At 38.1% G+C, this 576716-nt stretch overlaps 1 protein-coding gene and 2 non-coding genes across 14 annotated transcripts; all 3 read right to left on the bottom strand.

Annotated features, from left to right (window-relative positions):
- Positions 1-113029: 113029 nt before the first annotated feature.
- Positions 113030-113160, bottom strand: LOC132646903 (small nucleolar RNA SNORA17). The gene has a single exon (XR_009585238.1). It is a non-coding gene; the product is annotated as a small nucleolar RNA SNORA17 (small nucleolar RNA).
- Positions 113161-263154: 149994 nt separating this feature from the next.
- On the bottom strand, positions 263155-544659 carry Kdm4c (lysine demethylase 4C). 12 transcript variants are annotated; one of them, XR_009585134.1, is made up of 23 exons: positions 544529-544659; positions 534125-534285; positions 528666-528841; positions 514427-514541; positions 486699-486892; positions 480334-480383; positions 469868-469971; positions 456546-456683; positions 437997-438190; positions 433775-434004; positions 427925-428241; positions 423153-423261; positions 415695-415876; positions 413929-414142; positions 410098-410174; positions 394459-394514; positions 392479-392587; positions 380480-380665; positions 369842-370012; positions 349546-349665; positions 341304-341396; positions 339437-339565; positions 335853-335986 (listed from the first exon to the last, which is right to left on the bottom strand). XR_009585134.1 is itself a non-coding variant. In XM_060365725.1 (22 exons), the coding sequence occupies exons 2-22, from the start codon at positions 534266-534268 to the stop codon at positions 264880-264882; spliced, it is 2997 nt and encodes a 998-aa protein (XP_060221708.1). In that variant the 5' UTR covers positions 534269-534285; positions 544529-544659; the 3' UTR covers positions 263156-264879. The 12 variants fall into 12 exon arrangements, 11 of the variants coding, with proteins under 11 accessions (XP_060221710.1, XP_060221708.1, XP_060221706.1 ...); XM_060365725.1 differs by lacking the exons at positions 335853-335986; positions 339437-339565 and adding an exon at positions 263156-264897; XM_060365723.1 differs by lacking the exon at positions 339437-339565 and having other exon boundaries at positions 334941-335986.
- On the bottom strand, positions 336910-337016 carry LOC132646944 (U6 spliceosomal RNA). Its single transcript, XR_009585268.1, has one exon. It is a non-coding gene; the product is annotated as a U6 spliceosomal RNA (small nuclear RNA).
- Positions 544660-576716: the final 32057 nt, after the last annotated feature.

Below are 576716 nucleotides of genomic sequence, written 5' to 3'. Positions count from 1 at the left end.
TAAAACCCATAACCTTATTTTCTTCTGTAAGCAAGCACTGGAAATAAGCATTGTGTACTTCAGTTTATTGTCAAATATATTCTGTTTTCATTAGGGTCCAAACACACAGACATTCACTGCACCTTTATTGATAATTGTACCTGATTAACCACAAACTCCAACAGAAGGAGTATTGAGTGCTTTCTTTATTAATTAACATAGACAAGTCAAGGAAAACAGCCTACATGAGGAATGGCTTGTATAAAAATAATTAAATCATTAATCTTATCCATATGAATGTGTTCACATTTGCAAGGTCAGTTACTAGAAAAGATTCAAACCAGAACAGCACATTCACATCCCAATGATGTAGTGGTTCTATTTAGACTGTCATAGAATTCTTAAGATGGCGAAGATTTTCAGTAGGACATGATCAAAAGTCACACAAAGTTTTTATAATAGCAGTCTTCAATTCAATTTTTCAAGCTATCAGGATATTTGAGAAAAAAGCTGCACACTCCAATTTTCACTTCAGCAAGTAGAAAGTAGAAAGATCATGCCCAAGATCTTTCATACTGTAATATTTCTGATAGGACTACTGAGTGTCCCTCTCCAACATCAGAAGTATATAAATCAAAGGCTGGAGCAGGCCAAACAGGTTTCCTGAGAACTGTAGCACAGAGCATGGATGGGGCTGGAGAGTACACAGCCCTGAGACTGTGTTGTATTTAAACAACAAATAAGAAATAACAAAGTTCTTAACACAGAAGGAACTAACACATGTAACTTGTTATTACATAAGATCTGTGAAATCCAAGAATATCAGAATCTCAGCTCCTGCACTGGCCTCATGGGTGGTTGCAGAAGACTCTTTAATCCTTGATGAAATAAGCTTGTTACTATGTATCCTGCCTTCATGACCTTCATCATGTTGTTACTGTAGGAAGTGAATGAAAGTTAGCTTTGTAAACCTCAAAATGCTGTGTATATGTGAGTAATGCATTTTTTCAATCATGCAGAAAGTTACTGATATTCCATAAGAAAATCATAGGAAAGCTATATCATAAAAAAAAAAATCCCTCCCATTAGTTGAACATAGATCTCAGTAGTAGAGAACTTGGCTAGGATGCTCATTGTTCCCAATGGAATCCCCAATATCACAATAGCAATATGCAGATGATTATAAGACAATATAATATCTAAAGGATGTTTCTTTTTTGCATTTGCTTGTCACAACCATTACCCAAATCTATACCCTGTCCTCAACAAATCTTGCCTTGCCCCTCTCCAAATTCTCTCTTTCAATTAGATTTGAGAAAGTGATTATGATTCTTTTTATATCATCTGTTTATCAAATAGCAAAACTAAGACAAGAATCAGAAACAACAGAAGGATAGCAACTCAGGAATACTAATGCTGTGTTACCTCACAATTATTTCTAACCTTAGAACTCAGTGATTTGTTATAAATTCTCAATGCTTCATGTGAAAGGGAAATTATATAAGAAATAGGGGTACAATGCATACACCTAAAATTAGCAAATATTTTCTTAAATATCTGCTGTGCTACCAGTATTGTGGCAGGCACAAACATCAGAGGAATATATGTTTCTTACAGAAGTAACATCGCCAGAGTTCACCAAAGCTCTCACTCTTCCATCTCACTATCATATTTATGCCCTGCAACCACACAAGTATAAGAAATTGCTTGTCTAGCTACTGTATGGCTCCCAGTGTTCACAAGATATGATGCAACACATTGGTGTCATAATTTAATCTTATAAGTGGTATGACCTTGTATCAGTTAGTTATCCATTTTTCACTGCTAAATTCTCAATTTTAATGTGGAGGTTAAAAGCATACTCACCTCCCTTTGGAAACAATGACCTATCTCCTAAAGCGCTGTTAAAGCCCTTGAGCACTAGACCTTGCACAGAATAATACACAGGAAATGGAAAGTACAACTCACAGATATCTCTGTGGTTCCAAAGAGATCTTTCGGGTGCTACAGCAACTGGGAGCAAGATTGGTGGCATGAAAACGACAGCTGTTGCAACTTACACAATGTCATCCCCAGTGATGTAGGGGATGACTAACCAGGGAAAAACCAAATAGTTAACTCATTTCCCAGTGTTCCACCTCAGCTGGCTGTTCAAGATCTGGAAAACTGCATTGCTTTCAGAGAATACCACATCCCTGATTGTCCCTTGGAACCAATGCAGCAGGTGGCATTTATCTTATCTTCCACGAGCTGTTGTTCTCTTCAAGGATCATTGCTTGTAGAAGCCACATATTAATTTCTTAATATTCTGGCATGGTCTCTTTCTAATTATTATAGGCTCCCATGTAAGCAGATCATACTGGGCCAATTAAATGGTATATTTGCTTAACAGTCAAATTGCCACTGTGTAAACATGCTTTGGAAGGGGTATTTTTTTCATTCTCTCTATTTTTTCTTTTTTCTTTTTTGATTTTATTATTATTATTTTTATCTGTTACATTTTATTAACTCTGTATCCCAGCCGTGTCCCAATCCCTCATTCCCTCCCAGTCCCTCCCTCCCTCCCTCATCTCCACCCTGCCCCTTTCCAAGTCCACTGATAGGGGGGACCTCCTCCCCATTCATCTGATCCTGTTTTATCAGGTATCTTCAGGACTGGCTGCAAAGCCCTCCTCTGTGGCTTAACAGGACTGCTCCTCCCTTCGGGGGTGGGGAGGCCAAAGAGCCAGTCATTGAGTTCCTGTTAGAAATAGTCCTTGTTCCCCTCACTCTGGGAAACCAATTAGTTACTGAGCTAACACAGGCTACATCTGAGTGGAGGTTCTAGGTTATATCCATACATGGTCCTTGGTTGAATGTCAGTCTCAGAAAAGACCCTGTGCCCAGATATATTTGGTCCTTGTGGAGCTCCTATCCTTTCCCCATCAGACTAACTCCCCTTCTTTCTTATGATTCCCTGTACTCTGCCAAAGGTTTGGTCATGAGTCTTTGCTTTGAAAACACTACTAGTTAGAGTCTTTCAGATGCGCTCAGTAGACTCCTGTCATATGTTCAATGCACATCCCATCTGTCTTTCTAAATGAGGATTGATCATCTTACCCCATTCTGCTCTCTTGATTATCTTTTTTAGGTGTATAGATTTCGTTATGTTTATCATATCTTATAGGTCTATATAAGTGAGTATATCCCATGTTTGTCTTTCTCCTTCTGGGATATTTCACTCAGAATGATCTTTTCTAGATCCCACCATTTGCCTGCAAATTTCATGATTTCCTCCTTTTTGATTGCTGAGTAGTATTCAATTGTGTAAAAATACCACAATTTCTGTACCCATTCCTCCGTTGATGGACATCTGGGTTGTTTCCAGGTTCTGGCTATTACAAGTAAAGCTGCTATAAACATGGTTGAGCAAGTATCCCTTTTGTGTACTTGAACGAACTTTGGGTATATACCTAGCAGTGCTATAGCTGGGTCTTGAGGAAGCACTATTCCTAATTTTCTTAGAAAGGGCCAGATAGCTTTCCAGAGTGGTTGTACCAGTTTACATTCCCACCAGCAGTGGAGGAGGGTTCCCCTTTCTCCACAACCTCTCCAGCATGTGTTATCACTTGAGTTTTTCATCTTGGCCATTCTAATGGGTGTAAGGTGATATCTCAGGGTCATTTTGATTTGCATTTCCCTGATGGCTAATGACTTTGAGCATTTCTTTAAGTGTTTCTCTGCCATTCGATATTCTTCTGTCGAGAATTCTCTGTTTAGCTCTGTTCCCCATTTTTTAATTGGATTACTTGGTTTGCTGCTTTTCAGCTTCTTTAGTTCTTTGTATATACTGGATATTAGTCCTCTGTCAGATAAAGGGTTAGTGAAGATTCTTTCCCAATCTGTAGGCAGTCATTTTGTTTTGATGACGGCATCCTTTGCTTTACAGAAACTTTTCAGTTTCATGAGGTCCCATTTATTGATTGTTGCTCTTAGAGCCTGTGCTGTTGGTGTTCTGTTCAGGGAGTTGTCTCCTGTGCCAATGAGTTCTAGGCTGTTACCCATGTTTTTTTCCAATTGATTTATGGTATCTGGTTTTATGTTGAGGTCCTTGATCCACTTTGACTTTAGTTTTGTGCAGGGTGATAAATATGGATCTATTTTCATTTTTCTGCATGTAGACATCCAGTTGGTCCAGCACCATTTGTTGAAGATGCTGTCTTTTTTCCAGTGAATGGATTTGGCTTCTTTGTCAAATATCGAGTATTCATAGGTGTCTGAGTTTATTTCTGGGTCTTCTATGAGGTTCCATTGATCTTCCTTTCTGTTTCTATGCCAATACCATGCAGTTTTTATTACTGTTGCCCTGTAGTACAGCTTGAGATCAGGGATGGAGATACCTCAAGATGATCTGTTGTTGTACAGGATCGTTTTGGAGATTCTGGGTTTTTTGTTTCTCCATATGAAGCTGAGAATCTTTTTTTCAAGGTCTGTAAAGAATTGAGTTGGTATTTTTATGGGAATTGCATTGAATCTATAGATTGCTTTTGGCAGTATGGCCATTTTCACAATGTTAATTCTACCAATCCATGAGCACGGGAGATCTTTCCATCTTCTGATATCTTCTTCGATTTCTTTCTTCAGAGACTTGAAGTTTTTCTCAAACAGGTCTTTCACTTGCTTGGTTAGAGTCACACCAAGGTACTTTATGTTATTAGTGGCTATTGTGAAGGGTGTTGTTTCCCTAATTTCTTTCTCAGCCTTTTTGTCTTTGGTATATAGGAGGGCTTCTGATTTTTTTGAGTTGATTTTGTATCCTGCCACTTTGCTGAAGGTGTTTATCAGCTGAAGGAGTTCTCTGGTTGAATTTTTGGGGTCGCTCATGTATACTATCATATCATCTGCAAATAGTGACACTTTGACCTCTTCCTTTGTGATTTGTATCCCCTTGATCTCCTTCAACTGTCTTATTGCTCTGGCTAGGACTTCAAGTACTATATTGAAGAGATATGGGGACAATGGACAGCCTTGTCTTGTCCCTGATTTCAGTGGGATTGATTTAAGTTTCTCTCCATCTAGTTTGATGTTGGCTATAGGGTTGCTGTATATTGCCTTTACTATCTTTAGGTATGTGCCTTGTATCCCTGATCTCTCCAAGGCTTTAAATAAGAATGGGTGTTGGGTTTTGTCAAATGCTTTTTCAGCATCTAAGGAGATGATCATGTGGTTTTTCTCCTTTAGTTTGTTTATGTAGTGGATTACATTGATGGATTTCCGTATGTTGAACCACCCTTGCATGCCTGGGATGAAGCCTACTTGGTCATGGTGGATGATATCTTTGATATGTTCTTGGATTCGGTTTGCAAGTATTTTATTGAGTATTTTTGCGTCAATGTTCATAAGAGAGATAGGCCTGAAGTTCTCTTTTTTTTGTTGGATCTTTGTGTGGTTTAGGTATCATGGTGACTGTGGCTTCATAGAATGAGTTTGGTAGTGTTCCTTTTGTTTCTATTTTGTGGAATAGCTTGAGGAGAATTGGAGTTAGCACTTCTTTGAAGGTCTTGTAGAATTCTGCACTGAAGCCATCTGGTCCAGGGCTTTTTTTGGAGGGGAGACTGTTAATGACTGCTTCAATTTCCTTGGGAAATATAGGGCTATTCAGTCTTTCTTCCTGATCTTGACTTAGTTTTGGTAGATGGAATCTTTCAAGAAAATTATCCATTTCATTTAGATTTTCAAATTTTGTGGCATATAGGCTTTTGTAGTATGACCTAATAATTGATTGGATTTCCTCAGTGTCTGTGGTTATGTCCCCATTTTCATTTCTGATTTTGCTGATCTGGATAGTTTCTCTCTGCTTTTTAGTTAGTTTGGCTAAGGGTTTGTCTATCTTGTTGATTTTCTCAAAGAAGCAGCTTTTTGTTTCATTTATTCACTTTGTATCCACCCTGTGCTTCCTTCCCTCCTCCTGTCCCAATCCCTCCCTTCCTCCACCCTCTGCATGCATGCTCCTCCCCAAGTCTACTGATAGGGAAGGACTTCTTTTCCTTCCTTCTGATCTTAGTCAATTAGGTCTCATCAGGAGTGGCTGCATTGTCTTCTTCTGTGGCCTGGTAATGATGCTTCCCCCTCAGGGGGAGGTAATTAAAGAGCAGGCCAATCAGTTCATGTCAGAGATGGTCCCTGTTCCTATTTCAATGGAACTCACTTGGATATTGAACTGCCATGGGCTACATCTGTGCAGGGTTCTTAGGTTATCTCCATGAATAGTCCTTGGTTGGAATATTAGTCTCAGGAAAGACCTCTGTGCTCAGATTTTTTGGTTCTGTTGCTCTCCTTGTGGAGTTCCTGTCCTCTCCAGATCTTACTGCTTCCTACTTCTTTCATAAGATTCCCAGCACTCTGCCCAAAGGTTGCCCATGAGTTGCAGCATCTACATTGATAGTCTGCAGGACAGAGCTTTTCAGAAGTCCTCTGTGTCAGACTCCTGACTTGTTCCCTCTTTCCCCTTGTTCTGATGTCCAGCCTCTTTGACTTTCTGGATAGGAATTGAGCATTTTAGCAAGAGTCCTCCCTCTTGATTAGTTTCTTTAGGTGTACAGATTTTAGTAGGTTTATCCTATATTATATGTCATATGAGTGAGTATATACCGTGTGCATATTTCTGCTTCTAGGATAGCTCACTCAGGATGATCTTTTCCAGATCCCACCATTTACCTGCAAATTTCATGATTTCCTTGTTTTTTATTGCTGAATAATATTGGAAGGGGTATTTTCAATAAGCTATGTTAGTGGTCATTGCGTAGAAGCTCATTACTTTGTGATAAGGCTGTAACTTTCATATTCCTCAGATTTCAGAGAATGACCAAGACAAAAATGTCACATTAAACACTCACCACAGAGTGATTTTTTTTCCAAACCATACAAACCTTAGATCTTAGAGACCTTCATTATCAGAATAACATACTTTTCTCCCCAAAAGTATAATTTTCTTCAATTGTAACTAATATTATAAAATATTTTACAAAAACCATCAGCCCATTTTTACTTTAGGTGCAATCAGATTGCATGTAAGGAGACAGAAGGAGTGAGTAGGGCTTAACTTTTATACTCTTAGACATTTATGTTGCATTTTTCCAAGTTTGTATGAAAGAAAATATTTCCCAGCTGAGCTAAAATCGAAGTGGCACACTTCACAGAATCTTGAGGATCCAAAGGCCACTTACTTAAAATCCTTTAGGAAACTAGACTCTATATTCTTTAAATTTTATGTCTACCAAATGACAAAAAGATTATGAGGAGAGTGGCATGTGTGGAAGCTTTTTCCTAAAAGCAAAAAGAAGGAATTTTCAGAAGATATCTCATGAAACCATCATGGAACTGCTTGCTACAAGTTTTACAATCATTACGCAGGAAGTGAGAGCCAGATATGGTGGCATATATCAAAATTATGACTTGGGGCAATGATAACAGAGGCAAGAAACGTATGTTGGAATGATTTGTGTGGTGTGTGTGTGTGTGTGTGTACTGTGTAAAGGTTTTCTTTGTATACTCAAATGCTGATTTCTGTACCAACAGAGAGCTGAATACTGACCTTTGGTATTAAGCATTGACTGTTTCAACGTTTTGTGAAAATTGTTCTCCATCACAGTCTGATTGGTTGAATGAAGAGCTGAATGACCACTAGCTGAGGGAAGAAACAAAGAAACAACTTCTGGAAGAGACAGGGAAGCTAGCTCAAACGTAATTGAAATTTGAGTCCATATAATACAAGTGACATGGATGCTTTGCAAAGTCACATTAAATTCTAAATTTATTATTTAACTTCAAAGTCACATTAAATTCTAAATTTATTATTTAACTTCAACTATCAGATAAAAATAAAGTAATTTTTGCTTTATTTTGCCTCTTTCAAATGCCTGGAAGAAATTAAACTGATATAATTGTTAGAATATGGGGATGCAGTTTCACATCAGATACCATAAGCAGAATCAGGTCAAACCTTTTTGTGGCTTTCTCTGAGATAAAAGTTTACAAGCTGTCTAGGTTGTGGCCTAAGGTCAAGCTCTAATTTAGGGTCTAAACCAGTACCTGGCTTCTCCATGTCTTTTGTCTCTTCTGTTATATTAAACTAAATCATGTAATATAAAACTTCCTGCCACCCCAAAAATCTATAAAAAGTCAGTTATTTTCTTTCTTCAGATAATTTGGGTCTAGGGAGACTACTCATAAGAAAAACTATTCATCAGTTGCTCTCATGGCAGCTATCATCTGTCTATCCATCTACCATTTACCTACCTACCTGTCACCTATCTATTTATCATCTCTCTATCAATATATCTGTATATCTTAAGGAAGATCTTCTCCAGGCTCTAAAGAGAAACCCGTCCTTCCCTTTAAATCCCTATTATGTTTAAACCTACACATCTTGCATTGTTTTTATCCAAAGCTCTCCTTCCTATCTCAAGGCCCCAGTACAGCTCTGGGGCTCTTTGATTCTATTAATCTTACTGAAAGGAATTGTGTCATCTTCTCTTCTAGATACGCTGTTACTGTTATCTTCTTAAATTATTTACAGTGGTGAACTCACTTTATTTCTCACCTCAGTAGGCTCTGAGTTACTGTTCTCAGTCTTAGGTCAAGGGAGGCTTTATCATCAGTATATCATTGCAAAAGGCTACTGCAAGGTCTTCTGGGAAGAATACTTTACAAAGCAGTTTCCAAGTGATAGAATTTTATAGGCTCAAATTTTATAGCAGCCATGTGTGCCAAAACAACAAAGATCCATTCAAAAGATGAAGACCTTACAAGAACTTCTACTCTTGCAGTGATTTTGTAAACCTAGTGAAGGATTGGGGTAGATTTCAAAAGGAACCTGTCATAGCATGATAAGTTATTTAAGAAGTGTAAACATCACTGCCAGAGAACTAAGAAGATCAACTCCAATAGCTTTTCTTTCTTATCCCATCCCTGTCTTACCTGTCAACACCCAAAGCAATCTCTCTCCTGAAACCTACTGATCATGACATTCAGCTAATCAGGTAGACAATCTTCATTCTCTTTCATATCCTCTGATTCCAATTCCCTAGTTTCTATCCCAGCCCTGGAGCAGACCGTTGGTAGGCACCTATCTTTCCATTTTCCTCTATTCCATGAGGAATCTATAGATACTTTTTGGTATATGCAGCTTTCCTCCTGCCTATGGACCCTGGCAGGACACTGCCTTTCTAGACCATATTCATTACTACATGTCAGCTCCTGATACCTAAAAACTAGTTCTAAAGGAACCCCTATCAGTAGCACCCCCATTAAAACAAACTCGCAGGCACCACAGGCCCTAAGATTCAGCGAGTTATTAGGGCATCAGATAGCAAGAACCATAAAACCCATACAACAAAGAAAAGACCAGATAGCAATATGTAGAGTTGTAATTATCGAAAAACACAAATTATTATATGGCAGTGTAAACAATAACAGCCAGAATAATATGTCTCTACCAGAGTTCAACAGCCCTACCACATATCTGAGATATGCAATATAGTTGAAGCAGAAAATGAGGACTTCAAAATAGCTATTATGGGTATTCTCAAGGACCGTAAAGAGGATGTGAATATCCATTCCTCCATTGAGAGACATCTAGGTTGTTTCCAGATTCTGACTATTAAGAACAGAGCTGATATGAACATGGTTGAACAAATGTCTTTATTGAGTGGTGGGGAAACCTTTCTTGAGGTAGCACTATTCCTAACTTTCCAAGGAAGAGCCAAATTGATTTCCAAAGTGGTTGTACAAGGTTGTATCCCCACCAGCCATGGAGGAGGGTTCTCCTTTCTCCACATCCTCTATAGCATGTGTTGTCACTTGAGTTTTTTATCTTAGCCATTCTGATGGGTGTGAGGTGGAATCCCAGGGTCATTTTGATTTGCATTTCCCAAATGACTAAGGATGTTGAGAATTTCTTTAACTGTTTCTCTGTCATTTGATATTCCTTTTGCAAATTCTCTGTTTAACTCTGTACCCTAATTTGAATTGGATTGCTTGGTTTGTTGGTGTTTAACTTCTTCAGTTCTTTATACATTCTGGATATTAGCCCTCTGACAGATGTAAGGCTGGTGAAGATCCTTTCCCAGTCTGTAGGCTGTCATTTGTTACTTTACAGAAACTTTTTAGCTTCATGAGGTCTCATTTATTAATTGCTGATCTTAGAGCCTGTGTTATTTGTGTTCTGTTCAGGAAGTTTTCTTCTGTGCCGATGAAGTCAAGGCTCTTCCCCAATTTTTCTTCTAACAACTGAGAGGAGGAATGGATAAAGAAAGTGTGGTACATTTACATGATGGAATACAATTAAAAACAATGAAATCATGAAATTTGCAGGCAAATGGTGGGAACTAGGAAACATCATCCTGAGTGAGGTAACCCAGAAGAAGAAAGACACAAATGATATATACTCACTTATAAGTGGATATTAACCATATAATATAGGATAAACATACTAAAATCCATAGCCCTAAAAATGCTAAACAACAAGGAGGACACTAGTGAAGATGCTTAATCCTCATTCAGAAGAACAAACAGTATAGACATTGGAAGTAGGAGAAGACAGGACTGAAACCTTCCACAGAGGACCTCTGAAAGACTCTACCCACCAGGGTATAGAAGGAGATACTGAGACTCATAGCCAAACTTTGGGCAGAGTGTCAGAATCCTTATGGGAGAAGAGGGAGACAGAAAGACAGGGAGGGGGCAGGAACTCTACGAGGAGAACAACAGAGGATAAATACCTGGGCCCAGGGGAGCCTGCAGAGAGCAATATTGCAACTAAGGACCAGGTATGGAAAGAACATAGACCCCCTGTTCATAGGAAGCCCATTGGCTGCTCAATTTCCAAGTGGGTTTCCTAGTAAGGGGTTCAGGGGCTGTCTCTGACATGAACTCAGTGGCTGGCTCTCTGATCACTTACCCCTGAAGGGTACAGCCTTGCCAAGCCACAGAGGATGATGATGCAGCCAGCCTTGATGAGACCTGATAAGCTAAGGTCAGATAGAAGGGGAGAAGGTCCTCCTCTATTGGGGGACAATGAAAGGGCATAGGGAAGAAGAAGAATGGTGGGTAGGACTGGGAGGAGACAAGGGAGGGGGCTGCAGTGGGGATACAAAGTGAATAAATTTTATTTATTATAATTAATTTATATTTAAAATATAAATAAAATTAAACAAAAAATTTGAGAGGATATGAATAAATTCATTAATGGTATTTATGAAACCACAAATTAGCAGTGAAATGAAATTATGGAAATTGTTCAAGATGTGAAAATGGAAATTGAATCAATAAGTGAAACAAAACTTAAACAAGAACCTCAGAGGCAAGTCTCACTTCAAAATACAAGAGATTAAAGTGGAAATTTCAGGGATTAAACACAACATAGAAGATATGAATACCTCAGTCAAAGAAAATGTCAACTCTAAAAAAAAAAAAATTCTGCCAAAAAACATCTAGGAAATCTGGGCCACTATAAAATGACCAAATGTATAAATAATAAGAAGAGAAAGAAGAGAAGAAACCCATGTTAAAGTCGCAGAAAATATCTTCAACAAAATCAAAGAAGAAATTTTCCCAACTTAAAGAAAAAGTTGCAACTAGTGAAATGAATAGAAGAGATATCTGCATTGTTCTTAGAACTTTCCATTTAGGTGAACTGACAAAACTTACTGAATAAATTTCGAAAGTGCAATTTAAAAAAAGAAAAATTTGCTTAACAAGGTACAAGAAACATACAGTATACCATATAGATGGGACTAGAAAAGAAATGCCCTATGACACATAAACATCAATGTACTAAATGTAAAAACCAAAAATAGAATATTGAAAGCTTCAAGTGTTCTATTATGAGTCTAGATGCAAACATTCTCAATTTAAAAAAATTGCAAAAAATTTCAAGTCTCTGAAGAAAGAATTAGAAGAAGATATCAGAAGCTGGAAAGATCTCCCATGCTCATGGCTTCGCAGGATTAACTTAGGAAAAATGCCCATCTTACCAAAAGCAATCTACAGATTCAATGCAATTCCCATCAAATTACCAACACAGTTCTTTACAGACCTGGAAAGAAAAATTCTCACCTTCATATGGAACAACAAGAAACCCAGAAATGCTATAAAACAATCTTCTACAATAAAAGATCTTCTGGAGGTATCTCCATTCCTGATCTTAAGCTTAGAGCAACAGTAATAAAACTGCAAGGTACTGGCATAGAAACAGACTGGTGGATCAATGGAACCGAACTGAAGACCCAGAAATAAACCCACACACTTATGGTCACCTAATCTTTGACAAAGATGCCAAAACCATACAATGGAAAAAATATAGCATCTTCAACAAATGGTGCTGGTCTAACTGGATGTCTACATGTAGAAAAATGCAAATAGATCCATAATTATCACCCTCCACAAAACTAAAGTCCAAGTGGATCAAAGACCTCAACATAAAACACATAACATTAAATCAGTTAGAAGAAAAAGTGAGGAAGACCCTAGAACTCATTGGTACAGGAGACAACTACCTGAACAGAACACCAACAGCACAGGCTCTAACAATCAATAAATGAGATCTCATGAAACTGAAAAGCTTCTGTAAAGCAAAGGACACTGTCATCAAAACAAAATGAATGCCTACAGATTGGGAAAGAATCTTCACCAACCCCCTATCTGACAGAGGGCTAATATCCATTATATATAAAGAACTAAAGAAGTTGAAAAGCAGCAAACCAAGTAATCCAATTAAAAAATGGGGAACAGAGCTAAACAGATATTCCTCTGTAGAAGAATATCGAATGGCAGAGAAACACTTAAAGAAATGCTCAACGTTATTAGCCATTAGGGAAATGCAAATCAAAACAACCCGACCCTGAGATTTCACCTTACACTCATCAGAATGGCAAAGATGAAAAACTCAAGTGACAACACATGCTGGAGAGGCTGTGGAGAAAGGGGAACTTTCCTCCACTGCTGGTGGGAATGTAAACTTGTACAACCACTCTAGAAAGCAATCTGGCACTTTCTCAGACAACTAGGATCCAGCCATACCACTCCTAGGCATATATCCAAAAGAGGCTCAAGTACACAATAAGGACATTTGCTCAACCCTGTTTGTAGCAGCTTTATTTGTAATAGCCAGAAACTGGAAACAGCCCAGATGCCTCTCAACTGAAGAATGGACGCAGAAATTGTGGTGCATCTATACAATGGAATATTACCCAGCAATGAAAAATAAGGAAATCATAAAATTTGCAGGTAAATGGTGGGACCTGGAAAGGACCATCATCTGTCCCATAAGCAGAAAGGCACACACACGGTATATACTCACTCATATAGACATGTATTATAGGATAAACCTACTAAAATCTGTACATCTAAAGAAACTAAACAAGAGAGAGGACCTTGACTAAAACGCTCAATCCCCATCCCGAAAGGCAAAGAGGAAGGACATCAGAAGAAGAAGAAAACAGGAAACAACCTAGGAACCTGCCATAGAGAGCCTTTCAGAGGCAGATGCTGAGACTTATGGCCAAGTGTTGGGCAGAGTGCATGGAATCTTATATAAGAAGTGGGAAATAGTAAGATCTGGTGAGGACAGGAACTCCACAAGGAGAGCAACAGAACAAGAAAATTTGAACACAGGGGCCTTCCCAGAGACTCATACTCCAACCAAGTACCATGCATGGAGATAACCTAGAACCCCTGCACAGATGTAGCCCAGGGAAGTTTAGTGTCCAAATGGGTCCCATAGTAATGGGAAGAGGGACTGCCTCTGACATAATCTGATTGGCCTGCTCTTTGATCACCTCCCCCTGAGGGGGGAACAGCCTTACCAGGCCACAGAAGAGGACAATGCAGCCACTCCTGATGAGATCTGATAGACTAAGATCAGAAGGAAGGAGACTTGGCGAGGGGCATGCATGAAGAATAGGGAGGGAAGGGAGGATTGGGAGGGGAAGAGGAAGGGGCTTATGGGGAAATGCAAAGTGAATAAAGTGTAATTAATAAAAAAAAAGAAATTAATGCTCAACTAAAAGGAGGCTTGATGGTGTTCAATCAGAGGATTGACCTCGTGTAGGAACAAATTGATACCCTATGGCAAATCGCTCAACTTGGCTGTCAATGAAAGTATGCTGGACTTTGAGTCACTAGCATACAACATGAGAATTTTCCCTGTGATGCAAATCTGTCTAAACAATTGTCTAGCTATATTTTAGGTAATTGGACTGCAGAATTTGATACTACGATGGAGCAGCTGAGAGTGGCCATTGTCATGGTAAATTCTACCAGAGTGGACGCAGGACTAGCCACAGGATTATCATCATGGATTGCTGCAGCCATGAATCATCTGAAGGAATGGGCGGGCATGGGAGTGTTAGCAGGCCTTCTGGTGTTGGTCTCCTTGGTTTGCCTGTGGTATATATGCAAGATTAGAGTCTCACAACAGCGTAATGCAGCCATGACCATTCAGGCCTTGACAGCCATTGAAGCAGGACAGTCTCCCCAAGCATGGTTGGCTACCATAAAAAGCTAAAATGTTACGCTCAGGATGCAAGGCTAAGCACTGCACTCAGGGTCAGCCGCTTTGGACCCAGAGAAGAGAATGTCTGATTGCATGCGGGTTGATGCCCCAGGTCCCACCTCTGAGAAAAAGGTATCGGTCGGGTCTGATGCTCTTTGGGTGGATGACACCTAAATGAACATCTGTACAAAGTCCCAATTTATTTCTAATATCAGAGATCAGACCTCTACTCTTGCCTGATGTGTCTAAAACAAAAAGGGGGAACTGCAGAGAGCTGCGTAATGCCTCGCCTTAAAGATGGATCTGGTTTCCGTCTTCCACCTTCCCGATGGTGAGTGCTCTCTGTCACGAACAACACCACATTTGGCTAAGGCTGAGGATCTGGCTTGCTTCCATGTATGAGTACCTATCTGCATTGCCCACATGGCACCCTGGGGTTGGCTACCCAGAGGCTATTTAAGCTGTGGGCTGGCTTTCCCCAGGGTCAGATGATTGTTCAAGGCTCCTGAATAAACTGCATTGAAAAAATATATATATAAAGTGAGAATAAAAACACTTTTTACTAAAAAAATAAAAATTAAAAAAATAAAAATAAAAATAAAGAAAAAAGGAATTTCCATTTAAATAAAAAACAATGCAAGAATGATCACAGTCTGCATTCCTATTCATTTAGCAATTGAAATCTTAGCCAGAGCAATAAGACAACTAAAAGAGATCAGGGAAAGATAAAAGGAAGGGAAGATGTCAAAGTATTCTTATTTGTAAATGATATGATTGTATACATGAGTAACCGTAAAAATTCCACCAGAAAACTTCTACACCTGAAAAGTAGGAGGATACAAAATTAACATAAAAAATAAACAAGCTTTTTGTGTATGAATGACAAATGGATTGAAAAAAAATCAAAGAAACAACTCCTTTTACTATTGCCTCAAATAATATAAAATATCTTCAGGTAACTCTTACCAAGTAAGTGAAAGACTTGTATAATAGAAACGTCAAGTCTTTGAGAAAAGACTTGTAAGATTTCAATATGGAAATATGTTCCATGCTCAGGGATCAGGATTAATACTGAAAATGGTCATCTACCAAAAGAATTCTATAGATTCAAGGAAATTAGTCTCCACCAAAATTCCAACAAGTCTTCACAACACTTGAAAGGACAATTTTCAGCTTCATGTGGAAACAAACAAACAAAAAAAATCCCAAGATAGCTGCAACAATCCTATATAATAAAAGAACTGCTGAATATACCACTACCCCTAACCTCAAATTATACTACAGAGTAATAGCCCCAAAAATAGCATGGTGTGGTATGAAAACAGACACATTGATTTAAGTAAAGTTCCAAACAAAAATCCTTACATCTTTGGATACCTGGTTTTTATAAAGAAGCCAGAAATTTATACTGGAATAAAGAGAACATCTTTAACAAATAGTGCTGGTCAAACTGGATGTTGGCATGAAGAAGAATTCAGATATATCCATATTCATCTCCCTGTGCAAAACTCAACTGCAGAAAAATCAAAGGCCTCAGTATGAAAGAAAACACTCTAAAACTGAGAGAAGAGTGATTACAGAATAGTCTTTAACTCATTGGCACTGGAATGGACTTTCTGAACTGAATATAGGACAGGTTTTAAGAAAAGCAACTAATAAATGGTACCTCCACTTAAAAAACATTTTCCTAGGCCTTTGGACATTTTCTTAAATTCTAAACAACTTAAGCCTAAATGTGAAACTATAGCTATTTGGTCTTCAGCACCATCAGAGAATTGAGAAAGAATAAAATTATTACTTAAGTAGGAAGTGCAGGCAGAGAAAGATTTAGATACAAAGCTTTAGAATCACCTAGATAGAATAGATAGTATTTTCTTCAAGGTTACCAAATCCAAAGAGTGAAACAATTTGAACATAACTTTTACATATGGCCTTCCTGATTGTTTCATAACTGTTCTTACTCTGTGTAGTTTATTATAAATAAATAATGTTCATAAGCAAAAAAAATGAAATTTTGATGTTAAGAGAAAATAAAAACAGACATTTAGTGCTTCTTGGTCAAAATATTAAGAAACTCAGCCTGATTTTTAAACTAATATTTCTACTAATTATTTGGAAATTCTCTACAATAAAATTTGATCTTATTTAGTGTTCCTCCAACTCTTCCCAAATCCACCCCAACTCACTTTATATACTCTCTCTCTTTCCAAAATCATTCAGAATAATTTGTGTTATCCAAATACTTGTGACTATGAACCCTGTCCTGAAGTGTGGTTGATTGTACGTTTGTAAAACATGTATTTTATCATAATGTTAAACTTAAGTAGTCTAAGAATCCAGTTAAATAAGAATATTATTAATTATTATTTTATTTTTATTATTTACCATTTATTCACTTTGTGTCTCAGCTATAGCCATGCCCCCATCCCTTCCCAATCACACCCTTCCTCCCTCTTCTTCTCCTATGCCCCTCTCCCAGTCCACTAATAGGGTTGCATTCCAACCCTCAGAATGAATTTAAGAGCTCCTTAAAGCAATTCTACTGTCTGGGACCTGGCCCAAGCCTAATCATGTGGACAGACTAGATAATTGGGCTTCTCCTTCTGGTTTGCGATATGCTCTGGCTGGGAGTTAAGAACTGTTCAGGGTGGAAAGTGTCTTGATACAGATGTAGTCTCACAGACTTCCTGAGATTTAACCTAGATAGCTGGGAACCAGACAAGCATTCTCAATTATCCTGTGATTACTAAGCCTTTATTTATTTATTTATTTTTCCTCATTGGCAAATCTTAAAGTAATGTCAATTACAATGTCAAAATTTGAGGTTAGGGGTAGTGGTATATTCAGCAGTTCTTTTATTATATAGGATTGTTGCAGCTATCTTGGGATTTTTTTTTGTTTGTTTGTTTCCACATGAAGCTGAAAATTGTCCTTTCAAGTGTTGTGAAGACTTGTTGGAATTTTGGTGGAGACTAATTTCCATCTGACCCTCATCTATCAGGTCTCATCAGTACTGGCTTCTTTGTCTTCCTCTGTGGACTGGTAAAGCTGCTCCCCCCTTAGGTGGAGGTGATCAAAGAGACAGCCACTGAGTTCATGTCAGAGATAGTCCCTGTTTCTATTACTATGGAACCCTCTTGGACACTGAGTTGCCATGGGCTACATCTGTGCAGAAATTCTAGGTTATCTCCATGCATAGCCTTTGGTTGGAATATCAGTCTCAGAAAAAGAGCCCTGTGCCCAGATTTTTTGGTTCTGTTGCCCTCCTTATAGAGCTCCTGTCCCTTCCAGGTCTTTCTATCTCCCCCTTCTTTCATACTATTCCCTGAAAAACAAGAATGTTTTTAAGAAGCTAAATATATGCATACATACATACATACGTCCTCAGCCGGGTATGGTGGCACATGCCTTTAATCCCAGTACTTGAGGAAGCAAAGGCATATGGATCTCTATGGGTTTAAGGCCAGCATGATCTACAAAAATGAGTCCAGGACAGCCAAGGCCACATAGAGAAACCCTGTCTCAATGCAGACAGAGAAAGATTTAGATATATCCAAAAGAGGCTCAAGTACACAAAAAGGACATTTGCTCAACCATGTTTGTAGCAGCTTTATTTGTAATAGCCAGAAGCTGGAAACAGCCCAGATGCCCCTCAACTGAAGAATGGATGCAGAAATTGTGGTACATCTATACAATAGAGTACTACTCAGCAATGAAAAATAAGGAAATCATGAAATTTGCAGGTAAATGGTGGGACCTGGAAAGGATCATCCTGAGTGAGTTGTCCCAGAAGCAAAAAGACACACAAGGTATATACTCACTCATATAAACATACAACATAGGATAAACCCGCTAAAATCTGTACATCTAAACAAACTAAGCAAAAGAGAGGAGCCTAACTAAAATGCTCAATCCCCATCCTGAAAGGTAAAGAGGATGGACATCAGAAGAAGAAGAAAACAGGAAACAACCTAGGAACCTGCTACAGAGGGCCTCTGAAAGCCAGAAGAAGAAATCAGGAAACAACCTAGGAACCTGCCACAGAGGGCCTCTGAAAGCCTCTGCCCTGCAGACTATCAAAGCAGATGCTGAGCTTGATGGCCAACTGTCAGGCAGAGTGAATGGAATTTTATGTAAGAAGTGGGAAAGAAGAAGAGCTGGAGAGGACAGGAACTCCACAAGGAGAGTAACAGAACAAGAAAATTTGAACACAAGGGCCTTCCCAGAGACTCATACTCCAACCAAGGAATATTCATGGAGATAACCTAGAACCCCTGCACAGATGTAGCCCATGGCAGTTCAGTGTCCAAGCAGGTTACATAGTAATGGGAAGAGGGACTGCCTCTGACATAATCTGATTGGCCTGCTCTTTGATCACCTCCCCCTGAGGGGGGAGCAGTCTTACCAGGCCACAGAAGATGACAATGCAGCCACTTCTGATGAGAACTGATAGACTAAGATCAGAAATAAGAAGAGGAGGACCTCCCCTATCAGTGGACTTGGGGAGGGGCATGCATGCAGAAAGAGGAGGGAGGGTGAGATTGGGAGGGAAGGAGGGAGGGGTTTATGGGGGGATACAAAATGAATAAAATGTAATTAATAAAAGTTAAATAAAAAATTTAAAAAAGATTTAGATACAAAACTTTAGAATCACCTAGATAGGATAGACAGTATTTTCTTCAAGGTTGCCAAATACAAATGAGTGAAACAATTTGAACGTAACTTTTACATATGGCCTTCTGATTGTTTCATAACTGTTCTTACATGCATACATGATCTCAATGCATACATACATACACACATACACACATACATACATACATACATACATACATACATACATACATGCGTACATACACCAGACCTCATGAAACAGAAAAGCTTCTGTATGGAAAAGGATATTAACATTGTCCCAAAGCTACCAGCTACAGAATAGGAAAATATCTTTACATCAGAGAGCTAATATCAAAATTATGTAAAGAAGTCAAAACACTAGACATCAAGAAAACAAAGAACCCAATTAAAATGGAATGCAGATCTAAAAACAGTGTTCTCAATATAGGAAAGGTAATTGGCTGAGAAGCACCTAAAGACTAAAGAAATGTTCAGTATTCTTAGTCATCAGAGAAATTCAAATCAAAATTACTGTGAGGTTTTATCTTACACCAATCATAACAGACAAGATCAATAAAACAAGTGATAGCTCATGCTGGTGAAGATACAGAGTAAGGGGAACACTTATTTGTTGCTGCCGGGACTGCAAATTTGTACAACCACCAAAGAAATCAATGTAGTGTACCTCAGGAAGAATGCAGTAGATTCACTTCAAGATCCAGCTATACGACTCTTAGGCATATACCCAAAGGACTTGATATGCCATTACAGAGTCACTTGCTCAACCATGTTCACTGATGCTCTATAATTGCCAGAATTTGAAAACAGACTAGATGTCATCAATGGATAAAAAAAAAAGTGGGTCATTTACAAAGTTGACTATTAGTCAGCTGTTTAAAAATATTAACTCATGAAATACTAAATTCCATGAAAGGATATAGAAAAAATCATCAGAAATGAAGTAACCTAGACCCCCAAAACACAAATCTGGCATATATTCACTTATATATGGGTGTTAGCTATAAATCTTCTATAAGCAAACTAAAACTAATATAATCACAAAGTACAGGTATAGAGTAAGGGATTGAGGGCAATGATTGGGTTACCCTAAGATGTGGGAATAGAATAGAAAACTATAGGTGGATGAGGTGGGCTGGGAAAGGATAATCACAGAGGACAGGGATCATAGAAGAAGGTTAGGGAGAGAATATAGGTAGGGACAGCTAAAACCAAGAGCTTTCTGATGGTTTTCTAGAAACCTAATACAGTAAAAGCTTCTTAAAATATATGCATAAATAAAGGTGATTTTAAAAAATTACCAAACTATAGGTACAATGGAGACCTAACTAAATGTCTTTCATCACTAAAGTAAGCCTCCAGTTCTGGGAATGGGTTATATTCAATAGAGTTGTTGACCAACACAGTGCCATGGAACCTTGAAATTAACCACATTATTACCAAGACTTTTGTTTGCTCTCCACAAACTGAGAGTAAGGCCCTATTGCTGAAGATAACACTGACAAAACTAATTGAAGATGGAGAAGTTAAGCTGGTGCCTACCTGGAATCTTCAATCCTTACTGACTAGTATTCATAGTACGGAATCACATTCTTCATGCTATCAAAGGAGAAATGCAAACATCATCCCAACTTTGATCACAATGGTGACATGAATTAAAGACCCATTAGTGCAATAGTGACACAAAGCTTCTAGGTCTACCCGACCAATATTTGATTAAATATAAGACTCACTCCATAAAATGTAGTATATCTTAGACATGGTTGAGGTGGCCAAGATCCTGGGGTGAGATAGACCATGGACCTAAAGCAAATACTACTGTTCTATTAAAAGAACATAGAAAAATTATTCCTAATAGCATTTTATATACTCATAGATCAGTATCGTGCTCAGCCATCAGAAAAGATTCCTTCTGCAACACATGTAAACAAATACATATGTCCACAGTCAACATGTTACAGAGAGTAGTAGATCTTGTAACATGGGTTCCTAAGTGGGATGTTTGCATCAATTCTCTCTCTTTACAGTTTAAGGAACCCTGTGGAAGAGGAGATAGAATCATTGTAAGAGCCAAAGGGGGTGGAGAACACTAAGGGTACAAGGCCTTCCAAACACAGCCAGACTGACACACATACGGACTCACAGAGACTGTGGCAACATGCATAGGGACTGAAGAGGTCTGTACCAGATGGAGTCTTAACACTGAGAGGAAAGGTAGACATAAACCCTCATCTATAAGCCAGAGGCTATCTCCCATTGATAACTGTTCACAAAGAAAAAACAAAGAACAGATGTGGATTTGGGTGGGTGGAGATTTGGAGACTGACTGGCAGCAGTTAGGGGAAAGAAACCAGTATGAAAAAAATTTATTTTCAACAAAAAGGAAAAAAAGCAGTGTGGATATAATCTCATGCTCAAGTTCATCTTATTGTTACTTTGAAAAGTATTTCTTGCAAGAATGAAAGTTCGGGAAGTATAAGGGGCAATTTTATGTGAATATGCATGTCTATATAAGGACACACGTATAAAGGATGATTAGGCTCCTGTCCTGTTATTTCTTTGCTCCTACATCCAATGTCCATCCCATTTGTCTTTTTAAGTGAGGATTGATCATCTTACTCTGGGTCCTCTTTCTTGTTTATCTTCTTTAGGTATATAGATTTCAGTATATTTATCCTATCTTATAGGTCTATATAAGTCAATATATACCATGTGTGTGTCTTTCTGCCTCACTCAGGATGATCGTTTCTAGGTCCCACCATTTGCCTGAAGATTTCATGATTTCCTCATATTTAATTGCTGCGTTGTATTCCATTGTGTAAAAGTACCACAATTTCTGTATCCATTACTCAACTGAGGAACATCTGGGATGTTTCTAGGTTCAGATATTACGAATAAAGCTGCTACAAACATGGTTGAGCAAATGTCCTTGCCCCCCCCCCCAGGGAGGAGCAGCCCCGCTAGGCCACAGAGGAGAACTTTGCAGCCAGTCCTGAACACAACTGGTAAAAGTATCAGATGGAAGGGGAGGAGGTTCTCCCCTATCAGTGGACTTGGAAAGGAGCAGGGAGGAGATGAGGGTGGGAGGGTGAGATTTGGAAAGGGGCAGGGAGGAGATGAGGGTGGGAGGGTGAGATTTGGAGGGATAGAGGGAGTGGGATACACCAGGGATACAAAGTTAGCAAATGTAGCTAATATTAAAAAATAAAAATTAATTTAAAAAAAGGATGATTGGTGAATCAACATGACCAAGACCTTCATACTGGTGGGCCCACTCATGGAGAAACACACAAGTAGAAAATTTAGCAAGGCAGGATGAACTGAAGATAAAATCATTGTGAAGTCATCACTTCTCATTTTACAATGGAGGCAGCACATGTAAACCAACCATAATGTTTACAATAGCACCAACTATATAGTAACATACATGTGTGCCTGAATGTTTTATATTATTATTTCTCGTTATATGTGTGTATTTCTGTGTGTGTGTGAGTAAACCCGGCAGATGTCACTTATATTGATGCACTTATATTGATGTCACTTGATGCACATGTGTGCATGCATGTTAAACCACAATTAGCCAAAGATCATCTTTAACATCTTGCCTCTGAAAACATGATTGGGGTCAGGGGGACTTTGAAAATTGAAGTATTACATACAAAAGACAAAACATCCTAAAGGCAAAATAAAGAGTATGAAACTAAACCATTAAGAAAGTATAAAACTCCTGTCTGCAAGCAAACTTGTCCTCTGGGACAACCAGCAGCACCTTGAAACAGATGCTGAGACTCAACACCAAACATAGGTGAGACATAGGGGGCCTTTTGGAGAACTGGAGGAAGGACCTGGATGTGACAGGAGCTTCACAAGAAGACCAACAGAGACAACTAACCAGGACCAAAGGGGCCTGCTGAGAACGAAGTACCAACAAAGGACCATGCATGGACTGTACATAAGCCCACTACAAAGATGTAGCTAATGATTATCGTTTTTAGGTGTATAGATTTCATTATGTTTATCATATCTTATAGGTCTATATAAGTGAGTATATCCCATGTTTGTCTTTCTCCTTCTGGGATATTTCACTCTGATCAATCCTCGTTTAGAAAGACAGATGGGATGTGCATTGAACGTATGACAGGAGTCTACTGAGCGCATCTGAAAGACTCTAACTAGCAGTGTTTTCAAAGCAAAGACTCATGACCAAACCTTTGGCAGAGTACAGGGAATCATAAGAAAGAAGGGGAGTTAGTCTGATGGGGAAAGGATAGGAGCTCCACAAGGACCAAATATATCTGGGCACAGGGTCTTTTCTGAGACTGACATTCAACCAAGGACCATGTATGGATATAATCTAGAACCTCCACTCAGATGTAGCCTGTGGTAGCTCAGTAACCAATTGGTTTCCCAGAGTGAGGGGAACAAGGACTATTTCTAACAGGAACTCAATGACTGGCTCTTTGGTCTCCCCACCCCCGAAGGGAGGAGCAGTCCTGTTAGGCCACAGAGGAGGGCTTTGCAGCCAGTCCTGAAGATACCTGATAAAACAGGATCAGATGAATGGGGAGGAGGTCCCCCCTATCAGTGGACTTGGAAAGGGGCACGGTGGGGATGAGGGAGGGAGGGAGGAACTGGGAGGGAATGAGGGATCGGGACACGGCTGGGATACAGAGTTAATAAAATGTAACTGATAAAAAAAATAAAAAAACAAAAAAAAAACAAAAAAAAACTTTAATAAAAAAAAAGATGTAGCTAATGGGCATCTCATACTTCATTTGGGTTCCCTTGTAAGGGGAGCAGGGGCTGTCTCTCACATGGACTCTCTTGCTAGCTTTTCAATTACTTCCTACTGGAGGGACTGCCTTGCCAGGACACAGGGGAAGAGGACACTCTCAGCCCTGATAAGACTTGAAGAGCTGGGATGGATGGGAAAGGAGACTCCCTTTCTCTAAGGAATAGGGAAGAGGGGGTGGTGGAGAGGGAGGAAGGGTGGGACTGGAAGGTAAGGAGGGATGGGGCTATGACCAAGATGTTAAGTGAATAAATACATAAGTAAATTTATAAAAAGAAAAAAGTATATAATGAAAGTATTTTTCTCTTCTTTATACACATATACAATCTCCCTGTTTCTCTCTCTCTCCTTGCTTTTCTCTTTAAAGCCAATTGAATTTAAGAGGGGGAACTGTTGATTTGCATTTCCCTGATGACTAAGGACATTAAGCACTTCTTTATGTGTTTCTCTATGATTCAATATTCATCTTTTAAGAATTCTCTGTTTAGCTCTGTACCCCTTTTTTTAATTGGATTACATGATTTGTTGCTTTTTAACTTCATGAGCTCTTTCTATATTCTAGATATTAGCCCTCTTTCAGATATAGGTTGGGAAGATCCATTCGACCCTGAGATTTCACCTTACACTCATCAGAATGGCTAAGGTCAAAAATGCAACTGACAATACATGTTGCAGAGGATGTGGAGAAAGGAGAACTTTCCTCCATTGGTGGTGGAAATGTAAACTTGTACAACCACTTTAGATATGAATCTGGCACTTTCTCAGACAATTAGGAATAGTGTTACCTCAAGATCCAGCTATACCACTCCTAGGCATATATCCAAAATATGCTCAATTATACAACAAGGACATTTTTTTCAACCATGTTTGTAGCAGCTTTATTCATAATAGCCAGAACCTGGAAACAACCCAGATGTCCTTCAATGGAGGAATGGATACAGAAATTGTGGCACTTTTACACAATGGAATACTACTCAGCAATTAAAAAAAGAGGAAATCATGAAATTTGTAGGCAAATGGTGGTATCTAGAAAAGATAATTCTGAGTGAGGTATCCCAGAAGCAGACACACACGGTGTATACTCACTTATAAGTGGATATTAGACATATAATGTACAATAAACATACTAAAATCTCTACACCTAAAGAAGCTAAGCAAGAAGGAGGACCAAGGGTAAGATTCTCAATCCTCACTCAGAAAGACAAATGGGATGGACATTGGAAGAAAGAGAAAACAGGAAACAGGACAGAAGCTTACCACAGAGGGCCTCTGAAAGACTTTACCCAGCAGTGTATCAAAGCAGATGTTGAGACTCATAACTAAACTTTGAACAGAGTGCTGGGAATTTTATGAAAGAAGGGGGAGATAGAAATACCAGGAGAGGACAGGAGCTCCTTAAGGAGAGCAATAGAACCAAAAAAATCTGAGCACATAGGTCTTTTCTGAGACTGATACTCCAATAAAGGACCATGCATGGAGATAACCTAGAACCCCTGCAGAGATGTAGCCCATGGAAGCTCAGTGACCCAGTGGGTGCCCTAGTAAGGGAAAAGGGACTGTCTCTAATATGAACTCAGTGGCTGTCTCCTTGATCACCTCCCCCTGAAGGAGGAGCCACATTACCAAGCCACAGAAGAAGACAATGCAGCCAGTCCTGAAGAGATCTGATAGGCTAGGGTTAGAGGGAAAGGGAAAAGAACCACCTCTATCAGTGCACTGGGGTAGTGGCATGGGAAAAGAAGAGGGAGGAAAGGTAGGATTGGGAGGAGTTAAGGGAGGAGGCTACAGCTAGGATACAAAATGAATAAATTGTAATTAATAAAAAATAATTTAGTTAAATTGAAGAATGGAAACATCAAGAGCTTGATCATATCTAAAATAGGAAAGGAAAAAAAAATAGGTCGCTTTACTGCTTCCAGCACTCCCTAAAGAGCTCTGAGCCTTCTACCAGCAACTGCATTGGCTTCTATTTTTGACTCTTCCTTGAGGAGGCCCCTCAGGGCTTGGCTTCTTCGATCCCTGAGTACAAAACCCAGTACTCTCAGGTACTTGCTGTGTTTTCTGTTTCTATATTGGCATTTGTGTCTTGATATTGACTCTCCCAAATCCAAATCTATCATTAAAAGGGTCTAAGTCTGACACCCAGAAAAATCTACCACCCTGAATCTTTGTTCTTCTCAAGTTTCACCCATTGAGTATTTATACTAAAAAGAAAAAATATATATAATAGAAATGAATTAAAAAATTAGAAAGTTTAAATTTTAGTAAATTAAATAGCAATATACAGAAAAATTGGTAAACTTTCATGACCACCATGAGGTTGGAAGGGCTCCCCAGAGTTCAAGGGCTTAGAATAAACCCCAATGGTTTTTCCTGTCTACCTAAAATAAACTACATATTTATCTATAAGAACAAAATAAGATTTTCATTAGCTGAACCTAAATAAAAAGAATACCTTATTGCCTATGTTAATCCATTTTTAAGACTTTGTTCTAATGTAACCTCATACAATTCTTTATGATTATCTAGTGCTAAAAAATTTGGGTGAGTACGTGAATTTCTGTACTCAACTTAGAGTTGCTAAGGTGTATAAAAACAGAAGCAGACAGAACATGCCTAACAGAGCACAGGCATGGCTGGAAGTTGGGAAGCTAGGCAGGAAAAAAGAGTAAACCCGGCAGATGTCACTTATATTCTTACCCACCAAGAGATCCCCAGAGAAATCTCCCCAGGAAGAGTCAGTGAAAGCTGTCAGAGGACCCAGAATCAGGCATACATTTTAGACAGTCTTTGAACAGGTATTGTTCTACAATGGGACCACGGAGAGACAAAAATATAGAATCTTTTTATAGTCCATCTGCCTGTTTCCTCTTTTACTTTAATCTCCTTTTTTCTACTAATATCTATTTTTCTTAGTCCCAGAAATGTCTGTATTGACTTCAAAGAGTGAAAAAGAAAACTATCCTGTTCAGTATGTACATTAAAATAAAGATTAAGAAACCAGTCAATGAGAAATAGGAAGAAAAGATAGTGTGGGGAGGAGACATCAGAAGGAAATTCGGGATGTGTATATTTTTAAGAGTTGACAAACCTGTAATCTAGATGCGGACTACTCTGTAGACATAATGAGTCACAGTACACTTGGTAACTAAGACAAAACAGCCTGAACCAAGTGAAACAGAAATAAAAAGTAGATAAAAGAAAGTTTGGAGATGTAATATTTTTTAAACTGAAATGAAGAACATAACTACACACTGTTAGAAATCTTTAGAAATGTACGGGTGAGAGTTCCACAGCAGGTTCACAAATCACGCCACGGACATGTTCCATGTGGGAGGTTTATTAGGGGAAGGGGAAGGGGTCATAGAGACCGTCTCTGAATGAGGCAGGAGAGAAAAAGAGAGGGGAGGAGCTTCGAGTTCTCTTAAAAATAGACCCAGAGCATGCGCAGGTGGTTCCAGGTGACCAGCAGATGGTCTTCTAGGTAGCCTCACAAATGCCAGATAACCAGTTCGTCAGGTCCCTTGGGGCTGGAGGTAGAGATGCCTGCTTACGAATCCCAACACACACCAGACAACTTCTTCAGTGTTCACAATAAATTTCTCACGTGGATGGCCATTATGGTGGCCATTTTGGCAGATGGAGAAATAGGTAGTATGTTCTGGACACTAAGCAACTTGACAGTCAGTCTAATAATTGACACATCACGGAATCCTTTTTTGTCTGATCAAAGGCCTGAAAGGGCAAAATAGCCAGAAGTAGCACAGTCTCCACCAGGTAGTTGATAGCACAACCAAGAATATAACACTTGAGCAAGAAAAAGTCCAGCTGCCATAATGGGTTATCTGCTATCTATCTGTGAAAACACCAAGTCACATAACTGACAAGAGCCAAACAGTAATGTTTCCTAATATCCAGAAGCAAAATGGATCTTATCAGGAAGTAAAGTCCAATAAAAACACAGGGGTCCAACCCTAATTTTGTCATTCAGAATATAAAAACATCTTTCAATTTTCAATCATCAGACTAAGTAGTAGTTATCCTGAAACTTTCCAATAACAAAGAAATAATAGGTGCCAGCCTGGATAGTTTTCTGCTTTATGTGTTTTGATATAAAATATCATTTGATCCTCATTGAAATCCTAGGGTTTATATAATGTTGGTTCTCATTTCCATCTTGTGGATGAGAAAATCAAGGGTAGGAAAGATGAAGGCTTTGTCTATAATTATTATAGAACCTCACTCTTCCAGTGTCAAAGTCAAAGTCTGTGTTATTTTGTTACATTTTATTTTGTTGTTGTTTTGTTTTGTTTTTTCCCACTGCAACTACTATCAAAAATATCCACTGGCCCAAAAGGAAAACACTATATATTGTGCAAAACACATAATAAATTAATCACATGTCTGTAGAGCAATATGTCTACTTGATAATAATTTTCTTTCTCCTCTTGCATATTCTCTGAGCAATCATTTATGAGTTTCACTGACTTGCACAAAAAACTAAAATGCTACAGTTAATTTTACACTTTTCCATGCTTTTTGCATTTGTACCATTGTCTGGTTCTAATATTGTATATCCTGTTTCAAAACAGAGACTCATTGAAAAACAGGCAATATCTTTGTGAGTTCCACCTAGCTTCAACTTACAATCACTGCTAGAGACCTGAGGAGATCCATTTTAGCTTGAAAATCTCAAATAACCTGGTATATAGTCTCACGCATTGAAGTTTGACAGCTGCTTGCCAACACGCACTCACACTTTCACAATGACAAAATTTAGGACAGGATCCAAGATAATTTGCAGACTTTGCTTCCTGCTCCTGCCTCATAGGTTTTGCTCCCGGATATAAGATTAAGCAACAGCAGAAATTCCAGGATTCTAAAAATAAACTGTCAGCTGGAATGACAGAAAACAGATGCGTCCTTAGAGTTTCATAAAGTGTCTGGTAGAGAAGTTAAAGGTTTTAATGAGCTACAGGAGTAGGAAGTTGGAGGTGGGAGAAGCAGAGGAAACATGAGTTAGATCTTCTTAAGGCAGCAGCAAAAGAATCATGGTGATGTCATATTCCTTTGCCCCTATTTTTTATGGGCTCCATGTAGTCTACCATACTATGCTAATGAATGGCTTGGAATTAAAGAAAACTAAATATTTACCATTTTAATACTCTAGGTTCACTTTCTGATGTCTTCTATCTAATAATATAACAGAAAACACCTAACTATTATTTTGAAAATAAAAATTTACCTTGGACTTCTATGCCTAAAAGATTCATAATAGCTATAGTGTCAACTGTGAAATCCTTCTTTAGTTGCTAGTATGACAGCTGACCCAGAAAATAGTACCCTACTAATTTATATATGTCTGGGTAGCCACATGAAAGATCTTATAGGTATAAACAAACAGGTCCCCTCCAACAAGTGTTTACACCAACCTTGAGCTCTCAAAATGCTAGATTCTGGTCTGTGATAACAGGATCAGTTAACACCAAATCCTCCATTATTTGAAAAGAACTAGGAGGCATCACGATTTTTTGTGTATGTGGTATGTGCTTCTGCATAAGGATGCGTTCATGCCATGGTACATGTAGGGAGGTTAAAAGGTAACTTGTGGGAGTGGTGGCTGTTTTCCTATCACCATGTGGGTTCCAGGGATTAAACTCAGGATGTCAAGATTGGCAGCAGGCATCTATACCGACTAAACAAACCATTTTGCTGTCTTCAGTTTTTTAAAATTTTTAGTAGAATAGTTCATCCTGTTCTATCTACAAATCTCTACCTTAATAGAGCTTATAAAAAAAATCCTAAAAATTGTGCCATAAAGAATAGATTTGAATGGTAGACTTCAGATTACTATGGTTTTCTTCTAAGAATCAAGGCTTGGTTAGAACAGAGCCACGCTCATCATATCAGTACACTTTTCAAAGATTCACTTCTTCAAGAAGCATAAAATTATAATTCTAAAAACTGACTTTAGTCTTACCAAGCATACATTCATTCATCAAATGCTCACCAATAGACAACTATGCACCAAAACAACTGATTCGCAACTTTCTTAGGCACTTAGTGACATTAGTCCTCCCAAGTCAACAGAAACATTGTGGTTTTAGAACTTCTGAAATGCAAACTTGTCCAAGGAATTGCTTGTAACCATAGGTATGTATTTCCAGCTATATTTCCATCGAGTGCATGCAACATTAGTCACTCTACATTCAAATATCTCTTTTCTGAAGAAATAGCCAAAAACGTACTAGCATAGTTCGGATAATCTATAAGAAGTTGGGGTAATAATCTTACCAACAGATCACTTCTTTTTACCATTATAAATATAAAACTGCTGCTAATATTAAAGAATATGGTTACCATAGTAATACTTATAATCCTGTAAAATATTGGGGAAAGTAACTATGAATAGAATTTCACAAAAACTTATTATAGTGAAGTAGAAGTTATATATATATATATATATATATATATATATATATATCAAGAATTTCTCTTCTCTGTTTGAGAAATAAACACCTGCACCTTACAATAATTTCCTGCTTAGGGTATTAGAAGGCACACACAGTTGCAAAGGTCAAAAAGACCTGGTATTTGATTTAACATCAAAAGTTTGGGCTTTTATTAAGACTAATATGTATAGGAAAGTGTTTTCAGTTGGATTTGTGTTACTACAACAAGCAACCGATACAATGACCTTAGAAAATTAAAAGATTCATTTGGGCTGACAGGTTTAGAAGTTTTAGCTCATAATTCATTGGTCCCGCTGTTTTGCCTGTAGTGAAACAACATATTATGGGTAGAACACATAACAGCCAAGAACTGCTCGCTTCATATCCACGAAGCAAAATACAAGTTGAGGAAAAGGTAAGGGACACACTGTCTCCTTCAAGAGCATATCTTTTAAAGCTTAGGACTTTTCATTAGGCTCTATCATTTAAAGATTCTACCACCTCTCAACAGTGGCATTCTAGGGATGCAAACTTAATCTATGGACCTTTAGGGACAGAGTGAGGATTAAGCACCTTACACACATCAGAATGGCTAAGAGGATGTGGAGAGGATGTGGAGAAAGAGGAACTTTCTTCCATTGCTGGTAGGAATGTAAACTTCTACAACCACTTTGGAAATCAATCTGGCACTTTCTCAGAAAATTTGTAGTCCTACCTCAAGATCCATCTATAGCACTCTTAGGCATATATGCAAAAGATGCTCAAGTACACAACAAGAACATTTGCTCAACCATGTTCGTAGCAGCTTTATTTGTAATAGCCAGAATCTGGAAACCACCTAGACGTCCCTCAAGTGAAGAATAGATAAATAAATTGTGGCACATTCATACAATGGAATACTACTCAGCTATTAAAAACAAGGAAATCATGAAATTTGCAAGCAATTGTATGGAACTAGAAAAGATCATCCTAAGTGAGGTAACCCAGAAGCAGAAAGACACACATGGTATATTCTCACTTTTAAGTGGAAATCAGCCTTATAATATAGGATAAATATATTAAAATCTATAGTCCCAAAGAAACTGAAGAATAAGGAGGGCCCTAGGAAAGGTGCTTAACTATTTTATGTATTCCTTGAGAATTTCTTACATACAGAGAATGTATTTTCATTGTATTCACCCAATTGCTTCCTTTAACCCCTCTCAGGCCGTTCCCATCCCAGACACCACAACTCCTCCTCAACTTCAGGTCTTCTTTTTCTTTTAAAACCTACCAACTCAACTCTGTGCTGACTATCCAATCATGCATTGGTGTGGAACCCACCCACTAGAGTGTGATCAACCTACAAGGACTACATTCAAGAAAACTATCTCTCTATCCCACAGAAGCTATCAACTGCTAGTAGCTCCTCAGATAAGGATAAAGGTTATGATCTTCTCCCTAATACACACTCCACAAACACACTGTGATGAAATGTTGACTAGTTTGATATTGTGTGGGTCTTGTGCAACAGCAGCTTCTGTGAGTGCATGATTGCAACAGTTCTGTCATGACAGACAGACACTGTTTCATACCAAAACTCTCACTCTTACAACCTTTCCCATTCCTTCCACGATGATTCCTGAGGCTTAAGGGTAGGAAATACGATATATGTATTTGTTGCTGAGCACTCCACAAAGATGTGTTCTCTGCATTTTGACCATTTGTGAGTTTTTGCATTTACTAACATCCACTGCACAGAGAAACATTTCAGATGAGGTCTGAGGTGATAGTGATTCATTGGCCTATGAGTATGCAAATACAAACTTAGAAAATTACTGCTATACTTCTAAATTATTAGTTCTCTAAAGAAGAACACATAGTATTCAATGGTTCTTTTGTGTATAAGGTTTTCCAAATAATTTTTGGAAAAAAATTTAAGGAAAAAATTAAGGAAAGCATAAATTAAAAATGATACCTGCCGAGGCCAGCCGGGCAGAGTCGAACGGTTCTTGGGTCGGGTGTGAGGATTAATATTAATAAAATAAACACACAGCACACAGGAAACTTTTTAAAGGTCTAGACTTGACAGCCATAGCAAAAGGCAGACTGCTCCATAAGCAGCAAGTCTCAAGTGCTGCCTCATCTTCTGCCTCCAGCCTTCTGACCACTTTATTCTTTGAGGAGTTACTTTAGCCAGTAAAACATCTCAGAACAATAGGTTAATTTGCACAAGGAGCCTGAGGAAGAGGTGTAACCCTCACAAGCTACCCCACCTGTTGTCACAAACAAAAGGAGATAGACTTGCAAGTTCTCCTCTGCCATTAGTAAAGGCCTGCTAAAAGCCATCTCTCCACCGAGATTTAAATATCAAAGCAGGCCGCTGAGTCACGGCTCCCGACATGTCCCCCTTTTTTATATTATTAAAATTGGCCATAACTTATTAGTTATGGAGCAGAAGATTGTGCCTGTCTTAGGTTGTTTCTCTCGAAAGGTATATATTTTTTATTCATGTCCCCATTTTTGGGTCAATATTTGTACATGAATTTTCATACACCCCAGAGAAAACTTACCCGTCTTTGACTACCAACCTCTGCTAGGGTGGACACTGTGATATGACTTTGTGCAGATCAGCTCAGCTTTGACACACCAAAAGGCCTTCAGGCAGACTTTAGTTGTCACTGACAGGAGCGTGTCTTCTATCGCAAGCCAAGTCCAAAGTAACACTCCAAAAGTGACTAGCAGGTGACTCCCTGTGTAAATTACCAAGTCTGAGAAACATTTAGAGGAACCACAGTAAAAGGCTGTCGAGAAAACAGAACCATTTGAAAGCTTAACATCTCAAAGCAGCAAAACAAAGGAGAATTTACATAGGCAGTTACAGGCCCCCCCAAGAGTTCCTGAAGCAAGTCTGTTTTGCTCTGTTGAAAACCAGAGCCAGATTAAAGTTTCACAATTAGTTCTCTTTTGACTTTGTTGAGGTTTAACAAAACAGTCAAGTCCAGTTTATTATATAAGAGGTTTTCTTCATGATGTCTTCTCTCAGGAGCAGAATGAAACAAAAGCGGGGTCAGGAGCTCAGGTATAACGCAGCTTTTCAGTCTAGGTCAGGGCAGAGTTTACGGTCGTCTGCAGCGGGAACATCTTCTTTCTGGGGAACAACTGCAAACCGTCCCAGCCTCTCTGGATCCACCTGGCTCCCTCTGCGTCCTGTGGAAAAACACAAACATGCCCTCTTCCCCATATTAATTAATACAGGGTCGGGGCCCTGCCATATTCCAGTAATTGGATCTTTCCATTTTACTTGGGCAAAATTATCTTTGGTTTTAGGATGCCACAATCGATCAGCCGCAGAACGGCCTTGTGTATCCACATTCAAAAAATTTAAAATAAAGAGAGCATGATTAATATTTGGAGATATGACTCCCCCCTTTTTTATTTTTTGCAATTGGTTATTAAGAGATCCATGGGCTCATTTTATAATATTTTGGCCCTGGAAATTACATAGAATGCCCGTTTTTTTACTTATATTAATGGAAGGTATACCAATTGCAGCAAAACACCTTAAGCAATGACTTATAACATGTTTGGTGGCTTTCCTGGTAAAATATTAAATTGTTTTCTTAAGCTCTTGCTATTTTGATGATGTAATGCATGAGAATTTTGAGCCAATTCTTGTTGAGTTAATCCAACCATATGTGTGGCTAGATCTGCTAAATCATTTCCTAAAGTTAAAGGTCCAGGAAGCCCTGAATGAGCTCTAATATGCCCTATGTAACAAGGCTGCACACGGCTCCAAATACTTTGTTGAATCTCTCTAAATAGATCTTGTATTTGTTTATTAGCTGTAATAACATATGTTACAGTCTCTAGGACTTGTAAAGCTTTAGCTATATAATGGCTATCAGTATACAAGTTGAAAGAGGTAGAAGCCAAATTTTTAAGGACTGCAGCAACAGCTCGTAATTTTACAACTTGAGCTGAGGCTGGCAATGTTTGCAAAACAAAAGTTTGTCCCTCTAGTACATAAACAGCTTTTCCATTTGAAGATCCATCAGTGAATACTGTTGGACCTTGAGGTAACGGCTTTTGTTTAATTATTTTAGGAAATACAAAAGCATGCTCATTGGCAAATTGAAGTAATTTATGTTTTGGATAATGATTATCAATACGTCCTAAATAATGAGCAAAAGCTATCGCCCAACAATCTGCATTTTGAAATAACCAATCTACTTGCTGTTTGGTAAAAGGGACTCCAATTAAGGAGGGCTCTCTACCGAAATATTTACGAGATTCTGAGCGAGCCATTTGAACTAAACTAGCCACTGCTTCATAATATGGTGTCAGAACTCGAACAGGAGACACAGGCAGGTGTAACCATAATAATGGTCCTTCTTGCCACAATACAGCAGTTGGAGTATGAACAGTAGCCAAAATATATGCACCCCATTCTTTTGAATAATCAATATATTGAACATGCTGCTTTTCAATAGCTAATTCTATCTTTTGCAAAGCATCACTCGCTTCTTTGGTAAGTTTTCTTTTTGACAAAGGATTAGCCTCTCCTTTTAAAATGTCAAAAAGTGGTTTTAGTTCTCCTGTTGTTAATTTTAAGTGGTCTTAGCCAATTTACGCCGTAACAAACAAAGCCCAGTTGATTATTTTAGCTGAAGTTTCAATAAATTGGCGGACCCTTACCAGAAAGAACTGACAAATACCTTGCAGCCAGAGAGCTTTGAATTTTAGCTGTTATTAACCTAATTATTTGGATGAGTACTATTGTCTGTAACGTAGTACCACAATCCTTGGCCTTTGGTCTCAAGGCTGCTTGGCAAGCACTGTTAGCATTCTCATAAGTCAATTGTTTTACTAATAACAATCCAGACTTTTTATCACTTATAAGTCTGTTTGCTGCTTGTATTAATCTTGTCACAAAATCTTGAAATAACTCATCAGGTCCCTGATAAATTTTAGACAAATCCTCCACCTGTCTACTTGCTTGTGGAAGCTTATTCCAGGCCCTCTGGGCAGCAGTATTTACCTGAGCATAAACGGCCACATCAAAATCCAATTGTTGTCCTATTTCCCTGTAGATTCCTTCTCCAGCAAGCATGTCATAAGTTATAGGAATTTGCTGAGCTCGATTAAGTTCAGCTGTAGCTTGACAATGCTCTGCAAAATCTGACTTCCATAATAAATTATCTCCTTCTGATAAGCATGCTCTTGCTAACTGCTTCCAGTCCCCTGGGCAGAGAGCCTTAGTAGACATGGATTCCAGCAGAGCCAGGGTGAAAGGCGCTGTAGGACCGTATTGGGAGCATGCAGATTTTAATTTTCTTATCTGTTTAAAAAGTATAGGAGCATGGACTCTCACCATATTACCTTGTCCATCGGGTTGCTCTAGAACTGGAAAACTATAAAACTCAGATACGTCTTCTCCATTCTGCCTGGCTTCTTGTAAAGAAGCTTGTAAAGCAGATACAGATGTCCGTACAGTGGACAAAGGGAAAGGTCTCCTTGCCTTCTGGGCCATTGAAACTGTAGCATTCCCAGGAGGAGGGCCTAAGCTTTCCACCAAAGATGGAGTTGGAGTACGATACTGAGCCTCATTTTCCCTAGTAGTTAATGCTCCAATTTTTCTGTTTATTTCCTTCAAGCCATACTCCAGTCTTTTAATTTCTTTTTGCCAAGGCTTACGCTTTTTAATATGCATAGCCTGAATTGGAGGGTATCTCTCAGAATAGTGCTGATCTGGTTCTTCCTCCAGCTCTGCAACCTCATTAGGTTGCAAGTCTTCCTCAAAGTCTCCTTCTGGCAAGAAATTATTGTCATCAGAAGGGAAATATAACTCCTCTGGAGGAGCTGATGGTATAATAACATTTTCTCTTGAAGCCTGCCATCTTTCTAACCTCCTTCTCTCTGAGCCTGAAAGTTTAGCTTTCTCAGTTTCCTGTTGCTTATACAAACTACCTTTAATTAAGTTCCATAAAGAAAACACTAGGCTAATGCCTTGTCCCATTTTTATTCTGGGATTTACTCACCGCTCCCCTTCTATTTAATGCGAGTTCGCCAGCCAAACAGCGGTGTCCTTCACTGATTCCCTGTATCTCAAGTCCCACGTCCGGGCGCCAATCTGCCGAGGCCAGCCGGGCAGAGACGAACAGTTCTTGAGTTGGGTGTGAGGATTAATATTAATAAAATAAACACACAGCACACAGGAAACTTTTTAAAGATCCAGACTCGACAGCCATAGCAAAAGGCAGACTGCTGCATAAGCAGCAAGTCTCAAGTGCTGCCTCATCCTCTGCCTCCAGCCTTCTGACCATTTTATTCTTTGAGGAGTTACTTTAGCCAGTAAAACATCTCAGAACAATAGGTTAATTTGCACAAGGAGCCTGAGGAAGAGGTGTAACCCTCACAAGCTACCCCACCTGTTGTCACAAACAAAAGGAGATAGACTTGCAAGTTCTCCTCTGCCATTAGTAAAGGCCTGCTAAAAGCCATCTCTCCACCGAGATTTAAATATCAAAGCAGGCCGCTGAGTCACAGCTCCCGACAGATACCTGAAGAAGAAAGTGGGGAAGATAAAAAGTTGAAAGACTTAGAAAGAAAAAAGTAGATAAGACAAAAAGACTTAGTAAACACCTATACTAATTTTGATGACTTTATATGCTTATCATAAATCTGTACATTAGTGATGGCCCAGAATCCTATACTTCACTTCTGATGTGTTCCCTACATTATTGTCTATATGCACCACCCCCAACTCCAGGTCTAACTTCAGACACAGTCTGTTATGTGTCCTAGCCCAAGTACTGTCAAAGAAACCAGCCCACCTCTTCCATCTTACCACTCTCAAGCGTAGCTCACAATAGCATGCCTTCCATACTAACCATCCACCATTTGTCCCATTCTCATGCTTTCTAGGATGGCACTGAATTTGAATCCCCCATGACCTTGCCAAAACACTATTGAGTATCTCAGTTGTTTACCTTGTACCTTCATGCCTTAGCTGAAATCACTTCAACTTAAGCAACAACAAAAATGAAATAAAACTTTCACTCTACAGAGGCAAACTACGATTTTTCAACCATTGGGAGATGCTTTAATCTTTCTCAGAAGGGGAAATAGAACAGACAGTGGAAGTAGTCGAATCGAGGGAATAGGTTGGAGAGGGAGTGGAGAGGAAAGTAAGTGTGGGAATTGTTTTAGGAAGAGAAGGAATGAGGAGGACAGAGACAAGTTCCCGAGAGGACATGGGGGTGACTCTAGCTAAGGCTCTTAGTAGTGGGGAAGGGGGGTCATGGAGACTGAAGAGACCACCTCTAAGCAGAGAGGGCTCCTAATGGAGGAATGCCAATCCACTCACAAGAACTTTCATCTAAAATTTACCCTGCCTACAAAATGTGCAGGTGCAGAGATAAAGATAGAGCAGAAATTACGTGAATGTCCAACTAATGTCTGACTCAACCTGAGACCCTCCCCATGGGAGAGAGAGCTAACCCCTGACACTGTTCATTATATTCTGATATATTTGCAGACAAGAGCCTAGAAGAGCTGTCTTCTGAGAGACTCCACACAGCAGAGGATTGAAACAGATGCTGAGACTCACAGCCAAACATTGGGTGGTGCTTAAGGAGTCTTGTTGAAAAGTAGAGGGAAGGATAGAAAGACCTGGAAGTGCCAAGAAGATCAACTGAGCTAAGTAACCTGGGGTCCAGGAGGGCTTGCTGAGACTGAAGCACCAACCAAGAACCATGTGTGTGCTAGACCTAGGCCCCCTACATGTATGTACCAATGGGCAGCTTGGTCTTCCTGTGGGTTCCCTAATAAGGGGAGCAGGGGAGAAGGGGCTGAATCTAACATGAATTCTGTTGCCTGCTTTTGATCACTTCTCCCTGAGAGGGCGGCCCTGCCAGGCCTCAGTGGAAGAGGAAGTGTTCAGTCCTGATGCAATTTGGTGTGCTGGAGTGGATTGATAGGGAGGATCCCCTTTTCTGAGGGGTAGAGTAAGGAGAGATAAGGGGAATAAGGGGGAGAGTGAGACCAGGAGGAGAGAAAGAAGGGGTTTGTTATTGTCATGTAAGGTGAATAAATTAAATAAATAAATAAACAAATATATTTTTAAAGACAAACAACCATTGTACCTGAGTCACATTGACAGAAATACAAACAATATGAAAGGCAAATAGATCATGTTCCGGTCCCATAGAAATGTTCTCCAGTGAAAAGAACCTAGATGAACCCTAGTAGACATGACTTAAAAAAACAAATTTTAAACATGATTAAATAATTAAATAATTTAAGGAAGTAAATATTTCAGTGAATTAAAAGAGAATGGAAATTAAGTGCTGTGTTAATTACTGCCAAAGAAAACAGTAATATAAAGCTGGATACAATGACAATGAAAACTCAGGATCTGAAAAATGAATTCAGTAAAAAGTAAGAAATATTGAAGAAAACTCAAGATGAGATAAAAGTGGAACCAAAACACTCATCAATCTAATTAGCAAACTCAAGGAAGTACTTATCAATAGTATAGATCAAAGAAGAAAAGGACTATCAGAATATGAAAATGAAATAGAGGAATTAAACTACCAAAACAAAAAAAAGTGGAAAAAAAAAGCATGAAAGGAAATTTCAAAAATTATGCTGCACCAAGAAAGACAAAATTGTATGGTTTATATTCATAGATGAAGGAAAAGAACTTTGGGTCAATGACAAAGACCAGATTTTCAAGATGATCATGAAAGATTTTCAGAAATAAAGAAAAGATATATCCATAGGGACACAAGAAACATATGGAACAGCAAACAGAAAGGACAAGGAAAAAAAACATAATATATTATAGTTAAAACCTCACCCAAGGAGGATCCAAGATGGCTGTGACCAGAGTGCACAATATCTGCAGAGGATCTGAAACTCCAATATTGATTGGTAAGTGGAGGGGCAGCTAGAGCCAGAAAATCGACATTGAGGCTTCTTGAACAAGAGAAGACATCACATGAGCTGAGACCATTTAGATTCAGGTCACCCGCAGACTTCTCTGGGGACAGAGGATGGTGAACATTCAAATGGCTTGCACTTCCTTGTTTCAAGCCTCCCTCCTCAGCAGAGACAGCCCACAGCACCAGAGAATCTCAGCACAAAACTCACTGCATGGGGACTGAGACAGCAGAGGCGGGGTTCCTAGCTCCTCAGCCATGGCTGCCAACTTTATTAGCTGCCAGCTATACCAGCTTTCCAAGTCTCAGATCCATGGAACCATCCTTCTGGGTCCTGGGTCTGCCAGCAGTTATAAGGACTCCACAAGGCCTCCCAGCCAGTGACTGTACTGCCAGTGCAATCCCTCAGTGGCTGACAGCTGGCTGTACAGTCACCAAAGTCACCAGACCCACCAAACCACCCAGGTGCACCAGGCAACACACTGCCTAGGACTGTGGAGCACTGTTGTGGCTCCCCAGGGCTTCCTAGCAGGCATCTGGACCGGCCTCCCAGTTCCACTGCTGTAGCTGGACTCCCTAGTTTTGTAGCTGCAGCACCACTGAGCTGAAGGAGCTCCTACACTCGCATTTGACCCAGCAGGCACAAAACTGACAATAGAGAACAGGGGCACTGTGCTTTCCAATTTGACCTGCTAGAGATTGAGTGTGCCTTCAAGTACCTACAGAGTCTCAGATTCAGGGTCCTTCAAAGCTAACAACCAGACATCAGATCCCTCCCACCCACGCACCCACTGTGGGAAACAGAGGGACAGTGTTCTCAACATTGAGGCCCCTGCTGTGCAGGTCTACCAATGGAATTCAGGCAAATAACTCCTGGAGTTGAGACAAAGCTAAATACCAGTGGCCTGCAGGCCACTGAGGTATTCAGGGAATCTGCACAAGCGAATTGCACCTGCAAAGACCTCAAGCACCTGCAATCCCTTTGGTGCCTGCACAGTACCCCTGCCCCAGACTTCAGGCATCTATATTCTCTACACCCTGTCCTTCAAGGCACACTTCCACACATGCACACCTCATATGCTTCTCAGTATTTATCCTTCTGCACCGGTGACTGTTTCTCCCTTAGGTACAGCTGAATCAACAACATACACTCTAAATCCACTGGACCTCTCTCATCTACCTGAAGAATTCTCCAGACACCAGAGAAAGACAGTACAAGTATAAACTGCAGAATCCAGGAACAAACAGTGAAGGTTACAGATAAGCAAATGGCCAGAGGTCAGCATAAGAAGACATCCAACAAAAATCAGGGCATCATGGTTTCACCAGCAACTCCCAAAAATGAATGGATACTCCAATTTATTGGAAACACAGGAGATAAATTTTAAAGCTATTCTTATCCAGTTTTTAGAGGCACATAAAAAGGAAACAAGCAGATCTTTCAAAGAAGTAGCCACACAAATGGAAGAAAATAAGGAGAAAATTAACAAAGCTCTCAAAGAAATACAGGCAAATATAGCCAAACAAATACAGGCACAATTGGTGGCATATAGAGAGGAAACAAACAAAAAATAGAGAACATCATAGAGAGACTAGAATCCACATTCAAACAGATGAAGGAAATGATGCAAGGCATGAAAACAATAGAATCAATAAAGAAAAAAAAGAGAAAAACTTCGAGATGGAGAACTTAGAAAAAAGATCAGGAACCACAAAGGAAAGCATCACCAATAGAATACAAGAGATGGAATACAGAATCGTTGGTGCTGAAGATACACTTGCAGAAATTGATACTTCTCTCAAATAAAAGGTAAATCAGAAAAATCCCAAACACAAAACATCCCAGAAATCAAGGACTCCATGAAAATATGAAATCTAAGAATAATAGAAATTGATGAAAAAGAAGATTCCAGGCTCTAAGGTCCAGAAAATATCTTCATAAAAATCATAGAAAAAAAATTTTCCCAACTTAAAGAAAGAGATGTCCATAAACATACAAGAGGCCTACAGAACACCAAATAAACTAGACCAGAAAAGAAACATCACACATCACATCATAGTCAGAACACCAAATAAACTAGACCAGAAAAGAAACATCACACATCACATCATAGTCAGAACACTAAATCTACAGAACAAAGAAAAGATACTAAAAGCAGCAAGGAAAAAAGGCCAAGTAACATATAAAGATAGACCTATCAGAATCACACCAGACTTCTCATCAGAAACTATGAAAGCCAGAAGGGCCTGGGCAGATATCATGGAAAATTTAAGGGACCAAGATGCCAACCCAGATTACTATACCCAGCAAACATTTCAATCAACATAGATTAAAAAAAAAAAAAAAAAAAAAAAAAAAACATTCCATGACAAAACTAAACTTATACAATATCTACACAGCAAACCAGCCCTACAGAAGATACTGGAAGGAAAACTCCAATCTAATGAAAACAAATACACTCAAGTAAACATAGAATACAGATAATTTCCCAACAAAAAAAAATTAAAGAAAACAAGCAATGAATCACAGTAACACCAGCAACTCCACAATAAAAGGAACTAACATTCATTGGTCACTATTATCTATCAATATCAATGGACTCAACTCTCTAATAAAGAGACACAGACTAACAGAATGGTTGCAGAAACAAGATCCAAATTCTGTGGTATCAAAGAAAAACACCTCTGTAACACTACCTCAGAGTAAAGGACTGGAAAATGTTTTTTCAAGCAAATGGACCTAGAAAACAAGCTGCGGTAGCTATGCTAATATCTAATAAAATAGACTTTCAAGAAAAATTAATCGTAAAATGAGGAGGGGCACTTCATTCTCATCAAAGAAAAATTCCAACAGGAGGACATCACAATTTTGAAAATCTATACCCCAAATACAAGACCACCTACATTTGTAAATGAAACATTATTAAATCTCAAATCACACATGAATCCCAACATCTTAATAGTGGGAGGCTTCAACACTACACTCTCACCAAGGGACAGATCATCCAGACAGAAACTAAACAAGGAAATAAGGACACTTACAGAAGCCCTAAATCAAATGGACCTAATAGATGTCTACAGAATTTTTCACACAAATTCAAAAGAGTATACCTTTTTTCAGCACCTCATGGAAGCTTCTCCAAAATAGATCATATAGTTGGTCACAGAGGAAGCCTCAGCAGATACAAGAAGAATTAAATACTCTCTTATATCCTATCTGACCACAATGGTCTAAAGCTGTACCTCAACAACAACAGAAATAGCAAAAAGCCTACATATACATGGAAACTGAACAACTCTCTACTCAATGACAGCTGGGTTAGGGAAGAAATAAAGAAAGAAATTAAAGACTTCCTAGAATTCAATGAAAAATGAAGGCACAACATACTAAATTTACGGGACACAATGAAACCAATGCTAATAGGAAAGTTCATAGCACTAAGTGCCTTTGAGAAGAAATTTGAAATAGCTCATTCAAGCAATGGCTTGAATTTAATGGCTCCCCTAAAAGCCCTAGAGAAAAAAGAGAAGGAGACACAGCATAAAGGAGTAGATGGCTGGAAATATTCAAGCTCATAGCAGAAATCAATAAATTAGAAACAAATAAAACTATTCAAAGAATCAACGAAACCAAGAGCTGGTTCTTGGAGAAAATCAACAAGATAGACAAGCCCTTACCTAAGCTAACTAAAAGGCAGAGGGAAACTGTCCAAATGAGGAAAATCAGAAACAAAAAGGGGGACATAACAACAGACATTGAGGAAACCTAAACAAACATTAGATCTTACTACAAAAGCTTATAGGCCACAAAATTTGAAAACCTTAAGGAAATGGACAATTTTCTTGATATATTCCAGTTACCAAAATTGAATCAAGATCAGGTAGAAAGAATGAATAGTCCTATATCTCCCAAAAAATAGAAGCAATGATCAAAAGTCTTCCTTCCAAACAAAAAGCCCAGGGCCAGATGGTTTCAGCACAGAATTCTACCAGACCTTCAGAGAAGTCTAACTCCAATTCTTTTGAAACTATTGTACAAAATAGAAACAGAAGGAACACTACCAAACTCAATCTATAAAGCCACAGACACCTTGATACCTAAACCACACAAAGATCCAACACAAAAGAGAACTTCAGACCTATCTCTCTAATGAACATTGATGCAAAAATACTCAATAAAATACTTGCAAACCGAATCCAAGAACACATCAAAGATATCATCCACCATGACCAAGTAGGCTTCATCCCAGGTATGCCAGGGTAGTTCAACATACAGAAATCCATCAATGTAATCTACCACATAAACAAACTGAAGGAGAAAAACCACATGATCATCTCCTTAGATGCCGAAAAAGCATTTGACAAAACCCAACACCCATTCATATTTAAAGCCTTGGAGAGATCAGGGATACAAGGCACATATCTAAAGATAGTAAAGGCAATATACAGCAAGCCTATAGCTAACATCAAACTCAATGGAGAGAAACTTAAATCAATCCCAATGAAATCAGAGACAAGACAAGGCTGACCACTCTCTCCATATCTCTTCAACATAGTACTTGAAGTCCTAGCTAGAGCAATAAGACAGTTGAAGGAGATCAAGGGGATACAAATCTGAAAGGAAGAATTCAAAGTATCATTATTCGCAGATGATTTGATAGTGTTCATGAGTGACCCCAAAAATTCAAACAGAGAACTCCTTCAGCTAATAAACACTTTCAGCAAAGTGGTTGGATTCAAAATTAATTAAAGAAAAAAAAGAAGAAGAAGCCCTCCTGTATACCAAAGACAAAAGGGCCAAGAAAGAAATTAGGGAAACAGCACCCTTCACAATAGCCACTAAAAACATACAGTATCTTGGTGTGACTCTAACCAAGCAAGTGAAAGACTTGTAGACCTGTTTGAAAAAAACTTCAAATCTCTGGAGAAAGAAATTGAGGAAGATATCAGAAGATGGAAAGATCTCCCATGTTCATGGATCAGTAGGATTAACATAGTGAAAATGACCATTCTTCCAAAAGCAGTCTACAGATTCAATGCAATTCCGATCAAAATACCAACACAATTCTTTACAGACCTTGAAAAAAAATTTCTCAACTTCATATGGAAAAACAAAATACCCAGAATCTCCAAATCAATCCTGAACAACCATAAATCATCAGGAGGTGTCTTCATCCTTGATCTCAAGCTGTACTACAGAGCAATAGTAATAAACACTGCATGGTATTGGCATAGAAACAGAATGGTTGATTAATGAAATTGAGTTGAAAACCCTGATATAAATCCACATACCTATGGATACTTGATTTTTTACAAAGAAGCCAAAACCATTCAATGAAAAAAAGACAGCATTTTCAACAAACGGTGCTCTTCCAACTGGATGTCTACCTGCAGAAAAATGAAAATAGATCCATATTTATCACCCTAAAGTCAAAGTAGTTCAAAGACCTCAACATATAAAGGCACACTAAATCAGTTAGAAGAGAAGGTGGGAAGAGCCTAGAACTCATTGTCACAAGAGATTACTTCCTGAACAACAATAGCACAGGCTCTAAGATCAACAATCAATGAATGGGACCTCATGAAACTGAAAAGCTTCTGTAAAGCAAAGAACACTGTCATCAGAACAAAATGATAGCCTCATACTTGGAAAGGATCTTCACCAACCCTGTATCTGACAGAGGGCTAATATCCAGAATATATTAAAAAAAAAAATAAAGACGTTAAAAAGCAACAAATCAAATAATCCAATTTAAAAATGGGGTATGGAGCTAAACAGAGAATTCTCTGTAGAGGAATATAGAATGGCAGAGAAATACCTAAAGAAATACTCAGTGTCCTTATCAATCAGGGAGATGTAAATCAAAACAACCCTGAGATTTCACCTTACACCCATCAGAATGGCCAAGACCAAAAACTCAAGTGACAACACATCCTGGAGAGGTTGTGGAGAAAGTGGAACCCTCCTCCATTGCTGGTCAGAATGTAAACTTGTACAACCACTTTGGAAATCAATCTGGTGCTTTCTCAGACAACAAGGAATAGTGTTTCCTCAAGATGCAGCTATACCACTCCTAGACATCTATCCAAAATATGCTCAAGTATGCAACAAGGACATCTGTTCAACCATATTGGTAGCAGCTTTATTCGGAATAGCCAGAACCTGGAAACAACCCAAATGTCCCTCAGTTGAATGGATATAGAAATTGTGGTACTTTTACACAATGGAATACTACTCAGCAATTAAAAACAAGAAATCATGAAATTTGCAGGCAAATGTTGGTACCTAGAAACAATCATGCTAAATGAGGTATCCCAGAAACAGAAAGACACATGGTATATACTCATTTATAAGTGGATACTAGTTCTAAAAGATAGGATAAACATAGTAAAAACCTGTACACCTGAAAAAAAAAACTTGGTAATAAACAAAAAAGGAAACTTTGTGGTTTAATAAGTGATAGTTTGTGTATCAAGTTGACTGTCTTTGACATGAGCTCAATGGCTGGCTCTTTGACATCCCCCACCCCTGAGGGAGGAGCAGCCTTGCTAGGCCACAGAGGAGGATATTACAGCCAGTCCTGATAAGCTAGGGTCAGATGGAAGGGGAGGAGGATCTCCCCTATCAGTGGTCTTAGAGTGGGTCAGGGAAGAGATGAGGGAGGGAGGGTGGGAATGGGAGGTCATGAGGGAGCGGGCTAGGGCTGGGATACAAAGTAAATAAACTGTAACTATTATAAAAAATAAAAACAAATAAAAAACTTCACCCAATAAAAATCTCTCTAGTTCTATCCATTTATTTGCCAAGTTTATGATTTCAAATTTTTTTTAGCTGAATAGTATTCCATAGTGTGTTTTTATCACATTTCCACTGTCTATTTCACAAGCTGAAGGAAGTTTAAATTGTTTCTATTTCCTAGGTATTATAGATAGAGCGTGTATGGCTAAGCAAGAATACACAGAATAAGATGTCAAGTGCTTTGGGCACATCTCAAGCAGTGGTATGACTGGGTTATATGGTAGAGTAACTTTTAGGTATTTGAGAATTCTCTACACCAATTTTCTGAGTGGCTACACAAGTTTGCAACTCCACAAATAGTGAAAAAGGGCTCTCTGTCCCCAACATCTGTTCCAGCATTTACTGTCAATTGTTCTGTTGACCTTTGTTATACTGAATGAAGTAACATCACATGTTAAACTTGTTTTGGTTTTTACTTCCCTAGGATTGATAGATATTTTTGTGATTTCTTTTAGCCATTTTTTTCCTTCTTTTGTGAAATCTCTGTTCAGATCTAATGGCAGTTTTTAAAAATGGGTCCTTAGTTTTTTATTCTTTGATATTTGAGTTCTTTATATATTCTGGATATTAAACCTCAGATGATTCCCTCTGATTCTATGGGCTTTTACTTCACCCAGTTTATTCTTTCTTTGTATGTGCAGAAGTTTTTAGTTTTATGATGCCCCACTTGTCAATTTTTAACCTTAATTCCTTGACAAATCAAGTCATATTCACAATGTCCTTTCCTACACCTATATTACATAGGGCATGGTCTAGATTTTCTTCTAGCAGTTTCAGTGTTTATGGTTTCACATTTAGGCTTTTGATCCAACTGGAGTTGATTTTGTTGCAAGAGGATAGACTAGATAGATAAGTAGATAGATAGATAGAAGATAAAAGGGTAGACAAACAGGCAGGCAGACAGAGAGAGAGAGAGAGAGAGAGAGAGAGAGATCTAATTTCATTCTTCTGTATGTAGATCCAGGTTTTTTGGGCACCATTTGTTGAGGATATACATATACATACATATGTATGTATTTATTTTTACACCCTGACTTTAGTTTCCCCTCCCTCTGAAAGACTCCCTGGAGCCTATCTAGACGGGGAGACCCCGCTTCCCAAGGAACAGCGAGACCAGCCTTCGGATGCAAGCCGCAAGAGGTTTATTTTGATACACGGGTACCCGGGGCGACCAAGCCTATCGGAGGACTTGCGCGCCTCTCGGTTAGGGTGACGGGTTTTTATAGGGCTCGGGAGCAGGAGGCGCGGTTACAGAAGCGAGAAGCAGTTACAGGGTTCTGATTGGGTGGTTTGAACAAAGCCGTAGTTAAGTCACGTACCCAGAACAGGGAAGGCGGGAAGGCAGATTGTGAGCAGGGTCACGTACCCACCCGGAACCGGAAGGCGGGAAAGAATGCAGCGGAGGTAGCTATCCCCTCAGGGAACTTACCGCTATACTGCGCCTACTCTACATAACAATCGCTGCTTATCTTTGGTCTTTCACCTCCTGCCAGTCCCTCTCCCAACCTTCCCTCTTTCCCCAGTCCTCCATTTCTTCTCAGAAAAGGGCAGTCCTACTAGGAATATCAAATAGCCACAGCATATCAGATTTCAGTAAGGCTAGGCACCTCCTCTCCTATTAAGGCTTGAGGAGACAACCCAGTAGGAGGAAAGGATCCCAGAGGCAGGCAACGGAGTCACAGACAGCTTTCATTGTTCAGAGTCTCACACAAAAATCAAGCTATAAAATTTTAATAAGTACATATGGCCTAGATTAGTCTGATGCAGGCTCCCTGACTGTCAGTTCAGTCTCTCTGAGCCCCTCTGAGCCAAGGGTAGTTAATTCGGTGTTTTTTGTTTTTTTTTTAAGTTCATTTATTTATTAACTTTATAACCTGAATGCAGCCCTTCCCTCCTCTCCTGCTATTCTCACCCTTCCACCCTCTCTCCTCTTTTTTTCTTGTCCTTCTCAGAAAAGGAGAGTTCCCTTTATCATTCCACTCCAGCACATCAAGTCAAATCAAGACTAAGCACATCCTTTTCCCCTGAGGCCATGAGAAAGCAAACAAAAGGCAGGCCCATGTCAGCAAAAGTCCCTGCTCCACTTTCTAGAGGACCCACATGAAAACAAGACACCCATTGGCCATATTTACGGAGGGGCCTAGGTCCAGAACGTTGCATGCTCTCTGGTTGGTGCTTCAATCTCTGTAAGCCTCAATGGGCCTCCATTAGTTGCTTCTGTTGGTCTTCTTATGGAGTTCTTATCCCCTGTAGCTCCTCCTATCCTTCCCCCCTCACTTCCACAAGATTCCCCTAGCTGTGCCTCATGTTTGACTGTGAGTCTCAGCATCTGTTTCAATCCTTATGGTGCCTTTGTTACCTCCAACTTTTTATGATCCTTCCTCTCCCACTTCCACAAGATTTCCGAAGCTCTGCCTAATGTTTGACTGTGAGTCTCTACATCTGTTTCCATCACTTACTCGGTAAAGCCTCTCTGATGACAACTAGTCTATGGACCAACCTATGAGTATATCATTATAAAATCATTTCCTAGGCTCCTAGGCTATCCAGCCTCTGGGTCCTGGTCTTCCAAGTTGTATGAGTGGTGGGCTCCTTTTTATGGCAAGTGTCTCAAGGTGGGCCATATAATTTGTCCTGCCTGCAAGATGTGGTAGAGTAAAGGTGGCACAAAACTTGTGGGAGTGGCTGATCAAGCTTGTCTTTGACACACTTATGCAAAGATGGTGAACATCTGCTGTGGGGCTTAATGGTTTAAGAAATGTTAGTGGGAGAAATGAATGTAGGCTGATTTAGTTTGATTCATTTACACATTGAGGAAGAAGGTCCATTCATTTCTGTATGGTTTTGCAAGCTGGAGATGAATGATTTGTTATGCTCAAACTCTCTTACCTCAAAAGCAAAAAATTAAAGCAGTGCCTGCTTTAATTTTCAAATTAAAAAAAAAAGATTTATTTGCTTTTATTAAAAAAAAAAGTTTTGTAGCTGGGCTGATGTCTCAGTCCCACTACTGGAAGTCTTGACTGGTTACAGAAGATGGCCAGTTCAGATTCCATATCTTCCGTTGCTCAGAGTCTTATCTAGGGTCACCTTCATAGCTTTAAGTGAATTTCCATTGCACTAGGTTTCTATATCTCCCCAGAGAAGCCCCCATATTCCAGTTGTCTCTTCCTGTACTCTCTCCCTCCATTCTCCCACACCTAATCCCTCCTGTTCTCAAACTCTTCTCCAGAACCCCCACCTCCACCCATAATGTTTATTCTATGTGCCCTTACCTTAGATATTTACCTACTCTGGGTGTGTGGATTATACCATGGTTATCCTTTACTTTATGGCAAATACCACTTTTATGTGAGTTCATAGCAAGCATGTCTTTCTGGGTCTGGGTTATCTCACTAAGGATGATCTTTTCTAGTTCCATCTGTTTGCCTGCATATTTCATGATGTCATTGTTTTTGAAAGCTAAGTACTATTCCATTGTATAATTGTACCACAATTTGTGTATCTATTCTTTGGTTGAGGGACATCTATGTTGTTTCCAGATTCTGGCTATTATGAATAAAACTACTATGACCATAGTTGAACAAATATCATTGTGGTAGATTAGAACAGCCTTTGGGAATATGCAGAGGAGTCTTATAGCTGGGTCTCAAGATAGATTGATTCAAAATTTTCTGAGAAACAGCCATTTGTTTTCCAAAGTGGATGTACAAGTTTTCACTCCCACCAGCAATGGAGAAATGTTCCCCTTCATCCACAATCGCTCCAGAATGCGTTGTCACTTTTTTTTTTGATCTTAGCCATTTTCATGAGTGTTAAGTTGGAATCTCAAGAGTCTGTTGACTAAGGATGTCGAACATTTCTTTAAGTGCTTCTCAGCCAATAGAAATTCATGTGTCAAGAATTCTTTATACTTCTGAATAAAATTTATTAAAATGACATGTGTGTTATTTTTAAAGAATATATTTTATGTGCTTCACAATTTATATCTTCCATATTGCTACATGGATGAAGAAAATAATAATATTAATAATTTTTAAATTTTCAGACTAACTATTAAGTAGTTAAATTTTAGACTAACAGTTGGAATATCTGCATGCTAGTGAGTCAAATAAATTTTTATTGCTTGTGGCTAGCGCAGAACCTTAATTTTTATGAAGAACTCCTACTTAATTTTTCCAGTTGAGGTTTCATAATTCTGTTTTCTTTTTTTCTATCATGCGAAATTATTGTATGGTAATATTTTTCTTGCAACCACAATTCCAGAAGAATGAACAGAATGTATTAATAATAGACTTTGAGAACTAAAAAAAAAAAAAAAAAAAAAAAAAAAAAAAAAATCACAACTCCACTGAGAATTCTACAGTGCCTGGTTGAATCACTGATTCAAACTTCAGTGATTGTAGAAAGGTTGGAATTTTGTAGATTCAGAGTGCAACAATCTTGAACTCCTGGCCACTTGGGTAGCTATAATAAAGATGTGTGTGCATGACAAGAACTCTTGAGACAGTTAGAAAAAAACATTCATAAGATGTGAAGAAAACCTCATCTTCTACCAACTAAAAACCCTAAACTTAAGAATGTTGTCAGATATAACAAGGCTTACTTCCCATTTTGTTACCCACCAATATATGTTAAATGTATGTTAATTTATGACTTTCTTTGTTTTGTTACTATAAAAAAAATAATGCAATTGGTACTGTGCTGAAAAAAATGGTATTTGGGGCAACCCAGATTTGTTTTTCTGGGCAATGATAATTCATATTTTGTTCCAAAATAAACTATCCTTTCTTATAAAGTAATGCTGTGCTTTTACATCACTGACACTGAAGGGATAAATATCATAAGTGTATTAAAATACAAGAAATGAAAAAAAGCATTCTTTATTTAAATCTATACACCATTTTTAGTTGGGTTATTTGGTTTGTTGGTATCTAGTTTCTTCAGTTCTTTATACATTTTGAATATTAGCACCCTGCCATATGTAGGGTTTGTGAAGAACCTTTCCCATTCTGTAGGCTACCTTTTGGCCTAAGGATAGTGTCCTTTGTCTTACAAAAATTTTCAGTTTTATGATGTCCCATTTATTGGTGGTCTTAGTGCCTGCTTGATTGGTGTTCAGGAAGTTGTCTCCTATGCAAATGTGTTCAAGGTTTTATCCCAATTTCTCTTCTATTAGATTTACTGTATTCAGTTTTATGTTGAAGTCTTTGATCCACTTGGACTTGAGTTTTCTGCAGGATCATGATTGTGGATCTATTTGCATTCTTCTACATTCAGACATCCACTTAGAGCAACATGATTTGTTGAAGATACTTTTTTGTTCCATTGTATAATTTTGGCTTCTTTGTCAAATATCTAGTATCTGTAGGTAAGCGGATTTATTTCTGAATCTTCAATTTGTTTCTATTAATCAAATTGTTTTTATGCCAAAACCATGTAGTTTTTATTACTATTGCTCTTTAAAACAGCTTCAAATCAGGGATGGTGATGCTTCCAGAAATTCTTTTATTGTGCAATATTGTTTTAGCTATCTTTGGTTTTCCTTTTTCCATATGTTGTTGAGTTTTGTTCTTTTAAAGTTCTGTAAAGAATTTTGTTGGATTTTGATAGGGATTGCATTGAAGCAGTAGATTGCTTTTGGTCAAATGGCCAATTTTACTATCCTACTAATCCATGAGCATGGGAGATCTTTCAGTCTTCTGATATCTTCTCCAGTTTCTTTCTTCAAAGACTTGAAGTTCTTATCACACAGGTATTTCACTTGCTTGGTCAGAATTACAGCAAGATATTTTATATTATTTGTAGGTATTGTGAAGGGTGTTATTTCTCTGATTTCTTTCTCAGCCCAATTATCACCTGTATATAAGAGGACTATCATTTTTTAGTAATTTTTTAATCCAGATACTTCACTGAAGATGTTTATTAGGAGTTTTCTTGTAAAATTTTTGGGGTTGCTTATATATACTATCTTATCATCTGAAACTACTGATTATTTGACTTCTTCCTTTACAGTTTTGTCCCTTTGGGTTCCTTGAGTTGTCTTATTGCTTTATCTAAAACTTCAATTACTATATTGAATAAACATAGAGAGTGGACAGCCTTGTCTTGTCCCTGATTTTCATGGAATTGTTTTAATTCCTTTCAGTTTAATTTGACCTTAGCTATATGTTTGCTGTATATTGCCTTTATTATGTTTAGCTATGTCCCTTGAATCCCTGATCTCTCCAAGACTTTCATCATGCAGGGGTGTTGGATTTTTGTCAAAGGTTTTTTTCAGCATTTTTTAAATGACTTACTATTTTTATGTAAATGAGTACTATGTTTTTATGCACACCAGAAAAGAGAATCAGATTCCATTACAAATGGTTGTAAGCCAGCATGTGGTTGCTGGGAATTGAACTCAAGGCCTCTGAAAGAGCAGCCAGTGTTCTGAACCACTGAGCCATCATTTTTTTCAGCATCTTATGAGAGAATCATGATTTTTTTTCCTGTGAGTTTGTTTATATGCTTGACAGACTATCATCTGTTGTAGCATCCTTGCATCCCTGAAATGAAGCCTGCTTGATCATGGTAGACTATCTTATTGATGTGTTCTTAGATTCAGTTTCCAAGTATTTTATTGAACACCTTTGCATCAATGTTTATGAGGGAAATTGGTCTGTAATTTTCTTTCTTTGTTGACTCCTTTGGGAGTCAGTGTGACTCACTGATTCTTTTGGAGTCAGTGTGACTGTGGGATCATAAAATGATTTTGACACTGTTCCATCTGTTTCTATTTTATGGAATAATTTGAAGAGTATTTGTTTTAGCTCTTCTTTGAAAATTTCATAGAATTCTATGCTAAATCCATCTGGCCCTGGTCTTTTCTGATTGGGTGACTTTTAGTGACTACTTTGATTTTCTTAAGGGTTATGGGTCTATTTAAATTGTTTGTCTGATATATATTTAACTTTGGTATCTATAAAGAAAATTGTCCACTTCTTTCAGATTTTCCAGTTTTATGGAATAAGACCCCTGTGGTTCTTTGGATTTCCTTTGTGTCTGTACTTATGTCTCCTTTTCATTTCTGATTTTGTTAATTTAAATATTCTCCTTCTGCCTTTTAATTAATTTGGATAAGGTTTTGTCTAATTTGTTGATTTTCTCAAATAACCAACACTTAGTTTCATTGATTCTTTGTATTGTTCTCTTTGATTCTATTTTTTTTCAGCCCTGAAGTTATTTCCTGCCATCTACTCCCTTTGAGTGTGTTTGCTCCTTTTTGTTCTAGAACTTTCAGGTGTGTTGTTAAATTGCTAGTATAAGACCTCTTCATTTCTTTTTGAAGGCACTTATTGTAGTCAGCTTTCCTCTTAGCACTGTTTTCATTATGTCTCATAAATTTGAACATGTTATATAAGCATTTTCATTGAAGTCTGGAAAGTCTTTAATTTCTTTCTTTTCTTCTTGACCCAGTGGGCATTCAGTAGAGCATTGTTCAGTTTTCATGAGTCTGCAGACTTTCTGTTGTTTTTGTTGTTGTTGAAGTCATTAAAGTCAGATGTAATCCATGAAGGTGAGAAAAGAAACATGAGGTTATTTCAGTTTTCTTGTACCTGTTGAGACTTGTTTTGTAACTAAGTATATGGCCAATTTTGGAGAAGGTTCTACAATGTGCTGAGAAGGCATATTCCTTTATGTTTGGTTGAAATGTTCTGTAGACATCTGTAAGGCCCATTTGGGTCATTATGTCTGTTAGTTCAATAATTTCTGTTTAGTTTCTGTCTGGATGACCTGTCCATTAGTGAGAGTGGTGGGTTGAAGTCTCTCACTATTAATGTGTGGGTTTCAGTATGTGATTTAACCTTTAATAATATTTCTTTTACAAATGTGGCTAACTTTGGATTTGGGACATATATTCTCAGAACTGAGATGTCATATTGGTGGATTTTTCCTTTGATAAGTATTAAGTATTCTTCCCCATATTTTTTATTAATTTTGAAACCTATCATGTTATATATTAAAATGGCTATATCAGCTAGCTTCTTGGAACCATTTGCTTGGAAAATCTTTTTACAGCCCTTTGAGGTATTTATGTCTTTGATGTTGAGGTGTGTTTTGTGTATGTAGCACAATCATGGGTCCTGTTTTTGCATCTGTTCTGTTAACCTATATGTTTTTATTGGGGAATTGAGTCCATTGAGGTTTAAAGATATTGATGACAAATGATTGTTAATTACTGTTATTTTGATGATGGTAGTGGTGGAGATTTGTGTGTGTGTGTGTGTGTGTGTGTGTGTGTGTGTGAGTGTTCCTTCTTTTGGTTTTGTTGGTGTGAAATTATTTATTTCCCATGTTTTCTTGGGAGTAGTTAACCTCCTTGAGTTGGAATTTTGGAGTTTTTCTTTTAGTATCTTCTAAAGGGCTGGATTTGTGGGTAGATACTGTTTTAAGTTTGGTTTTGTCATGGAATATCTTGTTTTCTCCATGTATGGTGACTGAAAGTCTTGCTGTGTATAGTATTCTGGGTTGATATCTGTGGTCTCAAAAACATCTATCCAGGCCCTTCTGGCTTTATGGATTGAGAAAATCTAGTATAATTGTAATAATTTTCATAGTTCTGTCTTTGTTACTTGACCTTTTTCCCTTACAGCTGTTAATAATCCTTCTTTGTGCTTTACATTTAGAATTTCAATTATGTGCTTGAGATTCTCCCTTCTATTTCTTGTATTCTGCTGGTGATGTGTGTATCTGTAGTTCCTGTTCACTTGCCTACATTTTTCATTTCTAGGATTCCCTCAGTTTGTGTTTTCTTTATTGCTTCAATTTCAATTTTCAGGTCTTGAACAGTTTTATTTATTTCCTTTTCCTTATTTGTGTTTTCTGGATTTCTTTAAGAGATTTATTCATTTCTTCTTTAAGGGCCTCTGTCATCTTCATAAGATTGGATTGAAAGTCATTATATTGTGCATCAGCTCTGCTGGAATATCCAGGGCTTGTTGTAGTAGGATTGCCATATTGACCTGGCTATTGTTGATTATATTCTTAGTTAGGCCTCTAGTCATCAGGGTTTTCGTTATTATAGCTCAAGATGCTGGTTTCTGAGTTTTTCTTTGTTTGAAGGATGATTTGATGTGGGTTTTCCCTTGTTTTTTGTTTTTTCTCTGGTCTTTTGGCCTGAAGGGCCTGGGATTCCAGTGACCAGCAAGTCTTCACATCCAATAGGATGTCTATGGCAGATTTTTGTGGCCTGTGTGACCTCTGAGTTTCGGGGGTGCCAACATTACATAGGGGTTTTCAAGCCCCTATGTGGCCTTTGTGGTTCTGGGTAAATTTTTAGTCTCCGAGGTTCCTAGTATGGCAGGGCCTCTAGTAAAGCAGATGTCTTCTCACTAATTTTTGGCTAGAATATGGAAACCAGGGGAGACAGTTCAATTTGGGGGTGTTAAGAGAATTAAAGTAAAGAGTTAAGGAAATTAGTGATGTCTTACCTGGGGTTTTCTTTGCCAAGGTATGAGAATGTTTTTGTTGTTATTGCTCCAGCATATTTTTTGTATCTTTGCAAAATATTAAATAGCTAATTCAGTTATTGTGGTGGTTTGAATGAAAATAGCTTCCATAGGCCCACAGGGCATGGGACTATTAGGATGTGGCCTTGTTAGAATAGATGTGGCTTTATTAGTGGAAGTGTGTCACCGGAGGTGGGCTTTGAACTTTCAGAAGCTCAATCCATGCCCCATGTTGTTCTCTCTTGTACTGCCTTTGTTCCAGATGTAGAACTTTAAGCTACCTCCCCAGCACCATTTCTGCCAGCATGCCAGCATGTCAGCATGCCATTATGCTTCCTACCATGATGATAATGGAGTAAACCCCTGATTTGTAAGCCAGTCCTAATTAAATGTTTTTCTTTATAATGGTAGCTATGGTCAGGGCAACTATTCACAGGTATAAAACTATAACTAACACAGGTATATTTATATTTGGATATTTTATTTTGTTCTACATAGTTTATTCTAGTGCCAGTACTGTTTTGAATTTATGCTATGGCTCTGTAACATATCTTCAGATCTGGAATGGTAATCCCTCTAGCACTGTACTTTTTGCTTAAGATTGTTTTAGCCATTTAGAATCTTTTGGTTCTGTATGAAATTTAGAATAACTTTGGGGATTTTGTTTTGTTTTACTGTTTGGTTGTGGTTTTGTTTTGTTTTGTTTCTGTTTCTATGAAGAGTGGGATAAGATCTGATTAGGATTGAACTGAATCCGTAAATGGCTTTTGGTAAAATGGTCATTTTCATAATATTAAGTCTAGTAATCTCCAACTACACATTCTTTTGTTTGGTTGTTTGGTTGACTGACTTGTTGGTTTGTTTGTTCTTGTTTGCTTGTTTTCTGCTTTCTGTTTGTTGTAGATTTTCTAATGTCTTTCTAAATATTTTCTTCAGAAGTTTAAAGTTTGTATTATAAAGGTCTTTCACCTTTTTCCTTAAGTTTGTTTCTGGATATGGTACTTTCTTTGCTAAAAGAAGTGTAGACTCACTATTTTTCTTTATCTCTTGTTTGTTGTTGGTATATAGAAAAGCTATGGATTTTTTGATACTTATATTTTATTCTGCCGTGATGCTGAAACTGTTTATTATTTCTAGAAGCATTCCCCTAAAATTTTTTGTGTCTCCTATATTCAATATCATGTCATCTGTAAATAATTATAGTTTGTTTCCTGCTTTTTTCAATATGTATCTTTTCTTTTTTTTTTCTCTCTTGCTATATCAGTTCAGTTGGTGCTTTGAGCACAACACTGGAAAAGAATAGTGGACAACTCTGTACCATTACTCATTTCAATTGAATTACTTCAAGTTTTTCTCTGTTTTTGATGAGGTTCATTGTGGATTTCTTATGTATAAATTTTATTAGGTTGAAGTGTGTTTCTTTTCTTCCTTCTCTAGAAACTTTAATTATGAAATAATGTAGAAAGTTTTTTTAATTATCATTTCTTTCAATATCCTCACTAGTTATGGATTTGTCCATGTTAACTTCTTGGTGTATTTTTTATAGTTTTGTTAAATCTAGAAAATCATCCATTTCTTTTTGTTCCTAGCTTATCGAAGTACATATTTTTAAAATATTCTTCAATAGTATTCTGAATTACTTTGGTTTCTGCTGTAATATTCTCCTGTTTATTTCTAATTATGATAATTTGGGTCCCTTCTTTCTTTCATTTGTTTAGTTGTGCCAAGAGTCTGTCAATATTGATTATCTTCTCACAGAACCATACCTTAGATTTGTTGATTCTGTGTATTGTTTTCTTTGCTTCTGTTTCTTTAATGTATGCTTCTTTATTATTTCTTGCCATTGGCAGGGTTTCTATTTGGTTTGGTCTTATTTTTCCAAAATTTTTTACTTACATCATTAAGTAATTTATATTTCCTATGACTTTTTTTTAGTGTAGGCACATAAGGCTATAAAAAAAATTTCCTTTTAGTATTGCTTTCAAAATGTCACAGAGGTTTTGTTATGTTGTGTTTTCATTTGATTTACTTACAGCACATTTAATTTATATCTTGATTAACAACATATTAATCATTCAGTACTGATTTTCTTAATCACCATTAGTTTTTCTGTTGCTATCAGTTTTAAGTTTTTTTACATTAGGGTTACATAGATACATACAATTGTTTCAGTCTTTATTAATTTCTAAATACTTATTTTTTGCCCCCAAAATATGCTCTGTTTAGGAGATGCTTCCATATTCTGATAAGTATAATGTGTATTCTTTATTTGTTTTAGTGAAATAGTCTGTGGAGATCTGTATAGTCCATTTGATAGATTATGTCAGTTTATTCTTAGGTTTCTCTGCTTATTTTTATCAGATAACCTGTCTAATAGAAAAAGTGGTGTGTTGAAATGCTGTACTGTTAATACATTGATGTTAATCTGTAAATTTAGTCATATGTTGTTAATTAAATTTGGTGCCCCAGAGGTTGGTAGAAATAAGTTTAGGATCATAATGTCTACTTGGTTAACTGCTCCTTTGTTTACAATGAAGTTTCTCTCTTTATCTTTATCTTTTAAGATTAGTTTTAGTTTGAGGCCTGTTTCATCAAACTTTAGAATAGTCAATACCAGCTTACTTCCTGGTCCTGTGTAATTAAAATATATTTGTCCACCCCTTTACTCTAAATCAGTAGCTATCTTTAAAGCTAAAATGTATTTCTTGTAGGCAAGAGATACTCTTGAAACACACTGCCAGCTGTTTTTCTATTGGAGAATTGAGACAATTAATTTTTAAACTTATTATCAAAATATGTGTCATATATATGTGTATATATGTTATATATACATATGTATGTATAAAAATACAGAGAAGTGATTTATTAGAATAACTTGCAGGCTGTGGTCCAACTAAACCAATAATGGCTGGCTATGAATGGAAAGTCCAAGAATCTAGTAGTCACTCAGTCCACAAAGCTGGATGGCTCAGCTAGTCTTCAGTATATGCTAGAGTCCTAAATAGGCTCTAATGCCAGGGGAGGAATGGCCATGCTAGCAAGATGAAAGAAAGCAGGCAAAGAGCAAAACCTACTTCTTCCGTGTTTTTATACAGGCCTCCACCAAAAGGTGTGGCCCAGATTAGGTCTGGATGAAAGATCTAGATTAAAGGTATGTTTTTCTACCTCAAAGAACTGGATTAGACGTAGATCTTAACACTTCAGATTAATCAGATATCCCTCACAGGTGTACCCTCCATTTTCAGATTCTAGTTAATCCCAGATGTAGTAAGTTGACAACCAAAAATAGCCATCACAAGTTCATCATTTGTCAACTTGACAGAAAATCACATCTCCTTATGTTATGATTAATTTTTGAATGAAAACAACATGCAATCATAATAGTGCCTAAACATAACTATTCCATGGACAATTATAAATGCATTATATATTTAGCCAGGTCATAACTACATTTAACATGATATAACTATCTGTCATACAACTGCAAATATATTGTAAATTTAGAATAGGTTGCAACTTTTCTTGAGGGACATTTCTGTCAAACATAAATATGATAATTGTTGATATTCTCTTAATTGTTGTTGCATCATATGATAAAGAAATTTATTAAAGAAAGCATAAATATCTGTACAGCTCCCTTCTTAACAAAATATGAAAGAAATACTCATTTCAATAATAGTCCTCATTTCTGTAACTGTTCACATTGCCTTAGCCAGTCACTATAGAAATCTAGACGATTTTTACCATTGCATAAAACTTTATTGGAAAGTAATCAACCACTAGAAAGATTCCAGAGAATTCCTCAAAGAGTAAAGATAAAGTTTCCTGCAGGCCTGTCCATATTACCACTTCCTAGGGTAAAAGAAATGAAGGTGTCAAAAATATGGAGGCGAGAAGATTCGTATGAGATAGGGCTGTCATCACAACTAAACTTGCATCTGCAAAGGGAAGTGCTTAACTAATTAGAAAGAACCCCCAAAGAAATTAATACATTATGCTCAATGTGACTACCTCCCCAAATATTGATTTATTTTACTTCATAAAATTTGATAGAACAAATTACATTTCCAGTGCTGTTATATTTAAATACACTCAATATGAAATCCTGCCTTCATCTCATACTATGTTAACAGACAAACATTCGAAAGTAATTGGAAACTTAGCAAGTGACAATGTCACATATGAAATAATAAAGCATTTTATGTTGTTTTGGAAGTCTGTCAAGCAAAATTGAGAAGGAAAATATTCAATATGATTTGTTTTCAGTATTTTCTTCTGGTCACCACTTTCATCATTTTACCATAGTTTTAGGGCTCTTGGCACAATTTCCTTGTAGGAGACTTTTCTGGATTTTATATAGCTTGCAGTGGTCTGTATCTCCAAAACTGCTGGAATTGGTCAGAAAATTCCCAGCCTAGTCAAAACCATGGCAACACACAATGGCAGCTTTGTAACCTCAAGGAACAGCTCATATCCTGCCACTGGAAGAAGATCTGAGATAACAAGGAATTTCCCTTGATGCACCCTCACCCTAATTCTTGATGCCAGAAAACAAAGCCAACTGCAAAAACAAATTGTTGGCGGGTGTTTAGTTTTGTTTTGATTCTGTTTGGAGGTATACCTGGAAATAACTTCAGTAGATTCCTTTCTCAGCTTTACTCTTAGGTTACATTTCAGCTAAAGAGAAAGTGTACCTGGGCACTATTACATTCAATAGACACCTTGGACCAGGCATTCCACAAATTAGATCAACTCAGTAAGTTTAAGGTGAATTTTTTTTGTTTTGAAAAGTCAAGTCCTTCAGCTCCAGCTGCAAGGATTAGCAGATAAAGCCAAGCTGTGCTGGCTGATGAGCATTGCTCTGCTGGGTCCTGTCTCATTCAGCAAGAAGACTCACCAGAGAATGCTTCCTCTTGTGTAGAATGGGAAACCATGTGGAGGCTCCCAGATTCAAAAGCTTTCTTTTTAGATTTTAGACACTGAATTCTTATTCATAAATTAACTCTGTTATCTAGCAAAGCACTTCTGTTACTTTCTGCTATCAGAGATTCTCTTCAAGAAATTATAGAAGCAGGGTTTGCATCAGATAGGCCATGTGTGTGCTGTTATAGACACCAATTTTTGCCTATTGGGGCATTATGTACATGAAAATTTGACAGATGAGTGCTCTAACTAATAAAAATTGTACAATATCAAACTTGTTCCTAAAAATAAAATAACTTTCTAAATAAATCTTCCAAATTTTTCTAACATTTAATATTCTGTTGAAATGAGATATGATATCTGGATTTCAGGATCAAACCAGTTAATTTTTTCATGTTTTTCTATATTTTAACCAAAATGGTGGTGTGCATTTTCATAGAGTCTTTCAAATTTTTGGACCAGAAATGTTTGTTTTATTTGTATTTTCAGTGGAAATAGTTTTCTCAAAATTCACTGCCTCAAGCTGTCTTTTGACCAGGTCTCAAACACCCTGAGTCAGTCATCTTTTCAGCACCAACAGTTTTTTGTGCACTAGCTAGCTTTATTGCCTCATCTAATTGTAATTTAAAAGAGAGTTTAAATCTGTAGAATCAGATACCCAGGGGCAACTCAAAAAGAAAGGGGCTACTGAGTTTATTGAACGCTCTCAAAAGAAGACTGAAAGTGCCCAGTCGGGATCAACCAAGGACAACATTGTTGTATTGAGATTGGCAATTTAATTTGTCTTTACATTTTATGAATTGCAGGCAGAGATGTATTTGCAAAGAAACACATGGGCATTTTTAAAGTGATTAATTAAGCATGCAGTTTATATGAAAACAATTTACTGCTGGACATTATCAGAACACCCAAAATACACATGCAATTTCCTTGTCTTCTAATTTATAGACATAATTTATTTTGATTGTGCAATTAGGACAGAAGATGTTTACTAATTTTTGTGCAAGTTTAAAAACCCAAGACCAACTTAGCAGTGAAAGAGTCTGCCTAAATGTTTTTAAAAAGCGGGAGGGGAAAAATGTGTAGATTTGTGTTTTCTCCCAGTGAATAAATTCTTTGAGTCTAAAGCCAAAAGAATTATATCTATTTCTGCTCCTGGATTTCTTTAACAGGTCACTTGATTACACTTAACTTTGGTGGGGCTTGTTTGTTTTCTTGTTCCAGAAAAAAAGATATTTTTGAAAAGGTCTCCTTTTCTGGAAGGTACCAAGGCCATTAAGAATAGTCAATATTGTTTGGGTTTTCTTTTGGGCCTTCATGTAAACACATCAAAAGAAAGTTTTCTGTGCCTGGACTGTGGTACTTTTTAGGTAGCCTATAGTTTGGGGAAGAGTATTGTTGCTGAAGACATGACACTTTCAGAAACAGGGCTTGTGAAAATCAATCTGAATCTAAACTGAAAGCCTCTTCTCTGAAAACTAGTCCTCATACTATCTGGAGGTGCTAAGCAAGCTGCCTATAGAAAAAAAGCAAACAATAGTTCTATCCTGCTGTAACACATGTGAACTGTAAAAATGACCACCATAGCTAGGTATTCTAAAGGGAGTAAGAGTGGCACTTATAGCCAGGGGGTAATCAATAGCCATCTAATTGGGCTTGAGACATACTCAGTAGAAGGGAAGCCATATCTGGCTTCTAAACTGAGCCAACTACCCATGGATAGTAGACCATGGGAATTAAAATAGAATATACTACTACCACTTTCTTTTTTTTTTACTCTTTTTTATTATTATTATTAATTACACTTAATGAATATTGTATCCACCCCATAAGCCTATCCCTCCTACCCTCCCGATCCCACACTCCTCCCATTTCTGCATGCATGCCCCTCCCCAAGTCCACTGATAGGGGAGGTTCTCCTGTCTTTCTGATCTTAGTCTATCAGTTCTCGTCAAAAGTGGCTGCATTGTCCTCTTCTGTGGCCTGGCAGGGCTGCTCCCCCCTCAGGGGGAGGTGATTAAAGAGCAGGCCAATCAGATTATGTCAGAGGCAGTCCCTCTTCCCATTACTATGTAACCCACTTGGACACTGACCTGCCATGGGCTACATCTTTGCAGGGGTTCTAGGTTATCTCCATGAATAGTTCTTGGTTGGAGTATGAGTCTCTGGGAAGTTCCCTGTGTCCAAATTTTCTTGTTCTGTTGCTCTCCTTGTGGAGACCCTGTCCTCTCCAGCTCTTACTATTTCCCAGTTCTTAGATAAAATTCCATTCACTCTGCCCAACAGTTGGCCATCAGGCTCAGCATCTGCTTTGATAGTCTGTAGGGCAGAGGCTTTCAGACGCCCTCTCTGGTATGTTCATAGTTTGTTTCATGATTTCTTCTTCTGGCATTCAGAGGCCCTCTGTAGCAGGTTTCTATGTTGTTTCCTGTTTTCTTCTTCTTCTGATGTCCATTCTCTTTGCCTTTCAGGTGGGGACTGAACATTTTAGTTAGGGTCCTCTCTCTTGCTTGGTTTCTTTAGATGCATAGATTTTGGTGGGTTTGTCCTACATTATATGTCTATATGAGTGAGTATATACCTTCTGTGTCTTTTTGCTTCTGGGACAACTCACTCAGGATGATCCTTTCCAGGTCCCACCATTTACCTGCAAATTTCATGATTTCCTTGTTTTTCATTGCTGAGTAGTATTCCATTGTATAGATGTACCACAATTTCTGAATCCATTCTTCAGTTGAGGGGCATCTGGATTGTTTCCAGCTTCTGGCTATTACAAATAAGAGTGCTAAAAACATGGTTGAACAAATGTCCTTTTTGTGTACTTGAGCCTCTTTTGGATATATGCCTGGGAGTGGTATGGCTGGATCTTGAGGAAACGCTATTCCTAGTTGTCTGAGAAAGAGCCAGATTGCTTTCCAGAGTGGTTGTACAAGTTTACATTCCCACCAGCAGTGGAGATGGGTTCCCCTTTCTCCATAACCTCTCCAGCATGTGTTGTCACTTGAGTTTTTGATCTTGGCCATTCTCATGGGTATAAGGTGAAATCTCAGGGTTGTTTTGATTTGCATTTCCCTAATGGCAAGTGAGGTTGAGCATTTCTTTAAGTGCTTCTCTGCCATTCGATATTGCTCTGTTGAGAATTCTCTGTTTAGCTCTGTTCCTCATTTTTAAGTGGATTACTTGGTTTGCTGCTTTTCAGCTTCTTTAGTTCTTTATATACACTGGATATGAGTCCTCTATCAGAAAAAGGGTTGGTGGAGATTCTTTCCCAATCTGTAGGCAGTCTTTTTGTTTTGATGATGGTATTCTTTGCTTTACAGAAGCTTTTCAGTTTCATGAGGTCCCATTTATTGATTGTTGCTCTTAGAGCTTGTGCTGTTGGTGTTCTGTTCAAGAAGTTTTCTCCTGTACCAATGAGTTCTAGGGTATTCTCCACTTTTTTTTCTAGCCGATTTAGTGTGTCTGGTTTTATGATGAGGTCTTTGATCCACTTGGACTTCAGTTTTGTGCAGGGTGATAAGTATGGATCTATTTGCATTTTTCTACATATAGACCTCCAGTTGGACCAGCACCATTTGTTGAAGATGCTATCTTTTTTCCATTGTATGGTTTTGGCGTCTTTGTCAAAGATCAGGTGTCCATAAGTGTGTGGGTTTATTTCTGGGTCCTCTGTTCGGTTCCATTGATCCACCATTCTGTTTCTATGCCAGTACCATGCAGTTTTTAAAACTGTTGCTCTATAGTACAACTTAAGATCAGGGATAGAGATACCTCCAGAAGATCTTTTATTGTAGAGGATTGTTTTAGCAATTCTGGGTTTCTTGTTATTCCATATGAAGTTGAGAATTTTTCTTTCCAGGTCTGTAAAGAATTGTGTTGGTAATTTAATGGGAATTGCATTGAATCTGTAGATTGCTTTTGGTAAAATGGACATTTTTACTATGTTAATCCTGGCAAGCCATGAGCATGGGAGCTCTTTCCAGCTTCTCATATCTTCTTCTAATTCTTTCTTCAGAGACTTGAAATTTTTTTCATACAAGTCTTTGACTTCCTTGGTTAGGGTTACTCCGAGGTACCTTATGACATTTTTGGCTATTGTAAAGGGTATTGTTTCTCTAATTTCTTTCTCAGCCCTTTTGTCTTTTGTATACAGGAGTGCTACTGATTTTTTTGAGTTAATTTTTGTATCCGGCCACGTTGCTGAAGGTGTTTATCAAAGCTGTAGGAGTTCCCTGGTGAAGTTTTTGGGGTCACTCACGTATACTATCATATCATCTGCAAATAGTGATAATTTGACTTCCTCTTTTCCAATCTGTATCCCCTTGATCTCCTTCAACTGTCTTATTGCTCGAGCAAGGACTTCCAGCACTATGTTGAAGAGATATGGGGAGAGTGGGCAGCCTTGTCTTGTCCCTGATTTTAGTGTGATTGTTTTAAGTTTCTCTCCATTTAGTTTGATGTTGGCTATAGGCTTGCTGTATATTGCCTTTACTATCTTTAGGTATGTGCCTTGTATCCCTGATCTCTCCAAGGCTTTAAATATGAATGGGTGTTGGGTTTTGTCAAATGCTTTTTCAGCATCTAGGGAGATTATCATGTGTTTTTTTTTCTTTCAGTTTGTTAATATGGTGGATCACATTGATGGATTTCCGTATATTGAACCACCCCTGTATACCTGGGATGAAACCTACTTGGTCATAATGGATAATATCTTTGATGTGTTTTTGGATTCGGTTTGCAAGTATTTTGTTGAGTAATTTTGCATCAATGTTCATAAGGGAGATTGGCCTGAAATTCTCTTTCTTTGTTGAGTCTTTGTGAGTTTTAGGTACCAAGGTGAATGTGGCTTCATAGAATGAGTTTGGTAATGTTGCTTCTGTTTCTATTTTGTGGAATAGTTTGAAGAGAATTGGTGTTAGCTCTTCTTTGAAGGTCTGGTAGAATTCTGCACTGAAGCCATCTGGTCCTGGACTTTTTTTGGATGGGAGTCTTTTGATGACCACTTCTATTTCTTTGGGGGACATAAGACTATTTAGTTGATTTATCTGGTCCTGCTTCAGCTTTCTAAGTCAAATCAATCAAGAAAATTGTCCATTTCATTTAAATTTTCAAATTTTGTGGCATATAGACTTTTGAAGTAAGTCCTAATGATTGTTTGGATTTCCTCAGTGTCTGTTGTTATGTCCCCCTTTTCATTTCTGATTTTGTTGATTTGGGTGGTGTCTCTCTGCCTTGTAGTTAGCTTGGCTAAGGGTTTGTCTATCTTGTTGATTTTCTCAAAGAACCAGCTCTTGTTTTCATTGATTCTTTGAATTGTTGTATTTGTTTCCAATTGATTGATTTCAGCCCTGAGTTTGATTATTTCCAGCCATCTGCTCCTTCTTGGTGTGTCTGCTTCTTCTTTTTCTAGGGTTTTTAAGTGAGCCATTAAGTTGCTTGAATGAGCTGTCTCGAATTTCTTCTTGAAGGCACTTAGTGCTATGAACTTTCCTCTTAGCACTGCTTTCATTGTATCCCACAATTTTAGGTATGTTGTGTCATTTTCATTGATTTCTAGAAAGACTTTAATTTCTTTCTTTATTTCTTCCCTGACTCAGCTGTCATTTAGTAACAAGTTGTTCAGTTTCCATGTATGTGTAGGCTTTTTGCTATTTCTGTTATTGTTGAGGTCCAGCTTTATTCCATGGTGATCAGACAAGATACAAGGGATTATTTCAATCTTCTTGTATCTGTTGAGGCTTGCTTTGTGACCAACTATATTGTCTATTTTGGAGAAGGTTCCATGACGTGCTGAGAAGAAGGTAAATTCTTTTGTGTTTGGGTGTAAAGTTCTGTAAATGTCTGTTAGGTCCATTTGATTCATCACCTCTGTCAGAGACATTGTTTCTTTGTTTAATTTCTGTTTGGTTGACCTGTCGTTTGTTGAGAGTGGGGTGTTGAAGTCTCCCACTATTAAAGTGTGGGGATCTATATGTGCTTTAAATTTTATCAATGTTTTTTTAACAAATGTGGGTGCTCTTGTATTTGGGGCATAGATGTTCAGGATTGTGATGTCTTCCTGGTGGAATTTTCCTTTGATGAGTATGTAGTGTCCTTCCCCATCTCTTTTTATTAATTTTGGTTGAAAGTCTATTTTATCAGATATTAGAATGGCTACTCCTGCTTGCTTCTTGGTTCCATTTGCTTGGAAAGTCTTCTTCCAACCCTTTACCCTCAGGTAATGTTTATCTTTGTGTCTTAGGTGTGTTTCTTGTATGCAACAGAGTGCTGGGTTTTGTTTACATATCCATTGTTAATCTGTGTCTTTTTATTGGAGAGTTGAGTCCATTGATGTTGAGAGAGATTAGTGACCAGTGGCTGTTAGATCCCTTGATTTAGATGTTGGCTGTGGTCCTCAGGTTGTGTGCTTGGTTGCTTTTTGTTTTACTGTAGTAAGGCTATTTATTTCCTGTGTTTTCTTGAAAGAAGCTATTTTTTGGGGGTTGTATTTTCCCTCCCAGTGTCTGCTGTAATGCTGGATTTGTTTGTAGGTATTGTTGAAATTTGTTTTTGGCATTGAAGATCTTGTTTTCTCCGTCTATGAGGACTGAGAGTTTTGCGGGGTATAGTAGCCTGGGCTGACATCTGTGTTCTCTTAGGGTCTGCATGATATCCGTCCAGGCCCTTCTGGCTTTCATAGTCTCTGTTGAAAAGTCTGGTGTGATTCTAATGGGTTTGCCATTATATGTTACTTGGCCTTTTTCCCTTGTAGCTTTTAGTATTTTTTCTTTGTTCTGTATACTTACGGTTTTGATTATTATGTGGCAGGAGGATTTTCTTTTCTGGTCTAATTTGTTGGGTGTTCTGTAGGCTTCATGTATTCTTATTGGCCTCTCCTTTAACTTGGGGAAGTTTTCTTCAATGATTTTGTTGAAAATATTTTCTGAGCCGTGGAGAAGGGAGTCTTATTTTTCCTCTATACCTATTATTCTTAGGTTTTGTCTTTTCATATTGTCTTGGATTTCTTGGACATTCTGCGTCAGGAATTTTTTGGATTTATCATTTTCTTTGACAGATACATCGATTTCTTCCATTGTATCTTCTACACCTGAGATTCTTTCTTCCATCTCTTGTAGTCTGTTGGTTATGCTTACCTCTGTAGTTCCTGTTTTTTTTCCCTAGATTCTTCCTCTCCATTATTTCCTACATTTGTGTTTTCTTTAATTTTTCCAATTCTATCTTCAGGTCTTGAGTTGTTTTGTTTACTTCCTTCAGCTGTCTGATTGTACTTTCCTGTTTTTCTTTTAGTTCCTTCAACTCTGTTTCTTTTATTTCATTCAGTGCTTTAAGCATTTCCTTTCTAAAGGCCATATACTGTTTGGCTGCAGCTTCCTCTATTTCTTTAAGGATGGCAATATTCTGTTTGAGTTTATCTTCCTCTATGTCTTTTCGTATCTTATTTGTTTTTTCTGTTATCATCTTCATGAGCATAGTTGTTAGGTCATCTTCTTGAATTTCAGTTATGCTGGGGTGTCCAGGGCTACTTGCCCCTGGGTAACTGGGTTCTAGAGATGCCATATTGCTCTGACTTTTGTTGCTTGAGCTTTTACGCTGGCCTCTACCCATTGTGCTATCTTAGGTGTTTGGGGTTATTTTCTGGTAGTTCCTGGGGATCCTGTGGTGGAGAGAATCCCCTTTGCAGAAAGCTGGTTTTTCCTGAAGGATGTCTTCTCAGCTTTTTGGGTAGAGTCCATGGATGGCTGGCATTTTTTCAGGAGTTGCTACTGCTCACCTCAGGGATACAGACCTGAGTGGTAACTGTGGTCTTTGTTAGTGGAGAGGGTTCTCCTCTCACCCAGGGAAGTCCTGAGGACAGCTGCCCTGTTTCTGGGTTTCTTGCTGTAAATTTAATGATCAGCTGCTGTGACCCAGTTGGACATCTCTCGCACAGCAACTGTTTGTGCCTGTGTCTGGAGCACAGCTGAGTGATGGCGGCTAGGCCCTGCCGGTCTTTGCTAGACTTTTTCCAGGAAAGGATTGGGTGATTTAAGTCAGTACAGTTTCCTTCCTTCCCTGTGGATTCAGCTGGCTGTCTGCAGAAATTGCCTGTGTCCGGAGCACAGCTGAGTGATGGCGGCTCAGTCTTGGCCTTTCCGGCCTTTGGGAGCCTGGGTGTTTGCCTAAACTGGGTAATTTTCCCGAGACCTTTTTGAGGTGGGGGTGTCGGCTGAGTGCTCTGAGATCAGACCAGCCGTTTCCCTCCCTGTGTGTTTGCACCAGACAGTGAAACTCATTTGCTGGTGCCCTGGTGCCCACAGTTCTATCTCAGGTCGCGAATCAGGCGTGCAGGCAGAGCTCTGTGTTGGAGCCTGGGTCCCCCGGCTCTGGCTCCGGGCTGGCTCCTGGGGCGCCCGTGGAATTCGAGTCTTTTCCAGGGGATGTCTGGGTGACCTAAGGTCGGTCACAATCGTTTCCTGTACTGTGGGGTTATCTCTCGACTGAAAATTCCAGTCTCTCATAGTGTGGTGCACACGGTTCAGTCTGGGACCGTGACCAGAGACACTGGCTTGTGGCTCTGGGCTGGGGCTGGGGCTGGCAGCCTGCAGCAAGCATCTGGCGGAACCGGGATCTCTTATGGTTTAGCCGGGTGAGTTAAAAGCTGACTGAATCCCCCACCGTGGGGTATCCTCTCACCTGGGAAACGCAATCACTGTGTTTTATGGCCGCGAGTTCTGATTGCTGGTCACTGTGCTGATCCTGCTGCTGCTGCTCAGAATGAGAGTCCTCCCGGCGCCGCCATCTTGCCTCTCCTCCTCCTACCACTTTCTTAAAGTGCTATAATTTTTTTAACTGAATTTGAAATACTTATTCTTATATCCACAGACATGTATAGCTCTAACACTTTATCAAAGAAGCTTTTTTTTTCAATAGATAGAAATTATTATAGGAAGTCACAGCTTCTCAAAATGTAGAGTTCATCTGGCCAATGGATGCCTTAGCCAACTAATATGTTTGCTACATAATCCCTACATCAAAGCTTTAGGAAACAGGAAGAGGGAGTAGGAAGATTGTGAGAGCCGAGGACTCTGTCCTCTTAAAAATAAATAAATAAATAAAGAGTCAGGAGAAGTGGGGTTGAATATGATCAAAAATACATTGTAATACATTAAATGAAATTCTTAATGAATTAATAAAATATACTTTTTTAATAAACTCCTATTACGATCTGTTGAATTATGGCAAGCTAGAACTGTCTTGGCTTATTTTGTCCCTTCGTAATGAAAGATTGCCTCATGACTGAACCCATAAATAATCTCATCTCTCCAGGGCTTGTTTCATTGTAAATAAATTTTCATTGCCCAACACACAGTAGCCAAAGTACCCTCCTCTGATAATTCTCTTAACCTAGGATCTTGGTTGCCAAGGTTGAAACAGATAGATAGCCAATGACCTGAAATGAATTTTGTTTTGTGGGAAGCGAACTATCCTGGTGGAAATGGAGCCTACAGCATTATCCCAGGCCTCAAGAATAAAAATACTAGTCCAAATCAAAATTCCAATAAAGAGTTTTCAAACTAAAAATTTTTCAAAGACCAAAGATTTGGTAGGTGTTTTACTTTGGGAATAACTGAAAACATCAAGAAAAAGGTGATTTTTGAAAGCTTCTCAAAGGCATGAGGCAAAAGATTGTTGGCTGCTTGTCCCTACCTACCCTTTTATTTCACAATCATTGAACACACACAAAAAAGAGGAATGGGATGAAGTTATCAACGTGTGTTGATAACGCCATCAAATCTTCACTTACCCAGTTTGGGAGAAGATATTGACAGTTCACTTTGATGTGAAGAAGCTCCTTTGTGTAACCAAAACCAAGAATGCTCATTCTAGGTAAAAATTTAGTTAGTGTCCTCTTGCCTCACAAATGGAGGCAGGGTACATCTATGAGTGAATCTTGAAGATAGGAACTTTCCTGTACCTAGTAGTTTTAATGAAATCAGTTCTTCAATGTTTGTTGAGTAAAATTCTTTCCTTAGAAGAATTTATGTCATGATCTCAAAGAATTTCATCATATGCCATTTAAATCAACATGTTGGATGGTTTTATTATTCTATCTTTATTGTTTTAATTTATTGAATAAAAAAATCACTGTGAGTAAAGATTTGTGAGTTGTTTACTAAAATAAAGTGAAAACCAAAAATGGAAACAGGATCTTCAAAAGGTGTTATGTTGTGCCATATTAAGAGTTTTGGCTTGCTGCAGTCTTCAAGTAACTTACTCAGTTTCTTTCTTCTTGTTGGATGAATCCTGTCAGAACTTCTGGTGACCTTCCCTGTACTCAGACTTCTGTGAGGTTTATTCCAGCTTTCAGTAGAGAGGCTGGAACAGAGTCAAATTATCTTCGGGCATTTTTAATTCCTTCCTATGTCAATAGCCATGTATGGCCTTCCTCTGCTTGTAAAATAATATCCTTGTAAGCATTGGATGAATCCTTTAAACTATGCAAACACACACTTAGTTTCCATACGGCTAAAAATGCTGTGGGGCAACATTTAAGGTCTATAGCAGTTTTCTACCCTGAACTGTAGTCCAATTATGTATGTGTTGCCACCAGTGTATTTTAAAATTGCCTTGATTTAAATGCTTTTGGGGGAGAAAGGAATTAGTATTGTAAAATAAATATTTCCCAAAATGGAAATGGATTAAAATAATGTTAGGAGATTAAAGTATTTTATAAAAGATTATAAAAAATTAAAGAAAATGAGTATTTTTTTGCTAAATTGATTGAAATGAAAAAATTGTGAACATTTTTAAGATGAAAATTTACTTCTCTAAGATAATACTCAATTCTCTGTTTACAGCAATAAGGTTTTCTTTAAGATTTGATCTATTCTTAGTAATGTTTACAATTTAAAAACTTAAAAAAAATTGCTTTGTTTTATCTTTTTAAGTGAAATGTTTAAAATATATGTTTAGATTTTGTTCTTTTTTATGATTTCTTTTTTTATTATTTTAATTATTATTTACAGTTTATTAACTCTGTATCGCAGCTGTATCCCACTCCTTCATTCACTCCCAATCCCAGTCTCTTTACCTCATCTCCTCCCTGCCCCTTTCCAAGTCCACTGATTGGGGAGGACCTCCTCCCTTTTCATCCAACCCTGTTTTATCTGGCTGCGAAGTCCTCCTCTGTGGCCTAGCAGGACTGCTCCTACCTTGAGGGGTGGGGAGGTCAAAGAGCCTACCAATGAGTTTATGTCAGAAATAGTCCCTGTTCCCCTTTCTAGGAAAAAACCAATTGGTTACTGACCTACCACGGGCTGCATCTGAAGGAGAGGTTCTAGGTTATATCCATAGCTGGTCCTTGGTCGAGTGTCAGTCTCAGAAAAGACCCCTGTGTCCAGATATATTTGGTCCTTGTGGAGCTCCTATCCTTTCCACGTCATACTAATCCCCCCTCTTTCATATGATTCCCTGCACTCTGCCGAAGGTTTGGTTATGAGTCTTAGTATCTGCTTTGATACACTGCTAGGTAGAGTCTTTCAGAGGCCCTCTGCAGTAGGCTCCTGTCTTGTTATTTGTTTTCTCCTATGTCCAATGCCCATCCCATTTGTCTTTCTAAGTGAGGATTGATCATCTTTTTTTTTATTTTATTATTATTTTTTTATCAGTTACATTTTATTAACTCTGTATCCCAGCCGTGTCCCGATCCCTCATTCCCTCCCAGTCCCTCCCTGCCTCCCTCATCTCCACCCTGCCCCTTTCCAAGTCCACTGATAGGGGGGACCTCCTCCCCATTCATCTGATCCTGTTTTATCAGGTATCTTCAGGACTGGCTGCAAAGCCCTCCTCTGTGGCCTAACAGGACTGCTCCTCCCTTCGGGGGTGGGGAGACCAAAGAGCCAGTCATTGAGTTCCTGTTAGAAATAGTCCTTGTTCCCCTCACTTTGGGAAACCAATTGGTTACTGAGCTACCACAGGCTACATCTGAGTGGAGGTTCTAGGTTATATCCATACATGGTCCTTGGTTGAATGTCAGTCTCAGAAAAGACCCTGTGCCCAGATATATTTGGTCCTTGTGGAGCTCCTATCCTTTCCCCATCAGACTAACTCCCCTTCTTTCTTATGATTCCCTGTACTCTGCCAAAGGTTTGGTCATGAGTCTTTGCTTTGAAAACACTGCTAGTTAGAGTCTTTCAGATGCGCTCAGTAGACTCCTGTCATACGTTCAATGCTCATCCCATGGTGGGATCTAGAAAAGATCATTCTGAGTGAAATATCCCAGAAGGAGAAAGACAAACATGGGATATACTCACTTATATAGACCTATAAGATATGATAAACATAATGAAATCTATACACCTAAAAAAGATAATCAATTGAGCGGACATGGGGTAAGATGATCAATCCTCATTTAGAAAGGACTGATCATCTTATCCCGGGTCTTCTTTCTTGTTTTATCTTCTTTAGGTGTATAGATTTCAGAAAAATGAAAATAGATCCATATTTATCACCCTGCACAAAACTAAAGTTCAAGTGAATCAAAGACCTCAACATAAAACCAGATACTAAATCGGGGAGAAGAAAAAGTGGGGAAGAGCTTAGAACTCATTGGCACAGGAAAGAACTTCCTGAACAGAACACCAACAGCACAGGCTCTAAGAACAACAATCAATAAATGGGACCTCATGAAACTGAAAAGCTTCTGTAAAGCAAAAGACATTGTTGTCAGAACAAAATGACAGCCTACAGACTGGGAAAGGATCTTCACCAACCCTATATCTTACACAGGGCTGATATCCAGAATATATAAAGAACTAAAGAAGTTAAAAAGCAATCAATCAAGTAATCCAATTAAAAAATGGGGTACATTGCTAAACAGAATTCTCTGTAGAGGAATATAGAATGACAGAGAAACACTTAAAGAGATGCTCAAATCCTTAGATTTTGTTCTTATATGTTTTTCTATCAGACAAAGCCCTTATTTGCTAGTTACCAACTTAACAACAGGAAAAAAAATCTCCTTATGTGTCTATATATATATATATATATATATATATATATATATTATCTTTGATCCTCTTAAGAAGTCTAATACAAATTGAAATACTAGGAGTGGCTACAGAGAAACAGAATTACAAGGAAAAATTGTAAGTAACTGGAACAGTCTTCCAATTTGCCAATACCTACAGTTACTAAAGCCTCGCCTGAATGCATGGAGAACACTACAATTCATGGTGTGGACTATTTAAGAACTTATACAGATAAATATGGCTGAATATAAAGAAGAAAAAATTAGTGGCTCTATACATAGACTTTTGACAGTTTTTAGAAAAAGAAAAAATAATGATGCTAGCTGATGATTGTTTTTAATATCTCTCAATAAATTGATAGTGGAGAGAAATGACCTGTGTGATCAAATTAACCAACTCCTAGCACTGCAGGATACAGTGGCAAAGAAAAATGATGAGTTCACTGATACAATTAGCCAGTTCTAGGTGCTCATAAGCAATCTAAAGGTCTCTAACTGTGCCCCGGAAGAAAATCTTTTCTCTAGAAGCCATAGAGCTCAAGTCACAGAAAATCAAACCAAAGCTCTGATTATAGGATTGGCTGGATTATAAGAATTCAAGTCCCAGATTCAAAGTCTTTTGGTGGTTAATGTATGGGCACTGATTGCTAACAAATGGTATCAAGTAACATGGGATGGAGATATTTGAGGGGGTCCTACTAAAGGCTAAGAACTTTGAACCTCAGATTCTGAAGGGTTTATCTCACCTGAGGAATTAGTTTCCTACCATCAGCAAACCACCCCATGTCCCTGAAATATTGCATTTTCTGACTTTGCATGAGGGAATTAATCCTTCATTGCCTGCTGAACCAGCAATGAATTTTTCTGAAGGAAATGTCAGACAATACTGATTTTTTTCCTCAATGCCCTCCAGTAGTCGCCTCTAGACCTAGAACCATATTTAAGGCTAAGCAGGTTTCTAGAAGAAAGATAGCCAGTGTAGTCCATGAGTAGATGTACTACCATACCACTAAAGAGCTGAGTGAATGTGTTAATTTATTCAACATAAATCTAGGGAATGCTGTGTAAATGGATTTTAAGGGTGTAGAATAGTCGAAGAAACATAAAACTGAATCAGGCTGAACTTACTGATAAGAGCCTAAAGACTGAAGACTCTAGGTTAATATGAAGGGTCACAAATCTAAAAGGGGTGTCAAAGTTTGTTTTATTGATTATCTAAAGCATTTGTCCAAAGATGCTCTATTAAAAAAGAACTGAAGATGCCTGATATTCCTTGGCTGAGTGTTGATGAATGGATATTAAAGCTCAGGGAAATTGCAATGAATAAGCTGTATTAAACCTAATCCTCCACAATGGAGAGGCTCAGAAGACATGCCCTTTACTTAATTCTATGAGAAGAAAAATGCTTAGAGGGACACCAGCACATTTGAAGAGCGTATACCATTGCTATTTTCTTGTGCCTTAGGGTTGGAGATACTGCTTACTTGAATGAATTAAATGTGATGGGTTTAATTGGGCTCTGGAGTATCAGGGACAAGGTGTGGCAGCACTAAGTCACCATAGGCAAGGTGAACATAGCTATAATTGGCATTATAAGCAAAGTAATATCTATAATGGCCTGACCTGTAATGGGCAAAACTAAGTATAGTGTCTTATGTCTTAGTCATTGTTCTATTGCTATGAAGAGACACTATAACTAAGGCAAGTCTTATTTAAAAAAGCATTTAACTGGGGGCTCTTTTACAGTTTCAGAAGATTAGTCTGTTATCATAGTGGAAACAGTGAGAGAGTAGTGGGAACATGCCACTGGAGAAGTATCTGGGAAAAAAAAAAAAACCTGATCCATGGATCCAGAGTTATACGTTCCTTCAACAAGGCCACATACCTCCTAATCCTTCTAGTCCTTCTAACAGTTCTACCTTTTAGTAACTAAGTATTCAAATGTATGAGCCTATGTGCTCCATGCACATTCAAACCACCACACATAACTCGTATGAATCTTTGTTTTCAGGTGTTTGTAGGCATGAAATAGATATGCAGCCTAAAGGAGTTTTGTTACATCTACATGAGCAGAAAAATTCTCAAACCAAATCAAGACAAGGTGACAATGGGCCCAGATCCTTCAGGAGTGAAAGTATGGTTTTGTCCTCCAGAAAAAAAAAAAAAAAAAAAAAACCTATGGAGGTAATTTCTAACGGTGAAAGATAGATAAACAGAATTCACAGTAGAAATAGCTTATAAATTCCAGGTAAGGCCATAAAACAAGTTACAGGAAGGACAACTATAGATAAAATGAATGCTTCTGTGATACATTGTTGAGAATGTGTTTGTGCATAAATACACATATATTAAGCAAATATTTATGTTTTCCTTTCTCTATCCCTTTATGATGTAATATAACATCAATTGACATAATATCAGTGGTTATCCTATTTAGATTATAAGACAGTAAAAGATGGTACCTCAAGGATATTTCCATATATTCTTTTTGAGGGGTTGTTTTTGTTTTGTTTGTTTGTCTTTACTTCTCAAGACAGAGTTTCTCTATGTAGCCTTGGCTCTTCTGGACATGCTTTGTAGACCAGACTGACTTCAAACTCAGATATCCACCTGCCTCTACCTCCCTGAGTGCTGGGATTACAGGCATGCACTACCACATCAGGCTCTCCAAACATGTTCTAAAATATATAATCACTTTGTGTTTGTACATGAGATAGTTGCATGATATTAAGTATAGTTATGATCTGGTTATTGTTTTCATTTGAAAATAAAGTATGACATGAAGATGTATGATTGTGTGTCAAGTTGACAAAAAATAGATTTCTGGTAGCTGTTCTTGGTTGTCAATTTTACTACATTGGGGGGTCAAAAAAAAACAAAGCATCTGTGTACATCTGTGAAGGATTTTCTTGATTGGATTATTTGAAGTGAGAAGACCCATTCTCAATCTGGGCCACAACTTTGATGGTAACTCATTTAAAAGGACATGGAAGAAAGAAGGTTTTGCTTTTTGCATGCTCTCTTTGGTTAGCTTCTCTATCCTGCTGCAGAGGCACTGCTTAGATTACTTCCATCTTAAGCATTCTTAAATATACTGAAGACAAGCTGAGATATCCAGTGTGGGACTGAAGAACCCTCGGATCTATTGGGGTTTGTTTGTTTGTTTTTGTTTTTGTTTTTTGGCATTCCCATTAAGAGATTCCCATTGTCAAATTCATAAACTCCATGAATATTTTTTCATTCTTTTAAGTCTGCTCCTCTAAAGAAACTTGACTAATACCCTACCATTCCGATTTCCAGAATGGCTACATTAGAGAAAAAGGAGATGAAAGGGGCTAAGTCAGACTAAAACTTTCTACTTGATTCTACTTCCTAAAAAAATAAAGAAAAAAAAAAACTCTATGAAGGAAAATAGTTTTTACCCCTACAAGTGGTAGCTTATTGTGCTAATGAAGGTTATATGTAGACTTTGCTGTTGCATTAGCCAGACTAGACTATCTCTTGGAGATGTAATCACTCCAGGAGGCATAAGTCAATGAGCCTTTTGTGAAAATCTGGCCTCATAGGCATGTTTTAGTAACACGATCTTGGCATCTTAATTATCTCACCACTGGTCAAGCACATAAGCTCAATAACCTTTCTGATGTCCAAGCAAAATTTTTGCTTGTAATCTCTGAAAAGAAAAAAAAAAATACATACCCCAAGCGTACCATTGTATACTGAAGACATTCACATTCCAAAAGGAAAAAAGAGAGTAGAGAAGAAATATCGAGCCAAATACAGAAAGACAGCGTTCTAATTTTAGGGTTTTTGTTTTGTTTTGTTTTGTTGTCAACTTGACACCGACTGAGACACCTGTGCAGAGGAAACCCCAGTTCACTTGTTTTCTCCAACAGCTTGGTATGTCCATGGTCACATGTCAGTAGCTCATTTTCTTGGTGAGTGATTAACACAGTTTTACTTATTCTCTCAGGGGCTGAGTATAAAGCTCTGATTCTTGTTAAGTCCAAATCAGAGACCCAAAAATGACACTCCTGGTGACAAAGTCCTAAATAAAAGGACACTGACAAGTTAAAGAGGATTGTTATTGGATAAACAGAAGTCTAACTTCAGCTTTCCTCAGGAATCTCGTAAGGTATATTACTATTTACCAGGAAAATCACTACTTCCCTTATCTGTTCCAATGATCAACTACCTCATATAAGGGCAGCTAGTGCCTGGTTAATGCAAAAATCCTGCATGAGCTCAAATAGCTTCCACCATTACTTACTGTCATAAAAAAGCCACTTACTTTCCCATCAAGAAACATACATGATATCTAGTTCAAGTTCTAGTAATTCTTCTTCCTGTATGAAACATTATAAACATAGCCTCTGCTGACTGCATTTCTGTGATCATTTGCTCTTGGGAGTTCCAGTAGAATTATCCCTTAAGTTTTCCTTCAAGATTTCCCAGTTTACTACATACTGCTTATCCAAACACTTCTAAGTTCCTTCCGGCAAATCAATTGCAAAGGCAGAAGCCAACATAGTAGAACTTATTGTCAGATTTAGAGACAGCAATAATGTCATATCTCTGGTACAAATTTTCTGTTAATTACTTTCTCATAATTTCACCATGATTCCTGTGAACCATACAGAGGAGGAAAGATTTACTTTGGCTCTCAGTTTTATAAAATTTAGACTAAATTTGTTTGTCTCCATGGGCTTGGTCAGAAGACTAAAGTAGTAAGAGAATATGAAAGAAAACCGTCTCTCCATCACCTGTACCACAGGAAGCAAACAGCCCCAACTTTGTTTAGAGAAACTCAAACAATTATCACAAACATCAGTAGTCATTATTGAAGAGTATTCTAGAAAATTAAGGAGAATCGGAAAAAACGGAATGTAGGCATCTCCAGACTTGGTATGACTGCCTGTTGTAGTCAATGTAACTCTTGAAAGAAGGTGCTAATGTTATATTTCATACAATTTATTGAACAGATAATACAACATATGATACTATCACTTAACATTTAAAGAACATATTAATGTTATAATCTGAGATGAATAATTAGAGAAATGAGAGCTCCAATAACATGGATAGTACAGAACCCAAGTTAAAAACATAAGAGAAAAATTTGGCAGTATTTATACAAGAAAAACATCTTTTTAAATGATTTTATTTGAAATAGTATTGCATTACTTCCTTATACCTTTCCTCATTTCAGCTTCTCCCAGCTACTCTCCCATGTGTCTTTTTCTTTGCTATGAGATGGGGAGAGGGTAAGAGAGAGAAAGAGAGAGATTTATATTATATATAAATATAGCAAGTGAGTCTGTTTTATTGTGTCTAAGGTATAAAGTTTTGGTGCTGACCACTTTACATTAGACAACCAATAAGTGGGCTCATGTCTAAAAGGGACTAAGTCTCCTCCTCACATCATTCATTAGTTGCCTATATTTCTCTGTCTACGGATGGGACCCATGAAAATTTTCCCTTTCTTATTAATCCATTGACATTGACACTATACTAGTCTTCTATCTGAGTCCTGTGTCATAAGTGTGTGGTGTTCTCAGCAATAAGGGTCCATCCTCAATCCCTAAGAGGCAACAAAACACTACATTGATACATTGCATTATCTGGGAGACACTTACCATACACTGACAAACCATTTGCAAGGAGGTTTCTTGTATCTGGTATTGGGATTTTGTTAGTCTATGCTTCCTGTAGGAGGGCATTATCAGCCCAAGTGATTTAATTTGTGTGTGTGTGAATGTGAGTGTGTGTGTGTGTGTGTATGTGTGTGTGTGTGTGTACAAAGGGTATCAAGCTGAAAACAGAATGAATAAAAGAGTGCCCCCATTGGGGAGGAGGTAGATATCAATAAAGAAAGAAAAAGAGGGATGAGGAACAAATTACACCAGGATTGATAAAGACTTAAGTAATCATATTTTTACAATGAAATGTTGTATTTTATTGCATTTATTTAGAATTAAATATTCTTGTTCAATGATAAAAAAGACACTAGCATTAAATGTATACAGGAGTTCCTACAAGCTCTACTGCTGTCAGGGAAACAAACTTTGTGAAGTACAAACCATGTGAATTGACAAAGAAAACTTCATTCAGCCCAACTGAATTGATGCTTGGTCAAAACTTCTGAAGTCTGACACCAGGCCAGTTTATTTTAGACATTTAAATCCAGTACAATTGTTGGGGGAAAAGTTTCTTGGCAATCATTCCAATCCCGTGTATACAATATAGCATATGACATGATAACATCAAAACTCCTTTGCAAAGTATATGTGACAATGAGGATAGGCTCTGTAGCTTAAGGGCCTAAGATCCAATGTGATCTCTGACTGAGATAACACAGAGATCAAAAGGCTGTAAAGTCATTTGACATTTCCCCTAACGATGGGTTTTATTTGCTGAGAAACAAAATTAAAGAAGTCTAAGGAGGGAGAATCTAGGATACACTTTCTGGGGGATTTGAAAAAGGTCTGGCTCTACAGATAGCAAAGGTAACAACAGGTCATTATCAACATCTATTCCAGGCTTCTGGGTAGAAAACTGGTAATCCTTTCCTCCTTTGAGGTTACAATCCTGCATGATTAACATTCTTGGTTTCCATGGTGATCTGTGGCACAAGGACCTTTGTGATTCCAACAAATATATAAACATGTATAGATCTCATATATTTAATATTGCAGAACTATATCTAATATAACACAACTATTAAAGTTTAAGGCATGCCAAACAAAATATGTTTTATCTGCATTTTAATGGATACATACATATAAAATAAAGGCTCTCTTACAACACACTAATCTAGACCCCGAAAGTACGGAGGGCAGACAACTCCTGATGACCTATTTCTTCTCCCAAAGTTACCCCGACATCAGGGATAAGCTTAAATCCTTGGAGAAGGGACCTCTGACTCTACAGGCAGAAGCCTTAGTGCTGGCCTTTAAGGTGTTCCACGGGAGAGATGAAAAAGCCTGCAGACAAAAATACCAAATGCTGGTCCCAGCCATCCGACCAGCCTCAGCCACTACCCAGGCTCCCTTGCCTTCTAAGGCATGAGGACCATTGGGTCCCTGTTTCACATGTGGTCAAATGAGTCATTGGGCCCGGAGTTGTCCTACTCAGAAACCACCACACTCCTGCCCCAAATGTTATCAGAAGGATCACAGGGCCAGGGCTTGCCCTAACCCCTGAAAGCCACCGGGACCATGTCCAAAATGCTACCAAGAGGGATATTGGGGTGTTGATTGCCACCGTTTCTCCCATGATATGGGGGCATCACTTGCAGATTGCCCTCTGGCCAATATCCTAGGCCTGGCTATGGACAACTGAAGATGCCCTTGACCCAAACACTGTCATCACTAACAGGGAGCCATGGGTAATCATCATGGTATCAGGGCAGGCCATCTCCTTCCTTGTGGACACTGGAGCCACTTACTCAGTCCTAACAGAGTACTGGGGACCAACCTCTCCTTGCATTCCCTCTATTGTCAGAGTAGGGGGACAGCCTTGCCAGTCTTGCCGGACTCTGTTGGGAACTAAGCCCTGGGACCCTTCCTAAGGGCCTGGCCTGACAGATAAGCACCGGACGCCAGCAGGCCATAGTTTCTTACGACCCATTGTTCCCGAAACTGTTTGCTTTGGGACACATCCGTGACCACAGATATTATCTTTGGGCCTTGTAACTCTTTAACCCACCTTCTTAGCCTTGGGAACTTCCCACCTCCCCACCAAGGGCCTTGGTATTTTTCCACTACTACTCCCCTTTTCTCGCCTCTCTCCCCCGCCCTGCCAGAGCCGTGCTTTAAAAGAAATACCAAAGCTCAATAAAGCTGACACTTGACCGGCAACCATCTGCTTGTGTCCTTTCTCTCTCTCGCCCATCTTTTCCAGGATTGACCCCCTTCGCCCCCACGAATAACTAGGTCCCGTGGGTCGGGGCAGGACTCCACCACTTAATTGTATTTTTAGGGGAGTTCCCTTGACTCATTCCTTTTTAGTAATGCCAGCCTGTCCAGTTCCCCTAATGGGAAGGGACTTTTTAGCCAAAGTAGGAGCCTCGATTTCCTTTACTCCACCCACTTGACCCCAAGTTTGCCAGCGTCCTCTCTCCTCCTCCTCCTAGCCACCTTACCTACCAGTTCTAACACGTCACTTCCCTTACCAGCCTCTCAAGTGGACCCCCAAGTCTGGGATATCCAAAACCCCTGTGTGGCTAGGAACCATTCCCCTGTAGTCATTCAACTACAGGACCACACCCTGTATATTGTTCAGACTCAATACCCTCTTCCTCTTAAGAATCTTAGGAGACTTAAGCCTATTATCACTGACCTTCTAAGAAAAAACTCCTCTGCCCCACCCCCATACTCATGGTTAAAAAACCCAATGGAACCTATCCCCTGGTTCAAGATCTCCAGCTACTCAACTCTGCAATGGTCCCCCTCCACCCTGTTGTAGCTAACCCCTATGCTCTCTTTTCCACTATCCCCTCAGGTACCTCCCATTTCCAGTTCTGGATCTCAAGGATGCATTTTTCTCTATTTCTTTAGACACCCAGTCACAAAATATCTTTACCTTCACCTGGACAGACCCTGACACCCTGGTCTCTATCAGCTTACCTGGACTGTTTTACCCCAGGGATTCGGGGACAGCCCACATCTTTTTGGCCAGGCCCTAGCCTCTGATCTACTCTCCTTATCTCTCCCTCATTCTAAACTTATACAGTATGTAGATGACCTTCTCCTCTGCAGCCCAGCCCTACAAGTTAGCCAAACCAACACTTCTGCTCTTCTAAATTTCCTATCCAGCAGGGGCTATTGGGTCTCACTCTCCAAGGTCCAATTATCCACTTCCGAGGTCACTTACCTGGGACTAACAATAACCCCAACCCACAAGGGCATCACCCTAGACAGAAAAGACCTAAAACGGTCTCTGGCAGTTCCCTCTAATAAAGAAGAAATCTTATCATTGCTGGGAATGGCTGGTTTCTTACGGTCCTGGGTCCCCTCCTTTTCCCTTCTTGCCCACCCCTTATATGAGGCAGCCTTAGGCCCTTTGCATGAACCCCTTCTAAAACCTGTTACTAAGCCCTTTTGGAAGCTCCAACAGGCTATTCTTGAGGCCCCGGCCTTACATCTTCCAGACCTAACCCGTCCCTTCTTCCTCTATGTAACAGAAAAAGAGGGATATGCCCTTGGAGCCCTGGGCCACCAATTGGGACCCTCCTTTGCACCCATAGCATATTTATCAAAAAAATTAGACCTGACAATCCAGGGGTGAGCCTCCTGTATTCGTGCCCTAGCAGCTGCAGAGCTCCTTATTCGAGAATCAAAAAAACTAACTTTCAGGTCACCTATTACTGTCTTCTCACAATCTGTCTCACCTTTTAACATACAAAGGCTTACAAACTTTACCTCCTTCCAGGGTCCTTTCCCTCCACATGGCGCTAAAAGAAGACTCTACCCTCACTTTCCAACCACGCTCACCTCTTAATATTTCAAACCTTCTTCCTTGACCTAACTCTGACTATTCACCATCTCACTCTTGCACCGAAACTTTAGAGGAACTATTGCCCCACCCCTCACAGATACAGGAGGGCACATTGCCTCAGGCTGTTTATACCTGGTACAGTTCCTTTGTACACGAGGGAGCTCGAAAAGCAGGCTATGCCATAGTGTTGGATACTGAAGTAGTTGAGGTGCAAGCCCTCCCCGCCCACACCACTAATCAACAGGCCGAACTAATAGCTCTTACTTGAGCTTTCCAATTAGCCCAGGGACAATCCCTTAATAGCTATATAGACTCTAATATGCTTTTCATATTCTTCTCTCCCATGCTGTCATCTGGAGAGAGTGTGGGTTGCTTACAACAAAGGGAGGATCTGTAACCAATGCAGGCCAAATTATGGCCATGCTAGAAGCCTCCCACCTTCCCACAGCCATTGGAATAGTCCATTGCCGGTCCCACCAGATGGACGATTCCATAGTTTCCAAAGGGAATAACTGGGCTGATGAGGCAGCTAAGGCTGCAGCCCTAAAAGGCCTAGATTCCTCCCTCCCACCACAAAATATCCTTACACTAAAACCTACATCTCTTACATCCTCTCCTGACACTCGTCAGATCCTGTCTTTTCTACACCAGCTTTTTCATCCTAACAGTCAAGCTTTGTCTAACTTCATCAGAGCTTACCTGCAGCCTACCTCTGAGGACTTGCACTTCCTAAAGACCATTATTGTTTCTTGTAACATCTGCCAGACCTCAGACCCTAACTCAGGATATTGTAGCCCTCCTTTCCCTACCAACCAGGCTAGAGGTTCTCTCCCTGGGACTGACTGGCAACTTGATTTTACCCACATGCCAGCAGTCAAACGTGTCCGGTACCTCCTGGTCTTGATGGACACATTCTCAGGATGGGTGGAGGCTTTCCTCACTACTAACAAAAGAGTTCAGACATTTTCTGATCTCCTTCTCCATGGAATTATCCCATGTTTTGGAATTCCTACCTTCCTTCAGTCAGATAATGGCCCTGAGTTCACTTCTCAGATTTTCCAAACCTTATCTAAAGCCCTTAACCTTCCTTGGTATTTTCATATCCCATACCATCCTTAGTCTTCAGGAAAGATAGAATGAACTAATCCATCCCTAAAAAACACTCTTGTTAAACTATTACAAGAGCTTCACCTTGTTTGGGTAAAACTCCTCCCCCTTCAGGCTGTGAGTTCACCCCAAAAAAACCTCTGTCTATTTCACCTTTTGAGCTCATGTTTGGGAGACCGGTCCTAACTCCTAGTCTTTCAGCTAAATCCTCTCTTCTCCCTGACCACCTACTTACTCCCTTATTTTGTCATCTCCGTTCCCTTCTATGGGTCTTTACTGACCACTATTTACCATGGCCACATACTAACCCCTGTCCATCTCCTATTAACATTGGGGACCAGGTCCTTCTCTCCCCTCCAAACCAAAGTTCCCCAACTCTTTCTCCAAAATGGCAGAGCCCTTTCAAGGTGATTCTTGTGACCCCCAAAGCTGCTAAGCTTGAGGGCTTCCCTCACTGGATTCATCTATCCCACCTTAAGCCTTTCACCCCTTCTCCTCAAGATAATGCCCCTTTCTACATATCAACTCCAACAGGACCTTGCTCCCTCAAGCTCCAAAAGATGCCAAGATCAACCACCCTGTCTCCAGTTCCAGAAGAATGAGGCCTCACCACAGAGGCAGTGTTCGACCCTACTGGATTGGATATGTATTTTTCCTCCTCTCCCTCTTGCCTATTTTTATTAAAGGTAATCCCTATGTATGGAGATTTGAGGTTCAAGAAACCAACATTGATAACAGTCTCTCCAAATAGGGTCAACAAATTGTTCTATGGGAGGCTGTCGGGAGCCAATTGAAATAGCTATCACTCTTATTTGATAGAATTTTTGTTTGCTTTCTCTTTGATCAAACAAAAGATTATTGCAAAAAATGGCCAGACAGGTATGGAGGTTGCCCATACTGGTCTTGCCAAATCCACTCACCAGCACAGAAGAAGCTCCTTCACCTGTATAAAAAGACCCTCTACTTATACATCCAAGACCCGTGGGATGCAAGATGGGAAGCAAGTGTCGTTGGAAAACTCTACAGCCGCTACACACCCGATCTACCGATAAGTACTATCCATATCCAGAGAAAATATGTCCCAATTACCCAAAATCTGGGAATGGGAGAAGTAGAAAAGATAATTAAACATTCCTCTAAGGTCATTACCTCTCTAACATCCCCTCTCATGAATAACACAAACCTGTCATTTCATCTCCTACTTCAGACTCTGACCTCAGCCTACAAGCTCCTTAATGAGACCCAACCGCCATTTTAAAGCTTGTTGGCTGTGTGTACCACAGGGGACCAAGTCAGAGGTACCGCTGACAGCTTCTGCAGTGACTCTCTCAGGCAACCTCACTTCACCATTTACTAACTGCCCTGACTCTGATGTTGCCACAACCCCCTACCTTTCTCATATCACCCTCTTTGGTGTGGCAAGCTGTTTCAAGGTATCTGGGACACACTCTGTAGAAATGTTAAGTTCCTTAGACTGTAATAAAACTTTAAGCCTTGATATCTCATCTCAACCCCAATGTCCTACTGATAATAATATCTCGATTCTTTGTGGCACTCAAGTCTACCATTGTATGCCTGCTCGTTGGTCAGGAGTTTGCACTCTGTTACTCCTCTTCCCTGAGCTGGGGGTGATAAACGAAAGAGAGCCCCTACCAATCCCGGTCATGGACTCAAAAGCTGCCCAGCAGGAGAAGAGAGCAATTCAAATCCTACCCCTGCTGGCTGCTGCAGTAATCACAGCAGCTCTAGGGACCAAAACAGCAGAACTAGCTACCTCACTAACTTTGTATAATCAGCTTTCTTCCCAGTTCATCCTGGACCTTCAGAAAGTGTCTCAGACAATACTAACCTTCCAAGGACAGATTGACTTGCTGGCAGGGGTAGTACTTCAAAACTGATGCAGATTGTATCTCCTCACAGCTAAAGAAGGTGGCCTCTGCCTCTTCCTCCAGGAGGAATGCTGTTTTTATGTCAACCAGTCGGGTATAGTAAAGGACAAAATCCAACAACTCCAGACAGATTTACAAAAACGAAAGGAAGAGCGTGAAGCCTCTAGCTCTTGGGCCTTTCAGAATCCCATATGGAAATGGATTCTGCCCCTTGTCTCACCTCTCACGCTAGTCTTTCTGCTTTTGCTTTTTGCACCTTGCTTAATTAACTTCCTCTCTACATTCTTACAACAACAAATGCAAAAAATCTCTAACCAAACCACTAATCAGTTACTCCTGCAGGATTATCAACCTCTGCCCACAGAGCCAGATGACTATGACCCCGGTGGTGGGGACCAGCTGTACCCAGAGAAGGAAAATACCCCTAATCATCAGGAAATAGCTTGAAAAGCAAAAGTCATCCCTGTGCCCTTCCCCCACCATCACCCCTTCCTGGCTCCTCAAAACAAAAAGGGAGGAATTTTGGGATCAGTAAGCAGGCATCTCTACAGTCAGCTCCAAGGGACCTGACAAACCGGTTATCAGGCACTTGTGAAGCCACCAAAAAGACCACCCACTGATCACCTGGAACCACCTGTGTATGCCCTGGGTCACCTTATAAGAGAACTCCTGGAGCCCCTCCTCTCTCTCTTTCTCTTCCACCTGTCTCTCTGCGACCTCCTTTCCCTTCCCCTAATAAACTTCCCACATGGAACTGGTCTCATGGTATGATTTGTGAACCTGTCCTATAACCTTCACAGCCGCACATTTCCTAACATAAACCCCTCTCTCCTCCCCTCCTAATCCCACCTTCCCTCCCCCTTCTTCATGCATGCCCCTCCCCAAGTCCACTAATAGGGGAGGTCTCCCTTTCCTTCCTTCTGATCTTAGTCTATCAGATCTCAACAGAAGATGACAATGCAGGCAGACGGGATGTTTTGACCAGAGGACTGATGAAAGACTCCCAAGAGCCTATCTAGACGGGGAGACCCCGCTTCCCAAGGAACAGGGAGACCAGCCTTCAGATGCAAGTCGCAAGAGGTTTATTTTGATACACGGGTACCCGGGGCGACCAAGCCTATCGGAGGACTTGCGCGTCTCTCGGTTGGGGTGACGGGTTTTTATAGGGCTCGGGAGCAGGAAGCGCGGTTACAGAAGCGAGAAGCATAGTTACAGGGATCTGATTGGGCGGTTTGAACGAAGCCGTAGTTAGATCACGTACCCGGAACAGGGAAGGCGGGAAGGTAGATGTGAGCCGAGTCACGTACCCAGTTCTTATCTCGGGTACCCAGAGTGTTTTACGGGGAGACAAGGACTTTCTGTTCCCCCTCATAGGCCAGGTGCCCAACCGCAGATATCCTGTTGTTGGACACCTGTCCTGCCTTGCTTCTGACCTTGCACTGCTCCAGTCTTGCCAAATAGTGTTGCCAGCATTATGCTAGGACTTTATTCTTTCACTGAGAAAAGGGAATCTGAGACTGACAATTTGGAAACAGCAAAACAGCTTGATTTTTGTCTTCAGGCTGGAAATAAAAGTCAGAAACTGGCAATATGAAGTAATAAAGTGCACCTGACAGCAGGGCTAAAACAGGGGGATAGATTGAAAGTCTGTTAGAAAAAAAAATAACTAGGAGTATAGGAGTATTGATACATGCCTAAACATCCCAACATTAGGGAGGCTGAGTCAGGAAAATCACAAATTCCAGGCCAAGCAGAGCTAAAAGGCAAGACCCCATCTCAAAAAAATAAAAGGATTTCTCTTTTCTTTCTTGTCTCATATTGTGTGAAATTTTTCTTGGGAGACACAAATAAACATCCATTCACCCCAGGTTGTGAGAACATCAATGACAAAATAAGTTTTAAGGCCACAGAAGTCCAACGTGGTAAACTAATTAATTTTCTGAGCTTACTTTCAGAATATGAGTTAGAAATTATTTACAGAGGTGTGGGTGCATCATCACAACATCCACCACCATGATGATAGAGTATCTACTTCAGTCAACCTCCCAAGCTCACTTGCAGAAAGGAATAGTTAGAATTCAAGAAAAGGATCACCTCTCCCTTTCTAAGTACTTTTCCTAACTCCATCACCCTGACCACTTAGGGTTAGCAACATCTATGGTTTTGAGGAATTGCCACAGATGCTTTTTCAAGGTATTTGCTGCTTTAAAAATGGAAGAACTAAAAACCATATTGCACTACCTCACTTGAGAAGTAGAAATTGAGTTTCTGAAAAAGAAAACACAGAATGTGTCTCAACTATGAGACTTCCAGCACAGGAAGAAGGAAATGCTTATTTAATCAAGATTAAAAGAATTTCCGTAGGTTGAGTTTGGAAAATGACAATTGTCTTTATTTATTATTTTCCTAAAACAGTGGTAGTTGCAACTTTATGTTCCTTATAACATATGGATGAATATTTTTGCTAAAGAACATGACAATCTCAAGAGAAAAAAAATGAGCTCATTGTAATGGCTAGTATTATTATTTAAGTTTATGGCTATGTTTAAGATATCTATAAAATATGGAATGAGGTTGGCAATGTTCTTTCTGTTTAACGAGTACTAGTATCAGCTCTTCTTTGAAGGTCTGGTAAAATTGTATGTTGAAACTCTCTGGCCCTGAGCTTTTTTTGGATGGGAGACTTTTGATGACAGCTTCTATTTCCTTAGGGGATATGGGACAACTTAATTTATTTACATGGTCTTGATTCAGCTTTGGTAAACGGAATCTATCAAGAAAACTGTCCATTTCATTTACATTTTCAAATTTTGTGGCATATAGGCTTTTGAAGTAAGAGCTAATGATTCTTTGTATTTCCTCACTGTCTGTCATTATATCCCCCTTTTCATTTCTGATTTTTTTTTTAATTTGGATAGTGTCTTTCTACTTTTTTTTTTTTTTAATATGGCGAAGGTTTTGTCTATTTTGTTGGTTTTCTCCAAGAACCAGCTCTTGGTTTCATTGATTCTTTAAATTGTTCTCTTTGTTTCTAATTTAATGATTTCAGCTCTGAGTTTCATATTTCCAAACTTCTAATCCTCTTGGGTATGTCTGCTTCTTCTTTTTTTTTTTTTCTAGTGCTTTCAGGTGTGCCATTAAGTTGTTTGTATGAGATGTTTCGGTTTTCTTTTTTTTTTATTTTATTAATTACACTTTATTCATTTTGTATCCCCCCATAAGCCCCTCCCTCCTCCCCTCCCGATCCCACCCTCCCTCCCCTTTCTGCATGCATGCCACTCCCCAAGTCCACTGATAGGGGAGGTTCTCCTCTCCTTTTTGATCTTAGTCTATCAGTTCACATCGAAAGTGGCTGCATTGTCCTCTTCTGTGGCCTGGTAGGGCTGCTCCCCCCTCAGGGGGAGGTGATCAAAGAGCAGGCCAATCAGATTATGTCAGAGGCAGTCCCTCTTCACATTACTATGTAACCCACTTGGACACTGAACTGCCATAGGCTACATCTGTGCAGAGGTTCTAGTTTATCAACATGAATAGTCCTTGGTTGGAGTATGAGTCTCTGGGAAGTTCCCTGTGTTCAAATTTCCTTGTTCTGTTGCTCTCCTTGTAGAGACCCTGTCCTCTCCAACTCTTACTATGTCCCACTTCTTATATAAAATTCCATTCACTCTGCCCAACAGTTGCCCATCAGGCTCAGCATCTGCTTTGATAGTCTGTAGGGCAGAGGCTTTCAGAGACCCTCTCTGGTAGGTTCCTAGTTTGTTTCCTGTTTTCTTCTTCTGGCTTTCAGAAGCCCTCTGTAGCAGGTTTCTAGGTTGTTTCCTGTTTTCTTCTTCTTCTGATGTCCATCCTCTTTGCCTTTCAGGATGGGGATTGACCGTTTTAGTTAGGGTCCTCTCTCTTCCTTAGTTTCTTTAGATGCACAGATTTTAGTGGGTTTGTCCTATGTTGTATGTCTATATGGGTGAGTATATACCTTGTGTGTCTTTTTGTTTCTGGGACAACTCACTCAGGATGATCCTTTCCAGATCCCACCATTTACCTGCAAATTTCATGATTTCCTTATTTTTCATTGCTGAGTAATACTCCATTGTATAGATATACCACAGTTTCTGCATCCATTCTTCAGTTGAGGGGCATCTGGGTTGTTTCCAGCTTCTGGCTATTACAAATAAAGCTGCTACAAACATGGCTGAGCAAATGTCCTTTTTGTGTACTTGAGCCTCTTTTGGATATATGCCCAGGAGTGGTATGGCTGGATCTTGGGGAAGCGCTATTCCTAGTTGTCTGAGAAAGCGCCAGATTGATTTTCAGAGTGGTTGTACAAGTTTACATTCCCACCAGCAGTGGAGATGGGTTCCCCTTTCTCCACAACCTCTCCAGCATGTGTTGTCACTTGAGTTTTTTATCTTGGCCATTCTCATGGGTGTAAGGGGAAATCTCAGGGTTGTTTTGATTTGCATTTCCCTAATGAGGTTGAGCATTTCTTTAAGTGCTTCTCTGCCATTCGATATTCCTCTACAGAGAATTCTCTGTTTAGCTCTGTTCCCTATTTTTTAAGTGGATTACTTGGTTTGCTGCTTTTCAGCTTCTTTAGTTCTTTATATATACTGGATATGAGTCCTCTATCAGATAAAGGGTTGGTGACGATTCTTTTCCAATCTGTAGGCAGTCGCTTTGTTTTGATGACAGTGTCTGTTTCAGATTTCTTTAAGAAGGCATTTAGTGCTATGAACTGTTAGCACTGCTTTCATTGTGTTCAATAAGTTTGTGTAAGTTGTGCCTTAATTTTCATTATATTCTAGGAAGTCTTTAATTTCTTTCTTTTTTCTTGACACAGCTGTCAATGAGTAGACAGTTGTTCAGTCTCCTCAAGTGTGTAGGCTTTTGATATTTCTGTTATTGTTGGAATATAGTTTTAGACCATGCTAGTCTAATATGATGCAAGGGATTATTTCAATCTTCTTGAATCTGTTGAAGCTTGCTTTGTGCCTGACTATCTGGTCAATTTTGGTGAAGTTCCATGAGGTGCTGTGAAGAAGTTATATTCTTTTGTGTTTTGGTGAAAAGGTCTGTAGACATCTATTAGGTCCATATGATTTAAGACCACTATAACTGTCATTATTTCTCTCTTTAGCTTCTATGAGGCCACAGTCACGTTGATATCTAAACCACAAAAAGACACAACAAAGAAAGAATTTCCAACCAATTTCACTTATGAACATTAACACAAAAATACTCAATAAAGTATTTGCAAACCAAATCCAAGAATGCATCAAAGATACCATCCAAAATGACTAAGTAGGCTTCTTCCCCGAAATGCAAGGTAGTTCAATAAATGGAAATCCATCAATGTAATTCACCATATTACTGAAAAAAAATCTGAAAAAAAAAAATAACCACATGCTTATCTCCTAAGATACCAAAAAAAGCATTTGACAAACAAAGCCAAAAAAGTTGGGCCCAGGGGGGCTTGCAGAGACTGATGCACCGACCAAGAGATTGCAAACTATTGCAGCCACACTGAAACTCTGTGAAAAGAATTCTCAAAAAGGTACAAATAGATCTACCTTTGACCCAACTCCAGCCCTGATCCCCTTCAGTAATGCATTGTGACCTGAAATGTATAAGCTGAAATAAGCCCTCTCCTAAACAATTTGCCTTTGACAACAGAAATTATGACAACAAAAGAGAAGCAAATTATAAAAACATATTTTTAAAAAGTCCCAAATATCTTGAAAGGGGCTGATTATAGTAGGTCATACCCAGCTCATACCTGAACTGCATGGGATGGAAGAATGCTGCAAACAGTTTCAAGTGATCTCATTCAAATTTGAAAAAAAAGAAAAGGAAACAAAAACAAACAAAAATTTATGGATTGGGTCTTACTTTTTCTGAAGAGATAGAGACTGTATTATTTATAGCTATTCTAGAGAGAACTATGTACTTACAGAAGACAAACTTGTAATGAAAATAGAAGTGTGGCATCATACAAATTGTTAAGAAAATTCTAATTTAATCTCCTTCTTCCCTCTGAAAATAAAATTTTAGTTTTCCTTTTGATCCCTCTTGGCAATGTTGCACTTTTCCCCAAGTACTTTTTAGCAGTATATGATTAGCTAAGGCAATTCTCAAAACTTTTTCTCAATACCAATGGTAAATATCTTTTTCTTCAGGGTCATCTCAGCCCCTCCAGGAAATATGGTATCTCCTGCTGCCAGGTTGCTGCTTCACCCCAGGTGATACATAATCTGTTCTTAGCCCACATCCTTCAAGTTTCCTCTCTTTCTCTCACCTTGTACTCCTCCTTCTTAGGATTATGAGTAGTCATCACTCTGTTAAAGTCACCTTCTTCTGTAATGTAGTCCTCCATCTACGTTCTCAAGCTGCCTGAGAACTCTCACTACTCTGGCTCAGACTGAGGGGGAAATCCATACATTTAACCTTCCATTTTTTTCTGTTTATGTCCATTGAAAGCACCACAATTATTTTTCTCCCATTTATATGCTCAATAAAAAGACTTCTGCTGTCATTTGGTATGTTACACACACACACACACATACACACACACACACACACCACTGTTCCTCAAAACTGCTGACTTTACTTATATTCTAAAGGTTCTTTTATAAAATATACCATCATATTGATAGTTAAAACAAGATCAGAGCTCCTCACTAATATTTGTAATGTCTTGTCATTTCTTCCTTTTTAAATGAGAAATTTTTATAATCATATACTTCTACAAGATTTAACAGTTGCTGAAAAAGCAGTTTTAATTGATTACACAATTCAAAGAGGCGTATTTTCCTTTCCAATTCAGCACTATTCTTATTTCCAAAATACATATTCTCTTAATTCTAATTTTTTTAGTTTGCTTTTTTTTTAATTTTTCATCAATTACACTTTATTCATTCTGCATCCCCCCATTAGCCCCTCCCTCCTCCCCTCCTGATCCCACCCTCCCTCCTCCCTCTGCATGCATGCCACTCCCCAAGTCCACTGATAGGGGAGGTTCTCCTCTCCTTTCTGATCTTAGTCTGTCAGTTCACATCAAAAGTGGCTGCATTGTCCTCTACTATGGCCTGGTAAGGCTGCTCCCCCCCAGGGGGAGGTGATCAAAGAGCAGGCCAATCAGATTATGTCAGAGGCAGTCCCTCTTCACATTACTATGTAACCCAATTGGACTCTGAACTGCCCTGGGCTACATCTGTGCAGGAGTTCTGGGTTATCTCTATGAATAGTCCTTGGTTGGAGTATGAGTCTCTGGGAAGTTCCCTGTGTTCAAATTTTCTTGTTCTGTTGCTCTCCTTGTGGAGACCCTGTCCTCTCCAGCTCTTACTATTTCCCACTTCTTACCTAAAATTCCATTCACTCTGCCCAACAGTTGCCCATCAGGCTCAGCATCTGCTTTGATAGTCTGTAGGGCAGAGGCTTTCAGAGGCCCTCTATGGTAGGTTCCTAGGTTGTTTCCTGTTTTCTTCTTCTGATGTCCATCCTCTTTGCCTTTCCAGATGGGGATTGGACATTTTAGTTAGGGTCCTCTCTCTTGCTTAGTTTCTTTAGATGCACAGGTTTTAGTGGGTTTGTCCTATGTTGTATGTCTATATGAGTGAGTATATACCATGTGTGTCTTTTTGCTTCTGAGACAACTCACTCAGTATGATCCTTTCCAGATCCCACCATTTACCTGCAAATTTCATGATTTCCTTATTTTTCATTGCTGAGTAATATTCCATTGTGTACCACAATTTCTGCATCCATTCTTCAGTTGAGGGGCATCTGGGTTATTTCCAGCTTCTGGCTATTACAAATAAAGCTGCTACAAACATGGTTGAGCAAATGTCCTTTTTGTGTACTTGAGCCTCTTTTGGATATATGCCCAGGAGTGGTATGGCTGGATCTTGAGGAAGAGCTATTCCTAGTTGTCTGAGAAAGCGCCAGATTGATTTTCAGAGTGGTTGTACAAGTTTACATTCCCACCAGCAGTGGAGATGGGTTCCCCTTTCTCCACAACCTCTCCAGCATGTGTTGTCACTTGAGTTTTTTATCTTGGCCATTCTCATGGGTGTAAGGGGAAATCTCAGGGTTGTTTTGATTTGCATTTCCCTAATGGCAAGTGAGGTTGAGCATTTCTTTAAGTGCTTCTCTGCCATTCGGTATTCCTCTACAGAGAATTCTCTGTTTAGCTCTGTTCCCCATTTTTTAAGTGAATTACTTGGTTTGCTGCTTTTCAGCTTCTTTAGTTCTTTATATATACTGGATATGAGTCCTCTGTCAGATAAAGGGTTGGTGAAGATTCTTTCCCAATCTGTAGGCGGTTGCTTTGTTTTGATGATGGTGTCCTTTGCTTTGCAGAAGCTTTTCAGTTTCATGAGGTCCCATTTATTGATTGTTGCTCTTAGAGCCTGTGCTCTTGGTGTTCTGTTCAGGAAGTTTTCTCCTGTACGAATGAGTTCAAGGGTATTCCCCACTTTTTTATCAAGCCGGTTTAATATGTCTGGTTTTATGTTGAGGTCTTTGATCCACTTGGACTTCAGTTTTGTGCAGGGTGATAAGTATGGATCTATTTGCATTTTTCTGCATGTAGACATCCAGTTGGACCAGAACCATTTGTTGAAGATGCTATCTTTTTTCCATTGTATGGTTTTGGCATCTTTGTCAAAAATCAGTTGTCCATAAGTGAGTGGGTTTATTTCTGGGACTTCTGTTTGGTTCCATTGATTCACCATTCTGTTTCTATGCCAGTACCATGCAGTTTTTAAAACTGTTGCTCTATAGTACAACTTAAGATCAGGGATGGAGATACCTCCAGAAGATCTTTTATTGTAGAGGACTGTTTTAGCAATTCTGGGTTTCTTGTTATTCCATATGAAGTTGAGAATTTTTCTTTCCAGGTTTGTAAAGAATTGTGTTGGTAATTTGATGGGCATTGCATTGAATCTGTAGATTGCTTTTGGTAAGATGGCCATTTTTACTATGTTAATCCTGCCAAGCCATGAGCATGGGAGATCTTTCCATCTTCTCATATCTTCTTCTAATTCTTTCTTCAGAGATTTGAAATTTTTTTCATACAAGTCTTTGACTTGCTTGGTTAGGGTTACTCCGAGGTACCTTATGTCATTTGTGGCTATTGTAAAGGGTGTTGTTTCCCTAATTTCTTTAGAAATTATTTTATCCTACAGCCTTATAATTTATCATAAATGTTATTCATTTTAATTTTTTAATTATTACGATTTATTCATTTAGTATCATAGCTGTAGCCCCCTCCCTCCTACAGTCCCAATCTCACTCCCCTCTGTCTTCTCCTCCCATACCCCTCCCACAGTCCACTGATAGGGGAGGTCTTCCGCCCCTTCCCTCTGACCCCAGCCTAGCAGGTCTCATCAGGACTGGCTGTCTTGTCTTCCTCTGTAGCCTGTTAAGGCTGTAACCCATATAGGGAGGAACTCAAAGAGGCAGCCACTGAGTTCATATCAGAGACAGTCCCTGTTCCCCTTCCTAGAAAAACCCCATAGAGACTGAGCAATCCATGGGCTACATCTGAGCAGGGGTTCTAGGTTATCTCCATGAAAGGTCCTTGTTGGAGTATCAGTCTCAGAAAAGACCCCTGTGCCCAGATTTTTTGTTCTGTTGTTCTCCTTGTGGAGTTCCTGTCTCCTCCAGGTCTTTCAATCTCCCCTTTCTTTCATAAGATTCCCTGAACAGTGCCCTAAGTTTGGCTATGAGTCTCTGCATCTGCTTCTATAACCTGCTGGGTAGTCTTTCAGAGGCCCTCTGTGGTAGGCTCCTGTCCTGTTCCCTGTTTTCTCCTCCTTCCAATGTCTGTCCCATTTGCTTTTCTTTGTTAGGACTAAGCAACTTGCCTAGGGTGTTCCTTCTTGCTTAGCTTCTTAGATTTTAGTATGTTTATCCTACATTATATGGGTAATATCCACTTATAAGTGAGTTTATGCCATGTGTGTCTTTCTGCTTCTGAGATACCTCACTCAGGATGATCTTTTCTAGTTTCCACCTGCAAATTTCATGATTTCCTTATTTTTAATTGCTAAACAGTATTCCATTGTGTAAATGTACCACAATTTCTGTATCTATTCCTCAGCTGAGGGACATCTGGGTTGTTTGCAGATTCTAGTTATTACGAATAAAGCACTACAAACATGGTTGAGCAAATGTCCTTGTTATATACTTGAGTATATTTTGGATATATACCTACAAGTGGTATAGCTGGATCTTGAGTTAGCACTATTCCTAATTGAGAAAGTGCCAGATTGATTTCCAAAATGGTTGTGCAAGTTTACATTCCCACCAGCAATGGAGGAGGGTTCCCCTTTCTCCACATCCACTCCAGGATGTGTTGTCACTTGAGTCTTTTTATCTTAGCCATTCTAATGGGTGTTTTGATTTGCATTTCCCTGATGACTAAGGATGTTGAGTGTTTCTCTGCCATTTGATATTCCTCTACTGAGAATTCTCTGTTTAGCTCTGTATACCATTTTTAAATTAAATATTTAAAAATTTGTTGTTTTTTGATTTGTTGTTAACTTCTTGAATTCTTTTTTTATTAATTTTTATTTTGTTATATTAATCACAGGTTATTTACTTTGTATCCTAGTCATAGACCCTTCCCTCATTCCCTCTCAATTTCACCCTCCCTCCCTCATCTCCTTCCTGCCCCTATCCAAGTCCACTGCTAGAGGAGGTCTTCCTCCCCTTCCATCTGACCCTAGCTTATCCGCTATCTTCAGGACTGGCTTCCATGTCCTCCTCTGCGGCCTAGCAAGACTGTTTTTCCTTCAGGGGATGGGGAGTAAAGGAGCCAGTCATTGAGTTCATGTCAGAAACAGTTCCTGTTCCCCTTACTTGGTTACTGAGCTACCATGTGCTATATCTGAACAGGGGTTCTAGGCTATATCCTAATATGGTTCTTGGTTGGAGAAACAGAGGGCCCCCATGCCCTGATATATTTTGTCCTTGTGGAACTCCTGTCCTCTCTAGGTCATACTAACTTCCTCTTCTTTCATATGATTCCCTGCAGTCTGCCAAAGGTTTGGTTATATATTCTGGATATTAGCCCTCTGCCAGATATAGGGTTGGTGAAAATCCTTTCTCAGTCTGTAGGCTGTCATTTTGTTCTGGTGACAGTGTCCTTTACTTAACCAAAGCTTTTCAGTTTCATGAGGTCTCATTTATTACTGTTGATCTTAGAGCCTGTGCTGTTGGGGTTCTGTTCAAGAAGTTGTCTCCTGTCCCAATGCATAAATGTTTTCATACAGAAGAAAATGTGTTATTTATAATTCTATTATCATTCTCAACTACAGTAGAAAAATCTTTCATGATATTTTTTGCTACATTGTTCTTCCTAATGTATTGAGAAAATATAAACTACCAAATCAATATTTTCTCTTCCATCATCAGCTATGATTATGTTATTATTCTACTCACATATATTTTGAACTATTAATTAGTGATCAATGCAGAAAGTCTCATTTGACAATAAAGAATAAATTTCCTCTTTCTGTCAACATAACTTTATTGATTATGCAGTGCAGTTATTGGTAGATGGTACATATTCTCTTTGAAACTTATGACATGAACTGATTTACTATTGATGAGTTTTCCTAGATATTTGAAGAATAGGATATTCTCACAAAACTTCTCAGAAGTTGTTCTTTTCATCATTCCCTTTTTTACATGAAATACAAAGATTTAGGAGCCTGCTTCAGAGGCTCATGACTATATCTCAACACTCAGAGGCTAAAGCAAGATGTTGGTCATGATTTTAAGGCCAACCTGGACTACACAGTGAGCTCCTGCACATCCTAAGTTATAAAGACCCTGTCTCAAAATTTAAAAAGAAAAAAGAGGGTGGGATAGATGACTGACATGGACAGCTGGGGAAGTACTGATGGGACTCCTCGTTGAGATTTGTTTAAACACCACTGCACTTTTTTTCCCTTTCATTCCAAAATTTGCAAGACGATGTATATTAGCCCAGAGTTTCATTCTTTTCAGAATGGAATTAATTTGACTAAAACTATATATGTATTCAGCAGGCTCTAGACTCGCTCATTTATTTCTAGGTTTGGAATATATACAAGATATAAAGAAATAGAACAGAAAGCATGTCTTGCCTCCTTTTGAGCATTGATTTACTAAAAGATGACTGTTGATGATGATGACCTAGAAAGAAGTCATTGATGAGGAGAAGTAAACAGTATTTTGGAAGGCACTTTCTGGAGAAGGCAGGGAATTCTTCATATTAAGGGAAGGTTGGTTCCCATGTGTGTCTGGGTTTCTGTGGTACTTTTTATATAAGAGGACCTTGACCAGAACTTCAAATAACTGTACAGAGACAAAAACAAAAAGGAAATGAGGGCTCTGAGTAAAAATTTTAAATTTTCTATAAAAATCAACATTTTACAAACAAATGTGTGAGTGTCATGGTGTTCTGCTTTATAATTGTTACTATTGTTGTTATATTTATTATTATCTTTTTGAAACAATAACTCATTGTGTAGTCAAAGCTGGCTGCACATTCATGATCCTTCTGCTTAAGCCTTTGAACTGCGGACATTGTACCACCTTTATTTTTAAAAGATTTTACTAGGTACTCTATAGTCTTTCTTTGTAATTGAAGCAGTAACATACATAAAAACAATTCAGTCTTTCATTCTCAACTTACATCATTAGAGTTGTTAAGGTTTATTTACTCCATAAAATCCCTAGAGATCCATTCTTACTCACAGGAAATCACCCAAACCTTATCAGTGAAGTATCTTTATTCCAAGCACTGACAAAAACTCTGTCTTACATAAATAAAAGTCACTTGATAGATCATTAACATCATCAGAGTCCTCTTTCACAATTCGTAGAATGTTCAACTTGACCACTATACATATAACGGCAGTTTCCAGTCATTTCATCTCCTATGTATGCCTTCCTATCTTAAACAGAATAAGTAGATTGTTACAACTTTTCTAAAAACAATAGACAGATTATTTAGGTCATTATCAATATTAGGTCATTAGCAATATTCTTATAATATTATCTACATAATTTTCCTTTTGAGATATTCTAAAAATAACCTTCCTCTGATAAACTTTAGTTTATTCTAAACTTCAGAAATCATCACTGTCAACTTCTATAATTACATAAATAAAGAGTCTGTATGGAAGACTGTAATGCAGCTTTTCCAAGCAAGCTTTTTTCTCCCTTTCTGTCCCAAGCTCTCTCTTCTGGACTCACAAAGCACAGAGAACTGATTAGTCTTCTTTCTTCTATGCCTGCCTCATTTTGTTATTCTCTCCTTCATCCAGTTTCTTCTTCATTTCTTTCATTTTGGCCCAGTATTCTAACATGTAGCTTTCTTTAGACTCTTTAAAATTTCCTTTTTATGAGCTGACCAAGGCCTCACTACGCAAATCTAGCACAAGCTACTCTTCCTGGTACATGCTTAGTATTTTTTAATTGGGAGTCTTTTCACTATCTTATGGTTCTCATTATATCCACATCTTGTTTTCTTCTTTGTTCCTCTTATCTAGCATATACTCTGTCAGAGGTAACTGACCCTACAGCCATTGGTTATTCCACATCAATCTATATAACACAATAACCCAGTCAGACCTCCCTACCAACCTGTAAGGTTGTCCTTATCACATAATTTACAGATAAAAATATTAAAGTACTAGGAGGTGAAATATCTTTGCTAATCTCCTGATGTTAAAAAAAAAATCCTGGAAGACCCAGGATTCAAAGCCATTCGCCTACATAACTGTAAGTCTATTATCTTTCATACAGCTGTGCTAAGGCCTCTCAATGGAAGTAACAATATTTGTTACTAATCTTCATGAAAATTTTGGTTGAAAACTCATTTAAGTTGAAAAGTACCTAATTAACATAGATTGAAAAGAACAGCTGAGCAAAAACTACAATTGTTGGCAGGCTTCCTTGATAAATATTAATTATGCTGGGAAGCACCATGCTTTTTTCTATGAAGATAAGTAACATAACTATAATATGAATGCCCTCCGGGAACTAACTATATTTATGGAGACAGGGAGTATACCAGTTTTGGCACTAACAAAGGGACACATCAGAGGCTTTTCAAGTAAAAGATATTCAATTCCTAAAATAAGTATTTCTCTCTGTTAAAGATACCTGTCCAGTAATCCAAACAAAGTAAATCTGAGATTTACTTTGAGGAGCTTCTCCACAATGAAGCCCCTGTGTAAAGACAGGAGGCATAAGAGAGTGAACCAGAAGAATATCCCATGAGAGGCAATTCACTATGGTAGAATGATTAGTCATATATAGGAAAAGAAGCATTCTGATGGAAACACACTGCTAAATATTTTAAAGCACCAAAGAAAGAAACTGACAAAGACACTAAAAAATTGAAAGCCATATTATGAAGGATTAAAAACTATGTTACTGAAAGTGATTTACAGATTCAACACAACCTCCATAAAAATTTCCATTACAGAACTAGAGAGCAGCTTGGTAGTTAAGAACATTTACTGCTCTTACAGAGGGCCTACATTCATTTCTCAGCACTTACATGACAGCTTCCAGAAATCTGGAACTCCAGTTCTGATGCCTCTTCTGACCTCTGCAGGCTCATGAAAACACATGGTGCACACACATGTACTCAGGTAAATGCACATAAAATAAATAAGTGCTTTCTTAAAATTTTTACATTTCACTAAACTAGAAATATAATCCCCAAAATTTATGCTAAAGTACAAAAGACCTTCAATGTTCAATACAATTTTTATCAGGAAGATAAATGCTGGGAATATTACAATATCTCACTTAAATTTTACTACAGGGCTATAGTTACAGAATACAAAGGAAGGTATTTGCACAAAAACTGAATTGTAGAACAATGGAACAGAAGAAAAGACACCCCCACAAGCAAACCCACACAACTGCAGACTACAGAGCTATAATTACAAAATACAAAGCAAGGTATTTGCACAAAAATTGAAATGTGGAGCAATAGAACAGAAGAAAAAAAACCCCACACAACAATATACACTCATCTAAATTTTGACAGATGTCAAACACTTTTTTTAAAAGACAGCTTCTTTACCCAATGATACTAAGAAAACAAGATGTCCTTATGTAGAAGAATAAAACTGGACCTTTATGACTCGTCTTGCATACACACACACACACACACACACACACACACAAATACACACGCATCAGTTCAAGACTTGAATGTAAGACCTAAAATTTTAAAAGGCAGGAGGAAAACTTTGCTATAATACTTTGAGATATAGCATATCAAACACTTCATAAAGAAGGTTCCAATTGACAAGTGGGATAGGATGAAATTAAAATGTTCTTGACAGAAATAATAATAACAACCATAATAAAGACACAGTATGTAAAATAGGAAAATATTTGTAGATGACAGAGAGACTTAATAATCTAAAATACAAAATGTATCACTTTGGGTTCTCTTGAGCAATGGTTCTCAACATTCTTAATATTGAGACTCAGGTTCTTATGTTTTAGTGACTCCAACCATAAAATTATTCTAAGTGTTATTTTTGCTTTTCTTATGAATCATAATGTAAATATCTGATATGCCAGATATCTGATATGTGACCCCTAAAAGCATTGAAACCCACAGGTTAAAAGCCACTGCTCTGAAGAAACAGAACTGTTAGAATTATTATCTATTAAAATGTATTTATTATATTGTCTTACATAGGACTGTTAAGGTTGATGGCTGGATTCACACTGCATAAGCTATAAACCTCGTAGTGATGTTCAGTGTATTAGGCTAGATGCTTCAGAAGTCTCAACCTGGCTCTGAAGGCCTAGAGGTTTCTTGAAGAGCCAGCAGGGTTTTCAGTCTGCCTTGGAGAGCCAAGAAAGTCAGGTTCCAGAGTCAATGCGTGTGTGGGGGGGGGGTGACCTCAGCAGCGGAAGCAACAGTGGCAGTAGACTTCAACAGCAAAGGCACAGGTGCATTCACCAGGAAAAAAATGTGGTTTCCTGAATATTTACCCAAAAGTCTCTATGCTCTTATAAAAATACATACATAGTCATTTTCATTGATAGTCTATTAACAATGGCTAGGAAATTAAATTAACCTAGATATCTGACAACAGACAAATAGATAATAAAAATGTATGCATATATACAATGGGATTCAACTAAGCAGTAAGGAAAAAATGAATTTATGGAATTTTCAAAAAATGGAGCAAAATGAAACTATTATACACTGTAAGATACCTAAGAACTAAAAAGACAAACACCATATATTTTTCCTTATATGCAGATCCTAGCTTTGTAAGTCTTAGATTTCTGTTTTTATTTTGAAGTGAGTGATTGTAAAGGGATGAAGCAAAGAGAAATGCCAGATGATAGGTAAAATTCTTTGGGGGAGGAAGCAAGGTACATGTGCAAGCAAATAACACTAATACTACGGATAAAGAAGTTTTAATAGAGATAACATTGGAGCAACAAGAAAAAGGATGACTTTGGGGCTGGGGTCAACCGAAACTAAGAACTGTGGAAAAAGATATATGGAAGCCTACTACTGTATATTCAAGTAGAGGTGTATAATAAAAGCTTCTCACACTCTGGAGACTGCTCAAATCAGAGTGAACTAGCACATGCCACAGAACTTGGGAAGAAAAAACAAAGCACTCTTTGCTCCCATATCACCTGCAACTCCCTTCCCACATCCTAGAGTCTGTTTAAGTTGGACCATCACATTTGAGGGGTCAGGCAAAGCACTCCATATGTTTCTGATGGCTACAATTCTTTCCCCACATCCCAGAGCCTGTTTGAGCCAAATACATGTGGCTCAGTGAAGAACAAGTGAGGTAATTCCTCCATCTTTACCTCCTTCAAATGCTACCCATCTTTAAAGCCTGCTTAGACTGAACAAGTGCCCTGTCCTGTTGGAAATTAAATAATGTACCCTCCTCCATCTCCACTACCTATAAGACACCCGTGGTTTCAGGAGCATGCTTAAGCTAAAAGGCATGCATCATCACTTACCCTTATAAGCCCATCATCCAGGCATGTCAAAGAAGGAACTGGAGGCAGAAACATGGAGACTGTAAATAATGCAGAGATTATTGGCTTTTGGCGTAGGGTGCATGTTTTTTTTCTGCTGACTCCAAGCTCCCAGAATAATGATTCATGAGACTCAAAATATAACTACAAATACCATGGCCATATACCTAGGCTGTTCTCTGACTACTTCATAACTTAAAATATAACCCACTTATTCTAATCTACATTCTGCCACATGGCTGGTTACCACTGCCTAGGTACCATGTGTCTGTTCTCCTCACATCTTCCAGGATGAATCTCCCATTCTAGGACTCTGGAACAGACATCCTTTCTGCCAGATGTCCCACCTTCTATTATACCCTTTCCTATAGACCATACATTTTTTTTAATTGACAGGCATTGCATTCATACAATATACAAGATATTTTCTTAAGATACTTTTGAGATAGAATCAGGCAGTCATATGTAACATTTGTGTAGCAGGGTCTTCATGTGGAATGCCTAACAGCTGGAGTACAGGCTGTCTCTGACACCATTGACTGCCTTTAGGATCCTTTCCTCAAACTGGGCTGCATTGTCTAACCTCAATGGGAGAAGATGCAGCTTGTCTAAGTGCATGTCAATGCTAGTTGATATATTTAGAACACCTCCTCCTCTTTTCTGAAGAAAAAGAGAAGAGTGAGAGAAGGGATGGTGGGAGATGAGGTGTGAGGAACAAATGGGAGGCAAGAAGGGAGGAAAAATTCCAGTAGGGATATAAAGTTAATTACTTAATTTAAAACATAATAAAACAACAACAACAAAAAGAGCAGGCTATAGGACATTTTTAAAAATTAGTGTATGATGTGGGGGCCTAGCCCATTGTGGATGGTGCTATTTCTGGTCTTATGTTCTTGTATTTTATAAGAAAACAGGCTGAGCAAGCCATGATGAGCAGCACCTCTCCGTGTCCTCTAAATGAGCTCTTGCCTCCAGGCTCCTGCCCTACTTGAGTTATTATCCTGACTTCCTTCAATGATGGACTACAATGTGAAAATGTAAGCCAAATAAACCTTTCTCCTCAACTTTGGTCATTTGGTGTTTCATAACAGTAATAGTACCACAAACAAAGACCTGTAGTTTGAATAAAATTTTCTCATCTGAGCTGCTAATCCAAAAGCCAAAGACCACCTAACAGACATGAGAAAGCTTCTTTTGAGTTGTTGGTCATGGTTGTGCAGGAGACTTCCAAGAGGCTATTCCTACTGCCCTTGGTTGGTCCAGAAGTGAAAGGTAAGTTACATTGTTAAAGACACCATGCACTTCAGAAATAGTACCCAGAGGCCCCTGAGCTGAAACTGATTTGAAAGCCCCTTCACTCTTCACTAAGGACAACCTTTTATCATATAAAAGTTACCATGAAAATTTCCAAAACAGGAAGAAACTGTCAGTCCTGCCAAGCTATGGTGCCTATGAACCACAACAACAAGCATGGCATGAAAACTCTAAATTTGTAGTAGTGCAACACATACCATGGCAATAGCCAGCAGTTCACTAATTGGTGTTAAGACCTGCTCCACAAGAAGAAAATATGCTTCGTACTACAATCCTAGCTAACTACTCAGTGCTAGTGAGGTCATGATTTTAGGGTGAGAATCTACAACCATTACTCTACTAAACCAGAATAATGTATTAACAACTACATATTTGAAAAAGAGGACATTAATTTGAAAAAGGCCAAAGAGGGGTGTTGGGAAGGTTTAGATGGAGGGAACTGAAGAGAAATTGATACATTTATATTAATTTCAAAACATAAAAAGAAATAATTAAGAAAACATTTTGGGGGATCGATGATGGCGGTACCAGGAGGACACTGCATCTGAGAAGCAGGACAGCAATGTTGGTACAGCGACCAAGAGACTGAACTCTGGGCTCTAAAACAACAGCAACCGTGTTTCCCAGGTGAGAGGAAACCCCCACGGCGTGGGAATCAGTCAGGTCCACTCTCAGGTCACCCAGCCAGAACCCATAAGAGATCCTGGGTCACGCAGGCACTAAGTCGCCAGGCCAGAGCCACATGCCTGCGTGTCCTGATCACCTTCCCAGGCTGAACAGTGGGCACAAAAAACACCAGACACTTGGCGTCCCAGTAGCGAGAAAAACCCACAGGGAAGGAAGGAAATAGGATTGACCTCTGGTCACCCAGTCTATCACTGGAAAAGGTCCCGCAGACTGGCAGGTGCACATCGCCAGCCCTGAGCGGGGCTCCAGCCAGGAGCACAGAGACCTGCTGTGCGCCCTACTCTCCTTCACAGACAGAACTGTGTGCCCCAGGGCATCAGAGACTGGGTTTCCCTGTAAGGAGAAAATCCCACAGGGAAGGAAGCAAACAGAGACTGGCTTTGGGTCAACCAGTCTATTCCTGGAAAAGGTCCTGCAGAGTATTTGGCGCACAACCTCCAGCCCAGAGACCTGCTGCGCGCCTATCCATCACAGACAGAACTGTGCACCCCAGGACAAAAGAAACTGAGATTCCCTGCTGGGAGAAAACCCCCACAGGGAGGGAAACAGCTTAGAGCACTTAGCCCGCCCCCCCCCCCACGCACACACACACAGTACCACCACCAGCACACATGGGAAAGTTCTCAGGGAAGGGTCTCGGGTTCTTGCCCAGTCATCAGCTTGGAGCCACCCACCAGCTCCTACATGCTCTATGCGCCACCCCAAACACCACAGACTGGTCCTTTCTGTTGGGAGAAAACCCCACGGTGGGGGAAACGTCTGGCCCTACTTCAGGACACCTAGCTCAGGAAAAGTTTTTGGCTATCCACAGCTATCCTCCATCTGCATGCATGACAGCAGAGCTCACCTGCCACAGATTACCGCTTGGGTACTGGGGCACAGATCCCCAACCTCAGACCTACAGAAGCCTGGGATACCAAGATCAATGCCCAGATACTGCTCCAAGGGGCAACCAGTTATCCCTAATTAAACTGACCAAACCACAGGGCACCCGGGTTACAGCAGCAGCTCACTAAATTTACAAGATCAAAAAGACTGCCTTCAGATTGGGAAAGGATCTTTACCAACTCTATATCTGACAGAACGCTAATATCCAGAATATATAAAGAACTCAAGAAGTTAAACAGCAACAAATCAGTTAACCTAATTAAAAAATGGGGTACAGAGCTAAACAGAGAATTCTCACTAGAGAAATATCAAATGGCAGAGAAACACTTAAAGAAATGCTCAGTGTCCTTAGTCATCAGGGAAATGCAAATTAAAACAACCCTGAGATTTCACCTTACATCCATCAGAATGGCCAAGATCAAAACTCAAGTGACAACACATCCTGGAAAGGATGTGTGTGGAGAAAGAGGAACCCTCCTCCATTGCTGGTGGGAATGTAAACTTATACAACCACTTTGGAAATCAATCTGGCACTTTCTCAATTAGAAATAGATTTTCCTCAAGATCCAGCTATACCACTCCTAGGCATATATCCGAAAGATGCTCAAGTACACAACAAGGACATTTGTTCAACCATGTTTGTAGCAGCTTTGTTTGTAATAGCCAGAGCTGGAAACAACCTAGATGCCCCTCAGTTGAAGAATGTATACAGAAATTGTGGTACATCTACACAATGGAATATTACTCAGCAATTAAAAACAAGGAAATCATAAAATTTTCAGGCAAATGGTGGGAACTGGAAAAGATCATTGTGAATGAACTATCTCAGAAGCAGAAAGACACACAGGGTATATACTCATAAGTAGATAGTAGACATATAATATAGGATAATCATACTAAAATCTGTACACCTAAGGAAGCTAGTCAAGAAGAAGAACTCTGGTTAAGATGCTCAATCCCCATTCAGAAAGGCAAAGAGGATGGACGTTGTAGGAGGGAGAAAACAGGGAACAGGACAGGAGCCTACCATAGAGGGCCCCTGAAAGGCTCTACCCTGCAGGGTATTGACGCAGATGTTGAGACTCATAGTCAAACGTTGGGCAGAGTGCAGGCAATCTTATGAAAGAAGTGGGAGATAGTAAGACCTGGAGAGGACAGGAGCTCCCCAAGGACAGCAACAGATCCTGAAAGTAGGGGCACAAGGGTCTTTTCTGAAACTGATACTCTAGCCAAGGACCACTCATGGAGACGGCCTGGAACTCCTGCACAGAGGTAGCCTATGGCAGTTCAGTATCCAAGTAAACTACATAGCAATGGGGACAGGAACTGTCTCTGACATGAACTGTTTGGTCTGCTCTTTGAACACCTCCCCCTGAGGGGGGAGCAGCCTTACCAGGCCACAGAAGAAGACAATGCAGCCACTCCTGATGATACCTGATAGTCTAGGGTCAGAGGGAAGGAGAGGAGGTCCTCCCTTTTTAGTGGACTGGGAGAGGGACACGGTGGGGAAGTAGGAGGGTGGGATTGGGAGGGGAGGAGAGAGGGAGGTACAGGGGGGATACAAAGTGAATAAACTGTAATTAATAAAAATAAAAATAATTAATAAAAAAATTTTAAAGAGAAATAAAAATAAATATATATAAGTAAAAAGAAAACATCTTATTTATTTTAGGAAAATATCAATTTAACATCAAATTTATGATTAATGCACAGGGTAGTTTGCTATGAAATTGTATCTCCTAGTAATGCCAGAAGGTAGACCCATTAAATATCACCAATGTGATTGCTGAAATATCAACTTTGTACAAATAACATGTTCTCTCTAATATTTTTACAGAAAGCCTACTTCTCTACATCCAGTAACTAAACACATTTATACAAACATGTTACATGTTTGCAAGACTATTTATTGAGGGCTTTTCAGAATAGCAAGGTATTAAACTCACCATAAAAAAAAAATCATAGGGGAATGCAAAACAGTGATAGCATATTTATGTAGTGAAGTATGTGTCTTTGTACAATAGAATATAGATCTCTCTCTCTCTCTCTCCATCTCTCTTTCTCTCTTTCTTGTGTATGTGTATGTGTATGTGTTCTCTAGGAGATAAAGTGGAAAAGACTAAATAGTAACTGCTGTCTTTATGAAAAAAGAAATAAGTGCCTAAATATTTCTTTTCACTTGTCCCTTCATGAAATTTGGGGTTGATTTGTCCCTTTTCCATGCAAAGCATTGTAATCAATAATGATCAGACAAAAATCAAATTCACAGCATCAAATTCTGGTTGTTCAGCATAAAATCATTGAAATGTGTTCCATTTTTCTACTCTATCTTTTTATCAAATTCCAGTTGACTTCTGGAAAATATAATGAACAATAGTATGTTTTGCTTGTTTATATAATATGACTCATATCATATATATCCCAAAATGAAATAAAATGTAACCTATGTACACAACCATGTTCACTATAATTTTATATATAATCAATCAGAATTAGGTCATTCAAAGAGATAGGTGCTAATTTAAATTATCAAGTGATCACTTTATGTCCACAGAAATAGAAACAAACTCCATTGCTGCTTCTAAGACTGAAATGTGTCTTCTCACAGCGTACAAGCCATGCTAGGCTGTGTATGGCTCTTGCTTGCCTTTCCCAGCCTTTTAGCTTTTAACGCTAATCTCCTCCTATAGCCCAACCAAGTCCATTAGGCTTTTTATCCAACTGACACAGGAACCAGGCCGCTTTTCCTTTAACAAAGAACTCATTAAGACCCATCATACAGCCCTCCTTTGTTGAGACTGATGAGACTTTGCTGTCAAATATTTGTGATTAATCTTAACTCTAAGTGCAATTTTGTGAGCCACGTTTTCAAATTGCTGACTCCTGAAATATTTCATCTTTTGTCTCCCTCACAGATTGTTCTTGAACATTGAGAGATGAAATTGCAGCATCGGTTTTCTTTGTCACAAGATTGGCAGATTGCATGAAAAATTGAGCAAATAACACAGAGAAGATTTTGGATTAGAAGGGAAATATATATAACAATGGCTCTTCAGAAGCATTGGGACAAACAAAGCAAAGGCCATTTTAGAAATGCGTTGCTCTGAGAAGGTATTGAGTGTTTCTCTTATACTTTCTTTGAAAGTAATGTACTGTATGGTTAAAAGATCACTTTGAGGTGTATTGTGGGTGTAGAAAATAAATAATAATAATAATAATAAAATAAAATAAAAACTCCGTCTAGGTTTTTTGGCCTCGGGGCCTCCGGCCGACTTGGCTGAGGCACAGGGAACAGCCAGCGGGGCAGGGCTGGGAGGGATCAGCAGGAGGTGGGGGTGCATCCTCACACGCTTGGGTTTAGGCTGGAAACTAAGAGGAATCTCCCCCTTACCTCCCCCTTCCATCGCAGGGCCAGTGGCGACTGGGCCTTCTCAGCAGACTCCTGGCGGCAGTCAGCAAAGGAGACCCCGACAAGCCGTCATAGTAAGGCCTGCCAGGAGGGGCACAGGAAGCACCCTAACTCCTTGGCCAGCTTCGCCCTCAAGACTATAGAAGAACATGTCTGCAAAGCAAGTCGAAGTTTGAAGATTTGGCCAAGAGCGACAAAGCTTGTTATGACACAGAAATGAAGAATTACCTTCCTCCCAAAGGGGATGCGAAAGGGAAGAAAAAAAAATCCTAATGCTCCAAAAAGACCACCGTCTGCCTTCTCCCTGTTTTGCTCTGAACATCACCCAAAGATCAAAAGTGAACACCTGGGCTGTCTATTGGAGCTACTGTAAAGAAGCAGGGTGAGATGTGGTCTGAACAATCTGCCAAAGATAAACAACCATATGAGCAGAAGGTGGCTAAACTAAAGGAGAAGTATGTAAAGGATATTGCTGCATACCGCACTAAGGGTAAATGTGAAGCAGGAAAGGGGCCTCCTAGGCCAGCAGGCTCAAAGAAGAATGAACCGGAACAGGAGCAAGAGGAGGAGGAGGAGGAGGAGGAAGAAGAAGAAGATGACAATGAAGAGAAGGAGGAACAATAAATGGCTGTCCTAAAATGTGTGAACTGTTTATGTGCTCGTGCAACTATTTTGCTAAGAATGTGAAATTCAAGTGCAGCTCAACATTAGCTTCAGTATAAAAACTGTACAGGTTTTTGTAGAACTGATGAGATTCTTTATAAAAATAAAATATTTTTTTAAAAAGGAGTTTGTAGCTTTTTCAGGGGCTAAAAAATAGTTAGATTTAAAGTTTTTGATGTTGAATGTTTCTAAATATTTAATGGTTTCTTAATATCTTATGGTAGCAAAAACAAAACTTCATAGGAATTTATATTACCAATAAATTATTTTGGATGTTGAATTTTTGTTTTGTTTTGTTTCTTAATTTCTAATAAAGTAATGTATATTTTAAAAATCCATCTACAATTTCTTTATATTGAAAAACTAGCAATCAATCCATTTGGTGATTAATAGAGGCATATTAGACTATTTCTCTGCTGAAGAATATCACATCCCTCTTAAAGTCATCAACCTAAACAGTGTCTTTCAGATTCCTTACTAAAAATGACTCTTCCAGCATTTCTGCATTACCCTCAGAAAACATGTGCCTGGTGGTACTTCAGGCTGCCTAAGTACCACTTACATACAGCCTTCACAGAAGAGCCTAAAGGCTGTCAGCCAGATTCTGGGTAAAGGCGTACAGGAACCACAGGTGAACACACAATGTAACATAGTGACCTAGTGTTCCAAGGAAGAGCTCAAGAGGACAGGTTTTATTTTTCCTGTAGGAAAAAAATAATGTGCTTAATGAGCAGGGACCTCCCTAGTCCCATTTCTGAAATCCATGTAAAATGAGGAGAGAGCATACTCTGCAAAGCTATTTTCTGACCTTCACAGCCACAGCATGGCATGTTCATCCTCCCATATAATCAATAATAATAACAATGATGATGATGATGAAGAGGGGGAGGAGGAGGGAGAGGAAGAGGAAGAAAAGAAGAAGATAGTGTTAAAATTTTTTTAAAGATATGTCCCAGGTAGAAAAAAAACACATTTGAGACAAGAATGTATTGTGGTTAGTCCTCTCATACAAACAACTCTGCTTTTAGCTGTGTTTTAATTACTTTTATGTTTATTTTTCCCTTTTTACTGGTATTTTGTGAATTTTATATCTTGCACCCCAATCCCACTTATCTATCTCATTTCCATCCTCCACCTTGCAACCTCCCCTAACAGAGAAAAAAAAAAAATCTCATTACGGAAGCTGTAGTGTGTCAGTGTGTCCCACAGTATACCTTTTTGTCCACACTTCTTTCCTTCCTACATGTTTGTTGCTATGACTTGTGCTCTGGTATGAGGCCTCTGGCTTCTATTACTCCATCAAAACTGGAAACTCATGGTGACTTGGATGTCCTTTTGTTGCCCTGTGTCATGGAGATCCTACAGGTTATCAATGGAGGGCCAGCAGTTCATCAATGGAGTAAATGTTGTAGTAGGCCAAGTCAAAGCCCTACATCTGTTCCTGAGCGATATCTAAACTTGTCAGCCTGCCACTCTTCCACTCTCATGCCCTCAGGACAGCTCAACTGCATGCCCACAACAAGGGCCAGCTCTACTCTACAGCTCAGGTGAGAGGCTTAAGCTTTTCCACCTGCCATAAATGGCAAGGGAGAAGGGAAAGGAGGAGGGTGTATTTCCCCAGACTGGGTCATCACCCAGCAGAGAAGAGGCAGTTTTTTTGGTTTTGTTTTGTTTTTTGTTTTACTTTTTCAAAAAAAAAAAAAAAAAAAGTCTGAACTCCAGAAGTTCCCCAGAAAGGAAACTCCCTCCGGAGAATTCACACAGGCCTCATGCATGCCAGACTCCCTTAACTTTGTATAACTTGTAAACTTTGTATGCTTTGCAGGAAAGGCTGAAGAAGGAGCAGGACTGAGGGTCCTGAGCACCTCAGCTGAGCTAGGAATACCCTCCCTGAGAGGTGCAATGTCTCTGCTGAAGAAGCCTCCTCTCAGAACTGTTTGGTTTCTGGGCTCCCATGTCTCAGAATGCCCTTTCCTTGGGACACTGCCCTACCTCAGAGCTGGGATATCTTCCCAGGCTTTGGAGTTGTGGGTTTCCTGGACACCTTCCCACCCATTCAGGAAGGCCAACAATGTATACTCCCACAATCAGTGTCAACTCCGCTGTGTTGCCCAGACAAGGTGCAGGGCCTGCTCCCCCAAGTATTTCAGCCAGTGAGGGACAAGGCCAGTTCTCCCATTCTCATGACCCAAGGGCCAGGGCTCCTACCCACTTCAGGTAGTGAGGGCAAAAGGGAGCCGAGGGAGATCTCTCCCTCAATACCAAACAGCAGGCAAGAGGAAGGGCCAACCCACCCCCATTCTCATGCTTTTGGGACCTGCAACACCCACATCCAGGGCCGGCTCTGCTATGCTGCCCAGGCAAGGTACAGGCCACTCTCCCAAGCGCTGCAGCTGGTGATGGTCAGGGACAGCTCTCCTGCTCTTATGACCCCAGGGGCAGCTCTTCCACATGCTATAGATGGAGGAGAAGGCATCTCTCCCTTGTCCACACCACAGCACTGAAGACGGGAAGTAGGGTCGGCTCTCCCATGTTCATGTCCTCCGGTGTGGCTTGGAGCCCAGGTGAGAAACAGGGCCGGTTCTGCACAGCCCTCAGCCATCAGCATACACCCAGGTGGCAGCCCAGTCCAGGAACATCTACTTGGCCTTTGGTTGTAATACAAACCAGCTGCTGCAGGGCCACGGACCCACACTTGGGCCCCAGTGACAGCATAGCCCAGGACCCCACCATGATCCCAGGTGGCATCGCCAGCTACTCACATCAGGCTGTTCCTCACTCACTCCAGTCTCTAGTTCTGCTTCTCTTCATTGTATCCACATCCTTCTCTTTCTTATTTCTCTTTCTTGTCCATTTCTCTATCACTTACTTGTTCCTCTTAGTGGCGCATGGGGTCATCTCAGGAGTGGTATGCCCTGCTCATGCATAACCTTGCAATGGTCATCTCAGGTATGGTCTATCCTCCTAGACCTTCATAGTGCCAGACTGGTGGTCATCTCAGGCTAGCTCAGGTTATTAATCATTCAGACGTTCACCTGTCAGAACGCTGAGCACAGACATAGCCTTTCTCCTATCTCTAACCTAGTAACACACATGTGACACAGCAGACATGGTGCAATGCCTCCAGGGGCAAGGTTTTAATTCTTACTTGACATCATATGAAATTTTAGTAACACTGGTGAATGTGTACAATAAGGTAATAGAGTGAAAATATAAAAATATAAAAGACATTATATACTATAAAATAAGCAAACATGCAAAGCCTCCTCATTCACCCTGATAGCCTAAGAAGGCAAAAGGCCTTCTGTGTCTCTGGAAAGAGCTGTTCCCTGAACCAGAGATTTCAAGCCCAACAAGTTGACATTTGCTTTATTTTCAATGGATCCTTAAAAAGTAAACACAGATGTAGCCAATGGGCAACTCAGGCTTTCCATAGTAAGGGGTATGGGAGCTATCTGTCTCCGTTACCTCTTCCGGGGCTGCCTCATCAGGCCACAGGGGAAAAGGATGTGCTCAATCCTGATGTGACTTTATGAGCTGGGGTGGGTTGGTGGGGGGAAGGGCTCCCTTTCTCCGAGGAACAGAGGAGGAGAGGTGGAGGAAGAAGGAGGAAGGGTAGCTCTGGGAGGAGAGGAAGAGAAGGTTATGAACAGGATGTAAAGTGAATAAATTAATTAGTTAAAAAGACAAAAATAAGAGTAAATAATTAACTACTGAGGTAGTTTTATGCACTAATCTTAATTAATCAGAAGTTGTTTTAATACTTCACAATCAAATGTTTTGATATTAGTATATGTTGGTCACAATTATTAACAAAGTTTGGCCTTATTGTACCTCCTGAATTGCTCTATTTTATCACAGAAAAAGATTATGATCTGAATTACACTCATTTCTAGGGAAGTCTGTTATTTCTTCCAAATTCTAAAGATAGAGTTTGGAGAAAAGGCTCAGTCAGTAAACTGTTTTGCAAGCTTAAGGGTCCAAGTAGATAGCAAGCACCCATGGAAAAGCTGTGTGCAATTATGCATATCTATAACCTTAGCAGTAAAAGAAAAAAAGAATCAGATGAATTTCAAAAATGTATTGGCCATGCATCCTAGCTAACTGGTGAACACCAAATTCAAAAAGTTAACATGGCGAAGTCTAGAAAAAGCAGCTGACTTTGACTCCTGGCCTCTATGTGTATACACATTCACATACATGAGCAAATATATGCATCACCACATGCATGCATTCATGTGCACACACGGTGGGGGGGAGGAGGAAAGGAAGGAGACAAGATTCTGTGAATAGGTTGCCTAACTATTCTCCCTTGATTAATTTGTCAGTCATCAAAAGTGAGACTTTTTGCTTTCAAATCATTCATCTACCATCTTTCTTCTTTTAAAGAATGAAAACAAAGAACATCATCTGTACTTTTTTGTAAATTCCTTCCTCCTTCCACCTAAAAGTTTATCAACTATAATTGTAATGTTGACTTCCGTAATAAAAATATTTGTAGAAAGATTGTTATAGTACTGAATACAAACTGTTCTCTGTGTCTAACCCAGTAAACCTGGCCAGATTATCTGGTAGGCTGGGTATCTGACATTTTCTTGGCTTCCGTAATCCCTATTATAAAGCCGGTGACTCAGTTACTCTAAGTGATATCCTGATAAGATCCTAATAGACCCTTCTAGAAACTAGCAGTTCATTGGCCTTCTTATTTTCTTATAAATATTTGGACCTTATTATTAAGTACATTGTTCATCTGAGTATCTTCAAATGGACTCTCACACCTGACACTCAACTAGAAGCTTTGCTCAAAAATAGATAAATAAATATGTGGTTTATTGCACAAATAAAGCAAGACAGCCATGAATTTTCAACAATGATTAATAATTTTTTCTTGTTACACACAGTGCTAGAAATTAAAGAAATTACCAATCTGATATTGAAAAACTCAATTAAAAAAGAATAATTTGGGGGGTGGAGCTGGGGAGATGGCTCAGTGCTTAAAAGCACTGGCTGTTCCTCCAGAAGACCAGGGTTCAATTCCCAGCACATAATTGTGTGTAACTCCAGTACCAGGGGATCTGACAACATAACATAGACATGCATGCAGGCAAGACATCAATGTACATAAAATAAAAAGCAAATCTAAAAACAAAAATGAGTTGGTAACATGCATGTAGTTTCTACAGTGGTGTTGAAACAGTAATAAAAAAATAAGTACATTTGAAACAATTATGAACATGTTGATATTTTGAAATAGGAATTATTTCAGTCCTGTCTGGGGATACACAAATGACACAGCTGCTATACTAAAGTAGGGTTGTAATTCAGGCTTGGTCCTGTACTGTATCCCTAAAGGTTAAAAAAAAAGTCCTACTATGAATATCACATGGATTGATAATTTTTTAATTTTAATTTTTTTCCTCACAATTTATTCATTATAACCCAATTGAAGTCCCCAGTCCAAACCTCCCTCCCTATTTCTCCCATCCCCTTCCCCTAGTCCACTGAAAGGGGGAGTTCTCCACCATTGCCATCTGCCCATACCTTGTTATGTCTTATCAGGACTGTCTGATTCTCTTCCTCCATGGCCTGGCAAGGCCGCATCACCAGCGGTGATCAAAGAGCAGTCAACCAAGTTCATGATAGAGGCAGCCCTTGCTCTGGATTAATAATTTTAAATGTGTTAATTGGTCATTCCTATTATTGATTAATATCCTTATCTAGGCTTCAACCACGTCATATTAGGGAGTCTGACAAGTTGTTAGGACTTCCTAAAATCTCTTTCCAAGAGACAAGCCTCCTTCTGGATGGAGTCTTTATCTGCTTGCAGCATAAGATTCTTAAAGACAGTCTCACTTTTGGAGATGGAAGACTTGGTTTCAATAGTCTGCTTGAGAGAAACAAGTGTCTCTATCGAATGCCTTCATTTCTGCCAAGAGGGTTAAATGTAGTAACTTGAAGGATTCAGGCATTTCTTGGAGAATTTTAAGCAGGCTTTTAAATTCTGTGCAGATCACTTATCTTTCTCTGGAGTTCTGGTGTCTTTTAATTAGTACATTTTTTCTAAGATAGATCTGTACATTGGCTGCTAAGGAGATCTTTGAATCCTGGGAGCAGCTAACTATGTGCTTTGCCTGTTCTTCTTTATTCTTGTTGTTGTTAATTTTAAATATTTGTTCTCAAAGAATACTGGCATAGAAAAATGTTTATGACATTATAAGTGAAGAAATTAAATGCTAATGCAGGTGCACAGTATGACCTCAATTAATTTTGAAATATTAATACAGAAATATGCAGGTGAATATTTTTGGTGAATGTGAGGTAAAGCAATTATCTCTTAGATTCACATGTTGAATAAAAACACATCACTAATGTCATGACATGAAAAAAACAAAATCCTTTTGAAGATTTCTTAAATGGAGTACATTCATGGTCATATCAACTCCAGCATGCTTTCTTTTCTCCTGCCCAAATCCATATTTTATGTATTTGGCTCAGCTCCTTAACATTATACAGACACTGTCATAAAGCATTCAAGAGTTTAATACAATAAAGACTTAAGAAGAAGATGGAGCAGTTCATACAACAATTTGCAAGCAATTGAAACTGAACATTGATTATCTTCATTTTAAAAATTATGTTTTACCACCCACCAAAGCAAAACTCTTCCTGCCCACTTCCTATTAGATCACCAAGCCTCATATTTCATGGACATTCCTTTTCTCCTCTTCCATCATTTCTGTACCTCTCTTCCTTAAAGCAGTAAAATAAATTACTTCATCTGACCATCAAATACATTCAAGTTTCTTTTTTTGATTGAGGATTTTCAACAGTGGTCCCCTCTGGATTCCACCATCTATTCTACCCTGTTTTCAAAGGTATTCCAAAAGTCAATTACCACTGAAAAAAAATATCCCAATGTGCTAATTTTAATTATTAGAGTGACCTTCCTTAAACTAGTCTATTCATTAAAGTTTAAGTTTGTTTAATATATGAATATTAGTTCTGTGGTTCCTGTGAGAGGACTGATTTAAATGGCTTTAGTATGAATTTATTCTCCTTTAGAAAAATTTTGTTTTATCACAATTATTTTATAGACTTTATATTATTCTTTAAATTAGTTAATGGACTTAAAAAATAAAATAAACACGAAAGAATCCATCAGTTTTTACATGCATATTAAATATCAATGGTTTATTTTAGTAATGTTAAAATGAAAGAATATTTTATGTAATGAAAATGACATGGACATTTATTCAATTCCATCCTTCATAATGAATGTGCTGGTATATGTATTTGAAAACTAAAATGATTTTTTTTCATAATACTGCTACCTAGGAGTACCCATGTGATTCTATTTGCTACAGAGTTGAAAACCCCAGTCTGAAATAAAAAGGCATTCCCATTGTTTTACATTTACCACACACTATTGCCTGTGTTCTATTTTATCACTTTTTTAAAAGTTGGCAAAATTTATTAATTTATATCAAAAGAATTTATATGCTGCCAAGTGAATTAAGCTTATCAGTTCTTACAATGCATATAGGAACCATGCCCAGACTCTCCAAATATATTATGCAGTCATTAAAGCCAGCAGAATTTGGTATGACTGATTCATAGATTCCGAAAGACTATTATTTGGGCACTCGATATTCATGAATAAAATTTCTGGCTAGATTTCAGGAGAAACTTATGATGGTAGATCAATAAAAAAATAAAGAAATTATTGAGTCTGACAAAAGAGGAAAAGCAGATAAAATCCCATTCTTTTTAATATGCTCTGATGGCAGAATATAGATGATGATGTCAAAGAGTAAAGATGTGAAGTGCACATTGTGGGAAGCAGAACATTGAATAGAATATCTGAACAATGATAAAAGCTCAGAAGTGATTTATTCCTTTTGAAATATAGTAACTAGTGTTATGTTTTATAATAGATTACATCATAGATTGAAAAAAGTATATTATATACTGCTATTCATAATCATAGAAAAACCAATGAAATAAAATGAGAGAAGTATAGATCAGGTATACTTTTTCTTAATATTTTTCTTAATTTTCAAAATTTCTAAACAATGTAAATGAATTTCACAGTGAGAAACTATAAAGGATGTTATTTAAACAAATGTGTGTATATAAGAAGGTTTTCATTTACTTTCTCAATTTTATTTTTAAATATCAAGTTTAATTATGTTTCTATCATCTCCCCTTATTTCTTCTCCCTCCATTTCCTCCTATAATTTATGCCCTCAAATTTATGCTTTTTTTCAATTATATGTGTGTGTGGCTGCTTGTGTGTGTGGATGTGCATGTTCAACGTATTTGTGTGTGCAGATGAATGAAATAGAAATGGAACCTATTAAGTCCACTTAATGCTTCTTACATGAAAATGATTTATTGACGCAATTCTTGCCATTGGGTAAAAATTTAATGGCTTATCCCTAGAGAAGACTAATTGTCCCTTGGTCAACAGTCATTGATTTTCTATAGCTCTTTACTTTCAGGGGAGCAACGTAAAATCTCACCCATCCATGTTGGTGTGTCAACTGGTACTTTTATAATTTGTCTTGTTTAAGTAACAACAGCCTTCATTGGTGTAGCTTCAATGTCATGTCTAGAAGACAAAATTTGCAGCAGACTTCCTAGTCTGCTTCCTAGTTCCCAGATTTCTCTGGTTTTTGGCATCTTTTTCCCCCTCTTTTACAATGTTCCATGAACCTTAGGTGTGGAAGTGGTAGTGTAGCTTTATCAAATAGAACCAAAAACATCATGGTCAGATGTTCTCGAAATTTTGACTAGCTGTAATTTTCTGTAATGGTCTCCATCTTCTGATAAAGGAAATGTCTTTGATGAGCTGTAGGGATTACACCTATCTATTGATATAAGGATTCATATTTTTGAGATATTTTTTAAATTATTTTTAAATTTATTACAATTTATTCACTTTGTATCCCAGCTGTAGCCCCCTCCCTTATCCCCTCCCTCATCCCCTCCTAATCCCACCTCCTTCCCTCTTTTTCTCTCATGCCATTCCCCTAGTCCACTGATAGGGGAGGTCTTCCTCCCCTTCCATCTGACCCTAGCCTATCAGGTCTCATCAGGACTGTCTGCATAGTCTTCCTCTGTGGCCTGGTAAGGCACCCACACACACACAGGAAGGTGATCAAAGAGCCAGCCACTGAGTTCATGTCAGAGACAAGCCCCTGTTCCCCTATTGGAATAAAAATAGTACTGGTTTTGAAAAGTGGCAGTTTTAAGCTCTTCTCCCAAGAACTATGACCTCTCTAGCCAAGGGTTTGCAATACCTCCTTCCTGTTGATCTGCCCTTAAGTCCAAATAGACAGTTAATAGCAAGCACCACAATATAAGTGTCACTATTGTACTTTTAACAATGTCTTGCTGTGCTGGTCATTGTTATGCTCCATAAGCCTTACACCTGGGTAAAACTACTGAATGCTTCTCTCACATATATGAGCAGAATATATAATATCTTCTTGGGTTATAAAAGCTAGTCCTCAGGGAGGATTCAATCATATAAAATATAGCTTGAATTCTTTGAGTCCTGTCTTCAATATGCATGTTGTCTTCAAGCAATGGGGACTTAACTTTGAGAGGCAATAAAGAAAAAAAAAGTCTACAGTAAACTATAGCTAGTTTCTTAGACTCCCCTGACCAACAATTTGAAAGGGTTTTTCTCATACTTGATATTGTGTAGGCTTAGAATTTTGCAAACACCAATTTTATTTAAGGTTTTAAATGCCTCGACTTCCCTTCCAATTCCCCAACCTTATGTAAGAGATTAGTAGGCAAAGGGGCTGTAGACTGCTTTGAGCTACTTCCTGCTAATAAGGGTCAGCAGGTTCATTAGGAATACACCAAATTCAGTCAAATCAAAGAGCAAAAGAGCTGCAGCAACATGAAACAGAAGAAGAACAATTCAGTAAAAGCGGCACAAGTCCACTTTAGTGACAAAACTCAACCAAAGTAGCGTGAGCAGTTCTCTGCAGCATTTTTCTCTGTAAAAACCAACAAAGGGTCTGAACCCTTGTAAAGCGGAGGAGGCTCACTGTCTGTGGGATTCTACACATTCCTTCACAGAGTCCACACGAAGATACTTTTCCAGCTCATGAAAGCCATGCCCCTCACGTGCTTAAGGCAGTTTTCAGCTGACAAACATCAAGTCTTCTCTCAGACCTGTTTTACATTGGGTTGTCTTCCTTGTGGTGGGGGGGCATGCCTACACCCCACACTTGGGACCAGAGCAAGAAAACATAGTTACATGACATAACTGAGTTTCCAAAGAAACCAGAAACTGCCACTTCAATGTCCTTAAAGAAAATTACCTCCCCCTTTCCCTGCAGCTCAGTTACTAATAGCTCTTCAACTAGGGATGTAACTTCACATTCATTTTGTCCTTCTATGCTGGATTTTTCTCTGGTTTCAGTTTTTTTTATTATTAAATTTTTATTTTTTATATTAGTTACAGTTTTTCACTTTGTATCCAGCTGTAGCCCCTTCCCTCATTCCCTCCCAATCTCACCCACCCTCCCTCATCTCCTCCCATAATTCTCTCCAACTGCACTGATAGGGGAGGTCCTCCTCCCCTTCCATCTGACCCTAGATTATCAGGTCTCATCAGGACTGGCTGCATTGTCTTCGTCTGTGGTCTGGTAAGGCTGGTCCCCCTGGATCAAAGAGCCACTGGCTTGTGATTTTAAAGCTTTTCTGCTTGCTGTCCCAAACTGCTATGAGTTTATATGTGCAACTTTTCTTTTGTGTCCAGGAAACAATTTGTTGTACTCAACTGCCTCTTCTAGTTTTGTCAGTCTTTGTGCTTTTCTCTTCCAGATGATCATTCCTCAGTTTCTTATTTTTTGCAGAATAACCAGTTCTAAGTTTCAGTATTAATCACATATGTTGCAAAAAGAAGCTTCTCTGGTGAGAGTTGAGAGATGCATTAATCCATTGATATAACCGTAAATCATTAGAAATCAGTTTAATACTGCTTACATTTAATAGAATAGTAAAAGTAAGCTATCCCATAGGGTACATGACCTGCAAAGCCACTTGTTCTTGACTCTTTAAACATGATAGGTAGGAGTGAGTCTTAAATCAGATCAGAAAGCAGTTGGTTACTACGATAACATTTGTACCACTATCATACCAGTCAGCACATTTTATCAGGCCAGTTACTATAGTGTATAAGATTCACAGCTGAGTAATACTGATGAGTACTTTTTCTAATCCAGTAGCATACAGAGCCAATTATATCATTATGAAAGCTAAGCAATGAAGCTTCCAGGTCAGTACTACCTTGATTTATCCATGTTGTATGACTTAAACATGTAAACATGTAATATCTTCAGCAATAGTTTAAGCATCAAATCCTAGAGGGTAACCACAAACAATTCCAGTGGTCTGTAATGTTTGGTTATCTTTGGGTCCCCATTGGCTGATAGTCTAAAGAGGTAACTGGATTTATTTATTAGGATATGGCGTCATGTAGAACATTGCCATCACATTATATAGCCTAACTACATTTAAGCTCATATGTATATGTAGATAATGAGTTATTCTTATATATAATACATAAATACATAAGTATATAAACATAAATATATAAAATATATCTATTATATATAAGAAAGTTTCTACAATAGTAAGTTCTATTTCTGTAAAAAATTACTAAGCAAAAATATCAATTTCAAAATAAATATAAAAAGGACAAAAACCCTCTAGATTTCTGAGGAATTAAACTGAAGGCTTTTTAAATTATAACATCTATATTTACATTTTTTAAAGTAAAGTGTAAAATGTAAGTGAGTATTATGATTTTCTTCACATTCCTCCACACTCCAAACAATCTTTAATTAAGCCTGAATCTAGCTTAGTGGAATGAAGTTAAATGTGCCATAAAAAATAGGCTAAGAAGCTGTCTACCTTTTTTCTTTCCAGCATTTCTCATCTGAATGGCATGCTGTGAACACACACTTAAAATGATTGGTATTAATGCATGCACACAGAATCCAAAATGTCAGCAAGATTCATTTGCTTTTAAGTTATATTAATTCTGATGATTACATTGAGTTACTTAAATAAATCTAGTGATATACAAAAACAATGTGAGTTCTTATCAGATGCAAGCCTAGACTTTTCCTTCTGCACTGTCTCATTTTCACCTATTACAAACCTATTTTACAAAACCTTGTGACTGGCCCTAAACGAACATAACACTCATAAATGAAATAAACAAGGCCCCTTCTTTCTATCAGCTTTATGCTCTTGGAGTTATAAAAACGTTATACAAATAAGCAAATAAGCACACTGAACATACTACTAAGAAAGAGGGGGGAAAAAAGAAGGAATGAAGGAACAAATGAAAGAGGGAAAAACAAAGGAAAGAAATAAATAAAAAAGAAAGAAAGAATATAAGAAATATTTGGTGCAAAAAAGTGATTTTGAAACAAGAGACAGATGGCTACCTTAGCTGGCTACCTAGTATGGTCAGAGACTTTCCTCTGAAGAAGTCTCATTTTCAGTGATACTGGATTTTTTTTTAAGGTGGCACTACAAAGATCCTGGAAAAAACATTGTCCTGGGAGTAGGTGGCAAAATCTGAGCTCAGATAGCTCATCAAGAACCAGGTAACATAAAACTATGCAGTCACTAGCAAGAGTTGAAATATGAACCTTTGAAGTCAGATAAGATTTACAAGTCTGGTTAAAATGTATGACACAACAAAGAGATTGACATTAACGCTTCCCACTTTTCATCTTCAAATAAACTAAAAACAAGAACAATTAGAACAAAGTTTGAAAATCCAGAATAAAGCTTTATTTCATATATATTCTACATTATCATGATGAAGATACTTAACACTCTATTCTCAATCTATAAACTGGAAGTACTCATCATACTCTTTCAATCATATCTAAATCAGTTGAGAGATTTGAAATGGTCTATATAGTGGGTTTTCTTTTCCTCTTTCTTGAGAAGAACTAAACATAGATACAAAAAGGAGTGACTGTTAGTGCTATGATTTCTGATAGAAGAAATAAATAGTATGAGTGAAACATCTTGTATAGTTTGGATTATTCCAATGCAGACACTGGAACAAGACTATTTGAGTACTTTGTTTGAGAGACATCCCAGGAAGCAAGAGAGAAAAAAGCAAATACAGAGAACATTGTTATTCATGGCATCATTTTGGACCAGTAGGGGTTCAGTCTCATTAGAAACACTTCTATGAATATACCTTGTGTTTTCCCCACCCAAAAATAGCAGGAGTTTGACATTTAGCAATGAATCTTTCAGTTCCAAAGCTTAAACAGACAGACTGAGAGAGTGAGCTGTGAGAGAGTGACCTTTTAAAGGATTTGTGAGTTGTATTTGATTGTTGGTGACGAAGTGGCTGCTGGCATTGAGGGAGCACCTGCTCCCTATCAATTTGGTTTCTTTATAATGTGGGATAATTCATAGTTCTTATTGGTGTGGAGGTCTTGTGTCTTCTTACTTGGGATTATATATGTCCCTTTTTTCCTTGGAGCATGAGAAATATCCTCAATTAAATATAACAGAATTCCACCCAGACCAAACTTAGGAAAACCTGGATATCGTCAAAGCACATTGATTTGATATTTTTTCATAAATAGGAAGGATATTGAAAGGTAATTTTACTAGGAGTTTACATTCTTACAGATATTTTGACACGCCTTGTGTCAAACTCCAAATCCTGTCCCAAGAGAAGGTCTAGAGTGTGAATTATCCCATAGGTGTGTCTTAGAATTCTGTGTGGTCTCTTTACTCTTAAGGTAGGTTTTTCCACAAGGTCCTGGGAATGTATCCGGCAGGCATCATCACATATATTTCAAGGGTGATATGGTTTACAGAAAACCATATACTAAAAAGGACTGAAGATATGATTGGTACTGTCACAGCCCCAGGTATATTCCTCTGGCACATGTCACTCTTGGAACTTCTGATCATGCCTATTTAAGCTACAGAGTGAATGACTCTTTTTGTAGGACTTTCTCTAGTTCTGAGAAACTTCTCAGTCCAAAGCAAGGTAGATTTGGATATATAGGGCAGTTAGGCTTTGGAACTGAAAGATTCATTGCTAAATGTCAAACTCCTGCTATTTTTGGCAACAGTACCAAAATATCTGTGCACAAGGGTCTTTTCTGAAACTGATTATTCAGCTAAGGCCCATTCATGGATACTACCTAGAACCCCTGATCAGATGTAGCCCATGGTAGCTCAGTATCTAAGTGGGTACCCTAGTAAGGGGAACAGGGACTGTTTCTGAAATGAACTCAGTGGCTGGCTCTTTGACCACCACCCCCCTAAAGTGGGAACAGCCATGCCAGGCCACAGAGGAGGACAATGCAGTCAGTCCTAATGAGACCTAATAAGCTAGGGTCAGATGGAAGGGGAGGAAGACCTCCCCTATCCATGGACTTGGAGAGGGGTATGGGAGGAAATGAGGAAGGGATAGTGGGTTTGGGAGGAAATAAGGGAGGGGGTTACTGCTAGGATACAAAGTGAATAAACTGTAATTAATATAAAAAATAAACATTTAATTTAAAAAAGATTTTTAGATTATCTTTATTCCCACACACTGCACTCTACCTTTCAAGCAGACATGCTGTCCCATATAGCATAGAATAAGACAGCATCACAGGATTTCCCAAAAAACTCATGACCCAGATTTTTCTTCTGAATAGAGGAATCTGCTTTGGTTGCATGATTTAGCATCTACTGCAGGGGCCATGAAGATGCTTACATAGAATAAAATTGAACATATCTCATCAGGAAAGGTTCACTTTAAGATTCTCTCTGGTAGATATTTTACCATTAAGTTGTTTAGTAGAAATTGCGTTCCTTGATACTCATATAATCAGGACGGTGTAATCATTCTTTCCTGATTGCATCTTGGTTCTGCTCATTCCTGTTTGGTTGTCAAATATATAATAAATTATTCCTGGTGAGACATTAACAAACATCTACTCAGATAGGAAATTGATTATAGTCCAAACTATGAATACTACCAAAGTTCAATTTGATAAACCAATGAATCTTATTCAGTGCAGGTATAAGGTTAGTGTGTAATTCAGATGCTTATTTCTGTACCCCCCATATCTGGCTGAAATCCTTGTTTTGATAATCTCCTGTCTCAATGTTGTATAAATACTATTCCCCAATTGTCCCCTGATATGACAAAAAAGCAGCTTACAGCCAATTGCTGAGCAGGGGAGAGAATAGGGCTGGACTTCCTGGCAGCCAGGAGAGGAGGAATTGGAATAGGAAATAGGGGATTCAGCTATGGCAGATGTTTAGGAGGGATGATGAGACATAGCTCAGCAAGAAAAGCTGAGTGCTTTACATCGTGCTAGTGTCTCTGAGATGCACACTGGGAGGAAGTCAAATTAGCTTAAAGGATTAAGAATAAAGAAAAAAATGCTCATTTCTTGTGCTGTGAAGCTTGTTAAAAAATATAGTGTCTCAATCTCAATTATTTGTGTGATAGCCACATTAATTGAGAAACAAACACAATTTTGTAAAAATAACACTAACCATCCAAGTTAGTTACCAGGACATGGGTAAGGGGTTACAGAAGCAGAAATGACTGAAACCAGCTAAATCACCAAAGCCCACCCCAGCTCATGAAATCTGAAAATCTGTAGCACACTATACAATTTGCAAGCATCTCAATGAGTTGCAGTGTTCCATTTTGAGGTGGCTCAGTCAGTCTAAGCCTCTTCCAGGCAGATGAGCTTGTCTCTGCTTCTTTTGGTCATTTTTTTCTTCTTGACTGATATGAGAATCGTCTATTCAATCTATCTTGTGAGGTAGTTTGACTATATTTGGCTCCCATAAATTCATATGTTTGTTTGCTTAGCCAATGGGGAGTGGCATTATTGGGAGGTGTGGCATTGTTGGAGTAGGTTCAGCCTTGTTGGAAGAAGTGTGTCACTGTGGGGCACTCTTTGAGGTCTCACATGCTCACACTATACCCAGTGTGGCACACAGTCTCCTGCTGCCTGTGTATCAAGATACAGAATTCTCAGTTCTTTCTCCAGCACCATGTCTACCTGGAAGCTGCCATGCTGTCTGTCATCATAATAAAGAACTAAACCTCTGAAACTCTATGCCAGCAACAATCAAATGTTTTCTTTTATAAGAGTTGCTGTGGTCATGGTGTCTTTTCACAGCAATGAAACCCTAACTACGGTAACTTGTCTGAGAGTCTTTTAGACATTTCAGTTTCTCTCAGTGTCTTTTAGTAGTTCTTACAGCTTATATACGCTGGGAAAGAAAAGGATTTATTGAATCTGGTAAGATTCAGGGACATCCTAAAATTATTTTAAGCTGTTTACTTCCTTAAAGAGATTCTTTGAAGGATGGAATATTCCCCCATTAGCATACATAGATGTTTTGTCTCTAGTATATATCCTGTGTCTTAATGAGCTTTGCAACAAGAAGGATAATTTTATCCTCAGAGGAAACCATTACACAACAACTCTTTACTTAGAGATTGTGTGGCCTAGAAATTTCACAGTAAGTCTACCTAAGGGTCTATTTATTCCTTTGTACACCTGGAATAGTATCTACCTAAGGGTTTTATTAACACCTACTCATGAAGTAAGGCAGTTAAACTACCAAAGGTTTTGTTATTTCCTGAGTCCTTTGTAAGCTATATCACTGAATTTTATCCATATATTTTCCAAGTCCTATATGGAAAACTTCAGGGTTCACATTCCAAAAAGAGCATTTATGACTTTAAAACTGCAGGTAAGTTCTGTGTCCAAAGAACCATGTCTTTGAAATTGAATTGGAAAGGGTATTTAACAAGGTGTTGGTCTGGAAGAGAATGGAAGATTTAATTTGGTTTAGATCCTTTGGCATTTGCAGGTGAAAACCACCACAAATTAATTAGCATGTCTTCATTTGCTTGAGGATGATTAATAATACTCAAGCAAAACAGGTTTTACATAATTCATCAGTCTGACATAGTCTAGTACCTCTGGAGTTCTTAGAACTTCCAAATTGAGCTGCTCTGCGACACTTTTAAAACTAGATGTGAAAGATGCTTTTCTTGTAAATCCTGTTATATTGTTCTTAAGTAAGGAGAGAAAACCTAACCACAGGCTGCAAACCCATTTTTTTCAGGCTTAGAAGCAAAGGCTGTAAACAAACCCTTTCTATATAAAATACTTTTCATTTGTTTTCCAATAATCTATTAACATTGCTAAAACAAAATAATCATTTGTTATAAGCAGGTCACTTTTTTTCCCCTTTAACTATTGGTCCTTGTGAACCCTCAAAAGAACACATCTAGCCCTTTAAATGCAATCAGAATTTATTTGAGGTGAATTTTTTCTATGTTGTAACATTTTTCTGGGGTTGTAGCTGTTACTCCATGACAGAAGGCTTGACTGGCACATGTGGGGCTCTGAATTCAACTCCCACCATTCCTCCCTACCTCCAGCAGAAGAAAAGGAACTTTCCCCCAAACATTCCACTCATGGTGTTCTGCTCATTAACTACACTGCACAGGAAGATACTGAAGATAAAATATTTTGTCAACATTACTCATCAAAACAAACAAACAAACCTCATGTTTATTTATCTTTGCAAACTGACCTTTTCTAATTCCATGTCTATAGGACAAAAATTTTGTGCCTCTCAAATTTTATCATACCAGACTCAGCAGCAATAACATGTGATTGGACTATATTTAACAGGTGCTGAACTCTCGTTAGCTCAATTTCAACAAAGAATTGCTGTAAATATGAGGCCCATGGCCAAAAGAAGAAGAGAGATGACATGAAGAATTTCTTCTGGTTCTGTGACAGAGAGGGGGGAATAGGAGGGAGAAAGAGAGAAGGAAAGGTATTATCAGACCCTGAGGAAATTCTGAAAAGAAGACTACAACAAGTGTATCCTGCCAAAAAATAAAGCATTTCAAGGACTTCTTTACTTTTAGATTCATCTGATGCAGCCCACAGGTTTCTACTCCTTCTATTGATATCACCCTAAAATTACTATGTCGATCTTACAGGTGATATCCACTTCTTTTTTAAAGTGACATCTAAAACATGTTCTCTATCATGATTGACAACATCAAGTTGAAAATAATCAATAATCTTTCTTCAGGACAACCTAGGCTTCTTTAAAATTCAGAATTGTATAATCTGATGTTTCATAATTCTAACATTTTAAGTTGCTTCTTAAAAATATGTAAGGTTGTTTCATCTCCCATAAAAGAAAAGTTGGCCAAATAGTTTCATTTCACTGACCTGGGTATTATCTAGAGAGACTGAAAGAGAAAATGGAAGCAGTTATTTTTGCTACTAAAATGATACCAGATGTAGATAGGTCATTGGGAGTCATTATTCATTCTAAATATTTATCTCAGGACCTTTCAGGAGTCTGTATGCTGTGGGGGAAAAGGAGGAAGAGTATAGTGATAAGGCTTACAGATCATTTCAACCTAAACAAAACTAATTCAAATAAAGAAAAGTACCAGTTTTCATTCAAATTGAAAATTTGCTTTCAAGTGGGTAAAAACTGAACAAATACCTCAAACATTATATAGATATTGAAAATAAAATTATAAAGAAATTGTCAACATAGTTTGTGGAGAACACTAATGGAAACCTTTATAAAAGAGGAACAAATACCTATTATAATATTTAAATGAAAATTTTGATAATATTAAGTGCAGCCCAAGATATAGGACACTGGAAATCTTACCCTTCTTTGGTGGAAAAAAAAAATGTACTGCCACTTTCAAACAGTTTACAAATCTCTTATCAAACAACTCAGCCCTCTCATTTTAGAAAAACTGATTCAAATAAAATAAAACAGTCACATATGAGCCAGTGTCTTGGTGGCATAAGGCTTGGTTTAAAAAAAAAAAAAAAAAAAAAAACTAAACACAAGGTAAATACTCCCAACAAGACAATGAATAAACTCAGATGTGTCCTATAACGGAATACTTAAATTGGTGAAGAAATAAGTGTCTGATACACTCAATTGTAAGACTTAATCTCATATTTATTCTAAGTGAAGAATATTTAAAAGCTACATGTGGTATTCATAGGAAATTCTAGAAAGAGCAAAACTATAAAGGCAGAAAGTAGACCAGAGACCACAGGGGTTAAAAAATACATACAATTTACCACATGATAGGGATGATATATATTTTAATTGGGTGTTAGTTATCTGAGAATACTTTTGTCAAGACTAGACAAGCTGTATGCTAGGATGCATATAACAGTACACAAGTTATGTCTTGTTAAAAGTTTAAAAATTACTAACATTGCTTTGAAATATTTTGTTGTTTCCATGAGTTTGTAATTTCAAAATAAAGACATTTCCTTTTGCTAGACTGTGTTCACCTAGAGCCAGCTTTTGAATTGAGAGCCGTTTCATCTTGATGGATGTATGGACAGGGATCGAAAGAAACCCAGAATATCTCATTGGCACTATTCAAAGTTCAACTTCTCACTTTAGAAAATGGAAACACTTTCCTCACATGCTCTTCCAGGTGCTGCCTCCCAAACCTGCATTTGAGTTCATTTTTCTAAAATCCATAAGCCTAGAAATCATGAATAAAGGATAACTATAATCCACATTTTTCAGTTTCACTCCCAACATATGATTATCCAGCAAGGTGACACTAGCCCTTTGGATATCCTCAGAAGAAAATACATGGGTTCAATTAATATCACAGATGTTCCACTTCAACATTTACTTCTGTTTTGTTTTTGTTTATTATATTTATTAGTGTGTGTGTGTGTGTGTGTGTGTGTGTGTGTGTGTGTGTGAAGGTCAGAATAAAACATACAGAAATTAGTTCTTTCCTTCTAACCATGAGGGGTCATGGGATCAAAATGAGGTTGTTAGGTTGGTGACAAATGCCTTTACTTGCTGAATCTTCTTCCTGTACTCACATTTTAACACATAAAAGTACATTCCAATAGTCATAAATATTCAGAACTAATACTTTACATGTGCCACCTAAGGAAATGATGCTGTAAAAATTAGGTATTACATGCAAACTCCTACAAATCTCTACTTCATTGTAAGAATCAGGGGTCAGTACTACCCTGCTATCTGTATTGCAATTAGTAATAATATTAATAATTCTTGTGTAATTCTGGCTCATCTAAACAAAATAACTGCAAATTTACAGTGCAAGAATTTGTAAATGAAAATCTGAAATAAGCCCATACTGTCTAGACTTACTGGCTTTAATTCTGTCAGGGAAGGTGTGGCTCCACAATTATATTGCAACTCTCAGAGGTTCTGATTTGAATCAAGAAGAGAGAAAATGCTTGGACCCCAGATCATCAAGGCTCTGGCACATGGCTCTACCTACCTTCCCAAGAAAGCCTACAGGGGCCCAGGGACACCTGGTTTTAACTGCCATCCCATGGCCCTCCCCAAGGAGAGCTGCCAGACCCCAGAAACATCCAGTCTCCAATGACTCTGACTAAGGGCTCTATACACCTTCTTAAGAAGTCTGGCAGGCAGCAGAAACACTCAGCCAATACCAAAGACAACCAGATAGCTAAAGCCCAGTGTAAGAACACAATCAACAAGAACCATGGCAAAGATCATTCTAAGTGAAGTATCCCAGAAGGAGAAAGACAAACATGGTATATACTCGCTTATATAGACCTACAAGATATAATAAACATAATGAAGTCTATACACCTAAAGGAGATAAACAAGAAAGCAGACACCAGGTAAGATGATCAATCCTCACTTAGAAAGACAAATGAGATGTGCATTGGACATATGACAGGAGTCTACCACAGAAGGCATCTGAAAGACCCTATCAAGCAGCGTTTCAAAACAGATACTAAGACTCATAACCAAACCTTTGGCAGGAGGGGAGTTAGTATGACGGGGAAAGGATAGGAGCCCCACAAGGACCAAATATATCTGGGCACAGGGGTATTTTCTGAAACTGTTTCTCCAACCAAGGACCATGTATGGATATAACCTAGAATCTTTACTCAGATGAAGCTCGTGGTAGCTCAATAATCAATTGGTTTCCCATAGTAAGGGGAACAGGGATTATCTCTGACAGGAACTCAATGGCAGGCTCTTTGACTCCCCACCACCCAAGGGAGGAGCAGATCTGCTAGGCCACAGAGGAAGACTTCGCAGCCAGCCCTGAAGATACCTGATAAAACAGGGCCAGACGAAAGGTGAGGAGGTCCTCCCCAATCTGTGGACTTGGAAAGGGGCAGGGAGAAGATGAGGGAGGGAGGGTGGGATTGGGAGGGAACAAGGGAGCTGGACACAGCTGGGATACAGAGTTAATGAAATGTAACTAATAATAACAAACAATAAAAAAAAAGAAAACCAGACACATCAAGCCATTATGCATCCTTCCCCTCTAAAAAAAAAAAAAAAAAAGAAAAAAAAACAAGAAAAAACAATAACCATGGCAATATGGCACTACTAGAACCCAACTATCCTAATACAGCAAGCTCTGGATACCTCACCCAAACTGAAACACAATAAAATGACTTTAAATCTATTCTTATAAAGATGATAGAGACATTTAAAGAAAAAAAACCCTTAAAGAAATACAGGAAAAAACAAGCAAACAGACAGAGGCTTTTATAGGAGAAATTAATAAATCCCTTTAAAATTACAGAAAAATACAAGCAGGTGAAGGAAATAAATAAAAATTTCAAGGCCTAAAAATGGAAATAAAAACCAAACACACAAACACACACACAAAAGAACCTGAGGGAACTCTGGAGATAGAAAACTTTATCTCTGGAGATAGAGAACAGGAACAGGAACTACAGATACAAGCTTCACGAACAGAATACAAGAGAAGGAGGAGAGAATCCCAGGCATAGAAGGTAGAATTGAAAGAATCGATACATCAGTCAAAGAAAATGTTAAATTGAAAATGTTTCTGACACAGAACATCCAAGAAATCAGGAACACTATGAAAAGACAATACCTAAGAATATAAGGATAGAAGAAAGAAAAGATTCCTACCTCTAAGGACCAGAAAATATTTTTAGCAAAATCATAAAAGAAAATTTTCAAAAATCTAAAGAAAGAGAGGCTTATAGAACACCAAATAGATTGAGAAAAGGAAATCCTCCCATCACATAATAAATACTAAATGTACGAGAGAAAGAAAGAAAGAGAGAGAGAGAGAGAGACAGACAGAAAGAAAGAAAGAAAGAAAGAAAGAAAGAAAGAAAGAAAGAAAGAAAGAAAGAAAGAAATTATTAAAAGCTGCAAGGATAAAATGCCAAGTAATGTATAAAGGCAGATCCATCAGAATTATACCCAATTTCTTGACAGAGAATCTAAAAGCCAAAAAGATTCTAAAGATGAGCCTGCAAACCCTAAAAGAACACAGATGTCAACCCAAACAACTATACCCAGAAAACACCATAGATCAAGAAAACAAGATAGTCCATGACAAAACCACATTTAAACAATATCTATGTACAAACCTAGCCTTACAGAAGATAGTAGAAGGAAAACTCCCACCTAAGGAGATTAACAATAACAACAATAAACGACCAATCAATCAATAACAGGAAATAATTAACTCCTTTTCACCAAAACCAAAAGAAGAGAAATGTACACACACACACACACACACAGTACCACTAACATTAAAGCAGAAACTAACAATCATTGGTAATTAATATCTTTTAACACCAATGGAATCAATGAGTTAACAGAATGTGTAAGTAAACAGGATCCAATATTCTGCTGCATACAAGAAACACACCTAAGCAACAAAGGTAGAGATTACCTCAGAGTAAAGGGCTGGAAAAGGTTTTCCAAGTAAACAGACCCAAGAAACAAGCTGGAATAGCCATTTTAATAGCTAATAAAATAGATATTTAACCAAAATTAATCAAAAAAGATGAGAATGGACACTCCATACTCATCAAAGAAAAAAATTCCATGAAAATAACATCTATTCCCCAAATGCAAGGGCACCCACATTTGTAAAAGAAACATTACTAAAGCATAAATTGCACATTGAACCCCACACATTAATAGTGGGAGACTTACAAACTCAACTCTTACCCATAAGAAATTGAAGAGTTCTCATATTAGCAACTTAACAGCACACCTGAAAGCTCTAGAAGAAAAAGAAGCAAACACTCCAAAAAGGAGCAGATGGCAGGAGACAATATCCAAATAAAGAAAATCAGAAATGAAAATGGAAATATTACAACGGACATTGAGACCAAAGAATCATTAGGTCTTACTTCAAAAGACTTTACTCCACAAAATTCGATAATCTAAACGGAATAGATGATTTTCTTGATAGATTTCACTTACCAAAGTTAAATCAAGATCAGGTAAACAATTTAAATAGTCCTATAATCCCTAAAGAAAGACAAGCAGTCCTTAAAAAGCATCCAAACCAACCAAAAAAAAAAAAAAAAAAAAAAAAAGCCCAGGGCCATATGGTTTCAGTGCAGAATTCTACCAGACTTTCAGAGAAGAGCTAATACCAATACTCCTCAAACTATTCCACAAAATAGAAACAGAAGGAACCTTGACAACCTCAATCTATGAGGCCACAGTCACCCTGATACCTAAACCACACAAAGACACAACAACAACAACAACAAAAATTTCAGACCAATTTCCTTATTAACACTGACGCAAAAATACTCAATAAAATACTCTTAAAACAAATCCAAGTACACATCGAAAACCACATCTATGATGATCAAGTAGGCTTCTCCCAGGGATGCAGGAGTAGTTCAAATTAAAAAATCCATCAATGTAATCTACCATATAAACAAACTGAAAGGAAACAAACAAACAAATACATGATCATCTCCTAGATGCATAAAAAGCCTTTGACAAAATCCAACGCCAATTCATGTTTAAAGTCTTGGAGAGATCAGGGATACAAAGCACATATTTAAACACAATAAAGGCAGTATTCAACAAGACAATAGCCAACAAATTAAATGACAAAAAACGTAAACAATTCCACTAAAATCAGGGCAAGATAAAGCTGCTTACTCTATCTGTATCTCTTCACCATAGTACTTGAAGTCCTAGCTAGAGCAATAAGACAACTAAAGGAGATCAAGGGGATACTAATCAGGAAGGAATAAGTCAAAGTATCTCTATTTGCAGATGATATAATAGTATACATAAATTACCCCAAAAATTTTACCAGAAAACTTCTACAGCTAATAAACATCTTCAGCAAAGAGGCTGGATACAAAATTAACTAAAAAAGAAAAAGAAAAAAACCTTCTGTATATAAATAATAAAGTGGCTGAGAAAGAAATTAAAGAAACAACACCTTTCACAAAAGCAACAGATAATATAAAATAGCTTGTAACTGTAACAGAACAAGTGAAAGACCTCTATGACAAAAACTTCAAGTCTCTAAAGAAAGAAATTGAAGATGTCAAAAGATGGAAGATCTCCCATGTTCATGGATCATTAGTACTAACACTGTAAAACTGGCTATCTTACCAAAAGCAGCCTACAAATTCAATGCAATTCCCATCAAAGTTTCAACACAATTCTTTACAGACCTTAAAAGAACAATTCTCAACCTCATATATAAAAACAAAACAAACAAACAAACAAACAAACAAAAAACAGAATAGTTAAAACAAACCTGTACAATAAAAGAACTAGAGGTATCACTATACCTGATTTCAAGCTGTATACAGCACAATAGTAATAAAAATTGTATGGTATTGGCATAGAAACAGACAGTTTTGTCAATAAAATAGAACTGAAGATCCAGAAATAAACCCACACACCCTATAGACACTTGATTTTTCACTAAGAAGCCAAAACCATATTGAAAACAACCTAGATGTCCCTCAACCAAAAAATAGATAAAGAAACTGTGGTACATCAATACAATGAAATACTACTCAGCTATTCAAATTAACGACATCATGAAATTTAAAGGCAAATGGATAGATCTAGAAAATATCATCCTGATTCAAGTAACCCAAACCCAAAAGACATGCATGATATGTACTTACTTATAAGTAGATATTATCTATGAAGTACAGAATAACCAGCAGACTAACGAAGCTAAGTTATAAGGAGAGCATAGGGAAAATGCTCGAATCTCACGCAGAATGGGAAATTTAAAAAGGCATTGGAGGTGGTTGGATGGAGAGAACTGCATAGGAGAGGAGTAGGGATTAGTATTGAGGAGAGCAAGGGAGAGAGGACTGGGTGAGAGAACAGAAATTGAAAGTGGGGGCATCTCTGGGAAAGTTTCACCCTAGCTGAGACTCTTGGCAGCAGGAGATATGGAGCCTGGCAGGACCTCCAGTAGAGGGATAAGGACACTGACTCACCCACAAAACCTTTGACACAAAATTTGTCCTGCCTAGAAAATATCCAGATGGAGCAAAGATTGAGGAAATGGCCAACAAAAGACTGGACCTATTTAAGAACCAATCCCTAACATTATTATTATTACTCTGCCATGCTTGTAGACAGGAGTCTAACATTACTCCTCTGAGAGGCTTCACATAGCAGCTGGAGGAAAAGAATCCACAACCAAACATTAGACAGAGCTCAGGGAGTCCTGTGATAGATGTAGGGAAAAGACTGAGGGATCAGAGAGGTGAAAGACTACACAAGAAGAACTACTAACCTGGGTCCATGGGGCTCATAGAGATTGAACTACCAACAAAAGAGGATATATGGATTGGTCCTAGGCTACTTGCACATAACTAGCAGATGTGAAGCTTGGTCTTCATGTGCATACCTCAACAATTGGAGTGGGAGTTCTCTCTGACTCTGAATCCTCCTTTAAGATCCCATTCCCCTAACTGGGCTTCCCTGTCTAGCCTCAGTAAGAGAGGATTCACTCAGTCTTGCCAAAACTTAATGTGTCAAGGTGGGTTGGTACCCATAGGGTACTTCCCCTTCTCTGAGGAGAAGGAGAGGGGAGGATGGGGGAAGGGGTGTGCAAGATGGGGGACTTGGGATGAAAGGATAGGCCTCAATCAAGATATAAAGTGAATAAATAATTTTAAAAAAAGAAGGAGAGGGAAGTTCAGAGGGAAACATATGCTAAAGCTCATCATGAAAATATCACTGAAGTAAAAACTAGTTATCAACTGTCCATCTGCAAGTTAGGCAAGTCTCATGATTTCCACCTGGGTCTGCCTAGCTGTGTTAACTAACCACAACTCTAATCAAAGGTATGTGCCAGCCTGCTGCCAGCCACAGCATGTCAGACCTGACATCACAATCTTTCCATCTTCTGTCCTCCAGGGAGGCTGTGAGCAGTAATTAGCATCCATTAAGTAGCTAGTCATCCTTACTCAGTTGCTTTCTGTCAACCTCTAAGCAGACAGCTGCATACCCCATGACCTAGGGCACTTCATCAGACCATTTCTGCCTCTAAGCATAACAAGTGACCTCAGTTCCATTTGTCCATAGTACAAAGGCCATGACACTGAAGGGTGTCTTGCTACCATAAACAGTGTCTCTAAGCCTTGGTTAAAAATGCCAGTGCTGAGCAGACTAGCCAGAAATAGAAGTTGTAGCAGGGCAGCCTCAGAGGTCAGAATACCTAAACCATGCCAAGCATATCTGAAAGAATTATTGCCAGAACATAAGTAATATGGAAATGAGTGACACTATCCTACTTTCTAAACAACCAATACTATTATTCCCTTATTCTGAAGTCCTGAATTCATTAGGTCCTAACTCATATTGAACACACATACACAAAGCCACTGGAAAGGAGAAACAAATACTTGTTTACTCTGTGTAGTGTCAAGTTCTTTAATTGCACCTATAGCCCCTCACCTGAAATGTGATATATGCCTAAATATGTAAAGATTAAATAAGACATCAAGTGAATGGAGAAAATGAATCTCCATTTAATTGCTGTGACAATTCCAAGCAATATTATGCTTGTTTGGAATGAAACTCAGACCTATTGAAAATGTAGTTTCTTATAGTAACAAAGCTGTTATGATAAGAGGGATTTACTTTGGAAATGATTTCTGGACTTTAAAATGCATGCTAATTCCTTCTTCTGGAAATTTAACTTATTAATACATCAGATGATAGTATGGACTATGTCACTTGCTATTAAGAGATCAATGAGTGGCTTTTTTGTCTAGTTTACGTCAAAATCCCAGAGTCTCTTCTCCCTGGCTTGCTTATAGCAATAATTATTGTCTTGTTTATTTACATGTAATTAGATAAGAAGAAAAATTAACTCACAGTTCTTGTTTGGGAGAGACTTATTCCATTTTATTCTTTATGGGAGCCATTTAATTTGCTTCCTCTCAGTGAAAGATGGTAGTATTTAACCTTTTATTGATTCCTTCTCCTGCTTTCACTCATACCTCATAGAGCAATGGTTCTTAACCTGTGGGTCATAACCTCCTGGTCTCCTAAGACCATCTGATTCATATGTTACAATTTATAAGAATAGCAAAGTACAGTTATGAATCAGCAATGAATATAATTTTATTGTTGGGGTCACCACAACATTAGGAACTATATTAAACAGTTGTAAAATTAGCAAAGTTGAAAACCATTGCCAAAAAGGGTCTATATGTCCTATGCTAAGCCCATTTTGACAAAACACACACTGGTATGGGGAAAAGTGAAAATGGAACTCAGACCTCCTATTTTCTTTGACATGACATCCTTTGTGTAGTAATAGAATGTCCTGCACCTTTTCTTATTTTTTAAGATGTGATGAGCTCACAGTCTCAGCCCTGAAAGATCTTCTCAACCTTCCTTTCTTCCACACAGCTCTCCATTCTGTCAGGCCCTGACTTTGAATGCACTCCCTATAAGCGATCAGCAGCAGTCCAGTAGAGCCAGCTGACCCATGGTTGAAAGCCTTTGTCCATCTCTGTTAGAGGTTGCAGAAGCTTCTGCCTTGTGCATTGGTCCCTGTTGTGTTCTATAGTCTGGCTTTACTGGCTTTTGGAAACTAAAGACATCTAATTGCTACTGTCTCTACTTTGATTATTATGCTACCGGTCTCCTCCAAATGTCCTATTCTCCATCAACTACATGGACTATGTTTTTTTGCAATTGTTGTATGTATAGACTCTGTTCTCTGTGGTTTTATACCATATTACTTGAAAGTTCTTTTAGTGCAGTGTAGAACAGAGAGGTAATCAGTCATCTTCTTCAGGCTTCTTTCAGTAGTGTCTCTTCCATTGCTGAGAAAATGGATCAAGGATACTTCAATATTATAGACCACCAACATACCAGGCTCTCACAGTAGACTACTACATAATAAGAACATAAGCTTTTCTCTATAAAAGGAGCTGTCACCACACCTCCTTTGCACATGCCTACACAACAAGGCACAGCCAATTCAAGCCCTCTCAAGTTCATTACTGCAGACTGTGCACAAGAATTGGCTGTTATCAGACTCAGAACTTTACAGAATTTCAGTAGTGGGTAAGTAGGTAGTAAAGTCTGTGAACATCTTTGCCCACATCCTGCCTCAAATCCTGTGTCCATTCTATAGGCTCTGGGAAGAGAACCAAAGTTTATTTCAGAAGTCAACAACATTGCCCCACCATTTGAAGTCAGAGAACAGGTTATGGTCATCTTCAATGGATAGAAACAAAGCCCAATCAATTGCCAGTATACTTATCTTGTAAGAACAGGGAATTTACTATATGGAAAGACAGACAACAAGAATCTCTATGGTATATCTCTTTCTAATAAACAAGCAGAGGTTGTACATGTGGGAGTAATAAAAGGAGAAAATTGAAATAAAACTATTTTCAAGTACATATCTAATATTATCTAAATCAAATTCTCTTACATTCTTTTTTCCTCATTTTTCTGACTTTTCATCACCTTTTCTCCTTTTCTATCTTCCTATTTTATTTTCTTTCCAACATTTCATTCCCTTCATTTTGCTCTTTTAAAACTTGGCAAGATAAATATCTTCCACAGCAAGCTCTAACCCTCAGAGAATATTTTCAACACAGCCATTTCTAGGACCTGAATCTACAAAAGAAGTGCTGGCAAAAACCTTAAGTAGGGCAACTCCACTCACCTCCAACTCTATTTAATCAGCTTTCCTAAAGCTGGGTACAGAAAACCGGATAAACTTCCTCACCAAGCTTTTAAATCATCTTTAGCCCACCTACTTCTCATCAGTCTATTCATAATGAGAAATAAATGGATTCACAAAGCCCCAGATTCTGCATTTTTGTTTCACAAAAGACAGATTTCCATATTAATTCCCATGGCCTTCTGTCACTGAATTTTTGAAAAACAGACATTTGTTTCTTGAGAGAGAAATAGGTCAAAGGTTTTGAAGTAACTAAAATGTAGTCAAACTTTTTTATATGCTGGGCTTAGCATTTTACATACATATATATATATATATGTGTGTGTGTGTGTGTATGTGTGTGTATATATATATATATATCACTTAATCTTCACCATAACCCTAGAACTAGAGAAATATTTATTCCTGAAGCTGTAGCAACTGAGCAGTAAGTCCTCCCTGAGGTAAAATCTAAGTTTTCTTGGTGGTATTTTTTGTATTGTTCAGATGATTGCTAGTTTGTTGTTTGTTTGTTTGTTGAAACAGGGTCTCACAGTGTAATCTTAGCTTATTACATTACATTGACAAGGATTATATCAAACTTGCAACAGTCCTGCCTCTGTCCCCCTTAATGCTGGCATAACAGACGTACAGCAAACATACCTTCTTCCTTTTTTTTTTTTTTTAATGAGATGTCACTCTTTAGCCAGAGCTTGCCTGGGATTCATAGCAAACCTCAATTTTTTGGGTGCTGAGATTATACTCAAGAGCTACCATCACCAATTGCATGTAACCATTCTGACTCCTAAATTCATGTTGATCCCTATACTGAGCTAACTATTTCTCACCTTTTCTGAAACGAATCCTGTTTATTTTGCTGGAGGAAGGGAAACAGTTGAATTCACATTGCAGAGAGAATTAAATTATGAAGAAAACTCTGAATTCTTCCTTATATATTTGACCACCCTGTCCCAAATAAATTATGTAACCAACAAATTGATAAATATATTTGGAAATCATCACCAGGGAGTTGGTATGGAAAGCAAGTGAATAGAGGTAATTACCCAAAAGCAGAGATAAAAAATGTCAAAGGCAACCTGAGGAGTTTGTTTAAGAAGAAAAAATAAAGTTGTTAAGTTATTCAAAGAAGACTACGAAATAATGGTAGAAAAGTAACATAGGAACATTACTAGATTATAAATATTTCTAAGAGGTTTTAGACTACAATAATAACTTGGTGCCTAGAAAGTGCTCAAAAATGTTTGAATGTTCACTTAAATGCAGGACAAATTAAGGTGGAACTGAAAAAAAATTCAGCTATGACCTGAGACCTCAGACATGACCTTTGAAGAAGATTTTTTAATGAAATGACTGATGGCCTAAATAATAAACAGAAGACAAAAGCCTTGAACAATGAAAAAGAGACAGTAGTTTTCTTGTAGAATGAGAATTATGGTAGGGGCTGAAAAGTTATGTATGGCAAGGACCACCTAGCAAAAGATTCAAAGGGGCCAGGAACTAGAGATGTTCACTCTCCATATTCTCCCTCCACAAGTGGCTCCAGCACCTGGCTCCCAACAAGTCCAGTGAGCAGAGCCCATGTGATGCTATCCAGAAATGTCAGTGTCTTGCAGCATTAAGCAAAATATAGAAAGATGGAGAAGGGGTGAGGGTGGGAAGAAATTTAAATATACAACATGCAAACAATACCTAGCAGAACAAGAGGAACAGATTATGGCCAAACAGCTGTAAAGGAAGCACAAAGCAGAGAAATTCAAAGGAAAAAAAGTCAGAGATCATGAGTGATGGCTTAAAAGATCTCTCAGGTGTTTGGGTCTACAAAAAGGAGGATTTTAAGTATTTAGGCACCTGCTTCTGGGTTGCCTGGCAACCTATGATGTCATCACATGTGGCCAGCCAGGTGGCCACACATGGCAGGCGTGGTTACCTTCTTCCTTAAAAGGACCAACCTGCCATGTGGTCCTCTCTCTTGGCCTCTCTTGCCTTCTTACCCTCTCCCCACTTGTCAGGGTGCCCTCCTTCCCCTATTGTTAGGTCCAAGGGGGACCTTAACCTCCATGGGGGAATGAAGAGAACTCAGGAGGCCGGATCTATGCAATTTGCAAGAGGTTTATTTGAGCCATTGTGTGATATGGCTGCCCCCCACAAACCAGAGAACAGCCAGGGGAGACAGAAGGCTGAGATAGGAGCATGGGAATCTCGAAGGTTGCAAGCTTGTCGATACTGGATTGGATAGAGTAGTTGACTTTTAAAATGATTGGTTCATTTTAGGTGCCAAGTCCATCTGGTCCAGCCCCAATGTGGGTGGGGGAGCTGTGACATCTGGACCAGTTACCAGGATACGTTATCTCATACTGCAGATCTGGACACTCCTCCACAGCGAAAAGGAGACCTTTCACATTCCTTTGCAACATGGAGGGGTCTTGTTTCAATTCACCTGCTCCTCCTCCTGCTTTCTGGAAAAATGCTGAGAGAATTCAGCTTAAGATGGGGTGTAGAATTTATGAAGAAACTTGTAAAGCTAGCCTCTTCCTTTCACTATTATGTCTCCCTCTCCCCTCTCTCTCTCTTTCATCTCCGTCTAATAAACCTCTTTCATATAAGATCTGCTGTGTGCCTCATTATTCATTAGTGGTCCCAACATTTGGTGATTTGGGCTGGGAAAGGGGCTCTCCTGGCACCAGGTCCCATCATGCCAGGACCCTTTTCCGACCCCCTCTTTGGGAGCATAGATGGCTACAACAGATTTTTTTCTATTCTATCTATCCCTAACCACCTATGCCTAAAATCTTTACTTTCTCTCAACTGCCCTTATAAGCACACCTGCTGCGGTTGCTCAATATGGCTCCTCAAAGCAGCTGCTAAGCTGCTTAGGGGCACCAAGCCCCGGAACTCACACCAAAATTGGCTTCCAACCGACATAGCCTACTTCTAGGTAAGCAATTAATGGGGACCCAGTGCTCACACAGATTGCTTTAAATTACCTCAGGTCCCATGGGAGAGATTTTAAATTTCCGGCGGAATGCCCACTGCCATGTTGGTTTTGGGAAAAGGAGGGTGGAGCCATGGCTACACTACCATCTCCACACGGTTTCACGGCCATCGTAACTTAGGGCAATCCTGCCCCAATCCTTTCCTGCAGATGAGAGTCCCTCTAGGAGAATTTGGCCTTACTGTTAATAAATCCCTGGTACCAGGCACCAAGGTTTTTGGGCTTAGCCCAAGACCTGCCTTGCTATTTGATTGATGAACCACTAGCCATATGATCCATTTCCATTTCCCCTTTCTCATTCACAGGAATGGCTTCCTCATATCTCTCCTCTTAGGGAAACCTCTGGCTTCTACACCTATATTTTTAAATGCTTTAAATTCTTATCGACCGATTTATATAATTTTCTCATTGGGTTTACATTTATAAGACTTCCTTAATCATAACTAACTGTTTATTTTCTCTCCTTTTAGACTAGGACAGCAAAAAGCCTCATTTTAAATTGGTATGGATTTTTATAAAAATTCAAAGTTATGTTTTACAATCTATATAATTCAACCTTGGTTCAATAATGCTAAAACTTCAAAATTATAAAGACCTATTCAAATCAAGTTGCTTTAAAATATACCTCTAACTGCCTATGTCTTTGCCAATTCCTAAATTAATAAATGCTGTTTCTCCTACCATGAGCTGTCTATGATCTGGATTCACCACTAGGCATTCTGGCTAATAGGTTTGCAATTAATAAATTCAAATGTAATTTTAAAATTGCTTTATAATGTTCTACTATATTGTTGGTTTTAAAACTCATAACAGGGGCTGGTTACTACAAACAAGTTGTTTACCAATATTTTAAACTAAGATCTATTAATTTTAGAGGTATTTATGTTAAAACTTGGTTGTTGTGCTATATATTTACTATCAAAAGGTTAAAATATGCTTGGTATTATTTTCCAAAAATGCTATTATTATTAATCTATAGTACAGTCTTAGACTTTTATAAGCTATGAACATTTTATATACTAAATAATATTAAAAACTGTTATACTCTCACTTTAATGGGCTATATTTATGACTTTTAAGGCACCAACTTAACAAAGACAAAACCTGAAGTCCTAATTTTTAATGGTTAACTAATACAAGTTAATAGTTACTCATCTCATAGATGTCCAATTGTATATTTATAGTCCTAAAGATGCAAACATGGTCTCACTGCCATCTTTTTTAAATAATATTTTATTTTTATTAATTACACTTTATTCACTTTGTAAATCTCCCTTTATCTCCCTCCCTCCTGCCCTCCCATCCTCTCTCCCCCTTCTCCACCCATGTCCCAACCCAAGTCCACTGATGGTGGAGGTCCTCCTCCCCTTCCTTCTGATCCTAGTCAATCAGGTATTATCAGGTATGGCTGCATTGTCTTCCTCTGTGACCTGGTAAGGCTATTCCCATCAAAAAGCAAGCCAACCAGTTCATGTCAGAGACAGTCCCAGTTCCCATTACTATGGAACCCATTGTACACTGAACTGCCATGGGCTACAGGGGTTCTGGGTTATCTCTATATGTGGTCCTTGGTTGGAATATCAGTATCAGAAAAGACCCCTGTGCCCAGATTTTTTTTATTCTGTTGCTCTCTTTCTGGAGCAAAAGTCTACTCCAGGTCTTTCTATCTCCCCCTTCTTTCATAAGATTCCCTGCACTCTGTTCAAAGTTTGGCTATAATAACTCAGCATCTGCTCTGATACCCTTCAGGGTAGATCCTTTCAGAGGCCTTCTGTGGTAGGCTCCTGTCCTGTTCCGTTTTCTCCCTCTTCTGATGTCCATTCTCTCTCCCTTTCTGAATGGGGATTGAGCATCATAGCCAGAGTCCTCCTTCTTTATTAGTTTCTTTAGGTATGCCGATTTTAGTATGATTAGTCTGTATTAAGTATCTGTATACCCTGTGTATTTTTCTACTTCTGGGATATCTCACTCAGGATGATCTTTTCCAGTCCCCACCATTTGCCTGCAAATTTCATTATTTCCTTGTTTTTAATTGCTGAGTAATATTCCATTGTCTAGATGTACCACAATTTCTGTATCCATTCCTCAACCAAGGGGCATCTGGGTTGTTTCCAGCTTCTGGCTATTACAAATAAAGCTGCTACAAACATGGTTGGGCAAATGTGCTTGTTGTATACTTGAGCATATTTTGGATATATGCCTAGGACTGGTACAACTGGATCTTGAGGAAAAGCTATTCCTAATTGTCTGAGAAAGCACCAATGTGGTTTCACAAGTTTACATTCCCACCGGCAGTGGAGGGTTCGCCTTTCTCCATATCTTCTGCAGCATGTGTTGTCACTTGAGTTTTTCATCTTGGCCATTCTGATGGGTGTAAGGTGAAATATCAGGGTCATTTTGATTTACATTTCACTGATGACTAAGGACATTGAGCATTTCTTTAAGTGTTTCTCAGGTATTCAATATTCCTCTATTGAGAATTCTCTGTATAGCTCTGTACCCCATTTTTTAATTGGATTACTTGATTTGTTGCTCCTTAACTTCTTGAGTTCTTTATATATTCTGGATATTAGTCCTCTGTCAGACATGAGGTTGGTGAAGATCCTTTCCCAATTTGTAGGCAGTCTTTTTGTTCTGACATCAGTGTCATTTGCTTTACAGAAGCTTTTCAGTTTCATGAGATCCCATTTATTGATTGTTGCTCTTAGAACCTGTGCTGTTGGTGTTTTGTTCAAGAAGTTGTCTCCTGTGCCAATGAGTTCAAGGCTCTTCCCCACTCTTTTTTTCTACAAGGTTGAGTGTGTCTGGATTTACATTGAGGTCTTTGATCCACTTGGACTTTAGTGTGGTGCAGGGTAATAAGTACAGATCAATTTGCATTTTTCTACATGTAGACATCCAGTTGGACCAGCACCATTTGTTGAAGATGCTGTCTTTTTTTTCATTGAAGAATTTTGGCTTCTTTGTCAAAAATCAAGTATTCATAGGTATGTGGGTTTATTTCTGGGTTTTCTATATGCTTCCATTGATCCTCCTTTCTGTTTCTATGCCAGTACCATGCAGTTTTTACTACTATTGCTCTAAGTACAGCTTGAGATCAGGGATGGAGATACCTCCAGAAAATCTTTTATTGCAGAGGATTGTTTTAGCAATTCTGAGTTTCTTGTCATTCCATATGAAGTTGAGAATTTTTCTTTCCAGGTCTGTAAAGAATTGTGTTGGTAATTTGATGGGAATTGCATTGAATCTGTAAATTGCTTTTGGGAAGATGGCCATTTTTACTATGGTAATCCTGCCAAGCCATGAGCATGGAAGATATTTCCATCTTCTGATATCTTCTTCTAATTCTTTCTACAGAGACTGGAAATTTTCTTCATGCAAGTCTTTGACTTGCTTGGTTAGGGTTACACCAAGGTGCTTTATGTCCTTTGTGGCTTTTGTGAAAGGTGTTGTTTTCCTAATTTCTTTCTCAGCCCTTTTTCTTTTGTATACAGGAGGGATACTGATTTTTTTTTTTTGAGTGAATTTTGTATCCAGGCACTTTGCTGAAGGTGTTTATCAGCTGTAGGAGTTCCATGGTAGAATTTTTGGGGTCACTCAGGTATAATATTATATCATCTGCAAATAGTGATAATTTGACTTCTTCCTTTCCAATTTGTATCCCCTTGATCTCCTTTAATTGTCTTATTGTTCTAGCAAGGACTTCAAGAACTATATTGAAGAGATATGGAGAGAATGGGCAGCCTTGCCTTGTCCCTGATTTCAGTGGAATTGCTCTAAGTTTCTCTCCATTTAGTTTGATTCTTGGCTATAGGCTTGCTGTATATTGCCTTTCCTATGTTTAGGTATGTGCCTTGTATCCCTAATCTCTCCAAGACTTTAAACATGAATGGATGCTGGACTTCGTCAAATGCTTTTTCAGTATCTAAGGAGATGATTAGGTGGATTTTCTGTTTCAGTTTGGTTATATGGTGGATCACATTGATGGATTTCCGTATAGTGAACCATCACTGCATGACTAGGATGAGGCCTACTTTGTCACAGTGGATGATATCTTTGATGTGTCCTTGTATTTGGTTTGCAAGTATTTTGTTGAGTATTTTTGCATCAATGTTCAAAAGGAAGATTGGCCTGAAATTCTCTTTCTTTGTTGGGTCATTGTGAGGTTTATGTACCAAGGTGACTATGGATTCATAGAATGAGTTTGATAGTGTTTCTTCTGTTTCTATTTTGTGGAATAGTTTGGAGAGTATTGGTGTTAGCACTTTTTTGAAGGTCTGGTAGAATTCTGTGCTGAAACCATCTGGTCCTGGGCTTTTTAGGCTAAGAGACTTTTGATGACTGCTTCTATTCTTTAGGGCAATAGGACTATTTAATTTATTTATTTGGTCTTGATTCAGCTTTGAAAAGTGGAATCTATCAAGAAAATCATCCATTTCATTATGTTTTCAAATTTTGCAGCATATAGACTTTTGAAATAAGACCTAATGATTGTTTGGATTTCCTCAGTGTCTGTAGTTATGTCTCCCTTTTCATTTCTGATTTTGTTGCTTTGGATAGTGTCTCTCTGCCTTTTAGTTAGATTGGCTAAGGGTTTGTCTATCTTGTTGCTTTTCTCAAAGAACCAGCTCTTCGTTTCATTGATTCTTTGAATTGTTTTATTTGTTTCTAATTTATTTATTTCAGCCCTGAGTTTGATTTTTAGCTGTTTACTCCTTTTTGGTGTGTCTGCTTCTTTTTTTGTTCTAGGGATTTTAGGTGAGCCATTAAGTTGCTTGAATGAGATATTTTGAATTTCTTCCTGAAGGCACTTAGTGCTATGAACTTTCCTCTTAGCACTGCTTTCATTGTGTCCCATGAGTTTGGGTATGTTGTGTCTTCACTTTCATTGAATTCTAGGAAGACTTTAATTTCTTTTTTTATTTAGCTGTCATTTAGTAGTGAGTTGTTCAGTTTCCATGTGTGTATAGGCTTTTTTGTTTGTTTGTTTCTGCTGTTGTTGAAGTCCACCTTTAGTCCATGGTGATCAGAAACACCATAGGAAACAAGAGATAATTTCAATCTTCCTATATCTATTGAGGCTTGCTTTGTGACCAACTATATTGTCTATTTTGGACAATGTTCCATGAGGTGCTGAGAAGAAGGTAAATTCTTTTGTGTTTGGGTGTAAGGTTGTATAAATGCCTGTTAGGTCCATTTTATTTTAGATATCTGTTAGATATTGTTTCTTTGTTTAATTGCTGTTTTGTTGAGCTATCCTTTGTTGAGAGTGGGGTGTTGAAGTCCCACATTATTAATGTGTGGAGATCTATGTGTGGTTTCAGTTTTATTAATGTTTCTTTTGCTAATGTGGGTGCCCTTGCATTTGGGGCATAGATGTTCATAGATGTCTTCCTGTTGGAATTTTCCCTTGATGAGTATGAAGTGTCCTTCCCCATCTCTTTTTAGTAATTTTGGTTGAAAGCCTATTTTATTAGATATTAGAATGGCTACTCCTGCTTGCTTCTTTGGTCCATTTGCTTGGAAAACCATCTTCTAGCCCTTTACTCTCAGGTAATGTCTATCTTTGTGACTTAGCTGTGTTTCTTGTATGCAGTAGATTGTTGGGTCTTGTTTATTTAGTTAGTCTGTTAGTCTGTGTCTTTTTATTGGAGAATTGAGTCCATTGATATTAAGGGAGATTAATGACCAGTGACTGTTAGATCCTTTGATTTTGATGTTGGCTATGGAGTGTTTGTTTGTGTGCTTGGCTACTTTTTGTTTTGCTGTAGTGAGGTTAATTATTTTCCTGTGTTTTCTTGAAATTAGTTAGTTTTCTTGGTTTGTATTTTTCCATCTAGTATCTTCTATAATGCTGAATTTGTGTGTAGATATTGTTGAAATTTGTTTTTGTCATTAAATGTCTTGTTTTCTCTGTCTATGAGGACCGAGAGTTTTGCTGGGTATAGTAGCCTGGGCTGACATCTGTGTTCTCTTAGGGTCTGCATGATATCCGTCCAGGCCTTTCTGGCTTTCATAGTCTCTGTTGAGAAGTCAGGTGTGATTTTGATGGGTTTGCCATTATATGTTACTTGGCCTTTTTCCCTTGCAGCTTTTAGTTTCTTTATTTTTTTCTTTGTTCTGTGTACTTACTCTTTTGATTATTATGTGGCAGGAGGATTTTCTTTTCTGGTCTAATTTATTGGGTGTTTTGGAATCCTCTTGTATTCTTATAGCCCTCTCCTTTAAGTCAGGGAAATTTTTTAATATGATTTTGTTGAAAATATTTTCTGGGCCTTGGAGGAGGAAACCTTCTTTTTCCTCTATTATGTTTTCCTTCCTTTTTCCTATTATTCTTTGGTTTTGTCTTTTCATGTTGTCTTGGATTTCTCACTGCCATCTTTAATAAACAGCTGAGAGTGGTCATTGAGTCACCATACAGAAGCAGGAAAAAATAATAAGAGAAGAACCTTCCTGGCAGGCTCATCCAGAGCAAAAACTATGCTCTAGACCTTGGCTGCTGCTCTAGGCTATTGGCATTCTGGCACAGAAAATAAGAGGTCTGCAGTTCCCTGTCCTGCCAGGGAATAGCCAAAAGTCATTTCCGCCAAGTGACTGTTTCAAATACAGCCAAAGGAGGTCCCACTGCTGCCTCAACAAGCCATGACTGCCTGCTGGCAGCCTGGCCTCTGAAAGTCAAAATGCTCCAAAGCAGGTTTATCCTCTGCGCCCAGCCATGGAGGCTCAACCAGCACAAGATCCACAGACACTTCCAGCCTTCCAGCTCTTTGGCCTAGCAGAGGACAAATGGCTCCTTGATTCAGTGACCTCTAATACCTCACTTCGCCCAGGGTAACATTGCAGATCTGTTTTGGCTTCACTGGGGTCCCACAGTCATGTTGCTATTTTCTGTCTTGGGAGACTTCAGATGCCTTCTCAGTTCTCTTCATATGAAGGAAACCAGGCCTTAAGAATTCCTAGAGTTGCTATTGTCAGGCCTAGATACAATATGGCTTGTTGCCAGACTCAAGAGACAAGCCTAAATGAAACCTTTTACCATCCCTTATTAAGCTAATGGACAATAAATGTTTGTTACAGTCTCACCTATTTCTCACGGTAAATAACTAGATACAAAGGCCCCTCAAAAAATATTGTTTGAGGGTCTAAAAAAGTATCTTAAAATTGGTATACTCAAGTTACACATGCTTGAGAGTCTAAAGTGTCTTAAGATTGGTAAACACTGCAATGTCCTCCTCTGTGGCCTAGCAAGGCTATTCCTCCCTTGGGGGTGGAGGGTCAAAGAGGCAGCCACTGAGTTCATGTCAGAGACAATCCCTGTTCCCCTTACTAGGGAAACCCACTTGGATGCTGTGCTGCATGGGCTACATCTGAGCCAGGGTTCTAGGTTATATCCATCCATGGTCCTTAGCTGGAGAATCAGTCTTAGAAAAAAAAAACCTGTGCCGGGATATATTAGCTCCTATCTTCTCCAGGTCATGGGCTTAAGAGAGGGGCAGAAAAAAGATGAGGGAGGGAGAATGGGATTGTGAGGAAAGGAGGGAGGAGGCTACACTTGGGATACAAAGTAAATAAACTGTAATTAATATAAAAAAATAAAAAAATATTATGACCTGAAAAAAAATTGGTAAATGCCAGTTATACATGTTTGAGTGTCCTAAAAGCATATTAAAGTTGATAAAGGCAAGTTATAAATATTTGAGGGGTCTGAAAAAGTGTTTTAAGGTTGGTAAATGCAAGTTATAAAGGTTGCAAGGTTAAGATAATTTAAAGTGTCCTAAATAGGTAAAAAGGCTTAATAGTTCCTCCTGTTGCTATGCTACTGTTATATTAACTGTCCAGAGCTTTGACCTTTATCAATAGAGCTCTGATTTTTTAATCTAACTCTAATACAAAAATATTCCACTATACCACCCATTATCATAGTTCCAACCTCAAGTTTTTAAATCTCCATAATTTGTACTTGTACTAAAGGTTAAGACCAAGTGAGCTTTTGTCCCTTTTACATCATAAAAGGCTTCTGCCTTTTCAGAGCTCACCTTAAAGAATGTCAATGCTGTTAACACATGTGTATGTCTACAGCCTTTTCTACAATGTATATTTCAATGCAGATTACAATTATGATGCTAACATGTCTTAAGTTTTATCTCCTTTCTAAAACTTAGAAGTAACTCTTATAAGCTGCAGGAAATCCACCTGAATCTACCTCACATGTCAATTGAGTTCCAGATAAATACTGTACTTATTGCCTATCTCAGAGATTGGGACTCCTCCCCTTTCCCTGGTTTTAGGACTTCCCTTTTCCGGCTACCAGATTGTTATCTGCTGCATGCAACACCAGCTGGATTTGTGAGTTCTCCTCATTGGCCAGCCACATAATTGGTAAGTTCACCTCATTTATCAACATAAAACACCTCTCTTGGCAGGGGAAGCTTTGCAGTTCAGCATCTGGCAACTTCCTACTATCTTTTGAGATGGAAGGACCACCCATCCACCCCCAACACAGTCTTCACTGGCTACAGTTAACTCTTTTTGCTGACCTCCATTTAGGACTTCTCTTTCCTTGGGAGAGATATTTTCCCTCTGCGTGTACAGTTTCCTCCCACCCCCACCCCCACCCCACGATGACTTTGAAAATCCTAATGCTAGGTAAACTGTGTCTCCTACAGGCAGCTGTGCCCTTAATCTCTGGCCAAAGATGATGAGCTGTTGGATCAGGTAGGACCATTTCTACTTGGTTAAACCTTGCTCTTGGGAAGCATTGACAGGTCACTGACCCCTACCCTCCCAATGGGAATAGTCCATTCATCCATTCCTCTAGATGCTCCTCTGGGATATCTTCTGGAGAGTTTCAGGTTTCTATACCTAGTGCCCCCTTTAAGGGCCTCTAAGTTTATACACTTCTGTAACCAAACTTGGCCTCAATTTCCTTAGATGACAGATCAAAGCAAAGCCTTTTTAATTACTGCCAATGATTGGGTAAATGAAGGTTCCCTCAGGTAAACAGAGGTTCCCATGTTCAAGTCTCTTTGATCCAAACCTTCCACCTCTGTTCACTCTCCCAAAAGTTTTAAATGTACGCCTAGAGAATTTTCTCCATAACCTACTTAACTTTGTCTTCTGTCTATGGATATGTTTCAGCATCCTACCAGACCCAGGTGTTTCTTATATCCACAATAGTGCCAAAGCAGCTACCATAAGTGTTCAAGTCTGACCTTGCAGACTTCCATCAAGCTGGACCTGCACTTTCTCTCCCAGCCATGAATGTTCTTACAGAGCCTGGACAGCATCAAAACAGCCTGTTCTTCCTGGACTTTGCCAATATTTCAACCTTTGACCTCCCTACAGAGCCCCCAGTGTCAGCAGAAAATAACCAGAAGAGAATCTATGCCCGTTATTCACTTATTTAAAAAAGGCTGGAATGGTGTGCTTCAGGCCCAGGACAATCAGCTCCTGATTCTTCCAGCATTCCTCAGTCTCTATCTGCTGCCTTGCATGGCTGGCAACTTACTGGCAATCCTCTCCCTAAACTTTTCAGGGCAGAGGCTTCTCCTCCTCCTCTTGACCATGTACTCTGGACATTTTGTTGCTTATATTTCTTCTCTCTCTCTTAACCCCTTGTATGGCAACCAAGAGCTGCTTCCAAGGAACCTAAATTTATATACTTTAACTTACCTTACATGAGAAGCAGTCCAAGTTCCTCATTTTTTAGTTATAGAAAAAAGGAGGAATGTAAGTATTTAGGAACCTGCTTTTGGGTTGCCTATCAACCTATGATGTCATCATGTGTTGCCGGCCAGGTGGCCACACCTGGTAGGCATGGTTACCTTGCTCCTTAAAGGGACCAACCTGCCTTTGGGTCCTCTCTCTTGCCCTCTCTTGCCTTCTTGTCCTCTCCCCTCTCTCTGTCTGGGTGCCTCCCCCCTCTTCCCCTATCATGTGTCCCTCTCTCCTTTTCTCTCTCTCTTCGTGTCTATCTAATAAATCTCTTTCATAATAAGATCTGCTGTGTGCCTCATCATTAATTAATGGTCCCAACAGTATTTATATGCATTTTTGCACACATAGTAAGAGAAATTAGAGCCAGCTATATTCATAGTAATTTCATAGTAAGATCTAAGTTTGTTTTTTTTTTTTAAATAACTTCAGATACACAGTTTGCTTAATACCAGACACTTCTGTAGCAGCAAGAAAACTATATTTTTTTGGTTTATTTGGATATGGAATTTGAATTCCATTCATTAAATACTTATAAAAACACCTACCAGGTGCTGGCACTGTGACAGATACAGAGACAGTAAATGTGAATAACAACTGTTTTGTACAAAACTAGTCTCCTGAGAATGACAACACAATAAAATAAGCTTATAAGATTCTTGATGGGTTCTCACCAGTATTATGAAATCCTCTTCTGATAAAAAAAAAAAAAAATCCCTGCACGGAGCTGAAATCTACCATGAGGTGCTCAGCAGAGCTAAGAATAGCTAATGAGGTTGAGCATTTCTTTAAGTATTTCTCTACCATTCGATATTCCTCTATCAAGAAATCTCTGTTTAACTCTGTTCCCCATTTTTTAATTGGATTACTTGGTTTGTTGCTTTTCTGCTTCTTTAGTTCTTTATATATACTGGATATTAGCCCTCTTTCAGATAAAGGGTTGGTGAAGATCCTTTCCCAATCTGTAGGCAGTCCTTTTGTTTTCATGACGGTATACTTTACTTTACAGAAACTTTTCAGTTAAATGAGGTGCCATTTATTGATTGTTGCTCTTAGAGACTGTGCTGTTGGTGTTCTGTTCAGGAAGTTGTCTCCTGTGGCAATGAGTTCTAGGCTGTTCCCCACTTTTTTTTTTCCTAACCGATTTAGTGTATCTGATTTTAGGTTAAGGACTTTGATCCACTTGGACTTTAGTTTTCTGCAGGGTGATAAGTATGGGTCTATTTTCATTTTTCTACATGTAGACATCCAGTTGGACCAGCACCATTAGTTGAAGATGCTGTCTTTTTTTTAATGAATGGTTTTGGATTCTTTGTCAAAAATCAAGTGTTCATAGGTGTGTGGGTTTATTACTGGGTCTTCTATTCGATTCCATTGATACTCCTTTCTGTTTCTATGCCAATACCATGCAGTTTTTAGTACTATTGCTCTGTAGTACAGCTTGAGATTAGGGATGGAGATACCTCCAGATGATCTGTTGTTGTACAGGATTGTTTTGGAGATTCTGAGTTTTTTTGTTTCTCCATATGAAGCCGAGAATCTTTTTCTCAAGGTCTGTGAAGAATTGAGTTGGTATTTTGATGGGAATTGCATTGAATCTGTAGATTGCTTTTGGCAGGATGGCCATTTTCACAATGTTAATCCTACCAATCCATGAGACCGGGAGATCTTTCCATTTTCTGATATCTTCTTCAATTTCTTTGTTCAGAGACTTGAAGTTTTTCTCAAACAGGTCTTTCACTTGCTTGGTTAGTGTCACCCCAAGGTACTTTATGTGGTTAGTGGCTATTGTGAAGGGTGTTGTTTCCCTTATATTTTTCTAGGCCCTTTTGTCTTTGGTATACAGGCAGGCTTCTGATTTTTTTTTTTTACTTGATTTTGTATCCTGCAACTTTGCTGAAGGTGTTTATCAGCTGAAGGAGTTCTCTGGTTGAATTTTTGGGGTCGCTCATGTACACTATCACATCTTCTGTGAATAGTGACACTTTGACCTCTTCTTTTCCGATTTGTATCCCCTTGATCTCCTTTAGTTGTCTTATTACTCTGGCTAGGATTTCAAGTATTATGTTGAAGAGCTACGGAGAGAGTGGGCAGCCTTGTCTTGTCCCTGATTTCAGTGGGATTGATTTAAGTTTCTCTCCATTGAGTTTGATGTTGGCTATAGGCTTGCTGTATATTGCCTTTACTATGTTTACATATGTGCCTTGTATCCCTGATCTCTCCAAGACTTTAAACATGAATGGATGTGGGACTTTGTCAAATGCTTTTTCAGCATCTAAGGAGATGATTATGTGGTTTTCTCCTTCAGTTTGTTTATGTGGTGGATTACATTGATGGATTTCCATATGTTAATCCACCCTTGCATGCCTGGGATGAAGCCTACTTGGTCATGGTAGATGATATCTTTTATGTGTTCTTGGATTCGGTTTGCAAGTATTTTATTGAGTATTTTTGCATCAATGTTCATTAGAGAGTTAGGTCTGAAGTTCTATTTTTTTTGTTGGGTCTTTTTGTGGTTTAGGTATCATCGTGACTGTGGCTTCATAGAATGAGTTTGGTAATGATCCTTCTGTTTCTATTTTGTGGAATAGTTTGGAGAGAATTGGAGTTAGCACTTCTTTGAAGGTCTAGTAGAATTCTGCAGTAAATCCATCTGGCCCAGGACTTTTTTTGGAAGGGAGACTCTGGATGACTGCTTCTATTTCCTTGGGGGAAATAAGACTATTCAATCTTTCTACCTGATCTTGACTTAATTTTGGTAAATGGAATCTATCAAGAAAATGGTTCATTTCTTTTAGATTTTCCAATTTTGTGGCATATAGGCTTTTGTAGTAGGACATATTGATTGTTTGGATTTCCTTGGTGTCTGTAGTTATATCCCCCTTTTCATTTCTGATTTTGCTGATTTGGATAGTTTCTCTCTGCCTTTTGGTTAGTTTAGCTAAGGGTTTATCTTGTTGATTTTTTCAAAGAACCAGCTCTTGGTTTCATTGATTCTTTGAATAGTTTTATTTATTTCTAGTTGATTGATTTCAGCCCTGAGTTTGATCATTTCCAGTCATCTGCTCCTCTTGGGTGCATTTGCTTCTTTTTTCTCTAGGGCTTTCAGTTGGGCCATTAAGTTACTTGTATGAGATGTCACAAATTTTTTCTTGAAGGCATTTAGTGCTATAAATTTTCCTCTGAGCACTGCTTTCATTGTGTCCCATAAATTAGGGTATGTTTTACCTTCATTTTCATTGAATTCTAGGAAGTCTTTAATTTCTTTCTTTATTTCTTTCTTAACCCAGTTATCATTGAGCAGCAAATTGTTCATTCTCCATGTACTTGTAGGCTTTTTTCCAATTCCATTATTATTGAGGTCCAGCTTTAGTTCATGGTGGTCAGATAGAATACAGGGGATTATTTCAATATTCTTGTATCTGTTGAGGCTTGCTTTGTGACCAGCTATATGGTTTATTTTGGAGAAAGTTCCATGCGGTGCTGAAAAGAACTCTTGAGTTTGGGTGGAAAGTTCTGTAGATATCTATTAGGTCCATTTGATTTAGCACCTCTGTAAGTGCCTTTATTTCCTATTAGGCTTCTGTCTAGATGATCTGTCCCTTGGTGAAAGTGGGGTGTTAAAGTCTCCCAGTATCAAGGTGTTGGGATCGATGTGTGATTTAAGTTTTAGTAATGTTTCGTTTATGAATGTAGACACTCTTGTATTTGGGGCATAGATGTTCAGAATTGTGATGTCCTCTTGGTGGATTTTCCCTTTGATGAGACTGTAGTGTCCCTCCTCATCATTTTTGATTAATTTCGGTTGAAAGTCTATTTTGTTAGATGTTAGGATAGCTACTCCTGCTTGTTTTCTGGGTCCGTTTGCTTGAAAGACATTTTTCCAGCCCTTTACTCTGAGGTAGTGTTTATCTTTGTTGCAGAGGTGTGTTTCTTGGATGCAGAAGAATGTTGGATCATGTTTTTGCACCCATTCTGTTAGTCTGTGTCTTTTTACTGGTGAGTTGTGTCCACTGATGTTGATAGATAATAGTGATCAATAAATGTTAGTTTCTTTTGTATTGGTGTCGGTGGTCTTACTGTGTTTCATTGCTTGTTTTCTTTTAATTTTTGTTGGGATATTATCTGTATGCCATGTTTTCTTGGATGAAGTTGTTTTCATTAGATTGGAGTTTTTCTTCTAGTATCTTCTGTAGGGCTGGTTTGCTGTGTAGATATTGCATAAATATAATTTTGTCATGGAATATTTTGTTTTCTCCATCTATGTTGATTGAAAGCTTTGCAGGGTGTAGTAGTCTGGGTTGACATTTGTGATCTCTCAGAGTCCCCATGAAACTTGCCCAGGCCCTTCTGTCTTTCATAATTTCTGATGAGAATTCTGGTGTGATTCTGATAGGTCTACCTTCATATGTTACTTGGCCTTTTTCCCTTGCTGCTTTTAATATCTTTTCCTTGTTCTGTAGATTTAGTGTTTTGACTATGATGTGATGTGATGTGTTTCTTTTCTGGTCTAGTCTATTTGGTGTTCTGTAGGCATCTTGTATATTTATGGACATCTCTTTCTTGAAGTTGGGAAAAATTTCTTCTATGATTTTCTTGAAAATATTTTCTGGACCTTGGAGCTTGGAGTTTTGTTTTTCATCAATTCCTACTATTATTAGATTTCATCTTTTCATGGTTTCCTTGATTTCTTGGATATTTTTTGTTTGGGACTCTTCTGATTTTACTTTTTCTTTGAGAGAAGTATCAATTTCTGTGAGTGTATCTTCAGCTCCTGAGATTCTCTCTTCCATCTCTTGTATTCTGTTGGTGATGCTTACCTTTGTGGTTCCTGATCTTTTCTCTAAGTTCTCCAGCTCCAGAGGTTTCTCGGTTTGTGTTTTCTTTATTGATTCTAATTCTGTTTTCATGTCTTGCACCATTTCCTTCATCTGTTTGAATGTGGATTCCTGTCTTTCTATGATGGTCTCTATATTTTTTGTTCATTTCCTTTCTATATGCCACTAATTTTATCTCTACTTGTGTCTCTATTTGTTTGGCTATGTTTGCCTGTGTTTCTTTAAGAATTTTGTCTATTTCTTCTTTCTTTACCTCCAATTGACTGGCCAAGTCTTTGAAAGATTTGTTCATTTCCTCTTTAACTGACTGAATTTGCATGGTTATGTTCTGAGTTGTTTGTTTCCTCTTTATGAGCCTCAAATAGTTGGGTAAGCATAGCTTTAAAGTCATTTTCCTGTGCTTCTGATGAATTGGAGTATCCATCAATTTTGGGGGTTGCTGGTGAAGTCATGATGTCCTGATTTATGTTGGAAGTGTTCTTTCGCCTACCCCTGGCCATTGGCTTATCTGAAACCTTCCCTGTTTGTTTTTGGGTTCTACAGTTCAGACTGGTACTGTCTCTCTCTGTCATCTGGAGAGTTCTTCAGGAAGGTGAGAGAGGTCCCGTGTCCTCAGCACATGCTGTACCTGTGGGAGAAAAGTATGCAGGCTCAAACGGGGCAAATGCAGGTGTGTGTGTGTGTATGTGTTTGTGTGTGTTTGTGTATGTTTGTGTGTGTGTTGAAGTGTGTGTGGAAGTGTGTCTGGGGGGACAGAGTGATGTTGAACCTTTGAGTGTGTGGGAGGGGCTCTGCACTGTATATGTAGCAGGCGCTGTTTCCAAAAAGTGGGTATGTGGGTGGGAGGGGTTAAATGCCTGGCTTTTGGTTTAGAAGAACCCTGGATCTGGGGATCTTCAGATTCTCAAGGGTGCACTCACTCTCAGGCAGGTCACTTGGCAAGGATCTAGGTATCTGGGCTCTCTGATCTCTGGTTTGGCCCTGCTTGTTTGATGTGCTCCGCCAGCTCAGTGCTGCTGCCACTGCCAGGTTAAGAGGTCCCGCTGCACCTGGAGATCTCAAGGTGGTCACATCAGTAGGGATTGGGGTAACCAGGCTCTCTGTTCTCTGGTTTGGCCCTGGTTAGTCTTGAACTGGAGGGCTGATGTGCCCTGCCAGCTTAGTGCTGCTCCGCTGCTAAGTTAGAAGTCCTGCTGTAGCTGGAGACTGGGTTGCTAGTCCAGATGCTTTCTGGGAAGTCCTGAGGGCTCTCCACTGTGCTCTCCAAGCTTGGGAAGCCCAGTGCCTGATTTGCCTTGCTTGTATGGTGTTTCTGCCTGGTTTTGGTGAGTATATAGCATATTCTCTGTCACTGTGGGGTTGGGCAGGCCATACTGTCAGTGATAGCGATCCTGCAGAGCCAATATGGCTGCTAGCAGACTCAAGCCCTGGGATGATAGTGCCTCCGCACGGGTTTGGGGACTCTGAGACTGGTACTGCTGGCATTTGCTGCTAAAGTGCTAAGAGCTTCACCTCAGCCGCTGCAGACCCCAGGCAGTTAGGTCTGCACTAAGAATCTTGATGAGCCCGCTGTGTCGAGGAGGAGGGAGGTCGCTGTTTTCCTGGGTTCAGAGGTCCTTCCACTCACCAACTCAGACATTCAGCTCTTCCACAGCTCAGAAGCTGTGTATGCTAGTCACCATCTTGGCTCTGCCCCTCTTCTTTTACTTTTTAAATCCACTTTTTTTTTCTTACCTTACCATTCCAAGCAGCCATATCCTAGGATTTAAGTAGGACATGTATGACATAACAATAGCATCTCACATATTGCCTCTTGTATGTCCCAGGACATGACTACCACATGACTTCCTCACTATACTTAACTGCATTTGAAATACCTTCATTTGGGCAGGACTTTCTGTGGAGGCAGGAGGACAACAACCCACTCACAAAGACATTTGTTCTGGCCACAAGTAGTACAGGGATAAATAACTATGGATTGAAGGAATGGCCAACCAATGACTGGCCCATCTTGAGACTTGAGACCCAACCCATGGGAGAGAGCCAACCACTGACACTAGAAATGATACTCTGCTATGCTTACAGACAGGAACTTTACATAACTGTCTTTCCAGAGGCTTAATCCAGCAGCTGATGGAAACAGCTGGAGCGACCCACAGCCAAACAATAGGCAAAGCTTATGGAGTCAAGCAAAAGAGTGCGAGAGAAGAAGGATTGAGGGAGCCAGAGGGTTCAAGAACACCACAAGTTGACCTACGAGTAAACTAACCTGGGCCCATGGTGCTCACAGAGACTGAACCAACAACCAAAGAGTATGCATGGGCAGATGTGCAGCTTGTTCATCACATGGGTCTCCTAATATTGAGAGCAGGGGCTATCTCTGACTCTATTGCCTGCATTTGGCTCAAAGTCATAGCTGGGCTGCCTTGTCTAGCCTCAATGGAAAAGGATGTGTCTAGTCCTGCCACAACTTGATGTACCAAGCTGGGTTGGTACCCATGGAGGACCTCCCCTTATCTGAAGATAAAGAGATGGAGGGGTGGGGGAGGGGTATGAGGGTAGAACTATGAGGAGAGGAGGGAGGGGCCTGAGATCAGATTGTAAAATGAATATAAATAAATAAATACATACATAAATAAATAAATAAGATACCTGCATTTGAAAGAGTATTCTGCTTGTTCAGTTTTGGTTTCAGTTATGGGGGGATTTTTTGTACCAGGAATGTGAGGGGTGAACCAAAACAAACAAACAAACAAAACAAATCTCTTGTAAAGGAATAAAATCCCTAGAGAATGTTATTAATATTATTGTTGTTAATTTTCCATAAGGATTTATAATGAATGAACAAACTCTGTGACAAAAGTCAAGACAGAAATCCCCCAGCATCCAACTCCAACACAGCACATATTTATGCAGGGTAGCCCACAAGAGAAGATGGAATATATCCTCCTCGATGACAAAGTAAGTGTTTCTGATCAGGGGCCTTAATAGCTAAAGCTTTATCCTCTCCCGCTTTCTTCCCATATTTAGCAGTTTGTTTGCCCAGTTCCCATGCTCAGGAGTTTGTTTTCATTCCTATCACATTTTTCTGAACACTTCATCAAATATGCTACCCTCTTTCATAGTGTGGGCTGCAGAGATCAGTATTCTTCCTACTGGTATCATAAAACTAAATTCTCCTACTCTGTCTCTTCTAACTCTGGGACCTATGGAAAGTTGTCACCTCTTAAACACAGCCCAAATACCTTGCACTCCACCGTGAAATCAATTCTAGCTGTCACTCAAACCCAGCCTCCTCACTCCACCTTGATTTTCTGCACGGTTTTGTCCTGATTCTAGGTTCCATTAGTACAAATGGCCTGATATTGGCTTCTTTTAAAAGGAGCACTTTGAAACCTTAAATTACTTTAAAAACTGTTTGTATGTGGTTTCATCATTGACTGTAACTTGTTGAGGCTGTTTTTGTTTTCTTTTGCTGGACCTCTCTCCGTCTCTTGCTTCTCATATTCTTTTTTATTCATGTCTCCTTTCTTGCCTTTGATGATTACCTGTGCCTGTTCATAACACCACAAATATTACTTCCTTGCCAGATGAAAAAAAAAAGATAAAAGAATTCTCATCTTCCTGTACAGGATCAGTTCACAGTCATATTAAATCACTGAGGTACAGTTTAAACCACTTTATGCCTATAGCACAGACATACATGGAAAGAAAATAATGGCATGGAAAAATATACATATGGGAGGATAACACAGGACATATCCAGAGGAAAACAGAACAAACATTTAAAGAAATTTCTCTGGATGAAGACTGCTCTTCTGATCCTCAAAGCAAGAACAGGAAAAAAAACACACTAAAATAACTGAGGAAGACCACACTGTTCTGGATAAGGCAACAGCTGACAGCAATGTGCTTGATTTTTCAGAACTAGCAAGAAATGCAATTATAAATATGAGCAGTACAATCTATACCTGGAGACAGCTAGCTAATTAAAAGTCCTCTGCAGAGCCTAAGCATAGCACAAATGTATCCTGGAACACTAAGAATTCTCCAGAATATGTATGTATATATGTATGTGTGTGTGTGTGTTCACACATATATATTTATACAGATATGTATAACTTTTTTTAAACATTGGTAAGTATCTGTGATTGTCTGCTTTCTTCCACTGTAACAAGTTGCTGAAATAATTTATCAAGTGGAACTATTTGTTATGTTTCTGAGGGTTCAGCCCAACGTCACTAGGCCTTATGGCTTTGGGTCTGTGGCAAAGTCATTCATTATAAAAGGAAGCATATGCTGAAGTAACCTGGGCACCTCATGACAACTAAGAAGCAAAAGGAGATGGAAGGAGATCTTCTCACCATCCTCTTTGGGGACTAAAGATCTTTACAAAACTTGAGTCTCTTAAAGGTTTCCCAAACTCCAAATAGTACAACACACTGGGGAGCAAGCTCCTGATACACAGGCCCTAATAGTAGTACCTGAATTGATTAGAATTAGATGACACTTGGAGCAAAGATTCTGGTACACAGGATTGCTAAAACTCCCTGTGGTATAGTGAAAAAATATATTTAGCATTTGACTACAATTTTTGGCGAGTAGCTTCTAGAACTCTTGTAATTTTCTGAGCAATTTTCTGGCCAACTTGTCTTTTGTTATTCATGACAAGAACCCTTGGCTGAACTTGAGTTTACATCAGTGAGATGGCTTGTGTTAAAGGATCCTAAGTTGTCTCTGTTGGTCTTTTTTTTTTTTTTTTAAGCTACTGTCACTTCCAGGCTTCCAGGTCCTTTTCTTCTTACCCCACTTTTTCATAAGGCTCCTACACCTCTCCTAATGTTTGGCTGTGAGTCTCAACATCTGAGGCACTGCTGGGTGGAGCCTCTCAAAGAACAATGCTGTTTGACTCCTGTCTGCAAGTTTAACAGAATAGGGTCAGAGGTTGGTTTTCTCCCATAGGGTGGGTCTTGGGTTGGGCCAGGCACTGGTTAGACTTTCCCTCAGTCTCTGATATATCTGTGCTATCTTTATCCTGTAGGCAGGGTGAATTTTGAGTTGAAGTTTTTGTGGGTGGGTTGATCTACTACCTCTATGAAGATGTAGCTGATAGGTAACTCAGGGCAACTCAGGCCTCATATGGGTAGCCTAGTAAGGGAAGTAGGGGCGCTCTCTGACATGGACTTTCTTGGCAAATTTTCAATTACTTTCTCCCTGGATGGATTCCCTTGCCAGTCTACAGGGGAAGAGAATACACTCAGCCCAATGTGATTTTATGGGCTGGGGTGGATGGGAAGAGGGAGCTCCCATTTTCTGAGAAATAGGTAAGGGGTATAGGGGAGCGGGAGGGGAGGTGGGAATGGGAAGTGAGAAGGGATGGGGCTATGACCAGGATGTAAAGTGAATTAATTAATTATTTTTTAAAAAGATCTTAAGTAGTCTCAAGATTCAGTCTGGTCACAGCAGAACTTATCACCTGATTGAATGGGAAAAACTTTTAGCCTCATTTTATCAAGAAACAGAAGTGGATCTCAATTAAATGGCAAATAATTTAATTAAGCACACCTAATGTCTTAGTCCATACTGGCTTGCCCTGCAATACATTAGTGATTAGCTATTTTAAACAATAAAAATTTATTTCTCACTAACTTGATGCTAAGAAGTTCAAAATCAAGGTTTTTGTCTATTTATTTTCTGGTAATCTTTGTCTTCCTGGCTTGCATATGATTTTTTTATTATGCCCTCACATGGCATTTCCTGGGCGTCTGCACAAAAAAGATAACTTATAAAACCCTAAATTCACACAGAAGACTGCCACGCTCATGACCTAACATTAATCATCTTCCAAAGATATCTTCTCCCCATAACCTCACATTAGAGGTTTGAGTGTGTGTGTGTGTGTGTGTGTGTGTGTGTTAGAAGAATGAGGAAGTAGGTTGTTAGGAAAAAAAACTATAATACTTGCATGATGAAATCCTATTTTAAAACCCTGTAACAGGGCTAAAGAGATGTCTCAGTGAATTGAACATTTGCCACAGAAATATGAGGACTAGAGTTTGAATTCCCAGAACCCATATAAAGCTGACGTGACAGTCATAATCAATTATAGCACTCAGGAAGGAGATAGGAACTCTATTCTGATAGAGTTCAATCAGCATAGCTGATTGAAGAGATCTGGATTTAAATGGGAGAACCTGCTTCAAAAAATAAAGGAGAGAAAAATCAAGGTAGAGGTCCAACATCAAATTCAGGACTATCCATACATATACATATATTGTATCCTGTAGTCATACATGTATCCACACCACACATACATGTGAGTGAATAAAAAGCCATGACACAAGGTTTAGGGACTAGTGACCATTGCAATATGGGCTGGGGGTGCCATGAATACAGAAGGAATGGAACACTAAATACCTGTGCCTTTTTTCTGCCCTATATAACTCTCTGTGTTCTTTATAATAAACCAATAAAATAGGTGTTTTTCTGAGGTATGTAAAAAATTCTAGTGAATTAATGAATCTGAAAGTGGGCATACGGAACCTCCAATGTGTAGTCCATTTGGTAGAATATGTACAATGGTTCTCAGCATTTGTAGATGACATCAGAACTGTGCATAACCTATTGAGACTAAACTGACACTTATCTGAAAGAGTTAATGTCATAAGTGAAGTAGCTGGTCTAAAAGAACTAGTGTTGGTAAAACATACACTTCGGAGAGTTACTTTGCTTTGGAGATGTAGCTACTGATTTGTTGCCAGTGTACCACTGGACATCACTGCACTCACATACATATAGTCAGTGCTATTTGAACTCAGAAGATTTGGTGGTTTGAAAGAAATTATAAGGAATAACACTATTAGGATCTGTGGCCTTGTTGGAGTAGGTATGGCATTGTTGGAGAAAGTGTGTCTCAGTTTCTTACTGCTACCTATAATCGGAATAGAACTCTCAGCTCCTTCTCCAGCACCAGTCTGCCTGAACACTGCCTTCTTCCCTGCCATGGCAATGTAGGACTAAACCTCTGAAACTGTAAGCCAGCCCCGACTAAATGGTTTCCTTTAAGTAGGGTGCATGCCTGTAATCCCAGAACTCAGGGAGGCAGAGGCAGATCTCTGAGTTTGAGGCCAGTCTAGTCTACAAAGTGATTCCAGGACAGCCAAGGCTACACAGAAAAATCTTGTCTCACAAAAAAAAAAAAAAAAAAAAAAAAAGTTTCCTTTTCCTTTTTAAATGTTGTCATGGTCATGGTGTCTCTCCACAACAATCAAATAAAACCCTAACAAAGACAGGGTAATTATAATAATTAATAAAGAGGACATGTAGCCAAGAAGGAGATAGTTTCAGGGTCCTGGAAGCACAACTCTTCCTAACATGCTCAGTTTGAAATTATTAACTACACAGCAATAAAAAAATAAATACGGGCAGGAAAGAACTCTACTAGAACACCAAAAGCACAGGCTCTAAGAGCAACAATCAATAAATGGGACCTCATGAAACTGAAAAGCTTCTGTAAAGCAAAGGACACTGACATCAGAACAAAACAACAGCCTACAGACTTGGAAAGGATCTTCATCAACCCTTATCTGACAGAGGGCTGATATCCAGAATATATAAAGAGCTAAAGAAGTTAAAAAGCAATAAATCAAGCAATGGAATTAAAAAATGGGGTACAGAGCTAAACAGAGAATTCTCTGTAGAGGAATACAGAATGGCAGAGAAACACTTAAAGACATGCTCAACGTCCATCAGGCAAATGCAAATCAAAACGACCCTGAGATTTCACCTTATACCCATCAGAGTGGCTAAGATCAAAAACTCAAGTGACAACACACACTGAAGAGGTTGTGGAGAAAGGGGAACCCTCCTCCATTGCTGGTGGAAATATAAACTGGTACAACCACTTTGGAAATCAATCTGGCACTTTCTCAGACAATTAGGAATACTGCTTCCTCAAGATCCAGCTATACCACTCCTAGGCATATATCCAAAAGATGCTCAAGTACACAAAAAGGACATTTGTTCAACCATGTTTGTAGCAGCTTTATTTGTAATAGCCAGAACCTAGAAACAATCCAGATGTCCATCATTGGAGGAACGGATACAGAAACTGTGGTATATTTACACAATGGAATACTACCCAGCAATTAAAAACAAGGAAATCCTGAAATTTGCAGAAAAATGTTGGAATCTAGAAAAGATCATCCTGAGTGAGGTATCCCAGAAGCAGAAAGACACACACGGTATATACTCACTCATAAGTGGGTACTAGACCTATAAGGTTGGATAAATATACTAAAATCTGTGCACCTAAAGAAGATAAACAAGAAAGAGGACCAGGGGTAAGATGATCAATCCTCACTTAGAAAGACAAATGGGATAGACATTGAAAGTAACAAGTAACAGGACAGAAGCCTACTACAGAAGGCCTCTGAAAGACTCTACATAACAGTGTATCAAAGCAGATGCTGAGACTCATAACCAAACCTTCGGCAGAGTGCAGGGAATCATATGAAAGAAGGGAGAGTTAGTATGACCTGGAGAGGACAGGAGCTCCACAAGGACCAAATATATCTGGGCACAGGGATCTTTTATGAGACTGTTTCTCTAGCCAAGGACCATGTATGGATAAAACCTAGAACCCTTGCTCAGATGTAGCCCATGGTAACTCAGTATCCAAGTGGGTTCCCTAGTAAGGGAAACAGGAACTATTTCTGACATGAACTCAATGGCTGGCTCTTTGACCTCTTCCCCCCCAACCCCCCGAGAGGGAGGAGCAGCCTTGAAAGGCCACAGAGGAGGACATGGCAGCCAGTCTTGAAGATACCTGATAAGCTAGGGTCAGATGGAAGGGGAGGAGGACCTCCCCTATCAGTGGACTTGGAAAGGGTCAGGGAGGAGATGAGGAAGGAAAGGTGGGAGTGGGAGGGCTACAGCTGGAATACAAAATAAATAACCTGTGATTAATATAAAAAAATAAAAATTATAAAAAATAATAAATAAATAAATAAATAAATATGGGGCTGAAGATATGGCTCAGAGGTTAAGAACACTAGCTGTTCTTCCAAAGGTCCTGAGTTCAATTCCCAATAACCACATGGTGGCTCACAACCATTTATAATGAGATCTGGTGCCCTCTTCTGCACAGAATACTGTTTAAATAATAATTAAACATAGTTTAAATAAATAAATATGGTCACATGAATAAGCAATGCTCAATTTATTATGTTCTTCTTTCATGTTACAGTGCTACCCAAGATGTTTCATGATGCTTTCTTCAATAAAAAGTTTAGCCAAAGATTTTGACAGGTGTTTAGAAAAAATTTATACATAATGTACTGGACTGGTATTTATTATACCAACATAGTTTACAAAACAGTATTAGCAAAATGTTGCTATGTTTACTGGGCCATTTAGCCAATTCTGCCCCTAAATGGCATTCTTTGTTATCTGACAATAATATGGTTATACAGCTCCATTAAAGTATCATTTTCAAAGCAGAAAATAATTTCATTTTTATGGGTTCTCCAAAACCCATAGTTTGAATTATTTCCACATTTAGGATAAGTGCTTATTTAATCTTATCATTAGATAACAAAACAGAAGTTATGACTTTATTAAAAATGTTCACCCAAATTTCAACTCTCACATTTTGTTTAGGAAGGAAGACAGTAGTTTTTGTATAGTTTCCTCACTGAGTAAATAGTTCAGTGGATTCAAGTATAAGCAGAAATCAGAACCACACTGGAAAAGTTCTACCATTTTCTAATGTATTCTTTACTTCCTCATTCCTCTCTTCCAAGTTTCCTAACACAAATGACCACCCTAATGTGTTCTCTACACATTTGTTTTGTGTCCATCATTTTCCTAATAATAATAATAGGGAAGGTTCACATCTCTCACAGTTTGCTAAATTTAAATAAGATAACAAATATGAAGTTTTTTCATGAGAAAAAGACTTCTATTAATTTCACAAATGTTTATATTTTAATTATTTAAATTCATTCTTAGACAATTTTATAAATGTTTTCATGCTTACCTACCACTTTTACCTCCCACCTCCCTACCATTCCTTCCCACTCTCTCTTTTACTCCACAAATATCTCTCACACATTCACGTTGCTTTTTTTAGCAACAATATTATAATAATATAATTGAAAATCATCGTTAAGAATTTTGTAAGCTGCCAAATGAATATTTGAATCTCTTTTTTAATACCTTAATTTATTCATTCATCAAATATGTATGAAATATCTACCAAGATCTATGCAGTATGGGAGGTCTTTCAAAATGGCCTCTAGTTGTCATGCTCTTCCATAATAGGAGCTCCCAGAGTCCAGGAACTTCATTCCACCTGAGATAGTTATAATTGTTAGAAACATCTCCATTGTTGTCAGAGCTTCAGAATCTTCAGAGGGGAAAAAAAACAGCCAGTTGGCAGCAAGCTTAGAAATACCACCTAACACCTTAAGTGGCAGTGAACAAAGCCAGGAGGTGTCTATGTCATGTGGACACTGATCAAATGTGCCTAAAATAACTGAGAGAAACAATGAAGTCTTTAAAAAGGAAGTAAAACATAAATGGAGCTTTAAATGTCAGCCAGAACCCAAGGAGTGGGAAGCAATTTTATATGGGATGAACAAAAGGAATAAGGGCATGGAGTGGACTCCTGGAAAAGAGTGTTTGTTTGGCAGTAGTTGGGCATTATGAAAGCTTGACAAAGGAGTTTGAAGTTGATACAATGGGAACGAGGAAACTTCCTGAGGTCATTAAAGTGTTATTGGTTTCTTTTTCATAAGACCTGTGTTTGTTTGAGTGGGAAATACATATTTTTCTTCAACCAGAAGAGGAAAGCAGAAACAGAATAGTAAAGTCTGAATCAGAGTTTAGGCAAAAGCCCAGTTCCAGAGAAGGATTTGAAGCAAGACCATGCGCTTGGTGGTTTTGTCAACTATTACACGTTTTATAAATTTGCCTATGAAACTTGCCAGAATAAATCAGTCTTCTGCTCACCTGTCTATTCGTGAAGTGTAGCTTCTGAAATTTATACAAAATTATCTCTTTCTACATTTTTCCAAAAATTATGAAGTATTTTTATTAAATTCACAATCCGTACTTTCAGTTCTGTAGATACAATAAATAAATGAACCTTTTAATTAATATTTTGAGCTAATTTATATCATTCTCCTTTAGAATGCCCTATAGAGAGGATAAATTGGAATTAGGACCAATTTTATGCTGTATAACCTAAACACCTGGATGGATTCAATGCTGCACAGAGGGAAAATAATTACTACCAGAGCAACAATATTCTCTATTATGATAGCTGGATCAGGGAGATATCATAGTCTGGCACAATATTCATTCAGATTTTATTTTATCTTTATGAGATGGTGTTCCATAGAGAAATGCTGGAAAGTTGTAATTATTTTACTTCCTAGAGATACATAAAAAAAAAAAAAAAAAAAAAAAACCTCAGAACCCATCCAGTTGTTCTCTTTGGTTAGTTTGTAGTTTTCTTTGCCTATATAGGCTTGAAATCCAGACTGACCAATTCATTTGAACTTTGGAGATTGTCAAAAGAATGATTTGTGTAGGATGTACTGATAAGTTACTCCCAGCATTGTAAAAGAAAATATATGTATTCTGTAAACCCCTTTGTTAATTGTTTATATTAATCAAAGACTACTGTTTAGAGAGCTATATAATCATATCTCTTCTCTGGATATTGATCATAATCAAGGCCAGGATCGAGAATAGCAACTCATAACCACTCTCTTATTTCATTCAAATCATATTTTACAAATAATAGAAACAAAAAAAGAAAACATGATTTCAGAACAAAGAAAGAAATTGTCTTAGTCACTGTTCTGTTGCTGTGAAGAGACAGCATGACTATGGAATTCTTATGAAAGAAATCATTTAGTTGGGGTTTGCTTACACTTTTGGAGGTTAAGACCATTATCCTCATGGCAGTGAGCATAGCAGCACATAAGCAGACATGGTAAGTAAGAGTTCTACACCCAGATCCTCAAGGAGCATCAGGAACCATGATGCTGAGTTTCTCATGGGCTTCTGAAATATTAAAGTCTACCGTAGTGACATACCAACAGGGCCACATCTTCAAAAAGCCAAAGTTTAAAATCTGTTCTAGACTCAAGGCAATTTCTTAACTGTTCCTCTTATAAAATAAAATTTTAAAAAAGAAACAAACAGAAAAAAATTAGACCATCTAACATACAATAGCACAGAGTGTACATGACCATTCCAAATGGAAGGAAAGGGAACACAGTGAGGAAATACTGGACCAAACAAGAGTGAAAACCAGCAGGGCAATTCCAGACCCTGCATCTCCAATGTCATCCCCAGTGATATCTCTGATGTCAAAGCCCTCTTTGGACCTCCATTCAGCTTTGTTTACTGAAACATTTTTCTCTTTCTTTGGTTGGCTCCATGCTCAGTCTGCATCTGAGCTTGACAGATATCTCACCACTCTGGTATCTCCAACATCTTAGTGTCTCCAACACAGTCCATGCTTCTTTTTCACAGCTTCATACAATGTTCTCTCTGGATCTCTGTGCAGTGACACCACTGATAAACACCTGGTCTCAGCAGCTTTCACTAGGCAAGGAGGGTTATTCCACAACTGCTTTCTTATATCCTTGAGTCTAAAGCCAGAACCATGTGGCTGAAGCTGCCAAGTTCCTTCTGCTTGTCTGGGCTGGAACATGGTCCCTTTGCTAAAACACATTCTTACCAACTTTTTTATTTTCAGTGGTTTCCTTCACTGTCTAAGATTTTTTTTTTAATTCCATTCCACAAGTTGAAAGTTCTTCTGGGCATCACTCTTTATTCAGTTTAGAATCAAAATTTCAAACAGCGCCACTCTCTGGTGCTCAAACATTCAAACTTAAGATTCTATGGGGTCTGTTTTTATTCAAACCACCACAAGCATAACAGTCAGGGCTCAATGAGATAAGCCCACAGGTTGCTATGAAAAACAAGTCTGTTTTAGGACCTCAAAGTGTCCTCAGAGATATCTCATATATTAGTTCTAACCACCTAACCTGTATTTCACAGATGCATATGTTAATTTTTCTGATTTAGAAAAGTTTTGTTGGAGGCTTCAGAGATTGCTCAGTGTTTAGCAGCACATGTGATTCTTACAGAGGACCTAGATTCTGTCCCAAGTTCCCACATGGTAGTTTACAACCACACATAATTCAGTGACCTCTTCTAACCTTCACAGTCACCACACAAACATGTGGTGGATATACCTACATTCAGATAAACCCTCATATACATAATAATATAAAGTGAAATAAATCAATAGTTTATGACCATTTTCTATATGTAGAACACTGAAGGTGAAAGAAAATAAAATAGAATGTTTAATCTTTGCCCTCAAATGTTCAAGTAGAATATCTTGGTCCATTTTTTGCTTCTTTAGAGGACTTACTCAGACTGGCACATTTATAAGGAATACATATTACTTTTTTACAGTTCTTAAGGGTTAATATGCTACATGTGTTTGGGATCTCAGCCAGAGATTTCCAGGTTCTTTGTTTGTTGTTTTTTGAGATTATAATCTTATTATAATATTTCTACCTTACCTTTTCTCACTCCAAACCCTCCCATATACCCCCTATCACTCTTCTTTAAATTCATGGCCTCTTTATTTCACTAATTGTCATTTCATTCATTTCTCTCTCTCTTCTATCTCTCTCTTCTCTCTCACTTCCCTCTCACTTCTCTCTCCTTTCTCTCTGTATGTATTCCTAAATGCAACCAGTTCATTTCATATAATGTTACTTACATGTGTGGGTCTTTGCTGTTTGATAAAGTACTTGAAAGAAAAACCCCTGAAAATATTCAAGGAACTTATTCAAAGCATGTTAGAAAGAAATGCTCTGTCAAGTGTGTCAGTGAGCCATATGAGTGAAAGTATTCAAGAGCTCTGAATAGTGTTTGTGGCTTTTTCATGGAGCTCAAAAGGAGGATTTTGTTTCCTAATGTCATTGTTTGAGTACTTCTCCATTTTGATTGGTAGACTTATGTTGGGGTAATTTTATCTCCATGCCCCAAACTCTAGGAATAATGACTCTCAAGACTCACAATATATTTTCTAATTCCTTGGCCATACAGCTAAGCTCTTCAATGACTAGTGAATAACAGAAAATAACCCATTTTACTAATCTACATTTTGCCATGTGGCTGGTTATAACTGCTCAGGTACCATGTTCTTCTCACATCTTGCCAGAAGACTCTCTTGAGCCTCCCTCTAGCAGAGAATCCTTTCTGCCTGCCAGATGTCCCATTTTCTATTTTCTACCTATTGGATATCAGATTTGTTATTTGCAAGTGACATTTCCATACAGACATAGATGTTCTTTCAACAGACTAAAGTTAAATAATCATTTCTCTATTTTTGCATATCTTTTTCTACAATTCATTTCATTTTAATCATGCACACATCTAATTATGCCTATGCATAAAATGGTAAATAGAGAATTCTTCCTAAAAGTTGACCTAGTTGACACATTTTATCTTACTGAACATGAACAGAAAACCAGTTCAAACTGGTCCATTTTCAGTAGTCTTGGATATGTTCCAGAATGTATTTAAATAGAGACATAGTGCTGTTGAGTAGCTGATGAGAGGACTAACTAATTTCCTTGTTTAAAAAGGTATATATAGAACCTGATGCAGATGGGGTCTTAGGTTGGAAACAGATTGTTAAGTGCATTATTAGGAAAGGGGTGTTTGCACAGTGCAGTCTAAATGGAGTTCCAGGCTACATGGGTATATTTGCCTGTCTCAAAAGATATGCTCAGATCAAAGACCTAATAATCAGAAGTACATCCATGGCAGCTTTACAGCAGAGGCAGACACCTCAGTCTTCATGTGGCAGAGTAGCAAGAGTGAGAATTTCCAAAGCTCTTGTTATACAAATAGTGCCTTTGTGACCCAAATATTCCCAAAGGCCCATCTCCTCAAATCATTATGGTGGGGAGCAGACTTTTATTATGTAATTTGGAAGACATGATCAAATAATAACAGGGAATATAAGTTTGAAATTTTATGAAAATATAGAAATTAGGGAAAGAAAGTAGCTGCTATCTTTGCATCTTTTGAAGGTTCTACCAATGGGTTAGAGAAACAAAGCACAGGTGTCATCAGAAGTAATGAGTAATATCCATTATTAGCATGGAAAAAACTTCTGACTCTGGCACCTCCTTACCACCAAGGCAGCAGCAACTCTACCTCTACATTATAAACGTGAGAATGCAGAGCATTGCTGAGGCTTAGATATAATGTGGAGAATTATAATTCAAATTTAAAAATTCAACCCCAGATATTATACCTCTGACCTTGAGGTATCACAAATTAAATATATCACAAATGTTTCCTATTCCATTAAAAGGGAAACACAAGGCCAGGAGATGCAGTAAGAATGCCCACAGACTTTCTCTATTCTCTATATCCCCCAGACTCAGTTTTCAGGGTATCCCTTACTGCAGCAACAGAACACCAGCTACTTCTTCTGTTAGCCCTGTCCATGCTCCCTGTAGATCCTTAAGACTACCCTCCCCCTTGGCTCACCTCCTTACTTTGTCTCTGTCTCCCAGTCCTTTGCTCAACAAAAAGACACATCTGCCAGAATATCAGGTAGGCAGCTTTCAGACCTTCTCCAGTCTCTATGTTCCCCATGACCCAATCCTCAGAGTCACCCCCTAGGGGTACAAGAGAACACCAGTTGCATCCTCCACTCCCCGCTCTTCATACTTTCTGTGGATCCCACAGAACATTCCCTCCTGGCCTCTTCTTCCCTCCCTTATTTTTGTTTGTTTGTTTATTTTTTGTTTTTATCACAGCCTCCAAATCAGGCAGATACACCTTATTCAACCACAGCCCATGCATCCCAAATGACCAGGAAGGCTGCCCCTAGAACTTCTACACCTTATCTGAACCTCCAGACACAATATGCATGGTCACTCCTAGCACTCTAACATATCATATCCTCCTGGCACTCTCTTCCCCCAGCATCTAACTCCAGCAAACATTCTTAGAGCACACCAGCCAAGTAGGTCAGTAAAACAAGAGACACACAGCTAACAGACTCTCTGGAAATTCAGGGGGAAAAAAAGGAACAAAACACCCACCCAACAAAGACAAATCCAGAAATCATCACCTAGACATAAAACCACCCCAAACTCAGATGCCTAGACATCAGCATAAGAGCACAATCAATAGCAGGCAGGGCAATAAGTTCCCACCAGAGCCCAGCTCTCATACCACAGCAGGCCCTGAATGTTCCACCATGGATGAAGCACAAGAAAAAATAGTTTAAAACAAACTAAATAAAGATGATGGAGATATTTAAAGAAGAAATGAATAAAACACTTAAAGTAATCCAGGAAAACAAAAATAACAACTGGAGGAAATGAATAAGTTTCTCAAAGAAAGCCAGGTTAAAAAAACAAACACTAAGAGTAAATGAATAAATCTTTTTTTAAAAGCCAAGAAAAAAACAAACAATTGAAAAAAAATTGTTCAAGACCTGAAAAATGGACACAGAAGCAACAAGAAAAATATAAACTAAGGGAATTACAAAAAAAAAAATAGGAATGTGAACAGGAATAGCAGAGATACACTTCACCAACATAGTAAAAGAGATGAAAAAGAAAATCTCGGTCGTTGAAGATATAATAGATATATGAGTCAAAGTTAAATCTAAAACTTCTTGACACAAAACATCCAGAAAATATGGAACACTGTGAAAATACCAAAGTGGAGAGAGGCTTCCAAGATGGCAGCAGCTAGTGTGCAGCTTAAGTGAAGGAGAGAGGACCCACACCATGGAAATTGGTGAGTGAAGGGGCTGATCAACCCAGAACAGAGTTATCTAGACTTGCAAGAAGAAAGAGACTAACCATGATCTGAGTCCATCTAGAATCAGGTCACGGCAGACTCCTCTGGGAGGAGAAACCCTGAGAGGTGATCCCCAGGCACTTCCCCACACCCAACATCCTGCTCCCTCTTTGGAGGAGGCAGGAGGCCGTCCAGCAGAATCTGCCACAGACCACACTGTCTGTACCCCAGCCCCAGTGAGAGCTGCAGCTCCCACAAAAAAAAAAAAAAAAAAAAACACAAGATCGGGGCTGAGAAAACCCAATCCTTTTGGGCACTCCCCCGAGAACCAGAACTCTGCCATAACCCTGCTGCGGCAGAGCAGAGGGATAGAGAGGTGCACAGTGGCTTCACAGAGCCCGGACCCCAGTGCTGTCTGCTGCTCCTAGCGAACAAACTTCAGCTCGGAATCTGAGACCGTGGTCATTCAACCTCAAGACTCTCCTGGGTCCAGCACAATAAGAACCCAAACGCCGCCATAACCCCGGTGGAGCAGAGGGTTAGAGAGGCATACAGCAGCTTTACAGTGCAGGGTCCCCAGTGCTGCCGGCTGCTCCTAGTGAACAATCTTCAGCTCGGAATCTGGGACTGTGGTCATTCAACACGTCCTGAGATGCTTCTGGGTCCAGCGCAATAAGGACTAGCACCAAGTCCTAGCACCTGTGACCCCTGGCCCCTGGCAGAGAAACCCCTGCTCAGCATTGGACTGAGAAATCCCAACCCCTTCTGACACTCCCCTGAGAGCTCCGCCATAAGCTTGTCCTAGCAGAGGGGAAGCTCAGAGGGAAAGGACAGAGAGGCAGCCTGCCACAGGACACAGCACGCCCTCTCCAGCTCACCCAGCAGCCCCTAGTAGAGAAACCCAAGCTCTGGATCTGAGGACACTCAACCCTACCTGGTACACTCTTGGGATCAGCAAACATAGGTTCTTCTGCCAGGCTGCTTCTGACAGAGAGATCTGGACTCGGGATCTGGGATTGAGAACACTCAACCTAACTTTTTCCCACGCTACCCCGGGACCAGTCAACATAACCCCTCCTGGCAGAAGGAAAGGACAGAGAGGCAGCCAACAGGAAATGTGGACACCGAGTCCTGCGGCCACAGGGTCACAGAGCTGACTGTTAGCCTACCCGTGCACTCTCCGCAGCAGGACCAAATCAGAGAGTAGAGACTCTAGCAAGGGGAACCCCTGTGCATTCCAACTGGTCCTGAAAGAGGGTGAGTGCGCCTTCTAGGGAGAGTTTGCCCCAAACTCAGGGCCTCTCCACAGAAGCAACCAGACGAGATCCCTGCCGCCCACACCACTAGTGTGGGCATCATAGGGATTCTTGGGATAGTGACCCCAACATTGTAGCCTCTGTCTTGTGGGTCCCACCAGTGTAATCCTGCAAACAATCGCTGGATTTCAGACAGAACTGCATAATAGTGGCCTGCAGGCCACTGCAATAGTAAGAGAATCTGCGCATGCACACTGCGCCCGCTAAAAGCGCATGCTAATAGGGCCAGCATCACATTCCTTATTTAGGCAAAACTGAAATCACAACGCATACTCCCAAACCAATGAACCTCTCTCATCTTCCTGAAAAAACAGCCCAGAAAACAGAAAGAGACGATCATAGCCCAAACTACAAACTGGAGGAACAAACAGTGAGGGTTATAAATAACCAAATGGCTAGAGGCAGACATAAGAACACTCCCAACAAAAATCAGGACATAATGACTTCACCAGCAACCCCACAAAACAATGGACACTTCAATTCATTAGATATATAAGAAAAAGACCTCAAAACTATGTTTCTCCAGCTATTAGAGGCCCATAAAGATGAAATGAACAAAGCCCTCAGAGAAATAGCCAAAGAAATCTAGACGAACCAAGAGGAAACAAATCGAGCTCTTAGAGAAATGACCACGAAAATTGAGGCAAACAAAGAAGAAATGCACACAGCTCTCAAAGAATTGTCCACACAAATCAAGGCAAATAAAGAAGAAATAAACAAAGCTCTCATAGAAATACAGGCAATTATACCCAAAGAAGTAGAGGCACAATTAGTGATACATACAGAGGAAACTGACAAAAAAATAGAAGATGTCATTGAAAAGCAGGACTCCACATTCAAACAGATGAAGGAAATGGTGCAAGACATGAAAATAGAATTAGAATCAATAAAGAAAACACAAATAGAGAAAAACCAGGAGATGGAGAACATAGAGAAAAGATCGGGAACTACAAAGGTAAGCATCACCAACAGAATACGAGAGATGTAAGAAAGAACCTCAGGAGCCAAAGATACACTTGCGGAAATTGACACGTCTCTCAAAGAAAAAATAAAATCAGAAAAGTTCCAAACAACACAAAACATCCAAGAAATCGAGGACACCATGAAAAGACAAAATCTAAGAATAATAGGAGTAGGAGAAAAAGATGACATCAGGCTCAAAGGTCCAGAAAATATTTTCAAGAAAATGATAGAAGAAAATTTTCCCAACATAAAGAAGGAGATGGCCATAAACATACAAGAGGCCTACAGAACATCAAGTAGACTAGACCAGGAAAGAAATTCATCACGTCACATCATAGTCAAAACACTGAACCTACAGAACAAAGAAAAAATTCTAAAAGCAGCAAGGGAAAAAGGCCAAGTAACATATGAAGGCAGACCTATCAGAATCACACCAGATTTCTCAACAGAAACTATGAGAGCCAGAAGGGCCTGGACAGAAATCAAGCAGTCCTTAAGGGACCACAGATTCCAACCCAGACTACTATACCCAGCAAAACTTTCAACCAACATAAACGGAGAATTCAAAATATTCCATGACAAAACCAAATTTAAACAATATCTACATAGTAACCCAGCTCTACAGAAGTTACTAGAAGGGAAACTCCAAACCAAAGAAAACAACTACACCTAAGGAAACAAAGGAAATAGATAACTACACACCAAAAATTCAAAAGAATACAAGCAACGAAACTCAGTGACACCACCAAACCCACATCAAAAGTAAGAAACAATTGTTGGTCACTAGTATCTATCAACATCAACGAACTCAACTCCCCAATTAAAACACACAGACTAACAGAATGGTTGCAGAAACAAGATCCAACATTTTGTTGCATCCAAGAAACACACCTATGCAACAAAGATAAGCACTACCTCAGAGTAAAGGGCTGGAAAAATGTTTTTCAAGCAAATGGTTCCAGAAAACAAGCTGGAGTAGCCATCCTAATATCTAATAAAATAGACATTCAACCCAAGTTAATCAAAAAAGATAAGGAGGGCCACTATATTCTCATCAAAGAAAAAATCCACCAAGAGGACATCACAATTTTGAATATCTATGCCCCAAATACAACAGCACCTACATTCATAAAGGAAACAATATTAAAGCTTAAATCACACATTGATCCTAATACCTTAATAGTGGGAGACTTCAACACTCCACTCTCACCATGGGACAGATCAACTAGACAAAAAACAAATAGGGAAAAAAACACTTACAAAGTCCCTAAATCAAATGGACCTAATATACATCTACAGATCTTTTCATCCAAACTCAAAAGAGTATACCTTCTTTTCAGCACCGCATGGGACCTTCTCCAAAATAGACCATATAGTTGATCATAAAGCAAGCCTCAACAAATACAAAAAGATTGAAATAATCCCTTGTATTCTATCTGACCACCATGGACTAAAACTAGACCTCAACAACAACAGAAATAACAAAAAGCTGACACGCACATGGAAGCTGAACAACTTGATACTCAATGACAGCTGGGTTAAGGAAGAAACAAGGAAAGAAATTAAAGACTTCCTAGATTCAATGAAAATGATGGAACAACATACCCAAATTTATGGGACACATTAAAAGCAGTGCTCAGAAGAAAATTTATAGCACTAAATGCCTTCAAGAAGAAATTTGTAACATCACATACAAACACCTTAATGGCCCAACTGAAAACCCTAGAAAAAAAAATAAGCAGATACACCCAAGAGGAGCAGACGGATGGAAATAATCAAACTCAGGGCTGAAATCAATCAATTAGAAACAAATAAAACTATCCAAAGAATCAATGAAACAAAAAGCTGGTTCTTTGAGAAAATAAACAAGATAGACAAACCCTTAGCCAAACTAACTAAAAAGCAGACAGAATCTACCCAAATCCACAAAATTAGAAATGAAATGGGTGACATAACTACAGACACTGAGGAAATTCAAACAATCATTAGGTCATACTACAAAAGCCTATATGCCACAAAATTTGAAAATCTAAATGAAATGGAAAATTTTCTTGATAGATTCCATCTTCCAACATTAAGTCAAGATCAGGTAGAAAGACTGAATAGCCCTATATCCCCCAAGGAAATTGAAGAAGTCATTCACAGTCTCCCCTCCAAAAAAAGCTCTGGGCCAGATGGTTTCAGTGCAGAATTCTACCAGACCTTCAAAGAAGTGCTAACACCAATTCTCCTCAAACTATTCCACAAAATAGAAACAAAAGGTACACTACCAAATTCATTCTATGAAGGGACAGTCACCCTGATACCTAAACCACACAAAGACCCAATAAAAATAGAGAACCTCAGACATATCTCTCTTATGAACATTGACGCAAAAATACTCAATAAAATAGTTGCAAACCAAATCCAGGAACACATCAAAGATATCATCCACCATGACCAAGTAGGCTTCATCCTAGGCATGCAAGGGTGGATCAACATATGGAAATCCATCAATGTAATCCACCACATAAATAAACTGAAGGAGAAAAACCACATGATCATCTCCTTAGATGCTGAAAAAGCATTTGACAAAGTCCCACATCCATTCATGTTTAAAGTCTTGGAGAGATCAGGGATACAAGGCACATATGTAAACATAGTAAAGGCAATATACAGCAAGCCTATAGCCAACATCAAACTCAATGGAGAGAAACTTAAATCAATTCCACTGAAATCAGGGACAAGACAAGGCTGCCCACTCTCTCCGTAGCTCTTCAACATAGTACTTGAAGTCCTAGCCCGAGCAATAAGACAACTAAAGGAGATCAAGGGGATACAAATCAGAAAGGAAGAGGTCAAAGTATCACTATTCGCAGATGATATGATAGCATATATGAGCGACCCCAAAAATTCAACCAGAGAACTCCTCCAGCTGATAAACACCTTGAGCAAAGTGGCAGGATACAAAATCAAGTAAAAAAAAAAATCAGAAGCTCAGAAGCCCTCCTGTATACCAAAGACAAAAGGGCCGAGAAAGAAATTAGGGAAACAACACCCTTCACAATAGCCACTAATAACATAAAGTGCCTTGGGGTGACACTAACCAAGCAAGTGAAAGACCTGTTTGAGAAAAACTTCAAGTCTCTGAACAAAGAAATTGAAGAAGATACCAGAAGATGGAAAGATCTCCGTGCTCATGGATTGGTAGGATTAACATTGTGAAAATGGCCATCCTGCCAAAAGCAATCTACAGATTCAATGCAATATCCATCAAAATACCAACTCAATTCTTTATAGACCTTGAAAAAAATTCTCAGCTTCATATGGAGAAACAAAAAACCCAGCATCTCCAAAACAATCCTGTACAACAACAGAGCATCTGCAGGTATCTCCATCCCCGATCTCAAGGTGTACTATAGAGCAATAATAATAAAAACTGCATGGTGTTGGCATAGAAACAGAAAGGAGGATCAATGGAGCCAAATAGAAGATCCAGAAATAAACCCATACACCTATGAATACTAGATTTTTGAGAAAGAAGCCAAAACCATTCAATGGAAAAAAGACAGCATCTTCAACAAATGGTGCTGGTCCAACTGAATGTCTACATCGAGAAAAATGAAAATAGATCCATATTTATCACCCTGCACAAAACTAAAGTCCAAGTGGATCAAAGACCTCAACATAAAACCAGATACTCTAAATCTGTTAGAAGAAAAATTGGGGAACAGCCTAGAACTCATTGCCACAGGAGACAACTTCCTGAACAAAACACCAACAGCACAGGCTCTAAGAGCAACAATCAATAAATGGGACCTCATGAAACTGAAAAGCTTCTGCAAAGAAAAGGACACCGTCCTCAAAACAAAACGACTGCCTACAGATTGGGAAAGAATCTTCACTAACCTTTATCTGAAAGAGGACTAATATCTAGTATATACAATTAACTAAAGAAACTGAAAAGCAGCAAAATGAGTAATCCAATTAAAAAATGGGGAACAGAGCTAAACAGAGAATTCTCAACAGAGGAATACCGAATGGCAGAGAAACACTTAAAGAAATGCTCAACCTCATTAGCCATTAGGGAAATGCAAATTAAAATGACCCTGAGATTTCACCTCACACCCATCAGAATGGCCAAGATGAAAAACTCAAGTGACAATACATGCTGGAGAGGTTGTGGAGAAAGGGAAACCCTCCTCCATTGATGGTGGGAATGTAAACTGGTACAACCTCTTTGGAAATCTATCTGGCGCTTTCTCAGAAAATTAGGAGTAGTGCATACTCAAGACCCAGCTATACCACTGCTAGGTATATACCCAAACTTAGCTCAAGTACACAAAAGGGATATTTGTTCAACCATGTTTATAGGGGCTTTATTTGTAATAGCCAGAACCTGGAAACAATCCAGATGTCCATCAACGAAGGAATGGATACAGAAATTGTGGTATTTTTACACAATGGAATACTACTCAGCAATCAAAAAAGAGGAAATCATGAAATTTTCAGGCAAATGGTGGGATCTAGAAAAGATCATTCTGAGTGAAATATCACAGAAGGAGAAAGACAAACATGGTATATACTCGCTTATATAGACCTATACGATATGATAAACATAATGAAATCTATACACCTAAAAAAGATAATCAAGAGAGTGGACATGGGGTAAGATGATCAAACCTCATTTAGAAAGACAGATAGGATGTGCATTGAACGTATGACAGGAGTCTACTGAAGGCATCTGAAAGACTCTAACTAGCAGTGTTTTCAAAACAGATACAAAGACTTATAACCATACCTTTGGCAGAGTATAGGGAATCATATGAAAGAAGGGGAGTTAGTATGATGGGGAAAGGATAGGAGCTCCACAAGGACCAAATATATCTGGGCACAGGGTCTTTTCTGAGACTGACATTCAACCAATGACCATGTAGGGATATAACCTAGAACCTCTTCTCAGGTGTAGCCCATGGTAGCTCAGTAACCAATTGGTTTCACATAGTAAGTGGAACAAGGACTACCTCTAACAGGAAATCAATGGCTGGCTCTTTGACCTCCCCACCCCCAAAGGAGGAGCAGTCCTGTTAGGCCACAGAGGAGGACTTTGCAGCCAGTCCTGAAGATACCTGATAAAACAGGATCAGATGAAAGGGGAGGAGGTCCCCCCCTATCAGTGGACTTGAAAAGGGGCAGGGTGGAGATAAGGGAGGGAGGGTGGAAGTGGGAGGGAATGAGGGAGAAGGATACAGCTGGGATACAGAGTTAATAAAATGTAACTGATAAGAAAAAAATAAAATTATTAAATATATATATATATATATATATATATATATATATATATATATATAAACTCTGACCCAAGAAGGCTAACTACACCCATGAAAACACACAAGCACACAAACACACTATCACAACCAACACCAAAATAAAATAAATTAGCAGTCACTGGTCATTAATCTCTCTCAAATCAATGGACTCAACTTTCCAATAAAAAGACGCAGACTAACAGAATGGATGCATAAAGAGTACCCAACGTTCTGATGCATACAAGAAAGACACCTCAGCCACAGAGTTAGATATTTCGTGAGAATAAGAGGCTGGAAAAAGGTTTTCCAAGCAAATGGACCCAAGAAGCAAGCTGAAATAGCCATTCTATCATCTAAATAAATAGACTTTCAACCAAAATTAATAAAAACAGATGAGGAAGGATACTTCATACTTACTAAAAGAAAATTCCACCAAGATGACATCTCAATTCTGAACACCTATGCCCCAAATACAAGGGCACCCACATTTGTAAAAGAAACACTAATTAAACTTAAACAACACATTGTCCCCATACAATAATAGTGAGAGACTTCAACACCCCACCCTCACCAAAAGACAAGTAAATGAAACAGGAGCTAAACTTAGAAATAATGATACTAATAGGCATTATAGATCAAATAGAGCTAACAAACATCTACAGAAATTTTTACCCAAACACAAAAGAATATACCTTCTTCTGAGCATCTCATGGAACCTTCTCCAAAATTGACCATATAGTAGGTCACAAAGCAAGCCTCAACAGATGAAAGAAAATGAAACTGATACCTTATATCCTATGAATCACTATGAACTAATGCAAGACTTCAACAACAGGAATAACAAAAAGCCTACACACACATGGAAACTGAACAACTCTCTACTCAATGACAACTGGGTCAGGAAAAAAAATAAAGAAAAAAAGTTAAGGACTTCCTAAAATTTAAATAATGACACAACATACCCAAATTTATGAGACACAATGAAAGCAGTGCTAATGGGAAAGTTCATAGCACTAAGTGCCTTCATAAAGAGATTGGAAGCATCCCATACAAGCAACTTACTGTCACACCAGAAAGCACTAAAAAAAGAAGCAGATACAAACAAGAGGAGTAGACAGCTGGAAATCAGCAAAGTCAGGGCAGAATCAAGAAATTAAAAACAAAGAGAATAATTCAAAGAATCAATTAAACCAAGTTGTTTTTGGTTTTGATTTGTGTTTTGTTTTGTTTTGTTTTTTGAGAAGCTCAACAAGATGAACAAACCTAGAGAAACTGGCTAACATCAGACATGAAAAGGGAGTCATGGCAACAGACACTGAAGAAATCCAAAGAATAATTACTTCTTATTTCAAAAGCCTATTTGCCAAAATTTGACCATCTAAATGAAATAGACTACTTGTTTATCATATTCCACTTACCAAAGTTAAATCAAGATCAGGTAAATTAAATGTGCTATATCCCCTAAACACACAGAAAAAGTCATCAAGTCTCCTAACCAAAAAAGAAAAAAAAAAAAAAAGCCCAGGGTCAAATGGTTTCAGTACATAATGCTGCCACACCCTCAAAGAAGAGATAATACCAATATTATTCAAACTATACCACAAAATAGACACAGAAGGAACATTACTAAACTCATTCTATGGGTCCTCAGTCACCTTGGTACTTAAACCACAAAAAGACTCAACAAAGAAAAAGAACTTCAGACCAATTTTTCTTATGAACATTGATGCAAAAATAATCAATAAAATACTCACAAACCAAACAATAGAACACATTACAAATATCATTCACTATGACTAAGCAGGCTTCATCCCAGGCCTGCAGAGGTGGTTCAATATACAGAAATCCATCAATGTCATCCAGCATATAAACAAACTGAAAGAAAAAAACCAAATGATCATCTCCTTAGATGCCGAAAAAGCATTTGACAAAGTCTAACATCCATTCATGTTTAAAGTCTTGGAAAGATCAGGGATATAAGACACTTACCTAAAAAGAGTAAAGGCAATATACAGCATGCCTATAGCCAACATCAAACTCAATGGCGAGAAACTTAAATCAATTCCACTGAAATCAGGGACAAGGCAAAGCTGCTCATTCTCTCCCTATCTCCTCAATAAGATGTTGGAAATCCTAGCCAGAGCAATAAGACAACTAAGGGGGCTCAAGGGGCTACAAATTGGACAGGAAGATATCAAAATAACTCTATTCACAGATGATATGATAGTATAGATGAGTGATGCCAAAAATTCTACCAGAGAACTCCTACAGCTGATAATCACCTTCAGCAAAGTGGATGAATACAAAACTAACTCAAAAAGAAAATCAGTAGCCCTCCTGTACACAAAAGACAAATGGACTGAGAAAGACGTGGGGCAAACTACACACCTCACAGTAGCCACAAATAATATGAAGTATCTTACTGCGACTCTAATCAAGCAAATAAAAAGAACTTGAAGTTTCTGAAAAAAATGAAAAGAAAAATATATTAGAAAATGGAAAGATATCCCATGCTTAAGAACAAGTAGGATTAACATAGTGAAAATAGCCATCCTGCCAAAAGCAATCTACAGATTCAATGCAATTCCCATCAAAATACCAGGACAATTCTTTACAGACCTTGAAAGAACAGTTCTCAACTTCTTATAAAAAAAAAAAAACCCAGAATAGCTAAAAATATCCTGTACAATAAAGATCTTCCAGAGGTATTGCCATCCCCGATCTCAAGCTGTATTGTAGAGAAACACTAATAAAACTGCATGGTACTGGAAAACAGACTGATGGATCAATGGAATTGAATCAAAGACTCAGAAATAAACACATATACCTACACACACTTGATTTTTTACAAGGAAACCAAAACCATACAATGGAAAAGATAGCATTTTCAAAAGCTGTTGTTAGCCTAACTGGATGTCTACATGTAGAAAAATGAAAATAGTTTCATACTTAGCTGCACAAAAGTAAAGTCCGAGTGAATCAAAGACCTCAACATAAAACCAAACACACTCAATCTGCTAGAAATAAAAGTGAGGAAGAGCCTGGAACTCACTGGGACAAGAAACAACTTATTGAACAGAACACCAACAGTTCAGGCTCTAAGATCAAATATTAATAAATGGAACCTAATGAAAATGAAAAGTTTCTGTAAAGCAAAGGACTCTGTCAACAGAACAAAATGACAGCCTACAGACTGGGAAAAACCTTCACCAACCCTACATCCAAAAGAGAGTTAATATCCAATGAATAAATACACACACACACACACACACACAAACACACACATATACAAAATACTCAAGAAATTAAACACTAACAAAGCAAATAATCAAGTTAAAAAAATGAGGTCCAGAGATAAACAGAGAATTCTCAACAGAGGAATATCAAGTGGCAAAGAAACACTTAAAGATAGGAGAGGTCCTCCTCCCCTTCCATCTGACCATAGTCTATCAGGTCTCATTAGGACTGACTTCATTGCCTTCCTCTGTGGACTGATAAGGCCGCTCCCCCCTCAGGGGGAGGTGGTCAAAGAGCCAACATATGAGTTCATGTCAGAGATGGTCCCTGTTACTATTATTGGAGAACCCTCTTGGACACTGAGCTGCCCTGGGCTACATCTGTGCAGGGGTTCTAGGTTATCTCCATGCATGATCCTTGTTTGGAGTATCAATCTCAGAAAAGACATCTATGCCCAGAGTTTTTGGTCCTGTTGTTCTCCTTGTGGAGCTCCTGTTTCCCCCAGGTCTTTCTATCTCCCCCTTCTTTCATGATATTTCCTGCACTCTGCACTAAATTTGGTTTGAGTCTTACCATATGTTTTGATACCCTAAAATAAAATAGAAATTAAAAAATATTAACTTTCATAAGATTCCATGCACTCTGCCCAACAGTTAGCCATAAATCTCAACATCTGCCTTGGTAGTCTGCAGAGCAGAGTGTTTCAGAGGCCCTCTGTGGCAGGTTTCTAACTTGTTTCCTGTTTTCTTCTTCTTCTGATGCCCATCCTCTTTGCCTTTTGGGATGCGAATTGAGCATTTTAGTCAGAGTCCTTCCTCTTGAATAGTTTCTTTAGATGTACAGATTTTAGTAGGTTTATCCTATATTATATGTATATATGAGTGAGTATATACCATGTGTGTCTTTCTGCTTTTAGGACAGCTTACACAGGATGATCCTTTCCAGTTCTCATCATTTACCTGTAAATTTCATGATTTCCTTATTTTTCATTGCTGAGTAATATTCCATTGTGTAGATGTACCACAATTAAAGAAGTGAGAAATAGTAAGATCTGGAGAGGATGGGAACCACACAAGGAGAGCAACAGAACAAGAAAATTTGAACATAGGGTTCTTTCCAGAGACTCATACTGCAACCAAGTACCATGCATGGAGATAACCTAGAACACCTGCACAGATGTAGCCCATGGCAGTTCAGTGCCCAAGTGGGTTCCATAGTAATGGGAAGAAGGACTGCCTCTGACAAAATCTGATTGGCCTGCTCTTTGATCACCTCCCCCTGAGGGGGGAGGAGCCTTACCAGGCCACAGAAGATGACAATGCAGCCACTCCTGATGAGATCTGATAGACTAAGATCAGAAGGAAGGAGAGGGGGACCTCCCCTATCAGTGGATTGGGGGAGGGGCACTTGTGAAGAAGAGAGAGGGAAGGTGGAATTGGGAGGGGAAGAGGGAAGGGTTTATGGGGGGATACAAAGTGAATAAAATGTAATTAATAAAAGTTAAAAAATATTAACTATAGTAGCACATTCATATTTTAAAATTCAACCAAATGTTTCATCTCCTTTAATTCAATAAATATTTATTAAGGAAAAAAGAAAGAAACACTTAAAAAAATGATCAATTTCCTTAGTCATCAGGAAAAGGCAAATCAAAACAACTCTGAGATTCCATCTTACACCTGTCAGAATAGGGAAGATCAAAAACTGAACTGACAACACATGCTGGCAAGGATATAGAGAAAGGGGAACTCTCCTCCATTGTCGGTGGTAGTGCAAACTTGTACAAACACTTTGGATATTAATCTGGTGCTTTCTCAGAAAATTAGGAAGAACACTACCTCAAGACCCAGCTATACCACTCCTGGGAATATACCTGAAAGATGGTCTGTCTTACAACAAGAACATTTGCCTAACTATGTTCATAGCAGCTTTATTCATAATAGCCAGAATCTAGAAACAACCTAGATTTCCCTCAACCAAAGAATCAATACAGAAATTGTGGTATATTTACATAGTAGAGTACTATTGAGCTGTTAAAAACAAGGAAATCATGAAATTTGCAAGCAAATGGATGGAAGTACAAAAGATCATTCTGAATAAAATAACCCAGAATCAGAAAGACACACATGGTATATACTCACTTATAAGCAGACCTTAGCCATATAGTACAGAAAACCCATACTATAATCCACAGACCTAAAGAAGCTAAATAACAAGAGGATCCTAGGGAGGATTCTTAATTCTCATTCAGAAAAGCACATAGAATAGACACTGGAATTGGAAAGGGAATAGGAAGGAAGCCAGGAGGTCCTGCAGAGACTGGTGCACCAATCAAGTACCATGCATGAAAAGAACCCTAGATACCTTGCTCAGATGTAGACAGCTCAGTTTCCATGTTGGTCTTCTATTAAGGAGTGCAGGGGCTGTCTCTAACATAGACTCTGATGCCCACTCTTTGATCACCTCTCCCTGACAGGGCAGCCTAGCCAGGCCATGGAGGAAGAGGATACAGGCAGTCTTAATGAGACTTGATAGGCTGGGCTCAGATTGTAGGGGATGAGGACTCCCCCTTTCTGAAGGCTAGGGGAAGAGGGAGGGAGGGTGGTACATGGAAAAGATGGGGGAGGGGCCACAATCAGGATGTAAAGTGAATAAATTATAAAATATAATAATAAAAAGAAAAGCTTGATATTAACAACAACAGAAACAAAGGAAAGAAAGCTCACAAACTCATGGAAACTGAACAACTCTCTACTGAATAAAAAAATTGGTTAAGACAAAATTTATTTCTTTACTAAAGAAATTAAAGACTTCCTAGAATTCAATGAAAATGAATATACAACAGACCCAAATTTATCAGACACAACGACAGCAGTGCTAAGAGGCATATACAAAGGTGTCTACATTAAAAAGTTGAAGAAATCTTACACTAGTAACTTAGCACACCTGAAAACTGCAGAACAAAAAGAAGTAAGCACTCCCAAGAGGATAGATGGCAAGAAATAATGAAAATAAGGGCTGAAATAGATAAAATGGAAACAAAGAAAACAATACAAAGAATCAATGAAACAAAAAGCTGTGGGTTGTTTGTTTGTTGTTGTTTTTTTTTTTTAGGACATCAACAAGATAGACAAACCACTGTCCAAATTGACTAAATGATGGAGAATATCCAAAGTAATCAAATAAAAAATGAAATGGAAACATACCAGCAAACTGCAAGGAAATCCAGAGAATCATAAGGACATAATTTTAAAACCTGTACTCCATCAAATTTGAAAATTTAAAAGAAATGGATAATTTTTTCAGTGATATTACTTGCAAAGTTAAATCAAGATTAGACAATTTAAATAAATAAAAGTCTCCGAACCAAAGATAGATAGATAGATAGATAGACAAACAGATGATAGATAGATAGATAGATAGATAGATAGATAGATAGATAGATAGATAGATAGATAGATGCTTAAGGCAAGACATTGAGTTTTGGTACAGAATTCTCCTGGACTTTTACAGAGTTATTACCAATATTCTTCAAAGTAGAAACATTCATTACCTAATAAATTTTGTAAGGCCACAGTTACAGTTACACTTTTTATGATAAAACATCAAGTCTTTGAAAAAAGAAGTTGAAGAAGATACCAAACGATAGAAAGATATACTATGCTCACGTATTGGTAGGATTAACATATTAAAAATGTTCATTAATACCAAAAGGAATCTACAGATTGAATACAATCTCAACAAAAATTCCAGAGGGTAGAACCAAACATGAAGGGTCTAAAAGTAAATCGATGAAATTACTCTAATATTTTTCTATACTCGTAGATTGGGCCCTTGGTCTAGTCGACACCAGACGCTTCCTCCACAACAGTTAGGAGCAGGTGCAAAGAACCACAGCTAGGTCTCTATCAGGTTCCTCCCCTCAGGGATCTGGCAACCCAGAGGAAGAGGGGAAGAAATGATTATAATAGTAAGAGATGATGAAGGACCTCAGGAGAACATGACATGCCAAATCAACTAGCAGGACGAATATAGGCACACAATGACTAAAGTGGCAAGCATGAGGCCTGCATTAGTCTGTAGCCCATCCTCTGTGAATATGTTGTGGTTGCTATCCTGGTATTTTTATAGGACTTCTAACAATGGAAGCAGGTGTATCTCTGACTCTTTTCCCTGATCTTGGGATTCTTTTCCTCCTATTCAGTTGCCTCAATATGAGTGCTTTTGCCTTGTCTTGTTATATCTAGTTTTGTCCTATGTGACTGCTGTGTCTCTTTTCTTTTCTTTTCTTTTCTTTTCTTTTCTTTTCTTTTCTTTTCTTTTCTTTTCGTCGACACCAGACGCTTCCTCCACAACAGTTAGGAGCAGGTGCAAAGAACCACAGCTAGGTCTCTATCAGGTCCCTCCCCTCAGAGATCCGGCAACCCAGAGGAAGAGGGGAAGAAATGATTATAGTAGTAAGAGATGATGAAGGACCTCAGGAGAACATGACATGCCAAATCAACTAGCAGGACGAATAACACTTTTCTTTTCCCCAGTGTTATTGATGACTGTAGGCTCATAGTTGAAAATATGAGACATTAAAGGCTTCTGTCACAACCCTCCCCAACCACAAAAAAAAAGAAGAAAAGAACCAATCCAGAGAGGAAGCTACTGAAGAGAGTCTTTAAATATTATGATAAAAATGCTAAAATGTATCTCTTCAGAGTTGATGCCTTCTGTTATTGAGTGAAAGACTCATTTATCTTTAAGGAGCTAACCTTTGAGACAAGAAATAAAATCCAACTATATATTTTTTATAAGAAACTCATTTTATTTTTTTAATTTTTATTTTATGTTATTTTTAATTACACTTGATTTACTTTGTATCCTCCCTCTAGTTCCCTCTCTCCTCCCCTCCCAATCCCTCTCTTTCTCCCCCTTCTCCACGCATGCCCCTTCCCAAGTCCACTGGTAGGGGAAGGTTTCTTTTTCTTCCTTCTGATTCTAGTCTGTTAGGTCTCATCAGGAGTGGCTGCATTGTCTTCCTCTGTGGCCTGGTAAGGCTGCTCCCCCCTCAGGGGGAGTTGATCAAAGAACAGGCCTATCAGTTCATGTCAGAAGCAGTCCCTGTTCCCATTACTATGGAACCCACTTGGACACTGAATTGCTATGGGCTACATTTGTGCAGGGGTTCTAGGTTATCTCCATGCATGGTAATTGGTAGGCACAAACTTGAAGTGAAAGCATACGGGAAAAGTATTCAAAGCAAGTAAAATCAAGAATCAAGCCATCCTAATATCTGAAAAAAATAGACTTCAAACTAAAAGAAACAAAGAAATAAAGAAAGGTACCTCATCCTAAGGAAGACATCAATTATCCAGTAAAATAACACAATACTAAATATATCTACACCAAATTCTTGGGCAATCATAATATATCAAAGACAAAAAACATATGATAATAACCCTACCAAGCAGGTACAAGACCTCTACAATAAAAACTTCAAATGACTGAAGAAAAAGATTGAGCAAAGGCACTAAAAATGGAAACACACCCTAGGTCATGGATCAGTAGAATCAACATTTTTAAACTCACTGTTTTACCAAAAGCAATTCACAGATTCAATACATTATCAATCAAAATATCCACAATATTATTCACAGAAACTTGAAAAGTTCTAAAATTCATATAAAACCAAAAAAGATACCAGATAGACAAAACAATACTGAGTACAAAGAATATAATAGAGCAATCACTATTCCAGATTCCAAAATATATTATAGATCTATAGTAACAGCAATATGGTACTTGCCGTAGTTTGGGTTTTATTGATGTGAAGAAACACCATGACCAAGGCAACTCTTATAAAAGCAAGCACTTAATTAGGGCTGGCTTACAGTTTCAGAGGTATAGTCCATTATCATAGTAAAAGCATGGCAGCATGCAAGCAGACATGGTGCAAGAGGAGACATATTGATCCAAAGGCAGCCAGGAGGAAACTCTAATTCCACACTGGGCAGAGCTTAAGCATAAGAGACCTCAAAGCTCACCCCCACAGTGACACACTTCCTCCAAAAAGGCCACATCTACTCCAACAGGGCCATACTTCCTAAAAACGCCATTCCCTGGGAGCCAAGCATTCAAACACATGAGCAAATGGGAGCCAAGCCAAAGCCACCACAGTACTATTCCAAAATACAGGCATGTAGACTGTCTTAGTTATATTTCCATTGCTCTGAAGAGACACCATGACCAAGTACTTCGCTAAATATAAAACAAATGTTTACAGTTTGGATACTATAAACGTTGTTTCCATTTTTCCAAATATTTGAAAGTTACCAATTATCACATATAAAGCTGCTAGAATATGAAATGGTAGTTTATCTCCAAACGTCTTTCTTTGGAAAACTTGTTGCAAAAAAAAAGAAAGTTTTCCTCTGTATTGTACTATCTGTGTTGGCTAGGGAATATGTATTTTGTCAATTTTAAGTGCTGCTTTTGATCTAGGTTCTCAGCTTTGACCCTGAGACCACCTCCCCCGATTGAGTCTCTAGGTTATCCTGAACATTTGCACAAACATGAGGGTGCTCAAGACATGGGTGACCAACCCCTTATATGTGTCTCCCCCAATGAGCAAATAAAGTTTCTTCAAACCCAGAAAAAAAAGTATATTTCTTGGTTTCTTTATGATGCCATTGCACAAGGGGGTTGTTTCCCCAACACCACACTTTTGGGTAGGAGGAAATGAATGCCTCTTGTCTTTGACGTTTTTATCATCAGGCTGAACATGGTTGATTCTTTTCTTTACAAACATTATAAACACAGCAAAGAGAATTTCAAAGTGAGTGTTTATTACACATCACTTAACTTCACTAAGTACCAGGTTAGGCTTTTCAGTCTACAGTCTTACTCTATATTCCCACATATTTACTGCATTATGTTGAAACAAATTTTAGAGTCTGTTTTTTTCTAATTTAAATACATTATTATATAGCTATAAAACATTGACGGCTTTAAAATAAGCATGTTATTACTATGTATCAAAAGTTAATAATAATTCCTCAATATCATTGAATTTTATCCTTAAAATTTCTCCTGTTGTTTCATATATTTTTCAAGAATAATGAGAAAGCTTTACAAATATGTTGTTTCTACATATCATAATTACTATGAACTAGAAAAGTGGATTATATTTAAGTTCAGTTTTGTGACTAGAAGACTTCAAAAATTGGCATCATATCCTTTCTACTACAGTGTATCAGGAGAAACATACTGCCTGCTGTTAATATTGATTAGGGAGTTCAGGTGTTGCCTTTCTGAGCATCCATTATGAAGTTCCCTATCAGCTTTTCAACTAACTGTCTTAGCAGGTATTGAAGTTAATTGCTTAGATCAATTATCTCATTAAGTGTTGAGACATTGATTTTCTAAATCTATCATTTCTCTTCATTTATCAGCTGGAATTTTCCTATAAAATTTTTTGGTCAAATTCTTAGTTGTCTTTCCTGTATAAATTGCACCTAAGAACAAATAAAAGATCGAATGGATTTCTGCTGTGATTTATCAATTTTTACAATAATTTGCCAGTTTTCTAGTATACCATAAAGTTTATCACCATAAATTCATGAATATTAGAATATTATATGCACTTCCATTTGCTATGGATTTGTTAATTATTGCCCCATCTTTGGTCAGTGAGAACATTCAAGTTAACTTATCAGTCTTTTTTTTTATTAACCATTTTCCCTTATATATATGTATATTTTTTAACTGTTACAATGGTTTATTCCACAGTCCCTTGTTATAGTCAGAACAAAGCACCTCAATACAATGAAGGGATTCATGGAGAAGTCAAACTTGTTTACCTCAAACAACATCTGTGTGATACCCACACAAACAAATGGAAGTGAACTTGATAAAACATCCTGCCTATTCCCTGTCTCCAGGTGAAGGCCAAGGTGAAAATATGATTTTCTCTGAGAACTCAATAACAAAATAGCCTGACAAATAAGCAGCTCTCCATAATGATGTTAAACAAAATTGGTATAAAAATATTTTTTAAAGAAATAAAATTTTTTAAAGTTTTTCCTGATAATGGCCACAACATCTCATATAACAGAGTACTCCCTCAAGCTTATCCTTAATAATTCTGTGACTAGAACATAAGAACTGACACTTTAAATAACAGTCTTCACTCTGACTACTGTTTGGTTATGCTACAACCCATGTTGCTGTTGACTTAAACTTAAACACACGCAAACTTATCATAAAATCTACTTTCACTTTATATTATTCAGTTGGAAATTTAAATGCAAATTAATGCCCACTGGACACGATATCAACCCTCATTTTTCTGCTCATGTTTAACTATTCTGGACAATTTTGTACATTTCCACTGTGAGCCAACAACTCATCTACCTCTTTCAGTTTATCCCCCCTCTTTCATATACTGCCTTAAATAAGACCTCTCACTGAATCTGTTCTTTCAATGACAAAAGTATGAGTGAAAAATACCACATTCTGTCCTGTCTCAGTTAACATATCAGAAACATATATTTATCTTCCCTTATTATTTCAGATCATTAATCTTCTTTTTTTAATTTTATTTTTTATTATTAGTTACATTTTAATAACTCTGCATCCCAGCTGTATCCCGCTCCCTCATTCCCTCCCAATCCCCTCATCCCTCCCTCATCTCCTCCCTGCCCCTTTCCAAGTACACTGATTGGGGAGGACCTCTCCCCTTTCATCTGGCCCTGTTTTATCAGGTATCTTCAGGACTGGCTGCAAAGTCCTCCTCTGTGGCCTAGCAGAACTGCTCCTCCCTTGGGGGGTGAGGAAGTCAAAGAGCCTGCCATTGAGTTCCTGTCAGAAATAGTCCCTGTTCCCCTTACTATGGGAAACCAATTGGTTACTGAGCTACCACGGGTATCATAGGTTAAATTCCTACATGTTCCTTGGTGGAGTGTCAGCCTCAGAAAAGACCCCTGTGCCCAGATATATTTGGTCCTTGTGGCGCTCCTATCCTTTCCATGTCATACTAACTCCTCTTCTGCCGAAATTTTGGTTATGAGTCTTAGTGTCTGTTTTGAAACGCTACTTGGTAGGGTCTTTCAGATGCCTTCTGTGGTAGATTCTTGTCATACTTCCAATGCACATTCCATTTGTCTTTCTAAGTGAGAACTGATCATCTACCCTGTGTCCACTTTCTTGTTTATCTTCTTTAGGTGTTCAGATTTCATTGTGTTTATCATATCTTGTAAGTCTATATAAGTGAGTATACACCATGTTTGTCTTTCTCCTTCTGGGATACTTCACTCAGAATGATCTTTTCTAGATCCCACCATTTGTCTGCAAATTTCAAGATTTCCCCCTTTTTGATTACTGAGTAGTATTCCATTGCATAAAAATACCACAATTTCCGTATCCATTCCTCTGTTGAGCTGGGTTGTTTCCAGATTCTGGCTATTAGAAATAAAGCTGCTACAAACAGGGTTGAAAAAATGTCCTTGTTGTATACTTGACCAAATTTTGGGTATATACCTAGCAGTGTTATAGTTGGGTATTGAGGAAGCACTATTACTAATTGTCTGAGAAAGCACAAGAGTGACTTCCAAAGTGATTGTACCAGTTTACATTCCCACCATCAATGGAGGAGGGTTCCCCTTTCTCTACAACCTCTCTAATATGTGTTGTTACTTGAGTTTTTCAGCTTGGCCATTCTGATGGGTGTGAGGTGAAATCTTAGGGTCATTTTAATTTGCATTTCCCTGATGGCTAATGAGGTTGAGCATTTCTTTAAGTGTTTCTCTGCCATTCGGTATTCCTCTGTTGAGAATTCTCTGTTTAGCTCTGTTCCCCATTTTTTAATTGGATTACTCATTTTGCTGCTTTTCAGTTTCTTTAGTTAATTGTATATACTAGATATTAGTCCTCTGTCAGATAAAGGTTAGTGAAGATTCTTTCCCAATCTGTAGGCAGTCGTTTTGTTTTGAGGACGGTGTCCTTTGCTTTGCAGAAGCTTTTCAGTTTCATGAGGTCCCATTTATTGATTGTTGCTCTTAGAGCCTGTGCTGTTGGTGTTTTGTTCAGGAAGTTGTCTCCTGTGCCAGTGAGTTCTAGGTTGTTCCCCACTTTTTCTTCTAACTTATTTAGAGTATCTGCTTTTATGTTGAGGTCTTTGATCCACTTGGACTTCAGTTTTGTGCAGGGTGATAAATATGGATCTATTTTCATTTTTCTGGATGTAGACATCCAGTTGGACCAGCACCATTTGTTGAAGATGCTGTCTTTTTTTTAATGAATGGTTTTGGATTCTTTGTCAAAAATCAAGTGTTCATAGGTGTGTGGGTTTATTTCTGAGTCTTCTATTCACTTCCATTGATCCTCCTTTCTGTTTCTATGCCAATACCATGCAGTTTTTAGTACTATTGCTCTGTAGTACAGCTTGAGATTGGGGATGGAGATACCTCCAAATGATGTGTTGTTGTACAGGACTGTTTTGAAGATTCTGGGTTCTTTGTTTCTCCATATGAAGCTGAGAATTTTTTTTTCAAGGTCTGTAAAGAATTGAGTTGGGGCCAGTCCTGAGGAGCCAAGATGGCGGCGCCGGGAGAGCACCGTGTCTGAGAAGCAGAACAGCACTCTCCGTGCAGCGACAAAGAGACTGAACTCTGGTCCCTAAAACTACAGCGATCGTGTTTCCCAGGTGAGGGGAGGCTCCCACGGCGTGGAAATCGGTCAGGTCCACTCTAGGCTGCCCAGCCAGAACCCAGAAGAAATCCTGGGTAATGCGGGCTTTGGGTCTCCGGGCTGGAGCTGCAAGTCAGCGTGTCCCAATCACTTTCCCAGGCTGATCGGTGGGCACAAGGGTGCCTGAGACTGGGAGTCCCAGTAGCAAGAAAACCCAACAGGGAAGCAAAGTTGTGAGTCTGATCATGGGTCACCCAGTCTTGCCATGGAAGGTCTCTCGGACCTTGGGTACCCGCCACCATAGCAACTGAGCTCCCACCGCTCGGAGAGCTACGCGCCCAGCTGACCTGTACAGACAAGCTGCAAGCCCCAGTGCAAAAGAGACTGGGAAAACCCTGTCCAGAGAGGGCCCCACAGGGAAGGAAGAAACCGGGCTGCTTGGGTCATCTGAGCAGCTGCGCACCCAGCTCACCAGTACAGATGAGCAGCGTGCCCCAGTGCAAAAGAAACCTGGGAACCCTGAGATCACCACCCAGATACTGCTCCAAGGGGCAACCAGTTATCCCTAACAAAACCAACCAAACCACGGGACAAACAGGTTACAGCAGCTGATCACTAAATTACATCAAGAAACCCAGAGGAGGGCAGCTGTCTCCAGGACTTCTTCCAGTTAAAGGAAAGCCCTCTTGACTAATCAGGACCACAGTTACCACCAAGGTCTCTATGCCTGAGGTGAGCTGTAGCAACTCCTGAAAAACACCGGCCATCTAGTGACTGTACCCAAAAAGCTGGGAAGGCTTCCTTCAGGAAAAACCATCTTCCTACCAAAGGGATACTCTCCACTACAAGAGTCCAGGAACAACCAGAAACTAACTTCAAACAACTAAGTTAGCCCAATGGGAAGAGGACAGTGTAAAAGTTCAACCAACAAAAGCCAGAGTAACATGGCATCTCCAGAACCCAGTTATCCAGGGGCAAATAGCCCTAAACACCCCAGCATAATTGAAATTCAAGGAGATGACCTAACATCTATGCTCAAGAAGATGATAACACAGGAAACAAATAAAATACAAAAATAGAAGAAGCTGAAGCCAAACGATATGTGGCCTTTAAAGAAGAAATGCTTAAATCACTGAATGAAATAAAAGTAACAGTGGATTGTTCAAACAAACAGCTGAAGGAATTGATGGAAAAACATGAAAATACAGTCAGACAGATGAAGGGAACCAAAAAAATAGCTCAAGACCTGATGATAGAATTGGAAAAATTAGAAAAAAACACAAATGGAAGAAATGGTGGACAGAAAGAACTTAGGGAAGAAAGCAGGAACTACAGAGGTTAGCATAACCAATAGGCTACAAGAGATGGAAGAAAGAATCTCAGGTGTAGAAGATACAATGGAAGAAATCGATGTATCTGTCAAAGAAAATGTTAAATCCAAAAAATTCCTGACACAGACCGTCCAAGAAATCCAAGACAATATGAAAAGACAAAACCTAAGAATAATAGGTATAAAGGAAAAAGAAGACTCCCTTCTCCAAGGCCCAGAAAATATTTTCAACAAAATCATTGAAGAAAATTTCCCCAAGTAAAAGGAGAGGCCAATAAGAATACAAGAGGCCTATAGAACACCCAATAAATTAGACCAGAAAAGAAAATCCTCCTGCCACATAATAATCAAAACCGTAAGTATACAGAACAAAGAAAAAATACGAAAACCTGCAAGAGAAAAAGGCCAAGTAACATATAATGGCAAACCTATTAGAGTCACACCTGACTTTTCAACAGAGACTATGAAAGCCAGAAGGGCCTGGATGAATATCATGCAGACCCTAAGAGAACACAGATGTCAGCCCAGGCTACTATACCCTGCAAAACTCTCAGTCCTCATAGACGGAGAAAACAAGATCTTCAATGCCAAAAACAAATTTCAACAATACCTACAAACAAATCCAGCATTACAGAAGACACTAGAAGGGAAAATACAACCCAAGAAAACTAGCTACATCCAAGAAAACACAATAAATAACCCCACTACAATAAAACAAAAAGCAACCAAGCACACAACCATATGACCACAGCCAACATCAAATTCAAAAGATCTAATAGCCACTGGTCATTAATCTCTCTCAATATCAATGGACTTAATTCTCCAATAAAAAGACACAGACTAACAGAATGGATGCATAAACAAAACCCAGCAATCTGTTGTATACAAGAAACACACCTAAGTCACAAAGATAGACATTACCTGAGGGTAAAGGGATGGAAGACAGGTTTCCAAGCAAATGGATGCAAGAAGCAAGCAGGAGTAGCCATTCTAATAGCTGATAAAATAAACTTTCAACCAAAATTAATCAAAAGAGATGGAGAAGGACACTTCATACTCATCAAGGGAAAATTCCACCAGGAAGATATCACAATCCTGAACATCTATGCCCCAAATACAAGGGCACCCACATTTGTGAACAAAACATTGATAAAACGTAAACCACACATAGATCCCCACACACTAATAGTGGGAGACTTCAACACCCCACTCTCAACAAAGGACAGGTCAACTAAACAGAAATTAAACAAAGAAACAATATCTCTAACAGAGGTCATGAATCAAATGGACCTAACAGACATGTACAAAACCTTACACCCAAACACAAAAGAATTTACCTTCTTCTCAGCACCTCATGGAACCTTCTCCAAAATAGACCATATAGTTAGTCACAAAGCAAGCCTCAACAGATACAAGAAGATTGAAATAATCCCTTGTATCCTGTCTGATAACCATGGAATAAAGCTGGACCTCAATAACAACAGAAACAGCAAAAAGCCTACACATACATGGAAATTGAACAACTTGCTACTAAAAGACAGCAGGGTCAGGGAAGAAATAAAGAAAGAAATTAAAATCTTCCTAGAAATCAATGAAAATGAAGACACAACACACCCAAACTTGTGGGACACAATGAAAGCAGTGCTAAGAGGAAAGTTCACAGCACTAAGAGCCTTCAAAAAGAAATCCGAGACAGCACATTCAAGCAACTTAATGGCTCACTTAAAAACCCTAGAAAAAGAAGAAAGCAAACACACCAAAAAGGAGTAGACGGCTGGAAATAATCAAACTCAGGGCTGAAATCAATTATTAGAAAAAAAAAAAACAATTCAAAGAATCAATGAAACCAAGACCTGGTTCTTTGAGAAAATCAACAAGATAGACAAAGCCTTAGCCAAGCTAACTAAAAGGCAGAGAGACACCACCCAAATCAACAAAACCAGAAAGGAAAAGGGAAACATAACTACAGACACTGAGGAAATCCAAACAATCATTAGGACTTAATTCAAAAGTCTATATACCACAAAATTTGAAAATCTAAATGAAATGGACAATTTTCTTGACCGATTTGACTTACCAAAGCTGAACCAGGACCAGGTAAATAAATTAAATGGTCCTATATCCCCCCAAAGAAATAGAAGCAGTCATCAAAAGTCTCCCAACCAAAAAGAGCACAGGAACAGATGGCTTCAGTGCAGAATTCTACCAGACCTTCAAAGAAGAGCTAACACCAATTCTCTTCGAACTATTCCACAAAATAGAAACAGAAGGAACATTACCAAACTCATTCTATGAAGCCACAGTCACCTTGGTACCTAAACCTCACAAAGACTCAACAAAGAAAGAGAATTTCAGGCCAATCTCCCTTATGAACATTGATGCAAAAATACTCAACAAAATATTCTCAAACCGAATACAAGAACATATCAAAGATATCATTCACCATGACCAAGTAGGCTTCATCCCAGGTATGCAGGGGTGGTTCAATATACGGAAATCCATCAATGTGATCCACCATATTAACAAACTGAAAGAAAAAAACCACATGATAATCTCTCTAGATGCTGAAAAGCATTTGACAAAATCCAACATCCATTATGTTTAAAGTATTGGAGAGATCAGGGATACAAGGCACATATCTAAACTTAGTAAAGGTGATATACAGCAAGCCTATAGCCAACATCAAACTGAACGGAGACAAACTTAAAACAATCTCACTGAAATCAGGAAAAAGACAAGGCTGCCCACTCTCTCCATATCTCTTCAACATGGTTCTGGAAGTCCTGGCTAGAGCAATAAGACAGTTGAGGGAGATCAAGGGGATACAAATTGGAAAGGAAGAAGCCAAATTATCACTATTTGGAGATGATATGATAGTATATGTGAGTGACCCCAAAAACTCTACCAGGGAACTCCTTCAGCTGATAAACACCTTCAGCAAAGTGGCAGGATACAAAATTAACTCAAAAAAATCAGTAGCCCTTCTGTATACAAAAGACAAAAGGGCTGAGAAAGAAATTAGGGAAACAACACCCTTCACAATACCCACAAATGACATAAGATACCACGGAGTAACCCTAAGCAAGAAAGTCAAAGACTTGTATGAAAAAAATTTCAAGTCTCTGAAGAAAGAATTAGAAGAAGATATCAGAAGATGAAAATATCTCCCATCCTCATGGCTTTGCAGGATTAACATAGTAAAAATGACCATCTTACCAAAGCAATCTACAGATTCAATGCAATTCCCATCAAATTACCAACACAATTCTTTACTGACCTGGAAAGAAAAATTCTCAACTTCATATGGAATAACAAGAAACCCAGAATTGCTAAAACAATCCTCTACAATAAAAGATCTTCTGGAGGTATCTCCATCCCTGATCTTAAGTTGTACTATAGAGCAACAGTTTTAAAAACTGCATGGTACTGGCATAAAAACAGAATGGTGGATTAATGGAACCGAACAGAGGACCCAGAAATAAACCCACACACTTATGGACACCTGATCTTTGACAAAGACGCCAAAACCATTCAATGGAAAAAAGATAGCATCTTCAACAAATGGTGCTGGTCCAACTGGATGTCTACATGTAGAAAAATGAAAATAGATCCATACTTATCACCCTGCACAAAACTGAAGTCCAAGTGGATCAAAGACCTCAACATAAAAGCAGACACATTAAATCGGCTAGAAAAAAAGTAGGGAATACCCTAGAACTCATTGGTGCAGGAGAAAACTTCCTGAACAGAACACCAACAGCACAGGCTCTAAGAGCAACAATCAATAAATGGGACCTCCTGATACTGAAAAGCTTCTGCAAAGCAAAGGATGCCATCATCAAAACAAAGCGACTGCCTACAGATTGGGAAGAATATTCAGCAACCTTTTATCTGACAGAGGACTCATATCCAGTATATATAAAGAACTAAACAAGCTGAAAAGCAGCAAACCAAGTAATCCACTTAAAAAATGGGGAACAGAGCTAAACAGAGAATTCTCTGTAGAGGAATATCGAATGGTAGAGAAGCACTTAAAGAAATGCCCAACCTCATTAGCCATTAATTAGGGAAATGCAAATCAAAACAACCCTGAGATTTCACCTTACACCCATGAGAATGGCCAAGATCAAAAACTCAAGTGACAACACATGCTGGAGAGGTTATGGAGAAAGGGGAACCCATCTCCACTGCTGGTGGGAATGTAAACTTGTACAACCACTCTGGAAATCAATCTGGCGCTTTCTCAGACAACTAGGAATAGCGCTTCCGCAAGATCCAGCCATACCACTCCTAGGCACATATCTAAAAGAGGCTCAAGTACACAAAAAGGACATTTGCTCAACCATGTTTGTAGCAGCTTTATTTGTAATAGCCAGAAGCTGGAAACAACCCAGATGCCCCTCAACTGAAGAATGGATGCAGAAATTTTGCTACATCTATACAATGGAATACTACTCAGCAAGGAAAAATAAGGAAATCATGAAATTTGCAGGTAAATGGTGGGACCTGGAAAGGATCATCCTGAATGAGTTGTCCCAGAAGCAAAAAGACACACACGGTATATACTCACTCATATAGACAAACAACATAGGACAAACCCACTAAAATCTGTACATCTAAAGAAACTAAGCCTCTCTTGCTTAAGCCTAAGCAAGAGAGAGGACCCTAACTAAAACGGTCAATCCCCATCCTGAAAGGCAAAGAGGATGGACATCAGAAGAAGAAGAAAACAGGAAACAACCTAGGAACCTTCTACAGAGGGCTTCTGAAAGCCAGAAGAAAACAGGAAACAAACTAGGAACCTGCCACAGAGGGCCTCTGAAAGCCTCTGCCCTGCAGACTATCAAAGCAGATGCTGAGCCTGATGGCCAACTGTTGGGCAGAGTGAATGGATTTTACGTAAGAAGTGGGAAATTGTAAGAGATGGAGAGGAGAGGGTCTCCAGAAGGAGAGCAATAGAACAAGAAAATTTGAACACAGGGAACTTCCCAGAGACCCATACTCCAACCAAGTTCCATGCATGGAGATAACCTAGAACCCCTGCACAGATGTAGCCCATGGCAGTTCAGTGTCCAAATGGGTTACATAGTAATGGGAAGAGGAACTGCCTCTGACATAATCTGATTGGCCTGCTCTTTGATCACCTCTCCCTGAGGGGGGAGCAGCCTTACCAGACTACAGAAGAGGACAAAGCATCCACTTTTGATGAGAACTGATAGACTAAGATCAGAAAAAAGAGGAGAACATCCCCTATCAGTGGACTTGGGGAGGGGCATGCATGCAGAAAAAGGAGGGAGGGTGGGGTTGGGAGGGAAGGAGAGAGGGGTTTATGGGGGGGATACCAAATGAATAAAGTGTAATTTTAAAAAATTAAAAAAAAAAAGAATTGAGTTGGTATTTTGATGGGAATTGCATTGAATCTGTAGATTGCTTTTGGCAGGATGGCCATTTTCACAATGGTAATCCTACCAATCCATGAGACCGGGAGATCTTTCCATCTTCTGATATCTTCTTCAATTTCTTTGTTCAGAGACTTGAAGTTTTTCTCAAACAGGTCTTTCACTTGTTTGGTTAGTGTCACCCCAAGGCACTTTATGTTATTAGTGGCTATTGTGAAGGGTGTTCTTTCCCTAATTTCTTTCTCGGCCCTTTTGTCTTTGGTATACAGGCAGGCTTCTGATTTTTTTTTTTTAGTTGATTTTGTATCCTTCCACTTAGCTAAAGATGTTTATCAGCTGAAGGAGTTCTCTGGTTGAATTTTTGGGGTCACTCATATATACTATCATATCTTCTGCGAATAGTGACACTTTGACCTCTTCCTTTCCAATTTGTATCCCCTTGATCTCCTTCAACTGTCTTATTGCTCTGGCTAGGACTTCAAGTACTATGTTGAAGAGCTATGGAGAGAGTGGGCAGCCTTGTCTTGTCCCTGATTTCATTGGGATTGATTTAAGTTTCTCTCCATTGAGTTTGATGTTGGCTATAGGCTTGCCGTATATTGCCTTTACTATGTTTAGATATGTGCCTTGTATCCCTGATCTCTCCAAGACTTTAAACATGAATGGGTGTGGGACTTTGTCAAATGCTTTTTTGGCATCTATGGAGATGATCATGTGGTTTTTCTCCTTCAGTTTATTTATGTGATGGATTACATTGATGGATTTCAGTATGTTGAACCACCCATTGCATGACTGGAATGAAACCTACTTGGTCATGGTGGATGATATCTTTTATGTGTTCTTGGATTCGGTTTGCAAGTATTTTATTGAGTATATTTACGTCAATGTTCATTAGAGAGATAGGTCTGAAGTTCTCTATTTTTGTTGTTCTATGTGTGGTTTAGGTATCAAGGTGATTGTGGCTTCATAAAATGAGTTTGGTAATGATCCTTCTGTTTCTATTTTGTGGAATAGTTTGAAGAAAATTGGTGATAGCTCCTCTTTGAAGGTCTAGTAGAATTCTGCGCTGAATTCATCTGACCCAGGACTTTTTTTGGAAGGGAGACTCTTGATGACTGCTTCTGTTTTATTGGGGGAAATAGGACTATTCAATCTTTCTGCTTGATCTTGACTTATTTTGTAAATGGAATCTATCAAGAAAATTGTTCATTTCTTTTAGATTTTCCAATTTTGTGGCATATACTTTTGTAGTAGGACCTATTGATTGTTTGGATTTCTTTGGTGTCTGTAGTTATGTCCCCCTTTTCATTTCTGATTTTGCTGATTTGGATAGTGTCTCTCTGCCTTTTAGTTAGTTTGGCTAATGGTTTGTCTATTTTGTTGCTTTTCTCAAAGAACCAGCTCTTGGTTTCATTGATTCTTTGAATAGTTTTATTTGTTTCTAATTGATTGATTTCAGCCCTGAGTTTGATTATTTCCAGCCATCTGTTCCTCTTGAGTGTATTTGCTTCTTTTTTCTCTAGGGCTTTCAGTTGGGCCATTAAGTTGCTTATATGAGATGTCACAAATTTCTTCTTGAAGGCACTTAGTGCTATGAATTTTCCTCTAAGCACTGCTTTCATTGTGTCCCTTTAATTAGGGTATGTTGTACCTTCATTTTCATTGAATTCTAGGAAGTCTTTAATTACTTTCTTTATTTCTTCCTTAACCCAGCTATCATTGAGCAGCAAGTTGTTCAGTTAGCATGCACTTGTAGGCTTCTTTCTAATTCCATTGTTGTTGAGGTCCAGTTTTAGTCTATGGTGGTCAGATAGAATACATGGGGATTATTTCAATCTTCTTGTATCTGTTGAGGCTTGCTTTGTGACCAACTATATGGTCTTTTTGGGAGAAGGTTCTATGAGGTGCTGAAAAGAAGGTATACTCTTTTGAGTTTGGGTGGAAAGTTCTGTAGACATCTATTAGGTCCATTTGATTTAGGACCTCTGTAAGTGCCTTTATTTCATTATTAGGCTTCTGTCTAGATGATCTGTCCTTTGGTGAAAGTGGGGTGTTGAAGTCTCCCAGTATCAAGGTGTTGAGTCCATGTGTGATTTAAGTTTTAGTAATGTTTCGTTTATGAATGTGGTGCTCTTATATTTGGGGCATAGATGTTCAGAATTGTGATGTCCTCTTGGTGGATTTTCCCTTTGATGAGACTGTAGTGTCCCTCCTCATCATTTTTGATTAATTTCGGTTGAAAGTCTATTTTATTAGATGTTAGGATAGCTACTCCTGCTTGTTTTCTGGGTCCATTTGCTTGAAAGACATTTTTCCAGCCCTTTACTCTGAGGTAGTGTTTATCTTTGTTGCAGAGGTGTGTTTCTTGGATGCAGCAGAATGTTGATCCTGTTTCTGTACTCATTCTGTTAGTCTGTATCTTTTTATTAGAGAGTAGAGTCCATTGATGTTGATAGATAATAGTGACCAATGAATGTTAGTTCCTTTTATATTGCAGTTGGTGGTCTTATTGTGTTTCATTGCTTGTTTTCTTTTAATTTTTGTTGGGATATTATCTGTATGCCAAGTTTTCTTGGGTGAAGTTGTTTTCTCTGGATTGGAGTTTTCCTTCTAGTATCTTCTGTAGGGTTGGTTTGCTGTGTAGATATTGCATAAATTTAGTTTTGTCATGGAATATTTTGTTCTCTATCTATGTTGATTGAAAGCTTTGCAGGGTATAGTAGTCTGGTTTGACATTTGTGGTCTCTTAGAGTCTTCATGACACCTGCCCAGGCCCTTCTGGCTTTCATAGTTTCTGATGAGAAGTCCAGTGTGATTCTGATAGGTCTACCTTCAGAAGTTACTTGGCCTTTTTCCCTTGCTGCCTTTAATGTCTTTTCTTTGTTCTGTAGATTTAGTGTTTTGACTATGATGTGACGTTTTTCTTTTCTGGTCTAGTCTATTTGGTATTCTGTAGGCCTCTTGTGTATTTATGGACATCTCTTTCTTTATGTTGGGAAAATTTTCTCCTATGATTTTCTTGAATATTTTCTGGACCTTGGTGCCTGGAGTCTTCTTTTTCATCAATTCCTATTATTCTTAGATTTGGCCTTTTCATGGTGTCTTTGATTTCTTGGATATTTTTTGTTTGGGACTTTTCTGATTTTACTTTTTCTTTGAGAGAAGTATCAACTTCTGCGAGTATATCTTCAGCTCCAGAGATTCTCTCTTCCATCTCTTGTATTCTGTTGGTGATGCTTACCTTTGTGTTTCCTGATCTTTTCTCTAAGTTCTCCAGCTCAAGGGTTTTCTCAGTTTGTGTTTTCTTTATTGATTCTAATTCTGTTTTCATGCCTTGCACCATTTCCTTCATCTGTTTGAATGTGGATTCTTGTCTCTCTACGATGGTCTCTATTTTTTTGTTCATTTCCTCTCTATATGCCACTAATTTTATCTTTACTTGTACCTTTATTTGTTTGGCTATGTTTGCCTGTGTTTCTTTAAGAATTTTGTCTATTTCTTCTTTCTTTACCTCCAATTGACTGGCCAAATCTTGGATATATTTGTTCATTTCCTCTTTAACTGTCTGAATTTGCATGGTTATTGCTCTGAGAGAATTGTTTGTTTCTTCTTTATGAGCCTCAAATAATTAGGTAAGCATGGCTTTAAAGTCATTTTCCTGTGCTTCTGATGAATTGGAGTATCCATCAATTTTAGAGGTTGCTGGTGAAGTCATGATGTCCTGATTTATGTTGGATGTGTTCTTTCGCCTACCCCTGGCCATTGGCTTATCTGAAACCTTCCCTGTTTGTTTTCAGATTCTGCAGTTCAGACTTGTACTGTCTCTCTCTGGCATCTGGAGATTTCTTCAGAAAGCTGAGAGATGTCCCGTGGCCTCAGTGTGTGCGTTAGTGGACTAGCTGTACCTGTGGGCAAAAATTACTCAGGAGGCAAAAGGGGGAAATGCAGGTGCACATTTGTGTGTGTATGTTTGTGTGTATGTGTGGAAATGTGCATAGAGGTGTGTCTTGAGGGACAGAGGGACAGATAATGTTGAACCCTTGAGTGTGTGAGGGGAGCTGCACTGTATATATAGCAGGCACTAGTGATGGTCACAGTGCAATTTCTGGCATTAACTGCCTTAACTCCTCAATTGGACCCACAGTGCAGGTGCTTCAATGTCCAAGTGACCCTCTGTTTCCTAAAGTGTGTATGTGGGTGGGAGGAGTCTGATGCCTAGCTTCTGTTTTAGATTGACCCTGGATCTGGGGCTCTGCAGATATTCAAGGGTGCACTCACTCTGAAGCAGGTCACTTCGGCATGGATCAGGATATCTGGGCTCTCTACTCTCTGGTTTGGCCCTGCTTGTTCTTATGCAGGAGGACTGATGTGCTCCGCCAGCTCAGTGCTCCTGCAGCCGCCAGGTTAAGAAGTGCCGCTGCAGCTAGAGAGTGGGATGCGTGTCCAGATGTCTTCTGGGATGTACTGGGGGCCCTCCACTGTGCTTTCCAAGCCTGTGGGCCCAGCGCCTGGTGTGCTTAGCTTGTATGGTGGGTCTGCTTTGCTTTGGTGGGTATATAGGATATTCTCTGTCACTGTGGGGTTGGGCGGGCCGTAGTGTCAGTGAGGGCGATCCTGAGGAGCCAGTATGGTGGCAAGCAGACACGGGACCCTGGGAGGATGTTGCCCACGCGGGTCTGGGACTCTGAGACCAGTACCACTGGCAGTTGCTGCTAAGGGGGTAGGAGCTCTGCCTCAGCCTCTGCAGACTCCAGGCAGTTAGGTCTGGCTCAGGAGGAGGGAGGTCCAAGAAAGGGGAGTGCTGAGAGATCAAAGGTTCATTTCTCTCCTTCCCCAAATAAGTCCCCAGGTGACCCAAGTCCAAAGTTCTCACCTCATGTGATGTTTCCTTTTGTTTAGAAAGCCTCACTGTTGTTTTCCTGGGTTCAGAGGTCCTTCCACTCACCAACTCAGGCATTCAGTTCTTCCACAGCTCAGAAACTCTGTATGCTAGTCGCCATCTTGGCTCCACCCCCTCCCTTTTATATTTTATTTCAACAAATATTTGGGTGATCTTCCAATTGTCTTGATAACGGACTTGCTTTCTACAATGACAAGCCATTCCTGCTGTGTTAGTTACATTGTCATTGCCGTGATAAATCACCATGACCCAAAGCAAGTTACAGAAATAATAGCTTATTTTGCCTTATGGCAGTAGCCAGCAGGAGAAGGAAACTAAGAGGTCACATCCCTATCCAGACACAGAAAACTGAAAACTAGATGTAGGCACAAATATAAACTCCCAAAACCCACTCCCAGTGAAATACTTCCTCAAACAAAGCTAAAAGAACATAGCAATGACCCCTAATGATACAGTGCTATATCTATAGGTCAGAGCATTACTTGTCCCTCATTAGAAAAACATCTTCTCTCAGTAGGTGGTAATTAAGAAAGAGATTCACAACTCGATATTGTTCAGAGAGTGATGGACTTCCGATAACTCAGCCCAAAATGAGATATTTTTAACAAATCTCTTTCCTTGAAGTTTAGGAATCTATGTGGAAGAGGAGAGAGAAATTCTGTAAAAGATAGAGTTGATGGATGACTCGAAAAAAAAAAACATTATCTTCCAGACCCAATAGGACTGACACACAAATGAACTCATAGGCACTGTGGCAGCATGCACAAGACCTGTACAGGTTCAAACCAGACAATATATCAACACTGAAAATGGGAAGTAGATACAAAGTCTCACACCTATCCAAGACACTATTGCTAACAGGTAACTGCTGAGAACCTGGAGATCAATATTCTTCAGTGGAACATCACTTGCTGTATCAACCAGACTCCAGAGCAGGCCTTGTGAGCAATAGTTGAGACACACTAAAAAGATTCTATCTTTTCTTTTTTTTTTTAGCTTTTATGAACTTTTTGGTTTGGTTTGGTATTTTTGTCTTTGATTGATTTTCTTGATTTTAGGGTTTTTTTCTATTTTTTGTTTGTTTTTTGACTGAGAGAAAGAACATGAAGTTCGGTGGTAGTTTGAGTTAGGAAATATATGGAAGGAGTTCTGGGAGTGCTAAAATATGATCACAGTATCTTGTATGTAATACATTTTGAATAAGCATTTGAAAAAAATGAAAATTTTTGGTTTTTATATTTGATATTATAATTACACCATTTCTCCCTTCCCTCTCTTCTCTCCAAAACCTCCTATACACTCCTGATTGTTCTCTTTCATATTAATGACTCTTTTTCATTAATTAATTTTTGTAAATATTATCTGTTCAGTCTGTACAATGTTTTTGTATGGATGTTTTCAAGATTAGCAATTTGTTACTAGATAACCAATTGGTGTGTTCTTCCCTGAGGCAGACTATTTCTCCCACTCTCAGCATTCCTAGTTGTCTGTAGTTCTTTGTCTAGGGTTGAAACCTCATGGGCTCCCCTTTCTCCACAACCTCTCCAATAGCTTTTGGCACTTGAGTTTTTCATCTTGGCCATTCTGATGGGTGTAAGGTAAAATCTCAGGGTCGTTTTGATTTGTATTTCCCTAATGGCTAATGAGGTTGAGCATTTCTTTAAGTGTTTCTCTGCCATTTGACATTCCTCTACAGAGAGTTCTCTGTTTAACTCTGTTCCCCATTTTTTTTCTTTATTAATTACACTTTACTCAGTTTGAACCCCCCCCCATGGTTCCCTTCCTCCTCCCATCCCAATCCTTCCCTTCCTCCACCCTCTGCATGCATGCCCCTCCCCAAGTCCACTGATAGGGAAGGACTTCTTTTCCTTCCTTCTGATCCTAGTCAATTAGGTCTCATCAGGAGTGGCTGCATTATCATCTTCTGTGGCCTGGTAATGCTGCTTCCCCCTCAGGGGGAGGTAATTAAAGAGCAGGTCAATCAGTTCATGTCAGAGATAGTCCCTGTTCCTATTACAATGGAACCCACTTGGATACTGAACTGCCATGGGCTACATCTATGCAGGGGTCTTAGGTTATCTCCATGCATAGTCCTTGGTTGGAATAGCAGTCTCAGGAAAGACCCCTGTGCTCAGATTTTTTGGTTCTGTTGTTCTCCTTATGGAGTTCCTGTCCTCTCCAGATCTTACTGTTTCCCACTTCTTTCCTAAGATTCCCTGCCAAATCCATTCAATAGAAAAAAGAGAGCATATTCAACAAATGGTGCTGGTCTAACTGGAAATCTACATGTAGAAAAATGCCAATAGATCCATACTTATCACCCTGCACAAAACTAAAGTCCAACTGGATCAAAGACCTCAACATAAAACTGGACACACTAAACCGCTTAGAAGAAAAAGTGGGGAATACCCTTGAACTCATTGGCATAGGAGACAACTTCCTGAACAGAACACTTCTGTAAATCAATGTTTTGAGGACAGTATCCTTTGCTTTACAGAAGCTTTTCAGTTTCATGAGGTCCCATTTATTGATTGTTGCTCTTAGAGCCTGTGCTGTTGGCATTCTGTTCAGGAAGTTGTCTCCTGTGCCAATGAGTTCTAGGTTGTTCCCCACTTTTTCTTCTAACCGCTTTAGAGTATCTGGTTTTATGTTGAGGTCTTTGATCCACTTGGACTTTAGTTTTGTGCAGGGTGATAAATATGGGTCTATTTTCATTTTTCTACATGTACACATCCAGTTAGACCAGCACCATTTGTTGAAGATGCTATCTTTTCTCCAATGAATGGTTTTGGCATCTTTGTCAAAGATCAAGTGTCCATAAGTGTGTGGGTTTATTTTTGGGTCCTCTGTTCAGTTCCATTGATCCACCATTCTGCTTCTATGCCAGTACCATGCGGTTTTTATAACTGTTGCTCTATAGTACAACTTAAGATCAGGGATGGAGATACCTCCAGAAGATCTTTTATTGCAAAGGATTGTTTTAGCAATTCTGGGTTTCCTCCTCCACTACTGGTGGGAATGTAAACTTGTACAACCACTCTGGAAATCAATCTGGCACTTTCTCAGACAACTAGGTATAGTGTTTCCTCAAGATCCAGCCATACCATATATATATATATATATCCAACAGAGGCTCAAGTATATATATATATATATATATATATATATATCCAACAGAGGCATATATCCAACAGAGGCTCAAGTACACAATAAGAACATTTGCTCAACCATGTTTGTAGCAGCTTTATTTGTAATAGCCAGAAGCTGGAAACAGCCCAGATGCCCCTCAGCTGAAGAATGGATGCAGAAACTATGGTACATCTACACAATGGAGTATTACTCAGCAATGAAAAATAAGGAAATCATGAAATTTGCAGGTAAATGGTGGGACCTGGAAAGGATCATCCTGAATGAGCTGTAGCAGAAGCAGAAAGAAGCACACAGTATGAAACTCATTCATATAGACATATAACATAAGATAAACCTACTAAAAACTGTACATCTAAAGAAACTAATCAAGAGAGAGGACCCTAACTAAAACGCTCAATCCACATCCTGAAAGGCAAAGAGGATGGGCATCAGAAGAAAAAGAAAACAGGAAACAACCTAGGAACCTGCCACAGAGGGCCTCTGAAAGGCTCTGCCCTGCAGACTATCAAAGCAGATGTTGAGACTTATGGCCAATTGTTAGGCAGAGTGCATGGAATCTTATATAAGAAGTGGGAAATAGTAAGATCTGGAGAGGATGGGAACCACACAAGGAGAGCAACAGAACCAGAAAATTTGAACACAGGGAACTTCTCAGAGACTCATACTCCAACCAAGGACTATTCATGGAGATAACCTAAAACACCTGCACAGATGTAGCACATGACAGTTCAGTGTCCAAGTGGGCTACATAGTAATGTGAAGAGGAACTGCCTCTGACATAAACTGATTGGCCTGCTCTTTGATCACCTCCCCCTGAGGGGGGAGCTGCCTTACCAGACCACAGAAGATGACAGTGCAGCCACTCCTGATGTGATCTGATAGACTAAGATCAGAAGGAAGGAGAAGAGGACCTCCTCTATCAGTGGACTTGGGGAGGGGCATGCGTGAAGAAGGGTGAGGTAGGGTAGGATCGGGAGGGGAGCTGGGAGGGGCTTATGGGGGGATACAAAGTGAATAAAATGTAATTAATTAAAAAAAGAAAGTAAAATGGACAGCTATGCTTCAAAAAAAAAGAATAAAACCATTAATTTCTAGCTGTAAAAAAAAAAAAAAGAAAGAAAAAAGAAACCTCACGGGCTTTCCTCCATCCACTCTTGCATGTCTATTGTGGTTGTCCTTGTTTAAGTCATGTTAATTAGTCATGTTGAGAAGACTCTAAGGGTGTAGCTTCTGATATTGCCTGATCCTCTGGCTTTTACAGTCTTCAGCCCCATTTTCCACAATGCTTCCTGAGCCTTATGTACAGGATTTGAAAAAAAATTCTGGCTTCTTGTTAATAATTTAAAATATCTTTGCTGTTCTTGTTCAGAAAAAAAAATACACATATTCTGCAACATATGTCCAGGTTACTGGGTTTTAAATGTCATTGAGATAATTTTAGGCTGAATTTTTTTGATGAAGCTAACTACCTTCATGATACACAAATTAATTTGTGTCTTCGTTATTTTAATTTGTAATGATTGATCCATTGTTTTGATTCACATTATTACTTGGTGAGTCTGTGGACTATGTCTACTCTATGCCTTGCTTTTTTGTAGTTAATATTTTCTGAAACTTGTATTTGATCCACATGTAGGACAAATCCTCATTAATTTACTAGTTGCATAGTATTGCAATGTATAAGAGTATCATATGTTAATTTATTCTTTTATTTGTATAAGAAATTATAGTTTGATAATAGAGAGAGGGAAAGCGAGAGAGAGAGAAATAGAAAGAACAGAGTGCTGCAGCTTTATTTGTAGGGTTAAATATTCAACAGTAAAGTTATTTTAGACCTTCTACTTTCTCTTTGTCCTGCTGGCTTACACCGGTGCCACATAAAACCCAAAGCCCCTCTGTTTTATGATTTCTGCATGAACACTTCAGAGTCACATGACTTAGAGGTAGCTGACCCAACCAGAGAGCTGAGAATGTGCTCAACTTTTGCTTTGTTTACAAATGACCATTGTTGGTCAATTATATTCAATTTAAGAAAAGGAAAGGGGAAAAAAAGTCTACTGAGAAATTCTACATAAAGTTGCCTCACTTCTAAGTCATTCACTAGGAGAGAAAATATTTCTTCATATCCCTGGATTTAACTCTTGAAGATTCTGTAATCATCTTGCTTTTCCTCTGGAGATTACCTAGACATTAAAGGTAGCAGTATTCACTTTGTATCTCAGCTGTAGCCCCCTCACTCATTCCTTTCCAATCCCACCATCTCTTCCTCTTCTCCTCCTATGCCCCTCCCATTACAACAATAGGGGAGGTCCTCATCCCCTTCCATCTGATCCTAGTCTATCAGGTCTCATCAGGATTGGCTTCATTGTCTTCCTCTGTGGCCTGGTAAGGCTGCTCCCCTCAGGTGATGGTGGTCAAAGAGTCAGCCCATGAGTTCATGTCAGAGACAGTCCCTGTTCCCATTACTAGGGAACCCTCTTGGAAACTGAGCTGCCATGGGCTACATCTATACAGGGGTTCTAGGTTATCTCCATGCATAGTCTTTGTTTGAAGTATCAATCTCACACAAGACTCCTGTACCCAGATTTTTTAGTTCTATTGCTCTCCTTGTGTAACCCCTGTCCCCTCCAGGTCTTTCTATCTCCCCCTTCTTTCATCAGATTCCCTGCACTCTGCCCAAAGTTTGACTATGAGTCTCAGCATATGTTTTGATACCCTGCTGAGCAGAGTCTTTCAGAGGCCCTCTATGGTAGGCTTCTGTCATGTTCCCTGTTTTTTCCTTCTTCCGATGTCTGTACCGTTTGCCTTTCTGAATGAATAATGAGCATCTTGCCCAGGGTCCTCCTTCTTGATTAGCTTCTTTAGGTGTACAGATTTTAGTATGATTAGGCTATATTATATGTCTAATATCATCAGGGAAATGCAAATCAAAATGACCGTGAGATTTCACCTTACACCCATCAGAATGGCTAAGATAAAAAACTCAAGTGACAGCACATGCTGGAGAGGATATGGAGAAAGAGGAACCCTACTCAATTGCTGGTGAGAATGTAAACTTGTACAACCACTTTGGAAATCATTCTGGTGCTTTCTCAGACAATTAGGAATAGCGCTACTTCAAGATCGAGCTATACCACTCCTAGGCAAATATCCAAAAGATGCTCAAGTGTACAACAAGGATATTTGCTCACCCATGTTTGTAGCAGCTTTATTTGTAATAGCCAGAAGCTGGAAACAACCCAGATGTCCCTCAGTGGAGGAATGGATACAGAAATTGTGGTATATTTACTGAATGGAATACTACTCAGCAATTAAAAATAAGGAAATCATGAAATTTGCAGGCAAATGGCGGGACCTAGAAAAGATCATCCTGAGTAAGGTATCCAAGAGGCAGAAAGACACACATGGTATTCCTCACTTATAAGTGGATATTAGACATATCATATAGGATTTTATATTTTACATTTGTTTGACATTATGGTGAGAAGGGATTTATTCATTTTTCTCTCTGATAACAAACAAGTTATCAGTGTTCGATGCCTTAAGGATCTTAACCTCTCACCATGTCACTGAGCCCCTAATCCATTTCCTCATTCCTAACTCCTCTCTTCTATGTCCTCCTACCATCTCAAGGTGGTAGATGATTCAAAAGTCTTGTTATTTTAAAATCCAGAGCAGTTAGTCTATCTTTACTTAAACTTCTATTCCAGCAATGTCCTTATACATTTCTTACAACACTAAAAAAAAAAAAAAAAATGTTCACTAAGACATTTACTTAAACCAAAGAATAATTCTGTCTCTGAAAAATGAGCATTGTGTTTCCCTCAAATTAATCTGCTTCAATCAGCCATCTCTTAAAATATCACTGATTTTCTTACTATGAACACTTAAAATAAGAATAATGATAGTTATTTTATAGCATTGCTAGAATGCTTTATGAGTAAGGCTGAAAATACAGTGAAGCTCTACATCTCCATGAATAACCACAGATACATAGTAAGTGCTTGGTTGGCATTACATTCTGCTACTGCTATTCATTCACCAAGTATCTTTGATCTAAAATGGTTGTTTGGACCTGCTTCCACAAGGAGATAAGAGTTCTGATAATATACACTCAGATCTGAATGGTGTGTATGACCTCAGATAGCCCTTGCATGTAGTGGCATGCTCAGACACAGTATCTCAACACTGGGGAGATTATAAGAGTGTATCATAAACACCAGTGACTGGTAAAGAATCAATAATATGAAGCCCTATCTTTTTACTTCTCAGGATATAAATATCGTTAAAGACTGAGGCAAAAGTAAGGCAGCTTGTATTTTTAAAATCCTAGCAAGAAGCCTGTTTTGATTCCCATGGAAGACACTCTTACTGTTGTCACCCACTTTGATACTGTTGGGGGAGTAGCAGCACTGTCAAGAGATGGCTCCACAATTGCCACTGCCAGGTACCATATTTGTAATCTGTGGGAAAGTACATACATAGAATGAATATTTTGCTTTCAATATACAAAGTAAGGAGAAAGAAGAGTTCTCACTGTTCTTTTCCAGTTCCCACTGTCCCTACATTATCCCTGCTAAACATGAGTTAGCTTCTAAGGTATATGTTTCATTCAGGCAACCATCATTCTGCTACAGTGGGAGTTAGGTAGTTTAAACGATTGTCTTAAAGCCTTCTGATACTGATACTGAACAGAACATTCTCCCCGTGCTCCATGTACAACACTGAAATACAAACAGCCTTTCCTCTGTCCCTTCTCCAGCTTTTCGTAGATCTTAGAAAAATAGTGAGCCATAGCAGCTGCTCCAGTAATTCAAAGTGACCACAGCTAAAGGCAGAACCTAGATACCAGGCATTACATAGATAAGGAACAAGGGCCTTGGAAGACTTACAGGACAGCAGAGAACTAGTTTCAGAAAAATGAACTCTCTGTTCTTTGCATGGAAGTAACAAGACAATGTTGATAGCATTCTCCTGGATCACTCACAACTACTGAGCTCAAAATAGTACAAATTTGGGGCACATGATTAAAACCAAAGAAGAAAGAGAAAGCAGCTATGTATCCACAACAGGTTATGGCTCCCAGTTGATAAAGCAGAAAGCTAGGCCCTGGATTCAGGGCTATGTGAGTAAGGACCTGGCTGATACAGTCCGCAGAAGAAAAGTGATATTGACCTGGATTGAAAAGAAATGGCCCCCATTGACATGTCCTTAAATATTTGGTTATCAGGGAGCAGCACTATTAGATGTGGTGTGAAAACATGTTTTTCCTTACAGCCCTAAGATCCTGAGAAAATGACTCTGAGCCTCACAATATATTTAAAAATTCCCAGGCCAATATAACTAGGCATGTTCCCTGAGTTGGTCATAACTAATATCCCATTTATTCTATTTGTAGTTCTGCCACATAGCTAATTACCTCTACTCAGTTTCATATGTCCATCTTTAGAATCCATGGGGTAAATTTCCACCTCTGACTATCTCCCACAGTTCCTCTCCCCCGTGTGTGTGTGTGTGTGTGTGTGTGTGTGTGTGTGTGTGTGTGTGTCTGGAACTTACACCTCCTTGTCTCCTGCCACAGCTTACAAGCCATTATCTTTTTATTGACAGGTGGTGCTTCTGTACAAATGCAAGAGATTCCTTCTACACTGTGGCCTTGTTGGACTAGGTGTGGCCTTTTTGGAGAAAGTGTGTCATTGGGGGTGGGTTTTTTGAGGTTTCAGATGCTCAATCCAGGACAAGGGGCTCACTATTTTTTCCTGCTGCCTGAGTATCCAGATGTAGAATGCTCATAAACTCTCCATTACTATGTCTGCCTGACCTCCACTGTGTTTCCAACCATGATGATAAGAGACCAAATCTCTAAACTGTATGCCAGACCCCCATTAAATGGTTTCATTTATAAGAGTTTTCACATGGCCACAGTGTCTCTTATCAGCAATAAAAAGGCTAACTAACACACCCAGGGAAGCCTCCAAGAAAAGATTGGGATAACTAGGGATCTAAAGAATAGAAAACAAGACATCAGGAACTTGGGTCAACTAAACACTGAAAATCAGAAAAACCTTTGACCTGTCTATTCAGAGTTCCAGCTTTTAGAAATTAAAGCCTTGAGGAGAGCGTTTGCTTCAAGAATCTCTCAACACTTCCCCAAAAGAATTACAGGGACTCATGACCAACCCTTTGGCAGAGTACAGGGAATCATAAGAAAGAAGGGGAGTTAGTCTGATGAGGAAAGGATAGGAGCTCCACAAGGACCAAATATATCTGGGCACAGGGTCTTTTCTGAGACTGACATTCAAACAAGGACCATGTATGGATATAACCTAGAACCTCCACTCAGATGTAGCCTGTGGTAGCTCAGTAACCAATTGGTTTCCCAAAGTGAGGGGAACAGGGACTATTTCTAACAGGAACTCAATGACTGGCTCTTTGGTCTCCTCACCCCTGAAGGGAGGAGCAGTCCTGTTAGGCCACAGAGGAGGGCTTTGCAGCCAGTCCTGAAGATACCTGATAAAACAGGATCAGATGAATGTTGAGGAGGTCCCCCCTATCAGTGGACTTGGAAAGGGGCACGGTGGAGATGAGGGAGGTAGGGAGGGAGGAACTGGGAGGGAATGAGGGATCGGGACATGGCTGGGATACAGAGTTAATAAAATGTAACTGATAAAAAAAATAAAATAAAAAAATAAAAAAAAAAAAGAATTACAGGGTAAGAAGAAAACTGTGTGGGGATTCTTGGTAACGAAGAGGACTGATGGTTACTATTTTACAGAAGTTTCTTAAGAAAGGAACTAATTAAAGGCACCTGCACTAAAATAATTGCATGGCTATTATCTGCCCACACAGACAAACTGAGAGCCATAAAGTCTGAAATGCAGCAATCAGCAGGCCTAATTGTCGCCTGTAAGGAATGGCTTTTATTTTACTTAGTACTCCATCAAAAACACTAAGTGTTAATGTGTCTCATATAATCTATTTGGCCAGCTAACTAGTTTAATTCATCACACACCATGAGAAAGAATAAAAGCAGGAGGTTAGTGACAAGTTAATAGTGGAGGCAGGAAACAAAATGGAGAAACATACCTTGATTGATGATGCAGAACTATTAGGTACTACTATAGATGGACTCTGTCTAGCTTTATATAGTGGCCAATCAAAGCAAAATAGATCTAGTAATTTAAACCTTTAAACATGTTCTTTCCATTAAAAAATTTAAAGGCTAATGCGTGTATTGCATTCCTATGAAACAATAAAAGTTCAATTACAGCCAACTCTCAAATATCTACAAGTAGATTCAGCATAACAAATCATTCCAGCTTCTCATTGGCCTGATTAATGCTTCTTCAAAGAACTCCCTTTGATATAATATTCTTCTTTGCCTTTCTTCACATTTTTCCACACCAGATGTGGCTAAATGAAGGGGTAGCCAGACTTCACATCAACTAGACCAATGTAAAAAATTCTAATTTGGATTATACTAAAGGAATTTAATCTGTTTGAAATAATAGTTTTGTTTAAGACACTATGTTAGAACAACCAGAGATTGCAGTGGGTGGGAAAAGTCTCCATAGCCAGCTGCTTGCTAACTGAACTAAAAATATCCACTTCTAATTTGACACCTTCCTCTGTGAAAGCTGGGAAAAGTTAAATCCTCATTTTACAGGCTGTGACACTTGGGTTAGTCCAAGCACACTCCTCTGACCAACGATACAGCAGGTCAGATGTTGGCACACAAGCTGCTAGCAACGAAAAGTAGTTGGAAATGCCTGCTTCCTCTTCCTCTTACCATTCTCCTTCCTCTTCCCTTTCTTTCCTTACTGATCTTAATACTGACAACTGAAAAAGCCCAAAAGCGTTACCTTCATCTCACTAAACAGACCCCAAAAGCTACCTCTTTCTAGACTTCATTTTTTAAAATACTCATTGTATTTAAAGCCATATTTTTAATTATGTAAATGTGTATGTGTATATTATTGTGAGTAGGTATGAACAAGGGAGTGAAGATACCTGCAGAGGTATCAGATCCCCCAGGAGCTGGAGTGGTGGTAAGCTGCCTGTCATGGATGCTTGGAAACAAACTTTGCTCCTCTGCGAGAGTAGTACATGCTTTTAGTTGCTGAGCTATGATCAATGTCAAAAATTATTAAAAGTTAAATTTATGACCTAATATGAGCTTGGTATGTTATTTTCCAAAGCATTTTGTTAAATAATATATGAATTTGGCAGCTTTGCATATTGAGCTACTATTGACATGAAATTGAATAGGCTGCCAAATCTACCCTTACTGGGTTTTTCCAATAATTCTATGGATGTTAGATTTAAATAAAATGATTAGATTACATAGCATATTTTTGCACATTATATCAGCAGAACACATGTAGTGTTTTCATAGTCTATTTTGCTATATGCTTATTATTAACATAATCTCTGAAATGTAAGCGTATCCTTTCAGTGACTTCCTTAACAATCTTCAAGCAAAGGCAAACACTAATAGGAGTTTCTTAGTCTAAACTTTTTCCACTTATTTTTCATCTAAAACTTCCAGTGCAGTCCTCAGTAGTATCCTCAATAGCTGCAGAAGTGACAGAGCTTGGAAAACTATGCACTATAATGCAAAGAACAATGAGTCATCTTCAAAAACATAAAGTTCTAGCTTAGAAAACTGCCAGCTATGCAATCTCTAATTTACTGTCACCACTGGTCTCTTTGAACTGGAGGTCTTTAGGTTCTTGACGTCTTGTTTACAGAGTTAACGTAGTACTCACAAATAGCACAGCACTAATAGACTTTATTCAAAATAAAAGGGCTCATATGCTTTAAGAAAGCAGTAAGTTTTAGATGAAACTTACTCATGAGCACTGGATTGTTATTTAGACCTCTGCTTTATGGGTATAAGAGGAGAGAAAGTTGTTTGCTGAGGAACAAAGCATGGTGGTTTCCTGTTTTGAGAGATGTATCAATTTCTGCAATTGTATTTTTAGCACCTGAGAATCTCTCTTCCATCTCTTTTATTCTGTTGGTGATGCTTACCCTTGTAGCTCCTGATCTCTTCTCTAAGCTCTCCAACTCCAGGTCTTTCTCTGTTTGTGTTTTCTTTATTGATTCTAATTCCATTTTTATGTCTTGAATTATTTTATTTATTTCCTTCATCTTTTTGATTGTGAATTTCTGTCTGTCCATGATGGCCTCTATTTTTTTTGTTCATTTCCTCTTTATGTGCTTTGAATAACTGCATAATTACAGATTTAAAATCATTTCCCTGTGTTTCAGTTGCAATAGAATATCTGTTGATTTAGGGGTTTCCTGTTTTGATTGACAAGTCTGCCTTATTGCATGTGTACCTGAAAACAGTTCGGGCTTAGTCAACCTATTTCTTTCAGTTTCAGGATATAATTCAGCATATGGTTACCGCTGGGCTATTACTAAGAGGTACTAGGGAAGGGAGGCAGACTGCATTATTTGGAGCACTAAATGCATGGCTACATGCAGGGAAGAGTTCCAGGTTGCTCTAAGCTGCTACCCTTATGCCTGCCTACCTTGGTATCACTTAATATATCTGCATAATTTTCTCATTTGTTATTAAAATTGGTAACTTTCATACAGCTTCAGTGGAAAGGATAGTTAAAAGTTCAGAACTATACTCTTTAAAGTTTAAAGTATAAAGTAGTGTGCAATTTTGGGTAAGAATTTTGGTTCCACAATTGATTCGAGACAATCTGAAAATATATGTTCAGTTTTCAGTGATTCCACTTACCTGCAAACTATAGGAACATACTGTTTTCCAGATATCCAGCTTTTTGTATAGACAGGGCAAGAGCTCAATTGATTGAGTTAACATTCTCAGCCCTGTATATATTTTTTAATTTATGCATTCATTTAACTAATTTTTTAGTTAGGGCTAACTAAAGCAGCATTGTACCCAAAGATGTTAAGGTATAAGATACACTTTCTGACCTCCAAAATCTCTGAGACTAATGGCACACACCTAAAGTACCAGAATTTAGAAGGTATAATCAGCAGAATCAGGAGTTTATACTTAGCTGAATGGTGAGTTCAAGGGAACTGTCTCCAAATTATTATAACACATTATGAAGTATTAAGGTATATTAGTAACCCAGAACTCAGAGGCAGATGGATCTCTGTGAGTTCAAGGCCAGCCTGGTCTACAAAGCAAGTACAGGACAGCCAAGGCTATACAGAGAAATCCTATCTTGCTAAAGAAAAATACAAACTATATTCAACAAAAAAACATATTAGTAATCAAAAGTATTGGATGGTTGATAGCCATTAAAGGATGGGAATAGAAAAACCCGAATCTTCTAATTACAATCTGAGAGCTCAGAGGGAAATAAAGAAGGAGATGAGAAAAGATGTGTAAAGAGAAATTTCTTAAATGTCACAGTTTGCTTGCAACTTACAGTCCAAGAAAGGTTTCTTCAGGAGATAACATCGTGAGCTTCTTTTGAGCTCCTCAGTTGATGTACTGTATTAGTCTGCTGAATCCACATTGACAATAAATTATTAAAAATACTTTAAGTGATTAAATACAATAAAATCTGTTAATCAGTTTTTCTTAATGTAGCAAATATGTATATTTACTCTAAGAAACACAAATATGATGTTTTGAGTATCATATTTACCCTCCAGGCCCAATCTGGAGTGCACATCTGTCAGTGCTCAAGCTCAGTGTGTGATTCTGCCTTATCCTACCGTGCCTGCATGCTCTCCAGTCCCTAGACATACACTCTGTTCTGCAAACAGGATCCTGGAATGATCTCTTTCTAAGTGCATCCTGACCTCCTTGTTTGAGCTAGGTATCACAGCCTGTGTATCAGCCCAGCCTTCTGTATCCACATCAGATACAAAACCAACTAAGGAAGTCCTTATGTCCAGGTCTCATCACAAAAACACAAACAACACAAAATACCATGGAATTACGTCTCTCCTCAAATCTACCATTCATATAGAAATCTTTTCACTGGGTGGTGTTGGCACATGCCTTTAATCCTAGCACTCAGGGGGCAGAGGCAAGTGCATCTTGCCTCTGGCAAGCCTGGTTTACAGAGCAGGTTCCGGGACAGCTAGAGTTACACAGAAAAACCCTGTCTCAGAAAAACAAAACAAAACAAAAACAAACAACAAACAACCTCTGAGCCCACTGGTTCTCCAAGATGGCTGTGCCCAGAAAACTGTCTGAACACAGGGTCTGAGCAGCTGCAGCTCATTAACCTCAGAGCAAGAAAGACAGTAGCAGGGCAGCTGTCTCCTGATGAGAAGAGAGTCCCTGGGCTCCAGAGGGACTCCAGAGGGAACAGATGTGTCTTCACAAGATCACACATCTGAGGAGAGCTTTGGCAATTCTCTGAGAATCATCCTCTGGTGAAAGATCATACCCACCAATCTATGGAGGGCTCCTGTGGGAACATTCAGTTTCCTGCCCAGGACTCTTCCCACACCACCGCCCTCCACTCCCCCAACACACACCTCCAAGACTCCTGCAGGCACCAGAAACTACCAGCCAATGCCAGAGACAACCAGATGGCTAGAGGCCAGTGTAAAAATACAATCAACAAAAGCCAAATCAATATGACACCTCCAGAACCCAGTTATCCAAAGGCAAGTATCCATGGATACCCTAACACAAGTGAACCACAAGAAAGTTACCTTAAATAGGATAAACATAATGAAATCTATACACCTAAAGAAGATAATCAAGAAAGCGGACACGGGGTATGATGATCTATCCTCATTTAGAAAGACAAATGGGATATGCATTGAACGTATGACAGGAGTCTACCGCAGAAAGCATCTGAAAGACTCTACCTAGCAGTGCTCCAAAATAGATACTAAGACTCACAACCAAACCTTCGGCAGAGTACAGGGAATCATATGAAAGAAGGGGAGTTTGATGTGGAAAGGATAGGAGCTCCACAAGGACCAAACGTATCTGGGCACAGGGTCTTTTCTGAGATGGACACTCAACCAAAGTCCATGAGAGGATAAAACCTAGAACCTCTGCTCGGATGTGACCCGTGATAGCTCAGTAATCAATTGGTTTCCCATAGTAAGGGGAACAAGGACTATTTCTAATAGGAACTCAATGACTGGCTCTTTGACCTCCCCACCTCCGAAGGGAGGAGCAGTACTGTTAGGTCACAGAGGAGGACTTTGCAGCCAGTCTTGAAAATACCTGACAAAAGGGAGTCATATGAAAGGGGAGGAGGTCCTCCCCTATTAGTGGACTTGGAAAGGGGCAGGGAGGAGATGAGGGAGGGAGGGTGGGATTGGGGAGGGAATGAGGGATACAGCTGGGATACAGAATTAACAAAATGTAACTAATGAGAAAAATAAAATTATGGAAAAAAATAAATAAAATAAAATGTTAAACCTGTAAAAAAAATGCAAACAATCAGGTGAAGGAAATCAATAAAATGGTTCAAGATTTGAAAATGGAAATGGAAACAATAAAAAAAACACAAACTGAGTCAATACTGAGTCAATACTTAGAGAAGAAAACAGAAACTACAGAGGTAAGCATCTCCCGGAATACAAAAAATGGAGGAAAGAATCTCAGGTGTAAAAGACACAGTAAAAGAAATTGATGCATCCATCAAAGAAAATGTTAAATCCAAAAAATTCGTGACATAAAACATGCAAGAAATCAAGGACACCATGAAAAGACAAAAGCCTAAGAATAATAGGAATAAAGAAAAAAGATTTCCATTTCCAGGGCCCAGAAAATATCTTCAAGAAAATAATAGAAAAAAAAATCCCAAATTTAAAGAAAGAGATACCTATAAACATAGAAGAGGCCTACAGAATACCTAATAGATTAGACCAGAAAAGAAAACCTTCCCTAAGTAATAATCAAAACACTAAATATACAGGACAAAGAAAAATAATTAAAAGCTGCAAGGGAAAAAAGCCAAGTATCATATAATGCAAACCTATCAGAATCACATCTGATTTCTCAACAGAGACTATGAAAGCCAGAAAGGCCTTGACAGATTTCATGCAGATGGTAAAAGAACACAGATGTCAGCCCAGACTACTATACCCAGCAAAACTCTCAATCATCATAAATAGAGAAAATAAGATACTCTGCAACAACAGTACCTAAATACAAGGGTACCCACATTTGTAAAACAAACATTAATAAAGCTTAAGCCACACCTTGATTCCCATACATTAATAATACATTAATAATCCATTCTCACCAAAAGACAGATCAATAAAACAGAAGTTAAACTGATGTCACGAACAGATGTCATGGATCAAATTTACCTAACAGGTCTATTTTCACCCAAACATAAATGAATATACCTTCACCAATTCACAGAACTTTCTCAAAAATTGACCATATAATAGGTCACAAAGCAAGCCTCAATAGATACAAGAATATTGAAGTAATACTTATCATGCCATCATGGACTAGAGTTGGACCTCAAAAACAACAGAAATAACAAAAACCTACACACACGGAAATTGAACAATTCCCTACTCAATGACAGTTAAGTCAGAAAAGACAGTTAGGTCCTAAAATTCAATGAAAATCAGGAAACAACATATGGGACACAAAGAAAGCAATGCTAAGAAAGAGTTAATAGCACTTAGTGCCTTCATAAAAAGTTTGGAGATATCCCATATAATCAACGTAATGGCATATCTAAAAACACTTTAAAAAGAAGAAGCAGACACACAAAAGAGAAGTAGACAGCTGGAAATAATCAAACTCAGGGGTGAAATCAATAAATTAGAAACAAAGAGAACAATTCAAAGAATCAATTTGAGAAAAATCAACAAGATAGAAAAACCCTTAGCCAAACTAACTAAATGGCAGAGAGACACTATCCAAATCAACAAAATCAGAAATGAAAAGGGAGTCATGACAACAGACACTGAGGAAATCCAAAGAATAATTAGGTATTACTTCAAAAGCCTATATGCCACAAAAATTGAAAATCTAAATGAAATGAACAATTTTCTTTATAGACTCCACTTACCAAAGCTAAATCAAAATCAGGTAAGCAAATTAAGTAGTACTATATCCTCTAAGGAAATAGAATCAGTCATCAAAAGTTGCCAAAAAAAAAAAAAAAACAAAAACAAAAACAAAAACCTAAGACCAGATGGGTTCAGTACAAAATTCTACCAGACCTTCAAAGAAGAATTAATACCAATACTCATCAAACTATCCCACAAAATAGAAACAGAAGAAAATCATTCTATGAGTTTCATTACCAAACTCATTCTATGAAGCCACAGTCCTTGATACCTAAACCAAAAAAAACCCTAAAAAGAATGAGAATTTCAGACCAATTTCTCTTATAAACATTGTTGCAAAATACTCAATAAAATACTCTCAAACTGAACCCAAGAAGATTATTGAACAAGTCATCCACCGTAACTAAATAGGCTTCAACCCAGGCATGCAAGGGTGGTTAAATATACAGAAATCCATCAATGTAGTCCACTACATAAACAAACTGAAAGAAAAAAAGAACAATATCATCTACTTAGATGCTAAAAAGCATTGGACAAAATACAACATCAGTTTGTGTTTAAAGTCTTGGAGAGATCAGGGATACAAGGCACATAACTATACAGAGTACAGGCACGTCTATAGCCAACATCAAACTAAACAGAAGATAAACTTAAATCAATTCCACTGAAATGGGGGACAAGACAAGGCTGCCCACTTTCTGTGTATCTCTTAGATATAGTACTGAAAGTCCTAGCCAGAGCAATAAAACAACTAACGGAGATACAAATTAGAACGGAAGAAGTCAAAGTATAACTAGTCCCAGATGATAGGATGGTATACAAAATGAGCACAAAAATTCTACTAAGGAACTCCTACAGTTGATAAACGCCTTCAGCAAAGTGGCTGACTACAAAATTAACTCAAAAAAAAAAAAAAAAAAACAGGAGCCCTCCTGTATTCAAAATACATTAGGGAATTAGAGAAAAAATACCTTTCACAGTAGCCACAAAAAACATAAAGAATCTTGGTGTGACTCTAACCTAGCAAGTGAAAGAGTTGTATAAAAAAAATTTAAGTCTCTAAGGAAAAAAACAAGATGGTATCAGAACATGAAAAGATCTCCCATGCTCATGGATTGGTAGGATTAACATAGTGAAAATGGCCATCCTGCCAAAAGCAATCTACAGATTCAATGCAATTTCCCATCAAAATATCAACACAATTCCTTACAGACCTTGAAAGAACAATTCTCAACTTCATGTAGAAACAAACAAACAAACAAAAAAAAAACAGAATATCTAAAACAATCCTATACAATTAAAGATCTGCTGGAGGTATCTCCATCCCTGATCTCAAGCTGTACTATAGAGCAACATTAATAAAACTGCATCATACTGGCATAGAAACAGACTTGTGAATCAATGGAATCTAACTGAAAACCCACAAATAAACCCACACACCTATGGACACCTGATTTTTTACAAAAATATACAATGAAAAAAAAAGACAGCACCTTCAACAACTAACTGGATGTATACATGTAGAAAAATGCAAATCGATACATATTCATCACCCTGCACTGAAGTCCAAGTGGATCAAAAATTCAACATAAAACCAAACTCAATCTACTAGACGAAACAGTGGGGAAGAGTCTGGAATTCATTTGCACAGAAGACAACTTCCTCAGCAGAAAACTAACATCTCAGGCACTATGATCAACAATTAGTAAATGGGATCTCATAAAACTAAAAAGCTTCTGTAAAGCAAAGGACACTGTCAACAGAACAAAATGACAATCTATAGACTGGGAAAAGATCCCTTCACCAACCCTACATCCGACAGAGCCCTCATATACAAAATATGTAAAGAGCTTATAAATAATTTATTTTAAACTTATAAAGAATTTAATTTAAAAACATATAAAAATTAAAATTAAAATTAAAAATATGGGGCACAGAACTAAACAGAGAATTCTCAACAGAGGAATACCAAATGGCAGAGAAACAGTAACAAAGTGCTCAATATCCTTAGTTATCAGGAAATTCAAATCGAAATGACTCTGAGATTCTATCTTACACCTGTCAGAATGACTTAGATTAAAAATAATAATAAAATAAGAAAACCTCAAGCACCTGCTGAAAAAGGGAAATACTCCTCCATAGCTGGTGGAAGTGCTAACTTGTACAACCACTTTGGAAATCAATCTGATACTGTCTCAGAAAACTGGGAATAGTTCAAGGTATGTCACAGAGCTTTAATAATAAAAGAAAAAAAAAACAGTTTAGTATCATCTTAAAATAGATGTGTAGTTGGATGAAGCAAAATAGAAGAAAACACCAGTATATGTAACTGTAGTCATTCGATATTTGGCAAACTTGCCAAAAAAAAAAAAAAAATACAAAGGAGAAATGACAATATCTTCAGCAAATGGTGCTGAGAATTTTGGATATTCATATTTAGAAGAATGAATTTAGATTCATATCTATTACCTTACATAAAAAGTAACCCAAAATGATAAAAAGCTTCAATTTGGAAACTGAAATACTGAAATTACTAGAAGAAAACATAGTCCGTAGTCTCTAACTGTACGTATAGGAAAGAATATAGGTATAGATTCAGTTTTCCCAGAAACTAAGGCCAATGCAAGTGGTAACTAATGAATTAAAAAGCTTCTGTATGAAAAATAAAAAATAAAAAAAGCTTCTGTACGATTAAGAAAGCTATCAATCAAGTCAAAAGGAAGCCCACAGAGTAAAAGAGAATTTTGCTAGCTATTTATTTTAAAGTAGATTAATTCTCAGAATACATAAAGAATAAAAAAATAAAAATAAAAAATAAAAACAAAGAATCAACGAAAACAAAACCAACAAAAAACAAACAAAACAGCCAGACACAGTAAACATGACTTTAATACCAGCACTAGGGGAGACAGAGACAAGCAGATCACTGTGAGTTAGAAAGCAGCCTGGTCTGCAAAGTGAGTCCAGGACAGCCAGGGCTACACAGAGAAACCTGGTCTCAAAAAAAAAGAAAGAAGAAGAAGAAGAAAAGAAGAAGAAGAAGAAGAAAAGAAAAGAAAGAAATAAACCTCAATTGCAAATAAGTAAATGAAAAAAAAACTGTGTAAGAAATATCTCAAAAATGTTCATCATCCTTATCAATTAGGGAAATATAAATTAAAACAACTTTGAGATTTTATTTTACACCAATCGGAATAGCAGAGATCGACAAAACAACAAACAGCAAATGACAGTGAGATTGATGGAAGAAATGAACCCTCATTCACTCTTATGGGAACGGCAGAGTAGTCCAGCCACTCTGTAAATCAGCCTGGAGAAGCCTTACAACTACAGAAAGGAATCTACCATGTGACTTCGCTATGTCACACCGTGGCATATGCCCAAAGGACTCATCATCCTGCCCCATACATACTTCTTAGCCATGCTCATTGCCACTTTATGGCTAGGAAAGCTTTTCAGGTTGTGTACAGATAAGGGAAACGTGGTATATACACACAATGGAATACTATTGAGCTCACAGGCAAAATGATATCATGAAATTTGTAGGTAAATAAATGGAATTTAAAAATACTATATTGAATGAGGTAACCTAGACCCAGAAAGACAAATGTCACTTATCCTATCTCCTTTGCTTCTATGCTCCAAATTTCCAAATGTGGATCTATAACATGCAGTAACTAAAGAAACAAGGAAAATAAAATGGGACTATGGGGATTAGGACAGTTCTAGAAGGAATAGCAGGACAAAGGATATGAGAGAGGGAATGGGATAAAACAGAGGCAGCTTAATTAAGAAGACAGGAGGGAGGACAATGCAAGAACTAAACAAAAAAAAGAGGGACAAGTAACACTAAGGGTGTTTGAAAAGCCATAAAGAATCATACTATTTTATATTTACCTAGAATTACATATAATACATGTGCACAAATATGAGAGACAGAGACTACTTCTTCCAGAGGATATAGACTATCTAAACCAAACTTCTGTACTAGGTATGAGAAACCTGCTTTTAAGCTTCAGGGAAATCGAAGAATCTCCTAAAATAAATATATATATTTATGTTTATATATATACATATATGCTATTGTTCTCCCAATCTCTAACTCAGAAAATGTCTCCAACTGATAAACACTTGGAAGTGAAAAATTACTTTTCTTCAATGGAGTCTCACTGAAGATACGAACCACCCTTAAGGCCAAGCCCTACAACCCAGCAGTAGATGGACAACACAAAAGGAACTCAATGGCATCTTCGGAGGTTCTTTGTCTCATAATGTTTAATAAGGAAATTTATTTATTTATGTATTTATTCATTCATTCATTCATTTTTAACTTACATGTTCTTTGTGTATATACTATGACATTTAGTTCATGCTTTTTGGACAGTCCTGGGTTTGTGGTGTGTTTTGTGTCTATGTCTGCTTTTTATTTAGCTCTTTTTTTTCTGTTTTATACTTTACTGATTTGTTTGTGGCTTTTTCGCTCTTATTTTATCTTATTTTATTTCTTATTATTCTTCTAATGCTTGTTTGTTTTTTAAAGGGAGTAAGAAAATAGGTGGGTTCAGATGAAAGGAGAAGTGGGCAGGATGTCAAAGGAATTGAGGAATGGGTAATTAAAATCAGAATATATTGTATTAAAATCTAATATCAATAAAGGAGAAATAAGGGGGAAGACGCATTTATCATTTTTATGTTTGTGAAGGAGATGCAAGTTATTTAAACAACGTATCAGGGAGGAAATAAATATTTATTTTTCTAGCTTAAGCACACCTCCCTTTGTTAGTAATAGAACAGTTTACTATAAACTTGAGTAGCCTAAGGATTTCTGTCTAATCCAAAGGTGTTAAGCTCCCTATGTGGTCCACTGATTGCTCAGAGTTTGAACAGCCTTCTCTAAAGGGTGTGGGAACTATTAGAAACTCCCCTATGATGTGAGAGTTGTGAGAAAATTGGAACTATCTTGTGTTGTGTTTAACACATGACAAAGACAAGCTAGAAAGCACACAAGAGAAAATGAGCAAGTCATTTCTCTGGGCTAAGAAGCCAAGAACAAGCGTGTTCTTTATGAACAATCCTACTGAGGTATATGCCCAGAGTCACTGCCCAGCATTCAAGTACCAAGATGTCTACACAACCACATTTACTCCTACCAAAAATCATGCTCTGGTCCATATACGTAAAACAATGCTTTGGTTCTTTGGTTCTGGTAGCTGATTTTCTCCACCCCAATCTTCAATTTTTTTATTCTGTTAAGAGTTTCAAAAACAAAACAAAAACAAATGAACAAACAAAAATACCAGTCACTTTTACATTGTTCTTTAAAATTTGTTTCTGCAGCAAAGTCAGCCATTGGCTGAATAGAAAAAGAGTCAAAAGTCCTAAAAAGCACAGCAGTTGATATGTCCAAACTTGTGATCTGCAAGTTGCAGGTAGAGTGAAAGCACTAACTAGAAATGGTGTGGGCTTTAGAAACCTCAAAGCCCATTCCTAGTGACACACATCCTCCAAAAAAGGCCACACTTTCTAATATTTTGAAGTAGTTCCACCGGCTGTGAACCAAGCATTCAATAGCTCTGAAGCTATTCTTACACCCAGTGCCTCAGATGGTGCTTTTAGCCTCCTGTTTAGTTATCTCCACTAAAAAAAAAAAAAAAAAAAAAAAGTTGGTGAAGATTCTTTCACAATCTGTAGGTGGTCGCTTTGTTTTGATAACGGTGTCCTTTGCTTGACAGAAGCTTTTCAGTTTCATGAGGTCCCATTTATTGACTGTTGCTCTTAGAGCCTGTGCTGTTGGTGTTCTGTTCAGGAAGTTTTCCCCTGTACCAATGAGTTCTAGGGTATTTCCCACTTTTTTTTTCAAGCCGATTTAATGTGTCTGGTTTTATGTTGAGGTCTTTGATCCACTTGGACTTCAGTTTTGTGCAGGGTGACAAGTATGGATCTATTTTCATTTTTCTACATGTAGACATCCAGTTAGACCAGCACCATTTGTTGAAGATGCTATCTTTTTTCCATTGTATGGTTTTGGCGTCTTTGTCAAAGATCAGGTGTCCATAAGTGTGTGGGTTTATTTCCGGGTCCTCTGTTCGGTTCCATTGATCCACCATTCTGTTTCTATGCCAGTACCATGCAGTTTTTAAAACTGTTGCTCTATAGTACAACTTAAGATCAGGGATGGAGGTACCTCCGGAAGATCGAAGAAGAAAACAGGAAACAACCTAGGAACCTACCACAGAGGGCCTCTGAAAGCCTCTGCCCTTCAGACTATCAAAGCAGATGCTGAGCCTGATGGGCAACTGTTGGGCAGAGTGAATGGAATTTTAGGTAAGAACTGGGAAATAGTAAGAGCTGGAGAGGACAGGGTCTCCATAAGGAGAGCAACAGAACAAGAAAATTTGAACACAGGGAACTTCCCAGAGACTCATACTCCAACCAAGGACTATTCATGGAGATAACCCAGAACCCCTGCACAGATGTAGCCCAGGGCAGTTCAGAGTCCAATTGGGTTACATAGTAATGTGAAGAGGGACTGCCTCTGACATAATCTGATTGGCCTGCTCTTTGATCACCTCCCTCTGGGGGGGAGCAGCCTTACCAGACCATAGTAGAGGACAATGCAGCCACTTTTGATGTGAACTGACAGACTAAGATCAGAAAGGAGAGGAGAACCTCCCCTATTAGTGGACTTGGGGAGTGGCATGCAAGCAGAGGGAGGAGGGAGGGTGAGATTGGGAGGGGAGGAGGGAGGGGCTTATGGGGGGAATGAATAAAGTGTAATTGATGGAAAAAAATATAAAAAAAAATACCAAAATTATAAGTGGTATTTTCTTCAAGAATTTTGGAAAATTTGCCTACTCTAGAAATGCTGTTTTCTGTTTTGTGCTTGACTCAGTTTTTGGTTGGTTGGAACTTTAGAGTCAAGGAATTACCATGTAGTCCAGGCTGGCTGTAAACTTGTGATTCTTCTGCCTCTGCAAAGCACTGTAACTACAGGTTGTATCCCATATATTTCTTTGCTGCATATTTTAGACCATAATTTGAATGAAATTAATATATCTCAAATCACCAGTGATTTGGCCTTCAGAATAGTATTTCTTGGGGTCTTTTGATTAATTTATCAGTTATTTGTTTAAGAACATGGTATCCTTGAAAGAAACAGCTCTTACTTCAAAATAATAATCCAGAGCCATAATTATGAGCCTAGGAACATACATTTACATTTCCCCCAAATATAGTATTGTAACATGGAAGATGGGTGGAGGTTTTTTTTGTTTTGTTTTTGTTTTTTTTTTTTTTTAAGATTTATAGTACCAGAACAAAGAGAGATTTAAACCAAGGTATTTAAAATCCACATTGATGAAACTATCAGATAAGTGGATGACAGCAAGATAGAGGAATCTCTCCTTTATATCACAGATGGATTGGTGGAATCTAAGTTGATTTCAAAATGGTTTTCTCTGCAAGATATTAGCTCTAACACAGACGTGGGCAACTAAATGGCTATTTATGTGGCTAAAACTAGGCAAAATAAAGAATAATTTAGGCTCTGGAGCTACAACATTCAAACCTCTCCACATCAGTGCAATACTAATTATTCAACCAGTCTTCTTTCTAAGAATGCTCATTCTCAATGAGTTGAATTTTTTTTGGGGGGAGATACTCACTTTCTTTTTGTTTTTTATAATTTATTTATGTTACATCCCAATTGTAATACCCTCTCTTGTCTCCTCCCAGTCCCACCTTTTCTTCCTCTTCCATCTTATCTTCCTCCCCTAGTTCTCATACAGGGGAATCCCTCTTCCTCTGCCATGTACCTATCAAGCTCATTAGGACTGCCTACATTCTCTTTCTCTGTGACCTGGCTAGGAAGCATCTCCTGGGGAAAGTTATCAAAGAGCAGACATCAGAGTCCATGTCAGAGACAGCCACTGTTCCCCTTATTAGCTCCCCACATGGAGACTGGGCTGCTTATTGGCTACATCTGAACAGGGGGTTTAGGTGCTCACCATGCACTGTCCTTGATTGGAGTATCAGTCTCTGCAGGGCACTAGTCGGCCTGGATTTGTTGACTTTGTTGGTCTCCTTGTGGAACTCCTGTTCCCTCCGGGTTCTTCTATCTGCCTGCCCCCTTCCATAAGACTCCCAGAGCTCTGCCCAAAGTTTGGCTGTGAGTCTTAGCATCTGCATTGATCCTCAGCTGGGTGGAGTCTTTCAGAGGACATCTATGGCAGGGTCCCAATCCTGTTTCCTCTCTTCAACTACTCCCAGTGTCTAATCTATTTGCCTTTCTGAATGAGAATTAAGCATCCTCCCTAGGGTTTTCCTTGTTATTTAGCTTCTGTAAGTCTGTGGATTGTAGTATGGTTTTCCTGTATTATATAGCTAATATCTACTTAATAAATGGGAGCTCTTAAAACTGAATAGTTTTTGTAAAGCAGTGGAACCTATCAATAGAACAAGATAGCAGTGTACAGACAGGGAACAGATGCTCTCCAATCCTACATCTGACAAAGGGCTAATATCCAGAATATATAAAGAACTCAAAAGTTAAAAAGCAATAAATCAAATAATCCAATTCCCATTTTAAAATTAGATTATTTGGTTTGTTGCTGTTAATTTCCTGTGTTCTTTATATAATCCGGATATTAACCCTCTGTCAGATATAGGGTTGGAGAAGATCCTTTCCCAGTCCATAGACTGTTGTTTTGTTCTGACGACAGTGTCCTTTGCTTTACAGAAGATTTTCAGTTTCATGAGGACCCATTCATTGATTGTTGATCTTAAGGCCTGTGCTGTTAGTGTTCTGTTCAGGAAGTTGTCTCCAGTGCCAATGACTTCTAAGCTCTTCCCCACTTATTCTTCTAACCAATTTAGTGTGTCCGCTCTTATGTTGAGGTCTTTGATCCACTTTGACTTACATTTTGTGCAAGGCGATAAATATGGATCTATTTGCATTTTTTTTTTTACATGTAGACATCCAGTTAGACCATCACCATTTGTTAAAGATGTTGTCTTTTTTCCATTGTATGGTTTTGGATATTAAGACCTAGAGAGGACAGGAGCTCAACAAGGAGAGCAACAGTACCAAAATATCTTGGTACAGGGGTCTTTTCTGAGACTGATACTCCAACCAAGGAACCTTTCATGGATATTACCTAGAACCCCTGTTCAGATGTATCCCATGGCAGCTCAGTATCCAAGTGAGTTCCCTAGTAATGGGAACAGGAACTGTCTCTGATATCAACTCAGTGGCTGGCTCCTGAGGGGGGAGCAGCCTTGCCAGACCATAGAGGAGGACAATGCAACCAGTCCTGATGAGACCTGATAAGCTAAGGTCAGATGGAAGGAGAGGAGAACCTCCCCTATCAGTGGAGAGGGGCATGGGAGGAGAGGGACTGAGGGTTGGATTGGGATGGAATGAGGGAGAGGAATACAGCTGGGATACAAAGTAAATAAACTGTAATTAATAGAAAAAATTTAAAAATCACAAAAAAAAATAATTCTTAAAAGAGGAATTTCAAATAGTGGAGAAGCACTTAAAGAAATGTTCAACATCCTTAGTCATCAGGGAAATGCAAATCAAAACAACTCTGATCTTCCATCTTATACTGGTTAGAATGGCCAAGATCAAAAACTCAAGTGACAACACATGCTGGTGAGGATGTGGATAAAGGGGAACCCTCCTCCATAGCTGATGGGAATGCAAACTTGAACAAACACTTTGGAAATCAATCTGGTACTTTCTCAGAAAACTGGAATAGCCATACATCAAGACCCAGGTATACTACTCCTGGGTACACACTTGAATATTCCCCACCATACAACAAGGACATTTGCTCAAACATATTGACAGCAGCCTTATTCATAATAGCCAGAAACTAGAAACAACCTAGATGTCCCTCAACTGAAGAATGGATACAGAAATTGTGATATATTTACACAATGGTGTACTACTCAGCTATTAAAAAAAAAAAAAACAAGAAAATAATGAAATTTGCAAACAAATGGATGGAACTAGAAAAAAAGCATCCCAAATTGGGTAACACAGACCCAGAAAAATATACCCAGTATATACTCTCTTATAAGCAGATTTTAGTCATAAAAACAGGATAGACATACTACAATCCACAGACACCAAGAAGATAAGTCCTATGGACATCTTAGGCTTCATGTCAGCCTAATAGTTAGGGGAGTGGGGAATATCTCAGGCACAGGCTATGTTGCCTGCTTTATGATCACTTCCCTCTGATGGGACTTTCCTACAAGGCCACAGGGGAAGAAGATGAACTCAGTCCTCTTGTGACTAGATGAGCTTGGGTGTCTGGGTAGGGGGGCTCCCCTATTCTGAGAAATAGGGGAGATGGGATATGAGAGGGAGGGTGGGACTATGAGGAAAGGAGGTAGGGGCCTATGACCAATATATAAATTGAATTAATAAAAGTTAATTAATTAATAAATGATTCACAGAGATGTGAGAGGCAAACAAAAATCTTTCTATGTTGTTTGAAACATAGTACCCTTATGGTCTCATCACACCGAGAAATTCCCTCAGGCCCTGAAAATTACAGTTCAGTACAGCAGAATATAACAAAACTAATCCCATTCAGGAGACCTATCTTCCCATCTCTCTGTGGCATAAATGATCATCTCCAGTGAGGCTTCAGCTTCTTTCTTATAGTAAATCATCCTTTTCTCCTCCTCCTGCTTCTCCACTAGACATCCCATCAGTTACTTCAAAGCCATGATTGCCAAAAGTTGTGCATATGCCACACAGGGACATTAATGAGAGATCGAGCGAAGATCCCAGTGATGCCTACTTCTGTGCTGCTTAAAATCCTAAAAAAGGAAATAGTTATGTACCTTACATTAGAGGAGACAAAATTCTTAAGTACAATATGTATTTATCTCGGCTGGAGAGATGGTCAGCAGTTAAGAGCACTGGATGATCTTCCAGAGGACTTGGGTTCAATTACTAGCACCCAAATGGCATCCATTCACAAGGGTCTGTAACTCCAGTTCAAGGGACACCTTCTTCTGGCCTCCTCACACATCAGGCATGCCCATGGTGCACAGACATCTATCTATGCTTGACAAAACACCCAAGCACATAAATAAATAAATATTTTAAATATATTTATCAAATTATATACTTTCAAGTTACATATATAATATGTACATATATGCAGTATTTGAATGCACATATTTATTTAACTCTGTTTACTTATTTCAGAGAATCTAAAAGAGTCTTACAATACTTAAAACATATTTCTTTTAGTTCAGAGAAATATTGTCAACTTGAATTGAACTGAAGAGTTGGCAGGCTCACAATAAAAATGTCTAGAATAGTTTCATTTTAGTGACAACCAATTGGTGTGCTCTTCCCTAGGGAAGACCATTTCTCCCACTTTCAGCTTTTCTCAGTTGCCTATAGTTCTTTGTGTAGAGTTGAGACTTTATGGGCTTTTCCCCTTTCACATTGGCATCTCTACTAGTGTTGTCCTTGTTCAGCTCATGTTCAGGCAGTCATGTTAGTGATAATTTATGTGTCTTTTGACATTACTTAGAGACAGAACTTCACAGCAAACTCCCTGTGGCTCTTAATCTTTCCACTCCCTCTTCCACAATATTCCCTAAGCTACAGGTTTAAGAATATTTTGTAGATATATCCATTGGGTCATCTTCCCAAAATTCTGCATTTTGATTGGTTGTAGGGCTTTTATTTTATATTTTGGATATTAATACTTTCTCTAATATATAACTGGCGAAGAGTCTATTTATCCCTGTGGGCTTCCTCTTTACTTGATTTTTCATTTTAGCTATACAAAGGTTTCTTAGTTTTATGATGGTCCATTTGTCTAGTATTAGATTTAATTTCTTGGCAAACAGTGTCCCAGAAAGAAAAGTCCATTCCTACAGCAATATCTTGTACGGTGTTGCTTATGTTTTCTTCTGGTAGTTTTAGTGTCTCATGCTATCTGTTGAAGTCTTTGATTCATCTGAAATTAATGGTTTTTGCTAAGGAACAGATAGAGTTTTAATTTCATTCTTCGTGTTGGTATGTTACTAGTTTTCCAGCTGATTTTGTTGAAGATGCTATTTTTTCTTCAGTGTGTCTATTTGTTAACTTTGTCAGATGCCAGATGGAAGTAGCTAAGTACTCTTTTTGGGTCTTCTATTTAGTTCTAGTGGTCAACATATGTGTTTCTGTGCCAGTATCAGGTTGCTTTTAGAGCTACTTCTCAGAAATATGCCTTGAAATCAGAGATGGTAATCCATGCAGTACTGTTTTCTTTTGTTGTTGTTAGGAGGGAGGATTTCTTTGGCTATACATGTTATTTTGGACTTTTTATGATTTTTTTTCTATTTCTGTGAAGAATGTGGTAAGGATTATTATTAAGATTGCACTGAATCTCCAAATTGCTTCTGATACAATGGCCATTTTCACAATATTAATTCTACCAATCCATGAATGGGGAGGTCTTTCCATTTTCTAGTGCTTCTCTTTCCTCAGAGAATTGAAGTTTACAATGTATTTTGCCATTTGGACAAGATTTTCCTAGATATATTTTTTGAGGATATTATAAATGGGAGGATATATAAATGGGAGTGATATCCTTCTCAAATGTTTTTGTTGTTGGTATATAGAAAAGCTACTGATTTTTTGAGTTGATCTTGCCACTTTGATACAATTGTTGATCAATCCTATAAGGTTTCTCATGTAATTTTTGGGCTCTCTTATGTGTAATATATCATCTGCAAATAAAGATAGTTTGACTTTTTTTCCTCTTAGCCCTCTAACTTTCTTCTCTTGCCTTATTGCTCCACCTAGTGGTGTAGCACTATATTGAAGTAAATGGACAAACAGCCTGTCTTCTTGATTTCAGTGGGACTGAAAGTTTTTCCTATTTAGGATGATGTTGGCTGTGGGTTTGTCCTATATATTTGTTATATTAATATTTGTTATATTGAGGTATGTTCCCTCCAATTGAAGTCTCTCTAGGACTTTTATTTTGAAGACATGTTGGATTTTTATCAAAGGTGCTTTCTGCTCTGTTGAGATGACCATAAAATTTTTTGTCTCTAAGTCCATTTATATAATTTATTGTATTTATTGACCTACATATGTTGAACTTTCCCTGCATCTCTGAATAGAGGCAGCTTGACTGTGGTGGAAATTTGCCAGTATCTTATTGAGGATTTTTACATCATTGTTTCTCCTGTCACTGTTTTTGTGGTATCATTACCTGGTTTAAGTAATAGAGTAAAGTGATGCTGGATTCGTAGAAGGCTGAGAGTGCTCCTTCATTCCCTTTTGTTTGTTTGTTTTGCATGGTTTAAGAAGGATTGAACACAGGTCTTTTTTGAAAGCCTAGCTGAATTTTGTTTTCAGTCCACCTCGGCCTGGGGACTTTGTTATCAAAAGACTATTTATTACTGTTTCAATCTTATTTGTTATGAGCCTGTTAAGTTGTTGATCTCTTATAAATTAAACACTTTGGTAGTCAATGATTCTAGAAATGTATGTATTTTTTTTTTATATTTTCCAACTTAGTGAAGGAAAGGTTTTTTTTTAAAGCATTCCCTTGTAATGTTCTGAATTATTTTATTGTCAGTTGTAATGTTTGTGTGTGTGTGTGTGTGTATTCATTTCTGATTCTGTTAATGTGAGTCCACTCTATTTTTTTGGTTATTTTCACCATTGTCTGTGAATCTTGTTTATCTTCTTAAAAAAAAAAAACACTTTTAGAAGATACTTTCTTATAGGTCTAGTATCCACTTATAAGTGAATATATACTGTGTACGTCTTTCTGCTTCTGGGATACCTCACTCAGGATGATCTTTTCTAGATACCACCATTTGCCTGCAAATTTCATGATTTCCTTGTTTTTAATTGCTCAGTAGTATTCCATTGTGTACATTTACCACAATTTCTGTATCCATTCCTCTGTGGAGGGACATTTTGGTTGTTTCCAGGTTCTGGATATTATGAATAAACCTGCTACAAACATGGTTGAACAAATGTCCTTGTGTACTTGAGCATATTTTGGATATATGCCTAGGAATGGTATAGCTGGATCTTGAGGAAGCACTATTCCTAATTTTCTGAACATTCTAAAATCTGTACACCTAAAGAAGCTAAATAAGAAGGAGGACCCGAGGTAGATGAAAAATCCTCACTTCGAAAGATAAATGGGATGGACATTGGAAGTAGGAGAAAACAAGAAATAGGACAGGAGCCTACCATAGAGGGCTTCTGGAAGACTCTACCTAGCAGTCCATCAAAGCAGATGCTTAGACTTATAACCAAACTTTGGGCAGAGTACAGGGAATCACATGAAAGAAGGGAGAGTTAGTAAGATCTGGGGAAGACAGGAGCTCCACAAGGACCAAATATATCTGGGCACAGGAATCTTTTCTGAGACTGATTCTCCAACAAGGACCTTTCACGGATATAACCTAGAATCCCCTGCTCAGACATAGCCCATGGCAGCTCAGTATCCAAGTGGGTTCCCTAGTAAGAGGAGCAGGGACTGTATCTGACATGAACTCAGTGGCTGGCTCTTTGACCTCCCCATCCCCCGTGTAAGGACCAGCCTAGATGGGCCACAGAGGAAGACATTGCAGCCAGTACTGATGAGATCTGATAACCTATCATCAGATGGAAGGGGAGAAGAACCTCCCCTATAAGTGGACTTAGGGGCAGAGAGGAGATGAGAGAGGGAGGGTAGGATTGGGATGGAATGAGGGAAGGGGCTACAGCTGGGATACAAAGTAAATAAACTGTAATTAATATAAAAAATAAAATTTAATAAAAAAGAAGATACTTTGATTCTGCTTTGTCATGTTTTCTTTGCTTCCATTTCATTAACTTCTGTTCTAATTGTCATTGTTTCTTACTGTCTATGGAATTTGGGTTTGTATTTGTGGTTCCAACATCTTGACTTGCATCAAGTCTTTTGTTTATTACCTTCCTGATTTTTTTTAACACAAACTCTTAAGATTTACGTTTCTCCACGAGCAGCAAGCCAGCTACAATCCTTTATCTACAGTGTTGTACTGCCTGCATGATATGCTAGTGCAATTGTAGCACAGAACTTTGTGGGAGTAACTAACCAGTAATTGTGAATTAAGGCCCACTGCAAGAAATGAACCCTTACCTGACATTGCTTGAGTGACCACTAGTCTGAGACTAGATAGCCAAGGGACCTAGGGTAAAACCAAATAATACTGGCTTTAAAAAAGAAAAAAAAATGTAGTGATGATTCTAATTATATTCTGCTATATTCATAGGCCCTGCCTTCATCACCTATTATCAGTGAAGCTTTCTCCTACAGAAGATGAGAACAAAAAGACCCACAGACAGACCTTATACAGAGAGTAAGAGATCTTGGAAGATTCAGCCCTCAATGCTATAACTCCATCAAATTCCTCTCCTCAGAGCTCAGGAAACCCCTCAGAAGAGGAGACAGAGTGTAAGAGCAAGAGGGGATGGAGGACACCACAAAAACAATTCCCCTAAGTTAACATGAGCAAAGCTCAAATGAAGCCACAGAGACTGAATCAGCATGCACATAGCCAGCACAGGTCTGTACCAGGTCCTATTTATTATGTCTTCCAGTTTAGTGCTTTTATAGGATTCTGGATTGTATAAAGAAGTGGGTCTCTGATTCTTTTGCCTTCTCCTGGGTTCTTTTTCTTCTGTTTGTTTGCTTTGTCCAACTATACTGTGATAGTTTTTGTTTTATCTTGTCATATTTTATTTTGTTATATTTTTGAATGAATGAATTATGAATGAATCAAATGAAAATCTAGCCACTAGGATAAGAGTTAACAACTGAAGTGTCATTTATACCTGCTGGGAGTGAGAAAATCAGTCTTCTGCAACAGAGTGACAAACCACTAAAGGACAAGCCTCATGTTCAGGAGTAGTTAAGCAACATGTAATGGATCCCACAGTTTCTCTGTGTGGGCTTTTATTTGGCTACATTTTGGTGTTTGGAGTTTTTTAGGGTTTTTTTTCCACATTGTGGGATATGGTTTTATTTTATTGATTAGGGGGCTGTATGTTTTTGGGTTTTTTTTGTTTGTTTTTTTGTTTTTTTTTTGTTTTTTTTTTTTGAGAAAAAATAAAGTTTGATGGCCATGACGGGTCTGAAAAGATTTGGGGATGGGTAAGAATATGAATAAAAGACATTTAAATTTTAAAAATGTTCTAAATAATAAAAACATAATAAAAATGAAAAAGTTATGTTTCTCTTGTTTTGTTTATAATTTGTCTCAGATGTATTGTTTTGTTGTGTTTTCATTTTCATTTAGTTCTGGGAATCTTTTATTTCTTTCTTGGTTTTTTTCTTTTTCACATTCATTGTCCAATAACAAGTTGTTTACTCTCCAAGAGCTTATGTACTTACTGTTGGCTTTCTGTTTACATCAAATTTTATTGAATTGTGGTCAGACAGGATAGAGTTATTTCAACATTTTTGAATTTATGAATATTTGGCTTGTGTCCCCAGACATTGTCTATTGTAGAGACCCTTCCATAGCTGCTGAGTAAAATGTGTACTCTTTGGTGTTTAGGTGGAATGTCCTTTAGTTATCAGTTAGGTTCATGTGTGATATCCTTTAATTCTTTTGTTTCTTTGTTTATTCATTTTGCCCATATGACCTCTCTATTGGAGAATGTGGAGTACTGAAAGAACCTCCTATTACTGGATATTAATCTGCATCTTTAATTATAGCAGTATGCTTTTTATGAAATGTGATGTGTGTGCATATATATGAATGTAATGTTCCCTTGATTGGAGTGATCTCTCCCTCTTTATCTCTTCTGATTAGTTTTACTTTGAAGTCTATTTTGTCAGATATAGGATGGGAATGTCTGCTTGCTTCCTGATTGATCCATTTGATTGGAATACTCTTTTCTATTCTTCCACTTTAAGGTGGTTCCTATCTTTAAAGCTGAATTACTGTAGGCTGTTGACAGATCAATTTTGTTTCCTAACCCATTCACCCAATCTGAGTACTTTATTGTCGAGTTAGGGTCATTAATATTTAAAGTTATTACTGAAAGGCTTATAGATTACAGTTATTGTCAGGTTTTGTTTTCCTGTTTCTGTCTTTAGTTGTTCTTTTATTTCAGTTACAGATCCATTCGTTTTCTTTCTATAGCCTCTTAGCTATGCCCATTCCTCTCTTCAGTCTAAAGTAATATTTCCAATAGTTTTTTTAGTGATGATTTGTAGAACAAGAATTTTTTAACCTGTTTATTTCATGAAAAGTATTTTCTTCTCCTTCACATATGGCAGATAGTTTTGTTGGATATACAGATCTAAGCTGACACCCATGGTCTCTTAAAACATGGATGGCACTGCTCCAGCTTCTTCTATCTTTCAAAGTTTCTATTGAACAACCAGCTATTATTCTGAACTATTTTTTATATGTGACTTGAATTTTTTTTCTCTTGGAGATTTCACTCTTTGTTCTACATACTTGTTGTTTTGGTTTTTCTTCTTCTGTGCTCTTTTAGGATAGGTCATGTTCTGTCATTCTGGCTGATTTGAAACTCTCCATGTAAAGCAACTTGGCCTCAACTCAGAGAGATGTGGCCCCTTTTGCCTCCTGAGTAAATAGTTAGTGATTTATCTATGACATTCTGTGGGAGTTTCTTTTCTGATTTTGTCTATTTGGTGTTTTGTATGCTTTTAATATATGAATGGTTTTATAGATCTTTAGTTTGTGAATATTCCATTCTATAAATTTTTTTAATATCTGGTCTATGCTACTAACATCTTCTCCAATATCTATGCCTATAATTCAAAGACGTGCTCTTTTCTTGATATCCCACAATTCCTGTATGTTCCTTCTCCCCCAACTCCCACCCTCACCCTCAGGTGTGTGCACGAGTGTGTGTGTGTGTGTGTGTGTGTGTGTGTGTGTGTGTGTTCATATTCTTTGCTTGTGTGGTCTAACTTCTCTACATTTTTTTTGAGTTCTGATATTCTATATTCTACTTGATCCATTATACTGGTAAGCCTTTCCCCTATGTTTTCCAATGGTGTTACTGAGTTTTTCAATTAATCTTGGTTTATATTTGAGTTATCGTCAATGATAGCTCCTTAATGAATTTGGAATTTAAATCTTGAATTGTCTCTGTAATTTCATATTTGTGTTTCAGCATCGAGGGGCTGTTTATTCTCTTTAAGCACATCTAGCTACTGAGTAGTTTCTTCTACAAATTTCTTAAATTCTTCAATGATGTTTAAATTTATATTTTAAGTTCTGTCTGCTACGTTCATAAGTAATTATCCTTAGAGAACAATTATGGGCTTGTGTATGGAGGGGTATTGTTTTAATTTTTCATATTGTTTGTATTTTGCAATGAAACCTAAACATGTAGACTCTTTTGTTGACTCTGTGTCTGGGCTAGACATGGGTTATGTGGGTTGAATAGGGCTTGAATTTGTCTGTAGTATAACTGGAATGAAATCAGGTAAACACAGATGAGATGGTAAGCATGATGTGGCCCCTGGCTCATCTTTGAGGTTGTGGGATGCAGGAGAGGGGCAAACAATACTAAGCCTGTACACTGGATGAGGGACCTGACCTAGATATGAGAAAGTGGAGGGAAGGAGTTGGAAGACATGACCAGATAGACCCACAGGTTAGACCCCAGCACAAGGTATGATGTGTTCAGTTGGTACTAATGTTTGGAGGCAGTTAATGAAGGATGAGTCAGATAATCACAGTGGTCACTGGGCTGGTATAAATGTTACGAGTCCTGCATCATGCATGGAAGTAGAGGACAGTACAGGTGGCGGATCTGAGTTTGAGAGCTGGGCTAAATTTGAAAATTGGTAGGATGGAAGGGATGGAGGACTTTTCCTATCATTGGACTTAGAGAGGGGCATAGGAGGAAAGCAGAGAGGAAGGGTGGGATTTATTTACTTTGGAAAACAAAGTAAATAAACTGTAATTAATATAAAAAAGAAAAAAGAAATTTTAAAAAATTGGTAGGATTTAGGGATCTAGTACTCCTTAGACTGAGCTCCTGCAGGGCCAGCCTGGACCTAGAAATTGTTTGTGGCATGTAAGGGATGAAGTCACATAGTCATGCTGGTGGTGGAGGAGCTAGGAAACATTGAAGTATCACAAATGTTCTTTTTCTGCTTTCTTTGAGTAGGATATTATGATTCATTTATTATGTGTATATGAGTAGCTTCATATTTTTCAGCAAAATCTATTGCTCATTCCTAATGATTCAGAAATGTGTATAAATATTTAGTAAACGAGTGAAATAGACTTCAGAGGTTGAAATAGAAACTTCTAGTCTTAAGAATGAAATGTTAGAACCCAGTTGTTGCTTGGGGCAAGATAAATACCCATAGCCATCTTTCCCTTATTGCTCACACAGGCACCCTGCTTGGACACTGCTTCTGAGTCTGTTGCTAATAGACTACTAAGTACCAGGACCTTTCACCAGAAAGAGAGCTCTCATGAAAAACAAACAAACAAACAAACCAGTGTTGTGGGTCACATTTTGATCCCACATTCCTTCCCTGCCTCTTGCCCTTACCTAAGAGTCAGAAAGGCTGGGTGCAGGCTTGTGCTATAAAACCCCTCCCATCTTCAGAAAAATATGAAAAAAGAAGCCCCTATTTCTACTATATAGGCTCTGAATCCTTTCTCAAAAGACCTACCATGTTTCTGTCTGTAATGCTGTGGCCTGATCTCCTAGAAGTCGGCACCATACTGTTGAATATCTGTCTGACCATGACATTATAGCTCTTTTAAACTTCTCACTCCTAATAATCCATTTGTATGTCCCTCTTGAACTCCCTACTCCCACCCAAGCCCTTTAAAATTCCTAGTCAGCATCATTTGAAAGATTCAATATCCTTTTCTTCTTTCTTCATAGTATTGTCTGGAACTCAGATCTGATGGCTAAGACAGCTCTCCTTTAACACCAAGACAAAAGGCCTACTGTGTGGATAGTAAGCCAGAAGGATCTTGACCCCTGATGATAGCCAGGAGTCACTAAACTAAACTATCCAACTCAAAACTTCTTTCAAATTTAAGAGACATTATTAGTCTTTTATACTAACTATTAAAAAATCCCATCACAGCGGGAAAAGAAATTACATACTAAGGAATGCAACAGCAGAAAAACAAAAAGGTCTGGTTTTCTAAGGCTATATCACAAAATTACTTACCTAATGATTAGCACACTGACATCTCACTTTACTTGAAAATAAAGGTTCAAAGCTGGGACTGGAAAGATAAATCCATGGATAAGAGCACTTGTGATACAAGCACAAGGAACTGAAGTTGAACTTCAGAGCCCTCCAAAGAGCATGACTGTAGCCCTATCACTTGGGAGGGTGGGTGAGGCAGAGACAGAAGGATCCTGGTTGTTCACGAGCCAGCTAGACTAACTGAAAGAGTGAGTTTCTGGGTCAGTGAGGAACTTTTTCATGGCAATAAGTAGAAACATCTAGAGGAATAATCAAAAGTATTCCTCTCACTGCAACATGTATTCACACACAATCATGGTGTGGGGGTAGCTTCTATTTTAGTTCCTGGTCCATGAAGAAGGTCCTCTTGAGAAACATTTTCTCCTCTTAGGTTCCCAAAGCATCTGGGAGCTCCCTTTCAATTCTCTGAGGTTCTAGCAGTAACGGTCAAAGCTAAGACTCCAAGGCATACCTGATACCAAATGGCTCTAGTTGTTTGAGATGTTATTCATCATGGCTGCCTCAACAATCTCAAGGAAATGACTGCAACTCAAGTTTCAAGACAGACTGATAACAGCCACTTCTCTAGTTCATCTCTATGAGAAAAAAAAAAAAAAAAACATGAAAAGATAGCCAGTGGATAGGCAGAAATCTCTATACTAACCCTGTGGTTTATTGTAAGCAACCTGGAACTAATAGAGCAAAACAAGCACAATTTAAAATTCCATTTTGCCAACTTTTTATCAATCCTGGGCCTTTACAATGCTTACTGCGCAAACATTTGTGAATATATTTGTGAAACCAGTTAGCGCCTTTTATGTGGTGAAATTTCTAGTTATGTGAGCACTACACCCCACCCCATCAACAATCCAACACACAAATAAGGACTTGAGTAAATAATACTCGGACTTCGGTAAGGGGTACATTTGGGAAGTGTTAAATGGCTCATTCTATAGGAGCTGCCCAGATTTTTCACTTCCCATTTCTGGGTGTGCTTACAGCACTGAGGGCCCATATAATGGACTCTTTATGTGGCACTTGGTTAGAAAAAGATAGTGACAAAGAAACACAGTCAAATCATGACCATGACCTCTAGTACTCAAACAAGGCTCTCGTTGGGAGATGTTTAATTATCCATGAATCTCACTGGCTGCAAATATTTACAGCACTCTGTGCTTTTACAAAGGCCAAGGCCAGATCAGCCTGGTTTGCCTTTCCTGTGAATGTTTGTTTGGCCAAGTGCTGTGCCTGTAAAGAGGCTCTGTTGTGCCATCCAAGGATAAGTGCCATATGACATCCAGCTGGACTCTGCCAACTTGCACATTGCTTCCCAAGCACCTGCTAAGCAAGCTGACCTTGTATTTACCAGTACCCATGGCCCCAGACTCACCATTCCAATGAGTGACAGAGACACCAGTTTCCTAACATGTGGCATTGTAGTCCTGTGGTATAACTGGCTGAGCTTTGACTGCCAGGTGTGAACATATGGACTTGGGACTACATTATAAGGTGAGTATTTTCACCTTCATCCTTCTAGTCACTCAAGACATTCTGTATTGCTTTTGACTTAACTTTTCTTGGCCTTCTCATTGTTTAGGACTCAAGGGAAAAGGGGGAATTCCACAGAAGAATTAGAATTTCTTCTGTATAATACCTATTATTATACCAATAATACCTATAGTTCCTATTATAAGAAATATTCAGACTAGGCAAGTCCACAAAATAGGAAGTAGATGATTGGTTGCTAGATATTGAGAATAACAGGAATGAAACTGATTACTTAACAGATATAGGCTGTCAATGCCTGAAAGATGGATATTGTTGAATAATACTATAAATGTATTAAATGTCTCTGAACCATATCCTTTAAAATAATGAAAAGGTAAATTCTATATTATGTATTTTATGACAATAGAAAAAATATTTTATGACAATAGAAAAAATAGAAAAAGTATTATGTGTGCCTACTTTTTGTGGGGATTTGAATGAGAATGGCCCCTATCAGGTCATATATTTAAATGTTTGGTCACCAGTTGGTGTAACTGCCTGGAAAAACATTAAGTTGTGTGGCCTTGTTGGACCATGTGAAGCACTGTTGATGGATTGAGGCTTCAAAAGACTCAGACCATTCCCAGTGTGCTTTACCTCCTGCTTTTGGTCAAACTGTGAACCCTCAACTGTTCTTGCACCATGCCTTTGCTAAGACATCGTGGACTCTAACCGCCTGGAAATAAAAGCCCAATTAAATAATTTCTGTTATATAATATCATGGTGATGAGAGTCTCATCACATCAATAGAAGAGTTAATGACACTCCTCACCTCCAAAATATATGACGAAAACCTAAAAATGTTCCCTCACGGAAGGTTTAACCTCAGTAAAAGAGAAAAAAGATATTTAAAGCAGTTCTAGGCTAGATCGTGTACATTCTTCTCCAGGGTCTAGCCCAGTGTGTTTGCCTGATCTATCCATATATGCAACTTCCCAAATTCTTCAAATATGGTCCTGATCTCATATCCAGTGCCATGGCCTCACCAGACCACACCTGCCTGCCCCACATTCAACCTATAAGCTGCTACTAGGACCCACTCTGCCTTGTCTGACCCACAGGCCACTCCCAGGCTACTTCTAACTCCTCCACTTGTACAGATCCCACACATCCTTCTATAGGGTCTCAGCCAGATGATGACTTTGTATGCTCATTCCTTCCACATACCCTCCCCAATGCCCATATAAACCCTTACATTTCAGAACTGAGCCAAGACACATCCTGTACACTAGTCCAGTATCCAGTGTCCACCTAACTCCATCCTACCAAAGTGATTTCAAACCTCAAGGCCTGAACTGCTCAGAAACCTCTTCTGCCACAACCTGATCTGTCCATATACAACATAGAACTAACAAAAGGAGTCCACACACCCCAATCTTATCACAAAAATACAAATAATATGAAAGATTAAGAAAGTGTATCTTGGGTGGGAGGTGTTGGTGCATGCCTTTCAGGCCTGGGAGGCAGAGGAAGACAAAATTCTGAATTCAAGGCCATCCTGGTCTATAAAGTGAGTTCCAGGACAGCCAGGGCTACACAGGGAAACCCTATCTCTAAAAACCAACAAAAACAAAAACAAACAAAAATAATCTGTCCTCTAGGACCTACCAGAAATTTTACAAACAAGAATTATATAGATGAAACTTGGGACACAAACTTTTAAAATAATAGCCATAAACTTCATCAAAAAATGAAATAGACTTAAAGAAAACACATGGATACAGCTCAATGAAATTAAGAAGAAAGAACTTAAGGAGAAGAAATGCTTAAGTGATGTCAAAAACACAAACATAAGGCCAATGAAATGAAAAAGACAATGAAGGATTTGAAAACAGAATTTAATAAAGAGAAACACTGAAGAGGACTCAAGCTGAAATTAAGATGGATTGAAAACCCCAATAACTCTACTAGAAAACTCAAAGGAAAGCCTTACAAGTAGAATAAGCAAGCATAAGATATATTATCAAGACACAAAAATAAAGTAGATGATCTAGATCAAATAAGCAAGGAATATAAAAAACTAAACACATAAAAGAAAAATGGGACAAGATGAAAAGACTAAACCTTTGAATTATAAGAATAGATGAAAAAGAAGAATCCTGAGTTGATGGCATGGAAAATATCTTAAACAATATCATAGAATAAAACTTCCATAATACACATAGAAGAACCATACAAATCTAAGTTGAATATAAAGAAAAACTCATGAGAGCAACAACCAATTGTTCTGAAAGTCAGAAGAGCTTGGAACATTTTATTTCATATCCTAAATGACTATGGGAGCCAAACTAGATTAATATACCCAGTATAACTATCTACCAAAGAAGAAAGAGTATAAACAACCTAAAGGATTTTTTTTTCTCTACCCAACAAACCAAAACTAAAGAAAATACAGGAAATAACACTTTGCACTAAAGAGAGGAAAGAGCATAGCCAAGAGACTTTGGAAAGAAAACACCACTGAGAACACAAACACCAACACCAAAAGTCAACAGCACAATGACCACAATTGACACATTAACATTTTAGTAATAATTTTAAATATCAGTTGACTCAACTATTCATTCAAAATACAGAAGTTCAATTAATGGATCAAGAAACAAAATTCATCTTTGTATTGTCTATCAGCAACTCAATTTAGCTTTAAAGGTAGGCACCACCTTAGAGAAGAGAGACAAAAGCATTCCAACTAAAGGGACCAGGCATTTAGCCAGCAGGTATCACTGTGCTAATATCTAACAAAACAGACTTCAAGTTAAAACTAAGCAGAAGGGATAAAGAGGGACTTCAACTCTATACAAAGAACAATGGGAAACTAAATAATGCTGAGATCAGGAGAAATAATCTTTACAAGGGAATTGGTTACCCAATACCAATGGTCAGCCCTGGAAATGTATACATACAAGTAACATTACCCAGATTAAACAGGTTGCATTTATGCATTTAGGACTATACATGTCTATATGTCAACATATACATTATATATTATATCAGCATATATTATATATCAACATATATGTTATATATATATATTTTATATAATTATATACATATATAATCAATGTTAATGAAAGACGAGGCCATGAATTTGAAAGAGAGCAAGAAGACAAAAGAGAATTTTGAGGAAGGAAAGTGAGGGGGGGAAATATTGTAATTAATTACATTACAGACTGAAAAAAAATAAAAGAATTTTTAAAACCGGTATACTGTGATCAAAAAACCCCTCAGTCCCAATTGCCTCAATCATAGCATTTGTGAAAACAGTTATTGTTCTTGTTTTAGAGTTCAGTAAAGGTTGAGTCCCAAAGCCAAAACTGTTTCAACAAGGACTCCAAACTAATGAAAGGTGGGGAAGCAAGGTTTTCCTATGCTATAAACTGTATCCTTTTTAATACACTGCATGCCTGCAATGTTCTATTGAGACAATTCTCAATATCACTCAGCAGAGAACTGAAAATGTACATTAATGTGACCCAGCAGAATCCTCAGAAGATACTCAATATGAGCCTTGCATCTTTGTTTTCAAATATATGTGGATTTTATGTTTCCTCTATTGTTAGAGTTTTTAACTTTTTTATTTTTTTATTAATTACAGTTTATTCATTTTGTATCCCAGCTGTAGCCCTCTCCTTTGTCCCTTCCCAATCCCACCCTCCCTCTCTCAGCTCCTCCCATGCCCTTCCCCAGTCCACTGATAGGGGAGGTTCTCCTCCCCTTCTATCTGACCCTAGCCTATCAGGTCTCATCAGGACTGGTTGCATTGTCTTCCTCTGTGGCCTGGTAAGGCTGCTTACCCCCCTCAGGGGTAGGTGATTAAAGAGCCAGACACTAAGTTCATGTTAGAGACAGTCTCTTTTCCCCTTACTAGGGAACCCACTTGGACACTGAGCTGCCATGGGCAACACCTGTGCAGGGGTTCTAGGTTATCTCCATGCATGGTCCTTGGCTGGAGTCTCAGTCTCAGAAAAGACCCCTGTGCCCAGATTTTTTGGTTCTGTTGCTCTCCTTGTGGTTTTTCTTAAGTCTTAAATTTTCACATCAGTAAAATAACTCATGTTTATATTCTCACATCTGTGTTTATTTGTTTGTTTGTTTGTTTGTTTGTTTTGGAGACAGAGTTTCTCTATATACACCTAATTGTTTTGGAAATCACTCTGTAGACCACGATGGCCTCAAACTCAGAGATCATCTGTCTCTGCCTCCTGAGCACTGGAAATGAAGGTATGTACTGCCTCCACCACAGCCACCATCACCACCAACACAGCCACCACCTCAGCAGCCCTGCTTCCATCTTCACATACTTTCAAGAGTCCACACAGTCCAACTGGGGCATCTGACATTAAACTGGATGCTTCCCAACAAGGCTATAAGGAGGACACAGTGAAGAAGGAAGGTAGATGATTTTAGAGACAAGAGTTCTGTGGACTGGGGTTCAATACTGTAAAAATTCACGCATAGGATATGGTGAGATTGGACTTCAGTGACTATAACTCTTTTTAGTAGCAGAGTCATTTTAAGAATATAATAAATGCTATTAACTTTCAAAATAACTTAGACAAGCATGTGTATTGTCAGTAGTTTGTGAACCTCCTAAAGCTTATACTCCTTATTAAATAATCCTAGACTGCTGGGTGTGGTGGTCCACCACCTGTGATCCCAGCATTCAGGGAGACCGAAGCAGGTGGATCTCTGTAAAATCAAGTCCAGCCTAGACTACAGAGCAAGGGTAGCCAAGGCTACACCAAAAAACCCTGTCTTGTAAAGCCAAAAAGTAAAAAATAGTCCTAGACCATAGGTCACAACCCTTTTAGGGTCAAATGACCTTTTCACAGGGGTGACCTATGACCATCAGAAAACACAGGTTTATATTACAATTCATAACAGTATCAAAATTACAATTATGATGTAGCAGTGAAAACAATTTTATGGTTGAGGGTCACCACAGCATGAGGAACTATATTAAAGAGTCACAGCATTAGAAAGGATGAGAACCACTGTCCTAGATTATAATGTCTTAGACATTACGATGTGAGAAAAACTTGAAGATACAAAAAAACTTGATATACCAGATACACAAGAAAACTTTCTGTGATCATGTCCTGTGCTTTTCACTCAAGCATCGGTCTTTAAAAGTTTCTTTTTCTGTGACCTGACCATGTATTCATCTGCTAGCATGACAAACAAATTCAAGCTGGTATAAGTTGCGTTATGTTCTTCCTCTGTCCTCCCTAAAGGATTCTGTGTTTTACTTCTTTTTCAGCCACTTGTGGAGATAGGTAAGGAAAAATGAATTAGAATTTGTTTTATAATCGTTATCAACTGAAAAGCTACCCACCTCATTAAAGCTAGACCCACTATCCAGTTAATGGTTATTTCTGATTGGAAGGCTCAGTAAAGCATGATGGTACCAGGACCTGCTTTCCTTCGACGAGTCTGGCTATTTTGATATTTATTGTTTTAAATAGAGACTGGAGCTGATTAAAGAAGGATATTTTATAGGCTTCAAAAAGTAGAGTGATCACTGAACTGAAACTGAAAAGATATTTTCCTTCACTGTCCCTGACAAAGCTAGTCAAATAGGACAAGGCAATATTCTTTCATTAAGTTTTGCTTATCTGTATTTATCTTTCTACTCCTGACTGTAGTCTATACAAGACAAGTATATACAGTCAGGGACATGACAGAAATCAAAGTTAGAAGAGGTTCAGTAAGAAACGGCTTTGTTGGCTCTGCTACAAAAGATAATGAAAGGGAAAATCAGCTTTGGAAGTGAATCTAGAAGTTCTTTGTGGGAGTTTCCTAAGAAATAACCTTCCAGATAAATAGAGAATAAACAGGGGAACAAGGAGCATGCACAGAAATGAAGATCACTGGAAAAAGATTGCTTTATCCAGATCAAAGTTTTCCACAGCAAGGGCAATCAACAGGAAACAATTCCAGCTGTGTTTCACGAGGAGAGAACTGGCTGCTCATCTAAGAATGAAGATGGATATGTTGACAAGCATAATGAAAAAAACAGTGGGCTAGTGACATGGTTCATCAGTTAAGGGTGCTTACTGCTCTTACAGAGGGCTTGAATTTCATTCCCAGTGATGTCAGGTGGATCACAACCCTCTTTAATTCCAGTTATAGAGGGATTAGATGTCTCTGGCCTCTGCCAATGGCTGCATATACATGTACATACCCACACAGAGACAAACAAGTAATTACATTTCAAAAATAAATATTTTAAAAAAGTATCACACAAGATGAGGGAATGGACCAAGGAAGCAATGATTTGACTCAAGCCTGTCATATCCCCAGAAAGACCAACCCACAAACAGCAATAGCACCTATACAGTAGAGTCACCATATTGGACCTCAGTTTGCTTAAAGATCAAATTTCTCAAGAAGATTCTCTTCCTGCTTCATGCATGGATATGTGAATATGTCTGCTGTACAAGTTTGTATCGATGTGTGTATGGGAATATGCACACTTGTGCATACAAACATAGTGGGCATAGGTCAACTGGGTGATCCTGTCAGTTGGTCTCCAGTTTATTGTTAGATATACTTTTTGAGATAATGTATCTCACTAAACCTGGAGACCATTTACTGGGTAGACAGGCTGGCCAGCAAGCTTCTGGGATCCTTGTGTCTCTGCCTCCAAATGTTGCCAATACCCAGATTTTTAGATGGGTGCTGGGGATGGCTCCCATAGTTACACAGCAGGGAATTTGACGTGAGCCATCATGTCAGCCACATCTTGCTTTTGAGAAGTCTACCTTTGGCTCCCTCCATAAAACATATATCCTGGCCATAAGGTTTAACCCAGGCCTCAGCCTTATCTTATTCCACTTTCTTCTTTTTATTTTTCCCTTGTCTGCCTGCATTTATGTCATAGTCTAGGAGCTTTGACCTGATTAATTTTCTATACCAGTTAAAGAAAAAGAAAAAAAAAATCCCCCAAGCACAACAGCAACAAAGAAACCTCAAACACTACAAACAGTAGTAAATAGAACCAGCATTTGAAGAAAAGGTAGTTTATTGGGAGGAGGAGTTTGAGGAAATACACATATGCAGCAAGAACACAGAGGAAAAAACCCTCCACGAAGAATGAACAAATATGAAACTCAAAACTCCAATCTCTTCTCAAGGGTTTTTAAAGTCTCTGAAGATTCTTCCTCCTTTAGTTTAGGATTTGATGCAGAATTGATGGCTGATTAACCCACAGCTGCTGTATAAACATTTCCTAATCCAGCTAGTTCATGTCAATAGTTACCTCCTCAAAGTATTCACTCTGATGGTTCCAGATGAGTTAGTTATTCTCCTCACCCTGAGTTTGGTTTCATCTTATCACTCTCTGGTATCTCTATGACACCATTATTTACAGCTATTGTTATTACTTATCTGCTTACCAGCTTGTTGCCATTTTTCCATTATATGTTAATGCCAAGAGAACAAGGACCTTATCTATATTAGAATTCCCCATATCTTAGAGAAGTGTCTCAAAGACTAAAAATCCTCAATAATGATTTTAGTAAAGGAGAGAAAGGGAATAAAATTGAAGATACAAGGAAAGAAAATAGAAAAAAAGAGCCTCAAAGACTGAAATCAAGGGTTCAATTATTATCTTACTCTGCTCAACTTAGCATATCAAATGTTTGGGGAAAAAAGCAAAACAAAACAAACAAAAAAAAAAAACCAAACAAAAAACAATGATAACATGCAGCCCTGACCTCTTAGCTTTTCTTTTTAATAAAAAGTTACCTCTCTGAATATCTGAATAAGACTCTTGATAATGATTTATGATGGATTCCACACGATCATGGCTCTAACTATGAGTAAGCAACGGGTCTAGAGAAATAGGATATTGTAATTGTCAGGGTCTGAGTAATAGTCCATAACCACCATGGATTGTGATAGCACAAGTTAGGAGCCTGCCACAGAGGGCCTCTGAAAGACTCTGCCCTGCTGACTATCAAAGCAGATGCTGAGATTTATGGCCAATCTTTGAGGATATTGCAGGGAATCTTATGAAAGAAGTGGGATTTAGTAAGACCTGGAGGGTACAGGAGCTCCACAAGTAGAGCAACAGATCCAAAAAAATCTGGGCACATGGGTCTTCCCTGAGACTGATAGTCCAACCAAGTAACATGCATGGAGATAACCCAGAACCCCTGCACAGATGTAGCCCTTGACAGTTCAGTCTCCTAGTGGGTTCCATAGTAAAGGGAACAGGGACTGTCTCTGACATGAACTGATTGCCCTGCTCTTCGATCACCTCACCTTGAGGGGCAGCGGGAGAGGGCAGCCTTACCAGGCCATGAGGAAGACAATGCAGCCACTCCTGATGAGACCTAACAGACTAGGATCAGAAGGAAGGAAAATAAGACTCCCCTACCAGTGAACTTGGGGAGGAGCATGTGTGGAGAAGGAGGAGGAAGGGAGGGGTTGGGAGGGGAGGAGGGAGGGAAATACAGGGGGATAAAAAGTAAATAAAGTGTGTAATTAAAATAAAATTTAAACTAAAAAAAAAAGAACTCTACAGTGAATAGGATATGGGTAGTGCTGGAGGGGGAGGGGAGAGAGAAAAAATAAAAGGATAAGTTGTAGAAGGAAGGAAGGGAAACAGGAACTTAAAAAAAAAAATTCCAGGGTGTTGAATGGACAAAAACAATAAAAGTTCTCTACAACCATATTACATACATTCCAGTCTTAACAAAATGTTCTCCTCATCTTGCATATTTAAGTTCACTGAGCTTTAGTTTACTATATCAATACATCTACATTAATACAGTATCTACTTCGCCTATATAAATAAGTAACAAAAACACAAACAAATTGGAGTTTACAAGTGAGTGAGCTAGGGGTGGGGCATGCAGCATAACTCCTGTAGGTCATGTTGACCTCATGTGCAGGAGGGTACACAATAGGATTTAGCTACCCATATTTTTGTAAATATCAGAAAACTATTGCTGTGGTGGGTCAATGCTAAGCTAACTATCTACTTAATGTCTTTTCAACCCCTAAACTTCTCAGAAAGACAATTGCTTCTAGAAGAAGGCAGTACTTATTTCCTTTCTGAGAACAATCTGGCCACATGAAAAGCTATAATGCTCCCTAAATAAACACATAGAATGGTAGACTACAGTTTAACTAGCAGCTCAGTGTAATGGTATAGCAGAGGAAGTCCCACTGTGGTGAGGACAGGTCTGTCACTTATAACATATTCATAAGGATACTAAGTTAGAGAAAGAAAATATTGGGTAGTGATCAACTTGTGATGAAGCCCCAAGAAGATGTCAAATGCCATATTGTAGAGAAACATCATTATATAAGAAACTATTAAATAATTTAATAAGTAAAAGAAAATTGTAAAATACTATGTAGAACATGACGTTAATATCTTAATGTTCAATGGATATATGCTAAGGAGGAAAAAAGAAAAATGCATATTCTCTTAAATTGCTCTTTTGGGAGTATATCTTAAAGGATAATTATATTGCAGAGGTCCCTTCCCCTAACATATTTGTTTATAGAGATACTGAGTATGCATTACAAATCAACATAAATAATCCTCCTATCTTTTTCTTCTAAATTTTGCAGTTAATTAAACTAATTTGTCTGTTTTTGTGGGGTGGAAACTCTTGCTGTCATCCTTTCCAGTCACTACTTATTTAAATTTCATCCTTGGCTAGTTTCATGATAATGTTTATCTGCTCCAAAGGATTTGGAATGAAAGTAACACATAGGGATGCCATTTAAATTCACTCTTGAAAAAAAAAACAAAACTAGAATCAACTGGTCACTTAGATAACACAATTTCTTTATAGAATATTTGCTTAAGACAGCTATGGACTAATTAATTACAGAGTTGTTTACAGACTTTTGTGAGAGTGCTGTAGTTAGCACAAACAATGTACAAAAATCTAAATAAATATTCTTTGAGACCATTTTGAAAGCAGGTTAAATAAATTATATTTTTGAAGTAAAAATGTCTCCAGTTTGCTATTAACATTTGATACTGGCTAAAAAGGATAAAAGGTTTTCAGGAGCAATTAAATTCATGGTTTTGTGTTTCATTAATTCATTTCATGAGGAAAAGGAGTTAGCCTGATTAAGAATAGGAAAAGAAATGGGAACATAAATAGGAAGGGATGAAAAGCAATAGGGAAAAGATGGGGGGGATTGAAGACAGACACTGTGGATTCAAGTAGTTTAGAAAATGTTAAGGAACATCAGCATAAGCTAAAGAGGTAAAGTGGGCATGCTTCCTACTCCTAATCAATCTGGTCATTCTTTATCCTTTTTACAATAATATATAATCTTTATTTTTATTGAATTATATTAATTGATTAAAATGTAATTACATTATTTCCCCTCTTTTCTTTCCTCCTTCCCACCTCCTGCATGCACTGCCTCACTCATTCCTTCTCAAATTAATGGCCTTTTTAAACAAAATTGTTACTATTATAAATATGTATAAATGCAAATATATAAATATAGCCTTCTGAAGTAAATTAATGTTTGTTGAATATATATGTGTATATATAATATAATATATATTACTTCAGGGATGATTACATGGAATTGACTAACCAATTACTAATTCTCCCTCTCACCAAAGTTCTTACTTGCCTATTGAGCTTTGTCTAGAAATGGGGGTTCCATGAGATATTCCCCTCTCCATGATAACATGTCTATCAGTTGTATCATTGTTCAGGTCTTGCTTAGGAGGTATTGTGGGTGTAACTTTCCTTTCATTTTTAAGAAACAATCTTCCAGCAGACTTCCAGCTCCTCTGCTTCTGTCACCTCTCCTATGTTACCATTAGATGCAGAGGTTGTGATTAAGGTACAGTCACTGGGGTCAGACATCACACTATCAGTTGTTCATTGTTTTCGTAACGGTTTCCATCTACTGCAAAGAGAAGCTTTTGAAATGATAGGTGGGAGTTATACTTTTCTGGGGGTAGAAGGATAGGTATCTTACAATGCAGCTAATGAAACTACCTGTGGCTGGTGCTAGCTCCTTTGAAGGATTATTCAGGTTGTTTAGTTGATATATGCGTGTTCAAATTGTCTATTCCTGTATTTGAGTTTTGGTTGGGTACGTTTTTTAAGGAATTAGTCTGTTTTATGTTGTTTGTCATGCTTGTGAACATGTATTCACTGATAGTATTCCTTTTTCATCCTTCCCTGTACATGAGATTTGCAGTTATATATTTCTACATCAACTGTTTCCACTTTTTGTAAGCTCTGTCTGTATTTACTTTCTACTCATCTGCTTATACCACCAATCATAATGTCTACGGTTTGTCCTGTGTCCTTGTCCAAACAGAATTGTTGATTTTTTTTTCACTCTGCTATGTTTTCAATTATGTTAAGATGAAGTTGTGATATTAGTATATTTGGTGGTAACTCCCCTTCACCAAAAAAAGATACAAGAAAGAAAACTACAGATCAACAGTTTTAGTAAGTAAACCAAACAATATACACAACCAACTGGTATTTAAACCAGATATATAGGATGGTTCAACATTAAAAATATAATTAATACAATTTTACCACAACAATAAGAAAATTAAGAAAATTTTTAATAAGAAAAAAATTACTTAATCATATCAATGGATATGGCAAAGGTATCTGACAAAATAAAACAACAATTTCTGATTTATCAACAATATTTTTTGTATCTTATATTTTTTAAGTTTTGTTTATTTATTTACTTATTTATTTATTACAATTTATTCACTTTATATCCCAGCTGTACTCTGCTCCCAGTTCCTTTCTGCAGCACAACCAACATCTCCACACATTCAGTACTCCCACTCTCTTCTCCAGGACCTAGCCCAGTGAGTCTTCCTGACCCTATCCATGCCTTCTCCCAACCCACCAGACCTAGCCTGGGTCTAATATCTAGTACCCAAGCCTAGTATGGTTTCCACATTTTGCACTGCAAATCATCTCTGGCCTTTTGCCAGCATGTGCTCTACTTATGGTCCAATACACAGATTCTTTCCACACCACACCTACCCCTCCCACCCAGCCAGATCTAGCCCCACACTTCAGAATCATACCAAGAAGCACATATCTCTCTATCCATTTTCTTTATTTCACCAAAACTATTTCAAACTTCTAGGCTCAAGCCACCCAAACATCCTCTCTTTTGCCCCAAACTGCAGTGTAAATATCATACTTAGAACTGAAAAAGAAAACCAAACACATCTCGTCACAAAAATACCAACAATATGAAAAATCAAGCCAGGAACTTCTCCTGAAGACATACCAGTTCTGTAGAAATGTTTACAACTAAAAGTTACATATATAAACTCAAAAACACAAAATTTATAAAGAACTTCATAAACTTCATCAAAGAATTTAAGGATTTTTAAAGACCTAAAGAGAAAAACAATGAAGTTATGGGGAAAAAACTTAAGGACAATAAATGTTGGAATGACATCGAAGAAAACACAAATACAATAGAAATTATAGAAATGATTAAAATAAGTGAAGATATGAGAATATAATTCAATAAGGAGATAAAAACATTGAAAAATACTCAAACTGGAATGAAGATGGAACTGAAATATCTAGTAACTCAGCTAGAAAAATTCAATTAAGCCTTCAAAAGTAGAATGAATCAAACAGAAGATAAGATATCAGGACTCAAATATATAATAAATGACCTAGACAAAAAAAAAATCAAGAAATTTGAAAATTGAAACACACAAGAAAGGAAATGTAGGAGACTATGAGAAACCCAAGCCTTCTAATTATAGGGATAGATGAGAGAAAAGAATTCAAGTTAATGGCATAGACCAGATATTCAACAAGGTTGGGGGGGGAACCTTGTCCAATCTAAGGAAACCATACAGAACACCAAATAGGCTAGGCCAGAAAAGAAAATCATCATTTCATATCATAGTTAAAACATTACGTATACATAACAAAGGAAGGATAATGGAAGCTGTAAAAGAAAAAAAATACAAGTCACATAAGAAAAGAAAACCCATCAGAATAATAGCTGTTTTTTAATGAAAGCTTTGAACAAAAGAATAGCCTAATGCAATCTATTAGAAGTCCTAAAAATTATGGCAAGCCAGCCTATAGTTAAATACCAAGCAAAACTATCTATGACAGTTGAAGGAGGAAGAAAAACTTTCAGCAATAGAAACAGCCTAAAATTTATTTCTATCCAACAACCTAAACCTAAAGAAAATACTGGAAACAATATTTTGCACAGAGACTATAGATTAAAATATAAAGCCAAAATTATTAAAGCACAATTGAAAACCCAAATAACAACACTGAATATCAACAGCATGTCGATCACAATCAACACACACATTTCAGTACTAAGTTTAAATACCTGTGGTCTCAACTCTCCAATCTGAATGGATCAATAAACAAAATCTGTTGTCTACAAGAAACACATCCTAGCTTTAAATATAAGCATCTCCTTAGAATAAAATGAGAGACAAAGATATTCCAATCAAATGGGACCAAGAAACAAGCAGGCCTTGCTAAACTAATATCTGACATAATACACTTCAAACCAAAACTAATCAGAAAAGATAAAGAGGAACACATCATTCTAATCAAGGGAACAGTTAACCAAAAAGACATTGCTATTCTAAACAAATGCACACCAAATGCTTAGGCACCAAATTTCATTTAAGAAAACAAATCAACCACTGGATATAAAGCCACAGATTAACATCAGTCCATTAATAGCAGTAATTTTTCTTTTCTGTTTAACTTTTTATTGACTCTTAGTGAATTCACATCATGTACTTCAGTCATACTCATCTCTACACCCAGGTATACCCATGTTCTACTCTTGCAACCCCTCTGAAAAAAAAATTCATTATGAAAGCTGTAGTATATCACAGTGTGTCCCACAGTATACCTTTTATCTACACTTCTTTGTTTGCAAATGTCCACTGCAGTAAGTCATTAGTACGGTTCAAGGACTCTGGCTTTTGCTATACTAACTTTACTGGATCCTCTTGGATAGCCTGCTATTGTCTTGTGTCAGTCACAAAGATCTTCAAGCTTTGAATCTGTAGGACTGGCTACTCCACATGCTCCAGCAATTCATTGATGGGTAGACCAACCAAAGCACTGAGTTTGGGTGGTATCTGAACTGGTCAGCCCACCAACTCTCCCACACTCACACCAAAAGGACAAGCTCTCCAGTGCTGCCCTGGCTAGCTGATCAAGTACCAGAGCCATCAACAGCCACAATCAGCTCTCCTACTCTCATGCCATCTGGGCCAGCTCACCCAAGCCCATCCAATAGGACCATCTCTATTGTGTTGCCAAGACAAGGCGAAAGGTCTGCTCTACCAAGTCCTGAAGCAGGCAAGGGACAAGGACTGTTCTCCTGCTCTACCACATTCAAGGCTAGCTCTCTTACAATACCCAGGCAGTTCTACAAAACCCTTAGACATCAACATGGGCCCAGGCTGCAGCCCAGACTAGGAATATCTGCATGGCTTTGGTGATAACAAACTTCTGCTGCTGCAGGGTCACTGACCAAGACAGTCCTCAGTGGCAGAACAGGTCACAACTGCATCCTGGAATTAGGTGCCACCAGCTGCTGCTCACATCAGACTGGAGTCTCCATTTCTGCCTCTCTTCATTATACACACATCCTTCTGCTTCTCTTTCTCTTCCATCTCTTCATCACTTACTTGCTCATCTTAGTGGTGCCCAGGGCCTATGGATATCTGAGATCATCTCAGGAGTGGTCTCGGGAGTGCTATGTTCTGCCCGTGCTATGTGGAAGTGGGCAGGTATCATCTCGGGCTTCACGAGCCTGCCTGGACCTGTCATCTCAGTCTTGTGCCTTGCCCCATGGAGCCCTATTGGTGATTGTCTTAGCCTTGCTCAACATCAAGGCCAAGAGAAGTAGAACTAGTTGTCCTCTTTCCCTTCTTTCTTTCTGTCTTTCTTTTTTTCTTTCTTTCTTTCTTTCTTTCATTTTTCTTTCTTTTCTTAAGGATAAAGATAAAATTTATTATTCTGAGTTTTCTTTTTTCTTGAAAATAGATTATTTCCTCATACAACACATCCAGAATGGACCAGTTTCCCCTCCCTCACTCCTCCCAGCTCGCTCCCCATTTCCCCCCCCCCCATCCATTACCCCTGCATTTCTTCCTCCTCAAAAAAAAAAGGAGGCTTCTAAGAAGTGACAGTCAATTAGGACAAAACAAGATACAATAAAACAAGGCAAAAGCCCTCATACTGAGGCTGGACAAAACTCAATAGGAGGAAAAGTGTCCCAAGAGCAAGCAATGGCAGTGATTTTAATACCCCATTTTTCCAATAAATGATTCATCTGGAAACAAAGTAACAGAGAAACATCAGAACAAATTGATATTATATATCAAATGAACTTAATATATATTTACAGGATTTGCCAAATTTATTTTTCAAAGAAAATAAATTCTACTCAGCAGAATATGGAAGCTTTCTAAAATGACCCTTTGTGAATTGAAAAAGATTAAAATAACTTCTTGCATCCTATCTGGCCACAGATCAATAAAACTTAAAGTTGACAGCAAACAAATTTCTATTAAATACACACTCATGAAGATTAATACAACTTATTGCTGAATGATGAATGGGTTAATGAAACAAGAAAGAAAGAAAATTTGAAAACACAGCATAACAAAATGAAAAAGTGAAAATGAAGACACCATAACAATCTCTGGGATACTTGAAAATAGAATTACAAGGAAAAATTATAGATATAAGTGACTATATTAAAAAAAAAAAACAAAAATAACACAAGTAAATGGCATGCAGTCCAATTCAAAAGGTTGAAAAAACAAAAATAACCCAATTCACATCCATTTGCCCGAAATAAAATTAAAATCAAAACATAAATCAATAAAATAGAAAAAATACAACAGGGCATAGAATCAAGGACACTGAGAACTGGATATTTCAGAAGGTAAACAAAATTGACAAGGCCCAACTTAATTTTAAAAGAAAAGGAAGAGAAGACCAAAATTAACAGACTCAGAAGCAGGGAAACATTACAACAGACACCAAAGAACTTCAGAATATTGAAAAAGAATATATTAAAAATCTAAAAATATGGATTTGTTTTTAGTTTAGGCCAAACTACCACAATTAAACCACTAATCAATAATCTAAGCATACTACCCAAGAAAGAGAGAAGATTAAAATAGTAATAGATGCCGTCCAGCTGAAAAAAGTCCAAAGCCAGACGGATTCACAACAGAATTCTACTAGACTTTCAAAGGAAACATACAGCAATCCTTCCTAAACTATGCAAAAAAAAAAAAAAAGGAAAGAAGCAAGCAGAAGCATTATGAAACACCTTCTGAAAAGCTAGTATCACTTTAATACCCAACCTAGATAAAGACAAAAAAAAGCCAATATCCCTGATGACGATTAATTGAAAGTGCTTAATAAAATACTTTAAAGCAAAATACAGACATCCATAAAAAATATTATCCATCATGACCAATTAGGGTTTATCCCTGAAATGTGGAGATGGGTTAATAAATGCAAGTACATAAATGTAATGAGTCACATAAAAGGGCTTAATGACAAAAATCATATGATCTTCTCAATTAGATGCAGAAAAAGATTTTTAAAAAATACAACATGCCTTCATGATAAAAATCCTAGAAAATGTATGGATAGAAGGGGCACACCTTATCCTAATAAAATTATATGAATAACCCTTGACCTTGACTAACTAGATGTTAAATGAAGAAAAGCTTCAAGCCATACTAGTGAATTCAAGAACTCATAATGGATGCCCACTAACCTCATTCTTTTTCAATACTGGGCTCAAAGCACTAGCTGGAGCAATAAAGCAAGAGAAGAAACTTAAAGGGATGCAAAGAAAGAAAGAAGTCTGGTTATTTCTATTTTGAGATAGCATGTGCATTAGAGATCGTAGAAGTTCAACAAGAGAACTTCCAGAAATGGTGAATTCAGCAATGTAGCAGAAAACAGAATCAACCTGCACAAATCAATTGCTATTTTATACACTAAAAATAAATATACAGAAGGTGATGGTAGTCTTGCATTCATTAAAAATAGCCTAAAAAAAAAAAAAACTAGGAATAAACATGACCAAGGAAATGAGACACCTTTACAATGAAACTTCAAACTTCTGAAGAAATAAAGACACTAGAAAATGGAAATATATCCCATGATCATGGATTTATAGGATAAATATTATGAAAACGAACATTCTATCAAAGCCCATTTAGAGATTTAGTTCGATTCTAATCAAAATCTCTATCTCAATCTTTCTAGAAATAGAAAAACACTATCCTAAAATTCACACGAAAACATAAAAAAGCCCTGCATAACTAAAACAATCCTGAACAAAAATAACAATGCTAAAGGATTACCAGTCCAGACCTTAAGATATATTATAAAGTAATAATAATAACAATAACGCAGTACTGGCACAAAAACAAATACATAGACAAATAGATGAAAACAAAGGGATGAAACATGAATACATTTAACTTCAGCCACTAAATATTTAACAAGGATCCCAAAAATTTAGATAGATTAAAGAAAGCATCTTCAACAAATAGAGCTTGGAAAACTGGGTGTCTGCATACAGAAGAATAACATTTTACCTGTGGCTCTCATCTCGCAAAATGAAAAAATAAATTCTAAATGAATCAAGGACTTACACATGATTTCTGAAACAATGAAACTGATAAAATAAAGCTTTCTTTTATTTTTTTGTTTTGTTTTTTACACTTCTTTCTTTTTTGTTATTAAGTACAGTTGATTCACTTTGTAGCCCACCTGTAGCTCCCTCCCTCTTCCCCTTTCAATCCCACCTTTCCTCCCATTCCTCAACCCATGCCCCTCCCCCAGGCCACTGATAAGGGAGGTCCTTCTCCCCTTCCTTCTGATCCTAGTCTACCAGGTTTCACCAGGTGTGGCTGCTTTGTATTCCTCTGTGACCTGGTAATGCTGCACCCCACTGAGGGGGAGGTGGTCAAAAAGCAGGCCAATCAGTTCCTGTCAGAGACAGTACCTGTTCCCATTACTAGGGAACCCACTTGGACCCTAAACTGCCATGGGCTACATCTGTGAAGGGGTTCTAGGATATCTCTATGAATGGTCCTTGGTTGGAGTATCAGTCTCAGAAAAGACCCCTGGACCCAGAATATTTGGTTCTCCTTATGGAGCTCCTGACTTCTCCAGATCTTACTATCTCCCATTTCTTTAATAAGATTCCCTGCACTCTGCCCAAAGTTTGGCTGTAAGTCTCAGCATCTGCTTTGATACCCTACAGGGGAGAGTCTTTCAGAGGCACTCTGTGGTAGGCTCCTGTCCTGGTCCCTCTTTTCTCTCTCTTCTGATGTTCATCTTCTTTGCCTTTCTGAAGCATCATACCCAGAGTCCTCCTTCTTGATTAGCTTCTTTAGGTGTACAGATTTTAGTATGATTACCCTATATTATATGTCTAATATCCACTTATAAGTGGGTATATCATGTGTGTCTTTCTGGTTCTTGGATACCTCACTCCAGATGAGCTTTTCTAGTTCCCACCAATTGGCTACAAATTTCATGATTTCCTTGTTTTTCATTGCTGAGTCATTTTCCATTGAGTAAATGTACCACAATTTCTGTATCCATTCCTCAACTTAGGGGCATCTGGGTGGTTTTCAGCTTCTGGCTATTACAAATAAAGCTGCTACAAACATGGTTGAACAAATGTCCTTGTTGTGTACTTGAGCATCTTTTGGATATATGTCTAGATGTTGTATAGCTGGATCTTAAGGAAGCACTATTCCTAATCGTGTGAGAAAGCACCAGATTGATTTCCAAAGTGGTTGTACAAGTTTACATTCCCACCAGCAATAGAGGAGGGTTCCCCTTTCTCCACATCTTCTCCAGCATGTGTTGTTACTTGAGTTTTTGATCTTAGCCATTCTGATGGGTATAAGGTCGTTTTGATTTGCATTTCACTGATGACTAAGGAGGTTGAGCATTTTAAGTTTTTCTCTAAAATTCGATATTCCTCTAATGAGAATTCACTGTTTGGCTCTGTACTCCATTTTTTAGTTGGATTACTTGATTTGTTGCTGTTTAAGTTCTTGAGTTCTTTACATATATTCTGGATATTAGACCTCTGTCAGATATGATCCTTTCCCAAGCTGAAGGCTGTCATTTTGTTCCGACAACAGTGTTCTTTGCTTTACAGAAGCTTTTCAGTCTCATGAGGTCCCATTTATTGATCGTTGATCTTAGTACCTGTGCTGTTGGTGTTCTGTTAAAGAAGTTGTCTTCTGTGCCAATGAGTTCAAAAATCTTCTAGTCTCTGAAGAAAGAAATAGAAGAAGATATAAGAAGATGGAAAGATCACCCATGCTCATGGCTTGGCAGGATTAGCATAGTACAAATGGCCATTTTACCAAAAGCAATCTATAGATTCAGTGCAATTCCAATTCCTATCAAATTACTAACACAATTTTTTACAGACCATGAAAGAAAAATTCTCAACTTATTTCTTGTGTGTGGAAAAAACAAGAAACCCAGAATCACTAAAACAATCCTCTGCAATAAAAGATCTTCTGGAGGTATCTCTATCCCCGATCTCAAGCTATACTTTATAGAGAAACAGTAGTAAAAACTGTGTGGTACTGGCATAGAAACAGAATAGTGGATCAATGGAATTGAACAGAAGACCCAGAAATAAACCCACACACTTATGGACACCTAATTTTTGACAAAGATGCCAAAACCATACATTGGAAAAAAGATAGCATCTTCAACAAATGGTGTTGGTCTAGCTGGATATCTACATGTAGAAAATGCAAATAGATCCATACTTATCACCCTGCACAAAACTAATGTCCAAGCGAATCAAAGACTTCCACATAAAACCAGATACACTAAACCTGTTAGAAAAAATGTGGAAAGAATAAAGGGTTTGCTTAATAGGACTCCATTACCCAAGAATTAAGGCCAACAATAAACAAATAGGCCCATATAAAACTAAAAAAATTTCTGGACAGCTGAAGAAGCAATCAACTGAATGAAGAGGAAATACATGGAGTGGAACTAAATTTTAGTCTCCTTTACATCTGATAGAGGATTAATGCCCAGCAAATATAAAGAACTCAAAAAGCAAAAAATTATAAAAAACAAACAACCCATTTGAAAAATAAACACTGGGAGCTGGAGAGATGGCTCAGAGGTTAAGAACACTGAATGTTCCTCCAAAGGTCCTGAGTTCAATTCCTAGCAACCACATGGTGGCTTAAAAAAAAAAAAAAACATCTATAATGAGATCTGGTGCCCTCTTCTGGTGTGAAGGCACACATGCAAGCAGAATACTCTATAAAGAATAAACAAATCTTAAAAAAAAGAAGTTATGAAAAATAAACATAGCTATTAAGTATATAATATTAGATAATCATACTAAAATCTGTACACCTGAAGAAGCTAAGCAAGAAAGAGGTCCCTGGGTAAGATAGTCAATCTTCATTCAGAAAGGCAAATGGGTTAGACATCTGAAGAAGGTGAAAACAAGGAACAAGATAGGAGCCTACCACAGAGGGCCTCTGAAAGACACTACCCAGCAGTGTATCAAAGCAGATGCTGAGACGCATAGCCAAACTTTGGGCAGAGTGAAGGGAATCTTATGAAAAAGGGGGAGATAGGAAGAGCTGGAAGTGTCTGGAGCTCCACACGGTGAACAACAGAACCAAAAAATCTGGACCTAGGGATCTTTTCTGAGACTGATACTCCAACCAAGGTACATTCATGGAAATAACCTAGAACCTCTGAATAGAGGTTGCCTGTGGCAGCTCAGTGTCCAAGTGGGTTCCCTAGTAAAGGGAACAGGGGCTATTTCTGACATGAACTCAGTGGCTAGCTCCTTGATCACCTCTCCCTGAGGGAGGAGCAGCCTTACCAGGCCACGGAGGAAGACTATGAAAGACAGTCCTGATGAGACCTGATAGGCTAGGGTCAGATGGAAGGGGAGGAGGTCCTCCACTATCAGTGGACTGTAGAAGAGACATGGGAGATGAGAAGGGAGGAGGGTGGGATTGAGAGGATTAAGTGTGCAGCTACAGCTGGGCTACAAAGTGAATAAAGTGTAATTAATAAAAAATTATGTTAAAAAAAATAAACACAATATCTCTGCATAGAGTTCTCAAAAGAAGAAAAAAAGTTTTGGCTGGGTGCCCTGGGTCAGACCTGATGTTTGCTTCACTGTGGGGTTTCCTTCCCACAGAGAAGCCCAGTCTTTGCTGCTTTGGGGCCCACAGGCTTTGTCTGGGATGATGAGTAGGGCTGCTGCTTCCAGAGCCCTGAACCTTTTCCGGGGATTGTCTGCATGAGCTGAGGTTGATCCTATTGTTTTCTTCACCGTTGGGTTTTCTCTTTACTGGAAAACCCAGTTTCTGGTGTTGTGCGTCCCACAGTTTAGTCTGGGATGGTGATCAGGGCACACAGGCATGGCTCTGGGCTGGCAACCAAGCTCCTGCCAGGAAGGAGGAATTCTTCCAGGGTTTAGCTAGGTGACTTGAGAATCGACCCAATTGCTTCCCACACTGAGTGAATTAGAAGCACAAAGATACACATGGTATATACTCACTTATAAGGGGATACTAGACATATAATATAGGATAATCATACTAACATCTGTACATCTAAAGAAGCTAAGCAAGAAGGAGGGCCCTGGGAAAAACGATCAATCCTCACTTAGAAAGGCAAAAAGGATAGAGATTGGAAGAGGGAGAAAACAGGGAACAGGACAGAAGCCTACCATAGAGGGCCTCTGAAAGACCCTACCCAGCAGGGTATCAAAGCAGATGCTGAGACTCATAGCCAAACTTTGGGCAGAGCCCAGGGAATCTAATGAAAGGAGAGGTACATAGAAAAACCCAGAGGGGACTGGACCTCCACAAGGAGAGCAACAGAACCAAAAAATCTGGGCACAAGGGTCTTTTCTGAGACTGATACTCCAACCAAGGAATACACGTGGAAATGACCTAGATCCCCTGTACAGATGTAACCCATGGAAGCTCAATATCCAAGAGGGTACCCTAGTAAGGGGAACAGGGACTGTCTCTGACATGAACTCAGTGGCTGCCTCTTTGATCACCTCCAGTAGCATTACCAGGCCACATAAGAAGACAGTGCAGCCAGTCCTGTTGAGACCCGCTAGGCTAGGGTCAGATGGAAGGGGAGGAGGACCTCCCCTATCAGTGGACTGGGGGAGGGACATGGGAGGAGAAAAGGGAGGGAAAGCAGGTTAGTGAGGAGAGAAGGTGTAGTTCTCTTTTGTTACTTCCTGCTGGTAAGGGTCGTTGGGTTCCTTGGGCAAGTCCTATCTTCATTTCATGATATCTCCAACTTCTCATCAAACTGTATCAGCAGCAGGGGCAAGCACCAGCAGCTGCCTTCTTTCTCAAAGACCCTTTTCTCTCTCTGGGCTCTAGCATTTATTTCCTCTCCAGACTCCTCAGAATTAAACTATCCGCAGCTGGCATAGAGCGCCCCTCAGAGCCCGCATAAACCAAATAGTTTGCTTCTGTGACAGACTGAATCAGCCCCATATCCCACACCTGGGATTAAAACAAAAACATCACTGAGTTTTTAAAGACACCAAAACTTTCCACTACATTTCCCTCCTTTAGTCTAAAAAATATGGCTTTTTTTTTCTAATGTGAATGAGACTTGTTGCTTTCTTAAAAGCATTTATTACTGAACCAAACTTCTTTTGGATTAATAGTTTCTTCTATAACTTCGTAGCTCTCAGCTGCTCATGTCTGGAACACCTCATACTTTTTGCTTCTGAGCCTTGAGCTAGGGCTCCAAAGCCACTTCCTACTAGCAAGAGGTTACCTCACATGTCTATCTCGAATGTGCACTCACTAGTCAAATGACTTCTTTTACTACAGTGAAACTTAGACATTCTTACCAAGAATACAGTGCTGCCAGAAATGGCTCATTTGCTTCTCTGGTGAAATGTACCATATTGCTCAGAGTGAACACACCAGCCACTTTGAGCTTGCTTTTAGCAGCTTGGTCATAATTTTTTTTCAAATGATCGCATTTACTGCAATTGAAGCACCAAGCATTTTGATATCTAAGGTTTTTAGTGGCTCCTGGGAAAGCTAATGGAGCTAATCTTGTATACCAAGGCCGCTCTTCTGCAGCTCAGTCTGCTCAAGCTTTTCTATTGAAATGGGCTGTTTCTCTTTAACACTTTCACCGTGTATGGCCTTCTGCTCCTTCCAATTCTGTAGCCCACTCAGGGGCTGTGAGAACTTGACACCAAAAGTGCATGGAGCAGGGCACGGTAGCAATTTTGGGAGACTCTGGCTCTCCGTTGATGGTTTGAACCCCTTTTTCTCACTTTTTAGCAGTGCTATACCCTTCCCAAATGCGTCCATTTCTACCCACAAACTCTAGTTGAATAGTCAATTCTGCAGTCCTTTCAAAAGCAAGAGAAATGAGTGACACTTTTGATTTATTTTGTTTCTTTGTTTCTCATATCCTTCCATATTCACTGACAACTTTTCCAATTGTTCAGTCATTTTCCAAACTTTTTTTGAGATGGAATATAGGAGGAAGACTAAGCAAAAACAGAAAAAGCCCCTTGAAAGAAGCTTGGGAGAGAACCCAGTGGCAGCAGCTGCAGTAAATGTTTTGATATTCTGAGATAGTATATTAATTTCTTCATTCCCTGCTGTCTCCTCTACAGCATTAGAAACCAGATTTTCCATCATTTCAAGCCCTATGTTTGGGCACCACTGGTTGGCCTATTTTGTTAAAACTATTTTATTCATGTTTCTTCTGCCTCCTTCTTCTTTCTCCACATCAACCCAATCCCACACCAGGTAGAAGAGAAAGAAGGTTATTGGGAGAAGGGCCATAGTTCTCCTTTGCTACTTCTTGCTGATTAGGGTCATCAGGGTTTTTTTTTTTTTGGGGGGGGGGGTAATACCAATCTCAGATATCAGGATAACCAGGAATCCAGGTAACCAGCAAACCAGCAAACCAGCAAATGCAGTGAGCAGTCGTCTGTCCATCTCCTCCAAGCTGCTATGCATTCTTCCTGTGGGCTCTCGTATTTATACTCCTCAGACCCCCCCAGAATTCAACCAACTTCAGATGAAAAGCCCACACCCCTGCATGATGCAGTTATCAGCTGTGGACAAACTAAAGGACAAAGTGAAATCCCACTCGTGATTAAAACAAAAACATATTTTTACAGGAACCAAAACTTCCATTACATAGTCCTTGACAAAATTAAAGGAAGCTATTTTGTAGAATCAACAAACTGACTCTAAAGAATAAGTGAAAAGACAAAAGAACAGGAATATCCAACAAAATATCAAAGGAGAATAAAATTTCTCTGAGAATATTTTCAACTGATCTTTGACAAATGAGAAAACGTAACACCCTGGAGCAGAGAAGTTTTCTCAAAATATGGCTGCTGAAATAATTTTTATGTGCAATAAATGAATCTAGACAGGTACCTGGAATTTTTTCAAAATATAATTCAAATAGATTATAGTCCAAATGTAAAATGCAAAACTGTATAGTTCCTAAAAACTAAAGGAAAATCTAGGTAATCATGAATAAAGCAATGTTTTTGGGGAAAACAACAAAGACACAATCCATGATGGAAAGTATTGATAAATTATACTACTTAAATTAAAAACGGGTTTCAGCACTGGGTACTCTGCTTCATAGATGAATCTGGGGTAATGCATAAGATCAGCTATATCTTTTTGTTTGTTTTTTATAAAGCACAGACTTTTGTTTAGATACTTTAAATAAAAATGAAATTGTGAAAAAAATTGGGGTTCAGCAGAATACCAATAGAACAAGATAACAAGCAGAAATATCCAAGAAAGTACTCGTATGAAATGACTGAAAAAGACTTGTTATTCAAAACAATCTTTAAAACTTGATAGTGTCAAAACAACACAACTAAATATAGACAAAGATACTAACAGAAACCTTTCCAAAAGACCGCTGGCAAGTAAGCTTATGTCATCATAAGTCCTCATGGAAATCTAATGTAAAACAAGAATTTGATGCAAATCAGAGACATCAAATTCTAGAATACTGAAGTCAGCAAATGTCAGTAAACATTATTATTAAAGGAAATGTAATCTAGCTCAGCTACATCCAATTAAAAACTATGACCACACAAAATCTTGCAAATGAATGTTTATAGCAAATTTATATATAATTTCCAAAAATTTGAATTACCAATATGTCCCTTAATAGTTTATATATAAATGATAGTGATCTAGACAGTTAAGTTTTATTCAACACTAAAATAAGTGAGATATTGAGTCATGAAAAGACATAAAGCCGCACTAAATAAGTTTTAGTGAAATCAGAAAAGTCTACATACTATGCAAGTTCAACTTTGACATTTAAGAGAAGACAAAAAGACTAATGGTTTGAGTGAAAGGGATGACTAAGAGAAATAAGGAATTTTTAGGCTATAAAGCTATTCAGTATGATACTGTGATGTTAGGTATGTTATATATTTATCTAATGAATGTGGTAAATCTGTTTGCTTTGGATACATCAAGAATAATCCTAATATGAAGGGTAGACTTTAGGTGACTATGATGTATAAGTATAATTAGCTGTGACATGTAAATTACTTTGGTGAGAAATAATGACAAAAGGGCATGATGTACAGGATGATGAGCAAAGAAAAACATATGAGAATTCTCTGTACCTTTTCCCCAAACTTTTTGTCACCCTAAAACATTCATTTAAAAGATTCTTTCCGCTGGGTATGGCTGGGTATGCTTTTAATCTCAGCACTCAGGAGGCAAAGATAGATGGATGTCCATGAGTATGAGGTCAGCCTAGTCTGCATAGTGAGTTCCAGGCTATCTAGAGCTACATAGTGAGAACCTGTCTCAAAATAATAATGATTATTTGTAATCATAATAATGGTCATAATTATTATTAGATTTATCCTTTTTATTTTATGTGTGAGTGCATTATGTGAAGGTATCATGATTAGGTATGAATGGGACCTCTTGTGTGCTTGTTGCCGACAGTCATCAGAAGAGGGCATCATATGTCCTGGAACTGGAGTTACAGATGCTTGTGCACCACCATATTGGAAATTAAACCCAGGTCTTCTAGAAAAGTAACAGGTGCTCCTAAGTGCTGAGCCACCTAGATCTCCAGGCCCCAATAATAACATTAAAATCTCACATAGCATACTCCTGTAACCTGAACTTGAGAGGTGTAGTCAGGGCAAACTGATTTCAAAGTCAGCATAATCTTTTTTTTTTTTTTTAATTTATTTCTTTACTTTACATCCTGATTGGAATGTCTCCTCCCTCTTCTTCTTTTACCTCCCCTCCCCTCTCCCTCTGCCCTCCTCCCTTTCTTCTCAGAGAAGGGGAGACCTCCCATGGGTAACAACCTGCCTAGTCATATCAAGTATAAGTGGGTGCACTTATTTTATTGAGGCTAGACAAAGCAGTCCACTTAGGGGAAAGAGATCCAAAGGCGGGCAACAGAGTCATAGACAGTCCCTGCTCCTGCTGGTGGAGATCCCACATGAGAACCAAGCTGTACATCTGTTACATATATGTATAGGGACCTAGTTTGGTCACATGCATACTCTCTGGTTGGTGGTTCAGTCTCTGTGAGCCCCAACAAGCCCAGGTTAGTTGCTTTGTAGGTTTTCTTGTGGTGTCCTTGACCTCTCTGGCTCTTTCAATCCTTTCTTCCCATTCTATAAGATTCCCAGAGCTAAACCAAATGTTTGGCTGTGGGTCTTTGCATCTGTTTTCATCAGCTGTTCAGTGAAGCCACTCAGATAACTGTTAGGCTAGCTTCATGTCTAGCAAGTATAGCAGAATATTATTATTAATAGTGTCAGGAGTAGATGCTCTCTCATGGCTTAAGACTCAAACTGGGCCAACCATTGGTTAATAACCCTGATCTTAATGGGAGACTGTATATATCTAATAATGATTTTTCAAGACCTGTTCTCACTGTGTAGTCCTGGCCGACCTGGAACCTGTATTTGCTTCCTGGGTGCTGGATTAAAGGTGTGTGCCTTCTTCAGGAAGTTGTCTCCTGTGCCAATGAGTTCTTGGCTGTTCCCCAATTTTTCATCTAACAGATTTAGAGTATCTGGTTATATGCTGAGGTCTTTGATCCACTTGGACTTTAGTTTTGTGCAGGGTGATAAATATAGATCTATTTTCATTTTTCTGCATGTGGACATCCAGTTGGACCAGCATCATTTGTTGAAGATGCTGTCTTTTTTCCATTGAATGGTTTTGGCTTCTTTGTCAAAAATCAAGTAATCATAGGTGTGTGGGTTTATTACTGGGTTTTCTATGCAGTTCCATTGATCCTCCTTTCTGTTTTTATGCCAATACCTTGCAGTTTGTATTACTATTGCTCTGTAGTAAAACTTGAGATCAGGGATGTAGATAAATCCAGATGATCTGTTGTTGTACAGGATTGCTTTGGAGATTCTGGGTTTTTTGTTTCTCCATATGAAGCTAAGAATCTTTTTTTCAAGGTCTATAAAGAATTGAGTTGGTATTTTGATGGGAATTGCATTGAATCTGTAGATTGCTTTTGGCAGGATGGCCATTTTCACAATGTTAATCCTACCAATCCATGAGCACGGAGATCTTTCCATCTTCTGATATCTTCTTCAATTTCTTTCTTCAGAGACTTGAAGTTTTTCTCAAACAGGTCTTTCACTTGCTTGGTTAGTGTCACCCCAAGGTACTTTATGTTATTAGTGGCTATTGTGAAGGGTGTTGTTTCCCTAATTTCTTTCTTGGCCCTTTTGTCTTTGGTATACAGGAGGGCTTCTGATTTTTTTGAGTTGATTTTGTATCCTGCCACTTTGCTCAAGGTGTTTATCAGCTGGAGGAGTTCTCTGGTTGAATTTTTGGGGTCGCTCATATATACTATCATATCATCTGCGAATAGTGACACTTTGACCTCTTCCTTTCCGATTTGTATCCCGTTGATCTTCTATAGTTGTCTTATTGCTCTGACTAGGAATTCAAGTACTATGTTGAAGAGCTACGGAGAGAGTGGGCAGCCTTGTCTTGTCCCTGATTTCAGTGGGAGTGATTTAAGTTTCTCTCCATTGAGTTTGATGTTGGCTATAGGCTTGCTGTATATTGCCTTTACTATGTTTAGATATGTTCCTTGTATCCCTGATCTCTCCAAGACTTTAAACATGAATGGGTGTTGGACTTTGTCAAATGCTTTTTCAGCATCTAAGGAGATGATCATGTGGTTTTTTTCCTTCAGTTTGTTTATGTGGTGGATTACATTGATGGATTTCCGTATGTTGAACCACCCTTGCATGCCTGGGATGAAGCCTACTTGGTCATGGTGGATGATATCTTTGATGTGTTCTTGGATTCGGTTTGCAAGTATTTTATTGAGTATTTTTGTGCCAATGTTCATAAGAGAGATAGGTCTGAAGTTCTCTTTTTTTGATCAGTCTTTGTGTGGTTTTAGGTATCAGGGTGACTGTCACTTCATAGAATGAGTTTGGTAATGTACCTTCTGTTTCTATTTTGTGGAATAGTTTGAGGAGAATTGGTGTTAGCACTTCTTTGAAGGTCTGGTAGAATTCCGTGCTGAAACCATCTGGCCCAGGGCTTTTTTTGGAGGGGAGACTGTGAATGACTGCTTCAATTTCCTTGGGGGATATAGGGCTATTCAGTCTTTCTACCTGATCTTGACTTAATGTTGGAAGATGGAATCTATCAAAAAAATTGTCCATTTCATTTAGATTTTCAAATTTTGTGGCATATAGGCTTTTGTAGTATGACCTAATGATTGTTTGAATTTCCTCAGTGTCTGTAGTTATGTCACCCTTTTCATCTCTGATTTTGCTGATTTGGATAGATTCTCTCTGCTTTTTAGTTAGTTTGGCTAAGGGTTTGTCTATCTTGTTGATTTTCTCAAAGAACCAGCTTTTTGTTTCATTGATTCTTTGGATAGTTTTATTTGATTCTAATTGATTGATTTCAGCCCTGAGTTTGATTATTTCCATCCGTCTGCTCCTCTTAGGTGTCTCTGCTTATTTTTTTTCTAGGGTTTTCAGGTGGGCCATTAAGTTGTTTGTATGTGATGTTACGAATTTCTTCTTGCAGGCACTTAGTACTATAAATTTTCCCCTGAGCACTGCTTTCAATGTGTCCCATAAATTTGGGTATGTTGTGCCTTGATTTTCATTGAATTCTAGGAAGTCTTTAATTTCTTTCTTAATTTCTTCCTTAACCCAGCTGTCATTGAGTAACAAGTTGTTCAGTTTCCATGTGTGTGTCGGCATTTTGTTATTTCTGTTGTTGTTGAGGTCCAGCTTTAGTCCATGGTGGTCAGATAGAATACAAGGGATTATTTCAATCTTTTTGTATTTGTTGAGGCTTGCTTTATGATCAACTATATGGTCTATTTTGGAGAAGGTCCCATGCGGTGCTGAAAAGAAGGTATACTCTTTTGAGTTTGGATGAAAAGATCTGTAGAAGTCTATTAGGTCCATTTGATTTAGGGTCTCTGTAAGTGTTTTTGTTTCCCTATTTGTTTTCTGTCTAGTTGATCTGTCCCTTGGTGAGAGTGGAGTGTTGAAGTCTCCCACTATTAGGGTATTAGGATCAATGTGTGATTTAAGCTTTAATATTGTTTCATTTAGGAATGTAGGTGCTCTTGTATTTGGGGTATAGATATTCAAAATTGTGATGTCTTCTTGGTGGATTTTTCCTTTGATGAGAATATAGTGGCCCTCCTTATCTTTTTTGATTAACTTGGGTTAAAAGTCTATTTTATTAGATATTAGGATGGCTACTCCTGAACAGAACACCAACAGCACAGGCTCTAAGAGCAACAATCAATAAATGGGACTTCATGACACTGAAAAACTTCTGCAAAGCAAAGGACATCGTCATCAAAACAAAACGACTGCCTACATACTGGGAAAGAATCTTCACTAACCCTTTATCTGACAGAGGACTAATATCCAGTATATACAAAGAACTAAAGAAGCTGAAAAACAGCAAACCAAGTAATCCAATTAAAAAATGGGGAACAGAGCTAAACAGAGAATTCTCGACAGAGGAATATCGAATGGCAGAGAAACACTTAAAGAAATGCTCAACCTCATTAGCCATCAGGGAAATGCAAATCAAAACGACCCTGAGATATCACCTTACACCCATCAGAATGGCCAAGATGCTGGAGAGGTTGTGGAGAAAGGGGAACCCTCCTCCACTGCTGGTGGGAATGTAAACTGGTACAACCACTCTGGAAAGCTATCTGGCGCTTTCTAAGACAATTAGGAATAGTGCTTCCTCAAGACCCAGCTATACCACTGCTAGGTATATACCCAAAGTTCGCTCAAGTACACAAAAGGGATACTTGCTCAACCATGTTTGTAGCAGCTTTATTTGTAATAGCCAGAACCTGGAAACAACCCAGATGTCCATCAACGGAGGAATGGGTACAGAAATTGTGGTATTTTTACACAATGGAATACTACTCAGCAATCAAAAAGGAGGAAATCATGAAATTTGCAGGCAAATGGTGGGATATAGATAAGATCATTCTGAGTGAAATATCCCAGAAGGAGAATGACAAACATGGTATATACTCACTTATATAGACCTATAAGATATGATAAACATAATGAAATCTATACACCTAAAAAAGATAATCAAGAGAGCAGACATGGGGTAAGATGATCAATTCTCGTTTAGAAAGACAGATGGGATGTTCATTGAACGTATGACAGGAGTCTACTGAGCGCATCTGAAAGACTCTAACTAGCAGTGTTGTCAAGCAAAGACTCATGACCAAACCTTTGGCAGAGTACAGGGAATCATAAGAAAGAAGGGGAGTTAGTCTGATGGGGAAAGGATAGGAGCTCCACAAGGACCAAATATATCAGGGCACAGGGTCTTTTCTGAGACTGACATTCAACCAAGGACCATGTATGGATATAACCTAGAACCTCTGCTCAGATGTAGCCTGTGGTAGCTCAGTAACCAATTGGTTTCCCAAAGTGAGGGGAAAAAGGACTATTTCTAACAGGAACTCAATGACTGGCTCTTTGGCCTCCCCACCCCCCAAGGGAGGAGCAGTCCTGTTAGGCCACAGAGGAGGGCTTTGCAGCCAGTCCTGAAGATACCTGATAAAACAGGATCAGATGCATGGGGAGGAGGTCCCCCCCATCAGTGGACTTGGAAAGGGGTACCGTGGAGATGAGGGAGGGAGGGAGGGACTGGCAGGGAATGAGGGAGTGGGACACGGCTAGGATACAGAGTTAATAAACTGTAACTGATAAGAAAAAAATAAAATTTAAAAAAAAAAGGTGTGCCACCATGCTAGGCATATTAAATGAAAGTGTTGACATAAATTATCAATATCAAGAACTGAAATGTAAAATACTATGCTACTACTCAGACAATAAAAAGACAAAAATGGAATGGTATGGACAACTTCATGGAAATAAATTTTGCAAATTTAGTGAACATTCTGTCACTGTGACACAATATCTGACAAAGTCAGATTAAAAGAGAAAAGGTTTATTTGTGCTCACAACTTCAAAGACTTGTTCAAAGACTTGTTCACTAGGCTTCATTGCTTTTAGGATAGCAATAAGGTCAAACATCATGATAGAGAACAAATGGTGGAATGAACAAAGCTGCTCCCCTTACAACAACCATGAAGGTGGAGAGAAGGGGTGGGGAGAGAGGCTTGGAACAAAGAGATGTCAAACTATGTCAAATCCTGTGATTGACATACATTCTCCACCTAAGCCTCACTTCTGAATAGCCCATTAGGCTATTAACTCATCATGGATTAATTCACTGATGAGCTTTGAACTATCATGACACAATCAAATCCCCAAACAAGTTGTATTGGGCTCAAGCCACATAGCTACTACATATATGTATCAATTCCCTGAATAGTAAAACTTATCAAAATGGTATAAAGTGAAATCAAGGTATGTCCATGAAGTACATACCTTGTGCGCAAACATATAAAAAAATTTTTTTCCACATTAGGCCTAGCTGATTTTATTAGTGAATCGTAACTAAGGTCATGATATAACATCGCTGTGTTGTGGTTAATCTCTGCTGTCAACTTGATGAGAACTAGAACTGTCTAGGAGATGGGTATCTGGATATTGGGGACTATCATGATTAGATTAATTGAGATGGCATGACTTGCCCAGTCACATGGCAGTATTCCCCAGGTTGGAATCTTGGGATGTCTAAAAAAAGGAAGTGAACTGAGTACTAGCATTTCTGTGTGATGTGAATAGCTTCCTCAAGCTCCTGCCTTAATAACTTTCCCACCTTAATGGATTGTGCTCTCTTTTGGTGAGGTAGTTTGTCATGGTAACAGAAAAGTAACTAAAACAGAGTGTTGATGCAAATTCTTCCAGAAAACAGAAATTATATCTTGAGTTATAAAGTTCATGTAGCATCATAATAAAGAAAACCACACATACAGAGAAAACAAAAACAGAACAACAATAACAAACCTACAATATAATATCCTCCTCGAGCATACATGAAAATCCTCAATGAGATATTAGTAAATCAATATGGCAAAATATTGATATGGTCATACAGCATAATCAATTGGAATTACTACAGTCATAATAACAGTGCCTTTCACATGATCATATGAATAAAATACTCAATGTTTTACAACTGAGTACTAAGGGGTGGTTTTGAATGTTCATAGATTGATAGTTCCTTTCTATTTTTAACTTGCTGTTACATTCTACTATAGTGTGATTTATATTTGCCAAGTGCTTCTTTTGTGAGCATATTGAAATGCTCAAATTGGTTCTTTAGACCCTTAATCTGTTAATATGATGAGTTACATTAGTTTTACTATGTTAGACAACCAAAGGCCTGAAGATCAGAAGAGAGGAATCAAAAGCATCTAGTCATAGGACTGTTTACTCAGACAGGAATTTTGTTCATAAATGATTTCTCAGGCCAAAAACACTTCAGGTCTCCGAGAACAGTATTTAAAACTCCTAAGTTTAGACAATGTATGGCTAGTACTTGTAAGCTGATAGGATAAAACTACTAATACACTAAACAATAGAGACATCCTCAAGTATAACTATTTTGTTGGCAGTAAAAGAATAAATACTACAGCAGTCGATGCATTTAAAGTTTTAGAGCAGCAAAAAATTATGGTTACCTCCAAGGCTTTAGTCAATCATTGCTTTGGGAGTAGCATTAGGGAATGCTCTGAGTCATGTTAATGTGCTGCACATTGATAAGAATTTTTATTAAATGGGTACTTTGTCAAAAATTTTCCAGTGACACTCTTAGTTAAGCTTTGTATACTTCACTGCAGGTAAATTTTACTTAAAAAAAAAAAAAAAGAACCACAACAACTGCCCAGTTTTAATTGCTGATATTCATGGTGATATTTAAGAAGGAAATATTCTGGGCTGGTGAGATAGCTCCGTGCATAAGGGTGCTCAGCATCCAGCCTGCCCACATGACAGAAAAAAAAATCATTAACTCCAACCCTTGTCCTCTAGCCTCCACAGGTGGACTATAGGAAATACATGCACATACGTGTGCACACACACTAAATAAGTGCAATACAAATTTTTTAAAAGAATGAAGTGTACATTGAAATTTTAAAGTGAATCCATGGTCAAAAAAAGATACATTACAAAGCAAACATAGTAAAATGTTATTTAAAATACAGATTTTGAGCAAATTATTATTGTTTTCTTTTATTGGAGAATGCCACCATACTTTTCTCTTCATTACATAGAATGTTTTTTATAAATATGGCCCTGGGTACTATCCAGAAACACTCTTAGCCCTTAATTATTGGAAAGCTAAGATTTTTTTTTTACAGTTAATGCATTTCAAAATGTTTTTATTTGTTTGTCAGGATGTTAGGTCTGCTACATAGTGGGACAAGGAATGGCTTTATAGTAGGCCAAAGATCACCCATAATAAGTTGTAATTAGGTTCAAGAACTGCAACATTTTAAACTTTCTACATCATTGCAGTTTTGATCAGTCAGTCAGCATTGCAGACACAGCTTCTTTCCAGGTATTCTGATCCACAGCAGCCTTAGAGACATAAAAGATTATTTTGGTGACATTACTATTAAATTTTCCTATTGGTACGCTTTTTCCCAATGTAAAATTGCTGCATTGTTTTCTCTTTGCTTTGAAGTGATCATTACATTTGTTCCACTATAGTCTTTCCACTGAAGAAAGGGAAAGTGTACACTTTGGGAGGCTGGTCCAAGGATCACATACCAGTCTTGTCTGTCCCAGGTTGGTGTGCAGTACTCAGGGTTCTATGGTCTCCTGGTGTGGACACCAGGAGGAAGAAACAGGCTGATTGAGTATTTGCTGGAACAAGGCACATGCAGCACAACTAACTCTCCTCAAGACACAGAAACAAAAGAGTGAGACGAGAGACCAAAGCTAACTTTCTGTTTCCAGGACCAGAGAAATCAGTCTATTTCTATCTAAAAGCATTGGGGGTAGAGATTACCTCTTTCATTTTATTTAAAATCATCAAAACTTCCTTAGTAATAGGATATCTTCTCTTTTTCATAACAACCCTCTTTTTATGCTTACAATATTGTTGCGGGTTGGTCTGGTGCTTTGTATTCTGATACTAATTACTGGCCCCTAAGATCTGGTTGCTGCACAAACAGAGCCAAAACACCTGGGCCCAGGGTTTCCTGCAGAAATGGATACTCAGGGACTGTCTCTGACATGAGGATTTTTTATTACCTCCTCATGGGGAACGTAACCTTCCCCAGATACTCACATACCTCAAAATGACCTTTGTAACCTTGCTTAAGAAATTGTTTCTGATTGGCTGATTAAAAGGCCTAAACCTGGACAGGGCAGGAGGTTCATGGTTGAGGTTCATGGTTTTTGAGGACAGAAGGATCTTGGGTAGAAGAAATAGGAAGAGGGAGAGAAAAAAAAGAGAGAGAGATTCTGCCATGGGTTAGGTGAAGAGAGAAGCGCATGACCAGCATGAATTGAGGAAAGCAGCATAAATAAAGAATAAGCAAGTATTTATGGAATTATCAATGGGAAGTAACCTGGGATGAGGCTGTAAAGAAAAGGCTGTAAAGAAAAGGCTGTAAGATATTAACTCTTTACCGAGTTAATATCTGCCTTGTCCCAGGTAAGATAAGGCTGTTCTAAAATCTATCAGGTGTCTGTGTCTTTTATTGATTGTGATAGAATGTTATATAAAACCACTGTAATAAATATGAGGCTAATAATAACATTATTAAATCTTACCATTAAAATAACTGCAACATAATACGATAGGATGAAGCCTCTGGACAGACTGATGAGGACTGGTCACCAGGTACATCAGTGATTTGTGTATTTGTAGCTTCATTAATCAATCTCTTCAAAAGAAGTGGGAGTTTGGCTGAAAGAGAAGCCCTTCACTATTTGCTTTTTTAATTTAATTTTATTTATATATTTATTTATTACAATTTACTTTGTATCCCTACTGCAGCCCCTCCCTCTTCTCCTCCCAGTCCCATCATCCCTCCCTCTTCTCCCCCTATGCCCTTTCCCTACTCCCCTGATAGGGGAGAACCTCTTCCCCTTCTATCTGACTCTAGCTTATCAAGTCTCATCAAGGCTGGCTGCATCATCTTCCTCTGTGGCCTGGCAAAGCTGCACCCACCAGGAGAAGGTGATCTGAGAGCTGGCCACCGAGCTCAAATCATATAATATAGAAGAAACATACTAAAATCTATAGCCCCCAAAATGATAAACAACAAGGAGGACCCTAGGGAAGATGCTTAATCCTCATTCAGAAGGGCAAACAGTATAGACATCGGAAGTTGGAGAAGAAAAGGAACAGGAGAAAAGAAGAGCCTTCCACAGAGGACCTCTGAAAGACTCTACCCACCAGGGTATGGAAGGAAATACTGAGACTCATAGCCAAACTATTTTCTTTATATGGGGTCTGTCTACATAGCCCTAGCTGTCCTAGAATTCACTGTATAGACTAGGCTTGTCTTCATATTCTCATAGATCCATTTGCCTGTGCTTCCCAAGTACTGTGATTAAAGGTGTGTGTGCTGCCACAAATCTTAAACACTGAGATTTTAAGAGGCTTTGGTTTGTGACTGCATTGAGGTAGTGGAAGGTACTGGCAGGTGACATCAGGGCATGGGAGCTCCTCAACATACTCTTCCCAAGTGGTACCTTTTGTAATTAACTAATAAGCATGAATCAAGTACATCTCTAAATTCTGTAAGCAATTCTAGCAAGTTGTCAGAACCAAAGTGGGGAACATAGTTTTCCCCAATTTATATATAGGTGACAAGTTAGAGATATGGGAGACCCAAACTTTTAATCAGCATGTAAAATAGGGACAATCTATATAGCTGAACCCTTCACTAGTGTATTTCTAACTCCAGGTCAACAATATAAGAAATGAATTAAGTCCCCAGAAAACAGCAGAAACAGTATGTGACAAACCATTTTCTGGTCTTTTTTAAATTAATTTTTTATTAATTTTTATTTTTTAATATTAGTTACAGTTTATTAACGTTGTATTCCACTCCCTCATTCCCTCCCAATCCTACCCTCCCTCCCTCATCTCCACCGTGCCCCTTTCCAAGTCCACTGACAGGGGAAGACCTCCTCCCCTTTCATGAGACCCTGGTTTATCAGGTATCTTCAGGACTGGCTACAAAATCCTCCTCTGTGGCCTATCAGGGCTGCTCCTCCCTTGGAGGGGGGGAGGTCAAAGAGCCTGCCATTGACTTTATGTCAGAAATAGTCCCTGTTCCCCACTAGGGTACCTACTTGGATACTAGGCTACCATGGGCTACATCCGATCAGGGGTTCTAGGTTATATCCATACATGGTCCTTGGTTGGAGAAACAGTCTCATAAAAGACCCCTGTGCCCAGATATATTTGGTCCTTGTGGAGCTCCTGTCCTCTCCAGGTCATATTAACTCTCCCTTCTTTCTTATGATTCCCTGTACTCTGCCAAAGGTTTGGTTATGAGTCTTAGTATCTGCTTTGATACACTGTTAGGTAGAGTCTTTCAGATGCCCTCTGTGGTAGGCTCCTGTCGTCTTACTTATTTTCTCCTACATCTAATTTCCATCCCATTTGTCTTTCAAAGTGAGGATTGATCATCTTACCCTGGGTCCTCTTTCTTGTTTATCTTCTTTGATGTATAGATTTCAGTATATTTATCCTCTCTTATAGGTCTATATAAGTGAGTATATACCATGTGTGTCTTTCTGCTTTTGGGATACCTCACTCAGGATGATAGTGTCTAGGTCCGACCATTTGCCTACAAATTTCATGATTTCCTTGTTTTTAACTGCTGAGTAGTATTGCATTGTGTAAAAGTACCACAATTTCTGTATCCATTCTTGTTTCCAGGTTATGGCTATTACGAATAAAGCTGCTACAAAAACGGGGAATGCAAACTTTTACAACCACTTTGGAAATCAATCTGGCGCTTTCTCAGACAATTAGGAATAGTGCTTCCTCAAGATCCAGCTACACCACTCCTAGGCATATATCCAAAAGATGCTCAAGTACATTTTCTTGTCTTTTGTAGCAATATGAATGTGACAAGTTTGGCTGCCTAGCTAACTATCAGAGCTGCTACACCTAGGTGATTTGTTGTACTGCCCAAGAGTCCCCGGAGACTGTACATTATCCTGTAATGCAGTCTCTGCCTCAATCACTGTGTAGCTCACCTTACAGAGTGCATTCTGTGGAATATTCCATAAGCCTTCCTCTTTCGAGGGGTGATATATATTTCTACACATCTTCTTGACATTATTATAGATTTACCTATTAATTGTAAAAAAAAAACCATAATAATAATACAGACCCTGTCAATACCTTATCAAGTTATATTCATGGTAACATCTTACAACAGTACAGTGTACTATCTCAGTAAACATGTTTACAATGCTACTACTAATATACATTATACATTTATACTACATAATATACTACTAATTGCCATAGGATTGCCATGGTGCCTTTGTAAAATCACCCACACATCACATCCTTATCCAATCTGTTCTCCCTTTCTATAATTTTTTTCTTTCTTAGTCTCATTTACAAAGGATCACAGTTTGTAAACTTAGTTCCTTTTGTTTTTAAGATTACTCAATATTTTTCCAATATTGACCAATAGTTAACTCTAAGGATACTGTCACAGAATGCATCATCTACTGAAGGATTGTTTTTAGTTTAGGGCTATTGTGATTAAAATAAGTACTAACACTCAAATATAGGTTTTGTGTAAATATATCTTTTTCTCTGGGATAAATGTAAAAGAATGTAATTGTTTAATTGCATAGTAGTTACATGTTTATTAATAGCCGTATTTTTCTAAGGTTGCTAGAGCTAGACACAGCATTAATCCCAACATTCAGGAGGAAAAGGCAGGAGGACCTCTGGGAAGTCAAGCATATCCTAGAATACATAATAAGTTCTAAGCCAGCCCAGGCTACAAAGTATGAGACTTTCCAAAAAGACAAAAACAAATAAAATTTCCCAAATGGTTTTGTTAATTGCCTGTACTAATTAACATTCAATAGAAAAATACAATGATTCCGTTTCCCTGTATTCATCCTCATCACTACTTTGCATTTTAGTCATGAGGATAAGTGTAGAATGGCATCTCATTATAATTTTAATTTCTATTTCCCTAATGACCAATGATGTTGAACATGTTTATTTGTGTGAATTGCCATCTGGACATATTGAGAGAAATGTTGAACCATATATTTTGGCTATTTTCTATTTAGCTGTGTTTATTGGAGGGAACACTTATTAAATAATTTAAGCTAAAAACTTTGATCACCTTGAGTAATTCCTTCAGATAGACTTCAAAACAAACACACACACAAACACACCATGCATATGCACAGGATTTCCATAAGAAGATCATCAGAGCCAACAATTCTGGGCCCAAGAGGACCTGCAGATACTGATGTACCAAGCAAGGACCATGCATAGAGGACCTAGGCCCCCCTGCTCAGATCAGTTCAGTAAGCAGTTCAGTCTAGTCTACGTGTGGGTTCCCTAGTAAGAACAGGGGCTGTCTCTGATATTGACACTATTGACTCCTCCTTGATGACTTCCCCTTGGTAGGGCAGCCTTGCCAGGCCTCAGAGAAAGGGCACAGGCAATCCTGATGAGACTTCATAGGCTGGGGTCAGTTGGTAGGAAGCGAAGGCTCCTCCTTTCTGAGGACTAGGAAAGGGAGATAGGGAAAAAAGAGGAAGGGAGGGTAGGACAGGGATGAGGTGAAGGAGGGGCCATAATCAGGATGTAAAATGAATAAATAAATAAAAATTTAAATGAAAAAGAAATAAATCAAAAAAGAAAGAAAATTGTAAAAAGAATAAAGAAGGAAGAGTAGGTGGATACTACTTTCTTGTTAAGAAAGATGTAGTAAGACAATGTTGGAAGCAAGTTTATGTATGTTTTCCAAAACTATAATTTAAAAGGGAATTATATGCAAAAGACAAGCTGCCATGCTGTAAGAATAATGAAACTGAAAAAAAATCCTTTTAACAAAATTATTTTTAAAATTGTACAACTCAAATTCTATTGTAAAAACTAAATGTGGTATTATAATTAGTCACAAAAATAAAGCCACTTTTAATTATTTTTAACATAATATAACTATATCATTTTTCACCTTACTTGCCTTCCTCCAACCTCTCCCATGTGCACTCATTTCTCTCTTTCCAATTCAAGGCTTCTTTTCCCTTCCTTGTTGTTTACATTTGTGTGTATGTGTGTGTTTTCTAAGTATATAAATACAATATGTTCAGTCTATATAATATCACTTGTATGTATGTTGGCAGGGCTCTCCATTAGGAATTGAGAAACCAATTAATATGTTCTTCCCTAGGGATGACTATTTTCCTCCCTCTCTCAGCATTCCTTAGTTGCCTGTACTTATTTGCTGAGAGTTGAGGTCTCTTAAGCTTTTCCCTTCCACATTAGGATATCTATTGATGCCATCCTTTTTCATATCATAATTAAGCAGCCTGTGAGACTTCATAGCTATATCTCCTATGACATTTCTGGGAGACACAATCTCACAGCAAATTTTCTGCTCCTCAGCCTATTACAATTTTCCCAGTATCTCTTTTGAAATGATCCCTGAGCCTTAGAAGCTATAGTGTAGACATAACAGTTGAGTTTGTAGTTTTCTATAATGGTCTCCATCTGCAAAACCATTTATTTATGGTGAATGTATTAAGCAATCCATTGCAAATATTGTAGATATTGCATCCCTGAAAATATTATTTACAAAATCAGTTGTCTCACCAAAAAGATTTTTTTGCTTTTGGAAAATTTTACTAAAGGAGGTTCTAGGAGTAGAGATGCTAATGTTAAATTTTATGCTTTTATCGTGGTTGACAGCTCTCATACTACATGGAAATATCAGTTTGTCGTTTTTATTATATATATTGGTAAGGAATAAAATGTTGCTGATTAAGTGTCCTCTTAAATGCTATTAAAAGACACAGCTAAATAAAAAAAATACTAAAAACTATATGTTAAAGTAACTTTCTTTTTTATTTCATTGGTCCACCAGCTGATTTTTATGCCAGTACCATGCAGTTTTTGTTTTGTTTTGTTTTGTTTTGTTTTACTGTTACTCTATAGTACAGCTTCAGATCAGGGATGGAGATACCTCCAGAAGATCTTTTATTGTAGAGGATTGTTTTAGCAATTCTGGGTTTCTTGTTATTCCATATGAAGTTGAGAATTTTTTTTTCAAGGTCTGTAAAGAATTGTGTTGGTAATTTGATGGGAATTGCATTGAATCTGTAGATTGCTTTTGGCAAGATAGCCATTTTTACTATGTTAATCCTGCCAAGCCATGAGCATGGGAGATCTTTCCATCTTCTGATACCTTCTTCTAATTCTTTCTTCAGAGACTAGAAGTTTTTTGAACTCATTGGCACAAGAGACAGCTTCTTGAACAGAACACCAACAGCACAGGCTCTAAAATCAACATCAATAAATGGGACCTCATGAACTTGAAAAGTTTTGTAAAGCAAAGAACACTATTGCCAGAACAAAATGACAGTCTACAGGTTGGAAAAGGATCTTCACCAGCCCTATATCTGACAGAGGCCTAATATCCAGAATATATAAAGAACTAAAGAAGTTAAAAAGCAACAAAGCAAGTAATCCATTTTAAAAATGAGTACAGAGCTAAACAGAGAATTCTCAATAGAGGAATATAGAATTTTAGAAAAACACTTAAAGAAGTGCTCAACATCCTTAACTATCAGAGAAATGCAAATCAAAATGACCTTGATATTTCACCTTACACCCATCAGAATGGCTAAGATCAAAACCTCAAGTGACAACACATGCTGGAGAGGATGTGGAGAAAGGGGAACCCTCCTCCATTGCTGTTGAGAATGTAAACTTGTACAACCTCTTTGGAAATCAATCTGGTGCTTTCTCACACAATTAGGAATAGCGCTTCCTCAAGATCCAGCTATACCTCTCCTAGGCATATATCCAAAAGATTTTCAAGTATAGAACAAGGACATTTGCTCAACAATGTTTGTAGCAGGTTTATTCATAATATCCAGAACCTGGAAACAACCCAGATGTCCCTCAACTGAGGAATGGATAAAAAAATTGTGGTACATTTACAGAATGGAAAACTACTCAGCAATTAAAAACAAGGAAATCATGAAATTTGTAGGCAAATGGTGGGAACTAGAAAAGATCATCCCGAGTGAGGTATTACAGAAGCAAAAGACACACATGGTATATACCCACTTATAGGTGGATATTAGACATACAATAAAGAATAAACATACTAAAATCTGTACAACTAAAGAAGCAGGACCCTGGGTAAGATGATCAATCCTCATTCAGAAAGGCAAAGGGGATTAACATCAGAAGAGAGAGGAAACAGTAAACAGGACAGGAGCCCACCACAGAAGGTGCCTGAAAGACTACCCTGCAGGGTATCAGAGCAGAGGCTGAGACTCATAGCCAAACTTTGAGCAGAGTGCAGGGAATCTTCTGAAAGAAGGGAGAGATAGAAAGACCTGGAAGAGACAGGAGCTCTACAAGGAGAGCAGAAGAACAAAAAAATCTGGATACAGGGGTCTTTTTGATACTGATACTCCAACCAATGACCATTCATAGAGATAACCTAGTACCTCTGCACAGATGTAGCCCATGGCAGCTCAGGGTCTAAGTAGGTTTCCTAGTAATGGGAGCAGAAACTGTCTCTGACAAGAACTCAGTGGCTGATCTTTGATAACCTCTCCCTGAGAAGGGACCAGCCTTACCAGTCCCCAGAGGAAGACAAAGCAGCCAGTCCAAATGAGACCTGATAGACTAGTGTCAGATGGAAAAGGAGGAGGACCTCCCCTATCTGTGGACTGGTGGAGGAGCATGGGAGGAGAAGAAGGAGGGAGGGTGGGGAGGAGGGGACAGAGAAGGGGGTACAACTGGGATATAAAGTAAATAAACTGTAATTTTAAAAAACTAAATTTTTAAAAAGGGAACAAAAGTAACTTTCTTGACAACGTATCTATATAAATAAACATGGTACCCAGGTAATGGAAAGGTAAAGAGAAGGACTGTAAAATTGATAGATTATACAATTGCACTTCAAAATTCATGTTTAATGAAGTATCACTACACAGTACATCAAGAAATTTCAAACAGAAAAATGAATAAAGTCATGCTAATTGTTATCAAGAGTGAATTTTGTAATGTTCTGTCTTAGCCAGGCTTCTTTTCAGAAACATAACATAGGATAAATATATATTCAACACAGATTTATTAGACTGACTTACATGATGTGGTCTTCATAACTCAACAACAGTATCTTCATACTAAAATGGCTGAGAACCCAATAGCTGTTCAGTCCAGGGGTCTGGGTGTCTTACCAGTTCCAGTATGATGATGAGCACTGGTTCTCAGCCTCTGTGTCGTGATTCTTATGGCAAACCTCTATCTCCAAAAATATTTACATTACAATTCATACCAGGAGCAAAATTATAGGTATGAGGTAGCAATGAATGAAAATAATTTTATGGTTGGAGGTCACCACACATGAGGAACAGTATTAAAGGGTCACAGCATTAGGAAGATTGGGAACCAGTGATCTAGATGATCTCTGGAGAGCAATTGGATTTCAGTTCATATGGAATGGTCAAAGAGGCTGAGTTCTGATGTCAGTACAGGATGATGTCAACAATTGTAGAGGCAGCAATGAGGTAAATAAATTCACCAGTGAGACATGAAAGCAAACAGGTAAAAAGCAAAAGCTTTCCCCTTGGACGTCTTGTTAGAACACCACTGAAAGATTTCTCACATTCAGAGAGGAAATCTCAATTCAATTAACATACTCAAGTAAATCCCTGACAGTTGTGCCTATATGTTTGTCTCTTACTTAATTTTATATCCAATCAGTTTAACAAATAAGATTGACAATGTGAGAAGTCCCCACATTGTCAACTTGGCACACAATCACACCTCCTTGTGTCATATTTAATGTCCAGGTGAAATCAATAAAAAGTTAATAACTCTGTCTATGTAAGGTATGTAAGTATCTCATGTAAAATAATAAATACCCTATACCTCTCAGCCATAATATATTGTAAAATTATATCACATATTATAAAATATTTGTTCTTTTAGTATCCTCCAACTCAAATATGATAATATATATATATATTACTTAACTACTGTTTGTATAATTGATATTATAGGATAAAGATAAGGAAGAAAGAAAGCAAAAATATCTGTACATGTAATGTACATGTATATATGCACAAACACATTCTTACCAAAATAGAAAGACTCAGCAATTGCTATCTTTATTTCTGTAGCTGGTCATATGGTTTTCCACAATATTTATAATTGTCTTCTTCTACCACTCATTCTGTATTTTCTCTACCTTCAATCAAGGATCTCAGTGGGTCTTGGTTCTTTACCTAAAGATGTTACCCATACATTCATTCTTGAAAGGTGTAGGCTATTTGCCATGCTATCTGGATTGGGTTGTTGAAATTTCCCACTGATTTTAATCAAAAGGATACAGTAATGCCAAAAGACAGCCTATACAACCTTCTTCACTTTACACATACTCTTCCATATTTTCACTGTGAAAAACCATTTTATTTTTATTTCTTCCTAGTATTCTGTATCAATTACCTCAAGTAACACTATGTTCCTTCTTATCTTATTGACTCAAGGAAGCATGAGTCCATAGTGCCTGAGGTAAGGGGAGTCTTAGATTCTAGTTAATGGAATTTTTGTTGTGCTTCTTGGAAGAAGCACTATTCCCCCTAAAGCTAAAGATTTTGAGTCAGCAGAATATAAAGCTATGAGAACAAGTATCAAAACTTTTACTAATAGAAAACCATGAGTAATAAATGATAACATTCTCATTTCTTCCCCTTGATTTCAGGATGCATGGATCTTAGCAATGGAATAACATGTATATTGGACTACTCACCATATATAGAGCCTTTTTATGAACCTGTCCTTACCCTCCATGATATGCCTGCCTAGTTGGCATGTAATTATATCTTTATAAAGCACATTCTGTCAAGTCAAATGCAATAGGGTGGTATAAAACATGGTAAGACTGGTGGGTTCTATGAGCTTGAATCCTCTGCCACAATTTTATGACTGAGAAATGAACCATGGCCAGAAATGATCTTGTGTAGAATACCAGGATGATAAATAGGGCTTCTGTAATTCCACAGATAGTAACTTGATCGGAAGCATTACATTCAGGAAAGGCAAATCTTTTACTAGAAAAACTGTCCATTCCAATAAAGAATAGCTACTTTCCAAAATAGTTGTTGATCTAGTAAACCAACCACCAGGTCTGTGCCTGGTCATCCAGGTTAATATTTCCCATTTTGGACACTCAGTATTGGTCTTGCTGTTGGCAAAATTTTTCACTCAAAAACAGCTGTAGCAAGTTCAGACTACGGAAGTGGTGAGTGGAAGTCCATGTTGTTGAGAACATGTACAAACTCCATCACACATTCTTCAGCAACTTTGTTTATAAGCTGACTGAGAAATTATTTGGGTGGCCCAGGAAAGAGGTTAACTAACCACAACGTGAATCATCCTATCTATGTAACTGTTAAATTTTCTCTCTTGCTGAAGTTACATTTTGACTAGAATTTACATGTGGCACAAATACATTCATGTCTTTTGCCTATTTGTAGATTCGATCAATATTCCTTCTCTCCAAAAACTCTTTCTCTACAATTTATTATAATGATCCTTTTATGTCTCTGACCATAGAACAAAACCATTGTCTACAGATATTAATAAGAATATAATTACCTCAGTGTCTGTAGTTATGTCCCCCTTTTCATTTCTGATTTTGTTGATTTGAATGGTGTCTCTCTGCCTTTTAGTTAAAAAGAACTAAAGAAGCTGAAAAGCAATAAACCAAGTAATCCAATTAAAAAATGGGGAACAGAGCTAAACAGAGAATTCTCTGTAGAGGAATATCAAATGGCAGAGAAACACTTAAAAAATGCCCAATGTCATTAGCCATTAGGGAGATGCAAATCAAAAGGACGCTGAGATTTCACCTTACACCCATCAGAATGGCCAAGTGACACAAAAAACTTAAGTGACAACACATGCTAGAAAGGTTGTGGAGAAAGGGGAACCCTACTCCACTGCTTGTGGGAATGTAAACTTGTACAACCACTCTGGAAATCATTCTGGCGCTTTCTCAGACAACTAGAAATAGCACTTCCTCAAGATCCAGCCATACCACTGCTAGGCATATATTCAAAAGAGACTCATGTACACAATAAGAATATTTGCTCAACCATGTTTGTAGGAACTTTATTTGTAATAGTCAGAAGCTGGAAACAGCCCAGATGCCCCTCAACTGAAGAATGGATTCAGAAATTGTTGTACATCTACACAATGGAATATTACTCAGCAATGAAAAATAAGGAAATCGTGAAATTTGCAGGTAAATGGTAAAAACTGGAAAGGATCATCCTGAGTGAGCTGTCCCAGAAGCAGAAAGACACACACGGCATTTACTCACTCATATAGACATATAATATAGGATAAACCTACTAAAATCTGTACATCTAAAGAAACTAATCAAGAGGGAAGACCCTGACTAAAATGCTCAATCCCCATCCCAAAAGGCAAAGAGGATGGACATCAGAAGAAGAAGAAAACAGGAAACACAGAGGGCCTCTGAAAGGCTCTGCCTTGCAGACCATCAAAGCAGATGCTGAGCCTGATGGCCAACTGTTGGGCAGAGTGCAAGGAATCTTATAAAAGAAGAGGGAAATAGTAAGATCTGGAGAGGACAGGAACTCCACAAGGAGAGCAACAGAACCAGAAAATTTGAACACGGGTTTTTTTCCAGAGACTCATACTCCAACCAAGTACCATGCATGGAGATAACCTAGAACCCCTGCACAGATGTAGTCCATGGCAGTTTAGTGTCCAAGTGGGTTCCATAGTAATGGGAAGAGGGTCTGCCTCTTACATAAACCGATTGGCCTGCACTTTGATCACCTCTCCCTGAGGGGTAGCAGCCTTACCAGGCCACAGAAGATGACAATACAGCCACTCCTGATGAGAACTGATAGACTAAGATCAGAAGGAAGGAGAGGAGGACCTCCCTTATCAGTGGACTTGGGGAGGGGCATGTGTGAAGAAAGGGGAGGGAAGGCAGGCTTAGGAGGGGAGGCGGGAGGGGCTTATGGGGGGATACAAAGTGAATAAAGTGTAATTAATAAAAAAAAACGAATATAAACACCCATTTGGTCATTATTTTCTTAAAGTAAAATCTACAGTCATGTGCACTAAAAAATGTTCACTCTAAATATTTCCCTTAATTCTGTCTTTCAGAGTTGCTCCAGAATGGGAAAGAAATGCTTTATCTTTCTATTTCTGAATGGTGCCTGCATAGTATGCAGAACTATTATCTCATCTTGGTCAACCAATCACAGGATAAGGCCATACATGAATACTTAAGGACAAAAGGCATTATAACAAGAATAAGAACCATAAGCATTTGGGCAATTTCTTTCTATAATTTGTTTTGACATTCAAATCCTGTTGCATATGTCCCATTTTTAATTGATAATGGTTTGCTTCTGTGAACATCCAACAGTATGAGTTGGTGGGTAACACCTAACTCATGATGAACTGGTCAGGTCAAATGATAAGCTGGTAACCCATTGTCAAGCCTTAAATCTTTTTTAATGCCAGAAGCTGTCTCTCAAAAGAAGCATTTTTGTCTCAGGTGATGGTATATCCTTGCTTAATAACTCAAAGAACCTTATCTACAACTACCAAAAAAGGTCTGTCAAAGTCTCGAAAATAGCATCCTTATTTGTCAACAATGCTGCCAACATAAGGCCCAAGTTGAAGACCAGTTTACAGAGCTGCAAAACAAATAAAAACAAATACAAGTCTAGATCACAATTCAATGCTGATAGGTTGTATCAAAAATATTCAATCAATGAACTAGCTTCAGATACACGAGTCCCACTTAAGTACATAACTGACATGAAAAAACAAACAAACAAACACAAGGCAATGTGTCTCCTCTAGAAGTCATCAGTCCTAGATGGATATGGAGGCCTATATCCTTAATACCAGCACTTAGGAAGCAAAGGCAGGTAGATCTCTGTAATTCAAGGCCAGCACAGTATAAGCTTTAAGTCAGACAGAAATACACACATTGAGACTTGTTCCAAAAAGGACAAAAACAAATCAGTCTCAAGTCAAACAAACAAACAAAACCCAAAAACAAAACTGCGAAGCTGGAGAGATGGGGTGACTCATATCCATCTACAATTTCAGTTTTAGTGTATCTGAAACCCCCTCAGCCTTCAGGGTACCACAAATGCACGACATATGTATGTACATATGTGTGAAAATTTCCATATACATAAAATAATTTTTATTTAGCTTATTTAGTTGTATAGATTTTAGTATGTTTATACTATATTATAGGTCTAGTATCCACTTACAAGTTAGTATATATCATGTGTGTTTTTCTGCTTCTGGGATAGCTCACTCAGGATGATCTTTTCTAGACCCAACCATTTGCCTGCAAGTTTCATCATTTCCTTGTTTTTAATTGCTGAGTAGTTTTCCATTGTGTAAATGTACCACAATTTCTGTATCTGTTCCTCTGTTGAGGGAAATCTAGGTTGTTTCCAGGTTCTGGTAAAATCTGTACACCTAAAGAAGCTAAGCAAAAAGGAGGTCCTTGGGTAAGATGATCAGTCCTCACTCAGAAAGACAAACAGGGTGGACATTGGAAGAAGGAGAAAACAGGAAACAGAACAGGAGCCAAGGAGAAAACAGGAAACAGAACAGGAGCCTACCACGGAGGGCCTCTGAAAGACTCTACCCAGCAGTGTATCAAAGCAGATGCTGAGACTCTTAACCAAACTTTGGGCAGAGTGCAGGGAATCCTATGAAAGAAGGGGGAGATAGTGGGACCTGGAGAGGACAGGAGCTCCACAAGGAGAGCAACAGAAACAAAATATCTGGGCACAGGGGTCTTTTCTGAGACTGATACTCCAACCAAGGACCATTCGTGGATATAACCTTGAACCCCCGCTTACTTGTAGCCCATGGTAGCCTAGTATCCAAGCGGGATTCCCTAGTAAGTGGAACAGGGACTGTCTCTGATACGAACTCAGTAGCAGGCCCAAGTAGGGAGCAGCTTTGCAAAGCCACAGAGGAGGACAACAAAGCCAGCCCTGATGATACCTGATAAGCTTGTGTCAGATGGAAGGGGAGGAGGACCACTCCTATCAGTGGACTTGGAGAGGGGAATGGGAGGAGATGAGGAAGGGAGGGTGGGATTGGGAGGGAATGAGAGAGGGTTTACAGCTGGAATACAAAATGAATAAACTGTAATTAATATAAAAATAAAAATTTAATTAAAAAGTATATTAAAAATACTTTTTAATAGAGAACATTAAAAGTTCTCTTTTAAAATGCTGAAATAACTAAATGAAGACACAGATCCCTGAATAGAGTCCAAAAGGAAATAAATAGCTGAATGACTTAAGGCAGTTGATTCAGAATATGAAAATAGAATGAAATAAAAGGGTAGAAATACTGAGAAGAAAAAGTAAAGGTAAATGAATCTGGAAAAGAAAATTACAATAACCCAAATAAAAATCTCAATGGAAAACCTCAGCAATAAAATGACAACTGTAGAAGGCAGAAAGTGGGTATTTGAAGAAAATATAGAGGAGTTAGACCATTGAATCAAAAAGAAAAGAAAAGAAAAGAAAAATCTTAGAAAGCACATGAAAGGAGTGTATGAGCTATTTAAGATATCATGACAGAAACAAAACCTATAAATTATGAGTATAGAAGAATTCCTGATAATTTCAGTAAATATTTTCAATAAAACCAAAGAAACAAACTTTCCAAATCTAGGAAAGAAGCATATAAGAATCCAAATGCAGAATACGATAGTCAAAACACTAAATATTCAGAAAAGCAACAAGGAATAAGGGCCAAGTCACATACAGAGACAGCGCATCAGAATAACAGCTGTCCTCACATCCTCCCAACTCAAATGGAAAGTCTAAAGTTGATAAGAACTAAAACAGATATGTCTCTAGTTCTAAAAGACAACAGCTGCCAACCCAGACTGCTATATCCAGGACTAAGAAAGAACTAAACTCCAACAAGTAGACCTCTGACCTTTACACATATATTCACATGAACATACATAAATAAAGCAATGAATGCAAAAATTAATGAAAATGAATCAAGAAAATGAAGAGTTAGCTTTTTGAAAGAAGAGATAAGATTGATGAATTCTTAACTAAATTTCCCAAATGACAGAGAAGACCCAAAGTTAATATTAGGGTTTCAAAAGGAAGCATTGGGACAAAAGAAAAACTCAGAACATAATAAGGACTTTACAACTGGAAAAAGTATATTTAAAAAGAACAAATTCTTAGACACGTATCTATAGAAGTCCAACCAAAATAAGATAAAAATTTTAAACAAAAGTATAACAATAAAGGAAGTAATAATACAAAAAAGAAAGAATGAAAGAAAAGAAGAGAAAAAAGAAAAAAGAAGTCTGAATTAGAAAAATCCCACTTTTTCTTCTTTGGCACTGCACTACGAGGTGGCTGCCATCTCTTTTGCAGTTTTTGGATTATTTCAGAAAAATAGGATAGAAAAAGTGTAAGAGCCAGAGATGGTGAACAACTACAAAGAAACAGTGTCTTCCAGACATAGCAGGACAGCTGCACATAGGAAGTCACAGTGGTTATAAAAGTAACCACATGCTCCAGGCAAGCTTACTCCAGACCAAATCCCAGCATTGAGAGGCACACTGGGCACAAAGTTTCATGCCTAGCCAAGGAGAGACTGGGATTTGTTAGCTGCTGGGGGAGGGAGAGAAAGTTTTCTCTAAGTGTGTAGTCAATTTACACTCCAGTGGAAGGTCACATATACAATAATACTGGGGCAGGGCAAATTGGACTTGATAAATTAAAAAAGATACAATGTAGGGAAGAAGTAGGGTGGTTAGGAAAGGGGACGGTTCAGAATGGAACTAAGATTTATATGATCAAAACCCATTCTATAAAATCTCCCAAAAATGAATAAAAATTGCATGTTAAAAATAATAAAATGTAACTGTATAAAAAAAGTGTATGACTTCATCAGCCAGCAGGAAAATATAAATTTTGAAATTTCATTTCAGCCCAATCAAAATGGCCATCATCAAGAAAGCAAATGACAACAAAGGCTGGCAAGTATCTATGGAAAGAGAAGGCCTTATCCACTGTTAGTGGTAGTGTAAACTACTGTAGCCACTATAGTGACTTCTCAAAAAGATAAAGGTAGAACTCCTGTATGACACAGCTATACCTGTCTTGGGCATATACCCAACAGACATTATTCTTTTGACAGAGGCAGCTGCACATACATATTTATTGAAGTTTTATTCATCGTAGCTAAGTAATAGTATCATCCTTGATCTCCATTAACTCACGGCCCAAAATAAAATGTGTAACAAAATGGGTGGAACTGAAAAGTATTATATTAAGTTATTTAATTTACTCTCAGAGAGACAAATGCTGCATGCCCTCTCTCATATGCAGATCTGGCTCTGAATTTTTTATTTTCATGTTTAAGTTGAAGTATGAACCTCTAGAAATCATGAGGAAAGAAAGAAGCAATAGGATATGAGGTAGTATGGGTTTGAAGGGGAGGTCTTGGTTTCTGAGTATAGTGAAACACTAAGGAAAAAACACTCAAAGAGCAGAAGAGCTTAAATGGAGATATGATTTGGGGCATGTGATACATGTGTGTATAGGGAGGGGTCAATCAAAACTTGTAATACAACAACAAAAAAACCATATGGGAATCTACTACTTTATAAGCTCATTAAAAATATATATAATTTCCAAAAGAGCTTTGAAGACAGTAACCCACATGGTGGGAGCCACATGGTTCCAGGAGCCATATATTTTTAAACGAAAAACCAAGTACCAGATAGTAGAATAACCCCTTATGAGTTGTTGGTCAGGAAGTCCCCAGAGACTCCCAAAATAATAGAAGCTACTGATCTTGTTTTTTGTTGTTTGTTTGTTTGTTTGTTTGTTTGCCAGAACAAGATAGTAGACCCTCTTGTTTAAGATAACACACAGTTTGGACACAAGACTCAGAAATCCAGCTGGAACTGAGCTGGACACTTCATCCCTGAAGTCTAGTGTTTATCATGACAAAAGGTGCCAATGCAAGAATAAATGGCATTAAAGGTGTTATTCAGCTATGGAGTGCATGCTGTTACTACAGTAACCTGCCAAATAAAATGTGCTCACTAACAGAGAAGTTGCATGACTATTTTGGGTATAATCAACCACTCTCATATTGTATCTGAAGCTTGCTTTATGGAAGGAAATTCATTTTGGGAACTATAAACCAAAGGTTATGGCTGAGGAGGCCACAGCCCCTGGGAGCAGGATAGGAATAGTGTTTTTTCACTAAATAGAGTTTTAATCAAACTGCCTTCTGAATGTGTATTATATCCAAAGACTACTAGTACTCTGAGCCTGAGCCAGAGAAAGATGATTAACAGAAAGTGACTCCTGAGTCCTTAGCCCTAAGTGAAATGCCTAAAACAACCCCATTCAAAGCATAGGGAATATTATGGGAGAGAGGACAAAAAGATCCAAAGAGATGGATGATGGGAGACAGTGTTGTGAAATGCTGCCTTTAATATACTGTGGCTGTTGCTATCATGAACACAGAACATCTTGGCTACCTACATAAGACCTGTAGCCAGAACAAAACTACATGAAAGATCAAGGGGAATGGCTGAGAGGGAAAAGAGGGGCAGTGATGTGGGCGGGGGTGGTCAGAGCAGATAATTGGGGTGAACATGATCTCAATAGATTATATACATATGTGAAACTGGCACATTTAAAAGGTTCAAGAATAATGAGTCTGTTTACATAGAATGCCTTCTTTCTACCTTTGCTTAGGTACTCTACCCTTTTCCTAAATTTGGCTTAAAATCATTGTCTGCATGTAAGATCACCATTTTTTTATGTCCCTACATTATTAAAATAAACACTTTCAACATTCTTACTGGAAATTCCCTTTAAAACTCCTACCTGGTCATTTAACATGTGTTTATTTTTATATTAGTTTATATAACAGTGGTTCCAAATGTTTCATGCTTTAGTTAGCAGGGCTAGTTCAAACATCTTCAGTAGTGGTTCTCAACTTATAGGTTGTGATTCCTTTGATATTAGCATATCAGATATACTGCATATTAGATATCTACATTAATATTCATAACAGTAGCAAAACTATAGTTATGAAACAACAATAGAATATTTTTATGGTTGGAAATCACCAAAACTTGAGGAACTATATTAAAGTGTCACAGCATTAGAACAGTTGAAAACCATTGTTCTAGAGTCTGACCCTGAACAGTTTATTTTTTACATATTTTAGCACAGTATAACTTTGGAAAAAAGTTTCCTTGTGACAGTTATCAGAACAAAGTTTAAGGAATGGTTACATCATAACTTCTTTGTAAAGTACACGTCTTTTGCAAAGTACCCATAACCTCTTTTATAAGAATCAGTTCTACTGACTGAGAAACAATGCTCAAAAATAGGGGCATTCTATTATCTTCCTAAGGCTGTAACCCTTTAATACAGTTCCACATGTTGTGGTGACCCTCAATGTTGCTCCTACATATCGGTAATTTTGTTACTGTTACAAATTGCAATGTAAATATGTGATATGCATGATAGCAGATATGAGACTCCAAATAGGTCTCAACCCACAGGTTGAAGACCACCCGTTAAAGGGGTAAATGTATGGACACCGCAATATCCGAAAGCCAAAAGTCAGAGCTATATCACTGTCTCATTTTTAAAGATTGTATTTTTCATTTTTTAAATTTTTATGTCTTTCATGTGTTTTGTTGCATGTATGCATGTTTACCACATGCATGCAATACCCATCAGAAGAGGGTGATGGATACCTGTAACTGGAGTTATAGACAGCTGCAAGCCACCATATGGATTTTAGGAACTGAACCTTGTCCTCTGGAAGAGTAGAACATGCTTTTAACCGCCGATCATTCTCTCTGGTCTCCCAGCCATTTCTTCAGTTTTTGCCCCTCCCCTTTTTAAGATTATACAAATAGCAGAGCTTAGCAGATTTTTCCCCTGATGAGGATAATATGGGAGCTTGTACCTATGGCAGCTACTCCATGTTTATAAGGACAGCAGATACAAATGGACGGGCATAGGCTCTGCAGTTCTGAGGCCCTAGCTAAGTGCCAGAGCAGATATACTGTTGCTTCTGTTCTTGGTAATGAAGCCATCTGAAGTCAGCTCATACCCAGAACCAAAGCAAAAAGGAAATCTGGGAAACAGGTTTTCAGTTCTGCTAACTTCACAAGGTAGAACCCATCACAGGGGTTCAAAACAAAACAAAACAAAAATCAAGAAAAGGCTTTTTTTAAGGCCTTTAGGATATGTTAAATGTTTGTGTTATTACCAGCAATTCAACACTTAATGGGATATAGCAGTGTTTGTTCAACAGAAACTTGGTTTTTATACCAGACTGGCTTTTATACCTTGCTCTCTAAAACAATTCCCAAATGGCAAAGTACAGGTTTCATTTTATAAAGAGTCTCCTAACACTTGATTAATTTTCTTCTCCCTTGGGACTGTTTAGTTCTGAGAACTAAAGAACTTTAGATTCTACTTACCCAGAACACAGCAGCACTGAAATCCAATTGAACTCAGCAGTAAGAAAAACAAAACAAAACAAAAAAAGGGCTCTCACTGTCCCTCATTTTCCACGGTGACTAAGGAAGCACAGGGTCCATGCTTGAACACTTTCTCCTCATTAACACTTCAATCCCTGCACTCAGCTCCCAGATTCACCTGGTAACCTGAACTCAGACAAGGGGGAACTGAATGACAAGGTGATAATGAAGAATGAATGTTCTGTCCTGCTCCAGACCCAGCTGGGATAAAGCAGCAAGAGGACAGGGAGAAGGAAGGTCATGCAGGTTTTTAAATTATTTTTTTATCTGGCAAGCAGCATGCTAAAAATTCATTAGCACAAGGAAAGAGGAGGCTGCCCAGCAGTGAGTACAAGTTTGCCAGATAACTCAGATGCTTCATGCTTCTTGTGGGAGATGTTTTGTTTTGTTTTTTACAAATCATAACATTTTTTTCTATTATGTAACAACACTGACTGCACTGTTGTGTGGGAAGAGAAAATGAGAAGGGAGGCAGGAAAGAAAAGTTAAAAGAGGCCTACTCATTTTCTGAACCATGAAGAAGCATTTGTTTGCACCAGTCTATCTTCTGTCTACTCAAGATCTATCCCAAAACTTTTAATTTTTTTTCACAAAGTTTGCAATTGCTCTTTCAATGACAATGGTTCAACAGAATGTGCAGAATGTCTACATTACACAAGTGTTTTTCTGAGCTCTAGACCCAGGCACTTACTGAGCACTGCTTTTTCTAAGGTGCCAATCCCTACAAATGTAGGAGTCTGGTGGTAAAAAGAGAATGGCTGGCAAGCAGATAGTATCACTGTCCCAGCCCTGAGAAGGTGCTTTGGATAAATCCCTTTCATCTTTCTGACAAAATAGGTCCTTCACTAACAGGGACTTATGCCAGGTTCTGGTTCCATTGCATCATTTTCTATCCTATTTACTCTCCGTCCCACTTAATTTTTTTCTCTCTTTCCCATTAACCTTTCCCTAGCTTCTTCTTGACTCTTACTATGTACTATCTTTTTTGATTTAGCAGTCAAACGAAGCAGAAAGATCATAAACTGATTTTCAAACAAAGGCACAAAGACCCCAATTCAGCCACCTTTAATAGTTTTGGTAGAATTAATATGATAGAAACAAGCTTTGGGTTCTTAATATTTGTTTTTATCTAACTTCTTTGAAGGTGCTTCACCCACTGCAGAGTCTACACATGAGCATAAATGTTAAGGATGGATAAATATTTCCTATAACCCACAGTCACCATTGCATTTGACTGTGGTTCCTGAATGTAATATTTTTTTCTTTCAACATTAAATGTTATATCTCTATATCTGCCTGTTTTGTTGCTTATGAATTTCATATCTCTTTCGGTCCTTTTACCAGAAATACCCAAATCTTGAAGCTCTTGTGAAATTCCAAGTAATTTTTAAGAGTTACTTTTTTCTGCTTGGACAGACAGTATTCACTAAATTAGTTGTCTAGACTATTATTTACATATTGGTTGCTTATTTACTCATTTATACTATTTTGACACCTATTACTTTTGGAGTCAAAAGTGTCCATGGTTCAACATTCAGTGATGTGAGTAAAACATAATAGATTTTAAGACATGGTCAAGTCTTCAAGAAGTCCACAACATAATTAGGAGTTGTCTAAAAACAGACATTCTTTGGTGAGGCATAAGAGAGTGATATGCCTAAGGACAGCAGGGAACCTGTTCCAGTTGTTTTTCTCATTGGTTTGTAGAGACAGATGGAGGGAAGAAGGAAAAGAAAGAAAGGTGAAGAAGAAGAAAATGATATATATTTTAAAGATACAAATTTTATAGAATTTTCAGGTGCTCAGAGCCATTAAATCAGGATCAGAGACTACACTGTCAGGAAGAAAATTCACAGATGAGTTCCCACAGCACTGTAACATGTAGCATCACAGTTCATGTGGAAGAAATAAAACCAGAGATCCTGGGTCTGACGACACAATGTTACTGCTAGCTTTGCTTCAGTGTCCAGGCCATGTCAGTCACTACCTGCAGGTGCTGATAGGATAGTAATTTTATGTCAATCTGACACAAGCTAGAGTCATTGGGGAAGAAGAACGCACAACTGAGAAAATACACCTTTAAGGGAAGTGCATTTTTTTGATGATTGATGTGGGAGGGCTCAGCTCACTGTGGGTGGTACAACCTCTAGGCTGGTGGCCCTGTGTGCTCTAAGAAAGCAGTCTGAGCAAGCCATGAGGAATAAGCCAGTAAACAGAGTTCCTCTATGGCCTCTGAGTCAGCTCCTGCCTCCAGGGTTCTGTCCTATTTCAATACTGCTCTGAATTCCTTCAGTGATAGATTGTGATGTAAATATATAAGCTGAAGTAAAACCATCCCTCCTATTTATAGTCCTCTCCTTACCCAACTACTTTCATCATTATAGGCAGTTTGAAAGAGTCCATCTCCATAGTCTTCACTGTGGAATGCCCCCTGAAGAAAACAAAATTATATATTTGGGCTACTATGCCTATTTTTGAAGACAATAATGCAGGAGAATCGGGAAAAGAGTGATGTCAGGAGACCTTATTCAAAGAATAGAACATCTTTCCCCTAAGGCAAACTAGAATTAGCTCCAGCCACTGCTATGGCTGCAGAGACACTTCAGAGTATGTGGAGGTGGCTTATGACCCATTGCAATATTAAAATGCACATAAAAAGATACAGATTTAAGATACTAATGAGATTTGTGATGCATGTAACAGATTAACCATATATAAGAAAGCCTGTAGTAGACAAATGACGCAAAAATCCATACTACATGAATAGCTCAAAATCCTGGTTATGTAACATTAAAGACCCAACTCTTTGTATAGGGAGAGTCATTAAGCTGCTAAAATCTTTCCATCTCTGGCCGACTTTCTCCCTTAGAGTATATCTTTTTTCTCTGTAAAGTTGTTCTTGCTTTGACTACTAGCTATGTGCCTCTGTTTAAATCCATATTATGGTATACAAGAACCTGGAATTCTTCCAAAGGTACCCATCAAACCACAATATCTGCAAGTATCAATAGAAAAAATTAAATTATAAATTCTATTGACTTCAAAAACTAATGGCATTTGGAAAAATACACATGACTCTTAGAACTACCAAAAAGTTTTAACTTCTTTCTGTTTGATAACCACATCCTGCATGGCTTGGTCCTGGAAATCTAACTGGGGCAATGAAGGGATGAAGAAAGGACAGACACACAGAAAAAAAAAGGAGATTGAGAAATTCTGGCTAAATAAACTTGACCAGCTCCACTACAGGCTTCATTTTCTTGCTAGACAGAACAGGACTAAGAGTTACAGGAAAAACCACAGAAAAACAACAACCAATCAGAAAGAGCCAAGACATCCAGCCTGGAGGAATTAAGGTTGCTTAACTACTGGTTTGAAAAGTACCTAAGGCCTGACCAGATGGGCACCAGCGAATCCCAACTGAGGTTATGTAGCCATAGTAGGAATCCCCCTTTCGGGCTTTAAAAGGGGACTTCTGGCTCTCCTCAGGGTTGCCTCCATGAAATAGAGGTAGTACCTTCAGCACACTGGACTTCTGCAAAATAAATGTCCTTTATTGCTTGCATGCTACACAGGTCATTCTTTCAGTGAATTCTGGACCCAGATCAGATGAGCCATGCTCTTCAGATGAAGCAGCACCAACTACAAAACAACCTGGAACCACATCAAGTTTATTATGTAGTACACAGGCAAGAAGAGTTAGAAAGTATCAGAGAAGTTAATCTGGGTCTCTCTAGAGAAGCAGTCTTTGGTTGCAATCATCCTGCAATCTGAAAAACAAGTTTCAGTTGGTAGTTTTTCTACACACTGCTCAACCATTGATAAACATGCACACTTGAATCAGAAGAATGGTTTATCACACCTCTGAGCCTCACCTGATTTACCAATTCCCCCCAGCTTCCCACATTTGACATTAGATAATCACTTTTCACCAACTCTGTCTCCAAAGGCTTTACCACTGGAAATCCATTTCATGAAGTCCCTACCTTCAAATCCAGTTAAAAACTGTTTTCAATTGTGGTACATTTACACAATGGAATACTACTCAGCAATTAAAAACAAGGAAATCATGAAATTTGCAAGCCAATGGTGGGACCTAGAAAAGATCATCCTGATTGAGGTATCCCAGAAGCAGAAAGACACACATAGTATATACTCACTGATAAGTGGATAATAGACCTATAAGATAAGACAGCATAAACATACTAAAATCTGTACAACTAACTAAGCTAAACAAGAAGAAGGACCCAGGTAAGAAGATCAGTCCTTACTTAGAAAGACAAATTGGATGGACATTGGAAGGAGGAGAAAATGAGAAAACAGGATAGTGCCAGGAGCAGTGCCTCTGGTGTGGAGAGCGAAGCTCTGCCGCGCCCTAAAGATGGTGCTGGCTTCTGCCTCTGGTAGGTAAAAGCTCTCAGTAATCAGCTCCTTAATTGGTTGTGTATGTGCATCGGGCTCGCTTCCGCAGTTGTGGACTAATCTGCAGGCGCCATGTAGCTTGTCAGGATTGGCTGGCCATAGGCTATTTAATTGGCGGGCTGGGCTTCCCGAGAATCAGAAGATTGTTCAAGGTTCCTGAAAACTGAATTGAGAAGAGTCCACTGTTGCGTCTTCCTTGCTGGTGGAGGCAGTCAAGACACTCTGGCAGCTGCTTTGATATTTAAATCTCAGCGGAGAGACTGCTTTTACCAGACCTTCTCTAAAGGCAGGGAAGAATTTACAAGTCCATCTCCTTTTGTTTGTGACAGCAGTTGGGATAGCTTGTGAGGATCACACCTCTTCCTCAGGCTCCTCATCAAAATTAACCCATTGTTCTGAGATGTTTCTACTCTGGCTTAAAAACTCTACATAAAAAGACAGGCCAGGTGTTGCAGCAAGGAGAGTTAATGCTAGAGGCTAGAGGCTTTTTGCTGTGGCTGGCCAGTCCGGACCTTCTTAAAAAAGCCTCCTGTGTGCTGTGTATTATTTTATTAATTTTAATCCTCACTCCCTACTCAAGAACCATTCGACTCTGCTGGCTGGCTCCGGCAGAATAGGAGCTCTACCTTAGAGGACCTCTGAAAGCCTCTATCTAGCAGTGTATCAAAGCAGATGCTGAGACTCATAACCAAACTTTGGGCAGAGTGCCAGGAATCATATGAAAGAGAGAGTTAGTAAGACCTGGAGAGGACAGACACTCCACAAGGACCAAATATATCTGGGCACAGGGGCTTGTCTTAGACTGATTCCCAACCAGGGACCATGCATGGAGATATAACCCTGAAACCCTGCTCAGACGTGGCCCATGGCAGCTCAGCATCTAAGTGGGTTTCCTAGTAAGGGGAACAGGGACTGTCTCTGGCATAAACTCTATGGCTAGCTCCTTGACTCCCTCCCCCCCCATGGGAGGAGCAACCTAGCTAGGCCACAGAGGAGGACACTGCAGCCAGTCCTGGTGAGACCTGATAAGCTAGGGTCAGATGGAAGGGGAGGAGAGCCTCCCCTATCAGTGGACTTAGAGAGGGGCAAGGAGGAGATGAGGGAGGGTGGGATTAGGAGGGAATGAGGGAGGGGGCTACAGCTGGGATACAAAGTAAATAAACTGTAATTAATATAAAACATTTTTTTAAAATTATATTAAAAAATTATATTAAAAAACTGTTTTCAAGTTGGAGAAAAAGAAACACAGTTAAGCTGGATAATAATATAGAATTTAGACCCATAATGACCAATCTCTGGGGTTAATTACTTAGGTGGTGGTTAAGATTCACTAGCTAGAATAGGTTAATGGGTTAATATTATTTGAGCTTGGACTTTCAGAACTATAGTCATTTTTTGCACAGAGCTGCTTTGATCAAGCACCAGTTCAGAGAATCCTCAGAAATGAAGTATGCCACCTTCTCACCTACTCTCAGATCTAAAATACAATTACAACTCATAAAAGCAAAAGCTATTTCTAGTTGTCAGTGTGCATTATGAGAGGCTAAATTAGACTGTAAACAAAACTGACAAGCTAATTGCATAGGAGACAGGATTAGCTAAAGAAAGTAAGTAGTAAGTTATCAGTCACATTTAGGACTTCAGAAGGTGTTCTCCTGGATAATCTGCTGTCTGAAAGTTTTCCATCCCTTACCAGAACCCCGTGGGTACCCTTGCTTTCTTGAGATTTGCTTTGCACTTAGCTGCCTCCAGGAAATTAAAAGTCCACCAATGGCCAGTCCCCAAACCCTCTCCCCACCCCAACACAAAGCTATGGTGAAATAGGACCTGCTGAGATAATAATACCTGTTTTATTCAGTTAGGGAGAAAACTGTGTTAATGAACACACGAGACATTTAACAATATGGTTTTCATTTTCAACACATCATTGCATGATATTGAATCTATCCATTTTCATATAAAACACCAGACTATAGAATGCTTTCATTTTGCCTATAAATACATAAGCAATAGACACAAGAAACTTATTGGCCTAGTGGGAATGAGGGAGGGTTGTGACTCCCCTGCATGTGTTTGCATCTTATGAACTCTATTCAGTTTCATGATGTCCAATTCATCTCTCTGAAAATCCAATTTTCCTTTTGCAGGTTCATCTGCCAGTTTTCTAATTTTCACATAAAACTGTATATTACTCATTGTCTGGCTAGTTGTTCTGGAAGAGTTGTTAATGTCTTAAACCCTCTGCTAGGGTTTTCAGTTCACCTGCAGACAGTTGTGAAACCTCGTGTTTTTTAAGTGACCATTGCCTCACCCAAACACAAGACTGAAAAAATAAAACAAAAGAAAACAAACAAACAAAAAAACGCCTCAAAAATTCAAACCTGAATGCATTTGATTCAAGCGAGGATCAGGGAGAATTACACTTATTGAAAGGCAAGTCTAAATTATTTAATACAACAAAATGGTCAATGAAAAAATGTGTGATTTTTTTCCTCTGAGTTCAGCACACAATCAATTGTCAATTAAGTCACTGATGAAAAAGTATAGAAATGATGGAACAAATGGTACTTGAAAACACACACACACTTCTGTAAGATTATATAGGCATGTTACACACCTATGAAACCAAACTATTATGTTTAGCATACACTTATTTTTACTTAAATTGTTTATGCAATAAAAGGATTTTTTTTCTCATTTTAAAGAAATAGCTAATTGTGTTTTAAATGGTGGTTATAATTTATAGAATCATTTCAACTTTGGCATGTATACCTGATCCATTTTCCATGTCTAGGCTCTGCTCCCTCATAGATCTACATTCTCCGAATCTATACAGTTCTTGCTGAATGAGGGCAGAATGGGGGCAGACCAGAGATGAAAAAGAATCACATCAAAGCCACCTACTTCTATACTTTCACCTATATAAACAATGAATTTCCATATGGCTTAACCATACTAGAAAAATCTTCCAAAAACCAGAACATATAAATTCTGACAATATCCACTCACTTATCAGACATCCTGAAATTCTACCCATTTGAGAATTATGTAGTTCTATTTCTAGTGTCCATCTACGTCAGAGATAACAACCTACATTCCTCAGAGGCCAAATCTAGACCACAACCTATTTTCATAAATATTTTGTTTAAACACAGTCATGCTGATTCATTGACTTAGCTGCTCTGTGGTTAAAATGAGAGACATGAAGAGTTAGTTAGGAGCTCACAAATGTCTAAAGTATTTATGACAAGAGTCCTAGTCATAAATATTTTTTACAGAGTCCTAGTCTAAAGACATCTGAAGTCCTCAATAAGAATTACTCCTCCCAATTTAGCCTTCTAGTTCCACACCATGAAGATGGAGGCCCTATCCAGCTGAAATTATATAAACAAAGGTCTGAGCTCTGTCCCTAGTCCATTCATTGATAGCTGCTTTCCATCTCTATCTCACTGTTGTTCTAATCCTAATCAATAGCCATTGCTTGTTTTTCCAAAGCCCTACAAGAATAAGGAAGAATGATTACCACCAGGACTCAGATGGTAAATTGTCATCCTTCTTAGCTCTATCACTGGGGATAGACTGGAGTAGAGAGGAGGCTGTTCAGCACATTATCTGACTTACAGAAGACCATTATAAGGTTTCTAGATAAAATATTCCTCCTCACCATCCCTATCATTATTGCATGCCTCACACAAATGAGCTAGAAGAAAGCCTGCTTTCCTTCACAGCTCAGGAACAGAGGCCGTGCCCATCTCAGTGCATCTCTTTCATATCCAGAGGCAGGAGTTTGGGGGAAGAACTCTGCTGTTCTCCCAAAGCAGCTAGCTACTGCAAACTCTGGACATTTCCTCTTCAAGTATTTCATATGGATTTGCAAATCTGACCATATCAGTGAAGTTCACACCTTCACAGCTGGTGAGTAGGCCTAAGAAAGCAGTTATTTTGGTTTTTGAAAATGATATTTAAGTTTTTCAAGTTAATTAAAACTATTCCTGCCTTAAGCTTTTAAAATTCAACTTACAAAGTTTATTACTGTATATAAAATCTGACAAGGCCTTTTAGGGACCTTTCATTAAGCTGGACCCATTTTATAAACTTAAGTATTTTAAATAGCATTTGTAAATTTAATATATTCCACTTTATTTTATTAAGTTAATTTGTATGCTCACTAATGTAGAACATACACATAATTCATAAATAAAGAGAAAGCCTTCATCTTAGTCTGGTTTCTGTTGCTGATAACATAGTGTCAGAGGATAAAAGCTATAAATAAAAAATTAATTTGAATACATGTTTTTGCCAAAACCAAGATTTTACATGTGATAACATCCTTGCTGGCAAAGCCATAATGCATATAAGGCACTCTATGGAGAGAATAAAAAAAAAAAGAAAAACCAGCCAAAATGGCTTTTATGGCAGATCCTCCCTAGAAGTTGCAGATTAATCTATTATGAGTATGGCCAGTGAGGTATTTCAGTGGATAAAGGCCATAGACATCTAATCTGGTGACTGAAGTTTGATTTCTCATGACCCACATGTGATGTGAGAGAATTGACTCTTCAAAGTTGTACTCTGACCACCATATGTGTATCTAGGCACATTCATGTCCACACCCCCCCAAATAAAATTTATATATACATGCAAATATATGAATATATATATATACACACACACATTCATGAAGAGAGCCCTAATAACTTAAAGTTTCCATAATTGCTTTACATGAGGATGTACATGTCAGAGAGACAAACTATATTCATATCATCTCTTTGCCTTCCCTCTCTTATTATTGTCTCTTTTATAACTACTTTTGATTTTTTTAATATTAATTACAGTTCATTTACTTTGTATATCAGCTGCAGACCCCTCCCTCATTCCCTCCCAATCCCACCCTCCCTCCCTCATCTCCTCCTTGCCCCTCTCTAAATCCACTGATAGCAGAGATTCTCCTCCCCTTCCATCTGACCCTAGCTTATCAGGTTTCACCAGGACTGGCTGCAATGTCCTCCTCTGTGGCTTAGCTAGGTTGCTTCTCCCATGGGGGAGGGGGAAGGAAAAAGAGGTAGCCACTGAGTTCTTGTCAGAGACAGTCCCTTTTCCCCTTACTAGGACACCCACTTAGATGCTGAGCTGCCATGGGCTATGTCTGAGCAGGGTTTCGGGGTTATATCCATGCATGGTCCCTGGTTGGGAATCAGTCTAAGACAAGCCCCTGTGCCCAGATATATTTGGTCCTTGTGGAGTGTCTGTCCTCTCCAGGTCTAACTAATTCACTCTTCTTTCATAAGAGTCCCTGCACTCTGACCAAATTTGGTCATGAGTCTCAGCATCTGCTTTAATACATTGCTAGGTAGAGTCTTTCAGAGGCCCTCTATGATAGGCTCCTATCCTAATTCTTGTTTTTGCCTAATTCCAATGTCCATCCCATTTGTCTTTCGAATTAAGGATTGAACATTTTACCCTGGGTCCTTCTTCTTGTTTAGCTTTTTTAGGTGTACAAATTTCAGTATGTTTATCCTATCTTATAGGTCTAGTATCCACTTATAAGTGAGTATCTACTGTGTGTGTCTATCTACTTCTGGGACACCTCAATAAGGATGATCTTTTCTAGGTCCCACCATTTGCTTGCAAATTTCATGATTTCCTTGTTTTTAATTGCTGAGTAGTACTCCATTGTGTAAATGTACCACAATTTCTTTATCTATTCCTCCATTGAGGAACATCTAGGTTGTTTCCAGGTTCTGGTTATTATTAATAAAGTGGCTACAAACATGTTTGAGCAAATGTCCTTGTTGTGTACTTGAGCATCTTTTGTATATTGCCTAGGAGTGGTATAGATGGATCTTGAGGAAGCACTATTCCTAATTGTGTGAGAAAGCACCAGATTGATTTCCACAGCAGTTATACAAGTATACATTCTCACCCTTTCTCCACAACCTCTCTGACATGTGTTGTCACTTGAGTTTTTGATCTTAGCCATTTTGATGGGTGTAAGGTGAGATCTCAGGGTCATTTTGATTTGTATCATGGCTAAGGACGTTGAACATTTCTTTAAGTGATTCTCTGCCATTTCTACATTCCTCTACAGAGAATTCCCTGTTTAGCCCAAAACCCAATTTTTTTATAGGATTGCTTGATTTATTTCTTTTTAACTTCTTTAGTTTTTATATAGTCTGGATATCAGACCTCTGTCAGATAGAGGGTTGGTGAAGATCCTTTCCCAGTCTGTAGGCTGTCGCTTTGTGCTGACGACAGTGTCTTTTGCTTTTCAGAAGCTTTTCAGTTTCATGAGGTTCCATTTATTGATTGTTGTTCTTAGAGCCTGTGCTGATGGTGTTCTGTTCAGGAAGTAGTCTCCTGTGCCAATGAGTTCCATTATCTTACCCACTTTTTCTTCTAACCGATTTAGAGTATCTGGTTTTATGTTGAGGTCTTTGATCCACTTGGACTTTAGTTTTGTGCAGGGTGAAAAGTATGGATCTATTTTCATTTTTTCTGCATGTAGACATCCAGTTGGACCAGCACCATTTGTTGAAGATGCTGTCTTTTTTCCAATGAATGGTTTTGGCTGCTTTGTAAAAACTCAAGTATCCATAGGTGTTTGGGTTTATTTCTGGGTCTCATATTCAGTTCCATTGATCCACCATTCTGTTTCTATGCCAATACCATGCAGTTTGTATTACTATTGCTCTGTAGCACAGCTTGAGATTGGGTATTTTCTTCTGAATACTGCTTTCATTGTGTCCCATAAATTAGGGTATGTTGTACCTTCATTTTCATTGAATCCTAGGAAGTCTTTAATTTCTTTCTTTATTTCTTCCTTAACCCAGATATTGGATACAAAATTAACTCAATAAAATCAGAAACCCTTCTGTATACCAAAGACAAAAGGGCCGAGAAAGAAATTAGGGAAACAACACCCTTCACAATAGCCACTAACCACATAAAGTACCTTGGGGTGACACTAACCAAGCAAGTGAAAGACCTGTTTGAGAAAAACTTCAAGTCTCTGGAGAAAGAAATTGAAGAAGATATCAGAAGATGGAAAGATCTCCCGTGCTCATGGATTGGTAGGATAAACATTATGAAAATGGCCATCCTGCCAAAAGCAATCTACAGATTCAGTGCAATTCCCATCAAAATACCAACTCAATTCTTTACAGACCTTGAAAAAAAGATTCTCAGTTTCATATGGAGCAACAAAAAACCCAGAATCTCCAAAACGATCCTGTATAACAACAGATCATCTGGAGGTATCTCCATTCCCAATCTCAAGCTGTACTACAGAGCAATAGTAATACAAACTGCATGGTATTGGCATAGAAAGAGAAAGGAGGATCAATGGAACCGAATAGAAGATCCAGAAATAAATCCACACACCTATGAATACTTGATTTTTGACAAAGCAGTCAAATCCATTCAATGGAAAAAAGATTCTCAACAAATGGTGCTGGTCCAACTGGATGTCTACATGTAGGAAAATGAAAATCAATCCATATTTATCACCCTGCACAAAACTAAAGTCCAGGTGGATCAAAGACCTCAACATTAAACCAGATACTCTAAATCAGTTAGAAAGAAAACTGGGGAATAGCCTAGAACTCATTGGCACAGGAGACAACTTCCTGAACAGAACACCAACAGCACAGGCTCTAAGAGCAACAATCAATAAATGGGACCTCATGAAACTGAAAAGCTTCTGTAAAGCAAAGGAAACCGTCATCAAAACAAAACAACTGCTTACAGATTGGGAAAGAATCTTCACCAACCCTTTATCTGACAGAGGGCTAATATCCAGTATATATAAAGAACTAAAGAAGCTGAAAAGCAACAAACCAAGTAATCCAATTAAAAAATGGGGAAGAGAGCTAAACAGAGAATTGTCTGTAAAGGAATATAGAATGGCAGAGAAACACTTAAAGAAATGCTCAACTTCATTAGCCATTAGGGAAATGCAAATCAAAATGACCCTGATATTTCACCTTACACCCATGAGAATGGCCAAGATCAAAAACTCAAGTGACAACACATGCTGGAGAGGTTGTGGAGAAAGGGGAACCCTCCTCCATTGCTGGTGGGAATGTAAACTGGTACAACCACTTTGGAAGTCAATCTGGCACTTACTCAGACAATTAGGAATAACGCTTCCTCAAGACCCAGCTATACCACTGCTAGGTATATACCCAAAATTTGCTCAAGTACACAAGAACATTTGCTCAACCATGTTTGTAGCAGCTTTCTTTGTAATAGCCAGAACCTGGAAACAACCCAGATGTCCATCATCGGAGGAATGGATATAGAAATTGTGGCATTTTTAACACAATGGAATACTACTCAGCAATACTACTCAAAAATGAGGAAATCATGAAATTTGCAGGCAAATGGTGGGATCTAGAAAAGATCATTCTGAGGGAAGTATCCCAGAAGGAGAAAGACAAACATGGTATATACTCCCTTATATAGACCTACAAAATATAATAAAAATAATGAAGTCTATACACCTAAAGGAGATAAACAAGAAAGCAGACACGAGGTAAGATGATCAATCCTCACTAAGAAAGACAAATGAGATGTGCATTGGACATATGACAGGAGTCTTCTGCAGAAGGCATCTGAAAGACCCTACCAACCAGCGTTTCAAAACAGATACTCAGACTCATAACCAAACCTTCGTAGAAGAGGGATTAGTATAACAAGGAAAGGATAGGAGCCCCACAAGGACCAAATATATCTGGGCACAGGGTTTTTTTCTGAAACTGTTTCTCCAACCAAGGACCATGTATGGATATAACCTAGAACCTTTACTCAGACGAAGCTCGTGGTAGATCAATAACCAATTGGTTTCCCATAGTAACGGGAACAGGGAGTATCTCTGACAGAAACTCAATGGCAGGCTTTTTGACTCCCCACCCCCCAAGGGAGGAGCAGTTCTGCTAGGCCACAGAGGAGGACTTTGCAGCCAGTCCTGAAGATACCTGATAAAACAGGGTCAGATGAAAGGGGAGGAGGTCCTCCCTAATCAGTGGACTTGGAAAGGGCAGGGAGGAAATGAGGGAGGGAGGGTGGGATTGGGAGGAAATAAGGCAGCGGGATACAGCTGGGATACAGAGTTAACAAAATGTAACTAATAATAATAAAAATAATAAAATAAAAATACATTTTAAAAGAGAAAAAAAAAACTTCATGAAACTACCTCCACATTGGAACATGAATTTTGGGATAAATTAAAATTTTGTTCCAGCCCATAGTCACTCATAATAATTCCAGAATAAACTCTTATTGCATTTAAAATGAGAACTGTGGAAGGTGGGCACACTGATGCAAGGCTTTAATCCCAGCACTAAGGGAGATAGAGGCAGGTGGACTGCTGTGAGTTCGAGGTCAGCCTGGTCTACAAAGTAAATCCAGGACATCAATGCCTACAAAGAGAAACCCTGTCTTCAATTAAAATGTACATGCACATAGAATTTTAAATATTGTGATCATATATTAAGGCCTGATAAATACATACTATTTTATAAATTTGAGTACTCTGAACATCTTAAAACTTAGCACAACATTATCTTTGAAGGTTTCATAAACTTTTAATGTTAAATACATAAATTTTGAAAAAGATTTCTTTCCAAAACAGGTTCTCATCTATAAAATGGATAACATAAATTGAAATTACTTCTTAAAAGATTCTTAATTTAAAACTGTTAAATGCAAGGTTTTAATTAAAGCTGGAGCATACATAAATTAATATATATATGCTAACTGAAGATCTCTATGCTAATTTTTTCTTTTAAAATGAGGATTAGAGAAAACATAAACCCACAATGATGTTCAAAATCTTGGTTTATTAAGATAGATCTTATGGAGTTAGCTGGCTGGGCCCAGCAGACACCACTGCAAGGAGAGAACAGATGACAGAGAGATGGAGGGATAGAGGAGCAGAATGGTGCATGCCCTGTGGAGAGAGGTGGAAGTAGTGATGTGACAGTGGTGGCAAGTGAGAGAAGCAGTACTGAAATGGATCATGTCGCTTCCCAGTGGGGTCAATGGGATGGTGTGCAGCAGCCTGGAGCTTAAACAGATGCAGACTCAGCCCCCAAACAACCTGAAGGATCACCATCGATCTAGGTAATGACAGAAGCTCTAGATGAGGAATGGTCCACTTTATAGATTGGCCTTCCCCAGAAGACTGCTGTATCCTATGATGCTGCTGAGGGCCATGTATGGTCTGTGACCCTGATGTGGCCATTGTCTGAGTTGATGTCCAAGGACTGTGCTGCCACATGCTCAAGGATTGTTCAGTGGCCTGAGTCCCTGTTGATGACTGTGGGTCATGCTGCCCCTTGGAACTGTGTTGATGAGAGTGGCCTCCATTGGCACCAGAGGCCATAGTAATGACCAAGTCCAGGCTCCTGCCAATGGACATGTCTGGGTTTGAGGTCCTGCCACAAAGGGGGTCTGAGTTCAACTTGGTAGCCCATGTTACCACCAAAGGCCAAGCAGAGGTCCTTAGCCTAGACTGTTGCCTGAGGCCATATTAATGTTCATGGGCCATAGGATCAAAGTGGCTTGCTCTCTCACCTGGGTCCATGGTGATGTCTGGCCTGTGCTACAGCCTGATGCCATGTTAATGTCTGTGGACAATACTGTCACTGGGTCCACACCAAAGTAGGTGGTCTATGCTGCCACCTGGATCTGTGGTGATTTCTGGGCTTGTGCTGCTGCTGAGAGCCTTATCTGCATCTATGATCTTACTGTGGCTGGGTCATGTTGTCACCAAATGCCATGCAGATGTCTGTGGTCTGGTTCCAGCTGGAAGCCATGTTACTGTCCCTGATTCCAACTGTACCAGAGGGCCTTATCTGGGTCCCTGGCCCTACTGCAAGTGGGAACCCTATTTGTGGTCTGCACTGACCAGAAACCATGTGGAAGCCCATGATCCATGCTCCTGCAGAGCAAATAAGTGACTTCGGTGGTTAGATTGATGACTGCAGACACACAGTTGAGAAAAAAGAACATGGAAGACTTCTGTGACAACCCCTCATTCTCCCCAAACAGTAATAGCCTAACAGAAACTCATTGAGGAGAACTCTTAAAAACTTTGATAGGATGCTGTGATTTCACCTTCCACAATAGATGGCTTTGAGCAGGAATGCAGGAGGGGAAGAATTGAGCCCTATTTAGGGGACATGCCACTGAGCGTTTGACCACACCCCAACAGAAATTGGACTTTTTTTGGGGGAAGGCGTGGGGTGAGGTTACAAGGGCAAGGGGGTGGACATGGAAAGACTAGTAAATAAATGTGATGGGGAGTATGATGTGAAATATCCAAAGAATCAATAAAATATTATATTGGAAAAAAATAAAACATATCCTATACATAATTATGTATATAAACTACTTGGTTACCTGTGGTCACTTTTATTTATACATAATGTACTTATTGCCAAATTGGCTTATAAATAAGTGTGCATGTAACTAAAGTTGTTAACTCATTCAGCTTCATTTTTATTCATAATAAACTAAAATTTAAAACAAAATAATGATAAAGAATAGAAAGAATATTTAACTAATGTGACCACAGAGGTGAAAGGAATAGAGATGGGTAATCATCGTAATCTTTCTTTGGGACAATTAAGATGAATTTTTTTTAATCTAAAAATTCAAAATATGTTTTTAAGGACAAGATATAGATAATCATATAATTTTGGTCAAGTTACCCCTTCATTGTTATTCTAGTTCCAGTTTATGGCATAGTATCCATTGTTGAGGGTGTAAATTAAATTTAAGAGATAACTGTTTCTACTGCAGAGTATATTTTCCTATTAAACAATCTCCCTCCCTTGAGATATTAAACTCTGTTTCAAAGATTAGCAAGATAGCTTATGTATATGAGTTTAGATATTTTGCATATGTAGTTAAGCGTATGTATAAATACAACCATTTTAAGGTCTTTAAATATATTTTCAACCATTGCTGTTTTTGAAAGCAAATGAACAAATGGATTTTTCAAGATACTTATTTCGGCCAGGCCTATGTAGGAGAAAACCATAAGTATTTTGAAATAGTTATTTTGAAAACCCACTTTGTGGGTTACACAGACATCTTAGAGTTCATAGGGGGTGGGGTAGGATCTAAGAGTCTTGAAACATTACTTTTGAGATGCAGGCTCCCTGCCCACTGGGTTAGAGTATAGTTACCTGTTCTTCTTCTTCTTCTTCTTTTTTTTTTTTTCTTTTTCAAAGGTAACTATAATCTTTAATGTTTTTCAACTGGAAATGCAAAGCTAAATTAAGATGCCATTACGTTTTTACTGAAGGAATTAAGACTGAGGTTGGGTAGCCAACCTCAGCATGCCACGTGGGCAATGCAGATAGGTCCACATACATGGAAGCAAGCCAGATCCTCAGCCTTAGCCAAATGTGGAGTTGTTTGTGACAGAGAGCACTCACCATCGGGAAGGTGGAAGGAGGAAACCGGCTCCATCTTTCAGGCGCTGCATTACACAGCTCTCTACAGTTCCCCCTTTTTGTTTTGGACGCATCAGGCAAGAGTAGAGGTCTGATCTCTGATATTAGAAATAAATTGGGACTTTGTACTGATGTTCATTTAGGTGTCATCCACCCAAAGAGCATCAGACCCGTCTGATACCTTTTTCTCAGAGGCGGGACCTGGGGTATCAACCCGTATGCAATCAGACATGCTCTTCTCTGGGTCGAAAGCGGCTGACCCTGAGTGCAGTGCTTAACCTCGCATCCTGGGCGTAACATTTTAGCTTTTTATGGTAGCCAACTATGCTTGGGGAGACTGTCCTGCTTCAATGGCTGTAAAGGCCTGAATGGTCATGGCTGCATTATGCTGTTGTGAGACTCTAATCTTGAATATATACCAAGGATGTGAGTGGTGGTAGGTCCTTGGCTTTGTGTAGTTCCGTGGAGAATATGTCATTCTGACTCAGTTGTCAACACCTTTGTGAAAAGGTCACAATCATCCTTCATGATGCGCTACAAACCACATTAATTAGCTTTTTACTGTTTCCCAGATAAAACCATTGATTTGGGGCCTACTCTATTTTTCTTTACAAATTTTCAGGTTAAAAAAAAATAGTCATTATTATTTCATGATGCTTCCTAAGCACCAGTAATCTTATATTGATAAAGAAAAAGGACAGTGCAACAAAATCACGTCTTCATGGTTTATCTTGTATCCACCACTAAACAAACACTAGGAAGAACTTTAACTGGTTTATGTCTCATAGCATGCATTAAAATACGTCTTCTGTCCATTCCATACTTGCCTTCCATGGCTATTTCCCTGATCATAGACAAGCTGTTTGCTTCCAGCAAATATGGCTTCTCAGATTGCCCTCTCACCTATGTCATCTTCATATCCAATCCCAAATACAGAGCTCCAGGTCCAGCACACAGTACCACACCAAGTGGTCCATCTTTAGTGTTAAGGATGTGGTTCAGTAGGAGCTACCTGTTCTTAACTACATATATATCTACCTTTAAAACCAGGAGATGGTGTATGGGTAAAAATATTTTCAGTCCCAAAAGCCCCTTTGAAGAGGCTGTTTACAAATATATAATGAGAGAAGGGCATGGGGGAAAACACACTACATAAAAACATTTCTTACGGAGTTCTGACTTTCTCCAGGATCTAGCCCTGACCTGCTCTACCCAGTACCAACCCCAGAGTCTGTCCTGGCTCTACTCTACTTGCCACCCTCAGGTTCCTTCTGCTTCTAACCTCACTGCATCTAAACCTCTCCACACAGCCAGATGTCCTACTTCCTTCTGCAAGGTATAGCCTGACATAGAACTAACAAAATTAGCACACATGTCCATATCACATCACAAAAATATCAACAATATAAAGATAAAGCCAATATATTTTTTCCAAAATTTACCAGTCCAAAAGAACTGTTTGCAAATGAGAATTACCCAGGATACAAAATGTAAAAGAACAACTATAAAGTTCAAATAATTCAAGGAATTTAAACAACACCCACACACCCACACACTACCACCACACACAAAGAGCTAAAGGAAATTAAGAAAAGGAAACTCAAGAAAAGCTGGTTGCAAGCTTTTAATCCCAGCACTCATGAGGCAGAGGCAGTCAGATCTCTGTGAGTTTGAGGCCAGCCTGGTCTACAGAGTGAGTTCCAGAACAGCCAGGACTACCCAAAGAAATCCTGTCTCAAAAACAAACCAAAACAAACAATAACAAAAACAAACAAAGAAAAAACCCAACCCAATCCAAACCCAAAACAAACAACAACAAAACAAAAACAAAAAAATAAAACACGATAGCAAGTTTTGTAAGACCAGATCAAAAGTACTCTTGACCTTGCTTTAATGCTGCCATAGTTTCTGGTGCATCCTGAAGGGATGCTCAAGAGTTTGGGGAATGGAGAAGGGAGAAGGAATCAAGAAGAATAAATACCTGACTTCTGCCCAAGAAAGCTCAAGCACACACTATTGGAAATGATAAACATAATCCATAACTTGAGAATAAAATTTAGTACAGAAATAGAAACATTTAAGAGGACTCAAGCTGAAATGAAGATGAACTTGAAAAATCCAATTATTACTAGAAAATTCAAAGGCAAGCCTAAAAGTAGAATTAAACAAGCAAAAGATAAACTATCAAGACTCAAAGATAAAGTAGAAGATCCAGAATAAATAAAGAAGGAATATAAAAAACTTAAAAAAAAATTTAACACACACACACATACACAGAGAGAAAGAAAGAGAGGAAAATAACACACCAAAAGGTGGTAGAGGCAGACAGCATGAAAAACTGAAAATTTGAAATTATAGGCATAGATGAGAGAGAAAAATAAAATCCTAAGTGAATGGCATAAACTAATTCCTCAACAAGGACATTGAAGAAACCTTCTTCAAACTAAGGAAAGACACATCCATACAGATACAAGAAGTACACAGAACATCAAATAGAGAAGACAAGAAAATAAAATAAAATACCTATGGCATATCATAGTTAAAATACCAAGAATACACAAAGAGTGTATTGGAAGCTTGTACTTTCAGAAACTCCTTATATATACAGGACAATTTCTATAAAGAGTTTTCTTAACTCAAAAACACATATAAAAAGAAAAAAATATAGCTGGTTTCTCAATGGAAATGTAGGAAGTAAGGAAAGTTAGGAAGAATGAATTCCTAGTCCTAAAAAGATAGGATGGACAATATATAATAACATAACCAGGAAAATGATTTAGCATAACTGAAGGAGAAAGAAAAACTTTCCACAACATAAACAGGCTAAAAATTTAATGTCCAACAAATCAAACCTGAAGAAAATACAGGAAGCAGTATTTGGGGATGAAGAAAGGAATATTGTGGAAAGAGAGATTGTGGAAAGAAATATTAAGTCATAATTATTAAAATACAGTAATTATAATACCAATATTAAAACACCATTGAACACACAAAAACAGCACCAAAAATCAGCAACACAATGACTGCAATTGATACACACACATAGCAATAATTACTTTAAATATGAATGATTTCAATTCTTCAATCAAAAGACATAGACTGTGTGTATCAATAAAAAAAATCCACCAATCTGTTGTCTGTAAGAACCACATCTTAGCTACACAGGTAGGCATTGCTTTAGAGTAAAAAGATAGATGAAAATATTCTAATCAACTGGAACAAGGAAGAAAGCAGATGATGTCCTCCTAATATATGACAAAGTGGACCTCAAACAAAAGCTAATCGGAAGGCACACTTCATTACAATCAAGGGAACTGTTAAGCAAAAAGACATTACTATTCTAAACCCGTATATAATAAACTCTGGGGCATCCAATTTTATTAAAAATATACTATTAAATTTAAAGGCACATATTAACATCAATACATTAATAATAAGTAATTTCAATACCCAACTTTCTTTAAAAAACTTTCCAACTTTCTGGAAAAAACTAAATAGAGAAAAATCAAAATTAATTTACATCATACATCAAATGGGCCCAACAGATATCTATAGAATATTCCACTTAAACAGAAAATAATACATAATCTACTCAGAAGCACGTAGAAGATTTTTTAAAGTAGACCACATCTTGGGATACAAAACAAATCTTTATAGATTTTAAAAGACTGACATAACTCCTTGTATTCTAACTTAATACAATATATTAAATCTTAAAATGAACAGTAAACACATTTCTAGGAAAAAAAAACAAACAAGATTAAACAACTGAATACTAAATGATGAATGGGTCAAGAAAAAAAAATCAAGAAAGAATTAAAAAAAAATTCTGGAATAAAATGAAAATGAAAACATAAGAGAAGTTCTGAGATTCATTGAAAGTAGCTCTACAAGGGATTTATAGCCTCAAGGGCTTACATTAAAAAAAAATCAGAAAAAGTATAACTAAATGACTTAATGCTAGAACTCAAGAATTTGAAAGAGCAAGACCAGACCAAATCCAAACCCATTCAGCAGAAAGAAATAATGAAAATCAGAACAGAACTAAATAAAGTAGACACAAAGAATATAATGTACAAAAGCAGCTAATGTAAGAGCTGGTTTGTAAGAAGGTAAGATTGACAGACCCTTGGTACAACTAACAAAAAACAAGAAACAAAAAAAGAAAAAAAGAAAAAGAAAAGCAAGCCTGAATTACTCAGAAACAAACAGGGAAACATTACAACATACAACAAAGGAATGTAGAATGTTAAGGAAATATTAATTTGTGAAGCAGGAAAATCTAAAGAAGTTAATACATTTCTACCTTCAACCAATCCACCAAAATTAAATAAAGAAGCCAACAACCAAGCAGAGTGATAACAAAGTGGAGATTAAAATAATGCTAATAAACCTTGCACCTAAAAAGAAAGTTGATAGACAAATGGATTAATCACAGAATTCTATCAGTCATTCAGAGAAGATCTGCAGCCAGTTTTTCTAAAACTCTTAAAAGAAAATAACCAGAAATAGAAGTAGCACTTCCAACCTCTTTCTACACAGGCAGTATCATTCTAAACCCAAAACCACATAAAGATACAACAAAATAGAAAACTAAAGGCAATATCCCTAATGAACACAGACTCAAATGCCCAATAAAATATTTGCAAAGGCAACAAAGAAATACATTAAAATGATTATCCACCATGACCAAGTTGGCTTTATCCCTAAAATTCAGGGATGGTACAACATATGCAAGACAATAAATTTATAGACCACATAAATAGACTGAAAGTCAAAACCCACAAGATCTTTTCAATAGCTGCTAAAAAAATTATATGATAAAATCAAACATACCTTCATGATAAAAGTTAGAAATGTTGGACTAAAGAGAACATAATTAACACAATAAAACCTGTAAATGAGTATCTGCCAGTCAACATCATCCTAAATGGAGAAAAGCCTGAAGCAATCCCACTGAAGCTAGGAATGACACAGGGATATCCACTATCCCCACTTTTTCCCAATATTGTGCTCAAAGTCCTCCTTGGAGCAATAATGCAAATGAATAAAATTAAAGGGTTACAAACAGGAAAAAAAGAAATCAAACTATCCTAATTGCAGATGACATGATACTATATAATAGAGATCCTGAAAATTCAACTGGAAAACTTCTAGCTATAATAAATTCAACAGTGTGGTAGACTATAGAATCAACTAGTATAAACCAATAGTGTTTCTATATACCAAGAAAAAGAATACAAAGAACACTATAAACACACTCCCATTTACAATAGCCTCCAAAAAAGAAAAGATCTAGGAATAAACCTAGCTGAGGAAGTGAAAGAGTTCTACAATGAAAACTTTAAGCTTCTAAAGAAAAAAATAAAGACACTAGAAAATAGGAAGACAAATCACATGTTTATAGATTGATAGAATTAATATTGTGGAAATGGTTATTTTTACCAAAAGTTAGAGATTCAATGAAATTCTAATAAAAATCCCAATCTCATTTACATAGAAAAGTGTATCCTAAAATTCATATAAAATCACTAAAAAACCTGGATAGCCAAAGTTATCCTGAACAACAACAAGAAAAAAAAACAAAAAAACAAAACAACAACAACAAAAAACATTACCATTCTGGATTTTAAGATATATCACTGAAACATTAAGAAAAACAAGAAGAAACATGTAGATGAATGGAACAAGTTTGAAGACCCAAACATGAGTTCATGTAACTTTAAAGTTACTTGGCTTCTTTGTTAAACATAATGTTGAGAAAAGAATCTTCAACAAACACCAAGAGAACTAAATGTCCATAGCCAGGAGAATGGATTTAGACCTACATATATCACCTTGTACAAAAACTAACTGAAAATGTCCCAAAGACCTAAGTGCCTTTAAAAATGAAACCCTATTAAATTCTACATCAATGTCATAGCAAGATATCAAATTCATATAGCATCAGTGACATATCCAACAAAAATATTTGTCACCGTATTACGTGGATAGAGGAACTAAAAATGCATACAATGCAAAGCTTTACTATGCTCACACCTCATTCAGCCTTTGGATATGAATCTGCTGATTGAGCGTCACCACAAAGCTGCTTCCTAGCAAAAAAGGCCTCATTTTTTTTTCCTTTTTTAATTTTTTATATTAATCACAGGTTATTTATTTTGTATCCCAGCTGTAGCCCCATCCCTCATCTCCTCCCTGATCCTTTCCAAGTCCACTGATAGAGGAGGACCTCCTTCCCTTCCATCTGACCCTAGCTTATCAGGTATCTTCAGGACTGACTGCAATGTCCTCTTCTGTGGCCTAAAAGGCTGCTCCTCCCTCCGGGGTGGGGTGGGGTGGTAGAAAAGCTTGCCATTGAGTTCATGTCAGAAATAGTCCCTGTTCCCCTTACTAGAGAACCCACTTGGATACTGAGCTACCATGGGCTATATCTGAGCAGGGGTTCTAGGTTATATCCATACATGGTCCTTGGTTAGCGAAACATTCTCATGAAAGACCCCTATGAAAAGATTTATTTATTTATCATTTATACAATATTCTGCCTGCATGCCAGAAGGTTCCAGACCTAATTATAGATAGTTGTGAGCCACCATGTGGTTGCTGGGAATTGAACTCAACACCTTTGGAAGAACAGCCAGTGCTCTTAACCTCTGAGCCATTTCTCCAGCCCAAAAAGGCCTCATTTTTGTCTTCAACTCTAATTACAGGCTCACTAAAGAAATTTCCAGGACTATGCCCTTCTATCATATTGAGCCTTATCCTGTCTTATTTCTTTCCCCACCCAAAAAAAACAAAACCAACCCTCTGTTTTGTCAAATTTGGGGATGGGGGGGGCACGGGATATGGACAAAATATCTACTCATTCCAGAGAGAGAACTGATAACTGATGACAAAGTAATGATGCAACTGAAGCAAACTTGGAAAATCAATGTGTTTATTTGAACATACTTACAATGCTGTTCCTGGCCCACTTCTCCACCTATAACTGTGTGGTCTCTTAGACCTCAGGCAGTAGTAATTGACAGAAACAGACTTCTTGGGAGGCAGGCTTCAATGAGACGGCTCATTAACTGGGAGTGACAAAGGCTATTTAAACCTTTGGGGAGTGGGTAGGGGCTTTCCATGTACGTGTCCATCATTGGCAGGGGCCAAGGTGCTAAGAATGACTAGTTTGCATGAAGAAGAATTCCAGGTGCTTGCTGGACACGACCTTATAGTGAGAGAGGAAGTTTAACCTGTAACCTGGCCACCACGCTACATGACCACCTCAAGGGTAGCAGAGGTGCAGGGTACACCAGGACATGCTGGCCTAAGGTAAGGAGGGAATAGTGTTACTCCTGCTGGTTGTGAGATGAGATTTTTGGGGTTTGGACATGCCTCCCTGGCCCCACATTACAAGAGTATAAATAACTTAAAAACAGCTGTATTATTAATAAGTTCACTTCAGTGTGGGTGATGACTCACCCACAAAACTGTGAGCCTAGATTTGTCTGCATGACTTACAGGGAATTCACTTGTTAGGGCGTCTCTTTAGAATACCAGATTGGTGACAAATTTTTCTACCACAGAGTTGGCTGCTGCTTCTCTAACTGTGAAGAGTGTTGTCAATCTTGTTAATTTTGGGAATTTCCTGTGCCCCAGGAGCCTCTGGGAGGAAATATTTCACTTTGGAAGAAGTTGCTACACATCATCATCCCAGTTCACCAAGCAACTTGCCCCCATCTCTTTATCCCTTTACTCCAATTGAATATTCAGGTTAATATTTGAAAAAGCTTATTATTATACTAAGGGCACAAAATGTTTCAAAGTGATGATTACAATCATAATGATGAAGAAGAAGGACAAGTAATAATCACAGTAGCTGATATATATATTTTTTAATTTGCCAGTATATTAAATACTTGTATAGGTTTTTCACATTTAATGTTTACCACTAGTTTTAAGGAATAATCATTGGGCTCAGTATGTAGCATATCAAAGGGGTTGTGTTTGATGATTAGCACTGGAAAAAAATCAACTTCTGTTCCCACCATTTACCTGCAAATTTCATGATTTCCTTGTTTTTATTACTGACTAATATTCCATTGTGTAGATGTACCACAATTTCTGCATCCATTCTTCAGTTGAGGGGCATCTGGGCTGTTTCCAGCTTCTGGCTATTACAAATAAAGCTGCTACAAACATGGTTGAACAAATGTCCTTATTGTGCACTTCAGCCACTTTTGGATACATGCCTAGGAGTAGTATGGCTGGATCTTGAGGAAGCACTATTCCTAGTTGTCTGAGAAAGCATCAGATTGATTTCCAGAGTGGTTGTACCAGTTTACATTCCCACCAGCAGTGGAGGAGGGTTCCCCTTTCTCCACAACCTTTCCAGCATGTTTTGTCACTTGTGTTTTTCATCTTGGCCATTTTGATGGGTGTAAGGTGAAATCTCAGATTTGTTTTGATTTGCATTTCCCTAATGGCTAATGAGGTTGAGCATTTCTTTAAGTGTTTCTCGGCCATTCGATATTCTTCTATCGAGAATTCTCTGTTTAGCTCTGTTCCCCATTTTTTAGTGGGATTACTTGGTTTGTTGCTTTTCAGCTTCATTAGTTCTTTATATATACTGGATCTTAGCCCTCTGGAATCTTTTCCAATCTATTGGCATTCATTTTGTTTTGATAACGGTGTCCCCCGAAAGCCAAAGAGGATGGACATCAAAAGAAAAAGAAACAGGAAACAAATTAAGAACGTGCCACAGAGGGCCTCTGAAAGGCTCTGCCTTACATACTATCAAAGCAGATGCTGAGACTTATGGCCAACTGTTGGGCAGAGTGCCTGGAATCTTAATAAAAGAAGTGGGAAATAGTAAGATCTGGAGAGAACAGGAACTCCACAAGGAGAGCAACAGAACCAGAAAATTTGAACACAGGGGCTTTTCCAGAGATTCATACTCCAACCAAGCACCATGCATGGAGATAACCTAGAACCCCTGCACAGATGTAGCCCATGGCAGTTCAGTGTCCAGGTGGGTTACATAGTAAAAAATCAACTTCTGGATATACTGAGATTCAAAAGTCAAGAGATGAACCCCAAGTCACAAAGGCTTTAGAGGCTAGAGGAAAATTTATGCTCAGGTCTTCATCTAAAGTCCATCCCTCCATGTCTCCTGATAGATATGTTCAGTATTTTTCTCATCTATAGAATGGAAGAATATAAAAGAGACTGGACACAGAGAGGTTGAGGAGCTTCTACCTCACTTTTCTGTGACTACTGAGCTGCTCCAATTCCCAATCACCTTTTTGGAGGGAAGGTGTTGGGCATTGTATACTGCCTGGGGAGATAAAATTTTCAAGTGAAAAACCCCATTAAACTGAAAAAAAAAATCATTTAATGTGGAGAGAAAACCTAGAAACAAAGAGGCCTAGCAAATCATTCATGAGGAAAATCATGAATTTACCATCCAATTCATTTTCCAACCTATTTAAATGTGGTACTAATTGCACAAAACAAGTAATTTTGTGCATAAAGTTTCAATTAAATTCATCTGAAATTCAGAATAATGGCATTGCTGCTGAATAGCCATAATAGAGATGAAATGTAATCTCTCCTAATTCTATTTCCTTTGACAAAATTAAGTTCTTAACTACTAATGAGCTCTCAATATGAGGCTGCTTTTATAAATGGCAACAAAGAGTTCAAATTTATGAGCAGCAGTTTTTTGTTTGTTTTGTTTTTTAAAAAAGAAGTCATCATTAACTGCTATTGTCTATATTACCAATAGGGTTGGTCTGATGCTTGTATTTTGATGTTAATTACTGGCCCTCAAGATCTGGTTACTGCCCAGAGAAACCTACCCATATTGTGCAAACCTGCCTAAGTCATTATTCCTGGTTGGTTGATTGAAAGGCCTAAAACTTGGGCAGAGCAGAATGGGTTAGGAGTGGCTAAGGTTCCCGGGCTTTGGGTTCAGGAGAATCATGGGAAGGAGACAGAACAGATGGGAAGAAAGGAGGAAGCAGGATGCTACTATAGGTTAGCACGGAGAAGGAACCATTTGGGGTGGGAGAAAGACTGCAAGGATGGTGTGGATGGAGAAAACACCAAGATAAAAGATACAAGTAAGTATTTATAAGTTTATGGATGGCCCAGAAAGGAATAGTTAAGGCAGATGTTATTGGGTAGAGGCTGGGAGATGGATGGGGAGGTTATTGAGATAGTATAGGTTAAAATAGCTGCCCAGCCCAAGGTAAATAGGCAATTATAAAATCTAACAGGTGTCTGTGTCTTATTAATTGTGATAGCAGGTTAAATAATATCACCATAATAACTAGGGCTAATAAGAAATGATATTTACTATGTAACCCACTTGAGAGGGACTGCCTCTGACATAATCTGATTGGCCTGCTCTTTGATCACCTCCCCCTGAGGGGGGAGCAGCCTTACCAGGCCACAGAAGATGGCAATGCAGCCACTCCTGATATGATCTGATAGACTAAGATCAGAAAGAAGGAGAAGAGGACCTCCCCTATCAGTGGACTTGGGGAGGGGCATGCGTGAAGAAGGTGGGATGGGGAGGGGAGGAGGGAGGGGCTTATGGGGGGATACAAAATGAATAAAATGTAATTAATAATAATAATAAAAAGAACCCACTTGGAGACTGAGCTAAAAAAAAAAAACGTAATTAATAAAATAAAAAAAGAAATGATATTTAGCCCCATACCATTAATTTTCAACAACAGAGCCTCTTTTTCTCATTATGGTTTTTATTGGGGAGGAGGTAGAGAAAATGTGAAATGAAAAGCTTTTTAACCATATCACACTAATGTCACACACTGGTAGATTATGGGGTTGAGCTCAAAGCTTTAATGAGAGGTTTCTATAGACTGAACATATATTTGCTTTGTATCCTGTAAGTCTCAGACAATCCCATCTCAGGCACAGAACACTGTTCTAAGATAAACAAGAAATTCTTCTTGCCCAAATGGCCTATCCCCCTGTCTTTTTGAATCCTTGGAAAATAACTCATTTGCCTTTCTAGGGTCAAAGCTGCAAGGATGAGTCTATCTATACAGTGAACTTGCCTTGTAGACACGCCTTTTTAGCCTTTGGTGATATTTGATCCTTTCCATGAACAGCTACCAGAATGGAACAGTGTTCAGGGCCTGCTTTGTACAAAGTTAACCTGGTCAACAGTACTATGGTGCTCATACCTGGCATTGTTAAACTTGTGCCCAAAACTAGGACAAATGCTATCTGGTCCTAGGTCCACATAGTACTCAGTTCTTCATAGAAAGCAGCAATATGATGAGATGATAGGCAGACAGATGGGAGAAGATGTATTAGGGACATAGATTCACATAATTACTGAGTCTGTGAAGTCTCAACATATGCCACATGAAAACCAGAGAACCAGGGAAACTGGTAAAATGGTTCAATCCAGGAACTGTTAGTGTTTCAGAATAAATTATCTAAAGATCACAGAGATCTAATGGTAAAATTAAAAATGAAAAGGAGCAAAACATTAAATAAGGGCAATTCTTCCTTCTGCATTCCACAGATTCAAAAGCCCATCTCTTCCACAGACACCATCACCACCATGCTTAGAAGTAACACAGTCAATTATGTAGAAGCCCTATAATATATTGAAGTATAAACATAAAGTTAACGATTGAACATATTTAGAGTTTGTGATATTCAAACAAAGTAGCTAGCATTCAGCCTATCTTTTTTGTTTTTTAATTTTTGGTTTTTGAAGACATCTCTGGCTGTCCTAGACTACTTTCGTAGACCATGCTGGCCTTGAGCTCAGCGAGATATGCCTTCTGCCTCCTGAATGATTAAACACATGAACCAACACACCCAGCTATCCTCTTTTTGAAGTTATGATATAGGCATTAAAAATATGAGGGTAGATAAGGGAACCTTCCTTTAAGTAACTCATCCTGAGTTTTTAAAAACATATAGCACCATATTCCTGCTTAATGCCTCAGGTCCCTTTCTTCTAATAAATCCCATTTCTTTATAGACCAACTGTTACTGCACTTCTTTTACACTTAACAACTGCATATATGGTGTATTTTGTACATCTATGTGGTCAGGGCCAGGATGTCAGTGTATTTTGTGAATCTGTGTGCTGGAGAGGCAAGATGTCACTGGAGTCTACTGATACCACAAGGGCCAGTGCTGCCAAAAACATATAAAGCAGTCTGTGTTTGACTGTGAGTTAATTCTTGGTGATTCTATCCATGTTCATAAAATCTGAATGCTGTCATTTTTTACACAACTTCCACATTTAGTAACCCTATATGAAACTGTAAAAATTACCTTAAATTTAGTAAGCTAAAAATAACACTGCTTCAAATCTGAAAGTCAGAAGTCAGAAAATTTTCATTGCTAAAGTCAGTATCCACAAGGCAGGCTCTTCATAGGTATTTAGAGAAAAACCCACTTTCTTCCTTTTTGTAGCTTCTAGAAGTTTCTACATTCCTTGGATCTGTATGTTTCCTCTGTCATTTAAAGCAGATTACTTCCATCATGATTCCATCTTAGAAGGACCTAAGAGAGTACTTTGAGCTCACTCTGGTGAACAGGATAACTTCACAATCCCAAGATTACTAACACAAAGTCCTCTTTGACAGATAAAGAGTATGTTTACAGTGGTTTGGAACGAGGCTAGTCTTCTGTAGCTATCTACCTTCTAGCAATTCACTGTTTTTCTCCAGTCAGCCCCTTCCTTGATATCAACTAGAGCAGACTGACAGAGTCATTTGCTCTGTAGCATCTTCAGTTTTCACCCATCTCATTCCTTAAATCAAACATGCCTGGAAACACCTTCCTGGGTCAGTTATACAATATACTTTCATTCCTCTAACAACCAAGAATTTTGCTTTTCTGGATACAAATCACTTTTTCTAAGATTAACCATCCTATCTTCATTCCTTAAAATATTTTGTTTTTTAGCTGACAAATAATAATTCTACTTATTTATATAGTATATGTACATATATACATATTGCCATAAGGACAAGGATGGAGAAGATACAGCTAGGGCAAATCTAAGATGGCAGATATGGGCAATGTGGCTGGGAAGTCGGCTAGGACAGCATATCCCAGTTAGAATAATTAAGTGTCTGCCCAGCTACCCTGCCTGAAGCTTCTAATAAAAAAAAAAAGAATTTTAGAATCTTTGTTCTTAATCCCCCTTTGCTTTTATTTAAGGTAACTCCGTTTCTTAAATTTTCCATATCTGAATTTCAACCATCTTCCCTTCCTTACGAATTTTCCCGTTTCCCCTCAAAAAAAAAAAAAAAAAAAAAAAAAAAGTGGACTTTTGTATTTTGGGTAAGGTAGGATATTTTTAATTTAAAATACTGAACATATAAATATGAGGAATGTGAGATGCTGATAGCAGAGAGCAAACTATGAACATCATGAAAGGACTTAAGGAATCACACAGAGGTTGAGTGAGTTCTCTGGTTTCTCTTTGTTCCATGTATCCTGAGCTCTGTGGAGGCAAAAAACTAAAACCACCAAAAAGTATACTAAAAGAAGAAAGTGTCTCAAGGAACTTTTTTCTTTTTAGTCAAATAAATAGGAAAAGAACAACACAGTAGGATAAATCCTTTGTGACACTAATGCTCTATCTTAATAGTAACAACTTTGGACATGGTTTATTCCCTTAAGGTTCATACATATGTTAGAAGCTTGGTCTTTCCTGGTGGTGTTGTGGTAAGGGAGCATTTAAAAGGTGAGCCTAGCAAGAAGTAGGTATGGCACAAGCCTTCTAAACTCATAGATAGACTGACTTTGTTCTCAATAAGTGGATAGTTGTTATAAAGCCAGTTCCCTTTAAGCTGCTCTGATACATTGTGATTGTTGTTAGAGGGCCTCTGGCAGAACTGTAAGCCAAACAAAACTCCTTACAAGTTATTCACCTCAGGACTTTCTTATATGAATACAAAATAAGTGAAGACACTAATGCAATCATGACTTACACCATGTTCATGGAGACCAAGGGGAGAGTTGATTTCTGTCCCACAAATGATGGTAACATCCTAATCCAGGGTGATACATCTCTGAATTCTCTAGTGCTGCGTTTTGATGCCAGTATAGGAGATCTTAACTTTGCATCCTTTAGGCAGAGGTCCTGGGTTGCCAGTGGCGACTGATTATGATTTTCCAGCAAAAACAAGGATCATTGTCCAACTACCAAATGAAGAATTATCTCAGAGAGAAGGTCAAAGAATTTTTAACAAACCCATTCAGCAACTTAGTGAGTAACACACACATGAAATAGATCTATATTAACTTGTCTAAGAAAACAGAACCAAAAAGTTGAATTTCATGCAACTTTTTAGAATGTTTCTGCTCATTTACTTATACACAAGTCAAAGAATATTATACAAATTATTATACAAATATTATACTTATACAAAGATCAAAGGAATATTCCAAAACTCCAAAAACTAAATTGTCTATCAATAATTTTGATTTAATCTTAATGTCTAGCACTAACTTTTCTTTTGAGGTTTAGAATCATCCATCTGCTACCTTTTGTTTGGGTCAGGTCCTGATAGATATATATTTTGTCTTTTCCCCCTTATATTGAGGATGAATGATTCATTTACTTAACTTCTCTCAGTTTTCATTTCCATCTTTTTTTTTTTTTTTTTTTGAGACAGTGGAACTCGCTCTGTAGGCCAGACTGGCCTTGAACTCAAGAGAATCACCTGCCTCTGCTAGGATTAAATGTATGCTGCATCACTTTAAGAGACTAATGGTATTTACTGTGCTGCCTCACTGGAGACAAATTCCACTAGGATGCTTTACAGGCTAGCTGTACATAATACATGTTCCACACACATTAAGAATAGATGCTGTCACGTGGGAGGGCATGCTCTTAATCCCAACACTTGAGAGGCAGAGGCAAACTAATCTTTGTGACTTTCAGGCCAGTCTAGTCTACAGAAAAATTTCAAGGATAGCCAGTGCTACACATATAAATACTCCCCCAAATGGATCTACACCTCCAAGACACAGCATCCACACATTTGCTAGAGAGTTCAAACCTCTTCAGAGGACATCAGTCCTCTTTTTCACTAGTCTTTGTTCCATGGCCTGTTAAAACACAGATCAAGAATAAAGTTCTGTGAGAATTCTGAGTGCTTGTGAGAAAACTTGTAACCTCATTTAAAAAGAGAATTGTTCTTGGAATGTCTTTTCTTGTTTCTCCCAAGCCAACAGATAGGAATAAGATTACTTTAGATTATCCATTACAACTGGCTATATTTGTTGTTTATATGTCTCTATAGAAAAGCATGTTTTTGCCTATTGGGTCTTCTCCTTGTGATTGTATACTTCACTCAGATGACTCTCCTCCTCCTCCTCCTCCTCCTCCTCCTCCTGCTCCTCCTCCTCTTCTTCTTCTTCTTTCTTCTTCCTTTTCCTCCTCCTCCTTCTGGATTTCTGAAACAGGATTTCTCTGTGTAGCCTTTGCTGTCCTGGAACTCTCTCTGTAGATCAGGTTGGCCTCAAACTATAGAGATCTACCTGCCTGTGCCTCCCAAGTGCTGGGATCAAAGGTATGTGTCACCATCACCGAGCTCAGGTAACTCTTCTTAACCCTCAAAATATAAATTGTCTGATGTTCTTAATAAAGTATTTTGCATGAGACTTCAGTTGGCTTTGTTTTTAGGACCCATTCCCCCAGATTCATGCCATCAACTAGAGCAGTAAACATTTTACATAACTGAAAAAACACTGAATTCTCAAAAACTGTGTAGTCAAGTTAGTCTTGCAATTTCTACCATATTATGAATAATTTAAGATTATTGGTGACCTTTGAGTTAATGATGCTTACTTATATCTGAGATGGGGACTGCTTTACTTCGGATCCCTTTTAACTGAAAGTTAAAACTAAAAGTATCCCACTCATTTCCTCCTACATAGTTTTGTACTCTGTATCTCAACTAGTGGAAATTTATAATGTATTCTGATAAGCCATGTATTTCAACAGATGTCTCAATTTTTCTCTAGTTAAAGTAAAAACAAAAATTCAACCAACAATGAACACACTGTCCTCATTTAAGCACATATGAAGAGTTAAATATTGTGAAATGTGCCAATCAGTTTTACTAAATTCTAAACCTTCAGAAAAAGGGCTTGCAATTAGTGTTACATTAGAATTGCCACAGCTAAGCAATTTATAAAGCACTAGGAAGACGTTAACTGATTTTGTGCTATAAGTACACACTTAACATGCAGTTAGTGTAATGCACAGAAATTAAAATTACAATTAAGGTGTCATAGAGTAAGTGAACAGCTTTAATGTTCTGTCTAGGTACAGAGCTAATAGCTAGTTTATGATGAATGCAGTGAACAAAAAAGATATTCTCTATGTCCAGTCTTAATCTGTGACTAGGACTTTGCAAAGGCAATATACAACTATTCTTGGTTATAGAAACATTATATAAAAGAGACCGAAAAAGAACAGCTGTATTTGAGATCACACAAGACTCTGCACCTTTTTCACTGTTGCAGCCAATCAGAAATCTTGCTGACACACAAACTTGTACAGAACAAATGATCCTATTTAGAGTAATCCCTCTTTAATGTCTTACACAGGCCTACTTTCGTATTTTGAAGAGTAGGTCACTTCCATTTAAAACCCTAAAAGAGAAAATTCAAGCTTGATAACTTGATAAAATAAATATATTATACCAGCAGAAGAGGTTGAGTGGCAGATAATCCCTGTGAAATCAGCTTGGTGAGCTTTCTATACCTTTGAGGTCACCCTTGAGTCACTCCAGAAAATGAACACTGTTTTAGTTGTAGTTGTCACTGCTAGTTTGGTACTTCACTCTATTCCCCAGTAACAGGAGATACTGCACCCTTTGCTGGTTCAAATGTCCCATCAATCCATGATTCTGGGAAACTCCTCACACAGGACTGAAATGAATGTCATCTGGGCCTACCTGCTTTCCTGATTCTATTTTATTGTGAGACTATATCTGGGCTAGCTTACTGGGAGGCACAGGAAGCAGTTGTGAGTTAACTGAAGCCAAGTCTAGTACAGATGAGCCAACTTCAAGACCTGTAAGCAAACTGAATGTTCCCTTTGTAGCAGGTAAATGGAAATGTGTATTCATTTGTTCTGTGTTCCTTAAGGGAATCCTTTCCCCTGCCTTTTTTTTCACTGGATAGTAAAATGAAGAAGGTAACTTCACTCCATACTGAAGGGACTGAAATTATTAAAGGTCTAGGAGTGGGAGCCACACCTTAGCTAGTGCTGGAGATGTCCTAATGATACCTTCTCTTATGTTATTGCCATAAAGGTGCTCAGCTATAAAAGAAGGCCCTGAAAAGCCTGGGCCACAAAATGTCTTGAGAGATTCCCGAATAACATGTTTTTTTTCTGCTTTTGATTTTTTGAGATGGAGTTTTCACCATAACCTAAATTGCAATCATCTTGCCTCAGCCTGTTATGTGATAGACTTTTCCTAGGAAGATACAACAGGCACACATAGTACAAACACCACACCAACACCCATCATGTACACTCATATCATGTCCATACATAAATGCATACACCATACACACCTATTTATCCTAGAAAGAGAATCCACAACCGACCAATGTGTACAACTTGGTGAACCAATGAATTTTTGTTGAGGTTTTTAAGGAGTATGGGTGAGGGTTATTTATAAGGTAGAGGGATGACTTTAAAACAACAGTATTATCAAAAAGCTGCAGACCTGGAGCTCTGCACAGCTTTCAGGCAGATAGTCTTGAGATGCTCTCCTTTGTATCTTGTTTCGTCAAAGTCTACTTACCAAGCAGCTCTTTACCCATGAAGCTGTTAAGGAGCCCTTGGGAATCTTCCCAGTTTCTGCTTTTACAGACATGTGACCCTCTGTTTACCTCTGGAGTTTCATAAGCAGCCCTCTCTGTCCAAGAGCCGTGTTTCAACTTAGAGGAAACAGACAAACAACATTCTCCCAAATACTAAAATTAGGTTTATGTACCACCACACCTGCCCTAAAGTTCATTATCTAGTTGATTAAACCTGGACAAGAAGCCAAGACAGAAGACCGGACAGAAGAAAACAGATTTTAATTTTTAAATACTAATACATTTCCAGGCTGTTTTGCAAAGAAAAATCATGTTACATTAGTTTAAAACTATGCATTAAGTATATTTCTTTAAACTCTAATTTTTACAAACACATAATGAAAGAAATATATATTTTATAAATATCTATTCAGAATAGGAATTATGAAGTGTTCAAAATATCAGGCCCAGATTTTTCCTCTGTAAATATATAAAATTCCCATATATTTCATATGAATTCCTCTTTAAGAGAAAAAAATTTCCTCTTATAAAGGCCAACTCAGTTTTCAGACACAATCAAAAGTAGTAATATAAAAAAATGGAAAAGTTCTGTACAAGGGAATACAGATAGCACACAGGTAAATCCCATACCATACATGCCATTTGTGTTTTAAAAATGTTTTATAAAAACTGCCACTTAAAACAAATGTGAGAGCCTTTCTCTAACTGTGGAAAACACATAAATTATCACCCTCCCTCTTGGGTGATAAGGTTTCCACTGAAGGAGCTGGGGGAGAGAAGCCTCCATATATGTTCCCTGAGGAGGGACCTGAGCCACAGAGGAAGAACCCCTCTTTTCAGGCAGGAGTTTTACCTAGTAGGCCATTCACGTTATTTCCCTTCACTTAGGAATATTCATTTTGGTCAAACAAATGACTGAGGGAGTGTTCGGATTACAGAAGCAACTAATAGGTCTCTTCCTGGTTGTTTGGTAACCAAACTCTAGAAGCCTGAATTTATTACCAATGACAGTGAAGCACCCAACCACCTGTTCCATTGCATACCCCAAGGCTGTCCCTTTGTCTTCCCTCTTCTGGTCTGAGCTGCTTTGTGTCTGCAGCAGGTTATTAACTACTGTCTCTTCTGACACTTCTTCTGGAAAGAACTCTTCAGGAAAGTACGATACACAGGGTCATCCACATACTCATTCTTAAGCCTGGAGCTCAGCACTCTTTGCCTCTTCCTCTCCCCTTGGATTATATCTGTCCCATAAAATGTGTCTTCAAATCGCATGTTGGAGGCTGTGGACTAAATGCAGAAGGATATTTTATTGTGTACAAAAACACTATACACAGATCTGGTTCTGTCAGCTGAGGTGGGGGACTGAGGGTGGGCTCTATGACAGGGTAGAAGGAAACTACCCAGAGTCTTATTCTTCCTCAACAGGTCGTTCTCACCCATGCCATCTGGCAGGGATGTGTGGCTACATTTAGTCCTAATTTCTTTACCCTCAGGGAGCTTTTCCAAACAAAAGCAAAATTAAAGTCTTCTCATTTTGAGTCTGATGTAAATAAAAACTCCTAAAAGAAGCTATGTCTGTAGAGATTGACTGACTAATTAGAATGTGAGTAAGTACTGTGGAAAGATTAAAATGCTGCAGCCCTAAATTGGGCATGTTGGTACATGACTAATTCCAGCCCTGGGGAGGCAAGTATATCTGTGAATTCAAGGCCAGCCTTGTCTATACAGAGAAACCCTGTCAAAAAAAAGGGGCGGGGGGAGCTATAGACTTAAAGGCTAATCACTAGCTCTAGCCCCTCAGAACAGCCTCTATGTCTTGCCCACTTCTGTGTTAGAAGTAACATCTTGTTACTCATAGATAAAAACTTTTTGGAATCTATTACCTTATTGGATTACTGCTCCCACCAACCCCCAAACTAACAATGTCATCAAATAACATCTTGGGCCTTAGCAAAGCTTCCCCAATCTCACGATAGCTACCTGTCATATGCCCACTAATATATCTTAAACTTGCTTATGACATTTTTGAACATGGAAAACTATAAAACCTCATTAATATGCTTCCATGTTAAAACATGTAATTTTGGTTTTCCTAACTCCATCTTCCTGAGTCCTGGTCATGCCAGTTGGTTCCAGATAAATCTGTCTGTTACTCACTTTAGAATGGGAGCTGCAGTTGTTTTTTGTTTTTTGTTTTTTTTTTTTTTTTTTTTTATATGGAACGCTTCCCGAATTTGTGTGTCATCCTTGCGCAGGGGCCATGTTAATCTTCTCTGTATCGTTCCAATTTTAGTATATGTGCTGCCGAAGCAAGCACGAGCTGCAGGTTTTTACAACACTTTCTTAGTCTCCATCTACACTTGGCTTCTGCCCAAACAGAGGGGGGTGGAAGTAGGGTCAAAAGTCATTCTTAACTCATTCTGAATCATATTCTTCTTTGTTCCTGTCACTCTTCTCCATGATATTAGTGTGGTTAACTCCCTAGTTCCAAGTCCTATAGCAGTTTTCTGTTGCTTAACTACTTCATTAGCTACCATTTTCCCACTTTTGATGTTTCAGTGCTTCACTGTCTTAGCTATCTGTTCAACTTTAGTGCTACTGATACATATTCTTGGCTTCAATATCTGCACCTACTCAAAGGATGGCAACTGGATTTCTCACTCCAGCTCAGATCTCTTGGATCAATAACTGCATGTACCTTTACCAATTGGCACTTCAGATTATCTGCTTCAGATGCTCTCCAAATTGTCATGTATAAAATGGCACTGAAAGGCTTCTTCCTCCATCACTGCCCTTCTTAAATTCCTAAATGCCAATACCGTGCTCATCTATACAGTCCTAGTTCACATACATGGAGGGCTCCTGACAGGGTGGGAATAAGAGGAAATCCACAGTACCACTGATGTCAAAAGTTCAATGGTACTGTGGATGTCAAAAGTTCAGTGGTACTGTGGATTTCCTCTTATTCCCACACTGTCAGGAGCCCTCCATGTACGTGAAATACTCATGATCCTGTATGCAGGGTCTCCCACTTCTCTTTTTGAACCACTGCAATAAATGTAGTAGCCCCAATCTATCTCCCATTAAACCACCAGGGAAAAAAAAAGCTCTTTAGAAACATTCTAATTAAATAATTACAGAGGGCTACATGTACCTGTTGATAATCTTTTCATGTTCTACCCACCCTCAAGATGGTCTGCACATTTCCAGGGCCAAACTTTTACAACCTAACACATCCTACTTCTTTCTCTGAGTAGATCAACCTCATTTCAGGGATTTACGCTTTCTGTATGGGGCAGTTTTTCTTCCATGGAAGAGTTTCTATCATAGGAAAGCTAGTTTCCTAGGAGCCCTGAATGTGAATGCAGTAATAGGCAATGCTTCAGATGTTTCTTAAGGTAAAAGAGATTAGAAACCATAAATCAAATGATGAATGTCCCAACACTAAGGAACAGGCATGGAACTCAGCTACTGTTCAGTAAGTGATTCCTGAAAAGTGCAGGCTATTGCTAAGATTCTCAGGTAAAAACCAAATCTAGAGTTGACACTAACACTAGTTTTGATTCCTGATTCCCTACTATTCTGGAATCTAGAATATGTTCTCCACTGATACCTTATGGTTTAAGTAAGGTATGTGACTTCTAATGACAGCAACAAATTGTGTATCTCAGGTTGGTGGCAAAGTAGAGAGACTCCTACTCTTAGGAGTCGAAAACACATGGACCATTGTGAAGAAGAGAAAAACAAGGGAGCAGACACAAAGAAGCCTGGAAATTGAAATGCTTCAAGTTGGCAGATGCATATATTTTCTGCCCATCAGCTCATTAAACAGTTATACCAGATGCCATGCTACTCCCTGGGTTCCCTAGAAAAATGCCATATTTTACTTGGGAAGGAAACTTAGAAACTGTGAGTTGGTTGGTTCTCTCTGTCATCAGAAAAAAACATTTTGTTTCAGTAACTCTTAGAAAGCACTTCCTCTGGCTTATATTTCACTTTTATAAGTGCTAAAGTTATCAAGGGAGGAAATAAAAGATCTATGAAAATGTTGCCACTGTGCAAAAATAGCAGAAATCAGCCTCTTAAACACAATAATAAAGTCAATTTACCAGGAGCTCTACTTAATTATGCAATGGTTGCCAAGGTTATTCTGAGACAATAAAAGGTAATGGGGCTGTTTCTGAAGAACATACAAAAGAACCCAGCACAGCCATTAGGTAGTCCACTGACTCTCTAACAACATTTCTCCTCAAGCCAGAATAATTCAAGGGAGGCAAAGTCACTAAAAACATGAAGCTTCAATAGTAAGTGCTGCTTATCAATCTTCCTCGAACTGAGAAAAAATCTCAGCATAAAATGTCTATTAATGAGCTTTCCAATTAGATTTGTCTCCCCTGATGGAAAAGTATGAGACAACCTACCAGCAAGCTACACCCACTTGAAGGTAGTTTACTGACTGAAGGTTGTAGCAGTAACAAAGGTGGCAAGAACTGCAGTTCCAAGACTATTTCCTACTGGGCTCAGCTGCAGGGCATGGACTTCATTCAGTGTATTTTACTTTACTGTTTAAGTTAAAGCTGTCTCCAAGAAGTCAGGCATGTGGCAAGGGGCATGAGGAGGACCATGAATTCACAGAAACCCTTAGCCTAATAGTGAGTTAAAGGCCAGCCTAGCTTACATATGGATTTGTTTCAAAACAAAACAACACACACATACAAACAAACAAACAAAACAAACCTTGGATTGAGGGAAGTATTCTCTGATAATTAACACACAGCACAAAATGACACTCAGGAACTTTGTTCAAATAAAAATACCCAAGAAGGCATCCTGGAATCAAGACCATGTCTCTATGGAATAAAGAGTCTGTGTGTTTAGAGAAGAAAGAGAACTCTTAAGAAACATAAATATGAAATCTCTAAAAATCAATTTGGCAGTGTGCACAGCAGCTACATACATCAAAAAATCAAGAGACTTTCAAAAGGCTTCCTACTCTATTTCCCTAATATTTAGGGGCTAATAAAAGTTAGAGAACAGCAAAACAAAGTGAAGCGAGTAGAAGGGGGCCAAGGGGAGATACAGGTACATAGTGAGGGGCAGTAACCTCTAACATTTTCAGGTTTTCTTGAGAGACTTAAGTATCTTTTAAGAAAGATTTGTTTTTATTTTATGTGTATGAGTGTTCTGCCTTCATATGTGTACAATGACTGTAGAGTAGAAAAGAGGGTGTTGGATACGCTGGAACTGCAATTATCCATAATTGTAAGCTACTATGTGATTATGAGTACACAAAACCAAACCTATGTCCTCTGAAAGAGCAGGATGAGCTTTTAACAGTAGTGCCATCCCCTAGCTCCAGGTTTCAAAACACTGACAAGTTATGCAGGCTTCAGAAGAATTTGTCTCTACAACAAGTACACTTAATTTTGTCTTTGCTCATAGTTATTATCTAGTTGTAGAGGAGTTTTAATCCAGCAACATGGCTGCTCTTATCACATCTAAAGACCTTCTAGGTAGGTCTGTGTGATCTCACTGGAATGGAGGCATGTCCTTAATACATGCCTTTAATCCCAAACAATGAAGGTAAAGTTAGTTTGTAGGAGGAAACACCTATGTATGAAAGTGAAGTCTAACTGAGTGGCAGACAAAGTGACTAAGCAGAGAAAGATATGACAGAATAGGGTATGCCCAACTCTCATCGGAACAGACAGGAATGAGAGGCAAGTTAAGAGAGCATCACAGAGAGAGGGAGCTGAATCAATTCATTCAGTTCTGACAGTTCCAATGGAGTCAGTGAGTCAGTTGAGAGTTAGTGCCGTAGAGTTGAATTTAGAGGCAGCTTTACAGTTGTACAGAGAGAGGTTGCAGAGAGAACAAGCTAGACACAGGTAAAGACAGAACAAGCCAGAGGAGGAGCCAGAATATTAGAACAGATTGCCAAACTTAATATAAGTCCAAGCAGTGCTGACTGACAGAAGCCAGACTGAATCAATCACCTTGGAGAGGAGTTTTGAGCCAGAACAGCTGAGTTGAACCAGAGCTCAGAAAGAGATAGAAAAAGTGTGCTTATTCAGCGTTAAGTTTGAGAGGCTGAAAGCATTCTAGGGCTCAAGTAGACTGTACGGAGGCTAGAAGCTTCCAGGACTAGGTCTACATTAGCAGATAGAGGCAGTAAGCCTCTGAAACAACAATTACATCTAGAGTATAAAAGTTACATTTATATCTGGTGGCTAACCTATTCATTGGTTTGTTGTTGTTTTAATTAAAATATCCTCAAGTGCGTGTGCAGATTTTCTGAATATCTCATATCTCACTGGGTGAACAGCAATACTGACACTATCTCTTCTCCTTTACTTTTAAAGTCCTTTCTTTGGAGGTGCAGCTGAGAGAGAGTTCTAAAAATTAAACCATATAAACACTGCATTTTCCTGTTTCTGTCTAAGTTATGACTTGCATCCATCAGATTACAACAAGGGAAAAGTTACTTTGGCTTTCTTAAAAATGAACCAAAAGCCCACAGTTTTCTTCTTCTGGGCTTGGGAAAGCATAGAGAATAAGGACTTTACTGGAAGGTCCCTAAGTAGCACTTGTCATTAGCACTTACAAAACGAGCCTTTACTCTCTTGGGTAACTCTTCATCTAAAGTGTATATGTCTTCTCTCTTCATTGCTATCTGGGATCCATCTTCAAATTCAACCTAAAGAAAATAAGACATTGTGATATGTAGTAAAAACAAAGGAGTACTGAACATTTCTCAAGAGTTCCAATTAACCATGGGTGTGTGGCAGGGGTAGGAGGGGATAAAGGAATGTAACAGAGCAAAAATAGAATCAGGGAAGTTAGAAAAATATCTTATTATTCAACTAAGATCAATGTAGGTTGAAAAACAGTTAAGACTGTTGAACAGGAAAGACTTGAAATATGAACTATAAAATCTTTATCCCCCTAAAACCAAGAAAAATGAGGGCTGATTATGTGTCAAATCAAGCATTAAGATGGGCTTGTTGGTACCATGTCTTATAAAGAGAAATTATCACCTGAAAGAAGAGACAGCCTACAAAAATGAGAGAAAGCATTTGAGACCTGCATATCAGATGGAAATATTCAGAATAACTAAAGAACCATAAAATTTAAACAACAAAACAAACGAAACCAATATCAAACCACCCCCTCATCAGTAAATGAGACTGAAGTGAACAGACTATTTTCAAAAGAAATACAAATGCTCAGTATATTCTTGAGAAATTGTTCAATATTCTGAGCTATCAGGAAATGCAAATTAAAGCTGGTCTGAGATTCTTGGTCTAGTTAGAATGGCTTCTATCAAACAAACAAAGAACAAATCCTAGTGAGGATGTACAAAAAGCAGGAATCTTATACATATCTAGTAGACCTCTCAACTGGTACAGCCACTGTGGAAATCAGTACAGAGGCTCCTTATAAAACTAAAAACAGAACTACCATATGATCTATGAATATTATTCCTGGGTTCATCTCTGAAGACTAAGTCAACATACCACAAAGATATTTACACAACCATGTTTATTTCTTTACTTTTTCAAAGTAAAAATAGCAATAGCAAAGAAACGGAACTATACTTTATTTCAACCAGCAAACAAGGAAAATGTTGCAAACACATGAAAAGGAATTTATTCAATTATAAACAAAGTAAAATTATGCCATTTGAAGAAGAATGGATGAAACTGAACATTATTGTGTTAAGCAAAGAAACCCAGACTCTTAAAGACAAATATATCATATTTTCTTTCATTTGTAGAATCCAGATTTAAATTTATTTATGTGTGATGTGTGTGTGTATGAGTGTGTGGTGATAAAAGTTGAAATGGAACCATGAGAGGTAAAGATGATATCTTAAGGAAATGGGGGAGAAAGGACAATGGAATTCACATAAAACCAGAAAGGGGGGATAAAAGGGACAAGAAAATGGAAGACAGGGATGGAGGAGCAAAATTTAAGAACAAAGTATATTGACATTTTCATAAATAGAATAAAGATACCCATTATTGTGTATGTTAACTTTAAAAAGTAATTTAAAAACAGAAGTTAAAAGAGTTAATGTTCTTTGAAAACTTGATTTTTTTTTTTAAATCTAGGAAGACTACACAAGAACAAAAAGCACCATGTCTTCTTCACAGTTGAGACACTCTGCCTGAGTACTCCACTGGTGCTCATTCTCTGCATATTGTAAAGTTGCAAGTCTCTGTTATCTGTTAAATACTGCAAGAAGTAACTTCTCTGATGAGGATGATTCATGTTCTGCTTGATTGGCATAGCATTATGCCACCAGGAGTCATTTCATTACTATGTTCCTTTAGTAGAATAATAGTAGCAGCTTTTCCCCTAGGCCTATGACCTATCTAGTCTCAAGTTTTGGCCACTTTAGCAGTGTCAGGTATGTGTTCCATCTCATGGAACAAGCCTTAAATCCAATTAAAAGTGGTCAGTTACTCCTCTAACATTTGTGCCATTATTATACCATAATATCTTGCAGGCAGATTGCTGTTCTAAGTCACAGGGTTTGCAGCTGGATGATATTTATGATTATTTTTTCCTCTGATAGTGTGCAGAGTACTTTCCAGTATCATGAAGACTATCATGAAGCTTCTAGTTAGGCACCAGCTCAATTTCTTCATCTTCAACAACAGGGTCTTACCATTAGGTTGTAGAAAAAAAGCATTAGCCTTGAATATACCTGCAATGTTTTATGTGTGTGTGTGTGTGTGTGTGTGTGTGTGTGTGTGTGTGTGTGTGTATGGGTCTCCTTTGGCCAATGACTCGGCAAGATGTAAGCAATTCATAGCACTGGAAGTTTTAAGCGGTGGCTGATGTCTTTACTTGGTGGTTTTAAGATATTTATAGTTAGAGTATTGTCTCTTGCTCTCTCTCTTTCTATACTTACATATAGATATTTCTACAGTAGGTTTACATATAGCTTTTAAAAAGGCCTTTTCCCTATATTTCCTCCCTTAACCTGTCCTCCATATTTACCTTTCTAATTCTATTTCCTCTGTTATCTCTTTAGAGCATATAATCTCATACCTTGAGATCCTCTCCTTCCCCCTGGATCCTTACTAGGAACATAAATTCTGTGGTTATTGGAAGCCCCCCCCCCCACACACCAATTAGTTGGTACATTCACATATGAGAAAACAAGCTATATTTGTCTTTTGGGCTCTAGGTTATTCACCCAAAATTTGGAATAATTGTTTCTAGCTTCATCCACTTACCTACTTTTTTTTTTTGGGGGGCGGGGGTCCTGGCTGATCTCCCTATTGGCGAGTGTGGGATTTTGAAGTTATCCATTATTGCCATGTTAGGGTTCATATATGATTTTACCTCTATGTTATTTTAACTATCTACTGTTTCTTTTAGGAACTTAGGTACCCTTGGTTTGGTATATAAATGTTTAGAATTGTAAACTGTAATATCCTCTTGGTAGATTTTTCCTTTGATGAATACAAAACATTCTTTCCTGACTCTTCAGTTTTTGTTTTAATTCTATTTTGTTCTTTTGCCTTCATGACTATGGCACAACATGGGGATTTCTCTGATTATGCCTCCTGGGAGTTTGAAAATAGATGGGCATTTATCTAGCATTGGTTATCTCTTGCCATAATTCAAAGACTCCATATGCTTTTAGATTTTTATTTCAGTTCTTTCTTTCTTGTACCCTGGGGATTCTTAGGTTTGGTCCTCTGAACAATGCCAGGATTCTTGAAAGTCAGGGTAATGTTCCTTTCTTCTCTTTTTCTTGTTTATTTTACACAGGACTGAATGTGATATTGCCTTAACTTTGTCCTCCATTCTTGCTATTCATTATTTTGCTTGGTTTTGCCTGTTGATCATCTACATAATATTTTGATTGGCTCACTTATTTCTTACATTTCTGCTTGACTCTTTTTTTTTTTTCTTGAGTTTTCCTTGCCAATTACTGACCTGTTTCCACATTAAGATATAGGTCCTGAATTGGTTTTCTTAAGTTCTCTACTTGGCCACTGATTCTTTTTAGAAATAGCACCCTGAGGCTCTCTCTGACATGAACTCAGTGGATGGTTCTTTGATGACCTCCCCCTGGGGGGTGCAGCCTTGCCAGGCCACAGAGAAGGAAGATGCAGCCAGCCCTGATGAGACCTGCTGAAAGGCTAGGGTCAGATAGAAGGGGAGGAGGTCCTCCCTTATCAGTGGACTAGGGAAGGGGCATAGGCAGAGGAGAGAGAGGGTGGATGTGATTGGGAGGAGAGGAGGGAGGGAGCTACTACAGGATACAAAGTGAATAAATTGTAATAAATAAATAAACAAATGAAAAAGAAGTAGGCCCTGAAATCTTTCTAGTGTTTCAGCTATCCCATTATCCACTGTTTTTTACATTGGTGTATTTTAAGATGTCATAGTAGCTTATTTTGATGTTGTTGCATTTTTTTATCTGCCAGGATGGATGTGTCCTTTAGTCTTTATTTTCTTGTTCTTTCTCTGTTCTCTTTGTTTCATGTATGCCTTCATAGTGAGCTGTGTTTGTTTGGGCTTATGTTCTTCTCTACTATTTGGGAGATGCCAGACTACAGTTAAGAGGGGAAAAAAAAATGAATGTTTAGCAATCCCAGGAAGAAAAGGACAACTATGTACTTTTCTTATGTCTAATACGGTTCTGAAACAGAAACAATAGGGTAATTTGCCACTGTGTGTTCTTATCAAATCCCAACTGATTACTTTTATTTGGTAGTGTTCTTGTCTGAGAATACTTGATCTGCAGGTGAGCTGGGTCAGGTTTACTGACTTGTTAAGTTCTCCAGCAACTGCTCTTCTAGGCAGTAGCAGTTACTATACTTTTTATATATCCTTTAGGCTACTCATTCTAGGTACTGGTTACAGGATCCTGTGCAGCACTTCTGCCAGTTTCCATGGCCAGCATAGCCTCAGCCACCACTCCAATACACATTAAAAAGTTTTAATAACTATTATTATTTTCCAAACTCAAATATGCCTCTACTTCATGGTACATAAACCTCACAAGTATGTGAAAATACAATATATTTCAAAAGAAAAATGTTTTTAACTCTTATATTAGTAAAATAATTTTGTAGTTTTTTAAAAAAAAATTATAAGACCTTTCAAAAGAGAAAAGTCCATGATAAGTCCATGATCCTGGCTGAGCTGAAACCGGGATAGTAGGTTCAGCAATATTTCAACAACTGTTTTTGTAAAAGACAACACAAGTAGAATAAGTAGACATTTGATATATTCCAATTCTTAAATCCCTTAAGACTTAGAACATCCAGCTTTTCTGATACTCTGTATTTTTCACTTTTAATAAAGTGGTGCTACAAAAGTCAAAAGATGAATCACATTATGCAGTGGCTCTATGTTACAAATAAAACAGAGATAGAAGCACAAATTAAACATGTTGTTGTTTTCACTTATATCCATGTACTACTAATATAAGATGAAGCTGCAAAATAGGGTGGAATCAGGCTGTGGTTTCAAATATACTTTGCTGCTATTGCCTGGAAGTCTGAGAATGAAAATAGGGTTCTTTCTGGCCTTATCCTATTTACAAATGGTTCCGTTACCATTAAATTAGGCAAAGTATCTTCTCATTTACACATTTGATCGCACAGCTTTAACTACCTCTGCTACCTTCTTTTGTTTTAAATCACCTGAAATTTTTAAGAGAAAAAGACAGCTAACTAAAACAACACTGGCTGTCCTAATTTGTCTAAGTCTCATGTATTCAGAGGCAAAACTTTACTACAAGCACGAACAACTGTTTCCTTTAATTAGGGCAGAGAAAAGAGTACTTTCTGACTCTTCCTTTTACCAGCGATATACTCTTAGAAACTATAAAAATTATGTTCTTCTGTATAAAATAGTTAAAATTGGTTCACTGAGTCATCCCCTCCCCTTATTCGTAGACTGGAAGTCATAAAGCCTATTTTACAAGACTACTGTGAGAAGCAAACACACACACACACACACACACACACACACACACACACATAAACACAGACACTCACAAACGTATATAATCACACAAACAGAAACACACATATACATACATAGACACAAATATGGACAGACACACACACACACACACAGAGATGCTCCCAGACAAAAAGATACACACAGATACACACACAGCCATACTCACACATAGTCAAAAATATACATACACACAGAGCCACATACACATACACATACACACACACAGAAATGTAAACACACATTTTACACAGATTTAGCATATTTTACACTGTGTATCTGGTATTTGTCTTTATGCACTTTAATGAACATCTTGCTTATTCTATGGTGAAAATGAAAGACAGAAAGTACAAAGTGATCTCAAAGGGCCATTTGGTTAAATGAGGAATTTTATACTACTTGAATTTAAAGAGATAACTTTAATACCAGCTTTGATTTTCGTTGACTCTCTCTATATTCCTGCACTTTTATGTTTCTGGGCTAACACACTGATTACTAATTAACCTGCATTTTAACATGTGGTACTTTTATGGAGCAACCAGCTTTGTTACATAGATTCACTAATACTTTTATTAAATGTGAAACTTTGTTTTTGTTGTTTTTAACTCACTGAGCCATTTCCCCAATCCTCTTATTTTTTAAATTAAATTTTTATTTTTTTACATTAATTATATTTTATTCGCTTTGCATCCCAGCTCTAACCCCCTCCCTTACCCTCTCTCATCTCCTCCCATGTTCCTCTCCAAATCCACTAATAGGGGAGGTCTTCCTACCCTTCCATCTGATCCTAGCTTATTAGGTCTCATCAAGACTGGTTGCACTGTCTTCCTTAGTGGCCTGGTAAGACTGCTCCTCCCTCAGGGGGTTAGTCAAAGAGCCAGCCACTGAGTTCATGTCAGAGAGAGTCCCTGTTTCTTTACTAGTGAGCCTACTTGGATACTGAGCTGCCATGGGCTGTATCTGAGCAGGGGTTCTAGGTTATATCCATGAATGGACCTTGGTCCTTGGTTGGAGTATCAGTCTCAGAAATGACCCCTGTGCCCAGATATTTTGGTTCTGTTGTTCTCCTTGTAGAGCTCCTGTCCTCTCTAGGTCTTACTAACTAACTTTGTTTTTGAATGAAATATTAATGCTTTTCGAAGGAATCTTCTATATTATTCAGTCCACTTGTGAGGTTTATTTAATTTTGAACAAACTGATACAAAGATACTTTAATACTTATACCACTATACATAATCCTAAAATACATATGCAGAAAGATTGAAAATGACCAACAAACAGTCTGCACAAGTCACCTACTTGATAACTTTTAGACTTGTTTGCCACAATAAAAACAAAACAGCCAAACAAAACAAGTTGGGAGGAGAAGTTTTATTATACTTCTACACCACTGTGCATTACTTAAGGAAACCATGGCAGAACTAACGGCAGGAACTAAAACATGGACAGTGGAGGATCAGAGAATCACTGCTCACTGGTCTTCTCAGCCTGCTTTCTTATACAACTCAGGAGTATCTGTAGCGATTGGCATGACCATAATGGGCTGGGACTCACAATCAACCACTTATTAAGAAAAGGTACCATAGTACCTTACAGGTCAGTCATATGGAAGCATTTTCTCAATTGAGGATCCTCTTACTGGATAACTCTGGCTCTTGTAAACTTGACAAAAAAATTAAACAGGATATCAACTCTCATGGAATTTCCTAAACCATGAAAAAATGTTCTCTTGCATGTTCTAAACTTCTTTGAGCATCTTTTACTTACACTGTTTTCTGGTACCTTTGTCTTGCAATGTATTCTTCCAGTTAAGCGCTTGGCCCTTAGCAGCTTGTTAACTTTGTTTACTCAAACTGCTGTCTTATTATTCTTAAGCTGTTTGCAGCTTATCAAGTCTAAGTCTTCCTGTTTTGTTTCTTTCTTCTGTTTTTACTCTGTCATTTATACTAAAACGTTGATTTGTGACATGGTGTTATTGAAATCTGTTGCTTCTAATAAAAATGTTCAGTTTTAAAGTTCTCCAAGAAATATGAATGCACATGTGCTATCCATGTTGTTGTTCTCTTTTGTCCTTTTAACCCATCTTTTATTGCTGGTAAAAACAGAATAATTTCATTTTAACTGCATATTCTTTACTATTAAAATCGGGTAGAATTCCCTGGTGAGCAGAATACCCTCTTGATAATTCCTAAACAAATATTTCATTAAATTTTAGTAGATGACAACTCTGAGATTCTTAGAATACCTGTGCCAATGCTTCACTGATTTACATTTATCTGAGATGCCTAGGTTATACTTCTCTACCCCAAAGCAAGTCAGAGGCTGCTTGGTTGGACAGCCATCATAGAGCTACCACAAAAGTAATATGTAATACTGTATCAACTTGGCAAATGATACACTGATTCACTGATTCATTCATTCATTCACTCATTCCTGTAGTGATGGTGATCAAATCCAGGGCATTGTACATGGAAAGCAAGTGTTCCACTGCTGAGCTACAATGCCTTAAGTTCCATGTTCTGGCTTAAAGAAAGATGAACCAACTCTCATAATGAAAACAGCCTGCTCTCTAGTAGTTGAACTACGATATAGTTAAGTTAATACTTAACAATCCATTTACCAGTTGTTAGTATTTCTCAGTTTCCTACCAGGCAACTAAACTGTAAGTTTAGTTGAAAACTTATAGTTTAGTTGCAATCCAGGCTGTTAGACATTGAAGTTTTGCCTCTTTCACATAAAAAAAAGGCACCCTAAAATCATGGGGGGGGTTGATCCACAGCACACTCATGTTTTCTCCCTCTATTACTCATGTCCATCTCACCAAGCATCATAGAGAGAGCAGCACCCACCTGATACATGTAGGCAATATTTGATCCAAGATACTTTGCCCCATAAAGTTTACCATCAGGCCACTTGACTTGGATGACTTCTCCCTCAGCAGGAGGGCCCAGCTTCACACAGTTTCGGCTCTGTGGAATTAGGAGAAAAGTGTTTTAAAGCAAGTGCCTAACTGATTGCATTTGGAACTCAGTAAATGACGAACTCTTGGCAATTAGAAGGAGTAGCTGCCCTTGTGTTTTATGGATTATTATCTTGCTTGGGTACTCAGGAAAGAGATATGAGACAAAGGAGCACTTAAAGATTTAGTCTACACTGTAAAGTTGCTAAGCAAACCCATAAGACAAGCAGAGAAACAAACAGACAAACCAAAACACCACCATCAACAAAAAAACACCAGCACTTACAATTGCTTTTGACAAAGAATTATCCAGGCAGAAGCTCAAATAATATACGTAAAGTATTTCAACTGATGAAGAGACCAGCTAGTGATTCATAACATCTAATATTTCCTGTAGAAGTTTACAATTAACAAAGTGCTTCAGCATAGATACAATTCGGGTCTTTATAATTACTCTTTAAAGTAGTCTACATAATATATTTATATATATTTTTCTACATAATATTTTTATATATTCTTTGAGAATTTCATAGATTGTAACTTTTTAAATCATATTCACCCCCATCTTTCTGGATCCATCCCCACCTTCCTGTTCATTCAATATAGATCTCTCTCTCTCTCTCCTTTTTCACACATGAAGTCAAAATTGTGTTGCCTAATTGTGTTGGGTGTCTAGGTTGCCTTAAAGTATGGTTGATCTATCAGGGGTCATGACATTAAAGAAAACCATTTCTCCCATTACAGCAGCTATCAAATGCCAATACATACTGAGGTAGGAGTAGGACTACATGCCTACCTCCCTTAACACATGCTGTGACCATATGAAATGGCAGCCTCCTCCGAGAAGCTCCTCTCTTATAAATAGAGGTGAATGTCAGGTACGCTCTGAAAATACTGGGAGTAAGGCACCTCAAACTCAAGAACTGAGAGAATTGATTCAGGCACCAGAGAAAATGCAAGGGATGGAAGGGACATGGCCAGTGGAGCAGATGAGACATGCTATGTCTCAGTTGCCCTAAAAGACCTGTGTTTGTTCTCAAACATGAATGCTCCTGCTGGTATCCCATTAAGTGAGGTCTATTCAGGTATCTATCTACAGAAGATTTTAGAGGCCCCACAAACATTATAGAAAACTTTCTGTCTTCTGGTGTTTTGTTTCATGTCCCTCTCCACTAAGACAACTGTAAACAAACTCCTGAGGTAGTTTCATTCTGAAAGCTAACTTCTGCCAAGAGGATATATGTGTCAAATAGTAAATATACTCAGAGAGTTTATCACTCCAGATGACAGAAATGCACATTAGACAAATCAAGCTATAAAAGCTGCCTGAAAATATCATGTGGTTTAAATGAAAGACAGGGACATATCTGGTTGTAACTGGAAACACATTATATATTTCTTTTACTACTAATAAAAATTCTGCCTTAAAAAGAAAAGGTCATTTTATTGTCAAGTTAGGACTAAGTATGAAAAGCCCAGATGTTCATTGTTCTACTTGGAGACTGGAAGAAAAATAAAAACTTTTCATGTTAAAAACAGATTAAAGTGGGGCTGGAGAGATGGCACAGAGGTGAAGAGGACTGTCCGCTCTTCCAGACGTCCTGAGTTAAATTCCCAGCAACCACATGGCGGCTCAAAAACATCTATACTGGGATCTAATGCCCTCTTCTGGCATGCAGGTGTATATCCAAATAGAGTACTCACACACATAAAATAAATAAATAAGTAAACAAATGGATGAATAAATAAATAAACCTTAAAAAATATTAAAGCAAATTTTGACTACAAGCTCTAGGAAAGATAATAAAAAACTTTTGAAAAGAAGGGGAAACATAAATAAGAATTCACAGGAAACCAAAAAATAGCAAGAAAGATAATCAAAAGAGATCCAAGAAAACACAACACCAACAACATGACAAAAAGACATACATAATTCAATAATAGCTGAATATTAACTCTCTCAATTCTCAATAAAACCACAGACTAGAAACTGAATTAGAAAACAGTATCCATACTTTTGCTTTCTCCAGAAACACATCTTAACACCAATGACAAATGACACTTTAGGTTTTGGAAAAGGGTATTCCAAACAAATGGAATTAAGTCTTAATAAATATAGAAAAGCAGATATCACATCAGCAGCATAGGACTTATAGAAAGTAGCAAACTGATGGAAGCTAAACAACACACCACAATTAGGTCTCCCACACCACCCCAAAAAAAGTCAAGGAATAAAAATTAAAAACCAGTAATTGGATGAAAATCAATACCGAAATCTATGGGACAAATGAAGGTTGGCCTCCAGGAAAGTATATAACAGTGTCTACATTAAAAAAAAAAAAAAAAAAAAGAAGACATTTGCTCAACCATGTTTGTAAGCAGCTTTATTTGTAATAGCCAGAAACTGGAAACAACCCAGATGCCCCTCTACTTAGGAATCGATTCAGAAATTGTGATACATTTACACAATGGAATACTACTCAGCAATTAATTAAAAACTAGGAAATCATGAAATTTGCAAACAAATGGTGGGATCTAGAAATGATCATCCTAAATGAGGTAACCCAGAAACATAAACACACACATGGTTCATACGCACTTATAAGTGGCTATTAGACATATAATATGGGATGATCATACTAAAATCTGTACATCTAAGGAAGCTGATAAGAGGTAGGACCCTGGTAAGATGCTTAATCTTCATTCAGAACAGCGAAAGAGAGGGATATCAGAAGAGGGAGAAAAGAGGGACCAGGATAGGAGACTATCACAAAGGGCCTCTGGAAGACTCTACCCAGCAGAGAATAAAAACATATGCTGAGATTCATACTCAAACTTTTTGCAGAGTGCAGGGAATTTTGTGGAGGAAGGGGGAGATAGAGGGATCTGGAGGGAACAGGAGCTCCACAAGGAGAGCAAAAGAACCAAAATATCTGGACACGGGTCTTTTCTGAGACTGATAGTCCAAACAACTACCATGCATGGAGATAACTTAGAACCACTGCACAGAAGTGGCCCATGGCTGCTCAGTGTCCAAGGGGGTTCCCTGACAGTACGAAAGGGGACTGTCTCTAACATGAATTCATGGGCTGGCTCTTTGATCACCTCCATCTGAGGGGAGAGCAGCCTTGCCAGTCCACAGAGGAGGACAGAGAAGCTGGTCCTGATGAGACCTGATGGACTGGGGTCTGATGGAAGGGAAGGAGGACCTAGCCTGTCATTGGAATGGGAGGCATGGGAGAGGAGAAGGGAGGGAGGAAGAGTGGGATTGGGTAGGGAGAGGGTAGAGGAGACTGCAGCTGCGATGCTGTGAATAAACATTAATTAACAAAAATATAAAAATATATAAAAATATTTACAGAACTCAAATTAACATTTAATAATTCAACAAAAGCCTAAAAAAAAAACCACAACAAACAACAAAAAATTTTTTATTTGCATACAGGCTTTATTCTTTACTTTGTGCTTTATATATGTTTATTTTTATTAATTACAGTTTATTCATTTTGTATCCTCCCTGTAGCTCCATCCCTCCTCCCCTCCCAATCCCACACGCCTTCAAACTTCTCCACCCATGTCCTTCCCCAAATCCACTGATGGGGGAGGTCTTCCTCCCCTTCCTTCTGGTCCTTGTCTATCAGGTCTCATCAGGAGTGGCTACACTGTCTTCCTCTATGGCCTGGCAAGGCTGCTCCCCCTTTAGGGGAAGGAGATCAAGGAGCAGGCCAACCAGTTCTTGTCACAGACAGAACCTGTTCCTATTACTATGGAACTGACTTGAACACTGAACTGACATGGGCTACATCTGTGCAGAGGTTCTAGGGTATATCCATGAATGGTCCTTGGTGGGAGTATCAGTCTCAGAAAAGACCCCTGTGCCCAGAATTTTTGGTTCTGTTGCTCTCCTTGTGGAGCGCCTGTCCTCTCCAGATCTTACTATCTCCCCCTTCATTCATAAGATTCCGTGAACTTTGCCCAAAGTTCGGCTATAAGTCTCAGCATCTGCTCTGATACCTTTCAGGGGCCCTCTGTGGTAGGATCCTGTCCTGGTCCCTCTTTTCTCCCTCTTCTGATGCCCATCCTCTTTGTCTTTCTGAATGGGAACTGAGCATCTTAGCCAGAGTTCTCTTTCTTGATTATTTTCTTTAGGTGTACAGATTTTAGTCTGTTTATCCTATGTTATATATCTAATATCCATTTATGAGTGAGTATATACCCTGTGTGTCTTTCTCCTTCTGGAATACCTCACTCAGGATGATCTTTTCCAGTTCCCACAATTTGCCCACAAATTTCATGATTTCCTTGTTTTTAATTGCTGAGCAGTATTCCATTGTGTTAATGGACCACAATTTCTGTTTCCATTCCTCAATTGAGCGACATCTCAATTGTTTCCAGCTTCTGGCTATTACAAATAGAGCTGCTATGAACATGGTTGAGCAGATATCCTTGTTGTATACTTGAGCATATTTTGGATATATGCCCAAGAGTAGTATAGCTGGATCTTAAGGAAGCACTATTCCTAGTTGTCGGAGAAAGCACCTGATTGATTTCCAAAGTGGTTGTACAAGTTTACATTCCCACCAGCAATGGAGGAGGGTTCCCCTTTCTCCACTTCCTCTCCAGCATGTGTTGTCACTTGAGTTTTTGATCTTAGCCATTCTGATGAATGTAAGAGGAAATCTCAAGGTCCTTTTGATTTGTATCTCCCTGATGACTAAGGACCTTGAGCATTTCTTTTAAGTGTTTCTCTGCCATTCTATATTCCTCTACAGAGAATTCTCTGTTTAGCTCTGTACCCCATTTTTTAATTGGATTACTTGGTTTGTTGCTTTTCAGCTTCTTTAGTTCTTTATATATACTGGATATTAGCCCTCTGTCAGATATAGGGTTGGTGAAGATCCTTCCCCAATCTGTAGACAGTCTTTTTGTTTTAATGACAGTGCCCTTTGCTTCACAGAAGCTTTTTAGTTTCATGAGGTCCCATTTAATGATTGTTGCTCTGTGCTGTTGGTGTTCTCAGGAAGCTGTATCCTGTGACAATGAGTTCAAGGCTTTTTCCCACTTTTTCTTCTAACAGATTTAGTGTTTTTATTTTTATATTGAAATCTCTGATCCACTTGAACTTTAGTTTTGTGCAGGTTGATAAATAGGATCTATTTACATTTTTCTACATGTAGACATCCAGTTAGACTAGCGCTATTTGTTGAAGATACTATCTTTTTTCCATTGTATGGTTTTGAATTTTTGTCAAAACTCAGGTGTCCATAAATATGTGGACTTATTTTACAGTCTTCGATTCCATTGATCCACCACTCGGTTTCTATGCCAGTACCATGTGGTTTTGTAGTATTGTTGCTCTATAGTACAGCTTGAGATCAGGGATGGAGATACCTCCAGAAGATCTTTTATTGCAGAGGATTATTTCAGCAATTCTGGGTTTCTTGTCATTCCATATGAAGTTGAGAATTTTTCTTTCAAGTTCTGTAAAGAATTATGTTGGTAATTTGATGGGAATTGCATTGAATCTGTAGAGTGCTTTTGAGAAGATGGCCATTTTTACTGTATTAATCCTGCCAAGCCAAGAGCATGGGAGATCTCTCCATCTTCTGATATGTTCTTTGAATTCTTTCTTCAGAGACTTGAAATTTTTTTCATACAAGTCTTTGACTTGCTTGGTTAGGTCACACCAAGGTACTTTATGTATTTTGTGGCTATTGTGAAGGGTGTTGTTTTCCTAATTTCTTTCTCAGCCCTTTTGTCTTCTGTATATAGGAGGGCTACTGATTTTTCTGAGTTAATTTTATATCCAGCCATTTTGGTGAAGGTGTTTATTAGCTGTAGGAGTTCCCTGACACAACTTTTGGGGTCACTCAGGTATACTATCATATCAGCTGAGAATAGTGACACTTTGACCTCATCCTTTCCGATTTGTATCCCCTTGATCTCCTTTAGTTGTCTTATTGCTCTGGCTAGGACTTCAAGTACTATGTTGAAGAGGTATGGAGAGAGTGGGCAGCCTTGTCTTGTCCCTGATTTCAGTGGGATTGATTTAAGTTTCTCTCCAGTGACTTTGATGTTGGCTATAGGCTTGCTGTATATTGCCTTTACTATGTTTAGGTATGTGCCTTGTAACCCTGATCTCTCCGAGACTTTAAATATGAATGGATGCAGGACTTTGTCAAATGTTTTTCAGCATCTAAGGAGATGATCATGTGGTTTTTCACCATCAATTTGTTTATATGGTGGATCACCCTGATGGATTTCCATATATTGAACAATCCCTGCATGCCTGGGATGAAGCCTACTTGAGAAAATTTTTTGTGTTTTTTTTTTTTATGTTTGTGTGTGTATAGCCTCTAGTAGGTGAACCATACTCCAGTTGATATTCCATAATATATTAGAAGCACAAACTATATTCTAGAGGTGAAAACAAAAGAATCCCAATGTTGGATGGGTAGAGGAGAAGTGGATCTGATCTGGAAGGACAAAACATATTATACAAAATTTTCAAAGAAGCATTGAAAACAAAACCAAATGTTTACAAAGATTATAAGAAAGCATATAAAAATCTCAGAAACATACAAGGCCAGTAAATGAGGGGATTTAGTTTGAAGAAATTTTCTTCCTCTCAAAACACTGAGCTCACTTCACTCTGTGGGAAATGCACACTATAACACATCTTCTCAATGCGGGATCCTCAAATGGGTCACATGTAAGAATACAAAGTTGGCAAAGTCAAAGAGCTTTGTGACTCAGGGGATTCTTTTTAAACATTCCACAATTTAAGAGAAAAATGTATATAAAATGCCAAGGAGTTCTTTCTTAATATAGCCTTATAATTCTTACTCTATTCCTAGAGTAAATAAACATCTTTGCTGTAAAATTATATGCATTCAAACCTTAACTAATACATGTTTCAGTTAATGTTTTTACCCTTTCAGGTCATAGAGAGATGTCTGCCACTCGTTGAACTGAATCTATGGATGTGTAAATACAAAGAAAATCTACTATAGCCCCATTCACAAACATGAGTATCTGGACCTGCTAGTGAGCTTGTAGCTAGTATATTAAACATATGAGATGATGGGGATAGTGGGGCATGCCAGTAATCCCAGCAATCCGGGAGGCAGAGGCAGGAAGATTTCTGTAAGTATGAAACTAGCCTGGGCTACAAAGTGAGTCCAGGATAGTCAGTGCTACTCAGAGAAACCCTGTCTCAAAAACCAAGGAAGTGAAAGACCTGTTTGAAAAAAACTTTAAGTCTCTGAAGGAAGAAATTAAAGAAGATATGAGAAGTTGGAAAGATCTCTGGTGCTCATGGATTGTTAGGATTAACATAGTGAAAATGGCCATCCTGCCAAAAGCAATCTACAGATTCAACACAATTCCCATCAAAATACCAACTCAATACTTTACAGACCTTGAAAGAAAGATTCTCAGCTTCACATGGAGAAACAAAACACCCAGAATCTCCAAAATGATCCTGTACAACAACAGATAATCTGGAGGTATCTCCATCCCTGATCTCAAGCTGTACTACACAGCAACAGTAATAAAAACTGCATGGTATTGGCATAGAAACAGAAAAGAGGATCAATGGAACCGCATAGAAGACCCACAAATAAACCCAAACACCTATGAATACTTGATTTTCGACCAAGAAGCCAAAACCATTCCATGAAAAACAGACAGCATCTTAACAAATGGTGCTGGTCCAACTGGATGTCTACATGCAGAAAAATGAAAATAGACCCATATTTATCACCCTGCACAAAACTAAAGTCTAAGTGGATCAAAGACCTCAACATAAAACCAGATACTCTAAATTGGTTAGAAGAAAAAGTGGGGAAGAGCCTAGAACTCATTGTCACAGGATACAACGTCCTGAACAGAACACCAACTGCACAGAGCAACAATCAATAAATGGGACCTCATGAAACTAAAAAGCTTCTGTAGAGCAAAGATACTGTCATCAAAACAAAAAGACTGCCTACAGATTGGGAAAAAATCTTCACCAGTCCTATATCTGACAGAGGGCTGATATCCAGTATATATAAAGAACTAAAGAAGCTGAAAAGCAACAAACCAAGTAATCCAATTAAAAAATGGGGTACAGAGCTAAACAGATAATACTCTGTAGAGGAATATAGAACGGCAGAGAAACACTTAAAGAGATGCTCAACATCCTTAGCCATCAGAGAGATGCAAATCAAAACGACCCTGAAATTTCCCCTTACACCCATCAAAATGGCATAAATAAAAAACTCAAGTGACAACACACGCTGGAGAGGTTGTGGAGAATTGGGAACCCTCCTCCGCTGCTGGTGGGAATGTAAACTGGTACAAACACTTTAGAAATCAATCTGGCACTTTTTCAGACTATTAGGAATAGTTCTTGCTCAAGACCCAGCTATACCACGCCTAGGCATATACCCAAAATTTGCTCAAGTACACAACAAGTACATTTGCTCAGCCATGTTTTTAGCAGCTTTATTTGTCATAGCCAGAACCTGGAAACAATGCAGATGCCCTCAATGGAGGAATGGATACAGAAATTGTGGTACTTTTACACAATGGAATATTACTCAGCAATCAAAAACTAGGAAATCATGAAATCTGCAGGCAAATGGTGGGATCTAGAAAAGATCATTCTGAGTGAGGCATCCCAGAAGGAGAAAGACACACATGGTATATACTCACTCATATAGTCCTATAAGATATGATAAACATAATGAAATGTATACACCTAAAGAAGATAAATAAGAAAGAAGACCTGGGGAATATGATCAATTCTTACTTAGAAAGACAAATGGGATGGGCACTGGACACAGGAAGAAAAAAATAACAGGACAGGAGCCTACTGCAGAGGGCCTCTGAAAGACTCTACCTAGCATTGTATCAAAGTAGATACTAAGACTCATTACCAAACTTCTGGGAGAGTGCAGGGAATCCTATGAAGGAAGGGGGAGTTAGTATGACATGGAGACGATAGGAGCTCTACAAGGACCAAATATATCTGGGCACAGGGGTCTTTTCTGAGACTGATACTCCACCAAGGACCACGTATCGATATAACCTAGAACCTCAACTCGGATGTAGCCCGTGGTAGCTCTGTAACCAATTGGTTTTCCCTAGTAAGTGGAACAGGGACTATTTCTGAACTCAATTGCAGGTTCTTTGACCTCCCCACCCTCCAAGGGATGAGCAGTCCTGCTAAGCCATAGAGGAGACTTTGTAGCCAGTCCTGAAGATACCTGATAAAACAGGGTCAGATGAAAGGGGAGGAGGTCCTCCCTAATTAGTGGACTTGGAAAGGGGCAGGGAGGAGAGGAAGGTGGGAGGGTGGGGCAGGGAGGAGAGGAGGGTGGGAGGGTGGGACTGGGAGGAAATGAGGGAGTGGGATACAGCTGGAATACAGAGTTAATAAAATGTAACTAATAATAAAAATGAAAAAAAAATTAAAAAACCAAAAACTAAACCAATACAAAAAACTTGACAATTAAGAGAAACAGTAATCCCATCCAAGAGTGCATTTCTGCTTACCCAGAGTATCTTATATCTCATTGTAACCAAACTCAGAGAATGAGTTTCATTACCTAAAGAGAAAAACCCATGTGACAGTCTCACTATTTGAATTTAGAAGGACTGCAGGGACAGAGTGACAGAATGTTGAACCCTTGAGTGTGTGGGACAGGCTCTGCCTTGCAGGCTTCTAGGGGGTTACTCCTGCATGCACTGTATATGTAGCAGGCAATGGTGATGGTCTTGGTGCAATTTCCAGTGTTATTTGCCTTAACTCCTCAGTTGGACCCATAGAGCAGGGGGGCTTCAATGTCCCAAGTGACCCTCTGTTTCCCACAGTGGGTATGTGGGTGGGAAGGGTCAGATGCCTGGCTTCTATTTTAGAAGGACCCTGGATCTGGGGCTCTGCAGACACTCAAGAGCACACTCACTCTCAAGCAGGTCACTTCAGCAAGGAGATGAGGGAGGGAGAGTGAGACTGGAAGGGAATGAGGGAAGAGGATACAGCTAGAATACAGAGTTAATAAAATGTTACTAATAATAAAAATTTAAAAAAAAGAGAGAATCTGAAGAAAGAAAGAAAGAAAGAAAGAAAGAAAGAAAGAAAGAAAGAAAGAGGAAGGAAGGAAGGAAGGAAGGAAGGAAGGAAGGAAGGAAGGAAGGAAGGAGGAAAGAAAGACTGCAGGGTCCTAGGGCTCTTATTGGGAGCTTTGAAAGGATCCCCTAGAAGTTGCTATCCTTGTTGTCTTAGCCTTGACCCCACTTCCTATGCCTATCACTATTTTATTCATTTATGCCACGAAGCAGACCATCTCAACTATCAGCTTAGGTATATAAAAGACATGTAAATGAATTCCTAGTAGTTCAGGACATCTAGTTTGAAGCTTACATAACCTGGAAGGATTCTAACAACTGCAGGGTAATTACCTGTTCCTAACTGGACTGTATGTAGCAGGGATTAACCAGACAGATGGGAAGCAATGTCATAATTGCTATGGCTCTATTAAGTGCTTGGCTGTCCAACATCTGAAATACCTTCTAGCAGTGTCTCCATAAAAGGCAGAGCTTGCCTGTCCTGATAAATACTGAGAGGTCACAAACTCTTCCCCAGTTAATAACCAATAGGAGTTTGGTTAGTTGGTTGCACCTGGATAGGAACTGGAACCTACAATCAGATCACCATTTCTTCTTCTAAGAGGTTTGGTTTTATGTTGAGGTCTTTGATCAACCTGGGCTCTAGTTTTGTGCAGGGTGATAAATATGGATCTATTTGCATTTTGCTACATGTAGACATCCAATGAGACCAGCCCCATTTGTTGATGCAAAAAAAAAAAAAAAAAAAAAAAAAAAAAAAAAAAATCAAGTAATCAAAGTAAAAAATGGGGTACAGAGATAAACAGAGAATTTTTAATAGAGGAATATCAAATGGTAGAAAAACACTTAAAGATATGCTCAACAACCTTACTCATCAGGGAAATGAAAATTAAAATGACCTTGAGTATTCACTTTATAACCAAGAGAATGGCTAAGATCAAAAACTCAAGTGACAACACATGCTGGAGAGGATGTGGAGAAAGGGGAACCCTCCTCCACTGCTGGTGGGAATGTAAACTTGTACAACCACTTTGGAAATCAATCAGGTGCTTTCTCCGACAATTAGGAATAGTGCTTCCTTAAGATCCAGCTATACCACTCCTGGCCATATATCCAAAATATGCTCAAGTACACAAGAAGAACATCTGCTCAACCATGTTCATAGCAGCTCTATTTGTAATAGCCAGAAGCTGGAAACAATTGAGATGTTCCTCAATTGAGGAATGGATACAGAAATTGTGGTCCTTTAACACAATGGAATACTACTCAGCAATTAAAAACAAGGAAATCATGAAATTTGCAGGCAAATGGTGGGATCTAGAGAAGATCTAGACCTGAGTGAGGTATCCCAGAACCAGAAAGTCACACATGGAATATACTCACTTATAAGAGGATATTAGACACATAATAAAATAAAAACATACTAAAATCTGTATACCTAAAGAAGCTAAGCAGGAAGGGGGACCCTGGGTAAGATGATCAGTCCTCTCTCAGAAAGCCAAACAAGATGGAAATCAGAAGAGGGAGAAAAAAGAACAGGACAGGAACCTACCACAGAGGGTCTCTGAAAGGCTCTACCTCATAGGGTATCAAAGCAGATGCTAAGGCTTACAGCCAAACTTTGGGCAGAGTGCAGGGAATCTTATGAAAGAAGGGGGAGATAGAAAGAACTGGAAGGGTGTGGCTCTCCATAAAGAGAATAACAGAATATGTCTCTATGAGTTGTTGGTCAGAAGGGTCCCAAAGGTCCCTCAAATCAATATAGGACTTTTGCTTACTCTTAGTTGTTTCACAGTGCTTGGAAGGCGTCTTGCAGGGTTCTGAGTGAGAAAGTCATCCATTCTCAACAAGCTATGTACCAGTGTGTTATAATACCAACCTGCCAAACAGCTGTGCCCAATAATGCAATAATGGCAAGACTGTTATTTAGATAACCAACTACTTCCTGATTAGATTTGAGGCCCATTTTGTAGGAGGGAATTCATGCATGGAACTACAAAGCTGCAAAAGACCACAGCTGGGTAGGTCACTGTCTAGATGAATGAGCATAGTACTGTGATTTTGCTGACAAAATATAATTTTAAAAAGCTTTCTAAATATTTATACTTATACTCACAGATTACTGCTTTCAGCTTTGATTATTAGAGAAGTTTCTTTCTTATCCTGAATCCAATTATTGCAGAGACTTGTAAACGGGTGCTAAGAATAAGTACCTGTTGAGTGTTTAGCCCTCTATGGCATATCTATGTAACCTCATTCTATACTCAGGAAACATTACAGAGCACAGGGTTAAAAATTTTTATATAGATATATAACTTTTTATATAGTTATATAAATAAATATATTATATACATATCAAATATGTTATATACATATACAGAGTGAGAAAGTCATATGTATATATGACTTTGTATACACACAAACACACACACACACACACACACACACACACACACACACACAAAGATGGAAACAGGTTGTAAAATGCTGTTTCCTAAAAAGGACATGATCATTGTACTCATGAAAGCTAGGGTTTCTTGCAAGAGAGTGGAACTAAATAGAGCCTGTAAACACTGCATGATAGATTGGAACTTGAGGCCACACACCTCTCTGAGAAGATATTTGAAGTTAATATACACTGTGGATAAGTTTATATTAATTTTTCTATTAATTAATTTAATCAATTTATAGCCTGATGAGGAGTCCCTCAATGTTAACAGCCATTAGTCAGCTAGACAAGCTCCAACTCCAGTAAGTAACCTAACATCCATCATGATTCCAAACCCAATGGGGGTTTCAATGGGGGTCTCTCTCTCCCTCATGCATGCATGCATACACACACACACACACACACACACACACACACACACACACACGTGCGCAAACCCACATACGCATAAAAAAAGACTTTTTTGGAAAGAAAAAGTTTTAGCAATAATGGAGAGAGAATAAGAGAGGGTAATATTGGGGCTGGAGAGATGGCTCAGTGGTTAAGAGCACTGTCCTTCCAAACAACCTGGGGTCAAGACCCAGCACCCACATGACAGCTCACAACTGACTGTAATACCTATTCCAAGAGATCTGACACCTTCACACAAATGCACATAAAGTTAAATAAATATCCTGCACAGATGTAGCCCATGACAGTTCAGTCTCCAAGTGGCTTCCATAGTAAAGGGAACAGGGACTGTCTCTGACATGAACTGATTGGCCTGCTCTTCGATCACCTCACCTTGAGGGGCGGCGGGACAGGGCAGCCTTACCAGGCCACAGAGGAAGCAGCCACTCCTGATGAGACCTAACAAAAGGATCAGAAGGAAGGTGGGGAGGACGTCCCCTATCAGTGGACTTAGGGAGGGGCATGTGTGGAGAAGGGAAAGGAAGGGAAGAATTGGGAGGGAGGTGGGAAAAAACCAGAGGGGGGATACAAAGTAAATAAAGTATAATTAATAAAAAATTAAAAAAAAAAAACAAAACTAAGGAAATAGAAGCAGTCATCAACAGTCTCCCTTCTAAAAAAAAGCCCTGGGCCAGATGCCAGATGGTTTCAGTGCAGAATTCTACCAGACCTTCAAAGGAGTGCTAATTCCAACTCTCTTCAAACTATTCCAGAAAACAGAAGCAGAAGGAACTTTACCAAACTCATTCTATGAAGCTACAGTCACCTTGATACCTAAACCACAAAAAGACCCAACAAAAAAAGAGAACTTCAGACCTATATCTCTTAGGAACATTGATGGAAAAACACTCAATAAAATACTTGCAAACCAAATACAAGAATACATAAAAGATATCATTCACCATGACCAACTAGGCTTCATCCCAGGCATGCAAGGGTGGTTCAATATACAGAAATCTATTAATGTAATCCACCATATAAACAAACTGAAGGAGAAAAACACCACATGATCATCTCCTTAGATGCCAAAAAAGCATTTCTCAAAGTCCAACATCCATTCATGTTTAAAGTCTTAGAGAGATCAGGGATACAAGGCACACACCTAAATATAACAAAGGCAATATACAGCAAGCCTATAGCCAACATCAAACTCAATGGAGAGAAATTTAAATCAATCCCACTGAAATCATGGACAAGGCAAGGCTGTCCACTCTCTCCATATCTATTCAATATAGTACTGGAAGTCCTAACTACAGCAATAAGACAACTAAAGGAGATCAAGTGGATAAAAATCGGAAAGGAAGAGGTCAAAGTTTCACTATTCACAGATTATATGATAGTATATCTGAGTGACCCCAAAAATTCAACCATAGAACTCCTTCAGCTCATAAACACCATCAGCACGATGATGGATACAAAAGCAACTCAAAAAAAATCAGAAGCCCTCCTGTATACCCAAGACAAAAGGGCAAAGAAAGAAATCATGGAAACAACATCCTTCACAATAGCCACCAATAACATAAAGTACTTTGGGGTGACTTTAACTAAGCAGGTGAAAAACCTGTTTGAAAAAAATGTCAAGTCTCTGAAGAAAGAACTTGGAGAAGATATCAGAAGATGGAAAGATCTCCCGTGCTCATGGATTCGTAGGATTAACATAGTGAAAATGGCCAGCCTGCCAAAAGCAGTCTACAGATTCAACACAATTCCCATCAAAATACCAACTCAATACTTTACAGACCTTGAAAGAAAGAAAGATTCTCAGCTTCATATGGAGAAACAAAACACCCAGAATCTTCAAAACGATCCTGTACAACAACAGATAATCTGGAGGCATCTCTATCCCCGATCTCAAGCTGCGCTACACAGCAACAGTAATAAAAACTGCATGGTACTGGCATAGAAACAGAAAGGAGGATCAATGGAACTGCATAGAAGACCCACAAATAAACCCAAACACCTATGAATACTTGATTTTCGACCAAGAAGCCAAAACCATTCAATGAAAAAAAGACAGCATCTTCAACAAATGGTGCTGGTCCGAATAGATGTCTACATGCAGAAAAATGAAAATAGACCCATATTTATCACCCTGCACAAAACTAAAGTCTAAGTGGATCAAAGACCTCAACATAAAACCAGATACTCTAAATCAGTTAGAAGAAAAAGTGGGGAAGACCTTGGAATTCATTGGCACAGGACACAAGTTCCTGAACTTAGAACACTAATAGCACAGGCTCTTAGAGCAACAATCAATAAATCGGACCTCATGAAACTGAAAAGCTTCTATAAAGCAAAAGACATTGTCATTAGAATAAAACGACAGCCTACAGACTGGGAAAGGATCTTCACCAGCCCTATATCTGATAGAGGGCTGATATCCAGTATATATAAAGAACTAAAGAAGCTGAAAAGCAACAAACCAAGTAATTCAATTAAAAAATGGGGTACAGAGCTAAACAGAGAATTCTCTGTAGAGGAATATGGAATGGCAGAGAAACACCTAAAGAGATGCTCAATGTCCTTAGCCATCAGAGAGATGGAAATCAAAACAACCCTGAGATTCCACTGTCAGAATGGCCAAGATGAAAAACTCAAGTGACAACATATGCTGGAGAGGTTGTGGAGAATCGGAAACTCTCCTCCACTGCTGATGGGAATGTAACCTTGTACAACCACTCTGGAATCAATCTGGTGTTTTCTCAGACAATTAGGAATAGCACTTCCTCAAGACCCAGCTATACCTCTCCTAGGGATATATACAAAATTTGCTGAAGTACACAACAAGGACATTTGCTCAATCACGTTCATTCGTAATAGCCAGAACCTAAAAACAACCCAGATGTCCCTCAATGGAGGAATGGATACAGAAATTGAGGTACTTTTACATAATGGAATACTACTCAGCAATTTGAAACTAGGAAATCATGAAATTTGCAGGCAAATGGTGGGATCTAGAGAAGATCACCCTGAGTGAGGTATCCCAGGAGCAGAAAGACACACATGGTATATACTCACTTATATAGTCCTAGAAGATAGGATAAATATACTAAAATATGTGCACTTAAAGAAGATAAACAAGAAAGAAGACCAGGGGTAAGATGATGATCAATCCTCAGTTAGAAAGACAAATGGGATGGACATGCAAAGTAGGAGAAAACAAGAAACAGGATAGGAGCCTACCACAGAGGGCATCTGAAAGACTCTACCTAGCAGTGTATCAAAGCAGATACTAAGAGTCATAACCAAACCTCTGGGAGAGTGCAGGGAATTATATGAAAGAAAGGAGAGTTAGTATGACCTGGAGAGGACAAAATATGTCAGGGCATGGCGGTCCTCTATGAGACTGTTTCTCCAACTGAGGACCATGTATAGATATAACCTAGAACCCCTGTTTGGATGTAGCCCATGGTAGCTCAGTATCCAGTTGGTTTTCCCTAGTAAGGGAAAGAGGAACTATTTCTGACATGAACTCAAGGACTGGTTCCTTTACCTCTCCCTGCCCTCAAGGGAGGAACAGCCTTGCTAGGTCTTAGAGTACATTGCAGCCAGTCCTGAAGATACCTGACAAGCTAGAGTCAGATGGAAGGGGAGGAGGACCTCCCCTAGCAGTGGACTTGGAAAGGGACAGGGAGGAGATGAGGGAGGGAAGATGTTATTGAGAGGGAAAGAGGGAGGGGGCTACGGCTGGGACACAATGTAAATATCTTGTGATTAATATTAAAAAAATAAAAATTAAAAAAATAAAATGTAATTAATGTAAAAAAATAAAAATTTTACAAAAATGAAAAAAAGAGAGGGTAATATTTGATGTGCAGGTTCAAAATACATTAAATGAATCAGATTATTAATTACTAATTGAAACCTCAAGAAATGATGGATTTAAAATTTTTGATAATGCAATCTGAAATTATCCAGTTAGAAAAAAATTAAGGAGAAAGTGAAGGATAAACTTAAAAAAAAAAAGAACCCTTTTTACTGTTAAACAGAAAATGTATTCATATGAAAAACATACAAGTGATGAATCTGAAAATCATATAATCACATATGATTAATAACTCCAGATATAAATAGTAACATTTTTGTATATTTCCTTTGAAGATTTTTCCTTTACATATTTATACATAATTTATACCACACTGCATATATACAAGCTGTGAGTTTTTATAATGGTCTCTATATGCTGCAAAAAGGAGCATCTTTGATAAATGGTGAGAACTGATAAAGGGTTGAAAGTTACACTAATCTATGAGTGTTATGATAACTCTTCAGAATATAATTAGGAATACTGGTTTAGGAAAGTGACAGTGTCTCCCATAGGGGTATGACCTTACCAGCTACAAAATAGTTGGGTAGGTTTACAGTACTAGCATGTATTCCCTCCCATTGAGTTGGCCTAGGTGTCATTACTGTACCCTTGGGACATGTTGCTGGTCACTGCTGTGGTATGTAGGCTTTACAGCTGTGTAACAGCGTAGGAGTATTCACACTTTTCTCCTTGGCAATTTACATAGCACCTTTTGAAACTATAAGAGATGGTCCTCAGGGAGGAGGCTTCCTGGCCAGTTTCAGCTCAATTCCTCTATGTCCTGTGTTCAAAGCATGTGTGGTGTATCCACAACAGGGTCTTAACTTCAAGTTCTAAAATGCAATCAAGAGCAATGATTCCCAATATTATTTTGGGAAATTCTTAAACTCCTCTGAACAAAAAATGGCCATGATGTTTCCCATGACTGAAGCTGGGGGTTTGGTAGCTAGTCTACTTCTCACTAGGAGGATATAATCTCCCTAAGAATCAAAACTGTAGCCATCCATTCATCTGTCTATCCAACTATCTATCCAAACACCCACTATTCATCCACCCACTATGTATCCATGTACCTATCTCACACATGTATTATGTAAATATGTACATATACAAAATATATAATGTATGCATGTTACGTTAACACAAAACACTATAATAAAATTTATTATACCAGACATTATTGGAGAGGGAACAGACTAGGTAAAACTGGAGAAAACGTTGGAGTTGATCTGGAGCCACTATGTATTCAAGTGGTTCAATTACTTAACCCCCAAGATCTTTATTATCCTATGAGCAAATTCTCACAAGTGCAAAATGACTTTGTGCAAACCTTGCCCCCCAAATTATCCCTGATTGGATAATAAAAATTGCTGATAACCTGTAGATAGGCAGAGAACACAGTAGAAGTTAGGACTTCCTGGGGCGGGGGTGGAAAAAGGAATTCTGGGAAGAAAGAGCAAAGTTTCTTGTTTATTTGTTTTTCACCAGGGGGCATGAGTGAAGACTGAAGGATGTGACTACACACCTGGAATGCATAGCTAACCACGTGGCTGGGTAGGGCTAAGTAGTCTGGTTAAATTAGATAAGCTAGTTAAGAGTCTGCCCAGCTACATCCTAAACTTTGAAATATTAAAAGGTCTTAGTGTGTTTATTTTTTATGGCTGATTGAGTGCCAGGGTCCTACTACAAGAAAATATTTTTAAGTTATACATTGCATTAAGGACTATTATACAAACATAAACACAAACTCTTGGAGCACAATAAAATTAAAATTTATTTTATCAGTTAAAATAAGCTTTTGAACAAAGGAAACATAATTGTGTAGTAAGCACTTGAAAAAAAGCTCAAATCGTTACTCAGTAGGTAAATGTAGATTAAGTCACATGGAGATATGACTACACATCCACTGTAATGGTTATTATGGACAAGACTGAGAATATAGGGGCAGGCAAAAATGTCCAGAAGCTAAAAGCCTCAAAGGTTGCTTCTAGGGGTAAGCTCATTAAACAAATCGCCTTGAAATAATTACCCAAAGTGAAGATAAACTTCCTTTGGTGAGGAGGTATATCTCTGAACAAAAAGCATCTGATATAATGTCTCTGAGTGAGCAGTTAATCTCCTACCCAGGACATAATGGCAACCACATACTTTTCTTCAGAAGATTACTAGTGCCAAATAGTTTTTTCTTCCACCATGGGTTCTAGAATCATACTTAGCCTTATTTCAGTACCTTGTCTTTCTCTAGAAAGATTGTTATTTATTTTTAATTTTTTATGTGTATGAGTGTTTCCTGAATATAGTAAGTGCACCACACACTTGAAGTGTTAAACGAGATCAGAAAAAGGTCTCATAGGATCTTCTGGAACTAGAGTTACAACTGTCAGCTACCATAGAGATGCTATAAACTGAACCCTGCCCTCTGCAAGGGCAATAAGTTTCTTAACAACTCCTGCTTCACTGAAGGAATAACAATAACACTGATAGACTGGCTAGCTGGGCTCTCTGGGAACTGATCTCTGTATAAAGTCTCCTTTCTGTGAATCCCAAAACAGCCGTACTTACTAAACTGGACATTTTCACCAGCTTCTCTGAATGAGCCTGAGCTTGAGCCACAACTGACTGAATGCCACAAGCTCTTTTCCTGTTATTTTTGGTACCTTCGTGTGAAATAACCAATAAATTAATCATATTACCAAATCATATTAATAAACAGAGCAGGATGGTTCACATTAGTAATCCCAGTATTAGTGAAGTTGAGGCCAGAGGATCTTTCCCTGGTAGTTAACAGCCTGAGCTATATAGTAAGATTTAGGCTAGCCTGAGCTATGTAAAAAGGTCCTATCTCCCAATCTCTTTATCAAAGTCAGAAAAGCTTTTCTGGGTGATTAGGGCCAGGAAGAGTGCTTTCTGGTTGATATATGCTATGTAAGCTCCACACAAAATGACCACCTTGTCTTGTGTCATGTGAGAGTTCAGAAAGAAAGCACTCATCACTTGGGAGGCAGAAGCAGGCAGATCTCTGAGTTTTAGGCCATCCTGGTCTACAGAGTGCATTCCAGGATAGCTATGGCTATCCAGAGAAACCGTGTCTGGAAAACCAAAACAAAACAAAAAAGAAAGCAAACAAAAAACCCAGACCAAACAAACAAACAAAACCCCCAGTCTTGGATACTTTTCTGTTGTAGCACAAAAAAGCAAAGAATATATCTTATGTTCCTTGACTACATAAAATTTCTCAGAAGAACTTGAAAAGAGCCTATGTGGTCATCTGCATACTACTAAAGATAAAGTAAAAATTATCAGTAATGGACAATCAGTTACAAACATTTCTTAGGGATCTACACCCAGAGAAAACCTACTTACCACAATATCCTCAGGAAATGTGTCTCTACTGAAAGAGCCATCATCAAACATGACCTCATAGAAAGTTTGAGATGTCACATCTATCACTCTGCAGCTGTAGTAACGAGTGTTTCTATGCTTTGTGATGACCGTCTGACCTACAGAGATGACTTTCTCACAAGTTTTTGACTTCTGTGAGGTAGAAAAAAAGGGAAGAACAAAAATAAAAATTATTTATTTAGGAAGCAATAATTGACCTTATCAAGTTATAGTATTTTAAATTTAGTAATGAGAGAATAATTTCAAATTTAAATAAATTAGTACAAACATAAATCACATACCCTTTAACAGGTATCAAGATTAATGTACTATTGGTTGGTCATTGCTTACTATTATCTAATAACTAGTATCTTATGATTTGTTTTATTCTCTGAACACTTGGTGTGCAATAGAAGGACAGAGATTATGTTTCATGTGTGCATAATTCTGCCTCTGTGGCTAATCTTCAGCAAGCTCTGTAGCATTTAGCCCTACACTTCAATCCCCTATGTTTTTTTAAAGTTACTTTAAAGCCATGTATATAATGGTGCTTATCATATGAATATTTTGATTTTTTTTTTTTTAAGAACACTGACATGATACTTTAATCCACCACCTGGATTCAACTTGGTTAAATGACCTCATAATGACTTTGGAGGTTTCCTGTCTACTTCCCTGAAACTTTGTAGGACCCATTCCCCACTTCAGCCTTGTTTATCTGCCACATCATTTTAAACTCATTTAATCTCATTTCTATACGCCTTCTTTGTTTTTGTTTCATTAATGGTAATGATAAATTAAAAATATAAACTTTCTTCTGCTTCTTTTTAATATGTATCTGTGTAACATTTTCCCATAACTATATACAGTCCAGAATCCTATATTCTTTCTCAGGATATTTCCTCTGAGGATACATGATGTTTGCATTTGTTTCAATGTTACTTTGAATTCTAAATCTATTTCCCTAGCTACTTACTATTTTTTTTTCATAGTAAAATGCAATCTACATGGACATTTTCTTACTAAGCAAAGATCATGATGCTTATACAACTTTGTTTAGATTTAGCACCCAAAAAGTCTCACTTATTCTTTATATATGGATGGTGGCCTATATGACCAAACTGAGTTCAGGTAGAAAATTAAATTATCATGTCAGTTTTCATCTTCTTGAAGGATTACTGTCTAGAACTGTAATTGTATAAAAGAGTACCTCATTCTTAAAAAACAAAACAAAACAACAACAACAACAAAAAAAAAACCCTATTATCTACCTACCTACCCTTACCTACACAATATCAACATGGGCTGATTAATTTCTTACCTCCTATTGTATCTAAGTTGTATTGTATTTTATTATTTGTTGCTCAGTTGTCCCACATTTGCCCAACATAGCTTTAAATGTATGTATGTATATATTAGCAGTTCTCTGCTACATAGCCTGAGAAGTTTTACATCTCTGCACTCAGCCATTATGGGAGGTTCATTTTGGAGGGCAATGTTTTTTCAGGACCTCAGGTAGAAGAAAGGGCTGCAGATGTTTTTCACAAGAACTGTGCAAGTCTGAACATGCATAATACTATGTAAGACACTATATAAATGCTATTATTCTATTATAATCCTTATCTATGTTCATACACGGTCAGGAGGGGACCAAAGCAGTAAGTATGCCATAAAGATACACTGCCCATTAAACACAGTAGAAGACTACACTAACTAAATTTTTTTGGATTTCAAGAGAAATGACTAAGGGAAAGTAAAAGGAAAGTTAATTGAAAATTTCCTACACCTCATCACAACAGTTTAGTGTAGATTATCTGTAGCATAAGTTAATCGGTGGCAACAAATCTGGGAAATTGTCCAAGTTTATTTTCGTTGGAATACATGTGAAAGCGTGTCTCTGTATATTTGATTTTTGATTGCTAAAATGGCAAGGAGTGCTAGCGTACTAGCTAGATATTGGTATTATTATTTCTATGGCCCATCATGGTCTCACATGTTGTAAACATTCCTCCTTCCTCACTTGCCTATTGGATGTAATAAAGAGCTGATGGCCAATATATAGGGAGGAAGTGAAAGGCATAACTTCCAGGAGATAGAGGATCTCTAGGATAGGCATTGGTGGGAGATTCACCAGTGGACACAGAGGTAAAAGGACGAAAGCAGGAGCAGAGAGGCAAAGCTAGCCACATGGCAGGACATAGTGCCTGGATTAGTTGGGGTAAGGTAGACGGTTGGGAATCTGCCCAGCTAAAATGCCTAAGCTTTAAATATTAAAAGCCTCTGTGTCATTATTTGTACCACTGATGGTTCTCAAAGTCCTGCTATATATTTTTAATTATGTAAACTATACATCTGCCAGTCTTCCAGGTGTTAACTTGGACAACAAAGGAAACAATCCACTGAGGAAAAACACAGAGTGAAAAAGGATCTTCGCTAAATATACATCTGACTAAGGATTAATACCCAGAATATATAAGAACTCAAAAAACCAAAAAGCAACATCCACAAATGATTCAATTTAAGAAAATATGCTATAGATCTAAACAGAGATCTCAACAGAAGAAATAAAAATGGCTAAGAAATATTTTTAAGTGTTCAACATTCTTAACAATTAGGGACATAAAACAACTTTATGCTTTCATTAACAACTATGAACAATCACAGAGAGAATGTAAGGAAAAGGAAATTCTCATTCACTATTAGCGAAAATGTACACTAGTACAACCACTTTGGAGATCAGTGTGAAGAATGTTCAAAAGCTAAAAATAAATCTATCATATAACCCAGCAATACCGCTCCTTGACTCAAAGGTCTTGATGCCCTCTCCATACCACAGATATTTGCTTAGCCAAGTTTACTGCTACCGATTAACAATAGTTAGAAAATGGAAACAACTTACATGACCTTCAACTGATAAATAAGGAATGGGTAGGAAATAATACACAAAGAAGTATTATTTAGCTATAAAAAAAAAAAAAGCTGAAGTCATGAAATGTTCAGATAAATGGATGAACCTAAAATATTGAGTATGGTAGCCTATACCCAGTAAGACAAACACCAAATTTTCTCTTTCATCGCTTCCTAGCTCCACATACGCAGATGAGAATACAAACTAGAGTAACCACAGAAATCAGCAAAGTAAAAGGGGAACCATGGTAGTGTGGAGACTTGAGAGGAAAATAGCTGAATATAGGTGATATGGAGGGGGGATTTAATGAGAAACAGAAATAACACTAAGGATATTTTTAAAGCCTTAAGAAATCGTATTACTTTATATTTACCAAAATTAAACAATGCATGTAATATAAATATATGTCATCTTAAATGAAGTTATCCCACTTGGGCTCACAGTTTTCCCCCATAAGAGTTATCTAACAAAACCTGCCAGTATCAGGCATGAGGCACCAAAGTAATGCTAAATAGACTCAGTGTATTGTACATGTGTGCGTACCCACACATACACCACATACAAGTAGTAAAGAAATAAAAGTTATCTATTTGAGAGGGAGGGGTTAGAAGGAGGTTGGAATGGTTGGAAGGAGGAAGGAAAGCAAGGAAAATGATGCAATTATATTTTAACTGAAATTAAAAAACATTAAAGAATCATTAAATTTTTATTACTTGAGTATACTGAATTTCCTATTAGTAATTGCAAACCTTGGATCTACTGGACAATTTCTAAAGATTCTGTAAAAGGGCACTGCAATAATTAAGAGCATACATGAATACTTATTTTGCTTAACTGTGACAATGAACCTTATAACCTACTTGTTTTTATCATCAGCTTTGTGTGTGTGTGCGTGTGTGTGTTGGCCTAAGGCAGTTTTATTTGGTCTAAGACAATTCTTTGTTTCATAAGGCTTAGAGTAGCCAAAATGTACATGCCTGTTCTTGAATATGTAATAGGAAACAGAAATAGAAAGTCTGGTGACTTGATTAAGAATGTCCCCCATACACTCAGGTTGAATGATTGGTCCCCAGTTAGTGAAACTGCTTGGCAAGAATTAGGAGATGTGGCTTGTTGAAGAAGGGGTGACACTGAGAGTGGGCTTTGAGGTTTGAAAAGTCCATACCATGCCCAGTGTCTGTTTCCTACTGCTGCTATTGCCACCTGCTGCTCTAGCACCATGCCTGTTTGCATGCTGCTATGCATTCACCATGATGACCACAGGCTAACTAACTGAAACTGTAAGTGAGCCCTCAATTAAATGCTTTCCTTTGTAAGTTGCCTTGGTTATGGTGTCTCTACACAGCAATAGAACAACAACTAAGAGAGAAGTTGGAACCAGTGACTGAGCTACTTTTGTGCCAGGTCTGATCACACTGTTTATTGGGAAAATCTCTCTGAAACTGTCCCATTTTGAATGCTTTCTTTTATAAAGTCCCTTGGTCATGGTGTCTCTTCACAGAAATAAAACAATAACTAAGCGATACATAATGTTGAATAAGCTTCTATAGCTAAATTAATTATATACAAGACGAACAGAATTTGTCTTAAGAATATTCCTTTAACTATATAAAGCAAACACTAGGGAAAACAGGAAAAATAAAAGTAGAAGCCTGTAAATAAAAATAGAAATCTCATTAAAGTAGTAGTAGGCCTATATTTTATTTCACCTAAATTGTACAGGTTTTGTTATAGAAAACAGCCAGCTCAGGAGCTAGGCCTAATTTTACTTTTTGGTTTTTATGGCTATGATTAAACCCATTAATCTCAAAGAGTCAAGGCACAGTTGAAAACATAGACAAACTAGTTTCTATTTTAAGAGCATGTCCTCTACCATTCATCATCATCATCATCATCATCATCATCATCATCATCATCATCATCACCATCACCATCACCATCACCAAAAGTTGAACTGGAACACTGTTATATTTGAACAGGAAAAAAACATATACTTCAGGAGAAGCAATTTTTAACAGAAGTTGCCATGAGACTTCATAATTACTTTCCTACTGCTGTGACAATGCATCACAATTAAGGCAAGTTATAAAAGAAAGCATTTCATTTGGGTGCTCATAGATTCCATGACCATCATAGTGAGGATTATGGCAATAGGCAAAAAGATGGTGCAAGAGTGATGGATGGCTTAGAGCTTATAACTGATTCACAGCATTATATCAAAGAGAAAGGGAGAGAGAGGAAGAGGGGGAGGGGAAAAGGGGAAGGAGAGAGAGAGAGAGAGAAAAAAGGGAATGGGCAGAATATGCTAACTAGGGTCAGCATGGGTCTTTTGAAACCTCAAAGCCACACTGAGTGACACAATTCCCCCACCCCCACTCCAAACTGACACTAATTCTTCTCTGAAGGTAATTCTCATTCAAACCACCACAATCATTCTAGCTAGATTCCAAATTTGGAGAAAGAATCCATACTAAAGTCTAATTGAAAAATGGGTAAGTATAGCTACAAGTATAACATTTCAAGAACCTAGTTACCTGTAGAGGGACAGAGGCATTTACAAACCCAACAATTTCATTTATTTATTTGCTTGTTTGTTTATGCATGCTTCGTAAGAAAATGGCCAAATATAATATTTAAGCTATACGATAGTCTCCTTATCATACATATGACACATAAAGTGGATCTGTGGGACAAATAGTTTCCAAATTACCTCAGAAGTCGGATGTTTTCTTTTTCATCAGTTTTTGTAAAATGGTTAGCAACCTAAGCCTAACTAAGTCATATACCAGTCAGGAGGAGGCAGATTCTCTGGTGTGCTTTAAAAATACAACTTCAACAGAATCTCCTGTAGCCACATAGTACTGCAATATTAAAATGAAGTATATGTTCCCAAGTAAAACTTCAGATACATACTGTTAGTTTTATTTAAATTTGGAGTTAGAGATTCAACAAATAGAGTATAGAGGATGAAGAGTCACCTATCATTTATGACTACATCTGCTTGTGCTGAATTAAAATTCTATGAAATTAGGTTTATCATTCTTAAAACAAGAATAATAATATTCATATTATTTATAAAAAGTTGTAGCACTAGGGAAAGGAAAAAGAATTTTAGAATGCAACCTTCACTTTTTAATAATTAGTTTTTATTGTCAGATTCTAAGCATGAACACCAATCACTGTGGCTCTAGAGTTCAGAACCTTATTATGTCCAGAATCACTTAACGAAGTAACATTATTGATTTCTGAATGTAAATGGCAAAGTGCCACAGTAATGTAATATATTATTATTAATTTTTAGTTTGTTAATGTGTATTTGCCACTGAATACAATATTTTTGGCTAATGGACATCAACTAAAGACATTAAAGGCATAGATGTAGCCTATGGAACATATAACTTGAAATAATGGAAAATAACTATTTTTTAAAAATTCATGACCTCTTTATTATTGTTTTACAAACACAACATATATTTAATATAATCATATATATGTATATATATACACATATGTATAACCTTCTGAGTTGTTTTGGTTTTGCTTGCATGTACATAAATTCAGGGCTGACCACTTGATACTGTATAACAAACTAGAATCCTCCTCCCCAGGGATAGCTATTGCTCCCTCTCCTACCACCCTTTAGTTGTCTGTACACCCTTAGTAGTTCTTTACCTATGGGTGCATTCCTATGAGAGAGAGAAAGGGTGAAACATGAGGGAATTGGAGGAAGGAAAGGAAATTACATAATTATATTTTAATAAACTTTTAAAAACCTTTACGAACTTGAAAAGTAGATACTAGCATAGGGTTGAAAACTCCCTCCTCTGATTGCTACTTAGACTACCAAGCTAAATGAAAACTAATGCACTGTTTGTGTGTCAGGAACCTTCATGCTGGCTTTACAGGAAAGAGTGACTGGTGTTTTTAATTGACCAGTTCTTGAGGATCCTGGAACCACATCTAAGATTCACATATCTATTGTCTCTAGAACATGGTATGAATGTGGTCTATAAAAGACTACATATTTTATCAGTCCCTGCAAAATTTCAGCAATCCACCTTGTCCATGTTCACTACAGTGGTGACTGAAAGCATAAATAATCTAACTTGAATTGTTATTTTTCAACATTTTGGATAAGAAAATTGACTTAAAATAAAAAAGAATGATTAACTAACTCTTAATGATCTTGGTACAGCTATAGCCAAAAATCAATATATAAATATCAAACTCTGTCAATATGTTTATTCTCCCTATGAAAATTCCCCAGGAATTCTGTTGGGTTTTCCATTTTTGTTTTTTAAATTTTTTTATCACAATTTATTTAATTTTTATTGACTTTACATCATAGTTGTAGCTCCACCCTCCCAGTCCCATCCTCCCTCCTTCCCCCATCTCCTTTTCCTCCCTTTCTCATCCACCCAAGCTCATCAAGTTGCATCAGGACTGAGCATGTCCTCTTCCCCTGTGGCCTGGCAAGGCAATCCTGCCTGGAAGAAGTGATCAAAAGAGTTGTCAAGTAAGTCCCAATCCAATGCAATCCCCACTTCCCATACTAGAGGGCTTACATGAAGCCTAAGCTGCCCATAAACTACATCTTTGTATGGGGTCTAGGTTCAGCTGATGCTTCAGTCTCAGCAAGCCCCTCTGGGCCCTGGATAATTGCCTCTGTTAGTCTTCTTGTTAGAGCTCCTGTCACCTCCAGGTTCTTTTTTTTTTTTTCCTTCCACGTTTCCACAAGACAATCTAAACATTGCCCAATGTTTGGCTATAAGTCTCAGCATCTTTTTTGAGGTGCTGCTCTGTATAGCCACGACAACACTGTCAGGGTCCTGTCTTCAAGCTGAGCAGAGTATCAGTCATAATGTCAGGAGTTGGCATTCTCCAATAAGGTGGATCTTTGGTTAGGCCAGGCATTAGTTGGGCATTTCCTCAATCTTTGCTCTGTCTTTATGTCTGCACATCTTGTAGGCAGGGTCAATGTTGGGTCTAAGTTTTTGTGGGTGGGTTAGTGTTCCCCTCACTCTGGTAGGAGACTAGTCTAGTTAGAGGGTGTCCTCTTCAGTCTCTATGGTCCCTGCTACTAGGAGTCTCTACTTGAGTAGCCCTCAGATCCTCGTAGGAGCCTACCCTGACATAGGTCTCCAGCTTCTCACAGAGATGTTCCCATCAGATTCTCTCTTCTGCAAGACCTTCTGTCCTCTCACCCTTACTCTCCATCGGATCTCCATCCTCTTAACTCTCTGTGCCACTCCCTCTTAACTTGTTCCCTCTCTTCAGCCACTACCTCTGTCTATTCTATTTTCCCTTCAGAGTGAGATTTATGCATCCTCCCTTGGATTCTTTGTTTACTATCTTTTTAGAGTCTGACCTCGTAGTATGCTTATCCTGTACTATAAGATTAAAATCTACTTATAAGGTATACATACCATGTTTGTCTTTCTGGGTCTGGGTTACCTCACTCAGGATGATCTTTTCTAGTTCCATCCATTTGCCTGAAAATTTCATGATTTCTTTTTTTTTGATAGCTGAGTAGTATTCCATTGTGTAAATGTGTCAGTTTCTTTATCCATTTTTCAGTTGAGAGGAATCTAGGTTGTTTCCATTGGATGGGGCTGGGAGATGGATGGTGAGGATATTGAGCCAGTGTAGGTGAAATATCGGCCCAACCCAAGGTAAATAATGCAATTATAAAATCCAATAGGTATCTGTCTTATTATTTGTGATAGAGGGTTAAATAATAGAGGGTTAAATAATCTGTGATAGAGGGTTAAATAAATGCTGTGATAATCTTAGGGCTAATAATAAATTATATATAGCCAAACATTTATTTTTTAATTTATTAAAACAGGGCTTCTGTTTTTTTTTTAAATTAATCTTGTATCCACCCTCTACACTAATGCTGTTCATCGGCTACAGAAGTACTCTGGTGTAATTTTGGGAGTTGATTACATACGCTATGATATCATCTGTAAATAGCAACACTTTGACTTCTTCCTTCCCAATTTGTATCCCTTTAATCTCCTTTCATTGTCTTACTGCTCTAGCTAGAATTTCAAATACTATACTTAAGAGGTGTAAGAGAATGCACAGCCTTTTCTTGTCCTTGATTTTAGTGGAATTGCTTTGAGTTTCTCTCCATTTAATTTGATGTTGGCAATCAGCCTGCTGTATTATATTTATTAATTGCCTTTATTGTTGTTTAGACATGAGCCTTATATCCCTGATTTCTCTAAGACTTTCATCATGAAGGAGTATTGGATTTTGTCAAAGACATTTTCTACATCTAATGAGATAATCATGGCAGATTTTTTTTTTTTTTGGTTTTTTTTCTGAGTTTGTTATACGGTGGATTATGTTGATGGATTTTCATATGTTAAGCCATCCTGCATTCTTGGGATGAAGCCTACCTGATCATGGTGGATGATGTATTTTATGTGTTCTTGGATTTGGTTTGTGAATATTTTATTGAGTATTTTTGCATTGATGTTCATGAGTGAAATTAATCTGAAATTTTCTTTCTTTGTTGAGTATTTGTGTGGTTTAGGTATCAGGGTGACTGTGGCTTCACTGAATGAGTTTGCCAATGTCTCTAGAATAGTTTGAGGAGCATTGGTATTAGCTCTTCTTTGAATGCCTGGTAAAATTCCATGACAAAACCAGCTGGACCTGGGCTTTTTTTTTTTTTTTTTTTTTTTTTTTTTTTTTGAGGGGGGGGAGACTTTTTATGACTGCTCCTATTTCCTTAGAGGTTACAGAACTGTTCAATCTGTTTACATAATCTTGAGTTAGCTTTGGTATATGAAATCTATCAAGAAATCTGTCCATTTCCTGGAAAATAACTTTAAAATATATAGTTTGTAATATCAGTTTAGACATTTGTGTAACTTCACACACTCACACAGTCTCAAGTCAAAAATGTCAAATATCTCTCAAGACACTAGTGGAAACTGATGGAATCATTACAAAGGTTGCTGTGTGGGTAAGATAGTTCCACAAATATACATGGACAATTTAGCATCTGCTCATAGCAGGTCATTAGAGGATACATACAATAAAAATATATTGTATATGAGTATGAACTTGACAAATAATAGAAGACACTGTATTAAAAAAAAAAGAGTAGAGGAGAAAATGTTATTTATTAGAGACAGGAAAAGCATGTAAGGATGGAAATCTCTATACTGCCCTAATCTTTTTAAGCTTTTAAGTAAAGGGAATGATTTCATTAACCAAGGACAGGTTAACTAAATTACACTTCTTTTCCCACTCTCTTTACAACACTGTTGCTATTCATTTCTTCCAGAAGAGATTAAATAAATGCGTATAATTGCATAGAGAATGCATTGCACATTTTAAGTGGTACTTTTCACGTTGCTCTATTTCAAGTGATCTTCTGATACCCTGAATACATGAACTGCAATATGTATAAAAACCATTCGGGTATCCTGTACACAGAGACAAAACAGAATGGATATAAAGAACTTCACTTATTCATTTGTTCAGTCTCTCATCCAACTCACTGAATACTGTGTTTAGTGCATACCAGAAACTGAAAAGCTCTACACAACTATGTGTAATAAACAGTTTTTAATCCCTAGTCTCAATTATAGTACAGTCTGGACATGTCAACACCAACAAGGTATTATGGACCCGTGAAGGGTCCAGGAAGGAATTTTACATAAAGCGGCAGCAAATGGTAGAGCAGATCTTACCACATTTGAGTTGACTGTATGTCTGAAGCACGTGATGTTTACCACATAAGGCCAGTCATCGGGCTCCATGAGCACTCCAGCAGCATGGGCACATGTGACATGGAAAGAAGCTGGGCATCGGCCATATGAACACTGGATGCAGGCCCCAGAAACCTTCTTAACCCGGTGTCTACAGAAGATGCATTTCTGAAGGGTTAAAGCAGAGAATATTATTCATTAAAGAACAGTAGTTATTAGATGAACAACACAACAGGTATTACATCAAGTTCTGACTTTGGGGGCTTATCAGCAAGAACATTTGTGGTAATAAAATTTCCTCACTTTAAAAGTGATATACTTCCACAGTCATACTCCAAACATATTCTGAAGTACTTCTTGTGGTCAGCAAAGCCAAATTCTTTCTTACATGCACCTCCTCGCATAGACGTCAGAAGAAGTCCCTGGGTGATCTTGTAATAAACAGGGACTGCCAATTCTGTTTGGCCTGAACACGGCAGGCCTTTGTGTACACCTAAGTTTGAACCCATGTTCAGATACTCTTATATTAGATGGGAAGATTGAAAGTACCAAATATCATACATGAGATAATTTTTCTATTTATAAGGATATGAAAGGACTAAATGGTTCAATATGAAACTAAGAACTCAAGTATTTAATACTCCAAATATAAATGCTTACTGACAAAGACAAATTTCCTCTTAAAGCGGAAAAACTAAAAATCATCCCATAATAGCATGTTTGTATTGAACATTTATAGCTGAGAATTGCTAGGGAAGAATAAAAATGAACAATAGTAACTACTATAATCTAAAAACTAGATTTCACACAAAGGCCTTCACTTCCAGAACATTTATTATGAGAGATAGAATAAAATCAAATATCTTCATTAAATATAAGAAGTATGTATGATTACTTGAGGGTTAGGAAAAAAAACTGTGGATCAGTATAGGGTCAGATTTATAAACCAGATGAAAAAGGATCAAATGTTAGTACAATGTTTCCCTTTTTCAGGTACACTTTTCTTTGTGGGATAATGGCTCTTAAAGTCTTAAAGCCATGTGGGCACTTATTACAGTCATGCAAGAATTAATGTACACTAGGATTCTAAATCCTTTTTTGTCCTCACATCTGATTACTGACACAGTTCTAAAGACTGTTCCTTCATCTTGCTCAGTTTTCTTGCTACCTATCTACAGTAACTGACACTGCCTCTACTCATGCTGCCTTGCCAAGAACAGAAATGGTCTTCTAAGTGGTCTTTTATTTCATTCCATTTTAGTTCAGCTTCCCAGGACTGCCAGGGTTACCTTTATACAACATAAATACTATGTTCACCTCCTCAAAGGCATCTTGTAATCTTGGAGTTCTTTTAGGAAACGGAAGGGGGTGGCAACATAACATGGAAAAACAAAACTTACAAAAGCCCCTCCATTATCAATTAGAGTAGCATTATTTTTCACTAGTCTCCACAAGGGCAATACTAGACTCTAGAGACTTACCTAGTTTCCCGTTCACACTCAGGATCAATGTAAAATTCTATTATTTTCTATTTATTTATTTAATGTTTGTTTGTTTACTTTTGTTTTTTCAAGACAGGGTTTCTCTGAGTAGCTTTGGCTGCCCTGGACTCATTTTGTAAGAGCATGCTAGTCTCCAACACACAGAGATCTGCCTGTCTCTGCTTCCCAGCATGCTGGGATTACAGGCATGCGCCACTACAGCCAGTTTTGTAAAAAAATATGTTTGCTTATATATTATTTATGCAGTGTTCTGCCTGTATGTGTGCCTGCATATCAGAAGAACACACCAGATCTCACTACATATGTTTATGAGCCACCATGTGGTCGCTGGGAATTGAAGTCAAGACCTTTGGGAACAGCCAGTGCTCTTGACCTCTGAGCCATCTTTCCAGCCCAAAAATCACATATTTTAAATTAGGGGCTGAAGATGTGACATTCAAAAACATACACATGTATACAAACAGAGAGAAAGGGAGAGAGATGCAGAAAGAAGAAAGAGTGACAGAGAGAAGGAAGGGGATAGAACCAAACAAGGTCCACACAATTTCAAAGCATTACTTTATAATTCATTTTGATATTTTTATAAACCATTGGTCTCTGATTTGAAACAGCATGAAATGGAAACTAGTAGAAGTCAATACAAATTCTGATCAGGACATAAGCTTCAGGTAACTGACATTAGGAAGAGGCCACAGTTTGAGCGTCTTTTCATTACTCACTGCTCTTGGTTGACAGAAATCTACAGAGAATTTATCCCGTCCTTTAAACAGTGCTATCAGGTCAAGGGTGGGCACTGAACCAATGTCTTCAAGAAAGCAAACAGACATGTTTGTTTGTTTGATAGAGCATAATACTAAGCTGCCTAGGCTCACTCTGAACTTATTCTCTAGCCCAGGGAGGCCTTGAAATTGTGACTGTCCTGTCTTAACCTCCATCTCAGGAGTTTAGATTAAAGCCACCAGGCTTGGCTTTAATGTCTTAAATGGTAATTCCATGTTCCACAGGTGCAAAGGGAACTTAAGGATATTAAAAGCACAGGCATTTAAGAGCAGGAAAACACAAGGCAGAAATACAAGGAAATTATTTTTATAGATCATGCTTAAGCTATCAGTTATGCCTTGAGAAAGCATGAGAAGGCAAAGCCTGAGCAACAACTAATAAAAGAGATTCAAGAAGTCAAATGAGGTAGCTAAAAGAAGCACCACTGTGGATGCTGTAGAATAAGGTCACCAAAGTGCTGACTTCCAGAAACAAACAAAACTGACACTAATAACATCGCATTTGTCACCCTAAGTAATTCCTTACATTTCTCTAGAGAAGGAACCTGCGACTGCTATTTTTTTGTTGAGTCCAACAGAATTTTTCAAATAGATTTTAGTCAAGTTATATGACCTCCTTCTTCTAAATCTCAACATATACATTATAACCCTCATCAAAAAGACAATGGTGTGTGAACCAGAGCCACCTGGAGGTCTTCTATAAATGGACTACTGACTCCTCAAAATCCTGTACATCTGGGATAGGACCATTGAATTTATATGTTATGATACATTCCCAATGATACTGATGTTGATGCTCAACATAGCAAGCTTCAAGCACCCTTTGGTTAGAAGGCTAGAAAATACAAAGCAGCAGCTATTCTGAGGCACTTTTAATAAAAAGAAATCCAGGAAGTATATGATTTTTCATCTGTTGTACAGTATCAAGGGACAAGGATACTCAGAAGAATGATTTCGAGAGCACTTTACTTTCTTGGGGAACTGGATGTCCAAACTTATTCCTGTATCTCAGGCCACTGTGGGCACTAGCAGATTGAAGAGGTAAAGAGGCTTTGCAGATCATAAGATTTCCTTGAGCATATATATAGCTCGGAAAAGAATATCAAGAAATGATGGGCTATAAAGTAGTTGGAGATTCAAAACACATAACCTTTCCTTTTTCTATTTATACAATTTATAATATGATTGTCACTTTACCAATTTTTATCATTTTTATTCCTTCTGTAAATACCACAGTAATTCTAAAAGAGGCAGGCATAAATGTCTTTTAAATAAAATTACTATTTACCCTCTCAGATCAGACAGCATTGCATATGCTGCTTCAGGGCACAGCCTGGTAATTCCCTCTTGAATTCCATCCAACCTTTCAGCTAAGCCAGGTCTTGCACATCTTGAAACAGGGCCACCCTGATAAGTCTGCTGGAAACCCCCAATCACAATCACTAGATATAATCCAGTTTTCTAATTTTTCAGCCATGCCTGTGCTCCAATAACCCAAAACCTATAGGCTTTGGACAGGAGGCACATCCTGTCTTCCAGCAGAGAGTCCCTCTCATCTCATATCCAAATTTTAGGTTCAAGCTTCTCATTTAACCTGTGTTCTATCCCAGCACACTGTGTCTACCTCAGACTGAAAACTAACAAAATAAATGCATGTCCTCAAGTTAAGCCATAAAAATATAAATAAAATGTTCTCTAAGTACGTCTATAGCCTGAAAATGCCTACAGCATTTTGTCATGTGAGGTTCCCTCAAGCTTGTGCCATACGACATTAAACTAGCCAGCACAATTAGTATAATATCCAACCAGGTAAAAACACAACAACAACAACAACAACAACAAAGAAAGCTAAAGGCCAATATACCCTCAGAGTTTTCAACAAAACACTAATAAACTGAATGTTAGCACATGATCAAGAAGATCATATATCAAGTTCAAGTTAGCTTTATCCTGAAAATGCAAAGATGGCTGAACATATACGTCAATACATGTAATAATCTACATAAATGGGATGAAAACAAAAACCCACATGATCACCTCAATAGATTCAGGAAAAAAAAAAAACAACACTTAAGAAAAGTAACAAACGTTTGACAAAATGCAACATGCTTTCATTAAAATTTCTAGAGAGTAGAACAGGAGGAAATAAACCTCACCATAATACATACTATGTATGAGAAATCCAAAGTTAGTATCTTCTTAAAAAGAAAAACTTGAATCAATCCCACTTTAAAAAAAAAAAAAAAGACGGAGATATTCACCATCTCCATTCCTTTTCAATATGTACCCAAACATTAGTTGGAGCAATAAGGCAAAGAAAAGAAATTAAAAGGGCACAATTTAAAAAGACAGAATCAAACTATCCCTATTTGCTGATAACATACATAAGAGATCCCACAAACTCCATCAGAAAACCTCAATAATTAAAAAACGACTTCAAGAGAATGCCAGGACACTGAAGAAATGTACAAAAACCAACAGCTTTTTATACACCACAACAAACAAACAAAGAGATCATAGACACTCATTAACAACAGCCTCAAAGGAAATAACATATCTAGAAGTAAACCTAACCAAGGAGGTGAAAGACCTGCACAACAAAAATTTTAAGAGGAAGATAGTAGAGAAGACATGCCATGATCGTGGATTAGTAGAATTAATATTATGAATATGACTATTGTACCAAAAACTATGTAATAGCTTCAACACAATGCCAATGAAATCCCCATTTCATTTTTTTTTTTTACAGAAATTGTGAGGATAAAAAGGGGAATCTTATAATATATTTTGAACTCCAAGACCAAAGATGGTCAACGCAATCCTGACAAAAGTATCAATATTGGAATGATTTACCACTCCAGCTTCAAGATATAGTTCAGAGAAATATTTAAGAAAAAATAGTAAGGGTACTGGCACAAAAAACAGAGATGATAGACAGATGGAAAAAAAATAGAAGACACAAATATGATTGCATACAACTATAGCCATCTAATATTTGACAAAGATGCTCAAAAAATATCCTGGATAAAATACAGCATTTTTAATAAATGGTGTTGGAAAGACTGCATGCTCACAAACTGGAATGAACTTACACCCATATCTATCAACTTGCACAAAAACAAGCTCCAAGTGGGTCAAGACCTAAACATGAATCCTGAAATACTGCAACTGCTAGAAGAAAATATGGGCAATACCCTACATAATACAGGTGTAGGGTATTTCTAAGATGATTCGATTTGGCCAGGTATTAAGGCGAACAAATAGTACCCCATAAAACTGAAAGTGTTCTGCATAGAAAAAGAAAGCAATCAATTTAGTGAAGAGGAAGCCCCCAGAATGGTAGATATAATTTTTGCCGACATCTGAAAGATAAACATCCAGAATATATATGCAAGTCAAAACAAACAAACAAACAAACAAAAAAACCAAAGAATCAAAAAACACCAAATGATTCCCAGGAGGTGGTAGTGCATGACATTAATCCAAGCACTTGGGAGGCAAGGCAGGCAGTTCTCTTTTGAGGCCAGCCTGTTCTATAGTGTGAATAGCCAGGGCTACAGAGAGAAACCCAGTGTGGGGAGGAAGAGTAACAAAATAATAATAACAACAGTAACACAACAAGTAGGCTAGGGACCTAAACAGATTTTACAATATAAGAAAAATGTTGCTAAGAAATATCTCAGAAAATGTTCATCATCCTTAGCAACTAAAAAATACAAATTAAAACAACTTTGAAATTTCATGACAGTAGTCAAAATGGCAAAGATTAACAACAAAACAAAACAAATAAACAATCCTGACAATAAATGCTGGAGAGGATGTGGGGGAAAAGGAACCCTTGTTCACTCTTGGAATTGGGAACTAGTCCAGCCATCTGGACATCAGTGAGGAAAATCCTCAAGAAGCTAAAAACAAACAAACAAACAAACAAACAAATAAAAATAATTAAATGAAATAAAAAAATCATCTACTATATGACCCAGCTATATCTAACGATACTTGTCAGCCATTTTCATTGCTGCTCTGCTCATAATAGCTAGGAAATGGAAACAACTTATATGTCCTTCAAATAATGAATGGATAATGAAAACGTGGTTCATATATATTAAGGAATAGTATTCAATTGTAAAGAAAAATGAAACTGCGAACTTTGCAGGTAAAGAATGGAATTAGAAAGTATTATGGTGATATAAGCCAGACCCAGAAAGAAAATTGCTGCATGTTCTCTCTCACCTGTGGTTTCTACCTTCAAAATCTTCAGATGTAAAAATATAACCTGGAATAATCAGAAAAGCAAAAAGGGAGCCAGGATGTATACAATTGGGGGCACCAAAGCAGGGAATAGCAGGATAAACATGACTGGAACGGGGAAGATGGTACGGTAAAATGGAGGGGATATTAGCCATAAAAGATGAGTGAAATCAAGATAAAAGACAGATTTACCTAACATTATACATAATAAATATTTACATTTAATATACATAATACATATTAAAACTATGTATATATATATACTCACACATCTATTATCTAACTAACTAAAAACTATTTATGAAAAACTCCAATACTAGAGATGAGAAAATCCATTTCAAGTTGTTGTCAGGATAGTCCAAGTGATTCACTAAACAATACAGGTTGTTATTCTTGGTTGCTTTTCAGACATTAAAGGTAAGTTTCCACTGCTAAAGAAGATACTGTGCTTTGGACACAGGGTCTGGAAGACAAAAACTAGATCTTACTTGAAAACTTCCTGCTTCAGAACTAGTTTTATAGTACCAGAAGAAACTATGTAAGCTGCCAAGGGAGGAAAGTAGATTCAGGAAAAAAAGACCTACCAAGGGGACTTTAACTGGGAAGGAGAAAGGACAAATAAGACATGAAGAGGTACAACACGAACATGTTAATTTGGAAGAGGAAAATCTCACAGGTTCCCACTCACAGGCAAAGCAGTATAGGCAACCAATGACTGCTGACAGAGAGACAATCAGCCTTTCCCAGAGATGCGACCCCTACTTGATTATCCCATACCGGAAGTGATCATCCTTGAAATCATATACACATAAGTAACACATAAAGACTGTTCAGGTTGCATTTATCCATTTATGCATGTATATATAATTGTAACAGTTACAAATAACAAGAGCATAATTTGAGAGGGAGTGGCGGGCAGTAGATGTAATTATATTTAATTTAAAAATTATTGTTTTCAGAACTTGGGAGTAAGAGGCAGGTGGATCTCTGTGAGTTTGAGGCCAGCCTGGTCTACAAAGTGAGTTCTAGGATAGCCAGAGCTGTTAAAGCTGAGAAACCATGCTTTGAAAAAAAATAACAATAAAAAAAAAATAGGTAGGTAGGTAGGTGGGCAGATAGGTAGGTAGATAGATAGATAGATGACTGACAGATAGACAAATAAATAAAAATTGCTGTTTTTCTATCAAATACAAAAAGCTAGTAAGAAGCTAATAATAATGGAACATTAATTCATTTACTCCTTTCTGGCTTGTGCTCTACAAAGATACTTCCAGGAATTAATCGACAAGCTAAGATTCCCAACTCAAACACTGAATTATGTTATATTAGCAAATGTCATTGTTATCACAGGTAAGTCAGAGGACTGGATATGAAATTTTCATTTTACTCTAAGTCCTTAACTGTAAGTTTTATAGAATATTTTTTTTTCTAAGCTAAGGTTTATGTTCTGCTAATTAGCATATATTAAGTTAAATATTCATAGATACTGTGATGCTGGCTGATATTAGGAACATGATCAAATTCAAGATATTGGCAAGAGTTTATAGTTGTAGGGCAGGAAAATATGAGGTCCCAATGATGAGAGGGAAAGTGCCATAAGCCCCAATCCCTATACCAGAAGTTATCTTTAATTGATAACTGCTAGCAAATAAAAATTTTGTCTTTCCAATGGAGTCTCACTATATTTACAAACTATTCTTAAGGACAGACTGTATGGCCAGCAGAACATGGCAAACACAGAACAAACTCAATGACATTTTTGGAGATTCTTTGTGTCATAATGCTTTGTCAGGGCTGCCCTGCTTTCTTCCCTTCCCCCTCCCATCCCTACTTTATTTCCTTTTTTCCTTGCTTTTCTCTCTTTCTCCCTACCTTCCTTCCTTTCCTCCCTCCTTCCTTCCTGTAACCTCAATGATACAGACATCATAGGTTTATCGTTTAATGAAAAAATGCTCTTAAAAAGGCAAATCAGTAAGGAGATATTTATGAACATTTTTTAATAGGTTACAAGGTAACCACTTATGAGTGTCTACTTATGAGTAAAAACAAAAACTGTAATTAAAAAAATAGCCTCTGATGTCATGGTCATTGTGGAAACAATGCAAGACATGGGGGTCTAGGTTGATATTTAATAAAAAATTACAAAATGAGTGAATGAAAGAAGTAAGATATACCCATGTTTGGCTGGGCACATAATTTATCAGGAGTTATAAGAAACTGATATTTCTCTACAAAGCCCTTCAATTTTTTTTTTGAGGGAGGAAGAGGAACATTTTCATTTTGAGAGAGGTACTATATAAATTTGCAAAGAGAGATTTATTGGCTTCTATAAATAGGAAATGCAGAGACTGACCTGCATTCTAAGAGGTGACTGGGGAAGCAGGTGAAGTCAGCCCAACCCAACTCCCCTGCTATTGTCTAACATTTCTCCAATGCAATCTTCCAAGGCAAAGGGGAAGACAGTGCCAGCTTCCTGATGAAGGTCCCAAAGATAACAGCTAACACTGACAGGGAGAATTACACTGGACTTTGGAACAAAGCCCTGCCGATTCCATCTTAAAAGAATGCTAGAGTTATTTGTGGAAAACTTTAAGTACCTCTGAGTGTTCTGTAGTGGCAGAGACTGCTGTCCTCTCATTCTAGCCCTGCAGCCCCAGAGGACTCTAGTGGCTAATTCCTATTACGTACTTAGCAATATTTGTCAAAGATCAGGTGACCATAAGTGTGTGGGTTTATTTCTGGGTATTCTGTTCGGTTCCATTGATCCACTATTCTGTTTCTATGCCAGTACCATGCAGTTTTTATTACTGTTGCTCAATAGTACAGCTTAAGATCAGGGATGGAGACACCTCTAGAAGATCTTTTATTGTAGAGGATTGTTTTAGCAATTCTGCATTTCTTGTTATTCCATATGAAATTGAGAATTTTTCTTTCCAGGTCTGTAAAGAATTGTGTTTGTAATTTGATGGGAACTGCATTGAATCTGTAGATTTTTTTTGGTAACATGGCCATTTTTACTTTGTTAATCCTACACCAAGAGATCTTTCCATCTTCTGATATCTTCTTCTAATCTTTGACAAAGATGCCAAAACCATACAAGAGAAAAAAGATAGCATCTTCAACAAATGGTGGTGATCTAACTGGATGCCTACATGTAGAAAAATGCAAATAGATCCATACTTATCACCCTGCACAAAACTAAATTCGAAGTGGATCAAAGACCTCAACATAAAACCAGACACATTAAGTCGGTTAGAAGAAAAAGTGGAGAAGACCCTAGAACTCATTGGTACAGGAGACAACTTCCTGAACAGAACACCAACAGCACAGGCTCTAAGAGCAACAATCAATAAATGGGACCTCATGAAACTGAAAAGCTTCTGTAAAGCAAAGGACACCATCAGCAAAACAAAACGACTGCCTACAGATTGGGAAAGAATCTTCACCAACCCTTTTTCTGATAGAGGGCTAATATCCAGTATATATAAAGAACTAAAGAAGCTGAAAAGCAGCAAACCAAATAATCCAATTAAAAAATGGGGAAGAGAGCTAAACAGAGAATTCTTTGTAGAGGAATATAGAATGGCAGAGAAACACTTAAAGAAATGCTCAATCTCATTAGCCATCAGGGAAATGCAAATCAAAATGACCCTGAGATTTCACCTTACACCCATCAGAATGGCCAAGATGAAAAACTCGAGTGACAACACATGCTGGAGAGGCTGTGGAGAAAAGGGAACCCTCCTCCACTGCTGATGGGAATGTAAAGTTGTACAACCACTCTGGAAATCAATCTGGCGCTTTCTTAGACAACTAGGAATAGCGCTTCCTCAAGATCCAGCCATACCACTCCTAGGCATATATCCAAAAGAGGCTCAAGTACACAATAAGGACATTTGCTCAACCATGTTTGTAGCAGCTTTATTTGTAATAGCCAGAAGCTGGAAACAGCCCAGATGCCCCTCAACTGAAGAATGGATGCAGAAATTGTGGTACATCTACACAATAGAATATTACTCAGCAATGAAAAATAAGGAGATCATGAAATTTGCAGGTAAATGGTGGGACCTAGAAAGGATCATCCTGAGTGAGCTGTCCCAGAAGCAGAAAGACACACGGTGTATACTCACTCATATATACATGTAATATAGGATAAACCTACTAAAATCTGTATATCTAAAGAAACTAATCAAGAGAGAGGACCCTGACTAAAATACTCAATCCCCATCCTGAAAGGCACAGAGGAAGGACATCAAAAGAATAAGAAAATAGGAAACAAGCTAGAAACCCGCCACGTAGGGCCTCTGAAAGGCTCTGCCCTTCAGACTATCAAAGCAGATGCTGAGACTTATAGCCAACTGTCGAACAAAGTGCATGGAATCTTATGTAAGAAGTGGGAAATAGTAAGATATGGAGTAAACAGGAACTCCACAAGGAGAGCAACAGAACCAGAAATTAGAACACAGGGGTCTTCCCAGAGACTCATATTCCAAACAAGTATCATGCATGGAGATAACCTAGAACCCCTGCACAGATGTAGCCCATGGCAGTTTAGTGTCCAAGGAGGTTTCATAGTAATGGGATGAGGGACTGCCTCTGACATAATCTGATTGGCCTGCTCTTTGATCACCTCCCCCTGAGGGGGGAGCAGCCTTACCAGGCCACAGAAGATGACAATGCAGCCACTCCTGATAAGATCTGATAGACTAGAATCAGAAGGAAGGAGAGGAGGACCTCCCCTATCAGTGGACTTGGGGAGGGGCGTGTATGAAGAAGGGGGTGGGATGGTGGGATCAGGAGGGGAGGTGGGAGGGGCTTATGGGGGAATACAAAGTGAATAAATTGTAATTAATAAAAATTTCAAAAGTACTTAGCAATAGTAAGCCCCAAGTCTTGATCTTTAAACCTATGTATTAGCTCACTGAGTTCCAGAAGCAGCTATGTAATGAGGTTCTTGTTCCTTTGAAACTGTCATCCAAAATAAACTTTTCTCTAACCAAAAAAAAAAACAAAAACAAAAAAAAAACCTCTGCATTTCTCTGTAAAGCTCTTCTTGGCACAGAGATGATAAAATTAGGTTGGATATACTTGATGTACCAACAGAAACCCATGAGAATTATGAAAGAAAAACAGTAGACAATTTCAATGGACAATTTAGAGAACTGACAGGCTAATGTTTAAAAGCCCATATAATGCTTACAAGTTCATATAAATCCAGGCAATGGACTTATCCCTTTCCCCTGTTTCAAAAAAATTTTGAGAATAGTTATAGAGACAATATATAAGGAAAGAATTTAGGAGGAAAAATATATTCAGGATAGAGGAAAATATAGGTAGAGTAAAATGAAGCCACTAGATATTATCAAATTCAGAAAACAAACTCATAAAAACTAATTCAGAAGTTAAAATTAATATTAATGTATGAAGTTAAAAAATATTTACCACTCACCAATTTTAACCTCTGTAATGGTATTCTGTCTACATCTATTTGTGTCCTTTCTGGAACATTAGTGAATCGAACTTCAGGGACAGCAACAGCACATATTACATGGGCCCACCTACAGGAAAGGAGACATTAAATATAAATAAGTTCTCTAAATTTACAGATTTCAACTTGGTGGTGACAATCTGGCACATAGAAGAAATGATCCGAAAACCTAATTCCACCGCCAGTAAGTTCTGGATTACCTTTTCAATGACAATGGAATATATTTAGTGCAACTGTGACAACAACTAGGAAAATAGGGCTAGAGAAATGGGTGAACAGTTCTAGCAGTTAATCTTGGCAGATCCCAGCACCTACAACAGTTCACAACTTCCCCAAACTCCAGTACTAGGAGATCTGATGTCCTCTTCTACCTTCCATGAGCTGCATGCATAGTTAAGTCACAAACATATACAAAATAACTAAGTAAAGGTCAAGGACTAAGTCCTATAACATGGCTATATACAATTAAAAAGTATAAAAATACTGAAAGGTTTTTGTTTTCATTTGATACAATGTATATAACATATTTGAGCAAATTGATAATGTAGCAAAAAAAATAGTTCAGTTAACTAGTAAACACCTTTTCATATAATTCATGTTATAAAAAATGTTTTCTGAGGCAAATTAGTTCAGATATGAATACTTCCTATAAAAATTAAAACTAGTTAAGTCTTTAAATATTTTTCTTCACTGCAAAATTACTACAACCAAAGGAATCTATAGCTGATGAGAAATGAAATCTAGCTTGTTTCCTAATATCCACTTAAAACAGCGAATCCTTTCAAATCCCAGCTTTACATAAATTTGTTACTAATATTATTTAATATGTCTTACATGTTATATCTTCAAGTAAACATAAGAACTTGAGAAATCAAGAGGACTTATATTATCAAGTCTATCAATCTTTGTTTAAACCAAGTTTTGATATGGTTTGGTTTGGTTGGTTGGTTAGTTGGTTGGTTGGTTTTCAAAGACAGGTACCAGATGTCCTGGAGCTTGCTATGCTTATTAGGCTGGCCTCTAACACACAGAGAGACACCTGCCTCTGCCTTTCAAGTACAGAGATTAACGAAAGGAGTGCCCCTCTACCCTGCCTTAGCCAAAGCTTACTTATTTTATTTAAACAATGAATGCCAGGCTTCATCTTAAGACCATAGATTAAAAGAACAACTGTTAAACCCACTAGAACATTCTTCTACACTAAAATAAAATTAGTATTCAACAGTAAAAACTATTAAGATAATTTCTCAGAATACATGATTTTACAGAAAGTACCTAAGCCATCTTATAGTCCCCACAGGCTATATACATTATCTAAGGTCTAGTGACAAGTCTGTAGGATAATGCCAATCTTACTAGATGAGATTATGAAAGATGATCCAAATTCAAGCAAAAGTATTGGCTTTACATAACACTTTATCAACTCAGGGATGAAAAATGCCTTTACGCTTCATTCCAAGCAACCAGACTCATGTGTATTCATACAAAATTCTGTTAATGTCATCAAAACACTAGGAGTTCCAATTCCAGTGATATGGACTGGGTAGGACCACTTGACCCACAAAAGTAAAATTCTCAACTTATTAAAAAAGAAAGAGGTAGTGAGAGCAAAAGAGTAATTCAGTTAACTATAAATGGCATATTGCTGAAGAAGGAAACGGTGAGGGGAGTACAGTAGAAAAGTACATGAAAGGGAAGACAATAAAGAAGAAACCTGTTCAAAAAATAAGGACTGTCACTGCATAAGAAGCAAAGAATAGAAGCAAGCCCTATAGAACACCCTGATGGCATTAGTCCCTAGAGCAGAATTTCAACTGTAGGTCCAGAGAGTGAGCATGTGAAACAATGTCAAAAGGAGAGGGGTAAAGCAAACTGTCATGCAGAACCTCATGAGAAGAAAAAGAAATGATGAAATTCAACACAATCAATGTTATCACTTACTTATTGTTTTTAGTCTGTTTAAGAGCACCTCCTCTCAAATTGCAGAGACAGCATTCCTAAAAGGAAATTAATACAATTATAAGATCCATTTAACAAATGTTACTGCCATTCATCTAGAAACTCTCATATGTCCTTTTCCATGTATCGTAAAAATAAAAGTGTAAAAAATTGCACAGTGAAGTTCCTGAAGGAAAAGAGAGAAAAATCTAAAAATAACTGAGTACATAGGTCCCTTAAAAGGGACCACCATATTTTAATTTTCACTCTCCATTGCAGTAGGAAAGTTGTAAAAAAGAACTTTGTAGATACTTCAATGACTAATTTTAATTGACAGATTGACTGGATTAAAAGACATATTGGGGGGCATTTATGAAACACGGGTTTGGTGTATCTATGTGTATCTACACTTTGACTGGCACCATCACATGGGTAAATAGAATGAAAAAAGGTAAAGAGCCGAATTCATTTGTAGTCAATTCCAAGCACCAAGTTACACCCAGGCCTTGACTCTGGCATGATGGACTATATTGCTCTGTGAGCTAAAATCCCCATACATTACTTCTTGTCAGGTATTTGTCACAGGAATGAGAAAAATAAATGATATAGAAAACTGGTATTATTTGGTCCTTGTGGAGCTCCTATCCTTTCCCCATCAGACTAACTCCCCTTCTTTCTTATGATTCCCTGTACTCTGCCAAAGGTTTGGTCATGAGTCTTTGCTTTGAAAACACTGCTAGTTAGAGTCTTTCAGACGCGCTCAGTAGACTCCTGTCATACGTTCAATGCACATCCCATCTGTCTTTCTAAATGAGGATTGATCATCTTACCCCATGTCCGGTCTATTGATTATCTTTTTTAGGTGTATAGATTTCATTATGTTTATCATATCTTATAGGTCTATATAAGTGAGTATATCCCATGTTTGTCTTTCTCCTTCTGGGATATTTCACTCAGAGACCAAATATATCTGGGCACAGGGTCTTTTCTGAGACTGACATTCAACCAAGGACCATCTATGGATATAACCTAGAACCTCCACTCAGATGTAGCCTGTGGTAGCTCAGTAACCAATTGGTTTCCCAAAGTGAGGGGAACAGGGACTATTTCTAACAGGAACTCAATGACTGGCTCTTTGGTCTCCCCACCCCCGAAGGGAGGAGCAGTCCTGTTAGGCCACAGAGGAGGGCTTTGCAGCCAATCCTGAAGATACCTGATAAAACAGGATCAGATGAATGGGAAGGAGGTCCCCCCTATCAGTGGACTTGGAAAGGGGCACGGTGGAGATGAGGGAGGGAGGGAGGGAGGGACTGGGAGGGAATGAGGGATCGGGACACGGCTGGGATACAGAGTTAATAAAATGTAACTGATAAAAAAAAATAAAAGAAAAGAAAAGAAAAAAAAAAGAAAAAAAAACCTTTTGGGCATGGGGGGGTGTTGTTTGTTTTGTTTTGTTTTTATTTTGTTTATAAAAAAAAAAAAGAAAACTGGTATTAAGAAGTGAGACTACTGCTGTGATAAACCAGACTATTTTGTCTGTAGACCTTTGGAACTAATGTTCAGGAAAATGTGGAGGAGTTTGGATCTATGAAACCTTAGAATAGTAGATCTTGCTACAGAAATATTTGTTCATCCATGTTTGTTGCCCATCTATTCATAACAGCTAGAAATTAGAAATAACCTAGATTTGTATCAAAAGGTTAACGGAGAAGAAAAATGTGGTACATTTATGCAATGATATATTACTCAGTTGTTAAGAAAAATGAATAAAATTCACAGGTAAATAGAACTAGAAAAGTCATTCAGACTGTGGTAACCCAGACTCCAAAACACAAATATTGTATGTTTTCAATCATATGGAGACATTAATTGTTATGCTTTAGATATGTACAGTACAATCCAAATAACCACAAAGTATAGGTACCAGGTAAGGTACTGTAAGAGACCAGAGTGAAATAGAAAATATTGTTACAGAGATATAAATGAGAGACTAGTTTAGGAGGATTAAATGGAGATAGGGATGGGAGGGCAGGATAATAAATAAAATAATCAGAGGAACAACTAACACTAAAGGTGTTTTAAAAGCTATATGAAACCTGGCATGGTGGCACACACCTGCAATCCCAGCACTCAGGATGGCAGAGGAAGGTGGATAGCTTTGAGTTCGAGGCCAGGCTGGTCTAAAAAGAAATTCCAGGACAACTAAGGCTACTTAAGAGAAACCATGTCTCAGAACAACAACAACAACAAATGGCTATATGGAAACCTACTACTGTAGAAGCTTCCTAACACATATTCACATATGAAAGGAATTAAAATGGAGTCACCAAATAATAGGGGAAACTATGTTCCAAATAGATATTTAATGTCACCAAGTAAAACCTTTAGTGCCAGGAACGGGTTATATCTTGTTGAATCATTGGCAAAATGGGCTCATGGAACCCATCTCCACCACCAAAAATCATAGGCTATTGACAAGGTTATTGCTTACTTTTGATACCTTGATGGTAAAGCTCTATTGCTGAAGACAACACCTACATGTATCATTGAACATGGAAAAAAAATCTAGCTAGTGTCTAAATAGCAGTTTTACCTATAATAATTAATGTGTCACAGTACTGGAAGGTACTTCTCTACCAGAAAAGAAAGTTAATCATCAATATAGTGTAGCTACAAGTATTGGTATCTAAGACAGTGATTTGCTTACATGACAGTACAACAGCGTCGCAAAGATGAGACGTAACCCACCATTAATTATTTCATTGGATTTAAGGTCCATTCCATGAGATGAAATTAGTACCTGACACTGCTAAAGTGGCCAAGAACTGAAGACAAAATAGGCTGCAGTACCTTATGCAAGGCTTTCACTGTATATTTGAAGATATTGATACCAACAGAAAAACACAACATAGGTCTGTGTAGTCAATGACTGATCAGACTGATAATATAAAGAAGCATAAAAGCAAATGTTAAGATTATTATGAGAATGACATTATGATTGAATTTAAAGCCTACATCATAAGATATCTGTATCTGGAACCATTAACTGGGCCAAAACAAACAGTCAATTTGGTCATAGGTCTTAGAGGTAACCTAACATTTTTTTTTTTTCCTAAACGAAAATGGTAATCCCAAATTCTCATCTTTATACCTATAGATTGGTGCATCTCTCCAAACACATCAGAGAAAAGTTTTTGTTTTTCAGTAGATGGAAATAGAGACTTATGAACTGGTCAATGTGACAATAAAGAAAGACTAAAAAAATAAAATTAAAAATTAAAAAAAAATAAATAAATAAAAGAGACTTAATAATGCTAGCTTAAAGACCCAGAAGAACTAGACTCATGCAGTAAAACAGTTGACACTGTATAAAAAAGACTTGCACAAGATCTAGCCAGCCCAAATCTCCATATGGATGGTAAAGAGGCTACTGAAGTTCTATTTCTAGTTGACAGGCTAATGTAGCTGATGACTGCTGGGAAAGTCTGATTTCTTCTGGGAAGATGACCCAGTATTCCAGTAGATGGTCACACACCATGCATACAGAGACAGCACTAAATGTATTCACTCTTTGGGTTCTAAGAAATTGGTCAAACATAATGTATGCATGTATGCTACCTAATTTTATGTCATCTTAACACAGTTAGTGTCATTTGAGAAAAGGGAACTTCAACAGAGAACTTTTCCCTGCATTCCCAACACCAAATTGGTCTGTGGTGCATCTTCTTGACTGGTGATTGCTATGGAAGGGCCCCCTATTGTACGTGGTACCACTCTTGGGCTAGCAGTCCTGGGTAATATTAGAAAGCAGGTGGAGCAAGCCATTAATGACTTGAAGAACAAGTCGTTAAATAGCATTCCTTCATGTCCACTGAATCAGCTCCTATCTCTTCAAGTCCCTGCCTCAAGTTCTGGACTGTTACCTGGAAGTATAAGATGAAATAAACCCTTTCCTCCCCAAGTTTCTTTTGGTGACAATGTTTTACCACAGTACTAGAAACCTTAACAATAAGTATAAATATTAACTCAAGTATTTAAAAGAAAGAAATTAGGTTGAAAACATAACTTATCTAAGTTATGAGATACAATGAAAGAAGTCTTAAATGCCTACACTAATCCCTGAAAATATACACTCAGGTAACATTATACAAATAGAGCTGGTTATATTAAGGAATGTGTATATATACATATACACATATGCATATAACAACAATTAATGCAAAAAGAGGCCATGAATTTGAAAAGGAACAAGGAAAGACACAAGGAAGAGTTGGAAGGAAGGAAAGCATAGGAAAGAATAATGTATTGTAACTTGAGAAAAAGAAGAAGTCAGAAAGATATGAAATACATAATGGTACACCTTTAAGCCCTAGGCAAAGAAGAACAACCACAACTCAGTAGATGCAAAAGCAATCATTATGATCACTTCAGAAAATGATGAATCATAATCAAATAAATTAAACAAAGCAAAGAATCAATGAACAAAGGGATGGTTTTTGGAAAAGAAAAACAAGATTGACAAATCTTTTAGCAAACTAACAAGGAGCAGACAGACCCACATTAATAGAATTAGAGGTGAAAAGGGAACCACTACAATAGGCATCAACAAAATTTATAAAATTATTGGGTTAAAATACATTCCTTTCAATATAAAAATTTAAAGGAAATAAATTCTAGATATGTAAGCAATATAAAAATTAAGATAATATAAATAATTTAAATAAATCTATAAAAAGCAGTGACATTAATCCCAGTACTCAGGGAGGCCAGCCTGGTCTACAAAGTAAGACCAGGACAGCCATGGCTAAACATAAAAACCCTATCTTGAAAAAAACAAAAACAAAACAACAAAAGCAAAACAAACAAACAAACAAAAAATCAGATTAAAATTGTAATTAAAAAGTTTTCAATTGATAAAAATCAAGTTATTCACCAGGGAATTTTATCAGCTTTAAAGAAAAACCAGTATAAATGTTTATCAAACTATTTTATAAAATTGAAAGGATGTTATTATTGCCCTATTATTCAAAGTAAAATATATATGTAAAAAAGTAAAGAAAAAAAGGAAGGAAGGAAGGAAAAAAAGGAAGGAAGGAAGGAAGGAAGGAAGGAAGGAAGGAAGGAAGGAAGGAGTAAAAGGAAAAGAAAATTAGAGACCATAAATGGTAAACATATGCAAAAATTCTCAACAAAATACTTGCTAACAGAATTTAAGAACATATCAAAAAATCATTCACCATGATCAAGAAAGGTTTACCTAGGTTATTTCCATGAATGGTCCTTGGTTGGAGTATCAGTCTCAGAGAAGACCCCTGTGCCCAGATTTTTTGGTTCTGTTGCTCTCCTTGCAGAGCTCCTCTCCTCTCCAGGTCTTACTATCTCCCCCTTTCATAAGATTCCCTGCACTCTGCCTAAAGTTTGGCTGTAAGTCTCAGCATCCCCCTAGAGCCCTTCCACAGATGTTGCCCATGGCAGATCAGTGTCCAAGTGGGTTCCATAGTAATGGGAAGAGGGACTGTCTCTGACATGAACTGATTGGCCTGCTCTTTGATCACCTCCCCCGGAGAGGGGAGCAGCCTTACCAGGCCACAGAGGAAGACAATGCAGCCACACCTGATGAGAGCTGATAGACTAGGATCAGAAGGAAGGAGAGGAGGACCTCCCCTATCAGTGGACTTGGGGAGGGACATGGGTGGAGAAGGGGGAAGGATGGTGGGATTGAAAGGGGGAGAGGGAGGGAACTACAGAGGGAATACAAAGTGAATAAACTGTAATTAATAAAAATAAATAACTATAAATATATATATATATACAAAGGAAAAAGAGGTTTATCATAGAGAAAGATACAAGGATAGTTCAATATAGATGGATCTATTAATGCTATAAGCACCATAAATAAATTCAAAGACAGAAATCACATGGTCATCTTAATAAAGACAGAAATAACTTTTCATAAAATCCAGCATTCCTTCATGTTAAAGTCCTAAAAGAAATATGTTTGTGTGCAAAGGTTCAGGAGTCAAAGAGGAGTTGAAAGACTTTAAGAGGCAGACAGCGCACACCTGCAGTGAAACAGTAATCACTGACATGGCAACACTATAGTACACATGAATGAGAAGCACTAACTAGACACAGGAAGTTAAAAAAAATAGGACTGGCATGGTAATGTACACACATCTGATTCCAGCACACAGGAGGAAGAGGCAGGCATATCTCTGGTAAGTATGAGGTCAGCCTTGCCTACATAGTTATTTCCAGACAACCCAGAGCTACATATAAGACCTTGCCTCAAGAAAAAACATTAGAAGTTTTGGGTGGCAAACATTAGAAGTCAATTTACACAATGGGAGAGAAATCATGCCAGGAACTCAAAATCTAACCAACTTCTCAGGGCTAGTAAAGTAATATAATGTAGAAAAAAACCCTACTACAACCACTTTCCTAGAGCAGCATAATTCCTTACTGGATTCTAAATCTCACAAATCTCACATTTATACCCACAAATACCAGTAGCCACCACCTCTCATAAAAAAGCTTCTCCTTAGAGCAATTAAATACATCCAGAAAACCACAAATAGACACAATGCAAATATCAAAGGCTCAAGAGGAGCTCAGCCACAGTAAACAATAGTAATTCATTTTTTCCTGGGAAATTTTCTCATAGAAAAAATAAAAAGTCGGTGAAAGATTATACGAGCTAGAATACCAGTAAGTCTGCTCTGAAACAGTCTCTCCCAAAAAAGGCTACATAAGATCGGAATAATGGCAATATCATTAGACTTGCTAATTCAGAAGAGGGGGTAATTTCACAGGGCCCCAACTTTTAACAAAGTAGTACAAGCAATTAATGACTGTTGTGAGAATGAGAATTTTTTTTAAAAAAAAATTTAATTTCAAAAAATTTAAAAAAAAAAGCAGGCTATTGCTTTGAGAATGGGGGAGCATGGGAGGACTGGGAGGGAGAGTACTGGGTGGAGCTGGAAGAAAGAGGAAGATGTAATTAGTTTTTTTTAATTAAAAATGTTTAAAATTTAAAATGCAAGCATAAATTTCGGGGCTCTGAGTATAGCTTAGTGGTAAATCACTTGTTAGCCACCTATAGGTTTCAGAAGGAACAGTAAAGAAAATCAAATCTATTTTGTGTAACAGAATAGAAATGCTAAGTCTGCTGATTTCATCATTATACAGTATCCAAGGTTTACATTATCACATTGAGTCTCATAAATATATAGTTAATTAATAAAAGTGATAACTTGGGGAGGAGGTAGAAGCACATAAACTTTGGGAAGAAAATTGGGGTGGGTAGGAGAGGGATCAGTGAGGAAAGGAAAAGATATACTGATTTGATCAAATACAAAAGTATAAAATTTTCAGTCTAGAAAAAAAATCTACTTTGAGATTCTACTTTACCCCAGTCAAAATGTCTATAGAGAGAGCAAATGACACAAAATGTTGGTGAGGATGTTTCAAAAGCCCAAACCAGCCCCAGTCTTGCTCTCTCTGGAAGTAACTTGTAGATCAGATATGAGCTCTCAGGGACTGTTCCAGCATGATACCTACCAACTTCCCATCACAGTCATGAATGAAGACTCTGAAACTGTAAGCAAGGACCCCAATTAAGTGATTCCTTTTATAAGTAGACTTGGTCATGGTGTCTCTTTTCAACAATGTGTGGGGTTTTGGTGTGTTTGTTGTTTTTCTAAAGAGGGCTTTGAATGGAGGCAACCTCTTTAAATAGACAGACACGGGTTATGAAATAAATATCTCAGCATCAGGTATGGGTACTACACAAAGAGTTAATGATCAGAGAGGCTCCAGAGGCATCTGGACACTATGGCCATTATTTTTAGTTGGCTACCACAGCTAGATAATAACTCTACTCTAGAAAACACAACACATTTTGGTTATAGCATAAAGATACAAAGCTGAAAGTTATCTAGAAACTTTCTCCATACAAGCTAATTTTTTTTTTACTTTATTTTTTTTTTTTTACATTTTATTAACTCTGTATCCCAGCCATGTCCCGATCCCTTATTCCCTCCCAGTCCCTCCCTCCCTCCCTCATCTCCACCGTGCCCCTTTCCAAGTCCACTGATAGGGGGGACCTCCTCCCCATTCATCTGATCCTGTTTTATCAGGTATCTTCAGGACTGGCTGCAAAGCCCTAGCTAATTTTTTAAAGTTCCAGAAGATGTTCTGCAGACCACTGGAGGAGAAAGTCATTACCTGATTTATTCAGCTTTGAATGCTGAATCTGACAATCCTGAATTATTAGATAAAATGTGCCCATCAGTGCAATAGTGAAGTAACTGTTGGGTAACCATTTGTTTTCTGATTGGATATGAGGCCTCTTCCACTCAAAGGGAATGTATCTCTGGTATTGTAAGCCTGGTCAAATGCTAATGGCTGTGTGTGTGTGTTGGAGGGGGGTCATAACCTATTAACTTTCTAATCAATCCCACTACTGTTATTTAACTAGATGGACAGTGTCAAATTGCTTCATAAAAATATATGGTCATATCCATTGATTGCTGTTCTTCTCATTAGAAGATTCTTTTTGCATTGAGTAACAGTCAATGCAAAGACTCATAGCTGTCAAAGTGCAGAGCAAGTGATGTTGCCTGCTCAGCTCTAAAAAGATATCTGTATCAACTCCCACAAAGCTCAGTAAATATTGGAAAGGAGTGTGTGCAAAGAATGCAAGATTATTAATTAAAAAAATAAAATGAAAAAATTAAAAAAGAATGTAAGATTATGATACTCTTACATTATGTAGAGGAAGAGAGGGCTATGAAATGCTGTCTTCTGTACAATTATGGTAAAAGTAAAAATAGAACTATTACATACGACTGTCAAATACTTTAGAACTATGAACACAAGGTTTCCAAAACTTTACTTACAACAAAAGAAAATTAGTAGAATAATTATATTATACTATATGATTATAAAAACCAAGCTAAATATGCTATAGTAATATTATATGTTCCTAATAAATAAACCTTATATTTTACAATAAGGAGATAATTAAGAATGATGCTTTGTGATACATAGGCCAGCACTGAAATATCTGAACTCAGCAGACCTATCAGATTCCCATGAAATCCTTCAGTCTCTTTGTCAAAGGAGTCGGATCACTCCTCTTGAATCTAAAGCTAACTATAGATAGGAGAACAGTTCATAATAAGTTAACATAAAAGGTTGTTTAAAAATACAAACATCAAAAAAAAAAATACAAACATCAGAGCCACAAAATTCAAAGAAATCGTAATTATTTAGTAAAAGCTAGTATTTGAAAATCCAGGCCTATATTATCTCAGAGTATAAAGTCTTTCAGTACATTGACATAATATTTGAACAGCAATTCAATTATTTCTCAGGAGAAATAAGAATAGAAGCTTTTACCAAAAGCTCATTCAAAATGAATAAACTACAAAACAAAAGGCATTTAAGGTGAATTCAGATCATTTCAATCAAGCAAGAAGAAATTAACTGAGTTTGAAAAAAATCATAAGAACGTGATGAGTCAGCAGATGCTTTGCAATCTGACTTTGCAACTCAACTGGTTTCAAGTATGATGTAAAGACTAATGGACAGAAGTTTGAAATCAATTTTGAATTGATTAATCTGAGCTCTTTTTTAAATATTCGACATTTAAATAGTATAGTGGATCAGAACTAGCACGACTGAGAATTGCCTTGGTCCTGGATCTGCCATGCAAAGACCAACAGTATTGGAGAGAGACAAGAGCCTGAACATAAAATAATTGCAGATGAACAGGGAGTTCTTATTATCTTGGTAAAGTGGTTTCATAAATTCATTTCTGTTCCTTAGGGATAAGAAAGGGAATATCAGCTATCAAAATAACTTTAAGAAACTTCAAATTGGGTCAAAAACAAAGTAAAGACTGGATGGCAAACACCAGGCATGCTAATAAGAACTGAGTGTATTTAGATTTATGCCTAAAATCAGGGTTTTCTGATGATTTTAGCTATTATACATTTATTTAGATTTTGTTCACCTAACTGATTATATAAAAAAAATTTTTTTTTTTTGAAACATGTTTTCTAGGACAACAAAGTATAAGCTTTACAAATAGGAGATATTACCTCAGATAACAAATAGACTATAACATTTGAACTCTAAAGAGTATTTTAGAAAAAGTGATTGTACCTTTCTCCCTCTTTCTCTTACTAGCCAAAGTAAATAACAATGAAATCATCCTGAAATATTTCTGAGCTGCCTTCAGTTTAGCCACCACAGTTAAAACCTAATTACACAATTGTGACAATAAGTCTTATTGTTCATATTCCTCATAACAGCCTTTCTGATTTTAAATTTGATTATAGAAAAATTACCATTAGAGCAACTGCTAATAAAAACAGCTAATCAACATCTACCATGAAATCATCAGTAAAGGACACAGTACTCCAATCTGCCAAAGCATCATTAAATGCAAAATGTAAATGGCATGGAAATGAGGAAATGAAAATCAAAGAGAGGTTGAAAGTAAACTTCCAAGAGTATTTTTAGAAAACAAAAAATTCCAACCAAGAAAAATTTGTGGCTCTTAAATGTAGAATGATTTCTAGTTAAACATTCTGTCTTAAAGTTTCTTGTGATGACTTCCATAGAGTAGGTACTCTACATTTCTTAAGGTTTAATGAAAGGAAGAATAAATAAGGGGAAGGTCTCTTGTTAGTTGGAAAATTGGAAAAACTATGGTTTCTGGAAGGATCCATTACAACAGCTCCCTTGAGTATTTATTAGAATATTTATTTGTCAGGATCCTGTCTGAAAGCTTGGAAGAGTATCCTTTATAGTGTCAGGGGTTGGAACTCTCCCATAGGACAGGTCTTTGGTTGGGTCAGGCATTGGTTGGACATTCCCTCAACCTCTACTCTATGTTTATCGCTACACATCTTGTAGGCAGGGCAAATTTGGGGCTGAAGTTTTTGTGGGTAGTTGGAGTTCCCCTCCCTCTATTAGGAGGCAAGCCTGTTTGAAAAGGACCTTTTCCGTCTCTATGGACTCTGCTACAAGGAGTCACTGCTTGAATACCCCTAATATCCTCACAGGGGCCTATGCTGACTTAGGTATCCATCTTGTGACAGACATACCCACACCCTCCATTTCTCTTTTCTTTACAGGTCTCTATCCTCTAATCCTCACTTTCCCTAGATCTGATCTACACTCTCTTAATTCTCTGCACCCCCTCTCCCACCTTATTCTCTCTCTTCAGCCACTAGATCTGTCTATTCTATATCACCTTCCAAATGAAATTTATGTATCCTCCCTTGGATCCTCCTTGTTATTTATCTTCTTTGGGTCTATGCTTTGGGTCTTCGCTTATTGGGGCTGAAGTATCAACCAAGTACCATGTACAAACTGGACCTAGTACCCCTATAAAGATGTAACAGATAGACAGCTTAGAGTTCATATGGGTCCTCTAGTAAGGGAAGTGGGGACTGCATTGGACACAGACTCACTTGCCAGATTTTTTTATCACATTCTCATGGCAGGACTGTCTTACCAGGCCACAGGAGAAGAGGACATGCTCAGTCCTGATGCAACTTAATGAGCTGGGGTAGATGGGAAAGGGAGCTCCCCTTTTCTGAGAAAGAGGTAAAGGGGTAGGAGAAAAGAAGGAAGGTAGATATGGGAAGGGAGGAAGGATAGGGCTACAACAAGGATTTAATGTGCATAAAAATAAACAAATTATATTAAAAATTAATACTTGTAAGGATTCAAAATGTATCTATGAAAAAGAAATAAACACAATCCAGGATTGAAAATGTAAATGAGGACTTGATGACATATGGTGCCCAAAAGAATGTCAAATAGAATGCCACAGAGAAATTCACCTAAATTTCCATAGTGGTTACAAAGACATATTGGAGAATAATTTGGAGAGAGGTATCTAAAAGTACATAAGAACATGTACAGAAATCCATCAGTGTCATCTACCTTATAAAAAAAATGAAAGAAAAAACCCCATATAATCATCTCCTTAGATGCTGAAAAAGCATTTGACATAATCAAACACCCTTTCATTTATAAAGTGTTGGAGAGTTCAGGGATATAAGGTACATACCTAAACATAGTAAAGACAATATACAGCAAGCCTACAGCCAACATCAAACTAAATGGAGAAAAACCGAAATCAATCCCACTGAAATCAGGGACAAGACAGAGCTGCCCACTCTCTCCCTATCACTTCAACATAGTACTTTACTTGAAGTCCTAGCTAGAACAACAAGACAACTAAAGGAGATCAAGGGGAAACAAATCAGAAAGGAAGAAGTCAAAATATCAATATTCACAGATGCAAGGATAGTATACATGAGTGAGCCCAAAAATTCTACCAGAGAATTCCTTCAGCAGATAAACACCTTCAGCAAAGTGGCTGGATAAAAACTTAGCTCAAAAAGAAAAAAAAAAAAGAAAAAACTGAAACCCTCCTGTAAAGAAAAGATAAATGGGGTGAGAAAGAAATTAGGGAAACAGCACACTTCAAAACAGCCACACAAATAACAAAAAGTACCTTGATGTGACTCTAACCAAGAAAGTCAAAGACCTGTTTGAAAAAAACTTCAAGTCTCTGAAGAAAGAAATTGAAGAAGATATCAGAAGATGGAAAGATCTCCCATGCTCATGGATTGGTAGGATTAGCATAGTGAACATGGCCATCTTGCCAAAAGCAATCTACAGATTCAATGCAATTCCCATCATACCAACACAATTCTTTTTTTTTCCTTTGTAATTTTTTTAATTTTTTTTAATTAATCACAGTTTATTTATTTTGTATCCTGCCTGTGGCACCCTCCCTCATCCCTCCCAATCGCATTCTCCTTCCCATATCTCCTTGCTGGCCCTCTCTAAGTCCACTGACAGTGGAGGACCTCCTCCCCTTCCATCTGACCCTAGTTTATCAGGTCTCATCAGGAATGGCTGCAATGTACTCCCCTGACCAACACAATTCTTTAAAGACCTTGAAAGAACAATTCTCAATTTAATAAGGAAAAACAAAACAAAACAAAACAAAAAAACAGAATAGCTAAAATAATCCTGTACAATAAAAGATATTCTGGAGTTATATCCATCCCTGATCTCAAGCTGTACTAAAGAGCAACAGTAATAAAAATTTGCATGGTACTAGTATAGAAACAGACTGGTGGATCAGTGGTATCAAATTGAAGATCAAGAAATAGACTCATACACCTATGGATACTTGATTTTTTTACAAAGAAGCCAAAACCATACAATAGAAAAAAGCCAGCATCTTCAACAAATGGTACTGATCTAACTGGATGTCTACATGTAAAAAAAAATGCAAATAGATCCATATTTATCAACATCCACAAAACTAAAGTCCAGGTGGATCAAAGACCTCAACATAAAACCAGGTACACTAAATCTGTTAGAAAAAGTGGGTAAGAGCCTAGAACTCATTGGCACAGGAGACAACTTTCTGGACAGAACACCAACAACACAGGTTCTAAGATCAACAATCAATAAATGGGATCTTACAAAACTGAAAAGCTCCTGTAAAGCAGAGAACACTGTCAAAAGAAAAAAATGACAGCCTACAGACTGAGGAAAGATCTTCACCAACCCTGTATCTGATAAAGGGCTAATATCTAGAATATATAAAGAGCTCAAGAAGTTAAAAACCAACAAAGTAATCCAATTAAAAAATAGATTTTTAAAATTAAGCTATACAGAACTAAACAGAAATCCTCTGTAGAGGATTGTACAATGGCAGAGAAACACTTAAAGAAATGCTCAACATCCTTAGCCATTAGGGAGATGCAAATCAAAACAACCCTGAGATTTCACCTTACACACATCAGAAGGGCTAAGATCAAAATCTCAAGTGAGGACCATGTATGGATATAACCTAGAACCCCTGCTCGGATATAGCCCATGGTAAGCCCAGTGTCCAAATGTGTTCTCTAATAAGGGGAACGAGGACTATTCCTGACATGAACTCAATGGCGAGCTCTTCGACCCCCAAAGGAGGAGCAACCTTGCTAGGCCACAGAAGAAGACATTGCAGCCAGGCCTGAAGAGACTTGATAAGCTAGGGTCAGATGGAAGGGGAGGAGGTCCTCCCCTATTAGCAGACTTGGAAAGGGGCAGGGAGAAGATGAGGAAGGGAGGGTGGGATTGGAAGGGAAGGTGGGAAGGGGCTACAGCTGGGATACAAAGTAAATAACCTGCGATTAATATAAAAAATAAATAAATTAAAAAAAAGAAATGCAAAAAGTCCTTAGTCATCTGGGAAATGAAAAACAAAATGACCCTGAGACTCCACTTTACACCCATCAGAATGGCTAAGATCAAGAACTCAAGGGACAACACATGCTGGACAGGTCATGGAGAAAGGGGAACTCTTCTCCATTGCTGATGGGAATATAAACTTGTACAACCACTTCGGAAATCAATCTGTCACTTTCTCAGAAAATTAGGTATAGTGCTACCTCAAGATCCAGCTATACTACTCCCAGGTATATATGCAATCTCAGAAAATTAGGCATAGTGTTACCTCAAGATCCAATTATACCACTCCTAGGCATATATGCAAAAAATGTTCAACCATACAACATTTGCTCAACTATGTTTATAGCAGCTTTATTCATAATGGCCAGAATCTGGAAACAACCGAAGAATGGATACAGAAATTGTAGTACATTTACACAATGGAATACTACTCAGCTATTAAAAACAAGGAAATCATGAAATTTACAGGCAAATGGATGGAACTAGAAAAGATCATCGGGAGTGAGTTAACCCAGAAGCAGAAAGACACATGGTATGTATTCACCTTTAAGTAAACTTTAGACATATAATATAGGATAAACATACTAAAATCTATTGTCCTAAAGAAGCTAAATAATTAGAAGGACCCCAGGGAAGAGGCTTAATCCTCATTCAGAAGCACAAACAAAATCGGCATCATAAATAGGAGGAAACAGGGAACCAGACAGCAGCCTTCCATAGTGGGCCACTGAAAGACTCTATCCAACAGGGTATAGAAGCAGATGTTGAGACTCATAGCCAAACTTTGGGCAGAGTGAGGGGAATCTTATATAAGAAAAAGGAGATAAAAGGACATGGTGGACAGCAGCTTCACAAGAAGTCCCATAGAGCCAAAATTCTGAGACCAGGGGAACCTGCAGAGACTGCTGAATCAACTAAGGAACATGAATGGAGAGGACCTAGACACCCTACTCAGATGTAGCCCATGGGCAAATCAGTCTCCATGGAGGATTCCCTAATAAGGGGCACAGGGGCAGTCATGGGTATGAACTTGGTTGCCTGCTCTTTGACCACCTACCCCTGATGAGATGGCCTTACTAGGCTTCAGAGAAAGAGGATCCAGACAGTCTTGATAAGACCTGATAGACTAAGGTCAGATAGTAGGGGAAGAGGACCTCCCCTATAGGGGTAGGGAGTGCAGAAAAGAGATAAGGGAAAGGGCTACAGCTGGGATACAAATTGAATAAGTTGTAATAATAATAACAACAAAGAAAAAAATTTTAAAAAGAACATGTAGACAATTTTATCTTTCCATTAGATTTAGCTATGTTAACGGTAGGTACAAAAAGAAGAATAATAACATACCACTAAAAATCTACTTACTGCGGTCCATGCATTTCTTTTGCAGCGGGCACATAGCCATCCATCACAGACCTCATGAGAAGGGACCCCATAACAACCTACAAAATAACAGTATAGAAGTATACAGTAAGTTTCTTGAATCTTTAAAATGTCAGCAACCCTGGAAGAACAGGCCTCTTATCCTAGCTGCTAGGAAGCTGAGTCATGGTGATCACATATTCAAGTCCTGCATGGACTATACAGTGAACTCAAAACTAGTCTGTATCATTAAGTGAGATTGTTCCAAAGTAAAATGTACAAAGAGGGTTGGGTTACAGCTCAATGTTAGACTGAACTACCCAAAAGAATTAAGTAAAAAGTCCAGTATGGTAAAAAAAAGAGTATTTCAACAGCAATAAAAACTAAAAACTACAACAAATATAAAGCCCAATGTCTAACATAACAAAATGTAAGTAAGCTACATAAAAAAAAAATGGATTTTGCTTGTTTACTTGCCTTTTTATGTTTTGTTTGTTTGTTTGCTTATTTATTTTTGTTTGAAACAGGCTTTCTCTGTGTAGCCCTGGCTGTCTTGAAACACACTGTATATTCCAGGCTGGCCTCAAACTCAGAGATCTTCCTGCCTCTTCCTCCCAAGTGCTGGGATTAAAGCTTGTCTTTTGATTTTTATGCTACCAACTCACAAAACATGAGAATGTCTTTTTTGTCTATTTGGGATTTTTCTTAATCTTTAATTTATTTATTATTATTAGTTTTGTGTATGATGTATGTCAGTGTGAAAGTTTGGACTCCTACGTACTACAGAAGGGTGTGGAAGTCAGAGAACAAGGTACTGGGGTCAGTAATTTCATTCCATCACAAGTTATGACAATGAAACTCAGGAAGTCAGGCTTACAAAGCAAGTGCTTTTACCATCTGAGTTATCTAAAAAGTCTATTGTTTTGAATCTTCAAGATGGGTTTTCCCTGCATAGTCCAGGTTGAATGAAGCTTTCGATACTTTTGCCATAGCTTCCTGAGAACTAGTTCAAGAGGTTCACCAACGCCAAGGCTGAGAGGATACATATTACAATAGAGATAATTCTTGCATGGATAAAAATAAAATTTAAGTGTCATGGTAATACTGACAGTCATGCATAAAAATTTTAAAATAAGTTGCAACTCTTGAAGCATTTTGTGGGGAATGGAAATAAAGTTTGACATAAATTTCAGTGATTGGGGAAAAGGATGCACAGTCCAACACTAGTAATGAAAGTTTGCTTTCAATTCCATGTTTAATAGATCAATTTTTAGACTAAGTGTGACAACCGGTGGTGAAAACATGCAGAGTAATTGCATGATACCAACATCATAGTAATATATGTTTTATATTAGCAAAAAATATGAACAAACAAATAAATTAATAAATTGGGAAACTAACATGTTATACTATATACCCAAAAGAATTAGATAAAAAGTCTGGTATGGGAAAAAAGGCATATTTCAACAGCAATAACAACAACAACAAAAAGAAATACCAAGCCTAACATAACAAAAATTTAAGTAAGCTACTTGAAAAAAAAAAAAAAACATTGGGTTTTGCTTATTTGCTTTTTATATAACATATTATACTATATAAACATGCATAATATCGTATGTTCAAGGTCTTCCTAGCCTATAGGGAAAATTCCTTAGAGAATGGGAAAGCTGGATGGGAAAGGAAAGAGGTAAGGAAGTAGAAGAGCAGGCATATGGGGAGTCAGGGGAGAGGTATATTATCCTTAATTTCTGAAAAAAAAAAAAGAGTTTGAAAGAAATATATGAATAATTTTTATAGAAAATGTGGTAATAGAGACAGTAACAGAAATGCAATTAATCAAAGAAAATCATACCACTTGGTTACCTAACCAAGTCAAACCAATGCTAAATTCAATCATGTTCATGGGATTAGCAGGCTAGATTATATAGCTGGTGACTTCAGAAAACAAGACTGAATACATATTTATTGTTGCCTGTTGCTTTGTCTCTTGAGTATACATAGTAAGATCATGTAAACACATATGCTTACATGCATACATACGTGTGTATATATGATTATGTGTTTATGTGTGTGCTATGTCTTCCAAACTAGTATCAGCATACAAAAGTTATTACTATACTTCAAACAGATAATTGACAAATAAATTGAGAATGTATACTATATCTAAGTAAATATTCATACACATAAAAATTATAAAAAATAAAGTCTAAATAAAAAAGAATATGTGATTGAGGACTTGGGATACGGTTCTATGACACAAACACACTTAAGCATGCACGAGGCCCTTGGTTAGTCCCTACCAATAAAGGGTAAGATTAAAAACAAACAAACAAACAAACAAAAACCAATGCCTTCAACACAGATAAATGTAATTTAGGAAAAATTAGGAATGAAGAAATATTTTAGAATTTGAGTTGTAAGATATAATAGATTCCATTATATATTATAACTTTTATATATGAGTTACCTAGTTATATATCTAGGTAACTTATGTCATATGTCAGTTTTTACAAAAATATTTAATACTTATCTACCTGTATAAAAATAACAAATTAGAAACCCACTAGAACCCAACTACTGCAATGAATATTAGTAGGGACTTCCCTATCTTTATGAAGAAAAGTACTTAATTCAATACTGTAACTCTCAGCTCTTCAGAATAATATCCACTTCTTTAAAAACTCATAAAAATAGTCTTCAATCAACACCAGTCATTTAAATTTTCACAATCTAGTATCATTAGAATATAAAACTCAAACAAGTGAAGAAGCCCATAATGATATGTCACCTGGACTCCTAATAAATAAAATAACTAGAATGTCTCTTCACTAGTGTTTCATAAACCTGGAGAGAAAGGGATTATATTCTATTCATTATCTTAAATGACACCATTAAGAATATCCACAATAAGATGGAGCTTTACTGACTGACTCTGTGCTTACTATGCACAAATTCCTGGGCTCAATCTCACTATCACAGAAATTCAGGCATGGAGGCATACATCTACAACTGAAGCACCTCAGAAGTGGAAACAAAAGGACCAAAGATTTTTAAGCACATGGCTGGCTGACTGGCTTACAAAGCAAGCTCCGCATCTGAAAGACTCTAACTAGTAGTGTTTTCAAAGCAAAGACTCATGACCAAACCTTTGGCAGAGTAGAGGGAATCATAAGAAAGAAGGAGAGTTAGTCTGATACAGAAAGGATAGGAGCTCCACAAGGACCAAATATATCTGGGCACAGGGTCTTTTCTGAGACTGACATTCAACCAAGGACCATCTATGGATATAACCTAGAACCTCCACTCAGATGTAGCCTGTGGTAGCTCAGTAACCAATTGGTTTCCCAAAGTGAGGGGAACAAGGACTATTTCTAACAGGAACTCAATGACTGGCTCTTTGGCCTCCCCACCCCCGAAGGGAGGAGCAGTCCTGTTAGGACACAGAGGAGGGTTTTGCAGCCAGTCCTGAAGATACCTGATAAAACAGGATCAGATGAATGGGGAGGAGGTTCCCCCCATCAGTGGACTTGGAAAGGGGCACGGTGGAGATGAGGGAGGGAGGGAGGGACTGAGGGATTGGGACACGGCTGGGATACAGAGTTAATAAAATGTAACTGATAAGAAAAAAATAAAATTCAAAAATAAATGAATAAATAAAATTCAAAAAAAAAAAAAAGGAAGAAACATTAAAAAAAAAAAAAAAAAGCAAGCTCCTGAATGGCTTAGGCTACAAGATCTTGGCACAAAGAATTACATCAAGAGGTGAACTGAAAGGTTACAATGAGGTGATTTGTAAGGACTATAGAAAACACTGAAAATCTTAGATTTATTTACTTGCATGAACTCGCACGAAGCATTTGGCACAGGAAATCAGAAGACTTGTTCCATCCTCTTCAAGGAAGGCATTTGGGGGGGAATAGTCTATATTTTCTTCACTATAAATAAAACACATCTCTGGAATAATGGGTTTAGTCTTCATTCCAGATTTAATTACTTCATTTATTGTTGTCTCCCATCTAGAATCATTTTCTTCTTTACTGCTATCAGGCTGAAAAGATAAGATATCCACATGAGTAAAAGAAATGAGAAAGAGCTCATCTTTTATTCATTAACCCACTTAAGCTGTTATAGCCAATAAATTACAACTCCATCTCGTTGTTTTCCTTAATTCAAGTAGTAGCATTTTACTAATATTCTAATACAGACTCACATTTATGGTTGAGTCAGTAAGAATGAGAAAAGCTCTGTGGGTTCATACAAGATTGCAAGGAGCTCTTTAAACTTTGGTCTTCCAAAATACTTCAGGAATGCACAGCTTCTTTTCCTTACATATGCTAATAATTCATGTGTACTAGACTAATATCTGAGTGGACTTACTAAAAATATTATGTGATTATATCTCAAAAGAATATATATATATATATTTAAGAATATATATATCTTTAAGAATATATATATATGCCCAGGTTTAAAAGATGTATGTCTTCCACAAAAGTCTGAAATGCAGGGGACAAAAATAGCATATGTGGACAGATAAGAATGATGTGCCAGACTTGACCATCATGGGAAATTAAAACTAATGAATTGCCTTTATTACTCCCTAGATCTTAAATCAATCAATTTCCAAAAGAATTTTTTATTTTTATTTTTAGAAAACACACAGGTAGATAGGAATGCTTAAATAAGAAATCAATAAAAACAAGTATTTAATGACTAAAAAAAAGTAAAACAAGAAGTGAGTAAAATACTAAATAGAAAGTTGAAAATGTAGAACTTCACCCACTCTGTAACTTTAAAATATGTGAATTAAATTACTATTACATGACACTTTACTACTTACTAAAATACTATTACATGACTCATGAGCAGGGGCTGGAGAAGTAGCTCAGTAATTAATATCAGTTGCTGTTCTTTGAGAGGACCTGTATTTAATTCCCAGCACCCAACTGGCAGCTCACAATTGCCTATAACTATATAAAACAAAAATAAATAAATGATTTAAGAAATTAATGATCTTGATAAAATATTTCTGTTATATTAGGGAAAACAATTTAAAAATCAATGTTCGTATGAGTGGATTTTCTAATACATTGTACCTTAAAGCTTGCAATGCAATTTTATACTGCATTAAAGATCTGTTTGTGTGTACTCTGAAGAACACACTCACCCCTGAGCTAAAATGCTGTCAGAATGACATGCATGGAATAATGACAGAACTGCTAAGCACTGTTAGCTGATGGTAGTGAGCAGATACGGTTTTTAACGAATCCTTAATATGTCGTTTCCATGTTTTACATGGAGAGGTGAAAAAGACAAAAATCAAGACTGGGTACTGATACTTATATCACTTCAGATTACTACTTTTAATTTTAAAAAGATACTAGGTATATGTTTTCTTCACGAAAAGTTTTGTTTCCAGGCTTTAAGTGAGAAGTTGGATGCCTTTTAGTAAAAGAAGTGGGTTTGTATGCAGGTTTCCAAAATCCACTGATATAAACAAACAAACAAACAAACAACAACAACAACAAAAATACTTCACTTCATTTCCATAAGAAAGTACAGCAGTGCAAGAATACATTGCTAGTCATACTCCAAATTACCTTGTAGTATGGCATGAGCAGAGTACAGATTGCACAGTGTGGCTCCATTTTTGCCACAGCTGCATTATACTCCTGTTCAGCCATAAAGTTAGGAGACTTTGTCTGCCAAAGATGAATGAGAGGCTTTGCCCAAGACTCTGTTTCTTCAATTTCTTCATCAGTGGTTAGAATCTCAGGCAATTCTTAGGGAAGAAAATAGGAAACACACTGAGCAGAAAACTCAGAAAGAAATATTATCTTGGTAACAGATATTAGTATTTCTAAATGTCTATGATAGCAATATCAGACACTAAGCCTATTTTACCAACTATATTCTGAAAGAAATAGAATAAACATTTTTTTTTTTCATCCTCATCTCCGGCTTTGGAAGAGGAGATCAGGTTAGATCATGAGGGCATAAAACAGCTTCTCTTAGTCAGCTATCTCCTATATGTTGGGAAAAATTAAAACAATCCCTCCTTAAACTTCATCACTTCATCTTTTTATCTTCCAATGTAATACCACACACAAGGTTAACATTTCAAGTGTGACTTAGCTAATGACTCTGTCATTAATATTTTCATTTTTTTCACCTAACACAGTATATAGTTCATAGATCAGTAAAAGCTTTTCAATTGTGTTTCATTAAACTGATTTTTGGATTGAAGAATCCATGGTATTTACAGAACACCCATAATGTAGAAAACAAAATACCTATCACAGAAAAACAGAATTGGAGAAAGAACAAAAAAGATGAAATATAGAAGTTAACTGCAGAAAGCCAGAAACCCATCCCCAATAGGTCTATATACAAGTAAAAAAGCAGATCATGTGTGAGAAAAAGCCCCGTGATATACAAATGCAAGCAAAGGTGCTATGTAAATACCCTCTAAAGAAAGACTCATGACACTGAAGGCCTGCAGCTTTGGAAACGTGTCTTCTTCCAGTTAGCTAGACAATGCTAATTTTCTAGAATACCTTTCTTTAATAAAGTATCTTTATTTCAGCCATTATTCATTTCTTCCTGGTTTGATTAATTTTTCTAAAGATACAACAACCTCTGGTTATACTGTGAACTCTGATCAATGGCTGCAACAACTGATAAGACACCCAAAAGGTAAAATTTACTCCATCATTTACCTTCACCTTTCACTCTCTGAAACACTTCAAAATGGTATGAAAGCTCCCCCCAAAAGGGCCAGATGACATGCTGTGTGAACAGGATAGACTAGGAGAACTACATTCATTATTTCTCTTGACTTTCACTTATGGCTTTAGAATTCCTGTGACTGAGGCTGAGGGTATGTCTCAACTCTGTCTCCTTTGCTTTCTCTACTGGTGCTTGAGGTAGAGCAAAGGGAAACCATGCTTCAAGTTGGGAGACAACTGCTAAGAAGGGCCTATCTTTAATTTGGAAGGCTAGCAAGAAGCAACCATGATCCAGGTCAAGCCTGGGATAACAGGAAGACCTGGTCCCCACTGGATACTCAGGTAGTCACATAGTTAGAACCATGCACATTGAAGCTGTCTGCCCAACATTTGGGCAATTAAAAATGGTTATGTTTAGCTGGGCCACCAACATGGCGGTACCTATCTAGATGAGGAAAGACTTTATGGTACTAATATAAATAATGATCGTTACACGGCTTGGTGTCTACAATCTTCTAAGCATAATCTACCATTTCTTTCTTCCTTGCTTACAATTTTTTCCCAGAGATCTATCCCCCCACCACCCATCCATGTCCTCGGGACAAGCCAGGAGGACAAATACCCAGAAAATAATTCCAATTTGTCCAATTTGTTTGTTTTTTAGAACAAATTTCTCAGAGTTCTGACAACCTGCCAGGCGACCTAATAAGAGAGATTAGAGTAGAAACAGTGATGATGAGGAGCACAGCACCCGGACCAGGACAGAGCTACATATAGCTCTTTAACTTTTAACTGGGAAGATGGACCTGTAGTGAGGTGTATCACTGGATCTTTTTGTTTCACTTTGCAATATATTCACATTGAATAAATTCGCCCTCCCTGCTTTTTATCATTACACCTTTCTTTAATTGGCTTAAAAAGGACAGGTGTCACTAGACAAGGTGGTATACACCTATATTCCCAGCATTCCGGGAGGAAGAGGCAGGCTAATCTCTTTGAGCTCAAGGCCAGCTTGGTCTAAAAAGCAAATCCAGAACAGCCAAGGCTACACACAGAAATCCTGTCTTGAAAAAAAAACAAAACAAACAAACTAAAAGGGACAGAGTCCCACCTTACCTTGCTAGGGCTGCCAAGACCCAACCAGTACTTTACTGTGACTCTTACCAATATTAAACTTGTCAAAAGGGTCACTTGTACACCTTGGCAAACACAGTATCTAGATAGGTATCTGTAACTTTTTTTCTGTATTAATTATTCTGGAATTTCACAAAAGTATAGCTAAAGAGATATAAATTGAAATCAGTCCAGTGTCAATTGCATTTTAGGAAAATTAACCTTTAACATCTGCCAGTCTGTAGCCAGTCTGTAGGGATGAAGATGTCTAAAGAGTCACTTGTGTACCTCACTGTGGCTATCAGATTACTGAAAAAAATAAATAAATAACCCCCAAGAATTCCCCAGCAGTCTCTCGATGTTAGAAAAAAAAAAAAAAAAAAAAAAAAAAAAACCTTAAGACCACAGGGGAAGCTTTTCTTCAAAAAAAGGTTTACAACCAGTCAGACTACCATAAAGGAGAGAAAATAATGGGTGGATGGTAAGATGGGCCATAACTTGATGTTGACTGATTATATTTGCATAAATCTGGCCCTCTACTTAAACTTTAACTTCACATCAAAACTATCAGTAAGAACTTGGCAAAGATGGTCACTCAGCCACATTACCCAATGTAGTTCCAATGAATAAATCTCCTTTTTTTTTTTCCTTTTCTTTCCTTTCCTTTCCTTTTTATTTTATTTTATTTTTATTTATTTATTTATTTGCTTGTTGCTATCGATTTGGCTCTTGTAATAGGCTTATGGAGGACAGGTGGCCAAACCTAGCTTGTAGAACTAATCCAGACATATTGTATACATTTTTTAAATTTTCAAAAAATAAAAATTAATCTTTCTTTTTGGTGTTCTGAGACAGGGTTTCTCTGTGTAGCCTTGGCTGTCCTGGACTTACTTTGAATAGACCAGGCTGGGCTCAAATTCACAGCAACTTACCTGCCTCTTTCTCCCTGAGTGTGGGAATTAAAGTCATGCGCCACCATGACTGATTTAAAAACTACTCTTAAATATGTCTTTAGTAAGACTTCCAACTCTGCTTTTCTTCGTTTTTTAATTTTCTTTGTCAAAGAAACAAGTCCTGGTTTGATGAAAGTCAAGGTCCCTAAAAGATTAGGAAATTTTCTCCGTCTGCTAATGGGGAAGGAACAGTATAGTGCCACCTATAGGTATCTGAAATGCTTCAAACTGATGAAGTGACCACAGGTTAAGAACGAAGTGATCACAGATTTGCAGCACAGGAAAAATTCTCATGTTATATGCTAGTGACTCAAAGTCCAGCATATTTTCATTGACAGCCAAGTTGAGCCATTTGCCATAGGGTATCAATTTGCTCCTGCACGAGGTCAATCCTCTGATTGAACACCAATTGGACTGGAGAATTCGATACTACGATGGAGCAGCTGAGAGTGGCCATTGTCACAGTAAATTCTACCAGAGTGGACGCAGGACTAGCCACAGGATTATCATCATGGATTGCTGCAGCCATGAATCATCTGAAGGAATGGGCAGGCATGGGAGCGTTAGCAGGCCTTCTGGTGTTGGGCTCCTTGGTTTGCCTGTGGTATATATGCAAGATTAGAGTCTCACAACAGCGTAATGCAGCCATGACCATTCAGGCCTTTACAGCCATTGAAGCAGGACAGTCTCCCCAAGCATGGTTGGCTACCATAAAAAGCTAAAATGTTACGCTCAGGATGCGAGGCTAAGCACCGCACTCAGGGTCAGCCACTTTGGACCCAGAGAAGAGCATGTCTGATTGCATGCGGGTTGATGCCCCAGGTCCCGCCTCTGAGAAAAAAGTATCCAATGGGTCTGATGCTCTTTGGGTGGATGACACCTAAATGAACATCAGTACAAAGTCCCAATTTATTTCTAATATCAGAGATCAGACCTCTACTCTTGCCTGATGCGTCTAAAACAAAAAGGGGGAACTGTAGAGAGCTGCGGAATGCTGTGCCCTAAAGATGGAGCTGGTTTCCGCCTTCCACCTTCCCGATGGTGAGTGCTCTCTGTCACGAACAATTCCACATTTGGCTAAGGCTGAGGATCTGGCTTGCTTCCATGTATGTGGACCTATCTGCATTGCCCACGTGGCACGCCTGGGTTGGCTACCCAGAGGCTATTTAAGCTGTGGGCTGGCTTTCCCCAGGGTCAGATGATTGTTCAAGGTTCCTGAATAAACTGCATTGAAAAAAAAAAAAATGAAACAATTTTATCACATTTAATAAATCTTTGCTCTATGCAAAAAAAAAAAAAAGAACGAAGTGATCACTCATGACTAAGTAATACATTTTATACAGAGGAAAATAAGACCAAAAAGAGGATTTGCCTAAATTATAAAATAATAGCAATAAAATTCCAAAATCAGCAAGACTAGACAGAGTCTACTGACAGCAAAAGACTCCCATTTCAGGACTTAAAAATTTCCAGTTTCTGCCAAATGCATTACAGGCATTAACAGTCAGAGTGCACATTCTTCCTAAATCTGCTGAATGGACTAAGAGGTAAAATTTGACCTCAGTCTTAAGGCTAAGCATTCATGGGCTGAATTCTTCTATCTACTGCCTTTATCCTCACTCAAGTATAAGGTACAGGTCAGTAAGCTCTCTTGTATTGTTCTGGAGTCCATGAACAGTTTTGATTTTACTTTATGTTTTCCCGATATACCTTCCTTTTATTTACTTAATTTTTTTAATTTTTATTTTCCAATTGTAGCCCCTTCAGTAAAGGGTGGGCTACTCAAAACCCCTTAACAGTAGAAACAAGGAAATGCTAAGTTTCAAACAATTTCAGATTATTTTACAGGCATTTAGTCCTTAACTTTATTAATACGAGGTGACACGTGCTACAGGAATTCCTACTGTAGAAACATTGGCTCCAAAGTAGGCAGACCTAGCAGCTACCAGAGTCATATGCAGAATGACTAAGCCTATGTCTTTGTGTCTGCCCCACCTGGACACAAGATCCAAAAAGGGCTTACTCTGGTGCTCTTCATACCTATAGTTTTCTGTGGGAGGATTCCAGACTCAGTTAAAAAAAACCATCTACCCACAGAGGATACTAATTGATATTTATAGAGGTAATTTCTCAGAATTCTAGTAGAGGTATATTTTAATACCTTCCACCTTCATATTAATACAAGTGAGTATTAATATGAATACTGCCAAAGAAACTGGTAGGGCAGAAAATCCCTAAATCCAGCTGCGCTGGAAACTGTGTGTTCTGAATGAGGATAAAATCTGCTTGTTCAATTCATTTAGATAATGATAATGTTCCTTCGTTTCCAATGAACTTGGATTCAAAGGAAGAAGAGTGACACCAATGATATAAATAATTTATTTGAGTCTACAGGGTATTTTTCATTGTCACTTAGATTTGTTAAGATCTTTAGTAAGCCAGAAAAACTTCCAGTTTTAAAATGAAATTCTCATGAATTCACAGAAGATGCCAGAAATTCTTAATATGTGCAACAGTTACAGAAGCTACAATTACAAATGTTTCAGAAAAACACTCAAATTTAAACCCTTGAAATAATGTTATTAATATAATTCACATATATTTTTCCAAGCTCTATACACTGGAATCCAGGGGGTATTCTGAGCAAATTCTCAGTAACTGACATAAAAATAAGCTTCTAGGAAGAAAAGCACGTGAAGGAAAGAACATTCCATAGAAGTATGTCTAGCCCTTTTCCTACAGGGAAACCACTCAAATGACAAGTCTTGAAGAAAAGTAATTAAAATTCCTATGTATTATATGTTACATATTAATTTTTTAAATTTGTCTTGTAATTATAGTAACTGTTATAGGTTAATAGCTTTTGCTATATGAAGTAAAATACAATAAAGGAGGAATTAACATAGTACAGATGCTGTTTATCACCCTAGCAACTGGAAGGCTGAAGCAGAAGGATCAAGTCTCAGACCTGTCTAGATTGTGGTATTTTAATTTGTATGCAAAAAACAAATTAGAACACAATCTGATAATATAGACAAACAACAGCTAGAATGTCTCTTTACTTGTATTAGTCAACTAAAATGCTACTCTATGTTATAGAAAGTACTACTACCATATTCTTTTTTCCGACATAAGCATGTGTCATAGTAAATGGGAGTGGAAAGATGTTTGAGCATTTAAGAGCACAGTCTTCTCTTCCAGAGTTCCTGAGTTCAATTGTCAGCAACCACATGGCAGCTCACAACTGTCTTGAGCTCTGATTCCAGCACATCTTCAGAGACATACATGCAGGAAAAACATCATTGCCCATAAAATAAAAGTTAAAAAAAAAAAAAGACAGTAAATGGAAAAATGATGCTGATATATCTCGTGTGTGTTATTTAATCTAAACAAGAACCCCTATACCACATCTTCAAACCCCTTGACCACATCTTCAAAGACAGGTGACTATAGTTAATATCCATCAGAAAAGGAGATTATTTCAAAGGAGGACTCTACAAAAAAAAAATTGAGAAATAGATCACATAGAAATGTAAGGAAGTAGTTAGTAAATGTCTAATCTAAATATCTCATAGACAAAGCTAAAGGGAACAAAAGCAAGTTTTACAGTGGGATATATGTGACTTAAGAAGATTTATATCAAGCCATATTGGAGTATTCTACCAAGAAATGATAGGGATATAACATACACTGCTATGTAGGTGTGTGTATATATGTGCACACGTGTGTGTGCACGCACGTGCTGGTTTCTTACTTGAGAATGTTTACGTGAGTATAAATGACTCAGGTTAAAAGAACAGACAATATAGGATAGTGGTGCCACATGCCTTAAACCCCAGCACTTGGGAGGCAAAGGCAGGCAGATCTCTGTGAAGACAGCCTGGTCTATAGAGTGAGTTCCAGGAAACCAGGGCTACATGAATAAATCCTGTCTGGAAAATGAAAATAAAAAGCAAACAAAAAGTACAGACAATGCATATATGCCATGATTTGTAGTGATTTTTCTAAAAAAATTTTAAGATAATGTCAGCAATGACTCACTTATGACATGAAATAAAATATTTGTACAAGTAATATTATTAAAGTATATGAAGCAAGACATCATTTCTAAACTTCAATTGATTTTACCTATAAATTATGTATTGTTTATTGTACCACGAAAAAAATGAGAATCTGTCACAAAGTAAAATTTCCTAACTGAGAAAAAAATGTAATATACTTAGCTGCACAAGCCCTCTATTACAAAAGACTACCATGCACTCACCTTCATCACTTGCTACCTGCTGCTTCACAAGAGTCATTGGGGATCTGGCTGGAGGCTTCCCAAGGGGATGGCGCCAACTCTTAGTAGTTTTTGGCTGTCCTTCTATTATCTGATTATAGAATAAAAAAAGTAGAAATATCTATAAATAATCTGAGTTATTTTTACTTCTCTCCATGTTTTTAGTATATGGCTGTGTGTATGCAAGAACAGGTAGAGAGATATAAGATGTAGATACTTAATTAGCTCATTACTTTACATTTTGAGACAGGGTTTCAGTGAACCGGGAGGTGACATCTTCACTATGTTGGCTGGCCAGTAAGCTCCAAGGATCTTCCTGTTTCTGCCTCCCAGCACAGTAGATACAGACTAGTGCAGCCATGTCTAACTTTTCTTCATGTTTACATAGGAAACACACTGTTCACTGGGCCATTTGTCCAAAATCAATAACAATTTGTTTCAGGGGAAAAATTATAATCCAAAATAATAACACTTTATAAACAAATCTTGTACTTATTTACTCTTTAAGAAATCTGGACATACAAGCTCAGCAGTAGAATACTAACCTAGCATGCACCAAGCCCTAGGTTTCGTCTACAGTACTAGCAGAGAGACAGAGGGAATAGAGGTTGTGGGGGGGGGGGGGAGAGAAGGAGAAAGTAACAGAGGCAGAGAAGGAGAGAAAGGAAGGACAGCATTTTTCTAAGAGATCAATTAATTCTCCTTTACAAAAGATTGTTTTCAGAGAAGGCTTACCAACAAATGGCAAAGTTTCAAAGGTTGTTTAAAACTAGTCTAAGTCTACTGATAAAATGATTAATAACTATAAAGTTGAATCTTTCTCTTTTTTCTACTTTATTTTAATAAATTAGTTTATGCACTTTGTATCCGAGTTGTATCCCCCTCCCTCATCCCTTCCCAATCCCACCCTCCCTTCCAAATCTCCTCCCATGCCCCTCCCCAAGCCCACTGATAGGGGATGTCCTCCTCCCCTTCTATCTGACCCAAGCCTATTAGGTGTCATCAGGACTGGCTACACTGTCTTCCTCTGTGGCCTGCTAAGGCTGCTCACCCATCAGGGGGAGGTGATCAAAGAGCCAGCCACTAAGTTCATGTCAGAGACAGTCCCTGTTGTCAATGCTAGGAAACCCACTCAGAGACTGAGCTGCAATGGGCTACATCTGTGCAGGGGTTCTAGGTTATCTCCATGAAAGGTCCTTGGTTGGAGTATGAGTCTCCAACAAGGCCCCTGTGCCCACGTTTTTTGGTTCTCTTGCTCTCCTTGTGACGCTCCTATCCCCTCCAGTTCTTTCTATTTCCCCCTTCTTTCATAGGATTCCCTGCACTCTGCCCAAAGTTTGGATATGAGTCTCAGCACTGCTGGTGGGAATGTAAACTTGTACAACCACTTTGAAAATCAACCTGGTGCTTTCTCAAACAATTAGGAATAGTGTTTCCTCAACAGCCAGCTATATCATTCCTAGGCATATATCCAAAATATGCTCAGATATACAAGGACATTTGCTACAAAGCCATATTCGTAGCAGTTCTATTTTTAATAGCCAGAATCTGAAAACAACCCAGTTCGTCAACTGAGGAACGGATACAGAAATTGTGGCACATTTACACAATGGAATACTACTCAGCAATTGAAAACAAGAACATCACCAACTTTGCAGGCAAATTGTGAGAACTAGAAATGATTATCCTGAGTGAGGTATCCCAGAAGCAGAAAGACACACATGGTATGCAACTTATAAGTGGATATTAGACATATAATATAGAATAAACATACTAAAATCTGTACACTTAAAGAAGCCAAGCAAGAAGGAGAATCTTGGGTAAGATGATCAATCCTTACTCAGAAAGGCAAATGGGATGGAAATCCAAAGAGGGTGAAAACAGGGAACAGGATACAAGCCTACCACAGAGGGCCTTTGAGAGACTCTACCCAGCAACGTATCAAAGTTATATCTTTCATATGTGAATACTTAGCAAGTGATACAGTTTTTACCCTAAGAAGGAAAACAAGCCAATAAAAAAAAATAAGTACTTTACCTTCCATTGAGTAATAAGCATGGGTTCAGTAGGAAACTATTTTTTAATTTAACTTATTTTTTATATTAAAGTTTATTTACTTTGTATCCCAGCTGTAGTCCCCTCCCTCATTCCCTCCCAATTCCACCCTCCCACCTTCATCTCCTCCCTGCTCCTCTCTAAGTCCACTGATAGGGGAGGTCCTCCTACCTTCCTTCTGACCCTAGCTTACCAGGTCTCATCAAGACTGGCTGCAATGTCCAACTCTGTGGCATAGCAATGCTGCTCCTCCCTCGGGAGGTCGAGGGGGGAGGTCAAAGAGCCAGCCATTGAGTTCATCTCAGAGACAGTCCCTGTTCCCCTTATTAGGGAACCCACTTGGATAGTGAGATGCCATGGGCTACAACTGAGCAGGGGTTCTAGGTTATATGCATGTATGGTCCTTGGCTCGAGAATCAGTCTCATAGAAGACCCCTGTGCCCAGATTTATTTGGTCCTCTCTAGGTCTTACTAACTCCCCCTTCTTTCACATGATTCCCTGCACTTTGCCCAAAGTTTGGTTATGAGTCTCAGCATCTGCTTTGATATAACCCAGATGCCCCTCAATGGAGGAATGAATATAGAAATTGTATTAAATTTACACAATGGAATACTACTCAGCAATTAAAAACAAAGAAATCATGAAATTTGCAGGCATCCTGAGTGAGGTATCCCAGAAGCAGGAAGACACACACAGTATATACTCACTTATAAATGGATACTAGACCTAAAAGTAGGATTAACGTACTAAAATCTATACACCTATAGAAGCTAAACAACGAGGACCCAGGGTAAGATGATCAATCCTCACTTAGAAAGACAAATGGGATAGACATTGCAAGTAGGAGAAAACAAGAAACAGGACAGGAGCCTAACAGAGAGGGCCTCTGAAAGACTCTACCTAACAGTGTATCAAAGAAAATATTATTTTTCAATGAAACATTCTTGTAATTTTGAAACCATTAAATTGTAAACGATGTTGAAGCCCCTATGAGATACTTTATCTTTTACTTTTAATATTTTGAGGTCATACTTACTTTATATTTCTACAGAACCTACAATGACATAGAAAATGATCAAGTCTATTGATCAAATTATTGAATTAAATTTGGTATATTTTAAGACTATTAAATAGACTATTTGACATTACTGTTGTTTTATAATGTGCTTTGTTACTGAAGGATGTGAAAAGACTTTTAATAGGTTTAGTAAACCAGGAACAAGCAAGAGGTTAGTCAGGTCAGTAGATAGCTCAGCTGCCATCTCAAATGTAAGAAGTTCCTTACTGACATAAGTCCCTAGTGAGGTTCTGAATGGTAGCAGGGCTTACCTGACCTATTCCTGATTGAGATACTACTGCTCGTTATATAAGTATATAATTTTTACACTAAACAAGAACAATAGAGAAATAAAGAGAAGAGCTATAGTCATAAAACCAGCTTAACTTTTTTGAGACGCAAAAGGTTTGTTTATGGGAATAAACATGACCAGAAATATAGCTTTAATATTCTGAGTAAGAAGGGTCAAAAGAAACACTGATCATGTGAGTCTGATGTTAAAACGAAGACTACATAAAATAGATTTTTCAATAGTTTCTATTATCAGGAGAGCAGTGGCCAAAAGGCAATTCATTTTAGCCTCAATAACAGTGCTATTGATGGGAACACTGTATCACGACTTAACAATCTTATCAATATGATTAAAATTTCAAAATAAAGTTTATCAAATATTAGTATTTGTTAAAAGTAGTTAATGAGTATAAATTATCTATCTGTGTACTAGTGCAGTGAAGTTGCATTATCTCCAAATGATATTGTTTTCTTTTTTTTGTATGTTTTTTTAATCTTTTTTTAAAAATTCTTTATTAATTACACTTTATTCACTTTGTATCCCCACTGTGGTTCACTCCCTCCTCCCGTCCAATCCCTCTTTTCCTCCGCCCTCTGCATGCATGCGCCTCCCCAAGTTCACTGATATGGGAGGTCTTCTTTTCCTCTGATCCTAGTCAATTAGGTCTCATCAGGAGTGGCTGCATTGTCTTCTTCTGTGGCCTGGTAAGGCTGCTTCCCCCTCAGGGGGAGGTAATTAAAGAGCAAGCCAATAAGTTCATGTCAGAGGCAGTCCCTGTTCCTATTACTATGGAACTCACTTGGATACTGAACTGCCATGGGCTACATCTGTGCACGGGTCTTAGATTATCTCCATGCATGGTCCTTGGTTGGAGTATCAGTCTCAGGAAAGACTTCTGTGCTCAGATTTTTTGCTTTTGTTGCTCTCCTTGTGGAGTTCCTGTCCACTCCAGATCTTACTGTTTCCCACTTCTTTCATAAGATTCCCTGCACTCTGCCCAAAGGTTGCCCATAAGTCTCAGCATCTGCATTGATAGTCTGCAGGGCAGAGTCTTTCAGAGGTCCTCTGTGTCCTGATATCGTTTTCTTAAAGTCTAAACTGAAAGAAAGTATACAGTATAAAGTGCCCAAGTTTTTTTATTGATGAATCAAAATGTGAGCCAGAATAGTATTTCCCTGCCCAAATCATATTCCACTATGAAATATGATTAAAACTAGTAAGTGTAAATAATGTTTCTTTTTGTTCTAAAGCCAGATTTTAGGAGTTAATAAGATATATTCACAAAGCATCATTATTACCATACAAGCCACAACCCAATGAACAGAGAAGAAATATATACTGACATGTACCTTAGGAACTTTGAGCCCATTTCTTTCTTCATTAAGAGCTTCTGGAATGTCTTCATGTTCAAGGTTACTTCCATTACCCTCCTCATCATTGTCTTCTCCTTCTGTCAGTACTCTATTACTTTCTGTCAGGGAGGAAGACATCTTGGGAGATTCAGGCTGTAGAATCTTAGTTAGATGTGACTCCTTGTCTGTTATATGGTCACTAGGAAATGATAAGTCACAGACTTCCTTGGGCATAGATGGTGAAGTTACAACATCAGCTGTGTTATCTTCATGTTGTATTTCATCTTTTACAGGTGAATTTGTACAACTTTTTCCTGAGGAACAAACAAAAGACTAATAATAAATGTTGCATCTCATTATTACTAAGCATAGTGATTGAACAATGACAAAGTGATTACTGATTTTCTATTTTGTTTTTTGGTGTTGCTTTGTTTTGTTTTGTTTTACTTTTGATGTTTTGTAACATAATTTCTCTGTGTAGCACTGACTATCCTAGAACTTAGTCTATAGACCAGGCTGCCCTTGAACTCGGGGATGTTCATGAACTCATGGTGTGCTACAATGCCTGGTTGACTTTATATTTTCTAACTGTCCTTCTCAATTTCCATAAATATGAAAAGTCATCCATGTCAGGTTACTTTCATAGTTGTTACAATGAGATCTTACCCTTCCTTTCTATTTTTAGTGTATCACTGCTGTGCCTGCACGTATGATTATTTTGCTGACAGGTATATAAGGGCACTAAATGTGTGTGCACAGTAACTATGGAGGACAGAAGAGAGTGTCAGATCACCTAGAACTGGAGTTGCAGGTGGTTGTGAGGTACCATGTGGTTACTGGAGACCAAGCCCAGGTCCCCTGTAAGACAAACAAATGCTTTTTAAATGCTGAGCCATCTCTCTTGCCCCAAGTTTGGACTTTTTTAAAAAGAAAATAAAACTCTATTGATGAGAAAGTCAAAGACTAAAGATAGGTTGTTCTAATTCATATTATCGTTAATAGGTAGTTCATCCATAATACTTAACAAAGCATGTGCAATTTGAAATCTATCTAGGAATAATTTTTCCAATTGATAATGCTAAGAAGAGCTACACAAAGAATGGTGAAGTTCAGAGAATGTACACAAGTAGCACATAATAAAGTCCTAGAGATCCAAGAAAAATTCTTTGCTACATGAATCCATTATGGTGTACTAACAATATGGAGAGGGCCATTAGATTTAGGCAAATGTGATTCTTCACTGCTTTGAAATAATGTCATATACGAGATACTATAAAGTATTTCCAGATACACAAAATCATCACATCTACCTATCACACATTAGCTCTGACAATAAAGCCAAGTCTTCTACTTAAATTTTCTTTCACATCTCAAAACTAAAGATCAAAATACAAAGAACTAGATAGAACTAGCTGGGCATATTTGGTGTAAATCTTGTCTGAAATTATAAACAGATTAATTAAACAGAGTGGTAGAATCCATGTAGAAGCCCTGTAATAAAATACTCATGTGTACTATATAATTATGTTGTCTGCATTATTTGCAATTCCCATCCTACCTTCTAAACCCTTTTATCTCCTTGCTCATGCTTCTGTTCAGAAGTTAACAACAAAGCACCAGTCTGTAAAGTTTCTGTATCTATGGGTCTATCACTAGAAAACCAGCATATGCCATGGTATCTCTACGATGAGACTTACTATACTGAATAGTAGCTTTATCATGTAGCTCCTCCCCTAAAGTATGAGCTCACAGAAAAAGAGTCTGTGGTTTCAATTTTAATCACACAGACTTTTTAAAAGCAAAGGTAATGAAGCTAGAGAAGCAACTAAGGACAATTTACATAAAATGATGCAAAACTTCTTATTTTATTCTAAATAAAATACTTAGAAGATGGTATGAACATGATCTGATTTTTTAAAGCTGCCATACAGAGATATAAATGAGAATTCCTGAAAATAAGCTGTGCCTACTAAAGGTGACTGATTAAAACTTCAAAGACCGTGAGGAAATTGGAATATCGTAGATCCAGAGCCTAATTTATCTCAGGTGATTGGTGGACTACTAAATAGCCATTCCTTGCTCCCCACACCCCATGTAAGAATTCGAACTTGGCCCCAGAATAAACAATCTCATTCCTTTTGATGTGAGAGCTGTATTTTTGTATTGTCGGGGATATGATTGGGGAGGGGAAGGGTACAGTGGATTTTTGCACTTTCTACAATGATAGAAGAGATAGGGTTTCTTATGGGTAGGCACAGATATAAATAATGGGCAGAGATGGATTTAAGGAGTGCGAGAACTGAAAGAGATACAGTATGAAAGATACCAATGCATAAAAGAAATTATCAAGTAATTCAATTATTAAGGGGAAAAAGTTACAGTAGTTATTACAAAAATAAAGCATTAGCAGTTTCATAAAAATATACTGTAACTGGGAAAAACAAAATAGATGGGACTTCTTTTTATTTTGTGTGTGTGGGTGTTCTGCCTGATTTTATGTACGTGTATATACTTGGTGCCCACAGAGATTAGAAGTTATATAACCCCCCAGGAGCAATAGGTACAATAGGTTGTTAGCCACACATGGGTGTTATTGAAAGCAACCTAGGTCCTCTACAAGAGGACTAACCTCTCATAATGGGAAGAGGGACTTCCTCTGACATAAACTGATTGGCCTGCTCTTTGATCACCTCCCCCATCGGGGGGAGTAGCCTTACCAGGCCACAGAAGATGACAATGCAGCCCCTCCTGATGAGATCTGATAGACTAAGATCAGAAGGAAGGAGAGGAGGACCTCCCCTATCAGTAGACTTGGGGAAGGGCATGCATGAAGAAGAGGAAGGGAAGGTGAGCTTGGGAAGGGAGAAGGGAGGGGTTTATGGGGGGGATACAAAGTGAATAAAGTGTAATTAATAAAAGTTAAAAAAAAAAGAATTAGCCCTTAATAAAGTGGCTCACCCCTGAGACCATATTCACAAAAGCAATAAAAATGTACTCAGCAGGATGCATTTATATATTTAAGAATATATGTATGTGTTTATGAGTGTGTACATAACCATAGTAAGAAAAGAAAAAGAGGCTATCAATTTGGGAGGTGTATGGTAGAGTTTGGAGGAAGGAGACATGGGAGGAGGAAAGGGAAGGGTAAGTGAGATAATTACATTTTAACTACACATGTATTTAAAAGGGAGGTGAGGATAGCAGTGTATCAAAGCAGATACTAAGACTCATAACCAAACCTTCGGCAGAGTGCAGGGAAACATATGAAAGAAGGGGGAGTTTGTATGATGTGGAAAGGATAGGAGCTCCACAAGGACCAAATATATCTGGGCACAGGGTCTTTTCTGAGACTGACACTCAACCAAGGACCACATATGGACATAACCTAGTGGTAGCTCAGTAAACTGGTTCCCCATATTAAAGGGAACAGGGACTATTTCTGACAGGAACTCAATGGCAGGCTCTTTGACCTCCGCACCCACGAAGGGAGGAGCAGTCCTGCTAGGCCACAGAGAAGGACTTTATAGCCAGTTCTGAAGATACCTGATAAAACAGGATCAGATGAAAGGGGAGGAGGTCCTCTCCAATCAGTGGACTTGGAAAGGGGCAGGGAGGAGATGAGGGAGGGAGGGAGGAAGGGAGGGTTTGTGAAGGAATGAGGAAGCAGATACAGCTGGGATACAGAGTTAATAAAATGTAACTAATAAAAAATAAAATAAAATAAAATAAAATAAAATAAAATAAAATAAAATAAAATAAAATAAAATAAAAAGGGAGGTGAGAAGCTAGGAGCTGAAGAGATGCCTGGGTGGTGGAGAGCCCAAGCTATTCTTCCAAAGGATCTAGGTTCAACTTTGCAACACAGTGGCTTGCAACTGTCTATAGCTACAGTACCGGTGGATCACAAAGATGTGCATACAGTCAAAATACCAGGAAGTAAAAATAAATCTTTTAAAAGACAAATAGAAAATTAATTTTACTGTAGGAAAAAAAAAAAGAAGCAAACACTCTTTAATAAAAATGTACCACCCCAAATTAGGGTCATAAAACAAGCTCAGGTTTTCAAGAAACCTGTTGCCCAAAATATTTTGGGGATCAGTCAACCCCTATCACCTGGCCTGGAGGAGAAGTCCAAAAAACAGGCAATCTGGCTTATCTCTCAGTCTCCATTTCAAAAAACAGTTTATCTAAAATAAGCAGGTCCTCCATCCTTCTTGCTCTCTACTGCAAAGCTGATTTGCAGACCCTGCTCGGATGGCCCCTATTCCCTCAGATCCTGAGCAGTGTTTGAAGTTAACTTCTCAGGCCAGTAGAAATCTGCTCTCACCATTCTGAGGTCCAGCTGGGTCTATTCTTTCATTTTCCTCCACTGATTTATTTCTTACACTCTTTTTCATTGAGCCATCACTCAAGCCTATAAAAGAACTTTTATTTGTCTTCTTCAGTTGTTGTCTAGGAAGATTACTGCCTCCATTTGCTAAACTAGGCCTTTTCCTGGAAGCTTCTAGCCTCTGTACAATCTAACCTAAGCCTAGAAGGTTTCAGCCTCTGAGTATTACTGCTTAGTAACTTCATTTCTTGTTCTTTCTGAACTCATAGCTCGCTAGTTCACTCAGCTGTTCCAGCTCAAACTCCTCTCCCAGCTGACTAATTCTTTTCTCTCAGTCTCTTAATTGCTCTGTTTGGCCTCAAACTAACTCAAGCAACCTGTTCTAATCTCCTGGCTACTTCTCATTCTCTGGCTCATTCAGTCTTCACCCGAGTTCTCTCTCTGAAACCTGTCTATTACTGTCCCAATAAAACTGTCATCTCTAACAGACTGAAAGACTGGTTATGGAAACAGGATCCAACATTCTGCTGCATTCAAGAAACACACCTCTGCAACAAAGATACACACTACCTCAGAGAAAAGGGCTAGAAAAAGGTTTTCCAAGCAAACAGACACAAGAAGTAAGCTGGAATAGCTATCCTAATATATAATAAGATAGACTTTCAACCAAAATTAATCAAAAGAGAGGAAGAGGGACACTTCATTCTGATCAAATGTCTTTGGATGTGATCTCTTGCCATAGAAGCCATATACTGAATTGATATTTCTCTACACTGCCCTTTATTTATTTTTAGATTTATTTATTTATTTATTTAATGTGTATGAGTGCTTTGCCTGTATGTATGTCTTTTAGATGAGACTTAAAAGTTCATTAATATAAACGCAATGATGTTACACCCTAAGCTGATTTTATATTTTTGTCCTTTTAAAGTTATATCTAATTTTGTTCTTTTGTTTTTAAAGATTTATCTATTTATTTATTTATTACGATGATGAGTGCTCTATCAAAATGTACACCTGTGTGCCATAAGAGGGTATCAGATTCCACTATATATGGTTGTGAGCCAACATTTGGTTGCTGGGAATTGAACTCAGGACCTCTGGAAGAGGAGACAGTGCTCTTAACCACTGAGCCATCTCTCCACACCCTCTAATTTTGTTCTTAAATTAAGTCTGAAGCAAGGAATCTAAACAAAATTGTCTATAATTTGTTTACTTCTTGTAAATTTTAAGTTGAATTTCACTAAAAACTTCTGAATTTTCAATTTTTTCATTTTTTATTAAACCACATGTGTATTACTAGATATTTATTTTAGAATTCTATTACACATAAAAGCCATATCTGTTATTGGTATAATGTTCACTTTTCTTCATAGCTGAACTATCCTTTAAGTTTATATAGTTATTAAAAAAGCTGGGTGGTCTAGTAAGATATTTTAGTGGACAATTTTAAGACATCAAATTACTGACCACCTTAGCCACATGTTAATCAGAAACTTAATCAGCTCTTTTCTTACCTGACAGTTTGGTGTCATTTAAGTGTTGATCTGTTTGTTTCCTGGTATCAGAAGCTTCTCCTTCAGATGCTTCTGTGTTCCCAAGCTTGTATGCTTTTTCTGACTTTTCAGTGACCTTGAGTTGCCCTGGACACATGACCGGATTTGAGACCTCCTCCCCATTAAATTCAGCAGATTCTTCATCCTCCTCAGTTTTAGGTCTTTTAGAAAGTGATCTATTACCCTGGAAGCTATTAACAAAAGGAAGTACTCATAGCAAAAAGTTCAGAATAAATAATACACACAAATGCAAATATTATGCGCTTATATCAAGAAAAATTTAGTTATTTAATTTTTACAATTAAAGCCTGAAGTTGACATCACCAATAACGGTTTTAAATTGGTTTTAAATCAATTTAATAATAATTGAATTTTTACATTATAAATACATGATAAGGTAACAACATAAAGTCAAGTAAGCAGAAACATGAGCTAAGCAGAGTAAATAAGAATATACACGTACCAGCAATTAGGTGCTGCCAGTGCGGATAATAACAGTGAGAACACAGGCAATATCTGCATTTTACAATGTCTACATGTAAAGCAAGGCAGCTGGCATACCTCATGTTGTAAGGAGTTTTTACACTTGTCACACATGCTTAAAGATTATATTAACAAAGCGTCATCAACAACCACTTTAAGCCACTGATTTAAAAAAAAAAAATCCTGAACATTAGGACATGTGAAAAATGAGACAGGTACTCTGGTTGAAAACCAGCATTCTGAGTATCTGCTTAGGTACCTAACTACTGTGCTGCTTTGCAAGTTTCTCAGGATTTGAGTCTGGTGTGTTTCCCGAATAACTCCATAGGTATTGAGTTCCTAATTACTGTTCCTCAAATTCTGAATGTATTTACAGTAAGTTATGCATTTTATTGATACAACCCTTACATATACACAAATACACAGAGCATGAATAAAAATTTCCCACACATTAAACTACTGTACTTTGGAAAAGAAAGAAGTTTTTATTTATGTGTATTGTTACTAAACTTGCATGTATATGTGTGGACTAAGTGCATGAAATGACTATAAAAGCCAGAATAGGGTATCAGATCCTGTGGAATGGAAATTATAGGTGATCATTAGCTGCCTGTGAGTGTTAGGAACTTGAATCATCTAAAAGACCAGTTGGTGGTCTTAAGATGTCTCTCCTGCTCCTCCATGTTACTTTTAAATTCATTTTACCTTCAAATGTTAAAATACTACCCATGATCTATTGAATTCATTATCAAACAATATTTTGAAATCCTTGCTGTAAACTACAGCAGAAATACTATCATCCTCAGGTTAGCTACTGACTAGTTTTCTCATGCATGTTTATATATATGTATGTATGTTTTGTTTCTACCTACCAACCCACGCTACCTATCTATCTTTAAAAAGGCAGATGTTTTCCAGGTATAAAATTATGTGGTGAAATTTTTGGTTTCGTTAAAAGCTCAATTACGTAAATATTTTTGTTTTAATCTCAAGTGTGGGATATGGCACTACCCTAGTTTTTCCAAGTGGTCTTTACCAGCTGGAGTTAATGGAATTCTGAGGACTCTGGAAGAGTACAAATACCAGAGCACAGAGTGAGACCTTGAGAAGCTTTAGAGGGTTTCAAGAAGACAAAAGGAGGAGAAAAAAAGCTGCATTTGCCATTTGCTGTGGCTGGACTGCTAGATATCCTGGAAACTGAGATCGGTATTTTCCCAAAGAACCCAAAAACCCTAACATGCCAGAACTAAGTCTAAATAAGTCTATGTCCCCTTTCCCTTCTAACCTTCTATCTAGGGTTAAGGGGAGTTGGTGAAAGGAAAGTAAGGTGCTATGAACATAGTTAAACAAATGGCCTTGTTGTGTACTTGAGCGTATTTTGGATATATGCCTAGGAGTGGTATAGCTGGATCTTGAGGAAGCGCTACTCCTAATTGTCTGAGAAAGCGCCAAATTTATTTCCAAAGTGTTTGTACAAGTTTATATTCCCACCAGAAATGGATGAGGGCTCCCCTTTCTCCACATCCTCTCCAGCACATGTTGTTACTTGATTTTTTGATCTTAGCCATTCTGATGGGTATAAGGTGAAATCTCAGGGTCATTTTAGTTTGCATCTCCCTGATGACTAAGGATGTTGAACATTTTTTTAAGTGTTTCCCTGCCATTCGATATTCCTCTACAGAGAATTCTCTGTTTAGCTCTGTACCCCATTTTTAATTGGATTACTTGATTTGTTGCTTTTTAACTTCTTGAGTTCTTTATATATTCTGGATATTAGCACTCTGTCAGATATAGGGCTGGTGAAGATCCTTTCCCAGTCTGCAGGCTGTCGTTTTGTTCTGATGACAGTGTCCTTTGCCTTACAGAAGCTTTTCAGTTTCATGAGGTCCCATTTATCAATTGTTGATCTTAGGGCCTGTGCTGTTGGTGTTCTGTTCAGGAAGTTGTCTCCTGTACCAATCAGTTCTAGTTCTTCTCCACTTTTTCTTCTAACTGATTTAGTGTGTCTGCTTTTATGTTGAGGTCTTTGATCCACTTGGACTTTATTTTTGTGAGGAGGACAATGCAACCAGTTCGGGTGAGATAGGATAAGCTAGGGTCAGATGAAAGGGAAGGAGGACCTCCCCTATCCATGGGCTTGGAGAGGGGCATAGGAGGAGATGCAGGGGGAAGGGTGGGGTTGGGAGGGGAGGAGGGAGGGGGCTACACCTGGGATACAAAGTGAATAAACTGTAATTAATATAAAAAAATAAGAAAAAGAAAGTGAGGTAAGGCATTAAGGAATACCAAATAAAATAGTTTAAAAATAGCACCTACGAAATCCCAGCAAGATCTTTCCGAGTTGCAGGTCAATCTGGTCTATATAATGAGTTCTAGGCCCACTATAGCATAGTTGAAACCTGATCTTTGGAAAAAGAACAAAAAGAAAGAAAGAAAGAGAGAGAGAGAAAGAAAGAAAGAGAGAAAGAAAGAGAGAAAAAGAGAAAGAGAAAGAGAAAGAGAAAAAAGAGAGAGAAAGAAAGAGAGAAAAAGAAAGAGAAAAAAGAAAGAGAGAAAGAGAAAGAACCAGAAAAACAAAAGAAAAATATGTGCAAGTCATGATCTGAAGTTTCTCCTGCTCACAACTATTTTAAATAACAACAACAACAAAAATTCAAGTAGTGGGGAGCAGAAAATAAGCAATAAAATTTTGAGTAAAACCTAAAATTATAGTATTATTACAGTAAAAACAGAGGTGGTGAAGGTCTAAAAGTAGAGGACCAAATACATATACGTGTTAAAAATTATGCTATAAAAATAATTTAATTATATAAAAAGTACTCATATATGTGGTCACTCAATTGTTAATATAACAGTTTCATTATGAAAAAGGTATATAATATTTTATACAATATATAATAAATACATATGTAAAAAATACATGTAAAGTTATAAGATGGATGGTCTTTGGATAGTGAGATTAGGGGTGATTTGGATTCATTGGATTTTTTTTTATGGATTTGGATAATTTCCACAGTTCTCAAATATTACTTTTATAAATTAAAAGAATAAAAAGCAATAGTAAAAGCAAAAGCTAAATAAAAAATTCAAAACTTTGAAAATTAACATTCCAGCCTAATGACCCAAGCTACAGCCTATTCAAAAAATTTTAAAGGAAGAAATGTCCAGAGACAGTACAAAGCTTTTGACAAAGTCCTAGTCACAAAAATGGATTAGAGGTAAAGTTTTAAAAGACTACCATGGTACAGAAATAATACTTTCCCCTTTGAGAAAAGAGTAAAACCAAAAAAATTAAAATGCCATAGCATAAGCATCAGATGAGAAAAAAATAATTATCTCAGCTACTTAACAAATTAAGAAAATCATTCTTAAAATTTTTTAAAATTGTAGCATGTAGGAGTTGAAAATCTAATTATTGAAGTTGTTTGAAATATGGTGAATAATGTAAAGAACAAATAATGATTAAGATAAATTAATGGAAGACTAGAATGTTCTATGTTCTATGTACATCAATTTCATGAATACTCTATATATATGACTACATATTCCTAAATTCTACTATATCAACTCAAAAGCTTAACAAACATTACCTCAAATTTTCAATAATAAACTATTATAAAGATATGAATAACAAAAATAAAAATAAATAAATAATCCCTGAAAACATTTGGTTCCATGATCCATGTGATTGGGTACTTGCCTCCTTGAAGCATTTCTTAATTTTCTCCTCCTCTGCAGCCACATTTTTACTTCTGGGGTAGATTCTGGAGTGGGCTTTGTATGATCAATAGTATATATATCCTTTCCTTGTTTCCAAATCTGGTATCTGTCTGGCTGAAATTTCTTCACAAATATATCCATCGATATCTTCACCATGTCATTCCGACAAGTACACTGAAACACAATAAACAGTTGGAACAAAATCAACAGTGAAATATTTTGCTAACTATATAACATACCAAGCCCTTGGGTAGAACATGAGTGTTTAATTAAAATACAAATGATGCTTTATATCTTAAAAAAAAAACTCAAAAGCAGTTGAGAATGTAAATATTTACACTTAGAAATGAGAAAGTAACTATGAGTATGAGTGATTCTCCAAAGGTGTTCAACAAAGAAAAGTGCTACCCTACACAGATACCATCAAAAATCTGTAGAACATGCAGTGTTTGTATGAATAATTACTATCCCAGATATGCATTAAAATACGAAATTATTCAGACTATACCGAATGTTTGTGTCAATTTAGGCATGTTCTGAACATAGCCAAATGTCTACTGTAATTAAAAGCTTGGTACACAGGGAATGAATATTGGTAGATGAGGCCTAGTGAATGGTTCTTAGCTTACTGGACGCATGAAATCTGTCTCATGGTAATTAATATGTACAGCTTTGGGGATTCTCTTACTTGTTCTTATAAAAAGCTTTGTATGAAAGGAGGAAACCAGGCCCCAACCATCTTGTAAGCTTCCCCCATAAAGGATGTAAGTGTTTGCACCTACATACACTCTAAGGACAATCTACCAGAATCTGTTATTCTTACCAGCGGCAAAAAAAAAAAAAAATTGAACTGCCCCATTTTTTTGTGTTTGAATAAAAGCAGTAAACTCTTTGTGGATAACTGTATTCAGGCATTTTATTGCAGCTCTGCAAAAATTCCATATGACTCTTGAATGTCAATGAGTATCTGATTAGAATAATCAGTGAGTCACTGGTGTTATGACTGTGGGTAAAAGCACTTGCTTTTAATCGCAACAGCCTGAGGTCTAGTACACTAACTCATATGGCATAAGAAGATAACTGACTCTGCAAGTTTACTCTGAACTGCATGTGCAAACTGTGGTATACATATCTATGCATGTAATCACAGCATAAAAAAATTTTTAGAAAATACATTTAATTATATTTGGTTTTATTAAGAAACTTCTGCAGCTGGAGAGATGGTTCAGAAGTTAAAAGCACTTGTTCATGCAAGAGGATCCATGTTTGAGTCTAAGCATTCAACCAGTAGTTTATAAACGTTCATAACTCCAGTTCCAAGTGATCTGACATCATCTTCTGATTCTGTAGGCCCTGGGGGCATATGTGGTACACAGACTTCTGGCAACACTGATCCAGTTTCTGACAGACCTCGAATCTTAGCAAAATACATTATCTTCCAGTAGTTATATGAATAATCAAGGTCTTTAAAAAATGTACAGATCCTGAAGACACCTGATAAAACAGAGTCAGATGAAAGGGGAGGAGGTTCTCCCCAATCAGTGGAGTTGGAAAGGGGCAGGAAGGGGATGAGGGAGGGAGGGTGGGTTTGGGAGGGAATGAGGGAGCAGGATACAGCTGGGCTACAGAGTTAATAAAATTTAACTAAGAAAAGAAAAAGAAAAAGAAAAGAAAAGGAAAAGAGAAGAGAAGACAAGAGAAAAGGAAAAGAAAAAGCAAAGAAAAGAAAAAGAAAACATACAGATATGAATCAACCAAGGACTACCCATGGAGAAGACCTTGACACCCTACTCAGATGTAGCCCATTGGCAGCTCAGTCTCCAGGGGGGTTCCCTAGAAGGGAAGCAGGGCAGTTACTGGCAGGATCCCCATTGCCTGCTCTTTGATCACCTCCCCCTGGCAAAGTGGCCTTATTAAGCCACAAAAAAAGAGGTTCCAGACAGTCCTAAAGAGAACTGATAGGCAAGGATCAGATAGTAGGGGAGGAGGACCTGCCCTATCAGTAAACTAGGGAAGGGACATTGGGGGGGGGGCAGGAAAGGAGGGTGGGACCAGGAGGACATAAGGGAGGGGGCTACAGCTGGGATACAAAGTGAAAACATTGTAATAATAATAATAATAACAATGAAAACAAATTTTAAAAAAATAATAAGAAAAAAAGGAAAGAAAATGAGCATTCAGTCACAGAAGTGGCACAGGGGATAGGCCCATGTGAGACAAAGGCAAAGGCTAAAGCGAGACTGCTTCCACCAGCCAAGGAGACGGTGGACTGTGTGGACCATCAGAAGGAAGACAGGAGGAAGGGTTCCTTCCTAGAGCTTCAGAGGGAACACTGCCTTGCTGACACCTTAATTTCAGACTTCTAGTCCCCTCCACTGTCACAGAATAAATTTCTGCTGATAAGTTACTAAAAAATAAAAATAAAAGAAAAAATACAGATATTTTGATTTATGATTCAGTCTCTCAAGTAAAAGAAATAAAAGCATGACCTCATAGCAGAAGCTTTCTAATTTCCTTGCAGCATAAAGACAATGGAAATAGTAACAGTGACACACTCTCCTTCAGTTAGCTTAGCTCTGAAGAGGATAATGATCAAGATAATTCTATGCAGAACCATATTTCTGAGGGGAAAAATGTGTAAGGAGACAAAGATAGCCTTTAATTGGTGGTACTTATTTTGTTCCAATGGTTCTGAGAAACCTACTTTGTGTACATTTGGCTTCTATACTTTGAATGAACTTGAAACTTCTGCGTGCAACCACAGCATGCAAGCTACAATAAAATAGGAATGTATTCAGATACTGGGCAAATACCATAGCTGTATAAACTTTTACAAATAGATTAGGTATATAAAATCAAACTAGCTACCTCATCAGAAGCCAGAACACAGATGTGGCCACTGAGCGTTTGCTGATTTAGTGACCATGAACTACACCAGGCTATTAAAGATTCTGAAAAAAGGACACCAAGAAAAACAATGTCAATCTAGACTGACAGCAACACAATAACAAGAAAAAACAGAAACCCTTGTGATACACCCATCAGTGGAGAGAGCTGAGTCAACAGACTATCAGCAGGCTGTTAGGATAGCCCTAATAATCTTTATACAGAGTGTGCAAAATGATGTTTCATACTTTCAAATTTATTAATGAAGTGATAAATCAATAAAAATCCTGCTCAGGTTTAGTGACCTTTAAAAATATAATATATAAAAGATTATTTCTTCAAAGTTTGATTTAACGCTTAACAGTATTATGTATCGGAATAGGAGAAAAAAAAAGACATCAAGATGATCAGCTCACTGAACAACTAAAAACACAACAGGGTAACTGAAAAGCAAAATCTGTCTTCAACAACGATGAGGAATGTAACCTTGAGCAACTTAGCCACTCTGTGCTTCTAGGAGCTGATCTAAGAGTAAATGGGTTCTTTTCTTCTAAAATGCTGCTATAAATATGATGTAAGTAGCCATTAAAAAACAGCAACAGAATGTGCCTTATGCAAATTATACACTTAAACTAGTGTAACCACAAGAATACAGAAGTGTTTTTGCCTTAATTAAGCAGGTTTAAGGAACTGATAATAATCAGGCTGCCTTGTCTAACTACTGAACTTGAGAATCAAGGAGAATGGTAGGTTTAAAAAATAAAAAAGAAACAGCAATTCTGGGACTTTGTAAGACTGAAATGTAATATGTAAAGCCTGAGCCACCCTTAGGGTGAAAGGAGTTCAAATAAACTCTTCTCCTTGGCTCTCTACCCTGAACAACTAGAATACTGTGGGCTCAGTAGAAGGCACTATAAAAGGAAATGCCCAGAGTAAAAATTTTTATGGCAAAGGTGTCAAACAAGACTTAGGAAGAGAACAATTTCAAGCTCTTAGGATCTAACATATATAAAGAACTTCTTTCTCACCTGTGTAGGGAAGATTGCCCAGGTTCAACAGAAAACTTGGTTACATGACCAAAATGTATATGACAATATCCACTTGACTCTCAATAGTAAAAATAAATTTCCAACAAATAGTGGGTTTTTCCTCATCTAATTTCTTTTTTCTGCTTGTTCTATCTATCTATCTATCTATCTATCTATCTATCTATCTATCTATCTATCTATCTATCTTATTATGTATGCAGTATTTTGCCTGCATGCCAGAAGAGGGCACCAGATTTCATTATAGATGGTTATGAGCCACCATGTGGTTACTGGGAATTGCACTCAGGACCTCTAGAAGAGCAGCCAGCAGAAGTGTTCTTAACCTCTGAGCCATCTCTCCAGCCCTTGACATGTACTTTCAACCACGAACATATAATAATACAGAAAGGATAATGTCTAAAATTTAAACAGTATTTCAAAATTTCATGTCAGTAACTTTCTGGCCACTAATTATCTTGCCTAACATGTAGGAGAATCTCAAGTCATTCACTAGTAACACATAATCTAGATGCAGTGCTACCTGCCTAGAATCCCAGATTTGGAGGAGTATGGAGGATAAGAAGTTCAAGGTCATCCTTGACCAAAAAACAACCCAATGGAATAACATATTGTTATTTTCCAGTTATGCATATGGTGTTTGTGAACTTAGTTTTTAAATTCAAGAAATTGTCTTTCAGAGTTATTATAAATGTAACAAATGACTCACACAATAAAACAAATCAAAGTCTATTAATGTCTGTCCTTATGAAATCCAATTGAAACAAATTTCAGTTGAAAAAAAAATAAAAGCTGGCTTAGAGTCTATACTTCATAATGCAATCCTGGCTGCTCCCACCAATATTATTCTTAAAGGTTATCAGCTAATCACGTGTACATTAAATTAGATCAACACGAAGAATAAAAATGTTTTCTGAACTGTGTATCATAGAGGAAAATGGGCTTTTAGACTATAATATTTAAACAGAAAAGAGAACCACATATTAATTTCTAAAAGCTAAGTTCCTAACAAAGCTGCTTTATGTAAGTTGTCCTTTGAGGACTAGAGCATATATTAATCATAGTAAAATGGGGGAAACAGTCTCTGTTTCAGTCTTCTAAAAACTATTTAAACCAAGTTGTCACCATAAAAACAAAGCAAAACTAAATGACACTATTACCAAAATGGATTTACAACAACAGAAAATCAATGCTAAAATATTCGTAGAAACACAAAAGACTGAATCATCAAAGCAATCTTGAGTAGAAAATAGAGCATTAAGGTATTACAATACCTGATTTCTGATCAAACCACAGACCCACAGTAACAAAAAGCAGCACTGTACAAACACAAAAACAGAAATCCAGATCTGGCCATAGACGTACATACCTGTGATCCCAGTATTTCGGAGGCAGAGGCAGAAGGATCACCAACACTGACAGGATATTCAGTGTTATATAAGAATAAGAAGAAAACACACACATACACAAACACAACAGACTCTAGCCTCCATATACCTTTTCAAAAGACCTTCAGTATCAGTTATCCCTCTTCAATTTCCTGTGTTACCCTTTTGCTCCCATCTCCAAACCGATTTAATCCTTCCAGTTTCACCCCCCCCCCATTTTCTCTTTATAATATATTCTGGCTCCTCTTCCTTGATAGATTTCCTTCTTCCACCATGGTCCCTTACTAACTAACTAACCTATGTATATATTATAAATGAAACACACATATCTGAACCTTAAATACTAACATCCACATATGTGGAAAAATAAGCAATGTTTATCTTTATGAGTCTGGGTTATTAAACTAAGGGATGATTAGCTTCCTAAAATATATACATATGCAAATAGAAATACCATATAATGGGAGAACAATGCCCCAACTAGACATCACGTGCTATCACGTAAAGCCCCCACTACCAGGAATGGTACATTAATCACTGATATTGGCAACCTTTCAGCTGAATCTGGGATAATGATATCATCCCCTATTTTCCTCAGTCTTTTTCTACATCAAATGTAAATGTGAACATGGAAACACACTAGCTTGAAAAATTAAAAGAGGAGACAAGAATATTTCTAAATATGAAATAAATTAACAAAAGGTCTGTGTGTATATAATGAAATAAAAGCAACACAATGTAAAGTTGCTCTTGCTTGAGAGAGGCAAAAATAAAGTTTTGAGTAAGTTCTAGGTTAGTATATTTTTAATTCTGTACATCACACTGAATTTTTGAACGAGTCAATAGGAAAAAAAATCTTAATCTCTTTAGCAACAGTATCATTAACATTTTAGTGCACACCAACCACTCACATTATATATCAGTTGACATGAAAAATTCTCTGATAATTCTTCTCAAACAGGAAACCATCTAATGAAATGCAGACTAAACAAATTACTAATTTTAGAAAGAACTAAGACTAATGCGGCTCTAACAAAAGCTTTTATTTGTAATGGGCATGTTTAAAGCAAAGACTCATAATTGGTTAAAGTGTTGAGAGCAAGTAACTGTAGAGTATTCAATCCTAAATTGAAGAAACCCGTATTTCTGAAACTGCTGGGAGAGAGAGAGAGAGAATTTGGATAGCTAGAATACCAACACAAATTAATTCACACAATGGCAGCAAGGCTTATGAGATTTCAGAGGGGACACAGGAATTTATCAGAAACTTGCCTATAATATGAAAGATTTTGGATTGTTTGGTACATGTCCTAAGGAACTTGAGTGAAGTTGGATTAGGCAGTAATTAACTAATTTCCAGCAGGTTAGCATTCATGCTATCGACACTGATACAGGTCTATACTGAGAGGGTGAGAGAAAAAAATAACAGCTGGAACAGAAAGATTTGAAAAATGTTCTTGTTTTCTAGGAAATGAATGAGTTTAACATTCTAGACAAGAAACTTGAAAGGGGACTAAACAAAAGGTCCACTGCTTAAGACCACATTCTACCCTCTGAAGCATCCTAGTTCAAGCCTTACTATTCATTTCAGACAGATCACATTGCCCTTAATAGCAGTTTCAGGGGATCTGACATCTTACTCTGGCCTCATGGATACCTGAATGCTCAGTACCAACATGCACATGTGGGCACACACACATGAAATCATAAAATACATCTTTAAAAAATTAAAAAGGAAGCCAGGAATGGTAGCACAAACCTTTCATCCCAACAAAGGCAAGCAGATGCCTGAGCTCGAGGTCAGCCTGGTCTACAAAGCAAGTTCCAGAACGCCAAAGGCTACACAGAGAAGCCCTGTCTCAAAAAACAAAAAGAAAAAAGAAAAAAAAAAGTTAAAAGAAAGTTGGGAAACAACAAAAATCATTAAAAGAGATGAGAACAATTAATGAGAATCTCTGCACTGTGCAATGGAGTAACAGGAAGGTTTCCTGAGGATAAGACCCCACTCATCAAAGCTTTCATACTGTGAAAATGGAAATTCACTTGAAAAGAGAGAGGGACCCTAAACTGACAATGAGAATGAAAAAGCTCCTGCTCCAAAGCAATCTCCTGGAATACTGTTTTGCAAAATCATTACCCAAAGGCCTGATGCAACTGTGTACCAAGGAAGACTTCAGTCCAAGGTGGCAGAAGACCCTGGCATCAGTAATCTTGTGGTTTTGATCATACAGGCCTGAAAAACACCAAGAGTGGGGGAATCAGGAAGCCTTATGGCAAGGAAAAGCCACTGAGGAACAGCAATATGTAGCTGGATTAGATTGTCTCCCAGCAATGAGGGCCTGCCTGAGAATAAGAAAATACAATTTCTGTTGCAATAGCGTCTCCAAGATATTAGTAATGCCAAGAAGACCAAGAAATGTTGAAAAGCTAGTCATAGAGCAGGGACAGCCCAATGAAAAGGATATGTGAGCTGATAGCCAACCCTGTGAGACAAGGCTGCTCAAAACTAATACAACTCAGATTTCATCACATGCCCCATGTGGTAGATAATGGAGCTATAAACTTTGTGTTTTGTTTTGTCAAGTTCTATCTTTCTTTGATCTGATCTTTCCTTGTTGCCTACTCATGCCCCTCTTTTGAAATAATGTTTATTTTGTGCCATGGTATAATGGAAATATCTAATAATTTTTGATCTTATATGTACTATTAAGAGAATACCTTGAACAGCAAAAGAGACTTAAGACTGTAGATTTTTTTTCTTTTTTTTTTATTTTTTTTATAAGTTACATTTTATTAACTCTGTATCCCAGCCGTGACCTGATCCCTCATTCCCTCCCAGTCCCTCCCTCCCTCCCTCATCTCCACCGTGCCCCTTTCCAAGTCCACTGATAGGGGGGACCTCCTTGGCCTAACAGGACTGCTCCTCCCTTCGGGGGTGGGGAGACCAAAGAGCCAGTCATTGAGTTCCTGTTAGAAATAGTCCCTGTTCCCCTCACTTTTATTTTTTTTAACTTGTATTAATTACACTTTATTCACTTTGTATCCCCCCCCATAAACCTCTCCCTCCTCCCCTCCTAATCCCACCTCTTCCCTCTCCCTTCTTCACGCATGGCCCTCCCCAAGTCCCCTGATAGGGGAGGTCCTCCTCTCCTTCCTTCTGATCCCAGTCTATCAGATCTCATCAGGAGTGGCTGCATTGTCATCCTCTGTGGCCTGGTAACTAAATTTACAGCTGTAGATTTTTTTAATAGAATAGAGACTAAAGGATTTTTAGAAATCGATTAAACACATTTTATATAATGAGATGAAAATGAAACTTGAGCAGTAAGAGATAGAATGTTAAGCTTGAAAGTTACTCATTAGGGAGGGTCAATCCGACAAGGAATAGAGTTTTGATTGTTAATTGTATCTGTCTGCTTTAATCCATTATAAATCTTCATACCATTGAGTGTATATTTACACCATTGGACTTTATTTCCAGACTCATCGAGCAAGGCTGGTTTTTACTGGTTCTGATACAGAACCTAGCTTTTTACTTGGTTCTGATACAGAAAGACATTCAGCCATACTCCTAAGACTGAAAAGGAGTACCCATTAGTAGCAGAGCAAAAGATCCTCACTAAAGTAGGCAATGTTTTGTGCAATTTTTGAAAATAATTTATTTATGATTTGACATCTCTAAAACTATCATTAATTTTTTCTGACAAAGTGAACCAGACTGAAAAATTTCTAACATATTTTGCAGGATTCATGTACAAACGGGGGAAAACAAACAAACAAACAAACAAACCCAACATCCTGAAAGTTGAACTACCACTTAGAATACTACTTTAGAATACTTCTATGTGTTATCAACTTTGCTTCCTCATACAAAATACCTCGGTTAAAATGCCAAAAGAAAAACAGCCCCTAGATGGAAGTCTACATTTACAGAAAATAAATATATGAGCACACCAATAATAGTATCTGCAGTCAGAAACACACACACAAACAAGCTAGAAATTAGCATTCACAATTCACAAAAAGAAAAACTCTAACTGGGAGGTAATTGTACTCATTTCTCTGAAGTATCCCTTCCTGAAATAAAGTGGGAAGCTGTTAAGATACAAGAAGTAAGCAAGCTTATAAATGCTAAGAAAACTATCTCAATGCTCACCCCCAAGGTTACAAAAGCAGTAATCAATTTTTGGGGAAAAGAAATGCTCCTACTACTCCAGTTGCTAGCAAGTTACACAGGAAGCTCTAAGAATGAAGTCTTCATAGGTTTTGTCCCCAATGCTGGGATGCTGGTGATGTTCCTGTAGATAATCACAGATTCACAAAGCTGGTCTTGGATGAAATAATTTCCTTGCTCTGTCCTGGTAGCAGGAATGGTGGCTCATATCTACAATCCCAGCACTTAAGGGATAAAGGCTACATAGAAAACTCAAGCCTAAGTATCACAAGCTCAAAGATATTCTCAACTACCTACGTAGTTCAAGGACAGCCTAAACTATACGAGACCCTGGCCCTAAATAAAGAAATGAATACTTAAAAAAAATATAAAGCAGAAGTCCATTTCAAAGAAGACAGGTTTCCAAGTCTTCCCTAAATATATTCTCAGGTAAGGGAGACAAACCCAATTCAGAGAATGAGAATAAGTTCCTGTACAGACACATGGCCATTCATTTCCTTCATATTAGAGCTATTAGAAATTCTAAAGAAAAATAATTGGTATGTTAGAATTCTCAACACTAATATCTTAAAGCTTAGACAATTAAACCATTATTAATCAACTCTTACCCATACATATTCAGCCGAGATCTTCTATAGTTGAATCCTTTCTTTATCACTGGAATTGTATATATAAGTGACCAATTTTCATTCTAGTTCTCAAAGAATTAAGTTACAATGTCAGAATAATGTATTAAGAATGAAGGATATTAGAATCATGAGCAGCAAATTACAATAAAAACAGAGTGAGACACTTACAAGAGGTGAATGCAATGACCCAGGTATGGGAGACTGAAAGTATCTCCATAAGCTACTGAAAGGGGGAAAACAACACAGCTGGGGAACTAAACAGAATGTCCTTGCTTTGAATGGGACATCCTCTCTATTCTCTATTGTAATGCCGGGGCTGTTTGCAGTTTTGTGCAGTTTTTATTCCATGAATATTTTAATCTAATATACATTTAATATACAATATTTTATACTAGTTTCTAAAAACATAAACTGAAAATTAATATTTTAAACATATACAAACAAGCAAACATACATATATATGCAGATATATACATGTACACACACAAACACACATATGCATGCATAAATCATATATACACGCATCCTCACAAGCACTATTTTTTAATTTTTTATATTACTATAATTTTTTACATTCTTTTTTTAAATTTTATTATATTTTACAATGTATTCACTTTGTATTCTGGCTGTAGCCCCTCCCTCATCTCCTCCCAGTCCCACCCTCCCTTCCTCATCCCTGGCTATCCCCTTCCTCAGTCCACTGATAGGGGAAGTCCTCCTCCCCTACTGTCTGAACCTAAACTATCAGGTCCTATCAGGACTGCCTGGATTCTCCTCCTCTGTGGCCTAGTAAGACCACCCTGGCAGGGAAAAGTGATCAAAGACCAGGCAACTGAGTTCATGTAGGAAACTGCCCCTTCTCCCCTTACTAGGGAACACAAAAGCAGTATTTTTTTAAAGAATTAAAATAAAATTCTGCTTTGTGTCTATGTTTAGAAGAAATGTTTTTTTTTAATCCTGAATTGCATTTTGGCTTTTGTTATGATATGTATTAAATATTTATCACTCATTTATATTCAAAATTCCTTATTAGATTTTGTAAATTACATCAAAGACTATGGTAATTAAATATTAAAATATCTCAATATATTTGTTTTCTAAACAATGATTCCATAGTAGTGTGAATCATACAATGTCTATGAATATTAGTCTTTCTAGTCATTTGAAAGTGGTAGGTTCTCCTTCTAGCTCTTTTCCTAATCTGACACAATCTTGAAGGATATTATCGGTCATATTTTGTTATACTGAAGAAATGATTCTAGCTTATATAAGAAATGTTTATACTATCATTTATTTTCCTGTGTTTTATTTATTAAATGAAAACTTCATTTGCTGCCTACCAAATATTTGCATCATCAAATTGAACTGTTACCTTTTGTGAATTGGCTATAATTTATTTACAGATCTCTTGCAATCTGTTCAAAGCTTTACTCTTTAGATGTGGAACACTGAATGAAAACAGCTTATACAGATATAAACAATAAAATAAAACAATGTCTTGCAGGGGGTGGGGACTAAAAGGTGAGAAATGGCAGTGCAGGCACTCTTGTCCCAGCTCTCATTTTCCCATAATTCAGAAAGCTTAATAGGTTTGAAAGGCTTCAGTAAAAGGACTAACTAGATATTTATGCCCCATTTGTTTACGGCAAAGTCTAAATGTAACTAGATGTGACACTACCTTTGAAGAGGAGGTGTTGTTTTGACTTCTCAAATAGAAAAGTGAGGAGCGTGGATGGGGAAACAAAGCAGGTAGAGTGGTAACTTGGGAATACCTCATGTAGTCTGCCTTAGTTTACATGCTCACACTGTATTTAAACTCTGAGTTGCATTTTCCATTTATCGTTGTAAATAACTGTGTCAGTTACTTAGTTACTGAATATGAACTTCACAAGCTAAAACTGCATAACACAAAATATGCAATATTTTAAGAAATACAGATCTGGAGGCTGGTGATGTAGCGTAAAAGCAGACCTCTCATCTAGCATGCCCAACATCATGCTAGATGACATTTGAGCCCAAATACAAAGAAGGAGAGGAAGGGGAAGGAGAAAACCAGTCAATGTGCAAATAGAAGGCAGTCTGAACTTTCCTTCCTTTACATACAGTAAGAACAGATAAATATTACTAGACTAATGCATTCTAACACAACATAAAGTGAAATGGCAAACACCTGTAAAATCCAGTTACTGAGGGGTCTGAGTCAGGGCAATAGCTTGAATCTACAAATCTGGGTTGTAGTGAATAATGCCAATCAGGTGGCCATACTAAGTTCAGTATCAGAATGGTAACCTCCCAGGGGCAGAAAACCAACAAGATGCCTAAGGAGGTTTGAACTGTCCTAGTTACAAAATAGAGCAAATCAAAATAAAACCTAGAAATTCACTTTAAAAAATGATACCAGAGTCTCTGAACAAAGACTGCCTAAGACTGAAGATTTTGCTGGAAGAATGCTTAATTGACTATTTTTTTTTTCACTTAAAAAATATTGTGCCTGATTATATGGTCAATTTTGGAGAAGGTTCCATGAGTTCCTGAGAAGGTATAGTCTTTTGTGTTTGGGTGAAAGGTTCTGTAGACATCTATTGGGTCCATTTCATTTATCTCTGTGAGTGTCATTATTTCTGTTCAGCTTCTTTTTCAATGATTTATCCCTTGGTTAGAGTGGGATGTTGAAGTCTCCCACTATTAAAATGTTGGGATCAATGTGTGATTTAAGCTTTATTAATGTTTCTTTGACAAATGCAGGAGCCACTGTGTTTGGTGCATACATGTTTAGGATTGTGATGTCCTCTTGGTGGATTTTTCCTTTGATGAAAATGAAGTGGCCCTCTTCATCTCTTTTGATTGGTTTTGGTTGAAAGTCTATTTTATTCAATATTAGGATGGCTACTCCAGCTTGCTTTTTAGGTACATTTGCTTAGAAAACCTTTTTCCAGCCCTTTACTATGAGGTAGTGTTTATCTTTGTTGTAGAGATGTGTTTCTTGAATGCAGCAGAATGTTGGATCCTATCTCAGCAACCAATCTATTGGTCTGTGTCTTTTTATTGTAGATCTGAAACCATTGGTGTAAAAAGACATTAGTGACCAATAATTGTTAGTTCCTGAAGTAACCCAGAAACAGAATGACACATATGGTGTATACTGACTTATAAGTGGATATTAGCCATATAATATAGGATAAATATACTAAAATCTCTAGTCCTAAAGTAGCTAAACAACAAAGAGGACCCTAAGGTAGAGGGTGAAACCTCACTCAGAAGGGCAAATAGTATAAATATGGGAAGTAGGCGACGACAAGGAACAGGACAGGGCCCTCTGAAAGACTCTACTCATCAGGGTATAGGTGATACTGAGACTCAGCCAAACTTTGGGCAGAGTGCAGGAAACCTTATGGAAGAAGAGGAAGATAGAAAGACCTGGAGGAAACAGGAGCTCCACAAGGAGACCAACAGAGACCAATACTCCAACCAAGGACCATGCATGGAGAGGACCTAGACCCCCTACTTAATTTCCAAGTGGGTTCCTAGTAAGGGGGGCAGGGGCTGTCTCTGACATGAACTCAGTGACCAGCTCTTTGATCACCTCCCCCTGGGGGGAGCGGGTGCAGCCTTGCAAGGCCACAGAGGAAGATGATGCAGCCAGCCCTGATGAGACTTGACAGGCTACGGTCAGATGGAAGGATAGTAGGTGTTCCTCTATCAGTGGGCATAGAGGTAGGGGCATAGAGGGAGAAGAGGGAGAGTGGGTAGGACTGGAAAGAGATGGAGGCGGCTACAGCTGGGATACAAAATGAATAAATCGAAATAAATAGTTTTAAAGAAAAAAAAATGAAATATGAAATAGAATGAATCCATACCCTGGCACTTATATCCTAGACAATTTCCTACTTGGAAACAATTGCAGATTTTAAAAAAATTAATTTCAAATTTTTGTACCATCTCTTTTCAAATTTATTCAAATGCCTGAGGTTTAAAACATCAGAATAACTTTAAATTACTAAGCTAATGATTCTGATTCCAGTCAGGCAATTTTTTCAGTTCTGTAGTTCAATTTTCAACATTCCAACATATATATATATATATATATACACACACACATACACACATATGTACATATATGTGTATGACATTTACAAAGTTCAAATAAAATCCACTCAAAATGAAGTATCACCAACTATTGTGCCATCTCCTAAGGCATCAGCATCATTAATGAGTCATGGCAAGTTTTACTCTGCACACTGTAAAAAGCACTCAGTTTTTGAGGATGTAGGCAAGACATGATTGTCCTTGAAAACAATCAGTACGGTAAAAGAACTGTTTCTCTTTAAGATGATCACTATGCTTACAGTTGCCATACTACCAAAACAAAATACATATACAAATGTCTTCAAGCTCAAATCTAAATCAGAGCTTTATTTAAAAACTTCGATTTTTTAATTGAAACAAATAAAATGACAAAATAGTAACAACAAACCAAAACATCAAATGCAGCCTCCAAAAAACTACATTTTAACCTACCACATTGAAGAAATGAAATGAAAACCTGAAAGCTAGCTCTTAGATATAGCCCAGTCAGGATGCAGGCCTGTGAGGACCACTACAGCTACACAAAAGTACCCTTGGTCTCCATTTTCCCAAAAAGGAATGCTACAAAATTCAATGTAGTTATTTCAAATATGCAGAGATGGTTGGCTTCAATTGCTACCCTGACTGTTAAATATTTTCAAATCTTTATCAAGGGTATAACGGCATTATTATTCTAGACTACACAATGTAGATTTCTGCAATAAGTAAACAGTACATTCTACTGACATTAAAGCTTTGCATATGCAGTTATTCAAAGCTCTTCTGGTAGGCTTGCTAAAGACAAAGAAAATGTATTTATCCCTGTGGTAATGTCACATGAAAGAGAAAAGTCTAACTCTTGGAATCCTGATTTATTCTGAAGAGTTTTGTCTTCCTATTTTAATCAAAAATAGTCTAATCTAAGAGAGTCCTGATTAGTCCTAATAGCCCTGACCAATTGGTATGTTCTTCCCTAGGAAAGAACGCCTGTCCCAATCCCAACTTTCCTTAGTTGCCTATATTTCTCTGTATAGGGTTAAGCCCTCATGGGCTTTTCCCCATCTACATCTCCATTTGTGTCATACTTTTCCAGTTTACATTTGGGCAATCATGTTGCTAAGACTATGGATTAGCATTTGATATTACTAGAAGACCCATCTCACTTCACAGCAATAGAAAAGTAATTGAGACACAACCTAAACAAAACAACAAAAAAAAAAAAACACTTCCTTTGGCAGTCAACAGCAACAAACCTAACCAACAAACAACTTGCTTTTTGATTGGTAACATCAAAGCTGAGCCTCTAACCTCCTAATCTATAAGAGGATGAACAGATGGTATCTTCAAGGACCAACTACATGGTACTTTGATACAGCAGTGACATATATATATATATATACTCTTAAGGCAACATCACCTAGCCCATAGGAAGAGAAGGGTGAGGAAAATATCTACACAGGACATGTGGAACATTTTAAAGTAGATAGCTTAATATGTGTTATCAATAATTAGATGCCTAGGGAAATAGTGAGATCTGGAGAGGACAGGAACTCCACAAGGAGAGCAACAGAACCAAAAAATTGAGCACAGGGGTCTTTCCTGAGACTCACACTTTGACCAAGTACCATGCATGGAGATAACCTAGAACCCCTGCACAGATGTAGCCCATGGTAGTTCAGTGTCCATAGTAATGGGAACAGGGACTGTCTGACATGAACTGATTGATCACCTCCCCGTGAGGGGGTAGCAGCCTTACCAGGCCATAGAAGAAGACAATGCAGCCACTCCTGATGAGATCTGATAGACTAGGATCAGAAGGAAGGAGAGAAAGACCTCCCCTATCAGTAGACTTGGGGAGGGGCATGCATGGAGAAGGAGGAGGGAAGGTAGGATTGGGAGGAGAGGAGGGAAGGGTTTATGGGGGGATACAAAGTGAATAAAGTGTAATTGATAAAAATTTGAAAAAAGCTAAAAACAATAATAAAATAAAATAAAATGACTATACTGAAATAATACCTAGAAGAACAGGGAGAGATGATGTAACCCTCCTTTTACAGATTGTACCATCATTCTGCTTTCCACAAGAAAGCATGTTCACTTAAATCAAGGCTAAAGAAACCACGGAGTAACATGTGAGAGAAAATGATAGAAAATGCATTTGCATCAGTAAGGTGAAGTTCTTGCTGGCATCTGTTACTATTACAAACCTATAACAGCACCTGCTAGAATGGAGACAGCACCTGCAAGAATATCACAGCACCTGCAAGAATGGAGACAGTCTAAATTTTCTCTCTCCAACACAACTTTTCAAAAAGAGGTCACAAACTGGCCTCAAAGGTAACTTTATTACTCCAGAATCAGAGATAGAGTCATACTTTAAGGAAAATAAATGAAATGTTGCTTTATGGTTAATTATTTTAAAAAAATTAGATGCCTAGTAAAATAAAGTACCCAAAACTAAATAAAGAAGTGATATGAGTTAATGTTCACATACATATATTTTCTCCCCTTAGATCAAATTTTTAAATAAAAGAGACCTTTCTAATCTTGTAGAAAAATACTTTCCTGAATATACATGTCATATCTAGCAAGAGTAGGAAAGGGTGGGCCTTAGACCCATCTCCTTCATAACAACTCATCCAGCTGAGATACTAAGGTCAAACAACATCTGCAGTTCCTCACTGTTTGCTGATCTCATTACTATGGCTATCAAAAAAGAAGAAATATCTTTTGATCAATACCACAAACTAGTTTTGAAACTTGTAATAAACAAGCACTAAGCCATTTTTCTGGTGATTTGAGTATCTACAATAGCTTACTTATTCTTTCAAATGTAAAGATTCAAAACATAATATCACTTTAAAATTCATGTTTATGGCACGATTTAAACAAAAAATAAAAATGAAAGTATTCAATGTAAACACTGAGATTACAAGCCAAGGCATGCAGGCCAAATGTCCTATTTCTCATTAGACAGAATATGATGCTACCTAACAGAAGTAGTGCAGTTTTGTCCCTTTGTAAACACCAAATGATTAATAGTCATTAATCATTTTCTACAGTGGTGTAGCCACTAAAAACTTGCCTGTGCTTGATTAAAGAATCCCCAACCATTCTCACACATCTCTAAACAACTATGCAGCTCACAAACTAAAGCAGAAAACAATATAGAAATGTAAGACTAGGAGGGGAACTTGTTGGAAAGAAGACCAGATTCCATGGGAATAGAAAGGGGATATAAGGAGATACTAAAGGCTAAATAACTATAACATAATGTATTTATATATGTATATATACATATATATGCATATATATATACTAATGCACCAAAACAAACTTAAACTTTTTAAGAAGAATCCATTCAAATACTTGCTGAGTTGTCAAAGGCTAAATTTTTGTATATATTGTAATGAACTGCAATCTTCTAACTATAAATGTAAACTGATTTGAGTGAGATTTTTCCTAAATTCACAAAATGATCCTACACACAATTGTTCTCAGGGTAGAAAAACAGCATTCACATGAAATAGTAAAGTTGAGGCCTATAAGCTTTATTTAGCTTTTTTTTTCACTGACTCTGTGTAAACTTCATATACTGCAAAATATAGATTTAATAAGATCTAGTCCTCTGACAGTCTGCTTCTCCCAAAAGCCATAGGAAAGAGACACTATTAATTGTTTTGAAGATGTCCCTGTTTTAATGCCACAAGATGAATGCAATTGAATTCAATATAAACTGTTCATTGCAGAAGAAAATACACAGTATTCTTTCAAATGTAAAGATTCAAAACATAATATCACTTTAAAAATTCATGTTTATGGCATGATTTAAACAAAAAATAAATACAGTGGAAAAGAGCTACAAACAAAACCTCATACCTATGTTAAGACATATTTAAAGTATGTTTTACACTATTATTAATGAAAATTTTAATTCTATGGTAAGATTTGATAATTTCTATTTACCACACTTTCTCCACCACTTCCTCCGTCTATAACCTGTTGTTTTCTAAACGACTAACTGAACTTTAATGAAAAATCCAAGTCTATTTAACACACAGCCAAGAAAAAATGCTGCAAAAAACCCAAGTAGTAGATTTAAGAAAGTAGACAAGGATCTACAGCAAATATCCAGTCAAAGTAAACTGTCTTATAATAATCTCAAAATAGAAAACATCAGTAAATTACAGTGGACACTCAATTTATGAAAAGTATTTACCTTAGCAAACCTGAAAAAAATTACTATAGTGACAGGCACACAGTGTGAATGATAAAACCAATGCTGCACATGTTCAACTAGAAGACACACTATATAAGCTTTGATTTTCAGATGAAACATACCAATTTAGCAACCTTTCCATAGTCAATCCATCTGACAGTAGCAAAATTTGTAGACTCAGCACAGTTGAAACCATGATTAAAACCAGCATGATATCCATAAGGAAAAGTGATCATAAACTCTCCAGCCTCCTGGGTGATCTGTAGGGTTTGAGAAGAAATAATGTTCAATAAGGCTTTCCAAATCATTTAATTATACAATTCCACTTTCCTTTTTTAAAAATAAGGGGAAAAAATGTCATAATATCTCAACTATTTTAAAATAACAGGAATTCTGGGTGTTGAAATGGCTCAGTGGTTAAAAGTTCCTGACAAATTGAGTTCTATCTCTGGGACTCAAAAAGCAAATGAAGAATGTGTTGTGAGCCATCACTGGAACTGAATGTGAACACCTCATTTGCAGATAACAATGCAGAAAAAGGGTTGCTCTTGCTATCCGTGTTCTGCATGTCTTCCTACCTAATCTCTTGTACTCCTCTTTCCAAATAGTCTATATTACTGATGGTAGGCCTACTAACAACGATGTACATATATTTATGAATGTAAAAAAATTACTACTAGAGAAGACATAAAATATCTACAGTGATTTTCAAAAGGTGGCAAAAGAATAAATAAATAAACAATGTAAAATGAAATCCAAAGAATAATAGTCAGGACTAAGACTGTCAATCCTACAAAAGATAACAATTATTCATCAATGTGGGTTTTTTTACAACAAATAAGAAAATGAAGTAAGAACATACCAAAATCTTAAAGAAAATTAAAGAAAACTTCACCATACAGTTCTCACTTACATAAGATTCCCATAAAAGCATTTGAAATGAAGCCCAACTAATGTGTTTGAAGTTACTGAAGAAGAAATAATTCTCTTAACACTTCAGTTCTAAATATTGGAAAATGAATGAATGTGTAGAGATGTGTGGTTGATATTTAGCACTCCTACTGTATAAATTAAAGGAGTATATATTGCAATCAAACTGAGCTTATTATTGGTAATTATAAAATTTTCTGCTCTACTTTACTAGCCTATTTTAAGGAAAGCCAGATTACCTCATCAAATAAACAACAAAATAAAAAAAGGAAGTTCGCATGCCCAGATCAAATCCCAGAAGAAAAAAAAAAAAAAAACAATGAATGGCCAAAACAGCAGTCTCTTAACAAGCTCCTAAGTCCTACAGAAACACCAGAGCAGAGAATTTAAAAGATCAATCATCTTAGAGCCTGTGCTGTTGGTGTTCTGTTCAGAAAGTTATATCCTATGCCAATGAGTTCAATGCTTTTCCACACATTTTCTTCTAACAGGTTAAGTGTGTCTGGTTCTATGTTGAAGTCTTTGATCCACTTGGACTTCAGTGTTGTGCAGGGTAATACATATGGATGTATTTGCATTTTCTACATGTAGACATCCAGTTAGACCAGCACAATTTGTTGAAGATGCTGTCTGTTTTCCATAGTATGGTTTTAGCTTCTTTGTCAAAAATCAAGTATCCATAGGTTTGTGGGTTTATTTCTGGCTCTTCTATTCGGTTCCATTGATCCACCATTCTGTTTCCATGCCTGTACCATGTAGTTTTTATTACTATTACTCTGTAGTACAACTTGAGATCAGGGATGGAGATACCTCCAGATGATCTAGTGTTGTACACGATGGTTTTAGCAATTCTGGGTTTTTTGTTATTCCATATGAAAATGAGAATTGTTCTTTCAAGGTCTCTAAAGAATTGTGTTGGTATTTTGATGGGAATTGCATTGAATCTCTAGATTGCTTTTGGCAAGATAGCCATTTTCACTATGTTAATCCTACCAATCCATGAACATGGGAAATCTTTCCATTTACTGATATCTTCTTCAATTTCTTAGTTGTTTTTTTGTGGGTTTTTTTGTGTTTTTGGTTTTTTTAAACAGGTCTTTCACTTGCTTGGTTATAGTCACAGCAAAGTACTTTTTGTTATTAGTGGCTATTGTGCAGGGTATTGTTTCCCTAATTTCTTTCTCAGCCTTTTTGTCTTTCATATACAGGAGGGCTACTAATTTTTTTGTTTTAATTTTTGTGTTAATCTAGCCACTTTGCTCAAGGCGTTTCTCAGCTGAAGGAGTTCTCTGGTTGAATTTTTGGGGTCACTTATGTATACTATCATATCATCTAAAATTACTACTACGACTTCTTCCTTTCTGATTTGTTTCCCCTTGATCTACTTTAGTTGTCTTACTGCTCTAGCTAGGAATTCAAGTACTATGTTGAAGAGATACAGAGAGAGTGAGCAGCCTTGTCTTGTCCCTGATTTCAGTGGGATTCATTTAAGTTCCTCTCCATTTAGTTTGATGTTGGCTATAAGCTTGCTGTACATTGTCTTTACTACGTTTAGGTATGTGCCTTGTATCTCTAATCTCTCCAAGACGTTAAACATAAATGGGCATTGGATTTTGTCAAATGCTTTTTCGGCAACTGAGGAGATGATCATGTGGCTTTTCTCCTTCAGTTTGTTTATATGGTGGATTACACTGATGGATATCCATGTATTGAACCACCCCTGCATGCCTGGGATGAAGCCTACTTGGTCATGGTGGATGGTATCTTTTCTGTGTTCTTAGATTTGGTTTGCAAGTATTATTGCATCAATGTTCATAAGAGAGATAGGTCTAAAGTTCTCATTTTTGTTGGGTCTTTCTGTGGTTTAGTATCAAGGTTACTGTGGCTTCACACACAGGCTCTAAAATCAACAATCAATAAATGGGACCTCATGAAACTGAAAAGCTTCTGTAAGGCAAAGGACTCTGTCATCAGAACAAAACGACAGCCTACAGATTGGGAAAGGATCTTCACCAACCCTGTATTTGACAGAGGACTAATATCCAGAATATATAAGAATTCAAGAAGTTAAACAGCAACAAATCAAGTCTTCCAATTAAAAAATGGCGTACAAAGCTAAACAGAGAATTTTCAGTAGAGGAATATCGAATGGCAGAGCAACACTTAAAGAAAGTTCAACATCCTTTAGCCATCAAGGAAATGCAAATCAAAATGACCCTGAGATTTCACCTCACACCCATCAGAATGGCTAAGATCAAAACCTCAAGTGACAACAAACACTGAAGAGGTTGTGGAGAAAGGGGAACCCTCCTCCATTGCTGGTGGGAATGTAAATTTGTACAACCACTTTGGAAATCAATCTGGCACTTTCTCAGACAATTAGCAATAGTGCTACCTCAAGATCCAGCTATACCACTCCTACGCATATACCCAAGATATGCTCAAGTATACAACAAGGACATTTGCTCACTAATGATCTCAGCAGCTTTTTTCGTAATAGCCAGAACCTGGAAACAACCCTGATGTCCCTCAATTGAGGAATGGGTACAGAAATTGTGGTACATTTACACAATAGAATACTACTCAGCAATTAAAAACAAGGAAATCATGAAATTTGCAGGTAAATGGTTGGAACTAGGAAAGATCATGCTGAGTGAGGTATCCCAGAAGCAGAAAGACACACATGGTGTATACTCACTTATAAGTAGATATTAGATATATAATATAGGATAAACATACTAAAATCTGTACACCTAAAGAAGCTAATCAAGAAGGAGGACCCTGGGTAAGATGATGAATCCTCACTCAAAAGGGCAAACAGGACGGACACCAGAAGAGGGAGAAAAGAAGGAACACGACAGGAGCCTACCACAGAGAGCCTTTGAGAGACTCTACCAGCAAGGTTTCAACGAAGATGCTGAGACTCATAGCCAAACTTTGGGCAGAGTGCAGGGAATCTTATGAAAGAAGGGGGAGATAGAAAGACCTGGAGGGGACAGGAGCTCCGCAAGGAGAGCAACAAAACCAAAAAACCTGGGCCCAGGGATATTTAGGAGGACTGATATCCCAACCAAGGACCATGCCTGGATATAACTTAGAACTCCTGCACAGATGTAGTCCATGGCAGCTCAGTCTCCAAGTAGGTTCCCTAGTAACGGGAACAGGGACTGTATCTGACATGAACTCAGTGGCTGGCTCTTTGATCACCTCCCCCTGACAGGTGAGCAGCCTTACCAGGATACAGAGGAAGACAATGTAACCAGTCCTGATGAGATCTGATAGGTTAGATTTAGAGGGAAGTGGAAGAGGACCTCCCCTATCAGTGGACTTGGAGAGGGGCATGGGAGGAAGTGATGGAGGGTGAAGGGTGGGATTGGAAGGGGAAGATGGACAGGGCTATAGCTGGGATACAAAGTGAATACACTGTAATCCATAAATAAACAAATAAATTATAAAAAATAAAAATATCAATCATAAACAATCATAAACTTTATTTTAAAGTACATGGAATTTCACCATAACAAAAACAAACACTTCACTTAACTCCAAAGGATAAACAAAAAGACTTTGAGTTATATCCAATTCAAATACATACCCAAACAAAATAACAACGATAATTCAGGAATTGAAAACTTAATTCAATAAAAAGGTAGAAACACTGAAGAACACAAACTGAAATGAAGATGGAATTCAAACATTCAATATCTCGAGTAGAAAAGTTAGAAGACGCTTTACATACAGAATGAATCAAGCAAAAGATAGAATAGTAAGACACAAAGTAGAGGATATTGACCAATGTAGGTAGGTAGAGAGATAAATAGACAGACAGACAAAAGAATTTAGAAAGGATAAGAAAATGTGGTACACCATTAAAATTCTAAATCCTCAAATTATAGGCATGAAAGAACAAGGAATGGGCAGAATACAAAGCCTACTGGGGCTTTATAGCATTTTGGGAGTTTTTCTTCTGTTTAGTTTTTATTTTACAGGTAACTGTTGATTACAGGCAGAAGTCAGAGTGTTAATTAGTCTCTTCTAAAGATGAGTCCTCTTTAGTAGACTAACTTCTTGGTTATCCATCATTACAACATGGTCAGCCCTAAAACCACATACATACAAACAACAAAAAATGGACTCAACCAGATATGTTGTATATTTAAGAAAAAATAGATAATATTCAAAGAAAAAGAGGTTCTCAATTTAAGAATGGGAACAGATATAGGAAGGTAGAAGGAGGGCACCTGGCAGATCCTAGAGAAAAAACCAAAGAGGAAAGGTGATGTAATTCTCTTCTAATTAAAAATGTATAAAAATGACAGGAATTTTATGAAAAAATAAGAAAGTTACAATGAAATGTATATGGATTATACATCACCTATATATAGATTATCCTTTCTAATACTTAACTATTAAGTAATCATTAATATTATCTCTATTTTGGAGGTGAAGAAGCTAAAACTCTAAAGAATTAGGTACTAGAAACCAGGAGCAAACCCAGCAGATGTAATTCTACAACCCCTGACTGCCACTGGTTCCTGCGACATCAGAGAATGAGCTACTTGAGAAACACTGTGTCATCATGTGCCCTGCATCCAGGTGGAAAACAGAAGTGGACATAATTCCAAATGAACTGCTATTGTCAATAATTTTACTGGTGCCTCACTGTCTTGGAACTGCAGCTCCTGCTATTTTCTATCAAAGCCACAAAAAAAAAACATACCCAGTAAACTACTGAATAACAGCATAGAAGCTGCAGCCAGCACAGGAAAGAAGTTGGTGCAACATCTACCTCACTCCCACCAAAGGCTAGAAAGGTTTGGTCTCAATTAGGGTTTCATTGCTTTTAAGAGACACTATGACCACAGCAACTATTGTAATGGAAAACACTTAACTGGGGCTGCCTTACAGTTTCAGAGATTTTTGTCCATTATCATCAAGGTGGGAAACATGGCAGTGTGCAGGCAGACAAAGTGCTAGAGAAGGAACTGAAAGGTTTACATCTTGATCTGAAGGCAGCAGATAGAGACAGTGCCACTCATTACTTAAGCATAGGAGACCTCCATGCCCTCCCCACAATGATATACTTCCTCCAAAGCAATTCCAACTCCAATAAGGCCACACCTCCTAAAAGTGCCACTCCTTATGGGCCAAGCATTCAAGCACATGAGCCTATGGGGGCTACACCTATTGTGGATACTTTGGTTTATGATATGTAAACACGTTTTTGTAAAAATTCCAAGTTGGGTGTTTTACTTTGCTACACTTGTTAAGTGTTCCCTGCAGAATGCAGTCTTTGCCAGGTGGAATTAGCTGAATTCTGAGGACTTTGAGGGTATAAATATGACAGCTGAAAGGAAGAAGGCATAGCTGGTTGGAGGAAAAGTACTTGCTGCTGGTTTGTCCTGCTGCTGTATTTGCTGGTTTACCTAGACTTCTGGATTTCTGGATGACTGATATTGGTATTGACCCCAAAAGAATCCTATGACCCTACTCAGTGGGAAGTAGCTGAGAGAACTAACTCCAGTCTCTGTCCCTACTAACCTTCTTTCCCTCCTACCTGGTATTGGGGGTGTTGGAAGGGAGGTAGAAACATCTAATAACCCTAAATAAAGTAAGTTTGTTTTTAAAAAACAAACAAAAAGGTCAACACACACCTAATCAAACCACAAGTTTCAATCAAGATCCTAAACTCAATCATGATGAAAATAGCCTAATCTACATTACTGATTATATATATTACATATATATATCCTTCTGGTCCTAAGACTATACTACCAATACCTAATCCAATTCTAACCTGCAAGTGATTTGTTTACCTTAATGAATGATTGACAAGCACACTCCCATTTAATATATCTACCAGACCTTACTTTTTTTTCATTTTTTTTATATATATAGCATCTCACAATGTCTCAACTAACCTCAAATTCGCAATGTTCCACATCTGTGTATTGTGTGTTGAGATTATGAGCATGTGATAGCACACCTTAGGAGAGGGATTTCTTAAACTGGAGGACATTAGTTTATTCCTTCTGGGAAGCAGACATTAGGCTTTAAGTTGTCTTTTGTATTCCAATTGAAATGGAATACCTTATGAAGCTACTGCCAACTAATTAAAAGAAGCAGTCAATGGTCATGTATTCCACAACCACAAAAGCCTTGCAGATTATGTCAGCAGGTCTATCCAAGTCTCACTATGGCAGTAATCTCTATCAGGACAAAGTGTCTGCCCTTTGTACGTATCAGTGATACGGTATATTAATCAGCTTCTCCCTGCACTTGGGACAGCCCCAAATAATTCACATCTTAGAGCCAAAGTTCTATTGTATTTTCTCTATGGATTTAAGTATGTGAGTAACATATTCATCACAGGGAGTAACATACTCTCACAGGGAGAGTATGTCTATACATTGCTACAACATGGACACTATAAGAGAACAGCTGACCTACTAAAACTGAATGAAAAATCCTACTTTGAACAAAACTCTGCCAATGATAAGATAATACTGGAGATTTTGTTATGGTGGACTATAGGCCCTTCTTATCCCAAAGGAGCTAGATTTCCTCCTTCCCAACTTATGGAGTCCCTCCCCAAGATACTTCATGGAACTTCCCCTTCTCCATGCCTCAACTAGACCCACCCAGCTCTCTGAGACTTCCCACACACAATGTTAGGTCCACTCCTTCTCACTTCAAATGTTCTTCCTGAATTCCACTTCCCTGAACCAGCTCCTTCCTATCCCATATCCCTATAAGCTCCTTCAGGAGAACACAAGAAGATTTTTAAGAGGCCTTGGTATTCCCAATGCAACAGGACCCTCAGCTCCTCTGGGACCTTCCTCCACGACCCATAAGTTAGGCTCAGCTATTTTCCAACCTGTAGGTCCACATCCTATGCAATCTACCTTTTCAAAGACAATAGGCAGGCATCAGCCTGCCACATCATATCAGTTTTTTCCAGAATCTTTTCTCCAAATGCTGTTAAACCAAAGACCCTTCAGGCTCTATCATCCCTACCTTGCAAAATACACTGACTGCTGCTTCCCACTATAAGCTGCCCCACTTCATGTTCTTACTTCCCAGTGCTCCAAGATAGCCCTATTCCTACTAATCCCATAGTATTCCTGACAACACAGAGAGAGAACTTTCCAAGATCTCCTGTACCTAACTACCGCTTTCACACAACTTACTCAAAGTTGAGCAACAGTATTGAATCCTGTACCAGAAGACAGCACAAAGGAGCATCAAGGAATGTGCTGGACAGTACGTGTTCCAAAAGTCAACAGCATACTCTGCAAAGAAGACTAGGAATAGAAACTGCAACTCTTAATACAAAATGGATCTATTCAACAAAGTGGCAGGAATTAATAATTCTTAATATTAATGGACTCACTCTCCCCCAAAAAGACATATATAAGCAGACTGGATTAGAAAACTGAATAAATCTTATGGCTTCTTCTTAAAAAAATAAAATAAAATAAGATCCACCATCAGAAGGTAAAAGATGAAAAAGGTACTCCAAGCAAATTAAACTAAGAAAAACACAGGCTTAGTTAGCTATTTTAATATCTGACAAAACAGACTTCAATCCAAAATTAATCAAAAGTGAGAAGGAAGGTCATATAAATCCAAGGATAGTACTATGGTAAATACATATGCACCAAGCACAGGTACACCCAACTCCACAAAAGACATACTACCAGATCTAAAACATGTATTCACACAGCACAGTGATTGTGGCTGACGTCAATATTCCATCCTCAGCAAGAAATCATACTGATAAAGACTAAACAGAAAAACAATGGATTTAACTGACACTGCAAATCAAAAGAATCTAAGGGATATTTTAGAAAATTCAATAAAACCCATTATTCTCAGGAGTCCACAGAACTTTTCCTAAGTACACCAGGCAGTCCTCAAAGAAAAAGTTTATAGTATTAAGTACCTACAACGAAAAACTCAGGAGCTCTCAAATTAGTAATGTAAGGATGTATCTGAAGGCACTGAAACAACAAAAACAAGCAAAAATAAAACCAGTTTATTAGAAGAGATAATGAAGATTGGGTATGAAATTAATGAAAGAGACAAAAATTCAATAAATAAGTGAAATGAAGAGTACAAGATTGACAAAACTATAGGTAATTAAGCAAAAGAGAGGCTCCAAATTAATGAAATAAGAAATGAGCAAGAAGACACTGAGGAAATTCAGGGACTCAGAAGGGCATACTTTAAAAAAATTTACTAAACTGAAAACTCTAAAAGGTGTGAATTTTAAAAAACATGATAATCCAAAGTTAAACTAAGATAAAGATAATAATTTAAACACACCTATAACAATCAATAATATAAATCCAAGAATTGAAAATTTTCCAACATAACAAAAAAAAATGTTCTCAGATGCATGGAGAACAAATTCTACCAGGATATCATAAAAGAACTAACAATATTACTCAAATTATTTTGTAAAATTTAAAAGTAAGATACTCTTTGAAATTCTTTTTGCATGTCTAGTATTATCCTGGTAACAAAACCAAAGGACCAACTAAAAAAGAATACTACAGGTAAATTCCCATTATGAACACAAAAGAAAAAAATCTCAGAAAAAAATTCAAAAACACACCAAAAAGGTCACTGACCATGATCAAGTTGTCTTTATCAAAGAGATGCAGAGAAATCTAACATATATAAATCAATAAGCAATCTGCCACATATGCGAGACTTAACAGATACTTCATCATAACCTCATTACACCCAGAAAAGGTCTTTGACAAAATCAATGAACATTCTTTTATGATAAAAGTCCCAGAGAGTGTAGGAATACAGGGGATATATATCATTAAAGGCAATATACAGCAAGTCCAGAAACAGTATCTCACTAAATGGAAAACAAAGTCACATCATTTCAGCTAAAATTAGGAATGAGACAAGTATAGCCATTTTATCTATTCCTCTTTGATATAGTGCTTGGAGTCTTCAGTAGATAAAAGGAACAGAAGTAAAAAAGGGAAATTCTTATTTGAACATGATATAGTTCTATTCACAAAAAAAAAAACCCTAAAGACCACCAGAAAACTGCTACAAATAATAAATACATTCAGAAAAAAAAATCAATAGGCTTTCTATATATCAATAGCGAAAATACTGAAAGATAAGAAAAACAATCCAACCCATGAATATATAAAAAGAATAAAATAAATTTTAAAAATCATTATATAAATAGAACTAGCTAAGGAATGGAAAAACTTGTACAATGAAATCTTAAAGAAAGTAATTGGAGAAAATAACAAAATGAAGACCTCTCATATCCAAGAATTGGTAAGATTAAGGGTTATTCTTCAAAAGCAACCTCCAGATTCAATGCATTCCTCACCAAAATTTCAATGCAATTCTTGACAGAAATTGAAGATAAGAATCTCAAAATTCATACAGAAATATGAAAGACCTCGGAAAGACAAAACAGCACTGAACAATAAAAACACTGCTTGAATTATCATCCAAATTATACTAGAGTTATGTTAATAAAAAAATTAGTACAGCAGCATGAAAACAAACATTGATCAATGGAATAAAATTGAGAGCTAAGCTCCTACAGCCACCTGACAAAGAAGCTGAAAACACACTGGAGAAAAGACAGCATCTTCAACAGATAGTACCAGTCAAACTGGATAGCTACATGTTGAAGAATAAAAATCAGATATTAATTTTGACCCTACACATAGGACTTGATACCATGATCTAATAGGAACTACATTTCAACTTATAAGCACAGGAAAGTACCTTCTGAACAAGATCCACTACCAGAGGCATTCAGACTAACTTAAATAAGACCTAAAAAACCTTAAAAGCTTTTATAAAGCAAATGACACCATTATACATGTAAATAGTTTATAGAATGGGAGGGAGTGACACATCTGAAAGAAAGTTGGTATTTAGAACATAGTAGAAAATCTTCAAAAACGAGACAAGAAAACAAAAAATCCAATTAAAAACTGGCACATGAAACTAAACAGTTTTCAAAAACTGAAATACAAATGGCTGAGAAATATTTTTTGGTTTTGCTTTTTTTCCAAGACGGGGTTTCTTTGTGTACCCATGACAGTAGACCATGGTGGTCTCAAACTCACAGCAATTCCCATGCCTCTGCCTCCCTGGATTCTTGTATTAAAGGTACATGCCACATGCCCAGCAATATTTTCTTTTTTTAAATGTCTAACATCTTTACACATTAAAAAAAAAGATAACTAATAACTAAAACATTTTGATTCATCTTACCTCAGACAAATGACAACAAATGGCATGATGTGGGAAAAGAGGAGTCTTTATGCTCTGTTGTTAGAAGTGTAAACTGGTAGAAGCAACTCCGGAAACCATATGGCGGTAACTCAAAAAGTTAAAACTAGATATACCATATGACCCAGTAACAGCATTTCTGATATACTCAATGGAGTCTTTATCTTACTATAGAAATATTTGCTCCTCTATATTTACTGAGGTAGTATTCACAATAGTTAGGAAATAAAAGAACCCTAAACACCTACCAATGGAAAAATGTGTAAAGAAAATGTGCTATAAATGAAATGCTACACAGCTGTGAAGACAAACTTAATTATGAAATTCACAGGTAAATTAATGGAACCATAAATAATCATTCTGAGTGTGGTAATTCTGACCGAAGGAACAAACACCGCATATGCATTTGCACAAGTAAGTGCTAGATGTTGGCTTTGAATATATGTTTAAATTAGAGTCCTCAAAGAAGAAAGGAACCTAGTAACTGTCACTGAGGAGCAGGGAAAACAGAAAACAGAATGCATGAAAATGAAGGGAAAGAAAAGTAGCAATATGAAATGTTAAATGATGTGGAAAATCAGGGTAGAGAAGGTAAGTATAGACAGGGCTAACTAATACTAATTTTTTAATGGCATATGGGGACTTACTATTCTAGAAGTTACCAAATACATATATATGTAAATATATATTTATATATAGGAGAAAGGCATATACACATATGGTATATATAGAAGTGTGTGTGTGTTGTGTCTCTAAGTAGATAGACACAGAGTTTAAATGATGTCATACTATATTTAAAGAAAAAGCCCAGTGTCAGATATGGATTACCTTTTTGAGTTGTTGGTCAGTAACGTATCCCAGACATTGCCCCCAAAATTGCTGGCTATTGCCACTGTTCTTGGTTACACTCTACAACTTGAGGAAAATACCACACACTTGATTCACAGAACATGGAAAAAAATCAAGCTGGTACTGACCTGGAAGCTTCATTCATACTGGCTAGCTTTCATAGCGCTGAAAGGTTATATGAATATTACTGGGGAAGAGAAGTCATCAACAGTCTTATCCAGCTCTGAACTCTGAGAACTAGAATAATCACTAGCCTGGCAAGACAAACTCACATATGCAACAGTGTATTCTCAACTGTTACAGTAGGAACACTAATACTATACTATGTGCTTGGATTTAGAGCATACTCCACAGGATGAAAGGTATGCCTGATACCATTAATTGGACCTAAACTCTTTGCCTGGTTGGGTCACAGACCTTAGAAGAAGACCTATCAGTATTATTCTGATAAGTGGACATAATGATAACCTGACCCCTTTTTCAGTTCTTTGTTTTATAGCCATTAATTAGTGCATTCCTGCTCAACCTTCAGTCACAGAAGCTTTGTTTTGCAGTAGATGGTGATCAATACTAAGGCCCATGCCTGGCCGGTGTGTGTAGATTAAGAAACTGTGAAATCCTCAACACTAAATAGAGTATCTATATCATCACCCCTCCCTGCAAGGCTTGAGAATCATTATGGAAGAAGGGACAGAAAGATAAAAGCTGGAAAAAGTAGATATCCGCAGGAAAACATATCTGTCAGACATAACAGCACAATTTCACATATGAACACAAAGCATCTGTAATTGTATACACAAAAACTGTACAAGAGCAAGCAAGCCACAATGTTAGCATGAATAGAGAAGGAGATCATCAAATTCCACCCTAGCTGAGGAGCTATTAGCAACTGATGTCTCCTGGGGAACACACAGTTTTTTTTGTTTTGTTTTGTTTTTTTCAAAGTGTGGCCACTGAGAAGCTATTCATATTCCAGCACATGATTCTTCACCCATGCAAATACAGGCATCACTAAATTGAGTCTGCAAGTTTGAAAAAAAGAAAGAAAGCTTATTATGTTTGGAGGAAAAAGTGATGAGGGGGAGAGTTAAAGATCTGATGGGAGGGAATAGCAGATTTTGTCAGAGCATATACTATTCACATATTAACTACTCTAATAAAAAATTAAAATATATAAATCCTAGTAAATATATCTTAAAATATTTAATTAGTATTTAAATTAATTATTGATTTTATAGAACATGAGCTTACATTTCTCTTCACCTATCATAAGAGTGCTATTTAATAATCTAAGACATTATTCCATTTTAATTCTTCTTAAATAGAAATCCCACAAAATAAAAAATCTACTTGTAAAAAACAAACAGAAACAAACCTTGTCAAAAGGAATGCCATACTTCTTCAGCACTGAGGGGGAAATCAGTGTCATCTTGTGGCGGAGAAATGCATCACAGCCTTGGGAGCTACTTGGAAAAAAGCCTAAAGATCAGCAAAAAATAATATGATGTCAGTTAAGATAAGATTTCATAAAACTTTTAAGATATAATTGAGCTCTAATGTTCTCATAAATTAAAAAGTGACACATACATATGATAAAAGGTTAATCTTTTCAAAAATATTTACCGAGAATTACATTTATAAATACAAAATTCACTAAATTTTATGAATTTCAGTTCAACATACATTTGAAATATAGATGCCTAATATATAGTAAAGAAACCTACTATTCAAACAGAAACTGAAAGTAAGAATATATTTACTATACACATCCCTCAATGGAGAACTAAACATTCTGAAAGTACTACCGACAAGCCTGACACACAGTATGCACCAAACAGTTCTCCATCTTCTGTTTCCTTCCAGTAAACTTCATACTAACCACTACTAATTTACAATATACTATAATAACTATGTTTGACAACAATTAATTAAATTACTTCAAAATTGTAGACAGGATTTTAATATCTCTAACATGAAGAAATAACAGATTTCACCCTTGAGCATGTTGTAAGTGTTTAAATTATACTATACAACATAATTACTATATGTCAATTAGAAATAATAATTTAAAGCAGGCATGGGGAGGGGAGAGGAGGGAAGAGGAGGGGAGGGGAGGGAGGGGAGGGGAGGGAAAAGAAGGGGAGGGGAAGGAAGAGGAAAAGAGAAAAGAAATAATTTAGAGGCTGCAGAGAAGGTTAAACTGTTAAAAGTACTGGATGTACTTGGAAAGAACTCAGATTTGGTTCCCAGCCCACACATGGTGGCTCATAACTACCTGTAATCAAGTTCCAGAGGCTGTGATGCCATCTTCTGACCTCCATAGCCTCAAGAACAAAAATAGTACATATACAGACTTATGTGCAAACAAACATTCATGCATATAAATAAAATAACCTCAATTTCTTAAAAAGCATTTCTGAGTCAACATACACTAAATGTCTAGAAATTTGCCTTATTAGCTTATGTGGGAAATAGATTTGGGTAGGTTTTAAAAGAGGAAGCTAAACTTTCAGGAAATCTTTTATTCAACAGTATATTTAAACATCCAATAAAGGTGTATTATGCTTTAGTTCACAGCCAATTTTCTCCATCACTGCCTTCAATCTAACTGAGGCATCCTCTCATTACCTTAGTGATACAGGGTAGAAAAAAAAATGAAACCTGGCATGTTTGCTATTTTGTTCAGCCCTTTCTCCTTCAAAAGATGAGCAATTTCACCAGAGAGGGGGAAAAAAAGCCATATTTAGGAGAACGACAAAGAGAAGACGGAGAATGAAAGAGAACAGATCCAGAGGAAGCAAGAAGACACCCAGAATGATGCACATAAACAGAGGGAGGGAACAAAGGTACTCTGTGACCACATAACTAAAATGAAGGGAAGACTTGCCAGCATATCACTTGTCTAGCTAGCCCTGTTGCTCTACACACAAACTCAGAGTAGGCTACTTTGATGAAAATGCCAATAGCATTCATTCAATTAATTGCAAAAAAATCTTATAATGTCTTAATTTTATGTTAGATTGCATTCAGTTATCCTCAATCACAAAAGCCCTGTTGGTAACAAGGTAGACATGTTTAATCCGGAACGATCTTAACCTTGTAGAACTATTTCCCAGAAATTTTTAGATAATTTAAATATTTATGCTACAGTAGAAATTAAGGCCACAACTCATTCATATATATGTGTGTGTATATATATATATAGAGAGAGAGAGAGAGAGAGAGAAACAGAGACAGAGAGAGACAAAGACAGAGAGACAGAGAAAGACAGAGAGAGAGAAATAAGGGAAGGGAGAAGGATGGGAAGATGGGCAGACAAGTGTGGGGTATAGGGTGCAAATAGCCAGTATACAAACAAAGGAATTTAAGGAACAACTTGGCAGAAAAATGTACATTTGGAAGCTAGACAGTTGGCTCAGCAATTAAAAGCCCACCTGTTCTTTCAGAGGACCCAAGTCCAGTTTTAGCACCATGCTAGGAGGCCCATAAACACCTGTAACTCTAGCTCTAGGGAATCTGATGGCCCCTTCTGGTTTCCAGGGTTATTTTCACTGACTAGCACATACCCCACACAAACAAGCATACATATACATAATTAATTTTCAAAATAAATCTTAGCAGGGCACGATGGTGCACACCTGTTATCGCTGCACTAAGGAAGGCAAACACAGACAAACTGCTGTAAGCTCAAGGCTTGCCTGATCTACAAAGCAAGTCCAGGACAGCCAAGGATACACTGAGAAACCCTGTCTCGAAAAATCAAAGATAGATAGAGATGAGAAAGAGAGATCATTTTTTTTTGTTTGTTTGTTTAAGTACATTATGCATTGGTTTAAAAATGAGAAAGGAAAGAAGATACAAAAAGCAGGAGTGACTGATAGAGGAAGAAAGTGGAGTACAGAGTTCATGAAATCTCTATGGAGACATTAGAAAAGGAAATCTGTAACTTTGTATAACACTATATGATTTTAAATTAAAATCACTAAAGAAAGAAGAATCTATTAACTTGCTTCTGAAGCAGATTTCTAATCAGGACATGAACACATGAACAACGGGAAAACAACATAATTTAACTTAAACTGGAAAACACTGAAGGAATGTAATGTGCAATATGTTACGAACTCTACATGGATTGAGAATTTGGATGGCCAAGAACATTAGACTAGATTTGCCATGGACATAGGGAAAAGCAAATACCACTGTTCTGCTAAATGAACACAGCAATAAAATGACTTCTAAAAACATTCTCTGCACTCATAGATCAGTGTCTTGCTCAGCCATTATTAGAGAAGTCACTTCCATAGTAAGTGGGAACAAATGCAAAGACCCATAGTTGGACAATGTGCAGAGAATGAGAGACTTTGTAATACTAAGCCTTAAATTTGATGTCTCTAGCAAATCCCTCCCCTCAGGAATCAGGGAACTCTGTGGAAGAGAAGGTATAAAGATTAAAAGAGCTGCCAGGCATGGTGGCACACGTGTAATCCCAGCACTAGAAGCAGGCAGATCTCAGTTCGAGGCCAGCCTGCTCTACAAAGCGAGTCCAGAACAGCCAGTGCGACACAGAGAAATCCTGTCTTGAAAAGAAAAACAAAACAAAACAAACAAACAAACAAACAAAAAAAAAAACCAGTCACCAAATGGAAACAAAGCAATTACCCAGTGAACAGGGTAGTTGGGACTGCAAGCATGTAGCCTCCCTATTAAAATATTACAAGAATCCACTGACAGGATCCATAAAAAGCTAAGCCTTATTAAAAGGCAGAAAATAAATAGCCAAGTACCTGGTCTGGCATACTTTCCCTTGAGCTGATTTTCAGAGGAACAGCAATGCCATAGCCATTGTTCTTGGTTGTCCACAAGAAAGTATAAAGAATATAAAGTATAAAGTATAGTATAAAGAAACTATACAAATTGGTCACAGGAACTAAAAAAATCAAGACAGTACTTATTTGAAAGCTTCTTCACTATTAACCTGCTTTTATATTTTAGTGCGACAAGGTACTATGCAGACTGCTAGAAGAGAAGTCATCAAAAGTCTTACACAACTGTGGATACTGCAAGCTACAATAACAATTGGATTGGAGAGATATTTTCATGGGTATAATAATGGCACAAATGTTATGGGGGTAACCAACTTCTTGACTGACTTATGGCTTGCTTCAAAGGAGGAACCTAACTCTTAGTATTATAAAACTGGCCAGGAGTCCATGACTGGGGAGATAATAAACCCCATAGGTGAAACTATTACTATTATTTTGCTAAATGCACATTGTATCAATCTGCTTTCTTTCTAAGTATGCATCTCTATATGCATACATTAGTATATCTCTAAGTCTTCATCAGTAAAGTTTCTTTGTGAAATGACTAAGTATTTGTAGACTTATCCGTTAGTGAGACTTCTATATCATACACAACCCCCCAAGGATTGGGAGCATAGAGGAAGTTGGCTATAAAAGACTAAATGTCAGAGGTCAGAGGACCAGGACAAAATAGTAACTTCTGGGTATAACAGAAGTGCTAGACTTAAGAACCCATAGCAACTATGGTTGCCTGTAATACACCTGTACAAGATGAAGCAAATCAACATTTCAGCATGAACTGAGGAGGAGCTCACAATTCCCCATCCCTAGCTGAGGAGCTATGGATAGCTGATGAATAAAAGGGGAGGGAGAGTAAATGTTCTTTAATGTTGTTATCCGTAGTAGGTTCAACATGGTCAAATAGATGGCCTTATTCCCATGCAAGTATGGGCAGCACTAATTGAATTCAGTGGGATATTTCTTAAAAAGAGGAAAAGAACATGGATGGAAGCCAAAAGGGCACTGAAATATATTGTAGGCATGTATAAAAATCTCACAATATAAATTAAGATGTAATTTTGCAGGATGGAAAGATAAATAAAATATAGTATTTTTTACAATGGAATATCATTTAACCATAGAACAAGAGTGAAGTCCTAATACAAGTTATAACATAAAAGACAACTGTAAGAAAAGTATCCAGGCATCTGGAGAAAGGTAAACACCAACCCAGCTACAAACTGTACAATCTAGAGTGATGACCTGCCTGAAAGATATACTTAAAGATAGCGGCACAAAGCTTGTGCGATTAATCAACCAATATCTGATTAGATTTAAGGCCCTTTCTATAAAATAGAACCCAATCCTGACATTGCTCAGTTGGCCAAGAACCTGAGATTAGATACACCACGAACCTAAGGGAAAACCTAGTATTACTGTTCTACTAAAAGAATGTAGCAGCAAAATGACTCCTAAGGAGATTCTACTATAGTCACAGACAGTGCCTAGCTCAGTCATAATCAGAAAAGCTTCCTCCTACTGCCGATGGAAAAAAACAAAACAAAACAAAACAGAGACCAAAGGCAGACTTTACATAGAGAGTGACAGAACTTGGACACTGTACTAAATAGAATGTCTCCATCAAACCCCTCCCCTAAGACTGCAAAAGAAGAGCCAGAAAGATTATAAAAGCCAGTGGGGAGAAAGGACATCAAGGAAACAATACCTTATGAACACAGCAGGATCGACACATAGGAACTAACAAAGACTGTGACAGCACGCACAGTTCCTGCATGAGTCAAAGGCAGATGAGGTCTGTTTTCCCAGTGTGCTTATACGCGTGCACTACCATGCCCAGCTTTATCAATTCTTAGAGACTGAACTCAGAGGCAAGCATTCTATGAACTGAGCTGTATCTCTATCCCCAATGACCCTTTTCAACATCAATCTGGTTAGCAGAAACTTCCACCCAATTTTTAAATTGTATATGTCATTCTCACATGGATTTTTCTGCCATCTCTGAAGCTACTTAGTTTTAAATACCTTTGTCAGAAGAGACCTGACACATGACCATATGTGCACATCTGACCAGAATTCTTCAAGAAATAATAAGGATCAGACAGATACAAAGATAACCACATGCTTTTTCTGGTTTAAGCTCTACCCTAATCCTAAGCTCAGAATCATAGAAATCTTCATTTCCTTCTATAATTCATCCCTAGTAACTGATAATCTCTAGATTATTTCTTCCTAGAATTACTGTGAGCTTACACGAATATTAAAAACAAAACAAATACTATTAGCAAGGTATGGTGGTGTAAACCTTTAAACTTCCACATTTAGAAGGCCTCAGAAAGTAAGTATCTCTGGATTTGAGGCCAGCCTGATCTATGTAGTAGTGAGACCCAGTATATCCCCAAAAGGGGGGGGGGGGAGAATTATCCCAGCTACATATTAGATGCAAATTAACTCAAGCTGACAGATCACTAACTGCCTCCATGTAAAAGCATGAAGGCAGGTTTATCACTGGACTTTATTTTTAAGACTGACTTTATATGTATGAAAATTTTGTCAGCTGTGTATATGTACACCATGTGAACGCCCAATGCCAAAAGATGTCAGAAGATGGTGTTAAATTTCCTGGAATGAAGTTAGAGGTGGTTGTAAGCCACAATGTTGGTTCTGAAACTCAGGTCCTCTGAAAGAACAGCCAAGTGCTCTTAACCATTAAGCCATCTCTGGAACATAGTCATTTCATTTTTTTTTTTTTAATTTCCAGAAACCCTTAAGGTTGACTATTTATAATCAGTGCTATTTTATTTATTACCTTTTCTAAGTCAGACATTTTAAAATAACATTTTCAGACTATCAATAAATAAATGCTTAAGTAAATAATATTTGCCACTTTGTTATAATAAAAGCACATCACCTTAATTCAAAAAGAAAGGTATTGAACACAAGTCAATCTCAAGTCTATTCGTGATTAAAATGACTTGCTGCTCCTATTATAGCTGCCCTTCTGATCTCTTGACAATACTCATGAAACCAAGCCAAGATTCTTAAGGATAGCTTCCAAAAAAAAACAACATATGTGCCAAACTGAGTATTATTTCAGGAAATACAGAGGATGGCTGCTTGCATTCCACCCATGTAACTTTACCTACTCCCCAGCAAAAGGAGGCCTACAAATCAGGGTAAGACTCTACTCCCTGTGTGTCAACCCAACATTGCTAACAGGCCTAAAGTGCACACATACACTCACATATGTCTCTTACAATGCAGTTATATGTTCATTTATCAGTCCTTCTTAATAATTACTCCTCTGCTCTCCTTTACTAAATATTGCTATTGTAAATAAGGTTACAGCTAGATGCAACTGCTAGAATCCCATAATACTAACAACTCAGTAGGCTGAGACAAAAAGATCACCTGAGTATAAGGCATAGAGGCCAGCATGGGCAACATAGTACTAACATGCCAAATAAAATAAATAAATGCACACTTACAAAGGCTCCACTGAAAAGTAACTACTTGTTAAAACAATAAAGGTGAAAGATTATATACTGTCACAGGTAAACAGAAGAATACAAAACTTGGTAGTTACTCTCCCAAGTTGGCTGTAGATTATCCTAAATCATATATCTTTTCTCAATAACTAGTTTCCACCAACACAAGCAAAGTAATTCTCAATATTCTTCACTAGCATTACTTTACTCACAAGAGACAAATGGAGTGTGCACATCCATTATAAAAACAATGGTGTTCTCAGTTTACTTCAACTGGGTTTTGGAGTAATTTAATACAATAGCAAAATCTTTGTCTTTTTTCTATGACAAATGAAAGTGAGATGTGGATATTTTTAAAATGAAAAATCATTTGATCTGTTATTTTTTTTATTAAACTGTATAACTCTATTCTCTTCCAGATTTGAAATTCAACTGTAGCAAACCAAACAGTGGAAAGAATGCAATAGCACATAACAAACACACAACTGTGTAAATTCACTTGAAAATTTTTGTAATATTCATGTCCATAATACTAGGGAGAGGGTCTTGCATAAATTAGAAACCAAGGGCTAAGAAAGTAGTTCATCAGGAGTCTACTGAGAGCATCTGAAAGACTCTAACTAGCAGTGTTTTCAAAGCAAAGACTCATGACCAAACCTTTGGCAGAGTACAGGGAATCATAAGAAAGAAGGGGAGTTAGTCTGATGGGGAAAGGATAGGAGCTCCACAAGGACCAAATATATCTGGGCACAGGGTCTTTTCTGAGACTGACATTCAACCAAGGACCATGTATGGATATAACCTAGAACCTCCACTCAGATGTAGCCTGTGGTAGCTCAGTAACCAATTGGTTTCCCAAAGTGAGGGGAACAGGGACTATTTCTAACAGGAACTCGATGACTGGCTCTTTGGTCTCCCCACCCCCGAAGGGAGGAGCAGTCCTGTTAGGCCACAGAGGAGGGCTTTGCAGCCAGTCCTGAAGATACCTGATAAAACAGGATCAGATGAATGGGGAGGAGGTCCCCCCATCAGTGGACTTGGAAAGGGGCACGGTGGAGATGAGGGAGGGAGGGAGGGAGGGAGGGACTGGGAGGGAATGAGGGATCGGGACACGGCTGGGATACAGAGTTAATAAAATGTAACTGATAAAAAAAATAAAAATAAAAATAAAAAAAAAGAAAGTAGTTCATCAGGTAAAGTGCATGACATACAAGTATTAAGTTCAAGGTTCAGATCCACAGAACCCACCAGTCTGTAAAATTGATACCTGTACAAGCTGCTTACCTAATCTACCCATATGAGAGAGGTTTGGGAAGACTCTACCTCAACATATAAGGTTGAAAGCAATTGAGGAAGACACTGAACATCAACCTCTTATGCACATGCAAAAATGTTCCCATACATTAGCCAACACACACATGCACACACATTTTTTTTTTTAATAAAAAAGCAATTAAATGTCAGGTTTGGCCCTGCTTCTCTGACATTCAACCAAGGACCATGTATGGATATAACCTAGAACCTCCGCTCAGATGTAGCCTGTGGTAGCTCAGTAACCAATTGGTTTCCCAAAGTGAGGGGAACAAGGACTATTTCTAACAGGAACTCAATGACTGGCTCTTTGGCCTCTCCACCCCCGAAGGGAGGAGCAGTCCTGTTAGGCCACAGAGGAGGGCTTTGCAGCCAGTCCTGAAGATACCTGATAAAACAGGATCAGATGAATGGGGAGGAGGTCTCCCCCTATCAGTGGACTTGAAAAGGGGCACAGTGGAGATGAGGGAGGGAGGGACTGGGAGGGAATGAGGGATTGGGACACGGCTGGGATACAGAGTTAATAAAATGTAACTGATAAGAAAAAAATAAAAAAAAAATTAACTATCAAAAAGAAAAAAAAAGCAATTAAAGAACGTTGTTAAATGCAGGCCTGATAGCTTTCAGATAAACTATTCACAGGTGCCACAATCAATCAAGATTTCATTAGAAATCAGCAATGAATGAATGCACTTGTGCATAAAAGGTAATGATTCCAGTGCACAGACAAGATAATGGAAAATATCTCAACCTGTTGTTCATTTTATGTATCAGGTGTTGTTTTCACTTAGATAGTCTGCAATGCTATATTAAATGTACTACATAGTTTTATAGCTCTAATTATCTGGTTGGTATCTACTCAATACATACAAATACTTTATTGTCTTATAAGAACTTTTTTCACTTGTTCCTTTTCTCAAAATAGTACTGTAAATAGTTTTAGTTTCATGCTCTTGTTCATCCATCAAGTTGGTTGACCTTACAGACTAAAAAATTGCTCCTTCATCTCCCTGGGATATCATCTATCATAGTTTACATGATAAACTTCAGTGTTTGAACCCACACCATAAAGCTGACATTAGCTCCTTCTAAAGTTCTTCAGTAATGAGGTTAATTTAAATGTTGAAATAGGGGCTGAAGAGATGGCTCAAAGATTAAGAGCACTGACTGTTCTTCCAAAGGTCCTGAATTCAATTTCCAGCAACCACATGTGGCTCATAACCATCTATAATGAGATCTGGTGCCCTCTTCTGGCCTGCTGGCATACATGCTGGCAGAATACTGTAAAAATAATAAATAAATAAACCTTTAAAAAATAATAAAAATAAATGTGTAAATAGTTATTACAGAAGAGACTAGCTCAACATTTAGTATTAACACAAAGTTCTTTGCCTATACATTCTAATTATATGAAAATCATCTTATAAAACTCTGGTCTAATCTAGTATCTAGAACAGTATTCAATTATTTCAGTATTCTTGAAAATAGTCCCTAAGTTCAAACTCACGATTAAACTGCTATTATTACTGTAATATAAAACATTAAAAATAATTATTCCCACTACAGTTACAACACTACTTCTTACGAAGGTGATTCTATGACTATTTCTTTTAATAGTTTCCTATAATTACAGGGAGGGTTAAATTATAGATGCCATTATAATTTCTGATCAAAGTGAGGTTTCTCGATGTACTTATCTCATTTTTAAGTAAAAATATGTTACATGGAAAACTTCTGTTGTCATATTAGTAAAGGGAAAACCTAACACATAACATACATCAGTGCCTGAGCAGAAGTGCTTTTCTCATTTAAGATTGAGTCTTTCTCATTCAAGATTGAGTCTTGAATAAAGACAGAATGCTCGCTACCAGTTTCAATTCAAATTGCTCTTACAAATAGTTCACAACCAGCTGACATCTTTGGGAAAAGGTGCCTAGCAAAGAAGATAAAGTTCAAAAAAAAAAAGAAATTTGAAAATAGCTACAACAGATTGAAATAAAAGCTGCCCAATGAAATATTACGCAGCCAGCTAAAATTATAATAAAGACTATGCAACAGAAGAAACATCACTAATTAATATGAAAATAAATAATATTGTTAAATTAGGGCAACACTTAAAAGCCAACAGTTTGAAGGGTATACATAAACAAATAAAGTAAATAAATTGGTGAATTACCTCAAAACACAGGGCCTCTAGATAAGAAACTGAAAGCAAGTTTTACCTTGGGCTAGTCTTTCAAGTCGCTTTCCATGCTCCGGAGGTATAGCATACCTAAAATGTTAAGAATAAATAAAAATTGTATGTTTACAATATTTTAGGTAGTATATAAAGGATATTTATTCCAAATACCTTCATTTTCAAAAATTTAACACTAAACTGCACTTAGATGAACCAAGTAGAAAACAGGAAATAATAGAGGCTTTTCCCTTAGACACAGAAAGGAAGAAAAATAAACTAACTACTTAAGTGTCACAGATCAACTGTAATTTAAAGGTTAGGGAACAAGACTAGTAAAGCTTACTAGTACAAGACTAGTAAACCTCATCTAAGCCCAGAGATCCTCCACTAATAACAGCATTCCTACGTAGTCTAGGTATTTCTGCACATATACATTTATATTTTTCTTTGTTTGGAAGGTGCTGAGTTTTGGTATTATTTCAACGAAAAAATGGTTGCTATTTCTTTCTATAAATTGTATGTGTGTGTGTGTGTGTGTCTGTGTGTCTGTGTGTCTGTGTGTGAAGATCAGAGGACAACTTTCAGCAGTTGGTTCTCTCCTACCAAAGTAGTTTCTAGGGATCAATCTAAGTTTATCAAATAAGTAAGCACTTCTACCCGATTGCCATCTCCCTGACCTGGTTGCAGTCTTTTAAATATAGATTTTGTTTACTTATTTACTTATTTTTTATTTATTTCATAAATTACAACTTTTAAAATCCTGATTATAATTTTTTTCACCCTAAAGAACAGAAATATTAATCCAAAGTTCCTAGTGCAGTGGCTCTCAGCCTTCACAATGCTGAGACCCTTTAATACAGTTCCTCATTGTTGTGGTGAGTCCCCCAAATATAAAATTATTTTCAGTGCTGTTTCATAACTGTAATTTTGCTACTGTTATAAACTGTAATGCAGATAGTCTTAGAGGTAGAGGTTTGCCAAAGAGGTCACAACCCACAGCTTGAAAACCACTGTCTTATTGTTTTAAAACATACAATATCTGAAATTATTTGCTAAATTTTTAATTTAAAAATCTCATGATCTGAGGTGGGCGTGGTGGTACATGCCTTTAATCCCAGCATTCAGGGTGGCAGAGGCAGGCAGATTTCTGTGAGTTCAATGTCTACAAAGTAAATCTAGGACAGTGAATGCTACACAGAAAAGCCCTATTACAAAAAAACAAATAAACAAGCAAAAAATCTCATGATTTTTAAAACTAAATTTTAAGAAATTTCAATAAAAAAAACTATATATTGTCTTAGTTAGGGTTTTTATTGCTGTGACCAAAAAGCAAGTTGAGGAAGAAAGGGTTTATTCAGTTTACACTTCCACATTGCTGCTCATCATCAAAGGATAAGTCAAGACAGGAACCTGGAGGCAGGAGTTGATGCAGAGACCACCAGAGGTATGCTGCTTACTGGCTTGCTACCCCTGGTTTGGTAAGCCTCCTTTCTTACAGAACTCAGGACACTGGCCCAGAGAGGGCACGACCCACCATGAGCTGGGCCCTCCTCCACTGATCACTACTTGAGAAAATGCCTTACAGCTGGATCTCATGGAGGCATTTCCTCAGCTAAGGTTCCTACCTCTCTGATGACTCTAGCTTGTGTCAGGGTGACACACAAAACCAGCCAGTACAGATACTATCAACATATCTAACAGTCACTGAATGAGTTAAGCAAGCTGATACTGCTTTTAAAGATGACGATTTCCTGCTTACTAGTACAATACATACACTCAATCAAATTACTTTTTACTGATACAACTTTCTAAGCATACTTAATAGTTTCAATGTAAATATGCAATTCTCTAAACAAAATTAAACCATTTTATCTTCTATCCATTAAAATATTGCTATTTAAATTTTACCAACTAAATTGGAGATGAAACTTTTAGCATTAGAAAATGAAAATAATCAATGTTTGGAATCAGTTCTTCCCAAATTTTCCTCATTGGTTTATACCAGAAATACACTCAGAGAAGAAAAAATTGTGAATGTGGAACATTCAAGGTAATTGCAGCCTCTTCATAACACACACACAGAGAGAGAGAGAGAGAGAGAGAGAGAGAGAGAGAGAGAGAGAGAGAGAGAGAAATATGCCATGTCTGCCCAAAATGAGCTGGATGTGGAAAAGATATTTGTATATCCATATTCCTCTAAACAACAAGCAAGATTCAATTATCTCAAGTGCAAATTTAATTATTAGTTCACAGAAAAGGCAAGTGCATCCATTTGTTGATAAAAGAAGAAAAGGCCTGGTGGTGGTAGAGCACACCTTTAATCCCTGTCCTCTAAAAGCAAAGAGAGGTGAATCTCTGTGAGTTGGAGGCCACCTGGTCTATAGCGTGAGTTCCAGGACAGCCAAAGCTACTCACAGAGAAACTGTCTCAAAAAAACAAGAAAAAGGAGGAAGAAGAGGAAGAAAAAGAAGAAGAGGAAGAGGAGAAGGAAGAGAAGGAAGAGGAGGAAGAGGAAGAAGAGGAGGCGGAGACAGAGAAAAAAGTAGAAAAGGGAAAGTTAATATTGGTCTATCCCAAATCTGCTCCTCAATTTACTTCTGGTATATGAATCACTCTCATTAGATATTCTTCCACAACCCTACCCTAAACTTCTAAATGACTGAGTGTGCTACTATGAAGAGATTATCTATTTATTGTGTCTGTTTAGGGCTGGAGAGATGACACAGCGGTTAAGAACACTGAATGCTCTTGCAGAGGACTCAAGTTCAATTCCCAGCCCCAACAAGGCAGCTCACAACAGGGGATCCGACACCCTCACATAGACATATATGCAGTAAAAACACCAATGTACATAAAATTAAGAAAAATAAGTTATTGTGTCTGTTTTTCCTTTTAGATTTATAATAATATCTTGATCTATTTATGACCTCTCTAAAAGACCCAATTCATATTAAAATTATAAATAAATTCTTATGATCAATTGGACATTGCTACATTTTAATATTCTCTGAAATCATTAAGGGGTAAAAAATTCCATCATTGCCCATAAAGAAAAAATAAAATATTTCCCAAGTAAACCTTAATCTTTATATTACTAGCAATTCTATGGTAACATTCAGCAAAGTACAAAGCAAAAATAAATTCTGGAAGACACTTTCACTGTCCTGTTATAAAGACTATGGCAACAGCTGTGCTTACATGAACAAAATGTGTCTCCCTAATATGGGAGGCACAATGATTAGATATTACAGGTACAATTTCTTTGAAAGTTAGCACTGATTAGATATTGCATATCACATTTTCATTGTAATCCAGTATCCTAACCAATTTTACATTTTTCTTATTTTTAGCGTCAAGAAAACGGAATCCCTTCTAAATATGTCTTTGAGTCATTCACTCAAAAAAAAATGAAACTTTTAGACAAAATACTTTAAAGCTTTTCTCCATTTACAATGATGTTAGCTGTCACAAAAAGACACACAAAAATAATGTAAATGTTTCTTTAAATGATCCATAAATATTTTTTGCTATCAGTTATTACTCCATTTTAGTCTTCCTAGAAGTTCAGCTAGCAGCTATGTGCAAAATACTTTCAGGATGTAAATCCAAATGTTTCACTTTCAGCAACAAAAGTGAAGCTATCTTTCAAACAATGATGGATGACTTATACAATCAACTGAATTAATAGGTCAACTTAAAATCATTTCTAAGTATTTATTTTTCTTATTTAGGGTAAATCTCTATGAACAGTGATTAATTTCTAGAGTATTTTCTTCTCAACAAACAGCAAAAGAATACAGATTTTATCATTTCAAATTAGCCTTTAATAGTTACAATTAGAATGTATTAATGAATCTAAAGCTAACCAGAATAGGAAAGCAGAAGAAAAAAAAAAAAAAGTTAAACATCAGTTATTTGCTGATTTAATGGATAGGCTACTAATTCCATATATCATTATCTATCAACAAGGGACTCGATACTATCTTAAGTATTCAATTGCACAGTATTTTAAATTTTCTATTATACCTATTGCTTTGATGTATGTGAGAGAATGAGAGAGTATATGTATATGTATATGTGTGTGTATGTGTGCGTGCCTGTGAGTTGTGTATGTGTCTGTGTCTGTGTGTAGACTAGAGTAAACTTGTTAGGGTTGGTTCTCTCCTCTAACATATGAATTTGAGAGACAGAACTCTGGTCATAAGCACTTTTACACACTACGCCATCTTACAGCACTATCCCCATACATTTTTTTTTAACATTTAAGAAAATCTTTTATGATTGTAGGTTTCATATTTCAGATATATTCTTGTTCTCTACAAACCAAATCTAAAGGCTCTTACTGGTTTTTTACCCAGTCTTAAAAAAAAAAAAAGTTTCAAGTTACCATCTAAATTCTCTGTCATCTCTAACAATTAACCCTTTAATACATAAAAATGCTAGGACAGAAAAAAACATCTTTTCTCTGCCCTGAAATTCCTACTCTACTGGACAGATACTGTGGAAACTAATAGGAAAAAAAATTTCACTCCTGGGTATACACCCAGAAAACACCATAATTGTCATAGACATATTTGCACCACATATTTATTGTTGCTTTATATATTATAACAAGGAAATGGAACTAACCACCAACCTAACTGTCCACAAACAGATGAATGAATGGATAATAGAAATCTGGTACATTTATAAAACAAAAGACTATTCACCGCTAAAGAAAAATGAAATCACAAAATTCTTAGAAACATGAAAGTATAATAAGAAAGGTCACATAATCTCAGAAAGAAAAAACTATGTGCTCTCCATCACAAGAGGATCCTTGCCTTTATATGTGTGAATAGATATATGTGTGTGTGTGTGTGTGTGTGTGTGTGTATAAAATAGCATATAGAAAGGAGAACAAGAAAAACAAAATATTAAGGTATGAGTGAAAACAAGATGCAGGTAAAGCATAGCAGTCAGAAAAGCAGATATTAAGCTAATTGTTTTTCTACTTTCAATTCAATCATGAACTTTTCAAGGTTTTTCTTTTGGTTCTTTGGTTTGTTATTTGTTTGTTTGTTTGAGGGGGATCTTTGGTTGGTGCGTTAAAGTATATTTGATAGTGACAGTATCAAACCCAATATGAAGCTTCTCAGAATGGCTGTTCTATGCAGAAGTTCGTTGAGATGCATAGACTTTGGGATCAGCTAATCACACTGTGTGAAAACTTTTTTATTTCTAAGTTCTTTTCATAATTTAAAATGAAATTCTTTCAGGATGTTCATCAATAAAATGTTCATTTTTGTTGTTAGTAAAATAACACAAGCTATAAAAGGGGAAGAACTGGCAAAAAAGGAATATGTACTATGCAAAGCATTCCAAAATGCTATATCAAAGCTACTCTCTTCTTATGTGATATAAGAGTGTTCCATGATGGGAAGTACCCCTGAATAGCATTCAAACCACAGTATCACCTATATTGTCAAAAAGATGAACCATATACTCCTGTCTGTATGTTAGCCTACAGATACATAAATTAAATTACAGAGAGCCAAGTATATACTTGAAATTGAAACTGCCTACAATTAAAAACAAATCAAAAGGATACCAGTGTTACCAATAAGCTAATAACTACAAACAGGTAATGAATGTGGCATAAAAGTTACTTTACATTAGCACATTTTGAAGTCATTACCCAAAAAAAAAAGATATTGAACATGTCTCTTATCCTAACCTGTGGAAGTATCACAGAGATGGAAAGTATCACTAGGAGCCTATGGCCTGTGTAATTTACACAGTAAGTTCAGGCCAGCTACAGTTATACAGCAAAACCACATATCAAGTTAGTTTGGCAGTTCACACTTGCAATCCCAGAACTCAGGCAACTAAAACATGAGGATTACTATGATTTCAGGGCCAACCTGGGATAAAAAGTGAGATCTCATCCTAATAAATAAATGCATCAACTTAAGTCAGTTGCCATTTTCACCAAATTAAATAGGCCCCCTGATCCATTCTTCCTGTTCTTCTAGCCCCCACACACACATACATACACACACACACAAACACTGAGACTTGTCACTAAAAGGAAGCTGAACCAATATATCAAGATTACTTACATCTCTACATCCAAGAAGCCAAGTTTTAAATGTCTATCTCACACATAACCTCAAACAAATTCTCAAATAATAAAGGTATTTCATAATTTATTTGGGATCAAAATTATTTCTCAATCCACAGCCTACAAAATGTCCAGAGGAAACAAGTAGGCTTAAACTTTCTCCTCAAAACCCTGAGAAAAAAAGAATGATTACAACCCAAAACTTCCTTACATTCACTATATCAAGGAATTAATTCTCTTCAATAATAAACATCACTCAATGATTCACAAGTCTAATGGATATGAATATTAAACAAATGACTTGCCAAGACTTGGGCTCCCCAAAGTGGAGATAATTAATACTGTAGAGATCCATGTCCTCGGTGTGCCATGCAAATGTTGTTTTCCACATTCCAAAATACAGATAAGGGGTATTTACACCCTCAATAGAAATACCGCACTCTTCTTCAACCACATCCAAAACTGTATTTAGGCGAGCTATATTCCATTCATCCACACCCTAGAGTAAAGACAGAAGAAAGAGAGCAAAACCAAATATCAGTAAATGAAAATTATCATTTACTAATCAAATAGCTATTTTTCAGGTACTTCACTGCATATTTTATTAGTTCAAAATAGAAAATATAGCCATTATTCAAAAGTTATGGACATATATTCATTAAAATTATTCCAAAATTACTATCAACATATCACGTTTCCACATAATTATCAAGGTAAAATTATAAGCAAGAACTGCACGATTCACAATGAAATTAAAGGTGTGATGCTACCCAAGAATAATAATAATAATCTTTAGTTTAAATCAGTTAATCTGGAATATGATACTGATAATTGGCATCCATTTAGATTCAGGGGTGGAAGATTTTGTTTCTTTCTTGATTGCACATTAGTTTTGAGGACCTGTTCAACATGAAACATAATATTAGGAAACCAATAGCAAAAAATACCTTCTGACAGCCCTCCCTCAGTCATTTCTATTTTCCTGTAGCATGTGATCCACTGTGTGCTACAAATTTCATGCTACCGGACAAAAACTCACATTTTTCCAAGTCACAGACCCTGTGGTCAGAGTAGTCCTAAATAAATAACAGCATATATTGACAGAAAATTTTAAATATATGATTTTGGCCTTAAAAAACAATTCTGGTAAAATTGCTTTAGTACTTTAGTTTTGTTTAACCCCATTAGAGCTGGTGATACAGGAGAGAAATACATGGAGGACATGAAGAAAGATCTAATTCTCTTACATGAATTTCAGCCTAGTCTGTCAGCGCTGGGTCCCTGGTGGAGAGAGGTTCAGTTGGTTTGCAAAGTAAAAAAGAACTGAGTATGGGCTAGAAGGAAAGAATGAATTACTGGTATAAAATTAAAAAGGGTGTTCCTGTGGTGTTAGTGTTTGTTTTTATTAAAACTGGCTAGAATGGTAAGAAATGCCTATAGTTTCAGAACTCCGGGAACTGAAGCCAGAAGAAGGAAGAGTTCACCTTCAGAGCTTCACAGCAAGTTTAAGGCCAACCTAAACTACATAAGACCCTTGTCTCAAAAAGGCAAAACAGTAATAAAAATGTTTCAAAATAAGAAAAGATTCTGATTTTAAGAGGATTACCAATCAATAACTAATTTACTGTAATTCCCAGCTGTTTATAATGTTTTAACAAACTATAGTGTCTTCTCCCCATGCTTTCCTCAGTCAAATTCTAATATCCAGTATTGGGCACATCCATATAGATTCACAGGGCAGCTATAAAATCCATGTCAGTCTCCACATAGTCCTATAACAGAGGGGCATAAAACCTTCTATGTAAACTAGGAGGACTCCCCCCCCAAAAAAGTATTACCTAAGAAATTACCACTCCTATCATTTTCCTTTTGCACTAAAAGTCTTTAGTAGTATTCTGTTTTCATTTTAATCTTTAAATAATTATTTAATTAATAAACTATATCCTAATACTTTCACATAAGGAAAAATACTGATGAAACAGTAAAAAGGGGAGAAAAGAGTCAAACATCTCAGTGCCCTAAATAATTGCTCTATCTACAACTGAAGCCTTTAATGGGAACTTGATTATTTGAAAACTGATAAAATTCTTCTTTAAAAACTAATAGGACTTAACATGAAATAAAATGGACTATGTCTACACAGGTTGATGAACACAAGAGGCTTAATCAAAGCATATTACAAAAAGGTTGCTGAAAGATCCAGAGAGGAATCTAGTGGCCTAATTCATCAGGAAAAACAATGAAAGTCGATCATGATAATTAAAGTATTTGAGGTTGTTTATAGGTTAAAAAAAAATAACAAATTTTAGTAGCAAATGTCTCAAATTTCATTTTGCAATTTTTCTATTTCCCATAAAATTTACAGGCATAAAACTTATTTTTGTAGTTAAACTATCACTATTAAGTTAAAATATGTTTTTACAGAAACTTCAAAAAAAAAAAAAAAAGAAAGATTTAAGCTGAACTTGATGATGCATGCCTTTAATTCCAGTGCTTCAAAGACAGAGGCAGAGAGATCTCTGTGAAATCCTGGTCTACAAAGTGAGTTCCAGGACAGCGAAGGCTGTTACACAGAAAAACGCTGTCTTGAAAAAAATTAAAATTAAAAAAAGTTAAAAAATAAAATAAAAAGCAAAATATAAACTTAAGAGACCTCATAAAAGTTCAATAAAATTATGTAGATTATTTTCCCACTGACTTTATAGTAATTCTGGTTTTTTTTTTCTTTTATTATTATTATTATTACTAATTAACTTTATTCATTTTGTATCCCCCCATAAGCCCCTCCTTCCTCCCCTCCCAATCCCACCCTTCCTCCCCTTTCTGCATGCATGCCTCTCCCCAAGTCCACTGATAGGGGAGGTCCTCCTCTCCTTCCTTCTGATCTTAGTCTATCAGATCACATCAGGAATGGTAAGGCTGCTCCCCCCTCAGGGGGAGGTGATCAAAGAGCAGGCCAATCAGATTGTGTCAGAGGCAGTCCCTCTTCCCATTACTAGGTAACCCACTTGGACACTGAACTGCCATGGGCTACATCTGTGCAGGGGTTCTGAGTTATCTCCATGAATAGTCCTTGGTTGGAGTATGAGTCTCTGGGAAGTTCCCTGTGTTCAAATTTTCTGGTTCTGTTGCTCTCCTTGTGGAGTTCCTGTCCTCTCCAGCTCTTGCTATTTCCCACTTCTTATATAAAATTTCATTTACTCTGCCCAACAGTTGGCCATCAGGCTCAGCATCTGCTTTGATAGTATGCAGGGCAGAGGCTTTCAGAGGCCCTCTGTGGCAGGTTCCTAGGTTGTTTCCTGTTTTCTTTTTCTGGCTTTCAGAGGCCCTCTGTAGCAGGTTCCTAGGTTGTTTCCTGTTTTCTTCTTCTTCTGATGTCCATCCTCTTTGCCTTTCAGGATGGGGATTGAGCATTTTAGTTAGGGTCCTCTCTTTTGCTTAGTTTGTTTAGATGTACCAGAACTAAAGAAGCTCAAAAGCAGCAAACCAAGTAATCCACTTAAAAAATGGGGAACAGAGCTAAACATAGAACTCTCTTTAGAGGAATATCGAATGGCAGAGAAGCATTTAAAGGAATGCTCAACCTCATTAGCCATTAGGGAAATGTAAATCAAAACAACCCTGAGATTTCACCTTACACCCATCAGAATGGCCAAGATCAAAAACTCAAGTGACAACACATGCTGGAGAGGTTGTGTAGAAAGGGGAACCCTTCTCCACTGCTGGTGGGAATGGAAACTTGTACAACCACTCTGGAAATCAATCTGGTGCTTTCTCAGACAACTAGAAATAGAGCTTCCTCAAGATCCAGCCATACCGCTCCTAGGCATATATCCAAAAGAGGCTCAAGTACACAAAAAGGACATTTGCTCAACCATGTTTGTAGCAGCTTTATTTGTAATAGCCAGAAGCTGGAAACAGCCCAGATGCCCCTCAACTGAAGAATGGATACAGAAATTGTGGTACATATATACAATGGAGTATTACTCAGCAATGAAAAATAAGAAAAGCATAATTCTATCTCTTAACTCAAATCCAACTAAAATCAGCCCATACACTTTAATAAGAGTCCTATAACAAAATCTTTGCAGGAGTAACTCTTCTGAATTAATAACTAAGTACCATAATATAGGAAGCATTTTTATAAACTGAGTGACCATTCAAATAAGAAACAAGATACTTCACTGAAATTCCTACATTAGAAAACACCTGGGGATCCTTAGTCCTACTGCAGTTTACCCACAGAAACATAAATTCCCAAACCATATTCATCTCCGACTGACTCAGCCTGATGGTGCAGACCCAAGATACCCCAATTCTTCCTGAGAGCCTAACTCATCCTTTCCTTTTAGCGAATATTCAGTTCTTTTTTACATTGTAAACCCACTGAATCTCTCTCTACAACAGACCCAGAGCTGACAGACTAGGCTGAAATTCATGTAAGAGAATTTGATCTTTCTTCATGCCCTCCATGCCAGTCTCCCCAAACTTATCATTAGTACTGCTGTAGCCTGCTAGCCTAAGCCCCAACTTCCCAACCACCAGTATCTTGGCCACAGAGTCCCCAGGTTCTTCTTAGTGCCACCTCTCATCCCTTCCTTCTAGCTCATCTCCATTTTGTGACTCCTTGATGACCTGCAAAACAGCTCTCTACCAAGGACCCACAGCCACAACACATGGCTATGACCTAGGAATACAATAGCTACAACACTAGGCTAGGACATAGAGTAGGCAAGCCAGAAAAAAAAAAAAAAAAACACCCACCCAACAAACACAAGAACATTTATTTACACCAAGAAACACTTTAAATGCCCTAAATCCCACTTTAAAAACACAAAACATGAATAACCATGACAATACGCCTCCTCCAGAAGCCAGCAACCATGCTGGACCCTGAGTAAAACAATTTAGCTGAAATACAAGACAAAGACTTCAAATTCACAATTAGAAATTATGCTCAAAGACATTAAAGAGGATGTGAACAAATGCCCTTATGAAGATACATGTCTTTATGAAACATAAACAAACAGTTGAATAAAATAATGAAGTCATGACAGTAGAATTCAAGAAAGAAATAGAATCACTAATTAAAATCCAACCTGAAATAAAACTAGAAATGAAAAACTCAGGATGTTAAACAAAAAACTCAAAGGTAACCCTCACCAGCAAATTAAAAGGCACACACAAGAGAATTTCAGGTCTTGAGCACAAGAAAGAAGAAATAGATAGGACAGAAAGAAAAAAATGTGAAGTCTAAAAATAAACAGGGCAAAACATGCAAGAAGTCTGGGACACTGTGAAAGAATTAAAGCTATAATACATATAGAAGAACAAATCTCTAATATAAATGAGAAGAACCCAAGGTTTAAAAGCATGGGAAAATATGAAAGAAAATTCCACCAATCTAAAGAAAGAGATGCCTATCAAGGTAGAAGCAGACTACAAAACATTAAATACACAGCACCAATAAAGAAATTCCATACAACAAATAATCATCAAAACACTACTAGATATACAATACAAAGGATATTAAAAGGTACAAAGGAAAAAGACCATGTCTAAAATTCTTGACTGCGTAGTCCCCAAATATATATGTACCAAATATTATTTGAAACTGGACACTTGTTTAAATAATACATTTACATCTGATAAAAGAGTATAGTATGAAAAAAAGAGTACAGTATGGAACAACACATAAAAGAAAGTATTGTGGGAAGCAATCTCCTGAATTCAAGTAGGCAGACAGATATACTCGTATCTATTTTCATAGTACATGTTTACTCTGATGCTGCTACCTAGAAACACATGAAGATGTGAAATGGAAGTTTCTGGTTTCTTTGGAGGCTCAGTGGAGTCATGTGATATTTTACTAGAAGCTGTTTTGTGAGAGGGCATGCAATGTTTTGCTGGACGCAGGCTTGTGAGAGGTATGTGATGTTTTGGTGTGAGTTCTCTCGTGGGAGGTGAGTGACTTTGGTTAGGTGACAACATCCATGCTGGACTCAGAGGAGAGGAGATATATAGAAGCCTACAGACAATGAGACATCACTTTTTAGATCAACAACTCTACACTGATCTTTGCGCAACAACACTTGACTTCACAGACAGAAACATTCCAGAGAACGTCTCAGGGAATTTCAACTGAATCTTGCAGCTTTCGTTGACTTGTCTCTATCTTCTGAATAGTGCTGATTCTTGTTGCTGTTTGGTGTTGGCCTTTGTACTGGACTGCTGTTATCCAGACCACAAAGAGTGGACTCATCTGAAAAAACTACTTCTAAAAAGGTTTCCAACCCGCTTTACCTAATAACCTTCTTTTTCCCCTACCTCTGGGTGAAAGGGAGGTAAAAGCATTTAGGAACCCTAAATAAAGTAGGTTTGGTGAAAAATCTAAGTCTACAAAGATGATATCAATTAAATCCAAATTAAATATCAAAAAGATCCTTCTAAATGTAGAAGACTAGAAGTAAAAAGCCTTGATCAAATTGATAAAACTACCAAATTATTAACAGTGGGTGCTTCACTTTGTTTTGTTTTGTCACAATGAGATACTCAGTAGTCTAGGCTGACCCTGAATCCTAGGGCAGAAATTACAGGATGTGTCACCACACATAGCTGTTAATAGATTATCTGTACAAAGACATCAAGATTGTACATTCATCAAAGAATAAAACAAAACAAAAACAACACACAAAACTTTTTGACTACCAATGAACTTGAGAAAAATTCTATTTAACACACTTTTTCTTTCTTTCGTTCGTTCTTTCTTCCTTTCTTCCTCTCTCTCCTTCCTTCCTTCCTTCCTTCCTTCCTTCCTTCCTTTCTTTCATCTTTCTCTTTTAGGGTTTTGAGACTAGGTTTCTCTGTGTAGCCTAGTCTGTCCTGAACTGACTTTGTTGAGCAGGCTGGTCTTGAACTCCTACACATCCTTTCTATCCTCACTAAACTAAAAATAAAAGACAATAAAGAACTTAAATCTCAAATAACTCAACAAGTATGCTAGAGTCAAAAGTTCTCCCATCAACCATTAACACAGGCACTAAGGTTAGCAATTAATAAATGGGAACTCACGAAACTGAGATGCCTCTGCATGGCAAAGGACACTGTCATTCAGATAAATTGGTAGTCCACAGAAATGGAAAAGATTTTTACAAACTCCACATCTGACAGCAGGTTAATTAATATCTAAAATATATAAAGAACTCAGGAAACTAAATATCAAGAAAACAAATAACCCAATTAAAAAATGGATACAGATCTCAACAGAGAATTTTCAACAGAAGAAGCTCAAACACATAACTGTTCAATATCCTTAGCCATCTGAAAAATGAAAATCAAAACGAGTATCAAATTTCATCTTACATCTGTCAGAATAGTAAGATCAATGCTGGTGGGAATGCAAACTTACTCAACCACCATGGAAATCAGATAGGGATTCCTCAAGAAGACAGAAATCAAATCTAGCTACACTACACTTGGGCATATACCCAAAGGATGCTTCAGCCTACTACTGACACACTTGTTCATGTTAATTGTTGCTCTATTCATAACAGCCAGAAAGTTAGAAACAACCTAGATGTCCTTCAACAGAAGAATGTATAAAGAAAATGTGATACATTTACAAATGGATTATTACATAGCAGTTTTTTTAAAAATGACATCCTGAAATGTGCAGGAAAATGGAATTATTAAAAAAAAAAATCTTCCTGAGTGAGATAATCCAGACTGAGAAAGACAAACATGGTATTACTAACTTATACCTAGATGTTAGCTATTAAGTAGATGATAATCATGCTATAATCCACAGACCCAGAAAGGGTAATATTACATATTACTTATGTAATAAGGAAGGCTCTGGGGGAATGAATGAATCTCACTGAGAAGGGAAAATGACACAAATTTTACAGGTAGACTAGGGGCCTGTGGAAAGGGAGATGATAGAGAGGGAGAGTACAGAGAGACAACTAGATTTGGAGGGCATTTGGGAGGTGATGTGGAAACCTAATAGAGTCTAAACTCCTGGAAATCTAGGAGGGTAAATGTAGTAAGGGCTCCTAGTAATGGATGATACACAGCCTGAACCATGTCTTCTGTAGCAGGCAAAAATTCCAGAGGTGGTACTGGGACACCAACTCATCCACAAAACTCTTGACCAACTATCTGTCCTGCCTGCAAGATGTGTTGAGACAAAGATGACACAGAACTTATGAGAGTAGCCAACCAATGTCTGGTTTAACTTGAGGCCCACTCCACAAGAGGGAGCCCATGCCTAACACAGCTTGGATGATCAAAAACTGGAGACTGGATAGGCCAAAGACCTAGGTATAGAGAAATTTTAATTCAGAACATGGCTGCACTGACAAGAGATTACATCCAAAGACCTTCTAGGTCTGTGTGATCCAGCTGGAATACAAACATGCCTTTAATCCAGGAGACAGAGGCAAGCAGATCTGAGTTCAAAGCCAGCCTGGTATAGAGCAACCATCAGGTAATGCACCTGGCATGGTGGTACATGCCTTTAATCCCAAACAATGAAGGTAAAATTAGTTTACAGAAGGAAGCACCCATGTTTAAAAGTGATGTTTAACTGAATGGCAGAAAAAAATGACAAACCTGAGAAAGATTTGACAGAATAGGAAAGGAAAGCTATGTAAGGGGCAATGCAGTTTTACAGAGACAGGCTGAATGAGAGACCAAACTAAACACAGGTGAAGATAGAATGAGGCAGAGAATAAGGAGCCAAAAGATTAGACTAGATTGCTAGAGTTAGTTTGAGGACACGCAGAGCAACTCAAAGCTGAATAAATCAGCTGGCAGAGGAGTTTGAGCCAGAACAGCTGAGTTGAACCAGCTAGCTATGAGCTCAGAAAGAACAAGAAAGGGTGAGCTTATTTATTATACAGTAACTCTCAGAGGGTAAAAGCATTCACAGCCTAGATTAGATTGCACAGAGGTCAGAAGTTTCCAGAACTAGGCCCAGAGGAACAGGGCAGTAAGCCCACCAGACAACAATTGAAGCAGGCAAATAAAAGTTCCTTTTACACCTATGTTAGAACTATACAAAAATAACCAAAAAAAAATAAATAAATAAATAAAAAATAAAGATTCAATGAAATGATGCCTAATGATATTTTGCTAAGCTCATAGATCAGTGCCTTGTCTAGTCATCATCAGAGAGGCTTCCTCTGACAGCAGAGGGACGTGGATGTGGAGGCCCATAGTCAGCCATGATGCAGTCTAAATTTTGGAGCTCCATGTTGTCCCTCCCCTTGGAGCTCAGGGTTACCATGGAAGAGGGGAAGGAATGACTACAAGAGTCAGAAAAAAATGGAAGACAGCAGGAAATATGGACTATTGAATCTACTAACAAGGCTCATATGGTCTCAATGAGACTAACGAGCCAAACACTGTATAGGTCAGCACCATATATGACTCATATATGCTATATATGTTAGCTCCATATTTTTGTAGGACATCTAAAAGTGGGAATGAGTGTATCTCTGACTCTTCTGCCACCTCTTGAGAATGATTTTCTCAAATTGTGCCGCCTTATCCAGCTTCAATAAAAGGGCGTTTGCCTTATCTTCTTTTCTGAAAAGGGAGAGTAAATCTGGAGGAGAAGGAAGGGAAGTGGGAGCTGGGAGGAGTGTAGAGAGGGGAAAGTAGTTGAGATGTATGATATAAGAATCTGTTTTCAATAAAAATTTAAAAAAAAAAAAACTCAGCACAGAACAAAAGTTCATGGATGAAGCTAGCAGAAACAGTTAATAGCTAATGTAGGTTTTCTCTCATTCCTAGAACTGTTGAATTATCAGAGAAATAAATACTAAAGAAAAGGAAATGCTTTAAGAAAAAAAATGAACTGCAATGACAGCTAAGCAAACAAAGACACAGAGAGGAAACTGGAATAAAAATTCATTTAAGCTGAAGGGCAAGTAGAATTCAAGAAAAGAAATACATTATTATTAAAGTAATATTTCGAAGGATTACCAAAATAATTAACAAGCAGTCAAAAGCATGAGAAATAGGTAACCAGAAGATAATATTATGACATTAACACATAGTACAACACAGGGATAATCAGATAGAATTGTGGAAGATAAATTAGCATATTTAAGGTTCTGAGACACAATGTAAGAGTCCCAGGACAGATGAAAAGTATAGAAAACAATACATACAAGGAAATGATTTAATAATAAAAACAATTACATTTACAAAGATAGTAAAAATAAGATTTTTTTTCAAAAGTGTGAATAATAGCCACTTTATGAAGTAATACATGAACAAATATATAAGGCACAGTTTTCATATCAGAATACACATATTTTTCAATCCTAAGTAATAAGAAAATAGTATGCAATAGCACAAAATTAGTCAGGGGTCTAACAGCACACAGGTCACAAGTGTGCAAACAAAAATAATCAAAACAGCCGGCGCTGGCGGCACATGCCTTTAATTCCAGTAATTGGCAGGCAGAGCAGGTGGAACTTAATGAGTTGCAGAACAGACTGGTCTACAGAGAGAGTTCCAGGAGAGCCAGGGCTACATAATGAAACCCTGTCTAGAAAAACTAAATATATTTATATATCAATACAACATAAAAAGACACTGATTCATTTACAATAAAAATTCATGGAGGGGATTTGATAGGTCTAAAATTTACATGTAATAACATAAATAATATTTAGTACTAAAGAGCAAGTATATCCTCATGAAGAAAAGGGAAACTATGGAATGCTCTGGCAGTGAACTGGTGATATGTGCACAGAAGTCACTAAATTATACACTTAATGTGAGTGAATATTGTATTATAAAAATTGTATTTCAATAGAACTGTCTTTAAAAATCATTATACCCTGAGCTAGTTAGTGGTTTAACTCACTGATAAAGTGCTTGGCTGAAATGTACAAGAACTTAGGTTCAGTCCCCAGTGTAGGCACAAGGTTATTGTATAATTGAAATGCTGTACCTCCCATATCTGGTTGCAGTCCTTGTTCTGAGAATCTCCTATTTCAATGTTATATAAACACTGCTCCCCAAAGCTGCTTGATATGCCAATAAAGCAACTTACAACCAATCGCTGAGAAAAGGGGAAAATAGGGCTGGACTTCCTGCCAGACAGGAGAGGAGAAGTTAGGGAGAAAGAGGATTTAGCCTTAGTGAGATCCAGGTGACATCAGAAAAGTAGCTAGAACAAGAAAAGCTACAAAGTACCAAGTATTTCTGGGATGAACACTGGGAGGAAGCCAAGTTAATTTAGAGGGATAAGAATAAATTAGTAATTGCTTAGTTCTTGTGCTGTAAAGCTTGTTAAAATAATATAATAGACTCAATTATTTGTTTGATAGCCAGTTAAAAGAGAAACTGAGAAAGTTTTTACAAAAATAAGTAACATTTTGGAGTACAACGTGGGACTGAACTTACATAGAAAATAAAACTACAGAACAGTTTCTTAGTTCTATTCATTAAGAGAGCAACTATAGTTTCTAAGACAAGGAGTTCACAGCTTCCTGACTGGACAGACGCCAGTAGAGCAGCAAGGCCTCCACCTCCCTGCAGATAAACAAAAACTGATACAAACCCCAGAGGTATTTCTTTTAGAAAACCTTTGCTGAGTGACAGAAAAATAAAATAAAATACAATAATAATAATAATGGCTCTTTAACACAAGCAAACTTCTCAAAGCCAGACATTCTTAGCCAAGACAAGAAGCTAAATCCCTTTAAGAGGCTCTTGCTTCTCCTGCAGGCTGGAGGTGTAAACACTTGTGGACTGAATAACTTCCTAGAGTGAAGGGGGGGGTCAAGATCCCTTGAGGGAGGCAGAAAATAAAGCATCTCCCTGGAAGCAGAAGCCAAAAGCAGAATGAGAAGCCTCAAGCATTTGAACTGGCAAATAAAGGGAAGCTGGTCTAAAAAAGTAAAGTCCTAGCAGATGAGCCCAGCTCAGCTCAGGACCACTGTGTCCTCAAGGACCACACAACACCAGGAGACCTCCAGGATAAGAGGATTCAGGACAGGAGGAGCTTATCTTTAGCGACACTCTCCAGAGAGAGATCAGGGAAGGCTCAGAAAGGGCTGAAAGGGCAGTATCTGGGGTGACCTGGACAAAGCAGGTTAGTTTTACAGAAGCCCTGCCACTATAGAAGCTTGTCTTGAAAGGGTTAGGCTAACTTTGTAACCTATATGTCTTCTAAAGCCTATAGTTTTGAGTTTTAGGTCCAGGTTAAGCTAAAGCCTCTTAGTACCTTTCCAGAGAATGAAGGAATGTGACCCTATCTGTGAGGACAGATATTAAAAAAAGGCAAGAAAGCAATGACCTTCATTCAGCAAAAGAAGGACCAGACCCTTGTCCTTGAGATAACGTTTCTTAGCAACAAACCTAGACTTCTTCTGAGTAGCTTTTGACCTCCAGCCAAAAGTTTGTAGCCCCTAATCTTCAAGGATGAGCTAACCACCCCCTCCTTCAATTGCAGCTACATCCACACTTGGCAGGACTGGCCAAGCTTGAGCACCTAAGACTAACCAATTATCTTACTTTATAGCTTCCTCATCCAATCCTAAATTGCCAAGACTGCAACTTCAAATCTCCCACAATTTTTCTTTTAAAAACCTAAAGGCCTTTGTCTCCCAGTGCCACTCTTTGCTGACCGGCAGGGGTGACCCCATTGTGCAATGGTTAATAAACCTCTTGCTTTTGCAACGAGTCTTGGTCTGGGGGAGTTTCTGGGAAGGGTGCTATCTTGAACTCCTGAGCTGTGAGACCCCAGATCTTACAGTCTTAGGACTGACTACAGTTGGACACATGATAGGAGACAGTGGGAACTGGGACCTGTTCCCACCAGGCCATGCCACTGGCTGCGACAGACAGACACACCTTGCAAAACCAGAAGCTGCTATCGAGATCAGGGGCAGAGGAAAGCAATGACTATCTCATTTTTTGCATTTTAACATAGAGAGGGCATTTTAACATAGAGAGGGCATTTTAACAAGCAGCACAACAGCAGAAACAAATCCATAATTCTGAAGAGCAGAACTGAACTTCCCATCCATCCAGCCTCACGCTTGACTCCTTGGGCCCGTCCCCCAGAGTGCAGCTGAACAAAACAAAAAGTAGACAAGCAGCCCAGACCCTCTGGAAACCAAGGCCCCAACCCATGCTGCCACCACACTCAGGTCCAGTGAGGAGGGATAGGGAAAGGCACCTCGGCACTCAGCCACAAGCCAGCACGTTGGCCCCCCTGGCTACAGCCCTGCGGAGGCTAAGCAGAAAGTGTCTTCTAGGTAGAGAGCCTTCCTTGTGCCTGGCCACAACCCCTCCTTGTAGGCTAAAATTCCCACCTGAGCTTTCCCACAGGGAAACTTTAGAACAGGAGGAAGGTGGAAAGCCCTCAGTGGGAAGCACTCTGGCCTCCTGTGGGTTCCCTAAGTTTTCTCATCCAGAGGGTAGCGTAAAAGGAGCAAATGTGGATGATGGGATTCGGTTGAAGGTGCCTGGCTTAGTGCTGTTAATTTTGATACACACACACATACACACACACACACTATTATACAATATACTATGTAATATATATTATATATATAATTTATAAAACATATTTTAATTAAACAACATCAGTTTACTCTGGAAAAAGAAAAGTAAAGTCCTTATGGAGAGCTTTTAAGATTAAAGAAGGGGCTGGAGAGATGGCTCTGTTCTTCCAAAAGTCCTGAGTTCAATCACCAGCAACCACATGGTAGTTCATAACCACCTATAATGATATCTGGTGCCTTCTTCTGGTGTGCAGGCGTACATGCAGACAGAATGTTGTATACATACTAAATAAATAAAATCTTTAAAGAAGATTATTTTCTATGTTGAAAATGGAGGAAGAGACAGTGACACATGCTTCTGGATTCCATTTGAGTTTGTTTTTCAAATAATTGTTTTCAGTAACAGTTATGGTTTTATAAGGATAATGTATTATAAGAATAGTATAGATGGGTATAGTCTCACTTTTAAACTTAGTTTAGGATGATAGAAATTGGTAGTAGAATACTTTATCCAAAGATAAAAAATATATAAATGTAAACCATACCTAACAATTTTGGAATTGTTTTTATTATATTTAGTTTGTTATTGTAAGAAAAGGGGCCTTTTATTAGAATAAAAGGGCAAATGTAGGCATAAAGTTATTATATAATTCAAATGCTTATTTCTGTATCTCCTCATATCTTGTTGCAATCCTTGTTCTGAGAATCTCCTGTTTCAATGTTGTGTAAACACTGTTTCCCAATTGTCCCTTGGTATACCAACAAAGCAGCTTACAGCCAATCGCTGAGAAGAGAAGAAAATAGGGCTGGAGTTCCTGCCACAGGAGACGAGGAGTTAAAGAAGAAAGTAGGGGATTCAGCCTTAGAGAGGTCCAGGTGACATCAGAAAAGAAGTTGGAACAAGAAAAGGTACAAAGTGCCAAGCATCTCTGAGATATACACGGTAGAAAGCAAAATTAGCTTAAAGGGTTAAGACCAGATTAATACTTGTTCTGTTCCTGTACTCTGAAGCTTGTTAAAATAATAGTCTCAATTACTTGTGTGATAGGCAGTTAAGAGAGAAACTGAGAAAAAGAGTTTTTATAAAAAATTTTAACACCCTAGCTTGCAAAATACCCAGACATAAAATAAAACAAGGGGAGAACTGCAATGGCAGGAAAATACATCTATGAAAAGGAAGATTATCATAGCAAAGAAAATGAGATGATTCCAGTGTTTCTGTAGCAATGTGGCCAAACAATAAACAAGAATACCCTGAATTATGTATATTTTGTATAATTAAGCAATGACTTATAAAATAATGCAGATCACTAAGGAAGTATTATTTCTTAAAATATGTATTTTCTATATTATTATTTTATATAATATAATTATATATTATAAATTTTGTATAATGTAGTATATATTTTAATATGTATTTAAAAAATTCAAAGTTCCAGAAGTTGTACTGTTTTAAGTAAAGTAAAAAGCTAAAAATGTGTGTGCATGAATGAATGAATAAATGAATGAATGAGAAAGCTTTGCACAAAATCAGCACACAATACAGGCTGAGAGTGATGGGGTTCAGATAGAAAGAAGGTCTACAAAAAACACAGCAGTGAGCAGTATATTTGGGTTCTGATTGCTGACTGCACTATATGTTTGGAATATTAATCACTGTGTCTAAAAATTCAAATATATTGCCCACAAAGAGATTATACTTTTAAAGGATTTTTTAAAAATCAGAAAAGTGAGGTTGGAGAGATGTCTCAGAGTTTAAGAGCAGTAACTGCTCTTCCAGATGACCTGAGTTTGATTCCTAGCACCCACAACAACCTATAATTCCAGTTCCAGTGGCATCCATGGGTACGAAGCACACATGTAATATGTGAGCAAAACACTCATATATGTAAAATAAAATAATTTTTAAATATTATATAAGACTATCTCCTGAGCTATATTACATGTCAACATTTATGCCAGGCACTGCACATAGCAAGGTCTTACAGACTGGACAATAGAATTTTCCTAAAAACAGCACATGCATTTTCCTAAGCAGTGACTTTCAAACAAGCAATTGTCATGCTTTGGTCAAACTTTGACAGATGAAAAATTATAAACAGCCAGGTGTAGGCAGGACTTCTACTTACAAGGACAACTACAAAACAAAATTTATCTTATCAGATTTTGCTACAGAGTATCACTGAAGCCCATGGATTTTTGCCTTATTTTCCTGTAATATTATCATAAGTGGCAACTAACTTAGTTCTATGCATAAGGCAGAGCAAGTAATATTATAATTATTAATTATGTCATCTCATTTTATTCTGTTAAAGTGGCATGTGTCTTCAAATCCCATTTCATCTGAAAGAACTGTAAGAAAGGTATAGCTTGTCCAAGATCTCAAAGATCATGCCCAGAAAGACAAGGAATACCAAAGTAAAGATTAAAACCTCTAACCTGGGCTGGCTCCACTGTTTCTGAAACAATGTGGCCAAGCAAAATACAGAAAGTCAACTCTGATCCATGTACATTTTACATAAAAAAAAAGTATAGGAAAAAAATTCCCTTTTATCTCCCAATATCTTTAAAGTTAATAATGTAGTGCTTTGGATCTTTGTTTTTTCTTCATTTTGTTTTGTTTAGTTTAGTTTTAAAGGATAGTCCATCAAAATCAAGAAATACTTAACTCCAAGTAAAATATTCGTGGATACACTCACAGATAGGCAGTCTATTTTTTTAAGTTACAAGGGTTGGTAAGATGGCTCAAAGAGTAAAGGTTTGTCTCACGAAGCCTCAAGAGCTGTCCCTGAGTACGAAATGGTGGAAAGAGAGAACTAGCTCCAGCAATTTGTTTTCAACACACATCCTGTGTACCATGCATATACCACACACATACATACACTTAAAGAAAAAAATGTTATTTCAAAACTCAAAGAAATAATCACTATGGGTTTTTTGTTGTTGTTGTGGTTTTGGTTGGTTGGTTGATTGGGTGGGTGGTTTGGTTTTGTTGGTTGTTGTTTTGGAGATATGGTATCTCTATGTAACACTGGCTATCCTAGGTATCTCTATATAGAAAAGGCTAGCCTAGAACTCACAGAGCTCTGCCTGCCTCCTTGTGTGTCAGTACACCTAGCTAGCTTTTATACATCTACACATAAATCTTAAAGATCTTTAAAAACAATCTAAATCACAGAACTTACATCTTGGGAAAGAAAGAGCTAGAGGAATTCCACCTCTTCTTGAGGAATTAGAGCAGAAATTAAACATTGTTAAAACAGTTAAATACTGTCAATTTCCTATTTAAAATGAGCCATTATTATAATCACTCCATGCCCCTCTCTTTTTTCTTTCTTTTTCAGATAGAGTCTTACATAGCCCAGCCTGGCCACAAATTCACTATATAGCCTAAACTGATTAAAAATTCCTGATTGCTTCCTGTATTTTCCTTCAAGTGCTAGAATTACAGGTGTACCCCCACCACACTCAGCTCTGAGTACTTCCTTTAATGATTCTTTTTCCTTTACTGGGAGAAGATGTTATGGGCCAGGGCACTTTGACTTCCTGATTGATTGCTGTTGGACTCTATCTAGGTACCCTTGCTACCAGCCTAAAGATGTCATGGAACACTCACATTTTGTACACTCCATGGCTACAATAAAGCAGACATCTCTGTGTACTGGAAACCACAATTGCTCACTACTAAAGTGCAACTCTGGCTCATAAAAGGGCTGTCCCAACCACAACTGTTTCAAACTGTACAAGATTTCTAAAACAACAAGCCTTGGTGAACTCTAGATGATGCTTCAGCCTTTAACACCAAGACCAGAGAGGTATCAGATCCTCTGCCTGTTTTTTTTTTCTTTCATTTTAATTTTATTTTATGTGCATTAGTGTGAAGGTGTCAGAACCCTTGGAACTGCCAATACAGACATTTGTGAGCTGCCATGCTATTGGCATAAATAGTCCATTTCCATGAGGACACAGTGACTTATGAATTATGGTGAAAACCTCTGAAGAGTCTCAGAGCTCAAACAGAACAGCAACAATTGGCAACAGAGAAGAAAAGTAGAGAAAGGTAAGCAGGTGACATCTTGAAACAAACAACTTACCCTAAACTATAATGCAAGTAATAACAAACAGCAGATTCATCTTAGCCAGTGATTCTATTACTATCAGTAATATAGTCTTTCTAATATATTTCCTTCTTAATTAACAAATAAACAATTCCACACATTTCCAATTCACTCATTGGCTAAAAGGGAATTATAACATCTTAGAGTCTGTAATGGTGAGATGCCTCACAAAAGTAAAACTGGAAACTTCAATAATAATAATGTACTTTTGAGCCAGGAAAGATGGTACACATCTGTAATCCAGCACTCAGCGAAGCAGAAATAGGCAGATCTCTGTGAGTTCAAGGCCAGCCTGGTCTACAAAGCAAGCCCATGACAGCCAAGGCTACACAGAAAAAAACCTGTCTCAAAAAAAAAAAAAAAAAAAAAAAAAAAAAAAGAATAAAAATAATTTTTTTAAAAGATGTGCTTCTGTTTTAATCCCGGTGTAGGGATCTGGGGTTGCTTTGGACTGTCCAAAGTAGCTGACTACGATGTGCCTTGGGCTCTAGTGAAAGTGTGGTTTTGCCAGCTGCAGATAATTTCTGTGATTGTGTGATAGTTGGAATTCTGGGCACTTTTCAGAGGGTACATAAATATGAGGGCCCCAAGAGGTGGGGTCAGTAGTTGTTGGTCATTTAGGGAGGTTGACTGTAGTTTGTTTTGCAGCCATGGTAAAATAAGAAACAAAAGGAAAGAAAGTAGATTCAAGAATTTTCCTAATCCTCTCTCCCTTCTATTCTTATTTCTCTATCTAGAGTTAAGCAGTAAAACTTGGCGGAGAATCCAATAAAAAGAAGAACCCACAATGTCCTTTCACTCTTTTTCCGTCTTTTTCTTTTTGCCAATACTAGGGATTTAATCCAGGGACTTGTACAATCTAGTCAAATCAATGTTCTACTCAGCCTTCGACATACATTTTGAATGGCTCCAAGATAGGACTTCATTTGAGCCATTTCTTAACAGAAAATCCTAATGGGATGAGAAAGGAAAACACCCAAATTTACCCAGGTTCTATGTACTCTGCTTCTACTTCTCCTGTTTTGTTTTGTTTTGTTTTTGTTTTGTTTTGTTTGTTTCTCTTACTTGCCTTCATTTTTTCTAATGCTACTATCCTTACTTGAAGCATTTTTGTTTTACATGGAGGAGTGAAAACATAAATGTCACAGTGCACATTTAGTGTACACATTCTATCCTACCACCCTAGGGATCAAACTCAAGTCATTTTAACATACAAATTTAACATATACTTATAGAGGAATTTTAATCCTGCAACATGGCTACTCTGGCTGGAATACAGACACATCTTTACTCCAGGAGACAGAGGCAAGCAGATCTGAGTTCAAGGCCAGGCTGATATATAGAGCAAGCTTCAGGTAAAGAAAAGCTTAGGTTCAGGCATGTTGGTACAAACCTTTATTCCTAGCACCCAGGAGACAGAAGCATGCAGATCTCTGAGTTCCAGTCAGTTCTGTTCAAGCAGTTTGTTTGAGTCAGTGAGTTGAGAGGCTTCAGTGAACTTGAGTTTGTGGCAATTCACTTTGTAGAATTCAGAGGCAGTTTTACTAGGAGAGTTTTACAGAGACAGGTTGAAGACTGAACAAGATATAGGTATATAGGTAATGACAGAATGAACCAGAGAATGAGAAGGAACCAGGAGATTAGAACATACTAGCAAACTTAACATGAGGCCATGCAGAGCTATTATGGGAGAAACTGAGAGAAGCCAGATTGAATCAGTTAGCTTGGAAAGGAGTTTCAGCCAGAACAGGTAAGTTGAGCCAGCCAGCCAGCCAGAGTTCAAAAAGAACTAGAAAGAGTGAGCTTATTCAGTAGGAATTATCAGTGGCTGAAAACATTCTAGGTCAATCTTAGATTGTATGGAGGCTAGAAGGACTAGGCCTAGGTTAGCAGAGAGCCTCAGAAAGAACAATTATATCAGGCAAAGAAAAGTTATTGACCTGAATTATGGCACTTGATACTTTTAAATCTCCCTTTTCCTTTGAAAAGAAAAGCCATCAATCAGCTAATGTGTTTTTAATGATCTATTTTTTTATTGACAATATAAACTTTTCAATTACATACATAGGCTCAATATGACAAAATCCAACACCCCTTCAAGTTAAAAGTCTTGGGACAATCAAGGATACAAAGCACATATCAAAACACAATAAAAGCAATAAACAGCCAGCCAATAGTATCAAAATTAAATGGAGAGAAACTTAAAACAATGTCACTAAAATTAGAGACAAGACAAGGCTGCCCACTCTCTCCATACCTATTCAATATAGTACTTCAAGATTTAAGTAGAGCAATAAGACAACAGAAGGAGATCAAGGGGATACAAAATTTGAAAGGAAGAAGTCAATGTATCGGTATTTGTAGATGATATGATAGTATACATAAGTGACATCCAAAATTCTACCAGAGAACTCCTATGGCTGATAACCACCTTCGGCAAAGTGGCTGGATACAAGATTAACTCAAAAACATTAATAGCCTTCTTATATATAAATGATAAACTGGGTTGAGAAAGAAAACCAAGAAATAACACTGACACAATAGCCACAAATAATATAACTCTAATCAAGCAAGTGAAAGACCTGCATAGCAAGAACTTCAAGTCATTAAAGAAAGAAACTGAAGAAGATATCAGAAGAGGAAAAGATCGCCCATACTCATGGATCAGTAGGATTAACATTGCAAAATATGGCCATTTTGCCAAAAGCAATCCATAGATACACTGCATTTCCCATCAAAATTCTTACAGAATACTTTATACAGACCTGAAAGAACAATTTTCAACTTCATGTGGAAAAATTAAAAACCCAAGATAGCCAAAACAGTACTGTAAATTAAAAGAACTTCTAAAGGTATCACCATCCCTGATTAAACTGTACTACAGAGCAATAAAAACCACATGGTATTCACATAAAAACAGAAAGGTTGTCAAACACCTACTTAATTTAACATTCTTATACTCCTTTACTTCCCTTCCAAGCCCCCACCCCCAACCTTAGGTAGGTGATTAATAGTGAAAGGGACTGTAGACCTCTTTTATCTATTACCTGCAGATTAAGGGTCCCTGGGTTCTTAGGGAGTTACAAAACTAAGTCATCAGGGTATCAACAGTCTAGCAAAGCAGCAGTAGCAATACACATCAGCAGAAAGATTCAGTAAAAGCATCGAAATGGCAAAATCCCACCAAAGCAGCACAAGCTGTTCTCAGGAGTGTTTCTCTCTACAAATATCAACCAGCAAAAGATGCACACCATAACAAAGAAAAAGTGTAGAGATGCAGAAGGCATTGTTTCACTGTCTGTGGACTTCTATCTAACCCTCCTCAAAGTCCACAAAAGGATATTTTGCAGTTCACAAAAAATATGACCCTTGCACAAGGTAGCTTTCAGCTGACCATCATCACAAGCTCTCTCACAGGGCTGTTTTCTTGTTTGTTTGTTTTGGTCCCAAACAAACAAGAAAAACATATTCATATTACATAACTCAGTTTCCAAAGAAATCAGAAACTTACACTCCACCCACACACTTAGGAACAAATGATTTTTGACCATACAATGGAAAAAAGAAACCATCTTCAACAAATGGTGCTGGTCTAACTGGATGTCTGCATGCAGATAAATGAAAATAGATCCATACTTATCACCCTGCACAAAACTCAAGTTCAAATGCATCAAAGACCTCAACATAAAACCAGACACACTACATCTAATAGAAGAGATAGTGGGGATGAGCCTTAAACACACTGGTACAGAAGACAAGTTCCTGAACAAAACACCACCAGCTCAAGCTCTGAGATCAGCAATTAATAAATGAGACCTCTCTCATGAAATTGAAAAGCTTCTGCAAGGAAAAGAATACTGTCAATAGGACAAAACAGAAGCCTACAAAGTGGGAAAAGATCTTCACCAACCCTACATCTAACAGAGGACTAATATCCTCTATTAGAATATACAAAGAACTCAAGAAATTAAATGCCAAAAAACCAAATAACCCAATTAAAAAATGTTCAGAGCTAAACAAAGAATTCCCAACTAAGGATCACTTAAAAAATGTTCAATGTCTTTAGCCATCAGGAGAACACAAATCAAAACCCTGAGATTCCATCTTATACCCACCAGAATGGCTAAGATAAAAAACTCAAATGTGGGCACATGGTGGCTAAGATATAGGGCAAGAGGAACACTCATCCACTGCTGGTGGGAGTGCAAACTTGTACAACAACTTTGGAAATCAATCTGGCAGTTTCTTAGAACTTGACTATGTTCATAGCAGCTTTATTCGTAATACCCAGAAGCTGGAAACAACCTAAATGTTTCTCACCCAAAGGATAGATAAAGAAAATGTGATACATTTACACAGTGGAATACTACTCACTTACTAAAAACAAAGATATCATGCAATTTTCCGGCAAATGAATAGACCTAGAAAATATCAGACTCCCAGGAGCCTATGGGGATAGACTTGCTAAGACTACTAGGAGCAGGGTGTAGATGAAGGGGGTTATGGAGACTGAAATTAACACCTTTTGTAGCCAGGTGCAACTTTCAGTGGACATAGAAGGACACCAACTCATCTATAAAACCTTCAACCCAAAATTTGTCCTTCCTACAAAAAATGTAAAAATTAATATGGAGCAGAGATCCAGGGTCGATTATCGTTCTGTCTTTAAAAGTGGACTTGTGGTTGGTCCTACCCAGGGCTGCAGCAAAGCTGTTCATGACCTCTAGAAACGGAGGCTGCGGTCATCGGAATCCAGCACAGACCTCCCAAGCTGGGCCCCCGGGTGAGCTTCCTCTGCTTCTGTCCGGGAAGTCCACCAGCTCTCAGCGTGGGTGCAGAGTCCACTGATTGTCAGGGGCGGTCTGACGAGATCACATGCAGCCGTGCTCACAAAAACGTCTGGTTAATGATGGTAGCGAGCCCACGCACACTTGGGTGTTAGAATCAGGTGTGATGACTTACTTAATGACATGACAAGCACTACTTGAGATCCATCCCATGGAAGAGATCCAACCCCTGACACTATTAATGATACTCTGTTATGCTTACAGACTAGAGCATAGCATAACTGTCTTCTGAGAGGCTTCATCAGTAGCTGATGGAAACAGATGCCGAGACCCACAGCCAAACAATAGGCAGTCTTATGGAAGAGTGTAAGGATGCAATGAGGGTGCCTGAGGGGTCAAGGATACCACAAGAAGACCTACAGAGTAAACTAACCTGGGTCCATGGGGGCTCATGGAGACTGAATCACCAACAAAAGAACATGCATGAGTTATTAGACATATGTAGCAGATGTAAAGCATGGTCAACATGTAGGTCCCCTAACAATTGGAGCTGGGGCTGTCTCTGACTCTGTTGCCTGACTTTGGATCCTTTTCCCATAGTTGGGCTGCCTTATCTGGCCTCAGTGGGAAAGGATGTTCTTAGTCCTGCTGAGACTTGATGTGCCAGGGTGGGCTGGTACCCATAGGTTGGGGGAGGGGAGGACTCCCCTTCACCTAGAAGAGGAGGAAGGAATGGGAAAGCATGGAACTTGCGGGTGAGACTAGGAGGAGAAAACGCAGGGCGCTGTAATCAGATTGTAAAGTGACTAAATAAACAAATTAATGAAAGGAAAAAAAAAAGAAAAAGCCATCCAACTACGGTGTTTGTAACTATCTAATTTTTTATTGACAATATAAACTTTTCAAATATATATATAAGCTCTAATACTATTCCTTCCAAGAAAAAGGAAATTTAATGATTATTTTCTAGTATATGGGAGGAGGGGTTAGTTTTAGTTATTGAGGGAGAGACATAAAGCTAAGGCCATTCTCCAACTCACTATGTACTTGAGGCTTGCCTTGAACAGTTTAGCTCTTAAGAGAATTCTGGTTCCCAGAATCAATATTAGCTAGCTCATAACCACCTGTACCCAGTCTCCAAAGGATCCTATACCTTCTTCTGGTCTCCACAGGCATTAACATATGCATGTGTGCGTATGCACACTTACATGCAATTAAATAAATCTTCTTTAAAAAATAATAATCAGGCTTTCTCTCCCTCTGTATTTCTCCCCTGTGTTTAATATCCCAATTTCACTTTATCAAGCCACTTCAGGATCATTCTGTTCTTGCTTTCTAATGCTTTTCTTTTTTCCTCTCTCTTTTTTGTTTTGTTTTATACTGTTGTTTTCCTTTCTTTTTTTCCTTGTTCTTTTCTTTTGTTTTTCACTCTCCCAATAAAGTGGTTTGCAAGGCCCATGAAAGATGAAACTACCCTGAATTATAAGATAGCATCTTTACTTCTCTCCAGTTTATGTCAGTCCTGATTCTGACAGGACTGCAATCCCTTCTCTTATTTATTTTGTTCTTCCCTATGTGGTCTCAAATACCATCGCAAAGCTAATCACTAGTCCTACTACTGCTTTGTTTCCTGCTTTCTATTTACTTTTTATTTCAATTCTTACTCAAACAACTAATATATTAATAAACACAGAACTACCAATGTCCCTTTAGTACATGAAGTAATTAGTGTTTAAGAAGTGACTTTGTGTAGCTGAATACTATTCCATTTCATAGTGAATCTACAACTTCTTGTTGCAGAGAAGGCTGGGAATAGATTATTACAGCCTAATACAAGTCTAACAGAAGAATATAATATCAAAAAGCTACTACAACCTTAATACCTATGAAGCATTACAAATACTGCAAACTGGGAGTGAGAAGGAGGGAGGTCAACAAACTAACTCCTAATGTGCAAGTCCTAATACAAAACAGAAGTAACATAAAAAAGAAGTATGCTGTGACTCCTCTAAAATCTACTCATTCCAGAGCAATGTCCCCTGGTAAGAAGATATCAGACAAAATTCTAGAAAAGTAAGTCAAAGGAATGAAATGTTTAAAGAAATAAAGGATGATATGAGTAAACTCTTGAATAAATTAGAAGGAAACAAAGACAACTGGATAAAACAAGTAAGTCAATACAAGAGAATTGAATTTAATAAAGACAAATACTAAAGAAACATCAAATGAAATGATGGAGGAAAGGAAAACTTCAATAAAGTCAAGTGAAAACTTTTCAAGACAAGGTTGAGGAACTGGTAAATTAAAAAAAATGAATTTTTAAAAACATTAACAGAACACACTAACTCTTTCAGACAGACTAGATTTCAAAGTGATTGTGGCCTGCTTCAACCACAGTAATCCTGTGTTTTTAGGAAGAAAAAAAAGATAAAGAAAACACTGGCATGGTGGCACATGCCTATAACTCCATCCTTGGAGAAGGAGGTGGAGGAGGATTACCACAAGTTTGAGGCCAGGCTGAAAGACATGCCAAGTTCTAGGTCATCCAGAGCTTCAGAATGAGATCCTGTCCTAAAAAGAGGGGTTGAGAAGGACTGGGATGCACAGGAGAAAAAAAGAAGGAATGGAAGGAAGGAAAAGAAGAAGCAAGGATGAGACTGGAAAGGGAAGAAAAGAAAGGAAAACAGAAGAAGAAAGGGGAAAAGTAAGAGAAGAGAGGGAGGGAGAGGAGGAGGAATAGAAGGGGAAAAAAAATCCTAAAAAAGATCCAATGGACCTGCGGGGGCATGTATCATAGAGCAACTTTAAAAGCAAGATAGCCAGGCATGGTGGCACACACCTTTAAGCCCAGCACTTGCAAGCCAGAGGCAGGCAGATCTCTGAGTTCAAGGCTAGTGTTGTCTATAGAGGGCGTTCCTCAGCAGCCATGGCTGTTTGTCTCACTAAAAAAAAAAAGCAAACAAACAAAAGACCCCACAAAGTACTATACCTGCAACTAACAAAATAGCTATAATCTACACAAAGGCCAAGGAAGAGGGAAAACTTAAACACTGCTCCAAGAAGGATGACTATAAACTGCAAAGTTTTTTTCTAAGACCAATCATGTTTATCTACAACCATACCTATCAGTACACCCAAAGAAAAGTATGCTTCTATGCCTTAGGAAACATTTATGGGACAGTCATAGAAACCTTGATTATAAAAACCAAAAGTAACCAAAAGCAACCTAAAAAAAGACAAACTACAGCTCATTCGCAAAGCCAAATCACATACAGCCATTAAATGAACTATAGCTATGTACAATACAGAATAGCTTGGAAATGAAACAAAGAAGACTGTTGCAATACAGGTATAACTTCCATAATGGGGTGGAGGGATGAAAAGGTAATGGGAGAAGCATCATAATTTCAAGATATTCAGGAAATGATCCTAACTGTATAAAGTTCAGGAAAAGGCAACAATGAATTATGTTGTTATAAGAAAAAAAAGTTACTACAATGTCAGAATAATTATCACTGAAAGAAACTGAAGCCTATTACAGGTAATGCATTCATAAAGGGAAGAGGGTGCTGATAAAATTCTTCCTTGAGGTCAGAAATGATACAAAGAAATTCAAATACAAGAAGTTATGACAGTCTGAATTTGTTTTTTCTCTACTATGCTGGCTACTGTTATGTCAACTTGACATAAGCCAGAATTAACTGAAAGGAGGAATACCAATTGAGAAAAATGTCTCAAAAAGATCCAGCTGTAAAGCATTTCTTAATTTTAGTGATTGATAGGGGGGTCCAGCTTATTTTGAGAGGTGCCACCCCTGGGCTGGTGGTCCTGAGTTCTGTAAGAAAGCATGTAAGCCATAGGGAGCCTGTAGACAGCAAGCAGCACTCCTCCATGGTCAGCTCCTACTCTGCCTGAGTTCCTGTCCTGACTTCCCTCAATAATGAACAGCAATATGAAAGTGTAAGCCAAATAAATCCTTTCCTCCTCAACTTGCTTTTTGGTCTTGGTTGTTTCATTGCAGCAATAGAAACCCAAACTAAGACCCGTACCTTTTAACCTATTTTGCTTTTCAAAAAAAATGTAAATAATATAACAACAAGACTAAGGCAAGGGTTAGCAATGGATATCAATGCACAAAGACAAAGTGAAATTGTCGCAGAACAAAATATTTACCAAAAGAACACCGTACAGCTCACTCACTTATTACCTATACAGTGAAATTTATTCTTCCTCCACTATAAATAACATTACTATAAATAACATTATATACTATAAATAACATTACTATAAATAACAGTAAATAAATTATGGGAATCTCAATATAACCTATAAATTAGTGGACATACGAATTTTCTATTGTAACTTAAAGACACATGCTGATATACTAAAGATGAGTTGTCAGATTGAATACAACAATAATAACTTTAAAAAGACTATCACACATGTATTTAAAAAAAAAAAGAAATCATACAATTTGTCCCCGAAAAGAAAAAAAAAAGTTAAAAGCGTAGAGCTGGAGAGAAAGCTCAGCCAGTAAAAGCATTTACCACACCAACAAGGCAGTGGATCAGAATTTGATCCCCAAAATCAAAATAGCAGAAGAAAAGAATTGACTCCTGCTAGTTATTCCGTGTCTACTCACAGTTGTAGAATGGAAACTGGGAGTAGAGGCAAAAGGATCAGAAAGATGATCAAAAAGATCATCCTCAGCTGAACAGATTTCAACTAGCTTGAACTATCAGGACTCTGGCTCAAAATAAAAAAAGAGGAGTGGGAAAAATGGAGAAAACTGCTCAGTTAATAGTGAATGCTGACCTTGCAAAGGACTTGAATTTGGTTCCTAGTACTCACATCAAAGAGCTTACAACTTCAACTCCAAGATATCCATCGTCTCTAACTTCCACAAGCATCTATACAAACAAGAATACCCTCACCCAGATACACAAACACATACACACACACATACACACACATACACACACACACACACACACACACACACAACACATACAGACACATACACACACACACACACACACACACACACACGCACACACTTTAAAATAAAATTTTAAAAAAAGTAAACCTCATGGCGTGGTAACACATGCCTGTAATCCCAGTGCTCAAGGAGGCAGAGGCAGGTGGATTACTGTGAGTTCAAGCCTGGTTTACAAAGGACAGCCAAGGATACACAGAGAAATCTTGTCTCCAAAAACTTAAAAAAAAAAAAAAAGAGAGAAAGTAAAAAAAGAAAGGAATGAGGAGGACCATCTTTTTTTTCTCTCATACTTAAAAAGTATAAATACCCAAAAGCAAACAAATAAAATATAATTAATAAATACCAGCACTCAGGGAGGCAGAGGCAGGCAGATCACTATGAGTTTAAGGCTAGCCTGGTCTACAAAGTGAGTAGTGGACAGCCAGGGCTACATAGAGAAACGTTGTCTCAAAAAAAAAAAAAAACAATAATAATAATAATAATAATAATAATAAATTGATGAAAGAAATAATTGGGTACTTCTCAGCTATCTAAAAATAGTAAACAAAAGCAGTATCACCAAGCAATGTTTTAAAAACAACATAAATATAAATATACCTCATCATATATGCTCCCATTAATATCTGCTCCATAAATAGGTGCCACAAAAGTTAAGTTTTTCCAGTATTTGCGTTCCAAATCTTCATAATCCAAGTATCTTGGAGTACAGTATCTATAAAAAATTAAAAAGTAAAAACCACAAACCAATAAGGCACTTTTTAAGGTTTTTCACCTATCTACTTTTACTTTCTAAATAAAAAATATTATACACTCTCATGGTTTAAAACTTAATGAGTTATATACAAATGCACTTATATTTAAAACTGTACAGAATTTTATATTCTTTATCAGTAAGTCAAGCACTTTCATAAAAATACTAATGAAGGCAGTAAATTATAAGTAATTTTAGCTTTCAAAGTATTTCTAAAATATTGAATCAACTGTATTAAAAAAAAAACAGAACATCTATGGAAAAAATGAGAAAAAACCTTTATAAAACTCTAAGACAGCAAACCTAAAATAAGACACTCTACATTTATCGGATTGGTATTGCTTAATATATTAATGATAGAATAAAAGGAAACCATTTATGTAGTTAGAGTGAAAGAAAGAATAAACTAGCACAATCTTTCTAGTGTATAATTTGTCAACACATATAAAGTCAAAAGTATATATACCCTTGATCTGAAATTTAGGAATTCATCTTACGAGCACAGAAATGCATACAATGATGAATGAAAAGGTAGATAGATATACTGCAGCATGACTAGAAACACAATAGGTATGAGTTACTTTCCTATAGCTGTGAAAAAAATACTCTGACAAAAGCAACTTAAGGAAGAAAGGGTTCACTTTAGGAATGAAGCTTCAAATGGCTAATCCACGTGCATTTGAATTCAGGAATCCAAAAAAGACTAATCCTCATGGCCAGTTCATCACTCCTTTTCTTCCAATCCAGGATCATGGCCCATACAAAGGCACTATCCAGTTAAAGTAGAACTTTCCATCTCAATCTAATGTAAACAAACTCTCACAGGCTCCAGAGCCCATCCTTAATATGCTGTCAGGCCATCATAGTTGTTCAAAATGTCAATTCACTCAAAACTGACTCAATAACACATTCTCAGCACTTTTCACTCACTGAAACACAGATCTTAAAAGTCAGACTCATGACCAGGCTTCTCTTGCCTTGGCAGTCCTAGAACTGTAATTGCAGGTAAGAGCGACCAAACACATCAAGGTTTATCATACAAAAGCTAAATAACCCTGGGCAGAGAGCTGAATTTCTCTGGAGTTTGATTAATGTTCGATAAAATAGAGATGATGTCTTTGGGACTAGACTGATCTCAGGCCCACTAGCTACCAGAGACCTTGTAGTCACCAACCAGATAGACTACCTGTGATCTCTCCCCCCTCTTCCTCCACTCCAGCTGCCTATGTCAAATCCAATATACAAACCCTGCCCTGGTCCTCAGCCCTGTACTCAGGTCCACTCTTGTGAGCTCCTGAACCATAGCACATATGTACACTCTCCATTCCTCAAAATCAGTCTGGTCAGTCCTGCCTGTGCTGTTTCCAACTCCCATGTTTGTCACAAGCCTAATATATTGTGGACTTGCCCCATCTGATCAGTTGCTGCCAATGTCTTTCTAAGCCCTGGACTTGGCACTGGTCCCACAGCCTGAATATCATGTACACTAGTTTAGTTAGTATGTTCCACCAGATCCTAGCCAGGCTGTATACTATCCAACCTAAAGGAATACACGGATCATACATCTATGCAAGGAACCAGCTTGATGAGTGCAAGAAAACTCATCTGCCTGTGCCATCCCCATCCCTCAGGCCTTGCCTCAGGCACACAGCCTGTCCACAGGCATACCTGAGACAGTCTAGAACCTCACATCAGACACAGAACCAACAAAGGAAGTCCATATGCTCAAGTCATATGATAAAAATTTCAATATGAAAGTCCAAGGCCGCCTTCTTCTTCCCCCCAAAACCCACCAATCCTACAGACATGTTCTCCAAAAAAAATCCCTACAAAAACCTCAGCACACAGAACTTAAATTTCATCAAGGAATTTTTCATTAAGTTATTTAAGGACACAGACAGCTCAAACTTCCCCACATATAAGCAGATATTAGCAATATAGTACAAGATAACCATACTACAATTCACAGACCATAAGAAGCCAAGTTGAGCCCAAGGGAAGATGCTTGAAGTTCACTCAGAGCAGGAAATACAATAGACATCTGAAGTGGATGAAGAAAGGGAACTGGGTGGGAGATGGTATGGGGAGGATAATGGGAATGGGAATCAGGTGAACGGAGAGAGAAGGAGGGCAGGTGAGGAGATGAACTGGGAGAAAGAACAGGGAGTGGGAGAGCATCTCTGAGAAAGGGGAGGCTCCTGGGAGTCTACGGGGGTGACCCTAGCTGAGACTACGAAAAACAGGTGTTAAGGAGCATAAAGTTGGCACCTCCTGTGGCCAGGTGGGACTCCCAGCAGAAGGACACCAACCCACACATGAAACTTTTGACACAAAATGTGTCTTGTCTAGAAGTATAGGTGCAAAGATGGAACAGAGTTTGAAAGAATGGCAAACCAGTGATTGGCCCAGCTTGAGACCCAAGCCACAGAAGCAGGCCAACCAATGTCACTACTAAGACACTCTGCGTCTAGCAAAACTGTCTTCTGAGAGGCTTCCACTGGCAGCACCTGATGGAGACAGATGCAGAGACCCAAAGCCAAGCAATGGGTCAAGCTCAGGGAGTGCTGTGGCAGAGTGGGAGGAAGGAAGTGGAAGTCAGAGGGATAAGCACACCATAAGAAGACCTACAGAGTAATCTAACCTGGGCCCATGGAGGCTCACAGAGGCTAAACCAGAAACCAAAGAGCTTGCACAGAGGTAACATAGACACCACCCCCCCTTTACATATATAGCAAATGTGCAGTTTGGTCATCATGTGGATCCCCTAAAAATAGGAGTAGGGGCTGTGTCTGAATATGCTACCTACCACTGGGTCAGTTCCCCATAGTTAAGCTGCCTTGTCACTCCCAGGTGAGAAAGGATGTGCTTAGTTCTACAGTGATTTAAGAGGGTAGGTTGGTACCAATTGGGGGATCTCCTCTTCTCTGTTAGAAAGAAGAAAGCAGAATGGGAGGAGGAGGGTACAGGGTTAGGACTGAGAGGAGAGGAGGGAGAAGTTGGGATCAGGATGTAAAGTGATTAAATAAATAAACAAATGGAAAAGACTTCCCCAAATTAAGTAAAATCACACATGTACAGATGCAGGAAGCACACAGAACACTGGGTAGGACCAGAAAAAAAAAAAAATTCCCCTTGGCATAGCATAATTAAAACACTACATTTATAAAACAGAGTATTGAAAATGCAAAAAAAAAAAAAAAAGCACAGATAACAGATAAAGAAAAACATTTAGCTTATTTCCAGATGGAAATTTTAAAAGGAAATAAAACTTGGAGTCATGCATTTTAAAACACTATAGATGCTAGCCTAGACTCTTATACCCAGCACAACTGTCAACCACAAATGAAAAAGAAAAACAAAATTTCCATGATACGAACGTTAAAAGAATTCATGTCAGCCAGCCATGATGGTGCACACATTTAATCTCACCATCCAGAAAACTGAGGCAGGCACAGCTATCTCTATGAATTCACGGCTATCCTGGCCAAGATGCAGACCCGAAAAGGCTACATCAGACACTGTCTCAAAATAATAATAATAACTATCACATCATTCTTATTATGCATGTCCACCAAACAAGCCCTACAGGATACTGGAAGTATTACTTCTGACTGAAAAGAAGAACAAGCACATCCAAGACTAGAAGGAAAACAAATGAAGTTATAATTCTATAAACACAAAATACTAATAAAGAACACAAACAACAAAATAAATAAAATTCCTTCAATCAACATGCACCTTTCATATCAATAAACATTAAACATCAATAGCTCCAATTCCCCAATCAAAGAACAGGTCATCCAAATGGAGTAAGAAACAAAATTCTTCTTTCTGTTGTCTACAAGAAACTAATTACAGCTTTAAAAGTAGGCAATACCTTAAAGGGGAAAGATGGAAAAATGTATTCTAAGAAAAAGAGAACATGAAGCAAGCAAATGCCCTTACCCTAATAAATATAAACAAATTTGAAACTGAAACTAATCAGACAAAATTAAGGACATTTCATTTTAACCAAGGGAACAATTAACCAAGAAGAAACTACAATCCCAAGAATGTATTTAAACTCTGATACACCCAATTTCATGAAAAGCATACTACTAGAATTAAAACATAAAACTGACTACAATCCAGTAATAGTAGGTGATATATCAATATCCATTTCTCCAATAGAAAAATAATCTAGAGAAAAAATAAACAAAAAAAATCAGAATTTAATGACATCATACAGCAATTATCCCAATAGGTCTTAACAGAGTATCCCTACAAAATACCAAAGAATATTGGTACTCAGTGGCCCATGGAAGCTTCTCTGAAATAGACCATATTCTGAAGCAAAAAAAATACACCTTAAAATTTCATGAAAATTGAAATAACTCCACATATCCTATCTGTACACAATGTTATCAAAATTAAAACTGATAGCATACAAATCTCCAGTAAACACACATACATATGGAGATTAAACAATTTCTTACTGAAATGGGTCATATGAGAAATAAGAGTAATAATTTTTTCTGGAACTAAATTAAAACAAAACTATATCTCTGGGAATCAATAAAAGCATTCCTACAAGAGGAATCCTAAGAGCATGCATTAAAATACACATATCTGAACATACACAAATAAACAACGATACTACTCAAGAATTTAAAAAGAACAAACCAAAGTCAAATCCATTATATACATAGGAATAATAAAAATCAGAGCAGAAATTAATGAAAGATAAACAAAGAAAGCAATACAAAGAATTAATGAACCTGAGAGCTCGTTTTTAAGAAAATAAATAAGATCCAACTCAGCAAAAGACCCAAATTAACAGAATCAGAAATGAACAAGGAAACATTATGATATACACCAAGGAAATTCAGAACATTTTAAGGGAATATTTTTAAAACCTATATTCCATTAGAATCTACAAGAAATTAATGAATTTTTAGATTCATCCAAACCAAAGTCAAAACAAGAAGAGACCAACAATCTAAACATAAAAAGAAACATGACAAGTAAGACAACATGAACAGTAATATAAAGAATTCTAACAACACCAACAAAAAGTCCAGGCCTGGATGGTTACAGAGCCGAATTCTATCAGACTAAAGACAGACTAAGGAGGATCTAGAATCTTTTTTTTTTTTTTTTTTTTGGTTTTGGTTTTGGTTTTGGTTTTGGTTTTAGACAGGATTTCTCTGTGTAATTCTGGCTATCCTGGAACTCAGTAGAAAAGGCTGGCCTCAAACTCAGAGAGTCACCTGCCTCTGCCCTCCAAGTGCTAGGATTAAAGACACGTACTACCACCACCTGGCTTAGAATCAATATTTCTTAACTTATGTTTAAAATTACAAACCTCTTCCTTCTAGGTAGGAAGTATCACTCTAACACCAAAACCAAGCAAAGGCAAAACAGAACAGGCTAATGAACATACATGCAAAAATCTTCAATAAAATAACTGTAGACTAAATATAGGCATATATCAAAAAGATTATCATCCATCATGATCAAGTTGGCTTTTTCCTGGAGATGAAGGGATAGTTCTAACATACATTAAGTCAATAAATCATATAAGTGGATATAAAGACAAAAATCACATAACCATTTCAAAAAATACAGAAAAAGCTCCAACAGGTCGGGCTGGAGAGATGGCTCAGCAATTAAGAGAACTGACTGCTTTTCCAGAGGACCCAGGTTCAATTCCCAGCACCCACATGATAGCTCAAAACTGTCTGTAACTCCTGTTCCAGGGGATCCGACACTCTCACATAGACGTACATGCAAACACCTATATATACATATATATATATATATATATATATATATATATATATATATATATATAATAAAAGTAAATACATTTTAAAAAATCCAACATGCTTTCATAATAAAAGTACTAAAGAGAATAAGACTGGAGACAAGATACTTCAACATACAAAGATTATATACAATAAAAACCACGGCCAATATCATCTCAAGTACAGAAACTCAAAACAACCCCATTAAAATCAGAAAAGGACCACAGCCATCCACTCCCATCCCCTTTGTAATATAACATCTGAAGCAATAATTAGAGCAATAAAATTGCTAGTAATTTCAGCAAAGTGGCAGGACAAAAATAAACTTTCAAAATTCTCTAGCCTTTCTAAACAATAAATATACTGATAAAGAGATCGTAGACATACCAATCCCAATAGCCTAAAAACATAAAATAAAATGTTGAGAAAGAAACTTAATCAAAAAAGTAAAATACCTTTGCAATGAAAGCTTTAAATTCCTGAAGACAGAGACTAAGGAAAATGGAAAACTCTTCCATGCTCACAGGCTGGCAGAATTAATTTTGTAAAAATAAAAAAAAAAATCTATGAAAAACAATCTAATTTACAGATTCAATGCAATCCATACAAAATCCCTACAACATTCTTCACACACACACTCCTAAAATTCATGGGAGACCACAAAAAAAACTCCAAAACAGTCTTGAGCAATGAATAAATAAAGTAAGTAATACTGAAGGGATTACAAGATTCCAGATTACAGGATATCTTTCTGAGAGATGGTAATATATAGATAGTAACAAAACAGCATGGTACAGGCAAAAAAACAGACACGTTTATCAATGGAAAAAAAAAAAAAAAAAAACAGAAGACCCAAACATGAGGGTCAGGTAACAAAAGCCATCTCAAAAAGTATTCAACATCCTTAGCAATTGAGAAAATACAAACTAAAACTACTTTGAAAACTAAAAGTGATGGTGTATGTCTTTGACCCCAACACTCAGAAGAGGCACACAGATTTTTGTGAGTTCAAGACCAGCCTGTTCTCCACAGTGAGTTCCAGGATAGCTAAGCTATGTAGAGAGAAAAAAATAAAATTACTTTGTCTCAAAAAAATAAAACTACTTTGAGTATCATCTTACCACAATCAGAATGGCTACAATCATGAAAACAACTGAGAGCAAATGCTGGTGAGGATATGGTACAATTGCAAACTGGTGTTGCCACTACAGAAATCACATGGAAAACTCTCAAAATGCTAAAAATAAATCTACCAAATAAACCAGTTATACAACTCCTTGGCATAAACTCTCCATCCTATTCCACAGATACTTACATAGCCATATTGATTGCTGCTCTATTCCCAATAGCTAAAAAATGGAAACAATCTAAATTTCATTCAGTTGATGAATAAACAATAAAAATATGGCACACATACACTATGGAAAACTATTCAGCTGTTAAAAAAAAAACATTACATTTTCAGGTAAATTGATAGAACTAAAAGTATTAGCCTACATGAGGTAACCCAGATCCAGAAAATACAAACACAGAATGTTCCTATTTATCTGTAGCTATAGCTCCAAAACTTTAGGTATACATGCTATTCAGAAGAAAACGGAAGAACAGAAAAAGAGGAGCTTTAACTGATAAGGGGAAGAGGGGGTAAGGAGCCTATGGTGAGGTATGAGGACAATATCAAGAAAAAGGGAAAGAAAGGGGTTAATAACACTAAGGGTGGAGCTGGAGAGATGGCTCAAGGGTTAAGAGCACTGGCTGCTCTTCCAAAGGACCCTATTTCAAATCTCAGAACCCACATGCCAGCTCACAACTATCTGTAATTCCAGTTTTAGGGGATCTCACACCCTCACACAGATATACATGCAGGCAGAACACCAATGCAAATGCACATAAAGTGAAAAAAAAAAAAAACTAAGGGTGTTTGAAAAAGCCATAGGGAATCATAGTATTTTATGTTTACCTAAAATTACATATTATTTCTGTGGGGGGGGGGGGGTGTATGTGTGTGGGTTTAAACAAAGTTACACCACTGGGGGTAATAACGGTCCCATCAAGAGCCATAAACTAATTAACAGCATTCCAACTACCAGGCATGAGAAACTCCTTTCCAGTCGTTGGTCAGAGAAATCCAAGTGTCTCCCAAACAAAATAGGCTGCTGCTATTGCCCTCAGTTGCCTCCCACAGGCTGAAGGTTAAGTCCCCAATACTGAAGACACCATGTTCTTGAAAGAATCTGAGTTTTAGCTGCCCCAGAAACTCTTACCTGAGAAAACAGCTTTCATAGTATCAGACGGTACTATACAAGCTGCCAGCTGTACAGTCAATGAACTACAACAATAACCAGCACAGCATAGTATCCCCAAAGGTACACTTAGAATGTGGCAGCAACCAACAAATAGTTAATTGGACTTAAGACCTGCTTAATAAGAGGAAATTCATGCCTGGTGTTGTAAACACAGCAAACTTTTAAGACGGGTGAAGCCACGGAACTTTAGAGGCCAACCTATTACTGCCACTTCCCTAAACCATTATAATGTCTACTTGTATTCTACATTTTTATCTTTATAACTTACAGAAAACTGTAGGTTTCACCCCTATCAATGGCACTTCTTTTTATAGTTGGTGGATACCGATACAGGCCATAACTGGTCAAAATGTAGAGCACTGTCTGTGAAGTGCCCAGCCCCCAACTGATACAACCATAATACAACCCTACATCTAAGGCTCAGAAATGAGGAAAGATTGTAATTCAATTTAATTATTGAATTAAAGAGGACATAAATTTGGAAGGGAGTAGGATAGAAGAGAAGTGGAAGGAAAGAGAACAGGAAATGATGAAAACAGATTACACATATATGTAATTTAAAAAAAATGAAATGTGGACTATTTTAATAAAAAACAAAGTAAGTTAGGAATCAACATCTAAGCTGTTAAGAAGATTCCATGAGATGATTCGGAAAACAGTATATATTATCAATTGTGTGTTAAGAGTATTTTATCCTCTATACTGGTTATACCAAGCAAATTGTGTACTGTGTTGATAAGAAACAGTTAAAAATGTATTTCTTGGGTGGCCATGACGGCACATGCCTATAATCCCAGCACTTGGAGAGGCAGAGGCAGCAGGATATCTGTAGGAGAATCTCTACAAGTTCCCAAGCCATCCTGGTATACAAAGCAAGTCCAGGACCGCCAAGGCTACACACAGAAACCCTGTCTTGGAAAAAAACAAAACAATCCTCAACCACTATGAAGACCATATGCTCTGTATTAGAAAAAAATCCCTGGTTTGATCTGAAAAGTACCACTAAAATTTGCTGTAAATTTCCCCATAAAACTACTAGCAGGAATATATGTATATTTTAAATATATATTTATTTTTAAAGGTATATATAGATTACTTTGCCTTCTAATTACCACCATGAACAAGAACAATTTGGGAAGAGTTTATTTGGTTCACATGTCCCAATCATAGTCCATCACTAAAATAAGCCAAAGCAAAATTCAAGAGCAGGCACCTGAAGGCAGGAATAAAGCAAAGGTGAGGGAAGAACATTGCTTATGACTTGTTCTTCGAGGCTTTCTCAGCATGCTTTCTTAAACAACACAAGCCCACCACCCTAGGGGTGTCATCATCCACAGCCGGCTGGGCCCTCCCACATCAAGAAAATGCCCTTTCCTAACAGCAGTTCCCTTTTCCCAGGTGATTCTAGCTTGTATCAGTCAAATTGAAAACAACAACAACAACAGCAACAACAACAACAAAACAAAACTAAGCAGCACAGCATCTTAACACTATGAAAAAGATTATTTAAAACCTAGAGGAAAGATGACTTCGAGAAAAAATAAAATTTGATCTAGAAATTGTCAAACAATTCCTAATAATTAAATTATATAACTAAAAAGAACCAACTGTTTCTAATAATCTTCAAACTACAGAATACCAAGAAATATATAGTTATTAAGTAAATGTTTACTACTTACCTAATACTTTCTAAAACTTCAAATGTATTTTTGCTATCAAAATTACTTATTCATTCAATTTATATAATAAAAAAAAAACCTTTATTATCTCAGGTTACACTGTATACAGTGATAAACAAACCAGACAATGTTATGTGCATGATAATTTTCAGAGAAAAAGAATCAATCTATAATCAAACCATCCCAGTTAGATAAACAGACACACCAATAAAAATTAATCCCTAGTAAATTTATGTTCTTTAAAAATGAAAAATGAGTTAAGGTAGTTGCCACCAAAGTTGACCACGTGAGTTCAATCCCCAGAACACAAGCGGTTGATACAGAGAACTGCCTCCTATAAGTTGTTCTATGACCATCACATGAGATGTCATGGAATGTGTGTCCTTCACACACAAACAAAATAAATAAAAAATAATCTTTAAGTAAAAGATGGACAGTATACCAGAATAATCAAATGGGCTATTAGTAATAATGATCAAACACTCTCTGTGATAATAATAGAACAAAGGACTTCAAAGACCAATTCTTGTCTGTTGTACTCTTTCTCCCAACCCTCCCATTCTCCATCGCCACACATAAATGCACCAAGGCTGGAGCTCAAACTCAGTAATTTTTGCATGTTGGGCAAGAATTCAACCACTGAACATCATATCCCCAGCCCTCTCACCAATAATCTGAATTATCATATATTACAATGATTTTATATGGGAGAACATATTCCTGTATCTGAGATAATGATGTATCATTACCTTTTTTTTTTCTCTGAAAAAATGTCTCACTGTGTAGTCCTATCTAGCCTGCCATTGACTATGTAGATAAGGCTGGCTTTGAACTCACAGAGACCAGACTACCTCTGAATTCCTAGCTCTGAGATTAAAGGTATGTGCCAACACAATCCCCCACATCTGGCCAGCAATTACTTTTGTAAATACTTTTTTTTTTTTGTAAATACTTTTATGTAAATTACTTTTGAAGGATGTTTGCTTAAGAGTAGAGCACTTGGCTAACAATCAAAAAACCATGCATTCAGACAGGAGATCGTGGTGCACTTCTTTAATCCCAGAACTCAGGAGGCAGAGACAGGCAGCTCTCTGTGAGTTCAGGCCAGCTTGGTCTACAGAGTTCCAGGACAGCAAAGATAAACAGAGAAATCCTGTCTTGAAAAAGCAAAAGCAAAACAACAACAACAACAACAAAAAAAAAAAATTCTGGGTTCAACCTCAGCTACAAAACAACATCAGTAATAATAGAAAAATTACATGGCCAGGAAGATATCTCAGTGAATAAAGGCAGTTGCTTCAGAAGCCTGAAAACCTGAGTTCTATTCCTAGAACCAACTCCACAAAGTTGTACTAAGACCACCACACAGAAGTTATATGGCACATGGATTCTCACACAAACACGTCATATTCACATACACACGTACACACATACATACATACATACATACACATGTGTTAATAGTTTCTTAATAGTTTGAATGATATGATCTCAAAAAATAATGAAAGTCTTATATTCTCAGTAAGCTCTAAAAGAATGAGGTCTATTAGCATCTTTTTTAAAAAATTCAAAATTTAATTTTTATAAACTAGAATGTTCCATACTAGAAATAACAGGACTCTTCAGCATCTGCTTATTATGTCAAACATGAACACATACATACAAACATACATATATAAATATATATTCACAGACACACAAACATACTTTACTTTTATAACTTATCAGCTAAATTCATCCAAAGATTTGTTTCCATTCACAACCATGCAAAGAATTTAAACAACTACATTTTTTTGACTGATCTTTTGTTTGGCTTGGTTTCTGTCAGATTGGGTATTTTATTGTTGTTGTTCTAAGGTTGAGTTTTATTCTTAGATTTCACAGGAGGAGGGCAGATGAGCAGGAGTTGGGACACAGTCAGTTTTAAGGTGGTTTTGATATGACTTTTAACCTTTACATGATCCTTCTGCCTCCACATAGAGAACCTGGTACATATGTCACCACAGCAGTTTTATGAGGCAATTAAACTCAGGGCCTCATGAATGATAGGCAAACACTTCACCAACTGAACAATGACTCCAGCTACAGATTAAGGCTTTTATCTAGGGCATCAAATACCAAAGGTTCTGAGTTCAATTCAAAGCAACCACATGGTGGCTCACAACCATCTATAATGATACCTGGTACCTTCTTCTGGCATTCAGGCATATCTGCAAGCAAAACACTGCATATAAATAAATAAATAAATCTCTTTTTTTTAATACATGCATAAATTCTTTACAGTCTTCTCTTCAAAAAGAAATTTTTGCTGGGTGTGGTTACAAATACCTATAGTGCCAGATCTTGGAAGCCTGAGATAAGAGGACTACAAATTCAGTATCAGCCTATGCTTTATAGTGACAGGCTATCTTCCTGTGTCAAAAACAAAAGTAAAACTTCATTCTTCTCCCCATTCAGTATGCACCTACTCAATTTCTCTTGAAGAAGCCACCTGCCACTATATGAGGATTCAGGGAACATTGCCAAAGAGAAGGCAGAAAGAATGTAGGATCAGGAAGACAGAGAAGAAACACAGAGAAGCCATCCACTAGACAGGACATAGCTATTTTAATCATGAACTCACTGCAGCTGTGGCTGTCTAATCTGGGTCTGCAGAATATTAGACCTGTCAACTGCAAGTAAAGGATGGGGAAATCTATTGACTACTGAAGGATTAGGGATAGGGGACATCGTTATCTTCAGATATATACCCACTGGTAAGCCTACTGATTCCATTTGATATTTATAAATCCATGATCTCTCAGACATCCTTAATTAAAGTCAGTACATCACATAACAAAGCAAAAGGGCATGTGCATGGGAAAGGGATTTATAAGGAAAAGGAACTGACAAGGGTGTTAGAAAAATAAAAGAGGTCAGTGAATAAAGTACCAAAATACATTAAATACATGTATGAAATTGTCAAGGAACAAACTTAATTTAAAAAAAAAATACTGAACTTATATACACATGCAGAAGTAATTAAGAGAAAAATGGACCAATGTCTCCAATTTACTCTGAGGTACGTTGGTATAAGGTTCTTTTGGAATGTATACAATTTATCCTTGTTCATTTAAATGCTGATTTCTCTACCTCACTATCTGGTTTCAATACGGACATTGCATTGTGATGTTTATGCTAAGCATCATCTGTCTCAAGTTTGTGTAAACATGCCACCATTTGTTCTCTATACTGTCAATTAAACAACCAGCCCCAATACTGTGCAATGGAAGGGATAGGGTGGGATATCCTGGTCAGGAGGAGAGTGAGGAAGCAGGAAAAAGAGTGGACACTCTGCAGGAGAGGTCTTAAAACCACGTGGAGAGATGGACTGGTCCTAAGATCTAATTAAAAGCAAGTATAATGGGTGAAATCTGAATGGTAGGACATTATGTGGGCTTAGAGGTTTAAGATAGAATAACTATTGCCCAGCATTGTGTTATAGGTTAATTAAATAAACCCTAGTGTCTTTGTGGTAATTTGGGTATACAGCTGGTTTAGAAATAACCCCTGGTTAACTAAAAGATCTATTATTAGTAAATATTAATAACCAACAGAGGTGTTTCTAAAGATATGAGTAAATAGAAGGACTGAAGATAAAGATAATAGGAACATATCTTGTTTCTACATATTTATAAAGTTTCACTTAAAGGACAAATAGGAAGAACTGAGGCTCATTGAAGGCGCACTCTTGGGAAAAATCTTCCAGCCAAGTTCTCAAGCAGCAGCAATCCCAGTCAACACCTTGACAACAAACTCAGAAGAGACCCTAAGCTAAAATCACTAATCTACATGACTCCTAAGTTTCTGACTTTTATAAATTGAATAGCTCAAGAGGCTAATTTTGAGAATTTGTTATATATCATAGATAACCAATATAACAATAGGTGCTTTGCTATTCACTTATAGTTTTCTTTTATAAATTGTTAATGCTTATAAAATTTTAGTCTTAATCAAAATTATGAATATAATTTTGCCTAACAAAGCTAAAAGGAATTCATTTTTAATCCGGACATTGCATTGCATTGTGACAACTAAAAAAAAAAGGAACATTTCTAGATTTTACAGATGGTGTAATAAACTGTGGAACAATTTCCTCAGAAGTAAGCAAATGTAAATAAGGAATAAGCCATCATTTGAAGAACAGAAACAGGAGATGAGGACTAGAGATGACAAAAGAGACTTCTTTTCATTACAAGCTTCTCTGTCTACTTGGCTTCTTGCCATACACACAACCACTTTGGAAGAAATACAAAATAAACCCAAGTGACTCACTTGCTACTGTTAGCCAGCTGCCTGAACTCCTTCACAGTCATGGCTTTTTTCTGGATGTTGTACTGAGTAAACAGTCCCGACTGCCCTGTGACCATCTGCTGAATTGGTGCTGGGATAAGCAAATTATCAATGTCATCATAGCATTGTCTCGGCTTCCACTCCTTAGGCGGAATCACCTAAAAACAAAACAAAATATTAACCTGAAACTATTTCAGACTAAGTATTAGATATCTTTTATTTTTCAAAAAACACAATTTAACATTTCCTCAACACCTCTGTAATAAAAGTACTGTAAAACTCATGAAGCAACGAATGTGGTGACACATGCCTTTCTTTAATCTCAGGCTGGTAGAGGCAGGCAGATCATTTTAAGTTCAAAGCCGGCCTGATCTACAGTGTGAATTCCGGGAAAGCCAAAACTACACGGAGAAACCCTATGTCAAAAACAAACAAACACAAAACAAAAAAGAAACCAAAACAGAGGGAACCCACTTATGGAGGTATAAGAAACAGAATGTTGCCACCACCTCTGAGGTCCTCCATGCTCCGTTTTCCAAATAAATCTATCCCTGTTCAATAGGCAACGACTATAATATTTATTAGTAACCAATTTATGTGCCTATGCACCTCTAAATATTAGGTTTTGGTTCTGTGTATATGTCTGCCTATTTCTGTGTTTGTGTATATGCATTTAAATACACATGTGTATGTGCAGGCCAGAGGTTGATATGAAATGTTTTCCTCTATTGCCATCCACCTTTTTAATTTTATGTTGAAACAGGGTTTTTCATTGAATCCAGAGTTCTTCTCTTAACTTTTCCAGCACTAGGGTTATGGAAAAGTATAACAGCACCAATCTTTTTAACATGGGTATTGGGAATCGGAACACAGGTCTTCATGTTTCCACAGCAAGTACTTAATATCACCCCAGCCCACATCAATACCAGTTTTAAAGAGGTTTAAAAGTGTAAAAGTGGAAGGCTTGAGAGATGGCTGAGAGGGTAAAAGTACTCCAGCTCCAGGGGATCCAATTCCTCTGAACAGGTTCCTATCTGCACTCATATGTACAAACTCACACCGAAAACAAACATAATTTATTTTAAAGATACTATTATAATCTTGGTAACATATCAAAGGAAGTCAAGAATATAGTGTTACAATATCAACTTTGAATGCTAAAGACATAGTTCAGCAGTTTGCTGCTCTTCCAAAGGACTTGAAATTGGTACCCAACACCCACAAGAGAAAGCTCACAAATGCCTGTGACTCCAAGAGATCTGACACCCTCATCTGCCTCTGCAGACATCTGCAAAGACACAGCTTATACTCAGAAATCAACACATGCAAACATAAATAAATAAATCTTAAAAGAATAAGAAATATCAAGCATACAGCCAGGCAGGCAGTGGTAGTGCACATCTCTAATCCCAGCAAACAGGAGGCAGAGGCAGACAGATCTCTTTATGAGTTCAAGGCCAGACTGGTCTACCTAGTTAGTTCCAGAACAGCCAAGGCTACACAGACATACCCTGTCTTGAAAAAAAGAAAAAGAAAGAAAGAGAGGGAGGGAAGAAGGGAAGGAGAAAGAGAGAGATCATGTATATACCAAGCCTGGGGTTCTAGCTCCAGTTCCACATAAAACTGGCATGGCAGTACATGCCTGTAATAAACATTCAGACAGTAGAAGCATTCTTGGCTACATAGCAAGGTCAAGGCCACCAGCCTGAGATACAAGAGATCTTGTCTCAAAATTAAAACATAAAAATAGCAGCTAGAGAAATATCTCAGTGGAAGAAGAACACTTACTGCTTTTGCAGAAGACTCCCATCACCTAAATGGCAGTTCACAACTTTCTGTAACTGAGTTCCAAATAATTCAATGCCCTCCTCTGACCTCTGAGGTCTCCTATACACCAGTGGCACACATACTTTCAAGCTAACACCTGAGTTTAATCCTTGGAGATATAAATGACTTCCAAAGGCTGTCCAACCACTGTATGTACTCTCACATCACACATACAATAAGGTAAAATAAATAAAATTTTCATGTTTAAAAATAAAAATGAGTAAATAATAAAAATAAATTAGTGTTCCAGGAATATTTCATTTTTTCTTAAAAGTTTCTTTGAATATTTATTTTATTTTAAGTGTGTGTGTTGCCTACAAGCACATATGTGTACCTCATGAATGCCTGTTGTCCCTGGACTTATGGATGACCGTATATTAGCATATGGTACTGGGAATGAAACCCAGATCCTCTGCAAAAACAGGAGTGTTTTTAGTCACTGAGCCACCTCTTCAGACTCCCAGAAATACAATTAAACTATTTTCTAAAAATAGGGAACAAAGTATTGAACAAAATGAAAATTATTACAAAGACTCTGAGTTGTAAGTCTGAGGACAACTTAGTGCACACATAGTGAATCCCAGGCCAGACAGGTATACACAGAAAACCCCATCTCAAAAAAAAAAAAAAAAGGAAGGAAGGAGGACAAATGCAAGCCTTTACACCAATTATTTTCTTTGAATTAATTTTAGATTTGATTTGATTTGATTAATGTGCATGGGGGAAGGAAGTGGTATGCAAGTTGAGATCAGAAGACAACTTTCAATAATTGCTTCTCTCCTTCCACCATCCATGGGATCCAGAGACTGAACAGTCAATCAGCAGATAAGGTTTGTAAAGCAAGTGCTTTTCCTACATAATCATCCCATCAGTTCCATTTTAAATTTTTAATTATCGAATTACCTTACACTGTTGGAAATCAAAAACAACATATATGGTCATTAAACAATTTCAAAGTAACACCTTTACATTTAATGAGTAAAAGTAAAGGAATCCTATTTTTTGCTTTATTTCTATCAAATATATATACTACCTTCATGAGTATATCAAGACAGAATACATACTTTACGTCACTATTTCCCCAAACCCAGACATTTCCAGATAAAATATGCATACCACTACATACATTGAAGCCAGATGCTGTCTATAAACTGGCAAAGGAAGAACAATGCTTGTGCTATCTTCATTTTGCAGGCACAGGTACAAATCTGCACTCTTGTGTTTATGAAGCATAATGTGCATAATGTTTGCTTTAATACAATCTATGTATATAAGTACTACAAGGGACAAGCATCATACATTTCATATTTTAAAGTTCCTCATGATATCCCTATAACAAAACAAATTTTATCCTTAAAGAAACTGTCAATTTCCCAACTTGAATACAGATAGTCAATGTTATTTGATAGCAATGCTACACAGTCACATACACCTGTCATCCCAGTACTTGGAATCATAGATTAGTGAGGCAGAAGAATTGAAAGTTCAAGGCCAGCCAGGACTATCTAACAAGATTTGGATAAATAAAATAAAATAAAATAAAATAAAATAAAAACTCGCTATTATTGAAAGTACTCAACTATTGTTCTCAAATGGTAAGTTAAGACAAATGCATTAAATGTTGTCAATAACACATTAAGAAAGGACCACAGGGTATCTTTGTTCCCAAAGGAAAGGCCCAAAGAAAAACATCTACATATGTGTATCTGGATTTTAACCAAGTCATGTGGTTTACTGGAGTTCTGCTCACTTGAAACTACTTAAGCTTACAGAATAGGAATGAGACTAGATTAAACATAACTTATGTGATTGAAAATATAGCCAAAAACTGTTCAGAAGAAAGCGATTCAACTGTCATCCTAGTATAAAAAAAAAAAAAAAACATTATTATAGAACTCTTGCCTTTATCAGTGAGTCTTATGTTCAGGGAGGGGTACACTGGACTCAGGTGTACTTGTAATTGTCATTAATTTTAGGTGTAGTCAGTGTGCCTTCAGCTCCCTCATGAGGGTTGCTGCTGTTTCCTATCTAGTTACTAAGTATGTCACCTTAACACCAGACAAAAAGTATATTAATCTCAGTGGACCAAGAGATGTTTTCCAGAAACAAAAAGGGGACCAAGGGCTTCATATAAAGGTCAGTTATGAACACTGAGATATATGAGAAATCTGTCTGAAAAAGAAAAAAAAAGATGATAGAGAGATACAAATATATACACATATACATATACACATAAACACGCACGCACACACACACACACACACACAGATATCTGGAAAGAAAGGAGAGAATGTTTTCCAGCTTCTCTCTATGCAAATAAAGCCCAAATTTTTGATAAGGCATTATAAATCATTACATGTTCATGACTAAGTATGTGTGCCAAATGACTGAAAAAAAAAAACAAAAAAACACCTTCTATTCAACTGAAAAATGATTTTCCCACCTCTATCTCAAATGGTTATCTGAAAATTTCTGAGGCACCAAAACTGAAAAAGCAAATTCTAAACAACTTTTAGACTTACTTATTCTGTGTATGAGAGCTATAAGGGGGACAGAGACATGGGAAGTGCATAGCACAAATATGGAAGTCAGAGGACAACTACTGGCTGCAGAAAAATAACAAAAGGAATGACCTCTGGCAGCAAAACGCCATGAACAGTGAAGAACTGGGTTTCTAACAGCCTCAAGTATGGATCAGGGCATCTGTACTCCAATACCTGTAGTTCTGAACTTCCCTGTTCAGCTAACAATTGTTCATACCATTTTACCTTCACAACAGATATGGAAAACCCACCCCACAAGTCCAGTGAAATGGATGAGCTTAGCAACAGGCTCTGCCAGTCTCAAGCATTTGTTTAATGAAATTACTGTCTACAGAAAATTAAATCACAAACAACATCTAAGCATTAACAGGCCAAAACAAAACAAAACAAAACAAAAGTTTCCTAGGGAAAGTTTTCAATTAAAGTACATTTCTATTATGTTCTAAAAGAATACATCTCCTGGCATAAATAAGATAAATTATACTGACAATCGTTCCTTCAAACCTCTAAATATGATCTATGATCTGAACCTGCAATGTAGTCTTTGGCACCTTACCATTATATCTTTTAAAGATAATACTATATCTTTAAAAACAAGAATCATAAACATAATTAAAAATGGCTTCTCTTTTTAACTATTCTAAACTACCAACACCTCTTCAATAGATAAGCACACTATCCCTAATAAGACTTCCTATGGACACTTGCCCTTAACACCAAACTCATTTTTCACATAGAAGCCAGTATAACCATTGCTTTTTGTTTTGTTTTGTTTTGTTTTTTAAACAATAGCAAAAGAACAATACAAGGAAACATCTGTGAGAAATTGATGAAAATTAATACCCTCCCACCTCTGGAAGCCTTGATATATTGAGCGAGAGATTGAAAGAGAGAGTGAAGTTAGAGCCTGGTATAAATAATCTAGAAAAAACAAAGATTTTTTTTAAAAAAATGAAGTGTTCCAGGAAAGTTAACAAGAAAAGCGGACACATTCCATTGAAAGAAAGGAAAACTATGAGCGTAATTTAAAAGTCAAATGATACTTTTTAGGACAAGTCTAAGTATAGTCACCTTGGCAAGACCTGCTCGGTGGGCTCCTTTAGACTCCATGTACGCGAGGTATTTGTTGAACTCCCGAAACTCCTCCATGGAAGGCCTGAAGGTCATTATCTTACAACTAGGATTCAGGGGACTCTCCACCTCTACCTCTTCCATGATGGTTACAGATGTCTCTGCAGAGAAAATGTGGCCATCAACAATGTATTACTGGAGTTGTGTTTAGTAAGTGGCCTTCACAAAATAGCATGCATGTGTCTACCTAAGGAATTCTTTAGTTAATGACCACTCTTCACCTCTCTGAGACTTTCACATCTTTCCTGGACTCCAGGAAAAAGAGGCCTCAGGCTTCTAACACACTCCTATTCTGAGCACAGAATCACTGACCTGACTGTATTGCTGACTTCCATGAAAACTTTCTAAGTAAAAATGAATTTTCTAGAAGTACAGTCTACCGCAGATATACAAATTCTACTATCTCACTCATACATGCATTTTATATATAAAGGCCTAGCATATATTCTGCATGGAAAGTGTTCATATCCTTAGCACAGAGCTAAAGTATGCTTCCAGTTTTTTTATAAAAATGCTTTCCTACAATAATTTACAAACCAATCACATGGCAAAACCACCAGAAAATGAGGACAGAACTCAAGAATAGGGGTACCAGAGGAACTCACTCAACTGTTAAGAACATTTATTGTGATAAGAACATTTACTGAAGTCCTCAATTCAAACTCCAGTATCCATGATAAAAGCCAAACACGGTCATGTTTTATAACCCCAGCATTGTGGGAGGAGGCATAGACAGAATAATCACTGGGATTTGCTGGCTGCCAGCCTAGCTCCAGGGTTAGCTAAGAGATCCTTTCTCAAGGGAATAAGATGGAACATGATACCACAAGAGACCTGATGTCCTCCTGCCTGGTCCCTTTCTTCGAATAGGCACACAAATGCCTATAAACACCACATACACACATACACATACATACATTCACATACACATATACACATACATATATATAACACAATAAAAATAATTTTGAAAGACTCATTCTATATAGCTAACTCGTAAATATTTAGAAGCATCATGAAATCTGGTCCTTGCAAAACAATCACTGACTCATCTCAGGCATCCATAGGATAACGGATCCTCCCCCAAGGATATCATTGTTCAAGGACATTCAAATACTTCATGTAAAATGGCTTACAGCTTGCATATAACCTACACACATCTTTCTATAATTTAAAATCATTTCTGTATTACTAATAATATCCATTACAATGTAAAGGAAAGCCAATAATTGATCTTATATTGTTTAGGTAATGTCTTACTCAGGATTACTATTCCTGTAACAAAAGCAACTTGGGGAGGAAGGTTTGATTGGCTTACTCTCCCACATCACAGCTCATAGTCAAAGGAAGTCAGGAAAGGAACTAAAACAGAGCAGGAACCTGGAGGCAGGAGATGATGCAGAGGCCAAAGAGGAGTGGTGCTGCCTGGCTTGTTCATCATGGCTTACTAGCCTGCTTTTGTTTAGAACCTAGGACTAACCAGCTCAGGGAAGGCAATACCCACAATGGGCTGGGTCCTTCACCATCAATCACTAATTAAAATGCCCTATAGGCTTTCTGACAGCCCTGGAGGCATTTTCTTAATTGAAATTTCCTGCTCACAGATGATTTTAGCTTGTGTGAAACTGATATATAATGTTATCCAACACAGGGAATAAACTATGATGATACAATTTTCCTCTTATATAGCCATGTCTGAACTTGAACTTGTTATGTAGTTCTGGATGACCTTGAACTTGTGATCCATATGCCTATAAGGTAAAATTATAGGCACATGAACACATTGCTTATGTGGTACTGGTAATCATAGTCAAAGCCTCTAGGCAAGGTCTCTATCAACTAAGCTACATCTTTAACCAAATGGAAATTTTTGCAAGCCCTTGGTTGTTTCAATTCATTGATACAAAAATACTACAATAGAAAGCCAACTGTACCTTACCTTCTAACAGTACTTAACGTTAAGTTTCTCAAACAAGTTAAGCTCTTTGTGACTTCAAATATTCCTTCCCTTGAAGCACCCTCTGCATATTTCCTACCTTTGAGTTCCCAACTGTCTGTGCAATATAGGACTCAATGAGCTACCCACACTATAGACAGCAAGCTGTCTCTCCCAATGCTGCTACTTCCCAGTAGCCACTGTCAAACCCTGAAAAGAAAGGCAGGTTGGTATATAGTCTTGTTCACATCTGCTGTACAAATATAATAAAGAAGTATGAAATGAAATATTCCTTTTCTTCTAGCCAAAGTATAAGAGTGGCCTTGGTATTTCTCTCAGCAGAGGCAGCAGCCATTGAAGAGACTGGAAATGCAGCTAGCAATTCAACAGAGACTGAATTCCTAACTTGAGTTCAACAGGCATTCAAAGAACAAAACAGTCCTGGAACTAAGGTAATGACAAAAACAGTAAATAAATACTGTCAATGCATACAATGCAGCTTTCATCTTAAAGGGAATAAGAGATAGTTTATTCTGGAGCAATTTTGAGTGACTCTGGCCCAGAGAACACAGATTTAGTTTACGCCAATTCCATGTCCCAACATGGAAGCAGTTTCATGAGTTTTATAGTTTTACAGAAAAAAGAGAATCATAAATCAAGGCAAGTTGAAAATATATTGATGGGTACATCAGAGAGGCTGTTACAGAAAGATAAAGGAAGCTTTTCTATAGGCCTGAGAGGCTATCTGATGATATTCTTAGCATTTGGTTGGTGGAAGCTGATGGTCTACTAAATTAATAGATTCCAAAAGGATTTTATCTGTTAGTCACAAGATGTCAGTTCTGGCACAAAAAGTAAGAAAATGAATGGCTACCTGGTGCAGGTAACTAAAAGGAGCCTAAGATAAGGTTAACTACTTTCTGGCCCTGCCACATTCCAACCTCTCCACAGTATTGAAATTCTAATCAGTCAATCAGTCTCTGCAGACAAAGCTGCTTTTCATGAGTTCTGATTTACAATAGTAAGTACTAAGGAAAATCAGAGCCCATTGAGAGGGGTCTTGTTTCAAAATGGGCACAGGAAGGTGATTTAGAGAAATAAAATCCAGGAGATGCCTCAAGAAGAGAAATAAACAGGTAAGTATCTGGAAGGAGAATATTTCAGGCAAGGAAAAAAATCTCTTAGGCTCTGTTATTCAAGAGGTAGTAAGGAGGCAAATATGACTGAAAACAAGACAGAGGAACGTGAGTGAGAAAAAGAGTAGAAAAGGAAATCTGAATTTATCTGAGTATGCCAGGAAGTAGTTTTGGACTTCTACCCCTTAAAATCTCCAGTTCCTGGAACTCAAACATTTTTTTCACACCATTCAAGAAAATAATAGTTCTCTCTAAGGTTAGCAAAAAGCCATCCTGAGTGAGGTATCCCAAGAGCAGAAAGACACACACGGTATATACTCACTTATAAGTGGGTACTAGACCTATAAAATTGGATAAACCTACTAGAATCTGTACACCTAAAGAAGATAAACAAGGAAGAGGACCAGGGGTAAGATTATCAGTCCTCACTTAGAAAGACAAAGGGGATCGACACTGGAACTAGGAGAAAACAAGGAATAGGACAGGAGCCTAACACAGAAAGACTCTACCTAGCACTGTATCAAAGCAGATGCTGAGACTCATAACCAAACCTTCGGCAGAGTGCAGGGAATCATATGAAAGAAGGGAAGTTAGTATGACCTAGGAACTCCACAAGGACCAAATATATCAGGGCACAGGGGTCTTCTATGAGACTGTTTCTCCAACTAAGGACCATGCATGTGCATAGACATAACCTAAAACCCCTGCTCAGATGTAGCCCATGCTCAGTATCCAAGTGGGTTCCCTAGTAAGGGGGACAATGATTATTTCTGACATGAACTCAATGACTGGCTCATTGATCTCTTCCCCCCTCCCCCCAAGGGAGGAGCAGCCTTGCTAGGCCACAGATAAGGACATTGCAGCCAGTCCTGAAGATACCTGATAAGCTAGGGTCAGGCGGAAGGGAAGGAGGACCTCCCCTATCAGTGGACTTGGAAAGGGTCAGGGAGGAGATGAGGGAGAAAGGGTGGGATTGAGAAGGAGGGGGCTACAGCTGGGATACAAGTGAATAACCTGTGATTAAAATAAGAAATAAAATAAAATTTTAAAAAAAGTAATCTTGCTCACATTTTGTTGCTGTGAAGAAAGGGGGCATGTGGGACACCAAGGAGGCAATTTATCCAAACAAAATTTTATCTAAACAAAATACAGGCTTGTATACATAGTAGGCAGTGACATCCAATTTGGGTGCCTATTTGGTATATTCTGAAGAAAATTTCATGACAAATGAAAAGGAACAAAAGTCAAGATTTCTGAACTGAGGCTGGAGATGCATATAGCTTAACTGTTCAATGCTTGTCTAGCATTGACAAGGACTGAGTCCCAGCTCTGCGGGGAGGAGCAGGTAGCAATAATTCCAACACCTAAAATCCTAACACTCTGTAGGCTGAGGCAGAAGATCATCCGGTCAAGGCCAGCTGGAGCTGGAAAACAAAACCATACCAGAAATAAGAAGGGAAGGGGAGAGGTAGGACATGTCCAAGTATGGTGGGATATATCTACATTCCCTGCACTAGGGAGACTGAAGGAGGAAAATCAGAAATTCAAATTCTAAACTCTGAGCTACGTTTAGAATCCGTATGCATAAGACCCTGTATTTGAAAAAATAGAGAAAAAGAAAAGAGCCAGGCCTGCAAATCCAACTGCTCTGGAGATTTAGGTAAGGAGGATCACTGTTAGAGGCTACACAGTTAGTGGACTACATGAGTGAGACAGTAGCGTGGGTCACACTGTAAGATAAAAGATTAAGATCCTGTCCCAAATTGTTTCCATGTTGGAACATGGCATTTGAAGTAACCTAAATCTATATTCCTGGGCCATGGTTACTCAAAATGGCTCCTGAATCTCTTTCCTTTAAAAGCAGTGGTTTTCATGTCACCAGCATCCCATACTAATAAGTATTTAGCACATTGTATATACTTTTTTCTTTAAGCCAAATTCTGATCTCTAAGAATTAGTTTAAATGCAATATAAAAAATTTCATGCAGACAACCAACAGTAATCTCATGATACCATACCCTAAAACTATTTTTGATTCTTTTAAAGCTATACTAAAATTTTCATCGGAGTTATTAAAAGTAAACACTACAGTAAGAAAATTTACCAAACAAGCAAAACAAAAATGGGGGCTAACGAGGTGGCTCAACAGTTAGGAGCATTGGCTGCTATTCCCAGCACCCACATGGCTGCTCCTAACTGTCAGTTCCAGGGAATCTGACACCCACACATGCAGGTAAAACACACCAATGTACATAAAATAAAAATAAATCTTTTTCCCCCCCAATCCCTGCCCTGTTACATGATCTGGCTATTTTGTTTTTATGAGAGGGTCTCCAGTAGCACAGGCAGGCCTTGAGCTAAGCCTGACTTGACCTTTAACTCCTGATCCTCCTTATCTCTACCTCTTTAGGGCTGGGATTTCAGGCAAGACATGTGTAACAAGCCATTCACAACTCTGGCTGAGCTTTCAGAAAGGGTGTGACGAGGTAAAACTGAATAAACAGTAAAGTACAAATCAGAAAAGCACTGAGGACAAAAGGAGTAAGAACAAAATATCAAATCCATTCTGATAGGTAAGGAAACAGATGAGGATAATGGAAAATGATGGACTGATCAAAGCCTCAAAAACTACAGGCTAAAACTACATGCTGGTTCCCACAATGAAGAATCACTTGAAGGTGGAGCAAGGAGGATCAACTTCTTAAAGGGATTATTCTGACTGCATGGGTGGGATTAGACCCAGCTACCAAGGAATATGAAAGGCAATGTATTTTCAGTTTATCAGTTAATTCCAAAGGGCAGAGAGGGAAATGTGTAGGGAAGCTTTGGGAGTTAGGGGATTGGAAAATAAAATGAGGGGGCTGGAGAGATGGCACTGACGGCTCTTGCAGAAGACCCTGGTTCAATTCCCAGCCCCCACAAGGCAGCTCACAACAGTCTGTAACTCCTGTTCCAGGGGATCCGACATCCTCACACAGATATACAGTCAGTCAAAACACCAATGTACATAAAACAAAAATAAGTATAAAAAGAAAAACAAAAGGCTGGAAAGATGGCTCAATGGTTAAAAGCACTGACTCTTCTTCCAAAGGACCTGGGTTTACTTCCCAGCACCCACATGGCAGCTCACAACTGTCTGTAACTCCAAGATCTGACAAGCTCACACAGACATACTTGCAGGCAAAACACCAGTATACATAAAATTTCAAAAAATAAATTAATTTTTAAAAAGAAAAAGAGCTGTAGTATTGGGTCTGTCTCACTCTAGTTAAACCTCATACCTGAAGGAAACTATGAATTCTGTGTCAGCTCCCTTGTCCAGACTTACTGTTGCTGGTATCCTGTTTCATTTAACACTACTATTTTAAATTTATATTTTAGGACTTACAACACTCTCTATGGTGGTAAAGACAAAAATACACAATGGATGTATAAGGCCCTAGGTTCTATCCCCAGGACTGTAAAAACAAAACATGATACAATATCTCCCAAGAAATTCAGATGAGAAACAGTAAGGAAAAAGAAATGGGAAATCTCTGGTAATTCTAGGCCAGTCTGGTATACATAGTGTGTTCCAGGCCAGCCAGAGCTAAAGTGAGACCCTATCCCCAAAATATAATCAAGCAGCTGAACCTTGAAGTAGATTGATTCCCAATTCCCTGACAAACCTCCACACTAACTTCTAGACAGCTTGTACTTGTTGGTACTCCCACCAGCAATAAATAAGCCTTTCACTGGCAACATGCGTTATCATTTATTTTATTGACTTAGTTAAGATGAAATATCAAAGTAGTTTTAATTTACATTTCCCTGATGACTAAATATATTGAACATTTCTTTAAGTGTTTCTCATCCGTGTTCATTGTTTCTCTACACATAATAGCCAGAAACTGGAAACAGTCTAAGTGCTAATCAGCTATTGAAATAGATAATGAAAATGTGGTACACTTACACAATGAAATATTACTTGGTTCTTTAACAAAAATGAAATTTGCCGGTAAATGGAAAACAGTCATCCTAAGTAACCCAGGCCCAAAAGAGAAAATACTGCATGTTTTCTCTTATATGTGGATGTCAGTTTTTACTCTTTACAAATATAAGCTATAATTTGAATAGCCACAGAGGTTAAATACCTAGTAAAAGATAGGTGGGATACAGTATTATGGAGAGATAAAGAGGAAGACAGAATAGTTCAAATGGGGAGAGAAATGGGAGAGCAGAGTAAAAGAGAAAATATGGGGAGGGACAATGGAAGCTTTTTGAAAAGCCATATAGAAATCTGCTCCTTTAGAAGTTTCCTTAAATATATAATCTATGAAAGTAATCAAAATGGAATCATATAATAGGGGAGACAAAACCCCAATTAGCTATCTGTCACAAAACCCCAGTGCTGGAAATGTTATGGAGTCATAGGCCAAATGGATCCCATAGACATGCCTGCAAAACATAACAGACTATTACCAAAGCTTTTGTTTAGTTGCCACAACCTAATGGTAAAGCCTTAATGCTGAAAACACTACCTTTGTATATCATCAAACATGGAGAAATTGAGGTGGTACCCAAATAGAAGCTTTACCCTGGCTCACTAGCATTCATGGTGATGGAAGGTACTTTACACCATATCAAAAAAGAAAATTAATCATCAATATCACCCAGCTACAAACCATGTAACCTATAATCTGCCTACAATGCATACTGGTGTTATTATTGGAGTAAACAACCACTTTTTTATTACATTTGCCATGAGATAAAATCCATGATACTGCTTAAGTGGCCAAACACTTGAAATACGTAATGGACCTAGGAAAAAAAAAATCTACGACTGTTATTCTGATAAAGGAACATTGCAATAAACGGCTGCCAATGCATATTGCTATACTAATAAATCAGGGCCTCACTCCACACTACTCAGAGAAGCTTTTTGCAATAGATGGTAATAACCCAGAGTCCCACAACTGGACCATGTGCAGAGTGAGGGACTTTGGAGCACTCAGATCTAAATGGGATATCTTCATCAAACTCCTCCATCCCCAAGTCTTAAGGATCTTTGCAGAAGGGGAGGAGGGAAGACTGTAAGGCAAGAGGCAGCACAACAGGAAGGATGAACATATAATCTCATGGAGACTGTGGCAACACAGAAAGACCTGTACAGGTTCAAGCTAGATGACGGAGAAGAGGACATGGAATCCTACTCCTAACCAAGAAGCTACTTGTAATCGATATCACCTGGGAAAGTCAGTTCTCTCCAATGCAGTGTCCATGGATATATCAACCAGACTCCAGGGCAGGCCCTTGGCCCAGAAATACTTCACTAAGATAAAAAGGATCTGTCTCTCTTCTCTCCCCTCACCTCTGACTGTCTGTGTCTGTCAGTGTTCAGACTTTTTTTTATTTATTTTATAAAAAAAAAATGGTTTGAGTTTTGGTTGGTTGGTTCAGTTTTGTGGGGAGATTGAGAGAGAGACACAGAACACCAAATATAGAGAGAGGTGGAGAGGATCTGGGAGGAGTTGGTGGAGGAAAGAAAAACATGATCAAAATATATCGTAAGAAAAAGTTTAAACATAAATAAACAAGAAATGGTACTTACAAGCTGAGCACAATGGCGCACACTTTTTTGTTTGTTTGTTTGTTTTTGTTTTTCGAGACAGAGATTCTCTCTGTAACCTGGCTATCTTGGATTCACTTTGTAGACCAGACTGGCCTCGAACTCACAGAAATCCGCCTGCCTCTGCCTCCACACCCAGCTAATGGCACAAACCTTTGATCCCAGCACTCAGTAGGCAGAGGCAGTCGGATCTCTGCGAGTTTGGGAATCTTCAGTAGGTTTTTTAGTAAAATAAAGCAAGCCTCTGTGTTGAATTTTATTATATTATCTATTTTGTGGTGAAACTGTAAACATTTTGTGTAAACTCAAAACACTAAAATGGAAAGAAAGATGTATATTTCCTGAAAAACTAGGTACTACATTCCAAAACAAAGCATGACACTTACTAGGCCAGGAAGCTTTAGAAAAACGTAGGTAGTTATTGTGCTAAAGAGTAAAAACATTTTTTTCCTTTTTTTCCAATCTTAGAGATTGAACCTAAGATTCAGATAGTAAGCATTCACACTACCACTTGAGCTTGAGAGGTGAGGGGTAAATTTTATAGACTAAATTGGCGATAGCAGCACATAAATGTAAACATTTGGAATCCCTGAACTAGAGGGGCAAAAGCAGGAGGATTTCCTTGAGCTCCAGGCCAGCTATCATGAAGAGTTCTTGGTCGGGCAGAACTACATCTAGTAAAACCTTGACTCTAAAATAACAACAACAAAAAAGTTTAAACTCACAAATTTTTTAATCATTGCACTTTTAAATTAGAATATTAGAAATCTCTGCCATAAAAAAAATGATGAAGCTCCCGCCTACCACGCTTTTTAAGTGCAAAACTCAGTGGGTGAAATGAAGCAATAGGTGATAACCTAAGCCGACCGAGCCTATCAAAACCTCCTCCAGCAACTGTCTGCAGTTCTAGCTTAGTATTTATACGCAGTGCTAGGTAAATCACCAAGTGTAAATGCTCAGTGCAGAAAAAAAAGAAAAATGAAAAAGCACCTGCCCAGAGGCAGGACGTGAAAGCTTGCGCGCCGGGGGCTGCCTTTAGGGTCCACTAAGAAAGCATCAGAATTGAGTCCAGCCGCTTTCACTGCTGGGCAGAAAACACCAAGTTCCTGCCCGGGCTAGCTCGGCAGCCTTCCCCAAAGCATTTCCACCGCACAACCGTCCTGTCCCTGGCAGTTCACACACTGCATCCAACTTGCATTTATTAAGCGCCCACTGTCTACCCTGCATCATGGCTCCTCCAGGAACTGCACAAAGAAATGGCCTCAGAAGACCGAGGAAGGAAAAACGAAAAGAGCATCTGCCGGGGCCAAGAACGAAGGCGAGTGAGGGGCGGGCTACCTGCTACCTCACGGGTCGGACATCCCGGCCCCAAGGAAGGCCCGGAGGACGCACAGGCCGGGCCTTCCCGGTGTCGGCCAGTGTGCGGCCGGCGCCACAGACCACCCAGGCGCGGCAGTCCGGAGCAGCACCACCTCGGCTCGGCTCCGGGGAAGCCAGGCGAGCGAGCTCCCGAACCCGGAGAGCCAGAATGGGCTGTCACGGCCGCCTCCTCCCTCCCAGCTGACGGCAGTGCACTGCGGAGCGCCCAGGCCCGCGCCGCTTTCCTGCGAAGATCGGCTGGGGCCGCCACCCGTCCCGCTCGGCCCGGACCGAGAAGCGGTTACCTGCGCCGCGGGCGGAGGCCCAGACGCCACCCGAATGAAGAGAATGCGGCCTCCCTGAGGGTTTTGGGATCTTTGGAAGACTTGTTCCGCACTGGGTGACAGCTGTTCGCTGCGCACGCGCACGGAGCGCCGCCGCGGGATCCCTCCGCCGCTTCCCCTCCCTCCCGGCTGCAGGGTGGGCGGGAGCCGCTCGGGCGAGCAGGCGGCGCAGACTGCCTCTTCCTGCGTGTGGCGCACGCGCCCCCACGTGACCGCTGGGCCCGGCGCTCTCTGGGTCACGTGAGCGTCTAAACTGCTTAAAGGTGCCAGACACCTTACTTTGAGCCTAGACTTCCGCTTCTTGTTCGTCGAAGTTGGGCAGAAAAGTATTTCATTTTGCCTTCGGGCAGGCACATGTCTTCTTTCTCAAAGGAGAAAAACGCTGAAGAAGCAGAAGGAACAGGTGCAAAAATCGCTGGGTTCCCACGAGCGGGACCTGAAATACTACGCACCGCAGTCCGGCCGGGACACTGGATGCGAGTCTTTGGCAAGCCTCTGCCGCGCAAAGACGACTGACTTTTTTTTTTTTTTCTTTTTTGTTACCTCGGTGGAGGCGACCAGGAAGTCCCAGACCCGCGATGACATTGTCCTGAGCCAGTATTCCAACCTATAAGCCTGCGCCTCTGAGCTTCAGAGAGATCCCACCCAAGTGAGCACAGAGTTCTCAAATTCCCAATAACCAGTCCGCCCCTGAGTTCAATTTCCACAAGCACATTGTGGCTCATAACCATCTATATAATGAGATCTGGTACTCTCCTGACCTGCAGGTGCACTTGCAGGCAGAACATTTTATATATAATAAATAAATCTTAAGATGGAAAGAGAGAGGGAAGGAGGAAGGAAGGAAGGAGTAAAAAGACCTAATTTCTTAGCCTTGGGATTTCTGGGTGAGGGATCCTGGATTTAAATAACTGAAAGTGCAGGAACTTCTGGATATGAGTTAGCTTGCTCCAAGTTTACGTAAATCCTACTTCCAAGATGGCAGAGAAGTCACAGACCTCAAACTCTTCCTACCAGATAAATGGCTGAACACTAAAATGTTTTGCAATGCTAAACGGTTTTTAACAACCACAGTTCCAAAGCTGGGGCTTTTGTTGCATCTCCTCTGATGACTAAGATTAACCAGGTATTTGCAAAAGTGAGCATACCAGGGCCATCATTTAAGTGTAGAGTTTTGTTACAAAGTCATTTCTAGTGAATGTGGTGGCACATACCTATTACTCCAGGACCTGGAAGGTAGAGGCCGGAGCATTAGTAATTCCAGGTCATCCTCAGCAACACAGCAAATTTGAGGTTATCCTGAGCTGCATGAGAACACTGTCTCAAAATAAAAATTAATCATCACTTTTTTAAAAAAGTTTTAACATATCATACTAACTCCCCTTCTTTCATATGATTCCCTGCACTCTGCCGAGGGTTTGGTTATGAGTCTTAGTGTCTGCTTTGAAACACTGCTAGCTAGAGTCTTTCAGATGCCTTCTGCGGTAGACTCCTGTCATTCGTTCAATACACATCCCATTTGTCTTTCTAAATGAGGATTGATCATCTTCGCCCATGTCTGCTTTCTTGATTATCTTCTTTAGGTGTGTAGATTTCATTATGTTTATCATATCTTGTAGGTCTATATAAGTGAGTATATATACCATGTTTGTCTTTCTCCTTCTGGGATACCTGACTCAGAATGATTTTTTCTAGATCCCACCATTTGCCTGCAAATTTCATGATTTCCTCCTTTTTGATTGCTGAGTAGTATTCCATTGTGTAAAAATATCACAATTTCTGGATCCATTCCTCTGTTGATGGACATCTGAGTTGTTTCCAGGTTCTGGCTATTACAAATAAAGCTGCTACAAACATGGTTGAACAAATGTCCTTGTTGTGTACTTGAGCAAATTTTGGGTATATACCTAGGAGTGGTATAGCTGGGTCTTGAGGTAGCACTACTCCTAACTGTCTGAGAAAGCACCAGATTGACTTCCAAAGTGGTTGTACCAGTTTACATTCCCACCAGCAATGGAGGAGGGTTCCCCTTTCTCCACAACCTCTCCAGCATGTTTTGTCACTTGATAGGAGCTCTACAAGGACCAAATATATCTGGGCACAGGGTCTTTTCTGAGACTGACACTCAACCAAGGACCATCTATGGATATAACCTAGAACTTCTGCTTAGATGTGGCCCGTGGTAGCTCAGTAACCAAGTAGTTTTCCAAAGTAAGGGGAACAAGGACTATTTCTAACAGGATCTCAAAGGCAGGCTCTTTGACCTCCCCCCCCCCAGGGGAGGAGCAGTCCTGTTAGGCCACAGAGGAGGACTTTGCAGCCAGCCCTGAAGATACCTGATAAAACAGGGTCAAATGAAAGTGGATTTATCAGTGGACTTGGAAAGGGGCAGGGAGCAGACCAGGGAGGGAGTGTGGGGTTGGGGAGGGAATGAGGGAGCGGGATACAGCTGGGACACAGAGTTAACAAAATGTAACTAATAAGAAAAATAAAAAAAAAATAGACACATTACAGTGTTCTAATCAAAGTGTGTTCTAATAAAACATCCCACATCCCTGAATTTTAGGTTATTGCTATATATTTATTTTGTACTCAGGAAAAGAAGATCTCCTGTATCAGTGGACTTAGGGAGGGGCATGCATGCAGAGAGTGGAGAAAGGGAGGGATTGGGACAGGAGGAGGGAAGGAACCACAGGGGGGATACAAAGTGAATAAAGTATAATTAATTAATAAAAAAAAGTTTTAACATATCCACTGAAAACGACCTAGAATGTATTTCTTTTTTATTAGAGGGAGCATTGTAAAGACATGGTTAATTAACCTAAAGATAATGAGAGTGACCCAACATATTTCTTTGATGGTTGAAAACAGAGCTTAGGTGATGGGAAGAAACACAATTCTGAACCTGTCTTAACTTATGTAGCCAACTGGTAATTTTCCAAGACAATTAAATAAAACGAAAGATATATATCTTAAAATTTAGAGTGTTTTTTTGAACAGACATACCCAAGAATTACATGTATATTAACTAGATAGTTGAAATAGTTTAATGAATAAGTACTATTATTATCTTTGGTAAAATGCATAGATATTAACAAATATATGGTAGATACAGGAAGACAGATCTCTTTTTTTTTAAGATTGTATTTATTCTTTATACATCATTCTTCTGTGTACCAGAACTCAAGCCACCATGTGGTTGCTGAGAATTGAACTCAGGACCTTTGGAAGAACAGCCAGTGTTCTTAACCTCTGAGCCATCTCTCCAACCCAAAACAGATCTCTTGAGTTTAAGGCCAACTTGCTCTACAATGCAGACCCTACATAGTGAGTTCCTGGAAAGACAGATCTACACAGAGAAACCCTGTCCAAAATAATTAAATTAAAATGAAGTTTGTCCACAGTTGAGTGAATTAAATCTGTCTCAGACAAATATTTCATGCTCTCATTTATAGGCCCTATGCATTTTACACACATAAACTCAACATACATATTAATGGTATGAGAATAGAAGCAAGACTGTCTAGAAAACAAAACTACTGAGAAGGAGAAGACTGAGAAGTGCAATCTTTGAAGGTATGCTTAAACCATATACTTATATGAAAATAACTTTAGTCAACTCTGTATAACAGAAATAAAAATGTCAAGTCAGGTGGTGGTGGCAGTCTAAATACAATTAGATTTCTGAATTCAAGGCCAGCCTAGTTTACAGGCTGAGTTCTAGGACAGCAAGGGCTACACAGAGAAACCCTATCTCAAAAACAACAAAACCAATTTCTTTCAAAGCTTGCTTGGGCTAGTGCCACAAGCCTTTATAGTGTCAGAACTTGGCAGGTGAATCTCTGAGTTCAAGGGCAGCATGGCTATAGGTCATTTGGAGCTATATAGTAAAACCCTGTCAAAGAAAGAAAGGAAGGAAGGCTAGAGATGGTTCAGAGGTGAGGAGCACTTCTGCTGGCTGCTCTTCCAGAGGTCCTGAGTTCAATTTCCACAAGCACATTGTGGCTCATAACCATCTATAATGAGATCTGGTGCTCTCTTCTGACCTGCAGATGGACTTGCAGGCAGATCATTCTATATGTAATAAATAAATAAATCTTAAGAAGGAAAGGAAAGGAAAGGAAAGGAAAGGAAGGAAGGAAGGAAGGAAGGAAGGAAGGAAGGAAGGAAGGAAGGAAGGAAGGAGGGAAGGAAGGAAGCCGGGTTCAATGTAAGCCTGTAATCCTGGCACTTGGGAGGCAGAGGCAGACAGATCACTGTGAGTTCCAGGCCAGCCTGGTCTGCAAAGTCCAGAACAGCTAAGCCTACACACACACACACACACACACACACACACACAAATCCTGTCTGCAAAAAAAAATAAATAAAAGAAAGAATGAAAATTCAACTGTAATTGGAATTTTAAGAATATATGTGTGAACTGAGTGCTGTGGTGCACTCCGGTAATACCAGCACTCTAGTAGGCAGAGGAAGGCAGATCTCTGTGAGTTCAAGGCCAGCCTGGTCTTCAGAGTGAGTCCAGGACATCCAAAGCTACACAGAGAAACCCTATCTTAAAAAAACAAAAACAATACGTGTGCACGTGTGCACGTGTGCACGTGTGTGTGTGTGTGTGTGTGTGAAGAAAAATGTGACAGATGATTTTTAAGAAAGCAAATCTAAGTAAAACATGTATGTGCTGCCAGAAAGGAAATAAAAGAAAAAAAAAAAACAACAAAAAAACAAGAAAGCTGTCTCCTGAATTAGAATGAAACCTGAACTGCCATCCCTTCACACTTACATAAACATAGAAACATAATGTTGCACAAATAGAATTTACTTCATGGAACAAATTAGAATAGCCTTTTACTTTCGAGACAAAGTTTCTCGGTGTGGCTGTGGCTACCCTGGAACTCACTCTGTAGAGCAGGTTGGCCTTGAATACACAGAAATCCACTTGCCTTGAATGACAGTTCTGAGTGCTGTCATTAAAGACATGTGTTACCGCACCTAGCTTGATTCTCCATTTCTAAACCAGAAGGACTTCCCTTCCTGAATTCACTTGGCATTTTTGAGATAATATTCAAAGGCCCCAAGTTACTGCTTAAGGCTTCTTTCATGGGATGTAAAGGAAGGAGAAAATAATAATGAAGAGGAGGAGAAGTCTCTGTGTGGAGTGGGGGGCTTTTTTTTGAAACAGGATCTTCATTATGCAGCTCTGATGGCTGATTTTGGTTATCAACCCTACTACATCTGGAATCAACTAAACCCAGCTGGGCCATGAAGGATTTTTCTTTTTTTTTTTTTTTTTTTTTTTTTTTTTATTTCCTTTTTCAAGACAGGGTTTCTCTTATGTAGCCTTGGCTGTCCTGGACTCATTGTGTAGATGTTAGCCTCAAACTCATAGACGTCTGCCTGCCTCTGCCTCCCAAACAAGGACTAGGATTAAAGGCATGTGCCACCACTGCCTAGCAGGATTTTTCTTTTTTTTTTTTTTTTTTTTTTTTTTTTATTAATTACAGTTTATTCACTTTGTATCCAGCTGTAGCTCTCTCACTTGTCCCCTCCCAATCCCACCTTCCCTCCCTCTTCTCCACCCATGTCCCTCCCACAGTCCACTGATAGGGGAGGTTCTTCTCCCCTTCCCTGACCCTAGCCTATCAGGTCTCATCAGGACTGGCTGCATTGTCTTCCTGTGTGGCTATGTAAGGCTGCACCCACCTCAGGGGGAGGTGATCAAAGAGCAGGCCAATCAGTTCATGTCAGGAACAGTCCCTGTTCCCATTATTGTCAGAAACAGTCCCTGTTCCCATTACTAGGGAACCCACTTGGACGCTGACCTGCCATGGGTTACATCTGTGCAAGGTTTATAGGTTATCTCCATGAATAGTCCTTGGTTGGAGTACCATCTCAGAAAAGACTCCTGTACCCAGATTTTTTTTTCTCTCCTTGTAGAGCTCCTGTCCCCTCCATGTATTTCTATCTCCCCCTTCTTTCATAAGATTGCCTGCAGTCTGCCCAAAGTTTGGCTCAGCCTCTGCTTTGATACCCTGCAGGGTAGAGTCTTTCAGAGTCCCTCTGTGGTACGTTTACACAATGGAATACTACTCAGCAATTAAAAACAAGGAAATTATGAAAGTTGCATGCAAATCATGGGAACTAGAAAAGATCATCCTGAGTGAGGTGTCTCAGAAGCAGAAAGACACACATGGTATATATTCACTTATAAGTGAAAAATCTGTACACCTAAAGAAGCTAATCAAGAAGGAGGACCCTGTGTAAGAGGATCAATCCTCATTCAGAAAGGCAAATGGGTTGGACACTGGAAGAGGGAGAAAACAGAGAACAGGTAAGGAGCCTACCACAGAGGTGTTTTTCTTGATTGGATCATTTGAAGTGGGAAGGCCCACTAAAGTTGGTGTGTACCTTCTGGTGGCAGTCCATATAAAGGAAGAAGAAAGCTTTTGCTTCTTGCATGTTGGCCCTCCTGCTAATAAGTTCATCTATCCTGCTGCTAAGGAATTAGAACATACATATTCAGGATTTCAACATAGACTGAAGACAAGCTGAAATGCCCAGCCTCTTGTACTGTCAAATACCAGATTCTTGGCCTTCCTGTCAGGAGACAGTCCTTTTTGGACTAGCCTGTAAGTCACTCCAATACGTTTTATATAAGATAATAAGAGTGTATATACACACACATGATTTATTCATCATTCATTCATTCATTCATTCATTCATTCATTTTTAACAGTTCAGTTCCTTTAGAGAATCCTGACTAATACAGTAGACCATGGTGGCTTTGAACTTGAATTGCATCAGTCTCCCAAATACTATGTAGACAGTCTTGAGTCACCAGGGCAAGCAATTCTCAGTTCTTAAAATGTTTCTTTTCTTGTAAATTCTGTCATTGAATTTGAGTCACAGCCTGTTCTGAAACCAGATCTGACCACCTGCTCTCAATAAGCCAATTAAAAGAGAAAAAAAAAAGTGAAAAAAAAAAAAAAACAAAAAAAAATGGTTTATTTGTTGTACTTTGGGAAGCAAGTCAAAGAAAATCAGTGAATTCACTGAGATTAAATAGAAGGCTAAAGATATACTCATCTAAGCAAGACAGTCAAGACCTGTTCCTGACCACCATCATTGTCTGAGCTTGATTCTTATGCAATTAAGACAGTCTGACAAAATTGCTAAAGCTATGAAATTTCTTCCCAAGAGACCAGTCCCTACCCCATCCCCCTCTTGGTTTGGTGCCTTTTCCTAATCCCAGCATGCTATTCCTCTTTCTTTAAAGTCAATTGTTTCAGTAAGCTGAAAGTCAGATTGATAGACACAATGTCTTTTTATTTTTACCTGACCTATTACTCTCCCTTGAAAAACCACCTTCCTTCCTATGGCCACCAAAGAAGTACCCCTAACTGCTGCTTTAGTGTATCCAGTGTAGACAGGACATGAGATGACTCAAGAAGCTGTGCACTTCTATTTTTCTGCCTTTCCATATTGTCTAATGCCATCAACAGGTCTCCATCAGTAGGCTCCATCAGTAAAGGCTCTACCTAGCTAGCACTCCAAGTGCCCCAGAGGTTCCCTGTCTTCCTTCCCCTGCTATAATGAAAGGAGCAGTCCTGACCCCCACCCCCAAAAAAAGTCATCAGTCCCAGGAACTAGGCCATTGGTCACCAATTCCCAGAATAAGAAAACCATAAAATTCCCTACCCAAAGAATAGCCTGGAGGTAACCACAAGAATGGGAAGATATCTTATCTCAGGGCGGGGCATCTGACCTAACATTCCTGAGGTCTATAGATAGCTCACTCAATTTTAGTTATGTTAATTAGCCAATCACTTTGTAATAAGTTTGCTCTTGATGAATGTCATCCAATAGTGTAACTGCTAAACTGGGAATTCCCAGTTCTTGTTCAAACTCCTATAAAAACCCTGCCATGCAGCTGCTCAGGGCTCTCCTCTCTGATCCACTGTGCTGGTGACAGTGAAGAGAGTGAGTTTAAGCTCTTGCATAACTGGTTTGGCTCCCTGGTGGTCTTGGGGACCCTAAAATCTGGGCATAACATATCCCAATCCTTAGCCCTATCCACTGTTCCAAGCCTTCCCCTGAAAGCTTTCTCATGAACAATAGAGACAGCCTTATTTTTTTTCCTTTTTAAAATTTTTTTTAGTATTAGTTACAGTTTGTTAACTTTGTATCCCTGCTGTATCCCACTCCCTCTTTCCCTCCCAATTAGAAACAGCCTTATTAAAAGGAGGAAAAATAAAGGTCCTTTTTTCAGAAGACTAGAAACCATGAGATAGTTTTCTATTGCGGGCATTTCTACATGAGCCTTTCTGTAAAATCTTCTGACATTATTAGAGCTTTTGATTATTTATCTATCTATTTTTAAGTTTTTGAGACAGGGTTTCTCTGTGTAGCCCTGGCTATCCTGGCTATCCTGGACTTTCCATATTTCCATTTGTAGACCAGGCTGGCCTCAAACCCACAAAAATCTGCCTGCCTCTGCCTGGGATATGTGTGCTACTACCACCTAGGGCTTTTATTTTTACTTTGTTTCATTATTTTGTTGAGGGCTGCATGTAGTCCAGAACTGAAATAAGGGCACACAGAAACTGCAAAGTAGCAAAGAAATTTTATTCAAAAGCAAAGTAATAGAATGAATCAGAGTAACTGTCAAGAATAACAGCAGGCCACAAGAGTGAGAGAATATTTAAGGATGACCAGTTATTACTTGGGGGCTTCTTTTTACAGGATCTAAACTAAGGAGGCACTAGTTACTAAGAGGTTTAACATGGACATTTCTCTATTTTGACTGACATATTTGAATTTGAACTGTGAATGTTCCTTCCTAGCTAACATCTAATTGTAATCATGCATGCCCAATTATGCATAGATATAAGATGATAAAAATTCACTCAGAGGGCTATTTGTCTTATTACACACTCATGTAAAATCAATTCAGGTCCTATTTACCTCTTTACCATCATATCCTACCCAGAAATAACTAGAAATACACTTAAATTATAACTATCCCAGTATTATGGATGTTAGGGGAGGAGAAACTTATTTCATTTATCCCATTATTTGGAGTAGTGTGTGTATGTATGGAATGCAAGTGGGAGCTTTAGGTTACTGTGTACAATGTTAGGAGAGGGGTGTGAATACACAGCACATGCAAGTGAGGCTCTTAGGCTCATAACTGCATCACTGAAGAGGGGTGTGTGCACATCTCAAACATTCCTTATGTGTGCCTGCCTCGGATATATGCCTGCAATCTTAGCATTTGGGAAATAGAGACAGAAGGATCAGGAATACAAGGCATCTTTGGCTAAATAATGAGTGAGTCTGAGGCCACACCCTGGGCTTCACGAGATCCAGCATCAAGTAAATAAAATACTAAAACAGTACTGAAGGGTTGATGATGAACATGCTGATAATGCTTGTTGCTCATTAACTCAGTGAATGAACATCCATTTATTCATCCATCGTCTGCCTCATGTTCTTAATTATTTAGACAGGTAATGATAAATATTTAAAGAAGGCAGACCTGACCATAAAGTTCTTCAGTGATGCCCCTGAATTCCCCTACCACTGACAAAACCATTTCTATTGACCTAATTTCATTAGCTATATTTGACATAAGAGGATTATCTGCCTAGCAGCTGTGTTGTTTTAATCTGCTTTATCCCTTTTCACTTTGGATAATGTGTTTTATTTTTTGTTTCTTTGTCTTTCAGACAGGCTCTCATGTATGCCAGGCTGGCCTAGAATTCACTTTGTCACTCAGAGCAATATTAAGTACAAGGAGCACATGGAAAGTAGTCACTACTCCATTTTACCTTCTACAACCTGTAGGTATTTTCCTGGAACTCTCCACCCCCTCTACCACATGATACTGTTGACATGAGGTCATCACGCTTCTCTCAACCCTTAATATTTTCAGTGGATCTTGCTTGTGTTCCTTGGCACAAGGGCTTTACTCTAGACTTCCAGGCCAGCCTTTGGGGTTGGCTTCAGGACAACATTGCCACCCTTGCCTTACTATCAACCATACCTTACCAGTGAAAGGGCTCCATCTTGGGTGCACAGTTTCTACTTTCAAAATACTTTTGTGGGATAATTTTCCATCCTATCAATTGTTGGCAAAGGCTTTAAAGCTTTCCTGGGGCTTACTAGCACACTATTCTGCTTTTTATTGATTTTCTTCTCTAGGCACTCCAGGTTGACACAAATCTTACAAAATCCTTGATCAGTTTTCCCATTCTTCCCATTTTGATTGATTTTTGCATTTTATAAACCCAGTTTATTTGTTGGACTGTATTATTAAGATTTGTCAGAGTTTCTTCTGAAGTAATGATTATGTTCCACCATGGGCCTCAGCAAAGCTACTAAAACCATTACTGAGGTCCCTATTAATTAATCCCTTTTTGAAAACTCTCTTTGTAAACTTATCTCCATCAGACCCAGTCAAATGAGCATCAGACACTGCCTAATTCTCACCTTTCTTCATGGTCTTCTAGTCTGTGATACTTACGTAGACTTCATGACCAAGTGTCTCTAATGGGTCCTAAAAGCCAGCCCATTAAGGATCTGATTTTACTCACATTTCTTTAGGTTGTATAGCCATCTCAAGATTGGATGAATAGTTATATTACCCAGTTTCTGTAGTTTTACAGCTGAGCTTGATCCCATTTCACCCCTTGTATCCCACTGCCTTATGAACCAGGCTGAGACACTATTTTACTGTTGTTTGAAAGTCTTTCCAAATTCAAGCAGTTGAAAAGTAGAACACTCACTATCATGGCCTCTTCCTTGGACTGTTTTTAAGATTTCCCTCTGATTTCTGTATTATGTATATTTTCCTTTCTCTGTATTAAAGGGTGGATTATATGAGTATCTTTGTCTTCATTTCTTTAACCTCATTACCTAATTCTTCTAATGGGTCTATTTTTTGAACCCAGAAAAATTTGTTTGGCAAATAACTGAGTTGTATTCTCTTTTTTAAAAATATGATTAATTTTATGTGCATTAGTGTTTTGCCTGCATGTATATATATGTACCAGATGTATGTGTGCTCCCCTTGGAGATCAGAAGAGGGTGTTGAGTCCCTGGAACTGGAGTTGTAAGTGATTGTAAGCTACCATGTGAATGTTAGGAATAGAACCTGTTTCTTCTGTAAGGGCAGCAAGTGCTTTTAACCACTAAGTCATCTCTAATCCCAATGAGTTGTGTTCTCTTTACCATTAAGTTTCCCAACTGAAAGAAGCAGCAAGTCAACACCTTTATCATATTCCTTTTGTTACACTTTCCTTTCCAATCACAAGCTAATGTAGAGGCTAGCAACCACATGTCATTTTTCCATTGCAATTTATCCCTTAGACAAGCACGTTCTTTCTTGAAAGATAACTGAACAAGCCCACTTTCTTCTTTCTCTCTTTCTTTCTTTCTTTCTTTCTTTCTTTCTTTCTTTCTTTCTTTCTTTCTTTCTTTCTTTCTTTCTTTCTTTCTTTCTGAGACAGGGTTTCTCTGTTTAACAGTGCTGGCTACCCTGGAACTTACTCTGTAGACCAGGCTGGCCTTGAACTCACACAGATCCGCCTGCCTCTGCCTTCCAAGTGCTGGGATTAAAGGCATGTGCCACCATTAGCCCAGCTTTTTAAATTTTTTTCTGGAAACCCACTCTTAATTCAAAAGTTAAGATGATGAGGACAGCTGTGTGCTGAAACCTGATGGCTCTTACTCTTCTGAAAAAAAATAGTTTTGAGCAGGTACACACATGCATATTTCTTAACTCTGTAGTAGGCAGACCTATATGTGATGAGAGATGACAGGAAGAAGAAGATGGCAGGATGGAAGGTGAGTTCTACACTGAGCACCTGAAGCCGGTGATGACGTTAAGTTTCAGGTGGTGAAATAAGACAGTGTCAGGAACCTAAAGGCCAGAGTTCAGGCCAGTTGAATTGCCTGCATGACAACACTAGGTTTCCACTCATATGTGTTCCCAAGCTCTGTACCTACCTGCTCATAGATAAGCCTTTATGTGCAGGTCCACACACAGACATTTTTTTAGTTCTCTTTCAGGGAGGCTGATATCTGCAGGTTTGCAAATTCTTGTTTTTCCTAGCTCTTTCACAGGAATATCTATATGTTCAGGTTCATATACATTGATAGGCCTATATGTGTGAGAACACAACAGGTGTTTCCTAAATTTGTAATAGGAACGAGTATATGTATAGGAACACAAACATGTATCATGTCTATCATAGATGAGCCTAAATTGAGCAGGTTCACACAAATGTATTCCTTAGCTCTGTCATAGGCAGGTCTATATGTGCAGGTTCACATGTGTATTTTCTAGCTCTATCATGGCTCTAGTATGAGCATGTTCATACACACATACTTTGTAGATGTTTCATTGACAGGTATATATATATGCAGGTTCACACACATGTTTCCTAGCTCTGTCATAGGTAAGTGTTTACACACACATGTTCTTTCTACTTCTCTCACCAGTAGGTCTATATGTGCATGTACGTACACACATGTAATCCCTAGCTCTGTCATAGTGAGGGCTATATGTTCAGGCTGACAAACACATTTATTTCTTAGTTACATGATAGTCAGGCCTAACTAAACTAGGTTCACACTCATGTATTTCCTACTCAATCATAGGTAGGTTTCTATGTGAAGCTTACACACACACACATTTCTTAGCTCTGGAATAGATCGACCTATATTCCAATGTTCACACAAATGTATCTTCTAAGACTGTCACATTCACACACATGTATTTTCTAAGTCTTTCATAGGTATGTACATATTCGTGGTCATATATTTCCTATGTCCTTCATAGGTAGGTCTTTTATGTACATAAATTTTCACACATGTATTCCCCAGCTCTGTCATACATAGGTGGATAACTGCAGGTTCGCAAACATTTATGTTATCATTCAGTAATGGGTAGTCCTTTACATGAATGTTCACACAATGGTTTCACAATTTTCTCATAGGTAGGTGTATACTTATTTGCAGGTGTACACACACACATACACACATTTCTTAGCTTGGTTAGGGGTAGATATGTATTTGCAGGTTCACATACAAAAATTCCTGAGGTCTGTCCTAAATAGGCAAGTATGCACAGGTTCACATATATGTATTTTATAACTCTATGAAAGGAATGCCTATACATTCAGGTTAACACATGAATTTCCTATTACAGGTACACCTATAAGTGTGATTACACATAAATGGATTTCTAGCTCTGTCACAGGTACACTTATATATGCCTCTTCATACACATTTATTTCCTAACTCTCTCATAGACAGGCTTGAAAGTGAATATTCACACAAATGTAGTAACTGGATATGTCATAAGCTTCTATGTGCAGCTATAAACACCTATATTTTCTAGTTCTTTGGCATGTAGGCCTATATACATGGGTTCACATGTATTTTATAGTGCTATCACAGGTAAGCCTATATATGTGGAATCATACGAATGTACTTTCTAGAAATTTCATAAGCCTATTCATGCCAGTTTAAACACACACAGCATATTCATACATACATACATGCATACATACATACATACATTATACCCTAGCTCATTCATAGGTACTCTCATATTTGTAGATTACACATATCCTACATCTGTCATGTTTGGGCATATATGTGCAGATTCAGACACATGAATTTCTTTCCTCAATCATAGGTGGACTTTTTATGAGCATGTTCAGACACCTGTATCTTCCCAAGCTTTGACATAAGTAGGTTGGTATATACAGGTTCAACACACCTGTATTCCCTAGCTAAGTCATAAAGCATATATGGAATGAGAATGTGTATTGTTGAATATTAGACTCTTGAGGGCTCTTACTGTATCCCTTATATAATGAAGATGGAGACTCATTAATTTCTTTAGACAGCCTTTGCAGAATTACTGGGCAGGTATGATTCAAACTGTTTTCCTAAGCTAGTCTAGCTATTTCCCAGCTGCATTTTCTAAGTTACTTGCCAGTAAGTCATCCTGTCTGGCCTAGATCTCTTTTGGCAGGCCATGTCCTTTCTCCATCTTCTTTCTTCTCCCATCTCTCTCCACTTCCTTCAGTCCAATGATCTCTCCTGAGACCCCCCAGCCCAGGAACTAAGCCTACCTCTATTCTGCCTACCTACAGGACTCAGCCTTTCTTTATTTTAACCAATCAAAAAATATTGGGTATCAAAGTTTACACAACATCAGTCAGCATAAGTGAGAGTGTGCTTTTCTGGATAGCAAACAGATCATGGGGACTGTAGTTAGCATCTGAATGTACAGAATAACAGACCAACCCCTAACAAGAGAGAGTGATGGGATTCGGGGTATGGGGGGAGACTGGGAGACTTTTGAAACCTCAAAGCCAACTCCCAGTGTCATACCTCCTATTTTCAGGCAGACATGTATCAGTGCTTACCAATGTCATGGATTTGAACACATATTTTTGCAGACATGTAACATTGCTTAGAAATGTCTCACACATGTCCATACAGATATTTGGCATTCAGAAGTTACATGCTGACATTTGATGCCTCTCAAGGATGCCACATGTGTGAACATGTATGCCCACACCAACATGTGATGACACTTAGAAAATTCCTCATGTGACCATGAATGCCAATGCTGACATGTGGTAGTGCTCAGAAACATACTGAGTGCAAGCATGTGTGCCCATGCCTACATAAATGAAGTTCAGAAAGGTTCCACTGTGAACAGACATTTACATACCTACACACAACTGTGCTCAGATATGATATGAGTATGGACAATGTGCACATGCTAACATGTAGCCATGCTCTGAAACTTCACAGATGTGAACATGTATTCCCACATGACCTGTGATGGAGCTTATAAACATCCCTTGTATAAATAAACGTGTTCATGATGACATGCAATTGTACTTGTAAATGTCTCACATTTAAATATGTGTGCCCATGGTGATGTGACAGCACCCAGAAATGTTTAGACATATACCCACATCCGTACCAGCATATGACCATTCTTATAAACATCAGTACCACCATGTGGCAAATTGTGCACACCTTTTCTTATTCATGCTATTCTCCATCACGGCCTTGCGGCAGTCTGGGCATGTCCATTGAATGCTTGCAGGGTTCCACAGCCATCATATAGCAGCCTGTGCTCACCTGTTGCATGCATGTCACGTACCAACAGTGCCATGTGCTGTCCTGGTAGCACTTGTTTGCACACCATCCATGTGCAAGGGCCAGCATGGGGATGACTGTTTGCACACCTACTCTATCCAAAAGCTGTTACTTTGTGGCTTGGGCATTACTGTTTGTACACTTGCTGTTTTTCAGAATGTCCTATGCACATACCTGCATGTCCTAGTCACCCTGTCTTAGTTAGGGTTTCTATTGCTGCTACAAAACATGACCAAAAAAGAAGTAGGAAAGGGTTTATTTAGCTCACTCTTCCACATGTATGTTCATCACCAAAGGAAGTCAGAACAGGAACTTAAGCAGGGCAGGAACCTGAAGTCAGGAGCTGATAGAAAAGTACTGTTTATGGGCTTTTTTTTTTTTTTAATAGCTTGCTCAGCCTGCTCTCTAATAGAACCCAGGACCACCAACCCAGGGATGGCACCACCCAGAGTGGGCTGCCCCCGCATTGATTTCTAGTTGAGAAAATATCTTACAGCTGGATCTTATGGAGGTATTTTCTCAAGTGATCCTCCTTCCTCTCTGATGACTATAGCTGTGTCAAAGTATCACAAAGTGAGCCAGCATACAGCCTTTGTTGACACATGCTTGCCTGTTTGTATACCCGTAATGTCCCAGAACTATCATGTTGTGGCATGGGTACATCTGTTTTCAGGCAAGCTGTGTCCCCAAACCATTGTGTTGCGGCACGGGCTCATCTGTTTGCATGGCAGCATATCCCAACACAGCCAAGCATATGGTGTTCTGTGCATGCCTGATTGCAACCACACCATGTCCCAGGACTGCCAAATGGAGGCTTTAGGGCGAGGCAGACGTTGTCTGCATGCTTGTCATGTCCCTGTGCTCCCAAACGGTGCTATGGGCATGCCTGTTTGCATACTTGCCCTATCCCAGCTCCACCATGTGGTGGGATGAGCAAACATGCTTGCATGTGTGCTGTGTCTCAGTGCCACCATCTGGCAGCTCAGGAAAAGACTGTGAAGACAACTGTGCCATGTCCCACTGTCACCAGATGGTGGCACGGGCTTGACTGTTGATACATCTGCCATGCCCCAGGACTGCCACATGGTGGCCTGGGCATACCTGTTCAAATGCCTGTCATGCCTTATCACTGCCACATGGAGGTGCAGTAATGCCTGCTCACACACCTCCAGTGCCATCACTTTGGTGGTAGGAGCATAACTGTTAGTATACCTGTAGTGTACCAGTGCCAGCCGCCACATGGTGTGGGCTCACTTGTTCTCATGCAAGTCATGGCATTACTACATGGTAGCACAGAAAAGTCTCCTTGTAACCATGTCATGTCCCAGTGCCTCCAAGTGGTGGCTTAGGCTGCCCTGTTTTTATGACTGTCGAGTCCTAGTACCACTACATGACACACCTGGGTGCACAAGTTTGCACATCTACCAGGTCTCAGGTCCACCACTTGGTGACCTAGGCATGCCTGTTTTCATGCATGCTCTGTCCCAGAGCCAAAGCATGGTGGCTCAGGCCTGTTCTCAAGTAAACCATGTCCCAGTACCACCATATGGCACCACTGGCATGTCTGTTTGCTCCTGTGCTATTGCCAAGCACAGCCTGTGCTTGGTACAGGTATGCCTGTTCCAGAATGACCTGTTCCTGGTAGTCTGGGCATGCCAGTTCACTGCCCTGCCATGTTCCAGCACTCCCACAACTCCTACATGGAGTTGTAAGCGTACCTGTTCACATACCTGATGTTTAGCAGCACTTCTATGCTAGTCATTGTTCTATTGCTGTAAAGAGACACCATGACCAAGGCAACTCTTATAAAAGAAAGCAAATAACTGGGGCCTTGCTTAAAGTTTCACAGGATTAGTCCATTATTGTTATGGCAGGAAGTGTGGTGGCTGACAGGCAGGCATGGTGCTAGAGAAGTAAGTGAGAGCTACATCCTGATCCACAGGCAAAGAGAGAAACACTGGACCTGGCAGGGACTTTTGAAACATCAGAGCCCACACCCAGTGATGCACTTCCTCCAATAAAGTCACACCTACTCCAACAAAGCTACACCTCCTAACCTTTCTAATCCCCAGTTCTACTCTCTGGTGACTAAGCAATCAAATATATGAACTTGTGGGGAACTATTTTCATTCAAACCACCACAGCTACTATGTGGCATCTGGGTTCACCACTCCATGTCCAAATGCTGTCACACGGCAGCCTAGGGTAGGCCCCTTTGCATCCCTGATGTGTCCCAGTGCCACAATTTAACAGCACCTCTTTGCATGCTGAGTTGTACCGCCAGTACACCACCACATGGAGATGCAGGTAAGCCTGTTTGCAACTGTGTCATGTACCAGGAGGTGGCAGCATGGACTCAACTATTTGTACCCTGACATTTCCCGGTGCTACTGCATGGTAGAGCTGGACATGCTTGCTTACATACCTGGTGTGTCCCAGGGATTTCAACTGGTGGTCTGAGCACACTTGTTTGCAAGCATGTTGTGTTTGAAAGCCATAACATGTCTGTGCTGGCTCACCTGTTCTCACACAATCTGTATCCCACCCTGGCCACATAGTGGTGTGCATGTCTGTTTGAAGGTCTGCCTTGCCCTAAAGCCACAATGTGGTGGTTTGGACATGCCTGTTTGCACACCTCTGGTGTCCGAGAACTGTGTCTTGGCAGTGCTAGTGCATGTATTTACATGTGCCTACCGTGTCTTAGTACTACCAGATGCCGTTGCAGGAACATCTGTTTGGATGTCTGACTTGTACCAACACCACATGGTAGCATGTATTCACATGTTTCCATAAGCCATGTTCCAGTGCTTGTGGTGGTTATGGGCTCGCCTGGTCTCATGCCTAAAGAGTCCCAGCACCACCATGTGGTGTTCCTGGGCATGCCTGTCTGCATACCTGGCTGTGTCTCAGTGCCACCAGATGGTGGCATGGGGCACACATTTTTGTACTGGTGGAATGTTCCAGAGCACACTTAGCAAACAGGCTGTTTGTATGCCTACTGTGTCCCACAGTAGCACCTAGTAGCCTGTGCTGGCCTGGCCTCATGTTTGCCATGTCTCAGCACTGACATGTGGTGGCCTGAGCAAGCCTGTTCACAGCAGTGCCATGTCTCAGTGCCACATTGTATCTCCATGGACATGTCTGTTTGCACTTGTGCCATTTTCTATCACAGACACTCAGCAGCACACCTGTTTGCATGCCTACCATGGCTTCTATTTGGCAGCACAGTGATAGCCTGGGCCCACCTGCTTGCAACTTTGCCATTCTGCAGTACCATGAAGTGAAGGGGTGAGAATTCGAGTGCACATTCCTGCTATGTTTCAGGGTCACTATGTGAGAGCATGGGCCAGCCGGCTCACATGCTTCTCCCTATGCTATTGCTATCACATGGTAACTTAGGCACACCTGTTCACACACATGATGTGTTGTAGCACCATGACCAGTTAGTGCAGGAACACATATCTGTATGCCTGCCATGTTCCAGGGCCTTCGTGTGGTACTCTGGTATCTTTGCCTGTTTGTATACCTTCCATGTACCAGCACAGCCATGTGACAGCCATGTCATGTCTCAATGTTACTACATGGGCACATGGGCAGCCTCTTCATGTGTCCCAGTGCCATAACACGGTGCCATAGACACACCTGTTTGCACCCATACCATTTCCAGCAGAGCCACATGGCAGTGCAGGCATGTCTGATTGCATGCCTACTATGGCAAAGCAGTGTCATGTAACAAGTCTGGTAACACTTGTTTACACAGGTGACCTGAACTAGTGCCGTCACATGGTGACCTCAGCATTCCTGTTCACATACAAGCCATTTCACAGTGTAGGCTTGACTCTTCATATGTCTGCCATGTCCCAGTGCTATCAAGTAACACTTGATAACATTTTGCTCATGGCTGCTTACATGTATGCCATATCCTGGCCACACCATCACCTTTGCATGTTTGCAGAGTACCAGTGTTGCCAGGTGGTAGCCTGTTCTATTTGGGACACAATACCTGCTACATGGCAACCTTGGCTCACGTTTTCATATGTGTATTCTATTTCATGGCCACTTGTGGTGGCATAGGCTTGCCCAGTCACTCACAAGCCATATCCCAGCACAGTCATGTGATGGCAGAGACTCATCTTTTCACATGCCTGACATGTTTCAGGAATGCCACATAGTGGTCTGGGCATGCCTGTTTCCAACTGTAATTATTTTGAGGTGTGTTATGCCCCAGTTCTACCATGTGGCACTGCAGGCAAGCTGATTAGCATGCTGCTGTGTCCCATTGCTGCCATGCGGTGAGCTGGGTATGACTTTACACGTTTGCCAAGTCCCTGTGCTGTAACAAGGGCAAGTCTGTTTACAAACTGTGTCTCAGAGCAACTACATGGCTATCTGGGCATGCTTGTTCACACATCTGTCATGTCCCACAGCCAACACACGGCAATGGGGGATATGGCTGTTAGCAGCCATGCCATGTCCCAGTGCTGACTTGTGGTGGCCTGAGCATGCCTGTGTACACGTTTGCCATGTCTCATAGTAGCCACAAGGTAACCTGGGAAATCCTGTTTGCATGCATCCTATGTGCTAGTACCAGGGCATGTTACCTGGGCCTGCCTGTTTGAATGCTTGCTATGTCCCAGTACAAACATGTGGCAGCCTAGGAATGCTTATTTGTGTGTGTGCTGTGTCCCAGTATCACCCCATGACATCACTGGCTTATCTTTTTGTATGTGAGTTGTGTTTCAGCTTTGCCTCAAAGTAGGGTGGGTAAGTCTGTTTGCAGCTGTACCAGGTCCCAATGCCAACAAGTGGCAGGACTGATCTGCCTATTCACATGGATGCCACGTCTCAGTGACCCAAGCTCAGGTGTTTGCACAACTGCTGCGTCCCATCAACTTGGAACAAATGGCAACTTTGGGCACATCTCTTCACATTCTGACTAAATCTCGGTTTTGCCATTTGGTGGCCTCAGTGTGCCTGCTTGTATGCCTGTTGTGTCCCAGCACTGTCATGTCATAGTCTGGGCCTGGTTGCACACAAGCTGTGTCCCAGCACTGCCACATGGTAGCATGGACATGTTTATTTTATGTCTGAAGTGTCCAGTCCCACTATATACTGCCTGAGCATGCATATTTGGACACCTGACACATGCTAGCACCACTATATGGCACCATTGGTATTTCTGTTAACATCCTGGCTTTTGAGTAAGGGCACATGGTGGTGCCCAAACAGCAGTTCTGATGCCTGCCATTTCCCAGGACTAGCACTTGGTGGCCTGGGCACATCCGTTTGCAAACTTGCTGCATCCCAGAGCCCGATGTATATAGTTCAGAGGCACAGTGCTTGCCTTACATCTGCAGGGACTGAGGCTACATCTCCAGCATTGAGATGACAACAATCCTCTTTTTTTTTTTTAAGAGAAAAAGAGGTGAAGAAAAGGAAGAATTAGGAAAAAAGGAGACGAAGAGGAAAAGGAGTCAAAAAATGACAGTAGAAAGTGAAAGGAGAATGAAAAAGATAAGGAAGAAAGAGAAGAGAAATGCTCATGAGCATCAGAGCATAAACTGTTTCCTCAAACTAGCTTATTAGGGGATTTTTTTGTGTGGCTTTCTTATCCTCTCTGACTATTTTTATTTTTTGTCTGTTTTCTTTGGTGCTTTACATGTGTTTTTTACTTATTTGATTTTGATTTTTTACTTATTTGAGTTGTTTTTTTACTTACTTAGAACTATGAAGTCATAACTGGCTTGGAACTATTTGTGAATACCAGACTGGCCAGGAATTCAAGGATTTACCTGCCTCTGTCTCCTGAAAGCAGTATATCTTGACATTATTTGCTGCATAATTTTTTGAAATAAAGAATGTCACAGAAATAGTTTTGATGAATATTTTGATTTTAGGACATGTTTTCATTAAATAGATGATGATTTTGTGTTGTTATTGTTTAACAAATATTTGTGTGCGCATTCACTACAGCCAGATAATGGTGGTATGATGCTAAACAAGAAATTTGTTTATTGTGATGAATATTACAATCCAATTGAGAGAGACAACTCTATTTGGTAGGACAAATAAAAGACATTTAAGCTAAATTATTCAGCTCACACTAGCTTAATGACTGGGTACCATTTGAAAAAGACCATAGGCCAGGTGGTGGCACACACCTTTGATCCCAGCACTTGGGAGGCAGAGGCAGGCAGATCTCTGTGATTTTGAAGCCAGCCTGGTCTACACAGTGAGTACCAGGACAGCCAGGGCTACACAGAAAAACCCTATCTTGAACCCTCCCCGAAAAAAAAAAAAAAAGAAAAAGAAAAAGAAAGAAAAGAAACTAAACTAAACCAAAAAAGCAACATAAAACAAAATAGGGCTGGCAAGATTGCTTAGCAGGTAAAGGTTCTTGGCACACTGTATCTAAAGCAGTATAGCTCTTTATTTTATTTTATTTTTTTTAATTTTTATGGTGCTGATTCTTGAGTCCCCTGCTTTGTGCACAAAGGTAAGCATACAAACACTGAGCTACACTCCAGGACCCCTAAATCTTTTTAAGTACGGGCCATTAACTGAATAATTAACAACTATATTAAGGAACTTATACAGACTACATTTATTTTCCTTTTGATCCTAGTGAAGAAAGCTACTAAGGTAGAAAGATGATAAACACAGAAATAGAAACTACAGACACTATGTTGTTGCAGTTGACCAAATAGTTAAGGGTTCAAATCCAAAACTTTTGAGTAATTAATCTGGAAAAATCTGATTGTAATATTATTTGATATTTTGCTCAACTTGTCTTTAATTAATTTCTTAATATGTTGTTGCTATCTAAACAACTTTCAATGTAGCCTTAAAAATATACTGATAGTTGACAACAATAAGGAATAGACTATAAATAAATGTTTCCATATTATAATATATATAAAGAAGGTGACACAATAATTACCTCAAGAATGTCTTCCAAAAGACATGATAGTTATGCTGCATAGTTTTATGTCAACTTGACACAAGCTAGAGTTTTCAGAAAAGAGGGACACTCAATAAAAAATGTCTTCATAAAATCAGGTTGTAGACATCACCAGGAGTCAGTAAAGCTGGCTCTGCCCCTTTTGGATCCTGCCCGACTCTGCCTCCACAGTGCTGGGATTAAAGGTCTGAGACATCGACTCCAGGTTGCCTGTTTGTTTTTTAATAAAAGATAGAGAAAAAAGTGTGTAGAATAGGGCAGGTGGGGAGGATCTGGAAGGAGCTGGGGAAGAGGAAGCTGTGCTCAGAATACATTGTATGAAAAACATATATTTTGATGGAAGGAAGGAAGGAAGGAAGGAAGGAAGGAAGGAAGGAAGGAAGGAAGGAAGGAGAAGAAAAAAGAAAGAAAGAAAGAAAGAAAGAAAGAAAGAAAGAAAGAAAGAAAGAGCGAACAATTGGCTGCCTACCTGCCTCCCAAATTTTCCACTTTCTTGAATTACTCAGAAAAGTGTTACTTCTTTCTTTCTTATCTTTTTTCTAATCATGTTTTCCTTAACAGTTTAGGTTTTCCCAAGTTTTTAAGCTTCCTTACTCTTTCTCTAATGCCTACCTCCTCACAATGTGGCTGCTATTACACCATGTGTTTGACCTCCAATCCCAGTTTAAATGGCTTAGCTTTCCCCACCTTTTCTTACAAAGATCCACCTGCCTCTGCCTCCATACCCTGGATAGAATCTATAACTTAAAAAAAAAAAATCTGAAAGTAGAAAGGGACAAATTTGGAAAGAAGAAGGGGACCAGCAGAAGGAAGAAGGCAGGTACAGAAATGTCATGGGATGTTTATATATGAACACTTTATATACAAGCGAAAACAATTAAATGTGATCAGGTGGTGTTCCTCTTCCCAAGGGTCCAGCCCATGGGTGAGGACAGGGAGTCCAGGCAGAGGGGGTGAGAGGTGCAGAGTTCACACAGACACAAAGGAGTCTGGTGAATCTAATCCAAGGGCGAGCAGATGCAGACTCTTTTATTCCCGGAAGAGAGCATGTTGTGTAGCTTTGAGCGACCGATTCATCTCTGAGCTTGCCTTTGGTTGTTGTCTCTGAGCAGACTCTCTAAGGTCAGGTAATGTACTCTCCGCCTGACTACTTGCGTAGTCACATTAGCAGAAGCTGCCCCAGGCTGTGAACCCTAATGACCCTTTGCTGTCAACATATCCTTTTTGTTTTATTTGTGGTGACCTTGGGAGAGAGAATCCTTTGCCCCGCCATTGTCAGCACCAAGCCTTGGGGGCTCGCCTCAAGACTGTCTTAGGTTGTCCCAACTGTGGGGGTTCTTACCCGTCATTGGCTACCCATCTTCCTGGTAAGTACTCCCCAAGGGTTGCTCTGTCCCATAGAAGGTGTGGAGGGAGAACGATGGGGGAAAAGGGGAGAAGAGGGGGCTATGCTCACGCAAAGCAGCCAAGAAACACACAGACAGGGGGCTGCACACTCACCCACAAGCAGCTGAGAAACACAGACAAGGGGTATCTTGCCAGCACCAAGGGGACCAAGGCCACGTTGGCCTAGCCAGAAAAAGGGGCCTACTCACCATAACAGGGAACATCTTGCCAATGTCAAGTGGCCAAGGCCATGTTGGGTGCCAGTTGTTGGTCCTCCTCCCAAGGGTACAGCCCATGGGTGAGGACAGGGGTTTCAGGCTGAGGGGGTGAGAGGTGTAGGGTCATCACACAGACACTAGGAGTCAGGTAAAAGCAATCTGAGAGCAGAGGATGTAGACTCCTTTATTTCCGGAAGAAAGAGCATGTTTTATAGCTTTGGGGGACCAATCAGGTTCATTCACACCATCTCCTAGCCTGCCATTCGTTGTTCGTCTCTGGGGAGCCTCTCTAACATCTGCCCTACTACTTCCATAGTCACATCAGAGGAAGCTGCCTCAGGTCATAAGCCCTAATGGCCCTTTGCCAGGAATGCGCACAATTACTTTATAAAATTACTATGTATTATTATTACTATGCATTTATTACTATGTATTACCTTATACAATTACTATGTATTAATAAAAAAAACAAGGAATACATAAAATACAAGAAATACATAAAAAAGAAATACATAGTACTAAGCTGTGATGACAGAAAATTACCAGGCCAACTAGACAATGAATCTGGAGTATTTGAAACCTGGTGTGTGACACACAGTATCTAGCACTATCAAGGAGGTCTGATTTCTGGGCATATCGTACATATATCTAGCAGTATCTAGTTGCTTTAAGTCCTTCTTGTGTAAACTGGGAAGATTTGAAGCAGGCACTCTGGTAACTAGATCGATTACAAAAGGACACTCCTGCATCAACTAGAATTTAGTGGAGTCACAGACAGAAAGAAAACTTCCCCCTAACATACACTTGGCAGGGCTGGTGAGTATGGGACCTTTCTGGTGAAATTTTCCTCTTGACCTCTCTGAATTTGTAAATTCTACAATATCTGCAGCCTCATCTTCTCAAGTGTATGAGCTGTTCTAGCTGCTCATCAGTCATTTACAGATATAACAGGTTCCCTTTGCAAACAAGCAAACTAAGCCAGGGGAAAAGGCAGATACACTGAGTCTCACACATCAGTAAGGTGCTGGAATTCCAAATGCATTCTCCAGATGCCTGTATTTCCTTAAGTGTGCCATGTTTCTTTACTAATTAAACATGTGTTGCTCCATATGTCAATGTCCATAAGGTTCAAGACTAAACTCTTTTAAAAATAATAATAAAGGTATTTTTTCATGATATTTTCTTTACATGAAATAGTCTTGGCTTCTTTTAGGGATCAGATAGAACAGACATAAAAACAAACACAATTACTGTCAGAGAATATCTGAATACCAGGTTACAGGTTTTCAGTTGGGGGATGATATCGCACAGAGGAGTCCAGGTACCACAGTTTCACCCACAGCAAGTGGACATTAGTGTCACACTGAGTTGCATTGTCCCTCGTCCACACATCCAGGAATGAAGGGAGTGCATCACTGTGCACATGCAGCAGCTTTGAGTACACTGAGAGAGCCCTGGCAATTTCCTTTACGAAAGATACACAACTAAATAATTTCTTTATAAACATGATTTATAAAGAAAGCTTCTTTCAGAAACAAAAGGACTCAATATCCTCTATTTTACTACTATTTACTTTTCACTTAATTGGAAATTAAATGGAAGGCTAATTTAGAATGATTGTCTGATTAAGTGCTGCATTAGCACAGTACCATCAAGGTTTGCTCAGTAATGATTAGGCAGTGACTTTACAAAGCCCAATGGAGTTCATTTATCCAATAGACTTAAGAATGCCTTCATTATTAGAACTTTGACTTTCTGATTCAAAGCGAAAAAACTCTAGAAAATCCGTTTATCCTTTTGTAAGAATCAGGACTGCAAGGTTATACTCATCAAGAGGCTATACCCCTTTTACAGATTAGTAAACTAGAGAAGGTAGCAATGAGAAAGCTCTCTGTGAGTGAAGGGTTATTGTGCATCTGCCTCACCTCAGAAAGTCAATGGAGTCTCCCCAGAAGCAGACTAGCACAGCTTCTGTCTAAGTGAGGATGCACCAGATCAAGAGGCATTCTTCCAGGTGCTCAGGATTGCAGGTAAAACCTCAGACAGAAACTGACTAGGTTATCACAACAGAATTATGTGTCTTCAGGCTTCATCCTTCTCCCTGCCATCCCCAATGCTGAGGATATACCCTGGCGCCCCTATATATGCTAACAAAGCTCTCTACCACAGTTACTCACCTAGTCCTGACCACTTTAGGACCCGGGTTTCCATTCAAGCTTTCCATCCTCTGCCTCAGCTTCCTGCATTACAGCTATGTACAAGACAAACTAAATTATCCATTTTTAGATTTGGCATCTGTTAGGAGTTTGTGTCAAAATCTGATAGTTTTTTAAAAATTATTTTAAAATATTTATTTATGTGTATGAGTATTTTGCTGAATCATGTATGTCACTGTGTGCCCAGTGCCCCAGGAGGTCAGAAGAAGCTCTCAGTTTCTGTGGAATTGAGTTATGATTGGCTGTGAGCCACCGTGCGGGTGCTTGAAACTGAACCCAGGGACAGAGAAATACACCTGAGTACTCTGAAAGAGCAGCAAATGCAATTAACTACCAAGACATCTCTCCATGCTCCTTTTGTATTTTTTAGTTTTATTTTTTTAATATTTATTTTTATTGTACATGTGAGTGTTTTGCCTACATGAATGTAAGTACATCACATATGTGTCTGGTGCCCTCTGAGGCCAGAAGATAATGTCAGGTCCTCTGGAACTAGAATAATGGACAATTACAAAATGTAATTGGCTTTGCAGGTACAGGGAACTGAACCCAGTCCTCTGGAGGAGTAGCAAGTACTCTTAACCACAGAGCCACTTACTCAGCCCCATCTCTGCTGTTTTTAAAGTTAATGTAATATTGGGACATGCCTAATCCCTGAGTTCAGAGGGCTCAGGTAGGAGGAGCACAACATTTTTAGGAGACTGACAGGAGGGTAGTGAGCTCATGCTCAAGGACAGCCTGAGACAAACAGTGAAACACTGGGTCAACACAAGGAGAAGCCAAATTCATGGAGAAAAACAATCACCACTTTCTGAAAAATTGAGTAAGTGCCAGAAAATATGAAAGAAACTATGAGAGTGTTGTAATAAAGTTTAGAGTAAAAACCCTGTATTTGAAATTATACAAATAAGTGATTTGAATGCCTACTACATTTCCACTTAGATAAACTATGAGAAAACAAACTCCGCCTGCTTGACCTTGTGATTCACCAGTAAGTTTTACTGTTGATTTTTTAAGGCATGAATATATAATTTATGTGCACTAATTGAAAGCTAACTTTCTTTTAATGAATCAGAATGTACATCAGGATGATAATGGCACATCAGTAGTATCATCATGCTCAGAAAACATCGCTAAGGGCAACTTACAAGTTGCCTATGAAGAAAGAGTATGTTTCCAGGGGCTGATGACATGGCTTACAGAGTAAAGGTGCCTGCTGCCAAGCCTGATGACCAGAGTTGGATCTCTGGGGACCCACATAGTGTAGGGAAAGAAATTACTCTTGTTTTGAAATACAAATAAGTAAAGATGCACCTGTATAGAGCATACACCAATGACAGGGATTGCAGGAATGGAGGCTGCTCTGGGTGAATGAGAGTGTGATGTCATGGACAAGCCTGCTCTGCTGCAGACTGGACTCATACCGCACATGGGTCCTACACTAAGTTTACCTTAATTATTTTCTTGAATAATGAATTAAGTAACTTTTTTGAATTTTTACTTTGCACACACACACACACATTTTGTTTTGTTTTGTTTTTGTTTTTTGAGACATGGTTTCTCTTTGCAACAGCTCTGGCTGTCCTGGATTTACTTTATAGACAAGGTGGGCTTTGAATTCACAGAGAGCCACCTGCCTTTGCCTCCCGAGTACTGGGATTAAATGTATGTACCACCATGCCTGGCTTACTTTGCATGTTTTTAATGTTCGGCTTTTTTACTTTTTTGTAATAACATTTACCTTTCAACATTCATATACTTTGTGATGGTTTAAATAGAAATGGCTCCCTCCACCATAAATTCATGTGTTTGAATGCTTGGCCATATGTAGTGTAATTATTAGGAGGTGTGTCTTTGTTGGAGGAGGTATGGTCTTGTTAGAGAAAGTGTGTCACTGTGGAGGTGGGGCTTTGAGGTCTTAAATGCTCAAGCTATACCCAGTGTGAAATATAGTCTCCTTCTGGCTGCTTTCTGATTAAGATGTAGAACTCTCAGCTCCTTCTCCAGCACCATGTCTACCAGGATGCCATCATGCAAGAACTCCACCACTCAGATAAAACCCAGCCACTCTAAATTTCTTGAAACCTAAATTCTTCAAAAAATTACAGAAAACTTTTTTATTAAATTCATGGAAAGGTATGCAGAGAGCATATTTAGAAGTACTTGCATGCTTGGCAGAGTCTTGTTAAAATGATCACACAAGATGCCAAGCACATAGGAAAGAAAAAAACAATGAAGAAACTTAAGTAATTAATCTACTGGAACCATTAAACAACAAACAAACAAATAAATAGATGAAATATTAAAAAGAATGAAACATATGAGTTTAATCTCTTAAAATAATTTTAATCATTTAATCATGTGCATTGGTACATGCCTGTCATCCCAGCACTCAGAAGGCAAAGGCAGGAATTTTTCTAAGTTCAAGGCCAGCTTGGTCTACAAAGCAAGTTCATAACAACCAAGGCTACCCAGAGAAACCTTGTCTCAACAAACAAACAAACAAAAAAACTAAAACAAAACAAAAAAGAAATTGTGAAACATTTAAAAATAGTATTAAAACAATAAAATGGTAATAAGTTTTTTTAAAAGGAAAATGTCCGGGGAAAAAAAAAAACATTCAGCTGCTTTGCATCAAGCAAAGCAGTTAAGAACAATGGATGTTTTTTCTTCCAGGGGACCTAGATTCAGTTCCCAGCACACATATGGTAACTCACAAACATGTAATTGTAGTCTCAGGGTACCCAATGCCCATTGGCCTCCTGGGCATGAGGCATGCATGTGGTGTTTATAATATATGTAGGTACACATTAATATACACAAAAATAAAAAAATCTTTTTTTTATAAAATTCTGTTTATTCTGTTTAACAATAGTTCCACATGTTTTGTGTATGTGTGTGTACATGTGTGTTGAGGTACCTGTACATGCATGTAGAGACCTATGATGATGGGTATTTTTTATATGAGAGTGATAGAACATAATATTTGTATTGATTTTTTTGGGAATTTCATAGAATGTATCCCAATCATGCTCATTTGCCATTCCTCCCAGGTATACCCTCCTGCCCTTGTGCCCCACAAAATACAACTGAGCACACAGCTGTGAGAGGGATGCACAGGGAGGAAGGGAACACCGTCTAGCCAGCCAGATCAGCTGAACCAACCCTGATGATCAATGGGTTGACAGATGTCAAAGCCTAGGAAAGATGCTTAACTCTCATTCAGAAGGGATAGATGTGGAAGAGGGAGACAACAGAGAACAGGACAGGAGCCTACTACAGAGGGCCTTTGAAAGACTCTACCCAGCAGGGTATCAAAGCAGATGCTGAGGCTCATAGCCAAACTTTGGGCAAAGGGAAGGGAATTATATGAAAGAAGGGGGAGATAGAAAGACCTGGAGGGGACAGGAGCTCCACAAGGAGAGCAACAGAGCCAAAAAATCTGAGCCCAGGGGTCTTTTTTGAGACTGATACTCCAACCAAGGACCATGCATGGAGAGGACCTAGACCCCCTGCTCAGATGTAGCCCATGGCAGCTCTGTCTCCAAATGGGTTCCCTACTAAGGGGAGCAGGGGCTGTCTTTGACATGAACTCAGTGGCCAGCTCTTTGATCACCTTCCCATGGGGGCAGGGCACAATCTTGCTAGGCCACAGAGGAAGACAATGCAGACAGTCCTGGTGAGATCTGATAGGCTAGGGTCAGGTAGAAGAGGAGCAAGACTTCCTTCTCAGTGGACTAGGGGAGGGGCATAGTGGGAGAAGAGGGAAGGAGAGGCTATAGCTGAGATTCAAAGTAAATAAATTATAATAAATAAAAAATAAAAATAAATAAAAAACAAAGCCTGAGCACTTACCAACAGCACTGAGGATCAGTTCACAATCACTGGTGCTTACAAACATAACTGAAGAGTTCAAAGCCATAAAGCCAAAAGAGAGCATGATGAATTCACACCTATGAAAGAGACTGAAGACAGAACTGAGGAATAGTCCACAGAAACATGCTCCCAAAGACAGCACTGACAGGTCCACAGTGTTTAGCTGGTACAGGGAACATTGAGGAGGAGTCTAAATATCCTATAAAGAGGACCAAGGAAGACTCAATAGCCATGATCACCTAAAGACAAGGCTGAGTCATGAACAGCCACAAGTGCCTACTGACAGTATAGAGGAGTTCACAGGCAGGAATGCATATAGAGGCATGGAGTAAGTTAAGTCCACAGCCACAAGTGCTTACAGAGAGCAGTGAGGATTCCACGGTCATGAGTGCCTAGAGGCAGGCTTGAGGCCCTTAGGGATATCACTGTGAAGTCCACAGGTAAGCGTGCCTGCAGAGAGTGCCAAGCTTGCAGCCATGAACACACAGAATACAACTGAGCACACAGCTGTGAGAGGGATGCACAGGGAGGAAGGGAACACCTCTGGTATCTCTGGTAACTGGAGATACCAGAGACAAGGGTGTTTACAGCTAGCACTGAGTGGGAGTGCACAGCCATGAGCATGAACAGACAGTACTGTAGCACAGAGTGACAACATTCTTGGATCAATAATGACAAGCTCATATAGACAGCATTGAAGACTCCACAACCATGAGAGCCAACAGACATTTCTGAGAATGAATCCACATATAGTAACACTGAAAGCACATGGCCATGATTCTTACAGTTTTGAAAAAAAAGTTTTAGGCCAATAAAAAGACTTATTTGGGCATTCTCAAACTTTTTTTTTGTGGTTCTGTGCTTTTATTCCTTGTGGGTAGCTATACCATAAGAGAAATTTGTGGACATGGAGTATATTAACAGTTTATCTATCTTTTTAAAATTAATTTATTTATTCACTTTAAATTCCAGTCATAGTTCCTTCCTTCCTCTCCTCCCATGTCACCCCCTCCTCCTTTGTTCCTCAGAAAAGGGGATCTCCCCTACGCACCCACTCCAGCTCATCAAGTCCCATGAGGACTGAGTTCATTCTCTTCCCCTATGGCCTGGTAAGGCACTCCTGTCAGTGGGAAGTGATCAACAAACAGACAGCAGAGTCCATGTCATCAGAGTCAGCCCCTACTCCTCTTATTAATGAACCCCCATGAACCTTGAGCTTCCCATTGTCTACATATATGTAGAGGACCTAGGTCCAGTCCATGCATGATTCTTGGTTGGTGTTTCAGATATTACAGGCACCTCTGGGTCCTGATTTGTTGGCTCTGTTGGTCCTCTTGTAGGGCTCTTGTCACTTCTAGGTCCCTTTATCCTCCCCCTCACTTTTCCACTATTTTGTACTGATAGTTTACTGGAGACTGTGACTGTCTTTTACTAACAATTTAATATATCAAGCCACAATTCATAAGCATGATATTGTTGTTTATATTTTTATTCTAGTTAGGAATATGATTATATGTCATTATAATTTAATTTACATTTTATTGATAAGTAACGGCATGAATAATTTTTTTTTAGTTGAAAATAGATTCTTCTCTCATACAATACATCCTGACTAAGCCAGGCCTGACATTGCAAAAGGGCTGTGAGACACTCCAGCTGGCACAGTGAGGTGGGAGTGCATGCAATAGACACCCAGAGGCACACTCACTGTAGCATGGTGCCACTATGATGAGCAAGTATGTGGTGGGGAGTTAGGAAAGAAAGAGAAGTGGAATGGTTTGTGCACTATGAAGAAAGGAGGAATCAGAAATGCAAGGGTGTTGTGGAATAGCCTGATATGAGTAGCTGGCACTGCCATGTAAGGCCACAGTGAGGTCCTAACCTCTGCTGATACAAAGGGACATGTCTGTGTCTGTGCCCCTAAAGCATCAAAGGTCGGTGTCCATGACCCATGTTACAACCAAAGGCCATGTGGACATTGCTGGTCTGGGGTGCCTCCCAAGGCCATCTTGATGTCTGTGGGCTGCACAGAGTTGGTCTCAGCCCTCACTGGCTGGAGCACTCCAAAGAGCTATCTCTGCCTGTTGGGCAGCATGGGAAGCTATCCAGGGGCATGAGAGAAGGAGAGTTGGTCCAGCTTCTCCTCAGTCTTGAAGTGGTGTGGGCCAGAAAAGATGCCCCCCTCAGCCCCTCACCACCCTATGGTGGCATGTGGGAGAACCCACCCTACCTCTCACCTGTACCACTTGGGAGAAGCAGCCAGAGGTGAAGGCTTGAGAGGGGGTGAGCTGGCCCTACCTCTC

This window comes from Meriones unguiculatus, chromosome 12 (genome assembly GCF_030254825.1).
Source record: "Meriones unguiculatus strain TT.TT164.6M chromosome 12, Bangor_MerUng_6.1, whole genome shotgun sequence".
Taxonomy (NCBI): domain Eukaryota; kingdom Metazoa; phylum Chordata; class Mammalia; order Rodentia; family Muridae; genus Meriones; species Meriones unguiculatus.
Note: the sequence above shows the minus strand (reverse complement) of the source record. Positions and strands in the feature narration are given on the sequence as shown.

Bases quoted from the DNA above. Each gene is read 5' to 3' on its own strand.
- Kdm4c (XM_060365723.1), bottom strand. From the start codon at position 534,268: ATGGAAGAGGTAGAGGTGGAGAGTCCCCTGAATCCTAGTTGTAAGATA. The intron at 428,242-433,774 runs GTAAGAAAAGAG...TTTGTTCCTCAG, and splicing joins AAATGACACCAAACTGTCAG to GAAAAAGTTGTACAAATTCA. The intron at 423,262-427,924 runs GTACATGTCAGT...TTCTATAATCAG, and splicing joins ATGGGCTCAAAGTTCCTAAG to ATAATAGAAGGACAGCCAAA.